We start from the raw sequence: 576,716 nt of genomic DNA on the forward strand, positions 1-576,716 counted from the left end.
CCAGCCATCTCATTCTGTTGTCCCCGTCTCCTCCCACCCCCAATCCCTCCCAGCATCAGACTCTTTTCCAGTGAGTCTGACTTAATCGTTTAACACAATCCCAGCTCAAACATCCCAGGACACTGGGCCCAGTGTATCTGGGGAGAGCCCAGAAGTGGGTCTCCAGGGGGCATGCACAGTATAGGCATTTTTAAAGGGGAATCCAGGAGTTCAAGGAGGGTTGTGAGGACTTTGTTGGGAGAGTGCTGATGGGAGATGACTGTCGGTGGGCCAAGGAGATGAAGGTATTTCTGGAAGACCTTATGCCTTGCAACACAGACCAAGATACAGAATCCTGAGGCATTCTGGGCTCAGGGAAAACAACTGGCCATCTTTAATCAGAGCACCTAGGACCAGATGACTGTTGCTGAGCTTTGGTTTCCATTTCTGAAAAAACAAACAAACAAACACAAGAACAAGCAAATGGACCCTTGACCTACAACCTACCCAGTGGATGTGCAACCAGTATGTACAGAACATAGAATGAAAGTAGGAGAAGCCTTGGGATGGAGAAGCCCTGGAAGGGAAAATCAACTGCTACAAATGAGAACTTAATCCGAATGAGGTTTGCACAGTATTTCTTTTAGGGAAGAGTGCTAGGCTCCTCCTCTAGGCAGAAAACTCTCAGGGGGCAGGGAAACACCTGTGGTTTGATAACTGAATGTCTATTCTTTTCTCCATCAGTCCCTCCAACCGTCAGTCTGTCTAAATAGCCACCTATACCCCCACAACCCACCCTCCCACTCAGCCACGCATCCACCCATCCTCCCACCCACGCATCTGCCCATCCATCCTTCTACTGATTCATTTCCCAGCGAACATTTATGAATGGTGGTGAACGGTTAGCGGTGGCTTTCTCTGCAGCTTCCAGCGCTCCTTTCCAAAGAATTCCCAGATCAGGAGAGAAGGTCTGGGTTGATTAGAGTGTCCAGAGCAGGAGCCTATCGGGTTTCACCCTTCTCTGGGTTGGGGTGGGACGATTGAGACCCACTGGGGCTTCCCAATCTCCTGAGTCTCTATCCCCACCCCCCAGCCTGGGGCGGGAGCCACTTTCCCCGCCCCTCAGCCCAGCTGGGCTGGGCAACACCCCCCACCCTGAAGCAGCAGGACGCCCCGGTTCTGTCAAATCCGGGGCAGGCCATTCAAACAGCAAAAGGCGAGTGTGGCTTTCCTGAGTCATCTCTGCACGTGTGTTCTCCCATTTGTCTTGACCGCTAAGTAGCTGCGTTCCTGGAAACAGGAACTGGGTACCTAGTGCGCCTCGGGTGGTGGTGGAAGGGAAAGGTTAAGGCTGAAACTTCGGAGAAGGAGCATCCTCTTTTGAAGTGACTTCGCAGCGTGCGGTTGGGGCCTGCGAGGTGCGCCGAGGGTCTGCGAGGTCCGCCCGCGCTTGCGCGGCTCCTGGTCTCTGGCACCACACGTGGGCGCAGCGCGCCACCCAGGCTGAGCTGGTGGGCGCGGGCTGCGAGCCCAGTCCTCCGCCCCGGCCCCGGGATGCGCGCCCTCCGCGCTGTGCTTGGTCTGTTGCTCCTGGGGGCGCTCCGAGCCTTCCCGCAGGTAAGAGGGAGACACCGGACAGTGTAGGGCTGGTGGGTGGGACGAAGACGAGAACAGGGGCGCGCCACTCCTCATTCCCTGATCAGGCGGGGTGAGGGGCCACAGGTGATAATGGGGGGGGGGGTCGAATCTGCAAGTATTCATAGGTGGGCGGTTGGCTGACAGGCTAGTGGGGGCGTTTTCTCCCACCCTCCCAGGGTTCTAGGATGATTCATTCATTCGTTCATTTAATATAAATGAGCAGAGGAGACTGCCTGCAGGAGATGGGTTGTTTGTGAGTGGGGGTCCTGGGTAGATCAAGTGAGGGCTGTGCGGGTCTGGGCAGGATAGGTGGGTGTCTCCTTTGACCAGAAGAGGTTGGTATTCAGTCTCTTTTGGGTCTAGAAAGGGAGGGAGAGTTGGGTGTGGGTCAGAAGCAGGGTGAGGGGGTCAGACCAGCCAGATCAGCTTTCCCTGCCCTTGTCCAGCCAACCAACTCGTGTGGATTACTCACTCTGGAGCATGTGGTGGGTGTCCATCCCTGGAAAAAGGTCAGCAGTGGAGAGGCCGTCTGTTGTGGGAGGCCCCAGTACTGAATTTGGGGACTGCTTTAGGAAAATTGAGTACTTACCGGTGGCCAGCGCCCAGGGAGGCATGAGGTGGGGGCCGCCTAAGCACCGAGTGCAGGGTCTGAGGATGAGACAGAGGTCCTAGTGGACTTCTGCATGGAACACAGGAGGTGTTGGTGAGTGCATGCTGTATATTGGTACAGAGGGCAGAGGCAGAAGCAACAACAGTGTGTTGGGGGAGGGGCGAGCCCCCACTTTAATGGGCATCAGGCGGAAGGAGAGAGTGTGTAGGTGGGAAAGTGCACAAGCTGCCCCCTTCGATCTTCAGTAGGGCAATGTGAAACATTTCTCCTCCGCCACACACACACACACACATCAGAGGGCAGGGGCATGCAGCTGACAGCATTATACGTTATGGTAGCCAGAGACCCTGGCTAGAGAACCCCCTCCCAGCCCTCCAAGCCCTCTGCTGATGACCTGGGGGAGGGTGAAAGTCTGGGGCGTTAAGGTCTTGTGGAGATAAAGGGAAGGAAGGACTATGAGAAGGGCTGGGGGAGGTTGCTGGCAATTTGTGGTTGGCACTCATGTCTTCCTTTTCTATAAAATGAAATCACCCTTTAAATTAAAAAATAATAGGTATTTAATTACACAAGGGATAAATGAATATATCCTCAATGCAAAAAAAAAAAAAAAAGCATACTGTTCATGGGGTACTCTTGGCAAGAAACTGGAGTGATTTGCCATTTTCTCCTCCAGTGGACTGTGTTTTGTCAGAACTCTTCACTATGACCCGTCCATCTTGGGTAGCCCTGCAAGGCTTGGCTCATAGCTTCATTGAGTTGTACAAGCCCCTTTGCCATGACCAGGCTGTGATCCATGAAGGGAAAATCTTACAGATAAAGCTAAATTATTGGGCATCTTCTTATCCTGATTCCTTTGAATAGGTAGCCACCATTATGTCTTTGGTGTTTCCTCTGCTAGCTGTGTATGTGTGCTAAGTAACTTCAGTCATATCCAACTCTTTGTGACTCCATGGAATGTAGCTGGCCAGGCTCCTCTGTCCATGGGATTCTCTAGGCAAGAGAATCCACTCAGTACTAGAATGGGTTGCTATGCCCTCCTCCAGGGGATCTTCCCGACCCAGGGATTAAACCCAAGTCTCTTAGGTCTCCTGCATTGCCAGGTGGGTTCTTTACCACTAGTGCCACCAGAGTTTTATAAATGCATGTCACCATTTTATCTATTTTATAAAAAATATCAGGTTTCCCATATACTATACCATAGGGAACATTTTGCTCTTTCTTCATCTGGCTTTGACCATGTCTGCAGTGTGTCTTGGAGAGCTTTCCATGTGAATACTTACAGACCCTCCACTTATCTTTCAAAATGGCATCTAGTATTCTACCAAAAGGGTAGGGGGTTCCATAGTTTATTAATGTGTGTCCCTGATGGATGGGTAGTAAGGTTTCCATAATTGTTTTTTGTTTGTTTGCTTGCCGTTGCAACATACAGCCCCATGTGGATGCTTTGGGGAACGTGTGTGCTTCTTACTCAGAGAAGAAGCTGAGAAGAGTGTATTGAGGCACAGGGTGAAAATGCATTCAAATGAAAAGATGCCACAGAATTGCCTCCCAAGGTGACTAGACACTTTGCTCTCCCACCAGCAGGGTTTGAGAGTAGAGTAGTGACTTCCCCACATCCCAACCGACTTTTGATCTTATCAGAGTTTTTATTTCTGTCAGTGTGACCGGTGAAGAGGGCCATATCCTTGCTGTGTTCATTTGCATTTCCCGCCGACCCAGGAGGCTGAGTGTCCCTGGTCTGTCGGGGACTCAAACATGGGTCATTTCTGGGCAGGATTTGGGGCGCCAGTAGGGGCAGGGCTGCCTGCCCATCTCAGTACTCCCCGCACCTTCTAGCCTTCCTCCACCTCTATTGCCCCAATAAAAACTTGGAAAGTTCATTATTTAAAAGGGCTTGAATCAGGGCTCAAACATTAAAGTCCTTTTTTTCTTTGCCCTCTTGTTTTATGAGACCCCTTCATTTTGTGGTTGGATCTCTGAGGCAAGAAGGCTTTCTTGCTGTGTGTCACCTTCTGAGAAAAAAATTTAGCCTCTCTGATGCTTCACCCTAAGGTTTCCCCACATGCGATTTTGTAACATGATCCAGGATTATTCTGGTGAGAGTAAAATTCATTACCCGGAAAGCCTCCCCAACTTCTCTATCCTTTCATCCAGGTGTCAGGGGAGGGGGGCGGGGGGCAGGGAGGCCCAAGGCCTTTTCAGGAGCTCTGAGGCTGCAGCCAGCCTCCTTCCTAGACTGTACCTCACCATTCCAGCTCCTTTGGACCTCTGCGCTGACTTAGCCATCCTCCTAAGGCAGGTTCTCCCGCCTCCCATTGGGGTTTCCAGAGTTCAGCTCGGACCCCGTGGAGGGGGTGCTGACCCGGATGTACCCGCAGGAGGGGGTGCAGGACATACTTTCTGGTTTTGTCTTGGCAAGGGCTGCACCAGTTCTGCCTGGGGGGCAGAAGTCCACTCTCTACCAGGAGGAGGGGAGCTGGAGAGGGGGTCCCTGATGTGAAGAGGTGGAAGGAGATGCCAGCTGGTCTTCCTCAGAAGGAGGCCTGGGCTGACAGGAGATGGTGGGGGAGCTTTACTCAGCTCGAGAGCCATCAGTGCTGGGAGAAGGGGAGCGTTTACTGTAAGTTTCTGCTTCTGCTCCCACTCATATCTGACCTCGCCTCGTTTCTTGAGTTGTGATTCATGCTTAGGCTTGTGCACACCTTCCTCAACCCTCCCTTCACCTCAAGGAACATTATTAGAAGGAAAATGAAGCCGAGGGATGTCTGAGTCTGGGGAGCCCCGGAAGGCTTGAGGGTCCTTGGCACGGTTGGTTAGTTAAGTCCAGCTTGGACCGCATGTGGTCTTCTTGGGTCCATGGTGCCCTGACCCTGCTGGTGGCTTGTCTGGGACCACGGTCCCCATTTTCCAAACAAGGATGTGGAGGCTCAGAGGCAGGGGAGGGTCTTGCCCACAGTCTCAGGACTGGTCAAGGTCAAAGTAGGACCAGAGCCCCAGACGCTATGGACAGACGGTTCAAAAAGGCAGCTCCAGGCAAAGCTGTTCCTCCAGCTTTGCTCTCTCTTCCCCTTCCTGCCAGGGGCTGTTGGGATGAGGGGAGGAGCTCTTCATTCTAGAGTCTTCGCTGCCTAGCATTGAGAACCTAGGCATTCTCAGTGGCCTTGCTGGTGGAGAGGGTCTTTAATATGCCAATCAGTCCAATTACCCAATAAGTGCCTAACTCTTCAGGCCCATCCAAGTATTCACTCATTCAGGAAAATCTTAAAGAAACAGCTTCTCGGTGCCAGGCCTGGCTCCAGGGCTTTTGTCCCAGGCTGTTCCCAGGAATCACTCAGCTTCTCATGGGCCTCCAGGGACAGGGTGCTCCCTTTCTTCCTCCCCAGGCACCTTTTGCCACCCCGGGTCACTCTGGCATCGAGAAGGTCTCTAGGGTAAGCTGAAGTCTATCTCTCTGAAGTGCTTGCCAGTCGATCCTGGTTCTGGAAGCTGGGGCTATGTAACCAAGATGTGTCCACATTTCTCAGAAATTTCTTCCAGTGAGATGAAGACTGCAACCGTGGCCTCTGAGGTCTCCTGGTCAGTCACTCCACCCGGGCCTCCACCATGTATTTCTCACATGGTATGGGCCCCAAGCCCGCTTTTAGCAATTCATCCATCCCACTAATATTTATAGTCAATCCTAAAAGAAAACCCTGAATATTCACTGAAAGGACTGATGCTGAAGCTCCAATAATTTGGTCACCTGGTGCAAAGAGCTGATTCACTGGAAGAGACCCTGATGCTGGGAAAGACTGAAGGCAAAAGGAGAAGGGGGCAGCAGAGGATTGAATGGTTAGATAGCATCACCAGCTCGATGGACATGAATCTGAGCAAACTCCGGGAGACAGTGAAGGACAGGGAAGCCTGGTGTGCTGCAGCCCGTGGGGTCACAAAGAGTCAGACATGGCTCAGCGGCTGAACAACTGTATGCCAGGGAGTGTTCTGGATGCCGCAGGTGCCTCTGGGTCAGCTCCACAGGTCTCTGCCTCATGGAACTAACATTCCATCAGACTGACAATGACCAGACAGTACCCCTTGCAGTGGAGAGAATTCTAACCTTTTCGAGTGAGAAGGGCAGCTACCCCAGGTGGGGAAGACGGGACGGTCTCTCCCTAGGAGGTGGGGACACATGCAGGAGTGAAAGTTGGAGGAACAGGATGGAGGCCACGTGTGTGGCAGGGGATGGCGTGGGAGGTAGTGGGGAAGTCGGGGATAACACACACCTCGGTCTGTGGCTGGAGGGTTTTGCGGGGTGGAGGAATGACATTGCATACATTTTAAAGTTCCTTCTGTCTGCTGGGGGTGGAGCGGGAGCCAGGCTGTTGCTGTGGGCCAGGGGAGGGCTGAGTGGAGACGTGAAAACAGAAATGTACTTTGGAGTTAGAATCCATAGGACCCACAGATGGATTGGGTGTGAGGGCAGAGGGCAAGATGGGAATGGGGGGGGTCTTGTCCAGATTTGCGGGCTCCATACCTGGTTGAGTGGTGGTATTGTTTATGGAGGTGGGCAAACTGGACATGGACAGAAGAATGTTTTGCAGAAAAGCAGGAGTTCTGTTTTGCCCACATCTGAGCGTCAAGTGGGGGTTGAGGGTTGGAATCAGGAGCTCTCTGCAGAGCTCAGGCCCCTGATGTGGGGCTCTGGCACCAGAGACGATTTCATAGTTCCCAGTGTTGCCTGGGCTCCAGGGGCCTGGGAGCATCAACATTCCCTCCGTGGAGCCACCCTGCTTCTCTACTGATGTGGGCTAAGATCCCACATCTTTTAGGGGCCACTATGTTGGTTCATCCCAACCCAAAGGTAGGATCTTCCATTTGTCTTGTTAGCTGCTCAGTCGTGTCTGACTCTTTTGTGACCCCTATGGACTGTAGCCCGCCAGGCTACTCTGTCCATGGGATTCTCCAGGCAAGAATACTGGAGTGGATTGCCATTTCCTCCTCCATGGGATCTTTCCCACCCAGGGGTTCAACCTGGGTCTCTTGTAGGGCAGGCAGATTCTTTACTGTCTGAGCTACCAGGGAAGCCCATTCATCTTGGTTACTTTATTTTTTGACTGCTCTGTGTGGCATCTGGAATCTTAGTTCCCCTACCAGGGATCAAACTTGGCACCTCCTGCAGTGGAAGCGATGGACACTTAAGTTGTTTTTGTAGGATGTGGCATTTTTGAAGATCATTATTTCACCTACTGCGTACTTCATGTCATCTTTTTAAAAACTGAAGTATAGTCGGCATACTATATTTTATTAGTTCCAGGTATACAACATAGTGAGGGCTTCTCTGAGAGCTCAGCTGGTAAACAGTCCACCTGCAATGCGGGAGACCTGGGTTTGATCTCTGGGTTGGAAAGATCCCCTGGAGAAGGGAAAGCTACCCACTCCAGTATTCAGGCCTGGAGAATTCCATGGACTACATAGTCCATGGGGTCACAAAGAGTTGGACACGACTGAGCGACTTTCACTTCACTTCATGCAACATAGTGATTTGACATTTATATACGTTATGAATCGAGCATCACAATGTCTAGTAACCATCTGTCTCCAATATTACAATATTATTGACATATATTGACAATATATTCCCTATGCTGTACATTACATCCATGTGGCTTATTAATTTTATAACTGGAAGTTTGTACTTTTTAATCCCCTTCACCTATTTTACTCAAACTCCTAACCTGTCAAGTCTTTTTTTGGGAGACAACAGAGCATCATGTTTGGGCTTCCCTGATGGCTCCGTGGATAGAGAATCTACCTGCAATGCAGGAGACCCAGGAGACGCAGGTTCGATCTCTGGGTCAGGAAGATCCCCTGGAAAAGGAAATGGCAACCCACTCCAGTGTTCTTGCCTGGAAAATCCCATGGACAGAAGAGCCTAGTGGGCTACAGTCCATGGGGTCACAAAGAGTCACTACGCACACACACACACCGAGCATCATGGCTAAGGGTCAGCCTGCCAAGTTTATATTCTACTTCTGACACTTACCACGTGATGCTCTTGGGCAGGGTAAGTCATTCATCTGGGCCTCAACTTCCCCATCTGTAGAATGGGGATGATCATAGTAGCTATCTTGTAAGACTGTTGGAAGATTATACGGGATAGTAGAGGAGAGATGCTGAGAGCAGCTCCTGGCATGTGGTGAGGCCTTGTGAGAGGTAAGCCATTATTAAGTGCCTGTTGTATGCTCGGCATCATGGATGCAGGATGAAGGTGAACCAGTTACAGTCCCTGCCCTCCAGGGCGGCAGCATGGGAAATGGGACATGGGGTGGGGGAATGCCATCAGTACTGTGTGAAGAACTGTCCAGGCCTGCAAGAGCCCCCAGGGGCCCATCCTCACCTCCACCTGGATCGATGGGGAAAAGCTTTCGGAGGGAGGGAGGAGGTGGCCAGGCCGCAGAGCCTGCGACAACAGGCTCTGCCCCACGGATGATGCCAACATCTTCGCCAACATCTGGGTCAAATGGCATGGCAGCATGGGTGTTTGGGGTGGGCCCGGGCTTGCTCTTGAAGCTCCATCAGCAGGTTTCATGTGGGGGGCTCTGAACCCCTGGGGGCTGAGGACTCCCAAAGGCATCATCCACGGTCTTATTTCACTACCTGCTGCAAACCCCGTGTGGTTTGGGGGAGGGCATGGTCCCCTGAGATGGTTCCAATCCTGCAGGTCCATGAAACCCCTAAACCAAACCTTCACTTTCCACCCAGCACATGTTCTCTCTCTACTGCTGAGTCAGGACAGGGGCGCCAAGGGTTCTCTTTATCCCAACAGTCAGTGGGGGCTGGGACTGGCTTCCCCCACGTGTAAGCTGGTAGGATGCAGAAGGTCAAGGAAGTCTGCTGACCTCTTCTAGGGAGGTAGTCTGATGCCAGGGTAGGGGGTGGCATTCCAGGCACCTCCAAGAAGGGGAAGAAAGCCAAAGTACCCCATCTTTGACCCCACCACCATCACATCCTTCCTCATTAACGCCTTCAGAGTTTCCTTGGCACTGCTGGTGCCCCTTGGTGGCTGGTGCTTCTGGGGACTGTCATGCCAGGGCTGAGGTGGATCTTACCACGCCTTAGGTACAGCCGAGTGTGCATCTCAGACACTTGCTGCAGCCCCAGAACTTTCAGGAAGGCTCTCATCTGAGCCACAGGCTCACCTGGCTGGCCTGGGGCTTCACTTGGGCAGGAGGAGCATCAGTAGGAAGTGAAGAGTAAGATTTTGCAGAACTGGGACTCAAGGCCAGATCTTGGTTATGTTACTCGCCTCTGCCCTGTCCATCCCCTTGCATATTAGCTGCTCTGCAACCTTCAGTGGCTCCCTATTGCCCCAAGGCCATATTTTCCAAAGTCACTTCCAGAGAACAGTTGTCCCATGAGGCCAGGGTTCTATAGCCAACTGAGTTTGGGAAACAGTGTCTCTCTGCGCCCATCTCTCCCCATCCCCATTCCCAATCTTTCCTTGGAGAATCAGAGAGCAAGTAAGGAGATAAAAGACTTGGAGAAACATCTCAAATGGAGCGCAGTGATTCTCTACATTTTGGTTTTGATTTTTCTTGTCCCCTGCTGACATCCCGTGGAACCAGCGTTTGCTGGAACACAACGTGGGAAATGAAGAGTTCAGGGCAGATGTCTGGCCCTGAGTCCCAGGCCTCCTGTCCTTCTGCTCCCACTGTCCAGCCCATGGAATCACTGAGTGCCCCACACCCCTGCTCCTTCCAGCCTCAGTACTTTTGCTTCTGTGGAACCTTTTACTTAGGATGCCCGTCTTTCAAGAATCCTTAAAAATAAAGCAGAACCCAAAACTAAAAATGGAAGTTCTCTTCCAAAAAGTCATCATGGGGACTTCCTTGATTGTTCAGTGACCACAACACCACACTCCCAGTGCAGCTATGGGGCCAGGATGCATGGAGTCATACCCACTCCCCCTCAGCTCCCTGGATACCAGAGGTAGGAACCAGATCTTGTTCTTAGACGTGACAGCTATGAGGAGTACGGCCAGGACCAGGGCAGGGCCAGACTGTGGGCCATGGGCATGTTTGAGGTCCAGAAGGAGGATGGCTGCAGTTTCACATGGTCTTTTGGTCTGGACCTCACATGAACCTTCAGGGTAGAGGGAAGGGTTTAGGGCCCCCAGGATTGTGGTTTTTCAGTCACTAAGTCGTGTCCGACTCTTTGCGACCCCATGGACTGCAGCACGCCAGGCTCCCCCGTCCTTCACTATCTCCTGGAGTTTGCTCACACTCATGTCCATTGAGTTGGTGATGCTATCTAACCATCTCATCCTCTGTCGTCCCCTTCTCCTTTTGCCTTCAGTATTTCCCATTATCAGGGTCTTTCTCAATGAGGAGTCGGCTCTTCGCCCCCAGGACTAGTAGACTTACAAAGCTGAACCTGTTGGCAGAATAGCCTAGTGGTTACTTATGAGTGGGGCTGTGGTTAGAGCATCTGTAGCCTAATCCCTGGAACCTTATATGGCAAAAGACACCCGTGTTCAACCCCTGGGTCAGGAAGATCCCCTGAAGGAGGTCATGGCAACCCACTCCAGTATTTTTGCCTGGAGAATTCCATGGACAGAGCCTGGCAGGCTACAGTCCTTGGGGTCGCAAAGAGTCAGACGTGACTGAGAGACTAACAAATGGCAAACAGAACTTTGATGTGATTAACGGTACAGACCTTGAGATGGGGATGTTCCAGGTGGGCCCAGTGTCCTCACATGCGTCCTTAAACGCAGAGGAACTTTCCTGGCTGCATTAGAGGGCGATGACACAGAAGAAGAGGCGTGTGTCACAGGAGAAGGACTTGACCTAGCACTGTGCACCGTGCAGATGTAGGAAGGGGGCCATGAGCCAAGGAATCCAGCAGCCTTTAGAGGCTGGGAACGACCTTAGTTGAAAGTGTGCAAAGAGACAAGTCCTCAGTCTTAAAAAAAATTTTTTTTAATTTATTTGGCTGAGTCAGGTCTTAGTTTTAGCATACTGGATCTTTGTTGTATCATGCAGGACCTTTAGCTGTTGTGGCACAGACTCTCTAGTTGTGGCACATGGGCTCAATAGCTCAATGGCATATGGGACCTTAGTTTCCCAACCAGGAATCAAACCCACTTCCCCTGCTTTGCAAGGCAGATCCTCAACCACTGAATCACCAGAGAAATCTCAGGCCCTCAGTCTTAACTGTTAACACAAGGAAATGGGTTCTCGCCTAAAGCCTCCAGCAAGGACACAAACTTGCCCACATCTTGTTCTAGCCTGCAGAGACCTGGCCTGGATGGGGGTGATCAGGGAGGGGGTCCTCTGGGAAGAGGCATGCATGCGTGAAGTCTGAAGGAAGAGTTGAGGTGTGCTGGACCAGGGGGAGGGGTGCCCAGGGGAATAACATGTTCAAGGCCGCTGGAAAGACGGCGGAAGGAAGGGCGTGCACAGGCCAGATGGCCAGAGCTGGTCCAGCAGTGTCTCTCGGGCCCCTGTCAGGACTTTGGGCTTTATCCATAGTTTAGTTGGAAGCTTTCTACTCATCTTCAACAGGGTGTAAGGGAGAAGACCAGATCTGTGTTTTGAAAACATCGCTCCGGCCTCTGCACCATGACTGGGGGATGAGGGATGGGGTGGATGTGAGGAGACCCTCGTCTGCCATTCGCAAGTCCAGATGGGGAGGAGGTGAGGAAGAGCGGGGGGCCTGGGGATAGAGCTGGAGGTTAAACAAACAGGACTCGGCATGCAGAACCTGGTGGATAAGAGCCTGGGCCAGATGGCCAAATTCTGGCTCTAATACTGCCTAGCTGTGTGACTTGAGGCAAGGTTCTTAACCACTCTGTGCCTCAGTTTCCCCATCTGTAAAATGGGATAGATGGTAGGTCTAGGTGAGGCCTGGGATTCTGCTTTTCAAGCAAATTCCCAAGTGGTGCCCATGCTGCTGGGGTCAGACTTTGAGTAACAGAGGTGGAGATCACCGGGGTGGGGGTGGGGCACACCTCCCAGCTCTGCCCTGCTCCAGCCCTGTGAGTATTTTGCATCTGATCTGACTCCTCCACCTCCCACCCCTCCCGCCTGCCACCCAGCTATGGACTCTCGGCTCCCACAGGTGTGGCCTGCCTCTTGTTTCTGCAGCTGTGACCAGGTGGGGCTTTCTGAAAGTGAAATTTACCAGGCTTTGTAGGGAAAACCAAACCAACCTGAAAATAGATCTAGAAATGGGAAGGTTTCAGGCCACTCTTTATCTTGATGCCACTAAGCCTGAGCCACACGACTCTGGTTACACAGCTCATCACTCTGTGGACATCTTGCCCTGCCTCAAAGCTGCTGGGGAACCCCACCCAAAAGCCCCCCTCCCAGGCCTTGGGCTTCCCCCTCCCACTCTCCCCTTTCTGACTCCCCCTTCCCTTCCAGAGTACTGCCTAGCTGTCGCTCCCCCCTTCCCTGGGGGTCAGCAGGAGCCGATGGGCCATCCAGGGTCTGGGCCTGTGGCCAGGAGAAACTGGCAGGCTCTCAGAATTCAGAGACTGCCATAGATGACAAGGCTGCTGTGTTCTGTGTTCTACTCCAGGAGCTGGTATGGGTGGAGGGCCCAAGTGAGTGGGTGGTGGGAGACAACGGGGGTGGGGGGCAGTGTGGCAATGGGGAGATGGCAGGGGGCAATGAATGGGGCCAGAGGGTGAGGACCAAGCCTAGGGCATGGCAGGGGTGGGGCTCAAGGACAGCTCTGCAAAGGCAAAGCTCCAGGCTTTGATTCCACCCCTTTCTAGTTTCTGGGCTGAGAACACCCTGGGAAGATGAGGTTGCCACTTGCACAGAAGCGCCAGCCCTGGAGGGTGTCCTGGCGCCCATCAGCCCTCCAGCACAAGGTGGGTTTCTGGAGTTGCCGAGTCAGCTGACTAGACTCAGAGCCTGGGCGGGCTCTTCACTTCTCACAGAAGGATTTCTGCGGTAATAGGGTCTCACAGGGCCCTTGGGTTGTCAGTGCTGTTGTTTCTTCTGCAACAGCCTGTGTACCTTGCACTGACCCATTTTCTCCGTGCTTGTAAAGCCATGACATCATAGGCACAAAAAGTCCCCATTATCTTTTCCAGAGAAGGCCAGCCACAGGGGCCTGGGGACGTTTAGGGTGAAGGCTAGGGGACAGGGTTGAGCTATGCCGCAGCCTGGACTCCACCTGTCTCTGGGAAGGGCTGGAGGGAGCGGAGGTCAGTCCTCCATGGGGTTGAGGGGATCAAGCCTTCCCGCATAAACCCCACATGGGGAACAGAGGCCCCCAAGTCCTCTGCTGTCTTCAAGGGACTCTGATTGCTCCAGCTGGAAATCCTGGCTGAAATTCCACCACCCCTGGGGATGGTGGGAAGATAGCACCCCCTGGTGGCAAGCTGTGGATTTACACAGATTTCCTTGTTGAGAGGAGGGCCCTCCTAGATGGCTCAGTGGTAAAGAATCTGCCTGCCGATGCAGAAGACTTGGGTTCGATCCCTGGGTTGGGAAGATCCTCTGTGGCAACCCACTTCAGTATTCTTGCCTGAAAAATCCTGTGGACAGAGGAGCCTGGAGGGCTACAGCCCATGGGGTCACAAAGAGCCAGACTCGACTGAGTACCCATGCACACACGTTCCTTCCTGAGCACTTAGAACCCTGGAGGCGCTATTATTTACACATGCTGTTTTGTACAATTGCTTTAGCTTTGTCTCTCTTTATGTATACATGTATTATGATGACTATGATGGTCATCATTTTTTACTGTTTGCTAGTTAATTGCAGATGTTTTGATCCTTCACTCCTAAATATTTCAGCATGTTTCTTCTATAACAAGGACATCTCTTACAGAAACAGGTTTTCAGGAATTCAACATCGATAGAACATAATCAGATAAAAAGCCCGTATTCAAATTTCACCAGTTATCTCAATCTTCTTTACAGCAATATCCCCCTTCCCAGCCCGATTTAGGATCCAATTCAGACATTGCATTCAGTTCTCTAGTCTCTTGAATGTTCTTTTTTTTCCTTCTGAAACATTCCACAGTTCTTCCTCATCTTTCATACACTGGCATGTTAAAGAGTTAAGGCCAGCAGGTTTGTAGAATGTCCCTCAGTTTGGGTTTGTCTGATGTATGTCTGGGTTTGTCTCATGATATGATTCAGACTGTGGACTTTTGGTAGAAAGACCACAAATGTGATGTGATGTCCTTCTCAGAACATTGGACCTTTTTTTTTATTTTTAAGATTTACTGCCTTTTAAAAAAATTAATTTTTGGCTGTGTTGTGTCTTAGTTGCAGTCCACAGGCTTCTCTTTAGTCGCGGCACAGCCTTAGTTACCCCAAGACATGTGGGATCTTAGTTCCCTGACCAGGGATCAAACCTGAGTCCCCTGCATCACAAGACAGATTCTTAAGCATTGGACCACCAGGGAAGTTCCTGGACCTTTTTGTTTTCAAAATGGGCAGCCTGAGGCCCAGAGACGGGGAGAGAACTGGGGACACAGTGAAGCTCAAAATCTTCTGTGATTAGTTGCTGTGTGACTTTGGGCAAGTAACTGCACGTCTCTGAGCTGAAGTTTCCTCATTTGTAATGTGGGGTAGTGCTATGGCCCCAAAGGGCTGTGTGTGCTTAGTCCCTCAGTCATATCTGACTCTTAGCGACCCCACGGACCGTAACCCACCAGGCTCCTCTGTCCGTGGGATTTCCCAGGCAAGAATAACTGGAGTGGGTTTCCATGCCCTCCTCTCGGGGATCTTCCCAACCCAGGGACCGACTCATGTCTCTTGCATCTTCTGCACGGGCAGGTGGGTTCTTTACCACTAGGGCCGACATTCACATGTGCGTGCTAAGTCGCTCCAGTTGTGTTCAACTCTTTGCGACCCCAAGGACTGTAGCCTGCCAGGCTCCTCTGTCCATGGGATTCTCCAGGCAAGAATACTGGAATGGGTTGCCATGCCCTCCTCCAGGGGATCTTCCCAACCCAGGGATCGAACCCAGATCTCCTGCACAACAGGTGGATTCTTAACCATCTGATTCACCAGGGAAGCCCCCCAAAGTGTTGGGGGTGGCCTAAAGGAGGTGATGTGTGACTCATGGTTGGGGAGGAGTGACTGGTAATACCATGGATTCCCTCTCCTCTGTACCTCCCCCTCTCCACTGACCCAGGGTGAGGTGACGGGAGATGAAGGATAAGTTTTGTGCTCCCCTCTGCTGTGCCCCTGGGCCCTGAGGAGAGTGAGCAGGGCCATGTACCCCTGAGTCCATAGCTATCAGTGAGAGGAGCAGGCAGGCCAGGAGGGGAAAACCCAGACCTGGGCCCCAGAATTTCCCTCACACTCAGCAGACCTGGCAGGGCTGAACCCTCAGCTCCCCACTGACCGCAGCTCCCCGCAGCCATAGGCTTCCAAGTGTGCGCGGTGAGATGCTGTGGATCAGGGAGAAGCTTGGGCTGTTCTGGCAGGTCTCAACCCCTAGAGAGTCTCCCTGGTGCCCCCAGTTTACTTGAGAAGAATGAGATTCTGTTGGAGCAGAAGGCTGGGCACAGGTGGGCACACAGAATGCCCCCAAGACCCTGGGCTTTGGGTAACATGAGACAAACTAGTGTTGGGTGACTGGTGTTTGCAAATGTAGGTTATGTTTATTATTTCAAATTTATGTGGCGACACTTCAGATGTGCAAATGAAGGAGAGAAGAACGTAATTGACGTTCCCTGTGTCCGCCTTCCAGACACACTGCCTCCTTGCTGCTCTGTGCCCATAGCAGAGCGTTCATGTATTATTTCATTGTTTCCTTGGGTGGAGAGAAGAGTAGGGAATTCCCTTGGGCCAACCAGGCCTCTCCCATCAGGTCAGTGGTTTCTGCTTTCTTCCCGCAAACCAAGAAAGCCCCCGCTTAATCCATCCCATGAGTGGCCACCTCCTGTCTGCCAGCCTCCATCTCCTCGGATGCTGAAGATAAAGAGGTGGGACCCAGCTCCTTCCTTCCCTGTCTCCCCCACCTCCCTCCCATGCTCCCTTCCTGGAGCTCCTCGTTATGGAGGAGAAACCTGCTTCATGCTCCCCTCTCATTCACCGGGAAGGACGATGTTCATTCCCCCAAACTTTCATGAACACTGCCTAACGAAGGGGCTTAGCTTTCAAGGTGCCCTGGAAATATGTGGAAGAGAATTATGAAAAATGCCTATTCCTAAGAATTCCTTGTTGGTCCGGTGGTTAGGACTCAGGGCTGTCATTGCTGTTGGCCAGGGTTTCATTCCTGGTTGGGGAACTAAGATCCTGCAAGCCGTGTGGTATGGCCAAAAAAAAAAGCCTATTCCTGAAAAAAGTAAATCTTGGTCCCTACTTCACACCATGCACCAAAATGAAACCCACATAGAAAAGGTTAAGTAATACCACTCAGAAGACAATGTAAAAGAATACCTAAATGGGGACTTCCCTGGTGGTCCAGTAGCTAAAGTCTCTGAGCTTCCAACACAATGGGCCCAGGTTTGATCCCTGGTCGGGGAACTAGATTCCCATGAAGTAACTAAAGATCTCATGTGCTACAGAGAAGATTGAAGACTCTACTTGCTGCAGCTAAGACCCAACACAGCCAACAAACAAATACTAAGAAAATACCTACTCCAACCCCTTTTTTTTTTTAAAAAAAAAGAATATTTAAATACATTGGGCAGGCAAATACTTCTTACACAGGACATTAACAATAAAAGAAAAGACTGATAAATTGTACTTCATTGAAACTGAGGAGTCTAGTTCATCACAAGACTCCTTTAAGAAAGTGGAAAGGCAAAACAGAAGATAGGAGAAGATATTTGCAGCACATATATTCAACAAGGACTTGTATCCAGAATATATAAAGAACTCCTACACATCAGGAAGAAAAGTCAGATAATCCAATTTTTAAAAAATGGCCAAAAGACCCGAATAGGCATCTTACAAGAGAGAATATTCAAATGGCTAATAAACATGTGGAAAAGTACCTAACATCATCACTCATCAGATAAATGCAAATAAAAGATCAACAAAACACCACTATAAGCTCACCCAAATGGCTAAAAATTTACAAACTGACAATACCAAGTGTTGACAGGGATGTGGAGCAATTGGAACACTCACACACTGCCACGAAATGTCAGTTAGTACAATTTAGAAAACTTTCTGGAGAATCAATCAACGCTGAGCATACACATACTTTATGAGCCAGCAATTCCATACCTAGGTATGTCTTCAGCAGTAATGTGTACACAGGGCTTCCCCTGTGGCTCAGAGGTAAAGAATCTGCCTTCAGTGTAGGAGATGTGGGTTTGATCTCTGAGTCAGGAAGATAACCTGGAGAAGAAAATGGCAATCCACTCCGGTATTCTTGCCTGGGAACTCCCACCGACAGAAGAGCCTGGCGGGCTATAATCCATACAGTCTTGAAAGTGTTGCATAGTACTTAAAACTAAAAAACAGCAACACAACATTGTGTACATATGTGCACCAAAAATATAGGTATAAGAAAGTTCCTAGCAGGGTTATTCATAATAATCAAAAAGTGGAAACAACCCAAAGGTCCATCAAGAGTAGAATAGATAAAGTGTGCATATCCATAGGATGCAATAGTGCAAGGCAGTGAACTTGAATGAATGGTTACTATTTGCAATAATGCGCATGATTCCCACATTAGAATTTTGAGTTAAAGAAGCCAGTTGTCAGGATGTGTGTGTTTCTGTCCAGGTGAAGTATAAAAGCAGACATAATGTGTCTCCTGGTGTAGAAGTCAAGGTAGCAGGGGGCCTTCCCCTGGTGGGAAGGAGCAGGAAGGGGTTCTGGGTACCAGTGTCTTGTTTCTGGATCTGAGAGCTGGTGGCAGAATGTGTTTATGCTGTAGAAATTCAGTGCATATGTACTTGAGACCTGTGTAATTTTCTGCATGAGAGTTAGACTTCAACAAGCAAGTCTACCAGATTATTCTTTGAAAGGATACATGTTTTTATTTCCCTGGAGGAGAGCATGGCAACCCACTCTAGTATTGTTGCCTGGAGAATCCGGTGGACAGAGGACTGGCAGGCTACAGTCCATAGCGTCTCACAGAGTCAGACATGACTGGAGCGACCTAGCGTGCATCCATGCACATGTTTATTTATTTATTTTTATTTTTTAAATGTTTATTTTAAAATTTATTTTTGGCTGTGCTGGGTCTTCGTTGATACTCGGGCTTTTCTCTAGTTGTGGTGAGTAGGGGGCTACTCTCTAGTTGCAGTGTGTAGGTTTCTTATCGCAGTGGCTTCTCTTGTTGCGGAGAATGGGCTCTGGGGCACGTGGCTTTCAATAGTTGCAGCATGTGGCTCAGTAATTGTGGCTCCCGGGCTCCAGAGCACAGGCTCAATAGTTGTGGCCCATGGACTTGGTTGCTCTGAGTCATGTGGGATCTTCCCAGATCAGGGATTGAACCCACGTCTGCTGCGTTGGCAGGCAGGATTCTTTACCAGGGAGCCACCAGAGAAGCTCTTACCAGAGATTCTTATTGCTGGGCCCATGCTGGAGGCCAGGTAGGAGGCGAGTGAATTATTCTCGGGGAGGGGGGATGGGGACTGGGACCTGGTGGAGAAGGTGGGGGATACTGGTCCAAAGAGGCTGAGAGAACTTGCTGATGGGTTGGGCGTGAGCACTAGAGTAGAGGGTCAAGGGAGAATTCAAGGTTTGGGGTCTGAGTTATGGAAGGCTGGGGTTGCCGCCATTGCTCCAGGGAAGACCAAAGGTGGGGTAGTTTCGAGAAAGTTTCTGTCCTGACTACTATAACATGAGGTTCCACCTCAGGCCTGGTCTTGACAGAAACTGGATACCAGGGCTCCTGGGACCTGAGGGGCAGGAGGAAGGGTGGGGGTCTGGGACCCTCCTGGACTTACCAGTGTATTTCATGCTCCAGAGGCGAGCCCCTGAGGATGACTGTCTTGGAGACCTCAGCCGCTACTATGACAAGGCTGCCGGGAAATGCTGTCACCGCTGTCGTGAGGGTGAGTGGGGGCTGCTGGGGTGGGGGCGAGGGGGGTTTTGTCAAGTTACAACACTCTGGGGAGACTGGTAAGTGGGAACCACCAGAGTCAACATCGTCATTGTCATTAACTCTAGGTTTCTGAAGGCCGACCCTTTGTGAGTTTTTGTTTTTAATGACCATATGCATGCTAAGTTGCTTCAGTGTTGTCTGACTCTTGGGGACCCCAGGGACTATCGCCCACCAATTTCCTCTGTCCGTGGGATTCTCCAGGCAAGAATACTTTAGTAGGTTGCCATGCCCTCCTCTAGGAGGTCTCTTAATTACTACTCTTTATTGAACATTCTGGCTTCCCTGGTGTCTCAGTGGTAAAGAATCCACCTGCCAATGCAGGAGACGTGGGTTCTATCCCTGGGTCAAGAAGATTCCCTGGAGAATCTTCTACCCACTCCAGTATTCCTGCCTGGGAAATCCCATGGACAGAGGAGACTGGCAGCTTACAGTCCAGGGGGTGGCAAAGAGTCAGACGCAACTGCACAACTAAACAACAGCAACAATTAAACACTCTCTGGGGCCTCACGTGTGTTGCATCATCTTATCAGAGCCTCACGACATCCTTTATTGTTGCCATTTTGCAAATGAGGCTGGGAATGCTACAAGGTCAAGCAAGTTGCGTCACAGAGACAGAAAATGAGGGAGCTGACTGCGGCCAGATCCCAGGGCTCCGTGAACCCCAGAGCCTGGGTCATTGAAACCCCCTGACCACCCCTCATTTCCAGGCCTACAAGCCCTTTGCAGGCCTCATCTTTCCTGTTCTGGGAGCACGTTTGTCCAGGGCTGCCAGGACTACAGCTTTCTCAGGGACAAATCTCCCTGCCCAGAGCTCACTTCCTGGAAGGCTTGCACCACCCCCACCACCCCGTCCCTGGCACAGTGACGGGCATAAAGGGTAGATGACGGGCACCACCAGGAAATCCTTCTGGAACAGAGATGAGCCTGTTTGCCCCACTCTGCAGGTAAGTCTAAAGGTCACAAGGTCATAAGACATCCCCATCCTCTGTGGTTACCACAAGTCCCAAAGCACATCCAGTGGCCTTAGCTGGGTGGAATCATGAGATGAAGTTCAGCTGTGGTCTCTGACCTCTGGGAACAGGGACTCATGGGGGAGGAAAGATAGTTAATGTTATGTCAGCAGAGGGCATGAGGGGCAACTGCGCCTACACTCTGAGGACAGCAAGCTTACACTCCGCCCACAACAGGACAGGAGGTGGGCAGAGGTCTTCAGGACAGGTAGAGGGGCCAGCATTGCTGTCTGGAGGATGGTGACAGGCCATGGTGCCCAAGATAACCAAGGCTGTGTGCCCTGAGCTGGCAGTAACCCTTCTCAGTCTGTTCCCTGCAGGCTTTTTGCTGCACCAAGAGGGCAGACTCAACCTGCGCTCAGGCCACCCAAGGACTGAGAGAAATGTTTTGGGAAAGAATTTGATATTTTTTATTTCTAAAAAATGATTTTAAGAAGTCATTGTAGTAGAAAAATTAGAACTCTATTGGACTTTCTTGCCTTTATTTTATGGTTCAGTGTTGTTTTGGAACATACATAACAAGTGGGGCCCCTTGCTCTCTAGTGCTTGGGACTTGACCCACACAGCCACATATGAGGGGCCACATATGGCCCATCACCCACACAGCCAGCCACCCATGTACATGCTGTCCTTTCACCCACTCACTAACCTGTCCATCCCTTCCTCTTCTGTCTCCTTCCTCCTATCCTCCCCCTTCCTATTTTTGCTGCCACCCATCCCACATACATTTACCCATCTGTCTCAATCTGCTCAGGCTGTCGTAACAAAATACTGCAGACTGGGGACTTAACAACAGACTTATTTTCTCAGAGTTCTGGAGATTCTTAAGTCCAAGATCATGGTTCCAGCAGTGTTTGGTTTTGTTTCTGGTGAGAAATCTCTTCTTGGCTTGCAGACAGATACTATCTCATGGCAGAGAGGGAGAGGGAGATCTCTTCCCCTTCTTACAAGGCCACCAATCCTATCTGATCAGGGCCCCACCCTTTTGACCTCATTTAACCTTCATTACCTCCTAAAAACCCTATCTCTAAATATTGGGTTGGCCAAAAAGGTCATTTGGGTTTTTCCATAACATCGTCAGAAAAACCCAAATGACCTTTTTGGCCAACCCACTACACTGGGGGGTTAGAGACTCAAGATATGGATTGGGGGAGCACATAGTTCAGTCCATAGCACTGGACCCCCCCATCCGTCCCTGATCTATCTCCCCACCTTCTCCCATCCCCCTTTTATCCACTCTTCCACCCACATCCATCCAACAGCTGTTTATTGTTCATTCTTATACTGATGTCACATCACCTTTCCAGCTTTTTCTCTCTTGGCCTTTCTGCAGGAACTGCTCTGCTTGGTGTTCTCTGAACCTACTCTATGCTTTCAAGTTCTGGGCCACTGTACACGCCTGTCTGCACCCAGGACGCCCTCCCCCACCATTTCTAATCTGCCCTCCTGGCACCCTTCCCTCCACAAAGCCTTCCGTCACCAGCCCAGGGTTATGTGGCTCGTTGGATACCACATTTCCCCAGGGGAGCAGAGGTCAACGTTCCTGGGTGGTGTGGCCCACAGGGCTCTGATTTTCTGTAAGACCCACAATCCCAGCTGCAGGGAGAAAGACAGACACTTCCTTTCCATGGCCCCAGCCCCTTTGGCACCAGCCTAGGTGGACTCTGATAGGGAGTGAGTGGGAAGAGCGGGTGATATCCCAGTCCCTGGCTCCCTCAACTCAGATGCCGTGGAGGGAAGAGGGGTGCTCCCTCTCCCCCTGTATTCCCTCTCTGAGGCCCAGTGACTGGGGTGACTGAGTACCTGATGCTAGTGTGGTGGGCGGGGCATTTTGCTGGAGTTTTATTGACCTTGTGCTTCCGGGCATGCAAGAGAGGAAAAATGAAAAACCCACAAAAACCCCTTCCTCTGTCTGTCGGGGAAATTTCTGACATTTTGCCCGCCGCCTGCAGTCTGCACTCAGCTGTGTATGGGGGCAGCTTGGTGGAGGAAGGAAACAGGGAGACCTTTGAGACTGAGAAACATTGTCATCAGGTCCCTCCTCCCACCCAGGCCTGTTGAACTCTTTTTAGCATCCTCGACAGTTGATCCCCAGCCCTCTGCTTACACACTCCCCAGTGACAGGGAGGCCATTCACTTGATTCATAACAACAGCCACAGTTATCATTGGCGAAGCATGTTCTGTGCCAGTGCTGAGCCCTGTAACCATCTGAGCTCACTGAGCCCTGATAGGAAACCCAAAGAGGAAACTTGCACATGGTGGGGGAGGCGGGGTTCAGGGATTTGCCCATGGTCACATGCTAGTAAGTGGCTCAGGCGGGGTCATATAGCTGTCTAACTAGAACCCTGAGCTCTTCCCTCCTATTTGGCACTGGCCCTGAGGCATTCACTGGGGGGAGGAGGCAGCGTAGGAGTCGGCCAGGGCCAAGGTGGGGAGAGGGTGTGCTCTGGTTAGAGGACAGAGAATATGCCAAGTCCTGGAGTGAGCAAGGATGGGCATTCAGGAACTGGGAGGGGGGCTTCCATGGTGGCTCAGTGGTAAAGAATTCACCTGCCGGTGCAGGAGACGCAGTTTCCATCCCTGATCCAGGAAGATCCCACAGGACATGGAGCAACGAAACCTGTGCGCCACAAATACTGAGCTTGTGCTCTAGAGCCTGGGAGCTGCAACGACTGAAGCCTGAATGCTCTAAAGCCCATGCTCCCCAACAAGAGAAGCCACTGCAATGAGAGGCCCATGCACTGCAACTCGAATATAGTTCCCGCTTGCTGCAACTAGAGAAAAGCTCGAGCAGCAACAACAACCAACACAGCACAAAAATAAATAAATAAAATTTTAAAAAAACCAAAATGACTTGGAGGGGCTGAAAAATTGAAGAGCCCATGTAGGGGTTGCTGCTGCTGCTGCTAAGTCACTTCAGTCGTGTCCGACTCTGTGCGATCCCATAGGCGGCAGCCCACCAGGCTCCCCCGTCCCTGGGATTCTCCAGGCAAGAACACTGGAGTGGGTTGCCATTTCTTTCTCCAATGCTTGAAAGTGAAAAGTGAAAGTGAAGTCACACAGTCGTGTCCGACTCTTTGCGACCCCATGGACTGCAGCCTACCAGGCTCCTCCGTCCATGGGATTTTCCAGGCAAGAGTACTGGAGTGGGTTGCCATTGCCTTCTCCGATGTGGAGGCTACCCACTTCCTATTCTGCATCTTTCTGGATCACTCCCCTTTTGTGCCCAGGCTAACCTCCTCATAGAAGGCACCTCCCCGAGGCATAGGGAAGCGGGGATGATGTGAAGCCAGGCCTGGTGTTAGGCAGAGAGCAAGGTTTGTTTGGGGCCAGGTGGGTGAACCCCGTCTTGTCCTGGGGCAGCTGAGGGTTTCTTCAAGGAGGAGGCAGCCTGCCCTCCCTGCTCTGGCTGGCCCTGAGTTCCCCTCCCCATTTGGGCTTCTCCTTCAGGGCAATGGGGAGATGCCTGACAAACATCTTCCAGCACCAGTTCCAAAGCATAAGAAGAAAGCATCTGATGGCTCAGATAAGGCCAGAGTCCACCTCTGCTCTGGTTCCCCAATGACAGAACTGCCTTGGACCACTGCTAGCAGGGCAGGGAGTGGGGGAATGGGGGCAGTTCTCCAAGAAAGGCAATCTGTGGGCTGAAAAGTCCATCTGAAATGTGTCTGCTGCAGCAGGCAGTTTACATCTGGGAGCCCTGAGAACACATTCCAGGGAACCTGACTTGGTTGGAACATGCAGGGGGGACTTCCTGGAGGAGGTGTCCTGAGGATGAGCAGGAGTCGACCAAGGTGGGGAGTGAGTATGCTCTGATTAGAGGACAGAGAATATGCCAAGGCCTGGAGTGGCCAGGGATGGGCATTCAAGAACTGGGAGGGGCTCCATTTAGCTTGTCAAGGGTGTAGTAGCTCAGTGGTAAAGAATCCACCTGCAATGTGGGAGACATGCATTCGATCCCTGGGATGAGATTACCGTGAAGTAGGAAATGGCACCCCACTCCAGTATTCTTGCCTGGAAAATCCCGTGGACAGAGGAGCCTGGAGGGCTGCAGTCCCTGGGGTCACAGAATCTGACATGACTCAGTGACTAAATAACAACAAGGGTGTGAAGGGGGTTGGGGGAGGGGAGGGCGGAGGGACTGGCGGCCCAGACTCAGCGAAAAGCAGTTCTCTGTGTGGGAGTTCCTGGGGCCAAGCAGCCGCGGCCGGGTTGCCTGATGCTGAGCCAGAAGTGAGAGGCGGTGCCGGGAAAGGGAGGGCAAACACTGAGCACAGCTGGAGTCAGAAAGGCACCGTTCGGAGACCGGGAGCCGCAGCGCAGAGGGTCGCTCGGGAACCAGTTCTGAAAGCCAGAACAACGCCAGGCGCTCTCTTAGCCGTTTGGTTTCCGTTTTTCAACTTAGTTTTTAGTCGGAGGAAAATTGCTTTACAAGGCTGTGTTGTGTGCCTGCGTGCTAAGTCGCTTCAGTCGTGTCTGACTCTTTGCGACTCCATTAAAAACCAAATGGTTGAGAAAGTCGCACTGAAATCCATACACCGTGCCTGTGTGCCTGCTCAGTCGCTCAGTCGTGTCCGACTGTTTGCAACCTCCTGGACTGTGGCCCGCCAGGCTCCTGTGTCCATGGGGTTCTCCAGGCAAGAATACTGGAGTGGGGTGGCATTTTCTCCTCCAGGGGATCTTCCTGACCCAGGGATCAAACCCACGTCTCACGTCTCCTGCATTGGCAGGCGGGTTCTTTACCCCTAGCACCACCTCGCAAGCCTTGTGTTGGTTTCTGCCATACAGCAGTGTAAATCAGCCATAAGTGTATATATATATATATATATATATGTCCCCTCCCTCTTGAACCTCCCTCCCTGCCACCCCCCACCCCGCCTCTCTCGATCATCAGAGCACAGGTTGATCTTCCTGAGTTATACAGCAGCTTCCCACTAGCTATTTTACACATGGTAGCTTCCCTGGTAGCTCAGTGGTAAACAATCCACCTGCCAGTGCAGGAGACACAAGAGACACAGGTTCGATCCCTGAGTCAGGAAGATCCCCTCGAGTAATAAATGGCAAACTGCTCCAGGATTCTTGTCTGGAAAATTCCATGGACAGAGGAGCCTGGCAGAAGGTCGCAAAGAGTCGGGCACGACTGAGCGACTGAGTCTGCACGCACATGCAGTGTATGTATGTCAGTGCTCCTTTCTTAACCATTGATTTTGTATTCTGAGAGTGGTGCTCAGGGGAGAAGATCTAAGCGGAATGTGGGAAAAGAAGAAACAAGCCCTGAATAAACATGCATCATTCTTCTGCTGTGTGAGCTCCAGAAGCTCCAGCATCATTGCTTCAGCCCCTGTGGCCTTTCTGATCTCTGTACCAGCCACGGCTGTTCCTCCAATAGGGCCTCTGCCCTGGCGGCTCCCTCCGCCTGGAATGCTGCCCGCACTCCCCCCCCCCACCGCACCCCCGCCTCCTTCGGTCCTTTGGGACGCCGTGGGCCCCCTCCTACTGGCTCACTCCTCTCCCCACTGCCTTCCTCTCTTGGAGCTCCTGTCCTATGTTCTTCCAAGGCTGTTTCCGCATTGGAAACCCACTTGCTCATTTCTTTCTTTAATTAAAAAATTTTTTGATCTACTTATTTTTTGGCTGCCCTAGGTCTTTGTTGCTGCACTCGGGCTTTCTCTCGTTGCAGGGAGGAAGGGCTGCTCTCTAGTTGTGGTGCGGGGGCTTCTCATTGCGGTGGCTTTTCTTGTTGTGATGCAGGCGCTTGAGCTTCAGTAGTTGTGGCACATGGGCTCAGTTGCCCCGTGGCATGTGGGATCTTCCCAGACCAGGGATCAAACCCATATCCCCTGCATTACAAGGCAGATTCTTAGCCACTGGACCACCAGGGAAGTCCCTAGTCTCGATTCTTTTGGTTGTAACAAACAGCAGCCTAACTCACTTAAGCCCAAACAAGAGAAAAGGGAAATAATTGAATCAATAACAGAGCGGTCTGTGGTGCCATAATTCAGGTCTGAATGATGACCTCAGGAATCCTTTTCTCTCTGTCAATGTCACCTCCTACTCACCTCCTTCTGAGGCAGGCCCTGCCCATACCCCAGCAGCAATGACCCTCCAAGGTGACCTGACCAGGAGCATCTCTGCTTCTCTTCCCCAGGGTACTCCCCGAAGCAGCTGTGCCCAGAGGGGTCCCACCATTGTGAGCGGCAGTGTCTGCACGATTATTACTTGGACAGCAATGGCCGCTGCACGGCTTGTGTGAGCTGTTCTGGAGGTAAGGGCTGCGTCTCTCCTCCCCGGCTCCTTCCAGGGAGGATGGGGGGCCTTGGGGGTGGGAGGGAGGCAGGGGAGGCAGAGGACCTGGAAGGTGGGAGGCGGCAAGAAACAAGGTTTGGTGCTTGTCCTCTGAATCAGCCCCCTGGTGCTTCAGTTTACCTCTCTGCATCTATGAATTGATATCAGCTGTGATATTTTGCATCCATACTTTTTTTTTAATTGGAGGATAATTGCTTTACAATGTTGTGTTGGTTTCTGCCGTTTCTGTTCTTCAGTCGTGCACTCTTCTTGACCCCATGGACTGCAGCACGCCAGGCAGATCTGGCCTTCACTGTCTCCTGGAGTTTGCTCAAACTCATGTCCATCGAGTCGGTGACGCCATCCTACCGTCTCATCCTCTGTCATCCCCTTCTCCTCCTGCCTTCAATCTTTCCAAGCATCAGGGTCTTATGAGTCAGTTCTTTGCAAGGGTGGCCAAAGTATTGGAGCTTCAGCTTCAGCATCGGTCCTTCCAATGAATGTTCAGGGTTCATTTCCTTTAGGATTGACTGGTTTGATCTCCTTGCAGTCCAAGGGACTCTCGAGTTCTCTAGGGTCCCAGTTCAAAAGCATCATTTCTTCAGTGCTCAATCTTCTTTATGTCTAACTCTCACATCCATACATGACGACCGGAAAGATCGTATCTTTGACTCTATGGACCTTTGTTGGCAAAGTGATCTCTCTGCTTTTTGATATGCCATCTAGGTTTATCATAGTTTTCCCTCCAAAGAGCAAAGGTCTTTGAATTTCATAGCTGCAGTCACCATCTACAATGAATTTGGAGCACAAGAAGGGAAAATCTTCACTGCTTCCACTTATTCCCCTTCTATTTGCCATGAAGTGATGGGACCGTATGCCATGATCTTAGTTTTTTGAATGTTGAGTTTCAAGCCAGCTTTTTTACTCCCTCATCAAGAGGCTCTTTAATTCCTCTTCATTTTCTGCCATTAGGGTGGTTTCTGCCAGATAGCAGTGCAATTCAGCCATAAGTCTATATATATCCCCTTCTTCTAGAGCCTCCCTCCTGCCCTCCTGCAGCCATGCTGTTTAGAGACTTAATTATTGATACCATGTTTCCTCGATGGAGGGATGTACACTTACATATTGTGTTGACTCTGCTAAACCCCAGGGGAAGATTCTTTTCTTATCTCAGCTTTGCAGTGAGGAAACCGAAGTTTAGGGAGGTTAAGGGCCTTTCCGAAATTACAATGCTCTTGTTAATAGGAGCGCTAGAGTTTCAGCTACTGGTTTGACATCAAGGGCTGTGTTCTTTCCCAAGACCACAGTGCTTCCAGGAGAACATTTTCAATAAGTGCTTTTATTGTTAATTTCTTATAAAGGGTAGTGAGTGTGGTTTGTGTGCTATCTCATATTTGTTTGTTGGGTTTTTTTTGGGGGGGAGAATGGGGAAATTTGTTGAGATTTCTTCTGGCCTTATACATTTTCGTGGGCTTCCCTGGTGGCTCAGCAGTAAAGAATCCATCTGCCAATGCAGGAGATGTGGGTTCAGTCTCTGCGTCAGAAAGATCCCCTGGAGAAGGAAATGGCAACTCATTCCAGTATTCTTGCCTGGGAAATTCCATGGACAGAGGAGCCTGGTGGGCTACAGTCCATGGGGTTGCAAAGAGGAGGACATGACTTAGCAACTAAACAACAACAAATAAGTTTTCATACTATTTAGTATGTTTAGTGTGTTTGGGGAGAAACGCATATTCTGTTTGCTGCGTACAGAATTCAGTGTGTACCTGTCTGATCAAGCTTGTTAATATGCTTTTTTAATAAGATGCATCCTTATTTATTCTGTCACTTTCACGAAGTTTGGTTTCTGAGACAGATGTGTTGAAATCTGTCTCCCAGTATGCTTGTTTCTCATCAGATTTTCAGAGTGCTCTGTTTTTGCTTTATAAGTGTCAAAGCTATGTCATTAGGTACAGTGTTCACGAGTATCACATTATCCTCGTGGGTTGGACCTTTTATCAACATGAGACACACCTCTCTGTTTCTTATAATGTGTTAGCCTTAATTTTTGTTTGACATTAAGATTGCCATTCTTCTTCGTTTATGTTAGCATTTCTCTGATATAGCTTTATAATTTTTAAAATTATTGACCTCATTTTGTTAAATGACATTTATATGCATCCATGATAAAAATTCAAGCAGGAACTTCCCTGGCGGTCCAGTGGTTATGACTGCACTTCCAGTACAAGGGTCATGGTTTCCATCCCTCGTTAGGAAACTAATATCCTACATGCCATGGGTGTGGCCAACAAACAAACAAACAAAAACTTCCCCCAAAACAGTGCCAACATAAATATTCAAGCGATACACAAGTGTAAGGAAGAAAGCCAACTCTGTTCCTCCCCAATCAGTGGGTGACTGACATCTCTCTCCCTCTCTGTAGAGAGAAGAATGGGTTGGTTCGTAGCCAGACAAATTATACACACACAGAAAGAAGGAATCTTCAAGAGGATGAGATCTTACTGCTTATGGTGTGAAAATGATTATCTTTAACTTTATTCAAATATTTCAGAGGAGGAAGGAAAGTGAAGAAACTAGACTATCACAAGAGATATCACAAGGGTTTAAAAAAAAGAACCCTCTGAAATTAACAGAAGAGGTTATGAAAATCAATAAGCGGTTAGGAATCATTGAAGTAATGACTGTCTCTTGTGGTAAAGTCATATTCTACTTGTTTTAATTTTGGTAGCAGAGAGTTACTTGACTCCTTGTAGTGAAAAATGAATGACTTGTTGGCCTCCCCATCCTCTTCCTGATTTTTATAACTTACATTATTTTTGCTCTGCGTAGTCGATGATGTTGATCTTCTTTTCTGTAGCCCTGAGTCCACGCTAGCTTTACTTTATGTTATTTAACTGTATCCATCGTGCATTACGAGTCCATTTATCACAGCTTCTCATTCCTGAATCTTTCATTTTATCACTTGATTGGTTAGGTTTCACTGTCATGTGGACTTTTCAGGGATTCTTTTGCACCTTCCTTGACTTCTTTCATGTTTGAAAATATCTGTCTCGAAACTGGAATGACCACTTGGACAGGTATAATATTATCCTGGGATATATTTTCTCTAGAACTTGGTAGGATTGGTGCACTGTCTTCTTGTGGTAAATAGTGCTATGGAGGCATTGCCCTTGAAAATACGCGAGCTATTTTCAATTATCTTTTGATACTGATTTCTGATATAATTCCATAGTGATAAGAGAACAGACTCTGTATGACTCCAACACCTTTAGACCATGATATTTTTTCACCTTGTTTTATGTCTCTGGATATATTTCAGTGCCTCCTAGTTTGTAGTCTATGGGAGTGCAAATAGAATTTGTATCCTACTGTTGTGTGAAAATTGTATAAATCTTATTTATGTTGAAGTGATTCACAGTGTTTTCAGGTCTACTATATCCTTCTACTCCTCTGTATAGTCATTCTATTAATTTTTGAGAGTTTGATATTGAAACTCCATCTAAAAATCTTAATTTATCTATTTAAAAAGTATTTGTAATACATAGTGGAACTATATGAAAGATAAAGATGCTTTGAAACACAATGTAAAAAAATATTGCCGTGAAAGATTCTGCAGTCAGCTTTTTCCTCCCACCTTTGTAGGTTACTTTGAGAATCATTCTTTCTCTATTCTTAAGGATCAAAAACTTAGCCAGAATATGCCGTGACATTAATTGTTTGCAAACAATTCTTCCAGGTATCTGGTATGTCTTTTCTATTTGCAGATTTAGTTCTTCATTTCAGGGGAATTTACATGCATTTTTATTTCTGCTCAACAGATACGTCTCAATGTCAGCTTGACGGATGCCAGTTGTTCTTACGTTTGATTATCTTGCTTTTCCTCCTTGTCCATCATCTTCATTCATTGCATTAATATCTGCCTTTTCACCTTGCATTCACTGGTGTTTTTTCAATCTTTTCTCCATGCCATTAACTCAATTTTCCGTCTAATCGTTTTTATTTCTTGCTACCCAGATATCATAGGGACCCCAGGATACCGGTAGTTCACTTAATGAATTTCTAATGATGCTGCAAGGAGATCCAACCAGTCCATTCTAGAGGAGATCAATCCTGGGTGTTCATTGGAAGGACTGATGCTAAAGCTGAAACTCCAATACTTTGGCCACCTCATGCGACGAGTTGACTCACTGGAAAAGAGTCTGATGCTGGGAGGGATTGGGGGTGGGAGGAGAAGGGGACGACGGAGAATGAGATGGCTGGATGGCATCACCGACTCAATGGACATGAGTTTGGGTGAACTCCGGGAGCTGGTGATAGACAGGGAGGCCTGGCGTGCTGTGATTGATGGGGTCGCGGAGAGTTGGACACGACTGAGCAACTGAACTGAACTGAACGATGGTGCTGTGCACCTCAGTTTATTTTCTTTTGCTCTGCAGTCTTCCTTCTTATCTCATCCTTTAAAAAAATCATCTTTTTTTTTTTTAAAAAAATCTCTTCCTTTCTTGAATTTATATTCTTACTGTGTGTTAGTTGCTTAGTCGTGTCCGACTGTTTGCGACCCCAAGGACTATAGCCTACCAGGCTCCTCTGTCATTGGAATTTGCCCGAAAAGAATACTGGGGTGGGTTGCCATCCTTCTCCAGGGGATCTTCCTGACCCAGGGGTCAAACCCGGGTCTCCTGCATTGCAGGGAGATTCTTTACTGTCTGAGCCACCAGAGAAGCTATATTCTTATTGAGTTCCTTTATAGTGTGAAGCACTCCTAGGATTGCTTATTTGTTGTAGACTGGGTTCTTCGTCCTTGCAAACTATATTCCTGTCTTTTTTAGAACTTTCTTTCTTGTCTTCTCCCTCCCTTCTGCCATCTTTCCTGCACATTCACTTAGTTGCCATTCTATATTTTCCCCTCTTGCTCAAGCTTAGCCATGGCAGCAACTCTGTCCCTGACACAGTGTGAGGGATTTCTCCTTCACACCTGCCCCACCTCACTTCCCAGCTCAGAGCTTCAGCTGAGCTGTGTGTGCTCAGTCTTCCCTGATTCTTTATGACCCCATGAACTGTAGCTCACCAGGCTCCTCTGTCCACGGAGTTTCCTAGGCAAGAATACTGGAGTAGGTTACCATTTCCTTCTCCAGGGGATCTTCCTGACCCTGGGATCGAACCTGCATCTCCTGTGACTCCTGCATCACAGGTGGATTCTTTACCCTCTGAGCTATTGGGGAAGACTGAGAGTTAATTCTTTTTTTTTGGCTGCACTCTGTGACTTGCAGGACCTTAGCTCCCCAACCAGGGATTGAACCCAGGCCATTGCAGTGAAAGCATCGAGTCCTAACTACTGACCACCAGGGAATTCCTGAGGGTTACCTAAAAATAATCATGGTAAAATATACATAAAACTTCTTAGTTTAACCATTTAAAAGTATACTGTTGAACACTGCTGTATTTAAAATGCATAGCTAACAAGGACCTGTTGTATAGCACATGGAACTCTGCTCAATGTTATATGGCGGCCTGGATGGGAGGGGGGTTTGGGGGAGAATGGATACATGTATATGTATGGCCGAATCCCTTCGCTGTTTACCTGAAGCTATCATAACATTGTTAATCGGCTATACCCCAACACGAAAGAAAAAGTTCAAAAGGAAAAAAAAAGTGTACTCTTCAGCAGCATGAAGTACATTCATATTTTTGGGTGATCATCACCATCACCTAGCTCCAGAATTTTTTCATCTTCCACAACTGAAACTGTCCCCACTAAATACTAGCTCCATGTCACCCCTCAACCACAAGCCTTTGGCAACTACCATTCTACTCCCTGTGTCTATGAATTTGACTATTCTAGGATGCTCACAGATGTGGAATCATACAATATTTATGCTTTGTGACTTATTTCACTTAGCATAACGTCTTCAAGGTGCATCCATGTTATGACATGTCAGAATTTCCTTCCTTCCTAAGGCTGAATGATATTCCACTGGACGTATCTACCACATTTTGTTTAACTGTTGATGTCTATGGGCATTTGGGCTGTTTCTGTCTTTTAGCTATTGTGAATATTGTTGCTATGAACATATTTGTACAAATATCTGTTCAAGTCCCTGCTCTCAGTTCTTTTGGGTCTACATTCAGCAGTGGAATTGCTGGATCATGTGGGAATTGTATGTTTAATTTCTTGAGGAATCTTGAGTGTTACTTTTGAAACTCATTTTAGGAGCGCCAAGGACTTTGGTGGCGGGGGGGGTCAGAGAGCAGCCAGAGATAGGTATTGTCTGCTAGATAGGCAGGGGGGTCTGCCTTCCTTTCTGTCAGAGTCTTTTTCAGGCTCCTGCTGCATAGAAAGGGGTGCATCCACTCCTGGGGCTTCTGCTCATTCCTCCCACTTGGCCTGGCTTCCTGGAATTGGCAAGTCCAAGCAGTCTTTTCCGCCTCTGCCAGGCCTGTGACATTAATGGGCAGGCAGCTATTCAAAGAGTTTGTTTTTTCTGTAGTTTTCCATGGATGTCTACTCACTGCCTTTAGGTGGCTTCTCCAGATTTTTGAAAATTGTCAGGATTTTATTCTCTCCTCAGTAAAGCTTCTGGGGTTCAAGTGAGAATGAGGGGCTACACCAGCATCATTGCAACAAGGAATAGAGAGGAAAGTGTCCTGAAATGGTTTTAGGGGCCAGGTGTAGGGGAGGGGATATTTGTCATTGTTGCCCACATCCCATTGGCCAGAATGAAGTCACATGACTGCCCATCCAGCCTCAAGGGAGGCTGGGAAATGTAGTCTTTCTCCAAGCCCATTTGAAACAGAAATTGGGAACACATCATTGTGCTCTAGAGGATTTCTTGTCATAGCTATAATTTCCTTTTGTTTCTCAGAGGGTATTAAGTGGATCTACTCCAAAGGCGTGTTCTCTTTTCTCTTTTATCTGTTTTCTTGAGTGTTCTGTTTGAGTTTGGGGCTCTTTTTTCTTGGTGCTGATTTTCTTTGATTTTTGGTGACTTCAAGGTCTGTACGTGGTATCTGATGACCTGGATAGGGGTGGGAGGTAGGGAAGGTGGGGTGGTGGTGGAGGGTGAAACCTGCCTCCAAAGGCAGTGAAGGTGAGCGAGGTGCTGGGCGGGGTCTGCCAGAGGCTGCTCCTCTGGGTCTGCAGGGTCCCTTCCTCCCCCGAGGGCCGATCAGCTCACCTCACCTGAGTCTCCTTGGGGAGACTCTTGGCCTCGTAGCTCTGTGGCATGAATGGATGAGGAGTGTGGGGTGAGGGACCTAGCTGGGTGCTGCTGTCGCGCTCCTTGTCAGATTCCCTCCCTATTGCCCCAGCCATGCACGCACTTGGAGACAAGCAGCAGAGCCTCTTCCAGCATAATCCTCTTGGGTATATTTTGGGCTGTGGTCTCCTTTTTCCATCCAACCCCATCTGCCGTCGTTGTTCCAGGAAGTCCTCATCATTTCTGGTTGACCGGGGATGCCCCTTCTTGTTTTCTCAGGGATATTTGCATTTATTATCATTTTTACCAGTGATTTTTTTAAAGATAAAACTTATCATTTAAAGTGTACAGTGCTGTGGTTTTATATTCACAATGTGCAACCACTATCACCATCTATTTCCAGAACATTCCCTCCCCCCGGAGAATTCCTTTGTGATAACCATAAATGGATTATATCTTTTAAAAATTGTGAATCACTATATTGTATTCCTGAAACATATTATATTGTACATCAGCTTTATCTCAATTAAAAAAAAAAACCCTTAGCTCCTAATTCTCTCCTTCTTCCATCCCCTGGCAATCACTAATCAACTTTCTGTCTCAATGGATTTGCCTACTCTAGACTCTATTCCATGTAAATAGAATCATGCAGTTTGTGGCTTTTAGTGTCTAGCTTCTTTCACTTTATGTAGTGTTTTCAAGGTTTATCCATTTGTAGTGTGTATCAGTACATCATTCCTTTTTTATGACTGAATAATATTTTATTATATGGCTATAGCACATTTTGTTTATCTGTTTATCAGCTGATGAATATCGGGTTGTTTCTACTTCTTGGCTAGTATGAATAATGTTAGTATGAACATTCACAGAGAAGTTTTTGAATGGATATATGTTTTCAGTTGTCTTTGGTATGTATCGAGGAGTAGAATTGCGGGATCATATGGTAAATCTATATTTAACTTTTTGAGGAATTGCCAGACTCCTTTCCACAGCTCTGTCCTCCTTTATATTCCCACTAGCATTCTAAAAGGATTCCAATTTCTCCACGTCCTCACCCACTAGTGCCACTGTCTGACATTTATATTCTGTCGTCCTGGTGGATACAGTGTGGTCTGTCATTGTGGTTTTGGTTTGAGGACTAATGGATGGATCTGATGACTCATGACGTTGAGCATCTTCTCATGTGCTTTCTGGCCACTTGTATATCTTCTCGGAGAAGAGTATTCTCCATTCCTTTGCCCATTGAAAAAAGTTTAACAGACTTTTTTTTTTTTTAATTTTCAATTTATAGAAAAACTGAGCAGGAAGTACAGAGATTTCCCACTACTCCCCAGTGTTATTAACATCTTGCATTAGTGTGGTACATTGTTACAACTGATGCACCAATGTCGGTGCATTATTAACTGAAGTTCAGAGTTTACATTACGGTTCACTCTGCATTGCAGATTCTAGTTTTTGACAAACTTATAATGTCATCTATCCATGGTTGCAGTAGCATACGGAACAGTTTCACTGCCCTAAAAACCCTTGGGGCTCTGCCCATTCATCTTCCCCTCCCCCACCCCTACCAAACACTGGCAACCACTGATCTTTTTACTGTCTCCCTAGTTTTGTCTTGTCCCAAATGTCATATAGTTAGAATCGCAGTAAGTTGCCTTTCCAATTAGCTGCTTTCACTTTGAAATATGCATATAATATCCCACTATGTCTTTTTTGCCCATTTTAATATTGGGATAATCATTTATTTTTAATATCATTTTTGTGATCTCCAGGGATGTGGGCTAGGAGGTGGAGGCTTCCTCATGGACCCTGTCTGCCTTCTTGCCCTCCTCTCAGGAACACTCTGGAAGGAAGAGCAGGGCATGCCAGCTGCCCTGCCCAGCGGAAGACCACAGCAGTGTCTTCCCTCACATGCTGGACTGTCCGTGAGGGCTTTCTGGGTCCTTTCCCTCACCCTCTTTGAGTCCCCAGTGACCTTTCTCTGTGGCCCTTAGACCTCGTGGAGAAGAAGCCGTGCTCAAGGAACTCCTCCCGCGTCTGTGAGTGCCGGCCCGGCATGTTCTGTGGCACATCAGTCGTCAATTCCTGTGCCCGCTGCATCCCCCACTCTGTCTGCCCGGCAGGGATGGTTGCCAAGTCGCAGGGTGAGTATCCCCACCGCCCAGGACTGCGATCTGTGCTGATGCCACCCCACCCGCACCTCGACCTCCCACCTCCTCCTTCCTGCTGGACAGATGACGTCTCCTATCGTGATGATGCCGAGGATGCACCCAGAGGCCCTGTGGTCCCCTCCCTGCACCTCAGGTCCCAGGCTCAGAAAGAGTTCCAGGCACTGCCCTGGCTGGAGGAGGTCTTGGGTTGGCTTGAGGCTTGGGGCATAAATTCTCTGATGCTTGATAAGCAAGAAAGAAACCTAAAGTTTCTGTCCTGGCATTTCCCAGAAGATTAGAGCTGTTTTCCCCATTTTGGTCCATGCTTCTCCCTCTGCCAGGTCTTCGCACATGCTGTTCCCTCTTTCTGGGACACCCTTCCTCCCCTGTTCACCCAGTGAACTCAACTCTGCCTTCAACTGTCCGTCCAGACATCACCTCCTGACCTCTCACAGATCATGTCTCCTTCCCAACATGGATGCGAACATTGGCCTCTGTCTCAGTGTGGTCAGTGCTCGTCTCCCTCTCTCCCAGTCGCTTTGTGAGGGCCAGGACCATGCCCAGCACATTCACAGTCATCTCCCCGTGAGGCGCAGAATCTGCTTTTCAGAGATGTCTGTTGACTGATGTGACTGGGAGATCAGAGCTGGGGGCGGGTGGAGTTCAAATCTGGTTGGATTCGCCCTGCTCATGCAGAACCCTCAGTAGACGGATCCTCAGAAGCCTGCCACCTGCAGGCAGGCGAGGTGCATGTATGCATGCTAAGTCACTTCAGCCCTGTCTGACTCTGTGCAACCCTATGGACAGTAGCCTCCTAGGCTCCTCTGTCCATGGGATTCTTCAGGCAAGAGTACTGGAGTGGGGAGCTGTTCCCTTCTCCAGGGGATCTTCCCAACCCAGGGAGCAAACCCGCATCTCCTGTGTCTTCTGCAATGGCAACTAGTGCCACCTGGGAAAGGGTTCTGAACTGGGCATCAGATACCTGGGATTTTGTACAGCTTTGCATCTGTGGGGTGTGTTCCCAGCCCTCTCTGGGCCTCAGTCTCACCTTCTGTAAGTGAGGAAGTATAACTGGAAGGCATTGCATGGAGGCTTTTCTTGCTTAGAAGCACTTCTCTAAGAAAAGCTGCTTTGAGTTCTGTTGCTGCTGCCTGTGGACCAGCTCTGGCTCTCTCGATGGCATTCCTACATCTGCCACACGGTGGCGCCAGAGGCCTCTCTTTCCTGCCCCCAAGACTGCTGCCCAAAGCTGTACCACTGGCCATCTGTGGTCACTGAACACTTAAAATGTGGCCAGTCACTTGAGATGGGCTGTCGGTATAGAATATGCGCTGGATTTCAAATACTTAGTATAGAGAAAGTATGGGCTGTCGGTATAGAATATGCGCTGGATTTCAAATACTTGGTATACAGAAAGTATACATTTCATTATTTCCTATGTTGATTTTTGGTGTTCAGTCTCTTAGTCGTGTCCGACTCTTTGCGACCCCATAGACTGCAGCACGCCAGGCTTCCCTGTTCTTCACTGTTTCCCAGAGTTTGCTCAAACACATGTCCATTGTGTCGATGATGCCATCCAACCATGTCATCTGCCCTCTTCTCCTGCCCTCAGTCTTTCCCAGCATCAAGGTCTTTTCCAATGAGTTGGCTCCTCATATTGGGTGGCCAAAGTATTGGAGCTTCAGCTTCATCATCAGTCCTTCCAGTGAATATTCAGGGTTGATTTCCTTTAGGATTAACTGGTTTATGTTGATTATCTATTGGCATAATTTGTGTCCCACTCTTTGTGACCCTTTTGACCGCAGCCCTCCAGGCTCCTCTGTCTGTGGGATTTTTCAAGCAAGAATACTGGAACAGGTTGCCATTTCCTCCTCCAGGGGATCTTCCTGAGCCAGGGATCAAACCTGCATCTCCTGTATTGGCAGTCAGATTCTTTATCTGCCAAGCCATCGGGAAGGTTCATATTTTAGATATATTGGGTTAAATGTATTGCTTAATTTCACTTGTTTGTTCTTTACTATCCAAAATGTGGCTACTGGAAAATTTTAAATGGTGACTTGTGATCCACGTATTTTATTGGATAGTACTGCTTGAAAAGCACTCTGACCTCTGGCTGCCAAACCTTGGCTTGATTCCTCTGTGAGAGTTCCCACCGAACAACTCTCAGGGCCTCAGTCTCTCCAGCTATTGAATGGAAAGTAATTTCTGCCTCAGGTGGAGCTTATAGCTAAGTCTTACCCTAAGACCTCGCACCGACTTTCTCCTCTGAAATTTTCCAGACTCCGTAAGACTGTATTAGCCCCATTTTACAAGTGAGGAAATTGAGGTTCAGAGATGGCAGGTAACTGCTTAAGACCACAGAGCAGGGAATATCTAATCCAACGTTTGAGCCTTATGCTCAAGTCTTGTCACCCCACCACAGTGCAGGTAGATGAGATGAGTCAGCCTCGCTCACAGCCACTTCCACCAAAACGTTCAAACTCAGGTCCACTTAATTGAAAGCTCTATGTTTTCTTCTCTGCTTTGCTTCCACCCAGTATTCTTCAGAGTTCTTCCCTGGAGAATCCCAGGGACGGGGGAGCCTGGTGGGCTTCCGTCTATGGGGTCACACAGAGTCAGACACGACTGAAGTGACTTAGCAGCAGCAGCAGTATTCTTCAGAACTCTTCGGTTTGCAAGTCACAAATTATTTGGTTCATGTAATTGAAATTTTTCTTTGTGGAATTTCAGGTATGGCTGGATCCAGGAGCTCTGTCTTTTCTCCGTCTCTCATCTCTGCCCCCCATGTGTTGTTTTTCCTGTGAAATATCTACCAGCAGCTCCAGACTTGCTTCCTACTCAACTCCAGTGGAAAATCTGCTTCTCCTTCCCATATTCTCAACAGCAAAAACAAAACCTTGAAGTTACATCTCATAGACATTGCTTGGGTCATGTGCCCGCACCTGAACCAGCCCATCATGGCCACAGGAATGGGATGGATTGATTGGTCCAGCCCATCCCATGGCTATTCCTGGAAGTGGGAGTGGGGTGGTCAGTCCGTCCCATCTCCTCACCATAGACACTGAGATTGGGAGGTGTAATTCTCCAGGAAAAACTGGGCTACTTTACCCAAAAGGGGAACGGATGCTGGGCAGGCACAGAGATCAGATGGCCGCTGTGTTTCCCTGGGTTGTGGTGGTAAGAGGTCTGCTCCTGGAATCTCTGGCTCCTCAACACCAAAGCTGAAGGCATTGCTGTCCTCCCTGCAGGCACAGCACAGAGGGACACCGTTTGTGAGCCGGCTTCCCCGGAGGCCAGCCCCAACTGCAGCGCCGGCCCGCAGAACTGCAAGGGCCCCATCAGGTGACCCTCAGTCCCCTACTATCCAGCTGACCCTTGGGTGGGGCTGTCCCACCTATAGGAGACCCAGGGCATTGTGGGCTGGGGATGCGGGTGGGGGTCAGTCCAGGGCGTCAGGAATCCAGGGGCCTCTCTGCTGAGCAGAAAGGTCACTGAGGCCCTACTGTGTGCACAGCCTGCCCTGAGCACACAGGAGACCCAGAAGGACAAGAAAACACAGCTCTTGCTCCCAGAATCTGACAGAGGACCTGCCAGAATCTGTGGGCACAGTCTGGGGGCCCCTTCTCTATGGAAATGGGTATCCCTGAGCACAGACCCCCCCTGCGCCATCAGGAGAATTGCAGTCCCATCTCTGGCTTCCTTCCCAGTGGCGCCATCCCCCAGGCCAAGCCCACCCTGACCTCCCCAGCAAGCTCTGGTGCCAGGACCATGCTTCTTGGAGGGGGCCTCCCCTTCGCCCCAGAAGATGCTTCTAAAATGACTCCCAACTCGAGCTCCTTCGTGGTGAAGCTCAATCCAGATCCAGGTAAGCTCTCCAGAGGATCCAGGGGCAGACTCCAGAGCAATGGTGTTCAATAGGTGGGGTACTGTGTGTGGGGTGGTCAGGGTAAACAGTCCCTGAGCCGGGATGGGGAGAAAAGGATCTCAAGGCCTTCTGGGACTGAGACCTTCGAGGGCCAGAGTAGAGAAGGGAAGGACTCAGTTGTTCCCTGGTTTGGGTGCCAGACACTGAGGCATGCTGGGGCAGCGGAGCAGGCCCGTCTCTGCAGGTATCAATGTGATGCCTGCCTCTGGTTCCCATGGCAGCAGATTAGGGTTCCTATTCACTCCTGTTTATTACCCAATAGTCTTCCATTGTACATGAATGTATAAGAATATTACACTTTGTTTAACAAACAGTTTTTGGATATTTGGGTTGTTTCTCCTTTTTGGCTGTAGTGAATAATAAAAAACAAGTCTTTGGTGAATGTATGTTTTCATTTCTCTTTGTTTTTTTGAACTAATCTCTAGGACTTCTTATAATTCTGGGTTTGAGCCCTTTGTCTTATAGTTGTGTTTAAAATATCTTCTCACATCCTGTGGCTTGCCTTCTCATCCTCTTTATGATGTCTTTTGATGAAGAGGTGTTTTTAATTTCAGTGTAGTCAGATTGATCCATCTTTTCCTTTATGACTGGTGCTTTTCATGTTCTCTGCAAGGGTTTTTCTCCACTGAGGTTTCAACAACATCCTACATTTATTTCCTAAGGTCATTACTGTTTTGCCTTTGTTTAAAGTGTCCCTATGAATATCCAGTTGAATCCACACCATTTATCAAATAAATTGTCCTTTCCTCACTGTTTTACATGCCATCTTTGTTGTAAATCAAGGGTCCATATATGTATGGGTAGGATTATCTGTTTTATATATAGTCATGTGTATGTTAATCCCAACGGCCTAATTTATCCCTCTCCCCATTTGGGCCTTCTTTAAATTCTCCCAATAACATTTTATTATGATCTATGTAGAGATATTTACATCTTTTTGTCAGATTTCTACGTCTTTGGTATTTCTGGTGATAATATAAATGATATCTTTTTCAATACTTCACGTCCTAACTTTTTTATTGTTAGTACTAGTTTGAACTGTGTGAAATGCCAATATTTGATTATTTCTGTCCTATCTAAACAGCAATTTCATGTGGTTCAGTGCAAATATATAGACATTCAATTGATTTTGATATAGTGACATTATATCCAACTATCTTGCTAAAATCACTTATTCCTTCTAATAATGTATCTACAAACTCTTAGAATGGTCTGTGCAGTCCATGGTATCATCTCTCCATAAGTCCTTGATGTCTTCCTTTCTAACCTTGCTCCTTTTGTTTCTTTTTCTTGCCTCATTGCATTGCCTATGATCTATGGGACCAAACTGAATAGAAGTTGTGATGGTAGGCATCCTGGTATCCTTGTTGAACTCAAAGAGAGAGTGGCTACCAAAGCTTTGAGTAGGGCAGGGACAGAACAATGAGACTGGGGAGAGGACTCTGGCAAAGAGGAGGTACCAGAAGCAGGAGGGTCATTTCGAAGGCGGTCAGCACTCTTTTCCTGTGTGGCGTTAGACACATTCCTTCCCTCTCTGAGCCTGAGGGCTCCCTTTGAAGGACTAATTGGCATGTGCAGAGTTTGGGAGCTGGTCATGGAGCCGGGGGGCTTCAGTGATGCGGCGTGGGATAGGGTGAAGGTGAGGCCTCTGCCAACATGACCTGGCCTGGAGCTTCTTTGCTTCTTTTCCCAGGGCTGACCCTGCAGCCCCCGTGCCCTCGGGGGTCTGCTGACTGCAGGAAGCAGTGCAGCCATGACTACTACCTGGACAGGGATGGTCGCTGCAAGGCCTGTGTGACGTGTTCAGGAGGTAAGGGCCACGTCTCTCCTCTTGGGGCCTCTTCCAGAGAGCAGGGATGGTCTTGGAAGGAGAGGCCAAGAATCTGGGCATGGGAGCCCTGAGCTGGGTCTTGGATGCTCAGTCTTTGGGAGTCTGGTTCACCTCACTGGCATTTTTTGAGCAATCGGCTTCTAGTGACTCCCACTGACGATTGTGGGTTTTGATAGCTGTGACCCCCTTTCAGAGAGTTTCCATTCACTCACTGTCTTGCAAGGAAGCATTTGTTAATCAGCTACCTGTTTCAAGCTTGTCTCATTATTTTTTGAGCCTATCCTATGACACCGGATTGAGATTGCCTCCATTTTACAGAAGAGGAAACTGAGGCTTGGGGAAGTCAGGGGACTTCCAGGGCCACAAGCCCTTGCAAATGGCAGGGCCAGGATTTGAACCTAGGGCATCTGCTACCAGGTTCTGGGCTCATCACTCACTCCACTGCCTCTTAGAGCACCACTGTACAAGTACTTAGAGATGACTGTTGGTGTTCTCCCTGCGGCCAGCTGTCCTCAGCACCACCAGCCGCCCTGTGAAGTCCATGAAGCTGCCCAGGTCCCAGACTGCATGGCTGTAGCCCCAGCCCACTCACAGCATCCACCACCAGGGGGAGGTGTGATTCTGTCTCTGCAGCAACATGGACTGAAGTCAGGGGAGGCCACGTGGGGGAAAGGACATTCTGTTTGTGGTCATTCTGTTTGTGGTTACTAAGGCCACAGAGCAAATTTTCTCAAATCTGAGTGGCAAAAAGCAGACTGTTCATTGTAGTCGTTGAGTCTGTGGGTCAGAATTCAGACGTGATGCCAGAGGGCCAGCTGGTGTCTGCTCCATGAGGTCTGAGGTTTCAGTTGGAAAACCCGAAACTTGAGAGCTGGAATCATCTCAGCTTTTTCATTCATGGGTCTGGGGTCGATGCCCTCAGATTCTTTCCATGTCGGCTGCTATTTGGGCTTCCTTTGGGTGCTGAACCCAAAGATGAGTTGGTAGTAGAATAGAAACCATACTCATTTTTATGACCCAGCTTCAGAAGTTACTCAGAAGGCAGAGAATCTGCCTGCAATGCAGGAGACCCGGGTTCGATCTTTGGGTTGGGACGATCCCCTGGAGAAGGGAATGGCAACCCACTCCAGTATTCTTGCCTGGAGAATCCCATGGACAGAGAAGCCTGGCGGGCTAGAGTCCATGGGGTTGCAAAGAGTCAGACACAACTGAGCAACTAACACACTTTCAGAAATTACATGGCGTAACTTCCACTGCATTCTGCCTCTGAAGGCAGAGGGTCAGGTTCCCCCTGGAGTCATGGAAGGGAAAAAAAGTCGAGTTTTTGGATGAGTAAGTGGCCAAGCTCTGGAAGAGCAGACAGACTGAGAGCTATTGCTATGGCCACTCCTGAAAAAAATATAATCTATCACAGCTGCTGTGTCAGATGGGGAAATAAAGAGATGACTCTGGGCCCCAGACTTCCTTCAAGTTGCATAAATGAAGCCCTGCGAGGCCGTGGAGTAGAGCCCAAGCGCCTGGGGTCAAATCTTGGCTGTACTGCTTGGGAGCTTATAAACTCAAGCAAGTTTCTTAACCTCTCTGGGCCTATTTCCTCACTGGTAAAATGGGCATTATAACAGACCTCTTTCAAAGAGGTGTTCTGAGAGTTAAATAGGTTAAACTGAGTTAACCTGGATAGAGTGCTAGAAACACTGCATCAAACAGGCTTGGTTATGTTAATACGATATTTTAATTAATAGCGCAGTCCCTTGTCTTTATCATGTAGGGCTTCTAAGCCTCTAAGTATCCCACCAATGTCTTCATTGAGCAAATGATAAGTAATTCTATTTTCACCCATTAATAAAGCATGCAGAGTATCCCTAAACATGTATGAATGCTTTATTACACTTTTTATTTTATAAAACCACTAACAATTTCTTTTTATTTTGGAGAAAACCCCACTTTTCATCATTAGAATTTTCAAACATCCTCAGAAGTGGAGAGAATCAGCAGTGGTTGTGAGCTGTCACCCAATTTTAAAGAATTATCAAGTCATGGCTAGTCTTGGTTCATCGTTACCCAAGCTCACTCACCCCTAATCTTTGAATTATTTTCTTTAAAAATTTTTTGGGGGATTTTTCTTTTAATAGCTTTACTATTACAGATAGTAATGGTAAATTAGTAGATACAGATATATATAATTAATACAGTTGACATACTAGATACAGATAGATACAGTTGACATAAAATAAAAGTTACATGTTTAAAGTGTGCAGTTTGATAAACCTTGAGACCTGTGTGGCTGTGAAACCATCACCACAATCAAGATAATGAACTGTCTGTCCACCTCCCTGAAGGTCCCTTAAGCTCCTTAACATCCCTCTCACCACTCCCTGCCCCTACTCTCATTCCCAGGCATTTGGTATGCTGTCACTATGAAAGAGTTTGCATTTTATGGCTTTTCATATAAACAGAATCATAGAGTATAGACTCTTTTTTTTTTTTGGCTGTGCTGAACGGCATGCAGGATCTTAGTTTCCCGACCAAGGATAGAACCTGTGCCCACTGCAGTGGGAGCACGGAGTCCTAACCATTGGACTGCCAGGGAAGTCCCTATATACACCTTTCTTGTCCAACTTCTTTCATTCGGCATAGTTACTTTCTTCACCAAAAGATCTGCTCAACAGAATAATCAGATAAGCACGTGTTCCTGGGCAAATACGTCTCTGCCCTCCGAGGGTTCTCTGGATCCCTGCCATCTTCATTCCCGTCCTTCCTCAAGACCCTTCTCTGTCCCCTAGATGGCCTCGTGGAGAAGACACCTTGCACATGGAACTCTTCCCGCGTCTGTGAGTGTCAACCTGGCATGTTCTGTGCCACGCCAGTCACCAATTCCTGTGCCCGCTGTGTCACCCGCCCCAGCTGCCCACCAGGGATGGTCACCAAGCTCCAGGGTAAGCAGTTCACACCCCCAACCAAGGGGCTGAGCTCTGTGTCCCTACAGCTGTACCTCTCCCTTCCTCCAACCAACAAAAGACCTTCATTCCCAACTATTAACTAGGTCAGATTTGGGCTATGGTTTCTCTTCGAATAGTGAGATCCAGGAAATGGTAAAAAAAAAAAAAAAAAAATCCAAACTTGGCATTTTGGCAAGAGTTTCTAATGATTGTTTTAAATTATTTAAAATTTTTGTTATTCTTCTCCTTGAAATTATTGGGCTGGTAAAATCTTGACTTGCTTGCAAGGTTGTTTTATTGACTCAAGATTATGAGGAAGCTTCCAATTCAAATGGTGGACATTTGCCAGAGTGAAAAAAAGTATAAACCCTCGACAGCAGACAAAATAACAAAAAAGAGTTCATCAGCAGATGAGAGAGTGCAACAACTTTTTAGAAGGCTGAAAACAGAAGGCAGGGTGGTAACAAATGAAACCCAAGTAAAGGAAAACCCGTCCCAGAATTCAGTCCGTGAGGCTGGCAGAAAAGTGAGGGCAACCTGCTCATAAGACCCCCAGGGAGGCTCTGGGCTCAGACCAGGTAAGTAAAATGAAGGATGGGGGTGAGGCAGAGAATTAGAAAGTGCAGTAAGCTGCAACTTCATCTCCAACATAAAAATTAAAAATGTGTAGCAATCTGCTTGCAATGCGGGAGACCCAGGTTCGATTCTTGGGTCGGGAAGATCCCCTGGAGAAGGAAATGGCAACCCACTCCAGTGTTCTTGCCTGGAGAATTCCATGGACAGAAGACCCTGGCAGGCTACAGTCCTTGGGGTCGCAAGAGTTGGATACGACCAGCAACTAAACCACCAACAATGCAGAACCAACCAACCAAAGTGCAATCTAAAAAATAAAACGAATGAATATCACAACAGTGACAAAACATGCAGCGATGATATACCATGGGCTCTGACCAGTCTGAGAGATGGTGCCTGAGTTTTTATATCCTGGTGAGAATGATCAAATTTTTGTCTAACGACACTGAAGGACTATCTAGGGATAACTAGGTATTGGCCACTCTGGTGCAAAGCCCTCTTTGCTTTTGTCTTTGGAAGTACACCCTGCCAGTAGGCTATTTCTGCCCAGTCACCCTGAGTGAAAGCCTTCCAGCTCACACTCCCCACCCATGATCCCAGAGTTCCCAGGCAGACCTCCTGCTGAGAGAAGAGACCCATAGTGAAAAGGACATACTAATAGCACAGTAGAAGAAACCCCACCCGCTGCTGGAATATTCAGCACTATTCTCTTTAAATAAATATGAATGAGAAGTATAGATCTTCAGACTTACAAGGAAAATAACAAGGTACACAAACAGAAAAACTTATTACCAGTGAACCAACGATGAACCCAGGAATGGAAGAGAAAATAATTAGTGTTCACAGAAAAATTCGAGAAGCTACAACCACACAGTGAGAACAGAAGGCAATGAAGAAGGAACAGCAAGAAAACTGAAGACAAGAAATGACTTAGAAAGTGTGCTTGTTACCAATCTGTTGCCTCTCAGGCCCCAATTCACCGATGAACCCTTGCTGTGCAATAAGAGATTAGCCTCTTCAAGCACTCCTTTCTCCTTGTGAGTGTGATTCTAGTATATGACAGTAGAGGGCGCAAAAGGACCACTGCAGAATAAAGGAGGTGTTTCTTGACTGCCTTTGCTTTTTCTTGTTCTTGCCGGAGAGTCTGTTTCCAGGGCCCATGGATGGGGACACCTGGTGGTGCCCTGATCCGGTCATCCTTCCAGAGTAGGCAGTCTCCTGGCAACCTCACAAAGAGACTTAGATTGAAATGACCTACCAAGAGCAAAGCAGGATGAATGAAGAGTACCCACATCTAGACATAATAGGTGTACACACGTGCATGCCTAGTTACATCCGACTCTTTGCAAGACCATGGGCTGTAGCCTGCCAAACTCCTTTATCCCTGAGATTTCATAGGCAAGAATACTGGAGTGGGTTGTCATTTCCTTCTCCGGGGGATCTTCCCAACTCAGAGATAAAATCTGCATCTCTTGCGTCTTCCTGCATTGGCAGGCGGATGCTTTACCACTAGTGCCACCTGGGAAGCCTGACATATCAGATGTACCACCATTTATTTATCCGCCCACCAGCTGATGGACATTTGACTTGTTTCCAGTTTAGGGCTACTATGAATAAAGCAACTACAAATGTTCATGTATGGGTTTTTGTGTGGACATGCATTTTCATTTCATGGGTAAATACCTAGGAAAGGGATGCCTGGGTCATTGTGCTGGCCTACACAGAATGTCTTTGTGGGTCCGATCAAAGCTGGCCACCTGTGATCTGATCCAGCCACCTCTTTTTACGGGTGGAGGGAACCATGCCTAGAGCCAGAGGTGGTACAGAGATCCAGGTACTCTCCACGGGACCACACCGGATCCTTTCTAGTTGACCAGAGAATTTTTTTTAGCTTAAATGCAATTATGTGTGAAAGCAGATTAAACATATTTTCAGGGAATTTCCTGGTGGTTCAGTGGTTTGGACTCAGACCTTTCACTGAAGGAGCCCAAGTTCAATCCCTGGTCAGGGAATTAAGATTCTGCAAGCCACACAGCATGGCAAAAACAAAAGAGGCATTTTCAGACATAAAAGGGCAGTTTGCTTCCCCACAACCCCATGTATCCTTTCTTAGAAAGTTACTTGAAGATGTAATCCAGTTAAATGAGGGGCAAAAAGGAAAAGCATGAAATCTAGAAAATAGTGGCTCCATCCCAGGAGAGCAAAGAAGGGAAGTCCCAGAATGACACCGGTGCTAAAGACATGACAACATCTGGTTGAGCCTCATCAGAGCAGGAAAGTGAGGGGCGCCAGGGAATCGTCTGCAGGAATGGCAGTCAATTTCATGAGTAGTAGAGTTGAACAACTTGAGGACATGGTGAAGGCACATTATTCTTTCACCAACAGAAAAGAGAAAGGCAATTGAAAACTGTAGGGAAAATAAAAAGCTGACAAAATGTACAGCTCAAGTATGAAGATGAAAATTTCATCTAATTTTAAGCAGTTTCTGGGTGTATGGGAAAAGATTCCATTTGACCTTGATGCTAAGACTGTTCTCCTTTAACTGGCCCGAGGATCAGGTGTTTGGATTTAAAAAGAAGTATTTAAGTCTGATAAACAATATCTTTTTTTTAAGTTGCTAAATGGGCCTAAGAGCAGGCATGTTCCTTCCTGCTCCCTTTCCCTTCCCTCTGCCCCGCTTTCCAGTGAACCTTTTCCAGAGAACACAGGCAGATTAAGTAGGGGTTAAAGGATGTCTTCTGTTGACCTTCAGATCCAAAGGAGGAAAAACGGGAAGAATCAGTAACTCATGGAGGAAGGAGGAAGGTTACAGCAAGGTTATGGTAAATACACACAGAGGAGGGATGAGAGGCACCCAGGAGTGCTGGGCCCAGTTTCTCTGCTTAGAGAAAGGACAGCATTTCTATTGCTGGATTCTGTCGCAGGTTGCCTTAGAAGGGAGGCTGCCTTGAAGGGAGGTCAGACGGTGCTAACTGGGTGGTGGTGGTCTTCAGTCAATCGCTCAGTCGTGTCCAACTCTTTGCGACCCCATGGACTGCAGCACGCCAGGCTTTCCATCACCATCTCCCAGAGTTTGCTGAAACCCATGTCCTTTGAGTCGGTGATGCCATCCAACCATCTCATCCTGTCTCTCCCTTCTCCTCCTGTCGTCAGTCTTTCCCAGCATCAGGGTCTTTTCCTGTGAGTCAACTCGTCGCATGAGGTGGCCAAAGTATTGGAGTTTGAGCTTCAGCATCAGTCCTTCCAATGAACACCCAGGATTGATCTCCTTTAGAATGGACTGGTTGGATCTCCTTGCAGTCCAAGGGACTCTCAAGAGTCTTCTCCAACACCACAGTTCAAAAGCATCAATTCTTTGGCGATCAGCTTTCTTCACAGTCCAACTCTCACATCCATACATGACCACTGGAAAAACCATAGCCTTGACTAGACAGACCTTTGTTGGCAAAGTGATGTCTCTGCTTTTTAATATGCTATCTAGGTTGGTCAAAACTTTCCTTCCAAGGAGAAAGTGTCTTTTAATTTCTGGCTGCAGTCACCATCTGCAGCAATTTTGGAACCCCCCAAAACAAAGTCAACCACTGTTTCCACTGTTTCCCCATCTATTTCCCATGAAGTGATGGGACCAGATGCCATGATCTTAGTTTTCTGAATGTTGACCTTCAAGCCAACTTTTTCACTCTCCTCTTTCACTTTCATCAAGAGGCTCTTGAGTTCTTCTTCACCTTCTGCCATAAAGGTGGTGTCATCTGCATATCTGAGGTTACTGATATTTCTCCCGGCAATCTTGATTCCAGCTTGTGCTTCATCTACCACAGCATTTCTCATGATGTCTGTGCATGTAAGTTAAATAATCAGGGTGACAATATACAGCCTTGACGTATCCTTTTCCTATTTGGAACCAGTCTGTTGTTCCATGTCTATTTCTAACTGTTGCTTCCTGACCTGCATACAGGTTTCTCAAGAGACAGGTCCTCAGGACTCTACTAATCCAAGAAGAAAATTAATCCTTACCTTAAAAATCTGAGAGGCATAATGAGAACTTTTTATTAGAGAAGCATGGGCAGGTTTGGGGTTTGCTTTGTATCACTTAAGGGAAGGGGTGCGCCCCCTCCCCCAGGAACATGGGAGCGGAGAGGGCTAGTGGCTGGGCTGGACCTACTTCAAATATGGGTCATTTCCTTCTTAGCTAGTAAAGCAGTTAATCATAAACTTGTAAGAAAATGCTCAGTCCCCAGTAGGAGGAAGTGCGGTCCCATGAAAGGTGCTCCAGGCTGGGACTCGGGAGCCCTGAATTCTGGTTCGATCTCTGGCTCTGTGTTTCTCTCCGTCTGTGAGAGGAGGTGGCTGGGTCAGATCAGAAGTGACTGTGCTTGAACTGGTCCTCAAAGGCATTCTGTCAGCAAAGTGACACATCCTTCCTCTTCCTAGGTACTCAAGTGAAGTGAAATTATGTTTTTGCAAAGGCTTGTACACAAATACTCATAGCTACCCGGGTGGTGCTTGTGGTAAAAAATCCGCCTGCCAATGCAGGAAACTTGAGAGATGTGGGTTCGATCCCTGGGTCAGGAAGATCCCCTGTAGAAGGGAATGGCAGTCCACTCCAGTATTCCGGCCTGGAAATTACTTTCTGTTACTCTAGATTAACTTTTTGGGGATATTTCCGTAATATGTATTCTTCTGTGTCTGGCTTCTTTCACTGAGCTTTTGAAGTTCATCCATGTTGTAGCTGTATTAATACGCTTAGTCACTCCGTGGTGTCCGACTCTTTGCCACCCCATGGACTGTAGCTTGCCAGACTCCTCTGTCCATGGGATTCCCTAGGGAAGAATACTGGAGTGGGTAGTCACTCTCTTCTCCAGGGGATCTTCCCGACCCGGAGATCGAACCTGGGTCTCCTGCATTGCAGGCAGATTCTTCACCATCTGAGCCACCAGGGAAGCTCCCAGCTGTGTTAGTACTTCATTTCTTTTATTGCCATACAGTATTCCAGCATTCAGAGATACTACATTCTACCATCGGATGGGCACTGGGGTCATTTCTGCTTCTTTGATGACTCCATCTCCTCCCTCCCATCTCTGGGGCTTCCCCACTTTTTGTTTCCTCTGCTTAGAAACTCCCACTCCCACTCACATCCTAGCACCTCCCTCCTCAGGGAACCCTCCCTAGTGAGACGAGATCAAGTCTGCCATTACAGGGACCCCACCTGCCTTCCGGTGACACCGAGTCTATGAACCCCACCAGCCGGTTGGCCCCCAGGGGTGCAGATCTTTTCTGTTTTGCTTACAGCTCTGTCCCAATTCCCAGCATGTAGCAGGTGCCCAGTAAAGAGTTGTTGCGTGGAGGGAAGGGAGGAGAGAGGGAGGAAGCAAGGAGACAGCCAGAACACAGACTCGGGTCTGCCCGGCTGCCCTGTCCTTCCGGCCCCACGGTGCTGCCTCCCCGGAAGTCACCAGTCCTGATGCGTCAGGCTCTTTGGCACTGTTTTTCTTTTTTAATTTAATTAAAAAATTTGAAGTATGTTTGATTTACAATATATTGAATATAGCTCCTTGTTATAAAGTTCAGTTCAGTTCAGTCGCTCAGTCGTGTCCGACTCTCCGCGACCCCATGAATCACAGCACGCCAGGCCTCCCTGTCCATCACCAACTCCCGGAATTCAGTTCAGTTCAGTTCAGTTCAGTCGCTCAGTTGTGTCTGACTCTCCGCGACCCCGTGAATCACAGCACACCAGGCCTCCCTGTCCATCACCAACTCCCGGAGTTCACTCAAACTCATGTCCACAGAGTCGGTGATGCCATCCAGCCATCTCATTCTCGGTCGTCCCCTTCTCCTCCCGCCCCCAACCTTTCCCAGCATCAGAGTCTTTTCCAGTGAGTCAACTTGTCGCATGAGGTGGCCAAAGTATTGCAGTTTCAGCTTCAGCATCAGTCCTTCCAATGAACACCCAGGATCGATCTCCCTTAGAATGGACTGGTTGGATCTCCTTGTGATACAAGGGACTCTCAAGAGTCTTCTCCAACACCACAGTTCAAAAGCATCAATTCTTCGGCGATCAGCTTTCTTCACAGTCCAACTCTCACATCCATACATGACCACGGGAAAAACCATAGCCTTGACTAGATGGACCTTTGTTGGCAAAGTAATGTCTCTGCTTTTTAAAATATTATCAAGGTTGGTCATAACTTTCCTTCCAAGGAGTAAAGTAGGTCCCTGTTATTTATCTCTTTTATATATAATAGTGTGTATATCTGTTAGTCCCATTTCCCAGTGTATCCCTCCCTCCTCGCTTTTCCCTTTGGTAACCATCCTTGCCACTGTTTCTAACCCACTCCCTGCAGGTATGGCTGAGACAGGCACCACCTATGAGCCACCTCCACCAGGGAGCCCTCCTGACTGCAGCACCAGCCTGGAGGACAGTGGGGCACCTGCCAGGTGACTCCTTGGCTCCCTCTCTCCACCGGCCCTGCCTGGGGGAAGGGGGCAGCTGGCTAGGGATGGCAGCGGGGCTTGGGCTGGATCTCTAGGCCAAGCCCGCAGGTCATTTTGGAGAATGTGAGTCTATGTCTGTGCTGGCACCGTGGAAGGCCAGAAGGCCTAGAAACCCAGGCCCTGCCCTCGAAGTGCCTGGCAGAGACTGTTGGCAGAGGAGCTGGGCTCTCAGACCTCTGTTTCCATCTCAATCGTCCATCTTACCTCTGACCTCTCTTTCTGCAGCCCCACCCCTTCCTTGGTCTCCCTGGCTGACTCCCTGACCGGTAAGGAGCATGGAGGGGGTGTCACCCACGCCTGGGAGGACACCCCAATCTCAACCAGTGCTCCCATCTCCTTCTCCTCCACGGGAAAGCCGGCTCTGGTTTCAGGTAATGATCACCCCCATCAAGCAGGGCCTTCCTCCCTGGGGACCACAAGGAGGGAGGCTTCTCGTTGGGCTACAGCATCACTTGGTGGGGGGAAGGAGTGGGGTTGGGAAGTCCTGGGAACAAAGTTGACCCCAGGTCTTTGGCTTCTTGATCTGGAGCTGTGGCTCTGTCACGTGCTAGAGATTATTCCTTGATTCTTCTGAGCAGGGATTTTATTCTCAGCTTCTTCTCCACCGCCCATAATTGCTACTCATGAAATATTTGGTGACTAATCTCGTGACCTTGATTGGGCTTCCCTGGTGGCTCAGTGGTAGAGAATCCGCCTGCAGTGCAGGAGATGCGGGTTCAATCCTTGGGTCAGGAAGATGCCCTGGAAAAGGAAATGGCAACCCACTCCAGGATTCTTGCCTGGAAAATTCCATGGACAGAAGAACCTGGCGGGCTATATAAAGTCCATGAGGTCACCAGAGTCGGACACAACTGAGTGATTAAACCACCACTACCTCATGATCTTGACTAGTTTCTTACTTCCTTTGAGCTTCAGCTTTCTCACCTTTTAACGTTGTAACAACATGTACTAGTGAGCAGAGAATGATATGCAGGGGCATTACCGGCTCCCGGGATGCGATTTCAAGGACTTGCAGTTCTAGTATTGGACGCTAGGCGGCGGTAGTTCTCAGCCAGCGGCCCTCCTCGAGGTCCTGGATTTGGCAGTTTAGCAACTTCTTCCGTTCCGTTCCGTCGCTTAGTCGTGTCCGACTCTATGCGACCCCGTGGACTGTAGCCTACAAGGCTTCTGCGTCCATGGGATTCTCCAGGCAAGAATACTGGAGTGGCTTACCGTTTCCTTCTCCAGGGGATCTTCCCGACCCAGGGATCGAACCTGGGTGTCCCTCATTGGAGGCAGACGCTTTAACCTCTGAGCCACCAGGGAAGCCCTAGAAAATTACCAGCCTCCCCCAGTCAACTGAATCAGACTCTGCATTTTAACATGGTCCCCAGGAGATTCATAGGCACAGGAATGTCTGAGAAGCACTTATCTGGTACGTGTTGTTACTGTTCGTTCGCTCAGTCATTCTTAGCAGGCAAGAATCCTGGAGTGGGTAGCCGTTTCCTTCTCCAGAGGGTCTTCCCTGACCCACGGACGGAATCAGTCTCTCCTGCATTGGCAGGTGGATTCTTTCCCACTGAGCCGCCAGGGAAGCTACCCTGGGTACATGCTACTTTTTTAACACCTAAACATGGATTTTAAAAAATAATAACTATACGTTGATATTCATAAGTGAAAAGGGGGCCAAAAAAAAAAAGGCAAGTTAAGTACTAAGAGATAATGAAATATATCCAGATAGTGGTTAACAGTGTGGGCTCTGGAGCCGCGCTGGCCTGGCCTGAGCTGTGATTCCTGCCCTCTGAGTGACCTGGGGCCGGTTAATCTTTGCGAGCATCAGCTTCCCTCCGTTGTAAAATGGAGATGGCCATGGTGCCCATGGCATAGGGCAATTGACCCCTCATTCAGGGAGCACTCGCTGAGTGTGCTTGTGTGCGGGGCAGATGCTGTGCCTGCCCTCGTGGAGCTTCCAGTTGGCCGTGGGTGGGGGGTGGGCAGGAGTTGTGCCAGACTCCTAACTTCACCCTCTTGGTTGCTCTGCCTGCCAGCCGCCTGGGACTGGGCATCACACATGCCCTCCTCCCCAGTGCCCTGATGTCATCCTATTGGACCTCAATTCCCTCTTCATTCTGCCTCCTTGACCTCTCCGTTTCTCCCCCTCTAGAAATGGTTAGTGCATCCTTCAACTCTTTAGCTCCCCCATGGGCTTCCCAGAGTCAGATGAGGGACAGGAAGGGAAGGGCTGGACCAGATAGCTGTAGATAGGATCTGGGTTTCGGTTCTGGCTTGGGAAAAGACCAGGTCCTGTCAGCAACAGTGGAGTCTGTGTCCAGAAGGAGGAAGCAGTCTGGGGTGAGGGCCGTGCTATGTGGTTGCCTTAGGGCCCCTGGCTCCCTGCCAGGATGTCAGGGTGAGAATGAAGGGCACCTCTGTGTTCCAGGACCTGTGCTCTTCTGGGTGATTCTGATACTGGTGGTGGTCGTCAGCTTCAGCTCCTTCGTCCTGTGCCACCGGAGGGCCTGCAGGAAGTGGATTGGACAGAGTAAGTGCGTGTATCCTTGGGGCCCTGGGAGGGCAGCGTGCCCTGTGCTAGCCTGGCCTGGGTTCTTTTCCCATCCTGCCCGCTGAGACTCTCTGAGGCTGGCACCCCGGTCCCCCTCCTGCTGTCGTTTCAGAGCTGCATCTGTGCTTCCCAGTCCAGACCTTCCGGCCCACGCTGGAGCCTGTGGGTGAGTGTCCGGGGGTCCAAAAGGGCTGTGCGGCTACACCACAGCTCTGCACGGTGGGCCAGGACTCCCTTGGGGCTCCCTCTGTGTGTGGGGGGGTTCCCACAAGCTGCTCCTCCTTTCTTTGCAACCTCATATGTGACGGGAATATAATGTGGGTGGAAACTATGTGACATGTTCCCTTCAGCGTCGGATGCGGTCTGGGCACGAAGTTTCAGAAATTCACCTTGTCCTTCATTCTCTCCTTGGCCATGCCCTCAGGAGAGGCCTTCCCTTCCACTCTTCTCTCTGTCCCTCCTTCGTAGCCTCCTTGTCATTTCTCCCGCCCCTTCCCTCCTGCTGGTGCCCAGGGTGTAGGGGTTGGGGTCGGGGAGCAGGCTAACAGGGCCAGAGTCCTGATCTGCACTATGAGCTGCGTGACTTTGGGTGAATTACTTAATTCCTCTGTGTCTCAGTTTCCTCATCTGGACCAAGTCACTCAGTTGTGTCCGACTCTCTGTGATCCTATGGACTGCAAGGCCCCTCTGTCCATGGGATTCTCCAGGAAAGAATGCTGGAGTGGGTTGCCATACCCTCCCTCCAGGAGATCTTCCTGACCCAGGGATTGAACCCATGTCTCTTATGTCTCCTACGTTGGCAGGTGGGTTCTTTAGCACTAGTGCCACCTGGAAAGCTGGGTCTAATTCAGAGAGTGGACGTGTGGGTCCATTGTGATGGGGCGTGTTAGGGCTGTGTGCAGTGCCTGCACAGAGTCAGCATGCGGATAGTGGCTGCTGTTTGCTAACAGCTCCCTTGTGTCTGGGACCTTTTTTTCTCAGCAGGAATCCAGGCTTTCCTGAGTTCTCGGTTGATCTGAACTCTTGTCTCTGATCCCTGGCCAGCCTCCAGACCACCTCTTCCAGGCAGCCTTCCATGCCCCACCCATCCAGGCAGCAGACTCAGCTCTCACCTGGCAGGGGGCGGGAGGGGGCACCCCAGCCATCTTGTGCCAACTATCTCCTCTCCCCTGGGCGACATCTTTCAAAGCAGGACAAGGTCCTCCTCAACATGCCACAAGCATTGATTGAGCACCTACAGTGTATGGGCCCTGACCACAGGGGAAGGAGCAAACACAAATGGTTTGAGCTTCCTTTCTGGTTTCCAGGCAGGGTCCTATGAGGGTCTCACAGACCCAGAAGCCCCACGGGAAATGGGTGATGCTCTCCATTTCATAATGAAGAGATGAGACCCAGGGCCACACTGTCTGCAGGTGCCATAGCCAGACTCAGGAACTGGTCCTGGAGCGGCAGGTCTCACTGGCAGAGGCCTGTCCTTTACCCTCTTCCTCCGCCCCCCGCCCCCCGCCATGGGTTGTCCACCACCTAGGGCCCAGCCTGACGCCCAGCGGTCGGCTCAGACCTCCTCTCCCCCCACGCCCCCAGGCCCCACGGAAAGCTTCGCCCTCGCCTGGCTTCTGACTTGGGCCCCCAAACACAGTGCGTGAGGCGTGTTTTGGGTGATGAGTTTCACAAGCAGGTGCTTCTATTCTCTTCGCAAGGGGGGTTTTTGTGTTTTGACAGTTTCAAGCCTTTTTCCATGAGCTGTCAGGCTCAGTGTCTCATTGAAACCCGCGTTTGCTTTCTTGACATTTTTCTAGTATTAGAGTTTCCATTGCTGTCAGTTTATTTTTTTCTTCAAACCTCCATGATAGCAGTTTTGTCACACACATACCAAAAAAAAAAAAGAGAGAGAGAAAAGACAAAAAGCACCTTCTCTTAAAAAGTCAGACCTACCAGGAACTGAGCCTGGGGCTCAGTGGTGTCCACCCTGTTTGGTGCCATTTCTGGCGCGCTGGCTTCTGGTGGGTCCTTGGGGGCCTGGTTCCCAGGGAAGGAGGCGACGCAGGGTGCAGGATGTGGGTGGATGAGCAGGGTGGATGCAGTGGGAGCTGGAGGGGTGCAGGAGTCTTTATGCACTTGTCCGCTCCTTTGTGTCTCCACCGTGCGCTTCCTAGTGGCCCTGTGCTGGGTCCAGCAAGTGCCCTCCCAAGCTTTCTGACCAGCTCAAGCAGAATGGGAATAATCTGGCTTCAGTCCTCCTGGTCTCAGAACTCCAGGGCTCGGGGAGCCCCGGCTGTGGTTAGCAGTGACCTGGACAGGTGCCTATTTGATGCTCACCCCCATCCCTGAGTGGATTTGACTTGGTGGTGTGTGTCCTTGGGGGCAGGCATCTCCATAAGTACACGTGTGTTCTCATCTTATTCCTCCCAGAGGCCTGTTATACCCATTTCTCAGATGAGAAAGCTGAGACACGGGAAGATGAAGAAGCTTGTCTAAGGCCACTTGGTTAATGAGCAGTACGACCAACCAGGATTTTGTTGGTGGTGCTGGCTAGATTTTTGCATGAAGGGTGCCCTGGCACTGTTGACACCTGCCCGGGATCTTTCTTTGCTGTGGGGATTGTCTTGTGTGTTACAGGATGCCAGGCAGGCCTGGTCTGTAGATCTGCCAGATACTCGTATCACCTCCCATCTGTGACAGCCAGCAGTGTCTCCGGGTGCTGCCACATGCGCCCTGGAGGGGAAACGTCTCTCCTGGTTGAAAAACACTGGCTGAAAAGTCTTTTAACCCATCATTTAAAAAGACACTGTCATCATTACTATCTGTTACTTCAGGCAGTTTTAAGTTGGAAACATTGCTATGTTTGTTTTGAAACAACTTCAAACATACAGAAAAGTACGCTGAACATATTTTTCCTGAACTATTTGAAAGTAAGTTACCGACTTCGTGCTTTTTCACCCTGAATACCTGAGTGTGTATTTCACACAACCGCAGTGAAATCATCAACATCAGAGAAGTCGCTTTGCTGTATCACCACCAGCAAGCTCTCAGACCCCAGTCGAGTTTCTTCGTGCATTGATAACAGTACCTTGAATGCAGGCCAGCCTCTCCTGTTGCATTTGGCCACTGTGTCTTGTGTCCCCTCTAGTCTGAGTTTCTCCCTCCTGGTCATGACCTTGCCATTTTGGAAGATTCCACCAGTGGTTCTGTGGCTGCCCCTCACCCCGGGTTTGCCTGGCTCTGGAGTGAGGTATCCACCACATCCCCACCCCCAGCCAGGTGTCCCTTTGTCTCTCCCCCTGCGTGTTCACCATAAGCCCTGGATTAGCGTGGTGTCTGCTGGCCTTGTCCGCAGTGCAGTCCTCTTTCCTCTGTGGTCATCGCTAAGGTGAGGGGAGGTGCTTTGAGGCTCTGTGAATAACCGGTGCATCATCAGCCTTTCCTCCGTTCCTGTATGTTTGTCTGTCTGGATGTGTGATTCCTTTTTAACTCTGCTGTCGTTGTTACTTAATTTGATGTTCAAATTGTCCCGGTTGAGGCCAGTGAGGGCTCTTCAAGCTGGCTCCTGTGTCCTTTTGGTTCCATCTTTCTGTGTTTGGGGCTCATCTCTTTTTTAAATGTTTGTTTTTTTTTTTAATTTATTTTTTAATTGAAGGAAAAAAAATTTTTTTCCTTTTTTTTGGCTGGACCATGCGGTTTGTGGGATCTTAGTTCTCTGACCAAGGATCAACCCCCAGCACTTGGCAGTCAGAGTGCTGAGTCCCAACCACTGGACCGCCAGGGGGTTCCCTGGAGCACTCCATTACCATGTTCCCAGCTTGGCTTGTAATAATTTCCTGCCCCTTCCTGGATTGGAATCTAAGGCTGCCTTTTGCCAAACTCCTTCCTTGGGTCTGTTCCATGTCCCGCAGCGGCCAGAACCCCAGGCCAGAGAGGGGATGGAGCTGACAGCAGAGAGCGACAGGGATGGAAAGGATGGGTAACTGGGGTGTCAGAACCCACGGGCTCTGGGAAACCAGCACTTCTCTTTGGGGACGGAGGGGCCGCCGATGCCGTTTGTCCCTGGATTTGTGTCCTGGGATGCTGGACACATTTGTGAGAAGATTGCGATTATTCCAAAAAAGCAAGGTTACCAATGAATGAAGAGAGGGAACTGAAGCAAAATTTTTGAGGGAAAAAAACGAAATCTGACCTCTCCAGTTGGCACCGTTCATTCTAGGTCTTCATTAAAGAACATAGGCAGGTTGTAACACGGCTGTAAGGCCGAGGTTGATACCATCTGGATTCTGCCTTTTCACCTTGACATTATTTTATGTTGGTTTCTGAGAGACAGTATTGAAAGCTGGTTTTCTTTTCGGTGTGATGGAGTGTCAAGTCATGGGAGTATCCCGGGGCCCCCTAGGTGCTAGGGAGTATTCTAGCCACTTTCCTTTTTGTTTTTTCTTTTGTCCTTCCCTTTTTAATGTTTTAATTTAAAAAATCTAAATAGACTTCATTTTAAAGAAAAGTTTTAGACTTACAGAAAATTTGAGAAGTTAGTGGAAATATAGCCCACACCCAATTTCCTCTATTATAAACATCTGATTCTACTGCAGCGCGTTTGTCACAATAAAAGCAATACTGACACACTGCTATTATCTGGAGTCCATTCTCTGTTCAGAACTACTTAGCTTTGCCTAACATGCTTCTACCACTCCAGGATCCCACCCAGGATACCACTTTACATTTGTGCCTTAGGCTTCTCTGGCCTCTGACAGTTCCTGCTTTCCTAGCTTTTGATGACCTTGGCAGTTTTGAGGAGTGCTGGTCAGTTAAGTTATAGGATGATCCTCTGTTGGAATCGGTCTCGTGTTTTTGTCCTGATTAGATTGGAGTCATGGGTTTGGAGGAGGAAGACCATATGAGTTCAGTGTCATTTTCATCACAACCTATCAAGAGTATGTGCTCTCATATTAAAACTTGAAAACAATTATTTTTTTTGGTTTAGTAGACGGGATAGAACTCCAGTGTCCCTAGCCACAAGGGACTAGTTCCACCGAGAAGTAAACAGTGGGGACTCAATTTTGAAGACATTTGGGGAAAGGGAGAATTGGCTTTCTGTTAACTGGCAAAATGTTCCAGTGGGACTCTGTTTATGTTGAAACGTGTTATGGTTTGTATGTACACATATATGGACCAAGGGGCTTCCCTGTGGGCTAAGATGGTAAAGAACCCGCCTGCAATGCGGGAGACCTGGGTTCCATCCCTGGGTTGGGAAGATCCCCTGGAGAAGGGAATGTCTACCCACTCCAGTATTCTTGCCTGCAGAATTCCATGGACAGAGGAGCCTGGTCGACTGGGCTGTATAGTCCATGTGGTCACAAAGAGTTGGATATGACTGAGCGACTAATATTTTCACACTTTCATATATGGACCAGAGTCTCTGCTGAGTTTATAAATTAAGAAAGGATGGTTGATGGAATCTTGATTTTTGTTAACTTATCCCAGTAAAGCCCACAGAAACTCAAAAAAATAAGAGAGAGAGAATATGCTATCAACATGATTGATTCCTGGGCACCTTCTCTTCTGAGATCTCATTTAATCTTCATAAAAACCCTCTGAAGGGGCATGGTCTCGCCCCTTTTCCAAACGAGGGGCCTGAGACTGGGGGAGGTAAGGACTCTGCTGGGGTTGCATGGCTAGGCAGGCCTCCGATGCAGGACCACTAAGCTGCTTCCTTGTTTGGCATCTGGCTCATTTTCAGCTTTTTACTTATGATAGGCTCCACTGCTGTGCACAGCCTGGTTACTTTCCTTCGAGTTATTTCCTGAGGGTGTGTCCCTGAAGAAGAGGGATTACTAAGTCAAAGTGTGTGAAGTTTTCAGAGCCAGATGGTTCTTGAGAAAGAGGGAACCAGTTCACCGGGCATGAGCAGCTGTGTTCCTGTTTACCCACTTCCTCTCCAGGACTGTGTTTTATCATTTTTGTTTATTCTGTCTTGTTACTTTGTCACATACTTTCTCCCCTCAATGACTCGCTGCCAAATGACAGTTGGCTGTTTGCAGAACTCAAAAATCACTCTCAAGGGATAAAGATTTGGCTTCTCTGACTTCATTTAAAAGAATGTGCCTCAGGCCGGACATTTCTCAAAATGCTGGCTCCGGCACTGGACAGTGGCCAACTCGTGGGAGAGAGCCACAAGCCTCCTAAGGTGACTGCTCTGCTGGGAACAGCAGTTCCCAGATTTGTTTAACTCAGTAATCAACCATTGTGTCATTTTACACGTTTTCCTTTTGACCATGATTCTGATCCATTTCCCCTTTAGACACTTTACCTGTGGATGGTAATTCAAAATAGACATGGAAGATTGTCCCCCAGAGTGACCTGGTGTCTACACAGCAGGTTCAAGTTGCCCATTGTGTTGTTTTATCATGGCTGGTTGGCCCCCAGTGTGCATTTCGGGTAGGATTTGAGGAGGCTGGTTCCCCAGAGCAGCTGAGGTCAGACAGAGTTCCAGAGGTGACTCAGCTGGCTGGCCTCTTCATAGGCGAGTTCTCTGGTCAGATGTCCACACCTAAAGGCAACAGAAGTCAAGACCCTGTAGGGAGCCCCCTTGGGAGTATAAGGGGCTGTGCGCTCCCAGGGGACTCAGTGCCCGGGAGCTGACTCACCCTGGTGTATACACGTCTCTGGGTACCATCTCTAGCTTTCCCAGTTGGCCATCTGGCTGTGGTTAAGGGTCAACATATACTTGGCCATGACCCGACACCTTGTTTAATTCGAGAGAAAAGTTGGAGAGGAGGGTGGAGTTTAGGGTGAGAAGTTGAAGGTTTTCCCCTGAGGATCACTGTGGCCCGAGCCCGCCAGGTGTGCCCCGAGCCCACACTATCGGAAGTATGATGGCCGGTGAGACTGGTCACGTGGGCTGTTTCGGGCACACGTGATAGAAGGCCAAATTCACGCTGGCTGGAGCCTAACGGGCTCTGCAGCCATCTGGCTTTAGGCATGTCTGATGCGGGGGCTCAGAAAGGATCCTCAGGATCCACCACCCTCTATCACCATGAGGCCCTCCTGTGTGGGTTGTTTCACATGTTGCTCCGGGGCCCTCTGGCCTCTTCTGCCCCTGGAGGCCACCAGGGGGTGGCAGCAGCCACAGACCAGCTTCTCACCCTGCCAGAGCCTCTTCGGCTCCAGCTGGGGTGCTCGCTGGTCCTGAACCACTCCTGTGCGTGTGTGGGAGTGGGTGGATGGGGAGGGGTCCGGTGTGCGGAGGAGCTTGGTGGCTGGGAGACAGATGACTGCCCTGTTCTCTGGCTGCCCCTAGGAAGTGAGGCCCTGTGCCCCAGGCCTGAAACCCATCCACTGTTCTCCAGAGTGAGGTCTGAGGAAGGACCAGCTTCCACCCTGGGGGCAGTGGAGGGGGCACTTGCCTGCAGTGGGGTGGGGCAGGGCCAGGCAACTGCCTGATGCCCCTTGGTGAAGTGACTGCTCTTTTTCTCCTTGCAGATTGCAAGCCGGGGAGGAACCCGATAGTAAGTAGCCTCTCTCTTGCCCCCACCCCAGCTTTGTGCCCCTACATATGACTCCTCCCCTATCAGAGCTGCTGGTTCTAACAGTGACTGAGTGGGTCGTTTCCCTCCCATGGCCCAGGTGCAGCCAGTTCAGGCTGGGTCTACCCCTCTCAGGGAACTCTGAACACGGTGGGGCCTCAGCCAGGCCCTGGCCGGGGATGCGCAACCCCACCCCCACGGTAGCCTCGACTCCTGGCTCATCCCGCCGGGGACTTCCAGAAGGGCCTGCCAGATGGCAGGTCTGGTTTTGACCATTCGGGTGCCAGGTGTGGTCTGAGGGAAGGCTGGGTTCATTTTCCCCTTTGTCCTTCAATCCACCGTGAGTCTCATCCTCAAAGCTGGGATGTCAAGTCAGTAGCACAGACTTTTGAAACTTTAGCTAGCATGTATGGAGCACTTGGTGCTCCCAGGTGGCGGAGTAGGAAAGAATCCGCCTGCAATGCAAGAGATGCACGTTTGATCCCTGGGTCGGGAAGATCCCCTGGAGGAGGAAATGGCAACCTACTTTAGTACTCGTGCCTGGAGAATCCCATGGACAGAGGAGCCTGCCGGGCCACACTTTATGGGGTCGTAAAGAGTCAGATGTGACTGAGCACATGTGCATGCATGGGGCTCTTACTGTGAGCTAGGCATCTGGCTTTGTGCTTTCTCCAAGTTGATCCAGTTTGTCCTGGCAACACACTGAGGTTGGTACTGTTGTCCTGTTGGATAGGAGAGGAAACAGAGGCCCAGACAGGAAAGGTGATTCTGCAGTTGGAAAATAGATCAGATGGGATTTGAGGGTTGGTGTGCGTGATTCCAAAGCCGGTGCGCTGAGCTGTTACCCTGAACTGCCTCCTAGCAAGGCCATCTTCACCCACCTTTTATGAAGCTCTCGCTGTGCCAGGCGCTGGGCCAGGGGCTTTGCACATGTCACCACCGATCCTGCGGCCATCCTGCATGGGGCATGTGCACCAGGTCCTCACCAGGCTTAGCTTGGGGCCCTGCTCTGTGCTGGCCTCTCAGGGGCAGCTCAGGGACCAGTGAGGGGCATGGGGAGAGGAGCAGCACTGCTTTCCACAGCTGAGAGGGGGCAGGACGAAACATACCGGATGACCAGGTCTCAGGTATGTATGGTTTGCCCACTTCCCGCCCCATCCCCCACTTATCAGTTCTTCCATTCCTCTTTTTTCTTAATAGTATTTTTAAAGTTATATTTATTTATTTGCCTGCACTGGGTCTTTGTTGCTGCGTATGGGCTTTTTCTAGTTGCAGTGAGCAAGGGCTACTCTCTCGTTGTGGTGCATGGGCTTCTCATTGCAGTGGCTTCTCTTGTTTCAGAGCACAGGCTCTAGAGCACACAGGCTTAAGTAGTTGTGGTGCCTAGACGTAGTTGCTTTGTAGCATGTGGAATCTTCCTGGACCAGGGATTGAACCTGTGTCCCCTGCATTGGCAGGGGGATTCTTTACCATGGAGTCACCAGGAAAGCCTCCATTCTCTATTTTTAAACATAATAGATGGAACCACAATACAGGTTCAATTTCAAATCATGGGAGATCACATTCAAACGTGCTTGGGTCAGATGAGTTGCTGTTACGATATCAAGAAGTTTCATGAAAAATGTATTTAATGATTTGTAAGATATGAACATGGCAACCCACTCCAGTGTTCTTGCCTGGAGAATCCCAGGGACGGGGCAGCCTGGTGGGCTTCCGTCTGTGGGGTCTCACAGAGTTGGACACGACTGAAGCGACTTAGCAGCAGCAGCAAGATACGAACAAAGCTAGTGGAGGTGATGAAATTCTAGTTGAGCTATTTCAAATCCTAAAAGATGATGCTGTTTAAGTGCTCCACTCAATATGCCAGCAAATTTGGAAAATTCGGCAGTGACCACAGGATTGGAAAAGGTCAATTTTCATTCCAATCCCAAAGAAAGGCAATGCCAAAGAATGTTGAAACTACCACACAATTGCACTCATCTCACACGGTAACAAAGTAATGCTCAAAATCCTCCAAGCTAGATTTCAACAGTACATGAACCAAGAACTTCCAGATGTTCAAGCTGGATTTAGTAGAGTCAGAGAAACCAGAGATCAAATTGCCAATATCCATTGGATCATAGAAAAAGCAAGAGAATTCCAGAAAACCATCTACTTCTGCTTTATTGACTATGCCAAAGCCTTTGACTGTGAGGATCACAACAAACTGGAAAATTCTTAAAGATGGGAATATCAGACCACCTTACTTATCTCTTAAGAAACCTTATGCAAGTTAAGAAGCAACAGTTAGAACTGGACATGGAACAACGGACTGGTTCCAAATTGGGAAAGGAGTACGTCAAGGCTGTATATTGTCACCCTGATTATTTAACTTAATGTGCAGAGTACATCATGCAAAAGATGAAGCACAAGCAGGAATCAAGATTGCCGGGAGAAATATGAATAACCCCAGATATGCAGATGATACCAACCCTTATGGCAGAAAGTGAAGAGGAACTGAAGAGCCTCTTGATGAAGATGAAAGAGGAGAGTGAAAAAGCTGGCTTAAAACTCAACATTCAAAAAATTAAGATCATGGCCTCTGGTCCCATCATTCATGGCAAATAGATGGGGAAACAACGGAAACAGTGACAGACTTTATTTTCGTAGGCTCCAGAATCACTGTAGATGGTGACTGCAGACATGAAATTAAAAGATGTTTGCCTCTTGGAAGAAAGGCTATGACAAACCTAGATAGCATATTAAAAAGCAGAGACATTACTTTGCCGACAAAGGTCCCTCTACTCAAAGCTATGGTTTTTCTAATAGTCGTGTATGAATGGGAGAGTTGGACCATAAAGAAGGCTAATCGCCAAAGAATTGATGCTTTTGAGCTGTAGTGTTGGAGAAGACTCTTGAGAGTCCCTTGGACTGCAAGGACATCAAACCAGTCCATCCTAAAGAAAATCAATCTTGAATATTCATTGGAAGGACTGATGTTGAAGCTCCAATACTTTGGCCACCTGATGCAAAGAGCCGACTCATTAGAAAAGATCCTGATGCTGGAAAAGATTACCAACTCAATGGACATGAGTTTGAGCAAGCTCTGGGAGATGATGAAGGATAGGGAAGCCTGGCATGCTGCAGTCCATGGGGTCGCAAAGAGTCGTATACAACTGAGTGACTGAACAACAATAGCTAAAGATAACCAAATATATTTTGGCCACATGGACCAGTGCATAAATAGTAACTTCTTTAAGACTACCATCTTTTAGACTTCAAATTATTGTAAAAGAATATGAAGGATTATGTAACTGTATTTTCAGAATTATTCAAACTCATTCCCTTTCCAAGCTTGAAGGTAAATGGTATTTACGTTAGAACAGTTCATGAGACCACTTCTCCTTGGCACTTATGGAAAGGTCAAAACCGAAACCAACATATTCCTGAAACATATCTGTTTTTAGTACGTTAGTGTGATCATAAAAGACTGCTGTCCCAGGAGCAGGGGAGTTGGGGTGGGCCTAGAGCTGACACTTGTAGACTGAGCAAACATGTATGGATTCCAAAGGGAGACACTGAGGTTCCAGTATTGGCCGGACACTTACTAACTAACCCTGAGCAAGTTAGTTGACTCCTCTGTGCCTCAATTTCCTAATCTGTAAAATGGGGAGATACTAACCGCCGTGTAGACTAGTTGGGTTTCCCAGGGGGCACTAGTGGTAAAGAACCACCTGTCCATGCAGGCGACATAAGAGACTGGGGTTCCATCCCTAGGTCAGGAAGATCCCCTGGAGGAGGGCTTGGCAACTCATTCCAGTATTCTTGCCTGGAGAATCCTACGGATAGAAGAGCCTGGCGGGCTACAGTCCTTAGGGTCGCAGAGTCAGACATAACTGAAGCAACTTAGCGTGAACTCTTGCACAATGGTTGTTAAGGATTAGCACGTGTTGAGGGCCACATACACGGTAAGCATTGTATGCGATGCTCCACTATCCTTCTTTAGTGCCAGTTAAAAACGACGTGCCTTCACAGGGTCTCATATGCAGGAACATCAGGTCATCCATGCTGAGAAGCCCAGGATGAGCGCATGGTGGCTTTAAAGCAGAGAGGGAGACTCGCTGGGGTCTATGGGGAGGAAGAAACGCTTTCCCCAGCGCAGAGACTGGGGGAGGTTGGGGTATCCTGCCTCAGCACTATTTCCTCTGCCCATTGCAGCTGACCAAGAGCGTATCAGTGGCAGACCCAGGCAATGAGGAGCAGGGCTTACTGAGCCGCCCGGCTGTGGAGACCTGCCTGGAGAGCCTACGGCTGCTGGAGGCCAGCCCAGTCAGCAGTCCCCCGTCCCCCACAGACCTACCTGAGCCCCGAGGGACCATGGAGCATACCAACAACAGGATTGGTGAGTCGGCCTGTTTGGGGGATCCTGGAGTGCTCAGGGAGCAGTGGGAGATGGACCCTGAGCCCCTAATGAGCGACCAGAGACCCTGGGGATGGAAAGCTCAGCAAGGAAGAGGCAGGGGCTCCCCCACTGGCTTTTATAAGTAGGAAATGCTTTTCATGAAGGAGTTAAGCCATTCTCAGGGTTATCTACAGCTTGCTCCGCCTCTTCATCCCAATTTAAATTTCTGTAAACTAGAGGAGCCTGGTGGGCTACAGCCCATGGAGTTGCAAGATTCAGATATGACTTGGCAACTAAACCACCACCACCAAACTAAGAGTAGTTAATAGTTCTGACTTCCCGGGGTCATTGTGAGAACTTGTGAAACAATGCTCGCAAAGTTGCCCTGGTGGGTGCAGGGCTCCCTCTGCCTGGTGCCTGCTCTTGTCAGAGGGGAAGTAAACACCATCTAGCCCCCAACACAGGACCCCTAAGACGGGTGGAGGGAGATGTCAGGAGAGACATCAGCCAAGAGCTGCCTCTTGGCTGATGCATTCACATTTGGGCACTGCACGCTGGTCACCTCTCCTTCTGAGGATTGAGTCAGTCCCTCCGTTTTACAATTGGAGAAACATCGGTTCAGGAGGAAGAGGCGATTTCCCCTGGTGCCCCGAACTGCAGCCTCCCTCCAGCCAAGGCAAACCTTCCACTCTCTAGTCTCCTTCCTCCTCCTCCCCTCACCCTGGTACATCAAGAGCGCTTCTACCAAAACGGATACTTGCCCATATTATACCCCTGCTTGAAGCCCTCCAGGGAGTCCCTGCTCCCTGCAGTGTGAATTCCAGGCTGCTGCTTCTCCTCCTCACCAGGCTCGCCTGCCTCCCAACCCCACAGGTCTGCTCCCCCTTCTCAGCGGCAGTTTTCTAATTTTTGGAGCCCTCTCTCACAGCTGAGCTTCTTTATGGGAGCTTCTTCCTTACCTGAAATAGTCAACTCCACTTCCTTGAATCTAGTCAATTCTTTTCTTTTTTGGCTGTACTACTTAGCCTGTGGGATCTTAGTTCCCCGAACAGGAATCGAACCCATGCCCTTTGCAGAGTAAGTGAGAAGTCTTAATCACTGGACCACCGGGGGAAGTCTTGAATAAATTCCTGATGTCCCAGGACCTTGTGTATTTGCCTCCTCCTCCAGCCTTCTGCGCCCTCTCCACTCTCCTGTCTAGGAGACACCCTCTGGGCACCCCCAGAACCCAGGCCTCTCCACCTTGTGTCCTCAGCTCCCAGCAGTGTGACTGTGTTTGCAGCTTCCTCCCCACCCCACCTGGCTTTGAGCTCCCTGAGGGGCAGGGTCTTAATGGGCTCCATCTCTGTCTTCTCTGGAGGGTTAACCATCACTGAAATCATTCCGAAGAGGCATTTATGATCATCCTACACATTTCTGTAGCAGGGGTTGGTGGATGGAACTCTTAAGGACAGAACCGTCAGCGCCAAATTGAAACTTTTGGAATTGCAACTTTCAGCAAGTTTTATTGAAAAAGGATGTGTTTGGAGAAATACTGCTGAAGACATTCTCCTGCAAATTTCCTAAGAAGTCTTAATTTGAATATTTGAGTCCTTGCTGAGCACAGTGCCTGGAACCACAGGGCTGGGGCTCTGGGAGTGTTTGGCAGGCAGGTAGAGGTGGGTAGAGGGAGGTACCAGGCTCCTAGCAGGGCTGGGACATGGGCAGCCTGGTCTGTAAGCTTGGAGGAGGTCTTCCTGGATAATTCAAGAGGTGGTGAGCCCTCTGTTCTTCTGACATCTCCCTAGAGGAGTACCCCCTGGTCCAGTTCCCAAGGGGATCACGCTCTGGTTACCCGTCTACTCCTGGGCACCAGGCACAGGGAACCCTGTCCCTTCACCTTCACCACCACCACCACCCCCCGCTCCCAACCAAGACAACTTCCTTGGATGCTGGAGCCCTGAATGGGGCAGGAAATCCAAGCAGCTTCTGGAAGACCCTCTCCCTCCCAGCTGGGGAATGGGCAGCCCTGTGGTGGTGGACAGAGCCCAAGGAATCAGGACCCAAGGAACGTGAAGGGGTGGCCCCCCAGCTTTGGCTGCTTCTACCTGGACAAACATACCCCACTTCATTCACGCCCCTCCTCCTCTATGTCTGTCTGTCTGTCTCTCTCATCTCTGGCCCTGCCTGGTTTCTTCTGTGTTCTCCCTCACCTCACCATCACTGGCTTCTATCTTTTGCCAGCCCTTCTGGTCAGGTTCTGCAGGCTTTAGTGGAGGGTGTGTGACTGGAGGCCATGCTCTCTCTTTTGGGGGGTAGGGTGCTCCCAGCCTACAGCTTGTTTCATTCTGGTAACCTTCTCTCTCTTCTAGGGGTATCAAAGACCAAAATGGAAAAACTGGATTATGCAATGGGGTTGAGGGTGCAGGGGCCCCAAGAATCTTTGGGGGGTTCCTGAATCAGAGGGGTGTAACCGGGTTCACCAGCAAGGCAGGCATCCTGAGCCCCAGGCATCCTGAACTCCACCCTAGCTCTCAAGTTCCCTCTTGATAGCTTCCCCATTCAGACTCCAGAGAGAGTTCTAGGGCTGAGGGGCTGGGAGCTGGCACCCTGCCCTGAGCTCAAGGCTATCAGAAGCTGGGCTGCTGGAGTTTGCAGTTAGCTGATCTGGGTGAAAGCCAGACTCCCTACTTCCTAGCTTCTTTGGCAGCTTACTTAGCTCCCCTGAGACTCCAAAGCCCTGGAAGCAGGTCAGTGGGGTGGGGAGGGGGTGCAGATAACGCTGCTAACAGACTGGGCTGGTTACTCATCCACGCAATTCTCACAGGCAGCCCTCCTGTTTGCTAGGCAGACACACAGCAATAAGCAATAAACACCAAGATATACCGGTCCCTGCAAAGCTGTCCAGATCTCAGGACAATTATTAACAGGGTTGAGGTTTCTGGAGGATGTGGTCTGGGTTTGCCTAGACTGAAGAGGTTCCTGAGACGCAGAACTTTGAAAACTGGTAACATCTCAGGAAAACTAGGACATGTTGCTGCGGCCAGCTACCCCTCCTCCCACCCCCACAATCCCCAGGTTTCTGCTTTAGGCACGTGAATAGGTGCTGAAAGGGAAGCTGGGCAGGGTGGAGTTTCTTTGGGGATTTCTACTGACTACCTGGTGACATTGGGCAGGTCATTTAACATCCCTGAGCTCCATCTGTAAATGGGGATCGTATAATAATAGGCCATCTACCTTGTGGAAGTGATGCAAAGATTCGGAAGCTAATGTGTGGAAAACATCCAAGGTGGCATCCGGCAAGGCTAAGCTCTGCCAGTGTTCAGTGGCACTCTTGATACCAGCATCGTTGTTCCCTAATTTCTCCCCGCTGCTTGCTGTCTCTCCTAACCCTGTCCTCTCCTCTCCTGCCCCATCCATGCAGAAATGTCAAGAAGATCAGGAGCACCTCCAGTTCTTAACCCCTCAGCAGGCAACTGCTCCCTGTTTTATCTCCTTTGAACCCCAGGACACCTGTGAAGTCAGCAGGGTTTATTGTGAATCAGAGAGGCTGTACGTTCTCCCTGAGGCCACACAGCAGGAGTGGCAGAGCTGGGATGGGGCCCCTCCTCTGCCTCCTGGCTTCTGTACAGCTAGGGCCCTGGTCTCCTCACCTTCCCACCCTTTTGCTTTGCAGAGAACATCTACATCATGAAAGCCGACACCGTGATTGTGGGGACCGTGAAGGCCGAGGTGCCTGAGGGCCAAGGCCCAGTGGGGCCAGCCGGGCCTGAGCTCGAGGAGGAGCTGGAGATGGACTATGCCTCCCACTACCCGGAACAGGAGACGGAGCCACCGCTGGGCAGCTGCGGGGACGTTATGTTCTCGGTGGAGGAGAAAGGAGAGGAGGACCCCTTGCCCACAACCGTCTCTGAGAAATGAGGGCTGGGCTGAGAGGGCAGCTGGGTGCCTCTGGAAGGCCACGGTGGCCCTGGTGGCACCACCCGGGTGGCATAGTCCCGTCTGGCCTGAAGTGAGGTTCCAGCCTCCAGTCGTGGACCCGGCCTGTCAATGCGGGAGGTCCCGCTGTTCTGTACTTGTATCCCCACCCAGCTGCCTCCCATCCCAGACCTTGGGGAGCCCGGGCCTGTACAGCAGAGACAACCAAGGGTCTGGATCTGAATGACCAGGAGGGCCTGGGCTCCTTGCCTTCTTCTGCTGCTGAGAAGATGCCCCAGAGTCCTGGGTGTCACACACACTAAGCAGAGGCTGAGGCCACGAGGCACGTCCCCCCAGGCCCCGCTTTCTCCATCACCCTGGCCTCAAGAGTGATGCCCTCCAGGCCTCACTGCTGTGCGAGCCACCCCTGGTTACTGTGAGTGGCCCTGTGGGCATGGAGCCAATGCCTTTGTTTGTTTGTCCTGAATCAGAAGGGAAGTCAAGTAATGGGGTGTTGTCTGTCTGCCCCGTCTTGGCCGCAGTCACAGCGCTGCACTCTGTGCGGACGTGAGTCCCAGTCTGGCCTCCAGCCCTGCCTGGGCTACTGGGACCCTCCTAGTCTTGCCAGTCTGTCAGTGTTCTGTAGCCTGTCCCACAGTGGGCCCAGGGCCCAGGGCGTGTCACTGTCCCCGAAGCAAGAGGCATCTGGGACCCAGCTACCTGAAGATTCTCAGCAGCCATGGTGCCCTTGCCCAGACAGAGGCCCTGCCCACCCAGCTGCTGCCTGGAGAAGGGCCCTGCTCTGCTTCACCCAGGGGGCTTCCTTGCTAAATGGAGAAGGGGAACTGTGAGCCCTTCTTATTTTCTTGCCCACTCTGTGGGTACCATGTGCTCTGTCCTGGGTCACAAAGATGCATCCTTCCCAGATCTGCCAGGTACACAGAACCTGATGGTCCCAGGCCCAGCCTCTGGCTCCGACTGCTCAGCGCCTGTGATGGAGACTGGGTGATTGTGCTCAGTCATGTCCGAGGGTTTGCGATCCCATGGACCTCACAAGGTGCGACCCCACCAGGCTCCTCTGTCTGTGGGATTCTCCAGGCAAGACTACTGGAGTGGGTTGCCATTTCCTCCTCTGGGGCATCTTCCCCACCCAGGGATTGAACCCTCATCTCCTGCCTTAGCAAGTGGATTCTTTACCACTGAGCCACCTGGGAAGCCCAAAAGGTGATTTGGGTATGTGTGCTCACGTGGATGTCAAAAAGCTCCCTGGTCTCACCCAGACATTCTGCCGGAAAACAAAGAATATTTTGTGGTTCAATCTGGACTTCAGGAGTTTACGTTTCACAGTAAAGATCGAGTGGCCTGACTTGGGGCTGTGGTGTCCTGCTCTCCTTGGGGCTGTCAGACTCAAGTCAACAAACAAGCAGCCTTGGAAAAGGAGTGTGGGCAGATGATAAGTCCGCCATGGCCCTGGGACGCACAGTCCAGGCAGCCTGGAGGCTGTTGGAATTACCCGCTGGAAGGCAGGCCGGGGAAAGCTGCTGTTTACTCACCAGCCACTCAGTCTCTGGAGGAAGTTGAGGCTGGGTCAGGCATCACAAGGGTAGTTTCTGAAACCACTCAGATGTTTTGGGGAAAGTTGGAGAGACGCTGGATGCTGTGTGAGACAGTTTACATCAGAACCCGATGTTTACATGGGCTGGACAACTGCCAAAATGCCCTTTGCAAGGACAGTATGGGTGCTCTGCAACCTCCTGCCACTCTCCCCACCCCCCCACCCCCAAGAGCTCTGCAGCCATGACTTGAGGATATTGACATATGGTTCATGGAATGACAGGCTCCCTCACTGGAGGGCCTGTCACAAAACTTTGATCCTTTAAAAATTTGTAAGTTCCCTTAGAAAGGAATCGCAAGGCTCAGGAAATTCTCCCTGAGATTTGAGTATGCCTGAGCAGAAGGGTCTGAGCTATCTCTCTCCAGTCAGGACAGGGGTTCCCCCTGTATCTAGACCCCCAGACACCTAGACCATCAGCCTCTGGGGACAAGGAGCCCCCTGTCTGCTGGGGCAGCCGTTCCCACTGCTGGAGGCTTTTCCCTGTGGATGGAGGCAGACTATTCCTTGTGTAATGCCCACTCCCTGGTCAGTCCAAGGCCCAGCCTTTGAGGATACTCAGAATAAAGCCCTCAGGTCCCAAGGTTCCCTTTGGGTAGGAGAGATGCATGGTTTCCGCATGATCCTTCTTCCCTCTGGGCTGAAACCAGCAGCACCCCAGCTTGGAAAAGGGAGTCACTTACTAGCAGCATGAATGCCCCAGCCTTGGGGAACCCAGAGAGGACCAGGAGTGAATGTAAGCCTTGGGCTTAGAGTCAGAGCTAGGAAGGTCAGTCTGCCTCCCTGGTGTCAACAAAAAATTCATCTAAGAAAGAATTGGAAGACTTTATTTGAGCCAAATGTTAGGATTATAACCTGGAAAGAGCATCTCAGAAAGCTCTGAGGACTATTCCACCTATTAGAAGTCAAGACACAATTTAAGTTTTTTTGAGACAGAGGGCTGTATATTAAATGACATATTATTGACCAGTTTACATCATCCAGATCTAAGTGCCATCGTGGTGGGTCATGTGACCCCCTTATAAGACCAAGAAGGAATGCTCTGTTTTAAGGAGTTGTCTTGTTCATGCTATGAGTACGTGACTGGTTGAGCTGGTGTTCCTGCTGATGGAAGTCTGGTTTGACGCATAATACAGATACACAGTGCAGTGCGGGGAGAGGGGAAGCCAAAGGCAGAGAAGAATTCTTATGTTTACATTTCTCTTGCCTTGCCGTAAAAGATGAATTTTATTTCACAGCTTGTCACACTCAGGGGCAGTCTAGGGCCTCCTCTGCACCACAGGCAGCCAGCCAGAAGCTCTGACCATGTTTCCTCTGGGGGCTGGAGGAAGGCGACCTCACCCACCTCACCTCCGAGACTCCAGCCCACACCCGGATCTCACAATCAGCCTGGCCACTGAACCAGCCACTGCCTGTCACGTGGTCTATCCGAGAGCTGGAGAGCATTTCCCTACCCTGCCTGCCCAGCGATGAGGGACCCCGCCTTCACTTCTGGTCATTCTGATGTCCAGGTGGGCAGATGGACAAGGCCCCTGCTGCCTAGAATTGCAATTCCCAGACTCTGAGGAGTCCGCCTACACGTGCTCACCCCTCTGCCTGAACAATTGTAGTCAGGGAGTGACAGCAAGTGATGTGTATTGCGGAAATTATTGCATCAAAGAAAATCCGTTGTTTCCCAAGGCGGTCCTATAGGTTGCAAGCTACTGTAAGGTTCTTAGAATCTCTAAGGCCAGGGTCAGTCCCTAAGAGAGAACAAGGGACTGAATCTCCAGAGCATCACTCCAGCCACAAGAGCCTAAAGAAGGTGTCTTAGGTGTCCTCTCTGTCCATGGTCACTGGTACTTGATTTTAAATAAAAATCTATGCAGAGATGAGAGGTGGCTCTGACCAAAGTTCCTTGGGTGCCTTCTCTCCTCCACCCCTTCCTTGACCCTCCCTGTCCTCTAACATGCAGCATTGGGGGAAGCGCAAGGTGGGAGGTGCTGGGGCCAGGATGAGCGGGGGAAGGGATTCACAGTCAGGGCCTGAGAGAAAAGCTATAATGTGTCAGTACCCTTGACTGGGCTTCCCAGGTGACTCAGTGGTAAGGAACCTGCCTGCCAATGCAGGAGATGGAAGAGGTGCAGGTTTGATCCCTGGGTCAGGAAGATTCCCTGGAGTAGGAAATGACAACCCACTCCAGGATTCCTGTCTGGAGAATCCCATGGACAGAGGAGCCTGTCGGGCTGCAGTCATGGGGTCACAAAGAGTCGGACACGACTGAACACGCACCCTTGACTGGAAGCCAAAGTGAGCATATCGAAAGCTTCAAGGGAAGCTCCTTGGATCTTAGGGAGAAGCTGGCCGAGCCCACCTTGGGTTTCTGCACCCCACCCCTCTGGGATCCCATAACCAGGTCAGTGAACAAAGTCATTCTTGAGTCAGATCGTGCTCTGTGCTCCCTAACCCTAACCCCTAATCTGGGGACTGGCAGAAAGTCTGGAGGGCATGGCCAACTCTAGCTAGGTGGTCTGGGAGGGCTTCTTCGAGGAGGTGCCTTTTAAGTTCTACCTGAACATGACCTGCAAATATCCCAAAGAGGCAGATGGGGGATGGCAAATGCCAAGGTCCTGAGGTGGGAATCCTGGCCCCAGGGTTCAGGAAGCACACTCCCTGGTAGAAGCTTAGTGATCAGGGCAGAGAGGAAATGGAGATAACAAGGGCAGCCAACTGGGCCAGATCCTGCAGGGCCTGGTGGGCCATTGTAAGTCCCTTAGATTTTATCACAAATATGGTTAAGAACACAGTCTGCATTTCTTTCTGTTTTCCTCCTATTAGAACAATAAACATCCTGGTATTATCTCAGCCATGGGCATGAAAGGCAAACGAGGGGCCTCACAGGTTGTTTTGACATACTTCAGAGGGAAGCCGGGGAAGGAGGCAGCAGTAGCTGGTAGCCAGGAAGCAATTGGATGTGTTTTCTCAGAAGGAGCAGAGAGCTGAGACCACATTCCCGGTTAACGTTGCAGCAGCCGGGCACCCTCGGCTGATGTCACCGTGGGGGGAGGGTGGGGGGAGAGGTAAGGAGTCTGTCCAGGTTCCCCTTTCTCTGGGTGTCTTCCAGGAGAGGAAAAACCAAACCAAAAGACCCTGGGGAGGCCAGAGGCGTCTGTGTTTTGGTGTGGGGCATGGGTCATCTTAGCATGAGGCCCACCCTTTCCTCTCTAGCCCTCCAGCACTTGCCTCTGTCTCATTTCATTACCCTGGCTGCTGATACAGCAGAGGGGATGGGCCCATCAGCCTTCAGCCTCCAGCCCAAAGCAGTTCCCAGCTCCTTGGCCTCTGGGAAAGCTCTCAAGGGCTTTCAGCTTCAGTTTCCTAATCTGCAAAATGGGCATAATAATTATTTTCCAAGTGGTTTAGATGGTAAAGAATCTACTTGCAATGTGGGAGACCCAGCTTCAGTCCCTGGATTGGGACGATTTCCCTGGAGAAGGAATGGCTACCTACTCCAGTATTCTTGCCTGGAGAATTCCATGAGCAGAGGAGCTTGGTGGGCTATAGTCCCTGAGGTCGCAAAGATTCAGATGCGACTGAGTGACTAATACACACACTCAAGATGGTTGTGAGCTTCACCAGCAAGACAGGTAAAGGGCTTGGTGTGGTGCTGGGCATATTTCCTGTTCAGTAAATGATATTCATCATATGCAGCATTGTATGAGCTTTAGAGATTACCCAAGACTCTACATTCTTTACATATTTGGGCTTCACAGTGATAACTGAAAGATAAAAATTGGCTGAGTATCAGCACTCCGTTTTATGAATTGAGGCTCAGAGAGGTTAAGCCACTAACCCACTGTCACACAGCTGAGAAGTGCCAGAGCTGGAATTCAACACTTCAACTCTGGCTGCCTCTATGGTTGGGGCTATGTTCACATTACAGTTACCACCTGGCAATATGCCCTCTGCACCAGTTTCCTTTAGAAAGGTCAATTTTATTTCTCTTTTATGGGGAGGCAGAGACAGTTGCACTTCCCTGGTGGCTCAGACAGTAAAGAATCTGCCTGCAATGCCAGAGACCTGGGTTCAATCCCTGGGTTGGAAAGAGGCCTTGGAGGAGGAAATGGCAACCCAATCCAGTATTTTTGCTTGGGAAATCCCTTGGACAGAGGAGCCTGGAGGCCTACAGTCCATGGGGTTGCAAAGAGTTGGACACTACTGAGCGACTGACACACACAGGGACAGTTAAAAAAGACTAGGTAAACCTTCCTGAGATTAAGTGGCTTTCTGATGCTTCCCATCAGGCAGAAAGGACGCAGAGATGACCTGGTTGGAGTCTTGTTTCTTGAAGATGCTATCCTTAAGGGTGGTCTGATTCTGAGGTCAGTGTTGACCCAAGGCTGGGACAGAAGGCTGGGAGGACAGGCAGAACAGAGAACCTGTGCTGGAGAGCTGTGTAATTGAACAGTAACCCCTTGTACCCACGCTTTGCCCCATCTCAGGATCCCTGGAAGGGAGGCAGATCAAGAGCAAGCCTTCCCATTTTACAGACGGGAAAACTGAGCCCTATAGAGGTAAACAGCCTGCCTATGGCCCAGCTTGGTGCTTTTTGGTGGAGACAACTTAAGCTGTTCACTGGGACTTGGTGTGGGATCTTAATCCAAATGAACAGTAAAGATCACTTGATGATTTTCATTCTTTTTATTTCTTTCTTTCTTTTCCTTTCTCCATCCATCAGTCCCTCCTTTCCTCCTTGCCTTTCTTTCCTTCTTTCTTTTTTTAAAAAATTGGTGTTAAAATGAAAGTAACTGTGGTAAATGACTTGGGTTCTTATTTATAAGACTGGTTTGCAGGAACCAAAATGGTCCTCGTAATCAGGACCTTTGCAACCTTGATGGTATCTGGACTGTGCACAACCCTACGCTTAGAAGGACCCATGCTTGGTTTAATGTTCTGCTATCCCTGTCTGAAAAAATAATAATTTTTGAACGAGGGGCCCAGTGTTTTCACTTTTCTCTGGGTCCCCAAAATTCCATAGCTGATCCTACATAAGGGGCAGGGAAACTGTCTGTTAGGAATTGACTCTATGCCAAAATGCTTTATATACATTACCACTTAACCTCACAGTGACTGTTCTTATAGATGAACTGGTTGATCCCCATTTCTCAAAAGTGTTGACAGGCTAGTAACTGACCTTACTGGTTATTTGTCTGGTTATCTCTTACTGTCCTGGTTATCTCTTACTACATCATGAACCACTTTGAAACTCAGTGGCTTAAAATACTACCTGTTGCTTATCTTGCTCATAAGTCTGCAGTTTGACCTGGGGTTGGCAGGGGCAGCTCAGCCCTGCTCACAACAGCACTAGCTTGCACGGGGAACACACTTCTGGGATGGCTGCAGGCTGGTGCTGCCTGTGGGTTTTTCTCCATGGGCCTCACCTGGAGCTGCTTGAGCTTCCTCACAGCATGGTGGCTGGGTTCCTACAGCAAACAATTGCCAGTAGCCAGTGGAAAATTGACATGTTCATAAAATCTGGGTCCAGAAATGGGCATAGCATCACTTTTGCCACATAATATTTTTTAAAAATATTTTTTTATCAAACTTGTTACAATGTTGCTTCTGTTGTTTCTATGTTTTTTCTTTTTTTTTTTTTGCAGCAAGGCATGTGCTTTCTTAGTTCCCCGACCAGGGATGAACTCACATCCCCTGCACTGGAACATGAAGTCTTAACCACTGGACCACCAGGGAATTCACGTCACATACTATTGGTCAAGCAGTCACAGAGACCAGATTCAAAGGGAGGGAATGTCGACTCCCACACCGTGATAGGAGTTCAGAGAATTTTGAGATCTTACTATGTGCCAGGCTGTTGCTGCTGCTATTTAGTCACTCAGTCATGTCTGACTCTTTGCGACCCCATGGACTGTAGCCTGCCAGGCTCCTCTGTCTGTGGGATTCTGCAGGCAAGAATACTGGAGTGGGTTGCCATTTCCTCCTCCAGGGGATCTTCCTGAACCAGGGATCGAACCTGCATCTCCTGCATCGGCAGGCTAATTCTTTACCACTGAGCAACCAGGGAAGCCCCATGTGCCAGGTACTGGGCTTAATTTGATTGTTACTGTTCCCAGCATTGCCTCAAGAAAGCTAAATAACCAAATCCAAGTTTTTCTGGACTGTGGGGCTGACCTGTGCATTCAGGGATCCACGCAATCAGAATGTAGCAGGGCCAGAAACTGACTCCAGAACATTTAAGGCTTTTGAAATAATGGCTCCCCAGATGGGAAAGCCAAGGCTGCAAGAGGTCTTGCTGGGCCTCCCCCTCAAGGTGGGTGCGGGGTATGGCAACTTCTAGGGCAGGAAGGGGCCCCCTGGGGCTGCACAGAGCCTGGTCAGGAAGTCACAGAGGGCTGTGGGCAGATTATGCAATAACAGGCTGTCTCAGGGACATTGTTTTTCACTGAGATGACACTTCACTCAGGAAATACCCACAGCCTAGGCAGGTGTCGAGGGAGGGTTCCTCACTCGTGGTGGAAGACCCCCGGTGAACGAATACAGGGGGAGGGGAGACTCTCTAGGTGGACCGGGTCCCCTGGGCCAGGTGCATTCGTCAGAAGTTCCCTGAAAGCTGCTCTGAGTCCCTGTGAGCTGGGCTCAGACAAAACAGATTTAAGATGCCCCATCCTTGCCATCCAGGAAGTTGCACATTCGTTAGGTAATAACTCAATTATTGAGGTTTCTGGGGCTATCTCATTTAAACCTCACAGTGCTCTAGGAAGTGGTAACTATTATTATCCCAATTTTACAGGTGAGAAAAGCAAGGCACAGAGTACTTAAGTCACTTGCCCAAGGTCAAACTCGGGCTATGGTTAGAGTCTGAGTTTTCAACCACTTGGTCATGCTGTTCCATTGTAGCTCAGCCTGGGGTCACCACTGTGCTGGGGCCCCCAACCCAGAGTCCCAAGCACTACAGAACACTGTTTAGACATCTTTGTTGTTCAGTCACTAAGTCATGTCTGACTCTTTGTGACCCCATGGACTGCAGCCCGCCAGGCTTCCCTGTCTTTCACTGTCTCCCGGAGTTTGCTCAAATTCATGTCCATTGAGTCAGTGATCCTATCTAAACAGCTCATCCTCTGCCACCCTCTTCTCCTCCTGCCCTCAATCTTTCCCAGCATCAGGGTCTTTTCCAATGAGTCAGCTCTTCACATCAGGTGGCCAAAGTATTAGAGCTTCAGCTTCAGCATCAGTCCTTTCAATGAATATTCAGTGTTGATTTCCTTTACAGATGACTGGTTTGATCTCCTTGCAGTCTGAGGGACTCTCAACAATCTTCTCCCGCACCACAGTTCAAAAGCATCAATTCTTCAGTGCTCAGTCATTTTTATGGTCCAACTCCCACATCTGTACATAACTACTGGAAAAACCATAGCTTTGACTAGACGAACCTTTGTCAGCTAAGTTATGTTTTTGCTTTTTAATACGCTGTCTACGTTTGTCATAGTATCTTTCAGTTCAGTTCAGTTCAGTTCAGTCGCTCAGTCGTGTCCGACTCTTTGCGACCCCATGAATCACAGCACGCCAGGCCTCCCTGTCCATCACCAACTCCTGGAGTTCACTCAAACTCATGTCCACAGAGTCGGTGATGCCATCCACCCATCTCATTCTCTGTCATCCCCATCTCCTCCCACCCCTAATCCCTCCTAGCATCAGACTCTTTTCCAGTGAGTCAACTCATCGCATGAGGTGGCCAAAGTATTGGAGTTTCAACTTCAGCATCAGACCCTCCAATGAACACCCAGGATTGATCTCCTTTAGAATGGACTGGTTGGATCTCCTTGCAGTCCAAGGGACTCTCAAGAGTCTTCTCCAACACCACAGTTCAAAAGCATCAATGCTTCGGCGATCAGCTTTCTTCACAGTCCAACTCTCACATCCATACATGACCACGGGAAAAACCATAGCCTTGACTAGACAGACCTTGGTTGGCAAAGTAATGTCTCTGCTTTTTAATATGCTATCTAGGTTGGTCATAATTTTTCTTCCAAGGAGTAAGCGTCTTTTAATTTCCTGGCTGCAGTCAGCATCCGCAGTGATTTTGGAGCTCCCCAAAAATAAAGTCTGACATCGTTTCCACTGTTTCCCATCTATTTCCCATGAAGTGATGGGACCAGATGCCATGATCTTAGTTTTCTGAATGTTGAGCTTCAGCCAAACTTCGCTCTCCTCTTTCACTTTCATCAAGAAGTCTTTGAGTTCGTCTTCACTTTCTGCCATAAGGGTGGTGTCATTTGCATATCTGAGGTTCTTGATATTTCTCCCGGCAATCTTGATTCCAGCTTGTGCTTTAGGGCTCAGTGTCAGACTTTGTTTTTTTGGGCTCCAAAATCACTGCAGATGCTGATTGCAGCCATGAAATTAAAAGACGCTTGCTCCTTGGAAGGAAAGTTATGACCAACCTTGATAGTATATTAAAAAGCAGAGACATTACTTTGCCAACCAAGGTCCGTCTAGTCAAGGCAATGGTTTTTCCCGTGGTCATGTATGGATGTGAGAGTTGGACTGTGAAGAAAGCTGATCGCCGAAGAATCGATGCTTTTGAACTGTGGTGTTGGAGAAGACTCTTGAGAGTCCCTTGGACTGCAAGGAGATCCAACCAGTCCATTCTAAAGGAGATCAATCCTGGGTGTTCATTGGAGGGACTGATGCTAAAGCTGAAACTCCAATACTTTGGCCACCTCATGCAACGAGTTGACTCACTGGAAAAGACTCTGATGCTGGGAAAGGTTGGGGGCGGGAGGAGAAGGGGACGACAGAGAATGAGATGGCTGGATGGCATCACCGACTCTGTGGACATGAGTTTGAGTGAACTCCGGGAGTTGGTGATGGACAGGGAGGCCTGGCGTGCTGTGATTCATGGGGTCGCGGAGAGTCGGACACGACTGAGCGACTGAACTGAACTGAACTGAACTGAAACATACAAAGAATGGAGTTTGCCTCCTGGTTTCTGTCCACCTTTCCTTTTCAAAGCCCAGCTCCAACCAGGTCATTCTCTTGCAGAACCTTCAATAATTTCCCAGTACCTACAGGCCAACGTCTGCCAGTCTGGCCCTCCCAGGCCTGTCCTGCTGCCTGTCACAGCTCCTGTATCCAAAACCCCTCTGAAACCCAACTGTGTTCCTCCCAAGTCACCAAATATGGAGGTCACATCCCCACCAAGAAATCTCTTCTCAGCATCCCAACTCCCAAACCTCCATCCTCAACTTTCTCTTCTTCCTTCAGAAAGACTTCCAGGACCACCCAGGCCAGGGACATCTGTGTCCCTCACGTTCCCCCAGCAATGACTATGAAGAGGGTTGGAGGCCTAATTCCAGAGGGCACACATGAAATATTTCCAGGACTTCCCTGGTGGTCCAGTGATAAAGAATCCACCTGCCAATGTGGGGAACAAGGGTTCGATCCCTGATCTGGGAAGATTCCACACGCCTTGGGGCAACTAAGCCCATGAACCACAGCTACTGAAGTCTACCCACCCTAGAGCCTGTACTCTGCAGAAAGAGAAGCCACTACATTAAGAAGCCCACGCTCTGCAACTAGAGTTGCCTGCACTCAGTGCAACTAGAGAAAGCCTGCTTGTAGCCAAAAATGAATAAATAGATAAATAAAATTTTTTCAAAGTACTGAAAATTTTAAGAAATTTTTGTATGAAAAGATGAGTTTGTTCATGGATAATGAGTGAATGCACTCAGCCCCTCATTTAGTCACTCAAGCAACATATCTGTGCAGGGCACCTACTGTGTGTAAGGAACCATGCTGAGGAATACAGTGTGGCTGGGAGGGGGTGGGAATCCATGGAACTGCTCTCAAGGAGTCAAAGCCTGACTGGGGAGATGGGTCTGAAGTCAGGTGATGGCTATGGGTGTAGTCCTTGCTGTGATGGAGGTAAACCCAGGGCTTTAGTACCCACTGTGTGGCCTCTAACCCAGAGGGTGGGTCTCTACTTCCTCCTCTGTAAATTGGAGAATAAGCACCTATCCCAAAGAGAAGCTGCAAGGATTAAATTTATTCATTAGTTTGTTAAATAAATATTTACTGAGTTCAAACTGTGTGCTCTGCTGGTTCCTGGGGACCCAACCCTGCCCTCATGGAGAGGGACAGTAAAAAGAGAGGACTTCCCTGGTGGTTCCGTGGTTAAGAATGCCACGGTCACGGGTTCTAACACTGGTCTGAGAAGACTCCACATGCCACCAGGCAACTAAGCCCATAGTGAAAGTCACTCAGTTGTGTCTAGCTCTCTGCGACCCCATGGACTATACCCCACCAGGCTCCTCTGTCCAGGAATTCTCCAGGCCAGAATATTGAAGTGGGTTGCCATTCCCTTCTCCAGGGGATCTTCTTAACCCAGGGATCAAATCTGATCCCTGAATTGCTAGCAGATTCTTTACAGTCTAAGCCACCAGAGAAGCCCTAACGAAGCCCATGTGCCACAACTGCTGAAATCTGTGCCCCCTACAGCCCATGCTCCCCAACAAGAGAAGCCACTGCAGTGAGAAGCCTGCACGCTGCCAGCTAGAAAGTAGCCCCCGCTCTTGCACCCCGAGAAAGCCTGCGCAGAGTGACAAAGACCCAGTGCATCCAATAATAAATATATTTAAATTTAAAAAGCGTATGAGATATGGTAGTCAGTGGTAACTGCTATAAGGACCAAAAGCTCAGTGATATGTGGGATCCCTGTGGGCCAGATGTGCAGTCAGAGCTTGGGGGGCTTGGCAAAAGTCCAACAAAAGTCTAGAAGGTTGGAGAAATTGTGGGCATGCAAGTGAGCAGGTGTGACTGGGGTGTCAGAAACGAGGATGTTCGTGAGTCTGCAGGGGAGGCTGCTCTACCTCTGCATCCGGATCGCTAGGTCTCTGAGGAAGAAAGAGGTGAAGTGATGAAGATTGTTTCATTGGCAGAAATTATTATGCAAGAGCTGGCTGGGAAAGTGGAAGGGCTGGACCGGGTGGCCGGTGGGAAGTTGCAACAGCCTCGAGAGGGTTTGGAAACTGAGGTGGAATTGGGGACCCCCAGAGGTTTCCTTTGGGTGTCAAAGGGAAGAGGGAGGGTGAGTACTTTGGGAACTTCACAGGGAAACCTTCCCCTTCACAGTTGGGGAGACCCGGGACTCCGATCTGGGGAGGCATCAAGTTCTGAGTCTACATTTACTCAGCACCAACTATGTGGAGGACTCCCACACCCGGGTCCTTACAAGATCCCTACAGGGGACTTACTACCCCCACCCCCACCCCCGCATTGTTTGTGTGTCCCTAGTCACTCAGTCGTGTCCAACTCTTTGCAATCCTTTGGACTATAACCCACCAGGCTCCTTTGTCAGCTGTCCAGGATTTCCCAGGCAAGAATACTGGAGTGGGTTACCATTTTCTCTATAACCCACCAGGCTCCTTTGTCAGCTGTCTGGGATTTCCCAAGCAAGAATACCGGAGTGGGTTACCATTTCCTCCTCCAGGGGATCTTCCCAAGCCAGGGATTGAACCTACGTCTCTTACGTCTCCTGCACTGCAGGTGGATTCTTTACCTGCTGAGCCATAGGGGAAGCCTCCATTCTACAGTCAAAGAAATGGAGGCTCAAGGAGATGAAGTGATTTGTTCAAGGACCAGATCACATGCTGTAAGTGGTCTGAGCTAGGACTTGAACCCAGGTCTAGGGAGTGGCAAAGGTGATGCCCTCTTGGTGCTTGAAATGCCACCACTCATCCCTAGGAAGTAAAGGGTCCTAGGATCCTCATTTGGGTGCACAGCTGGAGCAGGGTCACCATGATCTGTGCATGCAGGGGCAAGAGGATGCTGCCTGGAACACAGTAGGTGCTCAATGCTTACATGTGGTGTCTGCAGGATAGGCAGGACAGACAGGCCTGGGGCAGGGGAATGCGGGGCTCTGGTTCCCCAAGAGTGAGGTCTTACAGACATGTTTCACATCAGAGATGAATTAGAGGGGGCCACATCACTGCCACTTGCTTCAAGAAGCCCCTTGGGCCCCTCCATCTTTCCCCAAGTGCTTGGCCTCCACCCTCCCGAGTTCCTGCAGGGGTTGAGCCCACACTGAGTCACCCATACCCAGCCCTGCTTGGCTCTGATCAGTAGACATACTCGTAAACATCCAAGTGAGTGAAGATTGAGAAATTGTAGCAGGGGAAAAATTACTTATTCCTTCCTCTTCTTGAATTGAGCAAGGGAAAACTTGCCAGGGAAATGAGGTCAGTGACTCGGGCATGCTGACGAGCAGGGTCTCCTGCACTGCATCTCCCAAAGGGAGGGCTGGGTATCGGGTCAGGGAAATGGGCCCAGAACCATCCCATGCCCAGCCTGGCAGGCTGTCAGCCCTGTCACTCCCTCCTGGCTCCTTGGCCATTCCTATTCTCAGCCAAGTTCTCCCTAATGAGAAAAAAATGTTCTCCTTCATATGTCTGAGGGCATCTGGGTGGGCAGGCCCAGGTGGGATGTGCGGATGGGGGAGGCCTGATGTGCAGGAGGAATTTGTGACCCCCAGATCTTATTCCCTCCCTCTCAGAGTTGTTGTTGCTGTTGAGTCACTAAGTTGTGTCTTACTCTTTTGAGACCCCATGGACTGCAACCCACCAGGCTTCTCTGTCCATGGGATTTTCCAGGCAAGAACCCTGGAATGGGTTGCCATTTTCTTCTCCAGGAGATCCTCCTGACCCAGGGATTGAACCCACATTTCCTACATTGCAGGCAGATTCTTTACCACTAAGCCACTGGGAAAGCTCCTTATGAATAGAGAGGTAACTGCAAGTTTTTGAAAAATAAAACTAATAAAAATAGAAAAAAGTATAAGGAAAGTAATCAAAATTATGCATGATCCCAACACCCAATATAACCACTTCAAATATTTTTGCTTCTTCCCTTCTCCTAAATAATTTTCAAAAATCATCTTCAGTTATTTATTAATAAAATAAAACCTCCGAACTTATGGTTTTAACTGTTATGGATGTTAACTCATAGCCCAACTCACATTGGTAAAACCATTTTCATCCTACAATTACAAGAAATCCATAGCTTAGACTGTCAGGCTGAACCCCATCTCCATGGAGGCCCCAGTGAGGGGATTTGCTTCTGGTGACTCTAATGGAATGCCTAGAGGCCTCCTGCTTTTAGTTCTTGTCCTCTTATTTGATCTACAAGACCTGCTCCTTCTCAGCATCTGTGCTTGTTTTTGTTGTTATTTAATCACTAAAAAATCATGTCCGACTCTTTGTGACCCCATGGACTATAGCCCACTAGGGTCCTCTGTCCATGGAATTCTCCAGGCAAGAATACTGGAGTGGGTTGCCATTTCCTTCTCCAGGGGATCTTCCTAACCCAGAGATCGAACCTGTGTCTCCTGCATTGGCAGGTGGAGCCACTTGGGAAGCCCACTGAGTCACTTGGGAAGCCCAACTTAGTCAAGCCAGTGGAGAGCAATCTTGCCCCAGCCACCTTCAGCCAAAGAAGCAACTCTTTGATTTGTTTTATAAACTGGATTTCCATCCTAATGGTCATCATTATTGAGTGCTTACTATAGCTGTTGTTGTTCAGTTGCTAAGTCGTGTCCGACTCTTTGTGACCCCATGGGCTACAGCACACCAGGCTCCCCTGCCCTTCACTATCTCCCAGAGTTTGCTCAAATCCATGTCCATCGAGTCAGTGATGCTATCTAACCATCATGTATCATAGCATTTACTTTTCAATACCAACCCTGGGAGGCAGGTATAGTTATTATTGTCATGTTACAGATCAAGAAACGAAGGGCTCAGAGAGGTGCAGTTATCTGTCCAAGGTCACACAGCCAGTGAGTGGCAGAGTTGGAATGGCCAAACAATCTGAGACAGCTAAGTTGTCTTTTCTTCTAAGATTCCATCTGAACAGTTTTATGACCAAAAAAATCATTGAGAACCTCTGGTTTAGCCCATTCCAGTGCTTTTTTCTTCAATGTCAGACTCCATATGGAGAAGGCAAGAGATCTCTGTGAACTGGAGAGATCCTGAAGGGGTTCACAAAGGAGATAGAGTTGAAGCGAAGCCCGGAAGCATGACTTAGCATCAGGAGCAGGAAGGCATCACATTTTTAAAAGTGTTTATTTATTTGGCTGTTCTGGGTCTTAGTTGAAGCCCACAGGGTCTCTGATCTTTGTGGTGGCATGCAGGGTCTTTAGTTGTGGCCTGTGGGATCTAGGTCCCTGACCAGGGACTGAACCTGGTTCCCCTGCATTGAAAGTGCACAGGCTTAGCCAGTGGACCACCAGGGAAGTCCCAAGGCATCATATTTTAATGTGAGATTGTTTATGCCCGAGATGCCTGAGCGTCCAAGTGGGAACCCTTTGGGGAGGCACGTTAGAGGAGGCCTTGGAGTAAGGTGAGGTGGGGACAGGCTCAGGAAAGCTATTTTCCCTTGGAAAAACCAAAAAGTGACAGGTATGGCCTTTGTCTCCTGACAAAGGATGTTCTGAAGCACTGAGGCCACTGATTCTGAGTAAGTATAGGTTACTGGCAATGGAGTGGGATGAGTCTGGTAATTTCATCTCTCCCTGGTTTTCAGTCCTGTGTTCAGAGCACACAAAGAACCCCAAGTTCTCCATCTGTGAAGTCAGACCTCTTTATGACACATAGAATAACTTACGAGGCCATTGCCTTGGGGGCTGGCAAATTCCCTATGAAACAGACTTCACATGTTAATGACACATGTTAATGAGATTTGCCATAGGGAGATGTGTGCTATATCAGGTGTCCATACAGCCTGTTGGACTAGGATGAACGGCCTAAAATCATCTACAGAGCTGGGCTGTTAGGTCTTGCCATTCAGCCTGCCCGGAGTTATTGCAAACATCAAATGGGAACCCAGGTGCAGAAGGTGGTGAGTTAGGGAGGGGTGCTGACAAATTTCAACCTGCCACACCCAAATGCTCAAGGGCGGGGCGGGGAACTATTAAAATCATAGAAGTCCTGAATAAAGGAAGGGTATACATATCACTTTGATAACAGAAAAACTTAACACTGCAAGGATGTCAGTTCTCCCCCAAATTCACCTATCAATTCAGTGCAGCCTTAATTTAAATCTTAGCTGGAATTTGAGGAACTTAGTTCTGTTCAGTTCAGTCACTCAGTCATGTCCGGCCCTTTGTGACCCCATGGACTGCAGTACTCCAGACTTCCCTGTCCTTCACTATCTCCCGGAGTTTGCTCAAACTCACACCCATTGAGTAGGTGATGCCATCCAACCATCTCATCCTCTGTCGTCCCCTTCTCCTCTTGCCTTCAATCTTTCCCAGCATCAGGGTCTTTTCCAGTAAGTCAGTTCTTTGTGGCAGGTGGTCAAAGTGGCCAAGTGTATTCTAAAATGTGTATGAAAGAATAAAGAACCTGTAGAATAAAGTGAATTTTGAAAAAGAGCAAAGGAGATTCACTTTACCGGATACTAAACATTCTACAGAGCCCTACCAATAAAAAAAACAAAAACAAAAAAATAAAACTGTGTGGGACAAGCCCGTGAGCAGGAATGAATGGAACAGAACAAGTTGTTCAGTGACAGACCCATGTAATTATGATCAGTGATTAAAGAATGGACTATTTGGGCAAAGGTATAGGGAAGACTGGCTTACTCTGTAGAGAAAAAATGAAGTGGGTCTCTAGACCTTCTATACCACATATCATCTGGGTTGTATTAAAGACTTAGATGTGAGGTATAAAAATCATAGAACTGATGAAAGAAAATATAAGAAAATACTTTTACATCCACGGTGAGGAAGGACTTTTTGACTGAAATCCAAATGGCAAAAAATTTATGAATTTGATTACACTAAAACTAAGTTTTTTTTTTTAATCAACAAAGGACAGTATAAACCAGGACACCAGATGGATGTCAAAATGTAGAAGTGTTTGTGATATCTAAAAATGACAAGGAATTAATATCTAGAATATACAAGGAATTATTGCAAAGCTACAAGAAAAAGACAGGAAATAATAGAAATATGGTCAAAGGATATGAATAGGCAGTTCACAGAAGGGGAAACCCAAATGACTAAGTAGTGAAGAGGTGCTCAGACCCACGAATATTCAGAGAAATGCAAATGAGACAACGGTGACTTCTACTCTATACCCATCAAATTGGCCAAAATCAGAATGTTGGCTAATAGCCAGTTTGAGGGAAATGGAAGAAAGGGGAACCCTCCTACCCTCCTGGTGGGAAGGAGTATGGCTGATGTGGCCATCCCAGAGGACTTTCTGGCAACATTCTTGAAATAGGCACACGATGACCCCACGATCTGGCAGTCCCACTTCAGAGAAATTCAAACACCCACAGACACCAGCATGTGCTTTACAAGGACACATGGATTGTGTTTATAGTGGGAGGAAGGGGACAGGGGACAGGGGCTGGAGGGGGGAAATAAAGCCAGAGAGGAGGCTTGTAAGGCTAGATCTGAGGAGTATGATTCACTGAATCCATTGGACCTGAGAGTGAGAGAAGTTATGCAAAAAAAGATTCCATTCACACCAGCGACCACACTGTCTGAACAAACCGTCAAATAGCTAGGAATCACTTACCCAAAGGGGGAGGGGCTGGAGGAGGGGCTGGTGGAGGGGCTCGGGTTCTTGCCCAGGCTGGAGGTGGCCCCGTTTGTAATGGGTGGAGAATTCAAGAGGAGGCAGGGAAACTGAGGCCATAGTGCGTCTGGGAGACGTTCTTTGTCTCTGAGTCTTTTTTTTTTTTGGCTGCACTGGGTCTTCATTTCCGTGCTCAGGCCCTTCGTTGTGCACGCGGGCTTTCTCTAGTTGTGGCTCCAGGGCTTAGTCGCCCTGGGGCACGTGGGATCTTAGTTCCCCAACCGGGGATCGAACCGGCGTCCCCTGAATTGGAAGGTGGATTCTTAACCACTGGACTACCAGGGAAGTTCTTTTCTTTCTTTTTTATAACTGCGCTGGGTCTTCACTGTTGCACACGGGCTTTCTCTAGTTGCAGCGAGTGGGGGCTACTCTTCTTGTGCTCGGGCTTCTCTCCGCGGTGGCTTCTCTCCTGTGGAGCATGGGCTCTAGGCACGTGGGCTTCAATAGTTGTGGCTCACGGGCTTAGGCGCCTGCAGCATGTGGAATCTTCCCAGGCCAGGGATTGAACCCACATTGACTGTACTGGCAGGCGAATTCTTTATCACTGGATTACCAGGGAAGTCCTTGTCTTTGCTTTTTTAACTAGAAAGTGGGGACCTGCTGCTTCTTGACTCCTCCAGGGCCTGAAGGAGAGTCAGTGGTGTTTGGAGAGTGGGGTGGGTGGATGGGTGGCAGTTGGGAGAGTGGAGAGGGTGGATGGGAAGCAGGAATGAGGGTAGGGGGTAGTGGGATGAAGGTTGGGGGAGGAGGGACTCATCCTTCAAAGGAAAGGAATATGGGTAGTGCCTTGATGAGGCTGAAAGGAAGTAGGAGAATTGAAAGCTTTTTGAAAACACAAAGGGCTGTAAAAAGAAACCCAGATGAAAAGAATTGGGCACGCGGAAGGGAGTCTCCTCTGTTAGCTGCTGGTGGGAGTGTAAACGGTACGGCCTCTTGGCCAGGACCTAGCAAGAACGAAAATGTGTAAACCCCACCGCCTAGCAGTGCTATGGTACTTTTTAGGTTTACGGCCCAGAGAAACCCTCAATCCAGTGCTTCAGGAAACAGGCTCCAGGCTGTGCCTTGGGCCAGAAGTGCAAACACCTGACAGTTCCAGGGCAGCAGGTAAACAGAGATGGGGGAGGGCTGGGGGGGGCAGGCGGGCGTGCGGGCAGCACCAGGTCTGAACTCAACAATACGGAAAGTTCTCAGAAACACGGCCGAGGGGCGGTGGGGGGGAAAACCAAGGGGCAGAAGAGCATGTGCCTGGTAGATTGGTATAAACACAGAAACACACGCTTGATAATACTCCCCATCATCCAGTCACATGAAAAGGCAGAAAAAAGATTTGTGAGCAACACGGCAGACTCAGAGGAGTCTGAGTTGTCCCCCAGTAGCTGCCTTTGCAGGGAAAGAGAAGGGACTAGACCAGGGGCTGGGGGTCAAGATGGACTGTGGTTTTAATTACCAAAGAATCTGAAGCAAAAAAATAATTCAACAAAAATGTACTGAGAGACTACAATTAGAAAAAAAAAAAAACAACCCAAAAACAATTGAATCAATGTCAGTGCTGCTTACTTATTAGGGGGTGGAGAACTAGGAGAGAACAAAAGAGCCATGGTTCCTGCCATCACGGGAGAGACAGACAAACAAATAGAGAACTTACACCAGTTGCTATGAAGAAAAGCAACTTTAGGGGACTTCCCTGGTGGTCCAGTGGCTAGAACTCCAGGCTCCCAATGCAGGGGGCCCCAGGTTCCATCCCTCGTCAGTGAACTAGATCCTACATGCTGCGATTAAGAATCTGTATGCCTCAACTAATGATCCCACACGCTCCGACCAAAGATCCTGCGTGGCACGATAAAGAGGGATGATCCCTCGTGCCATAACTAAGACCAGGCGCAGTCAAATAGACAAGTAAACACTAAAGAAAGAAAGACAAGCAACTGTAGCTCGGAGGGTCAGAGACGCATCTCTGAGGAGGTGGCCTTTGAGCAGACTGGACCAGAGTGAGGGCACAGGCACGCAGGCATCTGGAGGAAAGGTGATCCGGGTGTTTTGCACGTTCAGGATCAATCAGGAAGACAGAGGGTCAAGTGTTAGGATAGAAGGTCAGTGAGTAAGGAGGGCAGACCTGGTTGTTAACATTGGTCAATTCTGGGTAGTGGGAATATGGGTAATTTTTATAATACATTCTGAGATTTTTTTACTTAAAAAAAAATCAAAACAAAGACATCGTAAGGTTAAAAGACAGATGGATGTAAAATGCAGCAGCTTGGTTGGCAGAAACATGAAAGGGAGACCTACCCATTGTGGAAGGCCCTGTGTGGGATCAAGGTGGTCATTCCTGCAGGATAGGTATGTCCCCTCTGTACAGTTGAAGGCAGGGTGTTAGAATCCAGCCCACACCTCATTGAAGTCAGAGTCCTTGAATCAGAGTCCGAATCAGGATGGAGGGGCGCTAGGACCTAGTCCAGAGATGGCAGAGGCCAGGTGATCTGCTGAGGCTGCCCCCCCCCCCCGCCCAGTGCACACCTGGCTACTTGGTCAAGCATCCTTTCTTGCAGAGCCCACATGCAGGCCGAATCCTTTTCAGGGACTTCCTGTGGTCCAGTGGCTAAGACTCCACACTGCCAATGCTGAGGGCCTAGGTTTGATTCCTGGTCAGGGAACTAGGTCCCACACACTGCATCTAAAAGATCCTGCATGCCACAACCAAGACTTGGTGCAGCCAAATTAATTAATTAATTTAAAAGAATCCTTTTCAACATGAAGCCCTAGGCAGCTATCATCAAGCTGAGTTGGCATTTAGGCTAAAAGCAGCCTGCCTCCCGAGACCTGATCTAATCCAGCCCCCTCATGTTCTAGATGTTCCAGGCCCTCACATAGGGTGGGGGCTAGGATGGGAATTCCCCTGAGTCTGAGCTGGCCTCCACCTGCTGGGCTTAGAAACGCAGGGTCTTTAGAAGGTTTGGGGTCGATCTGGGGATAGATTCCTGGGAAGAGGCCACCCAGAACAGGGAGGTTGCGGTGGAATGGGGAGAGGAGTAGGCCTGCAGGCTCCCTTCTCCAAATTGACTGGGGTCTTCTTTGAGGGTCATGAGGAGGGACAGCTGCCCTTCTCTTCTTCAGGAGGAAATGGGGAGGGGAGCAGTGTCCCCAGCCCCCAGCTTGGTCTGGCCAGCTTCACCCCCATCCCCACCAAGACGTGGCCCTGGGGTAGGTGGGAAGGCAGGTGGGAGGCTTCAACAGATAGAGGAGGCAGTTGCAGAGCTGCGGCTCACCCCAGCTCTACTTCCTTTTTGAGATTTTGGGACATGAGTCATCAAGGGGCTGGCCCTGAGCATCCAGGGCGCTGAGACAAGCAGGACAGTGGGATAAGAGAAAAGGTCGCCTGCTCAGGCTGTGGGCCAAACTGGGTGAGGCCAGCAGTGAGGTCCTGCTGGCTAAGACAAGATCCCAGTGGAACCCCCCCCAGACCAAGTCCCATTGAAGGCCAGTTCTGAGAACTCCCCCGTAGTGTAAACCACCTCTCCAAGCCTACCCTCAGCAATGCCTTCTGAAACACCCTGACCACCTATGCCTTCCAACAGCTGCTGGCTGAAGCTGCAGAGCCATTCCTCCAAATGTGAACACCCAGGACACAATAGGTGCTCAATAAATATGGGTGAACAGGCTGGCTGTTCCCATCCATGATGCCTGCTGGGCTGAGCCTTCCTCTACACAGCTTGTGAAGCACAGGCATTGGCTTGCTGGGGTGGTGTGTGCAAGATGGCTGGGGGCTTTCCAAGAGCTACTGGCTACACTGGGAAGTGGGGGGAGCTCCAGGGAGCCCCAGGGTTCAGACACTGCACATGCTGCCCCTGATTCGGAGACCAGAGGGCCATGGTTCTGTGTTCTATAAACCAGCCTGCCACCCTTTACCAAGGAGCAAGTGGGATTTTTCTGCCTTGTGGGGCTAGGGGTCTCTGAGGTACATGGTCTGGCAGACCTGGTTGAGTGCACAGGGCCTGGGAGTGATTGGACTGGACTGGATTCTGGGGCATCGACCCTGACAATCACTCAACCATTCATTTGCTGACTCAGTTCTTCACCCCTCTCTCGTGTTCTGCACACGCTCATCCTGTATGCAGCCTTCACCCACTTCAGCTGTACTGAGCCCCCACTCCAGGTATCACCTGGCCACCAGGGAAATAGAGGGGACTGTCACCAAGCTGCTCTGCCCTTGAGGATCACACAGTCCAGCAGTGAGAGGCAGTCAGCTGAGCAGAGCTCCTTGGCTATGTGTTTCAATCCCCTTGCTTGACATGGCAGGCGATTAGAGACCACAAGGCTGATGGAGATGCTCATCTGCTTCCACTCTCAGCGCCCAGCTCCCCAGGGCTGCACACAGCAGGTGCTTCATAAAAGTCGCAACATGAGTTGGAGCCTGTGGCTGGAAGTGTCTGAGGCGGTAGAGCTGGAGTGAGCCAGGGTGCATGGGTGTGAGCTGGGCTGCTTCAGGTACAGGGTGAAGGGCAACTGTGGGCTCCTAGGAGGAAGCCAGTCTTGGGTCCTCTCTGATTGATAGTGCTTGCTACAGGGAGCAAGCCCTGGGTGGAAGGCAGGAGGCCACCACTCATGCAGGAGACAGAGGGATACAGAAAGTACCCCTTACTGGCCATATAAGCTGGATCTCTCTGTTGCAAGACAACGTGTGTAATTCATCTGGCCCAGAGAAGACTTCTAATGACTGCTAGTACCACAATTACTAAGAAAGGAGAGGAGACATGCAAGCAACTAACCAAACCCAAGTGAGTGTCATGCTAAAGGTCTGCGGAAGGACCAGACCTGCTTGGGTTGGTGGGGTGTGGTTAAGGGCAAGTCTCAGCAAGAAGAGAGAGCTGTGCTTTGACTTGAAGGACAAATAGGTGATCATCCAGCAAACAGGAGGGAAAAATATCCCAGGCAGAGGGACCCAGGTGGACAAAGGCATGGAGTGGGAACTCGGGATGCTTTAGAGAGTCCAGGGTGGTTAGAGTGTGGAGGTGGGGGTCATGGTGCAAGAGATCCACCTGGTAGGCAGGCTGGACCGGGATGTGAAGGTCTCCAGCATCTCACCAAGTAGGCTGAGCTCAATTCTGCTGCGGGGAGCCATGGGTTAGGGCACTGGTTCTCAGCTTCACCACTATCAACATTTGGGCTTGGAAAACTCTCTGTTATGCAAAACACCATTGCAGGGGGCTGTGCTGTGCATAGTAGGGTATTTAGTAGCTCTTCTTTGGTCTCTAGCCACAAGATACAAGTAGTCTCTGCCCCCTGCAATGGTGACAACCCAAAATGTCTCCAGGCATTGCCAAATGTCCTCTGAAGGAGGGGGCAAAATCACCCCTTGGTTGAGAATGACTAGACTAGAGGGAATTATATGACTGCCTTACACTTTTGAGAGCTGACCCTGGCCACACCCTGGCTAACAGAAGAGAGGAACAGAGCCTGAAGGCCAGGGGACTGGTTTGGAAGCCATCAGAGCATCACAAGTGAAAAATGGCCAAAGTCAAAGCCAGGACCAGGCTGTGGGGCAGGAGTAGAGGGGCCAAGTGATCCAGTGGGCAGGGTATTCCAGGTGTCTCCCATGCTGTTGTGGATGTACCAATGACATGTACAATATGCTGGGTTCTAAGATCAAAACCCCATCTGGGAGAGAGTCCTGGGCCACCGATACAGGTCACGCCAAGAGACTGAATGTCAAATGACTTGGCCAGAAATCGACCATTGCCTACCCACTGCTGAAACAAGATGTCGGGTTGGAGAAGCCAAGAGAAAGAATTTGGGGGGGCAGGAGTCACCATGGTGATGAGTGCCCCCTGCTGACTCTCAAGGGAGAGGCGAGGGTGCTTCCCCTTACCTCCGGGCAAGCAGGAGGGCTACCAGGTCCACTCAGAGCTTGACATTGCTGGCATTTAGGGACCACAAGACTGATGGTAGACTGTTTTATTTATTTTTGGCAGTGATGAGTCTTCATTGCTGGGAGGGTTTTTCTCTAGTTGTGGTGAGTGGGGACTATTCTCTAATAGGATTGTGCAAGCTTATTGTGGTAGTTTCTCTTGTTGCAAAGCAGGGGCTGCAGGGCACGTGAGCTTCAGAAGCTGCAGCACGTGGACTCAGTAGTTGCAGCTCCTGGGCTCTAATGCACAAGCTCAATAGTTGTGGTGCATGGGCTTGGTTGCTCTGTGGTATGTGGGATCTTCCCGAATCAGAGATCGAACCCTGTGTCTCCTGTATTGGCAGACAGATTCTTTATCATTGAGCCACCAGAGAAGCCCCTGATGGGAGACTCTTATTGCTTGTGTACTACTAAGTGCCCAGCACCCCAGGTCTGGCACACAGCAGATGCCTGATCCAGGTGTGAGTGAGTTGGGTGATGTGAGTTGGAGCCTGTAGCTGGAAGGGCCTAAGGTGGCAGAGTTGGAATGAGACAGGGTGCATGGGTGGGAGCCAGGCTGTTCCAGTGTAGGGCAAAGGGGCAACAACCATGGGCTCCAGGGAGAAAACCACCCTTGGGTCATCTCTGACCCATGGCACTTCCTGTGGGGAGGAACCTTGGACAAGAGGAGCCTGGAGAGCACCACTCATGTAGGGGACAAGGGAGATATGGTAAGCTGTGGTCAGCAGGAGACTCAAGCATGTCTGGTGCTAGGGAGCTCTGGCCAGAGCAATCAGTAAACAGGTCTCCTAGAAACCTGCAAGAGTGCCCCAAGAGAGAATGAGCAGGAAACTGCCGCCCAGAGGCCCCAGTATGTTTGTGTGTGGGGAGGGGGTGGTGGTGGTGGTGGTGACAACTCTAGCTGCCATGAAACACTGCGCCCTTTGCTTCCAAAACCTTCTCCCCAACACAGTCGGCAGGATCAAGAGAGAAGTCGTTGGGTCCTCCCACTCCTAGGCAGGTTCCAGCCAGGGTTCAGTTGGACAAAGGGAGAAGCTCCACCCTGGATAAGAGACTGCAACTCTGTTGAGTCCCCAGAGCAGGATTGGACTCTCATCTGGTGACTTGCCTGGAAGTGCCTGGAAAAACTCCAAGACTTGCCCAGGATTTCACGCAGAACAAACGTAATAAGGGACTTTCTCCTTAGACCCTCACAGGTTATCTGCCTGTGCTCAGCTCCAGGCCTTGCTATCAAGCCCCTACTCCCACCCCACCCCCATTGTAGTGTTGTTCAGTCACTAAGTTGTGTCCAACTCTTTGTGACCCCATGGACTGTAGCATGACAGGCTTCCTTGTCCTTCATCATCTCTCGGAGTTTGCCCCAATTCCTGTTCACTGAGTTGGTGATGCCATCTAACTGTCTCATCCTCTGCTGCCCCCTTCTCCTTTTCCCTCAATCTTTCCCAGCATCAGAGTCTTTTCCAATGAGTTGACTCTTCACATCAGGTGGCCAAAGTATTGAAGCAACAGTATTTCCCATGAGTATTCAGGATTAATTTCCTTGAGGTTTGACTGGTTCGTTCTGGCAGTCCAAGAGACTTTCAAGGGTCTTCTCCAGCACCACAATTTGAAAGCATCAATTCTTTGGTGCTCAGCCTTCTTTAGGGTCCAACTGTCATGTCTGTGACATGACTACTAGAAAAACCACAGCTTTGACCCTATGGACTTCTGTTGGCAAAATGATGTCTATGCTTTTTAATATGCTGCCTAGGTTTGTCATAGCTTTCTTTCCAAGGAGCAAGCGTCTTTTAATTTCCATTGCAGTGGGATGATCTCAACAAACTACATCTCTCAGGTTCCTTTCCTAAATGGCTCCTATCTTAGATTTGGCCAATGGGAAGCACTGGTGGGCAGCTGGAGGGTGAGAGGACAGGAGAAGCCAGGACTGTCTGCTCATGCCCTGTCTCTAACAGTGACTCTGTCTTCTCCATGTTTCCAGATGACTCTAGATGTCCCAGCTCCTGGCTTTGATAATGCCACTTCCGGCCCCAGAGATGGTGGTGGCTTCTTGTAGTTGCTAAGCTTGGAATAGTATCCCTTTCCCCTAATTCTTCTTTTAATTTCTCTAACATCTTTATAACCAATTCCTCTGTATTAAGTACCTTGTATAGCCCAGCCTTAAGTTTCCTGGTGGCTCAGATGGCAAAGAACCCGCCTGCAATGCAGGAGACCTGGGTTCGATCCCTGGGTCAGGAAGATCCCCTGGAGAAGAGAATAGCAACCTACTCCAGTATTCTTGTCTGGAGAATTCCATGGACAGAGGAGCATGGTGAGCTACAGTCCATGGGGTCACAAAGAGTCGGACACAATGGAGCGATTAACACTTTCACTTTCATAGGATCACTAGATAGAGGGTTTGCTTTCCTGTCTTTCAAGTCTTGAAGTCCTGACTTCAAAACTTTCCCGTCTCTTGAAGTCCAGCTGGTGGAGTTGAGTTGGAAGGTGGGATTCCCGGAGCATCCCCACGGTTGGGGTGGTGGTGGTGCTGCTCCCTGGCATGGGGAGCTGTTGGAGGGGATGAGTCAGGGGGACCCACTGGGTTTGGGGTGTGCAGGGGACATCCACGGAGGTGTCACTCCTCTCCTGGTCTTGGCTCTCTCTCAGGGATAAGGAAGTCCTCCAAACTGCTCCCAGACAAGACTTGTAAGGGCCAGAAGAAATCTTCCTGCCAGCTTTAGAGGCTGACCCTCTCTACAGAGTTAATGTTGTGGGCTATGCTCCCTCAGCATGGCCCATGCCTCTGAAATGTGTGGGAACCAGGTAATTTCCCAGTCTCCTGATCAGGAGGTGGGATTTTCCATCCCCCAAGGGCCACTTCCCAGTTTCTCACTCACTGCCTGGAAGCATCATCCTTACCGTCCCCACCCCTGGGGTTGGTGGCCAGAGCAGGGGGTCCCCTGTCTTGGGGCAGTGAGGGAGGAGAATAAAGTCCTGCCCACCCTGCCCCCCAGAAATACCTTGTGTGCCAAGGGCAAGGACTCCTAGGGCTGGTGGAACATTTTGGTCATTCAGGGCTGGGCCTGGTATTAGAAGCCCTAGCACTCAAAGTGGCAGCTAGAATGGGTGCTCAGATGTAAACTCCAGGGAAACCAGCCTTCGTGGCCTTTGGCCTGGGCCAGGCCCCCTTTGGGCTCCCATAGCTTCTTGGACAGTTTTCTGTCCCAGTCTCTGTTTACTTGTCTGCTACCAGGACTGGGGACTCAAGGAGGTCAGGGCAGGGCCAGGCTCACTCTGAGGAGGGTATGAAGAATGTTTAAGGATAAATGAGCAGATGAAGAATAGAAGTAACAGCTAATATGCACACAGAGCTTACCAAGTTACTTAGATACTTACAAGTTTACAAGCATATATAATATATACTCTATTGTTGTTTAGTTGCTCAGTCCTGAGGGACTATAGGCAACCCCATGGACTGTAGCCTGCCAGGGTCCTGTCCATGGGACAAGAATACTGCAAGAATACTGGAGTGGGTTGCCATTTCCTCTCTAGGGGATCTTCCTGACCCAGGGATTGAACCTGTGTCTCTTGCGTCTCCTGCATTGGCAGGCAGATTCTTTATCACTGAGCCAGCGGGCAAGTCCAATATATACTATGGTACGGGCTTCCCTTGTGGCTCAGCAGGTAAAGAATCGGCCCGCAATGCGGGAGACCTGGGTTCAATCCCTGGGTTGGGAAGATCCCCTGGAGAAGGGAAAGGCTACCCACTCCAGTATTCTGGCCTGGAGAATTCTATGGACTGTATAGCCCATGGGGCGCAAAGAGTCGGACACGACTGAGTGACTTTCACTTTCATGTTTAATCCATAACTTTCAATCTTCAGACTATCTCTTCGAGGCTAATGCAGAGCCTCAGACACAGGTGGTCCGACTCTAAAGTCTTAATGAGTGAATAATCAAAGACGCCCCTAGCTGAGCTCGTGTCAGTTTTGTGCTATATGTTCCCAAAATTGTGCCCCACTCCCCCACGAGAGTGGAGAGCCTGACGCGGGTAGGAGAGGTAGGTGGACGCGGGCAGGTGGACGAGCAAAGCCTCGGGGCAACCACAAGCCTGGTAGGAGCCTGTCCCCCGTGAGGGTTTCCCGCGCCACCTCGGGGAAGCTTGATTCTAATAGGAGGGGATGTTAGAAGGAGGTGGCAGGGTCTCGGCGGGCGGGGAGTGGCTGGCGCTGGAGGTCCGGGCCCAGCGCCGAGGCGGGGGGACTCCGCCGAGTCCGGGCTCCGGCGCAGGGCGGCCGGCGGGGGCGGGTGCAAGAGGAGGGCGAGGAGGTGTGTCCGCGCCCGGCCCCGCCCCCCGGCCTGTCTCGGGCCGCGCGCCGGCTTTCGCTTTCAGTCGGAGGCGCCGAGGCAGCGGAGCCGGAGCGGACGCTCAAGGGCGCGAGGGGTCGGCCAACCCGCCCGCACCAATGGCGCCCACCGCCTTCTGGGCCGCGCTGGCGGTCGGTCTGCAGTTCTGGGCCGCGGGCCGCGCCGTGCCCGCCCAGGTAGGTGACTCGCGCGGCCCCGCCGGGGGATGCCATCCCACCCACCCCCGGGTTGGCGCGCGTCCCCCCGCCCCCGGGGCGCCCTGATACGGGAGCTGGACTCCGGGCCGTGGAAACAGGAGCAGACGCGCGCGCCTTTGGAGGCCTTTAGGGGACCTCGGGTTTGGCACACGTGCTGCCGAGGTCCGAGGTCTGGAACTCTGGACACCGCGGTCGGGGGTTGCACCCTGGTCCCTCCGTCAGCACAGCCCAGGGCGTTGGTGGCCGGCCAGCGGGCTCTGGACAGATCCCAGCCAGATTCTGGACCCCAGCTCCCGCTACCCCTGCGACCCCTGCCCTCCCCAGGGTGGCTTTGGGGTGAGGGTAGGCGGTGAACTGTACTGGGGCGCTGTCCCCACTGCAGATGCCCGGCACCTTCTTCAGAAGACTTCCTCCTCTTCTGGGCAATGCTTTTCTTCTTTCTTAGAAATACTGGGGCTGCGCCTCTAAAAGAATAGGGCAGGTGTGCAGTAAGTGCCTAATAAGGGCACATTCAGACTATGGCCTGTCTTCGGTGTCCTTTGCCCAGACCCCACTTCAGAGTCTGCCCTGTCTGGACTCTGGGGTGATGGGGATACTGTCCTAGAGTTCCCCTGGTCTGACCTCCCTGAGGATCTGGGGACAAGGGTGAGGGCGAACTTCTGGGCTGGTTGTCAAGACTGACATGATCTCTAAGGGCCTCCAGGAAAATGGAGAGCAGAGACCCCAGAGCTGTTACTCAGTACTGACTGCACTCACCAGACAGCAAGGGAGAGTGTGCAGAGGACTGCTCTTCCTTTGCCCTTTGTGGCTGTTAAGACTGAATGGCCCCATTTTGCAGAGAAGGAAAACTGAGGCTCAGCAAACTCCTTGTATTTCATAGAAGGGCACGGGAGGGTGCTCTTCCCTTCAAGAGGACATCTCTTCATTTTCCTTCTTGGCAAATGAGGAGGTGTGCCTTCATCCCTTTTCATGATCTTGTGGAGGGGTGTGTAATGACCCGTCTGGACATCTTGACCAGGGAAGAAAGTAGGAGGTGGCATTGACTCATGTGAGGTGACTCACAGGCTAAGGCTAAAGATACCTTAGATTCCAGTTCTCCAGGGCAGGGGATGGAGGCTGTCAGATCAGAACTGACTCACTCACATTTGGTGTGGGGGCGGGTCGCTGCCCCAGAGATTGTTGTGTAAACAGAGGAGGTCAGGAGAGTCCCAACTCTAAGACCTGAGTATGGATGCCCAGAGCTGTGGTCCCCAGCCTGCCTGCAGGGTACCAAGACTAGGGGCATTGTCTGCCTTGGCAAACCTGAGTCATGTGAACTCCTGGGTGGAAGAGGCATGGGGCTTCTCTTCCGGAAAGCGGCCTCCTGTCCTGGAGTTGTTAGAGGGCTTTGCCTGAATCTCTCGCTTCCCTCCCGTGTGACCAGCTCCCATATCAGCTTATTCCCTCCTTCCCAGGATTGTCTCATCGCTGGAGCAACCATCTTCAAAGTAGAGCATCTCTCTCCTTGCCTGAGAAGCAAAAGGGCCCCAGTGGCCAAGGCAGAAACTGCTCTCCCCTCCACCCCACCTGCTGCCCCTGTGTCTCAGGCCAGATGGAATGTTCCTTGAGGACAGGTTCTGTGCAATCTTCCGCCCTATTATTAGCACCACAACAACACCTGTTTTTTAAATACCCACTGAGTGTCAGGTACTAGGCTTTGAATTTAATTGCAGAATCTTGCTGAAACCTTCCTCATAGCACCTCCTACAAGGTGGTCTTCCCATTTAGAGATGTGGAAACTGAGTCTCCGAGAGGTTACGACATTTCCCAGGATTGTAGAACTGGAGGGTAGGGGGTGAGGAGGTTTGAATACAGGTCTGCCTGATTCCAAAGCCCTTCTCACTGAACTCTCCCCGTGCCTGTGTCCCCCGCCTGCCCCCAGCCGGGTCCCTGGCACTTGGTGATGACCAGTTATATTGGATGTCACAGAGCGAGTTGCAGAAAGAGCCCCAAGGAGACTTGAACTGACTGCAGATGCAGGAGAATCACTTTGCCAGTTGGGTTTTTGCCTCCTTTAAAAGCTGTATATGCCAGCTGGTGTGAAATGCATCATTCATTCATCTAGTCATTCATTCATTCAACAAAGAAATGCCAGTAAAGGTGACAGGTTAGGTGGGCAATTGGTGCCGACTGATGGGGGTGGGCAGGACCCCAGTTGTCTAGCTTTCTGTTGTTGCTGGGAGGGGGCTGAGGGGACCTCTACCTGCTGGGTGACCTACCGTCCCCTGGAAATCCTGAGGCTGAGGGGCCTCTGTTTGCCTTATTATTATTTGCTTGGGGGGAGGTTGGGGCCCCCAGTTTGGCCTAGAGATATCGGCCTTTGATGGAGATGGGTGATCCAGGGTACCTGCTGTACTGGGATGTCCCTTTGCCCCCGTCTGAGATCCCAGAGGGGAACCTGTTTGCTGGCTGAGGATGTAGCCCTCACTGTGGTCCTGGGGCCTGGCCCAGTGGCTCCTGGAGCACTCTTCTTTTCCAGGGCTGGGAGACATTTACGGTCTTAACCATCAGTGCTTCCTGGAGGAGTAACCAAGAAGGATGGAGGGGGAGAGTTTTACTGCCATCCGTGGGGTGTGTGTGTGTGTTACCTTCGGCTCTACACATCAACTTAGTTCTCAGCTTTATACAAAGCTGGCTGCTTTTCTGTTGTTCAAACCTGTGACATACACACACCTGCCTCAGGCCCTTTGCACTTGCTTCCCCTTTACCTTGAATGCTTCCAATGTTCTCCTCTGGTCTCCTTCCCGTACTTCCTTCTGCTCAAATGAATTCTTCTCAGGGGTGCGTTTTCTGGCCAACTTACATACAAACTCCCCTCCAGATACTTTCACTTCCATAATCTGCTTTTTTTTTTTATATAACACTCCTGGCCTATTAAATTTCTTTCACATGCATTGTGTCTTTCTACTCGAATGTTAAGTAAGGTGTGGGCAGGGACTTGTTCACTACTGTAGACTCATAACCTAGAAGAGGATTTCTCATTCTCAGTGCTCTTGACATTTGGGCTAGGTGGTTCTATGGGACTTGTCCTGTGAGTTGTAGGATGTTTGGCAAAGTCCTTGACCTCTACCCGCTAGATGCCAGCAGCACTTGTCCTTCAGTTGTGACAGTTGGAAATATCCCGATAGGGTTTCCCTTGTGGTCCAGTGGTTAAGACTGCGCTTCCACTGCAGGAGGCGCAGGTCTGATCCCTAGTGGGGTGACTTTTGCATGCTGTGAGGCTCAGCCAAAAAAAGAAAAAAAAAAATGTCTCCAGATACTGCAAAATGTCCCCTGGGGGAGAAATTACCCCAATTGAGAACTGCTGGCTTAGAACACTGCCTGACATGTAATTAGTCCTAAAAAATAGTGAATTAATGTCTGAAAATATTCATCTGACCTCTGTAATGACCCTGTTTTCTGGATGAGATAGCTGAGTTTGAAGAGCCAGTGGTGGCAGGCGGGTCTGGGCTCCAGTCTGTCTCCTCTCTGGGGTGATTCTCTGGGCTCTTCCTCTGTTCTGCTAGGTCTGCTGAGGCTAGCAGTGCTCTCCCCACAGTGCTCACCCGCCCACACCCCATCTCAGCCCGTGACAGGGCCACCCACTGGCAGTGACTCAGGAACCCAGGAAGCATGTGATTTGCCCGGAAGCAGGCAGGGAGGGAAGTCAGGGGTTTAGGATAGAGAGAGGGGTGCTACCAAGGGAAACAGGAACAAAGCAGAGATGCTGTGACTCCCACTTCGGGACATCCCATCAGGCCCCACGAAAGCAATATTGATGACTTAGAAGAAGGGCCCCGGCCTCAGAGGTGGACAGACCTTGGCTCACCCGATACTTTACTGTTTATAGACTGTGTGACCTTGATATATCTGTCCATCTATGGAGGCCTGCCTTTGTGTTCCCATCTGTAAAATGGGGATGATCCTCCACCTCTCTGGCTGGTTGTCAGGATTAAAAAGTGCTTTCTAAGTTGTGCAGCCCATTGGCAGTTGTTAGAGCATCTGTGGCTTTGCTGGACCTGGGAGTCCCCGTGGAGTCAGATTCCCAGGGCCCTGTGGTAGGGGTGGCAGACCTCCAGAGCTCCTGCCCAGAAAGAACAGTTTCCCTCCTGGCCCCCTTCTGGCTGTGCTTCCTGCTCAAGGCCCCCTTCCTGGGGCTCCTCACACCACCTGCCCAACTGCCTGGCCTCGGGTGCCTGATGTGTGGCAAACGCTATGCGGTCAGGAAATCCTCCACTCCCGCTACTCCTTTCAGTGAGTGACAGGTGCTGGATCTCATTTGAGGGTGCACACGGGGGACACAGGGCATGGAACAGGGGAGTCTCATGACCTTGCTGCGGAGAGGATACAGAAGGCCTCGGCTTTCTCACCATCAGCAAGATGGGCATGGGATGACTCCAGACTGCCTTTAAAATCTCTTCCATCTCTGACCTCTGCAATCTGGAAGATTCTGTTTACTTGTAACCCTGAGAATGGGAAGCCCTCTGAAGGCTCTTCTGAGGTCATGCTGTCCATGACTGCCATTCTCCAAGTGGCTTCTGAGATAGCAGGGCCCTGATAGCAGTCCTCCTGATAAAGGAGCATTGGCCTGGGGGCCAGGAGACCAGAGTTTCCATCTGTGCACTAAAGTACCAGCTCACTGTGTGACCTTGATCAGGTTACTTAACCTCTCTGGGCCTAAGCACCCCAGTCTCTATAAAACCTAACAGCACTGATCCTAACACACTCTTGGAGTGCTGGAGAAGCACCAGCTTTGTTTGTGCTTGACACAGGCCACAGACTGGGGGCAAGGGGGTTTAAGAGTTTTCCCAGGAAGGTGAGTCCTTCCCTCCCCACCATTAATATCTCTGCTTCTCAATCTCTCTTCTTGCTGACCTCAATCCCACTTGCTTTGGCTGGAATGATTTCTGTGACTCAGGCCGCAGTAGCATCAAGGCTGCTGGTCAGCTTGCAGCCAAGACAAGACGCGCAACCCTCAGGCAGAGTAGGCTTCACGGGTTCCTCACCTCTCTACCCCTCATGACCTAGTTACCCCTCTTAATGTTCAGGGACTTTGGGGCTGAAAGTCTGTGCTGTGGGCATCACTGTGGACCTGCTGCCTGGGATCCTGTAGGTAAAGGGAAGCCTTGAGTGGGGAGAGGGCGTTCCTTGAAGAAGCCTTTGTCCCGGTGATATGTCTGCACAGCCATCCCCCCGGTTCTGAGTCCCCGGGCTTTGGGCATGAATGCCCCTCTGCTGAGATGTTGACTGTGGGGTTGGGACTCTGGACCCCACAGTCAGTTTCCACCGTGTCGCGTCGTGAGGTCACAGTTGGTGGTGACATCACTGTGGTTTGGGGCTCTTGAGGTCCGTGCACAGGAAGAGGAAGTGTCTGTTCACGGAGAGGGGTTTGCAGGAGTTGATTTCCGACTGCCCCAAGTTTGAGCAATGCTGGGGGAGGTGGTTGGGGGGCAGGGCAGCTGTCCAGGAGGCCTCAGCTCTGTCTCTGCCCTGGTGTCCTGTTGATTGTGTCAGATTGCCCTACCTCTTAGCTTCTGTGTCCTCTTTGCAGGGGAGGAGGGCTTGGAACAGGCTGCATCTTGGTTGTCGCCTGCGGAGGTTGAGGATCACGATACTGCCTTATGTTACTAGAACAAGACCTGTTAGCTAGCCCATGAGGCTTCAGAGCCCACCTCCCTGGCCCCGGGAGGGCCAGCTACCCTCCTACTCTTGGGAGCAGACACTGTGTGGGCACATGTGGGAACAGTTGGCGGCACAGGGTGACTTCGAGGGACATGGGTGGATCCCTTTGGTCAGCAAACTGCTGGTCTGTCCCCGGCTTCGGAGCCAGGACCCTAGGTTGATTCAGTGCTCTGATGGAAGATGGGGCAGAAATCCCCAGGGGCTTTTGTTTTCCTCTGCTGTCCAGACAGCAGCCCACCTGTCTGTTTCCATCTGAACCTGGCCCTGTGGTGGGTATGGGTGACGTGGCCACAGATTCAGGGAATTGAGTGGGCTGGAGGGTGAGAGTGGCTCGGGGAGGGAGTTGGGGCAGGGAGGCTATGGACGGGCATCTTCCAGGCCATTCACAGAAAACCTTCTTCAGTGCCATTCAGGAGAGATGCCCAAGACTGTGGAAGTGAGCAGAGCATGGAGCCGGGAGTGGGGTCCCGGGCCCAGCCGTGGTTTGGCCTCCCGTTTCAGAGGGCTTGGCCAGTTCTCTTCTCCTCTCTGACCCTCAGCGGAGACCAGCACACCTGGCTCACTCCCACTCTAGAGTCCTTCAGTGCTGACTGTTAGATGGGGAAGAGGGGAGATGGTGGGGAGGCTTGGTGACTTTGGGCAGGAGGTGGCCTGCTGCTCTGGCTTCCGTGAGGCTCCGGCTCAAAGCCGAGGTCTGGACTTGACTCTTGAGGAAGGGCCCCAGCATGTGGCTTCAGTTAGCGGGACCCCCGCCAGCATCCGGGGCACCCCTCCCTGCCCTCTCCTGTCGACCCAGAGCCCTGCTTCTGTCTGTCACCCATGCGCAGAGGCTCCAGGTTCATTCAGCTTGTCCCTGGTGAGCCTGTCCCCTCCTGCTCTGCATTCACAAGCCCCCAGTCCTGCTGCTTCCTGTCCTGTCCTCCCGGCTCTCTCAGGCCCCCATCTCCCGCCTCATGTCATGATGCCCTATCCTCTCTCCCCTCCATCCTCCCATGTTTTCACTCTCTTCCTGACCTGACCCCTTGGTCCACCCCCCATCTTTCTTATCACCTTCCTGACTCTGTCCCCCACATTCCTCTTCCTGCAGTGACCACATGGGATCTTTCTAAATGCTGAGCCCTGGAGGGTGGGCAAGATTGGGCTGAGTGGATAGTTGGAGGATGGATAGCAGGGAACAGTCGCTAGACCGTTCTCAATTAAGCAACAGCCTTGTTAGAGGCCCTGATGGTACTTGAGGCTATAAGCTGGTGGTGGTTTAGTCACTCAGTCATGTCCAACTCTTGTGACCCCCATGAACTGTAGCCCACCAGGCTCCTCTGTCCATGAGATTTCCCAGGCAAGAATACTGGAGTAGGTTGCCATTTCCTTCTTCAGGGGATCTTCCTGACCCAGGGATCAAACCTGCATCTTCTTTCTTGTAGGCGGATACTTTATTGCTGAGCCACTAGGGAAGCCCGAGGCTATAGGCCATTCAGGATCAGTTGTACAAAATTTAAAAATTAAAGCATTGTAGCAGCTATAATTTTTGGAGCATTTCCTAAGCACTTTACATGTGTTATCTCATTTATTTCTCACAGATGTCCCTCTAGGTATATACTGAGGTTTTTAAGCCTCGTTTATTGGGGGGGGAAAAGCAAAACACCTTTGATGCTTCCCTCCAGTAAGAAGGGAGCCTGGATTCAAAGCCAGGCATCTTTATCCCAGAGTCCATGCTTTCAGCTACCACACTCACTTTGAGGCAGCCGGGAGCCACCGAGAGTTTTTGGGTAAGGGAGTGACCAGAGCAGAGGGTGTATTAGGAAGATCACTCAGGCCTCAATGGGAAGGACAGGCTGTTACTATAGTTTAGGCAAGAACTCTGGGCTGATGGAATGGCGGCAGAACAGGAAGAGAGACTCGAAGGCTTCAGGGAGGAGGTGGGCTTTGGGTGGGACTAAGACCTAAGGTGGGGGCAGAGGACTGGGGAGGAAGGGGGAGCTGGCCCTCCCCACCCCATCTGCAACATGAGGCCTCTCTGGCCTTAACCGTGCCCCCTCAACATGACTGTGGACCCTGACAGCCCCCTGTGTTCCTGGAGCTCTCATGGTCAGCCCCCGGTGAGCCCGGCTTCAGTCACCCTGGCAGCTGCTGGGGTGGCCCTAAGGCTGGGCAGGGCTGGCCTGAGCATCTCCAGTGTGAAATATGATGAGCCTCACCATGGGCAGAGGGCCAGGACTTCTGGGGGACTGCTTGCCTCTGCTGCCAGGACCTCGGGACCTTCTCCCTGGTTTGGTTTCCTCTCTGTGGTGAGGTGGGGAGAAAAGGGACCCTCCCCCGTCACTTCCCTTTGAGGGCTGGGAGAGTACAGTGAACCCTGAGCTAGGACTGACGGCCATTGGATGCTTCGTGGGTGCCAGGCAAGGGTCTAGTGCATCATTTGCCCCCAGTGACATCTGTCCTTGAGGCCACCAGGGGAGGGGTCACCGGTATCATCCCCATTTGATAGGAGAGTCAGTCAAGGCACAGAGGTTAAGCTCTGGGCTCAGGCTCTCAGCTCACTAGAGGCAGAGCCAAGAGTCCACCCCAGATGGCTCCCTCCAAGCTTCATTTTTAACTACCACCTGGATGTCACAGTGGTTGCAGTGGCTGTGAGGGGCTCTGCCAGCCTGGGGATGCCACCCTCTCTATATATATGTGCCCATTTCCTGCCCAGTTCTCATGCTGTAGCCCCAGCTCATTTCAGCTAATTGGAAACGAAAACTTTTGCTTCTGTTAAACAATTCAGCAGCTATTAGGTGCACCCCTCCCCACCCCCCGCCGCTGTGGGCTGTGCACTGGGCTGGGCGTAGAGCCATGAGTAATAAAAACCTAACGAGTAATGCTCAGTTTTTAATGCTGCCAGGCACGGCAGTGGAGAGCTCAGCACTCCACATGCCTTGGCCCAGTGCATCATAACAGTCCCATGAGGTGGGCACTGCTTTTGTCCCCATTTCAGAGATGGCGAAACTGAGGCTGGTGAGTGACAGGGCTGGGACCGAAACCTGATGTCTTGCTCAGAGCTCACACTAGAGGGTGCAGACCCAATGGGAAGATACAGGGAAGCAAATAATTTAACTAAGAAGTAGTCTGGGCAGTAGAGAGATAAACCCAGGTTGTCGCTGGAGCCCTCAGGGGAACCTCTGACCCCCAGAGAAGGTTTCCTTGAGATGACAGTGGAGAGGACTCTTTTGTTTTTTTTTCTGGAGTGTCAATTTTACTTTACAATTTCGAGGAAAAGCATTATTTTCACATTAAAACTAAGGTATAGCTAACACAGTGCTGTAAATCATCTATGCTCTAATAAAAATTAAAAAAAAAACAAAAACCAAACATATATATTATGGTATGACATAGAAAAGTTTCATGGTAAAACATAAGACTTAAAATTTCATGGAGCCAGCATATTTGAACTCCTTCCTTAGATTATTTTTCTTCCTTTTCCATTAAGGATCCTTTGGTGGAAAGGTCTGAGTAGTGTTGATATGGTAGGCTTGGCAGTTAAAGAGACCTGATTTGTAGGCCTGACTAGTGGAGAGGACTCTTGAAAGAAGCCCAAGAGTTGGCCCTGTGATGGGGGTGGGCAGGATACTAGGGCAGAGGGAACAGCAGGAGGAGGCTTGGAAGAGGGGGAGGGAGCCAGAGGGGACAGTGCAGGGTGAAGATGGGGTGGGAGATGTTGGCATGGCCCGGGCAGTGACCCCCAGACACCAGGCTGAGAACACTGAGCTCGGGCCAGACTTGGTGTAGGAAGGTGACATCGGGTCTGTCTGGAAAGCCTGGGGACCAAGAAAGAGTAAGGAGGTTGTAGGTGGCAGAGAGATGCTGAAAGCGGGACCGAGAGAGATCGAGGAGGTGATATGGCCTGTCCTAGGGGGTTTGTGTTGGGGGGATGGAAAGGGTTGGGGATGCTTTCTGCAACTAGACTGAGGGTTCCTTAGGGGCAGGGACCACACCCTGGTATCTTTGTACCCTGGTGCTTAGCACAGAGCGTGGCCCCAAGAACCGGATACCAGCTGGGGCTTCCTGTCTGCCCCCAGCTCACTTCTAACACGACATCACAGGCAGTGGGCAGGAGTGGGATGTGTCACCCGAGGCCGCTGCCTGTGATGTGGTCGGGCCTCCTGACGCAGGTGCCCCGTGTCCCCGTGACGGCAGACAAGCCTCCACCGCCTGGCTCCGGCGTCACCGCCCTGTAGGCTGCACCCCGAAGTCCATGGGGCTCCTGAGAATCCCCTAAGATCTAGGCCGAAATGGCTCTGCCATGTCTCACTGTCCGTCAAGGCACCCAGGGACCTGCCATGGAAATGGTATGGTGTTTTTATTGGTTGAAACCGGTTTCCATCTGTGCGCGGATCCCTGGGTCCTTGGGCAGATTCTTCTGCTCTTCCCCAGGCTGTGCTGTCTGCCCTGGGATCCTAGAGACCCTTTTGCCTTGCTCACTGTGTGTTCTCTGAGGAGTCACTCTCCCTCTCTGGGCCCCTCCTCTGTAAAACGAGGCAGCAAGAAGAGATGCCAGGGCTAAGACTGTCTGAGGACACTGAGGGAGATGTGGCTGAGACTAACGCCTGTCTGCTTCTTGTTGGCTGCATGGTCCCAGAAATGGTATCAAATCTTTGGAAGCCTCAGTTTCTGCATCTCTAAAATGGGGTGATGCTGACCTCATTGTGTTGTTTCAGAGATTAAACAGTGCCTGGGAATGTCCCCAGCACTGTCTGCACACAGTAGGTGCTTCTCCCGGGTCTGAGCAGCCTCTCTGTTCCTCCTGCTCTGTGAAAAAGAGTTTTGAGGGGCATGTGCCACTCTGTAAGCCTGAAACTTCCTCCGTGGCTTCCTCCCCCATCATGTCCCCTTCCTGGTCTCATTGTGCCCAGGGATGCTCCCAGGGAGGGCTGGGACTCGGACCCCTTCCCATGGGTACTGGCATCTAGGTTGGGGGGGGTCTCCAGAAAATCAAGAAGCCTTGGAGCCCCCCACAATGCTGCATCAGTATGCTGGCAGGAAGGGCCGAGGGTCTGTAGATTTTGTGCTTTCAGATGACACAGTCTTGGTGGCGGCCTCTTCTTCCTCCTCCTCAAGGCCTGTCCTTCTCTGCCTTCCTCTCTCACAGTCTATTTATAAATAGGAGAAGGGGCTGGGGCCCCCACCTTGGGGTGCCTGCAGAGTCTTGTTTGGGGAGCAGGGAGGCAGAAAGTCAGCTGCTGTAGGGTTGCCCAGTTCCCCAAAAGAGCGTGCTGACTCAGGCTCCAGAATCAGAGTGACCTGCCTGGTTCCCTGGCCCTGACGTTGCTGGGTGGGCCACAGTGCTGTGCCCATCTTGCCCTGGTCTCCCTCCTCAGGCCCGGCCAGCTGCCATTTCTGGTCCTCTAGGGTGAGAGTGGGGAGGGGTGGGCTGGGGAGGGAGCAGAGTCGAGAGAATTCTTGCCTCACTCACCAGGTGAGTCTGGTCCTTCTCTAGCTTTGCCCTCCTGCACACCTCTGTGGCTCGCCTCCTTTCAAGGACTCACAGCCACATCCCTGTCCTTAGCCTGGACACTGTGTCCTCTGGCCGCTTAATGGACCCCTGGCCCCTGGGCTTTGGCCACTTGCCCAAACTCTTTATTTTGGGGTCCCCTCACTGCTCCAGGTGAGGTCCTCTTGAGTAATGACCCTTGGAGACCACCTGCATCTAGCCTGCCTTCTCCTCCCTCTGCTCCAAGGAGGCTCACTCCTCTGTCCCACAGCTGACCTGCCATGGTCTCCTGATCTTAGGCTTCTGGAGGAATGGGCCGGGGCCAGCCTGAGGGTGACCACAAAATTCCAAGGGTCACAGGTCTGCTTCCCCAGACTTCCCTTCTAGGAGGGAAGGGAGCCCGCATGGGCTGCCCAGCACTTCACCAGAGCTGGGTAGCCTACTTCCAACAACTTGTCCTTGCCTTGCCTGATCTCAGCTGAAACCAAGGCAGAGAGTGCCCAGTTCCAATATGTCATCTGACACAAGTCCACACTGTGTGCAGACCCTTAGAGTTTCCCCTGGGTCTCCTGGGAGTCTGGGAGAAGATGATGGACCCCAGTTAACACCCCCCGGCCTGTATGCCTACGATAACCTGGGGAGGAGGAGACAGGCAAGGTGTTATGTCACCATTTTACAGATGACAGTGTTGAGGCTCAGAGAGAGTAAGTGATGCCCCTAGGTCCAATTCATGGAGCCAGACCCTCTGAACTAAGGCCACTGTTACTCCTGTGATGCTAGGTGTCTGTGTACCTGGGAGGATGGACATCTTCAACTCCCCTCCTTCCAGAGACCACATGCTCAGGCTGTCCTCACCTGGGAGAGGGTTTGAGGGACAGAGCTGGGCTGGGAAGCCCACCTCCCAACCCTCAGTCTTGCCTGATGTCCCAGCCCCCACATTCCAGGTCGTTCAGTTTTTCCATCTCTCACATGTGTGGCCCACCCACCCACCTCATCCTCCTGAGGTCTTGGGAAGAGGCTGAGCTTTTTGACACCCATCTTTAAAAAGGCAGAGCTAGGTCTTCCCTGGTGGCCTAATGGTAAAGAATCCGCCTGCCAATCCAGGAGACATGGGCTCGATTCCTGGTCTAGGAAGATCCCACATGCCTCAGAGCAACTAAGCTTGTATGGCATAACTAGTGAGCCTGTGCTCTAGAGTCCGGGAGCCGCAGCCGCTGAGCCCACATGCCGCATCTGCTGAAACCCGAGGGCCCTAGAACCCGTGATCTGAAACAAGAGAAGCCACTGCAATAAGAAGCCCACACACCACATCTAGAGAGTAGGCCCTGCTCGCCACAACTAGAGAGAGAAGCCTGTGCAGCAACAAAGACCCTGCATAGCCAAAAATAAATAAAAAGTTAAAAAAAAAAGCCAGAGCTGGAAAGAGCTTAGAACCTCAACCAGGCCACACAGCCATTTTACAGATGAGGAAACTGAGGCACAGAGAAACCTGTAACCGCCCAGAGTAGGGGAGCTGCCTGAGTGGGGGAGGGAATACCTTTGGGGTGGGCCCTGTGGTGGGGAAGGTTAAGATCCAGTCTTCCTGGGGTGGGGAAGAAACACGTGGCTCGAAGTGAAGAGACCTCTTTGAGGCTCAGTTTTCTCATCCGTGGCTTGGGAATAATAGTAGTACTGACCTCACAGCGCTGGGCTGAGGAGTCAGAGAGACAGTAATGCATGTGAACAGCTCTGCAGGAGGCAAACTTTGAGGACCAGGTGCTGCTGTATCTGTCTCCTACCGCCCTCGCCCCGCCCACCATAGTCTCACTGCCTGGCTCCCTGGCTGTGTGTGGAACACACGGAGCACATCCTCGCTGGAGCCCCTTGTTTCGCCTTGCTTTTCCCTTCTCCTTAGCTCCTGCTACCACTTCCCATTTTCCACCGTGCATCTGTGTCTCCCCCACTAGAGCCCAACTTCCTGGGGCAGGGACTTGCATGTATTTGATGCTGAATGCCTGCCACCTAGAACCACCTGCGTGCCGTGTGTTTGTTGAACGAATGAACATTTCCTCCTTGGCTCATGTCTTTCTCCACCAGTAAATGGGAGGTTGTCTGAGATGATCTCTAAGGTTCCAGCTCAGCCCATCGTGAGCTGCTGTGCCTCCATCCTGCCCCCACTTCTGGGTCCTGTTCTCCTCCTCATCGGCTCCCACACGTCTCTCTAGTACCTGGCACAACCATGGATTAGCTGGGCCAGCCCTCCCTGCTCACAGCCTCTTACCTTTGAGCGTTTGGTGGCCTCGCTCCTGCTTGCTCCTGAGAGATCAGAAGCCCGGTGACTCAGGCAGGTCTGAGCAGTGCCCAGTCTCAGATGCTGGAGGTCCCTGCCTGCTGCCGGAGACTGGCTCTTCTGAGGTTCCTGCGTGGTCACCTGGGAAACCAGCTCAGAGCTGAAGTCAGAGGATGTTGGCCTGAAGCTGAGGGAGATCCCCTGCACTGGTGTGTGTGTGAGAGAGAGAAAGAGAGGGACTGAGGGACAGCCAGCGCCCACGTGAGCCAGTGCCCACGTGAGCCAGCGCCCCGGGCTCTGCTCAGCATGAAGGTGGTTGAACAGGAGCTGGTGGCACGGTGGTGACTCAGGGCAGAGGGCAGATCCCAGGAGCCAGCCCCTTCGGCTGTCGTGAGGAGGGGACCAAAGATTTCTCCAGTGGGACCAGAGCTAGGGTCACATCGCATCTCCACCTCTCCCCTCCCAGACCTCAGACACGTGACTGCATCTCCCTGAGCTGTGAATTGGGCTCACACTTGCTAAGGGGTGGGAGTGGGATCTTAAAAAGTACCTGCAGCCAGGCCTGATACATAGTTGGTGCCTAATGTGAAGAAAGCTGATGGTGGAAGAATTGATGCTTTTGAACTGTGGTGCTGGAGAAGACTCTTGAGAGTCCCTTGGACAGCAAGGAGATCCAACCAGTCTATTCTAAAGGAGATCAATCCTGGGTGTTCATTGGAAGGACTGATGCTAAAGCTGAAACTCCAATACTTTGGCCACCTCATGCAATGAGTTGACTCACTGGAAAAGACTCTGATGCTGGGAAGGATTGGGGGCGGGAGGAGAAGGGGACGACAGAGAATGAGATGGCTGGATGGCATCACCGACTTGATGGACATGAGTTTGAGTGAACTCCGGGAGTTGGTGATGGACAGAGAGGCCTGGCGTGCTGTGATTCATGGGGTCGGACACGACTGAGCGACTGAACTGAACTGAATGAGTATCCAGTTTTTTCACGTCCTTCTTGAAGGGCCAAAGCTGAGAACCTGGTGGGAGTGATGGAAGCACATGGTGGGAGAGGGTTTGGGTGGTGCTTGGGGCCCTGGGTCTGTATCCAGGGAAGGGGAGCTTGGGCCCCTCAAGAGAAGGGAGGCAGGTTAGGGGCCGTGGGCATGTGACCTTGGGTGCATCACTTCACCTCTGGAGCATCTGTGAAATGTTGGGGAGGAGTCTCTCTGTGGGTGGAGCACGTACAGTTGCTCCTGGGACGTAGAGGAGATGGAGCTGCAGACTCCGATGTGAAACTGCTCTGAGGCCTGAGGTGGATGAAGTGTGGGCCCTAATGGCCCCTTGGGCACAGTCCTGCCACCAGCCAGGCCCTGGCATTTCCTTTGGGAAACCCTGGGAGGTGGGTTTGCTTCTTTCCGTCTCCATTTTCCCATCTGTGAAATGGGTACACTCAGATGTGCCTTACACATTGGATGTTAAATTCATCCTTCTTTTCTTCCTTCTCATTCTCCTTCCTCCTTCCTTCCTTTCCTCTATCATCATCTTTCCCTCTCTTATCTATCTATCCATCGTCCCTCCATCCATCATGCATTCATCATCTGTCTTCTCCAATCTCCCCCCTCAACACACACACACACACGGTCACAGATCACCACCTGTTAAATGGGTGGTTAATGCTCATCAGTGAGGTCCAGGTTTTTTCTTGGGAACACTGTATTTTGAAAGGTTAGGTCTGCTGAGCATGCTGAGTGAATCCAGTACTAGCCAATTCATTTCCTCATTTTAAAATGTCAATCAGACTCTCCTGTGGGTAGATGTTGTGTGGCTCTGAGCCTCCCCAACCCCAGACAAAAGAACTGGAAGCTTGCATAACCCTAAGTTTCCCAGAGGCTGCTCCCCATGTTCTGGGGGCCTCCAAGGACCCTCAGCTTTTACAGCGGCTTTGCTGACCTGAGGCCCAACTTGCAGGGCTGTGCTTTGGCCTGGCCTCTGCTCTAGTGAGCAGGGCAATGGAGGGAGTGACCTTTTGTCCCGCTCTGCTAGGGGCTTTCTGTTCCTCATTGTTTAGCCATGACATGGCAGTATTTTTTTTTGTCCAAGAGGATAAACAGGCGTCAAGATGACTTAAAGGAGAGCTGACCTCCTCTGCCCGCTCAGGCTGGAGTCAGAGAGGCAAGAGGAACTGTAGGGAAGATCTTTCATAGCAAGATTCAGACAGGAAAAGACCTGGGATGAGAGGCCTCAGGGAGGCCACTCCGGGCAGTGACCAGGGGGCCCCGGGGGTCCAGCTGCCTGCCTTTGTCCCAGAACCCTTGCCCTGTGGGTGGAGAGAGAGGCCAGACTTGGCCACAGCAGGGCCCTTTCCCGTCAGATCCTCTGGGCCCTGACAGGAAATCCTCCCCCAGGGAGGGCAGGCCTCCCTGGGCTGCATCTTGGGGAGGAGTCCTTCCCCACCAGAAGCTGTGGGGCCTGTAGCTCTCAGGGCCTGCAGGGGTGAGGGGCTCCCCTAGTTACACCGAAGGTGCTTGTAGGGAGGAAGCCCACTGCATGCAGGGTCCTTGAGACCTGTGCCCGCCCCCATGGGGGTCATGGGGCTGGAGGGAAGGAGCTGTGGCTCCTCCCTGTCTGATGGGAGAGGCTGCCGCCTGGGGTGTTCAGTCTGAGCCGTTGGAACAGCAGACTGCAGCGAGGGGTATGGCGGGGACAGACCAGCCCTCCCATCCCATGCAGTGAATGCACAGGTGAATGCTGGAGTGAAGGGGGCTGCGGGCAGCACGATTCTGTGGTTTTGGGGCTCCCGCAGCTTTTGATCACTGCTCTCCGCCCTTACCCACCCCCAGCTCATCTTGCTCCAGCCTGTGTGCCAGTCAGGTTTGCTCAGCAGCGGAGCATCAGAATCACTTGGGCAGGTTTTCTTCTTTTAATCACATTTCAGCTTTCTGGGTCCACCCCTGGGCTCCTGACCCTTTGTTGGGGAGGGAGTTGGCATTATAATAGACCCTTCCAAGGTGCTTTGGAAACATGCAGTGCCACACAGTCCCCCCAGCCACCTCCAATAAGTAGGAGGAGCCCTGAGAAGGGGCTTTGCTTCAGGACCAGACGGGAAAGGGAGAAGCACCAGGACTCTGTGTGTGTGTGTGTGTGTGCATGGGTATACACACATGTGCATACACAGGCATCAGAGCAGGCTGGGAGGACAAGAAGGTACCTCATTTCAGCCCGATGAGATGATCACTAGAAGGGGGCATATTCAGTGTTTAAAGAGAGCCCAGAGCAGGAGGAACCTGAATCAGCCTGGGGGAGTCAGGGAAGGCTTCCAGAGGAGGCAGCACTCAGCTGGAAGGACAGAGGGGTGAGTACCAGGTGCAGGAGGAAAGAGGGCACAGCCTAGGCATGGGCACTTTGTGCTGAGCTCTGTGATTCCCTGCAGAAGGAAATGGCAACCCACTCCAGTATTCCTGCCTGGAGAATCCCATGGACAGGGGAGCCTGGTGGGCTCCAGTCCATGGGGTTGCAGAAGAGTGGGACACGACTGAGCACTGCGTTTCTCTGTGGCCGAGGCCACCGCCTTCTGGGAGGCTTCAGGGCCTCACATCTGCCGGGTGTAGGGTTAGGAGCCGGCCCCCACCCTCTGGCGGCTGCCTTGGTGTCTCCGCCTGCAGACGTGAGTGTGTTACACTGACGGGGGTGAAGAGGAGGTTAAAGAAGGCATCTCTTCTACCTCTGTCTGCCCCCCTCACCAAAGGGAGAAGTCCCCACACAGATAGAACTCCAGGAGGGAGAAAGCCAAACACTTGCCAGGCACAGAGGGCGATGTGGGAGTCCGTGCTGATGGCTGTCCTTCCCTTCCCCCTTCCAGGCTGTGTTTACCCCCTACATCCCAGAGCCTGGAAGCTCATGCCGGAAGCAAGAATTCTACAACCAAAAGATCCAGATGTGCTGCAGCAAATGTCCGCCAGGTAAGGGGTGGCCGCTGGGGCCCTCGCCCTCAGCCTGGCTGGGTCCCAGGCTGCTGGTGCCCTGAAGAGAGTCAGTGTGTGCGGGGGTCAGGGGGTCAGGGTCATGGCCTCAGACTTACTGAGCTCCCTCTGGTTCCATGAATTGACCCCCACGGTCCTTCTTGCTTCTGGGCCATCGCATATGTCATTCTCTCTGCCTGGCACACTTCCCAACAACCTTCCCCGGGTGCGCTCCCATTGATCCTTTAGACCTCTGATGGCCCCCTCCTCCAGGAAGCCTGCCCATACTGCCTGGTCAGATTGGGCTCTATCTTTGAGCTCCTGCTGTCTCTTGGCAGCCCCCATGGCAGCAGCTCTTTTTACAGTGTGATCATGGCCTGGATCTCCTCTATAGCCCCCACTGTGCTAGAGCAGGGACTGTGTGCCTTGTTCTTTGCTGAATCCCCAGCACCTGGCACAATACCTGACACATAGTAGGTTCTCAGTGCATATCTGATTGAGTCAGTGACTGCTGCCCATTTCACAAGTGGTGGACCTGAGGCCTAATCCCAGTTGGGAGAGCCAGGCAGCCCAACTCCCAGGGCTGTCCATCCACTCGTTTGTTTATATATTCATCCCTGTAACGTTTATAAAGCATCTGCTAAGTGTCAGGCACCAAATGCTGGGAACACGACAGAGAGCAGGGCAGGCAAAGTCCTCATCCTCATGGATTTTGCATTCTAACAAGGGCATAAGACAGATAAACCAATAGAGGAGATAGACGTGTGGTCTGTGAAGGAAACAAGACAGGGGAGGGCAGATGGAGGCAGAGTGGGACATGCTGGTCATGGAAGACCTTTCTGAGGAGCTGACTCGTGGGCAGAGATGTGCAGGAGGTGAGTCATGCAGATATATGGGGGGACAGCGCTGCAAAGGCCCTGAGGTGTTAGCTTCTTTGGTGCACTTGGAGAACAGACAGGCCCGTGTGTGGCCCCAAGTGAGTTAGCGGGGACCATGGTAAGGCGTTTAGATTTTATTCTGCAGGATCTAGAAAGCCACTGGAGAGCTTTGAGCCACGAGCTTGAGATGTGGGTAGGCACAAATGCACCTGTGACCATGGTCATTTTAAGAGATCCCAGGGAAGTGACACTTCTTTCTTCTGTTAACTGGCAGGGTCTCTGTAAGAAGGCATTCGAATAGCACAGCAGTGAAGGTGCAGGATAGGAATGGGGCTCAGAAGAGAAACTTCTTCAAGGTTTGCCTGGGTGTTCTCCATCCCCAGGCACACCTTCTTTGAGGCCCCCAGGAGTCCCATGGCCTCATCCTTGATAGAATACCCGGGATGACTGCTGCTGTCTTTTTTTTTTTTAACCTTTCTCAGATGAAGAATTTCAGTCAACTATAAAGAAGAAAGGATAAGGCTTCCCTGGTGGTCCAGTGGTTAAGACTTTGCCTTCTAATGCAGGGGTTGTGAGTTCCATCCCTGACCAGGAAGCTAAGATCCCACATGCCTTGTGGCCAAAAAGCAAAGCATGAAACAGAAACAATATTGAATAAATTCAATAAAGATTTTTTAAATGGTCCACATAAAAAAATTTTTTTAAAATAAGAACTGGTAAACCAGTTCTTACTAAAGTGTTATTGACTGATAATTGGCAGTTCCAATGGTGGAATTCCAGGCACCTGAAAAGAGAAGAAAAGGAAGGGTTAGTCACTTAGTCATGTCCAACTCTTTGTGACCCCATGGACTATAGCCCACCAGGCTCCTCTGTCTATGGAATTCTCCAGGCAAAAATACTGGAGTGAGTAGCCATTGCCTTCTCCAGGGTATCTTCCCAACCCAGGGACTGAACCTGGATTTCCTGCATTGCAGACAGACTCTTTACCATCTAAGCCACCAGGCAAGCCCTAAAAAAGAGCAGAGGGGAAGATATTTTAGGAGTGCTTCAGGGTTCAGAGATGGAGTGATGGCTGGTACACATCTAGATGGGAGATGATGGAGGAGCTGAAACTCTATCAAAGAGCCTCCCAACTAGGCCTCAGAACTCTGGGGCTCTGGAGGACAGAGGATGAGCCTGGGTCCTGGCAGAAGCCACCCCCTGCCCCATTGCCCTCCTCCACTGAGATGCCTGGCCTTCACTTTTTCAGGCTACCGTGTACAGTCTCTATGCAACACGACCTCAGACACCGTATGTGCCTCCTGCGAGAGCAGCACATACACCCAGCTCTGGAACTTGGTCACCGCATGCTTTAGCTGTAACTCGCGCTGCAGCTCTGGTGAGTCGGCTCAGAGTAAGGGGTGGTCCCGGGCATCCTCTCCTGGACCCATGAACTCCAGCCCCTTTGCCTTTGAGCTGGCTGGGCTTATTCTAGACCTTTATTTTCATGCCCTAGGGCACATGTATAGTACAACACTTCACTGTTTATCATCCTCTTCAATAGCCCCTTGGGGCAGGCAGGCCAAGAGCAGCAGTGGGGAGACGGTGCCCCTTGTTAGAGTTGAGGACGTTGTGCCTGAGAAAGTAGGTGTGCTTTTTCATACTGTGACAGAGACTCTGTGGCCAGCAGTCTTTATGCCCCATCCCTAGGCCGGTGCAGAGGTCTGCTGTCTGTGGGTGGTGGGGCTGGGTGGAAAGACAGAGTGGGCGTGGCGATGGGCGTGGCCGGTGGAGGGAGGAGTAACCCTCCGCCGTCTTCTTCCTCTAGACCAGGTGGAAACTCAAGCCTGCACAACGAAACAGAATCGCATCTGCACCTGCAAGCCAGGCTGGTACTGCACCCTGGGGAGGCAGGAGGGCTGCCGGCTGTGCGTGGCACTGCGCAAATGTGGCCCCGGCTTCGGCGTGGCCACACCGGGTATGGGGCCAGGGCCAGAGGTCCTTGGGGTACCCCCTTGGTTCTCTCCTTCCTAGGAACATCATCAGGCGGCCAGGTGCCGGTTACCCATCTGTCCACTCGTCCTGATTCATTCTTCCCTCCAGCCCTCCTGATCAGGCACCTGTGTGCCTCCTGATCCTAGCCCTCCTGTGTGCTAGGCCCCGGGGATCCAGAGATGATCAAATTAAGCCCCAAGCTACTGGAAAGTCAGGTGTTGCCCCAGGAAGACAAAGTCACTAGAATTAGTTAAGGACAGACCGCCCAGGTGTGTGTGTGTGTGTGTGTGTGTGTGTGTGTCAGACTGCCCGTGTGTGTGGTGTGAAGGGGTGGAGGTGCAGACAGAATCTCTTGCCTCCTCAAACCTCCCCAGGGCTCCATTTCCCCTAGAGCCAAGGTCCACCTTTTCCATGGCATATCTGAATTAGTGACAGTTTCCAATTTGTTGTGAAGGAACTGCAACAACAAATGTGATATGCGCTCCCTGTGGCCCGGGGACGTTCTCGGACACAACATCATACACGGATACCTGCAAGCCCCACCGGAAGTGAGTGACTGCATCCTCTGGTTCTGGAGGAACAGGGAGGGGCTGTTCCCCCGGTGATCCTGAGGCTTCCAGCACGTGCCTGGGATCTCCCCAGTTACTTCCTTGGGCAGAGGCATTGCCGAGCCTGCTCCAGTGTTAGGACTGGTTTATCTGACAGTGGGTGGGTGGGTCCCTGAACAGCCTGGTGAACAGGAGTTTTGTCCTAGAAGTCAGGGGTGGGGAGCATGGGGATAGGTCGGGTGGGGACAGGAAGGGACAGTCTTGAAAGAGGGCGTGGCGTGCAAACTCCCTCCCCTATCCCAGTAGCTGCGTCCCTTCCATGTCAGCCTGGCTCCCACGGGTGAGCCCAGCTACCCTAAGTCATTCAGTCCCAATCGTGCCTTCTCCTCTCGCAGCTGTAGTTCCGTGGCCATTCCTGGTACCGCATCGACAGATGCAGTCTGCACCTCTGTGCTCCCCACCCAGAAGGTGGCCCGGGGCCCAGCCACCACAAGATCCCGGCACATGGAGCCGACTCTGGGGCCCAGCACAGCTCCAAGCACCTTCCTCCTCCTCCCCAAAGTCCCAAGTCCTCCAAGTTCCCCAGTGGAACAGCCCAATGCAGGGAACATCTCTCTTCCCATTGGTAAGTCTCAAGAGGTCCCATTTATCCTTGCTCCCTCCCTTCTGTCTTAGCGCACATGTGCTAAGTTGCTTCAGTCATGTCTGACTCTTTGCAACCCCAAGGGCTATAGCCTGCCAAGCTCCTCTGTGGGATTTCCCAGGCAAGAATACTGGAATGGGTTGCCCTTTCCTCCTCCGGGGGATCTTCCTGACTCAGGGATTGAACCCGCATCCCTTATGTCTCCTGCATTGGCAGCCAGGTTCTTTACCATTAGTGCCACCTGGGAAGCCCTCTTAAGAGTCTTACTGAGAGCTTGTTATGGGCTGGACCCTGTGTTCCATCCTGGGATGCAGGTAGCATTCAGACTTGCTTTCTTCCAAGATTTAGTGATGCCACTAAGAATTCCTGGGTGGGGAGACACAGGGTCCCTGTTTTATCTCAAAAAGGAGATGGTCTTCTGGTTGCTGTTTCTGATGAAACACTAGGCTTTGACAGTGGACTGGGCCAGGTCGCTGTGTTGTGGGCTTCCCTTCTGGACTACACCAGAGGGCTCAAACTCAGGCTGAATGTGGCCCACAGGCATGTTTTCTTTGGTGCATGGATTTTGGTTTGTTTGTTTTGTAATCAAATTTCAGAGTCTCTGCCCTGGGCCTGTCCCTTGCCTGCGACAGCCCCAGTCATCTTTGGTCATTGACTGACCTGGTACATTGGAGTTTCCTTTAAAAAAAAATTAATTAATTAATTGATTTGCCTGGGGCTTCCCAGGTGGCGCTAGTGGTAAAGAACCCACCTGCCAATGCAAGAGACGTAAGAGATGCGGGTTTGTTCCCTGGGTCGGGAAGATCCCCTGAAGAAGGGCATAGCAACCCACTCCAGTATTCTTGCCTGGAAAATCCCATGGAGAGAGGAGCCTGGCCGGCTGTAGTCCATAGGGTCACACAGTCGGACACCACTGAAGCGACTTAGCACGCACGCACTGGGTCGCAGTTGCAGCCCTTTGGGCTCTCTCTGGTTGTGGCATGCTGCCTTAGTTGCTCCAAGCCATGTGGGATCTTAGTTCCCCAACCAGGGAGCCAGTCCATGTCCCCTGCTTTCCAAAGTAGGTTCTTAACCACTGGACCCCCAGGGAAGTCCCAAGTTTCCTTTTGGCAGCTGTTTTGAACTTCTCTTTTCCTTCTAGGACTGATTGTGGGTGTGACAGCATTGGGTCTGCTACTGATAGTCCTCGTGAACTGTGTCATCATGACCCAGAAAAAAAGTAAGAGTCCATCCTTCCTTCCTTCCTTCATCTGTTTATTCCCTCATTCATTCAGGAAGTGTTTCTGGGGGCCTCCTCTGAGTCCAGCACTGGGCAGAGCTTTATGGGTCAGACGGAGCTGGGTCTGGTAGACCCTGTTCTTAGGAGCTTAGAGCCTGGGGCAGAGGGCATTTCCACTCTCATCTGGTAAGAGGTGAGATGCTATCAGGGCTATCCAAGAGGTGGGAGTCCAAGCTTCTTGTCTAGGAATTCTGGGGGATTCAGCCCTTATAGAGCAGGTGGCATCTGAGCTGGGCAAGATTTTGATGGAGACACGAGTACAGGAAAGAAAGGGCATGCAGAGCAGCGGGGTGTGGTATGGACAGAGCAGGTCAGGCTGAAGAATGGGGGGTGTGAGGGAGGGGAGGGGAGCAATGTCAGGCCGGCTGGAGGGTTGGGCACGGGGGCTTCTGTATCCCTTGTCTGTTAGGTAATTGCTTCCCCCAGAACTGAGCCTACTCTGAGAGCTTCTGCTTGGGCCCCATGCTCCCTCTTGGTTAAAAAAGATGTGACCTAAGGAAGTTGCTCGCTGACTGGTCCCTTTTCTCCTCTCTGCAGAGAAGCCCTTCTGCCTGCAAGGAGACGCCAAGGTGGTGAGTGTCCCTCTGCCTGCCCCCTCTGCCTCCATGGTATCTTTCCTGCTGGGCCAGGTTGTCCCATAGGAAGTGGTGAATTCTCTAGGTTTGTCTGTCCAGCCTCAGGCAGGATGCAGAGCCCCAGGAGGCTGCAGAAAGATTGGCCAGGGTCTGTTGTGGGGGCTGATAAAGGTGGCATCTGAGCTGGGCAAGATTTTGATGGAGACATGAGTGCAGGAAGGAAAGGACATGCAGAGCAGCGGGGTGTGGTATGGACAAAGTGGGGCAGGCTGACGAATGGTGAGTGTGCGGGAGGGGAGTGGAGCAGTGTTGAGCTCAGATGGCTTGAGTGTGAGGGGCCACATCAGGGAACAGAAGGGTAAGTGGGGTCAGTGGCAAGCATGTGGTCATGGACCCATGCTGTGACCGTGGGCTGACATGAAATTGCTTATGGCTGGTTCCTCACCATTAAGTGCAGACAGTGTCTCAGCCCTGCTTGTAGGACTATGCCTTTCACCCCACTGGCAACAATTCTCAGCATCTCTGAGATGTTTCCAAAGCACTTCCACATTGTACAGTGGTATTCAAACTGCGTGCTAGAGTACCCCAGTGTTCCACAAAGGGTCCTGCCTGGGGCGGTGGCGGGGGAGTCATCTTTGAGGTCGAGATCAAGGCTAGGGGACTGGACCCAGGGCCTCCCCCAACTTCAACCAAAGCAACTCACTTTTGATCATTTTTATGAAGTAGGATCTGTGTAGGATTTTTGCTGGAAACAGAGCACTGACATTGTATTTCATCAGTTTTCCATCAGGAGGGCATTTGGCTGCAAGTAACCAAAAGCTTAAGGGTGACTTCAAAGGGCTATATTTTCTGTCGGGGTGTTGGTGATTGCTGGAATGATTCAGTTGCATCCTTCTGTGAAGCCAGCAGGACCCCAGACTGTGCCATCTTTAGTGTGTTGGCTTTTATTCTCTTGCTTTTGGCCTGTGTCGTAAGATGGTGATCACCACTGCATATGTGACCTCCAGTCTGAGGCAGGAAAAAGAGGGGAAACAGCCAGATACCATTTTACAGGAAATCAGACACTTTCCTAGAAGCCCTGGGTACATTTCTTCTTTTGTCTTATTGGCCAAATGGTATCACGTGACCACCTCTAGCTGCAAGGGAGGCTGGAAAAGGTGTTGTTTTGCTTTTCTAGCCTTTATGGTGGAGGAGAACTAGGGAGAGGGCTTGGAAATGGGTGTGGGGTGAGCCAGTACACAGTGTGTACTGCAACCCCATGCCAGGTAGGCAGGGCAGGTTTTTGTTTTTTTTTTGCTTATTTGTTTGTTTTGGATGTGCTGGATCTTAGTTGTGGCCTGCAGGGTGTTCGTTGTGGCAGGCAGGATCTTTTCTTGTAGCACATGGGATCTAGTTCCCTGACCAGGGATTGAACCTGGGCTCCCTGCATTGGGACCACAGAGTATTAATTAGTGGACTGCCAGGGAAGTCCCTAGGGCAGGTGTTTTGCCCAGATATACAGATGAGGAAACAAGACTCCAGGAGTTCCCTCCATGTCCCCTGTCTTGCAGGGGCAGGGCTTCTCAAACCTGCCTGCTAATTCTTTGTCATGAGGGGCTATCCTAGGTAATATAGCTTTTTCAGTGAAATCGTTGGCCTCTCCCTACTTGATGCCAGTAGCACTGCCTCCCAGGAGTGAGAACCAAAGTGTCTCCAGACATTGCAAAATGTTCCCTAGAGGACAGACACCCTCCATAGGGAACCACTGTGCTAGGGGACAGCCCAGCCCTGAGGTTTACACAGGGTTTTGGACTTGGTTAGGACCAGACTGGTTTCATCTCCTGATTGTCCCAACAAGAAGTACAGAGAGGGAAAGTAACTTGCCCAAGGTCACACAGCATTATATCTCTGGACTCCTGGCTAGTGCTTTTTGACATGCCCTACAGTGAAAGTGAAAGTCGCTCAGTCATGTCTGACTTTTTGCGACCCCTCAGACTATACAGTCCATGGAATTCTCCAGGCCAGAATACTGGAGTGGGTAGCCATTCACTCCCTTCTCCAGGGGATCTTCCCAATCCAGGTCTCCCACATTGCAGGCAGATTCCAGCTGAGCCATGAGGGAAGCCAGACAGAAACACTGGTTTGGAGGTACAAACCATTTCTCATTCCTCCAGCGTGCCAATGCCATGCCCTCATATTTCTGGCTTCAGTTCAGTGACGCTGGAAGCTGAGACCTGGTGGCCCATGGAATCAGTATGCCCTCTAAGCTCCACTCCAGCGCCCAACTGCCGCTTTCTCTTTCCTGGACTGAGTATTTCCCAATCTTTGGTGCAATAAAGCTGCCTCAGGTGTGGCCCAGAGCCCCCACTTCCCCTTTCTGTTTGCTCAGTTTTGTGTTTACCAAGTGTGATTGACTCCACTGCTGTTGGTTGAGTGCTATTGCCAGTGGAGCCCAGGGGTGTGCTGGTAACTGGCCCTCTGGGTGGGGGAGGACCCAAACCCTGATTTGTGGAGTTTGCTCATTTCTGTGTTACAAACACTCCCACTATGACTGATTTCAGGAAGCTACTTACTGAATGTAAAGTTGGGAAGAAACACACAGAGGTCTGGGCTGCTTCCAGCACCCCACTGGCTGAGCCCCAGGCCAGGCCCTGCATCCTCACACACAGCCCTGTGAGGTACATCACTTCACCCCACTTCACAGATGAGGAAACTGAGATTCAGCGAGCTTCAGGTATCTGCATGAAGTTTGACCACTAGCAGAATGGCAGAGCCCAGGTTTGAAATTGATTCTGAGTCTACAGGGCTTGTATTTACCCACCCTCCTGTTTGCCCAGAGCAGACATTCAGAATTGTTCCAGGCATCCCTGTCCCCAGCAGGGACTGCCCTTAGAGGTTGATCTTCAGTCCCTTCAGTCCCTGGGCTCGCACCCCTCCCCTGACCCCTGTGCTCAGCCTGCACCCCACTCCGTTTCTCAGCTTCCTGGCAGTGGTCCTGTTAACAGCTGCCTAGTAACGCTCCTGGCTAGACCAGTGGGGGTTGAGAGCACGGTGACTCAGCACTGCCCTGCCCCTCCTGGTAACACCAATGCGTGGCGAGACAGTAGCTTCCCTTTGTTCAGAAAAGACCAGCGTAACCACATGTATCAACTCAATCACCCCCACAGACACGCTCATCCACGGGCTCTCATTTCATAAAGAGGGTGATGTTTATGAGGTGCTAAGCGTGGGCCAGGCACAATACTGAGCATTGCTTAGCCTCACAGCTGTGCTGCAACCCAGGCAGTGCGGTTATTGCCCCGATTTTACAGCCCAGGAATCTTGGGCTCAGAGAAGTTAAGTAACTTTCCCAAGGTCATACAGCAAATGAGTGGCCTGAGACACAGACCCAGGAGTGCCTCTTTTCACCACTTCCAGCACACACGCTAGTTGCACCACTCACAGTCATGCACATGTGCTCCCCACTCATAGACACACACATGTGAGCATACTTCAAACACTTTCCCACCTATACTTACGGGCATGGGAGCTTCAGGGACACACTGTCACACATACAGACAGACACAGGCCAGCCAGCAGCTCTGCCAGGGTCTCTGCTCCTGCCCATGGTAGGGCCAGGCTGGGACATGCTGGGGAGGCTAACTGGGATCCTGTTTGTTGAATGACCCCCCCTCAGTACCTGCCCCCATACCTCCCCGGGGTGCCAACCCAGGACTCAGAATTTATCAGCTCCACTCAGAGCCTGCCTGAACTTTGCGTCTTGTCGCTTTGGGGGGAGGGAGGCAGGCTGGGACCTTTGGGGGTTTCTGTTCTGCCTGGCCCTTACCACCAGCAGAAAGGCAGGACGCAGGCTAAAAAACCCCTTCTCTGGGGGATGTGAGGGATGACCTTTGGATGTTTCTTCTCCCGTTCCTGCTCCCCCGCCTGTCCACGCTCAGAGCAGGGTCAGGGGTGGGGACCAATACCAAGGTCAGACCATCTGAGCAAAGAAAGTTTCAGGATGAACTTGAAATGCCCTCCCTTCCTCCAAAGTCGAGGGCAGTGAGCCAGGGAGGCAGGACTCAGTCGGAAGCACGCAGCTGTGGTACACCGAGCGGGGCTCCCCCTGCCCCTGCCATGGACCTGCTGTGGGATACTAAGAAAGGACTCACCCGTTCTGGGCCTCCGTGGCCTCACGGGGACTGCTTTCAAAGGATCCTCCCAGCCTGAGAGTCTGTGAGCTGGCCTTTGGATATGCAGGGCTCAGGGGGACTGGGGGCCTGGGGCCTGCAGAGATTGGCACCTGAGTCCTTCCTGTGTTCTCCACCTCTGACCCCACCTCCCCGGCCCTGCCAGGCTGCGTCCTTGTAGCACTCATTCGCCTTAGTTCTCAGTCTACCCTGGACCCTGTCATCCTGGACAGGGGGTGAGAATGTGGCCCCTCGGTCTTTTTCTTTCTAGAATCCAGTGATCACCCAGAACCCTAAGGCAAAGGCTTGTGTACCTGACCAGTTGTAGACAGGAGCCAACCACCTCAGAGTGACATTTCTAGCACAGGTGTCTGAAAATGGGGCACCTTTTCTGAGCTTCCAGGGACAGAACCCCAAGAATGATGTTGTAGGTTTTAGCCCAGATGCACCCTGTCCTAGCTATGTGACCTTGGGCAAGTAACTCAACCTCTCTGGGCCTCGGCTTCTATATCTGCAAAGCGAGGATAACATTGGGCTGTATAGATAATGTCTGGAAGGGCTTCAGCACAGTGCTTGGCATTGGATGGATTCAAGTGTCAGCTAATATTTTATTATGGTGTTTGTTGTGACTTGTGTTTTAAGAGGAAAAGATGGAGAATCACAGAACAGTTTGGGGAAGAGAATCTGCAAAGGGTCGCTGAGACAGCAAGACAGACCCCTAAGTGAGCGGACTGTCTACACTGGATTGAGGGCCAGCAGACTTTTTCTGTAAAGGTCCAGATAGTCAATTTTGTAGGCTTTTTGGATCCTCTAGCCTCTGTTATCATTTTTCAGTTCTGACATTGCACTGGGAAAGTAGCCACAGACATGACATTAACAAATGGGGGTGGCTGTGTGGCAAGCAAACTATATTTATAGACACCAGTGTTTGAACTTCATGTAACTTCGTATCATGAAATATCGTTCCTTAAATATTTTTTCAACCATTTAAAAATGTAAAAACCATTCTTAGCTCACAGCCTGTACAGAAACAGCAGCAGACCAGACTTGGCCCATGGCAGTAGTTTGCTAAGCCCTTATTTTTTTAGAAAAATTTATTTATTTCGACTATGCTGGTCTTTGTTGCTATGCATGGACTTTCTCTAGTTGCGGAGACTGGGGGCTGCTCTCTAGCTGTGGTGCTTCGGCTTCTTGTTTTGGTAACTTCTCTTATTGTGGAGCATGGATTCTAAGCACATGGGCTTCAGTAGTTGTGGCTTGTCGCTCTGTGGCATGTGGAATATTCCTGGACCAGGGATCGAACCTCTGTTCCCTGCATTGGCAGATGGATTCTCAACCACTGGACCACCAGGGAAAACCCTTGATGGGTGCTTAATATGGAACAGGCACTGTTGTTAGTGCTTTACAAAACTTCAGTCATTTAGTCTTCCCAATAACCCTGGCAGGTAGCTTTATTATTCTCTCATTTCTAGAGGAAAGAAAACAGAGGAACAGAGAGGTCAGGTAACTTGCTCATGGTTGCAGAGCTCATTAGTGATGGAGTCATGGTTTGCACACTTATGGTCTGGTTCCAGGGTCCACGCCCTTGGCTGCTAGGCTGAGCTGCATCACCCCATGACCTTCAGTTCAGTTCAGTTCAGTCGCTCAGTCGTGTCCGACTCTCCACGACCCCATGAATCACAGCACGCCAGGCCTCCCTTCCATCACCAACTCCCGGAGTTCACTCAAACTCATGTCCACAGAGTCGGTGATGCCATCCAGCCATCTCATTCTCTGTCATCCCCTTCTCCTCCCGCCCCCAACCTTTCCCAGCATCAGAGTCTTTTCCAGTGAGTCAACTCGTCTCACGAGGTGGCCACAGTATTGGAGTTTCAGCTTTAGCATCAGTCCTTCCAATGAACACCCAGGACCCCATGACCTTAGGAGAGTCATTTTCCTTATCTGGGCCTCTGCTTCTTTATGCAAAATGAGGATGAAAACCCTGCCTCACCTCTCAGACTGTTTAGTAAGCAGGGCCATGTGGCCCCTGCCCTCCTAGGGCTCACACTCCAGAAGTTAATTACAGAAGTCACAGAGAATCACATGTCCTAAAAGTGCTGTGCATGGAGAGATGGTGCAGAAGTGCCGTGTAAACTGTGAAGTGCTGATGGTGGTGAGAGGGACCAGGGGGCGAGGAGCCAGCTGATGGGCTCCCCACCCCTCTCCTCCCCATGCAGCCACACCTACCCGCCAACAAGACCCAAGGTGCCCCAGGCCCTGAGCAACAGCACCTGCTGACCACGGCGCCAAGCTCCAGCAGCAGTTCCCTGGAGAGCTCGACCAGCACCACGGACAAGAGGGCGCCCACCAGGTCCCAGCTGCAGGCGCCAGGCATGGAGAAGGCCAGCACTTCGGGGGAGGCTCAGAGCAGCTGCAGTAGCTCGGGTAAGAGGCAGGAGCTCCCCCGCCCCTGCCCCCGGCTTCATCCCCTGCGGCAGCCCCCCCCTGGTTTCTGTCTGAGCCAACTAGTCCTGGGCCGCCCCTGCAGGACACTGGATGCCCTGCACCACCAGCCGGGGCTCCCCTCCAGCCTCCCGTCCACCACCCTCTCAGGCGCAACTGAACCACAGGCTTCTTTCTGTTTTTGGAGCCCACCAAGTCCCTCCAACCCTTGCCCTGTGTGTTCTCCCACACACAGAAGAAGCACCCTCCCTTCTCAACCATTTCAGATTGTCCTTTGAGTCCCTGGTATCCAGGCAGGGAGTCTTCTTATAGAATACATATAATATGTAAAATGGCATATAACAATATTATATTTCAATGCTATGTTCTTTAAATACTGCATATCATATATTAAGAAAATATTGATCTATATTAATGTTATATAAAGTATATTATATATAGCACATAATATAATATGGCTTCCCAGGTGGCTCAGTGGTAAAGAACCCTCCTGCAAAGCAGGAGACACAGGTTCAATCCCTTGGTTGGGAAGATCCTCCTGGAGAGGGAAATGGTAACTCACTCCAAGTATTGTTGCCTAGGAAATCCCATGGACAGAGGAGCCTGGTGGGCTACAGTCCATGGGGTCGCAAAGAGTTGGACATGACTTAGTGACTAAACAATAGCAACAACGATAATATGATATAATATATATAGATATTATATTTATATGATTGTTATATCACTATATTAGTATTCTAGATTAATACTATATACAATATAGACAATATAGCACAAATTGCTATATTAATATTATAATGTCTCAATTATATAATATTTGTTGTATATTATGTGTTATATTGTATTTTATATAGGATATTACTATATATGGCATATATAATATATTTATTAATACATGATATCGATATTGCATTTTAATATATCATTATATTATGCATGTTAAGCCACTTCAATTATGTCTGACTCTGCCACCCCATGAAGTGTAGCCTGCCAGGTTCCTCTGTCCATGGGATTTCACAGGCAAGATTACTGGAGTGGGTTACCATTTCCTTCTCCAGGGGAATCTTCCTGATCCAGGAATCAAACCTGAGTCTCTTGCTTGGCAGGCGGATTCTTTACCACTAAGCCACCTGGGAAGCCCCTATTATATATTATAGTTATATTATTTCTATATAGTACTTTGTGTTTCCTCATCTGAGGCCCAGAGATTAAACAGCTTATTCAAGGGCACACCCAATAAACAGCAGAGCCAGAAGTCACACCTGGGCTCTTAGGGGATAGGGTTGGGCTGAATGAGTGGATGAGACCCCTGGTCTCCACCTGCTATGCCTGTTGTCTGGTCCCTTTGGGACCGAGGCATCAGGTCTGTGGAGCCTGTGTGGGGTCTGGAGAAGCCTGTGCCCTGCTTACAGTCTGCATTTTGCCCTGGACCTGGTCTGTGACTACTGTCATCCCTGGCGGGCATTGGCAGTGCCCTCATTGGACAAGGTCCCTGGGTGGAGTCCTGCAGAAAGCCTGGGGCTTCCTTGGGCATGTTTTATACTGAGAGGTCAAGCCTCCTGGCCTGCATCTCCCCTCTCACCTGGCAGCGCTGGCTGGCAGGTCAAGGAATAACCGTGAACTTGGGTCATTCCTAGATGCCTTCCCAGCAGTTCTGGTGCTGTGAGCCTCAGCAGGCTCCTTAACCCACCCAGCCTGAGTTTCCTGGTCTAGAAGTGAGCATGGCATCTCCTAGGCAGGACTCGACAGCCTTCCCTCCCTGCCACCTGACTTGGGGACTGGCTGGAAACTTCTAGTTTCCCATCATAGCCCACCCTCCTCAGTGTGAGGCCTCGTCAGCGCGCCCACCGCAGCCTGAGAGCTCTCCAGTGAAGGATCGGGTCAGTGCCTGCAACATAGCCAGTGGCCCAAAACGTTTGTCAAGTGAATAAATGCGATCCAAACATAAACTCTTCATCTTTGCCCACCTTTAGATTCATCTTCCTGCACTCTTAGCGACACCTCTTCCACACCCAGCGTGGTGTGGCTTCCTCTTTGGAGACTTGTGTCTCTGTCTGCCCACCCCATCTACCCTGTGTCTCTTCTCCGTTCCCCTCCTGAATCTCTGGGCTCTGCACCCCACTTCTCTTCCTGTCACCCAGCACCTCTCCCCACTGTGGGAGCAGGTAAACCTCAGGTCTCTGCCCCCGCCTGCTTCCCCGTCTGCCCCCTCAGTGTCTCATTCACGGTATGCAAAGGCCATGGTGATGCTGGGTGACATTTGGGTGCCATGAAGGCACGGTGTGGAAATTTCCTTCCACCCTGTGATTTCAGCTCCCCATCCCCACCCTTGCTTCTTTGGGGCTGCGTTTTTTCGTTTTTTGTTTTGCTTCGTTAATGCTTTTTATTTGATATTTCTATTTTTTTAAGTCTTTTTTTTTTTTTGCAGTGAAAAAAAATTGGGGGTATATCAATATGGATACTTTTTCATTTCTATTGGGGTATCACAGTGTGATATTTTCAGGTGAACAGTGAAGGGACTCCTCCATACGTATACATGTGTCCATTCTCCCCCAAAGTCCCCTCCCATCCAGGCTGCCACAAGTTCAGAATCTCTGATTCTTTGTGGGGAGTGTGTTTTGTTCTTCAAACACCTTCGCTTGCCTTATGTGGTTGGCGCCTTCCATCTATGGGGTAACTCGGGCAGGATATTTGTATTTGACAAATGAAGAAACTGAGGCACACAAAGGTTCAAGCAGCTTGTCCAAGGGTACACAGCAAAGCTGGGCTGGCACAGGGGCCTGTGCTCCTGGCCCGGTGCTCTTTCCCCGTGTTTCTGAATCTGCCTCTTGGGCAGGAGACAGGCTGTGAAGACACTCCTCTCTCCAAGAATCCCCCACCGACTGCTCTCTCCTGTCTTCTGTTTAGCAGAGGCATCTTCTGGTGGCCATGGGACCCAGGTCAACGTCACCTGCATCGTCAATGTTTGCAGCAGCTCTGATCACAGCTCGCAGTGCCCCTCCCAGGCCGGCTCCACAAGGGACACAGACACCAGCACCCCCAACTCCCCGAAAGAGGAGCAGGTCCCCTTCTCCAAGGAGGAACGCCCCTTTCAGTCCCAGCCGGGGGCTCCAGAGACTCTGCTGCAGGGCCTGGAGGAGAAGCCCCTGCCCCTTGGTGTGCCTGATGCAGGAATGAAGCCCAGTTAACCCGGCTGGCCATGGGCTGTGTCACCGCTGAGCGGGGGCCAACCTCTGGTGCTTCTCCGCTCCTCCCCTCCCCCAGGACTCTGGCTCTTTCTGGGCCAAATTTCTTTGTGCACAGCCTCAGCCTTCCTCTCACCTGCAGGCAGAAGAATGAGGCAGGGAGAGTCATGATATGTCCTGTCTTGGTGTGTATCTAACTTGGAAGGCTGGCGGACACAAATGTGCTGGGCAGCCGGGGACAAGCCCTTGCCTCTCTGAGAGCCGCCCCCCAGCCGGTCTTGCAGTCTTGGCTTCTGGAGCCCTTGTTATTTTGGGGTTTTATTATTATTATTTTTTAATCCCTGGACTCTACTCAACTCTGGCTTCTTGTCAGGGAGAAAGGATGCTGTGTGTATCAGTGGAGAGAGATAGTGGAGAAAGGACAGGACTTTAGCCTGAATGGGAGACTGCAGGATGGTCCCAGTGGGGGTGGACATGTGTCATTAAGTCAGATGGTTCTATGCGGGGAGAGGGTGGTGACCCCTATAAGGGTCAGGACCCTGGGCAGCACCACCTCCAAATCTACTCCTGCTATCTCCATCTCATACCATGGGCTAAAAACTGGATGCCCAGAGGGCCTTGGCAGGCAGCCTTCTGAATGAGTGCTGTGACCTGGTTAAGATGCCAAACCTCTAACCGGAAATCTTCCAATTTAAACTTGTGGCAATTAAAAAAAAAAAAAAAAGCACCATGGTGCAGACAAACAAGCCACAGTGTAAGAAAGCCAGACTCAGAGTTTGCATCCTCTGCCTTTGACTTTCGCTCCCATTTACCCACAGTGCCAGCTTCCCCTCCCCCACTGTCTGGTGTGGGGCTCCAAGGCCACACCTTTTCCTATCAGGGAATTTCAGGAACTGGAGATGATTGAGGCCCCGCAGCCATCTCCTCCTACCTCAGCCTGGACCTTCCTCTTTTGCCTCCCGAAGCGGGTACCTGTTTCCCTCGATGTCCTCTCCCACTGTGCCTGAAGTCCCAGGTCCCAATGGAGCCTCAGAGCCACTTTGGTACTGTGCCCGCTGAGACCCTGGGTGGCCATGAGATGCTGAGAGCAAGGCTTGTGTCTGCGTGTCTGTGTTGTATGTTGTGATTCTGTGACCCACATTGTCAGGTCAAATGGCCTTCCGGGAACTGAAGTGCTGAAGCCAACACTTGGGCCGACGGATTCTTCCCCATTAAGGAGTCCCCCCACTCCCCCAAATATGTGCCCAGGCCCTGCAGATGATGGACAAGTGAGGCCTTAGCCAGATTCTGGAAGGAAGGGGGATGGGGGCCTCCTTGAGAAGACAGCTGGATCCCACATACTTGGATCCGTTGTTGAAACATTCCACTGAACTTGAACTTGGCAGCTGAACTTTTAGAGGGTAGGAGAAGCTCAGCCATTACCCTGGAATGAAGAAAGGCTTCCCACGCTGGGGGATCAAGATGTCCCCGTGCCTGGACTGGCCAGAGCCTCCAACTGCATTGGACCCTTTACGGCCGTGGAGCACTTCTGCCCCCTGGTGGACTGTTCTGGGAGGACCTCAGACTTCCTTGCTGTCACCCCACAGAGCGGGGATGAATTAGGAGACTTTCTGGGTGTGGCCTCATTTTATTACCAGAGTGGCCACTAGACCCTTGGTCAAAATCCGTCGACCCCCTCCCTTGAACAGGAACTCACATATACCTTTAAGTCACAGGGTTGGGACACGAAGAAAGAAACTATAGGAAGAGAAAAATACAAACTGAATAGAACCAGCTGAAACCAAGATGGAGATGCATCTGACCTCCAGCAGACCCTGAGTCTCAGTTGACACTGATTTTACTACATGAGCTACTAAATGACATACCTACTGGTCGCCGTGACCAGGAATCACTGACCAAAAAAGGACAGAAAAGAGGTGGCACCCTGTTTCTAGGAAAACCCTGCCTCTTCCCCAGAAAACGAGAGCATCTGCCTCCCCATCGTTCCTTGCACTCTTCCCCGCCTTGTTCTTAACGGCAAATCTGGCTCCCATTAAGACGAGAAGTTTGTTTATGAACGGTTAATAAGTTCCCACTTCTCCATTCTCTGACCAATGAATAAAACTTGGGCTGCTGTAATCTCAGCTTCCATTTTGGGTTTGCTTTTGTGAACCCAAACAGAAAAAGAACCTTCTCTGCCAAGGTAGGGGGCCTTGGCCAGGCTAGGCCCCATGTGCTGGGGGGAGTCCACTTGACTTAACTGATAACAATTTTCCCAGCTCGTGGGCTTGTGTTGATCCCAAGGACAAGGAGAGTTTGCACTGTATGTATCCTGGACAGCATTCCTGCTTATGAATAAAACTTTTATTTGTTTTTTACTTTGACTGCTGGCTCTGTCTTCAGGTCTGAGCTGGGGTATGTCCTTGGCCCTGGTGCCTGTCACCAAGGTAAGGGGGAGGATGGGTCTTGGCCACTGGAGTCTGGTAAGTCCTTTCTGTGCTGGACCCCAGAAGCACCCATGTTACAGCTGCCCTTGCCGAGAGCCTGGCCACTTCCTCAGGCATGGAATGGACAGTGCTTTTTGTCCAGAACTACCCAGCTGGCCTCCAAATAGGCCCTCAGCACACATCCCACCCATCACCTTGGTCTCCTCAGCCCGCCCTTGGGGTCGGGGTGGTCTCTGCAGGTCTGCTCACGCATGTGCAGCCCCCTGCTCACTCAGGGGTACAAGACTCTGGCCTCCAAGAGGTGCCAGTCACTGGGTACTCCAATTGTAAGCAGATAAGTTAGGGCTCCTTGGAGAAAGAGAACCAGGCATGGCTTTCTTGACAGAAGAGAAACCATTTTGTGAGCTTAAGGCTAGCCACAATGCTTGTGCTTGAACCGGCCTAAGGGAACAGAAGAATGGAGAAACAAAGGACTGTTACAGGGCAAGAGAAATGACAATAGCAAAGATGATGTACCAGTTCTAAAGACACCCATTTTCTGCTTAGCCTGAAATGCTCAACCACCAGATCAAACAGAACCTGAGAGATGATGATGTTGACCTTTTCTGACCATTGTGACTTCAATCAACTTAGACTCAACTTAAAAACTTAGACTCTGCCTACAACTCAGGCCCCTTCATGAGTATATATATGTGACTTTAGCTTAAAACTTCCCCAAGTTTTCTATTCAGGGGGACATTACCTGTGAAAAGATCTCTGGTGTTCTCCTTACTTACTGCAAATAGTCATAAATCCTTCCTGAGACTTCTCTGGCGGCCCAGTGATTAAGCCTTCTAACTCCCAATGCAGGAGGTGCAGGTTCAATCCCCAGCTGGGGAACTCAGATACTGCATGCCACTCAGCACAGCCAAAAATGAACAAATGAAATAAAAGGGAAAAATTGAAGTAATAATAAATACTTCCTTCTGACCTTTGACTTGGTTGTGTCTTTTGGTTCAACACTCACCAAGAGGCAAACTCAGTTTTTGGGTAACAAGCTGAGCATGGGGTCTGGAAGCAGAGGAGGGCCCTGGCCACAGCCAGGGGCTCAAGGGGAGGGCTCCTAAGACATGAGCAGGAGTTTTACAGAATAAAGGATTCAGAGGTGGTTGCCAGCAAAGGGGTTTCCTTATGTCAGGGCCTGAAGGGGAGTGACTCTGGCCCATGAATTCATTCAGTCTCCTTCCCTGCTCTCTGACACTCCCTCACCAGACCCGTTTTTATTGTTGGTGATTTCTTGGCCTTCCTACTGATGCCAAACACTCAGCCTCTGTGCACCAGTGCCAAATCAAATCAAAGAGTTTTGGGTGAAGTAGAAAACAATAGCTTTATTGCTTAGCCAGGCTAAGGGGGACACAGCCAGCTCATGCCCTCAAAACTATGTGTCCCCATGGTGTGGGAGGGATTTGGTGAGGCGTTTATATCAAAGGTTCAAGTGTGGGGTTGCTGATAATGTCCAGAGTATGTGAAGGGCCTACATTGCTTTAATCTGGTCTTTGGTGGTCTCCTGATAAATTTCTCTGATTCTCAAAGTTATCAGACTGTGACCTTCTCTGGAATGAAGAATGCTTCATCAAGTGAAAAGCGAAAGTATTAGTTGCTCAGTTGTGTCTGACTCTTTGTGACTGCATAGACTGGAGCCTGCCAGGAAGAACTCTGTCCATGGAGTTCTTCAGGCAAGAATACTGGAGTGGGTAACCATTTCCTTCTTCAGGAAATATTCCCAATCCAGGGATAGAACCTGAGTCTCCGGCATTAAAGGCAGATTCTTTATCATTTGAGCCACCAGGGAAGCCCTCATCAAGTAGTTGTTATCTTCCATTTTGGGGAGTTTTAGTTCCGTGCTAAGTCACTTCAGTCGTGTCCGACTCTGTGCGACCCATAGATGGCAGCCCACCAGGCTCCGCCGTCCCTGGGATTCTCCAGGCAAGAACACTGGAGTGGGTTGCCATTAAGTGCTCAAAATATTGTTATATGTGTCCCTTGAGGTGGAACCAGGACTCTGCTCCAAGGCTGAACTAGTGTTTCTTGACTACTCCTCCCTTGTCTCTGCATCCTGTCCCTTCCTTGATCCAAAACTGAACCTACCCTTTGGAACTGAGGGAAGGTCATGGAGGCTGAAGCATGTTCCCTATAAATAAGAAACAGGGGACACAGAAAGGTTTCTGTGCCCAGGAACCTCACAGGTTTCTGCTAGGTTGGGATATGTGGCCAGGTGCCACTCTGTCTCAGAAATTCATACCCCAGAACAGGGCTAGGCAAACTTTTCTTATAAAGCACCACATGGGAAATATTTTAGGCTTGGGGAGGGGGTGGGCTTATGGTTTCTATCACCACTGCTCAATGCTGCTGTTAAAGCATGGAAATAGTCACAGATGTTACATCAAAGAATGGGTATGTGGAGTGTTCTCTGTTACTGAGTCCAAGCTCACTCTGCTCATTACATATGTGCATGCTTAGTCGCTCAGCTGTGTCTGACTCTTTGCAACTCCATGGACTGTAGCCCACCAGGCTCCTCTGTCCATGGGATTCTCCAGACAAAAATACTGGAGTGGGTTGCCATGCCCTCCTCCAAGGGATCTTCCTGATTCAGGGAGTGAACCCATGTCTCTTGTGTCTCCTCCATTGGCAGGCAGGTTCTTTACCACTAGTGCCACCTGGAAAGCTCCTGCTAACCAGGCAACAGATCTGTTAACTGAGAAAAGAGGTGTTGAGGCAAGGAGTAAGACTCCATTTGGAAAGCTTGCTGATTAAGAAGACAGCAGACTAATGTCTCAAAATAACCATCTTCTCAGGGTCTGGATGCCAGATTCTTTTATAGAATAGAGATGAGGGTGGGGAGGTGAGGAAGTAAAGTAAAAAGGCCATTAATCTTGCAATTTTGCAAATATCTCTTGGCCAGCCCTAGGGAAAGAATGTGTTAATCTCTTCCTTCCAAGAGTCATCAACAGGTGGACAGGATCCTGAACAAAGGCAGTTGTTTTCATATTCAGGCAGAGTCAGGTTTCCCTGAAGCAGGCCATTATGTATAAACATTATCCTTATAGTGAACAAAAGAAACCAGAAACAAAGGTTAAAGTGAAAGAAACAGATCCAACATGGAATCAGTTCTTCCCTATAACATTTCTACAACACCAAGCAGCTCCCCAGTTCTCAGTGGATCAATGAGGTGTTCTACAAACTGAGCTCAATTCTGACACTCTCTGCCTGGAGGCAGTTCAGACCCCACAAGGTTAAGAGCTCAGTCCCACTAGATGCCCCCACTTAAAATGCCAATCTCAAGTCCAGATAGTCACCTGTGCTTCTTTCTATTGGCTCTAAGTCACAGGTTTCCGCAACTTCCTCTTTGGGTTCAATCATTTGTTAGCATAGCTCACAAAGCTCAGGGACCATTTTTCTTATGTTTCCCAGCTCATTATAAAGGATACAGATGCACAACCAGATGAAGAGGTACCCTGGGTGAAGTCCAAGGGGTCCTGACTAAGGAGCTTTTGTCACCTTGAAACTGGGGATCCATCGTCCTCCTGCCTGGGTACCAACTTGGAGGCTTATCAAGTCTCATTTTTCAAGAGGTTTTTTGGAGCTTGATCTGTAGACCTCTCTTCCTTTTCAGAGGTCAGTGGGTGGGGCTGAAAGTTTCAAGCCTCTGGTCACTTGGTCTTTCTGGTGAAAGCCCCAACCCAAGGCTGTCTAGGGATCCCACTGTGAGTCATCTCATTAGCATAAGCTCAGGTGTGCTCAAAAGGAGATCCTTGGGACTGTTGGCTTAAACAATAGTTACAGCCTGGATGTTGAGTTGAGTTCAGTTCAGTTCAGTCACTCAGTCGTGTCCGACTCTCCGCGACCCCATGAATTACAGCACGCCAGGCCTCCCTGTCCATCACCAACTCCCGGAGTTCACCCAAACTCATGTCCACAGAGTCGGTGATGCCATCCATCCACCTCATTCTCTGTCGTCCCCGTCTCCTCCCGCCCCCAATCCCTCCCAGCATCAGAGTCTTTTCCAGTGAGTCAACTCGTCGCATGAGGTGGCCAAAGTATTATAGCTTCAGCTTTAGCATCAGTCCCTCCAATGAACATCCAGGATTGATCTCCTCTAGAATGGACTGGTTGGATCTCCTTGCAGTATAAGGGACTCTCAAGAGTCTTCTCCAACACCACAGTTCAAAAGCATCAATTCTTCGGTGATCAGCTTTCTTCACAGTCCAACTCTCACATCCATACATGACCACGGGAAAAACCATTGCCTTGACTAGATGGACCTTGGTTGGCAAAGTAATGTCTCTGCTTTTTAATATACTATCAAGGTTGGTCATAACTTTCCTTCCAAGGAGTAAGCGTCTTTTAATTTCATGGCTGCAATCAGCATCTGCAGTGATTTTGGAGCCCAAAAAAATAAAGTCTGACACTGTTTCCACGGTTTCCCCATCTATTTCCCATGAAGTGATGGGACCAGATGCCATGATCTTTGTTTTCTGAATGTTGAGCTTCAAGCCAACCTTTTCACTCTCCTCTTTCACTTTCATCAAGAGGCTTTTGAGTTCCTCTTCACTTTCTGCCTTAAGGGTGGTGTCATCTGCATATCTGAGGTTATTGATATTTCTCCCAGAAATCTTGATTCCAGCTTGTGCTTCTTCCAGCCCAGCGTTCCTCATGATGTACTCTGCATAGAAGTTAAATAAGCAAGGTGACAATATACAACCTTGACGTACACCTTTTCCTATTTGGAACCAGTCTGTTGTTCCATGTCCAGTTCTAACTGTTGCTTCCTGACCTGCACACAGGTTTCTCAAGAGGCAGGTCAGGTGGTCTGGGATTCCCATCTCTTTCAGAATGTTCCACAGTTTATTGTGATCCACACAGTCAAAGGCTTTGGCATAGTCAATGAAGCAGAAATAGATGTTTTTCTGGAACTCTCTTGCTTTCTCCATGATCCAGCAGATGTTGGCAATTTGATCTCTGGTGCCTCTGCCTTTTCTAAAACCTGCTTGAACATCTGGGAGTTCACGGTTTACATACTGCTGAAGCCTGGCTTGGAGAATCTTGAGCATGACTTTACTAGCGTGTGAGATGAGTACAATTGTGCGGTAGTTTGAGCATTCTTTGGCATTGCCTTTCTTTGGGATTGGAATGAAGACTGACCTCTTCCAGTCCTGTGGCCACTGCTGAGTTTTCCAAATCTGCTGGCATATTGAGTGCAGCACTTTCACAGCATCATCTTTCAAGACTTGAAATAGCTCAACCGGAATTCCATCACCACCACTAGTTTGTTAGTAGTGATGCTTTCTAAGGCCCACTTGACTTCACATTCCAAGATGTCTGGCTCTAGGTCAGTGATCACGTTATCGTGACTATCTTGGTCGTGAAGATCTTTTTTGTACAGTTCTTCTGTGTATTCCTGCCACCTCTTCTTAATATCTTCTGCTTCTGTTAGGTCCATTCCATTTCTGTCCTTTATCGAGCCCATCTTTGCATGAAATGTTCCCTTGGAATCTCTAATTTTCTTGAAGAGGTCTCTTGTTTTTCCTATTCTGTTGTTTTCCTCTATTTCTTTGCATTGATCACTGAGGAAGTCTTTCTTATCTCTCCTTGCTATTCTTTGGAACTCTGCATTCAGATGCTTATATCTTTCCTTTTCTCCTTTGCTTTTCGCCTCTCTTCTTTTCACAGCTATTTGTAAGGCTTCCTCAGACAGCCATTTCGCTCTTTTGCATTTCTTTTCCATGGGGATGGTCTTGGTCCCTGTCTCCTGTACAATGTCACGAACCTCCGTCCAGAGTTCATCAGGCACTCTATCAATCAGATCTAGTCCCTTAAATCTATTTCTCACTTCCACTGTATAATCATAAGGGATTTGATTTAGGTCATATCTGAATGGTCTAGTGGATATTGAGAGTGATTATTCAGCAGAAATTTTTAGGATTTAAGCCCTGAAGGCAGCATCTCAAGTAACACTGAGCAAATTGCTCTGCAGAGATGAGGGGAGGAGCCAGGTTATACAGAAGCTTTACAACAAGGGGCAGGTAGTCTGAACATCAAATAATTATTGTTAATTAAAGAAAACCAGATATCCCAAGTTAAGGAACTTAGTGGTTTTCTAGGTAAGGAAAGATGAGACAGTCTGGGCTCACTGAAATCGTTCCTTTCATATGCATCTCAGCTATCTGGGGTCAGTATTCTGCATTTTTCACATTCTGAGTTCCTCAGTGCTCACTGTAGGGAGTGGCTGCAGCCTCATGGCTGCCGGATCCCGCAGGTATTCTCCTTCCTGGGAGCCCTTCAGTTCAGTTCTGTTCAGTCGCTCAGTCGTGTCTGACTCTCTGCGACCCCATGAATCACAGCACGCCAGGCCTTCCTGTCCATCACCAACTCCTGGAGTTCACTCAAACTCATGTCCACAGAGTTGGTGATGCCATCCAGCCATCTCATTCTCTGTCATCCCCTTCTCCTCCCGCCCCCAACCTTTCCTAGCATCAGAGTCTTTTCCAGTGAGTCAACTCATCACATGAGGTGGCCAAAGTATTGCACTCAGGAATTCACACTTGGAGGACTGGAATTGCTGATGACTGTGACATCCTTGTTTACTGATACGGCAGGAAGTATTTCGTTTCTCAGGACTTCCCTGGGGATTCAGTAGTTAAGATTCCCTGCTTCCAGTGCAGAAGGCACAGGTTCAACACCTGGTAAGGGAACAGAGATCCCACATGCTGTGCAGCCAAAAAATAAAAATAAATGAATAAATACCTTCTTAAAAGGCAGAGGGAGGGTCCTTATGAGTAAATAAAGATGCTTCTATCATTCAAGAAATTCCAAGGGTTTTAGCAGCTCTGTGCCAGGAATCAAAGACCAAATATATATCTTATTATATCACAAGTGTGACTATATTCCAATAAAAGCTTACACTATTTGGCCTGTGATTTGCTCCAAAATCACTGCAGATGCTGATTGCAGCCATGAAATTAAAAGATGCTTACTCCTTGAAGGAAAGTTATGACCAAACCTGATAGTATATTGAAAAGCAGAGACATTACTTTGCCAACAAAGGTCCGTCTAGTCAAGGCTATGGTTTTTCCAGTGGTCATGTATGGATGTAAGAGTTGGACTGTGAAGAAAGCTGAGCGCCGAAGAATTGATGCTTTTGAACTGTGGTGTTGGAGAAGACTCTTGAGAGTCCCTTGGACTGCAAGGAGATCCAGCCAGTCCATTCTAAAGGAGATCAATCCTGGGTGTTCATTGGAAGGACTGATGCTAAAGCTGAAACTGCAATACTTTGGCCACCTCATGCGACGAGTTTACTCACTGGAAAAGACTCTGATGCTGGAAAAGGTTGGGGGCGGGAGGAGAAGGGGACAACAGAGAATGAGATGGCTGGATGGCATCACCGACTCTGTGGACATGAGTTTGAGTGAACTCCGGGAGTTGGTGGTGGACAGGGAGGCCTGGCGTGCTGTGATTCATGGGGTCGCAGAGAGTTGGACACAACCGAGCAACTGAACTGAACTGAACTGAACCCTGCCCCAGACCTTGTCATTATGGATAGCCACAGCCACAATCCCAATTTCAAGCATCCCACTCTCCCTTGCCTCCACCCCCACCCCCACCACTCTTCTCTTTTTCCCTCACTGGAACCTGCCCTCCATTAATCCCACCACCACTCATCCCCTCCTGTCTTACTTAGCATAAGCACTATGGTCAATCATTTAGTCCTTTGTATGCAACCTTGTTACCCCAAAACTGGGTTTGCCTCTTAGCTCTTGACACCCATCCAGTCAAAAGGCACAATCAAGCCAAAGATCGGGCAAAGGAAGGATTTATGACAACTTGCAGTAAGAAAGAACATCAAGGGCCTGTCCCAGAGCAATGTCTGTCTCCCTGTACAGCAAAATTGGGGAAGTTTTAAGCTAAAGGTACATGCGTATCGGGCAGTAGGCAGAGTCCAAGCTTTAGCTGATTGAAGTCACAAGTGTCAGAAAAGGTCAGCAGCATCATCATTTAGGTCCCTGTTGATCTGTTGGTTGAGTGCATCTGGTTAATCTTTGCCACTGAAACAGAACTGGGGGTCTTTAAAACTGATGTATTATCTTTGCTATTGTCATTTCTCTTGCCGACTGTTTGTTTCTGCATTCCTTTGTTCTTTTAAGATCATTAATTACTGAGACCAGGCAAGAAATACTGGAATAGGGTGGCATTTCCTACTCCAGAGAATCTTCCTTCCTGGGCACAGAATTCTCAGTTTTGTAAGATGAAAAGAGTTAGGGAGATGGATGGTGGTGGTGGTTGCCCAACCCGGTGATGCTTTTGAACTGTAGTGCTGGAGAAGACTCAAGAATCCCTTGGACTTTGAGGAGCTCAAACAAGTCCTAAAGGAAATTAACCCTGAATATCCATTGGAAGGACTGATCCTGAAGCTGAAACTCCAATACTTTGGCCACCTAATGCAAAAAGCCAACTCATCTGAAAAGACCCTGATGCTGGAAAAGATTGAGGGAAGGAGGAGAGGGGGATGACAGAGGATGAGGTGGCTGGATGGCAATACTGACTCATTGGACATAAGGTTGGGCAGACTCTGGGAGACAGTGAAGAACAGGAAAGCTTGGCGTGCTGCAGTCCATGCGGTTGCAAAGAGTTGGACATGAATGAACAGCTCAATAACAATGACATTAGTGGCTTAAAACAACATAAATGCATTCTCATAAAGTCTAAAATCAAGGGGTCACCAGGAAGGCTAGGCTCTAGGGCAGAATCTGTTTGTGGAGGCATGAGGGGAGAATTCATTTCTTTGCCTTCACCTTCTGGAGGCACCTGCATTCCTTGGGTTGTGGCTTCCTCCTCCATTTTCAAAGCTGGTAGTGTAATACCTTCTGTAGTCATTACACAGGTAATCTCCTGCCTCCCACAGGTGATTACATTCGGCCCATAGGGATAATTCAGTATAATCTCCCCATCTCAAGATCCTGCCAGGTAATTCACAGATTTCAGGGATGCAGATGTCAATGACTTTGTGGGAGCCATGATGCAGTCTCCCAACCACCATCCACACACTTTTTTAGATAGACTGTTTCACACCCTGTCTTCTCTTCTCAAACCTGTGACCTCACCCCATCATTACCAGCCATTGGTTACCTGGCTGCCTATTTCAGTAAGGGGATAAAATAAACACAAGAGCGCATCCTCAGGCTCTCCCACAACATCAAGCCGCCTACCTGCCCAAGGTCTCAGCCTTCTCCCCGGTGACTGTATAAACTCCCAGGCTGCTTGTGAAGGGCATCCTCCTCTCTGCTCTGGATCTCAGCGTCTCTCCCAACTCAGGGACATTGCTCCAGCATCTCTCCCCTCTCCCTTCTTTAGCATCAGCTTCCTGGTCTCCTGGGACTTTTCTGACTACATACAAACATACCAGTGATCCTCCCACTTAAAAAACAACTTACTCCCCTACACCCAATAGAAGGGCAAACGTTAAAAGAAGGAAAGAAAGAAAGGAAAAAATGAAGGGGGGAAAAAAGAAAGGGAAGAAGAAAGAAGGGAAGGAGAAAGAAGGAAGGAAGAAAGGAAGAGAGTATAGGGAAGGATGTCAAGAAATTGGAACCCTTCTGCACTGCTGGTGGGAACTTAAAATGGTACAGTGCTAGGAAATACAGTATGGAAGTTTCTCAAAAAAACCCAACAACATGGAATTGCCATATGATCCAGTAATTCCAATTATGGTTATATATCGAAAAGAACTGGAAACAGAGACACACATACTCACATGCCAGCATTCATTGCAGCATTATTCGCAATAGCCAAAAGGTGGCAGCAGACCAGGTGTCCACTGGTAGATGAGATATGATGGAGTATTACTCAGCATTAAAAAGGAAAGAAATGCTGACGCACGCTACAACATGAATGGACCTTGCAGAAACTATGCTAAGTGAAAAACGTCTGTCACAAAAAGACAAATACCGTACGTAGGATTCCACTTACATGAGATACCTGTGTGTGTGTGTAAGTCGCTTCAGTCATGTCAGACTCTTTGTGACCCTATGGATTATAGCCTGCCAGGCTCCTCTGTCTGTCGGGATTCTCCAGATGAGAATACTGGAGTGGGTTGCCATTCCCTCCTCCAGGGGATCTTCCCCACCCAGGGATCGAACCCATGTCTCCTGTGGCTCCTGCTTTCCAGGCAGATTATTTACTGCTGAGCCACCATGGCGGAGAAGACAACGGCACCCCACTCCAGTACTCTTGCCTGGAAAATCCCATGGGTGGAGGAGCCTGGTAGGTTGTAGTCCATGGGGTCACTAAGAGTTGGACATGACTAAGTGACTTCACTTTCACTTCTCACTTTCATGCATTGAAGAAGGAGATGGCAACCCACTCCAGTGTTTTTGCCTGGAGGATCCCAGGGACGGGGGAGCCTGGTGGGCTGCCATCTATGGGGTCGCACAGAGTCGGACATGACTGAAGCCACTTAGCAGCAGCAGCAGAACCACCAGGGAAGCCCATGAGATACCTAGCATAGTCCAGTTCACAGGGACTGAAAGTATGATGATGGTTGCCAGGGGCTAGAGGGAGAGGGGTATGGGAAATTAATGTTTACTGGGTACGAGTGTGCATGTGTGCTCAGTTGTGTCTGACTCTTTGCAACCCCATGGACTGTAGCCCACCAGGTTCCTCTGTCCAGTGAATTTTTCAGGCAAAAAATACTGGAGTGGGTGGCCATTTCCTACTCCAGGGGATCTTCCTTTCTGGGTATAGAATTTTCAGTTTTGTAAGATGAAAAGAGTTAGGGAGGTGGATGGTGGTGATGGTTGCTCAGCAAGGTGAATGGGCAGGCATACCTTGGAGACAGTGCAGATTTGATTCCAGACCACCATGATAAAGTGAGTCACATGAATTTTTTGGTTTCCTAGTGTATATAAAAGTTGTGTTTGCACTATACTGTAGTTCATTAAGTGTACAATAGCATTATGCCTAAAAAAACTATGTACACACCTTAATTAAAAAATACTTCATTGCTGGGACTTCCCTTGTGGCCTAGTGTCTTAGACCCTGCACTCCAAATTTGCTCCCTCAAATACCGGGTTCGATCTCTGGTCAGAAAACTAGATTCCACATGTTGCAACTAAAGATCCTGTGTGCCCAATGAAGATGGAAGACCCCACGTACCACAACTAAGACGCAGCACAGCAAAATAAACAAGTATTTTAAAAAATACTCTATTGCTAAAAAGTACTCTATTGCTAAAAATCTGAACCTTTAGTGAGTTGTAATCTTTTTGCTGGTGGAAGGCCTTGCCTTGACGTTGATGGCTGCTGACTGATCTGGATGGTGATTGCCTAGGGTTGAGGTGGCTGTAACAATTAAAAAAAAGAAGATGACAATGCAGTTTGCTGCGCTGATTGACTCTTCCTTTCATGGTCAATTTCTCTCTAGCATACAAAACTGTTTGATAGCATTTTAGCCACAGTAGAAATTCTTTAAAAATTGGAGTCAATCCTATCAGACCCTACAGCTGCCCTATCAACTATGGTGTGTAAGAGTCTAAGCCCTTTGTTGTCATTTCAGTAATCTTCATATCATATTCACCAGCAGTAGATTCTATCTCAAAAGACCACTTATTTGGCTCATCCGTAAGAAGCAAGTCTTCATCCATTCAGGTTTCATCATGAGATTGCAGAAATTCACTCACATCTTCAGGCTCCACTTCTAATTCTAGTTCTTCTGTTACTTCTACCACATCTGCAGATATTCCTCCATAGAAGCCTCAGATCCCTTGAAGTCATCCATGAGGACTGGAATCAACTTCTTCCAAATTCCTGTTAATGTTGATATCTTGACCTCGTCTCGTGAATCATGAAGGGTCTTAACAGCCTCTAGACTGGTGAATCCTTTCCAGATGGTTTCTTAGCTCATTTTGCCCAGATCCATCACTGGACTTATTATCTATGGCAACTAGAGCTGCACATAATATATTTCCTAAATAATAAGACTTGAAAGTTGAAATTACTCCTTGATCAGCGGACCACAGAATGGGTGTTCTGTTAGCAGTCACGAAGACATTGATCTTCATCAGGGCTTGTGGGTGACCAGGTGCATTGTCAAGGAGCAGTAATATCTGAAAGGAATCTTTGTTTCTGAGCAAGAAACTTCAACATTGCGCTTAAAATATTCGTAAACAATGTTTAAACAGGTGTACTGTCTCCAAGCTTTGTTGATCTATTTATAGAACACAGGCAGAGTAGATTTGGCATAATTCTCACTGACTTTAACCTAAAGTCATCAGTTATATTAGCCCCTAACAAGAGAGTCAGCCTCTCCTTTGAAGCTTTGAAGCCAGGCACTGACTTTTCTTCTCTAGCTATGAAAGTCCTAGATGGCATCTTCTTTCAGTCCATCCATCCATCCATCCATCCTTCACATGCTCAGTCATGTCTGACTCTTTTGTGATCCCGTGGACTATAGCCAACTAGGCTCCTCTGACCATGGGATTTTCTAGGCCAGAATACTGGAATGGGCTGCCGTTTCCTCCTCCAGGGGATCTTCCCGACCCAAGGATTGAACCTGCATCTCCTGTGTCTCCTGCATTGCAGGCACATTCTTTACCGATTGAACCATCAGGGAAGGCCCTTCTTTCAATAGAAGGTTTTTTCATCTGTGCTGACAATCTGTTGTCTAGTGTAGCCATCTTCGTTTATTATCTTAGTTATATCCTCTGGGTAATTTGCTGCTTCACCTTGAACTTTTATGGTATAGCAGTGGCTTCTTTCCTTCAACTTCATGGACCAGGTTCTTCTGCCTTAAACTTTTTTTCTGCAGCTTCCTCATCTCTCTCAGCCTTCCTAGAATTGATGAGAGTTGGGGCCATGCTCTGGGTTAGGCTTTGGCTTAAGGGAATGTTGTGGCTGGTTTGATCTTCTATCTAGACCACCAAAACTTTCTCCATTTCAGCAATAAAGCTGTTTCACTTTCTCCTCATTCATGTATTCACTAGAGTAGCACTTTTCATTTCCTTTAAGTATGTTCCTTTGCATTCACAACTTGGCTAACTGGCACAGGAGGCCTACCTGCCTGTCTCAGCATTTGACATGACTTCTTCACTAAGCTTCATCATTTCTAGGTTCTGTTTTATGACAGAAGTGTGGGGCTTCCCCGATGGCTCATCGACCTGCCAATGTAGGAGATGCTGGAGATGCCAGTCCGATCCCTGTGTCAGAAAGATCCCCTGGAGGAGGAAATGGCAACCTACTCCAATATTCTTGCCTGGAAAATCCCATGGACAGAGGAGTCTGGCGGGCTATAGTTCATGGGGTCGCAAAAGAGTCAGACCCAACTGAGGGACTAAGCATGGAGCACCAAGAGACGTGTGACTCTTCCTTTCACTTGAACAGTTAGAGGCCATGGTAGGGTTATTAACTGGCATGATTTCAATATTGTTGTGTCTTAAGGAATAGGGAGGCCCAGGGAGAGGGAGAGAGACGGGGGTGGCTATCTGGTTAGTGGAGCAGTTAGAACACACACAACATTAAATTTTCCATCTATACATGCATGACTTGTGATGCCCCCTAAGAACTACTATAGTAACATCAAAAATCACTAATCACATTTCACCATTGCTGCTGCTGCTAAGTCACTTCAGTCGTGTCCGACTCTATGTGACCCCATAGACGGAAGCCCACGAGGCTCCCCCATCCCTGGGATTCTCCAGGCAAGAACACTGGAGTACAAACATAATAATAATGAAAACGTTTGAAATATTTAAAGAATTTTATTTTATATTTTTAGCTGCGCTGCATGGCTTGTGGGATCTTAATTCCCCAACCAGGGTTTGAATCCAGGCCCTTGGCAGTGAAAGCATGAAGTCCTAACCACTGGACTGCCAGGGAATTCCCAAAGTACTTCAAGAATTATCCAAATGTGACACAGAGACATAAAGTAAGCAAATGCTGTTGGGAAAATGGTATGGATAGACTTGTTAGACACACAAGATTGCCGCAAATCTTCAATTTGAAAAAAATTAAGTAACTGTGAAGCGCAATAAAATGAAGTGCAATAAAACAAGGTGTGCCTGTACTTAATGCTACTGAGCTGTTCACTTAGAAATGATTAAGACGGCAGATTTTATGCAATGTGCATTTCATTACAATTACAAACAGCAAAAACCTTCTTGAAAACAATTCTCTCTCCAGTTACTGTCAGATTTCCCTGTTACTACTTCTTCTTTTTTTTAAAAAAAAAAACTTTTTGTTTTGCACTGGAGTATAGCTGATTAACAGTGCTGTGAGTTTCAGCTGGACAGCAAAGGACTCAGCCATACATGTACATATATCCATTCTCCCCCAAATTGTCCTCCCATCCAGGCTGCCACATAACATTGAGCAGAGTTCCCTGTGCTATACAATAGGTCCTTGTTGGTTATCCACTTTAAATATTGCAGAGTGTACATGTCCATATCAAACTCCCTAACTCTCCTTTCTCCCCATCCTCTCCGTTGGCAACCATAAGCTCTCTAAGTCTGTGAGTCTCCTTCTGTTTTGTAAATTCATTTGTATTATTTCTTTATAGATTCCACATATCATATGATATTTCTCCTTCTCTGTCTGACTTACTTCCCTCAGTATGACAATCTCTAGGTCCATCTGCATTGCTATAAATGGCATTATTTCATTCTTTTTAATGGCTGAGTAATATTCCACTATATATATGTACCACATCTTCTTTATCCATTCCCCTGTCGATAGACATTTAGGTTGCTTACGTGTCTTCGCTACCGTAAACAGTTCTCAGTTGTTCTTAACAGCAAGACATTGTTTATTGACAATATTGAAAATGTCTGTTGACATTCGCTGTCTCCAATTTATCTTCTCCCATTTTCTCTTGAGCTCAATCCACTGAAGCTGTGTCCATCTCATCACTAGAACTCTTAATGGCCAGGTTGCTGCTCACACTAACCCTGATGCTCACTTCACAGAGACATTCAGGGCTCCTCTCACTTCCTCTGTGGGCAGCGTTTGATCCAAGTGACCAGTCCCTTCCATGAAACATGCTCCTTGCCTGCTTCCAGGAGCACACATGCCCTTGGCTTTCCTGTCATCTCAGGGGCTCCTTCTGCCTCCATCGCTGCTTCCTTCTCATCTCAACTCTTTGTGTCTTCTCCATCTCCCACTCCCTCCCCTGCAAGCCCCACACAGCTTCATGGCTTTAGGTACCACAAATGCATCCTGCCAGCTCCCAGAGTTTGAATGGATGAATGTTTCCTGGGCTCCTACTTCATGGCAGGCTGAAGATGCTGTAGGTGCTGGGATACAGCAAGTACAAAGCAAAGGGTTGGGAAGAGAGACAATAAGAACACACACACACAATACTTCAACAAAGATTAGGAGTACTGGAGTATTAGATGTTTCTTAAGAGCATCTAATCTACTTTTTCTTTGCACCAGTCAGCATTTCAGGATAGAGCTCTCATTCCCACTCACGTTTTTTGAGTACTGCTCTTAAGGACAGTACACCTAGCTCATTAGCTGTGGCTTGGCCGTAATTAATGGGTAGTTGTGTTTTCTAAAACTGGATTCATGCACACATCCAAGCCACATTAAAATTTCAACTGAGACAGGACTTCCTTGTGGTCTAGTGGTTGAGACTCAGTGTTTTCAGTGTGGGCGGTTTGGGTTCAACCCCTGGTATGGGAACTAAGATCCCACGTGCTATGCGGTACAGCCAAAATGACATAAAATAAAATAGCCTATTCCCAAATTTACTTAAAAAATTTCAACTTAAAATCTCTACAAAGTCCTTTTCCTTTCTATCTGAAGAAAATGAAGCTAGTCACAGAGAATAGATAGGTGGGGGGTTTCCACTGTCCTGCTAAGGTGGGCAATGGGCAAAGGGACTCATGAAAACGTATAGCCAGTACAGAGACAGGGCCAGACCTGACTTTTGGAAATATGTCTTCAGGTGTTGAGGGGGGCAATGAGTGGAAAGTGGGGCTGTCAGGACTGGGATGCTAATCCTGTCCGTGGCTCTCATGCCCTTTGGTTACTGGGAGGTGGGCTGATCCCTCCTAAAGCCCCCTTGTTCTGGCTACTTTGGGAAGATGACTAGGGAAGGGAAGATTGGAAGCGAAGACACCAGGCATGTGCTGGTTGTGTAACAGGGAAGAACAAATCTGATTCCTTAATTGGATCTGTTTCTTTTACTTTAACTGTGTATTTTATTGCTTTGCTATAAGTTGAGAATGTTGCCTACTGAAATATACATGATAGCCCATTCTCAGGGCTCTCATCTTTAATGGTATAAGTCTTTTCCATTCATATAGAGATAAAAAGTTGCAGAACATAAAATAACATTTGTCTTGTTGGAGGTTTATAGGAACATTGTGACAGGACCTACATGGACAGCTGCAAGAACAAAGGATTCCCTCCCCTTTTAGTATAAAAGAGGCCTGAGCCTTAACTTGGGGAAGATGGTTCTTTGGGACACTAGTCCACCATCTCCTTGGTCTGCTGGCTTTCTAAATACAGTTGCTATTCCTTGCCCAAACAACTCGTCTCTCAATTTATTGGCTTGTTGTGCAACGAGCAGTATGAGCTTAGTCTGGGTAACTGCTGTTCTCCACCCACTCCTCCAGTCCTCTTTCCACCCAGCTCTGTACCCTCTTCAGACTGAATCGCCAGACCCTTGCCTTCCAGCTTCCAGCAGCGTTTGCCCTTGGGAAGGCAGTAGCAGGAGCAGAGTGGGAGGAAAGCACTGGCCGGCTGTATTCCCTCCTCCACACACCCTTTCAGTGTCTTCTAACCATATCCACTCTCTCAGCTTGCTTTACTGCAGCCACTCCCTCTCTGTCCCCACAGCTCCTCCCCGTGTACTTAGCCAGGTCCCTGGATTTTATTACTGCTGCCCTTTGCTCTGCCAACTGCCCTTCCCTTAGTTTGCCTATGCCCTATTTACTTCCAAGGGGCACCACATCCCTGACAGTTCTCACTGCAAATTTCCCTGGCCTCCACTGTGCAGGAGCCTCCTAAGTTCCCATCCCGGGTTCAGTTTCACTGTCTACACAATGGGGGTAATAACAGGTGATGTGATGTGAGAGGCATAAAGGAAAACTCTTCCCACGTGTTGCCTCTACTCTCAATACTCCTGACATGGTCACCAAATGTGGATTTTTCCCCCTCCCCCACACCAAAAAATTCAGTGACACCAGCTGGGTGTGCTACAGTTCAGTTCAGTTCAGTTCAGTTCAGTCCAGTTGCTCAGTCGTGTCCGACTCTTTGCGACCCCATGAATCACAGCACGCCAGGCCTCCCTGTCCATCACCAACTCCCGGAGTACACTCAAACTCATGTCCACAGAGTCGGTGATGCCATCCAGCCACCTCATTCTCTGTCGTCCCCGTCTCCTCCCGCCCCCAACCTTTCCCAGCATCAGAGTCTTTTCCAGTGAGTCAACTCGTCGCATGAGGTGGCCAAAGTATTGCAGTTTCAGCTTTAGCATCAGTCCTTCCAATGAACACCCAGGATTGATCTCCTTTAGAATGGACTGGTTGGATCTCCTTGCAGTCCAAGGGACTCTCAAGAGTCTTCTCCAGCACCACAGTTCAAAAGCATCAATTCTTTGGCGATCAGCTTTCTTCACAGTCCAACTCTCACATCCATACATGACCACGGGAAAAACCATAGCCTTGACTAGATGGACCTTTGTTGGGAAAGTAATGACTCTGCTTTTTAATATACTATCAAGGTTGGTCATAACTTTCTTTCCAAGGAGTAAGCATCTTTTAATTTCATGGCTGCAATCAGCATCCGCAGTGATTTTGGAGCCCAAAAAAATAAAGTCTGACACGGTTTCCACTGTTTCCCCATCTATTTCCCATGAAGTGATGGGACCAGATGCCATGATCTTTGTTTTCTGAATGTTGACCTTCAAGCCAAACTTTTCACTCTCCTTCACTTTCATCAAGAGGCTTTTGAGTTCCTCTTCACTTTCTGCCTTAAGGGTGGTGTCATCTGCATATCTGAGGTTACTGATATTTCTCCCAGCAATCTTGATTCCAGCTTGTGTTTCTTCCAGCCCAGCGTTCCTCATGATGTACTCTGCATAGAAGTTAAATAAGCAGGTTGACAATATACAACCTTGACGTACTCCTTTTCCTATTTGGAACTAGTCAGTTGTTCCATGTCCAGTTCTAACTGTTGCTTCCTGACCTGCATACAGGTTTCTCAAGAGGCAGGTCAGGTGGTCTGGTATTCCCATCTCTTTCAGAATGTTCCACAGTTTATTGTGATCCACACAGTCAAAGGCTTTGGCATAGTCAATGAAGCAGAAATAGATGTTTTTCTGGAACTCTCTTGCTTTCTCCATGATCCAGCAGATGTTGGCAATTTGATCTCTGGTGCCTCTGCCTTTTCTAAAACCTGCTTGAACATCTGGAAGTTCACGGTTCACATATTGCTGAAGCCTGGCTTGGAGAATCTTGAGCATGACTTTACTAGCGTGTGAGATACGTGCAACTGTGCGACAGTTTGAGCATTCTTTGGCACTGCCTTTCTTTAGGATTGGAATGAAGACTGACCTTTTCCAGTCCTGTGGCCACTGCTGAGTTTTCCAAATTTGCTGGCATATTGAGTGCAGCACTTTCACAGCATCATCTTTCAAGATTTGAAATAGCTCAACTGGAATTCCATCACCTCCACTAGCTTTGTTCATAGTGATGCTCTCTAAGGCCCACTTGACTTCACATTCCAAGATGTCTGGCTATAGGTGAGTGATCACACCATCGTGATTATCTTGGTTGTGAAGATCTTTTTTGTACAGTTTTTGTGTGTATTCTTGCCACCTCTTCTTAATATCTTCTGCTTCTGTTAGGTCCATACCATTTTGGTGTGCTACAGTTTAACTCAATTCCGACATTGTCTGTATGGAAGTAGTACTAGAGCTCACAGGTTAAGGGCTCGCACCCACAAGACTGCCTTAATTTCACACACCAGTCACAGGTTCAGGTGTTACTTGTGCTTAAACTATTTTTTTTTTACTTATTTACTTATTTTTATTTTTGGCTGTGCTGAGTCTTCCTTGCTGCATGTGGGCTTTTCTCTAGTTGTGGTGCATGGGCTTCTTGTTTCAGTGGCTTCTCTTGTTGCAGAACATGAATTCAAGGTGCACGGGCTTCAGTAGTTGTGGCACATGGGCTTAGTTGACCCAAGGCATGTGGGAATCTTCCTGGACCAAGGACTGAACTGGTATCCCCTGCACTGACTTAACCACTGGACCACTAGGGAAGTTCCTGTGGTACTTTTGAGGTTTTATGGAGACTTCCTTAACAGACATCCTTAACAGGCATGCTTGATTGAACCATTGGTCACTGGTGATTGATTCAACCTCTAGCCCCTCTTCCCAACCCAGAGGTAAATAGTTGGAGTTAAAAGTTCCAGCCCTCTAATCACATGGTTCATTCCCCTGGTGACCAGCCCCCTTTCTTGGGGTCTTTCCAAAAGCCACCTACTGACAGAACCTTAGGTGTGACTGAAAGGGATTTGATATGAATAGTAAGACACAGGTTTTGCCTTTATGGCTCTGGAGCTTTTTCAGAAATGAGAACACAAGAACAGTTATTTGAACAAAAGATGCTCCATTGCTCTTATCATTTGGGAAATTTCAAAGATTTTCAGAGTTGTGAGCCCGGGATGGAGGATGAAGATCAAATGTATATTTCTTATTATAAATCACAACATCACAGTGGGGATATTTGAAGCAACTGAAGGCAGCCCCCGGCCTGATGAGTTAACGGATCAAAATGGGCCACATGAAGCCCCTCCTGCCTCTTTATTTTCTTTAACCCAGATGGAACAAGTGGTTTCACTAAAGTAGGGTCAGCGCGGATGGGAGGAAGAAACTTTTGGATTCTTCTCCATCTAGTTTGCATTCAGGCATCATTGTTAGGGAGCACCTGGATGGACTAGCACAGAAGTCAAGAAGTCCAGAGTTGTGGGCGCTAGAAGTCCACCTTTGCAGGTGTGAATCTTGGTTCCGCCACTTCCTGTCTGTGCAACCTCAAGCAAATTAATAACCTTCTCTGTGCCTCACTCTCCTTACCTCTAAAATGGGGTTAAAATAGCTCCGTCAGAATAAGGGATTACATGAACTACTGTCTATAAAATACATGGGACTACACTGGCACATAGTAAGTGCTCAATAAATATTAGCTGTTGTGTGTGTGTGTGTGTGTGTGTGTGTGTGTGTGCTGGGGATGCAACAGAATGCAAGGCAAGGAAGGTTTCTGCTGGAGCTGCCGTGCTAGGTGGGACTAGGGGTAGAAATATGTGTGAGTGCTATGCCACTGGTGAGTTTAAGAAGAAAAATAAAACAACATGGGAAACAGACAGAAGTGGGGATGCCGCTAGTTTGCAAGGGGAGTTCAGAAAGGCTTCTCTGAGGAGCTGGTATTTGAGCTGAGGCTTTGGTGAAGGGAGGGACAGCAGCTGCTCCAAGTTCACACAGCAGGTTATAGGTGAAGCTAGGGTGCAATCCCAGGACTCTTTTTGTTTTTTACTTTTATTTTTAATCAGAGGATAATTACAATATTGTGATGGGTTTTGTTATGCATCAGCATGAATCAGTCATAGGTATATATATGTCCCCTCCTTCTTGAACCCCCCTCCCACCTCGCTCCCTACCCCACCCGTCTAGGTTGTCACAGAGCACTGGCTTTGTGTTCCCTGCATCATACAGCAAACTCCCACAGGCTATCTATTTTACATATAGACTCTTAATCTTTAAGTTTGCCCCAAGCAGCCTCCTGGCTTTCCAGACGTTACACTGCTTTCTGGTTTCTGAATGTGGAGCTCCAGGCAGGGCAGAGAAGTCCCTGGAAAGAGAGGAAATTCTAAAGAGCTGGTTATCAGGAGCCCCCTACAGTAAAGAAAATGTCCACCCAACTCAACTCCTCAGATGAGTATCAAGCCCAGCCGGTTCAGCGCCTCCTCTGCATGTCATGGATAATGGGTACCTTGCCTATCTCCCAGGGCAGTTATGGAGATAAAATAACTGAAGCTCAGTTTCCTAACTCTCAGGCCAGGCCACATTCAGACCCTTGCCATCATTCAGGAAACAAATCCCAATATCTTCCCCTGGCTCCTGAAACCACTCTCCTGGCCTCACATGTTGTCCCTGGGATCCCAAAACTGTCCCACCCTCCCTGTCTGCACCCAATCTGGTCTATGATCTGGAGGCCAGGTGGGGAGAGGCCTTTACTGGGATATACTGAGCAGGGCCTCTCAAATCTTCCTGCCCCAGAAAACCTGCCCCCTTGGGCCAATATGCACCCCAGGGTCTAACCTGGATGGTGATTAGGGGACATACCCCATCTCCTGCAGTCCTTCACCTGTCACATGTATGAAACTTGCAGCTTTGGGGGCCACAGCATGGGTGGGGGACCAAGGGAGGACCTTCCCTGTGGCCAACACAACCCTTTCACCTCTGCCGGGACAATCTTTGACCGACCTCTCTGTTCCCTGGTTCCCCCATAACAAGCAGCCGGTGGGTGGATGGTGAGCTGTGGTCATCAAGCAGTAGGTTTCAGGTGGCAGCAGAGTCCTGCATTGTCCTGTGGTCTCTCTGTGTGATCTTGAATAAGTTCCTTCCCCTTCCTAATCCTCAGTTTCTCCTTCTGTACAATATGGGCTTTGGACCAGCTCTACATTTCCAAACTCATCACTTGGGGAGCTGGGTCCTCCTCCAGATTCCCTGAATTTGTATCCCTGGGGGGCAGTTATTCCCACTAAGACCTCCAGCTAAAACTGTACACCCCTCAATGCCACCTTGCTTCCCTGCATTATTTCTTTAGTGCCTATCACCATCCCACTCCCTGCATGCTTTATGCTGACTTTGCTTTTTGTCTGTGTCTCTTCACCTGCTGGTATGCAATCTCCAGGAGGGCAGGGATATTTATCTATTTATTTGGTTGTGCTGGGTCTGTTACTGCACTCGGGCTTTCTCTAGTTGTGGTGAGTGTGGGGGCTACTCTTCATTGCGGCGCGAGGGCTTCTCAATGCTGTGGCTTTTCTTGTTGCAGAGTACAGGTTCTAGGGCTCCTGGGCTTCAGTAGTTGTGGCACATGGGCTCAGTTGCCCAAGGTACATGGAATCTTCCCTGACAAGGGATGAAACCTCATGTCCTTTGCATTGGCAGGCAGATTGTTGACCACTGGATCACCAGGGAAGTCCCCACATGTGCTTTGATTTTCTCTTGTGTAAACACCCGGGAATGAGATGGCTGTGTGGTAAACATATGGTGAGATGGATGACTCTCAGTGACACCGGTTGAAGGAATGGTGTCTTGGCACAAACTCCTCAGGTACAGCCAGGTGTCTTTGGGCTGGAATATCTGGATCCTGAGATAAGTTCTGAGGGGTGCCTTCCTTTCTGCCTTCTGTGGAGTTTGGGGTTTTACACCCAAACCTCAGCCTCTGAGGACACCCAGTGTTAAGATTCTCATGGGTTGACCCCACCTCACAGGAACCCAGGCTTTCCTTAGGAGTGAGTCAGCCCACAAGCACCTTCATTAGCTTAGCGTCCTGAAGGTTGATAATTATTATGGTGAACAGATACCCACAAACTTGCCAGCCTGCGTCCAGCATCTTCTGACTTTTTATGAGCCTGAGGTGTTCTTCCTGTCCTTCTGGTGATAATCCAAGATGAGTTGTTCATTTGTTAATTCATTAATTCACAGGACCTTCATTGAGTCCTTCCTGTGTTAGGCCAAGTCTAGGTACTGAAGAAACATTTGTGAAAAAGACACAATTTCTGCTGTCAGGGAACATTGAGGGTGAGGGAAGAAAAGACGTAGGTCAGTCAGTTCAGTGGCTCGGCTCTTTGCGACCCCATGGACTGTTGCACACCAAGCTTCCCTGTCTATCGCCAACTTCCAGAGCTTGCTCAAACTCATGTTCATGGAGTCGGTGATGCCATCCAACCATCTCATCCTCTGTCATCCCCTTCTCCTCCCGCCTTCAATCTTTCCCAGTATCAGGATCTTTTCCAATGTGTCAGTTCTTCGCATCAAGTGGCTAGAGTATTCAAGTTTCAGCTTCAGCATCAGTCCTTCCAATGATATTCAGGACTGATTTCCTTTAGGTATAAACAAGTAAATAAAATAATCTTGTTTCAGGCAGCATTAAATTTTGTGAAGATAATGTAACAGGATAATGAATGAGGGGAACTTAAGATAGGGCAGCAGGGAAATCCTCTGAGATGGAATTTTGAAGCAAAGAGTAGGCTATATGATTATTCAGAGTTGCCCTGTAGCCATATACATCTATTGAGCACTTGAAATGCTGCATTCATATTGTGATGTGCCATAGTGTAAAATACACACGAGATTTAAAAAACTAATGTCTTTTTTTTTTGACAGTGGTTCTTTTTTTAAAAAAAAATTGTTTATTTTGTTTTACCAGGTCTTAGTTGCAGCATGTGGGATTTTTAGTTGTGGCATGTGAACTTAGTTGTGGCATGTGAACTTAGTTGTGGCATGTGAGATCTAGTTCCCTGACAAGAGATTTTGAACCCAGGGCCCTTGCACTGGGAGTGCAGCCTTAGCCATTGGACCACCAGGGAAGTCCCCAAAACATCTTAATAATACTTTTCCTGTTAGTTATAGGTTGATCAGTCCTGAATATTCATTGGAAGGACTGATGTTGAGGCTGAAACTCCAATACTTTGGTTACCTGATGTGAAGAACTGACTCATTTTGAAAAGACCCTGATGCTGGGAAAGATTGAAGGCGGGAAAAGAAGGAAACGATAGAGGATGAGGTGGTTGGATGGTATCACCGGCTCAAAGGACATGAGTTTGAGTAAACTCTGGGAATTGGTGATGGACAGGGAGGCCTGGAGTTTTGCAGTCCATGGGGTCACAAGGAGTCGGACACGACTAAGCGACTGAACTGAACTGAACAGGTTGAGATGATAATATTTAGAACATGTTGGATTAAATAAAATATATTATTAATTTCAGGTTTTAGTTTTCCCTTAAAAAAAATGTACCAATTAAGTAAATTTAGTATGCAGCTTAGCACCAAAGAATTGATGCTTTCCAATTGTGGTGGTAGAGAAGATGCTTCAGAATCCCTTGGACTGCAAGGAGATCAAACCAGTCAATCCTAAAGGAAATCAACCCTGAATACTCATTGGAAGGACTGATGCTGAAGCTGAAGCTTCAATACTTTGGAGCTGATGCAAAGAGCCAATTCATTAGTAAAGACCCGGATCCCCCGGAAAGATTGAAGGCCAAAGGAGAAGAGGGGTGGCAGAGGATGAGAAGGTTGGATGGCATCACTGACTCAATGGACATGAGTTTGAGCAAACTCTGGAAGATTGTGGAGGACAGACGTGCCTGGCGTTCTGCAGTCCATGGGGCCGCAAAGAATTGGACACGACTTCACAACAACAACTGTATTATACTCCCACTGGACAGCGATGGTTTCTGTAAAGTCATCCTAAGTAGAGAGATGCGAAATGAAAGGTCCTAAGGTAGGAACTGGAGGATGCAGGGGCAGAGAGGGCCCAGGAAAGAGTAGCAAAAATCGGAGTGGAACAAATTCAGTAGGATCTTGGTTTCGGCTCTCTGAGGAATGGGTTTTAATTAAAGTGTAGTGGGGAAGCAGTTTTAAGCAGGCAAGTGGCAAAGTCTGAATTATGTTTTAACAGACCCGTGAACTGCTAAGTGCCGAACCGACTGCAGGCCAGTCTGTCCTAAATATTATCATCTCAACCTGCAGCCTTCCCCCGGACTCGGTTTACCCACATGCTATAAAATGAGGCAGTTAGGGCCTTTCTCCCCATTCTGCTCCAGCACCTGCGAACTCTGGAGGGGGCGGCCGGCGGCGCCTCCTCGATGACTCGGCGCTCGGCTGGCCAGGCGCCGGCGAGTCGCTCGCTCGATTGGTCGGGTCGGGGCGGGTCTGAGTGCGGCCGGCCAGCGCCATTGAGGAGCCGCGGAGAGGAAGCGCCGCGCAGTGCCGGGCTGGGGCGGGCGGTCCGGACACCGACAGGTACGGGCCGAGGCGGGGCGGCGCCGGGCGGCGAGCAGGGCCAGGGGACTCAGGGCGGGCGTGGACCCGCGGTCGGCTGCTCGGGATCTGCTTCAGACCTAGAGGCCCGGGCCCGCCCGCGGGGAGCGTGGCGCGGGGAGCCCGGGGACCCCACCGTCGGGCCCTCCGAGCTCCTCGGTGAAGTCCTGGGGCGTCCGAGCCCCCGACATCCCCGAGCGGCCCGCCCTCACCGGGACCCCCGCGTCCGAGCCTCTGCGGGCACCCTAGCCACACGCTCGGAAGTCCTGAGCCTCCCGGGACTCCGGCGTCCGTGTCCTGGGGAGTGCGAGCCCCCGCCAGACCCCGCATCCTCTCCAGGGTCGGGGCAGCCTGGTGCCCGGGGATGAAGGGAGTGTCAACCCGCGTCTCCCCGCCGGAGCCTTGGTCTCCACACGAGAGCCCAGTGTATGAGCCTCGCTACCTGTTCCCAAGAAGGATCTTCAGTCAGGGTTCTAGAGGGTCTTAACCACCCCCTTCTCCATCTTTTGGGGTCCCGATCTGGGCTGGGGACATCAGGCTTCAAACCTCTTTGCCCCTCGCCCTCCGGGGTCATGCCCTGGCTGAGCCCCTCCTTCCCGGGTCTTGGGGACACCTGGAGCTATTCCTTCCTGGCTCTATCTGGTAGGTGGGGTCTCCGTCCCCCCAGAGCTGGGCGTAGGGTTCTGAGCAGGGGGGAGGCGCACGGGCTGAGGGGAGCCTCGCCTCCTGGGCTGTTTCCTTCCTGCGGGGCCCCGGGCCTGGCTCCCGCCCCTCTCCGGCCGCTGATTTTCGAGCTCCTTGTGCAGGCAACCCTCCGCCCCGCCGCCTCCGCTCCTGTCGCCAGCCCTTCCTACTTAGGACTCCAGCCGCTCCTCGAGGGAGGGGCCTGGCTCAAGGTCATGGCCAGCTGTCTGCCCGCCCGTGGGCTGAACACTGATCTCCAGTGTCACCTGCCCCACCAATTAGGGGAGGCCAGGTGGGGGTTAGTGCCAGGCAGCTGCGGAGAAGTCCTGATGGACAGGAGTGTAAGCACTTTGGGATTCTGGCCAGCCTGGGGGCCCTTCCTGACACCGGATTCCTTAAGGGAATCCTTGAAGTGGCCTCAAGCCTGGTTTAGACGCTTAGCAGAGTTTATGGATGCCGTCTGGCTTGGGCCTTAACCTATTTCCCACGGCGTTTTATAGTGCCTCTCACCCCATCTTCTTTTAATCTGGTCTTTCCCGTCCTCCACCTTCAGGGGAAGTAGAACAGGCTCAGATCTTGTGTACAAACTGATAGTTGTTTCCCTTTATTCCTACTCAGAGAGCACTTGTAGTTGGCACTTCAGAGTTTGTTGGCATTTAGGGCCAGAATCAATGGCAGTTACTTCAAAAAGAGTACTCCGACTTTGGCTCTTTGTTTAAGTGTGTTTGGAGTTTGCATAGTAAGGCTAGGTTAGTCGGATTCATGTTTTGTTTTCAAAGATTTACTTGTTTAAAGTTATATTGAAGTGTTTCCTTTATTCTTATTTTAAGAAACTTGTTCTTGTAATCTCTTCTTTAAATGTACCTGATAATTTTTAGCAGATTCATAATTTTACATAAAATGTGCTTTACAAAAGATCTTTGGAAAGAAATTAGTGTTCCCAGGTGGCTCAGTAGTAAAGAATCTGCCTGCCAGTGCAGGAGACTGAAGAGACTCGGCTTTGATCCCTGTATCAGGAAGATCCCCTGAAGTAGGAAATGGCAGCCCACTCCAGTATTCTTGCCTGGGAAATCTCATGGACAGAGGGGCCTGGTGGGGCTGCAGTCCTTGGTCACAAAAGAGTCAGACATGACTTAGCAACTAAACAACAACAAAGCACTTATTTTCTTATATGTTTTTACTGTCATTGTTGACAAATAAGAGTTAATTTAATCTGGAAATGCAGAACACTGTTGACAAATAAGAAACAATTTTTCCTGCAGGTTAATTCTTAAAGAGCTTTGTGTTTGGGGGGTTTTGGTAGGTGGAGGCCTCTCAGTTGGCCTAAGAGTGTCTTCTGGCACTAAGATGAATCACGGGAGGTGGGGCAAAGTGCTTGGAAAGGATCCAGAAAGGGCCAGTTCCAAGTGGGATGCCTGCCACAGCAAACCTGGAGCGTCAGGCTTGGTGGGCTGGTGTCCCGCATGCTTGGCTCAGAGCGAGATGTGGAGCCCACATCTAACTAACTGGGATCTACTAGCTGAGAAATTTTGATACCTGTTTAAACTTTTATGTCTCAAGTTCCCTATGTTAATGGAATACTAAAAATTTATCTTTTGTAATTCTAATGGACACCAGTTATTATGGTGGACAGTAATAAATCAGTACTGGGTGTGAATATTATAGCTGGAACCAGAAGATTTCTGGTGTTTGTAGTGACTGACTAATGTATTGAATCAGCATCAGCTGGTGTCCAAGTACCAGTAATGCAGTACTAGGACATTTAAGAACAGTGATAAACCACTGCTGTCTCCCTTCCATTTATATCATTTTACAAATGATCCCGATAAACAAATTTGCAAAATTTATTTCAGGAAGGTTTAAGAGGATCATTGCAGAATATGAAGTTCATTGATACAGTCTCTTAGGCCATTTTTCTTTTTTTTTTTTTGACTGTGTTAGGTCTTCGTTGGACTTCTCAGGTTGCACTAGTGGTCAAGAACCCACCTGCCAATGCAAGAGACATAAGAGGCTTGGGTTCAATCCCTGGGTGAGGAAGATCCCCTGGAGGAGGAAATGACAATCCAGTCCGGTATTCTTGCCTGGAGAATCCCATGGACAGAGGAGCCTGGCAGGCTGCAGTCTGTGGGGTGGCAAGGAGTTGGACATGACTGAAGCAACTTAACACATGCGGGTCTTCGTTGCTTTTCTTGGGCTTTCTCCAGTTGTGGGGAGCTAGGGGCTACTCTTTGTTGCAGTGTGAGGGCTCCTCCTTGCGGTGGCTTGAGGAGCACAGGTTCTAGGGCACGGCAGTTCAGTAGTTGTAGCGCACGGGCTTAAGTTGCCGTGAGGCATGTGGGATCTTCCTGGACCAAGGTTTGAACCTGTGTCTTCTGCATTGGCAGGCGGACGCCCATCCAATGCACCACCTGGGAAGTCCCTCTTGAGCCATTTTTGCTTTAATCTAGGACAGGGTTTCTCTTCCTTGGTACTGTTGGCATATTGGGCTGGATAATTCTTTGCTGTGAAGGGCTATCTTGTGCATTGTAGGGAGTTCAGCAGCTTCCATGGCCCGTCTCCTCTCATAAGGTACCAGTGGCAAAATTCCAGCCTCCCCCCCGCCCCCCAGCCCCAGCTCCCAGTCATAATATTCAGAAATATCTCTAGATGTTGCCAGGTCACATCTGGATAGAACCTCTGATCAGGATAGCCTAGCCCCCAGGTCAGTCACCAAAAGCAATCAGTTTAATGATCAGTTACATCAAAAAGACGCACAACTTTGAATTGTAGGTAATTTTTGGTTAATTTATAAGTGACCATTCTTTGCAGCTGCATCAGTATGTAATGTATTGGTTTGGCCTTCCATTTACTAGTGGTGGAATCTTAACAGTGCTTCCCATCCATCATTTTTTTTTTTTTTTTTAGATTGAAGTTAGTTTCAGGTGTGCAGCAAAGTGATTCAGTTCTAAATATATATATTTCAGGTTTATTTTCCATTATAGGTTATTATACAATATTGCAGTGGGTCGTTGTTGCTTAAATCTATTTTATGTATAGTAGTGTGTGTCTGCTAATCCCACACTCCTAATTTATCCCTCCCTTCTTCCCCCTTTAGTAACTGTAAGCTTATTTTCTATGTCTGTGAGTCTGTTTCTGTTGTATATATAGATTCATTTGTATTATCTTTTTAGATTTCACATATAAATGATATCATGTAGTATTTGTCTTTCTCTGTCTGACTTCACTTTGTTTGATATTCTCTAGGTCCATGCATGTTGCTGCAAATAGCAATATTTTCCTTCTTTTTAAAAAGTATTTCTTCATTTGGCTTCATCATGTTTTTATGGCACGTGGCGTCTTCATTGTGTTTGGGATCTCTTGTTGAGACACGTGGACTTTCTCGTTGTGGTGTGTGGGCTCAGCAGTTGTGGCTTGGGGACTCCAGAGCATGTGGGCTTCAGCAGTTGTAGCGTGTGTGCTTAGTTGCTCCGAGGAATGTGGGGTCTTAGTTCCCTGACCAGGAATTGAACCTGCGTCCCCTTCATTGCTTAACCTCTAGACCACCAGAGAAGTCCCTTTCCTTCTTTTCTTTGTGGCTGAGTAGTATTCCATTGTACATGTAAACCACACCTTCTTTATCCAGTCATCTGTTGACAACAGTTAGGTTGCTTTCATCTCTTGGCTATTGTAAATGGTGGTGCTGTGAACATTCACCCCATCTTTACTTAAATCTGTGCTTTGTATCCATCTACTTTCAGGACAGATAGAGTAGGATATCATCTCGGAAAAATTGTTTGGTTTTTCTGTTCATTTTCTTTTTTTTTTTATTCTTCCATAGATTCTTCTGTGACCATGAGAGAGAGAAATAAAGAATAATCCATGAGTTTTAAACACCTTGTCTTGAGGATATAGTCATGTTGGAAGGTCTTGTAGCCTGGGTTCTTAATACCTACCTGGGGAAATATGTCAATAACCTGAACACTGACCAGCTCTCCGTGGCACTTTTGAAAGGTGAGTACGTGTGTCTCTTTTTGGTGAACTGTGCTTTGCAGATTGGATATCTATTTTTTATATTCTTTTTATTGTACTGAGAATAATAAACCTCAATGGCCAGATGGCTTTGTTCCAAATATGTGCAAAAGAAAATAATGTTCCCCCATAGGACACGGATTATTGTAACTTAAGTAGGTAGCTCTATTGTCATAGAGTTTAGGGAAGTATTACATAATAATAATAATAATTTTAAAAAGACCATACTACTGGTGACTATGCTTTGCCCCAGTTAATGTTTTTAGTTTTATAGGGCTTTATGGAAGCAGCCAGGATGTAGTGACAGTGGCATTAGCTTCAGCTTCAAATCCTGCTGTTACTTGTTAGCTATATGAACAAATCATTGTAATTCTGAGCCTCAGTTTCTTTCTAAATAGAGGGCAATATACCTCTATGGGTTGCTGTAAGGATCAAGTGGAGTGGCCTTTGAAGCTCCTTTCCTGCTGGTGTGTAATAGATACCCACATGTTACTGTAGGGTCTTCCGACAGAATTTCTGGGATCTTGTCTTGCTGAGTAGTAAAATACCTAAAGCTTGAGACATTTTCACCTTGACAAGGCTGCTGCTGCTGCTGCTGCTGCTAAGTCACTTCAGTCGTGTCCGACTCTGTGTGACCCCATAGACGGAAGCCACCAGGCTCCCCCGTCCCTGGGATTCTCCAGGCAAGAACACTGGAGTGGGTTGCCATTTCCTTCTCTAATGTGTGAAAGTGAAAAGTGAAAGTGAAGTCGCTCAGTCGTGTCCAACCCTTAGCGACCCCACGGAGTGCAGCCTACCAGGCTCCTCCATCCATGGGATTTCCTAGGCAAGAGTACTGGAGTGGCTTGCCATTGCCTTCTCCATTGACAAGGCTATACTTCCTAAATACAGCCTAGTGGTTTGATGAGGGGGTTGGAAAAGTGCTTTCTTCTCCTTCCTTGCTCTAAGTTCTCTTTGCTCAACTCAAAACGGAACCCTTTAACACATCTAGGAAAAGAAAGATCAAGTCAGTGTGCAAACATGTAGAATCATAGAAAGAGGAAAGAGGGCCTCAAACATAGTGGAAACCTCCTGGACCTCCTGGGAGTGTGAGTTTTGGCAAGTGTACTGGGGCAGGTTAGGGGGGCTGGCCATGAAGCAGATATGTGGACAGCCTGAGCACAGGTGCAGTGATTTACTGTTCCCAGAAGCAGCATTCTCTGGGGTTTCCTGACCCACCCAAGCCAGGGGAAGGATCACGGCAGCGATAGGCCACAGGGAGCTCGCAGGGTTGCATCCCCCCACCTCTGCCGCTCCCTTCCTTTCATTGGAAACAGCAGTGGCTTCTTTCCTATTCTTTTTTTTTTTTCCTCTGCACTTTCCTGAAAGGGAGCTTCTTGATGGAAAGTGAAAGTGCTGTGTTTGCCTGGGATAGGGTTGTGTTTAAAGTATAATAGTAGTGTCGAGGTTTTGTCTTTGATTGAAGTTCTCAGACACACTGTGAAGCTAATGGGGTGAACAGGGCAGGTTACCGGGCCCAGAAGGAGCCCTGCAAACCACAACATTGCTGACAACAGAGCTGGCTTTCTCAAGAGGGATGTGGTAAGAGGGATGTTTGCTAAAGAAATTAATAAATAGAAATTGGTATCTGATCAGTTATGGCGTCTCCACTGATAATAGACTTTGAACCTCAGCAATTTTATCTATTTTTTAAAATTATTATTGCTTATTTATTTTGGTTGTGCCAGGTATTGGTTGAAGCATATGAGCTCTTAGTTGTGGCATGTGGGATCTAGTTCCCTGACTAGGGATTGAACCCGGGCCCCCTGCATTGGGAGCGTGGAGTCTTAGCCCCTGGACCACCAGGCAAGTCCCTGTAAAGGATTCGGCCTGCATGTGGGCTCTGCATGAAAGGCTGCTTGACCAAGTAGCCAGGTGTGCATTGGGTGGGGTGGGGGCATTCTCAGTGGATCACCTGGCCTCTGCCATCTCTGGCCTAGGTCCTAGCGCCCCTCCATCCTGATTCTGACTCTGATTCAAGGACTCTGACTTCCATGAGATGTGGGGGATGGGATGGAGCTGGGCTGGGCTGGATTCTAAACTCCTGCCTTCTACTATACAGAAGGGACATACATGTCCTGCAAGAATAACTACCTTGATCCCACACAGGGCCTTCCACAATGGGTAGATCTCCCATTTATCCTTTTGCCAACCAAGCTGCTACATTTTACATCAGTCTGTCTTTGTTTCAGTTTGGACCAATGTTAACAACCAGGTCCGTCCTCCTTCCTCTCTGACCTTCGATCCTAACACTTGACCTTTTGTCCTTCTGGTTGGTCCTGAACATGCAGAACACCTGGATTACCTTTCCTCCAGATGCCTGTGTGACTGTGCCATCACTCTGGTCCAGTCTGCTCAAACACCACTTCCTCAGAGATGCTTCTCTGACCCTCCTAGCTAAAGTTGCTTTTTTAAAGAAATTTTTTAATTTACTTATTTGGCTGTGCTGGGTCTTAGTTGTGTCATGCAGGATGTTCTGTCCTCATTGCGCCAGGCAAGATCTTTAGTTGGAGTATGTGGGATCTAGTTCCCAGACCAAGGATTGAGTGCAGGCCCCCTGCATTGGAAACTCGGAGCCTCAGCCACAAACCACCAGGGAAGTCCCTGTAATCTCAGCAATTTCAGACAGAATATATCCTGTAAGGACAACTGTGGGTATCTCTGAAGCTTTCTACCCCTTTTCTGTGCTTATCTTTTCTTAAAAAGTATTCTCTATGGCTTTTAACAAGCCTACGGAGTTTGAGGAATGTGTCTCTGTAGAATAGAAACATGCTTTTTCTTTTGTAACTGATGTAGTTACTCTCTGTTTATGGATCTGGAGCACGCCATGGTGCTTGGCCAAAAAGTTTTAGAGCATCACAGTGCACTGAGAGAATGGCTTTGTAAAGGAGTTGAAAACTTTTTTGTTGATCTTGATGACATGGTTAAGGAGGGTTTGGGGGCAGAGGATACGAGAGAAGAATGAGAGTGTTATTTCAGTTTGTCTAGAGGTAATTACCTGACCAGTAATGCTGAAGATCATGATCATCAGATCATGAATTCCTTATTGCCAAATTCAGACTTAAATTGAAGAAAATGGGGAAAACCATTAAACCATTCAGGTATGACCTAAAGCAAATCCCTTATGATTATACAGTTGAAGTGAGAAATAGATTTCAGGGACTAGATCTGATAGACTGAGTGCCTGATCAACTATGGACAGAGGTTCAGGGATCAGGACCATCCCCAAGAAAAAGAAATGCAAAAAAGCAAAATGGCTGTCTGAGGAGGCCTTACAAATAGCTGTGAAAAGAAGAGAAGTGAAAAGCAAAGGAGAAAAGGAAAATACCCATTTGAATGCAGAGTTCCAAAGAATATCAAGGAGAGATAAGAAAGCCTTCCTCAGCGATCAATACAAAGAAATAGAGGAAAACAACAGAATGGGAAAGACTAGAAATCTCGTCAAGAAAATTAGAGATACCAAGGGAACATTTCATGCAAAGATGGGCTCCATAAAGGACAGAAATGGTATGGACCTAACAGAAGCAGAAGATATTAAAAAGAGGTGGCAAGAATACACACAATAACTGTATAAAAAAGATCTTCACAACCCAGTTAATCACGTGGTGTGATCACTCCCCTAGAGCCAGACATCCTGGAATGTGAAGTCAAGTGGGCCTTAGGAAGCATCACTACAAACAAAGCTAGTGGAGGTGATGGAATTCCAGTTGAGCTATTTCAAATCCTGAAAGATGATGCTGTGAAAGTGCTGCACTCAATATGTCAGCAAATTTGGAGAACTCAGCAATGGCCACAGGACTGGAAAAGGTCAATTTTCATTCCAATCCTAAAGAAAGGCAATGCCAAAGAATGCTCAAACTATTGCAAAGTTGCACTCATCTCACGCGCTAGTAAAGTAATACTCAAAATTCTTCAAGCCAGGCTTCAGTAATACGTAAACTGTGAACTTCCAGATGTTCAAGCTGGATTTAGAAAAGGCAGAGGAACCAGAGATCAAATTGCCAACATCCGTTGGATCATCGAAAAAGCAAGAGAGTTGCAGAAAAACATCTGTTTCTGCTTTTGACTATGTCAAAGCCTTTGACTCTGTGGATCACAACAGACTGGGAAATTCTTCAAGAGATGGGAATACCAGACCACCTTACCTGCTTCTTTAGAAATCTGTATGCAGGTCAGGAAGCAACAGTTAGAACTGGACATGGAATAACAGACTGGTTCCAAATAGGAAAAGCAGTATGTCAAGGCTGTGTATGTCACCCTGCTTATTTAACTTATATGCAGAGTACATCATGAGAAATGCTGGGCTGGATGAAGCACAAGCTGGAGTCAAGATCGCCGGGAGAAATGTCAGTAACCTCAGATACGTAGATGACACCACGTTATGGCAGAAAGTGAAGAGGAATTAAGGAGCCTCTTGATGAAAGTGAAAGAGGACAGTGAAAAAGTTGGCTTAAAGCTCAACATTCAGAAAACTAAGATCATGGCATCTGGTCCCATCACTTCATGGGAAATAGATTGGGAAACAATGTCAGACTTTATTTTTTTGGGCTCCAGAATCACTGCAGATAGTGACTGCAGCCATGAAATTAAAAGACACTCCTTGGAAGGAAAGTTATGACCAACCTAGACAGCATATTAAAAAGCAGAGACATTACTTTGCCAACAAAGGCCCATCTATTCAAGGCTATCGTTTTTGCAGTAGTCATATATGGATGGATAGTTGGACTATAAAGAAAGCTGAGTGCTGAAGAATTGATGCTTTTGAACTGTGGTATTGGAGAAGACCCTTTAGAGTCCCTTGGACAGCAAGGAAATCCAACCAGTTCATCCTAAAGGAAATCAGGCCTGAATATTCATTGGAAGAACTGATGTTGAAGCTGAAACTCTGGCCACCTGATGCAAAGAACTGACTCATTTGAAAAGACCCTAATGCTGGGAAAGATTGAAGGCAGGAGGAGAAGGGAATGACAGAAGATGAGATGGTTGGATGGCATCACCGACTCAATGGACATGAGTTTGAATAAACTCCAGGAGTTGGTGATGGACAGGGAGGCCTGGCGTGCTGCAGACCATGGGGTCTCAAAGAGTTGGACACGACTGGGTAACTGAACTGAACTGAACTAAGAGATATTTACAGATACTTTGGGAGATACAAAGGAGACCGAAATAGTTGCTAAGCGTATGAATTTTGTAGTCAGACTGGGTTTGAATCCCAGTTCCTTCACTTAGACCAATAAGTTGGGCAAATTACTCAAATTCTTTTTTTCTTCTTCCACTTTTACTGAGATATAATTGACATGGAGTCTTCTATAAGGTTAAGGTGTACAGTATAATGATTTGACTTACATACATCATGAAATGATCATCAGTAAGTATAGTGAACATGCATCATCTCATTTTGATACAAAATTAAAGAAATAAACCTTTTTTCTTGTGGTGAGAGCTCCTAGGATTCAATTTTGATATACAACATATACGTTAACTCTACTTATCGTGTTGTACCTTACCCTAGCACTAAATTACTCAAATTCTTAATGCTTCAGTCTCCCATTTTGCAAACTGGACAGAATATTCCCTGTCTCATGCCGTCCTAAGGACTGAACCCATTAATGTGGGTCAAAGAGCTAGAACTACTCTTGGCATTCGGTGGACCTTCAGTCACTGTTAGTTATCATCACCATTTGAACATCAGCGTTATGACTGGCTGGTGCATTGGACTTCAAGGATAGACTGTGCACACATGCTCAAAGCAATGAGAATGCAAACTAGCATAGAAGTTGAAGGACAGAGACAGCACTTGTATAATATTTCATTTGTTCAGTCATTCAACAAATACTGAGCACTTGCTTTGGGTAAGACTGTACTATGGAATGACACAAAAAGGGGAGACAGTAGAAAATACTTGGAGCTCAGGCATAGGGTCTAACTCTAGTTCCACCACTTTACAGTTGTTTGTGACTGTGGGCAAGTTACATAAAAGCCTCTTCTTCACCAGCACCCCCCCACACCTCCCGCCTTTTCTTTTGCTGTAACATGAGGCTTGTGGAATTTTAGTTTTCCTTACCAGGGATTGGACCCGGGCCCTCAGCAGTGAGAATGCAGAGTCCTGACGACTGGACTGCCAGGGAATTCCCACCCCCTCTCCTTCTTGCCAACAGAGATCAGCCAGGCCTGGTATGAACTCTGGCACTACCGCTGACCAGCTCTGTTATTTATAAGCACCTGCTTATCCCCTAAGCCTCACTTTTCTTATTTTAAAAGTGAAGAAAGTAATACTTCGTTATATTTTTGTGAGGATCAAATTAAGAAATGCATATGAAGTGCTTGGTACATAGTAGGATCTCAAGGTACTGTCATCATCATCATTATTAATAGCATCATCCCAGCTCCCTCCTCTGTAGTCCCTGTTCTAAGAGAGCCGTTAACCTGTCTGGGAGGCAGAAATGAGTGTACAGTAGTAGAAGCAGTATGTATTAGGTTGTTACACTAGAGATCCAACTGTAATGCAGTGGGAGGAGGGTCATTCATCCTGTCTGGAGGACTCTGAGAAAGCTATTCTGGAGGTGGCTTTTGAGTGGGTCTTGCAGGGTTTTGGTAGATGGCCTGGACTGGGTGACCACCTTCCAGCAGAACGAGGTCTGTGAGTGGAGGCAGAAGGTGCACACCTGCAGGGCATGTTCAGATGCTTTGAGGCCAGAAGGTAGCAGCTGCCAGTGCTGAGTCAAGGAGTTTGAACTGTGGGCTGTGGGCATCTGTTTAGATTCCCCCTCCTTTGCTGTTTTATAAGCTCTGAATGTCAGGTTGGCCCTTTAAATGAGGTTGACTTTCCTGGAGCCCAGGGAGGAGGATTGAGTAGTCATTAGGTATTTACTCTAAATTCACCCTAGTTCTGGCTTCCCAGGTGGCCCAGTGGTAAAGAATCCGCCTGCCAATGCAGGAGACCTGGGTTCGATCCCTGAGTTGGGAAGATCCTCTGGAATAGGAAATGGCAACTCACTCCAGTAGTCTTGCCTGGGAAATATCATGAACAGTCCTCTGTAGCCTGGCAGGCTACAGTCCCTGGGATTGCAAAGAGTTGGACACAGCTGAGTGCACAGGCACTACACACTAGTGACTAGATTTCTTATTAATCTGAGCTGAGGAGTTTTGGTATGAGAGAGCCATCCATAAGTAAGTCTGCAGATTTTCTGCCTGGAAATCAACGAACATTATCATCTATAAGGTGCTCACCTATGCTGGGCGCTTTGTGGCCTGATTCCTTGGAGGGACCTTTCCTGGCAGGGCCAGTTGTGGGTAGGGAAGTAGGAAGCCTTTGATCTGTATTTTGTCTGATTCCTTTGTTTTGGACTCTCTGTAGGCTGCCTTTTCTCTTCATTGTTGCCTCTGTGTCTTCTTTCGAGACCACCTCCTTTGCTGTCTTTACTTCAGCTTCTTTAATTGTTCGTTGTGTGGATTGCCTGCAGGTCCAGTTCTCCATGTGGCACAGCAGCCATGGAAACCTGGGGCTGTCTGCCTTTGTGACAGATTTGGGTGTTGAAAAATAGGGCAAGTGAGTCAAATTGCAAATGTTGCTCTTTAAAAGAAGAAACTGTATGGTTTCCTCCCTTTAAGTCAGTTTCAACTGATAAGGAATGTGTTTCACATTTTTTTCCTCTGATGATCATTTTCTCCCCAAATGTGCATATAGGGTTGTTTCTGGGCTCTCTGGGACAGTTAACTTCTTTTGGTTGTCTCCTATGTGGACAAGTGTTCCTACAAACATCTGAAAAATAAGTTCGGTCCGTTTGCTCAGAATCTGCTCAGATGCTAGCTTTGAATACTTCTTTAGATGCCAGTAAGGCACATCTTAATCATTCAAAGGGGGAAGTAATCAGGTTTCTTGTATTAGTTTGTCTTTGGAGGAAAAGACTTGCTTTCCTTTCTTCTCAGTTCTCTTGCCAGATAATGGTTGCTAGTTGTTCTTGTCTGTACTTTCTGTTCTTGAAAATATATTTCAGACAGATATATATGACTCAGAAATCAACTTTGTTGTGCAAACAACTTCATAAAATGATGGCTGTGTCCCCAGCTTTTTGAGGGTGGGGACCCTGCCTGCCTTTGTTTATAATCCCAGTGGCCAGTACCATGCCTTAGGCACAGGGGAGGGTCACTTCTGTAGCTTCGGGAGTGAGTGTCACCCCCGTGACTGTCCCTTCAGTCTGCTTCGAAGACATCTAGTACTTTGGGTTTAAGTGATGGTAAAAGCTGGGGCTGAAAAGGACCTTGAGCAGTGGTCCAGTTCATGCCTTTGCTCATTACTCTGCAAGTGAGGATGGGAAGGAGAACCTGTGGAGGTGGGCTTTCCAGAAGAGAGAGTGTACTTCCTTCTGATGACCAACTCTACTGGACTCACAGGAGCACTTAGACATGGTGTGGAATATATCATTTTAGGAGGGCGGGCAGTGGATGAGGAGAGCTTGTTAAAAATGGCAAATTTCTGTTTCAATTTCAGAGATATCTAGGTAGGGAAACCAGGATCTGTGTTTCATCCCAGGCGATTCAAATGTTAATGGACCTTGGGTGAATACTAGCCTAAACTTGGGGCATGTAAACTGGCCACCTGGCCAGATCCCTCTTCGAGCTGAGAATGGCTTTTCCATTTTTAAAGACTTGTAAAGAAAAAAAAGAGAGAATATATAATACACCCTGTAAGGACTGAAATATTTACTCCTTGGCTAGTTAGTCTGATCCCTGCCCTAAACCCTTCATCTGCTGGCAGGCTTACATGTCAGAGTGGGCAGGTCGGGACATCAGCACAGACAAAGCACAGTGGTAGGTACAGCCTGGGCCTCCATGGGAAGCTCTCCCTTTACTCTGCACTGATTGGCACACAGTAGGCACCTACTGCATCTGTTGGATGAACATGTTATGGTGTTTTTATTTTTTAGGTGCTGTTGAATTAGAAAACTTGCCTTTAAAGAAAGATGCCTTGAAAGAACTGGAATTACCATTTGAGGTCAAAGCTGGTATGTGAAACAAGGGAGAGGGAGGCAGTATTACTTCATTTGGGATGTGAAAACTGAGGACCCTTGCGTCTGGCTCCGTTGGACCAGGAAGAGGCAGAATAGGAGTTTCAGTCAGTCTTCAAGTGTGGTCCCTAGGCTGCTAATGTCAGGATGCTCTTGGGGTGGTTGTGGCCCCCAGACTTACTGAATCAGAGTCTCTGAAGAAGTGTCATTGAACCTGCATCATTTTTTATTTATTTTTTGAAACTGCACCTTTACTGAGCTCCCCAGGTGATTCTTAAAAGTCTGGGAACTTCTGTCTTAGATACGGGGGCTTCTTATTTTCAGAGAATTCATTATACATTTTGGGCTCCCCCAGTGCCTTAGCGGTGAAGAACCTGCCTGCAATACATGAGGCGCAGGAGACTTGAGTTCGGTCCCTGGGTCTGGAAGATCCCTGGAGGAGGGAATGGCTACCCACTCCAGTATTCCTGCCTGGAGAATCCCATGGACAGAGGAGTCTGGACAGAGGAGTCTGGTGGGGTACAGTTCACGGGGTCACAAAGAGTTGGACACAACTGAAGTGACTGAGCACAGCACACACGTTTTACATATGACTGAGACAGTTGACCCTGTTGAATGAAAGGTGGGCTTGGGTTTCTATTCCGTATTTGCCACTTTCTGGCTGTGTGACTTTGGGGCAGTTCCCTCACAACTCTGTGTATGCTTCCTCATCTTTCAGTTCAGTTCAGTTCAGTCGCTTAGTCGTGTCCGACTCTTTGCGACCCTATGAACCACAGCACGCCAGGCCTCCCTGTCCATCACCAACTCCCGGAGTTCACTCAAACTCATGTCCATCGAGTCGGTGATGCCATCTAGCCATCTCATTCTCTGTCGTCCCCGTCTCCTCCCACCCCCAATCCCTCCTAGCATCAGACTCTTCCAGTGAGTCAACTCGTCGCATGAGGTGGCCAAAGTATTGGAGTTTCAGCCCCAGCCTAAGTCCTTCCAGTGAACACCCAGGATTGATCTCCTTTAGAATGGACTGGTTGGATTTCCTTGCAGTCCAAGGGACTCTCAAGAGTCTTCTCCAGCACCACAGTTCAAAAGCATCAATTCTTCGGCGATCAACTTTCTTCACAGTCCAACTCTCACATCCATACATGGGACAATTGTAGTTACATCGTAGGGTTGTTGAGAGGAATACCCGAGTTAATGCATTAAAATTACTCAGTACAGTTCTCGGCACACTCAGTTAACGTTTGCAAGTTTTGGAGTCTTGCAGTTACTAGATTTGGTAGAGAAACAAGAATTGTCACAGAATAAAAATATTCTCTATTAAGTGAGCACACATAAAATTAAGTCCCTCTTTAGACACTGCTTGTCATTGACCAGTAAGTAGCCTGTTGATGTCAGTCAGTCTTTCCCTCATTTTGAGGGTACGTATATTATAATAAAGTGTACGTACAATGCAAGTCAGTTGCTAGGTGAAATAAAATGGAAATTTTGCAAGAGATGTAGGCTTTCTTGAAGTTAAGTCATGGGTGAACTGCCAGAGTCACAAGCAAAGGCAGTGACAAGTTAGAATCTGAAAGAAACTCTCAAGAATGATGACATGGTAGATACTGCCAAAGAGTTCTTAATTGAATATCAAAGGATTAAGAGGCTTTTGGGGAAAATTGATCTTTTCTAATGTTTTGGCAAAAATGACCTTTGTTACGCTTGCGCTGCCAAAATGGAATGTAGCAGAAGTTATATTTTGCTGTCATATAATTGTCCTTCCAATTAATTAAGATTAGAATTGCAACTTTGCACTAATTATTGTTAGAATTCTTTGTTGTGAACACTGGTGTGTGGTTTCAGTTTATAATAAAAATTTTATTAAATGTAAGAACTGACTTTCATTTTTCTAGATAAAGCCAAAATTATTTTTTCATTATTTGTTGTGACATACATCTTCATTTGTTACTGGGTTACACAGCTGATCACTTGGTGTCAATGATACTTTGTTATCTTAAATATAACAGATTGCTCCTGCTCGAATTCCAGATCTTAGGCAGGCATGATCACACTCTGCTAATGTTATACTTTCCGAGGTAGACTGTTAGCTGGGATCTCTAAGAGATCCCTTAGGTCAGACGGTTCACATGCTCTTATGCTTTACTCCTTGGTGGTGACTTGCCTCTTATTAATTGAAGTGAAAGAAGCCTTGTGTTCTGGGAGGTTTGGCTAGAAATGGTAGAACTCGGGAAATATGTGTTACAGTTCTCCCAGGCCATTTAGCTCTCCCATCAGTCCGAGGTCTCATGAAGAGTCAGAATTCCTTCTCGATAGAATTCCACCTCAACATGACCAACGTTTCAGTCGCTGTGTTTGAAATTGGGTGTATTGTAAGTCTGTTAACTCCCAGTAAGTACCTATCAGCCAACTAATTAATAATGAAGAAGAAATGAGTTGTGTGCCCACAGGCTTGTGCAAGTGCCATGGGGAGAAAGAAACCCCAGGGAAATTTATGATGTAGTCCCATTGGGGAAGAGGTAATTTCCAGAGCAGAGATGTTGCATTTGATATGAAAAAGTTACACTGACCTTGTTCCAGCTTCTACTTTTTATGCCTTTGTTCTTGGAGCTCTCAGCCTAGTAGCGTTTGTTTCACATGTAGGAAAACTGACTGCTTGTCTTCTTAAAAAGTAAATAGTAAAAATAATAATACTTCTTAAAGGACACTAGAAGAATACAGAAAAATAGAATTAAACACGTGTCAGACATTTAACAAGACTTTCCTCTTCCCAGGCTTAATTGGGAAAGTGACCCTTCAGATTCCCTTCTACCGCCCCCATGTGGACCCTTGGGTGATCTCCATCTCCAGCCTTCATTTAATTGGAGCCCCTGAAAAAATACAGGATTTCAATGATGAAAAGGAGAAGCTGTTGGAAAGGGAGCGCAAGAAAGCTCTCCTTCATGCCCTGGAGGAAAAATGGAAGGCAAGGCAGAAATCCTCTTGGCCTGAGAGCGGTGGTGGTGAGACTTGAAATCAGCAAAGCCCTGGATTCTAACACCAGCTCTTTTCCTTTGTAGAACGAACGCCAGCAGAAAGGGGAGTCTTACTGGTATTCAGTCACTGCCTCAGTAGTTACGAGGATTGTGGAGAACATTGAAGTAAGTCCTAGTGGCTTTTATAAAGTATGAACGCGGAGGGGGACCGCTCAGGCTTAAATGTGTTTCGTGTCATGGTTGCTGGTTTCTCGTGGGTGTAACTGATCACAGAGTGTCTGCAGAGAGTGCTGACTGCTCAGGTGTGCCTTTTCCTAGGCGGTGGTGGAGGGAGAACCTGAAAAGTGAGTCAGATACAGGTTTTTCTTGCTTCAGTTAGTGTGAGTAGGAGTCTTAACTTCACTGACACTTCACTTCATTTTCTTTCTGAATATGGGAACGCCACTTGCTGAAGGATATACCGCCTAAGGAGAAAAATCCTATCTGGTTGCAGGGCAAATCACTTAATCTCTCTGGTCTCAGTTTCTTCCTCTGGACATTGAGAGCGGTTGGATATGGTTTCCAGTTGATTATATAGTGTGTTGTGAACAACTCTCCCACCTCCGTGTCTGGGACCGTGTGATGAGTTACAGGGCTCGGGCCGCTGGCCATATTGTCTGCTTTAATTACCATTTTGTTTTGTCCTCAAAACCAAGAATAGGGTTCACACTAATTTTCAGGAATGTCATAAGAATCAGCCCATACTTATCAACTCCAGGGTTTTCATGCAGTGCCATGTGACAGGCCACATGTTTTTTTAAGGTGTCCCACTCCCCCCCAGAATACAGTGTGAGGTTGCTGGATTCATAACTTTGGTAACATTGGTAAAAAGATCAGTACATTTCAGGTGACTGCTTTGAATTCTTTTTCAGGCAGTTATTTATCTCATTGAGTTTTTTAGATATTGTCATTATTTTAACTTTATTTTTAATAATAACTTGCAGATTTAGTTCACATACCATAAATTTTACAATTTTTAAGTGTACAAACTAGTGTTTTTTGGTATATTTACAAAGTTGAGCATTCATCACCACTGTCTAATTCCAGAATATTTTCATTATCCCTCAAAGATGCTCTATTCCCAACTAGCAACCACTTCGTATTTCCCTCTCCTCCAGTCCCTGCAACCACTAATGTACTTTATGGATTTGTGTAGTCTGGACATTTCATATCAGTGGAGCTGTACACTACGTGGCCTTTTGCATCTGGCTTTTTAGCATAATGCTCCCAAGGTTCATCCGTGTTGTGGCATGTATCAGTACTTTATTCCTTTTATGACTGAATAATATATTCCATTGTATGGATTGCCAAAGAGGAACAAAGCTGGAGTGAAGTTAAAGTGGTGAAAACAGACTTTATTCAGTGACTCCTGACAGTAGGGGAAAGAGCAGAGCTCCATTCCAACTTGTAAAGAAGTGACCAGGTGTTTTAAAGGGAGAATGAGGGTTTGTGTTGGGGGGTGGGGTGGGGTGGGCAGGGCTCAGGAGGAAAATTACAAAGGGTTGATCAGTGTGGATGTGATTAGGTCATCTGTATCTGCTAGCTGATCCATAGAGATGGATGACAGGAGTCCCTTTCTTCCTGATGATTGCATTTCAAGGGAGTGGCTTTTAGATCCTTGAGTTGTAGGAGATACATCACTTAGGGACAGCGAAAGGATTCACAGCTGTAACCTTTTTGATAAATGCTCTAAGAAAAGGGAGGGGGCTGTGCGCTATTGTCAGGTGTTGGCTGGGGTATACAGCCCTGAGCTTTTCCACATAGGAACTCAGGAAGGGGATGGAATGTCTGTCCCAGGGACACAGCCTGAGGCTGCTAGAAGCCTTCATTAAAATTTCAAATCTTTTAGTGGAGGTGTTTGAATGGAACATTGATTACCTAGAGTTTTTGCAGTTCTCAGGGTAGACCACATTTTGTTTATCAGTTTATCAGTTGATGGACGTTTGGGTTGTTTCCACTTTTTGGCTCTTAGGAATATTGCTGTATCGATGTATCAGGTTTTGTGTGAACATGTTTTCATTTCTCTTGAATACATACCTAAGAGTGGAGTTGTTGAGTCATATGGTAACTATATGTTAAATTTTTTGAGGAACAGTTTTATAGTTTCACTGGTAATATGTGAACATTTCAGTTTTTCCACATCCTGACCAGCACTTGTTATTCTCTGTCTTTTAATAATAGCCATATTAGTGGGTATGAAGTAATACTCAGTGTGGTTTTGATTTGCATTTCCTTAATGGTTAATATTGTTGAGCATCTTTTCAGGTGCTTATTGGCTTTTTGTTTATCTTTTGGAGAAGCGTCTATTCAAACTCCTTTTCCATTTATAAAAATGAATTCTTTACTGTTGAATTGTAAGAGTTCTTTATATATCCTGGATTCTCGTCCCTTTCAGATACACATGACTTGCAAGTGTTTTCTCCCATTCTCTGAGTGGTCTTTTCACGGTCTGTTATTTTTTAATTCATTGAAGCAGAGTGCTTTTTCAGTAGTCCTACTGTAGAGGGCACGGGGAAATAAATAAGGTTAGAGTGGAAATGCCCTACTCGTATTCCTGTGTCTAGGTTTGAGGGCTCAGGGACCAGATGAAGATGTCATAAGAGAGGGAGGGCCATTTATCTAGACACAGTGGTACTACTTTAGTTCAGTGTTTAAGGTGTTTTCTGAAATGATTCCATGGAAGTACCATTAACTCTTTTCTTGAGTTGGCACTAATCAAAAGAAATGTCATTCATGTCCAGTTTGTGATTCTGACTCTTAGGAACTTAGAGTATTGGGTGTATTTGCCCAGTATTGGGTGTGTTTGTGTATTTACACAAGCACATACGCGTTCATATAAAATACCTGCTGTGGTTTACTTAAGTGGCTCAAGCATGGTTTGACCCTTGCTTATAGTACTCTACCTGCTGCAATTGTAAATGTGTTTTTTTCCCTCCTGCAGTTAAAAATTCAAGATGTCCATTTGCGCTTTGAAGATGGTGTTACCAACCCTTCCCATCCTTTTGCATTTGGCATCTGCATTAAGAATGTATCCATGCAAAATGCCATGAATGAGCCTGTGAGTATGAAATATACCTGCAAACCAGAAAGAAAGCACCAGGTCTGGGGCTTTGGGGGCTGTGCCTTGAGTCCTTTCATGTTCTGTGAGATCACCATCTTTTTCTCCATGTTCTTTGGCAGGTGTGGATGTCTTTTGTGTTAATTTCCTCTGACCTGTCATTATTTCACTCATCCATCAACGTTGGCACATTTTACACATGAAGAAACTGAGGTGCAGAAAGGGTCTCATTTTTTATTTTCTTCTGTCCTTACGTGCACTCTCGGGGTATACTCACTCTGTTTCAGGGTTTTGTCAGCCACCTGGGAATATGTGCCGACGGCATCCACATCTTGAAAGCCATTCTCCACACCTCTTCTGGCCTTCAGATTCAGGGTCTTTTCCTATGGGACACCTCTGTGGTATTTTCTTGTTTAGTCACTCAGTCGTGTCTGACTCTTTTACAACCCCATGGACTGTAGCCCACCAGGCTCCTCTGTCCATGGGGTTCTTCAGGCAAGAATCCTGGAGTGGTTTGCCATGCCCTGCTCCAGGGGATCTTCCCAACCCAGACACCGAATCTGTGTCTCCTGCATTGGTGGGAGGGTTCTTTACTGCTGCTCTATCATGGAAGCCTGTGGTATTTTAGGCTTGTTATAATCAAAATGATCCCATTATATTCCAGCTGCCCATTTTGCTTTCCTGAAATCAACTTTTTTCCTTTTTTTCTCTGACATGTTACTGCATGTTACAAACACATAAAAACTGACTTTTGATCCCTTTTTGTGCCAGGCACTATTCTTAGTGGTTTACTTGGTCTTCCGCGTTGAATTCTCATTTTTCTTCACTACCACTGTTATCCTGTATTACAGCCGAGGACACTGGGGAGCCCACAAAGCCTAAATATCTGCTCTCTCCGGCCCTTTACAGAATAAGTTTGCCTCCCTTGCTTCAGACTACGTGTTCTCGCCCATGACACTCGTCTTTAGACGCCTCTGCTCATTTCTTCACTTCCTGTTCCTCAGCTTCTGTATCCATTGGTCACAGCGTCCTGCCACTTTTCCCTATTCATTCAGTTCAGTTGCTCAGTCGTGTCCAACTCTTTGCGACCCCATGAATCACAGCACGCCAGGCCTCCCTGTCCATCACCAACTCCCGGAGTTCACTCAAACTCATGTCCATCGAGTCGGTGATGCCATCCAGCCATCTCATTCTCTGTCGTCCCCGTCTCCTCCCACCCCCAATCCCTCCCAGCATCAGAGTCTTTTCCAGTGAGTCAACTCGTCGCATGAGGTGGCCAAAGTATTGGAGTTTCAGGTTCAGCATCAGTCCTTCCAATGAACACCTAGGATTGATCTCCTTTAGAATGGACTGGTTGGATCTCCTTGCAGTCCAAGGGACTCTCAAGAGTCTTCTCCAGCACCACAGTTCAAAAGCATCAATTCTTCTGCGATCAGCTTTCTTCACAGTCCAACTCTCACATCCATACATGACCACGGGAAAAACCATAGCCTTGACTAGACGGATCTTGGTTGGCAAAGTAATGTCTCTGCTTTTTAATATGCTCTCTAGGTTGGTCATAACTTTCCTTCCAAGGAGTAAGCGTCTTTTAATTTCCTGGCTGCAATCAGCATCTGCAGTGATTTTAGAGCCCCAAAAAATAAAGTCTGACACTGTTTCCCCATCTATTTCCCATGAAGTGATGGGACCAGATGCCATGATCTTCATTTTCTGAATGTTGAGCTTCAAGCCAAACTGTCTCAAACATGGCTCTTCCTTTCCTGTCCCCCTCACTTCGACTGTCTGAGTTAGGATCCTGTCAGCTTCTGCCTGAGTCAGTAAGCTTCTGACTTGCGACCCCACCTCACTTCTGTCCCAGGCTCTTGATTTGTCCTGTGCCAGGTCTTCTCAGCCTTTCCCATGTCCCGGCATATAGAGGAGAGTGATGGTGTTTATAAGGACACTGGTGCAAGTGGATGTGACTGTTTGGGGCTGGAGGTGCCCTGCTCAGAGCAACCAGATACAGTGGATCCTCCAACAAGATGGGCTTGAACACTGCGGGTGCACTTGTCCACAGACTTCTTTTTAAAAACATACCACAGTATCACGTGATTCTCCAGTGCAGAACCATGAATAGGAGGGCTGAGCAGAAAGTTATATGAGGATTTTTGACTACAAGGAGGTTTGATGCTTGTAACTCCCAAGTTGTTCAAGGGTCGCTGTATTCCTGAACTATAGCTTGATTCTACAGACTTGCTTGTTTTCTTGACAAACTCTTGACTCCATTTGGGGTAAAGGGGAGCTCTACCTTGCGCTGTTGCCAGAGTTCTCTTTCTAAAACACATAGCTGGTCCTGGTACATGCCTACACCAAAGCCCTCAGTGGTTTCATGTCCCTTCAAGTGTGACATCCAAACTCCTTAGTATGACAGACTTCTTACTGTATTGGTTTCCTAGGGCTTGATAACAATTTAGCCACAAACTGGATGGTTTCTTCAGTGCTGGAGGCCAGAGTCCAAGGTCAAGGTGTCGGCAGAGTTTCCTCCTAGAGACTCTGAGGGAGAAACTGTCCCCTGCGTCTGTCCTTGCTTCCCGTGGTTGCCTTGGCTTGTGGATCCATCACTTCAATCTCTGCCTCTTTCTTCACATGGCCTTCTCCCCTGTGTCTGTTTCTTCTTTTAAGGACACCAGTGATTAGATTAAGGCCCACTCCAATCCCCTGTGACCTTTTTTTTCCCACAAAGAATTCGACAGTTTTAATCATATAAAATAAAATACAATGAAAAAACTTATTGCTCAGGGTCTACCCCAATCTAGATGACCTTATTTTTTTTTCACAAAAAGTTCCGTTTTAATCATATAAGATACAATAAAAGCCATATTGATCTTCTTTCTCTAATTGTTTTAGGTGCGAGGTTAGGTTGTTTGAGATTTTTCTTGTTTCTTGAGGTAAGATTGTATTGCTGTAAACTTCCCTCTTAGAACTGCTTTTGCTTCATCCTATAGGTTTTGGATTGTTGTGCTTGCATTTTCTCTAGGTATTTTTTGTTTTCCTCTCTGATTAGTATGACCTTATTTTAATCTGATTACATCTGCAATGATCCTATTTCCAGGTAAGTTCCCCCACTCACAGGTTCTGGGACAACACGAATTTTGCGGGGTGCAGAGGGAGCTTTTCAACCTAATACACCTAGTAGCACTCCAACCTACTTTTCTCAATACTCAAGTGACTCTCCACTCCTTGTGTGTGTCGGTACACATGTCCAGTACTGCCCCAGCCCTGAACACAGTGCTTCTGTACACGTGTCCCAGTACCGGCCTCACTCCTGAACATAGCGCTTCTGTACACCTTTCCCAGTACCGACCCCAGCCCTGAACACAGTGCTTCTGTACACGTTTCCCAGTACCGGCCCCACCCCTGAACACAGCGCTTCTCTACATTTCCCAGTACCGGCCCCACCCCTGAACACAGCGCTTCCGTACACGTGTCCCAGTACTGCCCCATCCCTGAACACAGCGCTTCCGTACACGTGTCCCAGTACTGCCCCATCCCTGAACACAGCGCTTCTGTACACATTTCCAAGTACCGGCCCCAGCCCTGAACATAGCGCTTCTGTACACATTTCCTGGTACCGGCCTCACCCCTGAACACAGTGCCTCTGTATACGTGTCCCAATACTGGCCTCACCCATGAACACAGCGCTTCTGTACACTTTGCCCAGTACCAGCCTCACCCCTAAACACAGCACTTCTGTACACATGTCCCAGTACTGCCCCACCCCTGAACACAGCGCTTCAGTTACACAGATGTATTCTCTGTCCTTTGAAGCAATGGGGCCTATTGTGTCATTGGCCCCATTCTGTGCAATGTGTCCCAAACCTTCCTTTCTACCTTCTGTCTGAAACATACACAGCTTTTGATACTTATCTGCCCAGTGGTATTTTTCAGTTGTTTCCTTGTGGCATCTTATATATTCTTCCTCTGCTTTCCTCTGCTTAATTACATTTGTTCACATGTTTATGTTTCCATTCAGCTAGATTCTGAACTCTGTAAAAGCAAAACCATGTTTTCATTGTTTTGTAACCTTGCTGCTGCTGCTACTAAGTCACTTCAGTCGTGTCCGACTCTGTGCGACCCCATAGACGGCAGCCCACCAGGCTCCCCTGTCCCTGGAGCACCTGGCAAAGTGCCCTATGCTTGATTCGTCACTAATGGCCTGTTGAATGAATGAATAGATTTGTGAATAAAGAATCATGCTGTCTTCCCTATCTTCCCCCAGGTACAGAAATTAATGCGGAAAAAGCAATTAGATGTGGCAGAGTTTAGCATCTATTGGGATGTCGATTGCACTTTATTGGGGGATTTGCCTCAGGTGGAGTTACAGGTATGATTCTGGCAGGGCTCTCTTATAACACAGCACAGCAATAAAGTGTGTAGGATCACGGCCATGTGGGGTTTTGTTCTCTGTGTCTCTGTTCCTGTTCCCACCCGCTTTCCCTCCTTGGCATCCGTTCTTGAGTATGTAAGAGTATGTTTTCTTGAGGTACCTGCTATGTCTGTAACCCTAAAAAATACATAGGGATTTGAATGTGTTTTACATTTATAGTGTATTATAGATTTGTTTGCTTTTTTTCATTTAAAGCTCCATTTTAAGATTTATCAGTGTTGCTGCTTATACTTCTGGTTCATTGCGTCTGTTGGGTGGTCTTCAGCTGCACGCACTTGATGTATTATTAGTGTTCTCTGCTCTCTTGGCCACCATTGTACACCCAGGGTTTCAGTGAATGAAGCGCCACATCTGACTCTTAAGAAGAGATTTCTTACCATGTTTTATGTTGAAATTTCACCTTTGGTGGCATTCCTGTAAGAATACTTAGAATGCCACTGTAAATCATTGGATGTAAAATATTACCGTTTGTGAAGGACATTTAGAAAAATCTCAGTTTAATCTTTTTGTAAAGAAATTGTAGTTGGTTTTAAGTGAAATGGAGAGAAAGTTCTCATATTTCCCTCAACCACGATTATCCTTGCATGCTGTTGTCCAGAATGGTTTTTGTTTTGCCAATATGATTAAATAAATATTGTGCATTCATACAGTAGAAGAGTATGCAGCAATAAAAAAATAAAGGGCAGAGATCTTTATAATGAATACATAATAGTCTCTAAGACACAGTGTTAAGTTTCAAAAACTGAGCTAAAAAAGCATGTGTGCCTTCTGTGTAAGACTGGTTTTAAAAACCAAAAAGTTATGCATTTGCCTGAATCTGTACAGAATGCTTCTGGTGGAATATGTAAGAAACTGGTGTCATTGGTTGCCTGAGAATAGGGTAGCTGGGTGACTGAAAGAAGGAGTAGGAAGGAGAGATTTCACTTTTTTTGCCTTTAAAATTTTAAACTGTGTGAATGTATTACCTGTAAGAAATGTAAATACAAATTTAAAAATGCTGGAGAGCTTTGGATTCCCAGTTTTCTCCTGCTTTTGGATTCTGATGTCATTTGCTGTAGATTAGACAACGTTGCACCAGGTGACTTGATCTGGGAGATATCTATTGTAATGACAGCCGTTCTTATGACACTCAGGAGGCCATGGATAGGAGCATGGAGAGTCGTGACCATCACTACATCTTGGAGCCCGTGTGTGCCTCTGCTCTTCTGAAGAGAAACTGCTCTAAAGAGCCTCTGCGCTCTCGGCACACTCCCCGAATCGAATGTGATATTCACCTGGAGACCATTCCCTTGAAACTCTCTCAGGTACCCTCCTCCTTCCTGTCACTGTCTGCTGGTAGCTGGGGTGTTGATAGAAGGGTCCCCTCGTGGGAAAGGAAGTGCGCATGAGACCAAGCTATGGTAGATGCAGAACCCACTGTCTTTATATGCTCGGGTTGGGTATGTCTCAGGTTAGTTTGACTTGATGTTTTTAAGTGCTGAATGAAGAGCATAAGAGAGACAGTGAATCTGTGTACTTAACTGATCGTGTTCAGAGAGACATGCTATGTAGTGCTGGAGTTTGGTCTTGTAGTTGGCATTGGATTTCAACTCACTGGGTTGACCAGTATGACTGTCCCTGTGATGTGTAATGTCTTTACTGAGCAAAAGAAATAAACCAGTTCTAACCTTGTACCACTTAACTTCTAATAAAAAGCTACAGTACCGGCAAATCATGGAATTCCTCAAGGAGCTGGAGCGAAAGGAAAGGCAGGTGAAGTTCCGAAAATGGAAACCCAAAGTGGCCGTGTCTGAGAAGTAAGGCTTGTCAATTAAGTGTTGTGTGTAGAATGCATTTTCTAGCACGTTCTTTTTTGTATATAGATCAGAAATGTGCCTCACTGTCTTTTTCACATGGTTGAAGATAAAAGTATAGTTGATTTTTCTGGTTTTTAAAATGCCATTTCTGTTATCATTGTTATCATGCTGTTGTGTATCTCTGGTGTCTCGGGTTTACTCTTAGATCGAGCATAGTGGAATTTAGAAGGTCCTCTCCGTCTCAGGTATGTTTCCCTGGTGGTTCAGTGGTAAAGAATCTGCCAGCCAGTGCAGGAGACACAGGAGACTTGGGTTCGATCCCTGGTCCGGGAAGATCCCCTGGAGAAGAAAATGGCAACCCAGTCTAGTATTTTTGCGTGGAGGACTTGATAGACAGAGGAGCCTGGTGGGTTACAGTCCATGGGGTCGCAAAGAGTTGGATACGACTTAGCAACTGAACAACAGCAACAGCAACTCAGTCTCATGTAGCAAGGAGACTCGCCTTGCTCTGGTGGGGTCTGACTGTGTGGTAAATGTTTTGTAGCACTCTTAAACCTACTGCCTTGTATCTTTTCTCCTAACCAGTGTGGTCAGCATTTATGTAATACACTTGATGACATCTATAGCATAAATGTCCAAAGCATCACAAAGAGTCAGACATGACTGAAGTGACTTACCAAGCATGTAGGATAAATAAGATGTACTCAACTTGACCAATCAATATATTAAACCTTTTTTAAAGATCCTATGTATTTCCAGTCTTCCCTGACGTCTTCCATTTAAGATCTTTAGCAGTCAAATCCTTGCTGATTATCTTACAATGGTATTTACTGTAAAGCCATCACTTGATTGTCTGTCAGTGGGAGAGGCCGATGTCATGGGTCATTCAGACCATTGAGTAATGTACTATTATTGGTGTATCTATTGAGGATGCAGTGGATTAGCGTTCCCCACAGGTTGAAGTTAGCCTAATATTATTTGATGTGATATAAAGTGATGGCCAACAAGAGAAGAGATGTCCAGAATGGGAGTTGTGTACTCTGGATTGCCCTGGGTCGATAGCATTTTCATCGCTTTTGCTGTAAGTAACTAGATGGCTATGAAATGTTTCAGCTGCAGAGAGTGGTGGTATTTCGCTTTGAATGCCAACCTGCACGAGATCCGGGAGCAGAGAAAGCGCTGCACATGGGGCTTCCTATTGGGCCGGGCCCGTGACGCCGTGTCTTATACCGACAAGTACTTCACCACGTTGAGAGGAGGCTTGCTCTCTGCAGAAGACAAGGTAAGGGGTGTTGTCTCGCAATTCTCGTCTCCACTCAGAGGGTAAGAATGTCTCTTCAAGACTGAAGAAAATGGAATCTGTGAAGAAATAAAAGTCTTTGTTCGGGATCATAGTTTTTTAGGATAAAGTTGGCCTTACTAGGGTGAGAGCTGCTTGGAAGGCCGGGTTTTGCCTCTGCAGGAAGCTTTCTCCACCTTCTGTTGCTAGAGGGGAGCTGGCCCATGGGCTGGGAGGAAGGAAAAGGGGCCGTGGTCCCGCCAGGTCCCCTGGCTCTCTGTGCAGGGCTCAGACAGACTTTGCATCTAGTCACTTGTATCGAACACCAGATCCTAACTCTTTTCCTCACATTTCCCCTAACCCCAACTGACTTGATGGACTCTGGAGTTTTGGGGGTAGAGCCTAGGCCGAGTGTGTGCAGCGAGGGGAAGGCCAGCTCCGGTTTCAGTTACCTGCAGAACCAGAGACCCTTGGAGCTGGCAGTCCTAGGGTCCTGGCCTGGAGCTTCCTCTAGTTCCAGTCTGTCTCCTCTGTCTCCTCGGGGAGGGCAGTGGGGAGCGTTTTCTTCCTTGATTTGTTTCGGTTTTGTGAGTGTCACTTTTTGTAATAGCAATTTAGACTAATTCCAGCCTGGGGATTGTCTCAATTAACTCATTCTTTAGTAAACACTTCTAAGCGTACTTTAGCACCTGTCTTAGCTTGGGCTGCTATAACAACTTTCCATAGGCTGGGGTGCTTTCAACGGTGGATGTTTACTTCTCACAGTTCTGGAGGCTGAAATTCCATGATCGAGGTGCCAGCAGATTCGGTTCTTGGGGAAGACCATCTTCCTGGTTTATGGGCAGCCACCTTCTCCCTGTGTGCTCACGTGGCCTTTCCTGGGCAGAGAGAGAGCTGTTTGTCTTCCCCTTCCTACAAGGGAACTAGTCCCATAATGATGGTCCTGTCCTCATCTCCTCATCTAAACCTATTTACCTCCCATGGGCTCCGCCTTCAGATCCTGTCATGTTGAGGGTTCAGGCCTCAACATGCACATATGGGGGGGACACGTTCAGCCTGTGAGAGCACCCCACTGTGGTAACCAGTGGCAATGCTGCATCCTTGGGTGTTCTCACCTGTTTTGCTGGCACCCTGAGGTATGACCCACTCTGCCAGTGCTTCTTTCATGAGTGTCAGGCGTGGTTACTGACATAGAAGCCTTAATAAAAGGATGGAATAAACCAGACCTTTTGTTTTGGATAGTTTTCTTAAAGGCATAGGGAAGGACATGGAGCAAGGGAAAAATCTAAATTACAACTGAGGTGAGCAAGTAAACGTGTATATTCTCCTTTTCCTTAATGATGAGGTATAAGGCTTCCCTAGTGGCCCAGATGGTAAAGAATCCATGTGCAGTACAGAAGACCCAGGTTCCATCCCTGGGTCGGGACGATCCCCTGGAGAAGGGAATGACAACCCACTTCAGTCAGTATTCTTGACAGGAGAATCCCATAGACAGAGGGGCTTGGTGGGCTACAGTCCATAGGGACGCAGAGCGACCGACACCACTGAGCGACTAACAACTTTGACTTTCAGGAAACAGCTTAGGAGAGCCGACTCTGCTTTCTTCCACAGCTTTGTGTGTAGCTGGCCACTGTTGTTCTTTCCTAACTAGCATGAAATGAATGAAAATGACCACTTCCTTGCTAATGTCCCACATGAAATATAAAGAAGCTGGAGGCCTGCATACTTACTCTGTAAACTAGGTCCTTAGTTTCCTCCTCTGACTTAGGAAGATTAACAGCCAGCCACCGACTTGAATCAGTTGAGGTAACGCATGTGAAAGCACTTTGTAAACTGCCTTTGCTGAGCAAAGATGGGCTAGTCCTGCAACACTTGTCCTTCACTTACCCGTTAACAACGCAATACCATCTCTGCTCTCTCTGCACTTCCCGTTAGTCTCAGGGTACAGGTAGGATCTACCAGGGTTATATGGAAAAGCTGTTTGAACCAGAAGCTTAGCAGTTACGGAGCTCACTCTTTATCTTCATGGTTTCTGGGCCTTGGAAATATTGGAAACATTGGGGGCCAGGTGGGTTCCTTTAGTACTGGACAGGTTCGTGATGGTGTCCACTTTCTCTGCAGCCATGACACCTGTTTTGTCTGTCTTCACCCGAACAGGAGGAAATGTATCGGATTGAAGAGGAACAGAGCTTTGAGGAACTGAAGATTTTGCGTGAACTGGTTCATGAACGGTTTCACAAGCAGGAAGAACTGGCAGAGGTAGGAGATCCTCCAAGAGAAACTGCTCACACCCAGCACGCTGAGTGCCTCTGGGGGCACAGAGAGAGAGGAGTGGCACCTCACGCCCTGTCTGTGCCTTTGGTCCTCACGTGTGCTCATTTCTGATTGACACAGAGCCTGCGGGAGCCTCAGCTGGATCCTCTGGGAGAGTCTCCTGGAGACCCAGGCCCTGGGGGAGGCAGCGGGATGCTGCAGTACCTTCAGTCCTGGTTTCCTGGCTGGGGTGGCTGGTATGGGCAGCAGAGCCCTGAAGGGAAGCCAGTGGAGGGCCTGATGGCGGAGCCGCAGGAGCAGTGGACTCCCGAGGAGATCCTGGGTAAGGTGGGAGCTGGCTTTCACATGCCCTTCTTGATTACAGTGAAGGGAGACACTTGGTTCATGGTTCACCTATTATTTGTGAAACTGGCCCATGGTATATTTCAAATAAAAAAAAAAGGTAGACATTTGTAACAGTTTGTCTTATGTTTATAGAGGCAGAGAGAGGTTTTTAAAAAAAATGATTTTCTTTATTTATATTTGGCTGTGCTGAACCTTTGTTGCTGCATGGGCTTTTCTCTAGTTTGGCTTGTGGGCTCCAGTAGTTGTGGCACATGGGCTCAGTAGTTACAGTTCCTGGGCTCTAGAGCACAGGCTCAATAGTTGTGGCCCATGGGCTTAGTTGCCCTCTTCCCGGACGAGGAATTAAACCTGTGTCTCTTGCAATGGCATGCAGATTCTTTACAATTGGACCTCCAGCAAAGCCTGAGAGTAGGTTTTAAGAGATACTTCGTTTATAATTTCATTACTGAATTTGAATATTTACATGGTTTCAAACAGATCTGAGTAGTAGTGATTGTAAAAGAATTAAGTCTCAGCCAGTTCAAAAGTTTGAAACCCTGAGGGCTTGAATACCAGTCCAGAATCACCCTTTAGACCCAGGCTGCCCAGTATGATAGTTGCAGTCACAAATGGCTATTTAAATTTATTCAGATAAAATAAAAAATTCACTTCCTCAGTTGACTAGCCACATGAGCCACAGTGCTCAGAGCCTCCTGTGGTTAGTGGCCACCATATGGACAGTACAGTGTATAGAGCATTGCACCGTGTTGGGCAGTGCTGCCTTATTCTGTAGTTTATCATGAAATTGACGTTGCCCCTCATTTGACAGTAAGTTGATCAGAGCCCTTATAAGGCAGTTAGAGTCATTTCATGTTGGCGAATAAAAGTCACCCATGACTTTGGAGTTCTTTCCTAAAGGGGAGATAATAGTTATGTAATATCATTGAAACTGTGATCAGTGCTTTTTAAACTTTCCCATGTGTTTTCTTAAAGCCTCTTCTTCCTCACATTCAGGCTCCGAGGAGTTTTTTGACCCTACTGCAGACGCCTCTTGTATGAACACGTACACAAAGCGAGACCACGTCTTTGCGAAACTGAACTTGCAGCTGCAGCGAGGGACCGTGACTCTGCTGCACCAGGAGCAGGGGGCTCCCCAGATGAACCAGAGTGCTTTCATGCAGCTTGAGTTTTCAGGTGCTGCCCCTAAAATGCTACCTGGTGCTATCTCCCCAGACACCAGTGTCCACTTGAGTCTCGGTATTTGCGGTAGTTGTCTTGTAGAAAGTTGCCATGAGTCCTGAGTCATGGCCCCTAGGGGAAACACAAGGTTAGGTGTCTGTAAGCATTTGGTGATCACATTCATCAGTGGATCAGTACATAATGTTGTTCTCTGTGTGTGTGCATGTTTGCTGCTGCTGCTGCTAAGTCACTTCAATCGTGTCCGACTCTGTGTGACCCCATAGACAGCAGCCCACCAGGCTCCGCCATCCCTGGGATTCTCCAGGCAAGAACACTGGAGTGGGTTGCCATTTCCTTCTCCAATACATGAAAGTGAAGTCGCTCAGTTGCGTCCGACTCTTAGTGATCCCATGGACTGCAGCCCATCAGGCTCCTCCGTCCATGGGATTTTCTAGGCAGAGTACTGGAGTGGGGTGCTATTGCGTGTGTGTTTAATGACACCTTATTTAATACATGTTGTTGATTCGTTAATGGAACTCATGGCCAGCGACACTGAAACTGTAACTGATGTCTGAGTGAAGGTTATCTACTACGTGTATTTCCTCTGTAAGACGTAGCGCTTCCACCCTGTGCTTGGGGGCCCTTTTAAACAGCTAAATCACCAACAAACAGCACAAAAATGCCAAAAGCTAGCACTATGATAAGGGCACTGGTATGAGCTGAAACAAGAAGGCAGAATGTTGCCTTGTTCAACTTCAACTAGAAACACGCACTTCAGGTGACTTGAATTTTTTGCTGCTTTGCACATGTCTGCAGAGCACTGTGAATGTATTATTTTGGGGGTTACAGTAAATTTTAGTGAGTAGGAGAATTTGCAAATATGGAATCTGCAAATAATGAAAGTTTTTTGACTTCTTTTTGTGCATTTGAATTGAAGGTATGTAAATAAATGCCCAGATGTTAGTTATGTTTTCTCACAAATTATTTATTATTTAAATAAAAAGATTTATTGTAGTTCATAAAATAGCCACATATCTGAGGTCTGTCAGTAGTTTAAAGGCAAGTGACCAAAAAAAAAAGCCAGTTTTTGACTGACTTTGACTTTGTAATCTTGAGAGCTGAGAAGTCATAAACTTAGTGTGAACTAGCAGATTGCTTGAACTAAATTGTGAAGTGCTCTGTTTAAAATTCATTTGTGTTGGAAAACTTCTGATGTTCCTTACAGATTTATGTCAGTGGACAGGGAAGCCTGGCATGCTGCAGTCCATGGGGTCGCAAAGAGTTGGACATGACTGAGAGACTGAACTGAATGGAAGTAGACATATAGATATGTAGATAGGGTTATCCAATTCGAAGGAGAAATAGTTCATGATATCTGGTAGTTCACTGTAAAATATTATGTCTAATACTTTGAAAATACTTAAGGCTATGATGGCATAGTATCAGCTCTTAACATTTATTTTCTGTAGGTGTAAAACTTCTAGCAGAATCTCTTCCTCGAAGAAACTCCTCCTTGCTCTTAGTCCGGTTGGGTGGACTGTTTCTTCGAGACCTGGCTACGGAAGGAACCATGTTTCCTCTTCTGGTCTTCCCTAATCCAGTAGGTATAGCTGTATGATTCGTCCAGGGTGTTGGTAAATTGCCGTCTGTTTTAGGCAAGCAATAAGTAGTATTAACTTGATTCGTTCCGACGTTTGATCATTTTGAGAGAGACACACTGATCATAATATAACTAGAGTTAGTTAAGTTTTTTGATTTTGTTGCCATGTGTTGGTGGGATTTATGGCAGTGGCTTCCCCCGACCTGGTGTTGTAGCCACCTTAGAATAGTTGCCTGGATTTGGGAAAAAATGCTATTGGCACGACTATTTCCTGCATTTCAAGGTCAGTGTTTGAATTTCCTCTGTATCTTGACAGTGATTTTCATGCATTCTGATCATTAGTCACCAATAGGACTTCTCATCTCTCTAGAGTTACAGAAGAACCATTTCAGGTTTTCTCTATATGTGTACTTTTTTATATATATAATATTCTTCTTAGACGAGAATATCTTTGATCTTACTGAGTTGGCAAAGGTGTGATTGGAAGAGTTGAATCTTTGGCTCCTTATTATGCTTCCCATAACTTTTCGGCTTGGGGGGTTGGGGATAGGGTGGGAAAGCAGAATGAAAGTGTGAAAAGCTGTGCACATCCAGTCTTCGTTGAGCAGTAGTTCATGTAGTGCTGAGTGCAGAGCAGCACGCTGCCTGTACAGGCTGGGAAAGGCACAGACTGGAGGGCTCGGCCTCCAGGTCTGCATCCCCTGATGTCACATGAGTTTTGATTCGACTGTGCTAAGTGAGAGTGACGTCAAAGGGTAAGATGGGAGAGAATGTGTGCACGGTGAATTGGCCCCTCTCACCCTGACCCTTATGTGTTTTGTGTGTGTTCATTAGCAAAAGGAAGTTGGCAGAGTCTCCCAGTCTTTTGGACTCCAAACAACAACTGCAGACAGAAGCCATCATTATCCTGGTAAACTGTCATGTGTTCTTAAATTCATCCTTAAAAATGCAACCATTAAAGATCAGTAGTCTTGGTCAGAGGTCAGAGAGGGAGTGAGTCCTGTTTTGTGCCCATGGGTTTGCTGTGTGGATCCTTATCTGACTTGGAGACCACCCTGTGCTCTCCCTTGACTGGTGAGTGACTGGGGCAACCTTCCAGGTCTGGGGTTCCGTGATGGGAGTGAATACAACAACCTGGTCTTGAGGAGTCCTGTTGATACCTAGAAGCAGTCCTTATTAGTTTCTCTATTTTATAAAGTTTTCAAAAATGAGACTTAATTGGGAAATAATTGAGGAAATGTCTTTGTTTTCTCCAGAATTCTTTGCCACTTATAAAGAATAAGGTGATTGTTTTGCTTTTTTCTAATTATTTTTTTTCCTCTTGTTCTTTTCCTCTAGCTGCAGATCCAGATGACCCGGTTTTTGAGATGCTGTATGAGAGAAATCCAGTGCACAGTCATTTTGAGAGGCGGCTGAATGTCAGCACGAGGCCCTTGAACATCATATATAATCCCCAGGCTATTAAAAAAGTAGCAGACTTTTTCTACAAGGGAAAGGTTCATACCTCAGGTTAACTTTTTTGTTTGATTATGTTACTTTCTAATGACCTCTTTGTTGTCACTTCTGGGACAAGGGTTATCATACATTCCGATGACCTGGTAGTGGTAGAGAAGGCCTGAGAGTAAGGGTTGTCCTTCGATACTGAATCAAAGTGAATATCTTTGGAAAGTTGCTCTTCCAAGAGGAATCAATGACTTAATATTTTTTCTTTTTTTGCCTTCATTTAGCATGCATTTAAAATACTTTCCATCTATTTTGACAGTCGTTTCCTTGGCTACCCAGGATATTTTAGGCCAGAGAGTTTAGGAGGAGTGTTCAAGAATTTTCTCCTAGATGACAGGATCAGTGGTCTGTTTTACTTGTTTGGTGCAGCAGTAAATACTGCAGAGGTCGTCATTGGACTCTTCTGTGTCATCACTGGTTTGCATATGTCTGCCTTTGTTTCACAGAAAGATTTGAGACAGTATGTGCAAAAGAAGCAGTTCTGTTGATAGAGAAATCGATAAAACAATAGTGCTTTCCTAAATGTATCTGTCACTCCCCTTTCATAAGAGTTGTTTTAGTTTTTGATCCAGTTTTTGAGTCTTTTCATGTACATGAATGTGTGTGCATGCTTAGTTGCTCTTTGCGACCCCACAGACTGCAGCCCACCAGGCTCCTCGGTCCGTGGAATTTTCCAAGCAAGGAGACTAGAGTGGGTTGCCATTTCTTCCTCTAGGGGATCTTCCCCATCCTGGGATTGAACCCATGTCTCCTGCATTGGCAGGTGGGTTTTTTACTACTGAGCCCCCTGGGAAGCCCCTGTCATGAAGACGGTGAGCATAAATGTCTTGGCTTCATTGCTCTGACACTGACAGAATGTAGAAGGCAAATCCTCCTAAATTCCAGTTTCCCTTTCAGTAATGATCATGCTTTTAAGGATTTTGAAATATAATAGTTTGGAATCTTTCAGAAAATGATTCTAGAAATTCTAATAACTTAGATACCCATCTCTTATGTATTTAACCTTTCTCGGCATGGCTGTCCCTCACTGTTTTTGCCATGTTCCTGTAACCCCAGCTCAGGCTGGAGTAAGGAACTCTTGTTGTACAGAGTGTTTTTTAGCTTTGGTGGAAATTCCTGGTCAGAGTAGATGTTGCAGCACTTTTCTTTCACCCAGTCTTAAGAAGATTCTGACTCTTGGATATTTCCAACCTTGCAGGTTTTGGTTATCAGTCTGAACTTGAGTTGAGAGTGGCTGAAGCTGCACGAAGACAGTACAACAGACTGAAGATGCAGACCAAGGCGGAAATCCGACAGACTCTTGACCGATTGCTAGTGGGTGATTTCATTGTAAGTGAACATAACGAACGCTCCTTTTGGGGGTGGGGGTGGAGAGGAAGGCATTCTTTCTGGGAAGTTCTTGATCTACAGTAGAGAGTCATGCTTGTATCAATTACACTGATAAGTAAACGGAATCTATGAAATACTTATCAGCTAGCAAAAAATAAAACCCCATGTCTTTTACAGTCAGGGTGTAATAAATAAAAACAAATGACTGAGACTAGATCATATATTATTTCTTCCTTGTTTCCTTCTTGGAACATTCTCAAGACTTGTCTTTGTTCCATTTTCTAGACCTGACATTTTGTAACTATTTCAATTGAGAACACCCCCTTTTACTTACTGTTATCAGAAGGAGCACAGTTGGACTGTCGCCCTAGTCATTGTTAGTTTCTCTGCTGTCTTGGCTGTGGTGCGTCTTTGTTGCTGCACGTGGGCTTCTTCGGCTGAGGCGAGTGGGGTCTGCTCTCTGTCGTGCTGCCCGGGCTCCTCAGTGCAGTGGTCTCGCTTGTGGGGCACGGGTTCGAGGTGTGTGGGCTCAGTAGCTGTGGCTCGCGGGCTTGGTTGCTCTGCTGTATGTGCCGGACCAGGGATCGAACCAGTGTCCCTTGAATTGCAAAGAGGATTCTTCACCACTGGTTCACCAGGGAAGCCCGATACCCCCATTTTGATTCCTGGGAGTGATGATCACTTTGTGATGCCGAGTGCCCAGCTGACATGAGGATGCTTGTGCACAGGGAGAGCCAAGAAACATCTCAACAGTCCAGCTAAACCGAGTTTCTGACCCTGTGGCCTGGGGATGTTCTCCTCAGATGCAGCAGAGGGGGTGCTTGCAGTTGTTGCAGAGCCAGCTGGGAGTGTAAGGGATAGCAGGAATGTTCAGGGGAAACTCTTAGGGGTTTGTAGTATGGGATGCAGAATTTGTCCTGTTTTTTTGTTTTTTGCATGTGTTTCAACACAAATAACAACAGTTAGTACTTCTGATTATCTTAGCTCAAGAGGTTTCTCTTTCATGGCATTTATATAAATTAGCTTTTACTACTACATATAATTTACCAAGTGTTACTATTACTACATGTAATTATATAAATTATGTTAAATATTTATATGGACTTCCCTGGTGGCTCAGATGGTAAAGCGTCTGGCTACAATGTGGGTGACCTGGGTTCGATCCCTGGGTTGGGAAGATCCTCTGGAGAAGGAAATGGCAACCCACTCCAGTACCCTTGCCTGGAAAATACCATGGACAGAGGAGTGTGGTAGACTACAGTCCATGGGGTCGCAAAGAGTCAGACATGACTGAGCGACTTAAACTAACCTAAACAAGTATTTCGGAGAAGGCAATGGCAAGCCACTCCAGTACTCTTGCCTAGAAAATCCCATGGATGGAGGAGCCTGGTAGGCTGCACTCCGTGGGGTCGCTAAGGGTCGGACAAGACTGAGCGACTTCACTTTCACTTTTCACTTTCACACATTGGAGAGGGAAATGGCAACCCATTCCAGTGTTCTTGCCTGGAGAATCCCAGGGATGGGGGAGCCTGGTGGGCTTCCATCTATGGGGTCACACAGAGTCAGACATGACTGAAGTGAATTAGCAGCAGCAGCAAACAAGTATTTATATAGCGTATATAAAATGTGTAAATTGTATATTTACAATAGCTAGGACTTGGAAGCAACCTAGATGTCCATTGACAGATGAATGGATAAAGAAGTTGTGGTACATACACACAATGGAATATTACTCAGTTATGGAAAGAAATGCATTTGAGTCAGTTCTAATGAGGTGGATGAACCTAGAGCCTATTATATAGAGTGAAGTAAGTCAGAAAGAGAAAGATAAATACCGTATATTAAGGCATATCTATGGAATCTGGAAAGATGGTTCTGACAGTTCTTCGTGCAAGGTAGCAAAAGAGACACAGACATAAAGAACAGACTTTTGGACTCAGTGGGAGACGGCGAGGTAGGATGATTTGAGAGAATAATATTGAAACATACACATTGCTGCTGCTGCTGCTTAGTCACTTCAGTCGTGTCCGACTCTGTGCGACCCCATAGATGGCAGCCCACCAGGTTCCCCTGCCCCTGGGATTCTCCAGGCAAGAACACTGGAGTGGGTTGCCATTTCCTTCTCCAAAACATACACATTACCATATGTAAAATAGATAACCAGTGCAAGTTTGATGTATGACTCAGGGCACCCAAAGCTGTTGCTCTGTGACAATCTGGAGGGATGGGGTGAGGAGGGTGGTGGGAGGGGAGTTCAGGGTGGAGGGGCACATATATACCTATGGCTGATTCACGTTGATGTATGGCAAAAACCATCATAGTATTGTAATTGTCCTCCAATAAAATAAATTGAAAAATATATAAATTGTTAATTTCTTACTGTATATAATCCTCTTTGATGGCATTTATATAAATTAGCTAATTTATATAACAAATTCATGGGAAGAGCCATTAACAAATTCATGAATTGGTCTATTTTTTATATTTCAAATGTCAAAGCTTATGTTTTTCAGTAAGATATTTTGGCCTGAAAATTCGTGCTTAGCAATGTCCATGAATAAATAAAAATATTTGGATTTCTCATTTATTTGAATTCTGTAATTTGTACAATATTTTTAAAGTATTAAGTCTTTAGAAATAAGACCTTTCTTAAACCATCGATCATCAGAATCAAAGAGCAGGCAACCCCCAAATCAGTAATTTGCACATTTTTCTCTCCCACTTCAGCCGTTTGCCTGTGGTAATGTCTCATATCCTTAAGCATTTGGATCCATTTTTGTTTTGAATGTTTTGCTTTAATACCATAGACCATTAGGTCATCCTGTGATCCTAGTGTGACCTTCAGGGACGCTTGAACTCTAGCTGATAAAGCTGCCCACTCTTAGCTGTTGTAGTTCGAGGCTATTTAATTGTGGTTGATTCTATTTTTATAGGAGGAGAGTAAACGGTGGACTGTGCGACTGGACATTTCTGCCCCTCAAATGATATTTCCTGATGACTTTAAGTTCAAGAATCCCGTGTTGGTTGTTGTGGATCTAGGAAGAATGCTGTTGACCAACACCCAAGGTACAGTGTGAACGTGAAGTAATAAAGGCACGTCTTGGCAGATTGATCTCTCTCTCACTGATCCAAGTAAAGCTTAAAAAGAGGTTTATTTAACATTTCTAGGCTCCAAAGTTAACTTGTAAATTTTTTATATAATAGTTTTATTGAGATCCAGTTGAAAATGTACAATTCAGTTGTTTTTGGTATATTTGTAAACTTGTACAACTCTCACTGTTATCTAATTCCAGAACATTTTCGTTGTCCCAAGAAGACATTCTAGACCCATATTCTCTTTTGTCACCTCTCCTAGCCCTTGCTAACCACTAATCTTTCTATCTTTATTTGCCTGTTCTGAACAGTTCATGTGAGTAGAATCCTGTAATATGAGACCTTTTATGTATGACTTCTTTCACTTAGCTCAATGTTTTCAAGGTTTATCCGTTTTGTGAAAGAAGGGAAAGTGAAAGTGTTAGTCGCTTAGTTGTGTCCGACTCTTTTTGACCCCTTGGACTATAGCCCTCCAGGCTCCTCAGTCTATGGAATTCTCCAGGCAAGAATACTGGAGTGGATAGCCATTCTGTTCTCCAAGGGATCTTCCCAACCCAGGGACTGAACCCTGGTCTTCTGCATTGTAGGTAGATTCTTTATCATCTGAGCCACCAGGGAAGCCCTGTAGCATGTTATCAATACTTCATTTCTGTTTGTGGCTAAATGATGTTCCCTTGTATTGATGTACTACATTTTATAATATTTATCCACTCATCAGTTGGTGGACATTTGGTTGTTCCTACTCTTTGGCTGGTATGAGCTTGGCCCTATGGGGATGTGAAAAGGGAATTATATCTGTAGAAAAGGATCACACAACCACAGAAAGTACCTACTTGGATTTATAAAACACTAACGTGGGACAGAGACACAGGTGACCAAACCCAGGGATGTTTTTTTTTTGTAGTTGTTGCGACACTGCTCAGGTGCAGAAGAGAGGGGTTGAGTGAATTTGGGGCTGGAAACTTGACGTATTAAGCGATTACTGTGCGCCAAGTGCTGATCTTACACTTGGGTATTGTGTTGAGGAAGGCAGAGGAAACCTTTGTTCTTTTGGAACCTTCTAGTTGGGGGACAGAAAGAACACATAGATGAATACAGGAGAAAGTAAACAAATAAAGAGGGTTGGTGATGGCAGCTCATGCAGTGCAGCTCAGATGTTGGGAGACTGGGGGACAATGACCAGAGGGCATTGTTGGTTTCTGCACCCTGACATGTTCCTGTGTTAGCAGGTCTCCATCTTTCCTCATGTTCGTGAACTTTTACTCTTTGTGTTTTGGTTTCCAAATCAGTAGATCAGTTCACTCTGAATACATGGGAAATACAGTATATTATGCTTAGAGTTTTCATCCATTTATTTCTAAAATCAGGGCTGTTGATTCTTTCTTGTTGTTCAGTCTCTTAAGTCGTGTCCGACTCTTCTCTACTTTTCTTAATTATTACATTAAATGGGGGAGGAAGGCAAGAGCCGACATGTACTTTAAATCTTCTGTTTTCATCTGCAGATGACTCCAAGAGGAAGAGTGGGGATGGGTCAGCATTGGAAGAGAATCAGTTCAGTGATGATGAATATAAGACCCCTCTTGCCACACCTCCCAACACCCCACCTCCCGAGACTAGTAGCAGTAATGGGGAGAAAACACCTCCATTTTCCGGAGTCAAGTTCAGTGAAGAGCAGCTTCAAGCACATCTAATGAGCACGAAGATGTACGAGAGGTACTCGCTGTCCTTTCTCGACCTGCAGATCATGGTAGGACGCGTGAAGGACAACTGGAAGCATGTCCAGGATATTGACGTGGGACCGACCCACGTGGTCGAGAAATTCAATGTTCACCTCCAGTTAGAACGTCGATTGATTTATACGTCAGATCCCAGGTACCCTGGAGCGGTGCTCTCAGGCAACCTACCAGACCTGAAAATCCACATCAATGAAGATAAAATATCTGCTCTGAAAAATTGTTTTGCTCTCCTGACCACCCCAGAAACGAAGACTTTTGACTCTCAGATGAAGGAGAAGATTTTTCCCCAAGGGGGACAGCGGGGAAGTTTACAAGACTCCGTGATGAACTTGACCCAGAGTATTGTGATGTTGGAGCAGCATACTCGGGAGGTCTTGGTGGAGTCACAGCTCCTCCTGGCGGAGTTTAAGGTGAATTGCATGCAGCTTGGTGTTGAGAGCAACGGCCGGTATATCTCTGTGCTCAAGGTGTTTGGCACCAATGCTCACTTTGTTAAGAGGCCTTATGACGCTGAGGTCTCCCTCACCGTTCATGGTTTGCTCCTGGTGGATACCATGCAGACGTATGGCGCTGATTTTGACCTTTTGATGGCCTCCCACAAGAACTTGAGCTTTGATATCCCAACAGGAAGCCTCCGGGACAGCAGGGCCCAGTCTCCCGTCTCTGGGTCCAACGTGGCCCAGCTCACGAGTGCTGCCACATGGAACAACCAGTCAGCCACTACTGTTTCTCTGGACAGAGTTCTCACCAAAGAACAAGAGTCCCTCATAAAACTTGAATATCAGTTTGTGAGTTCAGAGTGCCCGTCCATGAATTTGGACAGCACCCTTCAGGTGATTTCATTGCAGGTGAATAATTTGGATATCATCCTAAATCCAGAGACAATTGTGGAGCTGATTGGTTTTCTTCAAAAATCTTTTCCCAAGGAAAAAGATGAGTTGAGTCCTCAACCTTTAATGACTGATTTTGAAAGAAGCTTTAGGGAACAGGGAACTTACCAATCTACATATGAACAAAACACGGAGGTTGCAGTGGAAATCCACAGACTTAACCTGCTGCTCCTTCGGACGGTGGGAATGGCAAATGGAGAGAAATATGGCAGAAAGATTGCAACAGCGAGTATAGGTGGCACCAAAGTTAATGTCTCCATGGGCAGCACATTTGACATGAATGGTTCTCTCGGCTGTTTGCAACTTATGGATTTGACACAAGAGAATGTTAAGAACCAATATGTTGTCAGCATTGGAAATTCCATAGGCTATGAAAATATCATCAGTGATATTGGCTTCTATGAATCTGTATTTGTCAGAATGGAAGACGCAGCCCTCACTGATGCTCTGAGTTTCACCTTTGTTGAGAAATCTAAACAGGAATGTTTTCTCAACCTCAAGATGGCCTCCTTGCATTATAACCACTCCGCTAAATTCTTGAAGGAGTTGACGTTGTCCATGGATGAGCTGGAAGAAAATTTTCGAAGTATGCTGAAAAGCGCAGCCACCAAAGTTACCACGGTCCTAGCCACGAAGACAGCGGAGTACAGTGAGATGGTGTCGCTCTTTGAAACTCCCAGGAAGGCCCGGGACTCCTTTTTCTTAGAAGAAAATGAACCATATGGTTTTGGCCTAGGTGCATCTCATTCTGACACCGTAAAGCTCATCTTGAACATAAACATTGAATCACCAGTGGTTTCCATCCCTCGGAAGCCTGGGAGTCCCGAGTTGCTGGTAGGACACTTGGGACAGATCTTCATCCAGAATTTTGTGGCAGGAGATGATGAATCCAGAAGTGACCGACTGCAAGTGGAAATCAAAGACATTAAATTATATTCTTTGAACTGCACCCAGTTGGCAGGCAGAGAGGGCCCCGGGCCGGAAATGAGCCGGGCGTTCTGCCCTCTATCTGGGTCTGCCAATGCCAGTAGTCAGGAGGAAGCTCACTTCACCCGACATGATTTCTTTGAATCTTTGCATAGAGGTCAAGGTGAGGCATGGGTATCTTTTGTTTCATTTTGCTTAGATTCCAGACCCAGCCATGAAGGTAGTACCTGGCTTAAAAATAAAACCTTTCTTTTAGAATTACCCTAAATGAGTATTTAAGAAGTTAAAATAGAATTTTAATAGAATGCTTTCATATTATGTTTGAATGTTTGCACCTTTTCCCACTGAATACCATTTTTGGCAAAAATAAGGATTAAGTGGCCTCCTTGGTGAGTGTCCATTCACTGGGATTCAGTGGGTGGATTCTGTTAGAGTATTATGTAATTTAGTCAAATGCATCTGACTTTTTCATTCCTAAGCTGTAGATCTTTCCTAGTTAAATATTGTAATCTAAGACAGCTGGATGGATTGACAGAAATAGAATGTGAAATTTGGTCTGTGGATGTTATGGTCTCTGTTGACTATCCTGCCATCTTCTGTAATGGTTTGGTGTAGGGTTCTAGGAATAAAGTGCTTGTATTTATGTATTCTCGATCTGATCTGCTAAAACCAAGCAGTTCAATCTATTAGCCTTGGCATCTGTAGAAATCAGGTAAGCTATATTGATTGGTGAAGATATTAATGCCTTTGAGAACTTCTCCTGTGGTTCTCAGATGTTAATTCACTGATTGGTGTTTATATAGTTACTGAAAGATTGCTTTCTCTGCTTGGGTTAAAAGTTGTTCACTTAGAATTCTGTGTTGTCCTTGATTCTGATTTAGGCCCAATAAGAGGGATCAGTCTAAAGCTGTGCATGGATGAGCAATTTTCTTTGGAAAATGCCAGCTTGGGAGGTTAAGAGAAGCTTACTGAGGACCCTTGCCTGGGTTAATGTTCACTGCACCATTTGAAACCATCAAATGGAGCCTGTTATGAAAATAGCTGTAGCGTGCTCTTTGTGTGTAAATTTATCTTATACCCTTGCTTGCTGTGAGTTTTAGTCTTGGAATAGTTGCCAAGGTTTGTGCTCAATCGTAGACCCTCGGTGCCAGGCTAACCTGCCTTCCTGTCTAAGGGCAACTCCTGGGCTTTCTTATATACGCTCACTTAATCAGCAATGACGCAATCAATCTGAGTGTTTCTAGTCAGTCATTTCTTCTCTCTTACGCCAGCTTTTCACATTCTCAACAACACGACCATTCAGTTTAAACTGGAGAAGATCCCTATAGAGAGAGAATCTGAACTGACTTTCTCAGTTAGTCCAGATGACCTGGGAGCTTCTAGCATCATGAAGATTGAAGGAAAATTTGTCAATCCGGTTCAGGTAAGCACGCTCTTGATTTTTATGTCAGGACAGTTGAAGTCATGTAATGATTTTATATTTGTTATATACATGTGTTATGTTTATGTCTTGTTATATTTTGTATATATAAAATGTTGGAAGGAAAATATAAATTCAAAGAAATATTGTTCATGCACATTATTGTCAATAACTTGTTCCATTAAGCATGGTATCGTTTTATCATGTCCTTCTATCACTGAATCAGTCTTTGTTAGCTTCTTCGTGTGGAGGGGTGAATTATACAGTGGAAGAGGGCAAATCATTCATTCTGTTGCCATTAAGAAACGAGGAAAATTATTGCTTAAAAAGTCAGGATCTCTCTTTCCCAGAGTGTTATAATTCTTGTCACACTTTTGACATATGTGGCCCACCTATAAAATGATCTGATTATCTGAGCTGTTGACAGATCCTTTCAAGGGAGAATTAGTCTTGCCTTCATTGAAATGAAATGGTCCAGGGTGTGTGTGTGTGGTATGTATTTATACATCTTTCATCCTTTTTCCTTCAAAAGTGTCATTTTTCCTGCTTTCACAGGCAAGAGAGCAAAAAGCATAGCATTATAAAACAGCAAGGATAGGCAGGATCTTAGAACAGTGCACAGGATCTAGTGCAGTGACTGGTCATTAGTTTGGCAGCTGCTCTGCAATAACCCATGGGTGCTGTTCACAGAACATGTGTAGCTTTTGACATCAGTGGTTTCTGGTAATGGGTCTCTGGTTGAGAGAACTTTCCCTGGATCTTTTCCTTTTTGGCTTTTAAGCTTTTTCTCTTTTAAACTTTTGCCTCATCAGTGCTGGATACTTAGGGTGGAATTTACACATTAAATCTAGCACATGAGATGAATTCTGTTGGATTATATTGACTTTTTATTCTTATGGTTACCATTGACTTACTGTTGTTTTCTTAGAAACTTATTCTTTAAATTATTATGCAATAATTAAATTTAGTAGTTTAAATAATGAAAAATATTTTATTATGAAAGACTTTAAAAATAGACAATGTAGAATACTCTGGTAAACTTCATGTACCCATTACTCAGATTCAACAGTTATCAGGATTTTGCCACATTTGTCTCATCCGTTTTTTTTTTTTCCTTCTTTGGAGAAATATTTTAAGGCAACCAGACCATGCCATTTTTAATCCTATATATTGAAAGTGTATCACTATAAACTGTGCATTTAAAAAAATAACTATAGTGGTATTATCATGCCTTACAAAATTAGTGAAGATTTCTTGGTATCATGTGAATTTTAATCCATTTTCAGATTTCAGAGACATTTTTGATTTTTTAAAAGATGTCCTTTACTTTTGGTATATTTGAATCAGGATCCAAATAAGGACTGTACATTCCATTTGGGTGATACATCTTGTGGGCCTCTCTTCATTTAGTTTCCCCTCTCATTTCCCCCCACCTCATGATATTATTTTGTTGGAAAACTAGGTCAGTTGCCCTGCAGAATGTCCCGCATTCTGGATTTGGCTGTTAGTTTGTGGTGTTGCTGAACTGATTTTTCTATAACTGATTTTTCTGTAACTTAACTCTTGGTTTAACTGATTGAGGTGTGTTTTTTTTGGCCAGAACACTTCAAAGGTGGTGCGGTGTAGCTTATATCAGGAGGCACACAATGTCTGATTGACTGTCAGTGATGCCAGAATTGTTGATTGTATGCAGGTGGCAAAAAGTTGATCCATTCATTGTAAAATTCCCTGTCAGTCGCTCATATAAGGTCTTACTCCACTGATAACTGTGGTGGGATCCATTATTTATCTAGCAGTTACAAAATGATCACCTTCCAGTTCTGTCTTTTCTATATATTTGGAACTCCTCTGTTAAAAAATTACTCTTGAGCAAATAAAAACTTCCCTGAAAACAGTTTTAATAAGAGATTGTAATTAAAAACAAAGTGAGGGAATAACAGGTAATCATGGATCAACATTATTACCATAAAAAAGTTCTATCTGTTTGATCAGCTGTACTAGTCATAGGTTGTTATACTAATTGATGATGATCAGCAAGTTTTATTTTTTTGACTTTTTATTTTATATTGGAGTATAGCCGATTAACGATATAGTGATAGTTTCAGGTGGGCAGCAAAGGAACTCACCGATACATTTATGTATATCCATTCTCCCTGAAACTCCACTCCTATCCAGGCTGCCACATAACACTGAGCAGAGTTCCCTGTGCTAAACAGTAGGTCCTTGTTGGTTATCCATTTTAAATATAGCAGTGTGTACAAGTCGATCCCAAGATCAGTGAGTTTTAGAATCATGAGAGTTTCTCAGTCCTAAGTTATAACCCACATTAGACTTTCAGCAGGATTTCCTTCAATTTCTGTAGTTGTTTTGTGGGGTTAGAAAGAATGATTTTGCAGATTCAGGCCTACATTTGATAGCACTTATTATCGCTTCTCGGCCTTTTGGCTAAGATCAAGTGTGATAGCACTTATTGAACATTTATTGTGTGAAGATTATTCCATGAGGTACTCGGGGACAGCCTTGTGAATAGATACAGGTCAGAGAGGGGTAGAGGTGTAAGGATGAAAAAGAAATAAAGAGGTGATCCCTGCTGTCAGCTAATTTAAAACGTCTTGGAGAGTTGATATATAGCAGAAACCAATGTGATATTGTAAAACAATTATCCTCCAATGAAAAATAAATAAATTGAAATAAAATATATCTTATAAATTATATTTATAAAAAACCACTTGGGTAAAATCATACAAAATTTGTGGGCAGTGCATATGAACGCATTTGACAGTAGTAGTGGAATAACTGAAATTTTCTCTTCGAATGCAGGTGGTGTTAGCAAAGCATGTATATGAGCAGGTTTTACAAACGCTGGACAATCTGGTGTATAGTGAAGATCTGAATAAGTTTCCAGTCAGTGCAGCCTCCTCACCCTGCCCTAATTCTCCTCTGCCTCCCCTCAGTACCTGTGGAGAACCTTCCGCTGAAAGGAAGGAGAATGGATTGTTCAGCCACTCCAGTCTTTCTAACTCTTCTCAAAAGTCCTTGTCTGTGAAGGAAGTCAAATCCTTTACCCAGATTCAAGCCAACTTTTGTATATCAGAGCTTCAAGTTCAGCTAAGTGGAGATCTGACTTTGGGGGCCCAGGGTCTTGTGAGCTTAAAATTTCAGGATTTTGAGGTGGAATTCAGTAAAGACCACCCCCAGACTTTATCCATTCAGATTGCCCTGCGCTCTCTGCTGATGGAGGACCTACTGGAGAAAAATCCAGATTCCAAATATAAGAACCTGATGGTGTCTCGGGGAGCCCCAAAGCCATCTAGTTTAGCACAAAAAGAGTATCTCTCTCAGTCCTGCCCTTCCGTGTCCAACGTGGAGTATCCAGACATGCCTCGGTCTCTCCCTTCTCACATGGAGGAAGCTCCCAATGTGTTTCAGCTGTATCAGAGACCCACCTCGGCCTCCCGGAAGAAGCAAAAGGAAGTCCAAGACAAGGACTATCCCTTGACCCCACCTCCTTCTCCAACGGTAGATGAGCCCAAGATACTTGCGGGAAAGAGTAAATTTGATGATTCCTTGGTCCATATCAATGTATTCCTGGTGGATAAGAAGCATCCAGAATTTTCTTCCAGTTACAGTCGAGTTAACCGGAGCATTGATGTTGATTTTAACTGCTTGGATGTGCTGATCACGCTGCAGACCTGGGTCGTGATCCTAGATTTTTTTGGAATTGGCTCCACTGCAGACAACCATGCGATGAAGGTGCCACCTGAGGACATCCTACAAAACGTAAAGTCAGATTCAAGCGCTTTAGCAGAGTCTGAACTTCAGGATCCAGTTAACACCAAACTGGATCTCAAGGTATCAGTTCCCTTAGGCTCTTGTTACGTTCTGAGTGTGAACATGGGCTTGTTTACTTAGATGCTGTCACTGTGCATTTATGCCAGAGAATCGATCTCATTGGCAGAGGAGGTATGTGGTCTTTTGGATGTTCCTTTAGGTATGTTCCTAAAGGGTAGACGTTGAAATCTCAGAAAAGGTTTTAGCATTAATCCCATCTGGAGGCAGGGGAAATAAGTGGTTTCAGTAACTTCTTGTCTTTCCTTTGGGCTGTATAATTCAGTGGAATTATTTAGCTTCTCTAAGCCTCTGTTTCCTTGTCTTCTGTCATCTGATTATGGTAACCAAATGAGGAAATTACGTGAAGCACCTGGCAATGTGTATAGCACATGGTAACCCTGTTACTGTGTAACTGGTAACTAGTACCGAGTAGCTATTTTCAAATGTGCCTTCTGTTATCATCTTCCTCTCACTCAGAACATTATAGGCTTTTAGTGAGAGCAAGAGTACAGATGTCTTAAATGTCAGACTGCCTGGATTTGAAAGCTGGCGTTTTTGCTTTAACCATACAGCTGTTTGGCTGTGGACAAACCATTTAACCTCTTTCTCCCTCAAGTTTTTCATCAATAAACAGAGGTTGTTTAATGGTGCCTGTGTCATCGGATTGTGGCAGTTCAATGAGATGACCTAGGTATGGCCCTCCTCACGTGTGTGACAGAAGGATCATTCAGTGAAAGGTACCTTCCCCGCTTCTTCCTCCCATGCAGTTGTCTGTGGAAGCTGGGTTAGTGTCTCCTGGAGTGTTCCACATTCTGGATCTGTCTCTGTTTCTTTATGGTACATTTGACTTCTCTCATCCTCTAGTTTTGGAAAAGGAAGTTAGCTCTAGAGACTTGATCAGATCCAGGCCTGACACTTCATAGGTGGTGCCGAGTGCTGCCTGTTGCGTTACACCAGGAGGTCTGCAATACCCAATCGTCCCATATTCAGTGATGCTAAGATCCATGCTGAGAGTGGGCTCAGGTGGTGACAGCTGGATTCCTCCAAACAAAGCATATTTAGACCCATTATTTGCATTATTTTGGTGATGAAGTGACCAGAGGTTTTTTTGGTTGTTTTTTTTTTTTTCATTTCCCCCTTCATGATAACCTCATTCCCTTGAGATCCTTCTGTCATCCATGTCCAGAAGCCACTGCAGGGGAGCCCCCCATGCCATTGGAGTGGCCCCCGTGGTCACTGCTCCATCTGTAATAATTTCCTTCTTTTTTATCTTCCTTCCTCTATGAATGTTTTTTCTCCTGTTATTTTCTTTTTCCATTTTTTTTGTTTTTCATTTATCAAACATATGCTGAGCACCTACTTTGTTGTTGTTCAGTGGCTAAGTCATGACCAACTCTTTGCGACCCCATGGACTGCAGCATGTCAGGCTTCCCTGTCCTTCACTATCTCCTGGAGTTTGCTCAAACTCACGTTCATTGAATCGGTGATGCCATCCAACCATGCCATCCTCTGTCGTGGTAGGCATTAAAGATAAGGGGTGCATGTCACCAGGCTCTGCCGCTCGGGAGCAAAGAGTGTGAACTGATATGAGCTTCTGTCTGTTTCCTCTTCCCTGCTTCCTTCTCTTCAGCCGACGCCTTACCCAGTGATGGCACTCCGGGGTATCTGCCTCCATAAATCGTAGACACAGAGTCCTTTTTGTAGCTGAAATGACAGAATTATGTTACTGGATTTATTTGTTTCCAAGAATGCTGTTCCTAAGACAGAGGATTTTGGTTTTCTTCATTGGTGGTTGTCTCTGGGGAAGAAAATCTTCGACTGTGCTTCCTAAGTGAAGTCCCAGTTGATCACCAGGGGCTTCTATTAAAGATTAGTGTGAAGACATTAAACATTAAGTGTATTTATCACTTCGCTTTGACAACTTTTTTAGGGTGCATTTAATGAATCTGTATGAGTGATTACAGAGTAGTGCAATATTAGAGATAAATGCTGAAAGGGGAAAAATTGTTTTATAATGTAAAACATTTCACTGACAAAAAATAGATGAAGCCCAAAGAAAGCGTCCCCCCAAAAAAACCAAAAAGCCAACCAACCAACACACACACACAAAAAAAAGAAGAAAGAAAAAAGAAAAAAAAAAATGTAAAAGAGAACAGACGAGGCGACCACAGAGAAGACACCACAGAGCCTGGGTTTTAGATTGCCTCGCCGAGTCCTTTTCCTGTCAGCTCTCTCCTCTTGCTGTGGTTTGACTGGCTAAGAAAAGTTGAAATGAACTTGCTATCAGTCGGACAAAAAGGTTTATCTTCAGCTTTCCTGAGACTTGTGGCATCTTTCTCGATGTCATTTGTCTGAAAGGTATCTTTGCCTCCGAGTAATTTTCGCCTTGCCTTACCTCCTGTGTTCTTAGGTCCATTCGCTTTCTCTCGTGCTGAATAAGACCACCAGTGAGCTTGCCAAGGCGAATGTGTCCAAATTACTGGCACACCTGGAAATGATTGGTAAGTGGAGAAAATCAGACTTGGGGAATCTGGGAAGAATTTGAACATCCTGCTCACAAATCTGATTGTCTTCACAGGTGCTAAGTAAGGTGTGGCTCAGTGGCTAGGTTGTGGTTACTGGTCTGGCCAAGACTGGTGGTGGTGGTTTCCAGATACTGGTTTATGGATCAGAATCATATGTTAGAAATGCAGCTGTCTGGCATAGCTCCCTTCCCATTCCAAGACTCTGATTCTGTGGGTTGGGATGGGACCCTGGGATCGATCTGAGTTTTAAAAAAGCTCTCTGGGTGACTATATAATTTCTTTGTCTAAAGTTTGGACATGTTGGAGCATAAAAGGGGGCATTATTAATAATTACAGCTGGGAAAACGGCATATAACGGGCTGCCTCTGGGTAATCAGGGCATATGTTCACTCTGTTGCCATAATTAGGGGGAGCCCCTAAGAGGAGGTGGGCTTCCCTGATAGCTCAGTTTGTAAAGAATTTGCCTGCAATACAGGAGACCCCGGTTTGATTGCTGGGTCGGGAAGATATGCTAGAGAAGGGATAGGCTACCCACTCTAGTATTCTTGGGCTTCCCTTGTGGCTCAGCTGGTAAAGAATGCTCCTGCAATGCAGGAGACCTGGGTTTAACCCCTGGATTAGGAACATCCCCTGGAGAAGGGAACAGCTACCCACTCCAGTATTCTGGCTTGGAGAATTCCATGGACTGTATAGTCCATGGAGTCGCCAAGAGTCGGACACAACTGAGCGACTTTCACTTTTCTAAGAGGGGGTGGTTTAAGCAGGGAGATATTGTAGCAAAGCTGGCATTCTTCCTAATGGGATGCAGTAGGCACTCCAGTACTCTTGCCTGGAAAATCCTATGGAAGGAGGAGCCTGGTAGGCTGCGGTCCATGGGGTCGCAAAGAGTCGGACACGACTGAGTGACTTCACTTTCACTTTTCACTTTCCTGCATTGGAGAAGGAAATGGCAAACCACTCCAGTGTTCTTACCTGGAGAATTCCAGGGATGGGGGAGCCTGGTGGGCTGACGTCTGTGGGGTCGCACAGAGTCGGACACGACTGAAGTGACTTAGCAGCAGCAGCAGCAGGCTGTAATCCCTAGTAGAACACAAGTGAAGAGCTACATCAAGCTCTAAAGCGGAGGAATTCACAAAGTGAGCATAAAATACTGCTCCTTCCTTAAGCAACTGGTGATAAAATAAGAAGACTACAAAGCTCAAATGTTGACTCTGCAGTAAAATCAGAATGTCTTTTAGGGAAAGGATGAACTAAATAGAGGTTTCATTCCTGGTATAAATTAATTTATAAAAGGTTCCTGGAAGAGCTGAGTCCTTAGAATTGGGCGAAACTTGGGTAGGATAAGTTTCCCTGGTGGCTCAGAGGGTAAAGCTTCTGCCTGCAATGTAGGAGACCAGGGTTCGATCCCTGGGTTGGGAAGATCCCCTGGAGAAGGAAATGGCAACCCACTCTGGTACTCTTGCCTGGAAAATCCCACGGATGGAGAAGCCTGGTAGGCTACAGCCCATGGGATGGACTGTAGTCCATGGACTGTGAGTCCAAGAGTTGGACACGACTGAGTGACTTCACTTTTTTTGGCGGGGGTATTTTTATTAGAGGACATTCGGAACCAAAAATAAGTATGTGTCTTCATTGGGAGCAGAACTAGCCTGCCAAATACATATACCTCAGTCATTGTTTTATTGTTAATTATGATGACAAAATTTGTTTTACATAAGCAACAGTTCAGAATATTCCTTTTCAGTATCTACCCCATGTTAAGCATGATTCATATAGGTTCATAGCCCAGGGGTGCATGTTTCAGCATTTCCTTTCTTCTGCCCACCTTCCAGGAGCTTCACTTGCATAATATTGAAGTAGTTTCAAATCTGTCTTCAGTGTCTTATTTTATTAATGTTGCCTTTTAATTAAATCACACTAAAACTCATTTAATACTGCCTGATTAATTCATCTCTGACATTTTTTTCCTTTATTCTTTTATCGATAGTATAAAATAGACCTTATGCTATTTTGCTAATTCTAATTAGTGGTCTGATCTCAGAAGAGAGCATGTTTCTATCTGTATTTGTAAATGTTTTATCCTTTAATTTATGTTTACCCTTAATTTCTTCCCCCTTGTAAGTGTTAAAGTGTGATACTGTGGTATTATTTCAATCCCTTTGGACTTCTGCTTTGAGGCTATTTGAAATAGTGCATAAAATATTGTTCTGGGTGTATTAGAATATGAATATTCACTTTTGACATTTTGTTTTATTAAATGATATAAAGTCTGAGGCATGTGTATATCAATTTTTGTTTCAGGCAGAGTTAGGGTGTGTGACAGAAATAAAGACCATAAGAATGCATTCTGATTTTTAATCTTCCTAGAGGGAGACCTGGCCTTACAGGGAAGCATTGGGAGCCTGTCTCTGAGTGACCTTACCTCACATGGAGAGTTCTACCGAGAACGGTTCACTACGAGTGGAGAAGAAGCCCTCATCTTCCAGACTTTCAAGTAAAAATATTGAGCTTTTCCATTGTGATTGTTTCCTGTTTCAAATTCTTGTCGGCTAAGCAATGAGGAAAAGTTTTAAAAAAACATAGCCTCTTATGTAGAATCAATTTGATCTCGTGAGGAATCTCGATTTATATTAAAATGGATCTGCATTGAAGTGGGCTACTGAGGCTTTAATAAATAAAGGGGGTATGGTTGAAATAATTGTGGTTATCATTATAGTCTGGTTTCACAGCAATGTGTTGTGTGACTTGAACAAGTCACTTAATCTCCTTGCGTCCATTCTTCTATTGAAATAGTGAGGAGACTATGTTAGATCAATTTCCTTTAAGCTCTGAATGATCTGGGATGATTTCAGCCCTAGAAAGTTGTTGAGGATAATGGGTTTTAAATTGCATTATGCATTTTCCCCAGTATAAATACAATCTGTATTCAGTTTTAGAATTTAGAAGGCATTTTTAGGCCTATGTAGTTATTATAGTTTTTTCAGAAAACAGAAATTTTAAAAGGTGGTTTTTTAACCTTTTGGAGAGCTGTCAGAATGTATGGATATCCATCTCTGCCCCCAGGTATTCTGGTCTGTGGTAATGTAGTGTCCCTTTTTTTTTAGTTATCCAAAGTGATTTTAATGTTCAACCAGAGTTGAGAAAAATGGCCCCTACTCTTGCCTAGAAAATCCCATGGATGGAGGAGCCTGGTAGGCTGCAGTCCATGGGGTCGCTAAGGGTCGGACACGACTGAGCGACTTCACTTTCACTTTTCACTTTCACACATTGGAGAAGGAAATGGCAACCCACTCCAGTGTTCTTGCCTGGAGAATCCCAGGGACAGGGGAGCCTGATGGGCTTCCGTCTATGGGGTCACACAGAGTCGGACACGACTGAAGTGACTTAGCAGCAGCAAAGATGTCTGAGAAGTTTTTCTTTCATTTCCAGAGGGAGTATATCGTACTCCTCTGAGAAGTTAGATTGATTTATTTGTATTGTTACCTACCACAGTGGCATGGTTCTTTAATAAATGAGATAATTAATGTAAAACTCTTAACTGTCTGCCTGGCAAAATAATAGTTGCTCAGCTAATATGAATTCCTTTCCCCAGTGACTTATGTCCTATATAATAATTTATTACTGTGGCATCATGTCCCATTAAAACCATTTGTAAAAGTTTTCTAATTTATCAGTGAATGTGGGTGCTAAAACTCTTTGGCCTGCATTTCACTGAAGTAAAAAGACTTCTTTCAGCTTCCAGGGATGGATTGCCTCAGGAACATTGGTTCTGTTGCCTAATTTTCTTTACCAGTTGTTTCACAGTGTAGTTTTTATTACCCCGAGTTGTCCCAGTCTCTGCTAGAAGAGTGAACAGGAATATTCACTTTTCCTTAAAGGCAAAGACAAAGAGGCTCAGGTGAAAGGTCTGAACCACGGTGGCTCTGAGTGAGTTCTGGAATCAGGAGTGATCGCAGCCCCAGACGTGTCCGTGTTTATAGCCCTGCCCGTCACACCAGACTTTTATTTAACATCCTCGACATGTGGTGGAAGCTTAGAAAGGAGGTAGTTATTGGAGTTTGCTTTCTAAAACCTGACTGTGGATTTCCTTTTTTTTTTGGGTTTCCATTTTAACAGTTAAAGCTGTTTCCTAGGGAAGCCCCTAAGTGAACCCAAGTCTTCTTCAGACGCTCATTTGCATCTGCTGCTGCCTCTGAGTCACGTTGCTGCCCTTCCTCCTAGGTACGGCCGGCCCGACCCTCTCCTCCGCAGGGAGCACGACGTCCGAGTGAGCCTCCAGATGGCATCCGTGCAGTACGTGCACACGCAACGCTTCCAGGCGGAGGTGGTGGCCTTCATCCAGCACTTCACTCAGCTGCAGGACGTGTTAGGGCGCCAGCGAGCTGCCATCGAGGGGCAGACGGTAGGTAGTACCTGGATCCAAGATGCTTTTCCAGTTTGACTCATCAGCAGAACTTTTAAATCTCTAGGGATAAATCTGGAAAGTGTCCCTGAGAAAAGTGAAGGTAATCAAGTAATCTTAAGCTTTACTAATGTCCTCCATGTAGCTGATTAGTTACAGAAATCTTACTGTAATCGGAGAGCTTATATTCCTTGTTTCTTGCATCGTGTTTTAATTTCCTTTTAAAGTTTAGCTTTGGCTTGCTCTAAAAAAGATAAACAAGTTACTTCAGTGGGGATACTTCTCCTGGAAAGTGGTTCCAAAGAAGGTATCTGTTATAAAAAGAGGGTTTCTTTCAAATGTAGTTCTCAAACTTCTTAGCTCATGGCTCCCTTCTTGTCTTAGAAGTTTTACTGAGACACGTCTGAGACCAAAAGAAACACCTAATGGTCTTTCTATTTCCAAATTAATTAAGTCCAAACAACTTCATAATTACGTTTGTCCAACAATTTAGTAGCTGTTTGAAAATGTAAAAGCATAAGTGAAAGATGGTATTTTTATTTCACTTTTAAATCACCGTAATTGCTTCCTAGGAGGATGTATGTGCCTCTTGGGCACTGAACAGCTCCTCAGACTTGGAATCGGGTTGAACATCACAGCCCTCATTTCCTTTTCCACATTTATTTTCTCATAGTACTTGTTTTTTATCTCAGCAAGTGCTTAAGACCCAGCTTTGCAAAGACGTGACATCACCAGAAGGAATGTAGCGTGACCTCACATTAGGTGTAGACCATCTCAAGCTGGTGGCCTGTGCAGCGTCCAGGTGACATCACTGGAAGGAATGTAGTGTGACCTCACACTGAGTGTAGACCACCCCGAGCTGGTAGCGTGTGCTGTGTCCAGCTGATGATGTGTTTACGTGAAGGATTTAAGGTGCCCTGACAGTGCACCTGTGAGTGTGAGGCAGCCTCCGGTGTCGTCTTGGAACCATGGAAAGCAGTTACAATGTGGTTCTTTGTAAAAAGTGTTGGTTATTTATTTTTAAGTTTTATTAGGTAAAAGATTATAATTTAAGTTCTTTGTAGTGGCAGCGTTTAAAAATTTTATGTTTTAATTTAAATAAAAATTTTTTTGAGTAAGTTGTATATTGTTTTAGTACAGAATCAAAGCCAAAAAGAGCACTTGGAGAAAAGTCTCTTTCTCAGCTACTTTTCCTCAGCCACCCAGTTTCTGTCCTTGGCAGCAGCCAGTATTACTGGTTTCCTGTGTATATTATAGAGAATTATTTATTTTTTTAAATATAAAAGTAGTACAATCAAATGACAGGGAATCTGGAAAAAATTAACATAGTTTTTTAGCACCATAGGTATATATTTTAATTTTTTTTCCCGATACGTGTTTCCATGGATATATGTAACCTTTTTTTCTCTCTTTAGAAACTGATAAAAAACAATTTAGAATTTGATACATATGAAAGAATATCTGTAACATGTATATAAACTTCAAAGTGTGGTAACAGAAGGAACATCCATGAAACCACCACCAAAATAAAAATTAAAACATTACTAAGATCATGCCATCTGGTCCCATCACTTCATGGGAAATAGATGGAAAAACAGTGGAAACAGTGCCAGACTTTATTTTTTTGGGCTCCAAAATCACTGCAGATGCTGATTGCAGCCATGAAATTAAAAGACGCTTACTCCTTGGAAGGAAAGTTATGACCAACCTTGATAGCATATTAAAAAGCAGAGACGTTACTTTGCCAACCAAGGTCCGTCTAGTCAAGGCTATGGTTTTTCCCGTGGTCATGTATGGATGTGAGAGTTGGACTGTGAAGAAAGCTGATAGCCGAAGAATTGATGCTTTTGAACTGTGGTGTTGGAGAAGACTCTTGAGAGTCCCTTGGACTGCAAGGGGATCCAACCAGTCCATTCTAAAGGAGATCAATCCTGGGTGCTCATTGGAAGGACTGATGCTAAGCTGAAACTGCAATACTTTGGCCACCTCATGCGACGAGTTGACTCACTGGAAGAGACTCTGATGCTAGGAAAGGTTGGGGGCGGGAGGAGAAGGGAACGACCGAGAATGAGATGGCTGGATGGCATCACTGACTCTGTGGACATGAGTTTGAGTGAACTCCGGGAGTTGGTGATGGACAGGGAGGCCTGGCGTGCTGTGATTCATGGGGTCGCGGAGAGTCGGACACGACTGAGTGACTGAACTGAACTGAACTGAAGAGGTGTTGCATATAGTCCTTCCCTATCTCATTCTGTTGATGCCTCAAGAAACCACTCTCCTGACTTTCGGGTCTACTAGTCCCTTTAAGGTTAAAAGAAAACTTCATATACCATAACTTTTGCTCAGCTCGTTTGCACTTTATAAAAAGGGTATGAAGTTTGCTTGTGTTCCTTTGCTAATGGTCTCCCAGCCCTAATCCCTGCTTCCTGGTAGCCACTGGCCAGCTTGCTATTATAGCAGAAAGCAGCCACATTCATTCCTTATTGTCTGGATGCCTTTACACTTTTCTTAATTTGCTCTGATATCTTAGGGATTTTTGTATCTAAGCTCCTGAGCATTACTAGTTTGTAGTTTTCTTTTCTTGAAAAGAAAAATGCCTATTTTAGTTTTGGTAACTGGGCCATGCTGTCCTTGTCGGATGAATTGGGAAGTGTTCCCTCTTTTATTTTCAGAACAGTTTGTGTAGAATTGGCATCATTATTTCTTCCTTTATATATTCTAAGACCTTTGATATATTTATTGCGAGTATTTTTTTCTAGTCTATGGATACCCCCTCCCCCATTTTCTAATACTATTTTTTGAAAAGCAGAAGTCTTTCATTTTGGTGAAGTTCAATTTTTTTATTTTATGGTTAGTGCTATTGTTTTGTCAAAGAAATCTGCCTACCATCAGGTGGCAATAAATCTCTCCTATTTTACTTTTTTAGAAATGTTATAATTTTAGATCTCTTCCATTCTGAGTTAATTTTTGCATATTTTGTGAAGTGAGACTTGAGGATTTTTTTCCCAAATACCTATCCAGACTGTTTTTTTCCCGCTGAATTACCTTGACACTTATGTTGAGAATCCACTGATCATATATGTATGTGTATTTCTTTATTCTCTATTCTATTTCTTTGATTTATATTTAATTGTACACCCCCTTGTCTTTTCTAAAAAAATACTATTTATTTATTTCTTGGCTGTGTCAAGTCTTTGTTGTTGTGCTGTGTGCAGGCTTTCTCTAGCTGCAGCAAGTGGGGGCTTCTCTTGTGGAGCAGGGGCTCTAGGTGTGGGGGCTTTAGTAGTTGTGTCTTACCAGCTTAGTTGCCCTCCGGTATGTAGGATCTTCTTGGACCAGGGATTGAACCTGTGTCCTCTGCATTGGCAGGTGGATTCTTAACTACTTGACCATCAGGGAATACCTGCCCCCTGTGTCTTTTATTTTCTTTTTAAACTTATTATTTTTTTAAATTTATTTAGCTGCCCCAGGTCTTAGTTGTAGCATGTGGGTTCTTCTGTCTTTGTTGCAGCACGTGAACTCTTCAGTTGTGGAATGTGGGATCTAGTTCCCTGACCAGAGATCAAACCCATGCCCCCTGCATTGAGAGTGCAGTGTCTTAGCCACTGGACCACAAGGAAGTCCCTCCTTTCCCTTGCCTTGATAGCTGTTGCTTTATGGTATGTCTTGAAATCAGATATTCTAAGTCTTCCAACTTCTTTTTCAAAGATGTATTGGCTCTTCTAGGTCCTTTGTTTTTCCTCTATAAATTTTAGAATCAGCTTGTCTGTTTCTACAATAAAGTCAGCTAGGATTTTGATTGGGATTGTCTTGAATCCATATATCTGGAGAACTGACATCTTAACAATATTGAGTCTTTGGATCCTTGAGTATGGTATGTTTTCCATTGAAGTAGGTCTTTAGTTTCTCTCAGCAGTGTTTTGTAGTTTCAGGTATACTGTTCTTACACATTTTTTGTTAAACTTAGCACTAGGTATTTCAGCATTTTGATGCTATTCTAAATTGTATCAATGAAAAAAATTCAATGTCCACTTGTTTAGTGAAAGTTTAAGAGATATAATTGACTTTGTTTACATAGATGTTGATCTCGTATCCTGTAATCTTGCTAAACTTACTTATTCTGAAGTGAAGTGAAAGTCGCTTGTCATGTCCGACTCTGCGACCCCATACTATACACTCCATGGAATTCTCCAGGCCAGAATACTGAAGTGGGTAGCTGTTCCCTTCTCCAGGGGATCTTCCCAATCCAGGGATTGAACCCAGGTCTCCTGCATTGCAGGTGCATTCTTTATCGACTGATCCACAGGGAAGCCCAAGAATATTGGAGTGGGTAGCCTATCCCTTCTCTAGCATATCTTCCCAACCCAGAAATCGAACTGGGGTCTCCTGTATTGCAGGCGGATTCTTTACCAACTGAGCTATCAGGGAAGCCCTCAATTACTTATTCTAAGTAAGTAGAATACTTACTTACTTAATTACTGAGTAATTCTTGAGATTCTTAAGAATTAAGGGTTTTCTACATAGATGATTATGTTGTCTGTGAATAAGAAAGTTTTCTTTTTTCCTTCCCAACCTATATACCCTTTGTTTGGATTAGGAGTTCAGCTACAGTGTTCAATAGAAATGGTGAAAGTGAGTATCCATGCTTTATTCCTTATCTTAGAGGAAAAGCATTGTCTTCTGCAGATGGTAACTAATATGATGTTATTTGTAGATAGTTTGTGTTTGTTTTTAAGGAATCTGTCTACTTCATCTGAATTGTCAGCTTGTTGGCCTGAACTTGTTCATAGGTTTCCATGTCTCTTAATATTTTTAAGTTCTGTAGCAATGTCCCTGACTCTTCCAGTAGTGGTGATTTTTGTTTTCTTCCTTTTTCCTTCATTCATATAGGTCGAGGTTTTATCACGTTCATTAATCTCTTTAAATAACCAACTTATTGAGGGCTGTGTCAGGCCTGTGCATACTTTTAGTAAGCATATGTGCACTTGTAAAGAATGTAAAGTGGTAGTTGGGTAGAGTGTTCTATAAATGTTTGATTGATTTTTCTCTCTTATCTGTTTTCTGAATAACTGGTTTCTGCTCTTTATTATTTTCTTCCTTCTCCTTACTTAGGTTTATTTTGCTTTTCTAGCTTCTTAAGCTAGAAAATCAAAAAGCTTTATTGATTTTAGATCTTTTATATAAAATAAGCATTTAATGCTAAACGTTTTTCTTCAAGTACCTTCCCCCTCCCCTTTTTTCCTTCTTTTTTTTCTTTAGTTAATTTTTATTGAAGTGTAGTTGCTTTACTCGGAGAAGGCAATGGCAAGCCACTCCAGTACTCTTGCCTAGAAAATCCCATGGATGGAGGAGCCTGGTGGGCTGCAGTCCGTGGGGTCGCTAAGGGTTGGACACGACTGAGCGACTTCACTTTCACTTTTCACTTTCACACATTGGAGAAGGAAATGGCAACCCACTCCAGTGTTCTTGCCTGGAGAATCCCAGGGATGGGGGAGCCTGGTGGGCTTCCGTCTATGGGGTCGCACAGAGTCGGACACGACTGAAGTGACTTAGCAGCAGCAGCAGTTGCTTTACTATGTTGTTAGTTTCTACTATACAGCACAATGAATCAGCTATACATATACATATATCCCTACCCTTTTGGACTTATATCCATTCAGGGTCATCGAAGTCTTTAAGTACCTTTTTAAGCGCTTTAAAATTCATTCCATGAATTTTGATGTGCTGGTTTTTAATCAGTAAAGTGAAGATTTTTTTTTTTTTTAACTTGCCTTGTGATTTCTTCTGTGACCCATGGGTTATTTAGAAGTGTGTAGTTTAATTTCCAGATACTTGGGTGTTTTCCATTATCTTCTTGTTACTGTTTTCTAATTTAACTCCTTGGTATTCATAGAATATACTCTGTGTGATTTTAGTTGTTTTAGATTAATAAATTCATGGAGCTTTCGGAAACTTGAGGTTATTTGATTGTAAAATGAGGGAATGAATTGAATGTCTCATTCAATTTTCCTTCTTCTTTCAGGTGAGAGATCAAGCACAGCGCTGTTCACGGGTTCTACTGGATATTGAGGCTGGTGCTCCTGTTCTTCTTATCCCAGAAAGTTCCAGATCAAATAATCTGATTGTAGCAAATTTGGGAAAGTTGAAAGTCAAGAACAGATTTCTCTTTGCTGGTTTTCCTGGGACCTTTACCTTACAAGATAAGGTGAGCAGTCAGCACCCATTCCTTTCTCAGTTTACCTGGCGTTGGAATATCAGTCAAAAAATTCAGATGCTACTATAAGATTATTCCTAAGCACTGTACTTTTGTAGTATACGTGGCTTGAAGAATATATTTTTTTGATATTTTATTAGCATTTTAGTTAACCTTTAATAGAGGTAGTATAAATTATAACTTTTACTAACTGTATGTAGTAACTTATTTTAGCAAACAAATCAACAGAACCATCTTTATAATGTTTTCCTCCCAGGCTGAATTCATAGTTATCAACTTTTTACACTGTGTAGCTTTTTTTTTCAGGAGACTTTGGCTCAAGGCTTATCTGAAGCCATTTGAAAATATCTTAATAAAATCTTATGGAGTGTATCTCTTTACAGTTTAAAACTGCATTAGCACTTATTTCTTATAACATGTTTGGAGGTAATTGGGATGAAGACTGCTTTTTTCATTTTACATTTAGAAAAGCTAGAATTCATTGAGAATAAATGATGTAACTGGGAAACGTTTGTGAATCACAGACTTAGCAGTGATAGGACCTTGGAAGTGGTCCCACCATTTTTTGCAGTTGAGGAGACTGAGTAACATTGCTGGAATTAAGAGGAGATGCTCTTGGGTTCTAGGTGTGTGCTGTAATGAAACTCTGCTGGTTTCCATGGCAGCTGACAATAATAGCAATGGACATAGTCAGTGTTTGTTGAATGCCTAGTATACAGCAGCCTATGCTGAACTCTTTTTGTATTCGTTCATCTTGTCCTCTTGTCTTTATTAGCAAGCTGAGAGGTATTATTTACACCATTTTTCTCTGTAAAGAAATTGAGGCTTAATTTTAAGTAATCTCTTTCAGATTAAATGTCAAGTGAAGAGTTTGATGGTGTTCATTCACTAAGTCGTGTCCAACTCTTTGTGACCCCATGGACTGCAGCATGTCAGGCTTCCCCATCCTTCACTATGTCCTGGAGTTTGCTCAGGCTCATGTCCATTGAGTCAGTGATGTTATCCAAATATCTCAGCCTCTGTTGCCCCCTTCTTTTCCCGTCCTCAATCTTTCCCAGCATCAGGGCCTTTTTCAATGATTTGGCTCTTCACATCAGGTGGCCAAAGTATTGGAGCTTCAGCATCTGTCCTTCCAATGAATATTCAGGGTTGATTTCCTTTAGGATTGACTGGTTTGATCTCCTTGCAGTCCAAGGGACTCTTAAAAGTCTTCTCCAGCACCACAATTTGAAGCCATCAATTCTTCGGCATTCAGCCTTGTTCATGGTCCGACTCTTACATCTATACGTGACTATTGGAGAAACCATAGCTTTGACTATACGGACCTCTGTAGGCAAAGTAATGTCTCTGCTTTTTAATATGCTGTCTAGGTTTGTCATAACTTAGACTTTGGTATATCTGCCTTTAGTACTCCATGCTCTTAACTGTGGTATTATTTTACCTCCCAGCATTGGTGGCGGTAGTTAACTCACTAAGTCATGTCTGACTCTTTGTGACCCCCTGGACAGTAGCCTGCCAGGCTTCTCTGTCCTTGAGCTTTCCTAGGCAAGAGTACTGGTGTGGGTTGCTGTTTCCTTCTCCAGGAGATCGTCCTGACCCAAGGATTGAACCTACATCTCTTGCATTGGCAGGTGGATTCTTTACCACTGAGCCACCTGGGAAGCGCCTCCCAGCATTAGGATTTGGTTTATGTAGGGTAGGGGAGGACAAACTGACAAAGGTTGTTCCTGTCGTACTATCCCTTTCCCAGATAACTCTGGTTCTTTGAAATTTTCTAAAGGATGTGGCAGTGAGTTCATTAAAATAACTTCAATGGAAGAACTCCAGAATTTTTCACAGAAAAGATACAGATTTGAGCAGCTGCTGTTCGCCTCTTTAGGTGTAGGAAGAAAAGAAAATGGATGAGAGTGATTAGGGAACTAGTCTTGCCAGGCCTTTGTCAAGGACCTCAAGTCAAGTTAAAAGTAACAGGAAGACTGCATTTGTTGTTTATGTGTAGACTCAAATAAGTGTTACTCTTTTCAAACGGCTGTCTCTGTAGTTTTCTTCATTATTTTACTTCTCACTCATCCAGTTACTCACTACTACTAACCCAAACACCCTGAACTGAAAATACTTGATTCATTGAGTGGGAATGGCTGGAGTGAGGAGAGTGGAGATGAGACAGTGAGAACCTGGGAACCATGTTCAAGTGCCATGACCTTGGGCTCAGGGCCCAGAGTAGGGGTGTTTGGATGATGGGTTAGAGGGCAGGTTGTTCATATCTTATCTCACTGCAGCTGCTGAGACAAACCAGATTTAGCGATCGGAGCACAGGGTGAAACCAGCACACAATAGCAGTGATAAGCAGTGCAGTTGGAAGTGCATCACCAGGTTTACTCGTCCGCACGCCCCACATTCAGACAGCTGATGGTTGAGGACTTGCTGGTTCACCTTGCTGTTGGAAGCCCCTCCTGTTGAAATAATAGGCCTTCTTTCAAGATGGGGCTTTTCTGGTGGCTTAGCTGGTAAAGTATCCACCTGCAATGCTGGAGACCTGGGTTTGATCCCTGGGTTGGGAAGATCCCCTGGAGAAGGGAATGGCTCCCCACTCCAGTATTCTGGTGTGGGGAATTCCATGGACTGTATAGTCCATGGGGTCACAAAGAGTTGAACACGACTCAGTGACTTTCACTTTCATTTTACAGAGTGAGGAATAGGTCTCCACTTACGTATATTTTTTAAGACAGTAAAAAAACAAAGTCACCATTGACCTTTCATAGTAGGCCTAGTAGAGAACTAGTAACCTTGGTGTTAATGAGAAAAATCTCTTTTCGTATTTGAGTTGTAGGCATTTTGCTGTTTACTGGCTCAAGCCTTAAAGAAAATTAAGAAAAATCCATCTATAGAAAGAAAGATTGATAACTGCATCTAAAATTTCTTACTTTTTTTAAACTGTGCAATGCTTATAATTAATGCGACTGGATATTGAACAAATGTATTAGAGCTGGTGTTGGCACATGACTGCTGTCTCCACGGTCACCTCAGGGCATTTGCCTCTCTTATCCACCTCTACTGCCCTTCCTTACTGCCCCAAGGAGAGCTGAATTCTTCCTCGAAAGCTGTCTTCTGAGACTTTAGTTAGTTCTTTGTAATATATTTGTTTGTGGAAAATCGTTGTTTTGAGGCCCAAGTTTTAGGAAGAGATCCGTTAGAGCCAGAATGGGTGATCAAGTTCAATGATACCATTTTTTTCCTCTCTCCCTCCTGAAAAGATAAAGGGCTTATTTTTCTGTATCAGATATATATGTATACGGGCTTATGAGCTGACTCTGAAGTTAGCTTCTAAAGAAGAATTGCCAAAGTATCTCAAGTAAGTTTTGCAAAAGGGTTTCTGTTTTGTTAAGTACATCAAATAACAAGTGCATAGTTTGTAGCATTTTAATGAAAAAATTTTCCTGTATTTTGTTTTCGAGGATTTGATTTTAAGTGGCAGCACATACAAGGATCGCTTTTTCTTCAAGGTATAATATGCTTTTTTTGCCTCCTGGTTATTCGGAAAACCCTTATGGGATTCACCTCTCAACTCCCATTCATTTGCTTAAAAAAGAAAATCTTGAAAACCAATCCTTTAAAATATTTCATTACTTGGGAAAGCCTGCTTATCACCACCCGCCCCACCCGCCCCGCCCCCCAACACTTTGACGAATCACTTCGCACCTGTGTAGAGGAATCCTTAAGGATCATTAAAAGTAATTCCTTCTTCCCTGCCTCCCTCCTTCCTTCCTTTCTTTCTTTCTCCTTTCCTTCCCTAGGTAATACTTTCTTGATGACTGTATTTTATTTCCTTCAATCCTAAAAGGCTTTATCTTGTTACATGCCAGTGGGTTGTTCTGTGAAATTCCATAAGGTTTGCTTGGAGTGTGTTTCTTGTTAAAGTATTTAATCCAATTAATTCATCTGTGAAACTTACCTCTCCACATGTACAGTCAAGCTCCATGATTTAGGCCTATGTGAAGTGAGTAAATTACTTTTCTTCTCCAAAAAAATCACTTTGCATTTACATTTGCTCTTTAATGCATCTGCCCATGTGAGGTTTGTCTAGTATGCATTCCAGTGGTTAAAGAACAGGAAATAGTCCTGGAATCAAAGCCTGCAAAGGGGTCATTTGCCTTTGAGTTCTATGACTCCCGTGTGTTTGGAATTGTTTTACATAAGTCCATGTCTTAATGAGGGCAGGTTTGAATTTTTTGCATATGCTTTGTCTTTCATTTTTTTCAACCATAATTTGTGCTTAAACTTAATTTCTAAGTATTTCAAAAGCTTTGAGTTAATCCCCTCAAGCCACCAATTTATTTAAACCAACTCATAGAGGATGGAGAGATGAATCAAATGAAAGAGCAACAAATACTCTCAGGCGTTTAAATAAACTAAGCAAGAGGGAAGGTTTTTAATGTTGAAATACTTAAATGATAGCATTTAGCTAGTCATTTGCCCTGCAAAAAGGAATTGCAAAAAAATAACTGGTTTCTTTCACCGTTACATGTAATTCTACTCAAGATAACTGTGAAGGTGAATAGTACTATCATCTCCCTTTCGAATGCTGAGAGGAATATACATATAAAGCAGTCCTTGGGAGAACCATTCTTCCTCTCCTTCCAGCTTGCTGGTGAGAAGGAATAGATGAGAACAAACTGATGCTGCAGAAACTATACGGATATGTAGCTCTGAGTCTTGAGGGAAGGAACGATGCAAAGTTTAAATGTCAGTTATTGAACCATTCTGGTGAAAAAGATTTGCCCTGTTTGCAATTAACTGAAGGTACTAGGTAAGAAAAGCATGTGATATTTTCAGTAGAGTTATAGAATTAATTTTATTCTGTATTTGCCCTTAATTTTTATGCCCTTGAACAGAAATATAATAGGAATGGCTTGCCTGTGTTTTCCATTTGCAGTTACTTAGATGAGAAATATAAACCTAGGAGGGGAGACTTCTAGAATGTACAAACACATTAGAGGGCTTCATTCCATATTGCTGTTAGATGCATTTTCTTAGGAAAAAAAGAGTCCCTCCCCTCCAGCAAGTCAACCTTATATTGTATGGCTGAGAGATTTGCCTTTGTTGTATTGACCTAGATTAAACCACCAGTAATTAGTATCTTGACATTTACTCTTCAGCCAAAAGATAACATGTTCTATGTTCAGTTGCCAAGTCGTTGCTGACTCTTTGCGACCCCATGGTCTGTAGCCTGCCAGGCTCCTCTGTCCATGGGATTTTCCAGGCAAGAAGACTGGAGTGGGTTGCCAGTTCCTTCTTCAGGGTCTTCCCAACTCAGGGATCGAGCCTGTGACTCCTGCATTGGCAGGCAGATTCTTTACCACTGAGCCACCAGGGAAGCCTAAAAGATAAAATATGTTCCTGCAAAATTGCCAGAGTTTTCAGTAGGTACTGAATTATATGTAATGTCTCTGCAGAGAATTACATGTAGAAGAAAGAATCATGACCCTGTGGCCCTTTTGTTTATGGGATCTGGGGGACTTGGGAAATACCATGTGGCATAGAGTCTTTGAAGAGTCCAGGACTGGGAAGGGACATCTAGGATAGTAGATAGAGTTACCACCCCCATTCCTGCTGCTAGTTTTCTTTTCTTTCTTCCCAGGAGTCTGTGCCTTCATCTTCTCCAACTGGTACTCCCAAGCACAGTGTGAGGAAAATGACAAGCATGGAGGACCTGAAGGGGACCCACTCCGAGGGGCTGATCATGATGCCTCCTGCCGGAATGAGTCCAGGCAGCTTGAAGAGCGAGTCTGTGCCGAGCACCTTGACCAAGCAGCAAGGGCAGCCAGCCACACCCTCTGTCGGCCGAGCTTCCAGCAGTCCAGGTAAAGGAGGAGAGAGGAACTTCATGAGGAAGGAGGGGAAATACATGAGACCGTTGCTGGATCCTAAGGGGCACTGCATCTCGTTCAAGTAGATGCTAACAAAGTGATAGCATGTCTTTAGTAATCATCTGATTCTGATACTAATTTAGAATGCCTTAGAGCCTTAGGATGTAGATTAGGATTAGGTGACTTCTAAAGTAGGATTGTTGTTGTTGTTCGGTCGCTCAGTCATGTCTGACTCTGTGCAACCCTGTGGTGTGCAGGATGCCAGGCTTCCCTGTCCATCACCAACTCCCGGAGCTTGCTCAAACTCATGTCCATTGAGTCCACGATGCCCTCCAACCATCTTATCCTCTTTATCTCCTTCTCCTGCCTTCAATTTTTCCCAGCATCAGGGTCTTTTCCAGTGAGTCGGCTCTTCACATCAGGTGGCCAAAGTATTGGAGCTTCAACTTCAGCATCAGTCTTTGCAATGAGTATTCAGGGTTGATTTCCTTTTGGGTTGACTGGTTTGATCTCCTTGCACGCAAAGGACTCTCAAGAGTCTTCTCCAGCACCACAGTTCAAAGGCATCAGTTCTTTGGTGCTCAGCCTTTTTTATTGGCTAGCTCTCACATCCGTACATGACTACTGGAAAAACCATAGCTTTGACTATGTGGACCTCTGTAGGCAAAGTAATGTCTCTGCTTTTCAGTATGCTGCCTAGGTTGGTCATAGCTTTTCTTCTCAGGAGCAAGCATCTTTTAATTTCATGGTTGCAGTCACCATCTACAGTGATTTTGGAGTCCAAGAAAATAAAATCTGTCATTTCCAATGTTTCCCCATCTATTTGCCATGAAGTGGTGGGACCGGATGCCAAGATCTTTGTTTTTTGAATGTTGAGTTTTAAGCCTGCTTTTTCACTCTCCTCTTTTACTTTCATCACGAGGCTCTTTAGTTCTTCTTCACTTTCTGCCATAAGGGTGGTGTCATCTGCATATCTGAGGTTATTGATATTTCTCCCGGCAGTCTTGATTCCAGCTTGTGCTTCATCCAGTCTGGCATTTCGCATGATGTACTCTGCGTATGTACAAGTTATAAGCAGGGTGTCAATATATAGCCTTGACGTACTCCTTTCCCAATTTTGAACCAATCTGTTGTTCCATGTCTGGTTCTAACTGTTGCTTCTTGACCTACATACAGGTTTCTCAGGAAGCCGGTAAGGGGGTCTGGTATTCCCATCTCTTTAAGAATTTTCCAGTTTGTTGTGAACTACTCAGTCAAAGGCTTTAGCATAATCAATGAAGCAGAAGTAGATGTAGGATTAAGTTAGTAAAATATAGGGACTTCCCTGATGGGCCAGAGGTTAAGAATCTTCCTTGCAGTGCAGGGGATGTGGGTTTGATCCCTGGTCAGGGAACTAAGATCCCACATGCCTAGAATCAGCTAAGCCCACATGCAAGTACTCAGCCCGTAGGCTTTGGAGCCTGTGCACTGCAACGAGACAGACCCGGAGCAGCAAGAAGCTCTCGCATGATGCAACGAAAGATTCTATGTGATCCAGTAAAGATCCTGCATGCAGCTAAGACTCGACACAGCCAAATAAATAAATTAAAAAAAAGGAGCGTTTAAGAACAAACCAAATAGTAAAATGCAGTATAAATAAAGAGATTTAGGTAGTCTCTAAGGGCTTGTCAAGATAGTTGCCACCAGATGGTGGTAGTATAGCTAGAGTAATTCCTGCATCCTTAGACACGTCCATGCGAGTGACCTTTTAGACACTGTCCCTTCAAGTCACTGGTTAATTCTGGAGAAATAAAAATCCTGAAAAATAGGTAACAGCAGAAATACCGTAAGTAGCAATTTTTGAAAGACATGAACCACCCAGTTATTGGTGTGCTTCTCTTGAATTTGACAGTTAACCATTCCAGATAAGAGTCTTGAGTTTGACCTTTTGGTTTTTCTAGATAGTGAGGATTGAATAAGTGAGGTGTTGCTCCAAGGAGTTTGGGAAGCAGAATATGATTTACCACCAGAATCCATTGGTGAAGTCAGTCCATTGTGGTTGAACTTTGAGAGATGTGGGATGCTAAACTGAGGGATATGTTGGATGGATATAAAGAATGGTTAATCCCTTGTGGTACCTTGTCGTCCCAGAGGGGACAGCAAAGGGGTTTATGGTTATGTTGATGATTCAAGGAGATTATTGTAATCCTCATCAGAAGACTGGGTATTGAACATTTACTACATGCCAGACATCGTGGCACATTTTTTCATGAATGTTTGTAGTTTATCCTCATGATACTCCTATAGGGTTTTATTTTTATCCCCATGTTATAGATGAAGAGACCCAAAATTTTTGAACCAGTAACCAAGAGACCCAGAGAGATTGAGTAACTTGCCCATAGTCGTGTCAATGTACATGGTAAACGGTAGGGTTCGACTATGAATCTAGGCAGTCTGTCTCCGGAGCCTGAAGTCTTAACCTGCATGATATCACCAACCAATCTACATACATAATGGACACTCACAGTATGGGGTGGGGGGTGGCGCAAGCTGGGTGCATGCACAGGGCCAGTGAGTACATGAATCGTCTTCTGTTATTGTTGTCCTGATAATAGTGATGATTAGGAATTGAGGCCAAAGGTACATGGGCCAGCAGTAAAGAATTCACCTGCAATGCAAGAGACGTGGGTTAGATCCCTGGGTCAGGAAGATCCCCTGGAGAAGGAAATGGCAACCAACTCCAATAATCTTGCCTGGGAAATCCCATGGACAGAGGAGCCTAGCAGGCTACAGTCTATGGGATTGTGAAAGAATCAGACATGACTTAGCGACTGAACAACAACAGTACATATATTTGGAAGACTATTAGGAAGTGATTTGGAATTTTTTTAAAAAATTAATTTCTGTTGAAGTATAGTTGCTTTGCAGTGTTGTATTAGTTTCCACTGTACATCAGAGTGAATCAGCGGTACATATACATATCTCCCCTCTCTTTTGGATTTCCCTCCCATTTAGGTCACCACAGAGCACCGAGTAGAGTTCCCTTAGCTATACTGTAGGTTCTTACCGGGGTGTTTTATAGAAAGATCTCTTTCCTGACCATATTTCGCCTCCCAAATTGCTGTTTGTTTCTGGAATTCTGTTTGTGATTAAGATGGGGTTAAGGCAGTGATTTTCATACTGCTTCTATATCCTTAGGATTCCATGACAGCCCTTGGGAATTATGAAGCCCTTTATTCCTGTCCCCTATCCCCTTCTATGAGTTCAGCTCTGCTTTTGTCTCTTTCACTTATTTATCCATACAGTAACGAGGCAAGAGCTAATTTAATTAGTGCCTGCCTAATCTAGGTGTTCAATGTTTTATTCTCCTATATAGTAACAAGCTATTAGACATAGTTCCTGCCACCTTTTGAATAATATGAGAAAGCCATTCAATAAGCATCTAAATAAGGACAGATTAAGATAAATTAAAAGCAGAGCCATTACTTTGTCAACAAAGGTCTGTCTAGTCAAGGGTATGGTTTTTCATGTATGGATGTGAGAGTTGGACTGTAAAGAAAGCTGAGTGCCGAAGAATTGATGCTTTTGAACTGTGGCGCTGGAGAAGACTCTTGAGAGACCCTTGGACTGCAAGGAGATCCAACCAGTCCATCCTAAAGGAGATCAGTCCTGGGTGTTCATTGGAAGGACTGATGTTGAAGCTGAAACTCCATACTTTGGCCACCTGATGCAAAGAGCTGACTCATTTGAAAAGGAGATCCCACCCTGATGCTGGGAAAGATTGAGGGCAGGAGGAGAAGGGGATGACAGGATGAGATGGTTGGATGGCATCATGGACTCAGTGGACATGGGTTTGGGTGGACTCCGGGAGTTAGTGAACGGGAGTTAGTGATGGACAGGGAGGCCTGGCGTGTTGCGGTTCATGGGGTCACAAAGAGTTGGACACGACTGAGTGGCTGAACTGAGCTGAAGATAAATGTCATGGGAAAGACAGAATGGCAAGAGGGAAAGAACAGAGAAAGAGAGAGGAGGGTGAAGCTGTGGGCAAGACTTCAGACAGTGAAGAGCCTGGCACGTGGGGGAGATCAAAGACCAGTGAGCCGGCGGCTTCATGGGCAAGGTGGTGAATGGGTTGAGATGAGGTTGGAAAAGTAGGCAGTGGGCTTTTTATGTAGGGCTTTCAAGGGATTTAGGAGAGTTTCACAGAAAGAACTGTGGATTAAACTCAGTCATCAAATCATATAAAGGAAGGGAATGTTTTGGTCTCAGTCATTTTTTTAAGGGTTACTGAGGTATTTTGTGAGCAGAATGGTTTTGTGATGGCAGGCTGGAATGGAATGGGTATGTTGGAGGGGAGTTTATGGTGATCTAGGCAAGAATGGTGGTGGTTTGGATTAGATGGCTCTAGTGGAAATGGTTATGTGTGATATTTGTTTGGAAAAAGCACTTTGATGTGGAAAATTTTATAAACCTTTGGGTAACATCATCTCTACACAAGACCCCTGTGGGATCTCCTTGGGAGGGATGCACGTTAAGTCCTTTTAGTCATAAGCCCTTTAGCCTCTGTTAGTGTCTCGGGACAGCAGTGAAACGCTGGGAGGATGTGGCCTGGTCTGTGCCCGTGTGCAGGGTGCGTTGAGGAGGGAGCTCTTGGTGCCAGAGTGGAGACTTCTGATCTAAACATTTTCCAAAGACGGAATGAACATTTTGTGGCTATTTAGTGTTTTTCTGGACCAGCCCCTTCTGAGTCCCATCTTCTTTATTGTCTCCCTTTCCTTGGTTCCATGTAGAAGACCACGTGTGCCTGCTGGATTGCATTGTTGTTGATCTCCAAGACATGGACATCTTTGCTGCAGAGAGACACCCACGAGAGTATTCCAGGGTCTCAGAAGACAACAGCGGAGACCTGATCTTCCCCTCCTATTTCGTGCGACAGACAGGAGGAAGCCTCTTGACCGAACCCTGTAGGCTGAAATTGCAAGTGGAAAGGAATTTGGACAGGTGAGTGGTTTATTTTTAAATAACTGTCTGTTGTAAGTAGAACTGTGATAGCTTGGAAATCAGTGCAGTTAAGTCTGGAAGGGCATGGGTATTCACTTACATTTTCATCTATGTAACAAATATGTGTTGAGTCCCTACCGTCTGCTAGACATGAGGGCTCCTATGATGAAAGAAAAATCTTCTACCTTTATGGAGCTTGCATTTCATTGAGGGATATAGGAAGGTAAGTATATGATTCTAATTTCATGTTTGATTCAATTTTAATCTGTATTGTAGGATGACAGTAGGTACCTTAAAAACAAAGAGTAAGGGACCTGAATTTAGCACGGATTTCGATGGCAGAAGGGAGGTAGTGATGGCACGGAAGAAGTATTTGGAAGAAGTGACATTTGGATTCTGTGTTTCAAATGCAATAGATTCTGGGCCTGCTATTGATATTCACCCTGGAGCTCCACTGAATCTAAAGAGTAACTGTTTAGATGCTATTTTGCCCATTTTACTCCAATTAGCCATCTGAAAGTGCTCCATAAAGACCATTGCTGCTGCTGCTGCTGCTAAGTCACTTCAGTCGTGTCTGACTCTGTGTGACCCCATAGACGGAAGCCCACCAGGCTCCCCCGTCCCTGGGATTCTCCAGGCAAGAACACTGGAGTGGGTTGCCATTTCCTTCTCCAATGTGTGAAAATGAAGTCGCTCAGTCGTGTCCGACCCATAGCGACCCCACGGACTGCAGCCTACCAGGCTCCTCCATCCATGGGATTTTCTAGGCAAGAGTACTGGAGTGGCTTGCCATTGCCTTCTCCGAAAGACCATTGAACTGACTGTAATTTCCTTCTTAATTGGCTTCAAAGAACAGGATGCTTAATTTCTGTAGTTTGGAGCATAGCCTCAGTTAGTTCTGTATCTGACTGGGAAACTTACTGAAAAGGAATGCACCCAGACCCCATCTGAGACCAGCAGAAGCTGACTCTCAGGGCCAAGCCTCAGGTGCATATTCATATTAACACGGTCCTCTGGTAGCGCTTACGTTCCCCTGACCCCAGCAGTGGACTGGGACTGCTGGTTACAGTGTGTGATGCCTGTTCAGTTTGGGGCATTAATTTTGGAGAAAGCCACTCCAGTACTGTTGCCTAGAAAATCCCATGGATGGAGGAGCCTGGTAGGCTGCAGTCCATGGGGTCGCTACGAGTCAGACATGACTGAGCGACTTCACTTTCACTTTTCACTTTCACACATTGGAGAAGGAAATGGCAACCCACTCCAGTGTTCTTGCCTGGAGAATCCCAGGGACGGGGGAGCCTGATGGGCTGCTGTCTATGGGGTCACACAGAGTCGGACACGACTGCAGTGACTTAGCAGCAGCAGCAGCAGCAGCAACACTCAGATCTTAACTTCAGGGAGAGATGAGGCGTGGCTGTGAAGTAATGAAGGCAAATGATTTTCATTTGCAGCATTTTGAAAAACAGTGTCACTACTTTTCCAGAGTGTGATTTTAATCCCTCTTGGGCCACTCCCTTTGCAGTTCATTGGTTTGGGCAAGTCATTTAGTGTCACTGTTTTATTTCTCTCTGGATTAATGATACAGCATAGCCACCCTCACTGGGATTTTTGTGTTTCATTCTTACTTGTTATTCAAGTGCTCTTTGGCTGGTGTTCAGTTATGGTTGGCATGGGCTGTATTTGATTTTACTGGCTTAGACGTCTTAAGAGGAGCTTCATTATTTAGAAACTGAACATTTTGTTTTCTTTTCAAGTAATGCTTTCCAAAAAAAAAATATGCTTTATTGCTTTGCTTATCTAAACTTCACCCACTTCCATCAGTGTTATGTGCAGGTAATTATGCCCTGTTAGCCCAGATAGATGGAGAAGGAAATGGCAACCCACTCCAGTGTTCTTGCCTGGAGAATCCCAGGGACGGGGGAGCCTGGTGGGCTGCCGTCTATGGGGTCGCACAGAGTTGGACCCGACTGAAGCGACTTAGCAGCAGCAGCAGCCCAGATAGAAGGGGATGACTAAACACAGGGTATCTGATCAGCTTCTCCTACTCTGGACCTGGCAACCCAGGGGGTTCTTGGTAATCCTTTCCAGCTTTTCTTTGTTAATTGCATGACTGGTCTTTTTTCATCTGGTTGTATGAAGGTTTTTCTCCATAGACAGAGTAGTTTTTAATATTTCTCTTCAACTGCAAATCCTGGCCCTCTGCTTTATATACTTGGGGCATAGCATCTGTAGGATCCATGATATCCACTTCACCTTTAGGAGGGTAGAGAAAAAGCTCTTCAGTGTTGAGATGAAGTATATTCCCCCTTCCCTGGGCATTTTTTTTTTAAAGATTATTTTCTGGCTGTGCTGAGGTCTTTGTGGTATGAGGGATCTTTAGTTGTGGCAGGCAGGATCTAGTTCCCTGAGCAGAGATCGAACCTGGGCCCCCTGCTTTGGGAGTGCAGAGTGTTAGCCACTGGACCACCAGGGAAGACCTCCCTGACCTGGGCGTTTTCAGCATCATTCCTGCCTGCCCATCTCAGCTTGAAATGAGTGACTGATTCAGGTTTTATCCTAGTGTCCCATCTTGGCTCATTATGAAACAACACTGGTTCCTTTCTTTTGTTACCACTAAAGGGATAAAGAGCTTGTCATTTTTTCTTTTTTATTGAAATACAGTTGTCGTACAATAACGTGTTAGTCTCAGTTGTGCTACGTGGTAGTCTGACATTTGCACACATTTTGAGATGATCTCTGCTGTGAGCCTCGTAACCATCAGTTTCCACACAGTTATTGCGGTATCGTTGGCCATAGTCCTTATGCTGTGTAGTATTTCCCCATGGCTTCTTTATTTTATGGCTGGAGGTTTGTACCTCTTAATCCCCTTCACCTAGTTTTGTACCACCCCCCACTCCTCTGTTCTCTGAACTGTATCTTTCACTTTTGTCTTTTTTTCTTTTTAATTGCTCTCCCAACTATAATGTGTAAGTTATTTCTGAAGTCTTATGAAATTTTTCTTTATTCATCAATTAGTTAGCTCAGATTTGGGGACTTTATAAATGTATATTTGGGGAGAAAAATGGCCTTTTGTAGCTGAAAGATAACACTCAGTTGTACTAACTTGCTTCACTTGGACTCATGAAATTTTTGTCATTGAAAGTTAGAAATTAATTGGTTGCTAAGGGAGATGGGTACATGTTAGCACTTATATTTGGGTGTGAGCTGTGTCAATGTTAAGTTTGTGATTTTTTTGTGGAAGTGACCTTTTATCTTTTTCCATAGAGAAATAAGTCATACGGTGCCAGACATATCTATCCATGGCAGTCTCTCCTCAGTCCACTGTTCTCTGGATTTGTGCAAGTACAAGCTGATCCGGGGTTTATTGGAGAACAACCTCGGAGAGCCCATAGAGGAATTCATGAGGCCTTATGATTTGCAAGACCCAAGGATTCACGTGAGTGTATTAGCTTCTTTTGTAACTCTCATGGTCTCATGATCATCATCCTGTGTATCTGTTCCTCAGAATCAACTGGGGAAAGAAGATGGAGCCATGAGCAAATTAGATTTCATGACATTAACTCCATTTTTAGATTGACATCAACTATAAATTGATTGACATTTTCCTTTTCCAGACTGTTCTGAGTGGAGAAGTATACACATGCATGTGTTTCCTCATTGATATGGTAAATGTAAGTCTGGAGCTGAAAGATCCGAAAGGAAAAGAAGGTGCTGGGTCCCTAGCCAGGTATGGCTATGATTATATGGTTTTACTATTAGTAATGGTAATAGAAATCCTGTACGCCTTGTGCTATCATGTAGAGCAGAGGTGGCAGAGTGGTGGTTCACAGCTGAATGTGGTCTGCCTGCAGGATGCTGTTTGGTTGGTCTGCACAATGCTTTTTAAAAGTTTACATTCATCTATCACTCAAGACAGCTGAGGTTATCCTGTGGTAACAGGCAGTCCAAAATACCAGTGACTTAGAAGAGTAACAATGTTTTTCTCCTCATATTTCCTGTCCATTACGGGTCTTGGGCTGCTCTGCTCACTGTAGTTACCCTGGCTGACAGAGCAGCTTCCTGTGCCAGTAAGAAGAGCCCTTGAGTAGTCTTAAATGGCAGTGGGATCCTGGTAAACCCCATGGGGCTAGAACATGGTCCCATATGAGTGCAGAATCAGGAAGTAGTCTCCCTGTGTGTCTGTGTCAAGGGAGTCCAGAGCTACCTGGTGAACACCAGTGTCGACAGTCTCACTGGCCAGAATTAGTGAATTGTACATGAAAAAGTTTGGATTTCGGCTTCCTTTGAAGAATTGTAAGTTTTGGCAGCAGAGGGCCAGTGTTTTCAATTAGAAGCATTTGGGAGCTGAGTGGAAGCTTGGGCTGCCTTTAGATAAGGCATGTGCTCACCCAGAAGTTCACTAACTTATGTCTTCTTGGTTACTATAGACCAGGAATTTGTGATTACTGATATAGAACCCTCAAGAGTGCATTGTATTTTCACACTTGACAACATTTTCATCTCTTGACAGTCAAGTGAAGTTGGGCAGATATTACTCCTGTTCTCCAGATAGTTTTTGACTAGTGTAAGATCACATGACTGGAAAAGTAGTTCCGTATTTGAAAACAGGACTTCAAGGCTAGTAATTTTTCTATTGGACAGACTCTGTCTTCTGTTTCGTTTTTCCCTTAAAAATTCATCCAGGTATCTAACTCAACTAATGAGAACACAATATGATGGAATTGGGGTTCCAGATTGATTATCTTCTGAACCAGCAGTTTTTTCTGATGACTGGTTATGCCCTTACTTTCTTCTAATATGGGGTAATTCTGTCTGGATTGTCATGATGGTACTGAGTGATTAAGAGCTGCCCATTGCAGCTCTGCCTGTTATTTAAAACATGGCAGTTGCAGATGCATTTTCTGTTGGTAGATGAGCTGCATTACTTCTCTCCATGAAAAGTGTTATTGTTGTGGTGTTCCCAGGAACTTCTTGCATAAAAATTCAGCAGACTGTGGAGAGAGACTCCTCCAAACAGGCCAGGAGTTGACAGATGAAGGACTAAAGGGACCCTCACTCTTGGGGATTATTAAGAATATATAGTCTTACTAAACTTAGGTGAGAAATGAGAATGCTAATGAACCAAGCATGCAACAAATATGTGGTATTGTTATTCCCCATGAAGTTCCCATGGACAAAAGTGTCTTCTTAGAAATGGAAAAGAAGGTACAAGGCAAAGGGACACTTCTATCCATTTTGTGGAGACTGTTAAAATCAGTGACAGATCTCAGAGTGAAGTTGCCTCCTTCATAGAACTCAGGCATATTTATGGTTTTGTTTTGTAAAATGGAAGCGTTCAACGTCTTGTCGGCTTTCTCCCATAGATTTGACTTCAAGAAGTGTAAACTGCTCTATGAGAGCTTTTCCAACCAAACCAAGTCTGTTAACTTGGTTTCCCATTCCATGATGGCTTTTGACACCCGCTCTGCTGGGCAGAAGACCAGTCCTGGTGTGACCAACGTGTTCACGTGCATCTTTCAGCCCTCTAAAAGCAGCAGTACCACCCAAGGCTCCATTCAGATCGAACTGCACTTCAGGTGGGAGATCCAGACCCTGACCTTGCCTTTCTTTATCATGACATACCCTTTTGTGGCCTATGGGCCAACACCATGTAGGCTTTAGAGCATCAAAGGACTGAGCAATCTTTGAGAAGTAAATAATGGCTTATTAGTGCAGTGTACTGTATATTAAGTGTTCCTGTACCATGCAGTTTCACTGACTGGCCAAAAGATGTCTCTGTTGCTTTAAGGAAAGTTCAGTTCAGTTCAGTTCAGTCGCTCAGTCGTGTCCGACTCTCCGCGACCCCATGAATCACAGCACGCCAGGCCTCCCTGTCCATCACCAACCCCCGGAGTACACTCAAATTCATGTCCACAGAGTCGGTGATGCCATCCAGCCATCTCATTCTCCGTCGTCCCCTTCTCCTCCCGCCCCCAACCTTTCCCAGCATCACAGTCTTTTCCAGTGAGTCAACTCGTCGCATGAGGTGGCCAAAGTATTGCAGTTTCAGCTTTAGCATCAGTCCCTCCAATGAACATCCAGGGTTGATCTCCTTTAGAATGGACTGGTTGGATCTCCTTGCAGTATAAGGGACTCTCAAGAGTCTTCTCCAACACCACAGTTCAAAAGCATCGATTCTTCGGCGATCAGCCTTCTTCACAGTCCAACTCTCACATCCATACATGACCACAGGAAAAACCATTGCCTTGACTAGACGGACCAAGTAGTTAGGATTAAACCAGATTCTTAAAATCAACCACCTCCCTATCAGATGTGTGTGCACTTGCATGCCCAGTCCCTAAATTGTGTCCAACTCTTTGTGACCCCATGGACAGTACCCTGCCAGGTTCCCCTCTCCATGGGATTCTCTTGGCAAGAATACTGGAGTGGCTTGCCATTTTCTCCTCCAGGAGATCTTCCCAACCTAGGAATTGAACCTGTGTCTCCTGTATTGGTAGGTGGAGTCTTTACCACTGTGCCACCTGGGAAGCGCCACTCCCCCACGCCCCCGGGCTCCCCCCCATCAGCTGTAGACTTTTAATATGTAAAGTGACTTGGGGAAGGAAGGACTTATGTAAGGGGAAGAAAGTCTTTTGGTCTATAGAAATAATAGAAGGGAAGTGGTGTTGAGTTATCTGTGCAGGTCTTAATGACTGATTTCTCCGTGTAAAACGAGCTTTAGCCTCCTTGAACTAGATTATGTTTTTCTTCTTGGTATTATGGGAGGCACTGCTGTGTATGAAAAGAGCATCGGTTTTGGGATCACATAGATCTGGGCTTCATCTGCCACTTCCTCGTAATATGTTCAAGGACAACTTTTTTCATCTCCTTCACCTGCATTTTCATCTACTATAAAATAGGAAAGAGTTACTGTACCTACCTCATAGAAAGGAGGTGATAATTAAGAGGCAGAGTGCCAAAGAATCGATGCCTTCAAACTGTGGTGCTGGAGAAGACTCTTGAAAGTCCCTTGATAGCAAGGTGATCAAACCAGTCAATTTTAAGGGAAATCAACCCTGAATACTTGTTGGAAGGACTGATGCTGAAGCTTCAGTATTTTGGTCATCTGATGTGAACAACTGCCTGATTAGCAAAGACCCTAAGGCTGGGAAAGATTGAGGGCAGGAGGAGAAAGGGGCAGCAGAGGATGAGATGGTGGGATGACATCACTGACTCAGTGGACATGAATTTGGGCAAACTCTGGGAGATAGTGGTGGACAGAGGAGCCTGGTATGCTACAGTCCATGGGGTCACGAAGAGTCGGACACGACTGGGTGACTGAACAACAATAATTAAACATCACTTTGCTGACAAAAATCCGTGTAATCAAAGCTATGGTTTTTCCAGTAGTCATGTATGGATGTGAGAGTTGGACCTAAAGAAGGCTGGGCAACAAAGAATTGGTGCTTTTGAATTGTGATGCTGGAGAAGACTCTTGGGAGCCTCCTGAACATCAAGGAGATCAAACTAGTCAATCCTAAAGGAAATCAGCCCTAAATATTCATTGAAAGGACTGATGCTGAAACTGGAGCTCCAGTATACTTTGGCTGTCTGATGCCAAGCGGCAACTCACTGGAAAAGATCCTGATGCTGGGAAAGGTTGAAGGCAAAAGATGAAGGGGGAGGCAGAGGATAAGATGCTTAGATAGCATCATGACTCAATGGGCATGAATTTGAGCAAACTCTGGGAGACAGTGAAGGACAGAGGAGCCTGGCGTGCTTAGTCCATGGAGTTGAAAAGAGTTGGACACGACTTAACAACTGAACAACGCCAACATATAATTAAACAAGATATTCTGGCTACTGCTTGGCATAGATGGGAGCTGTTACAATTATTTCTGATGTAGCTTATGTTATTTTATGATAGACTACTGTAAAATTTTTTGACTAAGTGGGCATAGACCTGAAAACTGAAAAGTTAGGTACGATCAATAGAAATTCGAAAGGCGACCTTTGGAACTGATGTCAGTTTCATTCTATTAGTGCTTATTGTCATCAGATAAGTTGTAAATATATAAACCAGTAAGCAAAAAGGCTGGGAAAAACTTCTTGGTTAGGCAAGAAAGAAAAAAAAAACTTGATAAAATTGTACTTTTATTTGTTTATGTGTGACATTTCAGTGTGCTGTTCAGTGAATTCCTCAGGGTTGAGTTTTCCTAGGGAGGGGTCGTGATCTCCAAATGTGTTTAGGAATTCTGCCTAATTAGATATTTAAACTTTGCATGAGCTTTTAAAAAATTGTATTAATTATTTTATTTTTGGTTGCACTGGGTCTTTGTTGCTGTGTATGGGCTTTCTCTAGCTGCCATTGGGGCTCGTAGTTGCTCTAGGGCTGGCTACTTTCATTGCAGTGAGTTGGGGGGCTGCTCACTGCAGTGGCTTCTCTTGTTGGAACACGGGCTGTAGGCGTATGGGCTTCAGTAGTTGTAGTGCAGGGGTTCAGTAGTTGTGGCTCGCCAGCTCTAGGGCATGAGGTGCACGAGCTTCATTGTCATGTGGCATGTAGAGTCTTTCTGGATCAGGGATCGAACCGTTTATCCCACATTGGCAGGTAGATTCGTCTTCACTGTGCTGTCAGGGAAGTCCTTGCATGAACTTTAAAACAGTTCAGTAATGGGAATGCTAGTTGCCTCTTACTGAGCCTTACCAAGGGCCAGGCACTTTGCTTGCCTTTAACTTAGTTCTCACAAGTTTGTCCAGTGGGTGACTTCTTCCCCATTTTGCAGATACAGGCATAGAAGCTTGGAGGGGGTTAAGTAACTCTTCTGAGGACACACAGCCAGTAAGTGAAGTAGTCAGAACTCAGGCTTGGGCCTCTGATTTTAAAGCCTGTGTCTTGTCTAACAATTGTCAAGCCCACCACATTTTAGTGACTGGGCTGATTGCAGTCAGATGGTAAGCTGGCTGTGATTTGCAGTGCCTTTGTTGGAAGATGATGTTTATTTGAACAGGAGGCTTGCATACATTTGGTCTATCTGCTGAAACAGTTTCTTTTTTCCGTTTGCTTTGTTACTGAACTGGTTTCCTCAATATCAACTAGTTGTCCCACCTATTATAGTTTTAATATACAAGAAGCCTTAAAATATTAATAAATTTATATACTAAAGGTGTATAGTTTCTCTGAGGCTAATAATAAAGTCATCCACCTTGGTTTTTGCTAACAGAAATACTGTTGTTAGTGAGAGGGTTAAAATGTTCTCTTGATTGGAACTTTTGAACGCTTTCTGTGTCTCAAGAAGAATTGCTCTTCTGTTGGGATTTTGTGTGTCAAATATAAATCACTTTACAGTGTTTAAAGGCTTGAAATATTTTCCAGGAAAGGGATCAGACATACTTTGACTTTCCAGTTAGTTCATAACGCTGATGATCTGTGTTCAAAATGGGGTGGAAAAATTTTACTGAGGGCAACATTTTTTCTCTATTACAAAAGGGTAAAGTGTTTCTGTGAAAAATGCTGTGTCTGTGTGAAGGAGACATGCACCACAGTGCCCTTTTTCTAGGGGCAGTGAGCCAGGTTTAGGAGAAACAAGAGACTAGAGAAGCCAGCCTTGAAAAAAAATCTCCTAATCAGCTTTTCCTGAATAGAAGCCCCTTTTAGGGCCGTGAAACAGGTATGTTTAGTAGCCAGAGCCCCAGAACCGATTTTGGGCTCACAGAACAAAGTTCAATCCCCAAAACTATCGGGGTGTCCCTGCCATCTTGTCTTACCCATCTCTGCCCACTAATACACTGACAGTGCCTGGCCCTGACCACACCATGGCTTGACGCCAGGCCTGAGAGTCCTTCTAGGGTTTTCACCTCAAATGTAGAATTGAGGGTAATGATGGCAATGAAACCAGTACCCCCTCCCCCTCTCCTGCAGCTCTACTTCTAGGTTGCTTGGGGTGTCTGCCACAGGAAACATCATCTTATTTGTCCTCCCTCTTTGGCTAAAAGATCTGGGGTCTCAGGCTAGTTCCAGATAGAGAAACCGTCATGTACTAGTATGTAAATTTGATGTTTATAAAGAAGTGATCTTAGACATTGAAGAAAGAGTGCCTGCCTCACTGATCTTTTAGAAACAGCCTGTAGTGGAGGGAACTGACATTTATCAGACCTGTTATGTGCCTGGTGCTTCCTGTTTTATTATTGCTCAGTTTATAAGTGAGAAAAGAGAAAGATAAATATATGATATTATTTATATGTGGGATCTAAAAAAAATGGTACAAATGAACTTATTTCAAAACAAAAATAGAGTCACAGATGTAGAAAACAATCGTCTTGTTACCAAGGTAAAGGGGGAGGAATGGTAAATTGGGAGATTGAGATTGACAGGTACACACTACTTTATATAAAATAGCAAACTAGTGAGGACTAACTGTATAGCACAGGGAACTCTACTCAATGCTTTGTAATGACCTATATGGGAAAAGAATCTTAAAAAAGAGAGTGGATATATATATATGTATAACTGATTCACTTTGTTCTACAGCAGAAACTAACATAATGTATATCAGCTATTTTGTTATTGTTCTTTAGTTGCTAAGTCATGTCCCACTAAGTCAGGTCCAACTCTTTTGTTTCATGGACTGAAGCCCGCCATGCTTCTCTGTCTTTGGGATTTTCCAGAGAAGCATACTAAAGTGGGTTGCTGTTTACTTCTCCAGGAGATCTTTCTGACCCAAGGGTTGAACCTGCTGATGACTTAGTGGTAAAGAATCTGTCTACTGATGCAGGAGATGCAGGTTCTATCCCTGGGACAGGAAGATCCCCTGGATAAGGAAATCAGTTATACTCCGATAAAAATTTTTTTTAAAAGTGAGGGAAGAGGCTCAGAGAAGGTAGACAACTTGCCCAAGATAACACAGCTTTTAAGTGGCATGATTTAAGCCCATGCTTTTTCTACCACACCAGGATTTCTCAAACTCAGCACTGGTGACATTGTAGGTTAGATCATTCCGTGTTGTGAAGGCTGTACTGTACATTATGGGTTGTTTAGCTGCATCCCTGATTTCTACCCACAAGATGCCTACAGGAACCCCTTCACCTATGACAAAAATGTCTCCAGACATTGCCAGATGATTCCCAGGGGATGGAAACACCTGCGATGGGGATATCTGAGAATTGCAGGATGACATACTTGCTACTGCTTTCTTATAATACATTCCTTCTCGTTTAAAAATATGATTGACTTTTGAAAACATATACTGAATGTTTTATTAGATTTGGGCTCAGAGTTTATTGATATTCAAAGCTTAGTTTAGAAGATGCTGGAGGGCTACCCTAGTGGCTCAGGTGTAAAGAATCCACCTGCCAATGCAGGAGATATGAGTTCGATCCCTGATCTGGGAAGATCATACATGGTGCGGAGCAGCTAAGCCCGTGTACCACAGCTATCGAGTCTGTGCTCTAGAGCCCAGGAGCCGCAACTACTGAGCCCACTTGTCGCAACTATGGAAGCCTGTGTATCCTAGAGCCCATGCTCCACAACACGAGAAACCCCCACAATGAGAAACCCAAGCCCTGCAACTAGAGAGTAGCCCCTGCTTGTCTCAACTAGAGAAAAGCCCACACAGCAGCAAACACCCAGTACAGCCATAAATAAATAAATAAAATAAAATGGAAAATGCTAGAGTATCACCTGCCCAAATTGAGTAATGTATTTGCAGGTTAGTGAAATGTCATGTTCCTCTTTTCCTATTTTATTTTTATGATCTTCTTTCTTGTAGGTCTACAAAGGATTCCTCCTGTTTCACAGTTGTTCTCAACAATCTCCGTGTGTTTCTCATATTTGACTGGCTGCTGTTGGTGCACGATTTTCTCCATACCCCCAGTGATATTAAGAAGCCAACTAAAGTTACTCCTTTTCGCCACCGTAACTTGAGCAGTGAATCTGCTGTAATTCCCAAAACTGTAAAAAGTGGAGTAGTTACCAAGCGGTCTTCCCTTCCTGTGTCTACCGAAAGGCACCTGGAGGTCAAGGTCAACGTAACAGGTAAGTGTATGTAGTTGTGAGTCACTGATTCTTGGTTTGGATTCTGGGTTAATTTTGTGTCTTACAGTATGACTTTTCTGTTGCCTCTGCATTTTGACACAAACACTTACATGTTTCCACGTTTTGCAGACTAACAACTGTTGACATTCTTGACCTCTGTTTTCAGATGGGAATTGCCTGGCCCACAGTGAAGGCTGCAAGATCTAGTCCCTCTCTTCTGACCTCCCCTAATGCATGTGCCTGGCCTGAGTACCCACCTGGGCAATGATCTTTTTTCCCAGTGTTAAATCTGGCTTCAATTTACTGTTTGATCTCCAGGGCCCCAACAAATGTGCCTTACTGAGTTTAGGCAAAAGTGGTATGTGAAAAATCTCAGTTTAGAAGACAGATAAATGAGGGGATTGGTGCTGACTTTACAAAAAGAATATTTTCCTTTATAAAAAGATTTACTATGGTTTTTGGTAACTAGTAGACTCTCATAGCACATCTGTACATATATGTGTATTTATTGTTATGTTTGTGATATATCCTACCTCCTGCACAGTGATTTGAAATAAGCTGGATATCTCATGGCATTTAAAATAGATTTAGTTTCAAAAGTTCAGTTTATACATGTTTTTTGATGAAAACAAAAATTAAATTTGCCATGTCCATGTCCAGATGAATAGAAAACTGTGTCTACCAATTTAAAAAGCAAAAAAAGTGGTCCACATTCTTTGTAAACTACCCTGAACATATACACAGATGACCCGGTGCTCTTTGCTGCCTGACCAACATCAGTATCTGAATCTGCTTCCTGGGAATTTAAAACAGATCGTCGCTTGGAGAAGGGGTGGTTTCCTGAGCTTCTTAGTATCTGTTCTGGCTCCCAGGAGACCTAGCATACAACTATATTCTAAAGAGAGAAAGTGTGTCCTGGTCTTATGCCTGTGCAGTGCTCCGTTGGCTCAGCTGCGCCTGGCCAGATCTGCAGGACCTGCTCAGGGTGTCAGCAGAATGTCGGCAGAATGCTGGACTTCTGATCTTTCTGGCTGACCTGTCGGCCCCCCACCCAGTAAATGTGCTGCCTGGTTTACGACCCCTGCTGCTTTCACTTCCCAGCTTTGGCCTAGTTGACGATACTGTCCTTTCCAGGCACGGAGTTTGTGGTTGTTGAAGATGTATCCTGCTTCGATACCAACGCCATCATTCTCAAAGGCACCACCGTGCTCACCTACAAGCCCCGATTTGTTGATCGGCCCTTTTCAGGAAGTTTGTTTGGCATTGAGGTAAGAAGTCTTTGTGTTGATTGAAGCACTCAATATTTGGCTTAAGAGAAAAGCATCTGGAGGATAATTTTACCTCCTAAACTTTCCTTCAGGGTGGTAATTAATGGGACCAGAGGACCCTTGCCCTCTTCTCTTCATTTTCTCCTCACATCTATCAGGTTATTCTAATGCGTGAATTCAGGCCCCCAGGGTCAGGCTGTGAATGTGTGGAGGGACTGCACCTCTTAGACCCAGCCTTCCCCAGAATGTTTAAGGAAGCTCTTCCAATCCCCCTTTCCCCAACAGGCTCCTGTCATGTCCTCCTGGTTCTGTGGGTCTAGGCCCTGGCTAATTTGTGAGGGTGAGGAAGGGGTCCTTGTTTCTCCTGCATCCCCTTCTGCACATTGAGTGCTTATCCTCGCGAAGACCTAGAGCTTTCTGGTTATAGAAACGTGATACTAAAGTGTTAGGGACTTTCCATGTTATCCTTCCAGGAATATCTGATCTAATAAGGGCACCTCTGGAGAGTCGGCCCTGACCTCAAGGGCTGAATCTCTAATTGTGATGCTCATGGCTCTGATTCAGTCTCATGAAGGAGATAATTTGCATTGGGATGGCTTTTGTAGCCAGAAGGTTACATTCTACAATATTATGCAAAAACTGCTGTGTCTCTTCTTAAGCCAGGATGTGTGGAGACAGAAGGAGAAAGGAGACTGGAGAAATGAGGCAGATTATTATCTCCTCTGGCAAATTTTCTTAAGTCACCGATCTCCGCTAATATTCCTCTTGTTAGAGTACTAGAATTACTCATGATGAGTAATTACTTGATGAGTACTAGAGTTACTCATCATTTGCTTCCCATTTATGATTAAACTTTTTCATGCTCAGTTCTTTCCAGTGGTATTTCAGAGGTTGAGGGAGCAAAAATTGCTTTCATCTTCAGCAGCAGATAGTACTTTTTTTTCTGGTCAGAAATAGCTGAATAAAACCTGTGGAGATTTTACTTCCCTACCACTTGTATCTCTCATGTAAAGAAACCTCAGTGTGAGAGGAAGGATTTGCCTGCTAGTGTGATGTGACTTGGTCCTGAAATTGCAGTTCGTCTGCTTTCCAAGCCTCCACAATACCAGCTTTGAACGGGAAAGTTTGGTGATTGATTAATGAACTGTCAGGTACAATTGGGTTTTGTGTAGCAGACGCCCGGGAAGAAAAAAGGAAAATGGAACTTTCCTGCTCCAGAATCTTAGAAAAACTCCGTGGCAAAATATTCAAGCTTCCTGGAAACTCCTTTCAGTCTTGTTCTTAAGGTGGCACAGTTGGATCTGAATTTTAAGACTACCCTAATACATCCTTGGGGGAGAATTTGTAAAGAACGCAAAATGAGCTAATGTTGAATACAGCAGAGGACCTTGGTGTCATATGCTTTTCAATAGCTCTAGAAAATGCCAGGCTTCCTTGGTGGCTCAGATGGTAAAGAGTCTGCCTGCAGTGTAGGATACCTAGATTTGATCCCTGGTTGGGAAGATCCCCTGGAAAGGAAATGGCAACCCACTCCAGTATTCTTGCCTGGAAAATCCCATGGATGGAGGAGCCCGGTAGGCTACAGTCCATGGGGTTGCAAAGAGTTGGACATGACTGAACGACTTCACTTTCTTTTTCTTTCTTTAGTAAATGCCAGAAAAGAGGAAGGAGCAAGGGAGACTAAAGCGATGCTTTCTTCTTCCTCCTCTACTCTTGCTGAGCATGCAGCATAATATGGTCCTGGAATGGGCGTCCTCCATCCCTATTCTCTCCTCATAAATATGTTTTATTTTATTTTATTTTTATTAGAACATCTCAAACGTACACAAAATAAACAGAATAATATAATGAACCCCTATGTACCTTTCACATAGCTTCAGTGATTAATGTATTTATTTTCACTTATGATAGTAACAACTGTATTACATGAAATTAGGGAAGGGGCGGGAAAAACCACTTATCATCACCTATCTCACCTACATAATCTCTTGACATTTTGATGTGTTTCTTCTATAGTTTTGGCGTAATGTTATTTTGATTGGGCTGCTTTTTCACAACCAGTATTGTAACTGTTTTCCTATCTTTCTAAGTAGTCTTTTAAACTGTTACTTTTAAATGGCTGCAAAATACTCTGCTGAGTAGATGGGGAATATCTTGAAAACATTGATTCTCTTAATTTTTTTTTTTTATTTAGCATTAAATGATGTTTCGGTGAATTTTTCTATATTTTGATCACTTGCTTGGACTAGCTCCCATCAAGAGTGGGATTATTGGATCAAAGGATGTGAGATGTTTAAGTCTCTTGTTATGTATTGCCAAACTGCCTTCCCCACGGGTGAAGCACTGTGCTGCTGGCAGTGGGTGAGAGCAACAGCCTCACTCTTCACAGTGTTCATTTCAGTGGTTGCTATGGGTCTTTCATAGTAGAGGACTGACTGAGATGGCCCCCTTTTCTCCTGGTGGTGAGACTCTTCCTAAATCAGACATTAATTTACGCCATATTGCATTTCATCCTCTAGGTGTTTTCGTGCCGACTGGGGAATGAGCACGACACAGCTCTTTCAATCGTCGATCCAGTACAAATTCATGTGGAGCTGGTGGGAAATTCTTCTTATCAGAATAGTTCAGGATTGATGGATGCATTCAATAGCGAAGATTTTCCTCCCATCTTAGAGGTAATGATGACAAGTCTGGATAACACACCGAGGCTCTTCCAAACACTTCCCTTTACTTGCACTACTTATTTACTCTGCCAGACTCAACAACAGTTCCATTACTTCAGCAAATACAAAATACATATGACATTGTCTCTGCCCTAGAAGATCTTTCAGGCTTGTGGAGGATCAAAGACCTTTTGATTGTCTGGTATGATCTTGAAGTTCTATGAAAATTTACAGAAAGCAGAGTTCAACATAGTTAGGGATATTGATTGTGAGTGAAACAAAAGAAGATCCGGGGGGTAGGATGTAAATAGGCTAAGAAGGAGAGCAGTTCTGAATTAGGAAGCAGCAAAGTCAGGGGTAGAAGTGGCCCAGCAGAGCTGAGACTGAGGGAGGTCTCACTGCCAGAAGTCTGGGGACGTGAGGAGGAGGGAGAGGAGAAGCAGAGCAGGTGAAGCCAGGCCAGGACCGGTTAAGACTTGGATGTTTGATTTCTTTGGTAGAGAGGGAGTAATTAATTCATGATCCATTTGAACTATAGGAGGTTTGAAAGAGAAAAGCCATTCTGACTTTTGGGCTTCAAAAAAAAAAAAAAAGGTAAAAGTAAGTAATTAATAAAGCACTATACCCAGACTTCAAGCAGACATTCCATTTTAAAGTGGCCTTGTGTTGGTGTCTGTACAGCTTTTTCCACTGGTAGCTAAATTGCTGACACCAGATTTTTAGAAATATTAATATAGAACTTGACTCATTTAAGGGTCTGTTTGAATAAAGGAGAGAGAAATTTTGTAGGGGGTCAGTTGGCTTCAGAAATTTAAAAAATTAAATAGACCAAAGCAAAATGGATTAACAGAGTGTTAATCAAGGATTGCCTTCCTCTGATTCTCTGCTTTGATGATTATATATACTTGTAAGAAAATCATTCTACCAAAGTATTAAGTGCTCTAGTAATTTTCCCCGCATAGTATTTTTTGTTTGGTACAGTTTTGTGACATTAGACCTCAAATCTGAGACATCTTACCTCATGGCTATTAGTGCTTGATTTCAAGGTCTCCCCAGTCTTCAAAATGAGGAAGTGTCTGTTGTATTTCTAAAACCAAAGTTAGAGTTGTACCTCTGAGAGGTGTAGACACAGAAGCACTGCAGCTTTAAAAACTGCCACCTTTTAAATCTTGTTAGATTCAGTTACAGGCCCTGGATATCAGACTCTCCTATAATGATGTTCAGCTGTTTCTTGCCATTGCAAAATCCATCCCAGAGCAAGCTAACACTGTGGTGCCAGACGCGGCGGCCTTGGAGGCCAGCTCTGTTCACAGCTACCTTCCCGGTGCTTCTCGAGGGGGAGAGGAAGTCAGAGAAGGGACAAGACACACCTTAGACCCTGTCTTGGGTAGGTATTTAACCATAAAACCCGTTCAGCCTTCCCCCAAACTCCCCTTCTTCTTAATGTTTAAGATTTTCTTTTGCACATTTAGATTATTCAGGGTATAATTGTCTGTCATTAAGTATAATTGTTAAGTCATAAGTATGACTAATTCTTATTTTTAAAATAAAGAAAACACCCCAAACCAACTATTCTAACCTACAGTATTTTTTCTTTTACCATTTCTTCTAGAGATACAAGTAATGCTAAGGTTTAGTTTTAAACTTTGTTTTCTTCCAAAAGTATATGGATAATAATACTGAGTTTCAGTTTTAAACTTTTAAAACACAGCCAATATTGGGAAAAGACTTAAAAACTTCAGGGTATACTTGATAACTTTCAGTTAGGAGCTTATTTTTGCCTAGAAGTGAAATGATTGAATCACCAGTTTCTGATTTCTTTTTTTGCTTCAGTTAGTCTGTGGGTTAATTTACATTAAATTACTTATAAAAATATATATACCATTTTCCCCTGTAGAATTACAGCTGGCTAGACTGCAGGAGCTGGGATTTAGCATGGATGACTGCCGCAAAGCTCTCTTGGTGTGTCAAGGTAATTTGAATAAGGCTTTTTCCTTTATCTATTATCTTGATAAACAATAATGTTTGATAATGTTTATCTTTCCATTTCCTCCCCTACTCCATGGATGCCTTAGTGAGCTGGAGTGTGTTTTGAAAGCCCTCTGTGGTTTTCTGTGGGCTGAATATAATCTTGGGCCAGTAATAACGGGCTGCAGTATTTTATGCTGGATGTAAATGTGGGCTCTGGAGCCGACTGCTTGGCTTCAGACCCTTGCGCTGTCACCTACTGGCTCCTTTCAGTGACCTGGGCAAGTTTGACCTCTCTGTTCCAGTGCTTCCTTAGCTGTACAAGTGAGGATTAGAGGGCCTCCCTTGGTCCTTTGTCGCTAAGAAGCACTCTATGCAAAACATACGGCATGTGCCCTGTAGACTAGCACTGTTGCTACTGGGAGTGGTAATGGTGATGACACTGATCAGCTTGACCATTGATAGAGCTCCTCTGTGTCTAGTCATGTTTCTTGTCAAATCCTCATTCCCTTGGTAGTGGCATTCTTAGCCTCACTTCAGATGGAGAAACTGGCTGAGACGGTTTGGTAAGGCTATGGTTGCTAAGATGGTTTCGTCTCAGGCTGTGTCTTGGCGTGGGGCTGGGATGGGTTTAAAGCCAGGTGTGCCCATCTTCCTTCCACTGTGTCACACCACTTCTCCACCTCCCTCTGTGCTCTCCTGTGTTTAAATCAGAGATACAACAAAAGCTGTGTTTTTTCCTAGTCTTGATACTTGGATGTATATCCTCCCTTTTTATTTCACTACGTACTATATACAGGCATACCTTGGAGATGTTAGGGGTTTGGTTCCAGACCACCAGAATAAAGAAAATACTGCAGTCAAGCGAGTCACACACATTTTTTGATTTCCCAGTGCGAATAAAAGTTGCTTTTACACTCTGTTGTAGTCGGTTGGGTGTGCAGTACCATTATGTCTATAAGAACAATGTATGTATCTTTATTAAGTAATGCTGTTGGGAAAATGGTGCTGATAGACTTGCTCAACACATAGTTGTCACAAATCTTCAATTTGTAAAAACTGCAGTATCAGCAAAGTGCAGTAAAACAAAGTATGCTCATGTATCCAACAAACACACACACACACACATATATATGCGCATGTGGTATTTATACATGTTGGTAGATTGTATTGCAAATGCTTTATAGAATTAGTTACAATTTTATTATAATATTAGCAGCATCCCTTGTCATTAAAATTATTTGTGAATGATTCTTTTACATTGATCTGAGGACGTATTATAATTTATTCTTCAGTTGTTTTTCATTCTTTATTATGCACAATTCTGTTATTAATATTTTTGTATATGAACTTTTGTCTACATCTCTTTCAGTTTCTTCGGTAGTGAGACTTAAAAAAAATGTATCTGTTTATTTGACTACACCAGATCTTCGATGTTTGATGTGGCATTTGGGACTTTTTAGTTGTCACACGTGGGATCTTTTAGTTGCAAACTCTTAATTGTGGCATAAGGAGTCTTAGTTGCAGCATGCAGGACCTAGTTCCTTCACTAGGAATTGAACCTGGGCCCTTAGCATTGGGCATTTGGAGTCTTAGCCGGTAAAGCACCAGGGAAGTCCCTCTTTGGTAGTGAGACTTGAAAGTAAAGTGAAAGTCTCTGTGTTGTGTCCAACTATACAGTCCATGGAATTCTCCAGGCCAGAATACTGGAGTGGGTAGTTGTTCCCTTCTCCAGGGGTTCTTCTCAACCCAGGGATCGAACCCAGGTCTCTTGCATTGGTGGTGGATTCTTTACCAGCTGAGCCACCAGTGAGACTTAGTATTGTAAAAACTGGATCAGAGGATATAGATATTTTTTGAGGCTCTTTACTTGAATTGATAAATCTTTTTCTGAAAGGATTGTACCAGGTTAAACTTTGACCACTTGTGTGGTCTTAACACATGATTGTTTGCATTACCTATCCTTTACCTCTGAAAACAGTTGAAAGGTAGGCCTAATTATCTTGTGTGCCTTAATTTCATTTTTTCCTAATCATCATTGCTTTTGGTGTAATTAACTTCATATCCCTTAATTTTTACATTTCTTTTTTTTTTAATTCTTTAACAATTCAACACATTAAAAAAATTTCTAAGAGCCTTTTGGATTTTTGTTACTCTTTATTTCTTTAGTACCTGAGATTTAGTTCCACCAATAATAAAGACGATAATACCATCTAATGTTTATAGAGCCTCTATTATATGCCAGGCTCTGATCTGAGAACCTCCCAGATGCTCACTTGTTTCCTCCTCATGGCAATCCTGTAAGTGGGTGCTGTCGGGCAGAGAGAGACCAAGCAACTTGCCCAAGAGCCAATATCTAGTCAGTGCAGGATCAAAAGCCAGGCCATCTTGCTCCAAAGCCTATGCCCTGAACCACCCACCACTGTTACATGCACTGTCCTCTGGTAATTTATACGTATGGGGCTGCATTGCTTTGCTTTTGGGTTCTGTTCTTTTTTAGCTTTGACTATCTGGTTGTGTTCCGGGGGCTGTTTAATAGTTTTACAGTACACACATGGTTGAGAAGACCAAGTATGTACAACCTAAGACCTTTGAGAACAGTTACAAAGCAGCACATCAGAATATGCAGAACTACATAGTGAAGATTAAATGCTTGAGTACCGAGTGGCACCTGGAAGTTTGGATCCTCTCCATTCCTCTTTTCTCCTCTCCTTCAGCAGATGTCTCTGTAGAGGAAGGATGGCTTCCTGCAAGCATTTTGAGCCAGGTCATGTGGTAAACTTGAGTAGAGGTGTGTAGTAAAGAGGGCCTTGTTCTGTTTGCTAAAAAAGCACAATTCCTATTATTGTCGTTTTCCTTGTTCTGTCTGAGACTACAATCTGGCATCAAGGTTCTCTTGGGCTGTCTAGTAGGTCCCTATCAAATGTATTTCTCTGTTTCCCCTGTGAGTTGCTTGAGTAGCAGTGGGAACGTGTCCAACTGATCACCTTTCGATTTCTTCACAGGTCAGCTGAAAAAAGCAGCCAGTTGGTTGTTCAAGAATGCTGAACCCCGGACATCCCTTTCCCTGGCCTCCAACAGCCAGCAGAGCCAGGGGGCGGCCCCGGCCCGGTTGATCTCAGGCGTGGAGATGAAAGCCGAGAGTGTGTGTATCTGCTTTATTGATGACTGCATGGACTGCGACGTGCCTCTAGCCGAGCTCACCTTCTCCCGTGAGTGCTCGCCCAACCCTTAGGTTCATCTCCAAGATTGGCAGCGACTGCTGTCTTTTCTTCGTGTTACTCATGCTCTTCCTTTCCTAATAGCATGGGAGAGATTTAGATAATAGTTTTACATGTGTTTTCCATTATTTGTTTTTTAAAGACATGTATTTATTTGCTGTATGTGGCCTTCAGACTGTGGGTTGGGAATAACAGAAATTGTCGTTGATGAAATTTCTGTTCTGTTAACATTGTGCGTGCTCAATCACTAAGTCGTGTCTGATTGCTTGTGACCCCGTGGAGTATAGCCCACCAGGCTCCTCTGTCCATGGAATTTTCCAGGCACGAATACTGGAGTGTATTGCCATTTCTTCCTCTAGGGGATCTTCCTGACCCAGGGATCAAACACGTCTCTTATGTCTCCTGCATTGACAGGTGGATTCTTGGATTCCCACATGGGATGTGCCACATGGGAAGCCATTGTTCTATAAACAGCCTTAGTTAAATAATTCATGATCTCTCCATTTTGTTTATGTTTTCATGTATCTAAAGATTGTAGTTGTTGTTGTTTAGTCACTAAGTCGTGTACAACTCTTTGTGACCCTATGGCTGTAAGCCACCAGGTTCCTTTGTCCGTGTGATTTCCTAGGCAAGAATACTAGAGTGGATTGCCATTTTCTTCTCCAGGAAGGTGGGTTGCCATCTTCCCTGAGCCAGGGATCAAACCCATGTCTCCTGCATTGACAGGTGGGTTTTGTACCTCTGAGCCACCTCTGGCTTCAGGGAACCCCAAAGATTATAGGGAGTACTGTTATTAAAGGGATTTAAAAGATAAACATAGCAAATAGGGTTTCCATGCTATATAGAAAATTTAAAAACACAGAGGCTTGTTAGAACGCTCATCCCATTGTCTCCTCCATAGGGCCAGACAGAAAGAGAAACCCTGTTCATCTGAGAGCTGTCCCTCAGCAGAGTGGGGACGACTGTAGAAGGGCTTTATCCTCAATCACATCACTGTAAGCCATGTTAGATGCAGCTACTAAAGAGAGGAAAGTCTCACTTCTGTGTTTACTTTTAATTTTCCATCATTTTGATCTCGTAAGTCACTTTTCCCTTCAAGGAAAATTCAGTTCTGGGGATTTAGTTCAACCTTTTACACACTGTGGGAGTTTTCCTTTTCTCTGTGTTTCTAGGCTCCAAAGGGCCACTTGATTAAAACTAACAATGGGAATTTTGACTGTTTGTGTGAGTGTCTTTTCTGCAGAAAATAATTTTTATTTTTCTATGGTAATCTTAGCATTTTGAGCCAATATTCTTGAGGGCATGACTGTTCTCATTACACTACCTTCTTTTCAGATATTCAGGAAAAATGTGTTTTTTATGTTTCCTGATTGCTGGGGCTGGGATTGGTGGGGAGGCAAATGAGGCATTTACCTCATTCACAACACTTAAAGGGCAACCACAAAAATCAGTGATTAAGATAAATAATACTTTAATGCAATATTTTTAAAAATCAGAATTTATTAAATAAAAATCCCGTGATGAACAAAATATCAAATTTGTGTGTGTTCTGTAAAATCATTAGTGTTAATTATAACTAATAGCTCTTTGGGCTTCTCGGGTGGTGCTAGCCATAGAGAACCGCCTGCCAGTGCAGGAGATTTAAGAGACACAGGCTCAATCCCTGGGTCGGGAAGATCCCCTGGAGGAGGAAATGATAACCCACTCCAGTTTTCTTGCCTGGAGAATCCCATGGACAGAGGAGCCTGGAGGCTTACAGTCCATGGGGTTGCAAAAAGTTGGACACAACGGAAGTGACTGGGCACAGCAGGTCTTTATTTTGATCAAGGTAACATCAGTTTATAACATACAACTTTCTTCTGTACAGCCTCATGTTTCCACTTCTGTATACACTGCAGTGTGCTCACTACCAAAAATTTAGTTTCTCTCCATCACCATACAGTTGATCACCCTTGCCCCCACCCCCGTCCCTGCCCCTCTGGGAGCCCTTACTCTGTTCTCTGTATCTTTGTGTTTGTTTTTCCAACATCTCTTTAATATGCTGTGTCAGCAACAGAAAGTTTTGGTTGTTTCTGCCCCACCGCTACAATAAGATTTGCTTTCATTGCAGGACTGAATTTTCTACAGCATGTAAGAACTAGCCCTGAAGGCTACGCCCACTTCACCCTTTCTGGAGATTATTATAACCGTGCTCTGTCAGGTCAGTATAATTATCACGGGATTTAAAACACACACTTTAGCATTTGCCTGGGCCTGCTGCTGCTGCTGCTGCTAAGTTACTTCAGTCATGTCCGACTCTGTGTGACCCCCATAGATGGCAGCCCATCAGGCTCCCCCGTCCCTGGGGTTCTCCAGGCAAGAACACTGGAGTGGGTTGCCATTTCCTTTTCCAGTGTGTGAAAGTGAAAAGGGAAAGTGAAGTCTCTGCGTAAATCTTACATGAAGCAACGGAGTGGGACAGGACAGGGAAAGATGAAAAATAAGGGCACGAGCACAAAAGATACAGATTTTTTTTCATATTTCTAAAAATATATTTGGTATGTCACAACGGAATTATTTAAAGTTTCCGTAGTTAATTCTTTTTGATCCTGGAGTTTGGCTCATTTCAGAACATGAAATTGCTCAATAGTGAAGGATCACTCATCTGGCCCTGAGAGTAGCTAACTTTCAAGTGAAGATTCAAGCCCACACACATTCTGAACTTAAGGCCTCCTCACTTCCTACTGGGCTTGTCTCATTAGAAGAGCACCGAGTCAGTGACGGCAGATAGCCTGCCTTGCATGCGTACGTACTATCTCTTCAGTTGTGTCTGACTGTGTGATGCTATGGACTGTAGCCTGCTGGGTGCGTCTGTCCTGAGGATTCTGGCTAGGATCGTTGAGTACTGGAGTGGATTGCCATGCCCTCCTCCAGGAAATCTTCCCTGCCCAGAAATTAAACCCGAATCTCTTATGTCATCTGCGTTGGCAGGCAGGTTCTTTACTATTAGTGCCACCTGGGAAGCTGGTAAATGAGTATAACCTGCATTGTTTATTCCCTAAAGTAGAATGTGGTTGCTCAGGGCAAGCTGTTCTTCCAGATACATAAACCTGGATACAGTGCAAGCCATTTTCATGTTTCTTTCCTTCCATTGGAAAGACCAGGGTAAGGATCTATACAGATGGACATTCAAGAACATTCTGGTAACAGGGCTGAACAGTTTGAGCTGTGACATTCTTTGCCTTAAAGAGAGTTCTTTATAGGTATGGACAGAGTAAACCAAGTAGTGTTGAAGGGCGGTTGCTCCCTTTGAAGTCAGTGGAAAATTAAGCTTCCAGTGTGTTTTGCTGCCTGCTAATTGTTCTAGAGTATGTGTCACATGCAATTTTATATGTTAGTTAACATTCTCCCGTCTCTGTTCTGGATTCACTTAAAGGCAACACTCTTTTTTCCTAATTGTTCAAAATGTTTAACTTCAGAATAATGGTCCCAGCCCTGCTAGTTGAGAGAAAATTTTACAGGGCATATGGTAGCTATTTTTTTTTTTTGAGAATCATTTATTTTCCCAGAGAAAATATTGGTTACTTTTACAGTTGCAGGAAAACATTCAGGTCACTAAGCACTAAATGGTGTGAGGAGATGAACGTACTAACGTTAAGCTACATGTTAGATTGGATTTGTATTAGTAAATCACCTCATCTGTGGCTGGTGGATTCTGTTTAGGGAAAAGTTACCTGGCCTTGAAAAGCCGTTTTTAAAACCACAGTAAGATACCATTTTTCTCATCTAACAGATGGGCAAAAAGGAAGTGTGACAGACCTAAGTATGGTGAAGATATGAGCCATACAAGTGTCATTTCCTACAGTCAGAATTGTAAATTGGGACAACCACTTTTCGAAACAATTTGACATGACCTATAAGCATACTTGGCAACCCTTCAACATACTTCTTCTAGATCTGTGCTCTTGAGAGTCTCCTATGTGTCCTAGGAAGCAAGTGAAAAAAGACCACTTCTAGTAGTGGTCTTCCAAATAGCAGCAAAGCTGGAATCATGTGCAGTGTCTCTTAGCAGTAGAATAGATAAACAAAGTGGTATGTTCATAAGTGGATTGGAACTCAGTGGTGAAAATGATGTACCACAGATATGATATCAATGTGAGCAGATCTCAAAGACATGTTATTGATCAAAAATAGAAACTTGCAAAAGAATACACACAGTTGGATTCTATTTATGTGAAGATCCCCTACATTAGCAGGGCACACTAATGTATTTATTCTTCAGAAATGTATACGTGGGTGCTAAAACTACAAAGAAGAACACAGGAATGATTAAAAATTTAAGCTAATGGAGTTGAGTGGGAGAGGTTTGGTGGGGCGTGGTACTCAGGAGCTTCAAAAGCACGTGTAACATTCTGTTTCATAAGTTGAGTAGAGGGTACATGAGCATTTGCAGCATTTGCAGTGATTTTATTCTTTAAACCATACACAAATGTTTAAATATACCTTTTGTACATATGACACATTTTAAGATGAAAATTTCAAAAAACTAAATGAATTGCTGAATATACCTATTTATTCAACCAGTGGTTCTTGATGTAAGAGGATAGTTAAATTTAATAGTTATTTAAGCTGGACATGAGTTTGAGTGTACTCCGGGAGTTGGTGATGGACAGGGAGGCCTGGCGTGCTGTGGTTCATGGGGTCGCGGAGAGTCGGACACTACTGAGCGACTGAACTGAACTGAACTGAAGCCACTGGCACTATTTTTCCAACCTGAGTCTGAGACACTTTTTTCCATCTTGAGTGTATCAAAAATAGGGCTTGCCTGCTCTTTAACAGAAGAGGGCACATCCCGCCTGCCTGCCTTCCTCCCACATCTGGAAGACCATGGTTGGGGTGCATGTGCGCTCTGCTGCCCATGGCCTTGACCCAGCACAGACATCTGTAGGATAACCTGAGGCTAAAGAGGGTACCTTCCGTGTGAAATCAAGTTGGAAATAAAAAACTGTTATCCATAGTATGTCCTTGCTGAGCATTTGTGAATGGTGTTCCCCTGTAAACTCTTGGTATCTGCTGAGCAGATGTCTTATTTCCTGTGTTCTGCTAGGCTGGGAGCCATTTATTGAGCCCTGGCCATGCTCCGTATCCTGGCAGCAACAGGCCGCTAGTCGTCTCCATCCTCCTCGACTGAAGCTGGAAGCCAAGGCCAAACAGCGCTTGGATGTCAACATCACCTCTGTGCTAATTGGTGAGTGGAAAGTTGTCTTTCGAACACTGGTACCCTTCTCTGTGTACGTCCCTTGTCTGGAAGGATGTTCATTCTGGTTTAACAATTGCTTGGGCCTGTACCAGACGTCACTTACTCCTGACAGATGCTTTCCTGATAAACCCTCACTTGGCCTCATGGCGCTCCTCACTCCATTGTTCCAGAGGTGGCATCCTACGCTGGTGCTCTCAGTGCTTAAACAAGAGCTTAGACCATGTGGGAAGTATCCATGTCCATGACGAACTTTCTCCCCATGATGCTTGGTCACTGGGGTTTATTAAATGTCCTAGAAGTGAGTTTAGATTCATTTCTCTCACACTATTCACAGAATAATTCTTGAAATATTATGATTTTGGTTGTCTTTAGAGCAAGGTCAGTTGTCTGTACTGTTTCTCATCAATTATTGTGTTGACGTAACTCTAGAAATCACTGGGTTAATGGGTTGTCAAGCTAATGGTGTAAGCTCTGAAGGTATCTTTGACAGCACTGAAATGTACACTCCTGGATTCGATGTAGTGAGTCAGAATCTTGTCCCTATACTTGTCCTTATATCAGAAGAATAGTAACATTATCATACAGTGAGATAGTGCCTTTGTTCATCATGAAAACTACACTCACTGTTTGAGTTACTGGTCTGTAGGCTCTGAGTTTTGGTAACACTGTGGTGTCTGAGTGATAGTAACACGTGCTACAGTTGTGCCTCAGTATCCAAAGGGATTGGTTCCAGCACCACACTCCCTGCCCCTCACTTCCCCCTCCCCCATCCACATCTGTGGCTGCTCAAGTCCCTTGTGTAAAATGGCTTAGTACTGTGAATATGGTTGGCCCTCCGTGTCTGCCTGCAGAGCCCACAGATATGGAGGGCAGACTGTCCTGCAAATCTGTGAACTTTGTTCAGGGTATGTGTTGGGTTGAGTCTCGTAGAATATCCATTGGCATGGATGTTCCATGTCAGAGTTAAGAGAATGTGTAGTGAAACAAGACCAGAAGTTTATTGATCCCCAAATTTTAAAAACACTGTTTTACATTTGTAGGTTTCATTAATATCAGCAATGTAATGGTAAATTGATCTCATGATTCTTCTATATTATTTTGGCTTCTCTGTTATTTCTTATATAATCTGTTCATCTGGAAGTTTTGATAAAGTTTGGGACAGTGTTTTGAAAAGCCATGGTAAATAAGAGCTTACCTCAAATAAAAGAGTTATATTGATATATTTCATATGAGTATCTAATTAAAAATATCCTCCAAAAAGCATTCTTGTCATTGGTAAAGCTGTTTTATTTTTTTAACCCTTAATTCCTTATTTCTAAAATTGTGCTAAAACTCAGAAATGTTGTTGTGACCTCTTAGTGTTTAAAGAAATATAATTTCTGTAGCCAAATACTGGAGCTGAAAACCAGAAACTAATCATCCTTGTTTTAAAAAGTGTGATGCTTTAATTAGTAAAGAAGGTCTTTATCCAAGTGTGGTGTGTAATAATTTTGTTAACCTTCCTGTTATAATTCTCCTGTTGAAAAAGTAAAGCCACTCCTGGAGAACTGTCAGCTGGATTTCAGCCTCCTGAGTTTGGTAGCCTCCTAGCGGGTCTTTCTGCCTCCAAACCCTGCCCCTTAGAATGGCATGTCATGCTCTTCACAAAGCAAGTTCTTTTCCCTAGGCTTCTTTGCTATGTCGCCTGTACCCCAGCATGTTGTACCAGAGTCACACCACAGTATTCTGTGTTCCCTAAGTGTGATGTGTGCTTTCATATCTTAAAGTCTTTGCATGTGCTGTTCTCTCTGCCTGGAACATCCTGTCTAGTCCTATTGGTAACACTACCTGCTTCAAGACCCAGAACAAAGGTCCTCACATCTCTGGTGACTGCCATGCACTTGACTGTGTGCTCCTCCACTTCCACCAATGCAGAATAAACCTTCCCCTGTTACACGCTCCCATAGCATTCTGTTTGTATCTTTCTTTTAGCTCCTTTCACACTGTGGGATAGTTTTGTGATGATGGTTGTTTTGCCAGCGTTCATTTCTTCCAGTAGAGCATGAGGTTCTTCAGGGAACCAGCTTTCTCAGAGCCTAGCATAGGGCCCTGCATTTAGGCAGGCATTCGATAAAAGCTTATTTTGCTGAATTGATCTGACTTGAACTCTCAATCATTACCATTTGTGTTCTCAATATCTTTGGGGAATTTTTCCTAGACCAATACATAAGTACCAAGGAATCGTGGATGGCAGATTACTGTAAACAGGACAAGGAAGTAGACCCCACCCCATCTGAAGACTGGATGGGCTCGTCAGTGGATCCTCCATGCTTTGGACAAAGTAAGATTTTTCTCTGCGCATATCTGACTAAATCACCTTTGACCTACGCGGCCATGTTTCAGTGAGAAATTCAAATAGAACCATCATTTTCTGTGGAAAAACCTACAGGAAATTCCTACCACCTTCTACAGTTGTTTTAGTCTGTGGAAAGGACATTTTTTTTTCTGGCACGACATGCTGAACTTTTCCTCTCAGCTCTCATTCCACCATTGTGGGAGGAGAAAGACCTGCCATGTGCAATTCCTCAATTCCAGTCACGTGGCGCATAAACCAGGGCACCTGGAAATGCACTGGGGTGGCCGTTGGTCAGATTGTGTTTTGCTGAGCAGAACAGTTTAATTGACTGGACTTTGGGCCTGGATTTTGAAGAACGTCTTTTCAGGTTTCTAAATCTGAGGATTAGAGAGTTTGGATATATTCTTGAAGAGAGGGAGGGCGGGCTCCCACGTGGAAGCAATTGTTTCATGGGGGGGCCGTACTATAAAGGAGAAAAGAATTGAATGCCCAGCCTCTGAAAGATAGCGAAGTCAGTGTGTTCTTTGTTAACAATGTTTTCTTTCCTTATTTAACGCTTCACCATGGAGCTCTGATTTCCTCAGAGCTGGGGAGGTTGTGATGGCCAACGGCATGGTCCTTAGTTGTTCCACAAGCCATTGTCATCCAAATTCAACTCAGCCCCAGCTCTTTCAGTGTGGTTTCTTTGGGGAGTCTTGGCCGGACTTCACATAGCTCATGAATACTTAACTATTCCATCTGGTCTGCAAACGTGTCACGGGAAGATGGATTTTCTTAGTGTACAAAGTATTTGAACTGGTTCGTCTCTCCTCAGGGTGTATAAATGGATTTTCTATCTGCCTTGTACTTCTTGAAGGAGGAACAAGGCCACGTCAGCTCTGTTTGCTCTGTGTGTTCCCAGGCTGTTGCTTCTGAGTCTCAAGGCCATTGCTTGGAAGCCAGGGCTTCTCAGATATCATCAATTTCAATTCTAGCTCCTCCTCTGACCTTCCCAATTTGTGTGTTGAGAGAATGTAATGGAGTCTACCCAGAAGGCTCTAAATAATCTTTGTAATATGTAATGTGTCCTAGAGAGTGTTTCTAAAAACATTATTCATGCAGAGGGATCTTAAATCCAGACTCAGTGCAAACACTAAGAAGGCTGAATCTTTAGGATTTTGATGAAGTACTTTCTTTTGTTCCTCTTCCACTGCTCCCTTCCCCTTTTATTTTAATATCTCCTCTTTCTTTATAGTTAATAAGCTACCGTATGTATGGTAAATGCCTGTGCTAAATTAAAGCTAGATTTTTATTTACTTACAGATTTTTGTGGTTACTTAGACTTATAAAGTTTTAATATATCTTTTTAATTAGGCATGAGCGAACATACCTAAATTTCCAAACTCTCTTATTGAGACTTCTTGGATAATAGAATAGCAGGTAGAATTGTATTCTTCTACTAGGCCTACTAAAGTAATTGTTGGGCATTTGTTTCCAAGGTCAGTCGGTTTGGATCTTGTTGAACCAATCACAAACCTTCAGCTCTTACTCTGGAATATTTAGTAATGATCCCCCCCAGGTTTGTGCATTTTATTCAGGCCAGCTTCAAAATAAGCCCTTGAACTAGAGGTTCTTAATATGAAGTTCAGCCTAAGGGAGCTGCTGATTTCTTACTGTTTCTTTAGCTGGTAAAGAAAATAACAGCCTCTTTTTGACATTATCATTGGCTTTGTTCAGTAAGGGCTGAGATCCTGTAGGTAAACCTGGATGGCATGGCACCTTAATTCATTAGTTTTGTAATCAGGGACCTTTTATGGAAATGTCAAAAAAAAAAGTTCTAGAAATGTCCATGTTTAACATGTAATGTAAGTAAGACCATGAGGTAACTCCTCAGCTGAGACTGTAGCCTTGGAACACAGGCTGATTCTTCCCCTTGAAATTTTGAGACCCGTGGGGGGTTAGCATTCTACTGCTACCGCTGTTTCCAGTTGGAGTGGAGCAGCTCCCACTAAAATCTGTACTGCTTGTTCCTGGTAACTTTTCTATGCCATGTGAGAACAAGCATGCTTTAAATTAAAAATCCTCAAAAGGCTGGTCATTCTGTTCAAGTGAATGTGAGTACATTTTCTTTCCCCAACAGAGAAAAAAAGGAGCATGCTCTGTTGACACAGGCTCCACAGTAAAAGCCAGCATTAAAGCTGTCTGGCTCACCTCATCAAGTACCTCGTGAGCGCCTAGTGACCACCAAAAAATGAGCCAATAAGTGCATGATGCTTGCTGTGTTTGTAATGTACACTGTTTGCGCTAATGTTTCGGAGACGAATCTTCTTTTTCGCTGTATTGATTCTCACCCTCTAACTTTGTCTCTCCTGTCTACTAGGCCTCCCCCTTGTCTACCTTAGAACTAGGAGTACAGCCAGTCTGACTAACCTAGAGCACCAGCTCTATGCTAGAGGTACAGTACAGCCAAGCGAGGGCTTGCTTTATTTTCCTGTTTTAAGAACTGCCTTGTACATCTTATTTTCTGTGAACCTGGGAGCCAAATGGGGGTATAGCCAATTGTGAGTACTTTGTTTTAGTAACAGGAAAGATCATTTCCAGCTAATGGACAAAGTGCCGTCTTGTATTAGAAGGAAGTGACGTGCTGATTCTTATTCTGTCTCTTGCATCTGCTTTTTAACCTTTAGTGGAAATGAAATCAACTCCACAGTGTATGATGCAGAAACATCCAGTGTCAGTTAGAGGTGATGTCTATACTGAAAAGCAAGAAAACCGTCCTCCATCAAGCCCTGCAGCGAGTCTTTGTTTATAGACTACTCTGTGAATGTTTATTCTCATGGTAATGCAAAGGGCAGTGTGGAGTAGGAGCTATGATGATCAGGAATGGAGCTCAGAAAAAAATTTCCAGTAAATAATTGCTTAGACAGAAATCTTAATTTCCTTAGAAATGAATTGAGGTTCTTAGGAGGTAGAAAAAAGAATGTTCTTTGTTTCTATCACTGATCCTTTAAGGGTTCTTGAGAATTTGACTGGTAAGTAAGTATGAGAGGAAGACATCATAAACTTCAAGAAATTGGAATCCCAAAATGTTCAGTTCTTCTTTTGTGTGAAGGAGTGCAGTTTAATGTGAACGATTTATGTTTGTTCTTGGCTACCACCACCAGATCCTGGGTCATAGTATATTTTGTAAAAATATACCTGTTGAGCTTCCTCTACTAGGAGTTCAGACAGGGATATTAATAAATGAGGGCAGTACTATGATTTTTTTCTGAAAGGTTTTGCTAGGATTGATGTTCGTGAGGAGGGCTCCCAAAGCCCAGGCTTGATTCTTCATTGTTTCATGAATTTATACTTCTAAGTTTTTCTTTATCTGTTATTTCATCTTTTGAACTAAGCAAAGCATTATTCCTGTGTAGCCCAGGGGGACAAAAGCTCAGAGAGACTTAAGTAATTTGCCTCCATTCACATGAGAGGCCTGGGATTTTATTTCTCATGATTTACAAGCCAGGTCCTTTCTGATAGGCTGAGCAGCTTTCAGCATAAGAACCTGCACTGTGTATAATGGTCACATTTCCCTGGGGATCGGGTCCACAGGGCAGACATTTCCTCAGCTGGAGCTGTTTAAGCTAAACGTGGACGTGAGGAGCTTGGGGTTCTTTCAGCCTAGGAACCAATTAGGTCTGGTCACCAAAGGAGGTTTCTGAGGCCACCAGGGAATCCCATTCTCTTTGGTGAGCTTGCTATGCCCAAACTAGGTACACAGTTGAGCTGGACTCTAGTGTGGAAGATGTCCGCTCCTTCCCCTGTGAGTTTAGACTTGTGAACCCCTCCATGTATTTTTATCCTCAGCAAGGCAGACTGTTGAAGTCTCTGCGGGTATGTGCAGTCAACACAATCAGCTTGGGGACCTTAGCAGTGTGCCTACCCAGGCTATTTAATTCCACAGCCATATATACTTGTGAATACCTTTATATGGGTTCCTAGCACTTTATTCCATGTTACAGTGTGATCAAAGCCATTTGCCACCTGTTCTTTTTAAATCTAATTTGCAAATGGAAACTTAGCGTCTGGCTCACAGTGGGATATGAAAGCACATCTGGCTTCTTTTCCTCCTGGGCCCTTTATCTCCTGCAGTAAAGCTGCTCTCTGGCTCAAGGAGAGGGAGGTTCCTTTCAAGGTGCCACAGTGAGTACTGTTTACCCTGCTGACAGCTCTTAAATTTTTTACTCCCCCTCTGCTCTTGTCAGCAGCCTCACAGCTACTCCTTAATTTTCAACTTGTTGAACACTGATTTTGTTTTTTTAAATCAAGCCTTGGGAACTAAGTTAGGCCATTGGGATGAGAAATGGGCATATTCTAGGTGGAGATTATATTTAGATGCATTTGGGGTGTCTCTAAAAAGCTAACCACTAAGTTGTGGAAACTCGCTGGAGCCTACTCACTTACTTAGACTCCCCTGAGCCGTTATTCATACCAAAACAGAACTTGTCTTAACCTGAAATGGCTTGTTGTGGTGTGTGTAGAGCACTAACTTCTGAAAACTTGAGAAGCTACAAAGGGAAAAGGAAACAGTGGTTACTTTTTAGAAGATGTGACGCTGACTTAACCCTACTGCCCCTGTGCCATAACCGAGAGGTGGGAGAGGCAGGCTTTGGTGGGGTTGGCCTTCTTGATTTTGCTGGCAGGAAACGCACGGTCCTAGAAGATGAATTGAATTTTGCTGTAGTCTTCTCAGCCGGCAACTGCAGGCACCTCCAGCTGTCATTTTCTCCACAGCTGCAGACCACTTGGATCCTGGTCTTCCGAGGGCTGTCTTTGTGCTTTAAAGCCAGACACAGAGTAAGACTGGGCCTCGCCTGTTTTTGTCGGCCGGGTATGTGTTGTTGAGCACGTCAGCCTGGAGGCTCCCAGCCCTGGGCTGCTGCCGCCTTTGTAGTTCCTGCTCCCACCTCACTCTTTTTTTGTGTGGCCAGTAGAGGAAGCACAGGCCCTGGTAGGAGCCAGGGCCTCTTTGCTCCCAGGAGTGCGCAGCAGGCTGCACGGGCACCGGAGAGCCTTCCTCAGTCTGTTTCCAGTGTTCATCGTCAGGTCCAGCTTCCCCTAGAACTGGATTACTTACAGTCTCGTATGGATTGGTGTTTCTCTCCAGTTTCCCCGATTAGAAGCTGCTTTGTGAAGGAAACCATATTTTGTGTTCCTCTTGGCATCTCCATAGAACCCGCCTAATACAGATGGTGAGGATATCAGTGCAAGAAAAATGAGCTAAAAACTTCATTTAAATAGCTTTGGATAGTATCTTTTTGAACTCCCAGGGAGGAAAACCCACAACTGCATATGTAAGAGAACAAGAAAGGATGTTTTCATTTTTTTATAAATGTGCTTAGTATGACTCAAGGGTACCTCTTATACAAAAGAGAGCTTCCTGAAAGTACAAGTGTTTTGGACAAAATGATACAAGAACACGTGTTCTGTCTTGCTTCAGTTCAGGTTATCCATTTAGAATGGCTTTCTTGGAAGCAGTGGAGGTTCATGTCTGTCTGTCTTGATGCCAGCCGTGTTAGGTCTAATGCCTTGAGTTAAGGCCCATAAGAATCACGGGAGAATTGTGAGGTGAGAGTTGTCAACCATCACAGTCAGTTGTTGGGGGACTGAGTCATCTCATAGTAGGTGGCAGAGTATATGGAGATGTTCTTCTTGGCCTGTCAGCACACCTGTGTGCTTCGTTCTTTTTTCTCTCCACTATCAGCCTGTTTGCACAAGAGGCCATGGTGGGCACTGCCTCCAGGTGTGGGGAGGGTCTCTGCCGCACAGGTCAGGGCGTGTGCTAATGGCCTTCTGTTTGCTCACAGCAGAGATGAAAGCCCCCAAGCGCCGGCAGCCGTTTGTCCCTTTTGCTCTGAGGAATCATACAGGCTGCACTTTGTGGTTTGCCACCCTGACCACCACGCCCACCAGGTAAGGAACATGAGATCTGTCACCCGGTGCCATCTCTATCACCACAGGCTCCTGTGTACCAACCTGGCAGAGCAAGGCGGGCCCTCCCTGAGGCTCTTGGGATCCATTGCATTTGAATCAATAACGTGATGTCTTGCTGAGGCTTATGATGGAGGTTATGCTTCTACATAGAGTCTGTAGTCAGAGACGTAGATCTTGAGTCTGAAATATCCAAACTGTGATCTTGATGCCAGGGCATCCATTGTTTTTAAAGTAAAAGTTGAGCAGTTTAAGGATGTGAAAGAAAAGTTACTCCATCCTTTCTCCTCGGTCTTCATTCTACTTCCCCCTTTAAGAGAAGCTGTATGCTATTACGAAATCAAACGTTTTGCCCATTTTTCTTCCAAAACTGCTTGAAAATACCTCTCATATCCCTCACCTCACCCCGAATTATCTTCCAAACCTGTAGCACACTTGAGTCCAGGTGGAACTGGGTGGAGTTGGAAAGACAAATGAGTTCACCTAAGCCAAGTGAGAAGGCTCTCTGACAGCTTTCTGCTGATTTAGACCTTGGCTCAACTCTCCAAATGCAGGCCGATCTTCCTAATTTAGTAGTGAAATGTGTGAAATGAGGACCAGAATCAGTTGATTTGAGACTGTATTTCTCCTGCCTCCACCAAGTATCGTAGAGCTCCAGAAGAAACTTTTTTTTTAAAGCCCGTTTTTAGTTAATAGTCACTTAAAAAAAAAAAAAAGTCACTTAAATATTAGGTTGACCAAGAAATTCATTCAGGTTTTCTGATACTACAGTTAAAAGTCACAACTAGCTTACATAACCCCTTGGGTACCAGACTCTACTGCTGGCAGCAGGTGATTCTGCAGTGATTGCTTTCAGCTATTTGTAAAGTTTCAGATGTTGTGATTGATCATGAAAGAGTTACTGAACTTTAAGGTCCTCTTTGGCAGCCAGGTTATATGGCCTTATTGCTGCGAATTGCATCCTTGGAGTGTTTCTGCTTCCAGCCCTGAGTTCTGGGTGAGACGGGGGTGGAGAGAAAGAGGGACCAGCTGATACTGTCTGCTTTGGTTCCAGGGCTGCACTGTCTCACAGCGGGAGTCCAGGGGTGGTTCCAGAAGGGAACGGGACGCTTCTTGATGATGCCCACAACGTTAGCGAGTGGCGAGAAGTCCTGACGGGTGAAGAGATTCCCTTTGAATTTGAAGCAAGAGGAAAGCTACGACACAGGTAAAACGTGGTTTTCTTTTTGCCTCAAAAAAGGGGGGAAAAATATATATATATATAAATAATTGTCCTTAGTGATTTGCCTCTTCACTTTCCTTTGTTAATGACTTTAATGTTTTATTTTTAAAAGGCATTTAGAAGACCAGTGTTTCCTTTTTTAAAAAATATAATGACTATTTGGGAATACATTTCTTTCCATCAGTTATCCCTTTATTTGACATGTGAGGTGGTAAACCGGTATGTTCCATGTAACTACTTTGGTTGAAGGATAGACAGATCATAGCTCTCCAGTTCATTGCATCCTAGCTGGTTTTCATGATGGAGTGGTGACATGGTCTTATGAAAAACATTATCAAAGCACAGTGAGTTTTAAGCTACACATGTGTCCTTTCAGCACGCAGACGGTTTCAGGAAGCAAAGCCGATAAGATGCTCTCATTCTTTTTTTTCTTAATACTTATTTATTTGGCTGTGTCAAACCTTAGCTGGGTCACGAGGGATCCTCTCTGTGTCATGTGGGATCTTCTGTCGTGGTGCACGGACCCTCTAGTTGTGAGGCTCAGGCTCTTGAGTGTGTGGGCTCAGTAGTTGAGGCTTACTGGTTTAGTTGCTCTGCAGCATGAGGGATCTTAGTTCCAAGACCGGGGGTCAGACGCATGTCCCCTGCATTGGGAGGAGGATTCTTAACCAGTGGACCCCCAGGGAAACTGCATAAGATACTCTCATTCTAAGAATAACTCACTTAGGGAGACCACTTGCTGATGCACTCAAAACCACCAGCCGAAGGCCGGGAATAAATGCGAAAGAATGTTGTGCCTGGTAACCGAGAGGGTGTAAAATGTTCTATTACTTGCCAAAATTTTTAAGTAGAAGGGCTGTCTGGTGGATACTGAATAGTTAAGATTTTAGTGTTTGAGCCTCATTATCTAAAACTTAAGAGATTGGCTTCAGCCTTCTGTGGTCGCATGTGTTCTTGGTGCGTTGATTCTTTGTATGCAGATATGCTGCTCAAACACTTCTTCCTTCCATATAGCTCTGCGCCTGCGCATATTACTCCCTAGTGGCAAGAGTTCTGAACTTGGGTGCCTCCAGTGATTTTTAGGAAAAAAACAGTTTATAAAAAAAAGCGCTGCGCTGGGCACATGTACCTGGAAACCATGTTAGAATTTCCAGGGAAGAGTGGTGAGCATTTTTCTGTTCCACAGAGTTTCTGGAGAAGCTAATTATAGAACCATTCGCTGTATTTCTTAATAAGCACTGCCTCTGTTGTAGGAGAGGTTTGGCTTTTTTGTCATTTCCGTTTCCATGTTTTGTTACTCATTTCAAGTCCCACCTTTCTGCTTGAATTCATCGAAATAAATGCTTTCTCTGGCGTTTCCCGCTTTGGCATCCTGTCCCCCACTGCCTGCCTCCCTCCCCCCTTCCCTTCCTGTCAGCCTCAAGTCCAGTTCCTCATTTCAGGCTTCTGGCTTGAATTAGGCAGAATCTAAAATAGAATTAAATGTGCAATTTCCTCCCGTTCCTCCTGTTCTGCCCACTGCCTTCTACTGCAGTTTCAGCAGAGCACTTTAGCTCTAAAACCCTGCGGGCTCTGTGTCTCATTACCCTGTCTGTAAGCTTCTAGGACTGAAGCCCAGTTACTGAGTGTGGTTCTGAGAGAAGCTGGAGATTCCACAAAAGAACCAAGGAGAAAATGTCGTTTTAGGCGTTTCCAAGAGTGTGGTTATGTGATTACATTGCTAGCGCAGCATTTTCACTACCCCACTGTCCCACTTTTAGCTTATGTCGTCATTTCATGAAGGTTGAGGTGTAGGAGTGGGTGGAAGACAGACCCAAGCTAGTTCACCTGGTTTGTACAGAGGGGAGGGCAGCTGCCACTCTTACTCAAGCTCTGTACATCTTGCAGTTTTGTTTTAAGCATAAGACACAGTTAAAAATATCCTTTTGATTTCCCTTGCATTAGGTCATCACCAAAAAGTTTGGCCAGCTGGGTTTTTATGTCATTATGCAGTAAATCCGATTTCAGGCTTTGCTTCTACTCCTCCCTTGATAGGATTGTGCTTAATGTCCTTTTCCGTGTTCTGCCTGACAGACACACCCATGACCTCCGGATCCATCAGTTGCAAGTGAGAGTGAATGGCTGGGAGCAAGTGAGCCCAGTGTCTGTGGACAAAGTCGGGACCTTTTTCCGATACGCTGCGCCAGATAAGAATTCCTCGTCCTCTACGGTGTGTGGCTGTGGCAAGGGCGTTCAGTGGCCACACACCCTCAAAGCCAGGCAGTCAGACAGGCCTGTAGTAGCCTTGCTCTAGTGAACTTTTTTCTTTTTTTAACTTTTTATTTTATATTGGAGTATAGCCTGATTAACAATGTTCTAATAGTTTTAGGTGATAACAGAATGACTCAGCCATACACGTCCACTCTCTCCCAAACTCCCCTCCTATCGAGGCTGTCATATAACACGGAGCAGAGTTCCCTGTGCTCTACAGTGGGTCCTTGTTGGCTGTCCATTGTAAATGAAATTTTCTTGTTCTTCATTTTTCCTAGCGCTGGGAAGAATACCCAAGATTATTTTGGGTCAGTCATAGGAGTTGATAATCACCATATAGATAAGCCAGCCAGTGGTTAGTTTTTGTAGAAAAACAGGACCTAAAATTGGCATCAACACATATTACCCTACCTATGCAACTCCATTTTATCCTCACCCAGACCAACTGTCAGTTTACAAGCTTGCCAAACATACATTGGCTTTATTCCAAGCGTATCATTATGCTTCGTTTGTATTCCATCTTCACTACACTTTTACGAGGCTACTCCTCGATCCTTCTAGCTCCATGTCTCCGAATTCTCCTCTCTGGCATAAAGATGGACGTCCACTGTTGTTTATTTTCTGGTCACGCATCCTCTCACATACCCTGGCCCTGATTTTACCCAGTTGTAGTTCTAGAGGTTGGAGGCCAGCGTGGAAAATGTAGCATTCCTGACCAGAATGTGAGGTGGAGGCTGGCATCCCAGCTGATATGTCCATCCCAGACAGTCACACTTCGAGGGGTAATGGTGTTCCTTGCTGAGTAGCCAGTGGTGACTAGGAAAGCACAGATTTGCAGAGATGTGGGAACTTTCCTCATGCTCGCTTGTTTCATGAAATATGTTCTTGGAAGACACTGATGTTTTCACACTTCATCTCGTGCCCAAGTTTCTTAGAAAAAGAAGCTTTCTTTCAAGATGACTTTTTTCTGCCCAAGTTCACATCCAGGAACAAAAGGACTAATTCCCCCTAGAGACACCTTTCTATCGTCTTGATGCATCCTGGAGAATTTTGTGTATATTGAATGATTGTAAAAGGAATATTGCTTTTCCCATATCTTCCAAGATGCTTTTTCTTCATAGTAGACCATACTTTATCTAAGAGTATTTATAAACACTGCCCTTGCAAACAACTTAAGTTGTCATTGAATTTAACGATGCCTGTGTCTTAGCTCTGTACTGATTCTTTGACTTTGGGGATCTTTCTTAGATTGGCAGCCCGAGCAGCAGGACAAATATTATCCATCCCCAAGTTTATGTGAGTATGATTTTTCTGTGTCACTGTGTTTACTGAGTGCATACATAGCTCCTGATGACCACTGGACTCTGTGGTTAGAATTTATCTTTTTCATTTTCTGTTAATTATTTCCTTCCTTTTAAAAGAACCTGCAGGGAAATGTTTTCACCTAACTTGGTATATGAGACTGAATATTATAGGGTAGGAGGAAAAAAAGGGCAAATGTTTTGGTCCAAGGTCTCTTTTTCTGTCTAAGTTAGGTATGAATTGACCTTTGTACAGCTATATGTATTTTACAAGTTTTCCCCCAAAGGTCAACGTGAAAGTAACTCAGAATGAAAAATAGTAAGATTCCCTTCCCCGTTTGAGTTTTGAAACATCACCACAGGATGACATTAAAAGGCTATTTTGTGGTTTTTGCTTATAATTTCTTCTCCCTGAGGATAGTAAGTTTTAAAATGTGAAATTTCAGATAAGCATAGAGGCAACAAATTGAGATTTAAGACAGTTGTTACTGGGCCCTCGTTCTCCCAGAACTTTGCTGGGCTGGGTCAGCGGAAGCTTTCGTGATGATTGTGTCCTTCTGATAACACTCTCGGAGGCTGTACTCTACCTTAAAAGAAAAATTTTTTTTAATTTAAAAAATTTATTTATTTTTAATTGGAGGATAATTGCTTTACAGTATTGTGTTGGTTTCTGCCATATCTCAACATGAATGAGCCATAGGTATATGTATGTCCCCTCCCTCTTGAACCTCCTTCCCAACCCGCATCCCATTCCACCCCTCTAGGTCATCACAGACATCTGGTTGAACTACCTGTGTTATGTAGCTCCTTCCCATTAGCAGTGTATTTTATACATGGTAATTATATGCTTCAGTGCTACTCTCTCAATTTGTCCCACCCTCTCCTGCCCTCGCTGTGTCATTAAGTCTGTTCTCTATGTCTGAGTCTCTATTCCTGCCCTGCAAATAGGTTCATCATATTAGGTTCTAGATTCCATAATATGTGTTAATATACAATATTTGTTTTTCTCTTTCTGACTTACCTTACTCCGTATAACAGACACTGAAACTGACTCAAATGCAATCCTTTTTATGGCTGAGTACCCACTCCAGTACTCTTGCCTGGAAAATCCCATGGACGGAGGAGCCTGGTAGGCTGCAGTCCATGGGGTCTCTAAGAGTCGGGCATGACTGAGTGTCTTCACTTTCACTTTCCACTTTCATGCATTGGAAATGCAAGCTACTCCAGTATTCTTGCCTGGAGAATCCCAGGGATGGCAGAGCCTAGTGGGCTGCTGTCTATGGGGTCGCACAGAGTCGGACACGACTGAAGCGGCTTAGCAGCAGCAGCAGCAGTATTGCATTATATGCATGTCCCTCCAGCTTCTTTATCCATCCCTCTGTCAACTGACATCTAGGTTGCTTCCATGTCCTGGCTATTGTAAATAGTGCTGCAGTAAACATGGAGGTACGTTTATCTGTACTCTTTCTTTGCATTGGAACTGCCTGGAAGCTTTGGTTTAAAACGTAGATCTTTTCCTTTGGTTGTTTATTAGGTTGGTTTTCACATACTGTTTGTTTTAAAGAAAAAACTGGCAGTATGGAAAGCTTAGATGTCGTGTCATTTGTTTCTCCAGTTAAAAAAAAAAGCAGTATCAATATATTCTGAGTACTCAGAGTAATAGTTTTAAAAGCCTTCTGTTTTATCTAACGTGAAATTTTATACTTAAAAAAAAAAAAAGCCCTAAATTCTTGGCACATGGTAGCAACACAAAGTGTGTGTTAAATGTGTGCATGGACACATGAACACAAATAGGAAACAGTGGCTGTGCCTAAGACCAGAAATAAATCGGTTTCCTCTAGTATCTTGGGTAGCATCATTGGCTCAATGGACACTGAGCAAATCCCGGGTTTTAGTGAAGGACAGGGAGGCCTGGCATGCTGCAGTCCGTGGGGTCGCAAAGGTTGGACACGACTGAGTGAGTGAACAACTAGTATCATGAGTTTTATGAACCTTGGTGTCCTGTTAAAAAAGAGGGTAATAATTGGGAACTTAGACAATTATCATTGTGAAGAAGTTTTTTTTAAGTTCTTGAAATCCAAATGTTGGCTTTTTATAGGCATGTCAACTAACAGTGTATGGGCATATTGAGTAAATTTCATCATATTTAGGATAAAAAGTTATTCTTTCTATGAAAGGCATGCCAGTACAAACAACTCTTCAGAATTGGCTGTTATAATAGTGGGCATTAAAGGATATTCACTCCTATTAAAGCAGAGTGGTTTTAGAGCTTAATGACTCATTTCACTGAAGATCTATAGTCATAGTAAGATGCTTTATGTAGGCCTTCTGACCAGTATTATTATACTTTGCGTGACTTTCAAAAGCCACACTTTTTTTATTATTTCTCTCTTTTCCATAGTTCTCTTCACTCCCACCCGTCCGGGTCGTCTTTGCAGTGACAATGGAAGGCAGTGCTCGGAAGGTAATCACGGTCCGATCAGCCCTCATTGTGAAGAACAGACTTGAAACGCCGATGGAACTGAGACTGGACAGCCCGTCAGCTCCAGACAGTGAGTTCTGACACTGCCTCCTTGTACCCTGAGCTGGACTTCGGGGTGGGAGACATGCCTGAGTGCTAACATGTGTTTCTGTGGCAGAGCCCGTGGTCCTGCCCGCCATCATGCCAGGAGACTCTTTTGCCGTGCCTTTACACCTTACTTCTTGGCGACTGCAGGCCCGGCCCAAAGGACTGGGTGTGTTTTTCTGTAAAGCTCCTATTCACTGGACCAATGTAGTGAAGACTGCTGAAGTTAGTAGCAGCAAACGAGAATGCCACTCCATGGACACGGAGAAAAGCCGGTTCTTCAGGTAAGCATGGTGTGGCAGTGCCGTGTAGATTTTGCCTTTTTTTTTCCCTTTATGCTTTCTTTGAGGACCCTTAGTGATTCAGTTGTGCTTATTGAAAACCGTAAAGTTCTTAATCCTTAAGTGTTAAGAGTTCATAAGAATTCAAGAGTTAACCCTGGGCAGGAGAGTGGCTGTTACTTACTACCTAATATTCATGGGAGAAACAACCACAAACCGAGTACTCACACATATGCGATCAGAAAGTGGTCTGTCTGCATCAGCTTAAAGAGAAGACGTGGAAAGGGACTTCCCTTGTGGTCCAGTAGTTAGGAGTCTGCCTTGCAATGCAGGGGATGCAGGTTTGATCCCTGGTCCAGGAACTAAGATCCCATGTGCCACAGAGCATCTAAGCCCAAGTGTCCCAACTAAGACCTGATGTAGATAATAGATATATAAGTGCATTTGTATATGTGTGTGTGTGTGTATATTTATTTATTTATTTTAAAAAGAGAAGATATCTGGAGAGGGAAGAAAAAACAATGACAAGTTCTCATTCCTACATTGGGGAGAAAAATCCTAGAGGTGGGAATTTTTCAAATGACAGATTTCAAAGGAATTTGGGTAAAGGTGCACCTAATACTGATTTTTCTTGGGGACTTGACAAAATTATCATGTAGACTTCTCATTTCCTCTTTTGAAGAGTACAAGTAATATGTTACTAGATTCAGTGTTAGAAAAAATACTGGACTGCTATTGTGAGATCTTTCTGCACTTAGACTTTGAACTTTGTTTAAATGAAAGATGATCAGCTTTAGTTTCCTTTATAGCAAAGATAGGCATTTACTTAGTTTAAGAAGATGATAAAGGAGGACAAGAAGAATATAAAGAATGCCAGTATACCCTTTATCCAGATTTGCCAGTTGTTAACAGACTGCTTCTCTTTCGGTAATTTATAAAACAAAAAAGCAATAAAGATATAAATGGTTTTGAACAGTGCTGTTAGGCAGCTTGTCACAATTGGCATTTATGAAACACTTTAACCATCAATTCCAATTGCATTTTTATTTCAAGTATCTGCAGACATCTTCTGGGCCATAAAACAAAGATCAACAAATATTAAAGAATAGAAACTCCTCACAATGTATTTCATTATTATGATAGTTATTAAATTAGACACCAGTGACAATAAGGTGCTTACAAAACCCCAAATATTTGCAAATTAAGCAATACATTTCTAAATAATCTGTGGGTTCAAAAGACATCACAAAAAAATAATATTTTTAAATGAATACCAATGAAAACCAGACATATTAAAATATGGGGGATGCAGCAAAGGCAGTCCTAAAGGGAAATGCGTAGCTTTTAATGCTCACCTTAGGAAGTCAGGAAGACGTAAAATCACTGCTCTAAACTTCTTCCTTAACATAGAAGAGCAAACTAAACACAGAGAAATAGGAAAACAAAGAAGTATGAAAATCAACAAAGTAGAGAATAAACAACAGGAAAAATCAACAGTGTCAAAATTGGCTTTTTGAAAAGATTCACAAGCTTGATAAACCTCTAATAAGGCCAATCATGTTGTGAGGCAAGAAAACACAAATTGCCAGTATAAGGAGAAAAAGGAGAACTGCTCTAGACCCTACAGATATTAAAAGATTTGTTATAAACAAATTTATGTAAATAAATTCCACGCTGGAAGAATAGATTTCTTGAAAGCTGCTGCTGCTGCTGAGTCACTTCAGTCGTGTCTGACTCTGTGTGACCCCATAGATGGAAGCCCACCAGGCTCCCCCATCCCTGGATTCTCCAGGCAAGAACACAGGAGTGGGTTGCCATTTCCTTCTCCAATGTGTGAAAGTGAAAAGTGAAAATGAAGTCGCTCAGTCGTGTCCGACCCTTAGCGACCCCACGGACTGCAGCCTACCAGGCTCCTCCATCCATGGGATTTTCCAGGCAAGAGTACTGGAGTGGCTTGCCATTGCCTTCTTCGTCTTGAAAGCTACAGATCGCCAAAACTAACACAAAGAAATAGGAAACTCAAATAACCCAATATCTGTTTAAGAAATTTAATTTCTAATACAAAGACTTCACACAAAGAACATTTAGGACCATAAAACTTCACTAGTGAATTCTGCAGACATTTAGGGAAGAAATCAGAAGAAGTGATATAGTTATTATTAAGAAAAGAAAACAAGAAAACTACAAACTAGTATTCCACCATGAAGAGATGCAAAAATTCTTAACAGAATACTCCCGAATAGAATCCAGGGAGTGAAGTTTATCCCAGTAATATAATAAGCTTAACATTCAAAAATTGATAATTTTTTTTTTTAAAGCATGTGTGTGTTAATTGCTCAGTTGTGTCCGACTCTTTGTGACCCTATGGACTATATAGCTCGCCTGGCTCCTCTGTCCATTGGATTCTCTAGGCAAGAATACTGGAGTGGGTTGCCATTCCCTTCTCTACGGGATCTTCCCCATCCAGGGATTGAACCCAGGTCTTTTGCATTATAGGCAGATTCTTTACCATCTGAGCCACCAGGGAAGCCCTTTAAAAAGCACGAGACTTAATAATTTTATCAAGACTTCAGAATTCCAGATCAACCTATAGAAATCAATTATATGCTTATATTTTATCCATGAACAAATGGAAAATGTGATTTTAAGAAACACCATTTATAGTCGCACCAGTAATTTTAATTATTTAGGAATCAGTCTAGGGAATGATATACCAGTCTTTTACCCTAAGAATTACAAAGCTTTGCTTAGGGATAGTAAAGAATCTGCCTGCCAGTGCAGGAGATGTGGGTTTGATCCCTGGGTCGGCAAGATCCCTTTTAGAAGGAAATGGCAACCCACTCTAGTATTCTTGCCTGAAAAATCCCATGGATAGAGGAGCCTGGTAGGCCTCAGTCCATGGGGTCGCAAAAGAGCCATACACGATTTAGCGACTAAACAGCAACAAAATTAATGAAAACCTATTAACTAAGTGGAAAAACAATCAGGTTCATGAATTGGATTGTTAGGATTTCCGTTCTCACTAAATTGATCAGGAGATAAAACCCAGTTGGTTATCAATAGAATGAGTTTTTTAAAAAATGGCATATGAACCAAATACGGATACATACAATAACATGGCTGAATCTTGTTAAAACTGAATGGAAAATAAAAACCCAGACACAAAGAGTAAATATATCCTGTATCATTCCATTTATGCTGTTCAAGAACAGACACAGCTAACTTATAATGATGACTATCAGAAACTGGTTTGCTTGAATGATGGGGGAGGATATTGATTGGAAAGGGAAATGAGGGGACTTTCTGGGATGAGAAAAATGTTCTGTAATTGGTTTTGGGTGGTGCTTATAGGGGTGTGTATAATTGTCAGAATTCATCAAACTGAACATGTAAAATCCATACGTTTTACTGTGGTTTAATTATGTCTTAGTAAATGTGTTTGGGTTGAAAATTGCAAATATCTTACCAAATTATTGAACCATTTAAATGTTATCCTGTCTCAGACTCATCTAAGGAGAAAAAATTCAAGCTTTTCATTCAAGCTGATGATTTTTTACACCATTTTGTCATCACAGGTTTTGTGTGGCCATAAAGAAGGAGAATTACCCAGATTACATGCCCTCCAACATATTTTCTGACAGTGCAAAACAGATTTTCAGACAGCCTGGGCATACCATATACCTCCTGCCGACAGTGGTCATCTGCAACTTGCTCCCTTGTGAACTTGATTTTTATGTTAAAGGAATGCCCATTAATGGGACACTGAAACCTGGCAAAGAGGTGGCTCTCCACACAGCTGATACCTCCCAGAACATTGAACTGGGTAAGGGTTTAGTTAAATAATTATTTGTAATTTTTCTGTGAAAGTATCAGTGGATATCTTATGACTCTTTGGCATACATTTTGGAGAAATCGTAGCACATATAATACTGCAGGAAGTTGGCTTAGGGACTTACCTGGTGGTCCAGTGGTTAAGACTTCACGTTCCAGTGCAGGGGGTGTGAGTTTGATCCCTGGTCGAAGAGTTAAGATCCCACGTGCTTCTGGGCCAAAAATCCAAAACATAAAACAGGAAAATATTGTAACAAATTCAATAAAGACTTTAAACAATGATCCACATCAAAAGGAAAAAAATGCGCCAGCTCAGAGGATTTATGCAGTTAAAAAAGCAAAACTTGTAGAAAATCGTTGAAACAAAAAATCTGAACGAAACTAAAAGATCTCAAGGCAAGCACTCAACATGGCCTTTTTTCTTGTGTTGCTCACTTGATATGTGACTAAAGGAAGTCATTTTGTCTTTTCAAACCATGCTTTTTACCAGCTGTAGAATGAACAAAATCATATATCTCTCCTCTTTCAGGAAAGGGGAAAATGTTTGCCAAGCACGCTCAGTACCCCAGGCAGTATGTCAAATACTTTGACACACGTGTTCTCCTGTAATCCTTACAGCAGTAGTTGTGAGTCCCATTTTACTGATGAAGACATTAAGTTTGGAATAGTTAATACATCAAGTCATTTTCAGTTGTAGGGATGCATGAAGTGAAGGGAGAGAGAGTCACTGTGATATCTGAAGCTCTTGTAGCAAGAGGGTCCTTCCGGATTTGGGACAGAAAGAATGTTTCTTTAAGTCTGCTGTAGACATGTTGAAATAATAAGGATGTAGATACTTACCTTTTTTTACAGTTTTGTGATTTTATTCTGTCATCTCATTTGATCTTCACAACAATGGATGTCTCAGGCAGAGAGACAGCTGTGGCCCCCATTTTCCTGTTGAGGAACCTGAAACTCATTGAACTTCAGCAGCGTGTCCCACAGGGAAAAGCTTACATTTTTGAATACGTAAATCCTTGAGCTTAATCTCGAAAAGAAAAAATACTGCAACCCTACTTGTCTGTTTAAAAAAAAATAGGTCTTTGCTCTGATATTTAAATGTTCCTTCAACAAGTATTTACTGAGCCCCTCTATAGAATGGAAGTGCCCCCCTACCCTCCATCACTGTGTGCTCGTTGAGCATGCCTTGTCTTCACTCTCATTGTCTACAGGGAGCATCGCTTTTAATAAGAAGCTCTTGAAGTAGATACTGTTGTTATCCCCTTTTGGCAGATGGACACAGATGTGACATAGCTTGTCCCATGTCACACAGCTGTGAGAACAGACTGGGAATTTGAAGCCAGGCAGTGAAGCTGCAGAAAACCTTAACTCTTACCCTATACTTGGCGTTTATTGGGTTTCAGACACCCAGCTGAGGTTCTGTATAGTAAACTCTTGAATAACTAGACCTGCGACTGATAACTTTCATTTTTCTAATTATTACACGGTTCTAACTCTCTAGTGTGACTTCTAGACCATATTTAGTCTCACCCCAGCTAAAGGGAGATGGCCATTCTAATAAGGTTTCTGCCAGTTGAATACTGTAGTTACTGACTTTTCCAAGAGGAATCAATTTAGTTTGGCTATGGGCTATTTTGACAAACTATAAAGTGAAACTCAGAAAGACAGTAGTTTTATCTTTCTTTAGGGGTGTCCCTGGAGAATTTTCCACTCTGCAAAGAATTGCTCATTCCACCCGGAACCCAAAACTATATGGTAAGAATGAGGCTCTATGACACCAACCGGCGGCAGCTGAACCTCACCATCCGGATTGTGTGTCGAGCAGAAGGATCTTTGAAGATCTTCATTTCGGCTCCATATTGGTTGATTAACAAAACTGGTATGTACAGAGGCTGCTCCAGTCGGCCTTTGGAGTCGGTCATGGGAATTCAGATTTATTTGCTCCACGCACTAAATGGAGCCAATGCAAACAGATTACCTCAACAGTGTAAGCTGCTGAACCTTTCCCACTCTGTAGAAGTGCTTTAATCATGGTCAAGACTGGCCTTTTGGACAACGACTGAGTCCACTGAATAAATTCAGTCATCACTTTTTTCCCCCTTGATGGTATTTTTTCCTTTTATTATTTTCATCTGTCTTGGATACACTGGGTGGGATTGATATAAACCTTTCCCCTCCTTCCTAAAGGGCTACCACTGATCTTCAGACAGGACAATGCAAAGACGGATGCTGCAGGCCAGTTCGAGGAACACGAGCTGGCCCGGAGCCTGAGCCCTCTCTTATTCTGCTATGCTGACAAAGAGCAGCCAAACCTGTGAGTACAGTTATTTATGGGAAGGGGAAATAAGCTCCCAGGGAAGGGAAAAATTAGCAAAGGCTATAGTATAACCGTGTAAGTAGAAATAGACTGTAGATAACCATCCTGACTTGGCAGGGGGACAGCACCATGACTTAATGGGATTTTTTTCGGATCTAATTTCTGTGTTATTCGATATGGAAAATAAACCATTTGGTTTTGGTGTATAATGAAAGCCAGTTTTATTTTCCATGTATTGAAGTGGTTCTATTCATAACTGCTGATGGTGAGAGACCCACATGCGCTCTCTTCTACGCAGTTTCTCTCCCCTGGAAGCACTCAGCACAAGCAGAGGAACTGGCTTCAGAGGGAAGACAGGTTGGCCCTTTGGTAGAGAGCCTGCACCCCATTAATCCAATCCAGGCCATTTTGTATTAGATTCTGAAATCCATCTCTTTCTGTTGAAAAAAAGTATGCCATTTCAAGATCTCAAAGCACTCATTACCTGTTTAAACACAGGAAGAAGCAACAATTGTGAGGATTATCAGACATGTCCTTCTTAATGTATGGTAGGGCATTAAGGAAATGACAACCCACTCCAGTATTCTTGCCTGGGAAATTCCATGGAGGAGCCTGGTGGGCTACAGTCCAGTGGGTCACAAAGAGTCAGACACAGCTGAGTGACTAAGCACAGGGCATTAATTCACTTTATTTATTTTTTCTTGGATTTGACATTCTGCTTTTACAGTGGTCTTCTGATGTTTAGCCTTAATCCAAAAATGTGTAGGTGAATCTGATACTGCTAAAATGCCATACCCCATTATCTATAGAAGGATGCTGCAAACTTAGAGGAGGGCTACTCCAGTGGCTACAGCTGCATCTATCTACCTAGAAGTTGGGCTGGAGTCAGGAGAGGACTGACCAGGGTGCTGGCCAGTAGGAGACACAAAACAGCTGCTTGACATGGTCAACAGGCCTAGGCTCACTGTTTCCCTGAATGGATTTTGACAGTTTTAGATCCAGGACTTTAAATTCAAGACACAGTTTGTTTTGTCCATCAAATTCAGTTTCCAAAGCCTTTCCTCACAGATGATCTCATTTGATTCTCCCAACATTCCAGTGGATTAGGCAGCACAGCCAAGAAAGGAGAAAGCTGAGGAAGAGGAGGAAACCGAGGCCCAGGGAGAGTTGCCTGCCCAAAGTCACACTGCTTGTTAGTGGCCGAGCTGGAGCACACGCCTGGGAATTGTGTTTCCAGGATCCGTGACAGGATGCTGGCCAACTGCACGGTGCTTTGCCATTATAATAGCACCGGCCCTTGAATGAAGGTGCCATTGGCTGCATCTTCTGTACATACTTTTCTCTTGTATGTTCAGAGTATTTCATGAACCCTTGAAACACCGGAGTCAGGAAAGTATCAGCTTGCTTTGAATCTTTGTTTTTCAGATATTGTAGCATTTTCCTCATGCCTTATGCTCACAGAATCAATGTTTTCCCCTAAAATGTCTGGTTGTGGAGGTCAGTACATGTCACACGTTGTTGAACTGTGACTACCTCTCAGATTGAGTTTTGACCACTGATTAATTGCCTCTCTGTGTTTGGGAATAACATGAGAATGAGGAAGAGTCGCTGTTAGAGTTCTCAATTTGGCTGACAGCCACAGCAAGGCTTCCTGATTAGAAGAGGTAGAAAAGACTTTCTTACGGATGAATGTCTATATACGTCTTTGCTTTTCTGCCCCACAGCTGCACGATGAGAATCGGAAGGGGGATTCACCCTGAAGGCATGCCAGGCTGGTGTCAGGGCTTCTCCCTGGATGGTGGTAGTGGCGTCCGAGCTCTCAGAGTCATCCAGCAAGGAAACCGCCCAGGGCTGATCTATAACATTGGTGGGTTACATTTGGGGGAGGGGGAGAATCTAAACCATGGGCCAACGACTTCAGGCTTCGAGGGATAAGCTGGCCCTACATTTTGGTCTGTCTGCAAGTGCTGGTTTTCTCATTTGCCATTGGGTCAGATATCCATTCTCTGAATGCTAGATTGATATCATCACAGACCTATTCTCCTAGGGATCCAAGGAGCCACCTAAACACTGCCCCTTTGAGGTCTGAGGCTGTTTAGTTTCAGACTCACCTGTGTCAGGAAAGTATCAGATTGGCTTGAATCCTTATTTTTCGTGGAAATAATAGGAACACTTAGAATGCTTTTCATCCTCCAAGCATTTCCCACGCGTTCATTGAAACCTGCAAACCCTAAGAGGGTAAGAAGCATTGTTCTCCTTGAAACTGAAGCTGAGAGGTTAAGTGACTTGTCCAGATATAGAGGGGAAGTCTGGGTTGGAATTAGGGTTATGACTGAGGTGCCCACATTTGAGGCAAAAATATAAAATGCACTTGGTGGTTATGGTAATTAGAAATCCCTAAGCTAGCTTAGAGGGCTTCCCAGGTGACTCAGTGGTAAAGAATCTGTCTGCAATGCAGGAGACTGATCCCTGGGTTGGGAAGATCCCCTGGAGAAGGAAATGGCAACCCACTCCAGTATTCTTCCCTGGGAAATCTCATGGACAGAGGAGCTTGGCAGGCAATGGTCCATGCGGTCACAAAGAGTTGGTCACGACTGAGCACACACAACTAGTCTAGACTGGTGCTTTAACATTTTACACGCACAAGCTTGCTTAGATTCTGGAGGTGGGGAGCACCAGGGGAAGATGTGCCTATGCCTATGTGCCTCAAAAGATGTCACAAAAGAGTAAGACAAACTTGATTTAATTATGTCTCAGGTATGAAGTGTTAGCAGTGCATCCTTCCTTTCCTATATAACTTCTGGGCTCTCAAAGCATTGTTTGCTCTTGAATATGGGGAAACCATTGAACTCTCTGTGGTAATGGGAATGTTCTGTCTTGTACTGTCCAATGTGGAGGCACTAGCCACACATGGCTGCTGAGCACTTAAGAGTACATTCCTAAGAAATGTGGTGAGTGTGATGGAGAAACTGAATTTTTTATTTTATTTATTTTTTTTTATTTTGGTGAGTACGAGTGGCTACTGTTTTGGACAGTGCTGATGTAGAGAGTCATGTTACAGAAGGAAAAACTGAGATGGTATTACTTAGCTCTTTTCCTTGATTCCCATGGAGTCAGTGCTTTGTTTAAGTGTTGGAGGGTTTATTAGTGAAAGACTTGCTTCCAAGTATAGTTTACTTTTTTTTTTTTTTAACATGAATTTGCATGCATTCTCCCTTGACATGGAAGCTGTCTCCTTTAAAGTTGACATGACGACTTTTAATAGAAGAGATAAACTTTTATCTGATCCTCCAGCTGAGGATCACAATTCTCATGTTTGTTCGCTCCATCCCTGTCCACTTCATGCTGAGTTTGGCTTTCTGCTGGGGTGTCTGGTCCTTGATAGAATTTCCAAAGCAAACCCCTGCAGGTTGGCCAGAAGCCATAGTTGGGACAAATTGGAGGAAACATGGTGGTGCTTGTGCCTTTTCAAGCAGCTGGCGCTAAGGAATCACACAAAATTCTGGCAGAGAGGCAAACTGAGCTGTCCAGTGGAAATATGCAGTGAGTGCACACACAAACTTAGATGCTAAGTTCATTCATTACAACACGTCACTTATGTTTTTAGGGATAAGACTGTGTTTCACATTTCATTGTTACACTAAAGAAAGGAAGAGAGAGTTTGAGCTACGATGAAATCTTATATGAGATCTTGGCATGTATTAAGAGAATTTGTGGAATCTCTTATATGACTATTTTTGAAGAATTGGATACGTAACTAGCTTCCTGTCAGGGAAGTTGAAAGCACAGACACAAGTGGAAAAGCCAGGCAGGGCCTGACCAGGTAACCCTAACATGTACCTCCAGTAAGGATGATTTTGTATATTTTGATCTTATCAGCTATGCATTTGTTAAGGGTTTGCCAGGGCAATCTGAGATAAAAGGGAAACAAAAGATTTTTTTTAAATTGAGTCTTGATAATGTAGACTCTTTCTGTGATACCAAATATACCTTTTATAGGTATGTTAGTTGAGATCAGGCATCCGGTCCCATCACTTCATGGCAAATAGATAGGGAAACAATGGAAACAGTGGCTGGCTTTATTTTTGGGGGCTCCAAAATCACTGCAAATGGTGACTGCAACCATGAAATTAAAAGACGCTTACTCCTTGGAAGGAAAGTTGTGACCAACCTAGACAGCATATTAAAAAGCAGAGACATTATTTTGCCAACAAAGGTCTGTCTAGTCAAGGGTATGGTTTTTCCAGTGGTCATGTATGGATGTGAGAGTTGGACTGTAAATAAAGCTGATCGCTGAAGAATTGATGCTTTTGAACTGTGGTGTTGGAGAAGACTCTTGAGAGTCCCTTGGACTGCAAGGAGATCCAACCAGTCCATCCTAAAGGAGATCAGTCCTGGGTGTTCATTGAAAGGACTGATGTTGAAGCTGAAACTCCAATATTTTGGCCACCTGATACAAAAAACTGACTCATTTGAAAAGACCCTGATGCTGGGAAAGATTGAGGGCAGGAGGAGAAGAAGATGACAGAGGATGAGATGGTTGAATGGCATCACCGACTCAATGGGCATGAGTTTGGATAAACTCCTGGAGTTGGTGATGGACAGGGAGGCCTGGCATGCTGCTGTTCATGAGGTCGCAAAGAGTAGGACACAACAGAGCGACTAAACTGAACTATTACATGATAAGGTTGATTTCTGACAATTAATGCTTTTCTGTATGTCATAGAAAAGTGGTGGGGGTATATCTCCCTATCCCAGTATTACTGAACGTTTCTTAGATACAGAGTTTTAGTGTTGAAAATGTTAGTCACTCAGTCGTGTCTGACTCTTTGTGACCCCATGCACTGCTGCCTGCCAAAGTCCTCTGTCCATGGAATTCTTTAGGCAGTAATACTGTAGTGGGTAGCTATTTCCTTCTCCAGAGGATCTTCCCAACTATTCCAGTATTACTGAGCATTTCTTAGATACAGAGTTTCAGTGAGTGAGTTTGTTTTTGTGATTTGCTCAGTTTTTCAGCTATTTTTGAGATTTACATTACCGAAACACTAGTACAAGTGAATTAGGGAGTTAAGAGATCAGAGTGTTTATAATTGAAAGTATGTTGGGACATCCAGGACATATAGTTGTCATATCCTAAGGTCACTTCTCCTTTTATGGTCTCTTGATACTTGCCTTTAGTAGGGTCCTTTGTGTATGTCTCCGAGGCAGGCTCTCTGGGTTTAATCCAGCTACGCCACCTACTGGCTATGTCACCTAAGGACAAGTCACTTATCTTTCCCTGCCTCAGTTTCCTCATCTGCAAAAATGAAGGAATGAAAATATCTAACTCACAAAGTTGTTATAAGAATTGAATGTTGAGCCTTTGGTAGAGGGTGTAATGTGTACTAAGAGTTCAATAAATATTATTATTTTTATTATTTTTTACCATAAATATTATCATTGTATAACCAGAGTTCAACCCAAGGCCTTGAATATAGTTACTTTATTCATTGTCTGAATGAATGAATGAACTCATCCATCAAATTTCAAATTTTTTAAAGTTTTTATCAGTTTTTGAGATAACATGGTGTTATTTCATTTTTCTTTCTTTCTTTGGAATTTGGTGTTTTGAGATTTCTTTTTGATTGACTATGACTTTCTTTCCTTGGTATGTTTTTTGCTTGACTTTTTTCCCCAAAGTACCTGTTAGGTGCTGAAAACATTTATTTTATAAAGGAATAAATTCAGTAGTATTTAGCATTATATTTGAGCTGGATTCTTGGGCGGACAGAAAATGCTAAAAGCGTCAAGTGAGTTTAGGGCAGTTGCAGAATGCAGTTAAATAATATGCAGATTCTCTTCTGTGTTGTTATAGGGGCATGTTCTCCAGGAGGAAATTTTGTGTCCTGTATGTAAGGAGAAATGTGTCACATAAACTGTCTTTAGTAGTCAGCTTCATACATGGAAACCAAGCTAAACACCTGTTTGTTTTAGTTGCTGTTACAATTGCACACACTTTATGAAGAAGCTGGGAATTATGGGGATATTGATGTTGCCAAGGAGACTTTTTAAGGTTTAAATGGGAATAAAGAATAATACTTTGAAGGTAGTTGCTGTTTTCGTTCTAAGGAGACCTCACAGCCTGTCTGGGTGCTACAATCATTATCTCAGAGAAACTAAGTAATTGTGAAGGCTAATTAATTTTTTTAGACCATAATTTTTTCCCTTCTGATTAATTCATGGAACTGGTTCTTGTTATTCATAGGTATTGATGTCAAGAAAGGCCGAGGCCGATATATTGACACCTGTATGGTCATCTTTGCCCCCCGTTACCTGTTAGATAATAAATCATCTCACAAGCTTGCATTTGCACAGAGGGAATTTGCCAGGGGACAGGTAAGCAGCTTGCTTTTGAAGAATGACTAGTGCTTATTTAATAGCACAGTGAATTTTAATGTCATTTTAATTTGAATGTCACATTTAATTTTAATGACTTATCTCCCCGTCAACACTAAGTTTTTTGATGTGAGTAAACTGTGGTGTTGGAGAAGACTCTTGAGAGTCCCTTGGGCTGCAAGGAGATCTAACCAGTCCATTCTAAAGGAGATCAGTCCTGGGTATTCATTGGAAGGACTGATGCTAAAGCTGAAACCCCAATATTTTGGCCACCTCATGCGAAGAGTTGACTCATTGGAAAAGACTCTGATGCTGGGAGGGATTGGGGGCGGGAGGAGAAGGGGACTACAGAGGATGAGATGGGTGGATGGCATCACCGACTCGATGGACATGAGTTTGAGTGAACTCCAGGAGTTGGTGATGGACAGGGAGGCCTTGCGTGCTGTGATTCATGGGGTCGCAAAGAGTCGGACACCACTGAGTGACTGAACTGAACTGAAAAGACAGAATGATCTCTGTTCGCTTCCAAGGCAAACCATTCAATATCATGGTAATCTAAGTCTATGCCCCGACCAGTAATGCTGAAGAAGCTGAAGTTGAACGGTTCTATGAAGACCTACAAGACCTTTTAGAACTAACACCCAAAAAAGATATCCTTTTCATTATAGGAGACTGGAATGCAAAAGTAGGAAGTCAAGAAACACCTGGAGTAACAGGCAAATTTGGCCTTGGAGTACAGAATGAAGCAGGGCAAAGGCTCATAGAGTTTTGCCAAGAGAACGAATTGCACATAGCAACACCCTCTTCCAACAACACAAGCGAAGACTTTACATATGGACATCACAAGATGGACAACACCAAAATCAGATTGATTGTATTCTTCGCAACCAAAGATGCAGAAGCTCTATACAGTCAGCAAAAACAAGACCAGGAGCTGACAGTGGCTCAGATCATGAACTCCTTGTTGCTAAATTCAGACTTAAATTGAAGAAAGTAGGGAAAACCACTAGACCATTGATGTATGACCTAAATCAAGTCCCTTATGATTATACAGTGGAAGTGGGAAATAGATTTAAGGGACTAGATCTGATAGACAGAGTGCCTGATGAACTATGGATGGAGGTTCCTGACATTGTACAGGAGGCAGTGATCAAGACCATCCCCAAAAAAAGAAATGCAAAATATCAAAATAGCTCTCTGAGGAGGCCTTACAGATAACTGTGAAAAGAAGAGAAGCACAAAGCAAAGGAGAAAAGGAAAGATATACCCTTTTGAATGGAGAGTTCCAGAGAATAGCAAGGAGAGATAAGACAGCCTTTCTCAGTGATCAGTACAAAGAAACAGAGGAAAACAATAGAATGGAAAAGACTAGCGATCTTTTGAAGAAAATTAGAGACACCAAGGGAACATTTCATAGAAAGATGGGCTCAATAAAGGACAGAAATGGTATGGACCTAACAGAAGCAGAAGATATTAAGAAGAGGTGGCAAGAATACAAAGAAGAACTATTCAAAAAAGATTTTCACGACCCAGATAATCACGATGGTTTGATCACTCACCTGGAGCCAGACAACCTGGAATGTGAAGTCAAGTGGGCCTTAGGAAGCATTACTGCGAACAAAGCTAGTGGAGGTGATGGAATCCCAGTTGAGCTATTTCAAATCCTAAAAGATGATGCTGTGAAAGTGTTGCACTCAATATGCCAGCAAATTTGGAAAGCTCAGCAGTGGCCATGGGACTGGAAAAGGTCGGTTTTCATTCCAATCCCAAAGAAAGGAAATGCCAAAGAATGCTCAAACTACCTCACAATTACACTCATCTCACACGCTAGTAAAGTCATGCTCAAAATTCTTCAAGCCAGGCTTCAACAATACGTGAACCGTGAACTTCTAGATGTTCAATCTGGTTTTAGAAAAGGCAAAGGAACCAGAGATCAAATTGCCGTCATCCCCTGGATCATTGAAAAAGCAAGAGAGTTCCAGAAAAACATCTATTTCTACTTTATTGACTATGCCAAAGCCTTTGACTGTGTGGACCACATTAAACTGTGGAAAATTATTCAAGAGATGGGAATACCAGACCACCTGACCTGCCTCTTAAGAAATCTATATGCAGGTCAGGAAGCAACAGTTAGAACTGAACATGAAACAACAGACTGGTTCCAAATAGGAAAAGGAGTACATCAAGGCTATATATTGTCACCCTGCTTATTTAACTTCGATGCAGAGTACACCATGAGAAATGCTGGGATAGATGAAACACAAGCTGGAATCAGGATTGCAGGGAGAAATATCAATAACCTCAGATATGCAGATGACACCACCCTTATGGCAGAAAGTAAAGAAGAACTAAAGAGCCTCTTGATGAAAGTGAAAGAAGAGGGTGAAAAGTTGGCTTGAAGCTCAACATTCAGAAAACTAAGATCATGGCATCTGGTCCCATCACTTCATGGCTAATAGATGGGGAAACAGTGGAAACAGTGGCTGACTTTAGTTTTTGGGACTCCAAAATCACTGTAGATGGTGATTGCAGCCATGAAATTAAAAGACGCTTACTCCTTGGAAGGAAAGTTATGACCAACCTAGAAAGTGAAAGTGAAGTCGCTCAGTCGTGTCCCGACTCTTTGCGACCCCGTGGACTTTAGCCTACCAGGCTCCTCTGTCCATGGGATTCTCCAGGCAAGAGTACTGGAGTGGGTTGCAACCTAGACAGCATATTGAAAAGCAGAGACATTACTTTGCCAACAAAGGTCCATCCAGTCAAGGCTATGGTTTTTCCAGTAGTCAGGTATGGATGTGAGAGTTGGACTGTAAATAAAGCTGAGTGCAGAAGAATTGATGCTTTTGAACTGTGGTATTGGAGAAGACTTTTGAAAGTCCCTTGGACTGCAAGGAGATTCTACCAGTCCATCCTAAAGGAGATCAGTCCTGAGTATTCATTGGAAGGACTGATATTAAAGTTGAAACTCTAATACTTTGGCCACCTGATGCAAAGAACTGACTCATTTGAAAAGACCCTGATGGTGGGAAAGATTGGGGGCAGGAGGAGAAGGGGACGACAGAGGATGAGATGGTTGGATGGCATCACCGACTCAATGGACATAAGCTTGAGTGAACTCCGGGAGTTGGTGATGGACAGGGAGGCCTGGTGTGCTGCAATCCATGGGTTTGCAAAGAGTTGGACACGACTGAGCAACTGAACTGAACCATTTTGTGCCTTTGGTGCCCTAAACAGCTCCTGATGGAGGGCAAGGCTCAGGGTAGACAGATTCTCAGTAAACATTTACATCTTGACTTGACTTTTGACTAAAGCCAGTGATACCGTGTTTTAGGGAACAGCCAATCCTGAAGGTTACATTTCCACGCTTCCTGGTTCCAGTGTGGTGTTCCATTGGCCTCGGAATGACTATGATCAACTGTTATGTGTCAGACTGATGGATGTTCCCAATTGTATTTGGTCTGGAGGCTTCGAAGTCAACAAGAATAATTCCTTCCATATCAACATGAGGTGAGTGCGGAGACTATATTTAGTTAAAAAGTAGTCTTGTTTGAGGTACGGCAATATAAATAGTAAGCTGTAAATACCATATAAATTTCAAATATTTATAAAGCTGTAAGTAGCAAGTAGTTACTTTTAGGAAGACTACTCTTGATGAAATGGGCACATATGTTGCTGACTCAAAGGTCTTAAAACTGCAGAGACTAGGCAGATGGGAATGAACCTTTTGATGGAAAGGCGGTGTTGACAGTTTTGACCATGTGCAGTTAGTTGCTGTTGTCTGAGGTCACATGTCCAGGGAGTAGCACTGAGCTCATGGTCGCCCACAACTCCTGTCAGCATTCAGATGGCAACTTTGATGATGTTTTTGTCTATTCTTGCACACTGTACAAGCTCTTCTCTCATTAGATGCCATTCCAATAAATCCCCCAGTCTTCTTTGCCCAATCCAGTGACCCTTAGATTCTTATTAAGAAAAATCAACAAAAGCCAGGGTCAGCACAAGATGACTCTTTTCTTTCATCCAATGCCTTTTTTTTAAAAAATGTGTTAAACCAATTCATTCTAAAGGAGATCAGTCCTGGGTGTTCATTGGAAGGACTGATGCTAAAGCTGAAACTCCAATACTTTGGCCACCTCATGCGACGAGTTGACTCACTGGAAAAGACTCAGATGCTGGGAGGGATTGGGGGCAGGAGGAGAAGGGGACGACAGAGGAAGAGATGGCTGGATGGCATCACCAGCTCAATGGACATGAGTTTGAGTGAACTCCGGGAGTTGGTGATGGACAGGGAGGCCTGGCATGCTGCGATTCATGGGGTCGCAAAGGGTTGGACATGACTGAGCGACTGAACTGAACTGAACTCAAACTTTAAAAAAATTGTGGTAAAATGTACATACCATATGAGAAAGATAACATAATATAAAGACCCAGACATTATTTCATGTGCCTCAGGCACATAAAGTAAAATTTACCATCTTAGCCATTTTTAGCTTTACTGGTGTTAGGTACATTCATGTTGTGCAATCTCCTAAACTCTTTTCATTTTGCAAAACAGAAACTCTGTACCCATTAAACAAGAACTCCTCATTTTCCCTTTCTTAACCCCTGGCAACCTCTGTTCTCCTTTCTCTATGAATTTGACTACTCTAGGTAACTTAGATAAGTGAAATCATACAATATTGGTCTTTTTGTGACTGGCTTATTTCACTTAGCATAATGTCCTCAATGTCATTGACATTGTAACATGTGTCAGAACTCCTTTTTTTTTTTTTTGTGGCAACATTTAGTTTATTACATTTTATTTCTGTCTAGTGCAGTGAAATTCTATTTCATTCTTTCTTCTTTTTAATTTATTCAAGTGTAGCTGATTTACAATGTGGTGTCAATTTCTGCTATACTGCACAGTGATTCAATTATATAAACATGATATATATATATTCCTTTTCATATTCCTTTTCATTGTGGTTTATCACAGGATACTGAATATGGTTCACTGTGCTATACAGTGGGGTCATTTTACATTCACCATTTATATTTCACCATTTTACATTCTTGCAAAGAGCACACAAGGGTTCAGTTTCTCCACATCTGTACCAACGCTTGTTATTTTTTCTTTTTTGATAGTAGCCATACTCATGGGTGTGAGATGGTATCTCATGGTTTTGAATCTCATTTCCTTAATGATTAGTGATGCTGAACTTCTTTTCATGTGCTTGTAAGCCATTTGTACATCTTTTTTGACATGTCTGTTCAAGTCCTTTGCCTGTTTTTGAGTTGGATTTTTGTTGTTGTTGAGTTGTAGGAATCCTTTATATATTCTGGATACTAACCCCTTATGAGATATACACATGCATGCATTCTAAGTGTCCAACTCTCTGCGATCCTAGAGTCTGATATATGAGATATATAATTTACATATATTCTCTCCCATTCATATGTTGCATTTTTACTCTGTTGATTGTATTCTTTCATGTATAGTTTTTGATTTTTATATAGTCCAGATTGCCTATTTTAACTTCAGTTTCCTGTGCTTTTTGAGTTGTATGCAAGATCATTGCCAAATCCAGTGTCTTTAAGTTTTTCCCGTTTTCTTCTGAGAATTTTATAGTTTTAGCTTTTCTATATAGGTCTTTGATCCGTTTGTATTCATATAAGGTTAAGAATCCAATAGAGACATCAGTTTGCCAGCAAAGGTCCATATAGTCAAAGCTATGATTTTTCCAGTAGTCATGTATGGATATGAGAGTTAGCCCATAAAGAAAGTTGAGTGCTGAAGAGCTGATGCTTTCAAACTGTGGTGCTAGAGGAGACTCTTGAGAGTCCCTTGGACTGCAAGGAGATCAAACCAGTCGGTCCTAAAGGAAATCAACCCTGAATACTCATTGGAAGGACTGTTGCTGAAGCTGAAGTTCGAATACTTTGGCCACCAGATGCGAAGAGCTGATTCATTGGAAAAGACCCTGATGCTGGGAAAAATTGAGGGCAAGAGAAGAAGGGAGTGACGAAGGATCACCTTGTTGGATGGCATCACTGACTCAATTGATATGAGTCTGAGCAAACTCAGAGAGATAGTGAAGGACAGAGAAGCCTGGCGTGCTACTGTTCATGTGGTCGCAAAGAGACACAACTTCGTGACTGAACAGCAAGAGTCCAACTCTGTTCTGTTTGTGGATATTCAGTTTTCCCAATACTATTTCTTGAAAAAACTTTCTCTTCCCTATAGAATGGTCTCTACACCCTTGTCAAGAATTATTTTACCCTATATGTGAGGGTTTATTTCTGGGTTTTGAAGTTAGGAAGTGTGAGACCTCCATCTTTGTTCTTTTTCAAGATTATTTTGGCTACATGGAGTCCCTAGAGATTCCATCTGAATTTTAGGATACATTTTTCTATTTCTGGAGGAAAAAAAACAGTTGGGATTTTGATGAGCATTGTATTAAATCTCTAGATCCACTTTGTGTAGCATTGGCATCTTGACAATATTAAGTCTTCTAAATCCATGAACATGGGATTTCTTTCTGTTTGTTTCTGTCTTCTTTAATGTTTTTCATCAAATGCTTTTGAAGCCAAAGAGACTGAAATCAGTGCTAATTCAACACATTTAGAAGCAAAATTTAATTATTTATACCTTATGATGAGTTCTCTTTGGAGAACACTCCTGTAAGGAAACAGAAAAATGGCTAATTTATTAATAGATTATTCAAAATAATATTTATACTTGACTTTAAAAAAATGCATTATCTGAAGTTTTTCTTTGATTTTGTTTTTGTTGATGATGTGCCTTTCTTACTTATCTTTTGTCCTGGTCCTTATTAGTGTTAATTGCATCTGGTATAGTGGTTTTCAAGCTGTGTTCCTAGAATTCATAGGGGTCTAAGGAGGTGACTTTATAGGCCAAGTGAGTGAAGTGGACAGGGCCTCAGTGCCCTCATCCTGACTTCAACCAGAACTCCTGTCTCATAGTGTCATATGTTCCCCACAAGGTTGGGGTGGGTGCAGGCAAGGTGAGGAATTAGCAGCTAAAACCACTATTGATTTATACGCTGCTTTGGTCGAGGCAGCCCAGGTCTGTTGTATGATATGAAGCCAATTCAGAATTAAACCGAAAAGTTACTCATGATTACTTAAAAGAAGAAGAAAAGAAAGAAAAGAAAGGTGTAGAGGGTGGGGGTGGATGATACCTTTGTTAATCCTTTTGAAATAGTTTCAGTGTGTGGCCCTAACTACTGAGCAGGGACCTGGGCCAGATGTTTCCTTTACTTTCCTCAAGTTTTCATTTTGAAACAATTTAAACCCACAGAGAACTTGTAGGAGTAGTACAGTCACAACCCTTCTTTGCCTCCATTTCCTACTTTCCAGCATTTGCTCTGTTCTTGTTTTCTCTCCACGTGTACTCACACACATAGTTTTTTCCTAAACCATTTGAAAGTAAAATGAAGTCATCATAATACTTCAGACATAAAAAATTTGTCACCTATCGTTGCACACTGAAGAAATTTAATATGTTTTTAAATGTATAAAATGTCCTTTAAAATCTTCTTCACAGTAACCCTTCTCCCCAGATCTGGGGTCCAGTGAAGGATCATGCATTTTATTTGGCTGGTGTCTCTCATCTGCTTTAATCTAAAATGGTCATTGTCTCAGTTTTCCTTTTTCGTCTTTATTAAACATTGACGTTTTTGGAGTCCAAGTCAGTTTCATATAGAATGTTTTGTTTTCTGGACTTTTCTGATGGTTTTCTATGTTTAAGTTTGGGCCTGACATTTTTGGTAAGAACGTTACTTCTGCAGTGGTGTATGTTTCCCATTGCATTGTGTCAGGAAGCCTGTGATGTCTGTTGGTTTCTTTATTGATGTTGTTAAATTCGATCATCATTTGGTTTAGGCGCTGTCCACCAGGTCTCTCTATTGTAAAGTTACCTTTTCTTTGTAAATGACACTAGTTCACGGTAGGGATAATTTGAACCTTTTTATATGTTCACTTTTCACAAAACCTTTTAGTCAGTGATTTGGTGGTTCTCAGCTGAATCAGTTATTTCATTAGTTTTTATTACATTTTTTATGTAATTAGTTATTAAATTCAGTTCAGTTCAGTCACTCAGTTGTGTCCGACTCTTTGCAACCCCATGAATCACAGCACTCCAGGCCTCCCTGTCCATCACCAACTCCCGGAGTTCACGCAAATTCATGTCCATCGAGTTGGTGATGCCATCCAGCCATCTCATTCTCTGTCATCCCCTTCTCCTCCCGCCCCCAATCCCTCCCAGCATCTGAGTCTTTTCCAGTGAGTCAACTCGTCGCATGAGGTGGCCAAAGTATTGGAGTTTCAGCTTTAGCATCAGTCCTTCCAATGAACACCCAGGACTGATCTCCTTTAGAATGGACTGGTTGGATCTCCTTGCAGTCCAAGGGACTCTCAAGAGTCTTCTATTACATTAGGTATTGCAGAATGGTGATTTCTGGTTCTTACATGTCTTCTACATTTATTAACTGATAGTCTTCCATAGAGAAGAGCTTTCCATTCTCTAGAGTGGTTTGTTTATATTTAAACACACACACACACACACACATATTATGATTACATCTGTACCTCCATTCCACAGGATTCTTCCTCATCTTCCCTTATCGTACAGTGTGAACCCTGTTCATCAATAACATCAGCGTATTAGTTTGGACCATATGAAATTCCTCTTTTCTAGGTCAAAAGTAGTCTAGTATCAACAATTTTATGTAGTTCAACCAATATTTACTCAATTGTTGCACTGACACTATGACCCAAAACAAACCCAAAGTAAAATTTGTAGATACCATATAGTTATGGCATGCTGTTCAAAGTTGCTTGAATGATTTCTTTTTTACTGTGTGATTGTACTGTCAATTTCTACTTTTTAAATGCGGTCAAAAAACACACAGTGGCAATTGTGAGAAGTATGAGAAGAAAGTGAGTTGGGAACTTGTTCCCTACATTTTATGCAGCCTCCATGATTTCCTTTTGCTGCAGAGATACTATGGGAAAATGCTTCTTCCTGCGTGTGGAAATTACTCTCCGAGGAGCTACCTACAGGATCTCCTTCAGTGATACAGATCAGTTACCCCCTCCTTTCCGAATTGACAACTTTTCTAAGGTATCAAGGGAAGTTGAGACCCAGTTTGGCTCTTTCATATGTGGGAAAGTGGAGTATATACTGCGCTTAAAATAATGATAAAAAAATATTGTAAACTTGGGTTTGAAAGAAGCTGCACAGGAGTCTCAGAAATCCTTATCATTGGGAGGTGGTTTCTGCTGGTCATTTTGATTGCTGGGCAGCCTTGTCCAGAAATGACTTCTCAGCTCCCAAAAGTTACTTTGACCAGATGATTTGGTTAGCATGGGGCCCTCTGCAGACATTCCATATAAACAGAGAAATCAGAATCAGATTGACAAATGCCCAGTAGAATGGGCAGTTCTACTGTTGCTTAGTAACAGTGAGCTCCTTTCTGAATCTTCCAAGTGCAGCCAAGATGGAGGTTGTTAGATTCTATTTTAAATTGTGCCTTATGTCTTATAATTTGTACCTTTCCATATCTGAATTCCAAGATTTTTGTTCCTTTCTTTGTTCGTAGTGTATCCTGGGCATGGTGGGGTGAGAATGCCGTTGAAAGAACAGCGTTGCTTTCTCTAGGTGTTTGGTGCGGCAAAGCTTCTCAAAACCTTTCACCCAACAGCCTGTGGCCCATGTCCTGTAACTGGTGGGCTTTTTGCAATTTTGAAGATGATCAGAAAGGCATTTGAAGAGGCCAGCTGTTGAGCCTTACTTGGTGGCTTTGTACCCCGTATAGCATTCATTTGGGAAAGATTTGGACCCTAAGAGGCACTGAATCGTTTTCCAGCATCACCCCTCTGAGCGAAGGTTCTCCTTATTCTCTGCCATTCCTGTAGGTCCCAGTTGTCTTCACTCAGCACGGCGTCGCCGAGCCCAGGCTCCGCACAGAAGTGAAGCCCATGACTTCCTTGGATTATGCCTGGGATGAACCCACCCTGCCACCTTTTATCACTCTGACAGTTAAAGGGGCAGGTTCCTCCGAGATCAGCTGCAACATGAATGATTTCCAGGATAACCAGCAGCTTTATTATGAAAATTTCATTTACATTGCTGCTACATACACATTCTCTGGGTAAGTCTGGGTTAAATTACTGTTCTTGTAAAGCAGAAAGCTCTAATTATTAACTGGTTTTAAATTTTAAGCAGTTCTCAGAAGGCTGAGGGATGAAGGAAGATTCTTCCATTCTTTACCAAATCCTAGGCTCAGACTTTATCTTGAGAGCTCTTTTGTCTAAGCCCTTGTCTTCTGGCTAGAGTAAAATTTATCCAAAGAGGCAAGACTCTTCTCTTTTTAAAGAGCTTCCCAATAATCCATTCTGGTATTTAACAACTCTCTTTGGGCATTGTTATTGTAATAGCTTCAATTTCTCTTGCTTTATGGTGATATTTCTTACGCATTTTCTAAACTTCTTGCTGCTATTTTTTTATTTGTTGTACCTCTTTCCTTATTTGAAACTGACTAATTGCTCAAATCAAATTCTGACCCTCCTCTCCCATTGAGAACACTGATTAAGCAGACACTTCAGGGTCTTCTTAAGAGTCACCTAAAGGCAAGCAGAGGAGTTTAACTTGACAGTGGTTACAGTTGCCTCAGAATTATGATCTTATGATCTTCATTGTTTGTCTGATTAGTTAGTTGTATTTAGGAAAAAAAAAAATCAAGCAAGGAGTAGTCAGCTTGTTCTAATTCTGTTAGATTGGTACATGGATAGGTACATAGAGATTCAGAATACTAGGCTTTCAAGAGTAGTCATTCCACCAACACATAAATACGGTTGTTTCTGTGCTGATCACAGGGCCAATTTTAAAGTTGATCCATGAAGAAACTGGGGAAATAGCCGAATCTTTAGCATTCCAAATGTAAGTCACCTGGTGAACAGTACATTTAGAGTCGTATTTATTTCTAAAATGTCCTGAATAGTTTTGCTTATGAAATATTTTTACATGTGCCTGAGGCCCCCAAGAAAATGTCTGAGTCTGTGCAGCATCTCTCTCATCTGCTTAGACCCCAGATTTCACTAATAATGATATGAATGTGCATGTTTGCTTTGATAAGGTTTTAGTGCCTGAAAAACCAGTCCTTAATCTGGTTGCTGGGCATGTTTTTCTCTGTACTTCCTTATGTTCCCGTAGTTACTAAGCTCTTTAACTGAAGAATCCTAGTGGAGACTTAGGAGTGTCATAGGTTGAGCAGATATGAATAGATAAAAAGAGAAGTTTCTGGGAATCTAGTATGCTGAGAGGTTGAACTATATTTTGGAATGTAGTGGATCCTATTTCTTTGCATTTTTGATGAGAACTAATGACGAGGAAAGAGACTAGGATTTTTTTTTTTTAATTGAGGCGAAGTTCATAAACCGTAAAATTAACCATTTGTTAAAGTGATGAGTTTGGTGGCATTTAATGTATTCATGATGTACAGCTACCACCTCTAGTTCCAAGACAGTTCCACCACTCCAAACCCTAAGTAGTTACTGCCCAGTAAACCTTTTCTTCCAGCCTCTGGAAATCAGAGATCTGTGTTCTTGTCTCAAAGGATCTACGTATTCCAGATATTTCACGTAAATTATAAAATATCTGACCTTTTGTGACTGGCTTATTTCACTTAGCATAATGTTTTTAAGGTTCACCCACATTGTAGCATGTCATTTTTTCATTCCTGTTATGGCTGAGTAATATTAGATTGTACGTCTTTACCACATTCTCTTTGTCCATTCTTCCTTTGATGGACATTTGTATTGTCCCTACGTTTTGGCTATTATGAACAGTGCTGCAGTCAACATGCCTGTGCATGTATTTAAGTATTTGTTTTAATTCTTTTGTGTATATACCTTGGGGTGGAATTGCTGGGTTCTATGGTAATTCTTTGTTTACCTTTTGAGGAACTGCTGTACTGTTTTCCACAGCAGCTGATTAATTTCATATTCCTGCCAGCAGTGTGGAAGGGTTTCATTTCTTCTGCATCTTCCGCAGTGCTTGTTGTTTTCCGCTTTTTTTTTCTTGTAACAGTTCTACTCAGCAGGTAGTGGTATCTCAGTGTGGTTTTCATTTGCATTTCTATACTAGCTAATGATATTGAAGATCTTATCATGTGCTTATTGGTCAGTTGTATATCTTTTTTTTTTCCATGCTACATAGCTTGTGCATCTTAGTTCCCCCACTAGGGATTGAACCCTGGCCACTTGGGCCATGGCAGTGAAAGATCTGTGTCCTAACTGCTGGACTACCAGGGAATTCCTCATTTGTATATCTTTGGGGAAATGTCTGTTCAAATCCTTGGCCCATTTTTACATTTGATGGTTTTTTGTGGTTTTTTTTTTGCCTTTTTATTGTTGAATTTTACAGCTCCTTATTAATATGAGTGCAGATCCCATATCAGATACATGATTTGCAACTATCTTCTATTCTGTGGGTTGTGTTTTTACTTTCTTGGTAATGTCTTTTGGAAGGATAAAAGTTTTTAATTTTGTTGAAATCAATTTTTTTATTTACTTGTGCTATTGATATCATGAAAGCTAATTTTTAGCTCTGAATTTTCAGTCCCTTTTTGATGATAGGGATTAATGGAAATAGGAGAATAATCTAAATAAAATCTCATTAAAATACCCTAAAGTATAGTTAAGGCTGTAGCAATTCCTTAAAACTTAGGATTCTTAAGCCCAGAGAAACATAGCAAGGTAGAATTGGAGGAGGTGATTATGAACCCTTTGTTTTCTTTTCATCCTAAAGGAACTTCTAATTTCTTGCTAAGATGTGAGGATGCAGTAATGCTGATCATCTTCCTGGCAAACAGTAGAGCCAATTCTTGGACCTTTGGATTGTCTGGATTGGTTTTTGTTTTGTTTTCTTCCATCTAAAAATATATAGTCATCCTTTTACGTCAGAATTTCACTTTATGTATATCTTCTGACAAATGAATCTTTGAACTATGCAGGAGAACAACACAACCTTGATCTTTCTGCAGCTGGAGTCAGACTTTTTCTTCCATGATTAAAAAAAAAGTTTTCTATATAGTGGAGGTTTAGGCATCTGCTTATGAATACTTGAATACATGTGTGTGGGGTGGGGAGGGTGTGTGTGTATTGTGACTGTTACTGTTTTTTCAATTCTAGTTTACAGGAGGGGACAGGACGGCCTGTGACTTCCAACAAAGCCATTACTTGTGCAGAGCTCGTTTTGGATGTCTCACCGAAGACACAGAGAGTCATTTTAAAGAAGAAGGTAAGAGAGCCTAGAACTTTGAGTTTAGAATAAAAGTTAGAATAAGAGATAGGCCGCCTGGCCCATCCCCTCCTTTTGCAGATGAGCAGGTGGAGACCGAGGCCTGGACTCAGGGTGGAACTTGGGCATCCTGACAGTTCCAGTAGGGGTTCTCCCCTCTGTCCTGCGATGCCTACTCTAGGAATCCTAAGTCCCTCTCATCTTTGATACCCTTCTTGGATAACTCAGTTCTTGAATTTTTTTTTTTCTCCCAAATTTGTGTTTTGTCGTTTTCCTTACTTTTTTTCTGTTGTAACATTCCCCTAATCTACTTTTCCCCGAACTCAATGGAAAAATGATCACAGTGACAGTTTTTTTTCCTATTTATGGCAACATTCTTTTCCAGTTTAGGAAAATGTTTATGCTATTAGATCTAGATATTGAGAGAAAGAGTAAACTCTGACCAGAAATACTGTGGCTGACAGAAGGACTAGGAAGAAATAGTTGAGGCTTCAGAAGGAATGTTGTTTGAGAAGAGAGGTGCAGAAAATCACTGTAAGAGGAAGGAGATCACTAATTATTTGAAACCCACTCACCCGAGGAGTCTGTTCCAGAAAATTTTGCATAATGTAATTTACATAATCCAGAAATAACCCTGACAGAGGAAGTGTGTTCACCATGTAAGTGGCCCTCATACTGACAGAGAATGCGCCTCTAACACCTGAAGTGGCATCAGGTGTGGCAGCAGGTAGTGCAGGTGGTTGGTGACGCATGTGGCTTTGAGGTTGTGCAGCTCTTCTCACATCTTTAATGGGGGGGTAGATTCAAGTTACTTCACATTTTGCACATCAAATGAAACTTTAATATGTGGATTTTTAATTTAGTTTTATATTTTTTAACAACTTTATTGATACATAATTCATACACCATATAAACCTCCCATTTAAAATATACAGTTCAATGTGTTTTAATATATCCACAGTATGTACAGCTATAATCACACTCAATTTTAGAACATTTTCATCACTCAGGAAAGAACTCTGTATCCTTGAGCTATCACATGCACATTCCCTTTATTTCCCAGCCCTAGGCAATCATTACCAGGAGAAGGCAATGGCACCCCACTCCAATACTCTTGCTTGGAAAATCCCATGGACAGAGGAGCCTGGTAGGCTGCAGTCCATGGGGTCGCTAAGAGTTGGATGTGATTGATCGGCTTCACTTTCACTTTTCACTTTCATGCATTGGAAAAGGAAATGGCATCCCACTCCAGTGTTCTTGCCTAGAGAATCCCAGGGACGGGGGAGCCTGGTGGGCTGCCGTCTGTGGGGTCGCACAGAGTTGGACACGACTGAAGCGACTTAGCAGCAGCAGGCAATCATTAATCCACTTTCTATCACTGTAGACTCCCCTCTTCTGGACTTCCATGTGAGTGGTCTTTAATGAGGAACCTCTTTCACTTATCCTGATGTTTCTAAGGTTCATCCATCTATCAGTTTACCAGTACTTCTCAGATTCCTTACCTATCTAAGCCACTAGGGAAGCCCAGTACTTCTACATGTATTTCTATATCAGACCATTTGAATGTCACGTAATTCAAATTTACTTAAAATGTTATTACACTCTTTTATATAAGACTGTGTTAGATACATTTTAGAAATAAGACTTGGGAATGGTGATGAGTAAACAGGGCATGTGCCAGAGGATGTTTAAACTGCTGTACAATTGTGCTCATTTCACATGCTATTAAGGTAATACTCAAAATCCTTCAAGCTAGGCTTCAGGACTATGTGAATCAAGAATTTCCAGATGTACAAGCTGGGTTTAGAAAAGTCAGAGGAACCAGAGATCAAATTGCCAACATTCATTGGATTATAGAGAAAGCAAGGTAATTCCAGAAAAACATCTACTTCTGTTTCATTGACTACATGAAAGGCTTTGACTGTATGTGCTGTGTGCTTAGTCGCTCAGTCGTGTCCCACTCTTCACAACTCCGTGGACTGTAGCCCACCAGGCTCCTCTGTCCATGGGGATTCTCCAGGCAAGAATACTGAAATGGTTTGCCTTGCCCTCCAGGAGATCTTCCCAACCCAGGGATCAAACCCAGGTCTCCGCATTGCAGGCAGATTTTTTATCGTCTGAGCCACCAGGGATCACAACAAACCGTGGAAAATTCTTAGAGAATGGGAATACCAGACCACCTTACCTGTGTCTTGAGAAACCTGTATGCGAGTTCAGAAGCAACAGTTAGAACCTTACATGGAACAACAGACTGGTTCCAAATTGGGAATGGAGTAAGACAAGGCTGTATATTGTCACTCTGTTTATTTATGTACTCATGCAGAGTGCATCATGTGACATGCCAGGCTGGATGAATCACAAGCTGGAATCAAGATTGCCAGGAGAAATATCAACAACCTTAGATATGCAAATGTTACTACTCTAATGGTAGAAAGTGAAGAGGAACTAAAGAGACTCCTGATGAGGGTGAAAGAGGAGAGTGGAAAAGCTGGCTTAAAACTCAACATTCAAAAAATTTAGATATGGTGTCCAGTCCCGTCACTTCATGGCAAATAGAAGGGGAAAAAGTGGAAGCAGTGACAGATTTTCTTTTCATGGGTTTCAAAATCACTGCAGACAGTGACTGAAACCATGAAATTAAAAGACACTTGCTCCTTGAAAGGAAAGCTATGACAAACCTAGACAGAGCCTTAAAAAGCACAGACATTACTTTGCTGACAAAGGTTTATATAGTCGAAACTATGGTTTTTCCAGTAGTCATGTATGGATGTGAGTGTCGGACCATAAAGAAGGCTGAGTGCTGAAGAATTGATGCTTTCAAATTTTGGTGCTGGAGAAGACTTTTGAGAGTCCCTTGAACTTCAAGGAGATCAAACCAGTCAATCCTAAAGGAAATCAGCCCTGAATATTCACTGGAAGGACTGATGCTGAAGCTGAAGCTCCAATACTTTGGCCACTGGATGCGAAGAACTGATTCATTTGAAAAGACCCTGATGCTGGGAAAGATTGAAGGCAAAAGGCAAAAAGGGCAACAGAGGTTAGATAGATGGTTAGACAGCATCACTGACTCAATGGACATAAATTTAAGCAAACTCTGGGAGACAGTGAAGGACAGGGAAGCCTGACATGTTGTAGTGCATGGCATCCCAAAGAGTCAGACACGACTTAGTGACCGAACAACAACAGAAAGAGACCATGAGATGTAGTAATTTTTTTTTTTTACTTTCTTTTTTTTTTTTTTATTTTAATTTATTTTATTGGAGGCAAATTACCTTTCATTAATATATTGGTTGGTTTTGCGATACATTGACATGAATCCGCCCCGGGTGTACATGTGCTCTCCCTCCCGAACCCCCCTCCCACCTCCCTCCTCCCCATATCCTCCCCCCATGTCATTCCCGTGCACCAGCCCCAGGCATCCTGAGGATGCCTGGAGATGTAGTAATTAAAAGTAAACAATTTTCTTGACTTCTATTGAAAATTTTGAAAAAGGAAAATTTGAAAGGCAGTAATTTAAAAATAAAAGTCTGACAGAAATCAAGGAATTGGGGGAAAAAATGGAAGAGTCCTTGGAAGTGATTCAGATGACCTTCAGAGAAGTTTTGACGTTGATGAGGATGTTAGAGTGAGTGAAAGTCAACTCAGGAAAAAGATGATTTTTCAAGTGGGATATGATCACAGATGTGATCAGAAAACACGAATCATGAATATACTGGTGATTTCCAAGGCCTATGTGACTGTTAAGTAAACAAAACCAAAATTTTTGAATTAAATAGAAAAAGTATTTTAAATAAAAATTGTAATTTATACACTTTCACATTTGTTATTTTATTTGATGAAGATGAAAACTGGTAAATGAGAGTGAGTTACACTGACATCTAAGACTAGACAGTTCTTTGAATAGGGGCTAGGAAATGGATCTGTGCATTTAAATTAGAAACCAGGAGTAGGAGGTTGACGTCTTAGGTTTTTGTTTGTTTACTTTTTATTTTGAAAGTATCTCAAATTTGCAGGAAACTTGGCAGAAATTCTATAGAAGTGGAATCCTGTTGCTGGTGATTTTAGTGTTAGCACTTGCTTAAGGTGGTGTCTGCCGGTCTTCTCAAATGTGAAGGAAGTTTTTCTTTTTCTTTGTATTTAGTAAATATAAATACCTTTGAGAGGTACTTTGAGACTCTGTAAATATACTGTTCCTCATCAGGTTTCCTATGTATGTATGCATGCATACATGTGTATTAGCTTGATCTTCCAACAGAACACTGTAAATGATGGGAATTTATTTCTCACAGTTCTTCTGAAGCCTGGGAGTTCTGAGATCAGGGTGCTGGCCAGTTCCGTTCCTCCAGAGGGCTCTCTTCCTGGTTTGTAGACTGCTGCCTTCTCACTGTATCCTCAAATGGCAGAGAAGCGCTGGGCAGGGACGAGGGAAGAGGAGAAAGCAAGCCCTTTGGTGTCTAAGGGCACTGATCTTGACAGGAGACCCCCACCCTCATGACCTCATCTAAACTTAATTATTACCCAGAGGCCCCATTTTCATCACAACTGAGGGTTAGGTCTTCAGCATAAGGGGTTTGCAAGGAGTTTGCAGGGCACAGTTTGGTCTCCAGCTTTATGTATGTCACCATGGCTTCCTGTCATATTCAGTGTGTTTTCTGTTAGTGTCAGGATTTATTTTTACCCTCAGTTCTCCTGTTTGGCCAGTGGGAGTGCCTTTAACCTTCTGTATCCTTTGACATAGTGCCCCCTCGTTCCTTGAGCATTCTCATACTCTGTGACACAGCAAGTTATTTTGGGCTCCTTTTATACTTTCCCTGCAGCATTCCTGGAATTTGCCCCTTCTTTAAGGAACCCTGATTCCTTTTATCAGAGAATGGAATTTAGAAACTTAAGATACGTCCACTGGTGCCCTTGTTGCTGTTGTGTCACTGATCCCAGGCCCTCTCAAGGGACAGACCTAGGGGTTGTGTGTATTCATGACATGTATACGCACACACAGGCACATATATCTGAGTATATACATAACATGTGTGCGTATGCATACATACATCTCATGTATGTATTTATGTAGTAAACAGATTTCTCTTTCTCTATGTATTAAAAACCAGCCTTTCACACTGATAGTTCTAATTCCTGTCTAGCATCACAAAGCTCATTGTAATTTTCCCCTTTTCTTATTGTGACTCCCTTGTCCAGTACTAAGAATGTACTTAATTTGATCAGTTGCCCTGAATGTATCCCATGCTCTTTAACCACAGTTGTGCCCCTGCCCCTCCCCTGTGTGGATGCAGCTTGTTACCTGGCATGGGCCCTGCTCTCCTCATTCTGGGCAGCTCCCCTACCAGCCCCTACCCTTTGCAGGAGTACCCTCCTCACCTCACAACCCATCCTAGGCTCACCTCCCCAGCCCCATTGTAACCCATCGGTGACATGGATTATCAACCACATGCGTTTTCACATCCCACTCATGCTCGGACCACCACAATACACCCACCCACCATCACGTGTCCCCCAGCCTTCTCCTTTCTTCTAAAACCTAAAAGGTTTTAGGACTAAATTGTATGGGAAGGGGGCAGGGGAGGGGAACTGGAAGGAGAATGGTGCATCTCAGATTTTTAAATGAAGGTTGGGTAGTTTCCAATGATGATGAGCCTGTACATATGGGCAGGCAATAGCAGAATCCATACATGGAAACTTGATTCCACCTGGGCATGTGGGCTTTGATTCCCAGTCTGGAACACCGCCAGGAAAACCTGAGATGCTCGCTGTGGTTTTGGCGCTCTGGATAGGTGTGTTCCCTTACTGTGAGCAGAGAAGTAAGCATGTGGGGATTGCTGGTGAAGACACGCAGCTGAGTTCTATCTGTGTTCACAGTTGCAGGAGGCAGTAGCAGACAGTAGAAAGAATGTCAGATCTTCTAGATTTGAGTTCTGGCCTTGCCACATAAAGGTGATATCTGGTTTCTCACCTTCCTTCCTGAGCCTCATTTTCCCATTGATCTCCTAGGTTTATGAGAAGGACCAACTAAGATTCTATACATAGCATGCTGTGTAAAGAGACGTAATCACGATAATGTTGCCAACATTTATTGAGACATAACCCTGTGCCAGGCATGTACACTTATCATAAGAACCCTCAGAGGTAGCTTAATTTCCCTGTTTGAAAAATCAGGAAAGACAGGCTCTGAGAAATTTAGTAACTGAGCCACGGTCACTTAGCTAGTAATGAGGCAGCTGGGTTTCAAATCCTGGCATTCGACTCCAGCATTCATATTACTTTCTCAGCTTTTACTTTGGAGAATGTAACGGAAAAGCTGTTTTTCCAGTGTGAGGCAGCGTGTGGATGCATTTGTGGAACCCAGAATATGATCCTGACAGGTCTAGCTGGAGTATTCATTCCCATAGAAAGAGTCTTCTCAATGATTTGGTGTTACTGAAATGGAATTATATGGATTGTTAGAAAGGTAGTGTTGCAGAGTGGTTAAGTGTGTCATCCCTCCACTCACCCTGTGGGAATTCAAACCTTCACTCCACCACCTACTAGTTATGTGACCGAGCTGGAGTTTCTTTATCTCACTGAGACTTAGCTTCTTCATTTGCAAGTCAGGGTAATAACAGTCTGTACTTCACTGGATTGTTTTGAGGTTTAAATGAATTACTGTGTGTAAATCACAGTGCTCAATCAGTGGCTGACACATAGTAAATATTCAGTAAATGTTATTACTATTATTATTGCTTCTCATGGATTGGCCTGGAAGTCCAAGTGCTGTTTATAAAATGTTGCTAAGGAGAAAATATATTTAGACTTAGTAGCAACAATTTAGTATAATTTCTGAATATAATCAACTTAATACTGAACGCAGTTGACTTGAGGATTGGAAACCATCAATGTAGTAGGTATCGCTTAGTAGCTCAGTCTTGTCTGACTCTCTGCGACCCCATGGACTGTAGCCCACCAGGCTCCTCTGTCCATTCTCCAGGCAAGAATACTGAAATGGGTTGCCATGCCCTCCTCCGGGGGATCTTCCTAACCCAGGGGTTGAACCCAGGTCTCACACATTGCAGGCAGATTCTTTACCATCTGATCTACCAGAGAAGCCCTCAATGTAGTGTGTGTCCATGATAAACATGGGATGGGGGAGAGCCCTGGTAAATTCTTGTTGTCTGCCAGTTATGAGCATCACAGAAGACCAAGTATTGAGAATATCATATATACTTTATATAATTGGATCTCTCGTTCACGTAAGGGCATGGAAGGTTACTATCAGGAAGAACAGTTAACAGCTACTGGAGGGAATTAGATTGAACCTTGACTCACTAGTTTGCTCAGAAAGTAAAATTTTAAAGTTTACATTATTGGTTTGTTTTTTTGTTTGTTTGTTTTTGTTTCAAAGAATTTAGCAGATTTCATCCAAACTGCAACTAGGGATTGACAATAATGCAAGTTTGAATTAAGCATCTGTTAGTATCTAATGTGGAAAGTGTCCTTTTTAGTACAGTTCCTCCTTGAGAACTCATCCAGCCTTTGTGTGGAGCTGTGTCTGCACATGATGGCTCTTTCTGTCTCTGCCCGACAGGAACCAGGGAAGCGCTCTCAGCTGTGGAGGATGACTGGAACAGGCATGCTGGCCCACGAGGGCTCTTCTGTGCCTCACAACCCCAGTGAGCCCTCGGCTGCCCGCTCCGCCGAGGGCTCTGCCATCTTGGATATAGCTGGTCTCGCTGCAGTCACTGACAACAGGTAACTTCCTAGGCAGCTTCTAATTCAAGTTCACCACTTTCAAATTCAGACTCAGAGGAAATGTATACCAAAAAGCTATAGTTTAGAAGTAAAATAAGAATTTGCTTTTTCTTTCACAATGCAATTTTATTTCCAAATATGAGTATTGGGTTTTTTGTTTTTAAAAGTTACTATGGAAATGCCCATGGAGACATTAAAAAAAAATCAAACAAGAAGGCTATGTTATGAAAAGTGAATTTATTTTCAGCCAAACGTCTATCTGCCATTGCTCCCTAGAAGTGAACGTGCTCTGTCACTTCAGTCATGTCCGACTCTGCAAACCCATTGACTGTAGCCCACCAGGCTCCTCTGTCCATGGGATTTTCCCAGCAAGAATATTGAAGTGGGTTGCCATGCCCTCCTCCAGGGGATATTCCTCACCCAGGGATTGAACTCACATCTCTTGCACTACAGGTGGATTCTTCACTGCTGAGCCATCGGGGAGGCCCCAAATGCCCTTGGCAAGTGCCAATTTGTAGTTGACAGGGTCCCCTCATGGTCATAAATTCAACCATACTTTGGGAGGCATTTCATGACCAGCGCTCCCTAGAAGGGAAAAGTTTGGTTTTTAATCTAAGAATTTTGTTAAATCTTTTGAAAGCAGAAATAAATTATTAAGAAAATAATCAAATGTGTTTTTATGTGACTTAACTCCTTGAATTCAAATCAGCTCTTTAACTTTGAATAAGTTATTAGCCTATACCTCAGGTTGCCCATGTAGTCAGTGTATGTTTTCAGGTAATACCTTGTTTACTTCCAAAATGACTTTATAGGACTTACAAGTTAAAACTCAATATAAAATAAAAGTATTTGGAAATAAAACAGAAAAGATTTTTGAAAATATTTTTAAAACCCTTTGCGTACTGCATGAGACTGCATGATAACTTGTCATTGTGAGAAAGCAAGAAAACCCATATTGCATTTATTAAATTATGAATCCCTAAGTATTCGTATTTGTTGACCTCACTGCTTTCCATTTTATTTTATTCTTCTTCCTCATCAAGAGATAACCTAATTGCCATAGGATTCAAGCGAACTGTCTGTTAGATTTCCAGGGCAGAAGATATTAGAAGCAAGAAGAGTAACACCATCATCCTGATATTCTCTTCAGACCTGAAGTGTTTGACTCACAGGACTTGTTGCTTTTTCCTTTCTTCCAGATACGAGCCACTAATGCTTAGGAAGCCTGACCGTAGGCGGAGCACAACCCAGACTTGGAGTTTCCGAGAAGGGAAGCTGACCTGCGGGCTTCATGGACTGGTGGTCCAGGTCAGTAGGTTTTGACATCCTCAGTTGCAACAAGCAGTGGTTGAGCCTTTTTTTCCGAAACAGAGTCTCATTTAGGATATACATGAGATGTTGTTGAATGGGGGAAAAAAGTTATAGAGCAAGTATGTATTATTTCATTTTAGTCAGGAAAACCATGAAGCTTAGTGCATCTGTGTGTATTTACCCGGGAAATGTTCTTAAAGGTGACATATAAGAAATGTTTTGGGAATGGTTGCCTCTGAGTGATTTTTTTCCCCCACTTGGCTTATCTGGATTTTTTTTTTCCCTTTGATGAGATAAATTACCTATGAAGTTTTAAAAAGAGAAAAATGTCAGCTCAAAGCTCACCATAAGTTAGATGGATTTGTTTTAGACCTATGAAGTTAAAACTGCCTTTTATAAAGTGTTCCATGAGATGGTGAATAATTATCAAGCGCTTTGCACGCTCTAGATTCTGTTTACTTGTACATTCTTGGTAGTGCCCAAATAAACATTTAATTGTAGCAAATGTCAAAATTAAGATTACTGGTCAAATCTCCCCTGCCTTCAACTCAGCCAGTTCACCACATGCAAAACTCCTGGGTACTTTATAAGCAAATGTGTGTTTGGAAAATTACCAGGAATTTGGATTTTCTCTCCTTCTGGCTTCAGGCCAAGAATGGCACCATGACTCAGATGGGTAACTGGGAAGATGTATGAGAGGTTTGGGCATAGAGCAGAACAATACATGTGACTGTGTATGCAGTTCTGCCTCAGTTTTACCCAAAAGGCAAACGCTAGAACATCAGGCCCAAGTTAGAGAGGTCTTAGTATGTTTGACCTGGGGGAAACCTGGCTGTCCTTCCATAATGGGAGCTTGTTCTCCAGGGCAGCAAGTGAAACTGTAAGGAGCCTCTGACTGCTGTTTGGTGAGATTTATTTTCTTTATCTCTATTGCCCTGAGCTTTTTTCATCAAAGACAAGCTGCTTATATGAAACACACATCTGGAATGGATTTGTGATTTTCAATTAGCAATACAATTCAGACTTCTAGAGGCAAAAGAGGGCTTGTTATAATTGTTGGGTTCTGTGTCTGACCCCGACTTTACTTCTGGTTTGTTTCTAAAGCCCTTGTAATTCCAGTTCTTTTAGAGCATCCCCCGCCCTGCAAATCCCTTTCTGGTGTTTGTTGTTTCTTGAATCTATTTCATCATTTCTCTGGTTGTGAGTGACCCTATAACAACGGTATTCAACAAAGCAGAATGTGTTTTGGTTAGGGAAATAAGCTTGTTTCAATCTTATTATTCTGAATAAAATAATTGAAGGCATTAAAACATTTTCTGACACTACCCTTATAAAGTTGTATGCACGTTCTTCTAAACCTGAAACAGTCACAGAAGGTTTCTCCATGTTGAAATCTGTCCTATAAACCCAGCTCAAATTTTCCTTCTCATTAGTCACTGTTTGAAAACTAACAAGGGGGAATCTAGACACTTTTGCTATCATTTTCTCTAGCCCTGTGTGCACTCTCCCAAAGGCATCATCCTATAGACTTTCCATTTTTACCTGTGACATGTAGCAAGAAGGTGCTTTTCTCCAAAGGCCCAAATAACTGGCTATCAATGACATTCACAGTTCCCTGTTTCTAAAATGAAAGAAGAGGTATCATCTTTGATATTTGATGGTCCAGCAATATGCATGTTGGGGGAGGTTTTCAATTCAGAATTTGCTTTTTATTGGAAAGTTGAGTGATGATAATAATTTTTAAATTTTCAGAATGTTTCAGATTTTTAAGCCAGCCCTAGGGAGAACACTCAAAGAAGCAGGACTTTTGGTACTTTTTTATTTTTTATGCTTATCTTAATGACTAGAAGTTATCACTAAACTAATATACTGTATTTGTGGAATTATCTTACCCAGAATTCCCTAAATCATGCAGTTTAAGTTTCCATTTTGCCCTAGTAATCCTACTGTTTTCTATCAACTCTGAGGCTGAAAAAACAGTACAAGTTTTGCTGTATGTTGACCTTCACCCTTCAGAAGTGAGTTTAAATTTGGTGACTTGTTTCAAATGATATGTTAAATTGTCAAAGTTAGTGCCTTTGCCTTTTCTCATACATCTTTCCTCTGTCCTTTAGGCCAAAGGAGGGCTCTCTGGTTTGTTTGATGGAGCTGAAGTTGTTCTTGGTCCGGACACTTCCATGGAGCTTCTGGAGCCAGTTCCACCTGAACAACAATTTATTAACCAAAAAATGAGGCCTGGTTCTGGAATGCTGTCCATCAGAGTTGTTCCAGATGGACCAACTAGAGCGCTCCAGGTGATACGTTATTGTAAGAACTGACATGAAACTCAGTGTTCTCCCTGTGAGTCATTCAACAAACATTGATTGAAATATCTATGCTGAACATGAGGATATCGTGTCCTTATTTATAAAATGGGGATAAGTCCTGCCTCACAAAGTTGTTATAAAAATTAAAGTATAAGTAAGATACAAGATGGTATTTTAAAAAGTATAAGAATTAATTTATTGTAACTTATAAGGAAATGCGGGAGACCTCAGTTTGATCCCTGGGTTGGGAAGATCCCCTGGAAGAGGCCATGGCAACCCACTCTAGTACTCTTGCCCGGAGCATCCCCATGGACTGAGGAGTCTGGCAGGCTGCAGTCCATTGGGTTGCAAAGAGTTGGACATGACTGAGCGACTAAGCACAGCACACAGCACAAGGAAAAATAATCTGAAAAACAAAAAGATAAATATATATGTATAACTGAATTACAAGCTACATGTATGAAACTAACACAACATTGTAAATCAACTATTTATGTCATTTAAAAGAAAGGATGAGTAAAAACAAAGTATGAGAATTAAAGAAGTTACTATCAAGAATAGTGCATATTATTATCCATCATTATGTTTATTATATATTTAAATAATTGATATATTAATAACAGTAACAACAAGAAGATCTATGAGGTCTGTAATCAGACAATTTAAAATGTTATGTTTTGAAAGTAGGAGTGGAAGGTGTTATGAGTAGTATCTAGAAAGGATTTGTATGACCAGATTTGGAGAGGGGCTTTCTAAGCTAAGTGTAATACTTAGGGTGAGATCTAAAGGTTAACTGGAAGGAGTTAGCCAAATCAAGAAGGAAAGACAGGGGACTGCCTAGCTGTCCAGTGGTTAAGACTGGGCACTTCCAGTGCAAGGGCGAGGGTCTGATCCCTTTCAGGGGAACTAAGATACCACATGCCCTGTGGTATGGCCAAAAAAATAGGAAAGGCAGGGGCGCTGTGGCCTAAGAAGGAGAGTGTTAACGCACCAGTTATTTACTGAGCACCTGTTAGAGCCAGGCACAGTTTTACGTACTGAACCTAGACTAGTGAACAAAGTTCCCTGCTGTGTTGGAGCTTACATTGTAGTGGAGGAGATAAACCATAAGCAATAAAAAAAAGTAAGTATATATATTTGGGAGGTTGATAAGTGAAAGCCTGGAGATAGAAGAGAGTGATCTGATAGGCACATAGAACGTGCTAAGAAAGAAGCCAGAGACAGTAGAAGGGGCCAGAACATTAAAAAAGCCTGACACGTGCTAAAGATTTTGTGTTTTTTCTGTGGCAACAAAGAGTCAGAAGGTGACATGATCAGAAATTTATTTTGACTTGCTCACTTTGGCTGTAGTGAGGAGAGTTGGAGTGGAATGAAGTTGGAAACAGAGAAAAGGCCAGTTAGGAAAGACCTGGATGAGAGATTGTGGTGATTCAAACCAGAATACACGGCAAGAGATAGACCTGAGGAGACTGAAGAGAAGTGATTAGAAATGAAAGCTTATTAAGGAGTAGAGTTGGTCAGATTGACTGTGGGGATGAGATAGAGGAACGAGTCAAGAGTGGCCTTCAAAATTTCGATTTGGGCATTTAAGAGGATGATAATCTTCATCACAAAGAGATGTATGTAGAGTAGACTTCTGAGGGAAAATGAGGAGTTAAGTTTTGAACTTATTAAGTATATGATATCTACATGAAAATGTCCAGAAGTCAGTACAAATATGGGTCTGTAGCTCAGGGAGAGGTCTGTGCTGGAGACAGGGATTTACCAGGGCTTGATGAATTCGAGTTAAGGAAAAAGAAAAATGTTGATACATAACAGTGAGCTCTCTGAGACAGTACACCCTAATCCACAATACTTCTTTAAAAAGCACCCTTCTCTTAAGGCAAAAAACGAATACTGTGATCCTGAGCTTTGCATATTTTGACTTGAGCTATAATTCTGGATCACCTACAGATCCCTACCCAACACTGTATGAAACCCTGAAGGTCCACGGTGTTAGCATGCTGTTAGTCATACAGACTCACAACCAAGTTTGCTTCATTATTACATAAATCTTACCTTAGCATTGCTTTGGAAACCATTAACTTCCACAGGATTATTGAGTGCATAGTGACTTTTGACTCATACAGTTGGTGTGGAGTGTGTTTCGCAATGGATGTGTGAGCCCTCTTAGTAAGTACAGTGTTTCATTTGACCTCAGATAACAGATTTCTCCCAACGGAAAAGTGACCGTTCATCATATGAAGTGGATGAACTTCCTGTTACTGAACGAGAACTGCAGAAATTAAAGAATCCAGACACAGAGCAGGAATTGGAAGTACGTTTGAACTCTTGCAAGGTCACATCTTCATTATAAATTTGTTTGGAATTTTGCTCTTTGATTTTCTCAGTTGAGACCATCTTTTTTTGTTTTTTCCTTTCTGACCTCTATGACTTCTAAGTATCCTTGTTACTTTACAGTACTTAATGTTATCACAACATGAATGTGTGAATATATTAGTAAAATAACAGCTCAGGTCAAATCAGAATGTAACAAATATTGCTAGAGTAAGATGAAAATATAAAGAATTTAAACAGGACCAAAGATTGAGAATAAGCAAACTAGATCTTATCTTTTTTTGGCTCCAGCTGATTCTGACATCTTCCTTGCTCTGTCCCAGTTTGGGCATTGGAAAGAAAGTGACAAGTTTGGAAAGGAACGTGAGATGAGTGTGATAAAGCACACTTATTCCTCATTTATTCAGTAATCTTCTGAAGAAACATAAATGCCTGTATGTACAGCACTAGATTGGATGTTATGGATGTTCAGTGAATGACTTAAGGAGAGCTTGCCTCCCAAATAGGGAGAAAGCTTCTCAAACAATTATTTTCCTGCAATAGAATGCAGAATGTTATCAGTGCTCCAGCAGAGGTTTTATCATATGACTGCTGAGTTCTGGTTGGGGCGAGGAGTATGCCTGGAGAGGAAGGCTTCTAGTGAGATGATGAAATTTGAGCCATCTAGGTGAGAATTACAACTCTTCTTTAAGTGGTGTTCATTGGCTCAGAGGCAGAATAGAGGGACTTAAAGCCATGTGTTTCCTTGTCCTCTCCTGGCTACCTTCAGCTCTGATTTAAATTGCCAGTGTGTCGTATTTTGGGTTTCTTTCAGGTGCTTGTGAAGTTAGAAGGTGGAATTGGATTGTCTTTAATTAATAAAGTCCCAGAAGAACTGGTCTTTGCAAGTCTTACAGGAATCAACGTGCACTACACACAGCTGGCCACCAGTCACATGCTTGAACTCAGCATACAGGATGTACAGGTGAGTGGGGGAGTCTCAGAACTTGTTTTTTTTTTTTCTTCCTGCTGAACAGCTGACCAGATCAGTGTTTAATGTTCTAGGAACTTTAGTGCTCTGGTGCAAATTTCTTGTGGCTTTCAAAAAATTGTTCTATGAAAAGAATCGTTTTTACCTACATTTGTCTTTACTGATTTTTCCAGACAACAGAATTCTGAATATAGTAGCTAGTCTATCAGTAACTTGGAGAACTTAGTCAGGGTGGCAAAGAGGAAGGTGACTGCTGGTTCCCCATCTTGCAAACAGAGAAAACAATGAAAATCGATCTAACCATCATTTAGAGGAACTGAAGTTCACCACAGGGAGAAAAGAGAAAAGCTTAGGGAAGTGAATTTGTGCTTCTGACCAAGATGGAGTACAGGGATCTGATTTACTGTTCTACCTGAAGCACACCCCAAATCCAGATAAAATAAAGAGACAACAGATTGAAGACACTAGACATCAGGCAACAAAGGACAGTGATCTCCGAAAGGTGGGAAACAAAAGATGTTAGCCCTGAAGTCATTCCAACTTTGTTGTTTTTGTTTGGTTGCTAAGTCATGTCTGACTCTTTCCAACCCTGTGGACTGTAGCCTCCTTGGCTCCTCTGTCCTTCGGATTTCCCAGGTAGGAATATTGGGGTAGGTTACCATTTCCTTCATCACTCCAGCTTGCTGCCTTGAAAAAGTTTTCAGGCCCTGCACCAGGTGGAGAGACTGAGACAGAGCCCGTAGAGTGGATGAGCTGAACAGAACTGAGAGTCCTAGGACCACGGCAGCCAGAGTTCATAGGACAGCAGACCTGGGAGGGGCATGCTGCACAGAAGGAAATCTCTGGAGATCAGCAGAGGACACAACAGATCAGAGGTGTACATGAAGAGACTACCTTCTGAAAAGCTCACAGGGACAGTGCCTGCAGCTCACCCCCAGCTGCAATGGGAAAACTAATAATTATGGGACACTGGGAAGAGCCTTCCAGAAAGTCTTGGACCTCCATGGTGCATGCTGAGGCCTAAGCTGAGCACTGCTCCAGACCTACCTAACAAATCAGTCGTAAAAGGAGGCTCTGAAAGGATCAAGCTGTTTCCAAGTAAATTAACCATATCCCTGAACAAAGCTCCAGATTCAATGGAACACAGAAACATCCAACACCCAGCAGAATGAAAACCACAGTGTCTGACATCCTGTCAGAAATCATCAGGTGTGCCAAGGGGCAAGGAAACACAATACATAATGAGAACAGTGATCATTCCAAACCAACCCAGAGTTAACACAGACATTAGGATATTCAGAGAAGGACACTAAAACTTACTATAACTGTATTCTATTCCACATGTTCAAAAAGTTAAGTGGAGACCTGGAAGATAGTCAAAATCTCAAATCAAACTTCTAGAAATTAAAATGAAATGGAAAAAACACTGGATTTGATCAGAAGCAGATGACACAGTGAAGAAGAAAAACTATGAGTGAACTTATAACAGGAGAAACTGTCGAAATAGAAACACCCAGAGAAAAATAATCCAAGGAAAAAAACCTAGAAACCCACAGAGACCAGCATCAGTGACCTATGACAAAATTTAAATCAACCTAATATCAATACTATATAGATAATTGGTATCCCCAGAAGAGAGAGAGAGGAGAGGACAGAAAAAAATATTTGAAGAAATTTTGACCATAAAATTTTCAAACTTAGTGAAAACTATAAACTCACAGAAGCAGCTCAAACACAAAGCCACATTCACACTGCCCCCCTTGCTATGCACACACATAATGGAAGCTATACCAAGGTACATTATAATCAGTTACTGAAAACCAGTGATAAAACATCCAGATTAAAAAAGCATGTTCCTTCCAAGGAACAAAGGTGAGAATGACAGCCAGTTTCTCATTGTGAACAATACAAGTGAGAAGATGGTCAGCAACGTTTTTAAAGTTGCTCAAACTCATGTCCATTGAGTTGGTGATGCTGTCCAACTATCTCATCCTCTGTCGCCCCCTTCTCCTCTTGCCCTCAGTCTTTCCCAGCATCTGGGTCTTTTCCAGTGAGTCAGCTCTTCACATCAGGTGGCCAACGTATTGGCATTTCAGCTTCAGCATCAGTCCTTCCAGTGAATATTCAGGGTTGATTTCTTTTAGGATTGACCGGTTTGAGTTCTTCTTATTCAGGGAATTTGGAACGAGAGAAGCATCAGTAACCTGTTGGCTGAGAGTGTCCGCTTTGGGGAACAGAGAGAATTGGAGTCCAGTTCTCGTTCTGTCACTGACTAGGTGTACAGCCTCCAACAGGGGTGTCTCTTCTCGGTTTCTTCATCTGTGACGTGAGGACAGAAATGGTCCCCAGGAGGTTGTGGTGAGGATGCCGCTTTAATAACTCAGACAGCCTGGCAGTCATGGGACTTGCTGAGATGATGCTTGTGCGGGGACTAGCTCAGTGCTTGGCACGTGATATTGTTTACTTGCTCAGTCATGTCTGACTCTTTTTTGACCCCAAAGACTGTAGCCCACTAGGCTCCTCTGTCCAAGGGATTTCCCAGGCAAGAATAGTGGAATGGGTTGCCATTGTCTTCTCCAGGGGATCTTCCCTACCTGGGGGTCGAACCTGCGTCTTTTGTATTGGCCAGTGGATTCTTTACCACTGAGCCACCAGGAAAGCGCCCCTGACACACAGTACTCACCAAATAAAGTATAGCTCCTGTTACTGTTACCATTATTGTTGCTGGGTTTAGTGGAGATGTTTTTCCAAAGGTACTTTCTGAGTGACCTACTTATTTTGAGACCAGTCAAAGGTAAAAATGAAAACTGAGAAACTTGTCTGTTTTTGTCACTGCTTTTTCATGTCCCAGGTGGACAACCAGCTCATTGGCACCACTCAGCCCTTCATGCTCTACGTGACCCCTCTGAGCAATGAGAATGAGGTCATTGAGACAGGCCCATCTGTGCAGGTGAACGCAGTGAAGTTCCCTAGTAAGAGCATGCTGACCAACATCTACAAGGTAGGCTGGTGGACTTGCTTTGTTCTCTCACAGCTCAGGCTCAGAGCAGCAGTGCAGGCTGCAAATGGAAATAGTCCAGGGGGGTAAGGCACAAGCAACTCAACACGTTGTGTAGCTGGATTGATGGAAGTTTCTCTTTAAACTTTATATTCTCGGTTTTGCTGTTGATGATTCTCAGGTGATAGGACTGAATCCATCAGAGTGTGTATTTTTTACCATGAAGTCTCTGCAGGAAAGTATAGCATCTTCTAGATTGATTGTGACCAGGCATGGTCTAGATATTAATACAGTAATCCATAAATTAACACACAGCATTGTAAAACAGCTATAATTCAACAAAATTAATTAAAAAAAAAATCTCAGACTATTGGACAAGGTGTAGGAGGGGCCTGACTTGGGACAGACACCTTGAGCTGCCACGGTGTTTACTAAAAGCAGGTCATACTAAAAGTGGATCATTCAGAAAACGTTACACTTTCTTTCCTGGAGAAGTCTTCATGTACAAGCTAGTGTTACAATGCTAGCTTGTCTGGAAAAATGGGAGCTAAGAGGTTGCTCCTCATATTTCTGGTCCTTTGTTACCAGCGCCAGTGTGGCCATACCTGCATGTGGCCCTCACATTCACAAGTCCAGTGCTGCTCCTTGAACTAGATGCCATCCAAGTGAACTCAGTAGCATGGTGCATCTGAAAATGTTATCCTGACTAACTGACAGGTGAATTGGCAGTTAAACATGCTGAATCGTGAATTCACCATGGTTCATTATAACAATAGAGATGAGGCAGAAGAAAATTGGCAATATGATTATGAAATCACATTAAGAGACGATGACGTACCATTGGGGCCTTCTTAGGTTGCAGATGAAAGTTCCTCTAACGTTCACACTGTAAATCAGAATTTCTTTCTCTCTAGCACCTGATGGTCACGGCTCAGAGATTCACGGTACAAATTGAGGAGAAACTGCTCCTCAAGCTGCTGAGTTTCTTTGGCTACGATCAAGCCGAATCAGGTAATGTCCAGTGTTCCAGGTTTGTATCTGGGAATTGGCCCTAGGGTGGCGTTTTTTAGTCTGCTTGTGAAAATATGTAGCCTCTAGATGCCTGGCAACAATTCGCGGTCTGAGTGAGGAAGCTAAGGCTTGTGGCCCAGTTCTCTTTCTCAGTGTTGCCCATTGAGAGGTAGTGAGGTATACCTTCATACGGAGGGCCTTCCGGAACCCAAGCATACCCAGGGCGAGCCTTTGGGAAGCAGTCTTTTGTTCCTCTTTGTTTTTATTTTTTTTGACACATCTGCTTTAGGATGGCAGAAATGATATTCATTTAGCAGACCACTTTGTTTCCTAACCTTTGTTTATTAAACAGACTCAGGGCCAAGAATCAGAAATCCCTTCAGCAGTTCCTTTGGTTTAGCTGAGGAAGAAAATTGGCTAGCCTCAACCCCTTAACTTTATATTTTTCACATCTGTACCCTTATGCCTTAATGTAATTACAGAGGTTTCCAGTTACTTTACTATTTTTGGAGAGGGGAGTAAGATAAGCTATTGAAAAACCTAAATTTTCCAGTGATGCTCCAGAAATTATTTAGCTGTCGTCTCTTTGTTTCAGATCCTCATCATGGCCTTTCAAGACTGTTTATACAGCTTAGAAAGAAGTCAGTAATGCTTAGTCTTTTGAAAACTAAATATTAAGCCTAAAAGAAGTGATAAAATTGAGACTTTTAATGTTTATCTGCCCATGTTGGCTAGGGGGAAGAAAATTCCTGGGGATCTGTGAAATAGGAACATACATGCACACAGTGCAAGAAAAATGTTTTTGCTCTTTTTATCCCAGACTTAGAATTTAAGCTTTAAGTGTATTTGGGGTCAAGAGCAAGATCCTGTCTGTCTAATGCCACGTTCTCCACTTTGGGTGGAAACGCCAGTGTGTGTTTGTATTCAGAAAGCCACTTGAGCCTGCTGCCAGGTATCTGTTCTCTTTGGGTAACTTCCTGGGAAGTTTTACTTTAAATTTGATTGGACATGCTCTTCTTGTAAGTTGCTCTAAATAAATTTCTCCCCATGCATTGTCTAGTGGATTTAGACTTTTATAAAATCCTTGCCTGCCTTTCACTGAGGAATCTCCTCCACTTTCTATAACTATTCCTGTTCCCTGAATACGGATAAGCCTGTCTTTGTTGTGCTGCCTTTTTTTGTTGTTGTTGTTAAACCTATTCTCCTCTTTCTATAAATAGAACTATAAAAGCTTCCAGTATAAATTTGTTTGATGTGTAGCTATGTATAGTCCCTTTGGTTTTATTTCTAAGGCTCATAAATCCAAGTGCAAATGAGCTGCCCACACAGATGTGGGGACCAGCATCAAACTGAAGAGCACACTGCTGTATGTTAGCTCATGTTTGTCCCTTTTACTTCATGAGATAACAAGTGAGTAATCTGCTTCCATGTGCTATTTAAGTGATGTCCAGTGGGAATTCCCTGGCAGTCCAGTAGTTAGGACTCTATACTCTCGCTACCAAGGGCCCAGGTTCGATCCCTGGTCAGGGCAGTAAGATCCCACAGGCTTCACAGTGTGACAAAAAATAAATAACTAGATAAATAAATAAATAATGTCCACTGTGTGGGAGAGAGAGCATCCCTTGTCCTGATATCGGTTCTTTATAGCCTGCATTCTGTTTCTTTTTAAGACATTATGTTTTGCTCAGATTCATCATTTAATTGGTCATGTTCATTATGACTGAATGAAACTATGCTCCAAGTACTTATTTTGATATCATTTTCTGAAATAAATTCAAATAATCTGGGTCATTTATAGTAATAATAATGATGATTAGGACAGAGTTTCTAGAAAGTGCGTTGCCCCATGACCTTTGACTTTCCCACCTGGATTATTTTTTCCAGAGATTATATCTGCCAGGTGGTGCAGAGAAGCAAATCAGTAGTTTAAGCTATTGTACTTTTCTGATAAACAACGTGAACCAGATCTGCTTTTATATAGAAGTGATATCAGGACGCTGTATGTATTACTGAACCCTGAAAAGCTAAATTTAGAGAGAGAAATGTTTTCATCTTCCTATGAATTTCTTTTCAATATGCCTAAAGTATTTGAATCATGAGACTTTTAAGGGGATTTATTTAAAAAACAAAACAAAACAATTCTACCTTTGTGCCAGAGGTGGAAAAATATGATGAAAACCTCCACGAAAAGACAGCTGAGCAAGGTGGGACGCCAATCCGATACTACTTTGAGAATCTCAAAATCAGTATTCCCCAGATCAAGCTGAGCGTGTTCACCTCCAACAAGCTTCCGCTGGACCTTAAGGTGAGCTGCTCACCGGGGAAGTTCTAAAAACCCCTTTTCCTGGGAAAAGAATGAGTGTGCTTACTACCTGCCTTTTCCTGTCCAGCCTCATCATTTGTAGCAGATATTTTTACAGGTTTTCCTTTTTGAGACAGTTTATCAATTCACATGTGTATGTACAGTTGACCCTGGAGCAACACGGGGGTTAGGAGCACCCATCCTCCTTGAACTTGAAAATCTGCATAGAAGTTATCACTGGCCTTCTGCACGTGTGGTTCTGCAGCCAAGTGCGTACCACTGAAAAAAATCCACGTGTAAGTGGACGACGCAGTTCAAACCCATGTTGTTCAAGGGTCAACTGTACCTTTCTTTCTTTTTTTTTTTTATTGTTTAAGTATGACTTTACTGAAGATTAAAGAGTAACAAAAGAATAAACACAGAATTTCATAAAAACCCATCTGCCCTCTGCTTAGCCCGTTAGCCCGTGGCTTATCTCAGTGAGGCAAAAGCCCATCTCCTGGGCTGCTCCCAGACTTGAGAGAAAAGCTGCAGCCCGGACCGTATCTTCTTTTCATGCCCAAGACTCACCTGCCCTCCTTCTCTCCTCCTCTCTAAGTATTCATCCCTTCTTGAATGGTTGACAGTAGAAATGTCTACCACCTTCAGGGACGACTGGGTCACATACTGACTGAGATGTGGGCCCCCCCCACCCCACCGTACCAGGTTGTGACACTCTTATAGAGCATTTGGATGTATACTTGACAGGTGCAGTCTGAATACTGTCTTTATTTTCTACAGTAAAATCTATTAAAAATTAAGGGATGTTCCTCAAATTCTGATACAATATTTGACTCAAAAGTCCATACACATTTCCCCCCTATACTGAGCTTCCCCTTAGTGTATAAGAAATCAGGAATTTTAGAGGTCCATGTGTCCTTATCCCCTGCTTGATAAACAAGGATTTTGAAGTTCGCAGGGCTTTGTCATTGAAGATAATATAGATAGGTAATGTAGAAATAGATAGATAATGGTAGGAGCAGGAGGAGAACTGGGTGAATGTCACAAAGCCTTTCCTTGGGTGGAGTCTCCATCTGCCTCCCTGCAGCTGGCACCCGTTACTTCTGGTTCTTTGCTCTATTGCTCTTAAAGATGGTTATGATGGTGTCTACCTCTTCACCGGTCTAAGACTCCCGCTGCCACATGCTGCCTCCTTGAAGATGCTGCAAGGTGGTCTCTCTGAGTGGAAGGAGATAGAGACATGAACAAATAAGTAGTAAAACTGGAGTCATAAATATCCACACCTCTGGGTCTGTCCACATTGCAAACAAGTGAAGCAGCCCAGCGGGGACACGGCCCTCAGTGTGTGCACAGCCCTCAGCGTGTGCACACTCCATCTGAAATGGGCAGTGCAGCTCAGCTCCAGCCTATTGTCACACGGTAACGTGAACCCAGAGCTGCCAGATCTTCAGAATTCTTAAAGTGAAGCCAGAAATCTGGACTTTTATGTGGAATCTCCTGGTCTTTAAGTGTTGGCAATCCATTTGAATTTTTTTGTTTTTGTTTTTCAACCTTGTGGGCCTAACAGAACACACAGGCAGGCCTCATGCGGCCCACTATTTGCCTGCTCACAACTTCCAAAATAGACTTATAGGTAATAGGACAGCAGCCTGGTCCACATCAGGTCCTATTTGGATCAGGACAGGACCAGGGTGATAGTTTCATTAAGGCAGCAAGTGGGGTGAGTGGTTGGGAGTGCTGGTCGGGAACCAGGAGATCTGCAACCATCCTGAGAATAGCGCCTTCTCGATGGACTGTCCCGTTGGCTTAATTTGCTTTAACTTCATGTTCCCCAGGAGACTGAAGATACTTATGATCAGCATGGGAGTGAGGGAAAAACCGTGGGAAAACCACTATCTTGCTCATATTCACAAGTATCCACTTGACTTATGTGACCTTTCGGAATGGGTTTGTTTGATAAAGTATATATTCCCCCAGAACACTTGGCACTCGCCCAGCAGACCAATGTCAAGCATTTCCTGAGAGTTAAGGACTTCTTGTTTTTTAAATCATCTTACTAAGAAACACAGACACCTAACTGTTCCCTTTCAGATTGTTCCCAGTAGAAAACTTCCCCCCAGACTGACAAATGCCGTGTGATTTTCTCCAGTTGAAGTGACTCCAGATCCCCAGTTCCAGGGTATTGACGCTCGCCAGTTTGCTTTGCATGCAATAAACTAGCAACCATCGAGGTCTAATATTTCATTTGGCACTGTACTGAAGGCCAAAGTTATGAGGTGTGGGCAGGGGGAACCCTGAATGTGATACGTTAATGTCTCACGCCAGGCGGTGGAAATTGGGACATCAATATTAAATCCTCAGCTTGTGGAAGTCACCATTTCATTGTGTCTTGAGTTCTCCTCATGGAGTCTGGGACCCATAAAATAATGTCGTTTATTCAAAGAGTTTTCTAACAGAGTAATATCCCTTGATGAGCAGCTCTTGGGAATTGCAGTCCTCTCTTTGAGATGAATAGATAACGGCTAAAAGAATGGAGTCCCGTCCCAGAGCAGGAATCATGAGAGTCTGACTAAAAGGTAACCGTGTCTTTGGTATTGAAGGAATAATTATCTTGATTCTCTTGACTCCAGACCAGAAATGAGGCTGTCAGAAGTCTCAGAGGGAAGTCTCTCCAGGTTTACAGTGAGGGTACATTATTGCCAGATAGAGTGTCTGTTCAGAGGACTCAGAGCAGTCTCACAGGTGCTAGCTTGATTGGATTCCTTGCTCTGCGATGGAAGAAGGGGGAGATAATAGCTCCATCTCACAAATGCAGAAAGGAGAGCAGGGCATTCCCCACCCCCACCCACCCCACCCCTCTTTCTCCATTATTCTTCCAAGTTTGCATATTAGAGAGCAGCAGAGTGATATGGAAAATGCCAGGTAGTTTATGTGTTCTTTGCCTTTTTTTAAAAAAAAGATCAAAAGAGTCCAGGAACCTTTAAAAGGTTTCACAAGGTGGCCTACAGCAGTCCCTTTCCCATTTAGAGCATTGGGGTATTACAAAAGAAGGGCTTTAATTGAGCAATCTAGTTTGGAAGAAAACCCACATTTTAATGGTCAGAGAGCAAGAGGGTGGGGGTAAGGGGGAATTTCAAACAAAGACACTATTTAAAAAGCCTAAAACTGTCTTCTCAAAGGCTTGAAATAATTTGTTGGGAAACTTCAGACCCTTTACTTTTTTCCTCCCCTCCCTAAATAAAAACCAGATTTGTTAAAAGGAAAAAAGATCCAGTATTGTTAATTGTATTTCAGAAAGTGCCAGAGAGGGAAATATCCCTGTAGTTTTAAACACTGTCCCAAGAGGAAAATGGGCAAATACCCTGCTTCACATAAACAGTCTCTGTGTACCATAAATAAACCTTTAAAGAATGAATTCCAGACAGTTTTGTTTAGTGCAGGATAAACTGAGAAGGGAAGGACGTGGCCCAGGGACTTGCTTGTCATCTGAGACCTTGTGGCATATGGACAGGTATTTCTTCTTTAACTCTAAAGTTTCTGCAAGACTTCAGCAGGTTTTTTTTTGGTCTGGCGGAGGTAGGAATGGACGGTTTCCTATTTTTATGAGGAACTTACAAGCACAGATTGCCTTCTCCAGTGTCCATTTTATAACAGGAAACTGTCTGCTACTTGAGTAAATAAGCATCAACTTTGTACACTACTGTATTTGATTAGTCATTTAGTTACTGCAAGAAAAAGCCCTGATGGGCTCTTGCCCTCCCGTCTCCCGTGCTTTGACTCGCCAGAGTGACCTGAAGGTGGCAGAGTAACTCATACCAGTGTGCCGTAGAGCAGCTTTTTCCACTGTGGGAGGCCCCACAGCAGTACCAGATAAAGGCGACTTTTTACTGAAAGGCCAGAATATTTCCTTGGTTCAGACAAAGTGCGTTAGCCGCTCAGAAAGGGGATAGTGTCTCTCATGACGGTTTTGACAACTTAGTAGAGGTATTAAAGTTTTTTTGGTATCATCTGTGGTTCTTCAGTGTTTGGCTGCAGTGAGGAAGTTGGGGTCCTAAGCTTTTTGCCATCTCCTTTGTTTTGATCTCATTTCCTGTTCTCTGAGAAGAAAGTAAGGCTCAGCTGTATTGCCAAAACAGACTGCTGAGCTGATGCTGGTGTCTGGGTTTCCCAGCATATTTATTGTTTGGTTCTGAGCGAAATGGTGAAGCCTGCCGGGCCTCGGTTTCTTCATCAGTGAAACGGGGAAAGTAGGGCCTGCTTACTTCATCATCACTCACCATGTGGATGCGCAAGGTGTGCATGAATGAGGAGCAGGAAGTGTTTCAGGAGAAATAAAATAATCCTCTATTCTGGTCTTCATGCTTTCCCCCAGATAGTCACGGTTGTGAAAATGTGCATGCTCAAATCTACGATCTATTAGTTATCGGCTACGGGAGTTTAGGACACCCACTTAATGTTTCTTTGGGATTTTTGTTGTTGTTGTTGTTTAAAGAAATGAGAGTGTTAGGCTGAGTTAAAACTTGAGGATGCTGTTAATCTCCAAAATGTTTTGTTCTGAAACTTTTTAGTAGGCTACTAGTGACTTCCCAAGGCAACCAGTGCAGGGGTACTCTTTCCTGTCCTATCTCTGTAAGGCCCTCTGCCATGTTCGATACTATTGACTGCCCTGTTCTTGACCATGTCCTTTCTGGTTCTCTCCTCTGACTCTTCCGTTTGTTTCATCTCTTCTAACCCTATGTTTATCAAAAAGGGTCATTTTTTACCTAGTGGACTAAACTCTCTGGTCATATCACTTGTCCATTTTAAAAATAATTTTATTAGTCTTTTATCACTAATAATTTTAGAAACTCTTTATAGAAGTTTTGTTTATGATGTAAGTTGCAAGTATTCTTTCTCTGGTTTTTCACTTGTCTTTTTTCTTTGCTTTTGGTGAGCATATTGTTTTTTAATCATACAAAGGCTTTTTACTTTATGTTGTTGAATTTGTCAGTCTTTTTCCTTTTTGAATCTGAATTTCAACCCACTCTTTGGTTTTAAAAAATTTGCATCTCGTTTTTCTTCAGTTATGTAGTTTCATTTCAGTTAAGCATGCTCCTATTCCAAAAGAATTTAAGACAGACTCTGAAGATACATGCTGAAGGATTAAAAAATAAGAGAATATGAAGTAGAAAGTCCATTAAATTGCATATGAGTTTTTAATATAAAGCCATTTTAATTCAATGGGGAATATATAGGTGTTCTAAAATGCTATTAGACTATCCAGATAGTGATATGGAAAAATATGAAGTTAAATTTGTTATCACACTCTACATAAGAATAAATTTGAAACAGATCAGAGATTTACTGACATTATTAGCATGAATGAAAAAGTGTTTTTATATTAAAAAAGGAGAGCACTTGGCATGCTCTCTAAAATCCTTAAATGTCAATCATGTTAAATAAAAATATAATTGGAAAACAGACTATATCCAGAAATTGTTGACAGGCTTATAGCAGACCCAAATCAGCTGAGAACTACAAGAAAAGCTAGACTGAAAAAAGCCCAAAAGTCTGTTGAAGGTATTGCAAAATTACCAAGTCAGTACTTGAGGGTCCACAACTTACGAGAGGAGAGAAACTCAATCAGGTGAGCCAAACATTAACTCTGGTTTTATTTTTGAGACAATTCTAATTGAGAAAGAGAAGTCAAGCAGGAAGGCAGCTCTCAAAAGTCAGAGAATCAGAGTAAAGCTTTAGACAGTCTCATGGGCTGGTCAAGCAAAAGCGAGACTCCATTGCTACTAAAAGAGTTGGTAATTGAGGGCCTCGTATCTTTTTTTATTGACATATAGTTGATTTACAATGCTATGTTAGTTTCACGTGTAAAGCAAAGTCATTCAGTTATACATATTTTTTTTTCATCTTCTTTTCCATTATAGGTTTTTATGGGATATTGAGTATAATTCCCTGTGCTTGTAGTAGAAACTTGTTTATTTGTTTTATATGTGGTAGTTTGTATCTGCTAATCCCAAACTCCTAATTTATCCTCCCCTAACCACTTTCCCCTTTGGGAACCACAAGTTTGTTTTCTATGTCTTTGAGTCTGTTTATGTTTTGGAAATAAGTTCATATGTATCATGTTTTAGATTCTGTGTGTAAGTGATATCGTATGATATTTGTCTTTCTCTCATTTACTACTTCACTTAGTATGATAAGTTCTAGGTTCATCTGTGTTGCTACAAATGGCATTATTTCATTCTTCTTTTTTTTATTTTTATTGTTACTGTTCAGTCACTCAGTCGTGTCTGACTCTTTGCGACCCCATGTGCTGTAGCATGCCAGGGTTCCCTGTCCATCACCAACTTCCGGCGCTTGCTCAAATTCATGTCCACTGAGTCAGTGATGCCATCCAACATTGTGTCCTCTGTCGTCCCCTTCTCCTCCTGCCTTCAATCTTTCTCAGCATCAGATTGAATTTTTTTTATAGCTGAGTCGTATTCCATTGTGTGTGTATATATATATATATCTTATCAGTTCATCTGTCAATGGATATTTAGGTTGCTTCCATGTCTTGACTATTATAAATAGTGCTGCTATGAACATTGATGTGCATGTATCCTTTTCAACGAGTTTTCTCTAGATATATACCCAGGAGTAGGATAGCTGGATCATATGGATCAAAAAACTAAAACTCTAATTTTAGTTTTTTAAGGAACCTCCATGTACTCTTCTCCATAGTGGCTGCACAAATTTTGCATCCCACCAACAGTGCAGGAGGGTTCCCTTTTCTCTACACCCTGTCTAGCATTTATTATTTATCGACTTTTTAATGATTGCCATTCTGACTGGTGTGAGGTGGTATATCATTATAGTTTGGATTTGCATTTCTCTAATAATTAGTGATGTTGAGCATCTTTTCATGTGCCTATTGCCCATCTGTATGTCTTCTCTGGATAAATGTCTGTTTAGGTCTTCTGCCCATTTTCTGATTGGGTTGCTTGCTTTTTGGTTATTGAGTTGTATGAGCTGTTTGAATATTTTGGAAATTAAGCCCTTGTTGGTCTCATTGTTTGCAAGTATTTTCTCCCAGCCCATAGGTTGTCTTTTCATTTTATTGATGGTTTATTTTGCTGTGCTAAAGCTTGCAAGTTTGATTAGGTCCCATTTATTTATTTTTGCTTTTATTTCTATTGCCTTGGGAGACTGACCTAAGAAAACATTTCTACAATTTATGTCAGAGAATGTTTTGCCTATGTCCTTTTCTAGGAGTTTTATGGTGACATGTCTTATATTTTAAGTCTCCAAGCCACTTTGAGTTTATTTTTGTGTATGGTGTGAGGGAGTGTTCTAACTTCATTGATTTACATGCGGCTGTCCAGCTTTCCCAACACCACTTGCTGAGGAGACTGTCTTTTTTCCATTGTATATTCTTGCCTTCTTTGTTGAAGATTAATTGACCATAGGTGTGGAGGGGCTCATATCTTACAGAGAAGGGACAGGCAGAACAAGGACCCTTATAGTCTTGAGCTGTTTATTTCTTGAAGCAGATGCCAATTTCTAAGCAGTCTAGGAGAAGCTAAGCAAAAAACAGCAGTCAAGAGGCTAACTAAATAGATCTTTTAGCAGTTTTATGGTGCTGGGGAGATTGAAAGTGGAGGGATGGAATTGGTTTTCAGTTGAGACTGCTGAAGGACTATACCAAACCTTATAAAGATGGAAACAGACCAAGATTATCTTTATTGTTGTTCAGTTGCTCAGTCGTGTCTTTGCGACTCCATGGACTGCAGCATGCCAGGTTTCCCTGTCCTTCACCAGCTTTACAAAGACTGAAAGCCAGCCTTGAAAACACCGGATGGATTAACCCCCTTTAACTGCCTTGTTGTTCAGTTGCTAAGTCGTGCCCTACTCTTTGCAACCTCATGGACTGCAGCACGCCAGGCTTCCCTGTTCTTCACTATCTCCTGCTTGCTCAAATTCATGTCTATTGAGTCAGTGATGCTACCTAACCATCTCATCCTTTAACTGCCTGCCGAAGCTAAAGACTCATTTAAAATCTACAAGTTTTTATACAAAAAGTAGCATTCAATCACAAGTTACCAGGCCTACCAAGAGGAAAAACAGACACTGCTGCTGCTGCCGCTGCTGCTAAGTCACTTCAGTCGTGTCCGACTCTGTGTGACCCCATAGACGGAAGCCCACCAGGCTCCCCCGTCCCTGGGATTCTCCAGGCAAGAACACTGGAGTGGGTTGCCATTTCCTTCTCCAGTGTGTGAAAGTGAAAAGTGAAAGTGAAGTCGCTCAGTCGTGTCCGACTTTTAGCGACCCCACGGACTGCAGCCCACTAGGCTCCTCCATCCATGGGATTTTCTAGGCAAGAGTACTGGAGTGGCTTGCCATTGCCTTCTCCGAAAACAGACACTAGAAACAGATAAATCAGATGTTGACATTATCAAACACATGATTTAAAATATAAATATAAATGTGTTCAAGACACATTGGACAAAATATCATCAAATTAAATATAGCAATGTATAAGAAGAAAAATACAGGTGACCCTTGAATAACGTGGGTTTGAACTACGTGGGCCAATAACATACTGATTTTTTTCCCCCAATAAATGTAGCACTACGTGATCATGGTTGGTCAAGTCTGTGGTTGTAGAACTGTGAATGTGGAAAGCTGACTGTAAAGCTTTATGAGGCTTTTTGACTGTGTAGGGGATTGGCACTCTTAACCCCCACGTAGTTCAAGGACTAATTATATGAATATATTATAACCAAATCATATTTATTCCAGAAGTGTAAGTTAATCCGTCTGCCAGTGCAGGGGATGCAAGAGATACGATTTGGATCCCTGGGTCAGGAAGATTCTTTGGAGGAGAAAATGGCAGTCCACTCCAATATTCTTGCCTGGAGAATCCCATGGACAGAGGAGCCTGGTGGGCTATAGTCCATGGGGTCACAAAGAGTTGGACATGATTGAGCAACTGAGCACATGTGCTCACAAGTTTACATTTCCAAATAAATCATATCATTTCCCACATCAGCAAAATGAAAGAATGAAAAAATAGGCTTATCTCAATAGTTGCACCAAAATGTTTTGACAAAATTCAGCATCCATTTATGAGAAGTCAGCAAGCAAAAAGTAGACAGGAACTCCCTTGATCTGACAATGTGTCTCCATGAGAAATCTACCCCAAATATATTCGGTGGTGGTCTGTTGAAAGCACGAAGGGATGGCTGTTATCCCCACTTCTGTTTACTGTTTTGTTGGACATCCTAGCCAGTAAGATAAATAAATAATAGATACAAAGACTGAACAGGAAAATGAAAACTTTATTATTTGTAGAGAACATGATTACCTAGAAAATCTAAAAGAATGTACAACTAAGTTATGAGAATGGGTAAGTAAATTTAACAAGGTCCCTGAAGACATTATATAAAAGTCAATTGTATTTCTGCTGCTGCTGCTAAGTCACTTCAGTTGTGTCCGACTCTGTGTGACCCCATAGACGGAAGCCCACCAGGCTCCCCCATCCCTGGGATTCTCCAGGCAAGAACACTGGAGTGGGTTGCCATTTCCTTCTCCGATGTGTGAAAGTGAAAAGTGAAAGTGAAGTCGCTCAGTCGTGTCCGACCCTTAGCGATCCCACAGACTACAGCCAACCAGGCTCCTCCATCCATGGGATTTTCTAGGCAAGAGTACTGGAGTGGCTTGCCATTGCCTTCTCCGCATCTGCAGCAATTAAAGAGAAAAGGAAAAATTGAAGGATGCTTTTACAACACCATTTAAGAAAACATCAAATACAATATCATCTATTAACTGTGTAATGAATCATGCCAAAACTGAGTAGTTTTAAACAACCATTTGATTTGTTCTCAAATCTGTGCGTCAGTAATTTGGACCGGACTCAGCTAGGTGCTGTTTCTGCTGGGCTCACCTGTAGTTATTGATGTAACTGCAGTCCCCTGCCAGTCAGCTGAGATCAAACAGTGTAAGATGACCTTATGACCATGTCAGGTGCTTGTTGTTGGCTGTCAACAGAACCCCCTTCCACGTGGTCTCTTGTTTTCAAAGAAGCTAGTCTTGGATTCCTCACATTGTGGAAACATCAAAATAGATGAAGGAGATGCTCCAGGATTTCTTGAGGCCAAAGGTCAGAGATTGCTCAGTGTTACTTAGGTGGCGTTTTATTGTTTAAGATAAATTATATGGTCAGTGCAGATTCAGGTGAAGGGGGCTTCCCTGGTGGCTCAGAGGTTAAAGCGTCTGCCTCCAATGCGGAAGACCCGGGTTCGATCCCTGGGTCGGGAAGATCCCCTGGAGAAGGAAACGGTAACCCACTCCAGTATTCTTGCCTGGAGAATCCCATGGATGGAGAAGCCTGGTAGGCTACAGTCCACGGGGTCGCAAAGAGTTGGACACGACTGAGCGATGGAAGGGAAGGGGAATGGTAGAAGATGCAAAGAATTTGTGGCCATTTTTACTGTACCACTTGATGCCTAGGAATAAAGCCAGCAGTGTGTACAAGACCTCTGCACAAAAAGCAATGAAATATTACGGAGAAAAAATAAAAAGCAGATAAAGGGGTGCACCTCGTTAATACACTGGAAGATTGAATATTGTAAAGTTGTCATTTCTTAAATTGATGTATAGATTCAATACAATCATTATGAAAATTCTAGCAGTTTTTTTTGTGGCAGATTGACAGGCTGATTCTGAAATTTGCTTGCAAAGTGCAAAATGTAGCCAAAAATTGTGAAGAAAAAAGAACAGAGTTGAAGAGCTTACTATTGGACTTCAAAATTATTATAAAACTACAGTAATTAAGACAGTGTGGTATTGGCAGAAGACAGGGCAAAATGAGAATCCAGAAACAGACACATGAGTACAGTCACTTGACTTATGACAGAATTGCACTGTACTACAATAAGGGCAAGGATGATCCTTCAATAAATATTAAGATGATAAGATACCTCTTTGGATAGAATACTTCTTGATCTCTGCTTTCAATATATATATCGTCATGTTCAAGTAGGTTGTAGATTTGATGTGAAGAGTGAAACAATTCTACAAGTAAATATATGCAAATATCTCTATGACCTTAGTGTAGATAATTTCTTAACTACAGCATAGACCGTTCCTGTCATAAAGGGAGAGATTGTTAAGTTGGATTTCATTAAAACTAAGAATATTTGCTGTCAAAAAGCACCAAAGAGTGGTAAGGCAAGTCACAGAATGGGAGAGGATATTTGCAATATGTTCATGAAACAGACTTGTATACAGAATGTATAAGAAAAACACCTGCAAAACTATAAGGAAAAAACAGACAATCCACTGTGCAAATGAGAAAAAGCTTTGAGTAGGCACTTAAAAAAGTATATCCACAAGGCTGATATGTACATTATCAGGTGCTTAATCTCATCCTTGAACAAGAAAATGGAGGTTAAAACCGCACAGAGTTAGCATTACACACCCATCAGAACATTTGTTTTTTAAAAAACTTTCTATACCAAGTGTTGGCGAGGATGTCGCCTAACAGGAAATTTCATAGACTGCTTCAGGGGAGCCAAACCAGTTCAGCTGCTATGGAAAACTGTTTGGCAGCATAGGCTAAGGTTGAACATGTATATTCTTTATGACCCAGCAGTTCCACTCCCAGGTAGATATTAAAAAAAAAAAAAGATGTGTACAAATGTGCCCCAAAAGACACATCCAAAAATGTTCATAACAGCACTATTCATAAAAAAAGTTGGAAACAGCACAACTGTTCATCAACAGCAGTGGTTAAATAAACTGTGTTTCATTCATATGTTGGAATACTGCATAGCACTGACAGTTATATTTAAACTGCAGCTGTGTGCAACAACCTAGTGACTCTCACAGACTTAACGTTGATGTCAGAAGCCACATGCAACCAAGTCCATACTGATGATTGCATTTAGGTAAAATTCAAAGCAGGAAAAACTCATCTATAATGATAGAAGTCAAGACATAGTTGACCTGAGGGAACGAAGGAGTCGTGACAAAGAGTTCACAAGGGGCTGGGTGCTTCCAAGATGGGGATAATAACCACCTTTGTAGTCTAGGTGGTGGTTACTTGGTTGTGTTTTCTGTTCAGTCCCTCAGTTTTGTCTGACACTTTGTGACCCCATGGACTGCAGCACACCAGGCTTCCCTTCACCAACTCCTGGAGCTTGCTCAATTCACGTCCATTGAGTCAGTGATGCCATCTAACTATCTTGTTCTCTGTTCCCCTTCTCCACCTGCCTTCAATCTTTACCAGCATTGGGGTCTTTTTAATGAGTCAGTGCTTTGCATCAGGTGGCCAAAGTATTGGAGCTTCAGCTTCAGCATCAATCCTTCTAATGAATATTCAGGATTGATTTCCTTTAGGATTGACTGGTTTGATCTCCTTGCAGGCCATGGGACTCTGAAGAGTCTTCTCCAACACCACAGCTCAGAAGCATCCATTCTTTGGTGTTCAGCCTTCTTTATGGTCCAACTCTCACATCTATACATGACTACTGGGAAAACCATAGATTCGACTATACAGACCTTTGTCAGCAAAGTAACATCTCTGCTTTTTAATACGCTATCTGGATTAGCCATAGCTTTTCTTCCAAGGAGCAAGCGTCTTTTACTTTCCTGGCTGCAGTCATCATCTGCAGTGATTTTGGAGTCAAAGAAAATAAAGTCTGTCACTGTGGTTGTGTTTACTTGGAGAAAAATTATTGAACCATTCATTTGATGAGTACACCTTTCCATATGAGTGGTATATTTCAGTCAAAAAGTAAAACATGGGACTTCTCTGGTGGTCCAGTGGTTGAGAATCTGCCTTCCAGTACAGGGGGACAGGGCTCGATTCTTGGTCGGGAAGCTGGGATCCCAGATGCCTCAAGGCCAAAACACTACAACATAAAATCAATATTGTAACAAATTCAATGAAGACTTTAAAAAATGGTCTGGGGCGAATTCATGTCAATGTATGGCAAAACCAACCAATATAATATTGTAAAATAAAAAAAATAAATTAAAAAAAAATAAATAAAACTTAAAAAAATAAAAAATGGTCTACATTAAAAAAATCTGGAAAAAAAGAAACAAAGTAAAACATGCTGCTGCTACTGCTGCTAAGTCACTTCAGTCGTGTCCGACTCTGTGTGATCCCATAGATGGCCGCCCATCAGGCTCCCCCGTCCCTGGGATTCTCCAGGCAAGAACACTGGAGTGGGTTGCCATTTCCTTCTCCAATGTGTGAAAGTGAAAAGGGAAAGTGAAGTCGATCAGTCATGTCTGACTCATAGCGACCCCATGGACTGCAGCCTATCAGGCTCCTCCGTCCATGGGATTTTCTAGGCAAGAGTACTGGAGTGGCTTGCCATTGCCTTCTCCGAAGTAAAACATGACAAGCATATAGATCCAAAACAGATCATAAAGAATTATGCTGTGAAGCTAAAGTATTTATTTCTATGTGATAATATGTTACTTTGGATGATACTTCTGTGTGTGTGTGTATCTTCCTAATGTTTACCTGGAAAATCTTTATTTATGAATATCATAACCTTGACTCCCATTGGAAAGTTGACATGACTTGTAGTTTTCATGGAATCATTAAGTACCGTGGAAGGCGATCGTATGGCTGAAGTGTGTTGTTGCCTTTCTTCCCTAACTAGGCCCTGAAAAGCACCTTGGGATTTCCACTGATTCGATTTGAAGACGCCGTGATCAATCTGGATCCATTCACTCGAGTGCATCCCTATGAGACCAAGGACTTCATCATCAATGATATCATCAAACATTTCCAGGAGGTGAGCTTTGGAGTGGTACTCGGTGGCTGGAGCACGAGCGGAATGCTTCTTTTAGTTGTTTGGGAATTCTGGTTACTGAGACATTACTGCCAACAGCCCAGCTGAACATTTCAGCCCTGACCATTGTGTTATGGGGTCCCATGAAGTTATGTGGCCCACGAAGTCCACACACATCATGAAAATCCCCAAACAGTGCCTCTGACTTACAAGCTGTTAGTCTTGTTTCTTAGAACTAGTCTCAGGACCTTCCACTAGATCAGTCACAACTCTTACCAAGGGTTTAATTGATGCTTTCATGTTAACACAAGACTGTGAACTCTGTTTACCGGGCATGGGCTTACTTTGAACAACCACACCAGTGTTCTTGGAGCATATGAGATCCTGCCATAGAGTTGAACTTAAATTTTTTTTTTAAATCAAGTTGGGCATTTTCCATTTTGCATTTATTATCCTGACTGCAAAGAACAAAATGCAAAGCCAGCACATACATACTCTTCGATGACTAGATAGGTCAAGATCATATCAAACTTATTAGCTGTCAAAGTTGAAGTATGTCCTGTTCTTGTTGCTGTCTCTCCCTCTCCCTCCTTGCTTCCTTCCTTGATCTTGCTCACTGGTGATGTTTCCTCACTGTGAGGAGGATGGGATAGCGGATGTCACTGGACAGTGGAGTCAGGCTGTGGAGGTCCAGGAGGTTGAGGGTTGCAGGGTAGGTCTGAGCATGCCTGCTCTATGCATACCGCCTGCTCCACAGACTCCGAGGGGCTCCACATCCCTCCCTCACTTTCCTTTAAAAATTCTCTCCGCTGCTTGTTGATTCCATATTTATAGAACGATGGAAAGAAGAGTGCAATGTGTGTACTAATAAATACTTGTAGAGTCTTTCCTGTTTCATAGCTTTTTTCTTCTAAATGGCTTTGAAGAGTACATATGAGAGTATTGAGGATAACCTCTGGGATATGTGTATTGGGAGAGGTTTAGGGTGAAGCTTAGGAAGGGCAGGAGCTCAATATTGATGAGAAATAAAGGGCAATTGGTGGTGGGAATGGAGGACAAGACTGATTTATAACCTTTTTGCTTGGGACATTCAACCTGCAGATATAAAAAGAGGCTGGTTTTTTCTTCTTTCCCTGCTCCATTTGACAGGAACTCCTCAGTCAGGCAGCCCGGATCCTGGGGTCGGTGGACTTCCTTGGCAACCCCATGGGGCTTTTGAATGACGTTTCTGAAGGGGTGACTGGACTGATAAAGTATGGAAACGTTGGGGGCCTTATCAGAAATGTTACCCATGGAGTATCAAATTCTGCTGCTAAGGTAAGGAAATCGAGGTGCACTTCCGCTGGAATCAGCCTCAAGAGTCCTCTGTATTACTGTAGTTCTTTTATAATTAACAGGTTGTGAAAAGTTACGTGCATCGCCTCGGCTTCACTGCCCACATGCCCTGTCTTTTCCTCACCTCCTGTAACCAGGCCCCGGTCCATCGAGTGCACCTCTGCACTGTCTCTTCTTCCTCCTCTGCATTCCCACTGCCTCTGTCCAAGTGTTGGTTGTCTGTTTCCAGGCTGGTTGTCATAGCCTCCTCGCCCCAGACTTCACCACAGCTTTCACAGTGCCACCAGCATGAACTCGCTTCTTATTTTATTTATTTAAGAATTTTTTGATGTGGACCATTTTTAAAGCCTTTATTGAATTTGTTGCAATATTGCTTCTGTTTTGGATTTTTGGCCTCGAGGCACGTGGGATCCTAGTTTCCGAGTGAGGATCGAACCCTTGCCCCCTGCATTGCAAGGTGAAGCCTTAAACACTGGACCGCCAGGGACATCCCTGAACTCACTTTTTAAAACATAGTTTGATTCTTCTGCCTAAAATCTACCAGTTATTCCCCACAACTCATAGGATAAAATCCAAACTGAGGTACAGCCTTCTAGAGCGAAGTGAGCCTCTAAGTCACCTGCAGAATGGCAACAATGTGATTCTCCTGTGTCTTGCTCTCTAGTTGGCTTTTTTGTGCGTTGGCCTCCTGTTTGGTGGCCATCTTATTATTCCACAGTTTAATTTTTGGCGGAAGCTGACTTTACATGTGAAGCTGGAAAAGGTGAAGGTAGTTGAAGGTGGTGGGGAGGGGGGGGTTGCCGTTTCATAACATACAAAACGCATCTAAAGACTCTGCTTTCCTTCCCTTCCAGTCAGCTCACTGTAGAGTCCTTTTAGAGACTGTCCTTCTCATGAATGAACCAGCATTGGGAAAGCACCTGTACTCCCCACTTGTTTACCATAGTGCGTTGCCATGGCAAAGTCACAGGCCCATTTCTGTCATGACCATGAGGATGGTGGCTTCACTGTAGAGATCCTTTCAGGTGCCATATAGGAATTCGTGATGACGAGCAGGGAAGGAAATGGAATTGAACAGCCAACATTTCTGTATTGCAAAACACTCTTGGTAACAGTGTACACAAGTTGGGGATTTATTCCTGTTTTCCACACTCTTTCCTAGAGATGATGGTCCTGTAATGAGATCAGTTTCTTCAGTACCAGCAGATCTCTTTTTATTGCGCCTCACAGATTATTTACAGTTGTTTACAAATTGAAGGCTTGTGGCATGCCTGTGTGTCCAGCAAGTCTGTCAACACCATTTTTCCAACAGCATCTGCTCACTTTGTGTCTCTGTCACATTTGGTAATTCTTGAAATATTTCAGTCTTCTTCATTATATGTGTTATGGTGATAACTGATCTTTGATGTTCGTTTTGCAAAAAGATTATGATTCGCTGAAGACTTGGATGGTGGTTAGCATTTTTTAGCAATAAGGTATTTTAAAAATTAAGATAGGTGCCTTATATTTTTAGACACAATGCTGTCGTGCATTTGATCAACTGCACTGTAGTATAAACATGACTTGATGTTCATTGGGAAGTCAAAAAATCTGTGCAACTCAGTTTATTGCAATATTTGCTTTATTGTGGTGGTCCAGATTGAAACCCATAGTCTCTCTGAGGTATGCCTGTGCTGGACTTAGAGTTAAACCAGAACAAAATGTACTGTTTGACTTGTGGTTCAAAGCAGGCAGTACTCTTACTTTTAGAGAAAGGGTGGAATGTAGAGAAGCAAGAGACTGTCTAAATCATGGTTCAGAAACACACTCAGGGTCAAAGTCTGAATGAGTCTGCACATTTCTGCCTTGAATCGTTGCCTCTGCTGCCCTTGAACCTTCACCCCTGACAGCAACATAAAAGTGGCACAGGTTCCTCAATGTTCTGTTAGCTACTGAACTGGTTATAAACATATGCACTTAACATATTTACTTCTGTGCACCTGTAGCTTATATAACTTTGTGCATTAGCTATACTTCGAAAAAAATTTAAATGTAAATGCTTAGTTTAAGGATCTTACTTAATTTTTTAAAACTAATTAACATAGGACAGTGTCTTTGTTTTTATACTTCGTTTTTTATTTTTGTTCCCCTGGGCTTTGTTTTCACTTGAAAAATACAAGACACATCATCTATTTAGAGGTCTTCCTTAACCTGGAATATGCCCTGACCTTATAGCTTACTGTGAAAATAAAGTGAGGTATGACATTACGAAAATTTTGAAAAACACAGACTGAACAAGAGAAAGGAGTTTTCATTTGACTCTTTGGTTTGCATCAGTGTAAAATCTTCAGACTTTGGTCACCAGGAAACCATTGTGCTGTGCTAAGTCATAGTCATGTCTGACTCTGTGTGACCGTAGCCCATGAGGCTCCTCTGTCCATGGGATTCTCCAGGAAATCATACTGGAGTGGGTTGCCATTCCCTCCTCCACAGGATCTTCCCAACCCAGGTACTGAACCCGTTGTCTCTTAATGTCTCCTGCATTGGTAGGCAGGTTCTTTACTACTAGTATAGTCTGTGGGGTCACAAAGAGTCGGACACGACTGAGTGACTTTCACTTGAGTGGGAACCCTACTTCCCATAGGGTTGGTGTCCTTCATGTTTTTTCTTGCCTTTAGTGAGCTCTTCAGAATGGGCATCACAGACTGCTACTCAGAGGAATAGCTGTGTAATTTATTTTGATACCCCAAACCCTGGATGTGCTATAGCAATTAGTCCACATTATCTATCATGAGAAAGCAAAGAAACTTAAAATTACTACTTCATTTTGGAAATGGTAGGGTCAAAGTCCAGGTCTGTCCGCTGAATGCCCATTCAGGTTAACTATGATTCTGCATGTATGCAATTTGGCTGCAGATCTCCGTTTTCTTGTAGTTTTGTGGGTTGCAATCAGACCTTTCATGTTGCTTTGGGGGAATGTTTTGTTTGCTTTTCTGTGTATACAAGAAGAGTTTAAGGAAGTGCAAATGACCACAGTAATCAACTGTTGGCCTGTGGAAAGTATTCCTTTAAAGAGTGCCTGAGTTCCAGTGATTAAAGAACGGGGTCAGACAAGGCAGAACTACACCTCACCAAGCCCCCTCCTGTCAGCCCTTCTTGGCTGCAAAGTCCAAAAGGCTTGGTTTAGTAGGTTTTGGATGGAGTTGAATAGCCCCATAAATCTCTTAAAATTAATTATAAATATTGTGCGTGTGTGTGTTTGTGTGTGTGTGTATTTTCCTGGAACAAAGATCTGAAGTTTTTATTGGATTGTCAGAGAGCTTCATGCCTCTTGAGATCATAAGTCACTATTGCAGGCATAGGGTTGAGCGCTGAAGGCACCTCGTAGTCAGAAAACCTGGGTTCTGCCCATTCCTGCCTTTAAATAACCTTTCTCTCTGTCTGTCTCAAGAGATTTTAGTTTTTTGTTTTTGTTTTGTTTAACCTGTAAGAAGGTGTTGGTACTTTCCCTTGTCCCCACTGAGGAGCAAAGGAGATGAAGAGGTAACAACCCTCTCCATCAAATTAAAAGGAAAATCATTCTGTCATAAGAAGGTAATAGATCTGCAGGTCTTAGTTGTCTGTGGGTAGATATGAATTCTTCACAGAACATTTTTAATTTCCGGTCTATCATGTCCACTTCTGGAATTTCTCATTATATTTTAAGCTGTTGTTTACTTTATTTACTGTTAGCATCAAGGAGCTACAACTAGGAGGTAATCTCTGCCTTTTATCCCTTTATTTCTCTTAGCCTCTTCTTCTGGTCTCCCAGCCCCCAGAAATCACCTGTGGATTCCAGATCAAAGGTGATATGATTTAGGGTTAGCCACCAAGCTGTGAGCATCTGTCCATGACCCCTTTGCCTGGATCTTGGCAAAAGAACTCACACGCTTTGAGTAGAACCTCAGAGATTTGATCCTGTTCCTAAGGCCATGACAAGATGGTTGCTCCTGGAATCCTTTGTAGGAATATGATTTATTTAAGAAAAGCACAGGATTTCGGATTCTAAAACCTTGTCAGAGGAGCAGGTTTCTCTCTGCAGCATGAATGAAAAAAGCATACTTTTCCCTGTTGGGAGTCATTTGAATATAAGACCCTCTAACCTCTCTGAAAGCCAGAGAATTCATGGCGGGGGGACATCCATTGAACAAATTTCCTCTCTTAGACTCTCATTCCCTTCTCTCTGTAATTATTTTGTGATTATTTTCATTACTTATAGGAATATTGCATAGTTATTCTTAAATTTTTTTAAAAGTTCTTTGTAAACTAAGAAAGTCTCAGATGTTAAGAGTAGAACAAATGATTCCATTCACTTTTCTGCCCCTGTAGAAACTCAGTGTTTTCTCTGCACAGCTGTCATCTGGTCTTCCTAAGGGAAGAAAGCCAATAGCATAATTTCTTCCAGCTAAGGAGTGGAGCACTTTTGATCATCATCATCTGCTCTGTCCCACTTTCCATCCCTCTCTCTGTGTCCTCATCAAGGCAATATAAGATGCTCTTCATCTTGTGTACTTTTCTGATCCCAGTAATGTTTTGACTGTACACTCATGAATGCAAATATTTTAATAATTTTCCTAAAAAAATTAATTTATATATTTTTAATCGGAGGATAATTTCTTTACAATTTTGTGTTGGTTTCTGTCATACATCAACATGAATCAGCCATCGGCATACATATGTCCCCTCCCTCTGAATCTCCCTCCCACCTCCCACCCCATCCCACCCCACTAGGTTGTCACAGAGCACTCGCTGAGCTCCCTGTATCGTACAGCAAATTCCCACTATCTGTTTTACATAGGGTGATGTGTATGTTTCAATGCAGCTGTCTCAGTTTGTCCCACGCTGTCCTTCCCCCACTGTGCACACAGCCTGTTCTCTATGCCTGCATCTCTATTGCTATCCTGCAGATAGGTTCATCAGTACCATCTTTTTAGATTCTATATATATGCGTTAGTATAGGATATTTGTTTTTCTCTTTCTGACTTCTTGTTCAGTCGCTAGTCATGTCCGACTCTTTGTGACCCCATGGACTGCAGTACACCAGGCTTCCCTGTCCTTCACTGTCTCTCAGAGTTTGCTCAATTCTTGTACATTGCATCAGTGATGCTGTATAACCATTTCATCCTCTGCTTCCCACTTCTCTTCTGGCCCTCAATCTTTCCCAGCATCAGGGTCTTTTCCAACGAGTCAGCTTTTTGCATCAGTTGGCCAAAGTGTTGGAGCTTCGGCATCAGTCCTTCTAATGAATATTCAGGGTTGATTTACCTTAGGATGGATTGCTTTGGTCTCTTTTCTGTCCAAGAGACTCTTGAGAGTCTTCACTGGCACCACAATGCAAAAGCATCCATTCTTCAGCACTCAGCCTTCTTTATGGTCCAACTGTTATATTTGTCCATGACTACTGGAAAAACCATGGCTTTGACTATATGGACATTTGTCAGCAAAGTGATTATCTCTGCTTTTTGATATACTGTCTAGGTTTGTCATAGCTTTCCTTTCAAGGAGTAAGTGTCTTTGAATTTCATGGCTGCAGTCACTGTTCACTGTGATTTTGGAGACTAAGAAGAGAAAATCTGTCACTGCTTCTACTTTTTTCCCTTCTATTTGCCATGAAGTGATGGGACTGGGTGCCACAGTCTTAGTTTTCTGAATGTTGAGTTTTAGACCAGCTTTTCCACTCTTCTCTTTCCCTCTCATCAATAGCTCTTCTTCAGTTAGTTCTTCTTCACTTTTGGCCATTAGAGTGGTATCGTCTGCATGTCTGAGGTTGTTGATATTTCTCCTGGCAATCTTGATTCCAGCTTGTGATTCATCCAACCCGGCATTTCACATGATGTACTCTGCATGTACTTTCTGACTTACTTCACTCCATAATAGGCTGTAGGTTCATCCATCTCATTAGAACTCACTCAAATGCATTCCTGTTTATGGCTGAGTAATATTCCATTGTATATATATATAACACAACTTCTTTATCCATTCATCTGTCAATGGACATCTAAGTTGCTTGCATCTCCTTGCTGTTGTAAATAGTGCTGCAGTGAACATTGGGGTATGTGTGTCTTTTTCAGTTATGGTTTTTGCCTCTTTTGGACTAAGAGTTTTTTCATCAAAGTCAGTTGTTGTTCATGGAATTTAAATTTTTGTTCCTTATTCACTAAAGGTTAGTTTTACTGATAACTTTTACAGTTGTGTGATGGGTTTATTTGTCTCTTTGACTGTGGAGCATTTATTTCTACCAAGCTCAAATTTCCCAGCTCAAATTCTACAGATCTAAATTTTTGTCAAGGAGATATGAATTTTCTGTTAGTTTTAGTTAATAGCATTTTATTCTACATAGCTTTAACCATTGTTTTATTGTTTTAGATCAGTTTTGTTTGTTTTGAATTGGATAAAGACCCAATAGTTTTATATGTTTCTTGGTACAGGCAGCATTAGTAGGAAAAAGATGTGGGAACAAGGTTGAAACTCCCTGTCTCTTTATGGAGAACATACTCATTTATAAACATTACTTGAACGTCTTCTCTTTGTCAGGCCTTCTTTTAGGCTCCTTACATACATTGTCTTGTGTATGTTAAGCTCTATTCTTCAAATCAAGAAACTGAGACTTAAAGAGATTTTTTTCAAGGTCGTGCAACTGGAAATGATAGGAATGATATGAAACCAAGTCCAACTAATTCTAAAGACCTTGTTTTTACCCCTGTATATTGTTTCTCCTTTGTGTGTATGAGGCTTTCTTCCAGGCACTAGAGAGAACATGAAAAATTAATTACTGTTAGTTTTCCACCAGAAGCTTATTATTTGACATCACTTGGTTAGCTTGTAAGATGACCACTGTCACATCACCTCTATCATAAAGCAGGCTCTCAGGAAATGGTGCTGGTTGTGGCCATTCTTGGGTCTACCCTGAAGGTTCAGTGGTAAAGAATCCGCCTGCCAGTGCAGGAGATGCAAGTTTGATCCCTGGGTTGGGAATATCCCCTGGAGGAGGAAATGGCAGCTGATTCCAGTATTCTTGCTGGGAAACCTCATGGACAGAGGAGCCTGGCGGACTACAGTCCATGGGGTCGCAAAGAGTCGGACGCGACTCAGTGACTAACACACATATATGCATAAGCAGGTGAAGTGGGAAAGAGAGAGTGGCAAATTGAGACTTTTTGGATAGTTCAGCGGGAAACCTAGCTGGCACTTTTATGGTATTTTGTTCTTTGGTCTTTACTTGGGGTACCGTGTGTGGAGGAGTCACTTCCCTTCTAAAAGAGTCTTTCACTGGCCCTTTGTGCCTGCAAAATCGGATCTGGGCACAGCAGTGATCCAGTGGAAACCGGCTCGTGTCCTTACACCCAGAGATTCTCAGCCAGCCCCTGCCACTAGCCAGCCTTCTATCATATATACTGTGACCTGATTGAGGGCAGAGAGGTCCATCTGCCTTTTGTTTAAGATAAACAGCATTTGTTTGTATTTGTCTTGTAGGCAGTCTATTTATAAGGCTCAACTGAGACTAAGCCACTGTTTATTCAAGGCAAAAGTTTTATCTTTGCACAAAAGAATGTACTGGAGTGCCTGCCTGCATGGATTCTGAAGGGGAAAAGGCAATTTATGACTTGTATCTGTTTTTGTCATTATGTATGACTGCTCCATTTTATAGTTGAGCTGATTATCCCCATAATAGCTTTTCCATGTACCTATAAGCAAGGAAGAGGTGAATGCCTTCTTATAAGCATTGGAGCTTTCGTGTGTTTAAGTTGGCATAAAACTTTAGGCTAAATGAAATTCACTTCAGACAGTGATCTATCCCTTTGAGAATGTAGAGTTTTCTATTTTCAAAACGACTTTGATCCGAAATAAGTCACCCAAGGGATTTCTTTTCCAGCCAAGAGGAGGTGCCTTGAAGTTGTTGTATGTAGAGAAATGACTCAAATTCTTGGCAACAGAGCTTTTGTTTTATTTTCCTCTGATAACCTTGAATACTAAAATGATTCCCTTAGTCTGAGCTCTTTTTGGTTAGAGGCAAATAATTTTAGATGCTGAATGACCCAGCAGTGACCTATTCTAACTTGGTCAAACCTCAAATATTTGTGGGAATTGGAAGTGTGTTGGGTGGGGATGGGCAGGTCTGGTGGAGGCATGAGAATCCCATGAGTGGCCAGAATTCCCACCCCATCCCCACCTGCCCCACTGAGCACCCTTGCTCCTAAAGGAGCCTGGTGAGTGGGGCTTAGCCTTCCTCTCGGTCCACCCTCATCAAGCAGCTCGGCCAGAAGTAGGAGGGAATGACAGCACCGTTGATGCTCTGTTTTTGAAACAGGAAGATTGGAAGAGTTTAAAACTTGTCTTCATTTCTTGGTCGTAGTTCAGTTAACAGTCAGGTCGTTAGTTATCTTCTTAGACCAAACATCTCATGTTTCAGAGGAATTCACTCTGTCTTCCAACACTGTAGTCTATGGTGGTAGAAAAGTCTGCTCAGTTGCTAAATTGAAAAGAGAGGAAATATTTGTGGCCCCCAAAGAGTAGTGGCTTTCTGCCCTCATGTAAACATGGTGAGTAAAAGAATAACATGTTCAGGCTTTTCTTAGGTTGACTGGTTACCCCCAGAGAAGCGGTAGTTCATCTCTTTTCTGCATTTCAATCAATATTTCGCCCCTCTTGAAAAATTGTGACAAACTGAAGATGAGACAAACTATACCCCATTTTTTTTTTATAAACACATGACCATAGAACAAATCAAATTCTAATTTTTGGCAGTAAAAATCTTAACACTCACTCCGTTTGGAAGGTCCCTCCGATTTTCTTTCCCTCTTTCTCCCTTGTAATTATGTCTCTCTCCATTTTTGAAGAAAAGCTAAATCAAAGTGTTTTCTTAGGAGAAAGAGAGGATACTTTAGAATGCCATCCTTCAGAGTCAGAAAAGGATGTGGATAATGGAGCCATCATTTATTGGGTGGCTTCTGTATGTCAGGTAAGGAGGGGCTAGGAGCTTTACAGATGCTATCTCATTTAATTTTCACATGTACCCTCTAAGAAGGAAGGGTTATCTCTGCTTTACAGATAAGAAAAAGTAAGGTAAAGTCAGTTACCTTAATTAAACCTTAATAATTAAGGAGCCATAAGTTTTAGGAAAAAGTGATTTGGGAGTCCGTATATTTTTTCCCCACATGATGCAGCTTCTCAGATATAACCCTCTACCAAACCCAGCCATCGTAGAAGCTAAAACACCAGCAGTCGAAACAGTATTTTAAAGTGAAGCTCAAACAGTTCTCCATTCATTCCCAACTTTTCCCTTCTGTGTTGGACTTTGAGATTTTTCAACTGTGACTTCCAGGCTTTCTGAATTAATCTTTACTATTGAGGAATCCCTACTCTCGAGTAAAAGAATTGAAATGGGACAAAAATATTGAAAGAGTTTTCCATAACCAAACAGAAAGTGACTTAAAAGCGTTTGCAGAAGCTGACTTTTATTCTCTCGCACACTTGATGTGCTTCATTTAAGATTTATTCAGATTTAAATAATTCAGTTTACATACATAGGCCTTTCCTTTGATTTGCTTGGGGAGCACACCTTCAGGCCACCTCAGCATGTGCTCCAATAGCCAGCTTCCTCTAAATGTACATGTGAAATTGTACTTTTGTTAAGCCATTTACTGAACTTCACTACTGTAAGTATTTCTAAACAAGTAGGATGTCACTTTAAAATATTTGGTTTTCAGCATAGAGGTCATGAAAATAGGGAGATTTGTGCTTTCCCACTATCAGTTGAGGGCTTCCCTGGCAGCTCAGTGGTAAAGAATCTGCCTGTCAATGCAGGAGACACAGGTTTGATCCCTGGGTTGGGAAGATTCCATGGAGGAGGAAATGGCAATCTAATCCAGTTTTCTTGGCTGAGAAAAGCCCATGAACAGAGGAGCCTGGCGGGTTATACAGTCCATGGGTCACAAAAGAGTCGGGCACCACTTAGCAACTAAACAACAGCTATCAACTGAAGGCAGAAAATAAACTCACTCTCTCCAACAGTCCTTTTCTTTCTTTGCTCACTTCCCTTTACTCCAAAATACAGCTTTTCACATTTTGTAGAGGTGTTTATGTCTCTGAATTCTGCTGGCACATTGGCTTTCAGATGCTTAGTGATAAACCATTGCTGCAGTTTAGAAGCCAGTGGAGAATACTGGAGGTGGTATGTTGTCCTGAGAGTTTTATGGTTGGCTAGTTCTATTGACTGAGCGACTTCACTTTCACTTTTCACTTTCACTCATTGGAGAAGGAAATGGCAACCCACTCCAGTGTTCTTGCCTGGAGAATCCCAGGGACGGGGGAGCCTGGTGGGCTTCCGTCTATGGGGTCACACAGAGTCGGACACGACTGAAGTGACTTAGCAGCAGCAGCAGTTCTATTGACCTGATCTGAGCTTTGCTTCTTGGAGGAAAGGAGAAATAAGGTTCCTTACTGGAATAATAATAATACCACACTGTATTTGTCATGATTTTTAATTGTTGATTAAGTATTTATAGATATCTCATCCCATCTCTGGGCTTCCCTGGTGGCTCAGATGGTAAAGAATCACCTGCAATGCTGGAGACCTGGGTTTGATCCCTGGGTTGGGAAGATCCCCTGGAGGAGGGCATGGCAACTCACTCCAGTATTCTTGCCTGGAGAATCCTCAAAGACAGAGGAGCCTGGCAGGCTACAGTCTGCAAAGAGTCGGACATGACTGAGCAACTAAGCACAGCACAGCACATTCCATCTCTCAGCGTGAAAGCAAACAGGTGGTGTTTTCCTTACCACTTCCACCGCAACCTCTACCACCACCAACAACAACATGAAGAAACTGAGACTCAGCAGAAGAAAATGGCTTTCCCAAGATGGCCAGAAAGAAAGTGGTAGAGCTCTGGGCTTCTTCCCTCGTCTCTGACTTCTGGAACATTTCTGGGCACTTATTTCTGGAATCTTACCAGACACCGTAGAGACCGCCATCTCCTTTAGAGACTTGGGTGTTCAGTCATTGGAGTTGTTGAGCAATGGTAGAACACCACCCCTGCAGAAGGGGTTTCAGAGAACATGGTGGGAGGGAATTGTATCTTTCCCTAAAGAGGCTTGTTGACTCATTCATTAACCATGTGCTGTGTGTGTGAAATATGTGGGAGCTCACAAACAGGAAGTGTGATGAGAGCAGTTCTTTAGAGCACAGTGTTTTGTGGAGCAGAGACAGTAGAAAGAAAATTTTCAGCTTCTGTCAGGAACAGAAATTACTTATATCATGAAGTAATTTCTGCATTATTGGAGGTGAGTGGAGGTAAGAGAGACCATGAAGAAGACATGATGGCACTTCCAGAAGGGGAGAGAGTCTGGCTGTGCCTTGGCTTTGCTCAGAGCCAAATGATGATATGTCCAGGCCTGACTCTTCAGGGAGGCTCAGCATGCCCTCCAGTGGCAGCTTGGAGGCCCAGGTGGTCAGTAAAAGAGTAGCAGAGACACGCTGCATGTAGGTCACAGGCAAATGGCAGTGACGGCCTCTCATTTCTTTTCCATCAAATGCCAGCAGGGAAGCCCTTCTGTTCAATTTGTAGGAACAAGGACATTTCCTAGTTAAGCATGTGAGGAAGACGGAGATAAGGTCTGAAACTCAGAGCCAACTGGGTTAGTCAAGTGATGTGAAGAGAGAGTGGCAGAAAGCTGGCCACTCGGGTCATTTTCTGTTCTCCCAGTCCTACGTGTTCACGCCTCATCTTTGCACTGTTGTTGTCCATGACTCTTCTTCTGTTTGGAATGCCCTTCTCCCCAGTCTCTGGCCAAGTGGCTCTGAGTGTGTAAGGTCCAGTCCAGGTGCCCTGTAAGGTCCTCTCTGCCCTGAATGGGGGGCACTTTGTGCTTCCATGAAGGCAATGGCTGTATTTTTTCTTGGAAAAAACCTAACCATTTGTGCACATGTCTCAAACATCCATTTAATGTTTATCATTGTCAATTAGGTGCTCGATCCTGTGGCAAATACTTAGGAAAATAAGATTAAATTTTTTTTTAATGGATATGAAGCAGGTAAGGCAGATAAGTTAGTAAGCGTAATACAGAGGGAATAAGTTTTGCAGCTGGGATCTGGGCAAAACATTTGCAGTTTTGTGAGATAAGTGCTCTGGAGGTGAAGGGAAAAGAACATTTTATTCTGAACCTCAAGGATGAGATTGGCTTGAGATGAAATGTTTGACGCAGTTGCATGTTTATTCATTTGCCTCTCGCAATAGACGTAAAGCTCCCAGAAGGCAAAGGTCTTACTGTAGTCAACTGTTGCCAATATCCCTGAGACTAGCCTTAAATATTTATCATAAGAGGGTTGAGGTGATCCCAGTGGTAACCACCTGGGCCCTCTTTTATCTGGCATGGCGTTTTCACGTGGTGTACTTTCAACAAATGGACTTCTCTGGTGGCTCAGCAGTAAAGAATCCGCCTGCCAGTGCAGGAGATGCAGGTTCTATCCCTGGTCCAGGAAGATCCCATGGAAAAGGAAATGGCAACCCACTCCAGTATTCTTGCCTAGCAAATCCCATGGACAGAGGAGCCTGAAGGGCTACAGTCCATGGACTCACAAAAGAGTCGAACACATCTTAGTGACTAAACAACAACACTTTCAACAAATAGTTACAAAATAACTGAAACACCTGCTGGATTTTTAAATACCTAACTATTTTATGCTTTTCATGTGGAGTAAATAGAAACTTTGGGAACGTTTGTGTATGACTTCCCTCTCAAACATGTCTGTAAGCTGACTGAGATGCATGGTGATGCTCTATGTATAGAAATACAGGTAGAAAAAAGGCTGCTGACTTTCAGGATCCTGTTTCTTCTCCTCCATTCCCCATCACTCAGGTCTGGGATACGACCTGGATGGAAGAAGGCCAGGCGTGTGTTATTGGATCAGGCCCAGGCTCCACAAGGTAGCAGGAAGCCTTGGAAAACTCTTACGGGGGAAGAAGGGAAACCCCAGTTCCTCTTAATCTAATGAATTAAAATATTTATGGAAATATCTGGTTTTTTTATTAGAGGAAGATGTTTAAACATTTCCTGTGAGATCTTGAATTTATATAACAACATATTGGTTTGGAAACGATGGTTTTCAGTATTTTCACTGAAATGAAAATTCAGCAGGGCATGCTTCCCAAAACAGCCCATTGTTTCAGCTTTGCTGCCTTTGTCATGTTTCAAAGCAGGATATTTTGACCAGCTGGGGTATTTTCTCTTTATCAGTAACTTGGAAATTGGCATGGATGATGTCAAAGTTAGTTATAAAAAGGCTCCTGACTTTCAGGATCCTGTTACTAATAGCTCCTGGTAGTTTTATAGAAATGTAAGCTTTGTAGCATACTCCTGTTATTGTTTGATCTTCACAAACATAGTGTAAAAAAAACAAGTACTATTATTGCCACGTGAGTCACAGCAAGGATAATTAACTCCTCGGGCTCAGCAGGGAACTTGTGGAAGAGGACAGGACTCAGAGCTCCTCTGTGGCCCCAGGCTCTTTCCCATAGACCACTTTGCTGCTCTAGAAAGCACCCTTTCCTTCTCATGAATTTAAGCGCTTTCGTGTCAGTGAACAATATCAAAAGGCAAAATGATAGGATACTGAATGAGGAATTCCCCAGGTCGGTAGGTGCCCAGTATGCTACTGGAGAACTGGGAGTGACTGGGGGTGGGAGGAGACGGGGACGACAAAGAATGAGATGGCTGGATGGCATCACCGACTCTATGGACATGAGTTTGAGTTGGTGATGGATAGGGAGGCCTGGCGTGCTGTGTGATTCATGGGGTCTCAAAGAGTCGGACATGACTGAGCGACTGAACTGAACTGAACTGATGTCAATGAGAAAAACTTAACCTTGCAACATCCGTAGGGGGCCAACGGGGCAGGTGATGGGAAATTCAGCCACACGGGTTGAATGGTTTTGCTAGAATCACACAATCAGCTTTGGCACCAGTGGCTGATGCTGAGGCCTCACGGCTCCAAGCTCACTGCTTTTCCCAGCAGAATAAGAGGAGCTTTCTGACATGGGGAGACGGCTGTGGGAAAGTCTTACTTCCAAGAGAGAGCCTCACAGTTTTGTCTGGGTTGTGTGAATGGTTGGTTCTAAAATCTCAGATGGACATGCAAATCTCTAGTCACAGAATCACTGAGAAGCAAAGCAAAAGGGGCAAAGCCAGGTAGATTTTTTTCAGCCAGATTCTGGAAATGCTTCCTAACCTCTTTGGAAAAATTTGTGTCCATTATTGTTAGCAAAGAGCCTGGTGTACTGCAATCCAAGGTGTCGTAAAGAGTCAGACATGACTTAGCAACAGAACAACAACAATTGTTAGCAAGGAGAGTTTTGTAGGATTGCTGTAGGGTGGCTGTTTAGAAATCAATTGGCAAGAGAAGTAGAGGTACCTCAATGGATGTTATATATAGTGAGAGAAAAATTCTTAGGACTTGAACACAATGAATTTTCCATTTGTTTCTCTTTAAAAGTTAAAACACAACAATGAAAATGTCTGACCTCAGTTTTTTGTTTTTTTTAATTGAATTCTTTGAGAAGTCTCCTTTGAGTAACATTTCATGTGGTAACAACTCTAGCCACTCTTTTTCCATCAAAGCCCAGCTGGTATTCTTCCTAAGACATCTCAAATCGAAAATTCCTCACACTGTTTCCAGATCAACGTGGTAAAGCTGGCCCTTTCTGGGTTTGGACCCTCCACACACCCTCTGATACCCTTGTAGAAACCCTGTAGACACAGATCTGGGAAGGGATGAGACAATCAGCTTCTTGTACTCTCAGATTACAGCTGGAGCAATCTGTAGTAATCTGTGAGGCCCAATGAGGGCCTCTCAGCTAACTAGCTTCGAGGCCAGCTCTAACATTCTGGCCACCTGGGTACAAGTCTGGCCTTGTCTTGGAGACAGGGTAGGCAGCTGTGGGTATCTGCTTCTTGTCCTGCTGAGAACAGGGAAGAGAGAAGTAGTAGTGGGGTGTCCTTTTCAGCATCCTTTATATTGATTTCATCCCTTTGTATGTCTTTCTCTACACTGGACTGAGCTCCTTGAGGACAGGGGACTAAGTCATAGTCACCTTGGTACTTCTAACTCCAAGCACTGTGCATGGTGTGAAGAAAGCCCCTGATGGCTTGTTTTGTGTAACGGTCACCTCACCTGGATGGGGGGGGAGGGTGGCCCCACTTCACTAGTCCTTCACACATCTCATGCAGCTAGTAAACCCCTGCAAAACTGTATCTCACCTGAAGATGAAACAAGACCCGCCCCCTCCAAAAGAAAACCCAAATAGGGGAATCCCTCTGTAACTAGATTTAGAGAGCAACTATTGAGATGAGATAGAGATAAACCTTTGATAGACACATTGTCTTTGGTTAATGCCAAAATTAACATAACTTTGTTGGTTAAAATGAATTTTTTAAAGTTTGCCGTATGTTTATCTGCATGTTAGTAATTATGATTGTTGTCATTGGGTTTCCTCTAAGGTTGTATGTAAGTTAAGAAAAAAAATAAAAGATAAATGGGGGAACCCTCCAGTACTGGGTCTTAACCTAGGGAAGGCAGCCTGTTGTCAAGCCCCTGGGTGAGCCCTGCAGATGCCTGGTTCCCTGGCCACTGGCCATCAGGCCCAGAAGAACTTGATGTCAGGACACTGTAGTTTGAACTTGTGCCTCTTCTGATTCCTCCTCCAGAAAGGCTCTTAACTGTGCAGCCTCTGGCTGCTGTTGGTGCAGTGGCTTGCATGCTGGCCCCAGTGGGTGACCAAGTTTGCCAGGCCAGCCCCACTGCCCTCTTCTGTGCGTCTGAGTGGGGTGAGGGCCAGAGGACAGGCCTGCCTGGTGCGGGCTGCCTCCGTCCTCTCTAGAATAGGTGCCTGTGCTTTTTTACTTTAATCTGGGACACTTTTTAACAAGACAGCCGAACAAATGGTGCCTGAGTTCTGACCCCTGGGCCGGGCTGGATGAAACCATTCTTCTGTCTCCAGATGTTCACTCGGGTCTAAGCCCTCAGTCACACAGTGCGGCCCCTCCACTCGCCCATCGGAGCCGGAGCGAGATCGCAAAGAGTTAACACTTGTGCTTTTTCGGAAAGTTATCTGTGAAGAGTATTAGTTGTTTAATAAAGCGTGCCTGCCCTCCGGATGAACCCGCCAGTGACTCTGCAGCTGGGGTCATTCCAAGTTCACGCGGTGGACTTTTGACTGCCTTCTGTGTCTGTGAAAACAGTCGGCAGCTCCTGCGGGGATCATTCATTCAGGCCTGTAACACAAAACTATTGCCAATGGGCACCTGCTGGGGCGGCTTCCCAGGAGGCATGGGAGGGAAGATACCAGACTCTTCAGGCTTCTGCGGAGATAAGAGCTGTGGGGGCTCCCAGGGAGCCTGCTAATCGGGCTGCATTCAGACCCCACTGCCCGGCCCGCAGGCTGGTGTCAGGATGTATTAGGGAGCCCTGGTCCGATAGGATGTGAGCTAATTAAAGGCCTTCTACAAAGAGGAGGGGAGAGGGAGAGTGTGTGAAGAGGAGGAGGAGGAAAGGAGGAGGCTTGGAGCACATTCCCCAGATTTCTAGCACATTCTTTATTCCCTTCTTTTGTCCCTCAGAACAGAAGAAAACAAAACTGGAGAGTCTGGACATTTGGTTACTTCTAATCTTAAATCGTCATTCATTCTGCCTGATCCTGTTTTGGTTTTAGTTGTTGTTTCTATGGAATGACACGTGCCATCAAAGGTATTTTGCCACATTTTCCCTGGAGACATTCTGCCCTTGAAATATTCTAGATGGTTGGCTTGAATTTTGCCCCTTGCCCTGAATTGATTCCTCTGGGCAGTAAGTACCTATTGCGACATGTCCTAGGTTTTTTCCACTTTTCCTTGGCAAATCCACTTGCCAGCTGTAGGGGGTACTGTTGGGAGAGTTATATAACTTAATACACAGTAAGTGTGCTGATTGAATTTTAGTTGGTGAGATGGTGGTGATGTGGTGTTATGGTTTGCATTGTCAGAGCAAACATCATCTCAAAAAGTACTGGCATAATTGTTGTCAATAATTATGTATTAAAGTCATATTATGTATAGACTCAATTATGTATTAGAGTACATAATTATCTAGTCATAATTATGTACTAGCATAGTAATTCATTTTATACTCACACTCGCCTCAGGAAAAAAAATCATCTCAAAATGTTTGATTTACTTGCACTTTTATTTATTTAGCCTATATATCCCTCCTCCCTCCAGCAAACAGTAAGCTGTTTAATTTCATTCAAGTATGGTTGATTTACAGTGTTGTGTTAGTTTTAGTCTCAGGTATACAGCAAGGTGATTCAGTTACATACATTCTTTTTCATATTCTTTTCCATTATAAACTAACTTATTTATCCACCAGAGGTACCTTCAAGTCTGTGTTATTTTCTTAATCGGCCTGGTAATGATACATTTCTTGAAAGCACTTTTGTTCACACACAAACCCAAGCCTTTTTTCTGTCACTTCTGATACATTTCATGTAAGCTTGACTGTGTGCAAAGAAACATTTAGATTAAGTTTGTACTACATGGTAACAATCCGAGGAAATTCCAATCAAAAGCCAGCAACCTGTTTCCTTTATTCTGGGCTGTTGGCGTATCTGGCTTTGTCTGTGTTCCGATAAGCAGTAACCACAATGTTAATTTTGTATTTCCTTGCCTTTTGTCTCAGGTAATCTGTTCTCAAAGCTGACCAGGGGCTTGTTCACTGTCATATGATTAGTGAAATAGTTAGTGGGATAATGAGCTTGATTGTGTGGAATATGTTAGTATGTATAAGTGGAATATGTATTATGTATAGTGCTTTTTTGTTTGTTTTTAGATGATGAATAGATTTATTTAAACAATAGTACATACCGTCATCATCTGCAGACTTAAATTGTGTAGTCACTAAATCATGTCCAATTCCTTTTGCGACCCCATGGACTGTCGCCCGCCAGGCTCCTCTGTCCATGGGGTTTCCCAGGCAAGAACACTGGAGGGGGTTGCCATTTCCTCCCCCAGGGGATTTGCCCGACCCAGGGATGGAGCCCGTGTCTCCTGCCTTGGCAGGCGCATTCTTTGCCCCTGAGCCCCCAGGGAGGCCCTTTAGCAGTGCTGCTAGTTCATATTAACCAGCTGCTTCAAAGAGTACCAGGTCCTGTTGTAAGTCTCCACATGAATAGACTTGTTTAATCCTCACAGTGACCCTGTGAGATGCTGGTCCCCATTGAAACAAGAGGACACTGAGGCTCAGAGACATTAAGTAATTCGCCCAAGGCTATGCAGAGAGCTGGGCTGGGACCCAGGTTCTCTGACTCAGAGCCTACACTCCTGGCCCTGCCCAGTCCAAAAGTCACACCTGTCTGGTGGACTTCATTCACAGACACGTCTGCAGTGTCAGATCTGTAGGAATTAACCATGTAAGGCTGCATTCTCAAGGAGGTGCCGAGAACCTGAGTCACCGCTTAGAGCCCTTCCCTGTAGTACCCTCTGTCATACGATTAGCTCTTTGGAAGGTGCTACACCATCCAAGCCAAAGTGTGTGACTGAGAATGAGGAAATGCTCTAACCCTGTCCGAGATACTTAGTGAAGGCATTTCAACTTCAGTCTAATTCCACACCCAGAGCTGACTAAATGCAGAATTACGTGCAAAAAGCATAACCTCCTATTAACGAATCTGTTATTTATTGTGACTACACAGTAAGTTCACAGTGTCTTTGAACAGCTTAAAAACGCAAGGCTGTGTGTGAGGCACAGAGGAAACATGAGTTAAACAAACGTGTACCCCCGCCCCACCACCACCCTGGGTCACAGTCCAGCACAGGAGACTGGAGGAGGAATTGTGTGCCTGCAAGCGTTCAGGTGCCAGGACAGAAGCCTGGGTGGGGGTGGTGGGGCACCAGCAGGGCAGGGAAGCTGGGCTGCGCCGAATCTCGAAGTCAAGGAGATGCTGGCCACGTGGACAGGAGGCGGCAGGCACAGGAGGACATGGGGGGCAGCCCAGTCAGGAGGGAGCCGGGAACGCCGAGCAGCTGCACCAGTCCCGGGGCGGTGGGCCCCTGGGACCTGAGAGTGTGCTTCGTCAGCCTCTATTCCAGGAAGGCTGCCCTGCCATTTTACTTCTTCTGTTTACCCTCCTCTCCTCTTGCTAATTATAGATTCATTTAAAGGGGAAGAGACTTAACTGAAGTTTTCACTCTTTAAGCCTAGCAGTGTTGTCATGATATGACTGTAATTTGCATACACATAACATTAGCTATTAACTTTTTGCAAGTATTTTTATATGTGTAAGTAGAATCTTTATGCCTTTGGCAGAGGGGGTAAGAACAAAATCAACAGTCCTCCCCCCTTCTAGAAAAAAAAGAAACAAAAAACATTACTTGTTTTTTATATAACTCGAGCTAAAACCAAATCATGGCCCATTCACAGCAGGTAGATTGCAAATCCAGCCAAAACTGTTCTTTCTGGCCCAACTGACTCCATCCAGGGCTAACTCATGGACTGCCTCTGGCATTTCCGGTTACCCTAATATCTCCATCTAGATGTAGCAGAAAATCAGCCTCCCCAAAGCCCAAACAACTCAGGGTCCTCGTTAAAGGAAAAGGAGGCATTTAGACCTCACTTAACAACTGGGCTAGAAAGGCAGGGAGGCGGTGGGCTCATTTTTAAACTGTGTTTTGGGAAATTAACTTCTCTGACCCCATTTGATCAGTCCATTAAACTGCTTCACTACTTTTTTTTTTTTTAAAAAAAGCTAAACAGGCATGACCTTAATTTGTGAGGCGAGAGCACATTATACACAGGAATGTGTACCCTCGGCCTTCCCGCTGCCTCCATCTGCTCCAGTCAGTAGGCCTCGCTCTGAAAATCCCTCCTCTTCTGTTTCCACTGAGGGCAAATGACAGTGTCCACATTTTGACTTGGAATGTTTTGGTTTTCATGTAGGATTCAAAGGGGACATTTATCTTGAGGTAAGAATGGCTACTGTTTCTGCCCCAGTGATGCATGCGTGCGTCCATGTGCACTCACTTGTGTCCAGTTCTTTGTGACCCATGGACTGTAGCCTGCCAGGCTCCTCTGTCTGTGGGATTCTCCAGGCAAGGACAGAGAAGTGGGTTGCCATTTCCTTCTCCAGGGAATCTTCCTGACCAGGGATTGAATCCAAGTCTCCTGCATCTCCTGCATTGGCAGGTGGATTCTTTACCAGCTGAGTCACTGGTTGATAGGTCTCCCTGTGACTTCTTGGAATTCTGGGCCTCAGTGTTCTTCCTGCTGCTGCAGAATTGTGGTACTGGATGGCATCTGCCAGGATTTCAGGGTGGGAGACAGATTGAGTCTTTGACTCTCGAGGCTGAACTCAGGTTAAGCTGCCTGGCAAAAACGATCACGGAAATATTCCTTGAGTAAACCTGATAAAATGTCCATCGGGAATGGACTCTCCTGTCTTTCCTGGTTCACCTTGGTGCCTGTTCTTGGTTGTTTTACCACCCTCATCAACTCAGAGCTTGAGCATTTGTGAGTTGCCACTCGTACCTTTGGACTGGGTGGACTGAATCACTTTCCACGGAGTTGTAGAAATTCACACATAACAGAATGCTGCTGCTTGTGGCTCTTTTCCATGAACTCTTTCTGTTTAGTGGGGAAACTTTGTGCTGCATCCAGCACTCACTGACCACGTGAGAGTCCACATCTCACCCCCTCCTCTCTGACAGATAGATAATTAGAGCATGAGACACATTCCGTCTTTTGATGGAAGTTAACCAGTCAACCCTGAATATTCAGTGGAAGGACTGGTGCTGAAGCTCCAATACTTTGGCCACCTGATGCCAAACTCATTGGAAAAGACCCTGAGGCTGGGAAAGATTGAAGGCAAAAGGACAAAGGGATGGCAGAGAATGAAGTGGTTAGATATCATCACTGCCTCAGTGGGCATGAGTGTGAGCAAACTCCAGGAGATAGTGAAGGACAAGAAGCCTGTCATGCTGCAGTCCATGGGATCGCCAAGAGTTGGACACGACTTTGAGCAACATCAATTGGGGTGTGAACACTGCAGCGCCAACTGCTTAGTATATTCTCATTTGACTCTTCTCTCTACAAATATTTCCTAGCTTTCATATGGCCTACTAACCCCATCTTGGGTGCCTGGGCTCTGAACCAGCACCGAAAGTTTTAAATGTAAAGAACTAATACTTGGTCATTTTGCATGAGCCCAGTGCAGTGCTTGGTGCTTCATAGCATTTTAACCTTCCTTCTCCATCCTCCTCTCCTTCAGTGGCTCACGTCCCTTGGCGTCATTCTTGACTCTGCGCATCCTATCAGCTATACTGCCCCTTCTGCCCGCTGCTTCCCTGCTGTTGATCTCAGCACACAGCCCTGCCCCATCTATTGTGGTGGCTGCTGCATCCTCCCTTCCTCCCGCCTTCTCACCACGGCTCTCAGTACCTCAGTACAGCAGATGGAACACAGATTGGGTCCTTCCTCCACTCAGCCCCTCCAGTGGCTTCCCATTTCACTCTGCAGAGAAGATGAAAGCCTGTGCCATGATTTATAAGAGACACGTGGTCGGCCTCCCCTCTACTTTTCTAACCTCGCGTTTCACCCACTCATCACTTCCCACCCCACTCGACTGCATCATGCTGACCTGCCTGCTGTTGCTCAGCTGTCCCCCAGAACTCCTGCCTCAAGGTCTCTGCACCAGCAGTTCTCAGCCTGGAATGTTCTATAACCCCGTGGTCTTCACCTACATTTTCTTTATCCAAATGCCACTTTGTCGGTGAGGCTCTTCCTGGCTCCCCTTCTCCATCTAAAATTGCATCCCTCTCTATCAGCACCTCTTGTCCTCCCTCCCTGCTTAATTTTCCACTTACCATTGATTAGCGCTTTCATTTTGTATAGTTATAATGTTTATTGTCTATGCAACTAGATTATAAATCCCAAGAGGGCCACAAACTTTGTTCTCTTCACTGCCACATCCCCAACCCTTAGAACAGTGCCTGGCACGTAGTTGATGCAAAGTAAGTTTTTTGTAGATAAGAGGGAAGAAATGAAAGGAGGAAGTGAACAGAGGGACCCTAGAAGTTAGATGTTATCTCAGCTTACAGATAGGACACTGAGAAGCCAATAAATGAAGCCAAAATTGACCCAGACGTGTGACTCTAGGACGTCTCTGGTTCCCTTTACATGTCTCAGCCTCACCTGTGACTGTTGTAAACGTAGACTCTGTGAATTGCTTGCATAGATACAGCAATATGAACACGTTAAAGTGCCTTAAAGAGAATGGTTGGCCAGGACCCCCTAGACTTATTATACCCTGGCATTCAATATAGAGAGCAGATTAAAAACTTAACCAGCAAAGTTTGAAACCAGGTGCCCCTCAACATAAGAAAAGTGATTAGCACGTAAAGCTTAAAGAGATGAAAAAGATCACCTTTTTGAAAACAGACTTTCAAGTCAAACCAATGAGCAGTCTTTCTGGTCATTTATTCCCAGAGCTCCTGTGGGTTCATTCCGGGTTCACTAGGGAAGCAGCACTTGTCTGTGCCCGAGTTACTCTGTTGTGTGTGCATCCATGCCCAGTGCCTGGCCCTGTCCTGCACTTTGGGGACACAGGTGGACCAGATGTTCACGGGACTGAATGTGCCTTCAGCAAACATCTCTCCCCTTTGAGCTTAAAGGACTCCTTTTAGTGAATTCTTCAAATTAGTTTTTTTCTTTTTAAGGAACAGTCTCCCAATTTTATTTTCTCATCTTGTTCCATGAACTTCAGGTGTTCATCTTAAGTCCACTTGGAGCTCTTCTTTTGCTAACATAGGAAGTTGAGGCACTTATCTGAAGATTAAGAAACATCTGAGGCAGTGAAGCCCGGTTTTCCTGTCTCTCTGACCCTTTGGTAGACTTAACAGCAGTCCTTAAGGGTTAGGGTTAGAGATTCAAGATTCTCTTAAGAGCCGCCCTTCTTGTCCATCAGCAAGGCCACAGGCACCCTCTGAAAAGACATGGTAGGGGCTCCATCTGTCCAAGGGAGTTGTTTCTGTCTTGTTTCCCACCTTGTGCCTCGGACTCCAGACAGTGTTTCTTTTCTTCCTTAGATGATGCCTCGTGAGTTTTACACCTGCAGTCCAGGAACATGCCTGGGCTCCCACTTACCTGGGAGAAACACTGAGGAAACTCAGTAACTGTGACTAGACATGCTCCCTTATGTTTCCAGTTATGCCCAGACTTACGGGTATCGAGGGGCACCGTTACGTGTTTTGACCCCTGTTTGGTATTATTTTCTGTAGATACATGCCTTTACAACCTTCATTTAATAGAGAAAGAGGCAGCAGCTCCATATCTTTAAGAGATATGGCCACAAAGGGAAGAAAATGGGTGAATAATAACTTGAAGGGAAAGCTAAAGGAAAGCATTTATAAGATGGAGCAGATTCAATTATATTTGTCATTCTGAGAAGAGGCCAGAAAAGACTGAGATACGAAAGAGAATTGGCTGAGCAATATCCAGGACAGGGTCTTATAGAAAGAAGCACAGAGGAAGAGTCTAGATTTAGGAAATGGTCAGCCTACTTACTTACTCAGTTTAAGTTTAAGGTGGCAGGATGGTGGCAGTGGGGGGAGGAAGAGTTTTTTTTTTTTCTGTCTTAGTGAAGTAGAACATTTCTGTGAAGTGGGACTGGGGTGAGGTCTAATGAGTTGAAAAGGAACAGAAAGCACGTCTTTATTTTGCTCCAGCGGTGTTCCAGGGCACTGTCTGAGTGGTATGACACAAAGATGACCAAACCTTCTTGGCTCCCTGTCATTGGAGCATCACTCCAAGCCTTTCAGCATTGATGCTGTAGCCCATGTAGCCTTGTGAGAAAAACAGATACAGCATGTTTACATGACAGTTCAGATACTGATAAAACAAAGCTCCAAAGGAGTACAGGAGTGGTAACCCTGAAGGTTTGTATGCAAGGAGAGGCCACACAAAGGCATCCATGGCGGCCGACCTGGAGTTGAAAACTCACAGTCTTGGAGCCATTCCTGCAGAGCAGGGGAACGATCAGAGAAGTAACTGATGGGGATATGCCCCCATGGTTAACTTTCTGCCGCCTTCCCACTAGATATTTCCATGTTGGGTAACAGAGGCCTTACTTCCTAAATGCAAACCAACGCCTTCCATCTGTTATTTTCTGCTCAAGTGAATAGCAGCTACTTGCAACACATTATTGATTATTGAGGAATTTATTGAAGTTTAAGACTTGGTTATCGTTTGAATTTAATTTTAATTTCATAAGCTATGTCCTTAAACATTTTGAGAGTCAGGCCTGTAAATCAGCACCCTCTGACTGAAATACGTGAGCCGCACTTGTAATTAAACTGTCCTGTTAGTCACATTATTGATATTTCTCCCAGCAATCTTGATTCCAGCTTGTGCTTCTTCCAGCCCAGCGTTCCTCATGATGTACTCTGCATATAAGTTAAATAAGCAAGGTGACAATATACAGCCTTGACGCACTCCTTTTCCTATTTGGAATCAGTCTGCTGTTCCATGTACAGTTCTGACTGTTGCTTCCTGACCTGCATACAGGCTTCTCAAGAGGCAGGTCAGGTGGTCTGGTATTCCCATCTCTTTCAGAATTTTCCACAGTTTATTGTGATCCACACAGTCAAAGGCCTTGGCATAGTCAATGAAGCAGAAATAGATGCTCTTCTGGAACTCTCTTGCTTTCTCCATGATCCAGCGGATGTTGGCAATTCGATCTCTGGGTTCTCTGCCTTTTCTGAAACCTGCTTGAACATCTGGGAGTTCACGGTTCACATATTGCTGAAGCCTGGCTTGGAGAATTTTGAGCATGACTTGAAGAAAGCTGATCGCCAAAGAATTGATGCTTTTGAACTGTGGTGTTGGAAAAGACTCTTGAGAGTCCCTTGTACCGCAAGGAGATCCAACCAGTCCATTCTAAGGGAGATCGATCCTGGGTGTTCATTGGAAAGACTGATGCTAAAGCTGAAACTGCAATACTTTGGCCACCTCGTGTGACGAGTTGACTCACTGGAAAAGACTGATGCTGGGAAAGGTTGGGGGCGGGAGGAGAAGGGGACGACCGAGAATGAGATGGCTGGATGGCATCACCGACTCTGTGGACATGAGTTTGAGTGAACTCCGGGAGTTGGTGATGGACAGGGAGGCCTCGCATGCTGTGATTCATGGGGTCGCGGAGAGTCGGACACGACTGAGCGACTGAACTGAACTGAACTGAACTGATTAGTCACATTAAAAAAGTAAAAGAAACAGATGAAGCTATTTTTAATATTTTTACTCAGCCCATTATATCCAAAATATTATCATTTCAGTTTGTAATATGCTTAGTTGTTCAGTCATGTTCTACTCTTTGCGACCCCATGGACTGTAGGCCACCACGCTCCTCTGTCTGTGGGATTTTCCAGGCAAGAATACTGGAGTGGCTTGCCATTTCCTCCTCCAGGGGATGTTTATTTCGCCTATCTCTATGGAAGATATTTTCACGGAGTTTAGGATTGGCAAGTTTCTTTCAGGATCTGAATATATCACTCCACGATGCTCCATCATTTCTGTTGAAACAGCTGCCAGTATTACTGCTGCTCTTGTGAAGGTGGTATACCTTTTATCCTGTGACTCTTTGTCTTTAGTTTTTAATGATGGTGTGCCTAGATATGGTTTTCCGGCCTGGGATTTGTAGAGCAGATTGAATTTGTAGAGATTTTGGAAGATTCTTGCATCACTTCAGGAGGCGCTTCCGCTCCTTTCTCACTCTGTCCTTCTGTGACTTCAGTTAAATGGAAGTCGGACTTTTAAAACCATTTCCCACATGCGTCTTATGCTCCCATTTTTCTTCGTGATTCGATCTGGCTATTTTCTGCTGGCTTGTTTTCTAGCTCACTAATCTCTTTTGGTCCTCTGTCTACTCTCCTGGTTTCATTCATTTATTAACATTTTAATTTGAGTTCTCTGGTAAAATTCTCCATCTTTCTATAATTTTTTTTGAAGATTACTATCATTCTATTTTAAACTTAAACTATTAAACTTTAAACTATTTTAAAGTTATCAGTGTGTCTAATAACTCTATAGCCAGATTACTACTTAGTAATCTTGTCTGGGATTTTTTTCTTAGTTTTCAGTCATTTTGTTTGACTTCCATATCTGGTAATTTTTATTGAATGCTGGGCGTCATGTCAGAAAAGTTTTAGAGGCTCTGTCTGATGTTATTTTTCTCCAAAGAGGGTTTATATTTCGTCTTCCTTCTACTTTCAAGTGCCCAGTGCTTTGATTTTCCCGCTTGTGTACCTCCCTGCAGAACTTATGTTCTGAGCTTTTCATTTGCAGTGAGGGGTATATAACAGCAAGAATTTTCCAGTGGGACTTATATTTCAGCACAGATCAGAGCCTGATGCCCCAGAGTAGAAGCGTGGGGGAGGATGGACAGTGGAAGGGAATGTGTGTTGGGGGTTAGAGACCCTATCAGCCATAACTCCTGAAATGATAACAGAGACCCTTAAGGAAGCTTAGTCCTCAAGAGTAAGTTCTGTTTAGGCAAGAACGTGGGTGAAACTTCCTTTACAAACAAGGGTTATTTAGCTTTCTTCCATGTTGAAAGTACAGTGAACCAGAGCCTCTATTTTTCTATCTTTCTCGTAATTGAAGGTTTTCTTTTAAAAGCAACACAAGACATCAGAGTAGGCCCATTAAGTCACCTTTGAAAGGGCAGCTTTCGGGTTAAGTGGATTGTGTTTTCTTCCTCATTCCAGGACTTGTTTTTTAGACCTGAAATCTGTTAACCTGGGAATGCCTCATTCAGCAGGCTTTAAAAACACCAGATCTGCAGGAAGTAGATGGGTGTGAATGCTGAGTGTCCTCTCCTGGGTCGTCTTTTGTGTGTGGGGTTGAAGGATAGTAAAGTTAGGAATGCCTCCTAAAAGGCCACTGAGGAATCCAAGGGACATCCCAGGCAAATACCAGAGGTTTCTGAGGAACCAAACTGCAGTTTTTAAATTTTAGTCCTTCTGAAGGGTGGGAATCTTTGCTTCTTTTGTAAATAGAACCTTATTGTGGACTTTCATTTGAGCCTGGGATCAAGCCAGGTCTCGGGAGAAGTGAGCTAGGACTTAAGTACCTTGGAGCTGAGCTGCTTCCATCCACCTCCTCCCTTCCCCAGAGGCTCACCTCCCCACGTTCTCCTAGATGCTGACGCCTGGTTCTTCATCCGTGGTCTTCTCTCGCATCTCTCACACTTGCTGTTGAATGACCTCCCTGATGAGTGAAGAGTCAGCCTGTGTATCTCTGGCTTCATCCCCCGCCACCCCCATACAGTGTAGTTAACTGGAAAAATAAGTACCTTGGTGTCCATTGCTGGGTTAGGTTGGGGGCCATGGGCCTGGAGAGGAGCCAAGCAGAGATGGAGAGGCATGAAGCCTGAGCTGGATGGGCCCTTCTTTCCCTAGAGCATGGCTGGGCTTTGCTGCTTCTCTCCCCACGGCCCCTTTGCCTTTGCACCCCCATCATCCACCTCCACATGTCAGTTACTGATAAACAAAACAGTCCTTGCCTGAGCAATAACCTCTCTGCGGTTAGGTCTGCTTGACCAGACCAGCTCTGATGGAGCAAATCTCTTAGCTTTATCACTCCACCTTCAGTCCATCCTTCTGTGAGCAGATGGGTGGAAGAGCAGGCCTCTCCAGAAGTCAGGAACTCTTGCAGTCAGTGGTCCCAGTCCCCATCCCAGCTTGGCTTCCGTCTTTCCTCAAAGCTGTAAATGGTGCATGAGCGTAGTGACCTTGGTGTAATGTGATCCACGCAGTGGACATCCACCAAACCTCCTCTTTATCTGGGGCTTGTTTCAGATGTCTGAGTGAGAGCGTTGGGGAAATGAGGGGCTGGGCAAAGTGTGGGTGATGGAAAAGGATGGGGTATCAGAGTTGGGGTTTGATCACGAAAGGGGAGTGGAGCCTGACCCTCTTGCACATCCAGGGATTTACATGTCATTTTGGGAAACTTTTAACTTCCTTCCTTTGTTACCAGCACTGTTTGGAAAAGAAAAGATACCTATCTGGTGTGTATAAGATTTTCCCTAGTGTTCAGGGAGAAATTTCCCATGGAGACAATAACAGAGATCAGAGTTGGGTTTTCTCCATAGATCATCAAGTTTCAAATATATGTGGATACCTAGCGGCTTCTCAGGCTATTGTTGGAGGTGATCATGGTCTTTCCAGTTTCTTTCTTTTTTTACTTCCAGTTTTATTGAGATATAATTGACATGCAGCCCCATGTAAGTTTAAGGTATACAACATAATGATTTGACTTAAACAATACATACATCATGAAATGATTACCAGGTAAATTTAGTGCACATCTGTTATCTCATATAGATACAAAATAAAAGAAAGAAAAAATATTTTTTCCTTGTGATGAAAACTCTTGAGATTTACTCTCTCAGCAATTTTCATATTTCTTGGCTGTAGTCACTGTCTGCAATGATTTTGGAACCCAAGAGGAGAAAATCCGTCACTGCTTCCACTTTTTCCCTTCTATTTGCCATGAAGTGATGGGACCGGTTGCCATGATCATATTTTTTTGAATGTTGAGTGTTAAGCCAAACTTTTCACTGTGCTCTTTCACCCTCATCAAGAGGCTTTCTAGTTCCTCTTCACTTTCTGCCATTAGAGTGATGTTATCTGTGTATCTGAGGTTGTTGATATTACTCCCAGCAGTCTTGATTCCAGCCTGTGATTCATCCAGCCTGGCATTTCACATGATGTACTCTGCATATAAGTTAAATAAAAGGGTGCCAGTATACAGCCTTGTTTTACTCTTTTCCCAATTTTGAACCAGTCAGTTGTCTGATATTCCCATCTCTTTTAAGAGTTTTCTACAGTTTGTTGTGTTCCATACAAAGGCTTTCACATAGTCAGTGAAGCAGAAGTATATGTTTTTCTAGAATTCTCTAGCTTTCTCTATGATCCACCGAATGTCAGCAATTTGATCTCTGCTTTGTATATATATCCTCCAACATATGTTGGCAGTTTGATCTGTTTCATATGTATATCCTCCAGCAGTATTAAATATATTAATCCTGTTGTATGTTACATCTCTGTTACTTATGTATCTTATAACTGAAATTTTGTACTTTTTGACTACCTTTGTCCAGTTCCTTCTCTCCCTCTCCTCTGCTTCTGGTAAACACACATGATGGACAGGGAGGCCTGGCGTGCTGTGATTCATGGGGTTGCGGAGAGTCGGACACGACTGAGCGACTGAACTGACCTGAACTGAATCTCTTTTCCCACAAATTTGCTTGTTTTTTTGTTGTTGTTGAAGTATAATTGGCTCACAGTTCCTGGTATACAACATAGGGACTTGATATTTCTGTATATTTCAAAATGATCACATTCAAGTCTAGTTATCATCTGTCACCATTCAAAGATACTACATTATCACCAACTGTATCCCCCAGGCTGTACATTGTATTCCTGTGGCCCATTTATTTTGTAACTGGAAGCTTGTTCCTCTGAATTACCATATGCTGTTTCACTCATTCCCCCATCCAGGGTCTCTCCAGTTTCCTCTGTACAACTGGATAATAATAGAGTCCACTTCATGGGGTTATTGTGAGGATTAGACCAATAAATGATTTCATCGATGTCAAACCTTTACAACAGTGCCTGATGTGCAGTTAACGTTGCTGGCCAGTGTTTACCTTTCTAAAAGTTACACTGTGCTCTTTAGCAGTCGGAAGCTCTCCTTTACCTGCTATGCTCATTCTTATTTAAAACCTCATTTATTTGCAGAAAACAGTTGGGGACTGATTTCTTTCTTTAAAAAAAAAAGCTCAAGATGTTTCAAACCCTTGAAACACACCTGACTTTTTCAGTGAGAAGCTCAGCTTTTACTGGTGCCTAGCATCTGGAAAATCCCATGGATGGAGGAGCCTGGTAGGCTGCAGTCCATGGGATCGCTATGAGTCGGACATGACTGAGCGACTTCACTTTCACTTTTCACTTTCATGCACTGGAGAAGGAAATGGCAACCCACTCCAGTGTTCTTGCCTGGAGAATCCCAGGGACGGGGGAGCCTGGTAGGCTGCCTTCTATGGGGTTGCATGGAGTCGGACACGACTGAAGTGACTTAGCAGCAGCAGCAGCAGCATCTGGTATTGTCCTCAGTGATGTCACCCAACTCCTTTCTTCCCAAGCTTTTGGCTTTAAAGAGAATATATCTATTCATTTGAAATACAAAGTACTTTACAAGAATGAAGTCCTTGTGACTGGGAATGAGATAAGCTCGAGCTTCTTTTCTATTATGAAATGTTCTGTTTCTAACTTTATGCATTTTGAGGTTTTAGTCTATTTATAATTGACTTCTTGATGCTTTCCATTGTTCCATAACGGGTATAAGGTGACTTCTATATCACAGGATGAGACATGCAGGGTTCAGCTGGGGAGGAAGAGGGAGTGGAGCTTGTGTTAGAAGAAAGAATTGGATTTGCAGTAATAATCCTTGCCATTTATCTATTGCTTTGTGTTTCTTTCCCCCCCCCCCTTGTACTTTTAAAACTAAGGTGTCTTTGGATTAACCCAGCAACCACGTGGGCAGTGTCCTCCCTGTTTTATTGATGAAGACACTGATCCATAAAGAGAGTGTATGTTTTGCTCACATTCACCTAGCTGACACTAGTGACAGAGTTGGGATCCTTGCTACCCAAAACCTGTGTGCTTTCCTATTGTTGAAATAATTTATCTGCCAAGTCAGGTATTATGGCATGCCCACCTTGGAGAGATTTTTTTCCCCCTACGTCACAGTCTGTCTCTTGGTTCAGTACTGAGGTGTGGGCCATGTACGCGGATTGAAAAACCTTGTCGGCATGGCAGATGGAGGCCTCATGGCCCATTCCGAGGCTTATTCTCCTTGACTAACACTGACTGCAGGGAAACCCAGCCCTGGCTTCTCTCCATGTGTACTTCAGGTGGTTTTCAGTAGTAGGCGAGCTGATGTCTGGCTCCTCAGCACAGTCCACCCCTTCTCGGAGGAAGCCTGTGGCAAGGCCTGGCTGATGCAGGGCTAAAGCTGTGATGCCATCCCGCCCACAGCTGGGTTCAGAGATTCATCCTGCCGACATGACTGATGTAGGAAAAACCAGGGAAAGTTGGACTTGACGGACATAATACTTGTCTGTTACTGAAAATAAGTTTTCCTGATGCTACCTGTGGCATTCTTATTTCTCTGCTTTAGCCTTGTAATAAACTCTCCTGATCCTTTTTAAAGAAAAAGCAAAATCCTATTATGTGAGAGTGCTCCAGTCCCCTCCGAGCGTCTAGATTAATCTGAAACGACCTCTGAGTTCACAACTGGGTCAGAGTTGCGGAAGAGCAGGAAGAGACTTGCCAGTTCAGCAGGCGTGTGTCTCAGGCCAGTTAAGAACTGGGACAGTCTCGAGGTCTGACTTTGTTGCTCATGTTGAGACCTTGTGCGCTGAGATAATTCTGGGTGGCTTTGGATAACTCTGTTTCTTAACTGAAAAGGAGTATCTGCTGCCTGATAAGTGTTTACCCGTGAAGTAGCAACATGGTGTATGTCTTAGGGTAGGAGGGCTTTTAGATCTCCAGAGCTCGTGCCCGTCCCCCCGCCCCCCACCCCCAAAACCCAAGGTCATTGGCTTAAGCATGTTAACTGGAGTAGAATGCCAGCCCCAACTTTAAAATGTCTTTCTTACTCAGGGTCTCTTTTCTGGATTCTTTCTCCTTTCTCTTTTTGCCTTAAGGGCTGTACGTAATCATAACCCAGTAGAACTGAAAGTAGACAAAGCTGCCCCACTTTTAGTAGATAGAGATCTGGGGTCCAGAAATACCTCTTTCTTGCCAAACCTCAGCTTAGCTGATGCCTTTTTTTTTTTTTTAAATGCCAGTCCCCAGTCCCAGCCCACCCTCTCCACTATTTGGCCAAGTGAGGGCTGGCTCTTACCCTGTGTCAGTGACAGACACCCACTGCTGGTTGGATCACGTTCTCCTTTACCTCTGCCCCGTTCACAAGTCTCACAAAAGGGTTTTAAATGTCAAGGAAAAACTCACACCAAAAGTCATTTTTAACTGTGGATATTTTAACAATATGAGTGAAGTATGTAAAGATGACCTTAATTTTGAAGTGACTTAGAATTTTACATGAGTTGAGGGAGGTTTTCCTGCTAGTGTTCTGGCAGAGTAAAAAATGACTCTGAAGTTTAAGCCTCCAGATTGCTTGTAAGAAACCTGTAAAATGTGATGACCTCCTGTGTGCCAGACTCCATGCCAAACAGTTTGCATTATCTCCTTAACCCTTCAAAGTAGCCCTTTAGACTAGCTTTTTGCAGAACCAAGCTGAGGTTCCAGAAAGCCTTGCACCAACATGTATGTTTAGTAAGTGGCAGAGTAAGAACTTGACTTGTTTGTCCCTGCCTTGTGACCGTGTCATGGCAGCCTTCCTCCAGGCATGATATACTGGGCTCTAGATTTCCACGTTCCAGCCTAACTTGTGGCAGGCGATGCTGATCAGAGTTGGAGCTGTGATGGTGGCTGAGATCTGTGGCTGTACAACCTGATGCTGAAAGAAGGCCAAACTCTCACTCACACACAGACTCTTGTCACTTCTCTCCCCTTTCCTATTATACGTGGTCGCATTGGCCCTGGTGACAAGAAAGATGTTGTTATCAGCAATCAGTGGAGCAAGGATACTGAAGAGGAAATTTCCATTAGGTAAATAACTGTGAAAGAAACACCCCGGAGCAGGGGCAGAAATTCAAGCCCCGGCTCCTGTTACACTGGCCAAATATCCTTGGCATCCCCTGCTTGCTGAGCCTCCTGAAAGGGATAGGAACCTGATAGGATGAAACAGAGGGACACAGTATGAATTTGTTCTCTTGCATCAGTCCAGCATCTGCTTGAATTTCAGTTTTATAAAATCAACTTTTCTGAGCCCGGCCCCAAACCCAGGCTAATTTGCAGTGGCTCCATTGCTGGAGTCAGTGGGGTTATTTTTGGAAGGTGGGATATTGACGTACAGTGTGTGTGTGTGTCAGCTACTCTATAGAACTGGCATCTTGAAGTGCTTCTGAGATTTTTACCCACCCTGGTGAAAATATGGCTTTGTAGAAATTAGTGATTTGGGGCTGTGGTCAGAATTCACAGGTGTGGCTTGTGCTGGAGCATCCTTCAGTGAAAGATGGGAGGAATCACTGTTGTCTTCGCAAGGGTCATAGCAGCTTTTCTCAAGGACATCCTATTTGTTCTGAATCTTTCATTTTAGCTAGGACAGTGTCCTGGTAGCTCAACTGGTAAAGAATCCACCTGCAACATGGGAGACTTGAGTTTGATGCCTGGGTTGGGAAGATCTCTTAGAGGAGGGTATGGCAACCCACTTGAGTATTCTTGCCTGGAGAATCCCCATGGACAGAGGGCCCGGCAAGGCTACAGTCCATAGGGTCACAAAGAGTCAGTTATGACTGAACGACTAAGCACAGCACAGCAGAGCAACAGGACAGTATTTGCTTGCAGCCTTAAGTTTTTTGTGGACTTGAAATTGCTACCAAATGAGCTATATTGGCCTGTTGTTGTTTAGTCACTAAGTCTTATCTGACTTCTTTGCAACCCCATGGACTGTAGCCTTCCAGGCTCCTCTGTCCATGAGATTTTCTAGGCTGGAAAGAATACTGGAGTGGTTACCATTTCCTTCTCCAGGGGATCTTCCCAACCTAGGGATTGAACCCACTTCTGCATTGCAGCCAGATTCTTTACCTCTGAGTCCTTGCAAATGCCCCTTCTGGTGTTGAGGTGTAGTTTATACTGAGTGGAGTTAAAGTGCTTGCACGGTCTCATTTAATCCTTACGACAGCCATGTTGAATCTGATTATACCCATTTTGCATAGGAAGAAATTTAAGTTCAGATAATTCAGTACTGTTTTTATTGAGTGTTCCATGTATTAGGCTCTGTGCTAAGTGCTTTACATGTTTTATTTAATCCTTACGGCATCCTCGTAGATGGCTATCCTCATTCCCATTTGAAGATGAGGAGACAGAGAGACTCACAAAGGTGAAGTTACTCATCTGTGGTCTCACAGCTATTAAATGTCACAGAATTCAACCTCAGGTGTGAATGTCCTGTCTTTATGCCATATACCTGCCTCCTTGGAGTTTTCCTTTGTCTGAGTATCTTCCACCAAGGCTTCATTTCCATTTGAAGCATCATCAATGAAAAAGTTTCAGTGTGAATTCGATTTTTAATACGTCTGGCTTTTCTTTTTAAAATGTGGAGGCAGAGCCGGGGCTGGCAGTGAAGGATTTCCTACACCAGTCACTCCTACGTTATGTTGTGCTGTCATGGGCATCTCTGCTCTGTTTGAATGGTCATTTTCAAAGTCAAGGACGTGGGTGAAACAGTACTTCCCAGCCTCAGAAAAGACCAGTTCCAGAGGGCTCCCATAAAGAGTGCTTACTGGAATCACCTCCCTCTCCAGCCCTTGTGTCCTCGCCCTGTCTTTTAGGGAGAAATGAGATATAGGGTGTGATTTACTTTCCCACCGAGGTGGGGAATGAGAGATGGAATTAAGGGTGACTCAGTGCTCCCACAGTGGGAGAAGGCCGCAAGCTTTGTGGTGCCGTGGATTCAACTCTCAGAAGACCAGGGGACTGGCCCAAAGCCCAGCCTTTGACCCTTCATCTGGCTGGCTTCAGTTTAGTTCCTATAAATGCTTCTCCCTGCAAAATCTTATTCACCTCTCATCAGTATGGGTTTGGTCGGATCATGGATTCCTACAAATGGCACAAGTTTTCTGAGTTCTCAACATCGTATTTCAAGGGGTGAAGATTTTTGTAGTTGTTTCCTGTTAATAAAATATCTTTGTATCCTTTCCGTCCATTCACAAGTTACAAAGGACAAGCCCAGCTGCCCTGCACAGTGCTTTTTTAATAGAGAGATGGACATTCAGATGGAAGCCCTAGAGTGTGCAGAGTGGGTATAGGCACCTTTCCGTGGCAGTGGTAAGGCCCCTGAGAAGCACAGGGAAGAATCCAGCATTTAGAGGGAGAAGGGGATCTCTTAGGTCATCTTGTCCTACCCTCTTGGGGTCAACGTGGTGTTTCTGTACAGAGAACACCCCAGGCCAGTTGGTGCTGGGGTTGCCAAGGCTGCTGCAACAGAATCAGTTGGCAGTTAAGCTTTGACATAGGTTCCCTCATAAATCTTGGCTATTATACTTGTTTTATTGGAGGATGGGGGACAGTTAAGGGAAAGGGGTTGGTATTGGGCCATTTGCCTAGATTATTACCCCACATTCTCTTAGGGGAGAAAGTATTATGGGGTTTTTAACTTCTTAGTTAGCTGCCAGAAATATGTAGACAGGACCTTAACTTACTATCTCTTCCAGGAAAATCTCTCTTTTTAGGAAAGTCAAAGTTGAACCACTCTTTCCCCTCTTCTGTGACATTGGGGAGAGACATTTTTGTCCAGACCCTGAGTAAAGACCACTGGCAACCTCCATAATTCCAGAAGATAGCAAGAACACTCTCCAAAACAAGGGTCACATTTCTCTCTCCTCTCTCAATTCCCAAGTGCATACAGTTTGTGTTGCAGGTTCTTGTTGCTGGCCATGACACGTATGGAATTGTTTTCTTCCTAATGGGACTGTCACTTTTGAGAGTAGGTCCAAGGCCGCTATTCACTTGCCTCCTTAGCAGGACCTAAATCTGTGCTGGGCCCAGAGTAAGTGCTTAATAAAGACATCCTAACTTGGATCGTAGATCACAGACTGTCAGAGCTGGAAAGGATTTTGGAAACCACCAAGTCCAACACTCTAATTTTATACATGGTACCACTCCAAAAATTCACTTTGGAGGCTGGTGTTTATCTGCTGGGAAGAGAGTTTCATTTTTTTCCTTTCAATGTTAAATTCTCGTGCAAGTGACCATCATTCTGAATGTTTGAAAGGCTTTCTTTAGATAGTGTGGGATGTTCCTCCTTGGACTGCTGCTGCTAAGTCACTTCAGTCGTGTCCGACTCTGTGTTACCCCATAGACGGAAGCCCACCAGGCTCCCCCGTCCCTGGGATTCTCCAGGCAAGAACACTGGAGTGGGTTGCCATTTCCTTCTCCAATGTGTGAAAGTGAAAAGTGAAAGTGAAGTCGCTCAGTCATGTCCAACCCTTAGCGACCCCATGGACTGTAGCCTACCAGGCTCCTCCATCCATGGGATTTTCTAGGCAAGAGTACTGGAGTGGCTTGCCATTGCTTTCTCCGCCTCCTTGGACTAGTAGCTGACTAATAATAACCTGATAACAGTAAGAGCGCTGACCAGATTCCATACCCTGAGCAACTGTCAGCCGCTGGACAGCATCAGGACTATCTCCCTCCTACAGATACTGGGAGGGAGGCACAGCGGTCAGGCCCCTGGCTCAGGGTCACGTGACTACCAGAATGGTCGAGACTAGAATCTGGTTTGGCCAGACCCCCGAGCTCATGGCCCACAGTGGTTCTAAGTGGGGTTGCTGGAGAAAATCCCCACTTAATATTAAATCCCACCATGTATCTGTCCTAAAGGAAAGTGTAAAATTACTTTTCATTAACTTCAGCTCTCTAATGAGACAGGGAGTGACAGGGAAGGTGAGGCAGAAAGCAGTCATGACAGAGGTTGCCTCTCCAGAAAGGTCCATGAGGTCATAAAAGCTTTCAGTCAAGAGTGCAAGGAGTTCATCCATCCGTTTTTCCAGATTCCATACATGAACCTGTCTGCAGGGGATGAGTGGAGACACAGATGGAGAGAATGGACTTGTGGACACAGTGCAGAAGTGGGGAGTGGGGCACATGGAGAAAGTAGCATCAGCATTTATGCACGGTCGAGTGTAAAATGGATAGCTGGGGAGAGGTTGCTGTGTAACACGGGGAGCCCAGCCGGGTGCTCTCGCGATGACCTCGAGGGGCAGGACGTGGGGAGAGGAGGGAGGCTCAGAGGGAGGGGATATATGTATCATTATGGCTGATTCACATTGTGGTACTGCAGAAACCGAACACAACATTGCAAAAATTAAAAAACAAAAGAGTGCAAGGAGAAAGAGCAGTCAGGTCTTGCTCCAGGAACCATTGCTTTACGTGGAATCGCTGCTTCTTCCCTGGATCTGGTCTCTCTTCTGTGCCCAGACCTCACCTTCCCTCGTTTCTCAGCATCAGAAGCCTCGGGATTGATGGCTTTCTGGGCAGATCTGTGTGCCCCACCTCGCCAAACCAGAATGCAACGGCCTTGTGGTGGCCAGGAGGCCAGTATACTGGGTCCTCACGGCAGGCTATTTGCCTCGAGCCTTTCCTCCAAGCTTTGTATCTAAATAACATTCCTGTGAGTTTTCTAAAAGGTTAGTCCTGGGTCATTGGCACTTAAACCACTTGTTTTGGTAGATCCTTCCCGTGAAGCTTCATTATATATTTGATATCCTTCCTTTTTTATGCCTGAATGATGAGGATAAGTACCCTGTGGTTTATTAACTGTCACTTTAAACCTTTTCAGATTGTCTTGTGACAAAACAGGGTTTTATGTCCTTTTTATCCAGTTTTGATGGGTGAGACAGTTCTCTGGGTAAAGTATGCCAGGATAAATAAAATCTCACTCTGATTTGTGGGGAAGGATTTTGCATTTGAAATCAGGAGTTCAAGTCTGCCACTTCATAAGAAAGGCCATCTACCCCCGTTCACCTTTCCCTAGACCTTGTTTTCCTCTTGACAGATGGGCCTGGGCATCTGGCACAGTTCAGTATCTATGGAATAAGTGAAAGAAAAGGCATTACTTTGGGGCAGTTGATCTCTCTTAAAATGTGGGTGTCAAATCCTCAGGCAACAATTTGCCACATTTCTATTTTGAATCCCACTGATCCTTGGAGCAAACAGCCTCTGTCCTTATCAGTGTTGTTGTCGTCATTTAGTCACTAAGTCACATCCAACTCTTTTGTGACCCCATGGAGTATAGCCCGCCAGGCTCCTCTGTCCATGGGATTTTCCAGGCAAGAATACTGGAGTGGGTTGCCATTTCCTTCTCCAGGGGATCTTCCCGACCCAGGGATCAAACCCGTCTCCTGCCTTGCAGTCAGATTCTTCGCTACTGAGCCACCAGGGAAGCCATCCACACCATTATAGAATCCCAAAGTTCATCTCTCTTCCCCCAGGCCATTTTGTTACACATTCAATTTTTCTGTAAGTTTGCAGTAGGATTGTGAAAGTTAAATATGATTATGGATGTTTAGTAGTTGTTTAAAAACTTTGTGCCCACCAGTGTAAATGTCCCACAATTCATTATATGTCCAGTGCTTGAAAAATATTCTTCTGGGACACACACTACATGTAATTCAGCAATTAATCTCTCTCTTTTCTCTCATTCAGTATTTACTAAATCCCAGCTAGAACAAGGAAAGGTATTTATTTAAAATAATTAAAACAGTAAAAAAAAAAAAAGAAAGTGCTGAGGCTTTAAAACTTGTTTCCTTCTGTTTTGTATTCATTCCAGTTCGCGGGGACATTATCAGATGGCTTAGGGAAGACGATGGATAATCGCCACCAGTCAGAGCGGGAGTACATCAGATACCATGCAGCCACGAGTGGCGAACACCTTGTAGCTGGCATCCACGGCCTGGCTCATGGTGAGTCATGTAATATCAGGCTGTAGACAGGGGGCTCTTCTGCCTCAGCTCCCTGGAGGTGCCTTTTGCTCATCCAATTGCAAGAGGAAATGATGGATTTGTATCTGAGTGTGCCTGAATGCTTCCAGGCTCTCTGGTTCTGTCCTCCTTGGGTCAAAATGTTAAAACCTGTGAAAACTCTTCATTCATTTTCAAAATGTTGTACACATTGTAGTTTCTTCCTGTTCTCTGGCTTCTGTCCCCAAAGTGTCCTAGAATGTAAGTGTCCAAACCCCTTTTCAGAACACAGGACTACTGCTTCAAGTGCCTTCTGCTCACTGATTATTCCTTCTGCTGCTGCTGCTGAGTCACTTCAGTCGTGTCCGACTCTGTGTGACCCCATAGACGGCAGCCCACCAGGCTCCCCCGTCCCTGGGATTCTCCAGGCAAGAACACTGGAGTGGGTTGCCATTTCCTTCTCCAATGTGTAAAAGTGAAAAGTGAAAGTGAAGTCGCTCAGTCATGTCTGACTCGTAGCGACCCCATGGACTGCAGCCTACCAGGCTCCTCCGTCCATGGGATTTTCTAGGCAAGAGTACTGGAGTGGCTTGCCATTGCCTTCTCCGGATTATTCCTTCTGGAGGTAGCGAAATGTGAATTGGCTGCCAGGTTTGTGGCCCAGATGTTTTTGAGTCATATAAATGCACATTCATAGGGATTGTAGATCTATGTGCCCAAGAGATGTGGAACACAGCATGAATGTCTCTAAACTTGTTTATGGTTCTGATTTTTAATGTTTCAGTCTGACTCATCTGTTGTGTCAATACGTTCTCTGCATGATGTTCAAGGCCCCTAGGAAAGTAGACCCAGTCAGCTCTTCCCACCACTGTCCACAGCCACACTGTATTTCAGCAACTCAGAGTTATATCCTACTCTCCAGACATGCCGTCGAGTCCTTGCTCACTCATGTTTCTTCTGCCCTCCCCCCCTCCCCGGCCTCACTTCCTTGCCCATCAAAATCCTTCTCCACCTGCAAGTCCCCACTCAGATGAGGTTTGCCCAGCTCCACTGTCCCCAGTTAGAATCAACGATGATTTGAGCACACCTGGCAATCTGGGTTGTGTGTGTAGCCAGCTGTGTGTGTCTTGCTTCCCTGATAGGCTATGAGGGCAAGGAGAGGATAAAGACCCTCTCGTGGTCACCTTTATACCTGCAGTATCTCACACAGCACCTGGTGTATAGCTCGTGCTTGGCGATTGTTGTTAGTTGAACTGTTTGTACCAGATTCTTAGGAATAGTCTGAAGCTCTCAGTAACAATTGGAGGAAAAAGAAGGAATATACCTAGTAAAAAATCATATTTTTCTTCATTTTTGTTTATCAAGTTTCCTAACGATAAGGTTTGGATCAAAATACCTCTGCCCAGCTGGAAAGCAAGCAGCCCCCAAGGAGACATCAAGCTAGCAGTGAACTTTGGCTGAAATTGATCTGTTTATGGACTTTAAAACTTGATTGTTGCGCATTGTTTCTAGTAACTAATGATAGTGCACCAGACAATTTTAAGACTTTATTTTTTTAATGAATATAAAGTGCTTTGCTATGTGTACTTGTCTTTATCTATCCAGCATCCTTGAGATGCAGAGAAACCGTGCCTGTCCTCACTGTTTAGATGGGTGTTCCAGTGTGCTGAGAAAATGAGTGAGTGGTTCACAGTAGCAAAATCCCTCCAAGCCAAGGATCCTTCAGATAATATGTGCAACACCCCCAGAAGCCAGTCGGGCCAGTCTGAGACCAAGAACCAGTGGCCTTATCCAAGGGGGACCCATTAAGCTCTGGGATGTATGAAAGCGGTAGAGTGAGATTCTTCCTTCGGATGAAAAAAACAAAACAAAAAACAACCCTTAAACAATAACAAGAAACAGAATCAGTGCTGTCTCCTTGGTTTTTAAACCACGTTTTTAAACTGGGAGTCAGGCTCGGTTCCCCCTTTTGGTCCTACTCAACCCAGGTTCAGTCATGTTCTGATTCTGCCATGAGCTTTGTTCCAAACTTTGGGAAAGGCCTGTTGCCTCACTGGAGCAAGTGGACCCAGAATGAAGAAATGCCGTGAATTGTTAGTATATTCTCACCCAAGGAACTTCCTTTACCAATTTGTCTCACTAGAGCTGAAGAGTCTAGAGAGCGTCCTCATACCCCCTCCGTCAAAGGGTAAACATCTGTGAGTGTCCCTGGCACAAATCCTGGAGACGATTCTTCCTAGCAGTGCCTGTGTCCTCTCCAGCCTCTGCCAACTTCTGGCCACTTGGGAGGCTCTTTAAGGTCACTGCCGTCACCTTTCAAAATGTTTGGAATGTCTTTTTGACCTCAGTCAGTCTTTTGAACGATGGCATCTAGGGTCCCAGCTGGTGCTGGCAGCCGTGGGGGTGCCCTTCATCTGGGCTTCATCCTCGACTCCAGTTGCCTGCACCTGTTTCAGCAACGTGTGCAGGAAGGAGTTTTGACCCCATTTCAGGCATTCAGTGGTGCTGGCTAGTCACATAGTGTTCTTTGAAAACTGAGGATTTATATTTGGTTCTTGCTCCACCTTACATTTTAGAGGATCCCAACTTTCCCCAAGGACCCAGTTTGCTGGTCCGTTGATTCAGTCCTCTGTCTGCACCCTTTCCTGATTGCCCATAAGCTATTCAAGCTCTGGAATTTAAAAGTAGCCTCCGGTAACCTCTTCGCTTTCCTTTGATTTTCCAAAACTGAAACATGCTGTCCTTCTCACTGATGTGTGATGCATGTTCTCTGACTCTCAACTCCGAGGGCGCATCTGCTGCCTCTCCATCTTGATGGGCCTCCCTGTTGCCTGTCAGGAGGTTGATATGATGCCCATATGTCTACCTCACCAGGTGCATGAAATTCAGGGGTTTGCCTTTAAATGATTTTGCTTTTGTCCTTGGCCAGGTTACCACAGCCCTTGTCTCTTTTGCTAGGTATCATTGGTGGACTGACCAGTGTTATAACCTCAACCGTGGAAGGTGTGAAAACAGAAGGGGGTGTCAGCGGCTTCATATCTGGCCTTGGGAAAGGGCTTGTTGGCACTGTCACCAAGCCAGTGGCAGGCGCCCTGGATTTTGCATCAGAAACAGCCCAGGCGGTGAGAGACACAGCCACCCTTAGTGGCCCCAGGTCAGTGGTCGTGGGGGGGAGTGGCTTTTGCAATTTCCAGCCCCAGTCTGCTGCCTGTCCTAAGCCATGCTGATATGTTTGATCATACACTTTCTGCCTTAATGAAATGATTTTTAAAAAACTGAATACACGTAACTAAAATTTCTGACCTGCCTAATACAGATACATGAAAATGAAGTGTAAACATCTGGCATAATTTTCTATATATCTGTATCTGTCTGTTTATACCTGCATATACTGGATGTGTATGTGTGTGTATGATTTTTTTTTTATTAGACTAATCAGAAAGGCAGTGGCATCCTTACACACATCCCCTGTTCACCAAACTGAGTAGACCCCTCCAAACACCCATTAAGAAAACTCTCAGGCCACAGGCTGTGTCTTGCTCCAAGGCCCTGTGGCGTGGTTGGAGAATCCAACAGTTGCGCTTCACCACATGGAGTCTGTCCCTTCTTAGTTCTCCCTCCACTTGAAAGTGCCAGCCAGTCCCCCAACCTTACAGAGAAACTCCCCAAGGAAGCTGGTAGGTCTTCTGTGGGATGCCGTCTTGCCTTGATAGCAGCTGAGACAGGAAATCAGTGACGGCCCACACAGCTCCAAATCCCATAGACTCCAACCACTTTAACGTCGCTATTCATGTTAGTGGCCGATTTTAGCCTCCCTTGTCCAGAGTGACTAATTGGGGATCTTATCAACAAAGGGTGTAATGAATGTTACAGTTCCCAGCCAAGCTGGACTCCACTTAAGCCCAGAAGATTTCGCTGCTGCCTGGTTAACAGATATCCCCTGAGTGAGTTAGTAGGCCCTTAGAACGCCCAGGGCCTGGGCCACATCCACACCCTGTCGCTCCCTCAAATAGGATTTGAAGTGAAATCGTCCCCTATTAAAATGAATCCGTTTTCTGTCACCAGGAAGCCTTACTGATGACACATTACTGCACTAGGGGAAATGCTTCAGATTGTAGACGGGGACCATGTCATGTGTTCAGCCACAATGTCTTCCATCTGGAAGCAGCTGCTTCTTAAAAAAAGGATCTGTGGAGTTTAGTCCTTTAGTGAAGTTGCATTCTATTCTCGGACACAAAGATGAAACAGTCCTTGAGTGTATCTCAAAACGTGTAGGAAGCTGGGGAAAGGGGCAGGAAGGAGACTTCAGAGGATTTCCAGTTAGTTTCTCCATGTCTGCCTGAAGCCCAAGAAGTCTCTGTCCAGTACTTTGTTAGGACAGTAAGACCCAATGAAGCCCAAATAAAATAGAAGGCCCTGAATAATTCCAGAAAACCCATTCTCATCCTTAAAATCCTAGAGTGGTCAAGGGACGGAGTGATTTGTTTCCTAAAGAGTCTGAGGTATATGTGTTAAATTTAGAAACATTTTGTGCTGCGAACTCTCATGATGTTGACCAGAAAGAAATCACTTGCATTTTATACAGTGTCAGTTTGGAAAGCTTGATGAAGTTTCGCATTCTTTTTTAGGAGCTCAAGAAAGGCACAAAATCCTTGCTGCAGAAAGGTGGTGTTATCTTTTTTACCAGTTGTCTAGCTTTACTGTGGAAGGTTCTGTTTAGTGTTAGTCGGCGTGTATCTATCACTCATTCATTTTTTGATGAGTAAATATTGATTGAAAATTGCCTGAAAACTGAAGGCTGGGAATATAGCAGAAAACAAGGATGAGTCTAGTCTTACAGCCTAGGACTTACAGTCAAGCAGGGTAGCAAACATAAAACAAATAATCATAGAAGTAATTATTTGCTAAAATTGTGACAAATGACACAGGAAATTTACAGAGTGCTGTGGGACTGTATAATTAGAGGAGGCACGGAGTCGAAAGAGGTATGCTCACGTGTGGTCAGTGGGGTCAAAAAAGGCATATCTGGGGAAATGATACTTGAGATGAAGTCTGACATAAAAGTGTGATCTGGCCAGGTAAAGAGAAGGAATAGTCACCTCCCAGGTAATGGGGGACAGGGAACCTGTGCACTTTGCCTCAAAGCAGATAGCAGTTGGTCAGTCTTAATTGAATTGCCCAGAACAGCTATCTTCTAGTCACTCACTCCTCCTAGAAACCAAAGCTCTAGTGATAAGTGAGGAGCAGCTAGGTAGCCATGGTCTCTTGGGCATGGAAGTTCAGAGGGGATGTTGAGCTGCTGCCTCTCTTCTCTGTTCCTGGAGGAGCCAATAGTGGAAGAATCGTGGCCACAGTACCATGCTCTAGACCCATGCTAACTTAGGGCCTCAGGGAAGCTTGGCCCTCCACCTTTCATTGCACGGAAAGGCATTACAGATTCTTCTGGAACTCTGGAACCCATTTCCCTTGGTCCATTTGTCTAGATCAAACCATAGAGTTATTAATGAGGAGTCATGTGTTTGAGAGAAAAGATCCCTTAACCTGGGAAACGATAGCGCTGGGTCCCAACCTCCTTCCTGACCAGTTTTGGGCCCTTGGTCAAGACTCCGAGCCCCCTTGAAGCCTCAGTTTTTTCCTCTCTGAACTGGGGATAAATATAGCTGTTTATTTATTCTCTCTCAGAGGTCTGAAACCCAACCAGAGTTATTTTAATGTGGATGTTATAAAGAACTATAAAATGCTGAGTGATACTATTTTTGAAGTCACATTAAAGGAGCAGAGAGGTTTTTGCAGGTGGAGAAACGTTTGAGTGCCTCAAGGGTTTGTTCTGATGACACTGTGATCTCTTAGGAACGTACTAGTTCTCCCAAGGGATAAATCACCCCAATTTCTTGGAAGTGAGTTGTAACCATCTCCAACTATCCCAGTCGATTGAACAGGATCCAGGGGTGTTACTCAGGGTTTTTCCCCACTGTTTAGACAACAGGGACTAACAAATGATTTGAAGGGATTAGAAGTGAGATTCTGACCGAGAGCTGACCTGAGCCCAGGGACCGAGCCAGCAGTAGAACCCAGGAGTCCAGGCGCTCTGCCTCTGAGTCTGCTCTTGGAATGAGACTTTCTGCTTCCTTTGTAATATTTCATCCAAGGAAGGCTTAGATCTTAGCATCTATGTTTTAACCGACCCAAATTTCAAGCAGATGATAGCAAAGTAAGCCATAAAACTGTGAAAGAATATTCCTTCCAGTAATCCATCTGAAAAGTGGCCTTACAGGAAATATTGGCTCCTTTCTGTGTTTATTTGAACATGATTTTATTTATAGGGAACCCCCTCCCCCCACTTGAGTTCCTTGAGATTAAAATACTTCCAAGTTCCTCTCCCTGTTGGCATGTGCAGGCATTCCAAGAAGGCAGCCACCTACCTTTTCCCTGAAATTTCCATGCAGTCTCACAGTTCTCGGGAAGGCAGGTGGGGGTGGGGGAGCGGGGAGGGCGGAGGACGGCAGAGCCTCTGGCCTCAGCATGAATGCTGTGGGCCAGTATCCCCTGCTGCATTTGTTAACTGCACAAGTATGTGTGGTTTGGAACTGAAGAAGAAAGCCTCTTCCAGGGCCACGTTCTGCTGGCTCAGGTTGCATCTTCTCGTCTCCGTGTGTTGAGCCACATTTGTCCATTCCCAAGTAAAGTTTACGAAAATGGCACTGAGGCAGCCACACTTGCAATGCCACTGAAGCCATGTGGACACGTCTGCCACTCTTCAGGTGGTGGCGGTTTAGTCGCTAAGTCGTGTGTAGCCCACGAGGCTCCTCTGTCTGTGGAATTCTCCAGGCAAGAATACTGGAATGGGTTGCCATTTCCTTCTCCAGGGGATCTTCCCAACCCCAGAATCGAACCCGGTCTCCTGCATTGCAGACAGATTCTTTACCGACTGAGCTACGAAGGAACACTTCATGGGACCAGGCCAAAGCCGAGGCACGTCCAGTTCTCTGCGTGTGGGGTGGAGTTTGCTGGTAGCATTTAAAAAGGTACTTGAGTAGAAAACCTCAGAGACCCAGCAGCAGCACAAAAAAAAAACCCACAGAAAAGAAAGGAGGGTTTGACCTTGAACTGTTTATTTACTTGTTTATTTCTCTGAATAAACTGTATGTTGTACACATGGGGTCACAGGACATTTCGAGAAAGCAGCAGCTGGAGGTGTATTGAACTGAGCCCCTGAGGTTTCCTCCAAACTGTTTCTTCACCTTTTCTGTCAAGACCCAGAACCAGGGGGTAGAGGTGGGAGTTGGCAGAACTTAAAATATTCAAACTAATTTAGCAAAACTCAGGAGTGTTGGCACTTATCTCATTATTTGTCAGATAAGGAAGAAGGGGGAATCCAAAGGATAATGATAGATCAGCATTTAAGTATCTCGCCATCAGGACTCTGATAACGTTCTGGAATCCCGGGATCCTCATACTGTGCACATAGATGCAAACTCCAGTTGCTCAGAGAGTTTTTGAGTAACCTTTCAGTTGATTTCACAGGAAAGATTCATGGTGGACTTATTTGACTTCTTCAAGTGAAAACACTCCCAAGATACCACCTAAAATTCGTTAAAGATACTTTATGCGAATGGCCTCTTAGATGTGAAATGGAAATGGATTTTTTTTTTTCTTTCAGGAAAAGCCCTTTCTGTTAGTGTTTGCATCCTAACCCACAACTCTCCAGGATAAATGGGTTAAGACCCTCTTGGGTCATCAGAGCCTGGGTGCAGTCACGGTGGGCAGGTGAGAAGAAAGTCAGCAAAGGGGATTTAGGAAGTGCTTCTTCTGTTCTTCCAGTCCAGTCTGGCAACAGTGCTCATAACCATTGTGCTCTGAATGCAGCCATCTGCCCTTTGTGGTGTATTATACATAACACATCAGGCAGAATTGGCTTGCACTCAGCCTTTAGGGAACTTCCAAAGGTAAAAATCTAATAAAAATGTAAATGTTCATTAGGATATACCATGCGTGCATCCATGCATGCCCACTCAGTCGTGTCTGACTCATTTGCGACCTCATGGACTTGTAGCGTGCCAGGCTCCTCTGTCCATGGGATTTTCCAGGCAAGAATACTGGAGCAGGTCACCATTTCTTCCTCCAGGGGATCTTTCCGACACCAGGATTGAACCCGCATCTCTTATGCATTGGCAGGCAGATTCTTTACTGCTGAGCCACTGGGGAAGCCCCGGATATGTATACCAGTGCTCTCAGTTTTTTCCACCATGTTCCCTCTAAGGCAGAGGATGGTGGACCGATGCTCCCTGAATCTGGAGGGAGAGCAAGTCCAGCACTTCTTGTAAAGTTTCTGTTTTATCTTAAAACTGTAAATGGAGTTTACAGTTTATCCCATGTTTGTTTTAAAAAAGGTAATATTTTTACATTGCTACCCAGTAAAATCAACCGTTCAGAAAAATACACCATGTCCTCCTGTAGCTACTGCCTCTTGCTCATTTAAGAAGTACAAGATACTCCTTCCAGATGAACTCTGCACACCCTCAGAGCATGGATATAAAGCCATGATTATTGGCCCGGGTGAAAAGTAAGCACCTAGGACAGGTTTGACCTGAGGCTCTGTTTCTCATCTTTGGGCGTATCTGTCTATTGGCTTAGTAAGCACCTGCTGGGGGCAGCCAGGGCGTTTGTTGACAAGTCAGTTTTATCATGAGAAGGAATTCAGTTTAGGTGAAACTGAAAAATTACTGTTGCATCTGGCTGAAAGGAAGGGACTGTTCATATCTCTCTGGTTTCCAAAAGTGGCCCCGTGGCTCTAGGGGCACCCCTCTGTCTGTCTTCTGCTCACCCCTGACTGTGAGGTGAGAACTCTGTGTCCTCACTTCCTGATCTTGCCACACAAGGCCTTTCCCGAGAATGCTTGAACGTCGATGGATCCTTCTCTCAATCCTCCTGAGCATACCCAGAAGAAACAACACTCAGAACTATGCTAATGACATGTGATGTCTCACTCAGGTCTGATGAAGTTACAGAATGAGATATTTTTAACAAACATCTTAACATGCCTTATAAGTTAAAATTTCTCTCCCAGGAACACAAGCAGAGAACTCTTATTTTCTAAGATAGACTTCTTCCCTTTGCTGAATTCCAAATACTGTACTCCCCTTTCACTCAAAGGCTCCAGACGATCCATTCTCATTGTAACATAGCTTATGGAAAGCTCAAATCTGTTGATGGAAAAAAAGAAGTGTGTGTGTTCCTGCACACACATATTTGAGAAAAGCCTTTCCATTTATGAAATCCCATGACTCATTTTTATGCGAGATTATCTGTTAGGAGAAAAACCACTTTTTTGGTCATGGTACATTATTATCGTTTCTAGAAAGGAGAGCGTCTATTTTTTTGCCATTTTTGGCTTGCAGAGATGACTGACTTCATGGAAACGGCACTATCCTGCTTCCAAAAGTAAAAATAAATTGAATTCAGGCACGTACGTCTTTGATATATAGTCCTGGTGTCTCAACCAGCAGGTCTTTGCTCAAAGAAAATAGAATGGAAAGTATGATTGCTTTCTGATTCTGGTTTCTTCCATTTAAAAATCGGTCTGAGGCGCATGCACACGCACACATACACACACACACACACAAGTCTTTATACATGTAGTCCCTTCCTTGTTCAGAGACTTGATTTTTAAACTCTGGAATGACCTCCAGTCTTACATACATAAGATATGCATTTGAGGATTTTGCTTTTAACTTCAAAAGAAGCAGAAGTGTATTTCTTCCTGAGAAAAATTTGTATTCCCTGTATCAGAAAATAATTAAATGTCATTTAACTGTTGGTGGAATTCCTCTGCCAAGGCATGAGGTGTATTTATTTTTAGATTTTGATGGCCATCTTCTCTCTTTCATGGTTTTCCCTTCCAGAATCATCCCTCTTTGCCCAAGATGAAATGGAGTCTCCCTGAAAAAAAGGATCCAGGTTTGAGTTCATAGCCCCTGCTCCCAGAGAGCTTTAGTCAGTAGGATAATTCTGAAATAAATAGAGGCCATATATGCTAGATGGAGAAGGAAATGGCAACCCACTCCAGTGTTCTTGCCTGGAGAATCCCAGGGACGGGGGAGCCTGGTGGGCTGCCGTCTATGGGGTCACACAGAGTCGGACACGACTGAAGTGACTTAGCAGCAGCATATATGCTAGAAGAGAAATGAAGAATGTAGTACTGTTTTGGAAGTAAAGGCCTGCAGCCATTGGTGGAAGAAAAGGCAGATTTGGGTGTTATTAACTCCAAGTTCCCTCACTGTGAGACCTTTTTAGAGTACTCTTTTTTGTCAGACTGCCTCTCAAAGACAGACTTGTGCTAAGTTTCTCACTAATTTGTCAAATGGCAGGGTGGGGAGAGTGAGATTGCATTCAGTTCAGTTCAGTCGCTCAGTCGTGGCCGACTCTTTGCGACCCCATGAATCACAGCACGCCAGGCCTCCCTGTCCATCACCAACTCCCGGAGTTCACTCAAACTCATGTCCATCGAGTTGGTGATGCCATCCACCCATCTCATTCTCTGTTGTCCCCTTCTCCTCCCGCCCCCAATCCTTCCCAGCATCAGAATCTTTTCCAGTGAGTTAACTCGTCGTATGAGGTGGCCAAAGTATTGGAGTTTCAGCTTTACCATCAGTCCTTCCAATGAACACCCAGGACTGATCTCCTCCAGAATGGACTGGTTGGATCTCCTTGCAGTCCAAGGGACTCTCAAGAGTTTTCTCCAGCACCACAGTTCAAAAGCATCAATTCTTCGGCTTTCAGCTTTCTTCACAGTCCAACTCTCACATCCATACATGACCACGGGAAAAAACATAGCCTTGACTAGACGGACCTTTGTTGGCAAAGTAATGGCTCTGCTTTTTAATATGCTATCTAGGTTGGTCATAACTTTCCTACCAAGGAGTAAGCATCTTTTAATTTGTAACATTTTAATCACAAAGAAAATTTTATTATATTTATTATATATGGGTGGGGCTTCCCCAGTGGCTCAGCGGTCAAGAATCCGTCTGCAATGCAGAATATGCAGGAGAAGCAGGCTGAATCCCTGAATCAGGAAGATTCCCTGGAGGAAGAAATGGCAACCCACTCTGGTACTCTTCCCCGGAAAATCCTGTGGACAGGGAAGCTTGGTGGGCTACAATCCATGAGGTCACAAAGAGTCAGACGCTACTGAGGACTGAACACACACACATATGTGTTATATATAACTCAAATCAGGATAACAGTGTTACTAACCTATATCCTTAGTGGATTTACTTTAATATGTAGAGAACACGGATTTCTAATTAGCGCATAATTTATACATATGGGTCCTTTTAGAACAAAGGTTCTCAAAATATAGTCTAAGGAACCCTGGGGCCCCCCCCTCAATACTTTCCAGGGGATCTGTAAGGTCAAACCTATTTTTGTATATTTACATATTCATATATAGATATACAGAGGGAAAAAACAGCTATTTTTATAATAAAATTCTCTAATGAATGAACAGAGGAGTTTTCCAGAAGCTACACAATATGCGATATGGCAACAGGTTAGCTGTGGAAGCGGATAAGAGAGTGCAGCTGTTTTCGATTAAGCAAGAGTTATAGAGATTTGCAGAAATACAAAACAGTGCCACTCTTTGCACCTTCTGTGACTTCATGAATATGTCACTGGCCAACAAATACCTCTACCTGGTTAACTTCTTTGACAAGCTATTTTGTTTGAAAATACGGTGATGATCCATCACCTGCTGATAAATAGTGCATATCGGTAACGATGGATTAACGTGGATTAAACTGTACGAGCCACTGTAACGTGATGCTTCACTTTGGCTTCCTGCCAACAATTGTCAGTCCTCCTGGTTTGCTCCTGACTTTTACTGGGTTTCTTGAAGTAACAATTGGGAAGATTTTTCCACATATCAGAAGGACCTCTCACAATAATTTACCTAATTTAGTCCTTCACCTTAACCTACCACCCCAATAAATTCTAACTTCAGCAGCATGGTAAGTACTCAGCAGAGAACTTCAAAGTGCAAGGTCCATCTTGTCAAAAGGCCACTTGGTTGTTGAGCAGTGCCCTGAGTTCATTCAGGAAATCGAGAGGGTACCTCTCTGGCAGAGTTTACTTGGCAAAACCTCAGTTTTCTGCCCTGGCAAAGTTGATGAAGCAGGATAAACCCACAATATTTGGATAAGTTCCTTTGAACTCCTTGCAGAGAGCAGTTTTTATGAGGCCGTTGTTCTCCTTTAACACCAGAGACAGCTCCTAGTAGATTTTCCCAAAACGTACTTCAAACATAGATAATGGCAGGGGTGACCCAGGCTGTATCATAAAATCCCAGGGGCTGCTGGAAACTTCAAAGGGGAGTCAGTGCAGAGCTTCACCTCTCGTTAGGAAGAGGATCGATCACCCTGGTGAGTTGGGACTAGCTGAATGTAGTGTAACCTCACTAAATACCTCCAGGATGGACAGAGGACAGGGCTCTTTGGTCCTCTAGACTTGACTGAGCTACTCCAGCAGCACAGTTAGGGTAGTAAGACTGGCACCCATCCACCTCCCAGGGCATCAACATGTCAAATTAGCATGTGTGGGTACCTTCATATCTTCTAGTGAAAAGATGTGAGCCTCAAAGAGTTTCTGTGTTCTTGTCTGAACTGTTGAGGGGCCCTGTTAATTTAGTTAATAAACTTGTGATATTCTAACCTGATTGCTTAGAGAGCTCTCTGGTTCGTGTGTAGGTGAACTGACAGTAAAAATCATCAGGTGGTGAAGTACTGACCTCCTGCTATATTCCAGGCATATAATAAGTATTAAGTAATGAGAATATTTAATACTGGAGGATAGACTGCCTTGAAGAATCTTCCAGATTGCTGAGACTCATCAAAGTGTCTGTGGGTTAATGTTCTTGAGTTAGTCTTACATGTCCATTAAAGCAAGTTTCCTATAGCTTTCTTGAAGTACCCCTTTATTAGTGATTTGACTTGCTATTTGTTCTTGGAAACAAACTACATTTGTGTGTCGGTAGTCTATATTTGGTGGTGTGTATTGGTGTATAGATAGTTACGGGCATTTTTATCCCACATTATTAGGTCACCACAACCCTTTCAAAATGAATTGTTATCATTTTATTAATTGTTTACAATTGGATAATTATTTCTAAATTTTCCAATTGTGCTTTCCACCTTAGGCATATTTACTAAATATTCTTTTGTTTCTACAATTGGTAAGAACAGTGTTTTTAAAAAATATAATTTTGACCTTAATGATCTCTTTATGACAAATTATTTTTTTATCTTTTCAAATTAAAGTTTGTTTTGTCAGAGTAAATAGCATACCCACACTTTCAGAAGTCAAAGCTTTCTTCCTGTGAGAAATAAACCATCAGTCAGCTGCCCCATTTTTCCCCAACCCCTGATTCCTGTTCCTCTAGAGGCAGCCACCTCAAGTACCTTGGGCTGTATTTTCATTTTGGAGGTACTTAACCTCCATGTTTCTAAAGAAATAAAAATGAGAATAGTGCTATTTCTTGATACCATTTGACTTCTTATTGCTGTCTATATATGTCCCCGGCACCCATCCCGTCCCATTTTTCAGTGTACTGTAGTTATATTATTTTCTGGTAAGTCAGTAATTCCACTTTTACATTGTTGTTCAGTCGCTAAGTCGTGTCCAACTCTTTGCAACCCCACGGACTGCAGCCTGCCAGGCTCCTCTGTCTTCCACTATCTCCTGGAGCTTGCTCAAATTCATGTCCACTGAGTCAGTGATGCTACCTATATGTAAATAATATTCCCAGTGAAGCCATGTACCTTACTATGATTATGTTTCCAGTTTGGTTTAACTTTGTAGTTTGTTTTTTTCTCCCTGGAGCCAATAATCACTTGTATTATTTTTGCTTAGTTTTATATGGACATATTCCCAGTTTATCCTCCAATGTTTATCTACTTTTGACTCTTTCACTCTGAGGTTGGTAACTCCTTTTTAAGAGATTTTTCCTATCTGCCTATTACTAAAACATCCATACCCTCTCCTGTTGTTGGTGTTCAGTCACTAAGTCATGTCCGACTCTTTGCAACCCCATGGACTGCAGTACTCCAGGCCTCCCTGTCCCCCACCATCTCCTGGATGCCTGAGTTCATGTCCATGGCATCGGTGGTGCCATCCAGCCATCTCATCCTCTTCTCCTTCTGCCTTCAATCTTTTCCAACTTCAGGGTCTTTTTCCAGTGAGTTGGCTGTTTGCATCAGGTGGCCAAAGTATTGGAGCTTCAGCATTAGTCCTTCCAGTGAGTATTCAGGGTTGATTTCCTTTAAAATTGCTCCTGTACATGTTTAAAAATGTACTTAGTAATTGATCAGTTACATTTTTTCTCTGGAAAGCCTTCCCCTAGCTGCCTCCTGTTCCTGTCCTCTGTAGAGTGAGGGCCCTCATTCTCTCCTGAGTTTCTTTCTCCTGTTTGCTTGTTTTGGCCTTTTTCTTTCATGAACAGACAGTTCCCAGATGTTTGGTGATTCTTGACGAGGTGTTCTCCTATCTTGAGAGGAGGTGCTAGTCTGCAGATTGGGGGCTCTCTCTGTGGGGCCCGGGGCCTCACTGTGAAGCATCAGGTGGGGACCTGCTGGTGCCCATCTTCTGCTGAGGAAGAGCAGGCTGGCTGTGGGTGGGAGAGCCCTGAAGTCTCACTGCTTCTTATCCAGACTTCTACCCAACTTTCCTGTTTTCACCATCTCACAGACAGGCCTCCCTGTTCCTCCCTGATGCCCCAAGCACTCAGAGCTCCTCGGTGCACCTCCGTCTTTCTGAAATTCAGCGGTTAATACACTAATTAGCTCACTGCTTTGTGGCTGCTACTCCCTCAGGCTTACATCTCAGCACCACTTGTCCATCTGCTCTTCAGCTTTTAAAATGTTGTTGACACCTTCTCTTTATCCTTTTGGATCCTTGCCACTTGTATCCCTTTGCTTTCACTTTAAAGGGGTCTCTGGACTCAATCTGTCATAGTTAATCAGAAGTCCTATAATTTAGATTTTTTTCACTCATTCATTCATCTTTTCTTGATGTCTTTTCTCCTACACATCCAGCTAGTAGCTCTGAATTAATGTAGTTTTATTGAAATCAATATACATTGTTTCTGCTAAAACAGTCTTTTAAGTTTGGTGGTATCAATAAATAAAAATACTGCTAACATTTTTAAACCTTTCCTGTGGATGTTTACTGTGTCCTACGTATTTTACGTATTATCTCATTTAATCATTGTGACAGCTTTTGAACACCATCTGCTTAGGGCGGTCAGCAGCCCTTCTTTCCCAGAAAGATTTAGAATGCATCTGGAGAGAGATCGTTGCTAGTCCCAACCCCAGCTTTACGTCTGGTACTGGTCTTTAATCTCTCATTCTGTGTGTTGTAAAGAAACAGGTTGTGGAAGGCTCTTGTCAGATCCCAGGAACATGAAAGAAACAGCACACCCCACGGTAGTGACACGGCCCTGTCACCACCCCTCACTGAACCATAAAAGCTATTCAGAGGGGCTGGCAGCTGGTGAGCGACTGTACTTAGATCCTGGGTGCTGATGGGTGTTTTGTAGTTTCCAAGGGAAGTTGCTGAAAGTTTTCTTATCTTGACACTCCAAGGGCAAGAGGTCTCTCTTCAAAGAGAAGCGTCTGTTTCAGAAAGAGACGTGGAAAGAACATAAAATCTCAGATCTTCCCCAGTCCTGGAGAAGACGTGGGAAGGAGTGCTGTGGTGGCCAGTGTGAGATGAAACTGAGCATCTGCAGGGATCAAGAAGGGGCTCCCAGAGCCCTGCCTGGTTCCCACGTCTGTACCACAAGGTCAGAGGGCAGCCCTGAACGTGAGTCATCTTACTGCTGCTTCTTAGCTGTGGCCCAGAGCAAGTTTCTCCCCCTCAGTGTCTCTGGGGTGAGATTCCTCTGACTCACTGAATAGGACTGATAATGCCTGCCTCGGCGGGTGGTTATGTGGCTTAGATGACATAAGGTTTATAAAGCACTTAGCTGACTTGGGACGTGTATAATTAGGGCTCCAGAAATGGCATCTGAGTCAGTATATACCTCTCCGAATATGGGATGCTAAGCATAAGTGAAGCAGGGGTTATATCTTCACCTCTTACTTGTACCCTGTTCCCGAAAACTTGTCGACCACTTACTATGGTGATGAGACCAGAAAGTCATATGCTGTGCTGGGTTTTTGTCTCTCCCCTTCTCGTTCTTCACACAAAATAGTTAAATCCAGGCCCACAAACTGTGCTTGTCACATGGTTGGAATTCTGGGTGGAGGAACTCACCTGGGCTCCCAACCCTTGTGTACCAGAAACCCCACTGGAAAAGGTGTGCAGAGGCCACGAACTTGCTCTGAACCCGCCTGTGGAAGAGCAGGTGATCCCAAACTATTGTTAGTGTCTGCTGTAAATGATATGCCTCTGGGTTCGAGCAGAGTTCAGCCAAAAGCCCCACATGACATGGAAATCTGTCCTGGAGCCAGGTTTGTCGGGTAGAAGTTATGTAGCGAATGTCTCCAAACTTTGGCATCTGTTGTCTGCCAAGGGTAAGACAGCCGAGGATGATGGAGGGCTTACAGAAACGCGGACAGGGCATGCGACCCTGTGACAGCTGACACACTGTTTCAGGCCACTGTTGCTCATCCAGCTCCCCTGATAAACAGCTTTAAAAGCATTACGTGGTTTGGAAAGCATTCTTCAAAAATGGTTATATTTTCCAGACGCATGCCAGTCCACTGTTTAGTATTGTTGAAGGGTTTTGAGTTGTAGAATCAGATCTCCCTTCAGTGGGGCTTTTGGAACTGTGAAGGACTTATCTGTCTGACTCCTGCTAGGGCGGTCTCACAACTGTGTTATCATGTTGGTTGAGGTCCCCCAGGTCTCCTTAAAAAAAATAAAAGTGCTCTTGGGTTCAGGACTAGAGTTTAAAAGGAAAAACCCTTTCAACTCTAGCTAGGCATGATGGGCTCTTTAAAAAAATACTGCTTTCATCATGCACCCCTTGGTTCATGGTTTCTGCATAATGAAAGTAGGAGATAACTTTGGATATTATAAAGCTTTGAGCCTTTGAGAAACTAGTTTTCTCTAGAGTATAAAGGTTCATTTCATAATTCATTTAAAAACTCATCTTCCTGATGGCCCTATTTCCAGAAATTTAGCTCCTTTAGGAAATTCTGGGTGTCACTGGGCAGGGGAAGTGGCTCATAGGGGAATGGACAGTGCCAGGATTAGGCAATGCATATGGGTCTTGGGCTGACATTGACCATGCTGTTGTTCACTCAGTCATGTCTGACTCTTTGCGACCCCATGGACTGTAGACCATCAGGCTCCGCTGTCCGTGGGATTCTCCAGGCAAGAATACTGGAGTGGGTTGCCATTCCCTTCTCCAGGGGATCTTCCCAACCCAGGGATCGAACCTGGGTCTCCTGCATTGCAGGCAGATTGTTTACCATCTGAGCCACCAGGGAAACCAAAGTCTAGTATACCACGGGGTTGGTATTTTTAAGTTCAGTGAAAAGATTCATAAGATTTTATTCTTATTCCAAAAATGCAATAGTAGAGCTGACAGAATGGCCTTGAAAATTATTCTGATTTATTGTGTTGAAGTGACAGCAACTCACATTCTTTTACTACTTCAGTGTAGGATCAGTTCTTCCTTGATTCACGTCTCTGATCAAAATAACTGATCTGGATGTTCCCTTTGGGCATTGGAGGCAGCATGCCCTCTTGAAAGAGAACAGGATTGCGAAGTGTGAGACCAGAACCCCAATTGCAGTCCTGACCCTGCTTTGCTTGGTGGCCTCGTGCTGCTTTTCATCCCCTTCTCAGGTCGGTCCTCCCACTTCCAGCTCTGCCCTGGTCACATCTGCACAGCTGAGGGGTAATGCCCTGGAAGAATGGCACAGAGAGGGGCTCCCTTAGGGCCAGAAGCTGAGCACTGGAACGAAGAAAGCCCAGGAAGGACATTTGAGAGGCTGATAATGTTTTCTAAAAATAAAAAGGCAGTAGGTGAATGTGAGGCCGCATGTACCTAAACCATCCCTGAGCAGCCCTGGGCCAGCCTGAGCCCAGCAGGCTTAGCACTGTTCAAGTCGGTTACATCTCATCTTCTGTGATGTGAAACCTGTGGCCGAGCCTGCTCTGTCACCACTTCAGCCCCCTTCTGATTCTACCTCTGGGGACATGCAAGTCCCCCCGAGTGATGGGCCAGGTCATGTGTCGGGGGGTTGGTGGTGAAGGTAGCCTGCGGAGAACCCCTCATGAACAGACCACTTCCCACATGTTTAGTCATCATCAAGGTACTGTGCCAACAAAGGTCCATCTAGTCAAGGCTATGGTTTTTCCCGTGGTCATGTATGGATGTGAGAGTTGGACTGTGAAGAACGCTGATCGCCGAAGAATTGATGCTTTTGAACTGTGGTGCTGGAGAAGACTCTTGAGAGTCCCTTGGACTGCAAGGAGATCCAACCAGTCCATTCTAAAGGAGATCAATCCTGGGTGTTCATTGGAAGGACTGATGCTAAAGCTGAAACTCCAATCCTTTGGCCACCTCATGCGACGAGTTAACTCACTGGAAAAGATTCTGATGCTGGGAAGGATTGGGGGCAGGAGGAGAAGGGGACGACAGAGAATGAGATGGGTGGATGGCATCACCAACTCGATGGACATGAGTTTGAGTGAACTCCGGGAGTTGGTGATGGACAGGGAGGCCTGGCATGCTGTGATTCATGGGGTCACAAAGAGTCAGACACGACTGAGCAACTGAACTGAACTGAACTGAACTGAAGGTACTTGAGTATTCACAGTTTCTTTTAGCTGGTGGCCAAGAAATCAATGTTTAAAAAAATACAAAACCAGAAACCCTCAACAGAAGCCATTTTGCCCCTAGAATGGATGTATATGGTGTGGAAAAGCAAATCTCAAAACATATTTCCTTTTTAGTTCCTAAACTAGTATCAGCCTAGTCCTCCTTATCCCTGTCCACAGCACTAGATTAAACAGTCCAGAAAATACAAAGGAGAGAAGTGTGTAGAACCAGCAATTGGCCGATGGCAGCTCTAAGCATGTGTATTGGCTGTTCCTGCTTCATCCTTTATGCAGGCAGCTTGTGCCCCTGCATTTTTCCCAATCTGGCCTTGTTGTTTACTTATGTTTACTTATGTCTGTCCCTGAAATCTGGTCATCAAAGTGACCCTGAGATGGAGAAAGTCCAGAAGGAAGTAGGGACATCCAGGTCACTGTTGACAAGTTCTCAAAGTCTTTCCTAGTTCATAATTGGGTCTCATTCTCAGGGATGGATCTGGTTTTCCAAATTTTAATATATCAAAGAATACTGATGCATCTGGGCTCATGATGGGCCAAAACGCAGCCTTCGGGAGCCCTTCTGTCATGCACTGATACCTGATGGAAGCTGGATTCTTTTATGAGTATTTGTGTAACCTGTGATAATGTGTGTGCAAGTGCTCTGTAGGTTGTCTTGGGAGATGTGAGGTATTATTATGACGAAAGACTTAATTGAACCCTGCTCTTGTATATGAATAAGTAGAGACAGATTAAATGGATTACACATTTTTCTCAAGGATTTCCTAAACAGCCTACCTAGCTTTTTCTTGCCTTTTCTTTTCCTGACTTCAGTGGTTCTCTGTAACCTTTATTTTTAATGAACCAGAACAAATAGTACTCAGTAGAAAAATTACCACTGAGAAGAGGGATTCTTGATAGCAAGGGACAGTTTTCTGTGACCCATTCATTCCATGGCACTTCCCGTCTACTCAGAATAAGGTGCTAGAGGCTTTGGAATGACAAAGTCATTAGCTCATCTCTAAACATCAACATAGTGAATAAGGAAGCACTGTGAGAAAAGTGCCAAGACTGCAGTTTCCATTCAGCAACACATGGTTACCTTGAATCAAGAAGCACAACTTTCACCTTCAGATTGAATCAGGGTCTGATGGAAAATAGGCCACTAGCTTCAAGGGACTCTGTTGACAACATCTGCCTCTACCCAGAACTGGAAAGTTCTTTAGTGCCTGTCTTGCTGGGGTGGGATTTCGGGGTTTATTTTTAAACAAACTTGGGCCCTAGACTAGTGTTGTCTAACAATCGCTGAAAGGACAAAACTGGGCTGAAAGCACTGACAAAGTCCCCTCAAAGGCTTTCCTACCTGAACCTCTCATCATTTCTTAAGGTGGGTTTGGGGTTCCTTCTTTCTGTGCCTCTTACTTCTCCTCTCTCTCTGTTATGCTTGGACCTTGGTTAGAAGAGTTCTGTTGATCAGCTCAGTTGCCTCCTTTTATAGGTGGAACGACTGAGACAGGAGACATACACGTTGAACCCTGGACTCACCTGGCTCATCCTTTGGAGAGCCTGGTTTAGCCTGGGGATGACTTACCTTCCAGTCATTATATAGTGTCCTCTAGAGACATTAGGGGAGTGCACTCCTCCTGGGTTATGCTCTAAAACTTGTTGGGCTCACACCCTTCATACTAGTCAGATATTGAAGGTCACCGATAAGAGCAAATGAGCAGACTCCACAGGTCTAACACTGCTTGATTCCAGGAGACCCCATCCCGGGTGGGCACAGCCGTCTCCACACGCGCATGCGTGCACCCACATTCTCAGACAGTTCGCCCATATCCGGCCGTGGTAGCCAGGGCCTGAAACATACGTTTACTTTTTCCTGTTTTAACCTTAAAAATCAGACCAGCTACTTCGAGTGTGTACATTCCCGCCCCCATGGGACCTGGCAAGCCCGGAAGATGCCCTGGAACCGGGGCTCCTTTTGATGTCTGGGCTGTGTGAGGGGCCGGCGCGCTCCGCGGTACCGGGGGTCCAGGGCTTCCCGGGAGGGGCGCCGCAGGAGGGCTTGGCTGCCGCTTCAGAGAAGGGTTATCAGAGATCAGACCGCAGATTTTGCTTTTGTGAGAACAAAGTGCGACCGTCCATTCAGGAGCAGCGCGGGGACTGTATGGAGGGGCCCAGGGCCCGCTGGGATGGGGTTTTACACTTGGGCTGTCCTTTTGCCCTTCCACTGAACTCTTTTCATTTCAGTCATGAGCAAACAGTCAGTGCCTGAACTAACAACCCCGCAGTCCTCCGGAGCACGGCTGGCTTACAGTACCGAACAAAGGGAGGGAGGGCCGCGTGGGCCGGCCCAGGCCGAGGAATGCGGCTTCAGGGTTCTGCTCCATAAATTTAACCAGCACGACGAAAAGGAGATAATATGAGCCTTCGTGATGATCTGAAGGGGGAGGTTCTGTGTCCCATTGATTGCGGTCTGGCCCAGGGCCAGGCCCAAGCCTGACCGACAGTTGAACCGTATCGTTAAGGCGTGTAATACAGCTTGTACTACCGCCAATGAGTACATATCCACAGGGCAAAAGTTTATAAAGAGCTGAGGCTGTCCTGTTTAACCCTCTCACACGGCATGTAATAGACCCAGCTGCCATTCAGAGCTTGCCCATCTGAGGTCAAGCAGGAAAGCCAGCACGTTTCTTTTCTCCAAGAAGGGCTTTTCAGGACTGGGGAGAGGGAAGAGGCACTGTCTAGAGAGGGTCCCGGCACCCGATGCTTCTCTCCAGAGAAATGGAGCTGCCTGCCTCCTCCCCTCCTCCCCTTCTCCCAGGCCAGAAATGGGATACCTTAGTGCTTTATTCAAAGTAGCTCTCTGTTTGTAGGATAATGTTGCCAAAGGAAGCGGGGCTGACACAACAGGAAACCTACCCGTCTCCGAGGAGGAGGCCACGCCGGTGGCAGAGGCAGTCGGATGCCACCAGTGTGGAGTGGAACACTCCCGTGGAGTTGCTGAGACTCGGGATGGTTCCGTTTCCTTTCCCTGCCTCCCAGCCTCCTTGAAGTCTGCTGACAGCCTCACTTTCTGGCTCTCTCTACTCCCGAGCCTGATGGCTAAACCAGTGCAGGTGGGAGGCTGTCGCATGAAAAGACTGTTAGCCCAACCTGCTGCCTGTCAGCTGCACACCACCCTCATCCGGGAGAGCAGGGCCTGGAAAAGCCTGGTCCATGCAGTAATGCTGCCCTGTGATGGATAGACCAACAAAGCACTGGTCTAAGTACAGTCAGAAAGAAAGGGTTGCTGTCTTCAGACACCCGAGAAGAAGCATTAAGGGAGTAATTTAGTCCTAGCCATGAGCCAGCCACATCCTTTGGTCATATTGGGAGCCTGCCTGTCCTTTGTCCGTACCATCCAGCAAGACGTGTATTTTTGTCCTTCCAGAGAACTACTGGTCTGCAACAGACAGGGCATCGTCAATGGATATAGATGGGTAAACTGAGGGTGGCTCAGTGGCAAAGAACCCACCTGCCAATGCAGGAGATGCGGATTCAGTCCCTGGGTCGGGAAGATCCCATGGAAAGGAAATGGCTACCCACTCCAATATTTTTGCCTGGGAAATCCCATGGACAGGGAGCCTGGTGGGCTCCAGTACACGGGATCGCAAAGAGTTGGACACGACAGGATGACTAAGCAACAAAAACAGCACAATGAAGTTGAGGCACAGAGCATTTACACAACTTGTTTAAGATTTCAGAGGTGATGAGAAGGGGAACTAGACTTTGAAGGTCCTGTGCTACTTCTGGATCAGACTTAAACCAAGACTCATGACTTAAACCTGAGTCCTCTTACCCAGTCTCAGATCTACTTCCTTTTGATTCCTGAATGTGGAGGGTAGGAATTGGATACTGCCTATAACCCAGAATATCTGGGGAAAGACGCTATTGTAGTTAGTGGGGAGATGTTCTTTACACTAGGCCTCCCAGGGCTACCCCAGTGGCGCAGTGGTAGAGAATCTGCCTGCCAGTGCAGGAGCCTCAGGAGATGCTGGTTCAATCCCTGGGTCAGGAAGATCCCCTGGAGAAGGAAAAGGCAACAGTATTCTTGCCAGGATAATTCCATGGACAGAGGAGCCTGATTGGCTACAGTCCATGGGGTCTCAAAGAGTTGGACTTGACTGAGCCACTGAGCGTGCAGCACACACGTTCTTTACCCTGGACCTCACAGCCTGAAGTGTGCTTGTCACAGTCTGTCACCCCTACCAGCTTAACCCAGAGGTGGCAGACGGCCTTCCTGGAGAACCAAGCAGCCAAGTGTTGTGTCCAGGAGCTGTGCTGCCCTTGGTCCTCTCTTCTGCATCTCAGGCCCTCCCCAAATGATAAACCACTGTATCCTTCCAAGTTCAGAATTCTCTACTTTCACAGCATAGCACTCCCACGTGCGAGTTCCAACTTGTCTTTGCCATCCAGCCAAGGCCATCTTCACCAGCCGGGGGCCTGGGAACTCTCGATTGGGACACAGTACAGGAAGCCATGGAAGGAGATGAGAATATCTAAGTATGTGTACAGAGTGCTGTGACCTTTTGGTGGCCAAGGATAACTTCTGTTTATTTTGGTGTTTAGGGTCCTGAAAAAAGATTTCTAGAAGTAGAAGAGACTACGGGGCTGGCCACCTCTGAGATGGCCAGACAGCCATCCTATCTAGTTAGGCTTCTGTAGTCAGGTTGCTTTAAAAGCCTAGAAACAGACTCTGGTAGTCCCTGGATGGAGCTAACTCCATGGTTTGGATTCCGTGAAATGGTTGCTAAACCCAGGGTTTAGCAGACCTTGGTACTGGGCTGGATGTCTTTTAATGGGCACATGTTTGGGGGTTCTTTTTGTCATGTACTTGAGCTGTTGGGGCATCTAGGAGCTATGCTGTGGCTGGTCTTTGGGGATATGAAGAGAGAAATCCTAGGGGGTAGGGAGTGATTCAATTGTAGGAAGAAATTCTGCTGCTCTTTTGAATTATTTTGTTCTGTTTAACAGTGATTAAAGATGCCATGAGGTGGCCAGATGATCCACGAAGTGAAATTTATAGAGATTGTTAGCTGCAGAGATCTTAAGACAGAGAGCACTAGAAAATTCCAGTGCTTTATGTAGCATGCAGAAGGAAGCCTGGTCTGAGCAGCTTACATCCTAGCGATCCTTCGAAAGGGCTGCAGCACAGAGTAGCAACTCAAGAGTCACCTCTTGGCTTATGTGTGACTCAGCTTCCTTTGGCAGCATTAGGGGTGTCCCAGGCCTACCGGCTTCTCTTCATCCCAAGGAACTTGTTCTTTGGAAAGCCACATGCCTGCCCTCTCCTAACTACCTCTGCCCCCAAATCCAGAGGGAGAAACAGTCCCTTGGTGGACAGGAGCAGGTAGAAGAGGGGTTGTGTTTTTGTGTTAGCGTGGCAGGAAGTAGTGCTGTAGCCTCTGCTTCTCTGGACAAGCCCCCTGATGCACCTGCTCCTCTCAGAGGCCCAGCGAGGCCCAGGCAGGAGGGCCAGCACCCACTGCTGACTGGGCTGGGCTGCTGGCAGGCTTGTATCCCAAAGCCCAAAGAGGCCAACTGCAAATGCCCATGATAGAGCATAAGCATAAGCAAACCTGCTCTGTCTGAAAGGGTCTAGCATCTTTTCCCTCTGCCTCCTTGGCTCTCAGCAAGTTCTAGCACATTTTGAATCCACGTTTTTTCCACTCCTGTAGAGGAAAGCCCCAGGCCAGTGACTCACGTGAACTCAGTCTCATTGGCTCTTGTTTCCTAGGAGAGCAAATGCTCTGAAGGTGCGGTACAGCTGTGACCCAGGGCATGGGTCTGAGTTTTATGAAGGCACAGAAACACACCTGAGACGACCCCACGCCCTTTTCTTTCTTTCATATTTTTGATTTCTCACCACTGGGACTGTTAAGTCTGCTTTCAAAGGGGGAATAGGGAGAGGAGAGGAGAGCATTTCAAAGGAAAGCTTGATTTGGTCTCTGAACCAACTTGTCTTCTAGGTTGTACTTCACCCTGATGAGAATCAGAAAGGACAGTCTGTAAGCCCCTGAAATGCAATTTCCAGTGAAACACGAACTTCACTCTAGTGGCTCTGCAGCTGGAGAGCCTCAAAACTAGGTCCAGATGTTCTCTCTCCCCGGGTTAGCAGGAAGAAGGTTTGGGGCAAGCTGTGGGGGCAGAGTGCTTTTGCTTTTACCCATTCTTGGAGTGCCTGCTTTGCAATTGGTGTCCTGCCTTCTGGGGCTCTTTCGGGTAAGTGCTTTGAGCACCTGGGTCTGTTTTGGTCCCGCCTAACCCCCGCCCCCACCTCCTTACTCTGAGCTAGCCATTAACCGCAAGAGTGACCTCTCTCCTGCTGCTCAGGTTTAGAAAGCAAGACAGTGCTGGAAAAGTGAGTGAGATGTGCTGGAAAGGAAGTCCCCTGCAGAGGACCCTCAGGTCAACAAAGCAACATCCACGGCCCCTACCACCATCCAGTATAGCTCAGGGCCAGGCCGCCCGGTCCAGGGAGAAGTGATAGTAATGGCCAGTTCATGGCCTTTCCTCTGAAGAAATCTTCACTCAGAAAAAAGCCATTCCAGACGAAGACGGGCCAGTCTCACTCCTTAACTAGCCTGTACCCAACCCATGCTTGTCTACAATATGTGATCATTGCAGTTGGTACTCATGCTTTGCTTCTTGAGGGTACTTTAGACGTTTTGGTGTTTGTGCCTGACCGCTCCCTGAATCATCTTTTTAAAAAGTAGTTCTATCTTGTGAGTTTAAAGATATGTACAAACCTGAGCTATTCTCATATCCAAACAGTGTATGAGCCCTCATAGTGTATGAATACTTCCAAGATAATTCACCTTGTGTGAAATATCTCTGTAATTATAGCAAGCCAGTGAGATAGGTACCATTATTTCTGTTTTTAAAAAGAAACGTAAAATAACTCAATCCTACTTGGCTGTTAATAATCACCAAAAGGCTCATATTGGTAACCCTGCCAGATACCTTAGTATGTATGTATGTACATGTGCACACACTCACATACAAATACATATGTATATGTGACGTCAGATGAATCACAGAGACACAGCTGTTCATGGCCTAATAAGTAAATTGTTTTTAACATTATGTAATATCAGTAAGTCATTTTTAACATTTTCGTAGTACTAAATTGCACATATACAACAATATATTGGATTGGTCAAAAAATTCATTTGTATTTTTCTGTCAGATGTTATGGAAAAACCCAAACAAACTTTTTAGCCAACCCAGTACTCAGCTAGTCCTTTCTTGATGGATGTTTCTTAATTTTTTTGCCATCATAAGCATCTTTTACATGTATCTTTTCACATATGTATAATTCTGTCTTTAGGGTAAATTTCTAAAAATAGAATTGCTGGGTTAAGGGTAGATGCATTTTCTCCTTTGAAACTCATTACCAGATTGCCTTCCAGGGAACTGAAACACCTGTATTCCCACCCCACGTGCTTGAGAAGACCTTTCTCTCCTACTCTCCACAAGCTTTGGCTGTTCATTCATTCATTCAGAATTCTGTTGAGAAGTTTATAATGTAGATGCTGTACTATAAGCAAGGCACTATTACTGTTTGAGTCTCTGCTGATCTGAGAGGGAATGTTTTCAGTGATACTACTTGTATTTCTTCCATCACTAGGGGTATTGCATCATCCTTTCATATTTCATTTGGCCACTTAGAGTTCTTCCTTTGTGAATTATACTTGCATATTCTTCACCCCAGTCCTTTTTAAACTCGAGGTCAGAATTTGTCTTCCTTTTGAATATGTTGGTTTTTGTTTATTTGCATCCTTCCAGTAGTTGTCATTTTACCAGTTTATCATTCACATTGGTATATATCTTTCTTCTAAGTATTAATAAAATTTAGATTAATCACTTGGCAAATTCCATTAATGAAGTTAATCTATAGTCTATAGATTATAGTCTCTATCATGACTATAGAGAACCGACACTGCTTACCATTCTTCAGTCCATCGCTTTCCCATTAAGAACGAGGCTTCAGCCAAGCTACTGTGCAGGGCAGGGAGCTCCGCTCAGTGCTGTGTGATAACCTAGAGGGGTGGGACTGGGGGGAGGTGGGAGGGGGGAGATACACGTATTCTTACAGCTGATTCACGTTGACGTACAGCAGAAACTTAACAATTATACTGCAATTAAAAAATAAAAGAATGAGGCTTCAATCAGATGTTTTTAGATTGTACGTGGGGTGGTCTGCTAACTGACTTTTGTCTTATTGATTTCCTCTTTCTTCTTAGTATTGGTTTACCACCAGTTCCTACTGTAAAACTTGGCAGGTTAGTACTGATGCTATACCTTGCTGTATTAATAAAAACCTTGCTCTGCCTTTGGTCAGGGCCCCACTTGAAGACTGGGGCCTCGCCAGGAGCCGTGTCCTCTGTAGTGTGTAGAGCCAGGCCTCCTTAGCTCTCCCACCACTGATAACGCGGTCTAGGTACAAACACCTTATCTTCCCAACTGGACTGTAAGCTTCTTGAGATCATGTTATTGCCTTCTTTGGTGTCCCTCCAGGATTTTCAGATTGCTTAACACAGTGATGAACTCAGAGTATGTATTAAAGAGATTTTCACCAACAGTCATGCTGATAAGACGTTTACTGTGTCTGAGACTAATATAAAGACCCAAGATCAAGTTGGATTTTGCCCCTTACCAGCTGAGTGGCCTTGGACAAACTTCATAATCTCTCTCAGGCACGGTTTCCTCCTCTGTGAAATGGACTGCTAATAAAACACGTCCTTAGAAGAATCTTGCGAAGCGTAGAGTCAACACTAAATAAGTGCAGCCATCGAGACAACCTGGACCCTGGGGGTCCAGCACTGTTAGTCTTAGGGTCTTCTCACCTGAGGTTGAAGGGGAAATGAAGATGTAAGAGAGCAGGTGGAGGTGGGAATCCGCTGTTTTTCCGAAGATCCTTAGGGGTTCACGTGCTCCTCTGCTTTAAGACCCCATGTTGAGTCTGAATGTGGTTTATTTCCCCCAGCACAGAGCCTTGCAATCATTCGGGGACTCAAGTTTAAAATGTCACAGGTTTAAAATGTGCCAGTTTCTTCTTATGCTCTGCCAGTTTTCTTAGTGGTAGCACGAGTGCCTGCACGCATGCCTACAGATGTGCGTGTATACATCTGCATGCGTATGTGTAAAATGCTTGGAAGAAGTAAAGACGGGATCAGATTTTGCCTGGCAGAGCAGCTAACATCTCTAGTAGCCTCTAAGCGTTTTCCCAAATGGGCTTTAATTGGTTTCCTTCTGTTCTATTTTTATTTTGTAGTCATCTTAATGTATAGGGAGCCAGCTCCTTCAAATGAGACATTTTATCATTAAAATATGTTATTTTGTTCAGCCTCCATGCCCCCAGCTTCACCAGCACCGATGGACGACTGGCACGGAGGGCTTCTGAGTGGTGGTTCTATGACCTCACCGCAGCTGTGACCCGCCAGTCTGCGCCGCACATGGACCCCGACCAGAGCAGGCTGGAGGCCAAGTGTCGTCTGCACTGTTGGCTTGGCCCCTCCTCACCTGCCCCCAGTGGCCCTCAGCCCCACTGTGGCCTGTGGCATGAAGGCCCTCCTGGCCCACGTTGGCCTCGTGTGTTGATTAGACAGGAATCAGCAGATCTGTTGAGCGCGTGTTTAATGTGACACAGATGTGAAACAGGCTGCAGATCTTTCTGCTTTACAAATTTTCAGCTTTTTGCATTTCATCAGTGTTGCTTATTATTTACAGAATGTAACTTGAGACAGCAGAACAGATTGTAATTTTTAAAAAAGGTTTGAGGGGGTGATGGGGCCGCAGGGGATCTGGGAGGAAAAAAAAAAAAATCCAGTAGTGTGGAATGTTGTTTGCTGTCCAGACCAAACAAACCAGTTTGCCAAGGGTTGATGGACTATGGCAATCCGTCCCATTCATGTTCACACCGGCGGCACTTAATTATAAGGCAGCTTGACCTTATCACCAAATAAAGAAGAATCTTTTGTCACCAGGTTGAACGTCATGGGAACAGGCAGAAACATACCCCTTGTCGAGGGCACTGAAGGCGATCACTTTGCTGCCAGCTTGGGTTCTGTTTCCTTCCTGTCCAGACAGAAAGGACACCTTTGAACCTGATTCCCGTTTGGACACATAGATGTTCCCCTTGCCTCATTCCTGCTCTGACTTTATACTCAGGCATTGTGGCAAGAGCCAGAACAAAGAGCAGTGTCTTCCTCGGCCTGAGAAATCCATGAGTGTCTTGAGGGCATTAGAACGCTAGGCCAGAGCCTGTTCCACCCAAGTTGAAAAGGAAGGTGCGGTCTCTTATTCGCAGAGAGTAGGTTCTTCAAGAGGTAGCCTTGACTTCTGAAAAAGCTCAGGTTAAATTTGAAGACAAACTATAAGAAAACACCCACTGGTCAGAAGGAAGATGAGAGAGAGTAGGTGACATGTTTCTAGGTCAACAGAACCTAAGACTTGGGACTGAAATAATAAAGCCACACAGTAAAAACTGCTTTGGAGAAGATCTCCGTAGAATTTGAGCTGGTGCACAGAGTTGATCGCCTTGGTCAGAAGGTTCTGAGCTGCTTCAGTGCTGAGTGTCAACCCTGGACTGGACCATCTGTAGGGAGCCAGACCCCTGGCCTGTTTCCAGAGTTCCAGGCCCCACTGATCTTTTCCTTCCTGGAAAAGTATAGATGGTACCTGGTCCCCCAGTACCACCAGGCAGCTGTCCAGTTGTCACTTCCCCCCACCCTGGGAGAACATGACCAGGTCAGTAACTTTCTAGTGTCTGTCCACGGGGAGATGATCAGCATTCCTGTGCCAGGAGTTACTGGGTTGTTACCAACTCCCAGCCCTTCCCCTGGCTGGGTGAAGAGGAGTTCCCCAGTGGGCAGCCCCATCTCAACCCTCCAACCCCCTTCAGAAGCGGCAGCTCTGGCCCCCCTGCTCCTGCTCCTGCATGGGCTCATGGCCTTCAGTCTAGTCATTTAGCGTCTGTGTGTGTGTTGAGCTGGGGTACAGTGAAGGGGCTGGGGTACGACTCGTGGAAGAGGCAGAAAGCTCTGGTCACATAGGGCTTCCATTCGGCTCTCACCACACTCTCCAGACCATGACTTGTTTCGAGCAGGAGGCTTCTTCTCAGAAAGGTTGGTGCCTGGAGAAGAGGCTGTGCTGGCTGGCTCTGCGACCCTTTCAGGGTCTCAAGTCCAACCTCAGGGCCTGAAACACACCCTGTTTATCCCTGTGAGAGAGGCAGCAGTATGTAAACTTTCTTTCTCATGAGTTGCTGATCTTCAGTGTCCTCATCCTTTTTTGAAGCGTCTTCTCCTGGTCCCTCTTTCTCCTTTTCTACTTCATCTCGACCTGTACTCTCTGTTCAGTAGTAGAAGTTTGTATGAAACTTCCAGTCTGAATAAACAGTTTGAAAGCAAACAAATCAGGGACTTCCTTGGTGGTCCAGTGGTTAAGGATCCACCTGCAATGCAGGGGATGCAGGGTTGATTCACTGGTCGGGAAACTAAGATCCCACATGTTGCAGAGCAACTAAGCCCGTGCAGTGCTACTACTGAGTCTCCATGTCCCAGCTAGAGAGTCCTTGCATCTCAACAAAAGGTCCCGATGACTCAGTGAAGATCCCATGTGCCACAGCTAAGACCCAATGCCGCCAAATGAATAAATAAGCAAACAAGTCACAAAGCAGGTCCTCAGAGGCTAGGCTGCAGCACCCAAGCCTGCTTGGTTTTGATCAAAGGAGAGGGAGGCCCTTCATGCAACAGAATGTGGAGGCCTGTGGCTAGGGGTGGGAGTGGAGGCTAAGGACACAGCCCCCATCACCACCCCCTTCAGACACTGCCATTCACTTTTCAGGGGTTAGATGCATACAGACAATCTTACAGACTTCATTTAGATAAAGTGTTCTATTTCGGAAAACCTCAGTTATGACTTTTATTAATGGCAATATTCTAAAACTCTGTTCATTCCAATTCTAAGAATTTGACATTTGGTTTAATTTACTGAGCTGCCAGATTGATTAGCTGTAGCTGCTTTTAAAAAGTTCGTTAAACAAATAAGGTGCAGATGGAGTAAGTTAGGTGAGTAAACACTTAAGCACTAGTTCCTGTGGAAAACATGTATGCATCCAAACATTTGCTGTTCCCCTTATGAATCGTTCTTGCATATTCAGTAAGCCATGTTTTCCATAGTGTGCGGTCAGGCTAAAATTTCAAATCTGAGTTTTAAAAGTGATGTGTTTTGGTATTTCAAATTGACTTCAGTTCAATTACTCAGTCATGTCTGACTCTTTGCCACCCCATGGACTGCAGCAAGCCAGGCTTTCCTGTCCATCATGAACTCCCAGAGCTTACTCAAACTCATGTCCATCAAGTCAATGATGCCATCCAACCATCTCATCCTCTGTCGTCCCCTTCTCCTCCTGCTTTTAATCTTTCCCACCATCAGGGTCTTTTCTAGTGAGTCAGTTCTTCACATCAGGTGGCCACAGTATTGGAGTTTCAGCTTCAGCATCAGTTCTTCCAATGAATATTCAGGACTGATTTCCTTTAGGATGGATTGGTTGGATCTCCTTGCTGTCCAAGAGACTCTCAAGAGTCTTCTCCAACACCACAGTTTAAAAGCATCAATTCTTCGGCACTCAGCCTTCTTTATGATCTAACTTTCACATCCATACATGACTACTGGAAAAATTGTAGCTTTCACTAGACAGACCTTTCTTTGCAAAGTAATGTCTTTGCTTTTTAATATGCTGTCTATGTTTGTCATAGTTTTTCTTCCAAGGAGCAAGCATCTTATAATTTCATGGCTGCAGTCACCATCTGCAGTGATTTTGAAGCCCCCCAAAAATAAAGTCTGTCACTGTTTCCATTGTTTCCCCATCTGTTTGTCATGAAGTGATGGGACCGGATGCCTTGATCTTAGTTTTCTGAATGTTGAGGTTTAAGCCAACTTTTTTCCTCTCCTCTTTAACTTTCATCAAGAGGCTCTTTAGTTCCTTTTCACTTTCTGCCATAAGGGTGGTGTCATCTGCAAATCTGAGGTTATTGATATTTCTCCCGTCAATCTGATTTCAGCTATTGTTTCATCCAGCCCAGCATTTCACATGATGTACTCTGCATATAAGTTAAATAAGCAGGGTGAAAATATATAGCCTTGACGTACTCCTTTCCAGATTTGGAACAAGTTTGTTGTTCCATGTCTGGTTTTAACTGTTGCTTCTTGGCCTGCATATATATTTCTCAGGAGGCAGGTTAGGTGGTCTGGTATTCCCATCTCTTGAAGAATTTTCCACAGTTTGTTGTGATCCATACAGTCAAAGGCTTTGGCATAGTCAATAAAGGAGAAGTGGATGTTTTTCTGGAACTCTCTTGCTTTTTCGATAACCCAACGGATGTTGGCAATTTGATCTCTGGTTCCTCTGCCTTTTCTAAATCCAGCTTGAACATCTGGAAGTTCATGGCTCATATACTGTTGAAGCCTGGCTTGGAGAATTTTGAGCATTACTTTGCTAGCATGTGAGATGAGTGCAATTGTGCGATAGTTTGGATATTCTTTGGCATTGCCTTTCTTTGGGATTGGAATGAAAATTGACCTTTTCCAGTCCTGTGGCCATTGTTGAGTTTCCCAAATTTGCTGGCATATTGAGTGCAGCACTTTCACAGCATCATCTTTTAGGATTTGAAATAGCTCAACTGGAATTTCATCACCTCCACTAGCTTTGTTCATAGTGATGTTTCCTAAGGCCGACTTGACTTCACATTCCAGGATGTCTGGCTCTAGGTGCGTGATCACACCATCGTGGTTATTTGGGCCATGAAGATCTTTTTTATATAGTTTTTCTGTGTATTCTTGCCACCTCTTCTTAATATCTTCTGATTCTGTTAGGTCCATACCATTTCTGTCCTTTATTGTGCCCATCTTTGCATGAAATGATCCCTTGGTATCTCTCATTTTCTTGAAGAGATCTCTAGTCTTTCCCATTCTATTGTTTTCCTCTATTTCTTTGCATTGATCACTGAGGAAGGCTTTCTTATCTCTCCTTGCTATTCTTTGGAACTCTGCATTCAAATGGGTATTACTTTCCTTTTCTCCTTTGCCTTTAGCTTCTCTTCTTTTCTCAGCTATTTGTGAGGTCTCCTCAGACAACCATTTTGCCTTTTTGCATTTCTTTTTCTTGAGGATGGTCGTGATCACTGCCTCCTGTACAGTGTCATGAACCTCCATCCATAGTTCTTTCAGGCACTCTATCAGATCTAATCTCTTGAATCTATTTCTCACTTCCACTGGATAATCATAAAGGATTTGATTTAGGTCATACCTGAATGGTCTGGTGGTTTTCCCTACTTTCTTCAATTTAAGTCTGAATTTGGCAATAAGGAGTTCAAGATCTGAGCCACAGTCAGCTCCTCATCTTGTTTTTGCTGACTGTATAGAGCTTCTCCATCTTTGGCTGCAAAGAAAATAATTAATCTGATTTCAGTATTGACCATCTGGTGATGTCCATGTGTAGAATCTTCTCTTGTATTGTTGGAAGAGAGTGTTTGCTATGACCAGTAATTCTTAATAAGGTAAGAATTCTTAATAAGGGTATGGGAGACAAACAACTTTTGTGAGTACCTACTGTGTGCCAGGGGCTTCTCTGGTGGCTCAATGGTAAAGAATCCACCTGCCAATGCAGGAGATGTGGGTTTGATCCCTGGGTCAGGCAGATCCTCTGGAGAAAGAAATGGCAACCCACTCTAGTATTCTTGCCTGGGAAATCTCATGGACAAAGGAGCCTGGTGGGCTGCAGTTCATGGGTTACAAAGAAGTTAAGACATGACTTAGCAACTAAGCAACAATAGCTATGTACCAGACATTGTGCTGTGTACTTTTCATGTATTAATTCCAACAGCTGTAACCAAGTAAGTATTATATTCCCATTTATTGACAAGGAAACCACGGCTGAGAGCAATCTGGTAACTTCTTCAGGATCACTCCACTAATAAGTGACTGGATAGGGATTCAGGTCTGTTTGTCTTTTTCCAAAGCTTCATGTTCTTCCCTGTACCACCATGCTCCTAAATTTCATCCCTCTCTGAAAAGGGATCCAGCTTTTGGGAGAAGTTTGGTCATGTAAAGATTGAAAGAAAGTAATTATGTAATTATTTGCTAGAAATCAATCTGAAAGTAATATGCTTTGTTTAATCAACTTCTTATCATTAGCATTTGTACTTAATAGCTACAAAATAATTTTACCAGGAAGTGGTAAATTTAGGCCCATGTGAAGCACCTTGGGATTGGCCTTGGAGGTGATAGTTTAGTAGTGAAACTGACCATAGTTTGAGAGATTCCTGTAAGCCTAACATTGAATCAGAATGCTGTGCTTAAACATAAATGAAGCTTGCATTTATAAACACCTTGTTTTTGTAGTGAGGATGTTGAAAGTTGCAAACCGCTTTGTAAGTTGTCAACTGCTTTTTGAAAATCAACCCCAGAATGCATGCAAAAGTTAGTCATTTCAGGAAATCCAAGGCCATCAAGCTGTAACTTCAGTATCATACTGTCCACTTGATTAAAATTCTTTGTAAATTGAGTTTGCCTTACTCCTCCCCCCAGCTTCATGAACAGGTAGTTAGTGGACTGGGAATAAAAGGTCTGAATTAGTCTCATTCTTCGAGTTTAAATCCCAATCGGCATTTCTGTTGGCATTAGTCCTACCAGCTGTCACGGTTGCAGTGTCATGGAGTCCCCCAAACATGTGTTAGGTTATAGGAAGCCTTGACCCCTATAAACAAGTCAGGTGTGAATCCCACAATGGGAGAAAGCCCAGCCCAGGAAACGGCGTCCCCACTGCAGGATGTCAAGTCACAAAAAACTTAACAGCGATGGTCATGTAATTTCTAACGATTCCATGAATCAGCATCTTTCCCGCATTTTTGGTTATAACAATACAATATGGAATTTTATGTGTTGTTACACACATGACTTCAGAACTCTCAGGAGAAGTAAGTAGAATGTTGACTAGAAAACAAGAGGGAAAGGGGAATATTTCCATTTGAAGCAGTTTCCCCAATAAGAAAACTAAGAGAGAAAGACTGGATGTTGGCTCCCGGCCCATCTTGTTTTCAGCCACTGAAGCTGAGCTAAGTTAGGGCCCCTCTCGTGCACGCATGGCACCCTCTGCAGATACTCCATCATCATCATCACCAGTAGCATTTTATTGAGCGCTTGTTCTGTACCAGGCTTTTTTATAAGCACTGTACACATATTGATTGACTTACTCCTCACACCAGCCCCATTAGTATCCGATTTTACAGATGAGGAATCCAAAGCTCCAAGAGGTTACACAACCTGCAGTAGGTCACACCGTCTGTAAATGCTGGAGCTGGGACTTGAAGCCTGCTACCACGTTACACTCTGTCCTCAGGCTCCCCGGCAGCATTATAATTGCGTGTTTCTGTTTCTCTTCCGTTAGACTCCAGGAAGCTCCCTGGGAACTCCATTCATCTCTGTCTTCCTAAAGGCCCTGCACAGTCTACGCTCAGGAAAAGTTCATTAAATGGGATGATGGTGAGGGGCAGAGGCAGGTACAAGTCATTCTTAAGGCTCTCAGTTTGGCTTCTCAGTAATTTCATTTAGGAACCAACCTCTACTGACAGAGGGTTTCTTTCTGCCCAACTGTTTTTTTTGTTTGTTTGTTTTTATGTGTTCAAAATCCAAACTGTCATTGGGTATTTGGTATAATTTCCTTGGTTCAAGATTTAATGCAGCCAGAGCCCAATGGTTATTGTTAAACTTACAGGTGGAATACTATCTCTGAGTACATTCTAGAAAGTGGAATTCTGTATTTTCATGCAGCTATTGGGAAGAGTTTCTCCTGTAAACTAGCCAAACTTCAAAGGTCTCCACCCTATAGTAGAGTCTTCTTTGATTACAGTTTGCGCTGAAGGGAGTAAAATGAGTTAATGGAGAAGTTCTGTTCCACTTAGTCTTTGGAAGTGGATACAGTCATGAGAAGAAGGGTACAGGTCAGAGGTCAGATGTCACCCCTGGCATGGCAGGCTTGGTGATTGTTTGGACACTGTGCTGCAGTGGATATCAGAAGAAGTTTTAACCAATTAGTACACTCCACTGTGGAGAATACTATTGAGACAGACCTGATAGATGTTTAACCCATTCCATCAAGAATTCTAGTACTTTGTAGCTGTCATTCATTTGTTGTTCAGTTGCTAAGTCATGTCCAACTCTTTGCAACCCCGTGAACTGCAGCATGCCACGCTTACCTGTCCTTGACTATCTCCCAGAGTTTGTTCAAACTCATGTCCATTGAGACAGTAATGCTGTCTAACCATCTCATCCTCTGCCACCCCCCTTCTTCTCTTGCCCTCAATCCTTTCCAGCATCAGGGTCCTTCCAATGAGCCCATTCTTTGAATCAGATGGCCAAAGTATTAGAGCTTTAGGATCAGTCCTTCCAATGAATATTTAGGGTTGATTTCCTTTAGGACTGATTGGTTTGATCTTCTTGCTGTCCAAGGGACTCACAAGAGTCTTCTCCAGCACCACAATTCAAAAGCATCAGTTCATTGGTACTGAGTCTTTTTTATGGCCCGATTCTCTCATCCATGCATGATTATTGGAAAAACCATAGCTTTGACTATACGAACCTTTGTTGACAAAGTGATGTCTCTGCTTTTCAAATCACTGTCTAGGTTTGTCATAGCTTTTCTTCCAAGATGCAGGAGTCTTTTTATTTTGTGGCAGCACTCACTGTCCACAGTGATTTTGGAGCCCAAGAAAATAAAATCCGTCACTGCATCCACTTTTTCCCCATCTGTTTGCCATGAAGTGATAGGACCAGATGCTGAATACTGGAGTGGGTACCCATTCCCTTCAGGGGATCTTCCTGACTCAGGGATTGAACCCGAGTCTCCTGCATTGCAGGCAGATTCTTTACCATCTGAGCCACCAGGGAAGCCCTGCCATTCATTAACAACTAGTATTTAAAGAGAGAGTCAGGGTTGACCATCTCTTCTCAGCCTAATTGTTTGTGCTCAGTCTAGCACAAGTATATACAGGTAAAATATTTAATCACAATAAAAGTTTCGGACACACACATAAAGTAAATGCAAGCACAATCCATCATCTTGATGAGGTCCATTCACAGTCCCTAAGGAAGATGGCAGTCATCAGTTGACTAAACATTCTCTTATGCTAGGAAGTCACATGTTTGACACACACACTTTCTCCTCATTTACTGATTGTTTTTTGAACCTCACTTGGTTGATAGACGTGGGCCATGACAGATTCTTCAGCCAACTAATATCTTAACTCAAGCTATACAGGGGTGTGTGTATGTATGTATAACATCTGTCTTCAACTAATAGAACTATGACATGGTTACTCATCATAGAAGCAAAGAACAAATAATAGCTGGCCAACCGTTGACCCTCCGGCTGAAAGGCAGGATCAACCCAGTGGATGGAATTGGTTAGATCACCCCATGTCACCTTGTTTGGATTTACTGCTGCTTCAAGAAAATGACTGGGATTGTTTTCATTACTCTGATCTTTGGCTTTGGCTCCAGCGAACGTCAGAGAGCAGTGGCCAGATGCAGAGCTGCTCTGCATTGATCTCCCCCGCTAGGTGGGTATCTGTAGTATATCAGCCACTGTATCAGCAGCCCCTTCTCCCCCAGGGTGAGGGGTGAGGGGAAGAGTCGTCCATGCTGTACAGCCAGCGCCCTGACATTTCCATGGAGTTCAAAGCCCAAGTTCTCTTGGTGCTGACATTTTGGATTAACTGGTTGACTGGAACGCCTGCTTCTTTCTATACACTGTGAAATTTCTAAACCACAGCAGCCGAGGGCTTAAAATGGCCGACACACCCCCAGCTGGCAGCAATTAAGTGCACTGCGGCCCTTGGGCTAAACAAAGGTTTGTGGAGGCAGAGCTGCTGCCTTTGCACTAAGCCAGCTCCCGCTGTAAGCTCTTTTCTGTGTGAAGTGTTTGTCAGTGAGAGACGCCATCCCCTTATGAGAGGCGAGCGGGTGGAGTTGTGCCACCTCTAGTTGAATGACTTGTTAACCACAGGATGGGGGTACCAGGACCCTGCCCAAGAGGCATCATGTCTTGTCAGCGAAGGTGATGGTGAAGCGGGGAAGCCAGAGGACGGTCCGAGGACGTCTCAGCCCTGACGGGCAGGAGCAGCCCGGAGGCTGATCTTTCTGCTCTGGCGCCTGTGGGCAGCCTCCACGTCTGCGCCTCTTTTCTTAATGGAATCCCTTATGCTGTAGGTTGAAAGGGGAAGATGGGTGTGAGAAGACAAGATGCTATTTGAAACCCATTCAAGCAGCAAAAAATGTTAGAAGCTAGACCAGTGCTATCTAATACACTATTTAAATTTGAGTACATTTAAATGAAAAAATTCAAATTCCGTTCCTCAGTCACACTGGCCGCATTTCAAGTGTCAGTAGCCACACGTGGCCAGTGGCTGTGTGCTGGATAGTGCTATCCTGGACAGTACCAAGTGCTGGAAAGGATACAGATTACCAGGCTCTCTGAAACGCATTGCTGGTGGGAGTGTAAATTGCTTCAGCTTCTCTGAAAACAGTTCAAATTATCTTGTTAGCTGAACATTCATGCCCTGTGGTCTATCACATAGCTCCTGAGTATGTACCCAAAGAAACTCTTGTCTAGGTTCACCAGGAGACAGGTATAGGAATGTACACAGCAGCATTGTTTGTAGTAGCAAAACCTGGAAATGCTGCATGTGCCATCAACAGGAAGCTGGATGAATGATGGTGTATTCATACAGTGGAGTAATTATAAGCCCGTGCAATAACAACTATAGCTGCACACAGAAGAATGACTGAATCTAAACAATGGGACTTCACGGAGGAAGAAGTAAGTCTGCAGACATAAAAAGAGAGTGCTGTCCTTTTTCCGAAGCCCCAAACAGTGAAAACCAGAAAATGTAACAAGGCTATACCAGAGCATACTTTGAAATGTGATAAGACTCTGTGCAGAAGGAAAGTAAAGGAATGGTAAGTGCAAGATAGAGAGTAGTGGCTATCTCAGATAGAAGAGAAGGAGAGAGGAATGGGGAGGGGAGGTGGGGAGAGGACCACACAGACAGATTCAAGCTATGGTCTAACAATGGGGTTTTCGCACAAGGGATAATGGTTTCACGGATGTTTATTATGTCATTTAAAATAAAAGAAAAGCCAGTGATGATAGTGGGCCCTAAACTGAGGATAATGATGCGTCTAGTCCAGAAGTCCAGTTTAAAACAGAAAGAATGGAGTCCTTTCCTTCTAGATGCTAATAGGCTCATGGGAACATACAGGCAAGTGACTTAGGAACAGTGACTTAACAGTGGTTTTTTTGAACACCGCTGAAGAACTATGGATGGAGGTTCGTGACGTTATACAGGAGGCAGTGATCAAAATCATTCCCGAGAAAGAAATGAAAAAAGACAAAATGGTTGTCTGAGGAAGCCTTACAAATAGCTGAGAAAAGAAAAGAAGCAAAAGGCAAAGGAGAAAAGGAAAGATATAAGCATCTGAATGCAGAGTTCCAAAGAACAGCAAGGAGATTTAAGAAAGCCTTCCTAAGTGATCAATGCAAAGAAATAGAGGAAGACAATAGAATGGGAAAGACTAGAGATCTCAAGAAAATTAGAGATACCAAGGAAACATATCATGCAAAGATGGACACAATAAAAGACAGAAACGGTATGGACCTAATAGAAGCAGAAGATATTAAGAAGAGGTGGCAAGAATACACAGAAAAACTATATAAAAAAGATCTTCATGGCCCAAATAACCACGATGGTGTGATCACTCACCTAGAGTCAGACATCCTGGAGTGTGAAGTCAAGTGGGCCTTAGGAAGCATCACTATGGAAAAAGCTAGTGGAGGTGAAGAAATTCAAGTTGAGCTTTTTCAAATCCTAAAAGATGATGCTGTGAAAGTGCTGCACTCAATATGCCAGCAAATTTGGGAAACTCAACAATGGCCACAGAACTGGAAAAGGTCAATTTTCATTCCAATCCCAAAGAAAGGCAATGCTAAAGAATGTTCAAACTATCACACAGTTGCACTCATCTCACACGCTGGCAAAGTAATGCTCAAAATTCTCCAAGCTAGTCTTCAACAGTATGTGAACTTCCAGATGTTCAAACTGGATTTAGGAAAGGCAGAGGAACCAGAGATCAAATTGCCAACATCTGTTGGATCATCGAAAAAGCAAGAGAGTTCCAGAAAAACATCCACTTCTGCTTCATTGACTATGCTAAATCCTTTGTGTGGATCACAACTGTGGAAAATTCTTCAAGAGATGGGAACACCAGACCACTTTACCTTCCTCCTGAGGTCTGTATGCAGGCCAAGAAGCAACAGTTAGAACCGGACATGGAACAACAGACTGGTTCCAAATTGGTCAAGGCTGTATATTTTCACCCTGCTTATTTAACTTATATGCAGAGTACAGCATGTGAAATGCTGGGCTGGATGAATCACGAGCTGAAATCAAGATTGCCAGGAGAAATATCAATAACCCCAGGTATGCAGATGACACCACGCTTATGGCAGAAAGTGAAGAGGAACTGAAGAGCCTCTTGATGAAAGTGAAAGAGGAGAGGGAAAAAGTTGGCTTAAACTCAACATTCAAAAAACAAAGATCATGGCATCTGGTCCCATCACTTTTCATGGCAAATCAGTGGGGAAACAATGGAAACAGAGAGACTTTGTTTTCTTGGGCTCCAAAATCACTGCAGATGGTGACTGCAGCCATGAAATTAAAAGATGCTTGCTCCTTGGGATAAAAACTATGACCAACCTAGACAGCATATTAAAAAGCAGAGACATTACTTTGCTGACAAAGGTCCATCTAGTCAAAGCTACAGTTTTTCCAGTAGTCATGTATGGATGTGAAAGTTGGGCTATAAAGAAAGCTGAGCGCTGAGGAATTGATGCTTTTGAACTGTGGTGTTGGAGAAGACTCTTGAGAGTCCCTTGGACAGCAAGGAGATCTAGCCAGTCCATTCTAAAGGAAATGAGTCCTGAATATTCACTAGAAGGACATGCTGAAACTGAAACTCCAGTACTTTGGCCACCTGATGCAAAGAAGTGACTCATTTGAAAAGACCCTGATGCTGGGAAAGATTGAAGGTGGGAGGAGAAGGAGACGACAGGATGAGATGGTTGGGTAGCATCACTGACTAGATGGACATGAGTTTGAGCAAGCTCTAGGAGTTGGTAATGGACAGGGAATCCTGGCGTGCTGCAGTCCATTGAGTCACAAAGAGTCAGACGTGACTGAGTGACTGAACTGAGCTGAACTGTATTCCTGAATCCCAGAGTGAACAGATTTAGGATTGTGCCATGTACAGTCATCCTGATCTCAAAGGGTTATGTTCGAATTTTTAGTGCCATGGTCAATATATGAAGAAAGCAGTTCCCATATACATGAGGGCCCGCACTGAAGAATGTCTCTTTAAACTTTCTGTTGGCTGAAGTCTGGAACTAAATTTGTTCACATGCAAATGGTTTTAACTCCTCCATTCCCCAGCCTCTCAACTTGGACCTCAGGAGGTTAACACTTTAATTAAGTTTCGGAGAAGTAGGAATCCTTTCTCGCCTACCAGCAATGGTAAGGAAGTAGGGGACTGTGGGAAGAATTCCTTTAATCCATCTCTGTTTCTAGTAACAGTATGTCTAGATCGCCCCTTATGAAAAGGACTGAGACCACAAGGGTGACTCCGTGTCCTCCCTCCTGTGTCTGTGTGGACAGTGAGCCTTGAATACCACAGCAAGCAGCTCCAGGCAGCAGGCTCTGAACACTCCCTCCAACCTTCCCTTGGTGTTTGGTTGATCACGGAGTGAGGACCTTGGAAATGGGAAGATAGTTTGCAGCCTGTTGGGGAGACAGATAAGAAAACTTAACAAACAGGCAACGCATACCCATGAGGGAGCAACTCTGGCGTTCGGGTGTGTTTAGAGTTCAAAAGTTAGAAGATAACGCACTGGGCGTAGAGGGAAGAATGGATCACAGAACTCTGGGGACAGTGTGGAGGGAGGCTACCAAGTCAAGACTGTCTGTAGGCACCAGAGAGCTATTTGGTGACAATAGAGGGCCCTTACTTACATTCACAACTGTTCTGTGGTCATTACTTATGGGATGTGATTCTCAGGAGCGCAGACCCACCTCTCCTTGCCTGCTCTGGCTTCTCGGATCTCACCCAAGGAAGGCAGGACTCTCACTGAGTTTTCTCCTCCTCTGTAGCAAGTTTCCCCCCCACCCCCACCCCACTCTGGGTACTTATGAAAAGAATGTTTCTTCTAAGGAAAACAGAGATGTCTTCTAAGTGTCAACAGAGATGTTACTGTCATGTCTCTGCCTTCATGCGCCTTCTTTGTTTTGACTAGTTGACTGGCCAGACACACCCTTGATCTTTCCCTCAGGAAGTTGGGATTTGAGCTGGTTCAAATTCTACTTTAATTTTGTTGGCTTTCGAAGCTCCGCATTCATGGTCTGTAATCTCTTCAGCAGAGTTTGCATATCACCTCTTGCTTTTAGCTCAGTAGTCAAAGTGGCCTTTATACCTCTTCCCACCCCCACCTCCAAATGCCTTCATTCATCTGTTCAGCGTACTACTGCTTCTCTACCACGAACCCAGGAATGAGACAAAATCCCTCCTCTCATGGAGCTTACATTCCAGGTGGAGAGCCAAGCAATAAGCAGATGTTTTTATTTAAGTGGGATGTGAAGCAAATGTATTTTGAGCTCATGGCCAACTTAACCTGACTTGTTTTTGAAACAACTTGCTGTGAGGAGAAGGACAGGAGTGGAAACAGAAAGAATAAGTTAGAAAACCATTGGAGCAATCCATTCCAAATCCAGAGATCATTTATCAGTTGAAAGAGCGAGATTTGGGGCACATGTGAAAGTTGAGCCTTCGAACCCCCCAGTAGATCCAGGAGGACGTGGGGAAAGTTGAGCCTTCAAACCTCCCAGTAGATCCGGGAGGACATAAGGAGAGGAGTCAGGATGCAGCCTTGTATTGAAAGACGTAGAGGAGCAGGCCTGGCAGGCCTCCTGAGGGCCTTGGGTCTTCGGCCACGGCACCCAGGCCTCTTCCAGGAGCTTCAGGGGTGATGTAAGCCTGACTTGAGGAAAGGATATGTTTTTAGCCTGTCCTGGACAGTGTTCGAAATGACGGTAGATGTTTCACTGGACCAGGAGATAAGAACAGAACTCAGCTACCTGGAAAAGCACTCCACACTCCCTCCCCTGGTTTCTCTCCCATGCAGTGTTTTGCCAGCATCCTCACAAAAACAGTTGTCAGGCTTCTCTGTGAGGGGTTAATGGCAGCCCTCTCTGCTGCCCTCCATATTTTCGGTCAGTTGCAAGCTCAGTCACTCGGTTCATGTGTGACTCTTTGTGACCCCATGGACTACAGCCCACCAGGCTCCTCTGTCCGTGGGATTTTCCAGGCAAGAGTACTGGAGTGGGGTGCCATTTCCTTCTCCAGCTAATCTTCCTGACCCAGGGATCGAACCCTTGTCTCCTGTGTCTCCTTCATTGGCAGGCAGATTCTTTACCACTGAGTCACCTGGGAAGCCCCCTTCAGTCAGTTGTTGGGATCTAAATAGCCAGTGGTGGGCCTCAGTCTTAAAGAAGGAATTGCGACTGTACACAGCAGGAATATGTGAATATATCGTGTAAATAAAATTGGGTGGTTTGTTGTTTTTTACCCATTCCCTTGGTGCAGATGATCAGAACTTCTTTTTAGTCTCACTCGGAGAACACAATTAGAAGAAGTATTCTTGGGGCATCCTTTTTACTGAACTTTTTATAAAATTCACCACTGGATTTCTGGTTTCCAAGCCCACATCAAGCATTACCCAGGAATGGAGCTTGAGACCATGTGGCCTGGTAGGTAGAGTGTTGAGTTGTCCATCTTTACATCTCACCCATGGTGTGGCCTGTGGCACATTTCTGTTTCTGTCCCTGTTTTTTACCCTGATTTGCCCACCAGGCACTTTCCTGCCCCTGCAAGTAAGTCTCTTTTAGTTCATGATTCAGGAGTGGCAAGCCTCAGCCTCTCGTTTAGATGTGTCTAGAGAGCGGTGTTTTGCTTCACTGGAATCCAGGAACAAATAATGAAAAGTACACCAAGTACAAGGCCGAGGACAGACCAGGCACACTCTTATCAGTCATCTGAAATATGCACAGCCTTTCCAAGACAAATATGGACTCCTGTTTCTAGGAAAACACCAGAAAGTACTTATCAATTACCCTGTATATGGTTTGTGGAAAAAGACAACACCAGCCTACCCTGAAAGCCATAGCAAAGCAGATTCCTCTGGGCAACCGACAGCTGAAGACCGTGAGTTAGAGCCCAGCCTGTGGCCTGGGACTGGTCCACGGAGCCTGTCTCCTCCCTCCTGTGATGCTCGTGTCCCTCCCCCAACACCAGGCAGCTGAGCTCCTCCTAGAAGATGAGGAGCCTGATGTGTTCTCACTCATGGCCAAAGCCTCTTACTCTTCTTCCTGACCTTTTCCAAGTCGAGAGGTGTCTCTCCAGAAGAGATCCCTAGAAAAATAGAGGGTGACCCAGTGGAAGTTCAATAATAACAACAGTGACAAGAGTCACCATTGGTGGATAGCTCACATTCTGTCCAGCCCAGGCTTGATGGGCATAGTTTTGTTTGATCCTCGCAGCCATCCTGCAAGGTAGGTACTGTCCTCCCATTTTACAGAGAGAACTAGAACTGGGGGTTGAAGAAGTGAACTGACTTGCCCATGATCATGTGTCTAGGAAATGGCAACAGTGAAGTTCTTGTTCAAAACTGGAGATTTTAACCACTTTCTTCGAGTGCATTCACAGGGGATACTGAATGTGGGTTTAATGCTGGTCAGCAGATTTAGAGCATGTCCTGTATGAAATGGTGTTTTTATCTTAGATGAGGAAGAAAGAGAAGTCATTTTAGCATTAGCACGTAACCTCTTTGCCTTTCTGTCCACCTTCCCACCTTAGGACTCAAGCACAGAGGGTACGGAAGCCACGCTGCTGCACAGGGCCCCAGGGCCTGCTTCCCCGCTACTCGGAGAGCCAGGCAGAGGGCCAGGAGCAGCTCTTCAAACTAACAGACAACATACAAGATGAATTGTGAGTTGCATCCGTGGGAAACCAGCCCTTTTGGTTCACCAGGTCATCTTCTCTGTCTCTGAGTCTGAGAAGTTTCTGTCCATTTCTGAGTATCATCATGACTCTGAGGCCTGGGAAATGGTCAGAGATTCCTTAGCCCAGATGGGATTTTGTTTTGTTTTATTTTCCTGCCACGCCAGACAGCATGTAGGATCCTAGTTCCCCGACCAGGGATTGAACCCATGCCCCCTGCATTGAAAGCAAGGAGTCCTAGTCACTGGACTGCCAGGAAAGTCCCAAGCCCAGATGTTTTATACATTTAGATGTAACAGTGGTTCTCAAACTGAATTCCACAGCAGGGCCTTAATGTTGGCATTCTCTTTCTAATTAGTTCAAAGAGAGAAGATAAAATGTTCTCAATCCAAAGACTTTTTTTTGCCCTGTAAAATTTTCCTAAACTTTGATGTGCTGTTGTTGGCAGAAGAATGCTAGTTAAAACAGATTAACAAATAACAAACAACTAGTAGCTGAAAATTTTGGAAATGCAACGTTCTTAAGGTTGTTTTGCTACTCTTGAATGTGGAGGCTTATATCCTTAGGATCTTCTTATAATTTCAGTTAGTGAAGTTTTTCCTAATTGATACATCTGTTGTTGTTGTTGTGAAGTCCCTAACTCATATCCGACTCTTTGTGACCCCATGGACCGCAGCACACCAGGCTCCTCTGTCCTCCACTATCTCCTGGAGTTTGCTCAAACTCATGTCCATTGAGTCAGTGAGCTTGCTGTCTAACCATCTCATCCTCTGTTGCCCCTTCTCCTCTTACCCTCAATCTTTCCCAGTATCAGGGTCTTTTCCAATGAGTCGGCTCTTCACGTTAGGTGGCCGAAGTATTGGAGTTTCAGCTTCAGCCTCAGCCCTTCCAGTGAATATTCAGGGTTGATTTCCTTTAGGATTGACTGGTTTGATCTCCTTGTAATTAATCCAAGGGACTCTCAAGAGTCTTCTCCAGTTGATATGATAGAAATCAGTATATCACTATTTTGCAGTATTCTTCAGAGACCCCTTTAACATAAAATGCTCTGTAACCTAAATAAATGTTAGAATCACCAGTCCAAAGAAAGAAGTTAGTTCTGCCCTAATAAGTAGCAAAATGCTAGTTTGATTTCTTTGAATGCTTATTTATCTCAGGATAAATAAGGTAAGGAGGGTTTAGAGGACCATGAGGGGTTTTTTTGGGTTTTTTTTTTTTGGTTGATGAAAGGGTATCTGAAGTAGAGGTTAGCTCTTCAAAGAGCCTTCATAGTCATTGTTACCAATGTGTTAAGCTGACTTCATCTCATTGTAGCAGTATTTGAATGGGAATGTTGAAAGTCAAATCCAGAATTCATGTGTTGCTTACTGCATAGGAGGGCATCTTCCTGGATGTGGTTTTTTGTAACTCAAACTCCCTTTGTTACTGGAAGGTCTCTCAGTGATGGAGGTGTATGACATTATGGTAGTCAGCTCAGGCTACCAAAAACCAAATACCACAGACCCAGTGGCTTAAATAACAGAAAGTTGTTTGTCGTAGTATTGAGGCTGGGAAGTCCAAGATCAAGGTGCCGACTGATTTGGTTCCTAGTGAAGGCTGTCTTTCCAGCTTGCAGATGGCCACCTTCTGGCTGTGTCCTCATATGGCAGAGAAAGGCTGAGCCAGATCTCTGATATCTCCTATAAAGACACTAATCGTAGAGAATCAGGGCCCCACCATTATGACCTAATTAAAAGAAATAAAGAACCTTTATTTTTTTAATTATTTATTTTAATTGGAAGATAATTACTTTGCAATATTGTGATGGTTTCTGCCATACATTAGTATGAATCAGCCATGAGTATACATGTGTCACCCCCATCCTGAAACCCCCTTCCATCACCCTCCCCACCCTATCCCTCTGGGTTGTCCCAGAGCACCGGCTTTGGGTGCCCTGCTTCATGCATTGAACTCACACTGGTCATCTGTTTTGCATATGGTAATGTACATGTTTCAATGCTGTTCTCTCAAATCATCCCACCCTCGCCTTCTCCCACTGAGTCCAAAAGTCTGTTCTTTACATCTGTGTCTCCTTGCTGCCCTGCATGTAGAATCGTCATTACCATCTTTCTAAATTCTATGCATATGCATTAATATACATATTTGTCTTTCTCTTTTTTATTTACTTCACTGTATAATAAGCTCCATTTTTATTCGCTTCATTAGAACTGACTCAAATGTGTTCCTTTTTATTTCTGAGTAATATTCCATTGTGTATATGTGCCATAACTTCCTAATCCATTCATCTGCTGATGAACATCTAGGTTGCTTCCATGTCCTGGCTATTGTAAATAGTGCTACTATGAACGTTGGGGTACATGTGTCTCTTTCAATTCCAGTTTCCTTGAGGTGTATGCCCAGCAGTGAAATTGCTGGGCCTTATGACCTCATTTAACCTTCATTCCTCCCATGCTCCATACAGTCACACTGGGGTGAGGTCGTCAACACGGGAACTTGGTGGGGACGTAATTCTGTCCATGTCTCTCTACTCTTTTAGTTTAGCCTCAGCTCTGGCCATCGTGCCAATAGCCAAAATCCCCCACATTTCACTCCAGAAAGGACTTTATATTCCTGCCCTCCTTGGGTGAGGATCTGGTGCTGTCACTGCCCTTTATTCACTTTACTGATGGAACTTTTGACCTTTGGATTGGAGGCTCAGAGAGTCATTCCTCAAATCTAGTGAGACATGCTGCAGAGTCTACTAGCATGGCGGCCACATGAGGGCCTCAGTTTCTGTCTGATCCATTCACTGAAGAATCCTCCGTACATGGAACAGTAGATGGCACTTATTGGGCACTCAACAGATATTTGCGGATTGAATAAGAGTTGGATGGTTATTGTACATTGTGCTTTTAATTTTCTCTCCTGCTCACCCTTCCTCAGGCTGCCCTGATAGCTCAGTTGGTAAAGAATCCACCTGCAATGCAGGAGATCCTGGTTCAATTCCTGGGTCAGGAAGATCCTCTGGAGAAGGGATAGGCTACTCATTCCAGTGTTTTTGGGCTTCCCTTGTGGTCCGTCTAGTCAAGGCTATGGTTTTTCCAGGGGTCGTGTATGGATGTGAGAGTTGGACTGTGAAGAAAGCTGATCACCAAAGAATTGATGCTTTTGAACTGTGGTGTTGGAGAAGACTCTTGAGAGTCCCTTGGACTGCAAGGAGAGCCAACCAGACCGTTCTAAAGGAGATCAGTCCTGGGTGTTCATTGGAAGGACTGATGCTAAAGGTGAAACTCTAAGACTTTGGCCACCTCATGCGAAGAGTTGACTCACTGGAAAAGACTCTGATGCTGGGAGGGATTGGGGGCGGGAGGAGAAGGGGATGACAGAGAATGAGAAGGCTGGATGGCATCACCAACTTGATGCACATGAGTTTGAGTGAACTTCGGAAGTTGGTGATGGACAGGGAGGCCTTGCGTGCTGTGATTCATGGGGTCACAAAGAGTCGGACACAACTGAGCAACTGAACTGTGGCTCGTCTGGCAAAGAATCCACCTGCAATGTGGGAGACCTGGGTTCAATCCCTGGATTGGGAAGATCCTCTGGAGAAGGGGAAGTCTACCCAATCCAGTATTCTGGTCTAGAAAATTCCATGGACTTTATAGTCCATGGGGTCGCAAAGAGTCAGACACGACTGAGCAGCTTTCACTTTCGCTCACCCTTCCTCAAGTCAAACCATATCTGGTCCTCATGAAATTCATTTTCAATACAATGATATATGCCAGAAACATAAGAAGAAATTGTGTAGCATGGCTAACATAGGATTGCTCCCAGTGAAATACAAGCATTGAGCACAGAGCCATGGAAAACTGGAAGCCGGAATCAAAATGAAGTCAGTAAAACAGATTTCATCAAACTCTTGGAATTCATAAGAACTCAGAGAAGATGTTGGCATGAATGATTTCTGACTCTTAAGATGAAAACCATGTGTTGCTACCCCAGTTTGTGTTAAATCTTGCCCATGTACGCTGGAGGAGCCATGTGACCATAGTCTTCCGCAGTGTACAAGGCAGGAGTCATCGGGAAGCCTGGCACATATTTCTCTGAAGTGTCCTCAGTGGTCAGGCTGGGTCTTCATGTTGGAGGCATCACTTTGCAAGAAAGCGGTTTTCAAGAAAAGCACAGGAGCGCCATAATATACCTCTGACTTTTATCCTAGGATCCTAATTAAAAACATGCTTAAAGACCTAATTATTTGCATATTTTCCTCCAGAGTTAACCCCTTAAAAGGATCTTTAATACCTTGCTCTACTGTTCTAACTAAATGTTTCCACATTTTTTTCCAGTTAGACTCACTGTTTCACTTCTGGAAAATATTGTGTAATTACTTCCCGATGCCGTGAAAACCCCACAGAGTCCACAGTGTTGTGGTTATTTCAGCTTTGTTCTCCCAGATCAAGTTGCATTTAATTTTTTATTTTATTCAATTAATTAGTATTAAAACGATAGTTGCTGACATGTGATTTAAGGTCTGGTACACTGTGAAGGCTTGAGTTTCTGATGAATCCAGAAATAACTCTGATATGTTGCAAAATTGCCATCACTTTCCATTTTTCTTAATTTTGGTTCTGAAATTGGATTCTGGGTTAAAATGATGGTAAAGGCAAATTTGTTCTATCAGACTACATTAATTTTTCTCTGTAACTGGTGTCTAGTATGTAGCCAGATACCTCATTTTCATTAAAAGAAAAAGAAAAAAGTACCTATTTTATTTCCAATACACTATCACAGACCAGATTACATACTAGCAACGTAAGCACTAGGGTAGTTCTTTACCTTTTCCAAAAACTGAGTAGCTGTCCTCACATACTGTTTTCTTGAGTCTATTTGACAACTTGATTGTATTTTTTTTAATGTAGTTTTAGGAAATAGTATTTGTGAGGTGTTTTTTTTTTAAGATATTATTCAGTGCTTTAAAGAAAGATTTTAAGTTCTCTATCTCAGTTTTAGTATTTTGATAGATGTACTTAAATATATTTGATTTCCTTTGTAATCCTAAGCATTTTATTTTATGCATTTAAAATCAACATTATCCTTAGAAAGGAACTGTGGGCCTCCCCACAATGCCAACAGTGGGAGAGGAGGGTCCATGATCCAAAAATGTTAAGAACTCCTGTCCTGATTAGGAGCCTTTCTAGGTGTTTGAAATTTTTAATTATTCAAAATTATTAATTATTTGAGTGTCAGCAGGTTGTGCAGAGGTAAAGAATACGCCTGCCGATGCAGGAGACACAGGTTCCATCCCTGGTTCGGGAAGATCCCCTGGAGAAGGAAATGGCAACCCACTCCAGTTATTCTTGCCTGGAAAAACCCACGCATGTACAGAGGAGCCTGGCAGGCTGCAGTTCCTGGGGTCGCAAAGAGCTGGACATGATTGAGCACAACACAACACGTGTGTCCCATAAATGTTAAGAGCTCCTGTTCTAATTAGAAATTCGGAGCCTTTCTAGATGTTTGACATTTTTGATTATTCAAAATTATTCTTTATTTTTTAGTATTGTGACTGTGCTAACAAAAAAAGTCCTTATCCTTTAGAGAAATACATGGGTTTATTTACAGAGAAGAGGAAAAGGAATGAATTGACAGCAACAACTAAGCATCCTCAAGGGGCAGCTAGACCTGGGAAGTGGCTCCAAATGACACGGTTCCTGTATGTGACCTTGAAGATGGTGCTTGTCTTTGGGGGAATCTTGAAAGTCATGCACAGGAGACCCCTTGAGTCCAGGCAGCATCTTGGAGGCTCTCCCTGTGTCACGGGGCCACTTGATCTCAGCTGAGCCTGAGAGGCTGCTCCCTTGTCCCTTTGGGTTATGCACTCAATTGTATCTGTTTGTCTGCTCCTCCTCTTTTTTTTTTTTCTTTTACTCTTTATTGAGATCTTTTTTTTTTTTTTAAATTCAAAAAAGTATAAAAAGGAAAACAAAAATAGCCTATAAACCCACTGGCCAGATTAGTCCTTTCTCTTTTTGATGAAATAAGCTCATGTACAGTTATTAGCAAATTCAAAGAGTACAGAAAAAGTCAAGAATAAAATTCTCCTTTCTTGTCCCCTTCGTATGCATACTGTGATATTTGATGCATATACTCTTCTTAAGAAACTGCATATAGATATAGAAGAACTTTTTTTATCTGAGCACAGGTTATGCTCTTTATTCTAATAGCATATAATTATAAATAAAAACTGTAAAGTAATATATGCAATCTCAAAACAAAAATAAAAAAATCAAGATTTTGAGTAGTGGGATAGAATTCGTTTCTTGCATTTTCTAAACCAGGAAATAATCTCAATAATCATTGACACTGCTGGAATAAGACAGCTCCCAACTCTTCTGATTGTGAAATGACTGTAAAGCATGGAATATACAGATATATAGATATTAATAGAGTTAATAAAACAAAAACAAACAAAACCCCAAGAGAGTGGGAGAAAAAGAAAGAAAATCGGTTGAAAAAGGGAATTGAATCAGTTGGCAAATTTCTCTGCCCCTAAGGAGCAAGTAGTTGGTCCTGAACCTCTTTCCCTGTGGCCTCTTAGAGGGACACACATTTCTCCAACCTGCCGAAGTGAGGACTTGTAAACTCGCAAGGAGACCTTCTCCACAGGATCGGGATAACTCGTCATCTGTTGTCCACGGAAGAAAGAAAGAACAACAGCCACCCTGGTTGAGCATGTAGATTGCTTCTAGTCATCTCGGTGGCCCCTCGGAGGAGGATTGGTGATCCTCGCTCTACACATGACAGCAGGCAGCTCTGAGCCAAGCCTTGTGGCTGGTGACAGGCAGAGCCAGCTGTCACCGAGGATCAGCCGGTCCCAGTGGCACACTGGCCACCGTACTTGGAAATGACATCACTACCTGCCGCAGAGCGAGAGAGCTGAAGCTGTTGTTGACAGCGACTTTGGTGTTTGTGGTTTGGGATACCGTTCACTGTAGCGGAGCTGCTTCTGCAGCATTCAACCTTGCTGGGCTCGCCCACTACTAGAACCCGTCATCTTGGAGAGTGGTATAAGCCACGTGTCACAGCCTTCCTTTCTCTGAGAAGAAACTTTCAGAAGTTGGTCCCAAGGTCAAAACAACCTCTTTCTCTCCTTAAAGCAGAGCTATAAGTGAAACTTTTAATCAAAGTCAAAAGACCCTGATTTTTTTTTTTATAGAATCATTCCTAGTATCCGCAGAACACCAGATGTCTTCTCTGGTTCTCTGTATTTGAAGGGTGCAGCTTACCCAGAGACTGGTTTTTCACCCTCCCTCCTTCTCAGTTAATAACAGGTCAGAGGGTAGAAGGACACACTCAGGGTCCACCTGAGGTCACATGGCTTTCCTTCCCACAAAGGTTTGTAATGGTCACCCATTCGTGGGCCAAGAGCAGCCTACGTGAAGCGAGGGGAGTGCGGGTGTGTCTAGACTTGGCTTGCATGAGGCCTTCGCCTCTCAAGTGACACAAAGGAAAGGAGCTCAGGCCTTCTTCAGGGGACAGCCAGGCAGGGAGGGGGATGCCATGCTGTGACAACAAAGTGACAGAAGTGGCAAATGAGACAAGAAGTGCTGGGAGCATTCATGGGTTCAGCTTCTCTTGTCCCGTTGCGTTTTGGTTCCTCTCTCTCCTGACAGATTTGGGGTTGGTCTCCCTCACAGGAGGGGACCCATAATCTGGAGCTCAGTTTTAATTATTCTTTGTTGTGTGTGTTGTGTTTAATGTATGCTATTATGATGAAACCCAAAGCGTTAGTTCTTGGTTGTGAAAGTTCCAGAGAAGCGTTGAGAGGAAAATGGAGGGAGAGATGGCTGTTGGCTAAGTTGGTGTCCAGGTTCTTGATCAGACCAAGGGCTGTGACCCTGGCACTCCAGCTGAGTCCCCACTGTCTCCCTGTCCCCTCCTCTCAGTTTTACCCTTGGCTCCAATCTGCTTTGGTTTGAAAAGACTAGAACATGTCATGTAAAAGTCCAGAACTTACTGTCTGTATTAGCTTCTGGGTGTGAATGGGCTCCTGGGCTCACAGAAGAGAGATATGTGTGGATTTACAAACCATTCCCCTCCCCTCACACATCTATAATGGACATGAATTCTTTTGACATTGAATTTTGGCCATGGATTTACTGACTTTGTGATGGAAGCTGGCGGGTAGCAGCATCTCTCTCAGATGAAGAAACTGAGCCACAAAGACAGCAGCTGGCCCTGCTGGAGCTGCCCCACCCAGTGGGCCTCCCTGCCTGCTCAGCATGTGTCCCCTCGACCGTGTGGGGTGGCTCTGAGTCAAGCATCCCAGCTCAGAGCCACCCTTCCTCCTCCCTTCCACCCAGAAGTCGTGCTGGCTGGACAGAGGACTTGCACCATCTGTGGTCTCTTAGAAAGGAGTCTGTTTTAAAGAGGCCCACTATGGAAAGGGCTCTAATAATGTCAGCCACCCAGGTGAGGGGTATCTGAGCAGCTGCCCTGATGGAAAGACCTCGGCCCTCTTAGAGGCTATGCATAAATGTCAGCATCAGCAGGTACCAAACAGGAGACGGGAGACGCGGACAATGGGACAGAAGCTCTGCCTCCTGTGCTGGACCAGAGGAAAGAGAACCGTCCTCAACTGGATTTTTAATGCCCATCCTGCCCTTGCCCTAATTGTGGTGGCTGGCTCTGGGGAACTCCCCTTAGAACCCATTACAGCCTCAGTCCCCATGAGCCTGGCCCACCCGTGCTCAGAAGCCCTGGGCCATTTTCGATTTTTAAGCTAGTTTCCCAGCGAGTTCCAGCCGACCCCCAATCCTTCCTTTCTGTGTCAGGAAGCGTTTATCATCTCTCTCTGTCTCTCTTTCTCTCACCTTGTCTTCCACTGGACCAGCTATCTGAGATTTCACTCGGCCTCTTTAAGTAGTGCTGCTGCCCCCTGGACACCATCCGAGCCTGGGATGTGGGAAATTCTCTGCTGAGTGGCCTGAACACCAAAAGCTGCTGGGTATTTCTCCTTTTGGCATTGAGACTTTACAAGTCTACATTCTTGGCATTGCCAACCAGTCAGAATAGAACAATAAACCCCAATTTTCTTTGTCATGTGAGGCTATAATTAAAATGGCAACTGGAACCAGGCATAATTTTACTGAGTGCTAAGGGGGTGGCCCACTCAGTGGTGGGTGCTTAGGGAGACGTGGGCCGGGGGGTGGACTTTAAGAGTACATCAGCTTAGCCAGAGCTGAATACTTATCCGGGACACACAACGAGAACAAACCAGAGCTTAGCGGTGCTCTTGAAGGTAAGCAAGGAAGCATTCAAAAGTGGGAGTGAGGTTGAGTGTTTCTGGGGAAGCTTCAGAGAGAAGTTGGAACTCTTGAATCCTCAGGCTTGAGGAGGAGGTAAAAGGGCTGAGGGATGAGGTGTGTTCAGAGTTGGGGACTCTCTGAGCCCAGAGGTGAGCAGGGGCCTGGAGCCAACTTGTGATGAGAGAGAACCAGCCTGTCCAGCTATGGGCAGGCCTGCTTTGTCCATGGCGACTGCTGACCCCAGAACAAAGCCATCCTGGGACCCAGTCCCCGAGCCGTTCCAGGGGAGCTGCGGCTCTGAGCAACTGCGATGTGGCGATTCCTCTCAGGATATCGGGTCCCAGGGTGCCAGGGCCTGACAGCCAGCCTGTCGTCAGCTCTTAGTATTCCTGCCGTCTTTCCCTGTCCCCTGAAGTGGCCGCTCCATTGTGGAAGGCTGTCACAAGAGGCGGTGGAGGCAGCCAGGCCTGGGAGGGCTGTCACAGCCGTTTCCAAGGGTCACTGCTCTTCATTGTAGCCCAGCTGAGAGCTTTGACGTGCATAAATTCCCACTTTAAATCCAGGGAAGAAGAGATTTCTTTTATTTTTTTCCTGAGTGGCCCCGGAGCCTCTAGAATTGATGACTGAGAGTTATGAAAATCAGGATTATAGCTTTCCCTGAGAAAGCACACTTCCTAACAACTCGTGGAGTTCTGAAAATGTGGCGGTGGTCTCACCAGTCAGTCCCCTGTCCCTCAAGGTGTTGAGTTGAGACTGAGTGACCTCTTATTAAAACCGTGACAAAAAGGAAGTAGACGTAGATGTGCAATAGAAAAGGCATGGCATCCTCTTCACACATCCAGTTTGGTGACCATTTAATCCCGCTCCCCACTTCCACTTCTATCACCCCGCCCCTCCCCCACCCTGCCTTCACAGCAAAGCTTCTCAGCTGCTATTTCATCAACAAACCTTTCAGAGCATTGTGTTTTCTTCCTCTCTTTTGCCCAACAAAGCACTGTTACAGTTTCCTCTAAGCCTCGTCCTATGAAAAGGCCATAAAGCTGTTTTCTGTCATTGATATGGTTGGTCCTGTTTATTGAACCCCCTGTGTAAGGGCCCTGTGCTATGCATACCGGCCTCACAGCAGCCTTGAGAGGCCGATACCACTTTTATTCCTAACTGATGGACAAGGAGACGGGGGCTTAGAGTGGGTGAGCCACCTGCCCATGGGGCAGTGAGCGAGGGAGCCTGGCTGTAAGGTCGGTCCCCAGAGGCCAGGGCTCACATGGAGCCTCAGCCCTGCCTCGAGGAGCAGCCCTGAAGCCCTGCGTGCCCTCCTCACCCCGCCTCTCCCTCCGCAGCTTCATCGCCGTGGAGAACATCGACAGCTACTGCGTGCTCATCTCCTCCAAGGCTGTCTACTTCCTGAGAAGCGGGGACTATGTCGACCGAGAGGCCATTTTCCTGGAGGTCAAATATGACGATCTCTACCACTGCCTTGTCTCCAAAGACCACGGGAAAGTATACGTGCAGGTCACCAAGAAGGCTGTGAACACGAGCAGCGGCGTGTCCATCCCAGGCCCTTCTCACCAGAAGCCCATGGTGAGTGCACACCTGACCCGTCTCCCAGGCCCGCCACTGCCCTGCTGATGCTTCTCAGTGGAAAGGCGTTTGCAGCACGTGAGGCTTAGGCCTGTCTGCTGTGAATCCCCAGGAGTCCTGCTTCTTAGTCCCACAGACAGAAGGCGCTCAGTGTGGTGGATGGGGTGGTGCTGCCCTCCCAGCTTCACCGCTGCTGACCCTAGGCAGGTTGCTCAACACTTGAGCCCTGGTTTCCCCTCCTTACAGTGTAGATAGGATTCCTGCCTCTGACCAGCTGTGAGGACCAGCTGATATGATGCATGTGGCTGTTTTATTCCTAAAATGGGCCTCTTCAGTGCATTGGATCTAAGATGTTAGAGCGCATGCTGGCTTCTTCCTAACTTCCCTTCTAGAATAATTGGAAGCTAACTTTTTTCCTGCACCAAGAAGCAATATGTAGCATAGGCCCCTACCCAGGGTAAAAGCTCAATAAATGTTTATAGACAAAATTTACACTTTGCCTCCAAAGGCTCCAAGATACTGTTATGGCAGGACTTTATTAAATAATGCCATTCCTATTAATAACCAGCTTACTATGTGCCAGGCTGGATTCTGAGTACTTAAAGATTATTTAATGTTGTACTGTTATTTCCCCCACTTGACTGGTAAGGAGGCTTGGTGAGGACAGGTGGCTTGCTCAGGGTTATCTGGCCAACACCAGAAGGAGCTGGGGTTCAAAGCTACATGCCTGCGAGGCACCAGAGCTGGTGGCCTGGACCAGGTCACTGCTTCTGCTCAGAGCTCGGCAGAATCTCATGTGAGGGGACCCATCTCCAGCCGTGTTCTCACTTGGAATCTTTTCTGGAAGCCCAGGTGTTAGCTCTCTTTCACCTGGAATGCTAGGATTTTCAAGCCTGCATTCGAGAATGACATACCATTCAAAATGGCCCTGCTTATCTCAGTCTTTCTGCAAATCAGAAACCGCAACCAGCCTGATTGGGCCTCTCTCCCTTGACCTTCTCCCTGCCCAGGAATGCGCTTGGGTTTGGTTTGGCTTGTGTGGGCTCCCCTGGGGTCATTGGCTTAGGTTAGGGCTGGTAGATTAACTGAGTTAACACCCAAAAGCCTGAGTATTTCCACAAGTTCCTTTTGGAGGTGGGGAACCTTGCCCAGCTGCCCTTTCACCCTTTCAAGGCAAGCAAGCTTGCTCCATAAGAAAGGCCTCAAGGCGTCTGTGTGCTTTGAACATCAGCAGACTTTAGATTTGAGTCCCAGGTCTTTGTTCTCACTTGCTTTCACCTCAGCTGACCCTCACTCCTCAGAGCAGTGGTTTCTCAGTTACAGGGAATCCCGAAGGCCGGGGGATTGTGGGTCGGATGCACAGTCACCCCGGGGTCCACCCCAGACCTCAAGTCGGCATAAACTAGGAGTAGGGCCCTGGGGATCTGTTTCTTAGAAGTACACCCCTGCTGTTTAGATCCACAGTCAGGCCGGGAGCTGCTGCCTGGGTGGATTTCAGTGGCTCGCATCCTGTGCATCTGTTTGGTTCCCCACTGTAGGGGCGAGTTATTCATTCTGTCCTCTTCCTCAGGTCCATGTGAAATCAGAGGTCCTCGCTATCAAGTTATCACAAGAAATAAACTATGCAAAGAGCCTTTACTATGAACAGCAGCTGATGTTAAGACTCAATGAAAACCAAGAGCAGTTGGAGCTGGACTCCTGAGAAACCCCAGCTGCCAGAGGGACATTCCCAAAGACAGACCCCACACCAATCAGGAGGAGAGAGGCCCATGGGCTTGGCTTAAATTTGAGGAAACCAGAATAAGGTTTGGGGGACGATATCAAAAGGGGAAGTAAATACTGATGGGGGGGGTGCAGATGGAACTGTATTCATTTGTGGGGCAAGGAACTGCTTTAGATTATGGGGAGGTAATTTGTAAAAGACATCAGTTGAATAACATTTAAAAAAAAAAAAGCGTTCCAAGATCAATCTAATTTTTAGATTGCCCTGTATTTTGTTAACATGTATATATTGATATATATACAGCTGTGTGTTTGTAAATATATAGACACGTTTCTGAACAGGGACTATGATGTGTGTAAAGGATTGTTAACTGTAAAGTAATATAAAATTATATTGGATCTTCTATTGCACTAATTCTACATGTCTAATTCAGGGTACTATCCGTGAAGAGGAATTCTTACAAGTTACAGAATGTTATGTCTTAGTCTGGGAAACGAGGGTATTCACAGTCGGGTGAGCGAGGTGAGTGACGGGTACGTCAAGAGTGACACCTTTGATACCTGCGCTCGTCCAGGCAGCAGCAGCGAACCAGTGTCCAGACCCAGAGCTGGCCCTCAGCAAGGCCTCGGGGAGTGACTCAGATGCATCTTTTATTGATTCCTCCCCCAGTTTAAAGATGGTTCTTAGAGTGTCACAGGTTGTTTTTTATCTGCCTGAATCTCTGGCCCTCTCCTGACTGGTCTTGCCAGACTCTGAGGTGTGTTCTGTTAGCACGCGTGCACGCACATCAGCATTACAAGGTTTCCTTGGATTATTATCATAGAGGCCAGTCTGAAACATTGGTAGATGCTAGCAACTTAGAAGGGAAAAAAGCCCCACAGAACCGGGTCAAAAGTCCAGAAACTTAGCAAAACCCACAGTAAGAATGTCTTCCCTCCCAAGCAGCAGTCGGAGGGGAAGGACCTGGGACTCTCTTCTTCCTAATAAAGCCGCAGGCAGACTCTCAGCTCTGCAGTCCTGGGGACCCAGTGACAGGAACACCGAGATGAGAAGGGAGAAGGAGAGAGTCAGAAAAGGGAATGAAATCTGGAGTATTAAAAAGCTGTTTTTGTAAGTTTGAGGCCAAGATTTGGCCAAAATAACTCTTGCCCTTAGTTTTAAATTCTGAACAGTGGCGAGGCCTTGAAGTGAGTGCCCTCTTCTTCCTGGGTCTTGTTTGCAGGGTTTTCTCTTTTCTGTATGGAATAACCAAGTTGGGGAGGGGTAGGCCTCGCTCTGGAATGAATGACTAGACTTGTGATTTTTAAAATTTTTATTTTAATAAATCTATTCAGTCTCTACAACCATGTCTAATGTAGCTGAGATCTAAAAGGACCCAGGGGATCAGTGGATGTGTAGAAGGTTTTGGGGTTTATAATTCATGACCCAGATCCTTCTAAGACACAAATGAAGCTAATCTGTTTTTCTTCCCCCACTTAGGGTGTGTGAGTGTGTCTGTGTGTGTGTGTTCAAAGAAACAGGAAGGGAGCTTTCATCCAGTGCTTATTAGTGCTTTGGCAAAGCAATGTCTTCAAGGCTCATCTTGAGCGCCAGGATTTATATATGGTCTTCACTGAACTTTGTCTTTGTGGACAGCAGGGTTGAAACCTGGTTCTTGAAGGAGGTGCATTTTTGGTTGTTCAGTTGGTTGGTTTTGCCAGGCGGCCATTGTGACACCAGGTGCTGCCTCCTGCAGGTTTCTCGTCCTCTTCAACAGCCTCCTGCCCTGCACCCTACAAGTGTGGCTTGTGGTTTTTGTCACCAGTCACCCACTGCCTGAGATCATGATCTCCTAAGGATGAGACTCTCAGAGGGTTGATTGTTTACATCAGTGAGCCTTCTGTCACTTTCTGGAATGAAGTCACTTGGAAGTTCTGTTGGATTGAGGAGCTTGGTGTTAGGATTATAAAGGAAATTTGCCTTGGGTTCCACTGGCACCCAGCATCCTCTACCCGTGGGAAGTTGGTTGAAGGCTATGCTGTGGAACGGTGCTTCCCAGAAACTCCAAGAGGGTGCTCAGATGCCCTCCTCCCGGCCGCTTTCTAATCTCATCAACCCTTGAAACAGTGGCTCGGCTCCTAATTGCACAACTTCCTCTGACATTGTGCCTTAGAAGAGGCAGATGTTAAAATGAGATCCAAAGACCAAACGGGGTAAGGTTGGGGTTGGTGGGTGCCAACTTAGCTTCTCAAACTCCCTGTGCCCTCTCAGCCCTCATGCCAGACATGGGGTAAGGTTTCAGGGGCTCTGGAAAGTTTCCTGGTTTGCCCGGAAAACATCCAAAGCTTTAGAGGAAGCAGGCCCTGGCTATGGCTGCTGAAGGCCCCATTTCCTTTAAAATCAGTGTTTAGCCAGCAATAGCCCAGACTTTGTTACAGTAATTCTCTACCGATTTTCTTGCTGGCTCAAGTACCCACTTCCACTCCCAGGAAGAAAAATAAACTGAATCAGGAGAAACCAGGCCAGCAGAAAGCAAGGTCCCCTTGATGCCCTGACCCAGCACATCCAGCTACATTGCCGCCTGATCAGAGCTGCTTTTGTTCGCCCACCAGAAAGGCTGGCCAGTCAGTGCTTCCTGCACCCAGGCCCGCTCACTGCCAACCCAGAAACGGAAACGCGGCCTCTCATCAGTTTGAGCGCCTTGCCTGCCTGGTGGTGAGGATGCAGCTCAGAGTTCGGACGACTTCTGGGCCGCTTTGTTTATAAGCCTCATCTGTGCCTCAAAATAGCATAGCAGCTGCTTATAAAATCCCAAAAATAAAGGTCTGGGTCACCACTGTGTGAGCACCCTCACAGCCACCAATCTGTTGCGACTCTAGAATCTGTTCATGTCAAGTTGTTCTTTCTCTTCCTGTGGAATAAAATGCTCTGTTGACTTCCAAATATGTTGTTTCCTTCTAGTTTCTTGCTGTCCCGTAGATTCTAGAACTGTCGCTAATGACAAATGCCAAATGTCTGACAGTGTTCACAAGCACACACAGCCTCTCCCTCACTCCAGGGGCGCGCGTTCCCAGGTCAGCCCTGCATCTTGGGCCTTTGCCTAACTTTGTGTCTGCTGGGCCTAGGCTTCGTGCTGATGGCACCCTCCTCAGCTCTGTGAAGTAACTGGTCCAGGCCCTGGCAGGATGGAAGGTATCATGTCCTAGAAGGAGACTGCAGGAGGAGCACGTTTGGTCATGTTCACGGTGCCTACTTGGGCTTCCCTGATAGCTCAGTTGGTAAAGAATCCACCTGCAATGCAGGAGACCCCAGTTCAATTCCTGGGTTGGGAAGATCCACTGGAGAAGGGACAGGCTACCCACTCCATTATTCTTGGACTTCCCTGGTGGCTCAACTGGTAAACCCAGTCCCTGGGTTGGGAAGATTCCCTGGAGAAGGGAAAGGCTACCCACTCCAATATTCTGGCCTGGAGAATTCCATGAGCTGCGTAGTCCATGGGGGTCACAAAGAGTCAGACACAACTGAGCAATTTTCACTTCACAGTGCCTACTTGGTATTACTGGACAGGTCAGGAAGGCAGCTGGGCAGGCACTGGGTTTTGGAGTTCCAGAGATGAGTGCAGGCCGAAAGCACAAGATGGAGTCGTCGTGCAAGTGACAAGTGGAGCCTGGATGGAATCCTCCAAGGAGTGGGTGGAGGGTGGAAGGGGCAAAGAAAAGAGATCCTGATCTGAGTCCTGGGGTCCCCGAAGTTGAAGAGTTTAAGCAGATGGGAGGAGCAGCACCTTTCAGAGATGGATGTGCAGCTGGGAGGGTGTGGGTCCTAGAGGAAGTTGTAGACCCCAAAAGAAGAAGAGGCTTCCCAGGTGGCTCAGTGGAAAGAAACCGCCTGCTAATGCAGGAGACGTGGGTTCGATCCCTGGCCTGGGAAGGTCCCCTGGAGAAGAAAGTGGCTGTCCACTCCAGTATTCTTGCCTGGAGAATCCCATGGGCAGAGGAGCTTGGTGAGCTGCAGTCCAGGGGGTCGCAAAGAGTCAGACAAGACTGAGCGACTGAAACAACAGCAAAAGGAAGAACAAGGGAGCCTGCTGCAGAATATTCCTGTTGAAACTTTCAAACATCAGATTGTAAATGTGTGCAAACATACAAATAAAAAACAAAAACATAATCTCATATGTATGTTATAGTGTTTGAGGATAACCTCATGGATGTGTGTTCTCACTATGCTCATGTGATAGACAGATGTGGAGCACAGACCGTACAGTCATATTTCATTCCCATGGTTTTCATGAAGTTGAAATCATAGACTTTTCTGCACCTTCTCAGTGTTACCTTCAGGTTGGTATATTGCTGTTCTCTTAAGTGCAGCACAGTTGTTGGTGTAACTGTTGTGTGCGAACTCAGAGATTCCCATATTGGAGGGCAATCACTGCATTCTCAGGCCACCCAGCCCACTAAGAACAGCCTACGAGAGACACCCTCCTACCTAGGTGCTGATGCACTAGTTTTATTTCTGGGCAGTAGATTCCCAGCAGCCAGTGGTCTCCGTGGATACACTCAAGATCACTTTCCAAACCTGTTGCTGGGGATGTGGAGGGCTGTGGCCCATCTAAGTGCCCTCTCCTAGCACTCCCGCCAGAAATGTTAACCAGTCTGAAAGGGGTCTCAGTCGCATCTCATTCTTTCTTTAGTGAATTACTAGCAGTGAACCTGACCATCTTTTCATTTTTTGTACGAATTTAAGTTAGGAACGGCTATGGAATTATAGCAAAAGTCCCTTCACAGTATCTATTACTATGACCATATTGTTTCTTCTCCTTTAACTTTTTAAAAATGGGATACATTGATAGATTTCCTGGTATTACACCACCCTTCAGTTCAGTAACTCAGTCGTGTCCGACTCTTTGCGACCCTATGAATCACAGCACGCCAGGCCTCCCTGTCCATCACCAACTCCCGGAGTTCACTCAAACTCATGTCCATCGAGTCGGTGATGCCATCCAGCCATCTCATTCTCTGTCGTCCCCTTCTTCTCCCGCCCTCAATCCTTCCCAGCATCAGAGTCTTTTCCAGTGAGTCAACTCATCGCATGAGATGACCAAAGGACTGGAGTTTCAGCTTTAGCATCAGTCCTTCCAATGAACACCCAGGATTGATCACCTTTAGAATGGACTGGTTGGATCTCCTTGCAGTCCAAGGGACTCTCAAGAGTCTTCTCCAACACCACAGTTCAAAAGCATCGATTCTTCGGCGATCAGCTTTCTTCACAGTCCAACTCTCACATCCATACATGACCATGGGAAAAACCATAGCCTTGACTAGACGGACCTTTGTTGGCAAAGTAATGTCTCTGCTTTTTAATATACTATCTAGGTTGGTCATTACTTTCCTTCCAAGGAGCAAGCGTCTTTTAATTTCATGGCTGCAATCAGCATCTGCAGTGATTTTGGAGCCCCAAAAAATAAAGTCTGACACTGTTTCCACTGTTTCCCCATCCATTTCCCATGAAGTGATGGGACCAGATGCCATGATCTTCTGAATGTTGAGCTTCAAGCCAAACTTTTCACTCTCTTTCACTTTCATCAAGAGGCTTTTGAGTTCCTCTTCACTTTCTGCCATAAGGGTAGTGTCATCTGCATATCTGAGGTTATTGATATTTCTCCCAGCAATCTTGATTCCAGCTTGTGCTTCTTCCAGCCCAGCATTCCTCATGATGTACTTAGTCTCTTGGAATAAGCCCCATTTGGTCATAATGTTATTGTTATTCTTTTGATACATTCTGTGATTCTTTTTGCTAGTATTTTGAGTCTTTGCATCTTTATAGTAAGAGGAGGGTCTGTAAGTTTCTCTTTTCATAGCATCTTCATCAGATTTTAGAATTAAAATTGTGCTGCCTTCCTAAAAGGAGGACTTCCCTGGTGACTCAGACGGTAAAGCATCTGTCTACAATGCAGGAGACCTGGGTTCGATCCCTGGGTCGGGAAGATTCCCTAGAGAAGGAAATGGCAACCCACTCCAATACTCTTGCCGAGAAAATCCCATGGTGCAGGCTACTCCATCCATGGGGTCGCAGAGAGTCAGACATGACAGCGAGTTCACTTTCCTTCCTTTCCTTTCCTAAAAGGAGAACTCTCCACCATTTTCTGTGGCTTGCAATACTCAAGTTATGATAGAATATGCAGTTCTAGTTTTCCAAAAGTTAGTTGCAAGTTGGCCGCAAACCCTTGTGCTGTGCTGTGCTCAGTCGTGTCCAACTCTTTGTAACCCCATGGACTATATCCTGCCAGGGTCCTCTGTCCATGGAGTTTTCCAGGGAAAAATACTGGAGTGGGTTGCCATTTCCTTCTCCAGAGGATCTCCCCAATCCAGGGATCAAACCCATATCTCTTGGGGCTCCTGTATTGGCAGGCGGATTCTTTACCACTGTGCCACCTGGAAAGCCCCAGGCCACAAACCCATTAGGCTCTAGAAGCTTTTTCAGTGGTTCCCTTTAATCTTCATGCGCCACCCCACCAATGTGTGTGCCCTCTGCTAACTGGAGTATTCAAGTTTTCTGTTGCTTCATACGTCAATTTTGGTAGCTTATTTAAAAATCATCCATTTCTCTTATGTTTTTTACATTTGTTGCAATACATTTATATGTAATCACCAAAGATTATTTTAATGTCTCTTGTCTCTGGTCATTTCTCCTTTTTCATTCCTAATCTGGCATATTTTTACTTTTTTTTCTTCACAACTAAGTTTTTGAGGAAGTTGCTGCTCTTTTCAAAGGAGGAATTTGGGACTGGTTTCTCTTTGCTACTTTGTTTCTATTATTCTGTTGATTGTGACTTTAATCTTTTGTTCCTGCCACCTGGCTTGTTTTGATTTATCTTTACTGTTCTTTTCTTGCTTTCTAAGATAGGTTTTTCGTTTAGTTTTGTTTTTTTTCTCACCTATCTCCTTGAATAATGGTGACATTTCAGGGTTATACATTTTTTTCAAAATGCAGCTTTGTTTATCCCATAAATTTTGGTATTACGTGTTCTTAAGTTGCTTTCTGTGTAGTTTTTAATTTACTTTTGATTTCTTCTCTCATCTAAGACCTACCTAGGAGTGTGTTTTTAATTTTTAAATATTAAAAAAGTATCCTCCTTAAATTAGCTATTTTGAATTTTACTGGTTTATAATCAGCAAATATAACCTAAAATTTTCTACGTTTAAAAAAACCTGTTGTGGTTTCTTTTTGTCCAGTTATTTGATCAGTCTTTATAAATATTCCATGGACATATGAAACAAAAGTACCCTCTTTGAGGCTTGTAAAGAAAGATCAGTAAGTAGGTAGGTAGGATAGAAGGATGGATGGGAAGGACATACACACTAACCGATAGAAGTTTACAGACTATATTAATCAAAACCTGTAAGACTTTACTTATTTTTCTGTAAGAGAGCTCTGACCCGTGTCTTGCGAGTGGCCCAAGAAGCAAGTTCTGTGTAGTCCTTTGCAACAGCAGGGAGAACTTAAAGTAAACAAAGTGAGCAGAAAGGAGAAAGAAGAAAACATGGCATCCTCATTTAAGCTGCCTCCAAGTAATCCTGCTGGAACTTTAGAAGGATTTGATGCTGGAACAATGGTCCTATGCCTGCCTGCCTCATGCTCTCAGACAGGCCAGGCCCCGTGTCCCCACGGTCCTTACTGGTGTAAACCGTTCCCAGGGGGTAATAAAACTTCACACCTCAGGCTTACTCTGGCCTGACTCCACAAAAAAGTCATGGGTACGTTTTATCTTGGAGGAAGTGTGCGGATCTAGGGCTGCAAGGCCTTTGGAAACCCCGGAAGGCAGTGGTGTGGGGAGGAGAGGGAAGGGGGAGGAGAGTGCTGACTTGACTCCCAGGGCAGTTTTAGGGGGACAAGCGATGCCTTTGGGGCATGTTTTCCCGGGACACCTTACCTCAGGGGTACACAGAGACTTCTAGGAAGTTGGGCCAAGTCTGCAGAAAGGCACCTCTCCATTCTGCTTGATGGTTTATCCGCAGAGACTGCCCATCGCCAGGTGTGTTCCCAGACAACACAGGTAACTGATGCCAAAGTCCTAAGCCTCTGTCCCTCCAACAACAAGGAGGCACTGCCAGCCCTTGCTGTGGGTATCTTCCTGGGGGCCAGAGATACGCAGTGAGTGGGGTGATACTCACTGCCCTCCCTCTGCTCATGGACCTCAGGATGGAGCAGGGCAGGCTTCCCTGGGGAAGAAGCAGGTGGTCTGAGCCCAGATGGACTGAGAAGAGCAAGGGAGGCAAAGAGGAAAGGGTAGTGCACACGTGACATCCTGGAGGTGAGAGGCCGCTTGGCTGATTGAGGAGCAGGATCTCCAGAGTGGCGGCAGAGCAGCGGAATGAGGCTGGAGAGACGGGGGTGGGTCATGCTGGACTTTGTAAACCACATGGGGAAAGGTGTTTTGTTTTTTTCTATTGGCTGCACCGTGCAGCCTGCAGAATCTTAGTTCCCTAAGGATCCATCAGACCCGTGCTCCCTACAGTGGAAGCATGGGACTCCAACCACTGGACCACCAGGGAAGTTCCTGGAGAAAGGTTTCAAGCAGAGGATTTCGTGTAAGATTGGGTTTCCCCAGTGACTCAATAGTAAAGAATCCACCTGCCAATGCAGGAGCCTCAGGAGATGCATGTTTGATCCCTGGGTCAGGAAGATCCCCTGGAGGAAACAATGCCAACCCACTCTAGTATTCTTACCAGGGAAATCCCATGGACAGACAAACTTGGTGGGCTACAGTCCATGGGGTCATTGAGAGTCAGACACGGCTGAAGTGACTGAGCACTTCATGTAAGATTATCATCTCCAGAAATACCTCTCTGGCTGCAAAATGGAGAATGAGCAGCAGGATTGAAGAGAGGAAATCAGGTCACTGCAGCGGTCCAGGTAAGAAATGATGGCGGCTTGGGCCAGGAGCAGGCAGTGGAGATGGAGAAAGGTGCAGAGACCTGGGACATGTTTTCAAGGAAGAGCAGGTGAGACAGAGAGATTGATTAAATGTAGAGGATAAGAGGGAAAGAGGTGTCAAGGATCACTCTCTGGTTTCCAGCTTTAACCAGGTGGGCAGTGATGTGATTACCAAGGTGGGGGAATCCTGGAGAAAGAGCTGGGATGTTTATGACTGGTGTCCGTTGACTGACAGTTACATATCTGTTGGCTCAGTGGTAAAGAATCTGCCTGCCAGTGCAGGAGATGTGGGTTTGACCCCTAGGTTGGGAAGATCCCCTGGAGGAGGAAATGGCAACCCATTCCAGTATTCTGGAAGAATGCCATGGACAGAAGATCCTGGCGGGCCACAGTCCATGGGGTCGCGAAGAGTTGGACACAGCTGAGCACGCACACACATATCTGTTGAAGGTCAGTTGAATAAATGAGTGTCTTAGGTTACGGGTATATTTAGTTTGCCAGTGACGTGTTGAGTAGAGATGGAAAGCAGGTAGTTTAGAACTTGAGAGAGGGTGACTTGCCAGTAAAGTGTGTTTGGTGTGATGGGTGTCAATTCGATTCCAGTGAGCACAGAACAGGAGAGAAGGGCTGGACCAGGCCCTCAGGACGCCAGCATTTCATGGGTGCATGTGCATAGGAAGGTGACCCAGTAAGGGAGACTGGGAAAGAGTGACTGGACACGTGGGGAGAAAAGTACAAGAGAATGTTTCCAGAAAGGAAGCATGGTCAATTGGTTGATGCTGAAAAGCCCAGTGAGGTGTGTGCTGGATTCGACAAGGCGGAGGACACTGCAGTAAGAGAAGTCTTGTTGGGAGCAGAAGCTGAGATGAGAGGGTGAGGTGTGAATGGTGGGTTGAGTAGAAACTGTGTCCTTTCTTGGACTGAGCAGTCGTTGAATGGTTGGCCCATGACCGTGACACGCTGAGGTGGGAGTGGCTGCCTGGCTATTTAATACCAACATTTAAAAAACAATCAGGAAATTAAGACTAAAGGCCAGTCGGCTTTTTCTCAACATGCACTTGGCAGTTCTAAACAAGATCTGTGATAAAATTCTCCTTCTCTTAAACATCTTCAGTGGGTCTAAGTTCTGTTGAGTTTTGATAATATGTTCAAAAGCTTCAAATTAGCACATTTATCTTCAGTTCAGTTCAGTTCAGTCGCTCAGTTGTGTCCGACTCTCCGCGACCCCATGAATCACAGCACGCCAGGCCTCCCTGTCCATCACCAACTCCCGGAGTTCACTCAAACTCATTGTCCTTTAATACAGCTTGTATTCCACATGGGAATTAATTGAGAGCTCCCAGGTGTGCAGTGGGCCCGCAACACACACAAACTCAGCTTCACATCTTCATTTAGAGATGAAGTTTACTGTTTTTGAATCATTCAAGCCTACTGGGGCACAGTTCACATCTCCAACTCCCGTGTTTCTACATATCCCTGCATTTAAATAATATATTTGAAGTAAATGATAATGGACAGTGATTGTAAAGGTAAAGCAAAAAGCTTGAATGGCTCCAATTCTATCATTCTGTGTAACCACTTACAGTTTTTATTGGTGTTTAAAATTTTAAGCAGTCAAAGTGTAGCCTATGAAGTGTAACACTTTTGTTTGGAAAGACAAAATTTTAGTTCACCAATGAAACATAAAATCAAGCATTATCAATTGTGATATATTAGTTGTTCAAAGTTTGCCTTTGGCAGATGTATTGATTTTATTGAAATTCACTTACTAGTTACTGGACAATTATTTAAATAAACATTTTTATATAGACTTATAACCAAAATAACCAAAATTAAAATCATTAAGTAAATATATAAATATTATATACATGTAAAAAGATTAAGTAGTTGTGCTATATTTTGTCCTATGATACTTATGTGACTGGCATAACTACTTTAAAAATTCAATAAAATATTTTTACTGTCTGCATTTCTTGACTTCATTCATGATTATTACTAGAGATGATTTTGTCATATCAAGGAGGGGAGAGTTTAAAAGATGATCCTCTGGACTTCCCTGTGGTACAGGAGATAAGAATCCTCCTGCCAATACAGGGGACATCAGTTTAATCCTTTGTCCGGGAAGATTCCGCATGCCTTGAAGCAGCTAAGCCCATGTCCCACAGCTACTGAGCCTGCACCCTAGAGTCTGTGAGCTGCACCTGCTGAAGCCCATGTGCCTAAAATCTGTGCTCCATGAGAGAAGTCACAGGAATGAGAAGCCCAGGCACCACAACTAGAGAGTAGGCCCCACTCTCTGAAACTAGAGAAAGCCCATGCACAGCAACGAAGACCCAGTGCAACCAAAGATGAATGAGTGAATTTAAATTAAAAAAAAAAAAAAATGGTCCTCTGGGTTTCAAGTACACCAGGTACACCACTGGCCAAGGTAAGGCTCCTTGGGGATGTCCAGGTCTGCCATCTCTGCAAATAGGATAGGAGTTGGGTCTGACAACCAGGGAAACCAGATTGAGCCAAGGCCCTTAATGATGCTAACAAGAGGAGCATCTTATTACTGAGGGAGTGAAACAAGGAGCACATCTTTAGTGCAACCTGAGTTGTGGGAAGGAAAGGAAAATGAGAGAGGCAAGATCTAGAATGAAATAACCCTGAACTTGAACTCGTACTTGTTTAGAATGAACTGCTTTCCATCCTTAGCCACACCATGGTCCACCCCACACTAAATCCTGTCCACAGGGGCAACTATTTTCAACTCTTCCAATTTCTTCTTGTTTTTACCTCTGTTTTTTTAAACACCATATTTCTACCACCTATTCTTGATTTCTTTCCATCAGACATGTTATCTACTTTTTTCCTACTGTGGAAGATTAGAATCTGGCTTTTTTCACCTGCCTACCCCCTGCCCCAAATACTTCACTGTGAAAAAGGAGACATCATTACAGATCCTATAGACATTTAAAGGATAACAAGGAGATACTATGAATAACTTCGTGCTTTTAAATCTGGGAACTCACATAAAATGGACACATTTCTTGAAAGGCACAAATTATCAAAACTGACAGAAGAAATGGAAAATCTGAATAGCTTTGTATTTATTAAAGAAACTAACTTTGTCATTAAAAATCTTCCCAGGAAGAAAATTCCAGACGCAGTTAGCTTTACTTGTGAATCCCATCAACCATTTAAGGAGAAATTAATTTCAATCCTATACAAATCTTTTCAGAAAAGAGAGGAAAAAGCACTTTCCAAATCATTTTATGAGGTTAGCATTACTCTGATACCAAAAATAAGTAAACATTTTATAAGGAAACTAAAGACCAATATTCCTCATGGACACAGATGTGAAATTCACTTCTTAAGTTTTTAGCAAATTAATTCAATAAGTCATGAAACCCAACTGAAAATAAGTGAGCACCTCAACAAACATTTCACAAAATATATATATAAAAGGCCAAAAAGCACACAAAAAATCTGCAATATCCCACTCTCAAGGAAATGCAAATTAAAACCACAATGAAGCACCACTGCACACCTGTGGAATAATGTTAAGAATTATGATGATAGCAAGTATCAGGATGATAGCAAGGATTGGCACATGGAATTCTCATACGTTTGCTAGTTGGGATGTAAAATAGTGAAACTAGTTTGGAAAACAGCTTGGCAGTTTCTCAAAGAGTTAAACATACACTCACCACAAGACTCTTCAGTTCTACTCATAGGTATCTACTGAAGAGAAATGGAAACACATTCACACAAAGATTTGTGCACAAATGTTTAATATAGCCAAGTCCTAGGAACATGTCTGTCAATAGATGAATGGAAAAGCAAACTGGAGTGTAACGTAAGGATGGACTTCTGGTCAGCAAGGGACATGAACAAACTACGGACTTGCGAAACCACAGGGATGAATCTTGACATCCAATCCAAGCTTTAAAAAGATAACTAGGTCAGTGGTGTGGATGGTGGATGAAATGGAAGTAACCAGAAGGAGAAGTTCTCCTTAGGGAAATATTCAAATAGTCCAGACAAGAGAAGATAAGGAGTTCAATGAAGGAAATGGAGAGAAGACAAGAGACACAAAATAATCTACCCAGTATGTTGATGGGCATATATGCCTGGTGGGGGGAAGGACCACTTTTGCCTGACCAGAATCAACTCTTCCTGGATTGTATATAATCCAATTAAATTGCCAATCAGTGCAATCCTATCCCTAGATACAGGGATTGGTTCTAGAATGGATACGTGATCCAGTCAAAGGGAATCCAGGCAACTGGACAGAAGTTACCAGGAAGAGATGGTTTCTTTCCACTGGATTTGAGCCTAGAAGCTGTGAGCCTGAAGCAGCAGGGAACAGGGTATGGGGAGGGGCTGCCCTAGAGTGAAGCAAAAAGGAGGGAGGCCAGATCTTGAGAGGCCAGATCCCTTGAGACCCTGAGTTTTGCTTACATCTGTTCAAAGGTCCATTTACTTGTGTAAGTCACTTGGAACAGGAAGGGTCTTGACTACACTACTAGAAGATGGAAAACTGGGAGAGGATAGGCAGGTGACGAGTTTCATTCTGGACACATTGAACCTGGGACCCCATGGAGCCTCCAGTGAGCAGTGTTGGAAAGATATCTGAGAGTTGTTCCTTTGGAGATGATGGTTGAAAAATACTTCAGAGATGATGACAGTGCTTAGAAAGGGGTGTAAAGTGAGGAGAGACGTGGGCTAAGGTCAGATCCCAGGGGAGACCTGATGGAGGGACTGGGAGAGGAAGAGGAACCAGGGAAGGTCAATAGAGGGGTGATGATGGCAGAGTGAATGTTCTGGAGGGAGAGACTGGGCTCTGGTGTCCAGCTCTGTTCGGAGGTCAGGCTGGGCGGGACTGAAAAGGAGCCAGTGCATTTGGAAACTAGGCCACAAGCAACTTGCACCCGGTGGTTCTAGTAGTGGCAGGTGTTGAAATAAGATCCAAAGGTGAAGCAGCAAGTGTAGATCTTGTGTTAAAATTTGTAGGCGAGAAAGAGGGAGGGTGTTTGTTTCCTTTTAGTTGCTTTAAAAACTGTGGGGAGGGACTTCCCTGGTGATCCAGTGGTTGAGAATCCACCTTGCAATGCAAGGGACTCAGGCTTAATCCCTGGCCAAGAAACTAAGATCCCACATGCCTCGGAGCAACTAAACCCACATGCTGCAACTAAAGAGTTGTGTGCAGAAATGAAAAAATCACGAATGACGCAACAAAGACCTTGTGTGCTGCACCTAAGACCCAACTTGGCCAAACAAATAAAATTAAAAAAACAAAACAGCAGGGAGGTGGCATGCTTGTGGGTAGGAGAAGATCTAGGGGAAGGGGGATGCTAAAGGGAAAGGGAGCCTGACTAGGGGTGAGTGGAAAGGGGAGAAGCAGGGTCTTGGAGGCCCGGGCAGGAGGCCTGATAGCCAAGAGTTGGCCACTTGCTTGAATCCTGTCCAGTTATACTTCATCACATTAACCAAGATGTTTGATGTTCTCTAGTTTTGTGTTTTGAAGTTTTAGCTCCCAATAGGCTATGAGGCCTCAGCACCCCCTGAAGGGTGGAGAGCCATCTGGGAAGCAGAACCTCAGGGGTTACCAGGGAATCCTGTGGTGTTATGGGAGTCAGACCCGTCATGGTGGTGGGATGAAGTGTAGGACTAGGGAAGGGCCCAGGGTAGACGTCTTTGGAAGGCTCTTGGTTCTTTGTGACTGTTCTCTGAGGGTTAGCAGCCAAGGGCCTGGGGTCAGTGTAGGTCAGTGAGGCTCGCCCTCAGGGATAAGAGTTTCCTGTGGGACAAGAGCAAGAACCCACCCTAACCCACCAACTCCCCACTGTCTGTCTCCCACTGCCTCAACCTAACAGTGACCTTGAAAGCAAGCACAGTGGCTGCTACTCACTTGTGCCTCCCAAATTGCATGCACCTTCCCTTTTGGAAACTCTGCCTTGGAATCATACAGGAGAGAGATACTGAGACCTGTAATTCTTAGCATTACTGAGCAGACCAGCACCATTCCATAGAAGTAGACAAGTCATACACATAACAACTCTTCTATGAGCCACATGTTACAAAAAAAAAAGAAAAAGAAATTGAAAACTAATTGTATTGCTTTAGTGCTATTGTTTGGAGAAGGCAATGGCACCCACTCCAGTACTCTTGCCTGGAAAATCCCATGGATGGAGGAGCCTGGTGGGCTGCAGTCCATGGGGTCGCTAAGGGTCGGACACGACTGAGAGACTTCACTTTCACTTTTCACTTTCACACATTGGAGAAGGAAATGGCAACCCACTCCAGTGTTCTTGCCTGGAGAATCCCAGGGACAGGGGAGCCTGGTTGGCTGCCATCTATGGGGTCACACAGAGTCGGACATGACTGAAGTGACGCAGCAGCAGCAGTGCTATTGTTGTTCAGTCGCTAAGTGGTGTTCAACTCTTGGCAAACCCATGAACCCAAAACGTCAGGCTTTCCTGTCCTTGACCACCTCCCAGTTTGCTCAAACTCCTGTCCACTGAGTTGGTGATGCCATCCAACCCTCTCATCCTCTGTTACCCCCTTCTCCCCCTACCCTCAATCTTTCCCAGCAAAATATTATCATTTACTGTGTAATCAGCAGACAATTATTAATGAGAGATTTTGCAGTCTTATTCTGCACTGCATATTCAATGGATAGAAAATCCAAAATTTTGATAACTGAAAGTCACCAACCATTTTGCAATGCTTGATTATATTGGGTCTTTCTTGGGCTTTTATTTAGATAATGAGTGAATACATTTGACATTTTGGGGTTTTAATTGGGATTTTACATAGCTTACATCTTAATTCTTCAGTTCTTCACTGTTTCTATTCACCCATAGCATTATTTTCCAATACTTTGGCCACCTGTTTCAATAGCAATCTGTTTCAATACTTTGGCCACTTGATGCGAGGAGCCAACTCATTGGAAAAGACCCTGATGCTGGAAAAGATTGAGGGCAGGAGAAGAAGGGGGCGACAAAGGATGAGATGGTTGGATGGCATCATGGACTCAATGGACATGAGTTTGAGTAAGCTCCAGGAGTTGGTGATGGACAGGGAAGCCTGGCGTGCTTGCAGTCCATGGGGTAGCAAAAAGTCAAGACACGACTGAGCGACTGAACTGAACCGATAGCATTATTTTAGTAAATGTTATAATACCAACCTACCCCAAAAATGTCTGGTGTGTGTTGGACACCCAGCATCTCAGTTTAGATGAGGCACTGTTCAGTGGTCATGTGTATCTTGGCGGCTGCCACACGGGACAGAAATAGAAGGTAGGACAATCCACTGTTGGTTGTTACACAGAAACACAAAGAAACCAGAAGTATCCCAGTCCTGGGCCCTCGGGGACTGCAGGCCTGGGATTTGATGTGAAGAGCGGGTTCCTGAGCCCATGCCTGGCCCAGCTGAGGAGCAGCCTTCATCCTTCTTGGCAAACATATCACCTGTTCCCTGTCTAGTATGAGAGTCCACAGGGGCCCAAGAATGTGATTCCACCCATCTCCCCACCGGGACATCACCTTTTGGAGTGGGTCAGGACACTCGCAAGCCCCCCAAGATGGAGGCTGTGAGGGACTGTGGCAGGGTGGCCAGAGGTGGTGCCAAAGGCCACACTTTCCCTTCCCTGCAGTGGATGAAGCTGAACCAGCCAGAGCAGGGGTGGGTGTCAGAGTTTGGGCACAATCACTTTTGAAGGCTTCTCTGCCCCAGGCCCTAACTGTGACCATAAAGGCCACCATGAAGGTTTGTGTCTCTGAGTTAAGGCCTTGGCATTTGGGGAGATTTTGGTGGACAGAAAGCAGATTGTTGTTGCTCAGTCACTAAGTCGTGTCCAACTCTGTGACCCCATGGACTGCAGCATGCCAGGCTCCTCTGTCCTCCACTATCTCCCAGAGTTTTCTCAAATTCACGTCAATTGAATTGGTGATGCCATCCAACCATCTTTTCCTCTGTTACCCCCTTCTTCTCCTGCCCTCAATCTTTCCCAGCATCAGGGTCTTTTCCAATAAGTCAGCTCTTCGCATCCGGCGGCCAACATATTGGAGAAGATTGCTATCAATATTCAACCTTGGCTTGTGGGGGATCTTGAGTCTCTTTCACTTGGGGGCTCTTTGGGAACATACATCTGAAAGAGAGAACAATGAGGAACAGTCAAGAAAGGAAGCAGGGCTGCCATGGGAGAACCAAGGCCATGATCTCCTCTTTGCCAGGGAAGCAGATGACATCAGAGGGGGAGGATAAGGAGGTGACGTAGGCAGTCTTTCCCCAGCCCACAGCTTGCCCAGGCCAGTCCAGGCAGGAGTGACCAGTTTTCTCATAGCTGGATGCCCAGGGTGGAGAGGCCTGGCCCCTCTGAAGACTCCCTGTCAGCCTTAGGGAAGGTTAGTTCAAGTCTATTTACCCACAAAACTTTGGGAGCACCCCATGGTGCACCTTGTGTCCACTGGGGCTCACGAGAGGCTAGAGGGCCTCTGTTTCTCCCTTGTTTGAACTCCAGGAGCCTGACTCTGTTTCTCAACACCAGTATCAGATTAGGCAACTCTGCAAACAAAACCAAGGCCCCTGGCCAGCTGCCCAGGGTGTATAAAATGCCAGGCACAGAGCCCAGAGGTGAGCATGCAGACACACCATGAGTGGAACAGAACAGGGGAGGAGCACCCCAGTCAAAGACCTGGGGGCCAGGTCTGACCTGAAGCCTCCCCTGGGCCCATCTGTCCTGGGGTACCTCAGTACATGACTTTCTGGCTACAAACTTCATCCAGTTTATGTCAGAGGATGACTCCTGGGAAAGCAGGGACTCTGTCAGTTCACAGCTCACATTTTGGCCCTTGGCTTTGTTCCGTTAATCTAGTTCTCACTTCAGGACAGGCCTCACAAATGACTAAAGAGAATGGCTGTGAATATTAGTGTTCTAAAGTCAATAATTTTTAATATGTCAACAGACTGAAAATGGAAATGATGACGCATTGGTTGTAAACTGTCTTTGCCGGTGGGGGAGAATGTTTCTATCTTAAGGACAAAATAGGCACTTTGCACACATGACAGGCAGAAAGTGAAAGTCACTCAGTTATGTCTGACTCTTTGTGACCCCATGTACTGGAATCCATGGAATTCTCCAGGCCAGAATACTGGATTGGGTAGATATTCCCACTGGTGGCTTCCCTGGAGGTTCAGGTGGTAAAGAATCCGCCTGCAATGTGGGAGATCTGGGTTCAATCCTTGGGTTGGGAAGATCCCCTGGAGAAGGGAACAGCTACCCACTCTAGCATTCTGGCCTGGAGAATTTCATGGACTGTATAGTCTGTGGGGTCACGAAGAGTTGGACACAACTGAGCGGCTTTCACATAGCCTAGTTTCTGGTCAAATTGTTGGGTTTCCATGGTTTGGGTATTTTCTTGATGGTACTGCTGAAACAAATCTGTCTAGATGATAAAATGTTGTTCAGTTGCTAAGCTGTATCCAACTCTTGGTGACCCCATGAACTATATCACACCAGGCTTCCCTGTCCTTCACTATCTCCCAGAGTTTGCTCAAATTCATGTCAATTGAGTTGGTGATGCCATCCAACCATCTGATCCTCTGTCGCCCCCTGCTCCTCCTGCCCTCAATCTTTCCCAGCATCAGGGTCTTTTCCAATGAGTCAGCTCTTCGCATCAGGTAGCCAAAGTATTGGAGCTTCAGCATCAGTCCTTCCAATGAATATTCAGGCCTGATTTCCTTTAGGATTGACTGGTTGGATCTCCATGCTGTCCAAGGGACCCTCAAGAGTCTTCTCCAGCACCACAGTTTGAAAGCATCAATTCTTCAGTGCTCAGCCTTCTTTATGCTCCTAGTCTCACATCCATACATGACTACTGGAAAAACCATAGCTTTGACAAGATGGACCTTAGTCAGCAAAGTAATGTCTCTGCTTTTTATTATGCTATTTAGGTTTGTCATAGCTTTTCTTTCAAGGAGCAAGTGTCTTTCAATTTCATGGCTGCAGTAACCATCTGCAGTGATTTTGGAGCCCAAGAAAATAAAATCTTCCACTGTTTCCACTTTTCCCCCTTCTGTTTGCCATGAAGTGATGGGACCAGATGCCATGATCTTTGCTTTTAGAGTGTTGAGCTTTAAGCCAGGCTTTTAAACTCTCCTCTTTCACCCTTATCAAGAGGTTCTTTAGTTCCTCTTCCATTACTACCATTAGAATGGTATCATTTGCATAGCTAAAGCTGTTGATACTTCTCCTGGGAATCTTGATTCCAGCTTGTGATTCATGCAGCTTGGCATTTCACCTGATGTACTTTGCTTACACTTGTACTTGGCAGAAAGTGAAGAGGAACTAAAGAACCTCTTAATGAGGGTGAAGGAGAAGAGTGAAAAAGCTGGCTTAAACAACAGACTGGTTCCAAATAGGAAAAGGAGTGCGTCAAGGTTGTATATTGTCACCCTGCTTATTTAACTTATATGCAGAATACATCATGAAAACGTTGGGCTGGAAGAAGCACAAGCTGGAATCAAGATTGCTGGGAGAAATATCAATAACCTCAGATATGCAGATGACACCACCCTTATGGCAGAAAGTGAAGAGGAACTCAAAAGCCTCTTGATGAAAGTGAAAGAGGAGAGTGAAAAGGTTGGCTTGAAGCTCAACATTCAGAAAACGAAGATCATGGCATCTGGTCCCATCACTTTATGGGAAAAAGATGGGGAAACAGTGGAAACAGTGTCAGACTTCATTTTTGGGGGGTCCAAAATCACTGCAGATGCTGATTGCAGCCATGAAATTAAAAGACGCTTACTCCTTGGAAGGAAAGTTATGACCAACCTAGATAGCACATTAAAAAGCAGAGACATTACTTTGCCAACAAAGGTCCATCTAGTCAAGGCTATGGTTTTTCCCGTGGTCATGTATGGATGTGAGAGTTGGACTGTGAAGAACGCTGATCGCCGAAGAATTGATGCTTTTGAACTGTGGTGCTGGAGAAGACTCTTGAGAGTCCCTTGGACTGCAAGGAGATCCAACCAGTCCATTCTGAAGGAGATCGATCCTGGGAGTTCATTGGAAGAACTGATGCTAAAACTGAAACTCTAATACTTTGGCCACCTCATGTGACGAGTTGACTCACTGGAAAAGACTCTGATGCTGGGAGGGATTGGGGCAGGAGGAGACGGGGATGACAGAGAATGAGATGGCTGGTTGGCATCACCGACTCGATGGACATGAGTTTGAGTGAACTCTGGGAGTTGGTGATGGACAGGGAGGCCTGGCGTGCTGTGATTCATGGGGTCACAAAGAGTCGGACACGACTGAGCGACTGAACTGAAGACTCAATATTAAAAAATCTAAGCTCATGACATCTAGTCTCATCACTTCATGGCAAATAGAAAGGGGAAAGGTGGAAGCAGTAACAGACTTCCTCTTCTTCAGCTTTAAAATCGCTGTGGATGATGACTACAGCCTTGAAATTAGAAGACAATTGCTTCTTGACAAGAAAGCTATGACAAACCTAGATGGTGTGTTAAAAAACAAAGACATCATTTTGCTGACAAAAGACCTAAGAGTCAAGGCTATTGTCTTTCCAGTAGTTATGTACAGGTGTGAGAGCTGGACAGTAAAGAAGGCAGAGTGCTGAAGAACTGATGCTTTCAAACTCTAGTGCTCGAAAAGACTCTTGAGAGTCCCTTGAAAAGCAAGGAGATCAAACCAGTCGATCCTAAAGGAAATCAACCCTGAATATTCATTGGAAGGACTGATGCTGAAGCTGAAGCCCCAGTACTTTGGCTACCTAATGCAAAGGACTGACTCATTGAAAAAGACCTTAATGCTGGGAAAGATTGAGGGTAGAAAGAGAAGGGCGGGTGACAGAGGATGAGATGATTGGATGGCATCACCAACTCACTGGACACGAGTTTGAGCAAACTCTGGGAGATAGTGAAGGACAGGGAAGCCTGGTGTACTGCAGTGGGGTCACAGGGAGTGGACACAACTTGCAACTGAACAACAACAGTCTTCTTTGGTCAGTGGTTGTTTAACAGTTAGCTGGGATACTGGTGTTTTCATGAGAGGAGGTAAGCTGAAGTCCTTCTACTCCACCATCTGAATCACTGCAGAAACATTCTGGAAATCAAGCATGCTAATCTCCTAAGCCCATTAAAAAATACCTTGGAGAAGAAACATGGAGTTCCCACAACCCATCTTTCTATCTTAAGTGCTCCAGCCAGATTGCCATTTATCTTCCATGAGGATCCCTGCTTCTTATCTCACTTCCTTTGGTTTTCCACTTTATGGAGAAGCATTCACGTCTTTTGGGTCTTTTCTCAAAGGACCAATATCTGCTAGATCAACGCTTCTCAAAGTTTCAGCTGCATAAGTCTTCTCTGCTCTTTTATAACATCTTGAACATCATTCCACATCGACACATAGAGAGCTTTCTAATTTCCTTAGATAGCATAGAGTTCCATGGTACAGGGATACTGTAATTTATTTAACCATCCGTCACTTCATTTATTTAATTTATGTAATTTATTTAACCATCCCTCACATCATTTAGGTTGCATCCCAGGTGCCACTAGTGGTAAAGAACCTGCCTGCCAATGCAGGAGACATGAGATGCGAGCTTGACCCCTGGGTCCAGAAGATCCCCTGGAGAATGAGATGGCAACCCACTCCAGTATTCTCGCCTGGGTAGACTCCATGGACAGAGGAACCTGGTGGGCTATAGTCCATTGACTCACAGAGTCGGACGTAACTGAGCACACATACATTCTGTGCAAACAAACTCCACAAAATCTCTAGTCTTGCTATTACAAACAAAGCTGCAGTGAATCACCTTGTACAGTCCTCATTTTTTGACACATAAGTTAAAGTTCAAAAGAGGAATTCCTGGACTTTTACACAATTTTAATTTAGGTAAATATTGCCAAATTACCTCCTTTTAAAAAAAATGTAAGTGTATCTGACATAACAATATTAGTTTCATTTTTACAAGATAGCAATTCGACATTTGTAAACAGGCATACCTCAGAGATACTATAGGTTCAATTCCAGACCATTAAAATCAAGTGAATATTGCAATAAAGTGAGTCACATAATGTTTTTCTGGTTTCCCAGTGCATATAAAAGTATGTTTACACTCTACTGTAGTCTATTCAGTATGCAAAAGTGTTACATCTAAAAATGATAATGTCCATACTATAATTTAAAAGTATGTTGTGTTAGTCGCTCAGTCATGTTCAGCTCTTTGCAACCCCAGGGACTGTAGCCCATCAGGCTGCTCTGTCCATGGAATTCTCCAGGCAAGAATACTGGAGTGGGTTGCCATTTCCTTTTCCAGGGGATCTTCCTGCCCCAGGGATCAACCCTATGTCTCCTGCATTGCAGGCATTCTTGACTGTCAGAGCCACCAGAGAAACCCTTAATTAAAAAGTACTTTACTGTTAAAAAATGCTAGCAATCATCTGAGGCTTCAGTGAGTCATAATCTTTTTGCAGTAGTAAGATCACTGATCACCATAACAAATATAACAATAACGGGAAAATTTTAAATATTGTGAGAATTACCAAAATGTGACACGGAGACATGGAATGAGGAAATGCTGTTGGAAAATGGCACCAATAGACTTGCTCAGTACAGGGTTACCACAAACCTTCAGTTTATAAGATGTGCAATATCTGTGAAGGGCAGTACAATGAAGTCTGCTTTCTGTTGAGTTGTCATTGTGTTCACAGAACCTTTTAATTCTCATGTCCAACATTTTATTAAGTGAGTCCAAATAATTCTTCATTTTAGATACTGTATTTTTCAGTTCAAGAATTTCCATTTAAAACATTTGATTTCTAGGCTGAATTTCCTCATTTGGGCAAATGTTGTGTTCACCTTTTCCTTTAAATCCTTTAGTACATTTATATATTTTCATCTTTGCCTGCCAATTCCAACACCTGGAGTTTACTGCTGTTGACTGATTTTTCTCTTGACAATAGATCACAGTTCCTGCTTCTGTCTTTGTCTAGTAATTTTTAAAAAATATGTTGGACATTTTGAATGTTACATTGTGGAGATTCTGGATTGTAACATCATCCTCTGAAGAGTGTTATTTTTTTTTTAATTCTGGTAGGCAGCTAAGTAACTGGAAGATTACCTTGATCTTACTGATAATTGATTTTAGACTTTGTTTCAGCTTTCTCTATTGTCCTAGGGTGAAGCCTTTACTTCTAGGCTGTAGCCTTTCTGGATTTTCAGCTGTATTCTTAGAGTATTCACTAAGATATCTCCTCTCTGGGTGGCTCAGAACTCCAATATCACTCCTGCACTGAAACTGCTGAAATCTCTGTTCAACCCTCAGCCTCCAAGCACATTTTCTGCTAGGCCTTGTGAAGTCTTGCCATCTGTGTGAACACTGTAGGATTTAGCTATGGACCTTAGGAAATCCATGTGCAAAATTTGGGACTCCATTTCTGCTGCTTTTTCTCTGTGGTTCTTTTTTCTTTGGCTTTTCTCCCCACAAATTCTTACTGCCTTAACAACCCTAAACTCAACTCTCTTGACCACCCAGTGAGACTCTTAACTCCTTGCTTGGAATTTCCTTCCCTTTGCCACAATTTAAAAGCTACTCCTAGGCAAAAGGTCAAGGTGAATGTGGAACTCAGCTTCATTTGCTTCCCTTCTCTTAAGGATCGTAGATAGCCTTGCATTGCCTGTGGTCCAGAGCCTGATAATGTTCATTTCACATATTTTGTCTAGTTTGTTTTATCGTTATTTATGTCAGACAAATTAAGTCCAATACCAGCTACTTTGCCATAGATAGAACCAGAAATTTCTCTATTCTTCTCTAATCCCTTTCCAATTAAGTTTTTATCCTCCAGACTCCACTGTTTTCAAGGTCATGACTGACCTCCACCATGTCAATCTAGTCCTCATTACAAGGTCTCATCTAACCTGAACAAGCAGCATCATTTTCCATGGCCGATCACTCTCTTCCTCTTGAAATGCTTTTTCCCTACTCGTTGTTGTTCAGTAATTAAGTCACATCCAGCTTTTTGTGACCCCATGGACTGCAGCATGCCAGGCTTCCCTGTCCTTCACTATCTCCTGGAGTTTGCTCAAACTCATGTCCATCGAGTCAGTGATGCCATCCAACCATCTGATTCGCTGTCTCCCCCTTCTCCTCCTGCCCTCAGTCTTTCCCAGCATCAGTGTCTTTTCCAATAAATTGGCTCTTTGCATCAGGTGACCAAAGTATTGGAACTTCAGCATTAGTCCTTCCAATGAATGTATTTTCCCCACTTGGTATCCAGGAGACCACTGTTTTTTGCTTCTTCATCTACTTCAGTCGTCTTTACTGCTTCTTCCTCATCTTCTTGGTCTCCAAATGTTGGGAAACCTCAGAGATCACTATCAAATCTCTTCCTATCTCCTTCCATACTCTCTTTGGTTAACTCATTGAGTCCCAAATACCCTCTACACATTCATAATTCTTGAATGTGTATCTCAAGCCTGGATCTCTGCCCTAGAACGTGGCCTTGGAGTTCCAATGGCCCTTTCAACATCTCCACTTAAATCTGAAAAGTATCCCAAACTTAACAAGCCCAAAACAGAACTCATACTTCCTTCAAAAGCCTGCCTCTCCCTTAGTCTTATCCATCTTAATGAGTAACTCCAATCTTCCGGTTATTGAAGCCAATAGTTTTTGATTCACCCTGGGAGCTTCTCTTTTACTCAAACTTCACAAACTATGGTTTTAGAGAAGATTTTTGTGAGTCCCTTGAGATCAAACCAGTCATTCCTAAAGGAAATCAACCCTGAATATTCATTGGAAGGACTGATGCTGAAACTGAAGCTCCAATACTTCGGCCACCTAATGCGAAGAACTGACTCATTGAAAAAGACCCTGATGGAAAGATTGAAGGCAGGAGAATAAAGGGATTACAGAGGATGACATGGTTGGATGGCATCACCAACTCAATGGACATGGGTTTGAGCAAGCTCCAGGAGATGGTGATGGACAGGGAAGCCTGGCATGCTGTAGCCTGTGGGGTCACAAAAGTCAGACACAACTGAGCAACGGAACAATAACAAAAACCACATCCAATCCACCAGAAAATCTTGTCGCTTACTGCAATAGCTTCCTAAATAGCCACCCTGCTTCCACCCTTGCCTCTGTATCAGTCAGGTGCACAGCAGGTAATAGATGGTATATTCAGAGAATATGATTACACAGGGGTCATCAAAGGAGCTGATTATAAGTTGTGGATAGGGTCAAGAGTACCAACAAGAGATGGTGAAATATCTCACCCCTGGGACAGGTAGAGAATTATAAGTGCTAAAAAGGGCTACCTGAAGGAAGCCATAGCCTTTGGTAGGAAAAGTAATTTATTGTCCAACTATAGGCCAATAGAAAGAGAGCCAGGGAAGCCTCTAACTTCCTGCCTTTGTCTCCCATTGGCTGCGTCTAATAAGAAGTCAGCATGTTGGAAGTCCTTTGAAATAGTCCATGGAGGTTGAGGTTAGCCTCCCAGTGGCAGAGAGAAGGGTAGGGAAAGGGACAATGGATTTAGAGGTCAAATGGGGAATATCCACCAAACCCCATCTCCATCCCCCATGTCCCACACCATGGTCTGTTTGCATAACAACCAGAATGATCTGTTCAAACCAGAGGGCACAGCAGAGCCACAGGCTGGATGGAGCCTGGGTCTGTAAAACACTAAATGGAGCACAGCTGCCTGCCAACCATGAAGCTTCATCCTGGTTACATAAACAAGAAACAAACCTCTATCATATATGGGTTAAAAACTATTTAGGAATCTGTTTCTTACAATAGTTTAGCCCATGTAACTGATACTTCTGTAAAACAAGTCACAATGTCATCTCCATAGAGTTGTTGGGAAAATTTAATAAGATATAACTGCTTAGAGCTATGCTTGTCATATTATTAAGCAATGGTAACAGTTATAGGGAGGCCTGGCGTGCTGTGATTCATGGGGTCGCGGAAAGTTGGACACGACTGAGCGACTGAACTGAACTGAAGAGTTATATAATATTTGAAATGAATACAAAATCATGCTATTAATCTTTTTTTTTTTTTAAAGACATGTCTTATTATAGGATTGGGGAGATTTTTCTAGGTGAACTGTGGAGGGAGTATATATCAGTGGGAGGGGAGAATTACAGCCTCTCCTCACCAAGAAGCTCTTGGTCCCCTTGGCCTCCAGGCAAAGAACACAGGAGAAAAGAAAATTTGTCTCACCCCTCTGCTGAGCAAAGCACCCCCAGTTGGATCACTCTGTGGTAGCCAGTCTGGCCTCAAGAGACCATACTTCCCATCATCCACTCCCCTGGGTGTCCCCTCCCACACTGAATCTGGCCTGGTCCATGGCTCATCTTAGGATATGGTTTACCCACTCCAGGTCAATGCCTTTAGAAGGACCAGACTCTCTACTTTTGGGAGCCCTAAGTCATGGTAAGTAGAGTGGCTACCCTGTGGAAGAGACCACATGTAGGTGTCACGTGGTCAGGGAGAGACCCTGAAACTCTAGGGATGGAGGGTGAGTCACCCAATCACCCCAGTGAACCAGGTGAGCCCAGCCCCCCAGGTGTCTCCACAAAGGTACCAGACTTGTGCATGAACTGGGCAGAAACTCTCCAGCCCAGTGGTGCCCTGGATGGTGGCCACTCCCACTGACATCACGTAGAGCAGAAGATTCACCTCGCTGAGCACAGTCAACCCTCAGATTCAAGCAATAATAACATGGGGGTTGTTTTAAGCCACTAAACTCTGGGGAGCTTGCGACATGGCAGTAGGTAACCAGACAGCCACCCAAGCCACAGAAGTAGTTTTTGCTGCCTTGAATTTCCAGCTCCCCCAGCTGCTTTCATTGCAGGGAAAACCAAGGACGATGTTGGAACCAGAGCCTCGGGCAGGGGTGGAATTCTCCAGGCGCTTCTGGTTGGGAGGTGGGTGGAGTCTGGATCCTGCCCCCTCACCAGTCAGGGAGGCTGAGCTCTGCTGCTTGTCACCATTCCTCTTCTTGATTGGCACTTTAATGAGGGCAGAAGGGGCTGACCCCCTGCCAGGGGGCCAGTTCATGCCCCGTTTATCTCACAGCTCCGGGCAGACTAGAACAACACTGCAGGCGAGCGGCCGGCCAGGAGCCCCCGCCCTCAGTGATGGATTGAGTGACCGCGGTGAGTTGGCAGCTGAAGTGTGTGGTGGCTGCACCGTCCTGTCAGCGAGCAACAATGGAGCCCGGCCTGGCCCGCCCGCTCTTCCCGGGGGCCGGGAAGAGTGACAGCAGCTCCCGGGGGCCCAGTTCCCTCCTCTCGCCCTCCCCCAATGCCAATGCCAAGTTTCAAAGGACAGGCCTGGGGACAGAGCCCAGTAGACTGGAGCAACCGTCCTGGGGTCCAGGGGGTGGTGCATGGGGGTGGGGCGGGGAATTCTGGGCTGGCAGGATTGTGCAAAGCGGGTGCACAAAACTTTATCCCTTCTGGCTCCTGGCTTCAGGGTCCCAGACTGGCTTGGGTTCTCAGCAAACACCCCTCCTGGCTGTTTCAAAGATGGATTCTGGACTCCTGCAACCTATGGAGGATCCCAGTTGGGTCTTTTGCCTAGCTGTGCAGGCTTGAGTGAGTTTGACAACCTTTCTGAACCTTAAAGCCCTCATCTGTAAGAGGCTAATACTACTTCTGCCTCCATCACCACCAGGTTCTTGTGAGAATGACATGAGACTTGCTGGCAGAGCCTCCCTCCCAGAAGGCAGGGTCCTATGATCTAAGCCTCAGTTTACCTGATTGTCTTCAACCATCTCCATGGCACCCAGGCCAGTGCTGATGACAGACTGAGCGCAGCCACTGGTGGCAAATTCCCCTCCTTCCCCCAGCTGCTGTCAGGATCTGTCACCAGGGGCCACACCATCAGCACCATGCCCTGAAGGGCAAGGGTAAACCCATTTTACAAGTGGGGAAAACTGAGGCTCAGTGAGGTAAATCTGCCCAGGATGCCATGGAGCATACAGACAGATCAGGGAATCTGACCCAGAATTGTCTGGCTCCAAAGTCTATGGAGACATCCCCAAGGCCCCAAGTGATGGGGTGAAATTTCCCGGCAAGGATGGGTGGAGAGCCAGTGGCAGCCCCTGGGTGTTTGCAGAGTGTTCATAGAACACACAGCAGATGATTGTGTGCCCAGGGGTACGGCCATGCTCATCATCCTGGGACCACAGAGTGAACTTGAGCTCTGAGCCCTTCTCTGCACCTCGAGGGGAGCAGGGGCCATCTAGGGAAATACAGTCCCTCCAACTTGGGGAAGTCACAGTGGTCTGGCCTGAGCCCTAGGGTCCCCGAGTCAGGGATCCTCCCACTAAGCCCGTGGCTGGGACCAGACAGTCACAAGAGCCCCTGCTGCCTGGTCCCAAGAGCTGGGGAGGGGACAGGACAGAGCTGTTTGGATGGTTCTTCAGATCCTAGCGAGCCCTGGAAGGGGAGGAAGGGGCCTTCCCGGTCCTCTCTGGAGGAAACTTCACCTCCCCGTGAACTCTGGACGGCGGGAAGCCAAGCCCCAGCCGAGGTCAGAGAAAGTAGCAGGGTGACAGTGAGGCCATATGGCCCTCCCTGCTCTCTGCCTCCCATCCTCCCCAAATAGGTTCTGCCCCTCAACTCTCCTGACACCTCTCCCACCCATCAGATAAGAGATGAGCTGCTTGGGTGGGGCAGGGGCAGATGGGGCCCTGAAGGTGGGCAGGACCAAGACAGTGGTCTGCCAAACACTGACCCAGCAGGCTGGGAGGGACCCTGTCTTTCAGCCCAACCCTAGACCTGGCTGAGTGGGGGCTGGAAATTGCTGCTTCCTTTATCATTGGCCATCTCTTGGTGTGGCTATTTGGTTAAGAATGATGAGGGTCACCACTACTCACTCAGCTGGGTGTCCCCAGTCCCCGGCAGACAGTCTGACACACAGCAGATGCTCAATAAATACTCTTTAACTAGATGCTGTTCGGCCAGTGTGCATCTCCCAATAGACTGTGGGCTCTACTGGGGCAGGGATGTGTCTGTTTCACTCACCATTATATCCCCGTACCCAGAGTCTTACACACAGAAGGCTGGAAAGTCAATAAATAAATGAATTTCCTGCAACAGGAAAAAGAAAGCGAAAATAGCAGCCACAACAAAATCAAGAAAACTGACTTAGATTGAGGCAAGAGCCCTCAGAATGAGGAACTTCTGAGCACTTTCGTTTCAAAGTAATTATGACACATACTTAAGTGAGCCCAGTCCCCAGGGAACCAAGACATCAGGAAAGCTGAATGAGCCCAAGACAAAATCAGCTAGATCACTCTGACCCGTAAACCGGCAGACTTGCATGTCTGCCCGCTTTGTTCCCAGACGGTGCTGGAGGGAAGGAGGCCCTAATGCCACCCAGGACAGCTCTGGGAAGGAACAGACGTCAAAACGCACCAACTTTACAATAGTCTAAATTTTGTGAACAAGATAAAATGTCAGGAAACGTGAGGTTAATATATAGAGTTCATAAACAAGAAAAGAAGGGGCTTCCCTGGTGGTCCAGTAGTTAAGAATCCACTTTTCAACACAGGGGATGCTGGTTTGATCCCTGGTCAGGGAACTGTGATTCTACATGTGTGCCTGCATGCTCAGTTATGTCCAATTCTTGTGACTCTGTGGACTGTAGATGGCCAGCCTCCTCTGTCCATGGAATTATCCAGACAAGAATACTGGAGTGGATTACCATTTCCTCCTCCAGGGATCTTCCTGATCCAAGGATCGAAACTGCGCCTCTTGTGTCTCCTGCACTGGCAGGCAGATTCTTTACCTCTGAACCACATGCCCTAGGGCAACTAAGCCCATATGCCGCAACTACTGAGCCTGCGCTCTCTGGAGCCATCAGGACACAACTAGAGAGTAGCCTGTGCGCTGAAACAAACAAACAAAAAAAGATCCTGCATGCCGCAAGGAAGATTCCACATACTGCAACTAAGACCTGAAGCATCCAAATAAATAAATGTTTTTAAAAAAGAAGAGGAAAAACACTGAGAGTCCAATACATGCGAGCAAAGAACATAGAACGATCATTCGCATACAAAGACATCAGGGTCAAGTGGCTGGTGTTCGTTAGCCTGTGGTAAGCACTGCCTTAAGAAGTTCACATTGTGATAGAAGTACAGCAAGGAAATCGAACCAACACATATGCAGTCTGGGGACAGTGACACATTCCTAATTTTTTTCTATATTATCTATGAAATGCCATAATCCTTTTGTTTGTCCCAAGAAGACTCAGGCATTCCTGTCTTAATTAAATCTCTTAAACCAAGTAGGTTCTGCAAGATGTAATTCTTGCATGCAGGTGTGAAAGTCTGGAAACAATTTACATATTCACAACCCTGACAGCTGCGTCTGGGATAAAATGAGTTTATTTCGGGGTAGTCTGGGTTCTGCAGGTAATGTAATTACAGGCACATCTTGCTTGTTACGCTCTGCTTTATTGCACTTAGCAGACGCTGAAGTTTTTTAACAAACTGAAGGTTTTTGGCATTGCTGGGTTGTCAGGTGATGGTTGGCGTTTTTAGTAATAAAATGTTTTTATTGGTAAATTTTTTATTTTGCTTTTCATTGGCACATAGTTGATTAACAACGTTGTGTTCTTTCTGCTGTAAAGTAAATCGGCTATACACATACAATAATCAACATATTTTACTTTATTTTTACATACGGGTCATTACGAATTATAAAACGTTTATAAATAAAGGTGTGTAAATTTTTAAAAGACTTAATGCTGTTGTACATGGAATAGACTATAGTGTGAAAGCAAAAGTCACTCAGTCGTGTCTGACTCTTTAAGAACCCACAGACTATACAGTCCATAGAATTCTTCAGGCCAGAATACTGGAGTGGGTAGCTGTTCCTTTCTCCAAGAGATCTTCCCAACCCAGGGATCCAGCCCAGGTCTCCTGCAGTGCAAGCGGATTCTTTACCAGCTGAGCCACAAGGGATGTAAACCTAATTTTTATATGCACTGGGAAACCAAAATTTCGTGTGACTCACTTTATTGCAATATTCACTTTATTTCAGCGGTCTGGAACCAAACCTGCGTTATCCTCAACATGTACCTATACTGTTGGATAGTCAAGTTATCCTTAAAAGACTCATTTAGGGCAGTTCTGAGAAATACTGGAAATATGAAAACATTGTAAGCTCTCAGGTCAAAGCGCCCAAGTCATGCTTTGATTTGGGTACTTTGAAAGTACTGCTTGTACCCAAGGCACATAAGTATGCAAATAAACATCAAATGATTGGGTAAATTAGAAAAACAAATCACAATGACACTATGAGCAGTGGTATCATACAGTTTCTATCTGACAGTCTGGGGCTCTGAGATGTGTCCATCTCCTTGGCCCTGAACCACCATGTTGGAAAGGCTTATCACTGCTCATCATCTAGGAAGAGCTGATTAAGGCAGCTCCAGGAGGCCATATTTACTAAGTTGGTAAAAAAAAAAAAAGTGTTTTTAAAGCCACACCCAGCCTTGGCAAGCATTCAGAGAAGTTCATATCCCTACCTGCTGCTGAAGGCACTGCAAATTGGTGTCACCTTTTGAAAAGCAATGCGATAACACCCAGGGAAAAAAAGCCACAAGACTATTTTGTTCTCAAGATATGTAACTTCTACTGGAATTCATCCCAAAGGAAAGGCTGAAAAGATGCAAAACCCGCAGCTGCTAAAATATTCACAGTTGCATTGTTGTCAGTGGAGAAAAATTGGACACAACCTATACGTCTATTAGAAAAAGAACTTACCAACAATATGGGAGAACCACATGAAGGAATGGTATAAAGTCATTAAAATGATCTTTTAAAAAATAATTTTATTTATTTGCCTATGTTGGGACTTTGTCACTTTTTTCTCTCTAATGGTGACGAGCAGGGGCTACTCTCCAGTTGCAGTGCATGGGCTTCTCATTGTGGTGGCTTCTCTTGTGGAGCACAGGCTCTAGAGTGTTCGGGCTCCAGCAGCTGTGGCACTTGAGCTCTGTAGTTGTGGCTTCTGGGCTCTAGAGCACAGGCTCAGTAGTTATGGCACATTGGCTGAGTTGCTCTGCCGCATGTGGGATCTTCCTGGAGCAGAGATTGAACCCATGTCTCCTGCATCGATAGACGGATTCTTTTCCACTGAGCCACCTGGGAAGCCCTAAAATGACCTTTGAAGTGAGAATATTAAAGATTATGTTGAAATTTGAAAAATATATTGAACTGCGAAGGAAAAACTGTAAACCATAAACATAATTTAAAAAACGGTGATGACAGACAAATTTATCTGTGCTGGCTTCCGAGGACCATCTGAGGCAAGAGAACAGTACTTGTTAGGCAGTTGGTAAATGCCCTACATATGCATATATTTTTTCATCTTTTTCTTTCTTGTCACGACACCATCTTTTTAATAATACTAAATAAATATTTTAAAACAATGGTCCCATGGACAGACCATCTGCTCTGGGAAGCCCCTGGCCCAGGAACTGTGGGAAAGGCAGGAAGCAGAGAGGTCACCAGGCCCTAGGGAAATCCCACTGTTTGGCAGGCCTGGCTTGAAGGGGAAACTGTTTTCTGGGGGTGTGTGGGGGTGGGGGCCAAAGTGCCGATGGCCACAAGAGCCGTGTTTAAAATAGTTAGCTGTCTTTAAGGGTCACGTGGGCATCTGCTGTCAGCCACCCATTCGCTCACGGACTCACTCATTCAGCGCAGCTGAACGGGGCATGTCCCCTGGGACAAATCCAGCTGTCAGGGAGCCATCAGGGGAAGGCAGCCGTGATGCAGGGAGATGTCTACAGAGACCTAAATGCCTTTTAACATTATTGTAATTTTTAAAAATAATAATGAGGGAAAAGAAGAGGGTGGGATGAACTGAGAGAGTAGCATTAACACATATGCACTCAGTCAGCCAGCTCAGTCGCTCAGTCGTGTCCGACTCTTTGCGACCCCGTGAATCACTGTACGCCAGGCCTCCCTGTCCATCACCAACTCCCGGAGTTCACTCAGACTCATGTCCATCGAGTGGGTGATGCCATCCAGCCATCTCATCCTCTGTCGGCCCCTTCTCCTCCCGCCCCCAATCCTTCCCAGCATCAGAGTCTTTTCCAGTGAGTCAACTCTTCGCATGAGGTGGCCACAGTATTGGAGTTTCGGCTTTAGCATCAGTCCTTCCAATGAACACTCAGGACTGATCTCCTTTAGAATGGACTGGTTGGATCTACTGTGTGTCAAATCGATGGCTAGCGGGAAACTGGCCTTATAGTACAGGGAGCTCCGCTCAGTGTTCTGTGATGATCTAGAGGGGTGGGAAGTGAGTGGAGGAGCATGGAATGAAGGCTCAAGAGGGAAGGATATATGTATACTTATGGCTGATTCATGTTGTTGTACCACAGAAACTAACACAACATTGTAAAGCAATTTTACTCCAATTAAGTAATAAACTGCCATTTCTCAAGTGGTGCAGTAGTAAAGAACCCTTCTGCCAATGCAGGAGGCACAAGAGGCAAGGGTTCGACCCCTGAGTCGGGAAGATCCCCAGGAGGAGGAAATGGTAACCTGCTCCAGTATTCTTGCCTGGAAAATTTTATGGACAGAAGCACCTGGCAGGCTACAGTCCATCGGGTCGCGAAGAGTTAGACATGATTGAGCACACACACAGCCCCACACACATGCATAAATAATAAATTTAAAAAAGAAAACAAAAATAATGAATACTTTGTACTTTGTAGTTAGGAAGCACAACCAATTTCATGTTAGGGTGATGGGTGGTGGAATCCCAGGAGGATTCCCTGAAATGGGGGATCTCGTCCTAAGAAAGACACATTTCCATCCTTCCTACCCTGGGCTCAGTTATCTGGCTCAGGTCCTGAGGCCCTGGTCTAGGATTATGGGGGTGATACCAACAGGGTCCATCCCCAGTAGTTCCCTGTCCACCACCTGCCAGGCTCCCAGTCCATGCCAGAAGGACCAGGCGGGAGGGAATGACTATAACTGTGAGCAGAGCCCCTCTCAGGACCACAACATAAGGGGACCATCTTCTTGACATGATTGGGCTGAAACTGAATATATTTGTTTAATAGCAAGGGTGGTTTTGGGTCCAACAGAAGAACAGGCAGCTTCTCAGGGCCCACAGCCGTGAAGAGATGCCCATTTTCCCTTCCAACAGATGTCTCAGACCCTTCAGCCCTGAATGTCAGTGGAAACGAAGCTCCCACACAGCAGGGACCAAAGCACTCAGGTCTCCACTTCCTCCTCGCAGCATGCGTGCTAAGTCGTTTCAGTCGTGTCCAACTCTCTGTGACCCCATGGACTGTAGCCCTCCAGGCGCCTCTGTCCATGGGATTCTCCAGGCAAGAATCCTGGAGTGGGTTGCAATGCCCTCCTCCAGGGGATCTTCCTGACCCAGAGATCGAACCCGTGTCTCTTGCATTGGCAGATGGCTTCTTTACCACTAGAACCACCCTCGCAGCGTGGGCAGCATTCAAATGTCTGCAGCAGTGAGAAGGGGGCCAAGTTCTCAAGCTGTTATGCAGAGCTGCAAGTTCACGACTTCCCCTCCGCCTTCTCCCTAGGAGGGAGGCTTCCTTTCTAGGCAGCTGCATTCTTAGACTCTTCCTCAGTCTTTGGGAAGGTTGGTACTGAGTTCCCATTTTACAGAGACCTAAACTGAGGCTTTGAGGACTGAAGTCAGGTACCCACACTGCTCAGATGGCAAGTGGCAGAGCTTGGGCTCTATCAAGATCACCCATCTCCCACCAGAACCCTCTGGGGAGGGTAGGACCACACAGTTATCATGTCAAAGAAGCAGATATAGAAAGAATAATCCACCAGGAGGGTCAAGGGCAAGTCTAAGGTCTTGGCCTCCATCTGGGTTCTGACACTGCCCCTCGGCCCTCTACTTCGGGCTCCCAGCTCTCCGCCTCACCCCACACCACTCCCTTTCCTAGGCTGTCCCCTCCTTATCATTCCAACCTCAGCTCAAGTGTCACCTCTTCCTTAAGACCCTCACTGAGCAGCCCCGTCACTGTCAGATATCTGTCCTGTGGTCAGTCTGTGTGCCTGCCTGTCTGTCCATCCGCCTCGAGACATATCAGTCTCTCTCACCTGCTGTCCCCTCCCACACTAGCCCCACTCCCCCACCCCCCACCCAGCTCACTCTCTCTGTATCCCTGGCACCAGGGCCAGTGCCCAGCACTCCACAAGCATTCAGTCCTGATGAGTGGAGGGAGCACCAGGCCACCTCCTGTGCCTTGTGCGCAGTGAACCACCTGCCTTTCGCCTCCTGGCCCCGGGCACCCATGCCATTGGGCCGTGCATTTCCTCTGGGCACCATCCATGTGTCCAGGCTGGGCAGCCACGGGTGAGCTGGAAAGTAGGAGGAGATGCTGGGTAGCTGCCTTGGGACCCCTCAGCTTTTCTGCAAACTCCCTTCCAGTGACTGCCCTGGGGTCTGCCTGACCATCGTGCCCTCCTCAGCACACGCTCTGTAGCCTGATGGCCCACGGCCATTTCTGTCCTCAGGCCTGGCTCCGAGAAGGCGCCAGTGACTGGCTGTCGCTTGAGGGGACCCCTCAGACCCACTCTACCAGAGGGAGTGCCTCTTCCTTTGCTCGAAGATGGAGCTGGTCCCTTGAGGAGTGGTTCAGGCTGGAGCAAAAGCAAAGAGAAGGTAGGTGGGTAGCAGGTTCCTAAGCCTCCAGAGCCACCCCCAGTGAGGACACTGGGCAAGGGGAAGAGAAGGTGGGTGGTCTTCCCAGACTGCCCAACTCTGAACTTCAGGCTGATGGAGCCTTGGTTCCTGAAAGGATGTCGGCAGCTCCTGGCAGGGCCTGTGGCCCGGACCCTGTCCTGGGTGGGCTCCACCCTCAGCCTCTCACCTGGGGTGGCAGAGGTGGTGGTTGGGGAAGAGGCAGGTGCCAACCACCCCCCATGAGGTGACAGCCTCAGGGCGCGAGCCGCCGCCGCCTGGGAGTGGGCGAGGAGCAGGTTCGCTGGGTGAAAAGTTCACCGCGAGGGGAGCTGTCTGTTTCCCTCGCTTAATTTATCCACTATTTGGCTAACCTTGCTCTGAACCCAGGCCCCGAGACCCCTCTCCCCTCTCCCCCGCCTCCCCACTGGGCTTCCGAGCCCCGCCACCAGACCTCCTGCCCCGCGCCCAGAGGCGGGGGCCACGCTGGCCTTGAAGAGGCCTCGGGCCCTTGGGCCGCCCAGCGGGGAGGGGCTGGTAGCCTGGCCAGACGGTTATTTATGACCTGAAACTTCCCATCCTTAGTAACCAAAATAAAGTCCTGTTGCTGGCGAGGTCCAGACCCCCAAATGCCAGACAAGGGCCGAAGGAGCGCTCAGAAGGCGCCCCACCCCGCCCGCCTCCGCCAAACACACAACTGCTCCAGAGACGGTGACCTTTCCTTGGGGGGCCATCTGTCATTCTGGCTCGGGGCGGGGAGCAGGATGCAGGGACCAGCCAGTCGCAGAGGGGAGGCCAGTCCCCTTGCCTGGCCCTGGGTGGCCCCTGGTCCCGACCTTCTGCCTGTCCTGGCCACACGCTTCCCCATCCCAGCCTCCTTCTTCTGTGGTATGGGGACATGGGGACAGGAAATAATGGAGATAGATGAGGGCAGGGAAAGTTAGGGAGGGTGGGGGGGGGAGACAGGATGGCCATCACAGCAGTGACAGCCATCCCCCCAGCGCTGCCCAGAGTGACCCCCTGAAGTCCACGTACAGCTGAGAAGACGGGCCGGGGGTGGCCAGGGCACCCTCCTCGGGGTCCAAGTTGTTCGTAATAGGACAAGGATTCCAACCTGGTTTGCTCTGACCCCAAAGCCAGGCCCTCAGCCACTGTCCTCTCTCTGGGCCTCACTTTTCATACTCTCGTTAAGCTCCCTTTTTAGCAACTATAAAAGCAACACGTGTTCCAGCAGCCAGTGGAAGCACAAAGATACATAAAGAGTGAGCTATCCCACCTCGCACTCCCCCATCCCCACGCTTCAGGGGTCCGTCCTCCCCTTTCTCCACCGTATGCCCAGATGCACACAGACTCACCGGGCACTCATGCGTGTGTACACGTGGGCTTTTAGCAGACAGGGAGTCCCTCATCCGTGCAAGGACGGTGACATCCCACATCCACATCCCTCAGCAGCTGGTGTACTAACAGTGCGTGGAGGCGGCTCCCAGCCTGTCTGTCCTGCCCCCCATGTGTTGCTTCAAATCACCCGCTTCTCTACATCTGCCCCCTCCTGCCCTGGGTCACCTCTGGTTCTCAGCCTGATTACTGAACTGCTACCTGCTTCCGCCTGTGTCCTCCATAATCAGATTTCACTGGGTCCAGAATGATCTTTCTAAAATGCAAGTCTGGGGCTTCCCTGGTGATCCAGGGGTTAAGAATCTGCCTGCCAATGCAGGGGACATGGGTTTGATCACTGGCCCAGGAAGATGCCACGTGCTGCGGGTCAACTAAGCCCAGGCACCAAAACTACTAGCCCGTGTCCCAGAGCCCATGCTCCGCAACAAGAGAAGCCACCGCAATGGAAAGCCCACTCACCACAACTAGAGAGTAGCCCCTGCTTGCCAAAACCGGAGAAAGCCCATGCACAGCAATGGAGATACAGCAGAACCATAAATAAATAAATAAAATTCAAGTCTGCTCATGACACTGCCCCGCTCAAACGCTTTCTCCCTCAGGAGAAGGTCCTAAACCCTTAACAGGGCCTGTCATGCCCCCTATGATTTGGCCTCCTTGACTTTCCCGACCCCTGTGGCCCCTCACCTGAGCATCCTTCACTGCAGCCTCTGTTCATTGCCCTAAGCTCTTCTTTACCTGAGTCTTCCCTCTCTGCTCCTCCTGTGGGGTCTCTCTAGGGTCTCAGCTTATGCGTCAACTCTCTGGACCACCACCTCCCTGTCTAACAGGTCATGACTCGAGCCAGGCTCCCTCTCCCTGATGGGCTGAAAGCTCAGTGAGGACAGGCTATGTCTGTTAAGTTCACTGCCATCCGCCAGGGCCTGACCCAGGCCAGCCTTTCAGAGCTCTTTGTTGGAAGTTGAGTGACACCAAATGAACAGGGAAAAACCACACATCTATTCTAACATTTCCTGAATCCTCTCATTCCAGGACCACTCCACCCTGGCTCCCGGAGTGCACTACTGGCTCCAAATGGCCTCTCACTGCCACTGGACAGGGGCTCCTCAGAAAGCCTTTGTAAGCAGACTCAGCCTCCCTCTCCCGGGTGGAGAGAGACGGTGCTTGGGTGAGGCTGGGTGGGAGATCTGACCTCTGGACCTCAGGATGGCCCCGTGAAGGACTTCCAAACAGGACTAGTCACTTGCCAAGCACTGAGTCAGCCAACTGCTCACCAGGTGGCCCACTGACTGCCAGTCAGAGGGCCAGCGGTCGAGAGTGGGGCTGCCAACTGCCTGTCACCACTTAGGCCAACCGTCAGTCAAGAGAGGCGAAAGTCCCGCTCTGGGATCTCAGGACTGCCCGGCTGGGCATGGCCAGCTGCCACTCCAAAAAGTCCACGGGCAAGTCGTGGAGTCAATCAACGGTCATTCTAGTGACAGTTGCTTTTGCTACCCAGTGTCCTTTCACTCTTCTTCCGGCCAGGGCACTCCATTGGGCCTTTGGGGAACCACCCCTCTCCAGTTCTCAGCCCATGTGTTTCAATGGGTGAGAGTCCCTCCCTGGCTGTAAAGATGGAGCACATGACTCAGGATTGACCAATCAGAGCACTAGATTCCTCTGACCACTGTGATTGGTTCATGTGACTCAAATCAATCCAATGAGAACCAATCAGCGCTAACTCCTTGGACACAATCTCTCCTTTTTTCTTCTATGTTTTTTTTTTTTTAATAAATAAGATTTATTAACTTTTGGTTATTTATTTACCTGTCTAGTTTTTGGCGCACTGGGTCTTCATTGCTCTGCCTGGGCTTGCTCTAGTTGCAGCGAGTCGGGGCTACTCTGTCGCGGTGCACAGGGTTCTCATTGTTATGGCTCCTCTTGTTGTGGAGCCTGGGCTTCAGGCATGAGGGCTTCAGTAAAACTGGGGCACACAGGTTCGGTAGTTGTGGCTCACAGGCTTAGTTGCTCCATGGCATGTGGAATCTTCCCAGATCAGGGATCGAACCCATGTCCCCTGTGTTGTCAGGCGGATTCTTATCCACCATGCCACCAGGGAAGTCCTTCTTCTGCCTTTGAATCTGGGAGGGTGTGAGGGTGGAACTGAGGAGCCAGCTTGCCATCACTAGAATAAGACATCTGAGAATCAAGCCAACAAAGAGGATATGGAATTGGAGGACAGAGTAACTGGGCCCTAAACCAAGTACTGGAAACACTGCTTGCACCTCTAGATCCATCCATACCTGAAACTATCTTTGGGGTTTTTACTTATTTGAACCAATTTCCCCTTTCGCCTAAGCAAAAATCATTGTGAGTGGGACCTGTCGCTACTCATGGAGTCTATCAGTATCCAGTGCTGGTCAGGGCACCAGCTCTTGTCTGAGGCTCAGGATGGTTCTAGGGGAACTCCTGACTGAAAGCCACACACAAGCAAGCTCAATGTTTCCTCTCCCCTCTCCTGGCTCCTGAGGCTTGCAATGATGGCTCCACCAATCAGATGTTCCCCCAGCCTTTGACCCAAGCAAGGGATGTGGAGTAGTGGAATCGGGTGATTTTCTTCAGAGGCAGCAGCAGCAGAGACTGTCCAGGGCCAGCAGGGTGGCCCAGGGTCCAGACCTTCCTGTGGCAGGATCTGGGAGCTGGGGGCCATTTGTATCCCGTGGACTCTGGCCAGTTTTCAAGCCCTGTTTTTGGTTGGCCAGGCCACTGTGGGGGCTTCCCAGGTGGTAAAGAACTTGCCTGCCAATGCAGGAGACCTAAGAGATTCAGGTTTGAGCCCTGGGTAAGGAAGAGCCCCTGGAGAAGGGAATGGCTACCCCCTCCAGTATTCTTGCCTGGGAAATTCCGTGGTCAGAGGAGCCTGGCAGGCTATAGTCCATAGGGTCACACAGAGCTGGACACGACTGAAGTGAGTTAGCATGCAGGAGCACTCAGCATGCACGGAAGCCATTCTGAGCTCCCAACATCCATTCTAGAAAGTTTGTAGATAGAGTCTGTGACTGTTGCTGAAGCCAGCAATCCCTTGTGCCCTCAGGGAGGGGCTGGGGAGCACGGAAGGGAACAGCTCTGGGCATGTTAGACTCCTGCCTGGGTCACTACTGTTCATGCCCTGAACTGGCACTTCGTGAACTGTTAGGTGTCTCTTGGAGCACCTGGCAGAGTGCTGGGAACATTTTAGGAGTTCAGAAGTAGGTGATGGGGAGCAGTCTGTCCATGGGCACCAGATTTGTACCTCGGGGGCCTAGAGAGGGTGTGTCTGAGGAGGGGCTGGGGCACTGAAATAGTAGATGCTCCCTCCCTCCCAGTCCATGGTCAAGAGAGCAGGGCTGACCCCAGCAAGTTCTGGAAGGAGACTGCGTGTGTGCTAAGTTGCTTCAGTTGTGTCCACCAGGCTCTCCTGTCCATGAGGTTCTTCAGGCAAGAATACCGGAGTGGGTTGCCATTCCCTCATCCAAGGGATCTTCCCGACCCAGGAATCAGACCCATATCTCTGGCGTCTCCTGAATTGCAGGCAGGTTCTTTATCTCTAGTGCCACCTGGGAAGCCCTCTGAAAGGAGACTCACCTTAAATGTGTCTGATCACAGAAGAGCCTCAGATGCCCACCTAGGCTGATCTGGCTTGGCCCGCCTGCAACAGGAACGGGGCTCACAGCTGGGCTAGTGGTGCTGGAATCTGACAGCGACATGGGTGTGGATCAGCCAGGAAGAAGCCTGGCTGTCTGGCCAGATAGCGATGTAAATTAATAATGGCAAGTATTGTACTCTGCTTGCTTTACACACAGCCATCCCTTGGTATCCACAGGGTATCCTGGAAGTGGTTCCAGGACCCCTGGTGGATACCAAATTCTTGGATGTTCAAGTCCGTTATATAAAACAGTGTAGTATTTGCATACATTTGTAGTATTTGTGCCAAGGTTTTGGCACATTGTCTAGGCTTCCCTGGTGGCTCAGATGGTAAAGAATATGCCTGTAGTGCAAGAGACCCGGATTGGATTCCTGAGTTGGGAAGATCCTCTGAAGGAGCAAATGGCTACCTACCCAATATTCTTGCCTGGAGAATCCCATGGATGGAGGAGCCTGGCAGGCTACAGTCCATGGGGTCGCAAGGAGTCAGACAATACTATTAATAGATTACCTATAATACCTGATACAATGTCAATGTTATGTAAATAGCTTTAATATTATTTATAGAACAATACTATTTATGGGACCAATAGCCCCGCTCTCCAGTGAGCTGTTTGTGACAATCAAAGGAGGAAAACACATAATAATCAATGAAACTAATACTATTAATAGATTACTTATAATACTGATACAATGTCAGTGCTATGTTGTGTCAGTCGTGTCCGACTCTTTGCGACCCCATGAATCGCAGCACGCCAGGCCTCCCTGTCCATCACCAACTCCCGGAGTCCACCCAAACCCGTGTCCACTGAGTCGATGATGTCATCCAACCATCTCATCCTCTGTTGTCCCCTTCTCCTTCTGCCCTCAATCTTACCCGGTCAGCCCTTCACATCAGGTTGCCAAAGTGTTGAAGTTTCAGCTTCAACATCAGTCCTTTCAATGAACACCCAGGACTGATCTCCTTTAGGATGGACTGGTTGGATCTCCTTGCAGTCCAAGGGACTCTCAAGAGTCTTCAACACCACAGTTCAAAAGCATCAGTTCTTCAGCGATCAGCTTTCTTTATAGTCCAACTCTCACATCCATACATGACCACTGGTAAAACCACAGCCTTGACTAGACGGACCTTGGTTGGCCAAGTAATGTCTCTGCTTTTAATATGCTGTCTAGGTTGGTCATAACTTTCCTTCCAAGGAGTAAGCGTCTTTTAATTTCATGGCTGCAATCACCATCTGCAGTAATTTTGGAGCCCTCAAAAATAAAGTGAATCACTGTTTCCACTGTTTCCCCATCTATTTGCCATGCTGTTAGTTTTCTGAATGTTGAACGTTAAGTCAACTTTTTTCACTCTCCTCTTTCACTTTCATCAAGAGGCTTTTTAGTTCCTCTTCACTTTCTGCCATAAGGGTGGTGTCGTCTGCATATCTGAGGTTATTGATATTTCTCCCGGCAATCTTGATTCAAACTTGTGCTTCCTCCAGCCCAGCGTTTCTCATGGTGTACTCTGCATATAAGTTAAATAAGCAAGGTGACAATATACAGCCTAATGTACTCCTTTTCCTATTTGGAACCAGTCTGTTGTTCCGTAGCTGTAAATATAATGTAAATACTATGTAAATATTTGTTTGGCCAGTAAATTCAAGTTTTGCTCTTTGAAATTTCCTGGAATTTTCTTTAAAAGTAATTTTGATCCACAGTTGGTTGACTCAACAGATTTGGAACCCATGAGTATGCAGGGCAAACTGTTCTAGGCTTCTTATTCAAGAAGTTGTGAAACCCAGGGGTTAAGCACAAGGGCTTTGCGGTTAGACTCTGGGGTTCAGATCCCAGGTCTGCTGATCCCCAGCCATAGCGATCCTCAAGTGATGACTGCATTGCTCCTTGCCTCCGTTTCCCATGTATGGGGAGATTTAAAAATGCCTGGAGAACGCCATGGACAGAGGAACCTGGAGGGCTATAGTCCATAGGGTCGCACAGAGTCAGACATGACTGAAGCAACTTAGCACACACACCATTATTAAATACACATGAAGTACTGAGGGTCTCTCATGTACTAATCACAATTAATTTATTACTTTTATTATAAAATACGTATGATCTAAATGGATTAATTTATACTATGCTTGATATTTATTAATTTACTTGACATTTCATTATAATTACCTGGCATTTAGTGATACTGAGCACACATGCATTGGTTATTATGTGTTTTCCTCCTTTGATTGTCACAAACAGCTCACTGGAGAGCAGGGCTATTGGTCCCATCCTACAGACAAGGAAACTAAGGCTTAAGGAGGTTATGTTACCTGCTCAAGATCCAAGGATTGGAATCTCAGCCCCAGGGACTGAGATCCTAAGTCCAGACTCCCCCCTTCTCTGCAGGTTCCACGGCTTGGGCTCCTCCAGCCCTGAAGCTGGCCCTCAGCCAGTGCGGACCCAGTGCAGCTGAGAAGGTGTGGGTCAGGCCAGAACCCACAGCAAGAAGCCCATGCTATGTGGCATTTGGGAGATGCTCTGCCTTGCGTCATTCTGCACGGGCCAGAACTGTGGACGTGAACATGGCCCCAGGCAGCCCCAGGTCTTGGCTCTGCTCGTGGTCCCCGGTGTGACCTCCCCAAGCAGGATCCTGTTACATGGAAGCAGCAGCAAGGAACAAACACAGCTTGTGCTTCCTTCTGAGTGCTTATTTCCTTTGTCTTGTGAACACTGAAAAATGAAAAGAATGATAAGGATTTGGCTGGGGAGGTGGAGTGGGGGTGGCAAGTAGGCTGGCCCAGAAAATTCTGCATCTTGGCTCAACTTACCAAGAGGGCGGTGTGAGGGAGTTTTCAAACTGAGTCCAAAGAAAGAGAAAGTCAAGTGGTGGCCTAGCTGGCCCGAGGAGTCTGAGGTCTCCTGGGTCATTGGATCCCACTCAGGGGCCCAGGACCCAACCCTGGGGGTAGAGGTTTCAGGCCCCGATTCTACTTCTGGTATCTCTGTGGTCAGACCACCAAACTCTGGGCATCTCCTCAACGGCCAATATTTCTAGATCCCACTGCTACAGGCTGTGATGGAAAAGAAATGGAGAAAACGTGGGCAGACCAGAGTTTCTCTGCTGGGGGTGAATTATCTCCCTGTGGACATTTGTAGAAATGTTTCTAGTTGTCACAACTAGGAAGGGAAGGCTCTCCTGGACTCTAGTGAGTACAGAGCAGGTGTGCTGCCAAATGGCCAGTGGTGCACAGGACAGCTCCCGACAGAGAGTTATCCCGACCAAGATGCCAGGAGTCGTTCAATCGCTCAGTCGTGTCCGACTCTTTGCAATCCCATGGATTGCAGCACGCCAGGCTTCCCTGCCCTTCGCCATCTCCTGGAGTTTGCTCAAATTCATGTCCATTGAGTCGGTGATGCCATTCAATAATCTCATCCTCTGCTGTCCTCTTTTCCATTTGCCTTCAGTCTTTCCCAGAATGAGGGTCTTTTCCAATGAGTCGGCTCTTCGTATCAGGTGGCCAAAGTATTGGAGTTTCAGCGACAGTCCTTCCATATGAATATTCAGGGTTGATTTCATTCGGGATTGACTTGAGGATTGTTGTGGAGGGTGCCATAGGGAGAAACCCCTATGGGGTGGTGTCTGAACATGTAATCATAAACGTTGGTTTTATTACTCAGGGGACCCATGTGGATGTATCCGGAAAGGTGGCTGGGAGGACAGGTTGTGTTTGTTGTCTCTGACAAAGATTCTGTCCCCTCTTCACTCAGACAGCAAATATTTACCAAGCGTCCTTTGTGTCTTGCACTCTCCTAGGTCCTGAGAGGTGGACCTGCCCTTGGGCTCCTGGGCTGGATGGTCGAGAGGGCCAGACAGACCAAGAGAGCAAGCAAACAGTACTGACCCTGGTATCCTTGGAGACAGCTGTGGTTGACACACACAGTCTACACACATATTTTTTAGCCACACAAAGGCACAAAATCCTGCCACAAGTTACGACTTGGAGGATGAACCCTGGAAACATTATGCAAAGTAGAAGCCAGACACAAAAGACCACATCCTGTGTGTGTGCTCCCAAAGTTGTTTGTGGTGACAGTTGCACAACCCTGTGACTACACTAAGCAACCTCGGATAGTATGCTTTCAATGGTGAATTGTGTGGTGTGGGAATTTAACCTCAATAAAGTCATTCTATATGAAAGTAATAATCATAACGGCAAAATGGCGAGATGGGTGATGAGGGAAGCAAGTGAAGGCTGAGATGGAGCAACCTAGACCACGGTGGGCACGTGGGGCGTCTCCCAGAGGCGATGTCAGCGGAGCTGATGTCTGAGGCTGGCAGGCAGGGACGGGAGGTGTGTAGCTGCCCAGGAGTTTCTGGAGGCCGGCCTGTATGTCCTGGCTGGAGGGAGCCTTCTGCCTGATTATGCAGATTGGATTTTATACACTTGGTCCCCTGGCCTCAGGGCCCTGCAGAAACCCTTGGTCACAGCAGCTTCAGTTCAGAGAACTCTGTGACCCCCCAGGTCACAACTGTGGAGGAGCGGCCAGCTCTCCTGCTAGCCAGTCTGGGAGGGTGGCTCTCTGAGGGCTCTGCCCCTGAGCCTGTCCACCCGAGGGGACCCAAGTGCCCAGAGCAACTTCCCAGCAGGACAATGGTCATCCTGCCACTCCCAGCAGAGCCTGCAGGACTTCTGTATTTCTTTTCTTCCAGAGCCATGGAGAGACTTGGGCACGAAGGGCCAGCCCAGAGCCAGCAATGCTGGGAGATGCCAGAGAAGTGTCTCCCCCATCCCCTGCCACACCCCTGTGCAGGGGGATGACAGCTCCTGTGGGAAGAATCTCGCCACCAACCCCCGTCGGGCTCCTTTGCTCTGCCCTCCCCAGGGCCGTGAGTCTGAGCAAACTCTGGGAGATGGTAAAGGGCAGGGAAGCTTGGTGGGCTGCAGTCCATGGGGCCCCAAAGAGCTGAGCGACTGAACAACAACCACCCCAGAGCCTCCCTAGCCTCTGCACCCACTGCCTTGCTGGGGTCTTCTGAGCCACACTTTTCCTTCTGAGCCAGGCCAGGCCAGGCCAAGACGGTGGCTCCCAGAGTCCTGGTGGGGGGTGTCCGGATCCTGGCTGGGAGCTGCCAGAGCTGAGCTACCAACATCACATAGTCCACTGGAGTTTCCCAGCCCAGGAGGCAGGAGGGGAGGAACGTCTGGGCCCTTCTGCAGGTGGGAAAGGTGACATCACACACAGAAGATCTCAGAGCCAGTGGGGCCCCAGAGTCTGGATTTCTCTCCTCAAATACCAGGGCCTCCCACCTCTCGGGGAGCCTCCTGGCCTCATGGTGGGCTGTGAGAAGCTGGGACCCAGGGGTCTGCTGCGTTGTTAGAAGCTAAGGGCCTCAGGGGGGCCATGAGGGAGGTGGGGGGGTACAGCTGGACCCCTCATGGCCAAAGGACAGGGCCTCCCAGGGCCCAGGTCTGGTCCACAGCAGAAGGCCCTCGGTTTATGAAGAGAAGTGTGTTAAGGAATGTTAATAAATGGAATTGTAGTATTACAGCCCCATTCAAAGGGAGTGAGAGCAAAGTGACTGGGGTACCTACAAGCTGCTCCCAGCCTTCCTGCTGTGTCAAGGGACATTGCCACCTCCTGGCTTTGCCGGAGATGAGGGGTGTCTGTGTATAGATTCTTCTCACATAGACTTCTGGGCTCTTATCAATAAGCCCCTACCTTCCATTTTGGAAGGCCTTTCTGGAAAGTCAGAGAAGAAATCCAGAGGTGTGGTAGTGGGGGGGTGAGGGAACCCACACCCCCACCCCCAAAAAGGAGCTCTGAAATGACCTTCATTCTCCCCAGTCCCATCCCCACCCCACCCCGCCACCAATCCTGCAACTGTTCTCATCCCTCTGTGCTGCTTGGCACTTGGGCTGCAGAAATTGTATACTTGTAACCCGTTTCTTTTTTGTCCCCTATCAAACTGAGCTTGTCCGCCCTGTCAGAAGTTCTCTTGGTGGGGGCTGGACTGAGCCCTGTGGTCAGGCCAGGAGCATTCTGTCACCTTAGTCCTTCCTGACCATCAATTTGGCCCTAGAAGAAGAAAGACCACTTTCTCCAAGCCTTCTGGCCCCAGGAACAGGATGGTGGGCACAGGACTCAATTCCTGACGCCTTGCCAGACCAGAGAGCCCAGTCCCCCTGGAACCATGCCAGGATGGGCTCGCGTCTGGAGCCTCCCCGTGCCCACCTCCAATCTGGTTCTCTCGGGAGATGGGGAGGAGCCTGGCAGGGCAACTGGGTCATTTCCCAGGGCACAAGTATTCTTTGCGTGGTTGGCACACCCTGTCCTGCCCCTCGGGAGGTTCCAGGAGCCAGGGTTCAGTGCTTGTCACTCTCCTTCACTTGGCCAAGCCAAGGGACAGAATTAGCTCTTTGCTTCAACTCTCAAGGCTCTCCAAGTGGCCACTGGGGGAGGGAGGAGGACGCCGCCTCCTGGGAACCTGCCCAAGGCTTTTTCCCTGGTTCCTCTGGGAAAAGATCCAGAAAAAGAAAGTATCCCAGCTGAGAGGGAGGGCGTAGGGTGGGACTGGGCCTGGCTGTCAGGAGCCCTTGGGGCTCTGGGAAGATGCGAAGTCCTGGTGAAGCCAAGACAGCGATTCTGTTCTCAGTGGGCCTTGGGGAGGGCCGGTTGGGCCTCCTCACCCCCAGATCCACTCAGACCCCTGGGGTCCTCCCTGCATTCCTGGCCTGCAGGGCAAGTGCAGTTTCACGGAAACCTCAGGAGTTGAATCCTCTCCGAAATGCTATGAGTCCAGAAATGAGCCTGCCACTCAAGGTTGCTCAGAAAAGTCGGGGCTCAGCACACTGAACTCCCACCCATTCCTCGTCTATCCTTGCCCACTGGGCTGTGTCACCCCCAGCCTATCCCCTGGGGCAGCTAGTGACCAGCACCTGGTCTGTGGCACCAGGACTCTGGGGGGCAGGCCACAACCAGCAGACCCACCCATGTGTATTCACATACCGAAGGGGGCTACCGTGCAGGCATGGGCCTTCCAGGCCTGACCTCTGCAGGCCAGACCCCTTCATCAGCTTCCCCCAAAACACACTTCAGTGACACAGATCCTCAAAGACCAAAATGAAAGTGGTGCCCCCCCACACACTTGCTATGGTAAGCCACGGGGTCAGGTAGACTTGGGTTCAAATTCTGGCTCCGGTGTTCACAAGCCCTACAAACTTGGGGACGCCATTTCCTTGCTCTGAGCCTGTTTTCTCACCACTGAAGTGGTCTTTCTAATACCACCCTCCTGAAAGGTCAGTGCTTCTTTGGGGTTTTGCTCAGAACCTGGTGTATAACACCCAGAGACTCGCAGTCCCAGGGCTCTCCACCCTCTGCCTGAGTGTGTGTGTGCTAAATCACTCTAGTTGTGTCCAACTCTTTGAGATCCCATGGACTGTAGCCCGCCAGGTTCCTCTGTCCATGGGATTCTCTAGGCAAGAACACTGGAATGAGTTGCCATGCCCTCCTCCAGGGGATCTTCCCAGCCAGGAATTGAACCCATGTCTTTTATGGGTTGTGTCTTTTGCATTGGCAGCCGGGTTCCTTACCACTAGTGCCAGCTGGGAAGCCCATCCTTTGCCTACATTTCCATTTTTTCCTTAAGTTCCTACAGACAGCTCCTTCCACAGTGGAGGAGATTGCAGTACAGTTCTAAATCACTGACCATTCCTCCCGGGGACTGTATACCCAGCAGCATCCTCACTGTGCTTGACCACATGACCTGCTCTGGCCAAAGAAATGTGAGCAGAAGTGTGCATTGTTTCCAGGCAGAACATTTCAGAGCCAGTGCATGGGTTCCCAGGTGTGTCTACTTCTGCCCCAAGATGACATCATCCCAGAAGGAGGCTTCTCTCTCAGCTGGGGCCCCAGAGTGAAGAGGACACAGGGCAGAGCTGCATCCACCCTCTATGGACAGAGGCAATGTAACACAAGCTCTGCTGTTGGAAGCCATGGACATTTGGGGGTCATATTTTGTCTGATACATATTGTGGCTCTTGAAAGTCTTTAAAGGGGATCCTGATTTTTGTCTTGACCACTGTTGGATACAGTGGATAAATAACACTTAAGATGTTAAGCTTTGCAGCTTGGCCGCTATTCGGTTGGTGCTCAATAGACAGTGGATGTGATCGTGACTTGGCATCTTTGCACACAGACCAGACTGATGACTGTCAAGCTGCAAGACTGCTCTTCCTCTCACGTGAGTTGTGTGAAGGTGCATGCTTTGTGCGATGATCCAGCAAGCTTCTCCATTGAATTTTTGCCTGTGATTTTCTCTATCATCTCCTGGAACCACTGCCTGCTCCTGTCCCCCACCCTGCCAACCACCTGCAAGAGCTATGCAGATGGAGGTGCCTTAGATGAGATTCCACTGTCCGCCAGTCCCCTGGCAGTAACAGAGAGCCCGCACAGGAGGAAACTCGGGGCATCCCTCCCCGTGTCTCCTTGGCTGTCATTCTCCCCATTGCCTGAATCCACGTCAAAGCCCTCCCAGACTTCTCATTCTTTCACTTCTATCCCCTGCGATCAGATTGCAGGCCTGGGGGCCCATAGCACCCCCTTAGCACTGGCCTTGTTGTGCTGGTGATCTTCAGAGTTTTGGCTTCTCAGCAACATTGCCCTCTCAGCACATGCTAGATAGACAGCAGGGGCTTGATAAAACCTGGTTCTTCTCTCCTGAGTTGGTGGCCTGGGGGCTGGTGGGGCCATGGCAGGGCAGAGGGCATGCCTCTGTAGACTAGTTCCTGTTGGTCTTCCACGGATGCAGGTGGGAAGGCAAAGTGCCCCCAAACCCATGACTGTTGGGAGGGCCCTGAAAGAGCTGGCAAGAAACCCGTTACTCCCTACCCCCACAGGCCTGGATTCCAATTTCTCTCCTAATCTCTGCCTCCTTTTCTACTCCACCCGTGGCAGCTGGGGGCCCTGAGCAGACCAATTCTCTCTGAAAGGATGGGGTGTTATGGTTGGGATTGGTCCCCTCCCCACTGCCCACCAAGGACCAGAGGTCAAGGATTTCAAGAAAAACACTCGCAAAAGCTTTCTCTCTTTATTTTATATATTCCTGCCATTCAACCAGTTTGCACAAGCTGAGAATGAGTGAATTTTGGAGGCGAAGGAAGAGCATGTGGGCATAGACCATCCTGGAAATAGTCTATGCACATTGCCAAGGCTGGTTAGACTTGAGAAGCGATTTAACAATAAACTCTACAGAATCAGAAATGTACAAAAGTGTCAAGGCAGCTGCTGGCTGATTTCTTGCCTCCCCATGGGGGTCAGAGTTATGCCCATCAGTCCTGTGCAAAGGTCCTGGGGCTGGCTAGGGGGGCAGCCGGATTCTTCCCCAGGATAGAAGCAGTCCTGCTCACCCAGCAGAAGTGTGCCGAGGGACAGGCACGTAGGCGTGTGCCCAGGTGCCCATGCCCCCTCAGGTTCCGTGGCTTTTGAGCCTGTTTCTCTGTCCTGTCTTTATGTCCGCCCTTTGAAAGTGTTCATGCAGGTGTAGGTTCCTGAGAATTTGTGGATCTCCTCGAGGGCAGCCTGTGGGAGTATGCTGAGGGAGGGAGAAAGGAAAAATGAAGATGGTCAGTGGGGGACCAGTGGACTGGTAGCCAAACAAGATATGCAGTTGAGTAGTGGTTCCCATAAGCTCTCCCTGCCTCTTCTCTCCAACACACACCAGCTCCCCCCACAAGCCAACCCACCCACCCCTCCACGGAGGAAGGGCTCTCAAGTAAGTAGATAAATGAGTGAAGTGAAAGTGTTAGTCGCTCAGTCGTATACAAATCTTCGCGACCCCGTGGACAGTAGCCCAGCAGACTCCTCTATCCACAGGGATTCTCGAGGCAAGAATACTGGAGTAGGTTGCCATGCCCCTCCAGGGGACCTTCCTGATCCAGGGGTTGAATCCAGGTCTCTTACATTGCAGGGAGATTCTTTACCATCTGAGTCACCAGGGAAGCCCAGTATAAATAGTTTTTTTACAAGGTAAAGGGTAGGTATGAACAAACTTTCAAAGCCACATTCTGAGCATTTTAGGGTCCATAAGTATCTCAGAAATCTATGAACTCCACATGCCACTTATTCAACAAATATTTACTGTGTGGGGCTGAAGAGTTAGGTACGGGGTATTACCTTCTTGCTTCCCCCCACTCCATGTATCAACTTATTTATTAAGCAGCCACACTGTTTTCCTGATACATTTGCTACCCAAGTCTGTCCTATCTACCATTTTAAGATTCTCAGCCAAGTTTGCTCCACTCCAGAGTGGTGTCTTCTTTTAGCTGGGACCTCAGGTTTTACTTCTCACCCTTTATTTCCCTCCAGATAATAAAACGCCTGCATATATTGGGTTGGCCAAAAAGTCCATTCGTGCCCCATACGAAAAACTCAAATGAAATTTTTGGCCAACCCGATACCTTCAGGCCTTGACCTTCAGCGTGACACAATTTCCTGCTTTGTGGGAAATTTCCCAGACTCACCGTAGGCCTTTCCCCGGGGCTCCCCATAACCCTGTGCTTCTCCAACAAGGCCTGGAGTTATGCTTGCTATTTCCCCTGGGTGTCTCTGAGGTAGATATTTCATCTCTGATCCTGGCACCTGGCACAGAGGACCCAGCTTAGAGATGCCCTCAGTTCATCTGTTGAATCAAGTTTGAAGGGCTCCAGCCCATCCTAAGTGCAAGATGGGAAAGCTTCATTCCAGCTGGAGCAATCGGGAAGGCTTCCTAGGAGTGGTGGCATTAAATTTGAGCCTGTGAGGATTTCTCTTGGGGAAGGTGAGGGGGAGTGCAAGCGCAAGGAATGGGGAAGGGCTGGCCTCTGCTTCTTGTGGGAAAGTAGTGGCGCACAGAACATCAAGTGTAGGCTGGGGGCTTACTGTGGACGGTGCTGAGGTGTTCTAGACAAATTAGCTTTTTTGTAGAATGTCCCCAAAAGCTTCTAAGAAGCTCCCTGAGATGGACAATCAGCTTGGCTCTGGTGAGGATCCAAGTCCCTGGACTCCTAAGACTCATGGAGCAGCCAAGGAGCAACTCAGAGCAATGGTCAGCATGGACTGAGGGAGGCTGAGGTGGGGGTGCCTGCCCGGCGCTCCCACCCCTCCCTCAATCTGTATCCTGGAAGGGCTTTGAATTTGGAGAAGGGACAGACAGATGTGTCCCCCTGGTCCTGAGGTTACAGCAGCTACTCAGGTGCCCACTGCGTCCACAGTAGCCAGAGGGGAACCTGGTTTCCTGGAGTTGGACATCTGATAAAGGCACTTGGGTGTTTCACTTCCCAAAAACACCTTTCAGAAAATGATATAAATGAACTTACTTACAAAACAGATACAGACTTTCAGAGCAGAGGGATAGTTAGGAAATTTGGGATGGACATGTACCACTGCTATATTTAAAATGGATAACCAACAAGGTTTTATTGCACAACATAGAGAACTCTACTTAATGTTATGAGGCAGCCTGGATGGGAGGGGAGTTTGGATACATGTATGTGTATGGCTGAGTCCCTTTGCTGTCCATCTGAAACTATCACAACATTGTTCATAGGCTACTCGTGCGTGCCTGCTAAGTTGCTTCAGTTGTGTCCGACTCTTTGCGACACTGTGGTCTATAGAATACCAGGCTCCTCTGTCCACGGGATTCTTCAGGCAAGAATACTAGAGTGGGTTGCCAGGGTAATCTTCCCGACCCAGGAGTCGAACCTGACAGGTGGGTTCTTTGCCACTAGTGCCACCTGGGAAGCCTGTTCATTGGCTAAACTCCAATATAAAATAAAAAGTTAAAAAAAAAAAAGAAAAGGCCTTTCAGGTCAGAGGGGTTCAGTCAGCTGGGGGCTGGGGACCCAGAGGAGTCAAGAGTCCATGGTCACTCGGGACTCCAGGGTGGAAACTCTCTCTGCAGCAAGAGAGGCTCATGAAAACTGTGCTAAATGGGACATGTGGAATGGGCTGTTTAGTGTGGGGCCGGGACAGGAAGAGTTTGCTGCCCAGAGTCTGGAAAGTTCTAGAATGTGATGCTTGGCAAATTCTGGAGGAGCAAGTTCTCCTCGGTAAAGCCCACCTCCCAAGGTGGTCTCCCTGGTGAATCCCACCTGGCGAGCACTGTGATTTTGCTATGAATCTCAAGCCTTAGGCAAGGAGATTCCTGTCTTCCGCATTAGGGTAAACTCCCTGAAGGCTGGGGCCAAGATTTAGTCTCTAGACTGGCAGTTCTCAAAGTGTCCCCCAGGAACCCTTGGGCGTACCAGAGATCTCTTCAGAGGTCTGTCTGCAAGTGCAAACTATTTTTATTATAGTACTGTGGTAGGATTAGACTTTTTTAATGCTCATTCTCTCATGAGTGTACAGTGGAGTTTTCTGGAGGCTACATGACATGTGACATCACAAAAGATGAAAATCAGAAGCAGATACAAGTATCCATTTGTCTTCAATTAAGTCAGATAATAAAGAGCTTTGCAAAAATGTAAAACAATGCCATTCTTTTTACTATATTCTTTTTTAAAAAATATGCTTACTTTTCACAAAAATATCGTTTATGTTAACATCAAATGGATTTTTTTACTGCTATATATAAATGAATACGTGTATAAATCCTATACTTTTCCCGCTCAGTTTTAATTCCCAAAACAATAGATACAACTCACATAAATAAAAGCACTTTAGGTTCTTCAACAATTTTTAAAATTGTAAAGGGTTCTCGAGAGCAGCAAGGCTGACTACCCTAATCTGTAGTAAGGATGTGTGTGCTCAGTCACTCGGTCAAGTCCAACTCTTTGCAGCCCCATGGACTGTAGCCCGCCATGGAATTCTCCAGGCAAGAATACTGGAGTGGGTTGCCGTGCCCTCCTCCAGGAGATCTTCCTGACCCAGGGATCAAACCTATGCCTCTTACGTCCCCTGAATTAGATGGGCGGGTTCTTTACCACTAGTGCCACCTGGGAAGCCTATATTAAGGATAATAACTCCATGACCCATATGCCACGACTCTCATTTTCATACCCACAGCAGACATGACTAATCGATCGTGTGGGTTCTTTCTCTTGCCTGAGGCCTCTTCCCCACCAGGGTCCCCTGGGAGGAGGGAATACGGCCCACAGGAGCCTGACTCTGAGCTTCCTCCCCCAGCCCTGTACCTTTTCAAGATAATGAGGGCATGCATTGTCCATGGCAACAGGAGGAGGGCCTGGTTAAGCTGCACGGCTTCCACTGTCCTCCGGGCCACCGTCTCTGGCTTCAGTGGGGGGAAGAGGTTGGGGAACCTGCATGCAGGAAGAGACAGTGTGAGTTTCTCCTAAAAAGCAAGTGCTACTGCTAAACCTCCTTCCTGCCCCCGTCTCCATCTCTGTCTCTAACATGTCTGTCCATGGGATTCTCTAGGCAAGTATACTGGAGTGGGTTGCCATGCCCTCCTCCAGGGGATCTTCCCAACCCAGGGAGCAAACCCAGGTCTCCAGCGCTGCAGGCAGATTCTTTGCCATCTGAACCACTGGGGAAGTCCAAGAATACTGAAGTGGGTAACCTATCCCTTCTCTAAGGGATCATTCCCTACCCAGGAATCCAACCGGGGTCTCCTACATTGCAGGGAGATTCTTTACCAGCTGAGCTACCAGGAAAGCCCCTTCTTTAACATGTCAGGGTCATCCCTTTGGCTTCTCCTGTGCGGGGAGAATCCAGACCTGTTTGAAATACTCTCCCTGCTCCCCTGCCACCCCAGATGCATCAGGAGTTCCTAATCCCCTCTCTCCTCCCAGCTGGTCTCCTCCTGCCCACCCATACCCTGAGACCGGTTCTCAGAGCATGGCAGAGAGCTCCCTAAAACCTTACCCACACCCTGTCACTGCCCTGCTTGAGCCCTCCTAGGGCCCCCAAAGCTGTTTTCAGCCCTACCTCTCTGGGCCCACTTCTCCTCCTTCTCTGCCCAGCGATCCTGGCCAATCCTCTCTCTTAAGATCCTTCCCATCTCAGCCATCCCATCAGCAAGGCTCCTTCCTCTTGTCCACTCAGAGTGGCCTCTGATCTCGTCCCCCTGATAATTGCCTTGACTGAACGTACCCCATCGAGGATGGCCTGTTCTTCCTCCTCCACCCTTGAGTTCCCCAAGGGCAGAGGTCTGGTGGGTCTTGCTCCCTGCTATCTGCCCTGAATGCAGCATTGGGATATTGCAGGTGCTTAATAAATGCTTGCTGAATGGGTGGACATTAAATGACATGACATTCCCCGGGTGTGTTCTGTGCATCCTGTGCAGAGACAAGAGCTCTGCCCCACTTGCTGGTTTACTCCCTCAGCCCTTGATTCATGGATACACTCACTAATTCATTCAAACAGCTACAGACCAGTCCCATGGGGTCGATAAATAAATGAACGGCTGGATAAGCAACATCAGGGGCTTCTTATGATTGTCCAGAAGCATCGGACCTGAGACCCCTAACAGTGGTGATGCTCCCTAAGTGCCAGACCTGTGCTGAGTGATCAACAGGCGTTACTCACTCCAACTGACAGAGAAGAAAGCCGGGGCTCTGGGGAGGTGGCTGGGGCCTGGAGATTCAAACCAAGGCCCCAGAAGCCCCAGGCAAGTGCCCTGCTTGCTGCTTGTCCCTCTCTCCTGGGCCTATAGGTGCAGGGCTGCTGGTGCTGCAGCAGCTGACCTCAGTCCCACAAAGCATGCTGCTCCAGCACCAGGAGGACTGAGGGTGATAAGCCAACTTCTATCCATGTGGCCTTGGGCAAGTACCCTCACTTCTCAGTCTCAGTTCCCCCATCTGGGAAATGGGCTTAAGAGCTCTCACAAGCTTGCAGAGGGCCACATGCAGCAGCATTTGTAAAGTGTCTGGTGGCTCAAACACAGAAAAATAAAAAAATAAGTAAATAGCAATTTACAAACAGCAGCACTCACCTATTTGGTCATATTTATTTATTGGGCTGTGCCAGGTTGTAGTTGAGACCACGTGGGATCTTCCATCTTTAGTTGCAGCATGTGTGATCTAATTCCCTGACCAGGGATTGAGCCTGGGTCCCCTACATTGGGAGTGCAGAGTCTTAGCCACTGGACCACCAGGGAAGACCCTGTTATGGCTGCTCTTTCCAGAAAATCCATCAGTTTTGTCCTAAGCACCTGTCTCCAACCATCCACCCTGAGAAGTTGTTAAAAATGGTTGGAGAGGAAGCCAATGTTTTTTTTTTCCCTTCTAGGGAAAAAAACTAGGGCTTCTCTTGTGACTCAGAGTGTAAAGAATCTGCCTGCAATGCAGAAGACCCAGGTTCGATCCCTGGGTCGGGGAGATCCCCTAGAGAAGGGAATGGCTACCCACTCCAGTATCCTTGTCTGGAAAATTCCATGAATAGAGAAGCCTGGCGGTCTACAGTCCAAGGGGTTGCAAAGAGTCAGACATGACTGAGCAACTAACCCGCACAAACTAGGTACAAATTAGACTTTTACTGCTTTTCTCCTAAGCCCTCTGGAGAAGACAATGGCACCCACTCCAGTACTCTTGCCTGGAAAATCCCATGGATGGAGGAGCCTGGTAGGCTACAGTCCATGGGGTCACGAAGAGTCGGACAAGACTGAGTGACTTCACTTTCACTTTTCAGTCTCATGGATTGGAGAAGGAAATGGCAACCCACTCTAGTACTCTTGACTGGAGAATGCCAGGGACGGGGCAGCCTGGTGGGCTGCTGTCTATGGGGTTGCACAGGGTTGGACACGACTGAAGCGACTTAGCAGCAGCAGCTGCAGCAGCCTAAGCCCTCAGGGCTCACCTGCAGTCCACAGGTAATGAAGCTTCACCTAGTGTTTCCTACTTGCCAGCCAGCTAGTTGACTCACACATGGGGGCTCATCTAGCCTGCCAAGTCAGGGTATCACTATCAATCCCTTCTCATGGACTAGGACGCCAAGGCACAGGAAAACTAAGTAACTTGCCTGAGGTCACACAATGCTAGGGTTGCATGCTAAATCGCTTCAGTCATGTCCGACTCTTTGCCCTCCAGGCTCCTCTGTCCATGGGATTTTCCAGGCAAGAATACTGCAGTGGGTTGCCATGCCCTCCTCCAGGGGATCTTCCTGACCCAGGGATCGAACCTGCATCCCTTACGTCTCCTGCATTGGCAGGCAGGTTCTTTACCACTAGCACCACCTGTCTCTGCAGTTTGGGCCCACACTCTGAACCACCGTGGAAAAATGACTTGAGGGAGGCCTTGGATTTCCTTCTTAAAGTGATGGAGAGGAAATCTTGCCAGAAGGCAAAACAGGCACAGGAATGCGAGGTCTGTGGAAGTCCTGCTCACTTCTGTGCTCAAGGTGCCCAGTTAGAACCAGGGGTCGCTGTGGCCGCATTTCCATCCAGTATGCATTTATTGTTTCCCTGGTGGCTCAGCCGGTAAAGAATCCACATGCACTGTGGAAGACCTGGGTTTGATCCGTGCGTTGGGAAGATCCCCTGGAGAAGGGAACTGGTACCCACTCCAGTATTCTGGCCTGGAGAATTCCATGGACTGTATAGTCCATGGGGTCTCAAACAGTTGGACATGACTGAATGACTTTCACATTCGCATATTTATTGAACACTTCCTGTATGCTCAGATGAGAAGAAGACACTTCTACAAGACACTGTAGGGGGGGGGAAACAATATGGAACATTCATAGTCATAATTCCAGCATCCTCTAAATTCAGAATCTATGATAATTTGCCTATAAGTCAGGTAGAAATTAGGCTTCCTTGGTAGCTCAGCTGGTAAAGAATCTGCCTGCAATGCAGGAGACCCCTGTTCGATTCCTGCATCAAGAATGATGCCCTGGAGAAGGGATAGTTTACCCACTCCAGTATTCTTGGGCCTTCCTGGTGGCTCAGACGGTAAAGAATCTGCCTGCAATGCAGGAGACCTGGGTTTGCTCCCTGGGTTGGGAAGATCCCCTGGAGGAGGGCATGGCAACCCACTCCAGTATTCTTGCCTAGAGAATCCCCACGGACAGAGAAGACTGGTGGGCAAAGAGTTGGACACGACTGAGCGACTAAGCACAGCACAGCACATAACAACTAAAGTCTGCTGCTGCTGCTGCTGCTAAGTCACTTCAGTCGTGTCTGACTCTGTGTGACCCCATAGACGGAAGTCCACCAGGCTCCCCCGTCCCTGGGATTCTCCAGTCAAGAACACTGGAGTGGGTTGCCATTTCCTTCTCCAATGTGTGAAAGTGAAAAGTGAAAGTGAAATCACTCAGTTGTGTCCGACCCTTAGCGACCCCACAGACTGCAGCCTACCAGGCTCCTCCATCCATGGGATTTTCTAGGCAAGAGTACTGGAGTGGCTTGCCATTGCCTTCTCCGCCGAAAGTCTGCTAGAAAGATTAATAGCAGATGCACTTATGAAGATGTTTATTGTTAGAAAAAATAATAATACTGAGCATCTTGTATGCCCCAGGCTTTGCACTAGATACATTACATGTGTTATTTCTAATTCTCCCAATAATCCGACAAGGTAAATATGATTTCCACTGTTTGACAGATGAGCAAAGCTCAGACTGGTAACAAAACTGGTTCAAGTTTTCACCACCATAAGGAGCTGAGGCGAAATTCAAAATCAGGCTTTTCTTTTTAAATGTTATGAGTATAGTTGATTTACAATGTTGTGTTCATTTCTTGTATACAGCTAAGTGACTCACTTAGTCGTGTCTGACTCTTTGTGACCCCATGGACTGTAGCCTGCCAGGCTCTTCTGTTCACAGAATTCTCCGAATAGTGGAGTGGATTGCCATTCCCTTCTCCAAGGGCTCTTCCCCACTCAGGGATCAAACCTGGGTCTCTTGTACTGCAAGCATATTCTTTACTGTCTGAGCCACCAGGGAAGCCCTAAGTGACTCAGTTATACACAGACACATATATATATATATATTCTTTTTCATATTCTTTTCCATTATGCTTTTTTATGGGATATTGAACATAGTTCCCTGTGCTATACAGTACATTATTTATCCATTCTATATATAAGAGTTTGCCTCTGCTAATCCCAAACGCCTACTTCTTCCCTTCCCTCACCCCCTCCCCCTTGGCAATCAGAAGTCTGTTCTGTATGTCTCTGAGTCCACCAAGCCAGGCATTTTGATTCTTGCTTAGCAAAACCACCCCTAGAGACAATACTAAGGTGTTCTGAGTGATTCCCACGCCACATGAATGTACTGTGCTGCATGCCTTCCACGACCTCATGCAATCCTCACAATGACCCTTCCATGCTATCCTCATGTTTGGAAGAGGATGATGCATGTAATTTAGAAGGCAAAATAATCATTATATGTTGCTTTGCCAAAAAACAAGGAAAGTCGTTTTTGGATGACTCCCCATTTTCATTTACCTATAACCGCGTGTCCCTTCCCAAACGTGCCTCCGTGCCGCACCACCTACTGGGCACCCACAATGCAGCACACAGGGCACTGCGTGCTGGACCCCATTTTACTCTTATCACAGACTCCACTCCCATCGCCCCATTCTACAGATGAGCAACAGAGGCCTCAGTGGGAACTAACCAGACCCAAGGTCACACACATCCTGGGGGTCTGGCTCCAAAGTTCAAGCTCTAAACTAGTGGTACCCATTTCCTGTTGATTTAATTGATCTGGAGGAGGGGTGGTTGGGCTTCGGTATTTCTTTAAACTAAGCTATAACTTATATACAATAAAAGGCATAAATCTTAAGTGTCCAGCATGATCAGTTTTTACCTGTGTAACCCCTACTCAAATCAAGAAGAGAAAACATTGTTAAAAGCCTAGAAGGTTCCCTGGTGCTCCCTGCCAGGCTGTGTCCCCACTCCTCTAGGAGTGCACTGTTCTGATTTCCATCACCTCTTGCCTTCTCTAGAACTTCAGAAAAATCGAACCATGCACAATGCACTCTTGTGTCTCTGGTTTCTTTCATTCAACATAATGCTTTGGAGATTCATCCATATCGTTTGCGTAATTAACACTTTACACCCTTTTTATAGTTGGGTGAGTATTCCATAGAATGCGTGTAGCATGGGTACTCTGTGAAGCCCCTGACCTGAGAAGCAGGACCCAAAACCACTGCGGAACCCCACTGCCTTGCAGATGGAGACTCAGATCTGAGACCAAAAAGCGAGGCAAAAAGCACTTCTGGGCTACTTTACACTTTTGTCTCTCTGGGTGTAATGAGTCCCCTCGTCCCATCGACAAGAGGCACTCGGTTGGGAGATGGGGCCCTCGCCACCGACCTGACCCTCATGCCCTGGAACATCTCCGTGCTGGTGTGGAAGGGCAGCACGGTGGTGGCACCAACGCCCGGACAGTCCAGCAGCCCCAGGGTCAGGCTCTCCATGAAGGCGAAGGCTGAGGCTTTGGACGTGCAGTAGTCGATGGCGCCGGGGATGGCGGAGAGTGCCAACACGGAGTTCAGACAAACGATGTGGCCGTTCTGCAGCTCCAGCATCCGCGGCAAGAAGGCCTTGGTGGTCTGAGGGTGGATGGGGATGTTAGTGTGTGGCAGACATGGCTTCCAACAGCCCCTTGACTTCCCCTCTTGGGGAGAACAGACTACCCTGGTCACGGGCACTCCTCCAGCCACTGGGTTTTCCTGCAATGGGGAGGTGATGGGGTGGTGGAGGCCGAGGGCACTGAGCCCTACATTTCAGAAAGTCCAGATGACTCCCGGAAAGCCTGTCATCCTTCTTGTCCAGCCACCCTCTAGACCAAGCCCAAGCCCTGGTGAGCCTCTCCCCGCTCCCCTATAGCCCCAGGCTCCCTGGAAGGGAAGACGATGTCATTGACATGCCCAGCGTCGGCTCTGGCTCAGGACAACCTTACCCAGAACTGGCCCAGGGTGTTGATGTGCTGGGACTTGAGAAGGGCATCATCGTCACTGTCCATCAGGCTCTTCCCATGGACCACGGCGGCGTTGTTCACCAGGATGGTGATGTCACCCACCTGTGGGCAAGAAGGGGCCACGGGGCCATTAGGGGAGTCAGCCCCAGTGGCCTGTAGCTGGAGAGGAGGGACCTGGCCCTGGAGAGGAGGGACCTGGCCCTGGGCAGCCACATCGCCTCTCTGAGCATCAGTCTTGATTTGTAAAATGGGGCTAATAACCCTACCAGGGTTGCTCTGGGGATCAGAAATGATTTATGGCACATAATATACTTGTCACAGAGCACACCTATAATAAATGAGGTTATTGTGACATAAGCATAGTTCACATTTGCCATGTGCCAGATATCTAACACGGTGGTTTCTGCTCTCTTGGACCTCACCGGTACACTCAGTCTAACTAGATGGCTGGAGTCGGGGGGATTTTCCCACCCCATCACCCCAGGGTTTAGGACAGACACTCATGGGCTTAAACTTCCAAAGGGGACAACAGGTGATTTATTCAATCTATGTCCCTAGTCCCTGCTCTCTTCAACACACACACACACATACTTGGACCAGCTTCACAGGACAGTCCTCTGAGATGCCCTGCAAACAGCCATTCCATCATAAGCAAAGCTCTCTCCCAAGCTCCATGAGACTGTCCCCTTTGGCTAGGATTTCGACAGAGCTGAGGCCAGCGCCTCCCAGGCCACTCACCTTCTCCCGCACAGCTTTGGCTGTCTGGTACACCTCCTCCCGGTTGCCCACATCACAGATGAAGTAGTGGCACTCGGTGCCCATCTGCCGAATCTCCTCCGTTGTCTCCTTCAGGCATTTCTCAGTCCGACCCCACAGAACGATCTGGAAGGAGGACAGTGGTGCTGAACAGGTGGTCGCTAAGGAAGCCATCAGAAATTCAGTATGTAAAGTAATTTGCACCATGACTGCCATGATTCCATTTGAAAAGAGTGTGCAAAGTCACAATATGACTTTTTAAAGGGAGGTCGCCTACTCTGAAGGGAACCAAGAGTTTCTGAGCCCACTGATGCCCTGCTGATGGTCCGCAACTCTTCCCTTTTTAAAACTTATTGTACTTTTGACTGTGCTGGGCCTTCGTTGCTGCACGCAGGCTTTTTCTTAGTTGTGGTGAGCTCAGGCCACTCCTCGTTGCAGTGCGGGGCTTCTCACTGCAGTGGCTTCTCTTGTTCCAGAGCATGGGCTCTAGGGTTCTTGGGCTTCTGCAGTTGCAGTCCATGGGCTTCAGTAGTGACTTCCAGGCTCTCGGGCACAGGCTCAATAGTTGTGGCCCACAGGCTTAGATGGGGCTTCCATGGTGGCTCTGACGGTAAAGAATATGTCTGCAGTGCGGGAGACTGGAGTTTGATCCCTGGGTCAGGAAGATCCCCTGGAGAAGAGAATGGAATGGCAAACCCACTCCAGTGTTCTCGCCTGCAAAATCACACAGAGGAGCCTGGTGGGCTATAAGTCCATAGGGTCACAACGAGTTAGACACGACTAAGCAACTAACACTTTCACTTTTCACAGGCTTAGTTGCTCTACAGCATGTGGGATCTCCCCAGACCAGGGATGGAACCCGTGTCCCTTGAATTGGCAGGCAGATTCTTAACCATTAGACCACCAGGGAAGTCCTTCACAAGGGACTTTCTTTCTTATGTATTCCTTCCAGGATGACATCTCCTGCCGGCCCCATTCCAGTGATCCTATCCAGTTAAATGTAGCAGCAGAGTTCTTCCTGTACAATGTTCCAGAATGCTTTCAGCTAGGAGCAAGGTGGTCTTCTCACCTGAGATCTAAAGCCTGGTGGGTGAATGGACTGCAAGGTTCTGGCCGTAAGCCGCCAGGAGAGTAAGCAAGGCCTTCCCTTCTATCCAGCTGTGGTCCCAGGTGGAAGGAGGGTGGGGAAGACAGGCAGCCAAGAAAGAAACACGACCTCACCCCACAGGTAATAAACATGGCATTCATTGTGCCAGGAGATGACCCTGGCAGGACCAAGACATGAATTCTTAAAGGGAGTTGTACAAATTTATGAATGGCTGGCCATAAAAGGCTCAGAAGAAAGAGTGGGCTAATTCTCAAGCTTGACCTACAGCAACTTCCCATGGTCGTTGAGTCCAGAGAGGCCTCTGTTGGTAAAACAGGGCGGGGTGACAGGGAACTAAGAATCCCAAGATCCAGCGTAATCAGCACAAAGGCAGAAAGCCTGGGGGCTGGAGAGAATCAGAGAAAGGAAGAGATAAAAGGCTCCTTGGGGATTAATCTAATGGGTTTCTATTTTTGTTTCTTCTCTTTAAAATGATCAATGAAATTCCTCCTTTAAAAATAAAACCCAACACGGAAACTCCACGTGTGAAACCAGTAAAGGGAATAAATTACACATCCAACTTCATGTTTTCTTACTTGAAAAGCCACGCATGAGAGCAAAAAGGCTGAGCTGGAAAGGTGAACATTTTCAAGTGGGTGATGGATGTAACTTGAGTCACACCAGACCATAATCTATTTGCTCTGCAACTCGGAATGGCGGAAAGTCACACAGACAAGTAGTTGTTGGTGATAACAGTTTATCAACTGTTTACCTTGAAATATCAGAACATTCACAATACCACACAGGGTGCAAAATGGCTGTAGCTGGTGGGACACACAGATATGTTGATGGCTCCCATGGATTCGACTTTTTTATAAGAGTTTTTAAAAAATATATTTATTTACTTGGGTCTTAGTTGCGGCACTTGAGAACTTTAGTTGCAGCGTGTGGGGTCTAGTTCCCTACTCAGGGATTGAACACAGACCCCCTGCATGGAAGCACGGAGTCTTAGCCACTGGACCACCAGGGAAGTCCCCTTTATTAGAGTTTTTAAAACTTTCGAAATATTTCTTGAAGGAGAATAAGAGTGTTCTTTCTACTCCAACAACATCTCTGGGAAAGCCCAGTTTGAAAACCCCACCTTGCCCAACCACTTTATTTTAATTGAAGTCTTGAAATACAGGAAGGGCTTTATAAGGGAGAATTCCATCAGCCACCCTCCACGATGACAAAAGTCCTCCAAGAGCAAATGGACTGCAATTAGACAGGCTCCAAGGGACATTTTCTTGTCTGTTGAACTAAAAACAGACTTCAAATATGTTCCTCCAGGAAAGGCTGGAGAGATTTCCTTCATGGAGAAGAGTGAGATCAACTGTTCAGTGTGTTCAGTCATTCTCCATCACATCAGACCTCACCGCTGTCTTGTAGTCACTGTCACCCCGGTTTCCTCCCATCCTCCCTTGTCACCCCATCTGTCTGTCCATCCATCTTTCCTCACATTCATCCACCCACTCATCCATCCTTTCTTCTTTCTACTCAACCCACGCCACCCCACTCTACTCCATCCAGTTTCTGAGCATGTGAGATTGAGGTGGAAGAAATCCTCGGCCTCCTTTCTTCTGCTCTGGTCCCTGCCTAATGCCACCCCACCTCCAGCTTGTCTGGAGAACAGGACCCGAGAGCTTGCACAGTTCCCTAGTGTCCGGCTGAGGACAACAGCAGTACTTCTGGGACTCTGAGAACTTCTGGACTAGTTGACAGAGCAAGGAAGCTCAAAGCAGGGATGCGTACAGGTTCTAGAAGGTGCAAGGGTCCAGACACCTGGGAGCACAAGGGAACCAACAGACGGAGAACCAGGGAGGCGCACTGTCTGCATGGCTGGAAGGACACCCTGGAGAGGAAAACAGGGACTGGACTGAGGGAGGTGAAGCAAAGGCTGTGCCCCACTGTCTTCCGCGCGGGGGCGACACACCCAGGTGGGATGCTGAGGCTTGGCCATTTCTTTTCGGGGGTCTGCTGAGGATGCCCCTGGTGGGTTGGGAGACTGGCCTCCTCATGTTCAGCGCCCCCATCTCTGACAGAGAGCTGGCAGGGGCTTACTTTCTGTCCTCCTCATCCCATCCCTCTGAGCCAGGAGCTCCCTGAGGGCCTAGATTCTGCCTTGTTCATTTCATATTTCAGTGTCTGGCAACGCAAGTGCTATTTGTTGAGCGAATGAATGAAAGTTCAGGGCCGCAGGTAGGAAGGGTTGGAAGGTGGTTAAGCAGCCTCTCTGAGGCTGAGATGAGCCCAGCTCCCTTGATTGAGCTGTTTAGGATCCCAGAAGCTTCTACCCACAGGCTACTTAGACCAAGAGTCAGCGAGACCTGGGGTTTCACTCAGAACCTCAGAACCCCGTGGACTGAGCTGCGAGGTGAGGCCCAGGCCAGTGTGTTGCCCCTTGCCGCGTGTCTCTGTGCATGTCTAATTGAATGTGTCTCTCTCTGCATGGGTGGTTGTGTGTGTAGCCTCTGCACTGCTAGGTGCTTCCCTGGGCCCATGGTGGATGCTCAGAGTTCCTGGGAAGCCAGGGACTGTTTTAATATATATTGTTTTTTGTTTATGAACAAATTAAAAGAAGTTCAAATGGCAGTGGGGGCACCTGAGCGTCTGACTTGCTTACAAAGGAAGCCCGTGGACAAGAACGGGTGCAACCAGACTTCAAGCCTAGAGACTCTTCTCTCCCACCCACCTTAGGGCCCTCTTGGCCTAAAATCATTGGTCCCAATCTTCTTTGACAGCAATTCTGCCCAGGGCAAGTTGCTGTGGTGGGGATAGTGTGGGGCAGGAAATCCCATCCCCACAGGTAAGGCCGGGGCTGCAGAAGGTCCAGGGCAGAAAGAGAGGAGACGGGACAGGGACCCTCCAAGCTGAATGATTGGTCAAGGTTTGATGGGCTGACCATGAACCCATCAGGCTGGGCATGTTCCCAGCTTAGGACCCAGGTATGTCTCCATGGTGACGGGGAGGCCAGGGCTGGTCACCCTGATGGGGACTTCAAGTAACTGAGCCACTGGGAGTGGGAAGGATGGGGGTTCTTCCTGGGCAGGTGCTGCCCAGTGGGCGCACTGCAGCTGCTGTCCCTCCTCCTCCTCCAGCCCCCTGCTAGGACAATTCTGGGACCCCAGAGTCACTGACGAGGAATCTGGCCGGTACAGTTCGGTGGTTGGCCCAGGCGGCTCCTCACCAGAGTCACCAGGGGTGACCCCATTTACCTAACAGGACAGCGGTCCCACCAGGTGCCTGAATGAGGCTGAGGCCTGGGCAGGTAGGAGGTCTGAGAGGAGCGTGGGGTAAGCCACCCAGGGGAGGGGCAGATTTATGAGCCCTGGAAACCCAATACAGCCTCCTCTTAATTAACTTCCAGGACAGAGAGCAGCTGGGGAGGGTCAGGGGCCCAGGATTTACTCCTAAGCCGGGTTTACAAAATAAGAGCTCAGAGAGGCTCGACACCTTCTGGCCTCCCCTCCCCTCGGGGCAAAAGGCTAGCTTCTGTCCCAGAGAGGAGGGAAGCAGGGTGAAGACCCCTGGCCTTCCAGGCCTCAGGGTCCTGCCTTCCTCTCCCTCAGCACTGCCCTCACAGTGAGGCTGAACCCCCCAGCAGCCCCTGAACCTGACAGCTACCATGATCCATTTTTTAAGGCCAAGAATACTGGCTCAAAGGCGCTAAGTTAGCTTGCCCAAAGTCACACTCAGTGTGTGGTGGGGGCAGGATTTGAACCCAGAGCCTTTGTCCTCTGCAGATGCACCCTTGAAACCCAAGGCACGGGCTGGGGGGCGGTTTCTGAGCTTTGAAAATTCTGCTTCCAAATCCCAAGTGTCCTCATACCGGTGTTTCTTTCCCCCCAGCCCTCAGCTTCGTCTCCCTCGACGTCCACACCTCATGAGTCTGCTCACCAGGGCTGCACGGAGGGCCTGCTGAGGGCTGGGCGCTCTGCCCTCATGGGGGCTAACAGAGCAAATCAGACACGGTCCCTGTCTCAGGGAGACAGCAAGGAAATGAGAAAGCAGTTGGACACAAAGTGCCATGAGTGGGAAAAAGAATAAGGTGAGAACTTGATGCTAAGATATTGGCTTTTTTTTTTTTTTACCATTCTCAAGTAAACTTGCTAACAAGTGGAAAGCAGATGCCCATGAGAATCTAGACGTTTTAAAATAAAAAGATTCGGGACTTCCCTGGTGGGACGGTGGTTAAGAATCCACCTGCTGGTAGAGGGGACGATGGGTTCAAACCCTGGTCTGGGAAGACTCCACACGCCACAGGGCAGCTAAGTCTGTGTCACAACCACTGACCCCCGTGTCCTAGAGCTGGTGGTCCGAAACAAGAGAAGCCACCACAATGAGAAGCCAGGGCACTGCAACTAGAGTGCAGCCCCCGATCACCTCAACTAGAGAAAAGCCCATGCAGCAACAAAGACCCAATACAACCAAAAAAAATAAAAAACAAAACCAAGAGATCCATGTCAGTTTCTAATGTATTCATGAATTATATAAAGATGACTATATATTTACATTTTAAAAAATAAAAGGGGACATCATTTAAATTGAGACATTTCTGAGGTTGCTGTTTTATGCCCGTTGTATTCCCTGGTGGCTCAGAGGTTAACGCGTCTGCCTCCAATGCGGGAGACCCAGGTTCGATCCCTGGGTCGGGAAGATCCCCTGGAGAAGGAAATGGTAACCCACTCCAGTATTCTTGCATGGAGAATCCCATGGATGGAGAAGCCTGGTAGGCTACGGTCCACGGGGTCGCAAAGAGTCGGACACGACTGAGCGACTGAACAGAACAGATATCTAAGGAAACTGCAGCTCAGAGAGCCTAAGCAAGTGATCTGAGGTCACACAGCAACCAACAGGACAGAGCTGGGATTTGAACTGAGGATTTTCACCACCATTCCCTGTCCCAGTAGGAGAAAACTATTTCTTCTTGTCATGTGCTCTCGTGGGGATAAAGTATGCAGAAACTGGCAGCCACCGAGTGTTCAGCACATTCTCTATTTCCCATGGAGAAGAGCTGAGAAAGTCCCAGCACTGCCCCTTGATACACTGTCTTCTGCAGCCATTAGAATGAAGAGAGTTCACACCATGGAAAAATGGTCACGATTAAAGGCTGCAGAATTACCCATATAGGATAATCTCCTCTCTAAAAACATCACAAGTTGATGGACATCACCAGGCTGCATGGGAACAGGGGTGGTCTTGGGTAGGACCTTAGGTTTACTTCTTTGTGCTTGTCTATCTAATGCTTCTAAAAGACAAATATCATCGTTTATGATCTTCAAAAAAGGAGGACAGAAGAACAGCTTTCCCATACATCATTTCCAAAACAGGCCATTTCACACAAGTGACTCAGCACAGCTTGTCCAGCCTCTTCTGGGCTCCCATCCAGTGTGAGGTGACTATTTGCATGTCTCTTCTCCCCATTGCTGAGTGAATACAGGAGGCGACAGCGAACCCCTCAACTCACCCATTCTGCACTGTGCAGTCTCACCATTTCACATCTGCGTATGATCTCTTGGAGGGCAGGAACTAAATCTCACCTCTCCTGGGTTCCCTGAGACCCTACCTAGTGTGCGGCACAGATTGTTTTAAATGCCAAGGCTACTTGTGAAATCCTATTCATCCTCCAGAACCCTGCTTGAGTGGCCCCTCAAATCTGAAGTTCCCTGGCTCTTTTTCCATCATCCCAACAACAATAACAACACCACTATACACTGGCTAACATCTACTGAGCATTTTTCATGAGCCAGATACTGTGCTGAGTACATTCAAATGTTTCCTCCTTTCATTCCCATAACCCCATCTGCAGGTAGTATTTCTCCCCCGCTTCTACAGGTGAAGTGAAGACAGGTAAAATTACTTGCCCAAGGTTATACTACTTATAGGTGACTCAGAACTCATGTTCCTGATGTTTTCAAACTGTGGAGCTGGAGAAGACTCTTGAGAGTTGCTCGGAAAGTAAGGAGATCAAACCAGTCAATTCTAAAGGAAATCAACCCTGAATATTCATTGGAAGGTTTGATGCTAAAGCTCCAATACTTTGGCCACCTGATGCAAAGAGCCAGCTCCTTGGAAAAGACTCTGATGTTGGGAAAGATTGAGGGCAGGAGGAGAAGGGGGCAACAGAGGATGAGATGGTTAGACAGAATCACTGACTCAACGGACACGAATTTGAAAAGAGATCCAGGAGATAGTGAAGGACAGGGAAACCTGGCATGCTGCAGTCCATGGGGCTGCAGAAAGTCAGACAAAACTTAGCAACTGAACAACGGCAAAGCGCAGAGATGAGAGTGTGTTGGGCCTATTTGTGAACACCCTGCCTCCCCTACGAGCTTGAGAAGTCTTCTGGGGAGTCCTTAATCAGCATCCAGCATGGGCCAGGTACAGAGTAAAAACCAAGTGCTGTCACGTGACACTGGCCCCAGGAGGGCTCGAGAAAAATCTGCTGACCAGAGAACAGTGAGTGCCTCTCCTCCACCCAGGGCTCACAGGAATGCCTGGCCTTGGCGTTCATGGCTGGAGTTCAGCTGGGGCGCATGGTCCCACCAGAGATGTGAGCTGGGTGGTCTCCGTGTGGCTCCCAGGAGGAGCATCTGTTTATAATTGGCAGCCCCGGAAAGATCCAAGTCCCTGGGCAGGTCTTTGGCAGACCTGCTCATGTCCCATGGGCCCCGGGTTTTGGAGCAAAGCAGTGCTGAGCTGGCTTCTCAGAAGGAAAGAAAAGACCCATTGGAGACCCCAAACCGTGGCAGGGTGGGTAGGGGTGGGAAGGTCACAATGTGAAGAGTACACAGCTCTCCTCCAAACTCAGCACTTCCAGCAGGAAGATGCGAACAAAAATCCACCCTGTGGCCAAATGAAAAGAAGCGAGCAGCAAAACCAAGTGTGTGATGCAGAGCAGGGCGCCAGCAAGGAGGGGCTGAGTGGATGTGCCTGAGGGCCAGCAGGTAGTATCTGAAACACTGACACACACTCCCAGTAGGCATGTATATAGACCAAGTTACGTTCTGAGTTTTCTGCTCTTTCACATCCCTCTCTAAAAATAGACCTCTTTGGTTATTTTTTTTTTATTTTAAAAAGTTATTTCATTTATTTATTTTCTGGCCACATGGCATGCAAGATCTTAGTTCCAACTAGGGCTTGAACCTGTGCCCCCTGCCATGGAAATGCAAAGTCATAACCACTGGACCACCAAGGAAGTCTTGAGACCTCTTTCTTGGGTAGAGAAGCCTAGAACATGGGCTCAGGGGCAAGATAGCCTGGGTTCAATTGTCTGATCTACCACCTACACAAACCTGGAAAACCCACTTAACTTCTCTATAAATTAAAATTGTAAAGCATCCACTTGGAAAGGTGGTTGGGAGGATGATGGAAGGACTTGATAAATGCTGGCTATTATTTTTATCATTGTTATTGTTCAGTCACTAAATCGTGTCCGACTCTTTTCGATGCCGTGGACTGCAGCAGGCCAGGCTCCTCTGTCCTTCACGATCTTCCAGAATTTGCTCAGATTCCTATCCAATGAGTCAGTGATGCTATCTAACCATCTCATCCTCTGTGCCCCCTTCTCCTTTCTTCTTCTTCTTACTACTACTATTATTATTAACCCAGGAGCAGAAATAGACCCTCCTTGCTCCCAGAAGTTTCCTTTATCCTCCACAAAGGTCTTCCCTGGTGGCTCAGATGGTAAAAAATCTGCCTGCAGTGGAGGAGACCAGGGTTCAATCCCTGGGTGGAGAAGATCCCTTGGAGAACAGAATGGCACCTTACTCCAGTATTTTTGCCTGGAAAATTCCATGGGTGGAGGAGCCTGGCAGACTACAGTCCATGGGGCTGCAAAGAGTTGGACACAACTGAGTACATAAGCGATGCATCCTCCAGAAAACTGGAGTCACGGGGGTGATGGATACCTTTGTTATTGCTGTTCAGTCGCTCATTCGTGTCTGACTCTTTGCGACCCCATGGACTGCAGCACACCAGGCTTTCCGGTCCTTCGCCATCTCCCAGAGTTTGCTCATACTCATGTCTATTGAGTTGGTGATGCCATCCAACCATCTCATTCTCTGTCATCCCCTTTTCTTCCTGCTCTTAGTCTTTCCCAGCATCAGGGTCTTTTCCAATGAGTCAGCTCTTCAGGTAGCCAAAGTATTGGAGCTTCAGCTACAGCATCAGCCCTTCCATTCATGAATATTCAGGACTGATTTCCTTTAGGATGGACTGGTTTGATCTCTTTGCTGTCCAAGGGACTTTCAAGGGTCTTCTCCAACACCACAGTTCAAAAGCATCAATTCTTCGGCTTTTTTTATTGTCCAGCTCTCACATCCATACAAGACTACTGGAAAAACCATAGCTTTGAGTATATGGACCTTTGTGGACAAAGTAATGTCTCTGCTTTTTAATCTGCTGTCTACGTTCATCATTGCTTTTCTTCCAAGGAGCAAGCGTCTTTTAATTTCATGACTGCAGTCACTGTCCACTGTGATTTTGGAGCCCAAGAAAACAGTCTGTCAATGTTTTCACTGTTTCCCCATCTATTTGCCATGAAGGGATGGGACCAGATGCCATGATCCTGGTTTTTGAATGTTGAGTTTTAAGCCAGCTTTTTCACTCTCCTCTATCACCCTCACCAATAGGCTCGTTAATTCGTCACTTTCTGCCATAAGGGAGGTGTCACCTGCATATCTGAGGTTATTGATATTTCTCCCTTCAAACTTGATTCCAGCTTGTGCTTCATCCAGCCCAGCGTTCCTCATGATGTACTCTGCATATAAGTTAAATAAGCAGGGTGACAATATACCGCCTTGACGTACTCCTTTCCCAATTTGGAACTAGTCCATTGTTCCATGTAAGGTTCTAAATGTTGCTTCTTGACCTGCATACAGGTTTTGCAGGAGGCAGGTAAGGTGGTCTGGTATTCCCATCTCATTAAGAACTTTCCACAGTTTGTTGTGATCCACACAGTCAAAGTATAATCATTGAAGCAGAAATAGATGTTCTTCTGGAATTCTCTTGCTTTTTCTATGATCCGGTGGATGTTGGTAATTTTATCTTTGGTTCCTTTGCATTTTCTAAATCAAGCTTGAACATCTGGAAGTTCTTTGTTCACATACTGTTGAAGCTTAGCTTAAAGGATTTTGAGAATTACTTTGTTAGCATGTGAAATGAGTGTGATTTTGTGGCAGTTGGAACATACTTTGGCATTGCCCTTCTTTGGAATTGGAATGAAAACTGACCTTTTCAGTCCTATGGCCACCTTTCCTAGTCCTGAGTTTTCCAAATTCGCTGGCATATTGAGTACAGCACTTTCACAGCATCATCTCTTAGGATTTGAAATAGCTCAACTGGAATTCCATCACCTCCACTAGCTTTGTTCGTAGTGATGCTTCCTAAGGCCCACTTGACTTCACATTCCAGGATGTCTGGCTCTAGGTGAGTGATCACCCCATTGTGGTTATCAGGGTCATGAAGATCTTTCTTTTACAGTTCTTCTGTGTATTCTTGCCACCTCTTCCTAACATCTCTGCTTCTCTTAGGTCCATATCGTTTGTGTCCTTTATTGTGCCCATCTTTGCGTGAAAAGTTCCCTTGGTATCTCTAATTTTCTTAAAGAGATCTCTAGTCTCTCCCATTCTATTGTTTTCCTCTATTTCTTTGCATTGATCACTGAGGAAGGTTTTCTTATCTCTCCATGCTGTTCTCTGGAACTCTCCATTCAGATGGGTATATCTTTCCTTTGCTCCTTCGCCTATTAGCCTTCTTTTTTTTAGCTTCTTTTCTCAGCTATTTGTAAGGCCTCCTCAGACAACCATTTTGCCTTTGGCCTTTCTTTTTCTTGGAGATGGTCTTGGTCACTGCCTTCTGTACAATGTCATGAACCTCCATCCATAGTTCTTCAGGCACTCTATCAGATCTAATCCCTTGAATATATTTGTCACTTCCACTGTACAATCATAAGGGATTTGATTTAGGTCATACCTGAATGGCCTAGTGGTTTTTGCTATGTTCTTCAGCTTAAGTCTGAATTTTGCAATAATAATAATGGTGGATGCCCAGAAGACTCCAACTGGGGCTTCTTTGCTTCACCTGTGGACACAGCATTGACCAGGACTGAATCCCCAAATTTAGAGAGTGCCCATTCCCATCCTTCTACCAGACTTAGAGGACCCTCCGGAGTCCACACCCCTGACCAAGGCCTAGGAAGGAGACCAGCATTAAAAGCATCCAGCTGCAAAGCAGGCCGTGGGTCACCTGTTAGGAGGATTTCTTGAGAGGAGAGGTTTTCAAGCTGAGCTCTAGGGACCCTGGGGGTTCTAGTGAGGAGCTTCAGGGATTGCTGATGGGTGGGGAGCTAGATAGACAGAGTTCCAACCCAGCACCCATCCTCCACCCTGCAGAGCAGTGGCACTTTCATTAGGCTTCCATAATAGCCATTTCCACAGAGATTCTGTTGCTAAAAAGAATAGAGTTTGAATGTTACCACTCTGGATTATAGCCTCTTGCTCCCAGGATGGACACTTTTTTTTTTTTTTTTGTACTAGAAATGAACCCAGGTTGGAAGCCTCTAGCTTTCCCCTACTGGGACCGCCAGCCAGCCTGTCACTCCTGCTTCCCCAAAAAGCCAGCAGCCTTTCTTCTTCCAAAAGGCAACGGAGATTGGGTACCGCTTCCAGGTGGGTACTTCAAAATCTACAACGGAGATTGGGTACCGCTTCCAGGTGTCTTCTTCCTGGATTTCAAATTAATTAAGTAATCTATTTTTGGTCACACTCTGAGGCATCCGGAACTTCCCTGACCAGGGATCGAACCATTGCCTCCTATATTGGAAGAGAGGAGTCTTAACCACTGGACCAGCCAGGAAAGTCCCAGTTCCTGGACTTTCTTTCTGCCGTTCCTCCTGGGAGCCCTGTTTCCAGACTCTACAATCCCTGACTGCACCCTGCTCTCTAAGAGCCCTCAGGGTTCATTACCAGTGTCCCACTGTTGACCTGTGACCTTGGCAGGTCACCACTGGGGTGACTAAGTCTCTTAGGGACTTAGGCCAGAGCCTGCCTTCCCCTCCCGCTCTGGCACCGCTGAGCTCCCAGAGCAGGCCTCCCATGGAGCTGCGCGTGGTCGGATCGCACAGGCTCGTCCCCTGCCCGGGCCTGCCGAGAATGTTCTGGCTACTGCTGGCTCAGCTGTTGGAGAGAATTGTTTTGAAGCTCCTCAAATTAGATCGCCCAGCGGTATCCTCCTCCCACAAGTTGCTGACCCAGCCTGGAGCCGGGCAGAGACTTCCTCCCGGCTGCTGTCCAGCCTGGAACGGGTCCCTTGGGAGGCACAGGGATGAACATGAGGGCTTGCGCCAAGCTCAACACCTGCCGCGGTCTCTCACCTCGCCCTCTGACAGCTCTGGGGCAGGGGGCGGGTATTGTACCCATTTCGTCCAGGAGAAAACTGAGGCACAGTGTTACAATTCCAGCTGTGCGATATACCCAAAGTTACTCAGCTGGTAGGAAGCTGAGCTAGAACTCCAGCCTACACGGTCTGACACCGCATCCTGAGCCCTCCACCTCTGTCCTTCGCAGGAGCGAAGGGACCCCCTAAAAGGATGGGTCCATTCACTGCACAGGTGTTACTGAGCACATCCAAGGGGCAAGGGCTGGACAATGGGGAAAGAAGGAAAGACCCTGCCTTGTCTTGGTACAGTGCCTGGACTTGCTGACCAAGTACTTGCTGAATGATGACAATGATGATCCTCGCCCCGCTGTAAGGACACTGGGAGGTCTTTAGAGGCTGAGATGGGAGAAGGGGATAGGAGCTGCTCCCCTGAGCATGGTGCCCAAGGCTGGTGGTTGGGAGCACCCTTGTTTCTGTCGCCTCCTCCACTGCTGCCACTCTGGGCCAAGACCCATCATCCCTCACCTGGACCACAGCCATGGCCCATAGAGGTCTCCCAGCTTTGACTTTGCCCCAGTGCCCCTCTTGCCTTAGTCTATCTCAACACAGCAGCCAGAGAGATCCTTCCAGAACTGTCAGACCCTGTCACTCTGCTCATAACTCCCAGTGGCTCCCCGTCTCACCCAGAGAGAAATCTGCAGTATTCACTATAGAACACTAGTTCACTAGTTTCACTGTAGTGAAATCTAGAGTGACCATAAGTCTCTCCTGCTCTGATGTGCCCCCACCTCTCTGTCCTCAGCTCTTCCCCTCTCAGGGCTGACTGGTGTCTACCGTGTTGGTCTCCTTGCCTGCATGACCAAGCAGTCCGCTTCTACCCCAGGGCCTTTGCACCAGCTGTTCTCGGTCTTCTTCGTCCAAACAGCCCTCTTTTCATGCCCTCTCTTCTTACAGATTCTGCTCAAACATCTCTTTACATGAGGGACCTTCATGTAAAGTCCTCCTGACCCCCCAGACTCGCTCCCCAACACTACCTCAGCTTTTTAAAAATAGTTTTTTATTAATAGTCTTTATTTTTTAGAGCCTTGAGATTTCCTACACTCTCCTGCCTGCACATATGGACAGCCTCCTCCACCAACAACATTACTCACCAGAAGGGAACCTGCATTACAGCTGATGAACGCACACTGACACATTATCATCACCCAAAGACCATAGTTTACATTAAGGTTCACTCTAGCTGTTGTATTTTCTGAGTTTTGGCAAATATATAATGATATGTATCCACCATTGTAGTATCAGAGAGTGTAGCTTCGCTGCCCTAAAAATCCTCCAGGGTTTCCTATCTTTCCCCCCAACCCCTGGCACCACTGATCTTTTTCCTGTTTCTATAGTTTGGCTTTTCCAGAATGGGATATAGTTAGAATCATCTAGGATGCAGCCCTTTTAGACTGGCCTCTTTCACTTAGTAATATGCACTTGTGGTTCCTCCGTGTCTTTTCACAGCTTGATGGTTTATTTCTTTTTGATGGTTCATTTCTTTTCAGCACTGAATAATATGCCACTGTCTGAAGGCTCCACAGTTTATTTGCTCATTCACCTATTGAAGGACTTCTTGGTTGCAAGGTTTGGCAATTAGGAATAAAGCTGCTATAAATATCCCTTGTGTATGTCCCCGCTTTTTTAACTTCCCAGATCTCTTCTTTCTCAGTCCCTGAGACACATGATAAATGCCTCCACGTTGAATGCCTCATGTCCCTGAGGACAGAGGGCGCCCTTGTCAAAACCTAACGCAACCACCTGCCAAGAGCCACAGCTCAGAAACCAAGTGCGACAACTCAGTTAAGTCCCATCTCATCCCTGAGTGTGACTCTTGTGAACCTTTCTGGTTCTGAGACCACTGGGAAAATCCTCCAGGGAAACCATCTCCAAGACTGACTCTATGGGAAAGCCGAATAACGTCTCACTTCCAGCCAGAAACCCAAGGGCTATGCCTCCCCACTGTCTGCCCTCAGCCCACACGTGGCAAAACTCAGAGGGCGTGGGGAAACTCAGGCCAGAGTCACTGGCGGAAGCCCCAGACCACTGTCCCAGTTCCTCCATCTGGACTTCCTGATGGGGAATGCCAGGTGACCTTGGGGGTGCTGCCAAGAAGGGGAGAAGAGGGGCAGCATTTGCAGACCACTCTCCAACCCAGGGTATGTCTTCAGTATTACCTTCCTGAGAAATGGGGCCATACTTCCAGTGCTCAGGCAAGGGCAAGCCTGCCCTTGCAGGCTGTGCCGCCAGAAGTTTCAAGGCAACACTTGAGGCTGAACTCCAAAGCCAAGCTCTTTCACTCTCCCCGTCCTGCCTCATTCACCCATTTGTTCTTTCACTCACTCATTTGAGGCACAGTTATTGGATGCCAGGCACTGTTGGAGGCTCCGGGGTACAGTAGGGAAGAAATTCATCCTACTCACCTAGGGTTTGCTTTCAGGTGTGTATGGGGTACAAGGGGACCAAGTGACAATCAACGACGGACCATACGATATATAAAGGTGGCCAAAAGTGAAGGAAAGGAACAGGAAGCTTTGTAGCGGGGCTGGATAGAGTGATCATGCAGTGGGAGTAGTATTTAGCCAGGGATGGACACAGGGAGGGGCTTCCCAGGTGGCTCAGTGGTAAAGAACCTGCCTGCCAATGCAGGAGACGTAAGAGACATGGGTTTAATTCCTGGGTATGGGAGAAACATGGCAACTCACTCCCGTATTGCCTGGATTATCCCATGGACAGAGGAGTCTGGCAGGCTACAGTCCATAGGGTCTCCAAAGAGTCGGACACAACTGAAAGTAACTTAGCACGCATGCAGGCATGGGGACAGGGAGAGCCTGTCTGATACGCTAACATCTGGGCAGAGACTTAAGGGAAGTGAATGACGAGGCCATGCAGATATCTGGGGAAGGAGCATTCCAGGCAGAAGGAAGAGCCAGTGCTAAGGCCCTGGGGTAGGAATAAGTTTGGTGTGTTCAAGGGACAGCAAGGAGGCCAAGTGGAAGAGCTGAGTGGGAGACATGAGGCTGGGGCTTCCGAGTGAGGTGGTAAGTCCTTCAGAGGGTTGTGCACGGAGAATGGACAGCCCCACCTGGATTCTGGAACAAGTTTCCACTGCAGCACTGGGTGTTTGGAATGGGGTCGACAACCAGGGCAGTGACCACAGCCAGGAGATGGATGGAGGGGAACAGGGAGTGGGGCGGGGCGGGGGTGTGTGCTTGGGTGAGGTGATGGAGGAGGATTCAACAAGATTGAAGGTTTGGGCTGCCAGGAGAAGAGAGGTGCCCAGAGGACCCTAAAGGGTTTGACCTGAAAAAATGGAAGGGCAGGTTTGCCATGAATTGAGACCCCAAGCCTCCCTCTCCTGGGAAGGCCGGCTTTGGCAAGTCCCAGGTTCGGAGGAGGAAGAGAAAGATCTCCAGGTTCCTTCCGCTTCCAAAACACCCAGCGTAAGCAGGGGGAGGAGGGGGCGGTGACGGAGGAAACAGTTCCAGGTGGCCAGGCTCCTCAGGAAGAGGGTGCCTGGGGCGGGCCACGCAGGCCAGCTACCCACCTAGCGTGCCCGGGTAAACACGCCAGTTTCCAATAACAAAGTGGCGGGCCACCCCAGCCCGCTCGGCGCGCAGGGAGGCGGTCCCTGCTCACATGATGGAGTGAGGGGGTGGCAGGAGGAGCCGCCGGGGGGAAACCTCAGCGAATCTGGCAGGAGGCTCCAGGAAGTCCTTCTGAAAGTGCGCCCCGAGCCGGGCGGAGGGTGGGGCCCGCGGGGGTCCCGCGAGGGGGTGGGTGGGGCTGGGCTGGAGTCCTCCTAGGTGGGGATCGGGCTGGGCTCCCAGCAGGCGGGCGGGGAAGGGGTGGAAAGGGGAAGGGAAGGGGCTGGGAGGTAGCTGGGGAGGGTGTGGGGCCGGGCTGCGTCCCGGAGGTGCCGGGGTGAGGAGGGGCTTCGCAGGTGGGGCCCGGGAGGGTTAGAAGGGGCGTCGCGTTGGGATGGGGTTGGGGATACAGAAGGGGCTGGGGCAGGGGACAGAAGGGCAGAGAGTGGGGCTGGGGCCGCGGCGTGGATGCGGAGGGGGCGGGCGGGGGCGTGGCGTGGAGGGGCGGGGCCAGGTTGGGGTCGCACGCGGCGCGGGCGGGGTAGGGAAGGGGTCCCCTCCCGCTCCAGGGACCGCCCGCGCTTCCTCCCTCCGGCGGAGCGGTAAACAAACGCCGTGATGTCACCCGCGCCGCTGACCTGCGGCTGAACCCGGAGCTGTAAATGAGATGCAAGGTGCCAGCAGCCTCCGGGCCGCGCGGCCTGCGAGCCACACACGCTCCTCCGCGCCGGCCCGAGGTTCCCCCAGCTGCACACACGGACAGGATGCTGCAAACGCCACCAGACATTGCAACACGCAGCCAGTCTGCTGGCCGCGGCGTGAACCTTCCCGCCGCCTCCTCCGCCGCCCCCCGGCAGGCACCGGCCCAGCTGGAGCGCGGCCTCCCTCCTCCGGAGCACGCCTGGGGGCTGGCAGCTTCCACTCATCTGGGGTCAGCTCTCCGCTAGGCACCCCATCGTCTGCCTCCCCAGGGGGCTTCCAGACCCGAGAGCTGGGCCTCGGGGGTCAACTTTGGGCTTTCTGCCCAGCAGGTCGGGAAGTGCCTGCCTTTGCACTCGGCTCTCTGAGAAGCTCATTCCTTTTGCGCGAGGCCGGGGGCGCTGGAGGCCCCTTTTCCAGGTGGAAGCCGATGCCTAAGTGTCCCCTGGCTGCCCACCAGCTTCTCCCTCACTTCACAGGGCAGGGGGCCACCCTTTATTCCAGAGAGTTCCCCCGGAACGGCCCTGGACTGCCTACCCTTGGCAGCCCCCCACCACCCCCCCACCACCCCCCCCCCCCGCCCCGGCTCTGAGCTGCCCTTGGGAATGGAAATCCGCCTGGCTGGGGCCAGGAAGGCCAGTACTCTGTTCTGGAGTTGATTTGCTGTGTGACTTTGGAATGAGTCACTTGGCATCTCTGGGCTTCACCAAATCCCACTGGGGAAGTGGGGAGGTTTGAAACCCGCCTCCCTCTGCTAGTGTGGGGAAGGTCAAAAGTGCAAGAAACCCTCACCAGGCTGCCAGGGATGGTGAGAAGCCTCAGGTGCAGGGGCCTGGCCTGTTCAGAAGGTAGAGTTGATCAGAGAAATCACGGCCAGCCCTCCCTGCTCCCTCAGGCTTCTGCCTTCATTGTGAGAAGCTGGGGCTGTGGGGACGTACTGGTAAACAGTCCCTGGGGCCCAAGGAGCCCACACACTGGCTTCCCTACATGGACCCCACTAACTCAAGTCCTTTAAGAAGCTGGGAGAACCTTAAATGACCATAGATCTTTCAAAAGCACCCCAAGAACCCAGCTCATAACGCCAGAGCCCATTCTAGCTTCTCTTTTACTGAAGTTAATATTTGGGCTTCCCTGGTGGCTCAGCTGGTAAGGAATCCACCTGCAATGTGGGAGACCTGGGTTCGATCCCTGTGTTGGGAAGATCCCCTGGAGAAGGGAATGGCTACTCCCTCCAGTATTCTGGTCTGGAGAATTCTATGGACTTAATAGCTAAATCCCTCTCTTTCGCATCACCCTGTTTTGTCTTTCCAGCATTTTTTCACTATCTGAAAGTTTAATAGTTGTTTGCTTGCTTGCTTTGTCTGTCCCCATCCCCCAGTGCACACTCTACAATGTAGGCTCACCACTCACTCCCCTGCACCTGGCCAGGTCATCTTGCCTCACGTGTGATATGGGCACTGACATTCCTTGAGGGGACCTCAGGAGAAATAAAGTTGACAGCCCAGGAGGTATGGCTATCATGAGGACCCGTCACACCACTTGCTGGGCCCGAGAAAAAAAGGAAAATGTATGGCTGCCAGTTGAAAAAATTATTGAGAATTTCAAGATGGTGACACCAGGGCACAAGTATAGGGCCCTTGTGAGCCAGGGGTTGTGTGTGACAGCTAGGGTCACACACCCAGGAAGCCAGACAGGGTGTTCATACATAGAGAGCACTCAGAATCTACGCCCAAGGCGGGGAGTGGGGAGGTGGGGGCACCGAATGCCAGGTCTTGGGCTTGCCACACCTTCCCTGGACTGCAAGAAACTCGATAGAGTTTCTCCTTGTTGCAGAATGGATGACACCTCCCACACAGACAGATGACAACAGCTAGCTAACTGAGGGTTGTCTGTGCTCCCAATGGACACTTGCAAAAAGCAAAAGCAGGCAGTATGGAGGCATGTAGGATTTAGGGGCAACAGTAAGCATGTAATGGTCATTGCCCTGGTTAGCATTTAGTCAGGAGCTTCTCTTAAAGTGCTACAGTGAAGCCCACAATCCAAAAAGCTCTAAAATCCTTTCCGTTCCGTCACTCAGTCGTGTCCGACTCTTTGCGACCCTGTAGACTGTAGCCTACCAGGCTTCTCCGTCCATGGGATTCTCCAGGCAAGAATACTGGAGTGGGTTACCGTTTCCTTCTCCAGGGGATCTTCCCGACCCAGGGATTGAACCTGGGTCTCCCGCATTGGAGGCAGACGCTTTAACCTCTGAGCCACCAGGGAAGCCCCTCCCTTAATTAGACCCATACATTTAGGCAAGTCCACAAGGGGCTGTGGACCTAAACTGCTGGCCCACTTTAGAGATAAGGCACCAAGGTCCTGGCAATATCAAGGGCATGGCCAGGAAATGGCTGAGGTGGGACCCTGGCATCACTTCTGGGAGCTGCTGGTGAAGGTGAGAATATAGCTATTGTTTGGGGTAGAGAATGACGGCCTTTTTTGGGGGGCAACTCTTTCAGCATCCCCTTTTCGACCCCAACCTGTAGCCTAGAGGCCCTTGAGCTGGTGTGTCCCAGGGAAGCCTCCAGCTAATTAAGCATTATTTATGGACTGGCCTCCTGAAGACAAGCTTTAAATTACTTGCAGGCTGTGCCAAGGTAACTGTCTATCCTACCGGCTATTAATTAGGAATCAGTTTAATCTCTGCTGGACGAAGGTCAAACACTATGGAGTTGACCCGGCTGGCTGGCGTCGCACTATCAGGCTGAGGATCTGGGCCTGGAGGGCTGGGGGACTCAGGGGAAGTGGCAGGACATTGCAACGGGAAATGACCTGGTCAGCACATCCTGCAAAGGCCAGGATGCTGAGAGCAAAGCCACGTGGGCCTCGGCCCAGGAAGCCAGGCAAGGTGGGGTTTCCCTTTAGCACCAGCCCTGCAGAGAGTGGATTTCAGTGGTCCTCAGAGAGTGCCCCAGCCCTCCAACAGCGGAAAATTCTGCTGGAAATTCAGGCTTCCCTCACGTGCCTGGTCATGCAACCTGTAGAAACCCTTCTGTGGCTCCCTGGTGCTCTTCTGGGGCTTCCCAGGTGGCTCGTTGGTAAAGAATCCACCTGCAAGGCAGGAGACATGGGTTTGACCCCTGGGTTGGAAAGATCCCCTGGAGAAGGAAATGGCAACCCACTCCAGTATTCTGGCCTGGGAAATCCCATGGACAGAGGAGCCTGGCAGGCTACAGTCCACAGGGTTGCAAAAGAGTCGGACACGACTTAGCAACTAAACAACAACAGTGCTCTTCTAATCAAGTCCCGATTCCAGCCCATGGCCACCAAGCTCTATGAGCTCTGCCAGGCCAGACTCTCTTATCTCCCACTTTCCAGACATGCTCATCCCCTCTGCCTGGAATGTTCGCCTTCCATGGCCTCCACCTCAGTCTTGACGCCTCACCTTAGATCCTGCTCCTAGCCATTGCCAGCCTGCCTTCCCCAGAAGCCAGATTGCCTGGATATAGATCTCATGACTGTGTGTGCTGTTAAGCAAGTATTTAACCTCTGTGAGCCTTTGTTTTCTCATTTTTAAAATAGGGACACGGGACTTCCCTGGTGGTCCGGTGACTAAGACTCCACGCTCCCTATGCAGGGGGCCTGGGTTCCACCTCTGGTCAGGGAACTAGATCCCACATGCCGCAAGTAAAAGTTTGTATGCCATAACTGAAGACCTCAAGGGCTGCAACAAAGACCTGGCACAGCCAAATAAATAAATATATTTTTAATTAAAAAAAAAATAAAATAGGGACAGTCATAGTTCCTCCCTCACTGAGTTATTCTGAGGAGCAAATCAGATTGTTCCTGTAAACAACGTAGTGTGTTGTTGTTGTTTAGTTGCTAAGTTACGTCCAACTCTTTGCCATCCCATGGACTGTAGCCCCGCCTGGCTCCTCTGTCCATGGGATTTCCCAGGCAAGAATACTGGAGTGGGTTATAGTTTCTTTCTCCAGGGGATCTTCCCAATCTAGTGATCAAACCTGTGTCTCTAGCATCGGCCAGTGGGTTTTTTACCATCTGAGCCACCAGGGAAGCTCCACTTAGTGTGTAGGAAGAGTTTTATTAACAATGGGAAAGACTGATTGGAAAACCCTCCCACTGCTCAGAGCTGCATCCCTCTCCATCAAAGTGTCTATCATGCCTCAGTGTCACTGAGAGCCACGGGTCCATTCTCCCAACTAGTCAGAAGAGGGACCTGTGCTTTTCCCCTGTGATGCCCACCCGGTCCCTGTGACCTAGGAGAGCCCCCTGTACACCCTTCCGTGCTGTCAGATCTACCCCCATAAGAAGCCTTCCAGGATGACCCACAGTTTTCTTTTCTGTGGAGCAGCTGCCAACCCGGCGTGGGGTCAGTTCAGATCCCCTGTTGCCGTTTTGTTCTCCAAGGACAAATCCCACAGATGATACTCTACTGCCCTAGCCACACTGCCAGTCTCTCTGTGTGCCTGGTGAGGGTGGATGGCACCTGGAAAAGAAGTTTGCATTCAGCACGTATTTAGGGCATATCCAGCCAGTGTTTTCTGAGTCCCTGGCTGGCAACAGTCTCCTGGGAGGTTGCGACTAGCACTGTCACATAATAGGTGAGAAAACCGGGGCTCAGAGAGTGTGGCCAGTAGAATAATGGCTTCCTCCAGGACGTCCAAGGCTTCCCAGGTGGCTCAGTGGTAAAGAATTTGTCTGCCAATGCAGGCGACACAGGAGATGCAAGTTCAATCCCTGGGTCGGAAGATGCCCTTGGAGGAGAAAATGGCAACCCATGCCAGTATTCCTCCCTAGGAAATTCCATGGACAGAGAAGCCTGAAGGGCTAGTCCATAGGGTCGCAAAGTAGTTGGACATGACTGAGCAGCTGAGCACACCAGGATTTGTTTTTTAGTCACTCAACTGTGTCTGACTTTTTGGGATCCCACGAACTGCAGCCTGTCAGGCTCTTCTGTCCACGGAATTCTCCAAGCAAGAATACTAGAATGGGTTGCTATTTCCTTCTCCAGGGGATCTTCCCGACCCAGGGGTCGAACCCACATTTCCTGCATTGGCAGGAGGATTCTTTTACCACTGAGCCACCAGGGAAGCCCTGAGCATACCAGGATGCCCATATCCTAAACCCCAGAACCTGGGACTATGTTAACTTACGCAGGAAAAGGGAGATTTAAGGTTGCAGATGGAATTAAATCTGCTAATCAACTGACTTTAAAATAGAAGAACTGTCCTGGATTATCCAGGTGAGCTCAGTGTGATAACAAGGGGCCTGAGAAGTGGCAGAAGGAGACAGAAGAGAGAGGGCGATGTGACCAGGAAGCTGGGTTAGGGTGATGCAATCCTGACGGCTTTGAAGGTGGAGGAAGGGGCCATGAGCCAAGGAAGCTCTATAAGCTGGAAGATGCGAGAACATGGATTCTTCACTCCAGTCTCCAGAGGGAACATAGCCCTGACAACTTGATTTTAGCCCATAAGACTGCTGTTGGACTCCTGATCTCCAGAACCGTGAGAAAATGAACGTTATCTTTAAGCCGCTGAGTGTATCTTTAAGCTTTAGCACAGCTGCGGGAAGCTCAGGCAGAGAGGTAGACAGCCGGAGAGCTGGGTCTGCAACCAGAGTTTGTCTCCAAAGTCTGTGGGCTTCCAGTGGCATGGCAGCCCCTGCCCCCCTGCTAACCTGTCAGCATCACTTAAAACAAACCCTCTATTGGACTTCCCTGGTGGCTGGGAAATCCCATGGGCAGAGAAGCCTGGTGGGCTAGTCCACTGGGTGGTAAAAAGAGTTGGACACAACTGGTGGCTCAGTGGTAAAGAATCCCCCTTGCAGTGCAGGGGACATGGGGTTCAATCCCTGTTCTGGGAAGATTCCACATGCAGCTGTGACTAAGACCCAATACAGCTAAACAAATAAATATTTTAAACAACAACCCTCTGTCATAAAGATACGCCCCGGAGGCTTTTGTAGAGGGTGCAAGGAACAGTCAAACAGGAGCCACAGCCTCATCTGCACGACCAGGACTTTTCATACAGTATCTCACTGATGAGGAAACGGAGGCTCAGAGAGGTCTAATAACTTGCCGAGGGCCACTCAAGTGAGTGGAAGAGCATGCATATGAATTTTGGTTTGTTGACTCCTGAGCTCAAAATCTGAATCACAACTGTATACCAGCTCCTTAAAAAAGAAATAAAGCTAAATTTAGGTGCACACACACACATACCTGCCAACCTGAAGGCTCAAGAGATGGCCCCCAAACCAGCACAGCCAGTCAGGAGGAAGAAGAGGGCACAAGCTGTTCCCAGCCCACACTGCCCCGGGCCCCTGGCAGGTCTGGAGGACCCCCACTGCCTCTCTGTGGGTTCACCAGAGAAGTGGCCTCGGGAGGTGAGGCAAGGCTGCCCCCTCTGTCAAGTGAGACATGAGGACATGGCGTGTGGGAGTCGAAGGTGGCCTGACTCCATGTGGGTGTGTCTGGCAGGACTGCCTGCCTGCAGGAAGGTCACGCTGCCCTTTGTGGTCACACTGGCTCCAGCCCCAGCTCCCCATGATGACCTGGGATGAGGCCTGTGAGAGCTCAAGGCATGCTGGGCTGGCCAGCTGAGCTTGACTCTGTTCCCTGGTCCCTGGAGAGCTCTAAAGGCACCCAGAGACTCTCCTTCCAACCTTGGAAGGACTCTGCATCAGAGAGCCAGCCTCTCAAACCCAGGGAAGCATGAGTAGTGACACTGGCCTAGCAAAGGGCCTCGTTTACTCTCCTGTCCAAGTGGCCTTACGTCTTCCAGAAAAGGATACCAAGAAAGTTTGTTGACAACCTGCTGGACCACCGTAAGTGGCTGCTCGGAAGGCTTCTTTGAGGTACAAACTCCCTGAGAGCAGACAGGTCTGAGCTCAAGCCAGAAAAGTCTATTCTGTCTTTTTTGTTGGTAAGTGTCAGTAAATGACCGGATAAGGTCTGCAGGACTGGTGGCTCAGTGGTAATGAATCTGCCTGCAGTTCAGGGACATAGGTGACTCGGGTTCAATCCCTGGGTCAGGAAGATCCCCTGGAGAAGGATCCATAGAAGGATCCTATGGAGCAACTCACTCCAGTATTCTTGCCTGGAGAATTCCATGGACAGAGGAGCCAGGTGGGCAACAGTCCATGGGGTCGCACAGAGTTGGACATGACTGAACGACTGAGCACGCATGTCAGTAAATGATCTGATAAGGTCTGCAGGACTAGACCTGGGAGAACTGGCTAAGAGATGCCTGGAGCGCCTGGACGTTTGTGCCTGAGATGAAAAACTGAATTGGTTCCTCCTTAAGAAGGAAAACTAGACATCCACTCCTGATCCCCTTGCTCCTGGTAACAGCAGCCCCATGTCCCCCACAAAAGTCCATCTCCGCACTTACATACTGTGGCTTGGCTGTTTTTCTAGCTCAGAGTCAGGCCCGAGACCCACAGCTGGCCAGTCAGCGATTACACCATTGCCAGTGTCTGCTTCAGCCCAATCTAGCCACAATCAGGGAAACTCAACTCCTGGACCCCCTGGAAAAGTTGGGAGGAAGATACTGATCTGCCTGCTCCACTGGGAGCTGAGGGGGTTTAAGGCAGCAAGGGACAGATGTGAGCAGTCCCAGGGTGGGGAGGGCCTGCCTAAGGCAAGACTGAGTCCAGACAACACTGTTTGATCTCTGGGAGCCAGGCTTGCGCTCCTGTCCTTTAGATCCATTTAAACTCCCAGTGGCTAAAAGCACACGTTGCATGGACTCTGCTCAGGGCTGTCAATGTGATCTGTTCTATAAAATGATTAACTGAGAGGCCACAAAACTCACTGGTTCAAGAGCGGACGCCCAGGGTTTAAATTCCACTTGGTCTGTCACAAGCTGTGTGATCTTGCCATGGACCTTCAGAATCTGGACCAGTGAAAAAGATGATAGGGCTTCCCTGTCGGTATAGTGGTTAAGAATCCACCTGCCAACGCAGGGGACATGGGTTCGATCCCTGGTCTGGGAAGATCCCACATGCCTTGGCACAACTAAGTCTGGAGCACAACCACTGAGCTCTGGAGCCTAGGAGCTGCAACTACTGCAGCTCCCGAGTCCACGTGCCCTGAAGTCCACGCTCTTCACAAGAGAAGCCCCTGCTCACTGCAACTAGAGAAAGCCCATTTGCAGTAACAAAGACTCAGTGAGGCCATAAATAAATAAAAACAAGGGGGATACCAATTAAAAAGAAGACAGCACTGCCCACACTAGAGCTCACTGTGAGGAATAAATGACTTTATCACATGTCAGGTGCTGGCACATAGTAGGCGCTCAGTAGACACGGGTTCTAACTAGCTATGATGGATCAGTCATGCCTTCACTCAAGCAACAAAGATTTATTACGTGCCTACTGAGTGCCAGGACACTTGGGGAGTAAGAGGGCACGTCCCCTGCCTCCCAAGGATCTCACAGCCTTTTGGAGAAGACACATGGCAACAAGCAGCCACAAGCATGGGTAGTTGCCATGGTCACCCATGACTTGGCCTCACCGCAGCCCAACCCTGACCAATTGAGCTACTTGGACGCAAAGGTGAAGATGACTAATGGTGAAGCTGGGTGGCTGTCTGTGGAGTGGGCAGCCAGGATCAGAGTAGAGGCCCGGCCTTTGACCAGCCTCTGTGCCCGGACTGGAGAGGGGCCTGCATTAGACCAGTCCTGAACACGAGGAAAGGGGCCTCCAGTATGAGGGAAGATGCCAGGCTCTGAGTCCTCCCTGGGGAAGAGTGATTCATTCTTACTGACTTCTAGAAAGGGTCAAGAGCTAAAATTCCCAAGGGCTTCTGTGACAGGAGCAAATTTCTCCCTTTCCTGCAGACTCCCAGAACCAGGGTTAGTCTGGCCAGCGGACTCTGCCTCTGTGCCCAGCAGAGCACTTCGGCCAACAAGACAGGGCTGGGGGTGTTCGCTTTCTCTCCCCGCCACACCAACCAGAAGGAACCATCATTTCTTGCAAAACCTCTGGTGCTGAACTAGGAGGTTTACATATGTTATTTCACGGAATCTTCATACTTTCGTTTTTCAGATGGGGGAAGCCCAGAGAGATGGTTATTGCCCAAGGTCACACAGCAGGTTGCTGGGAGGCTTCCTAGGATTTAAAGGATTAGGAACTGGCTCTCAGCAGCCTTGGCTAGCATCATGAATGGCAAGAGTGCTCTGGCCAGTGGGCTGGTCTCCACCACTTGAAAGACCTCAGCAGCTGTGACACTGTCCACGGGCCAGTCCTTGGCTTTGGGGCTGGAGTGGCCAAGTTGCATTCCCCCAGGCTGGGAGCTAAATGTGGGCTGGGTTCCCTTCGGAGGCTGGCTCAGTCCTGGTGGAGTAATTAGGGCTTCTAGCTCCTGGGTTGCTTAGTGGTGGTGTGGGGGGCCTGGTTGAGGGCTGAGCAGGGCCTGGGATTCCATATGCCTGGGCAAGAAGAGGGACCCCTCCCTTGAGGGGCAAAGGCACAAGCTAGAAAGAGCATGCTTCTTCACCTTGGAGTAAAGAACCAAAAGTTGAGGACCCAATGACATGATAAATGGCAGATTCTCATTATACTGGAGTGGGTAGCTGTTCCCTACTCCAGGGGATCTTCCCAACCCAGGGATTGAACCCAGGTCTCCCACATTGTGGGTGGATTCTTTACCATCTGAGCCACCAGAGAAGCCCAAGAATACTGGAGTGGGTAGCCTATCCCTTCTCCAGCCAGTCTTTCCGACTCAGGAATTGAACTGGGGTCTCCTGCATTGCAGGTAGATTCTTTACCAGTTGAGCTACCAGCAAAACTCCAAGTAAGGAGCAGCTAGGAGAAAAGACCCTGATGCTTGGAAAGATTGAAGGCAAAAGGAGAAGGGAGAGGCAGAGGATGAGATGATTAGATAGCATCACCGACTCAATGGACATGAATCTGAGCAAACCCCAGGAGACAGTGAAGGACAGGGGAGCCTGGCGTGCTGTAGTCCATGGGGGCGCAAAGAGTCAGGCAGGACTTAGCAGCTGAACAAGAAGAGAAGTGTGTCCTAAGTAACTTCCCGGAATAGTTCCTTTCAAGCCTTATGTTTTCCTTCTAAGTAATGTCATCCTTTCAAAATACACACAAAAATCTCACACAGAATTCTAAGCTACACGACCTAAGTGAAGCTGAGTGAGTTAAATGGAGATAAGGACCCCTGGGAACCCCATCTGCTCCACCTCCCATGGGGTCCCACCTTCTTGGAACCCCGTGGGTGCTTTGGAACCCAGTTTGAAAACTCGGTCCTAAAACCTCAACTGGTGTTGGGGTCTGCCTTGAGGCTGCTGGGGTTCAGATGGCCCAGAGCTCTGTAGAAGACTGAAATGCAGGCAGGTATCTGTAAGCACTTCCCAGGAGTATGTTTCAATGTGGACAAAATAATCATATGGTTCACTGCTCAAAGTGTTTTCTTAGCTCCTTCCTTGAAAGGCTGCTGAAAAGGGGTTTCAAGATCGATTTCCCCAAAACAGGATGTGGCCAACAGAGTCAGGAAAGCTTGAGCCCAGTGACCTTTACCAGGCTGACTCTTGTTGGCATTAAGTATTACCAGGCACAAATCTGTATTGTCCACTCTGGCGTGACCTTGGCTTTGGGTCGCAGTACTCCAGAGTCTCCTGCCTCTGACATAGGCTCCAGTTCTGGGCCCTGAATCACAGCCTCAAGTTGTTGGATGGGTTTTGCTTGGATCCAGTCCACAGTTTCTTAACCTGGTGTCTGGGACAGGCATCAGGGGGACCCAATGATCTCTTAAAAATATAAAAATCTGTCTCTTTGTGCATTCTTCTTCAGACTGGGTTTATATTACTTTCTCCAGATCCTCAAAGGGCTCCACAACCAGCAAAAGATTAAGACTTACTGCAAACCTTTTGGTTGCCACCTCCTTCAAGAAGTCTTCTGAGATTTCCTTAATTTACAGTGATCTCTCCCTTCTCTGAATTATCAAAGCTCTAGGTCACTTGGGAGGATCCAGCTGGGTGACCTCGAGTTTAGATGGAAGGAGCCGGCACTCACTCATTCCTCAAAGTTGGCTTCCAGCTAGAGGTGCCACCCTGGTTGTAAATGAATGAAATACAGCTGTGCTGTTTTCCTGCTTATCAGTTACTTGTTCAAAGCAAACCCTGATAACCAATGACTACTTTAATCCTTTGGCAAGTAACCCACTCATTGTATGCAAATACTGCTGCTCAGTGCTTAAAAAAATGTTTCAGTGAGGTCAAACTTAAGTACATCCTGTTGACTCCTGGACTGCTCATCAATTCTCTTTCCAGAACCCTCTGTGTACTAGGTAGTTCCCATTATTAAACAGCTTGTCTCTTGACCTTTCCATAACCCTGACTGGGGTGGGCTGGGCCAGGCTGATAATATTTGACCTAGAGGGAAAGGGCCTAGTGTTGAAGCTAAAATCCTGGGTTTGAAATCTGTCTTAGGCCAACTATCCAGGGCAACTCACTTCACTTGCATCTTAGAAATGGGCTTCTGATCACCACTGTGGAAAACAGGATGGAGGTTTCCAAAAAAACTAAAAATAGAACTACACTATCAGCCAACAATTCCCCTCTTGGGTATATATCTGGGAAAAAAAAATCAAGGACGCTAGAAAAGGTACATGCACCCCAATGTTCATAGCAGTGTTATTTACAATTGCCATGATACAGATGCAACCTAAGTGTCCATCAACAGATGAATGGATGAAGATGTGGTGTATATCTATACACACACACACACACACACACACACACACACACACTCGCTGGACTATTACTAAGTCATAAAAAAGAATGAAATGTTCCCCCTTGGAGGGCATTATGCAAAGTCAAACAAGTCAGAGAAAGACACATACTGTATGATATCACTTATATGTGGGATCCAAAAAAATACAACAAACTAGTGAATATAACAACAACAAAAAAGCAGACTCAGATACAGAGAATAAATGAGTGGTTACCATTGGGCAGGAGGGGCAATATAAGAATGGGGTGGGGAAGTACAACCTATTGGGTATAAGATAGGCTCAAGAATGTTCTCTACAACACAGGGAATACAGCCAACATTTTGCAGTAAAGGTCAATGGAAAGTAACCTTTAAAAATGATATAAAAATTAAAAAATTATTTTTTAATTGGAAAAAAGAAAAGAAGAAACGCAATGCGTTGCTGATCACACCTGCCTCTGGGCCTAGATAGGACAATGAATGTGAAAAAGCCCTGTGGAGTCAGTCCTGTAGGCTACCACAGTCACACAGGGTATGGACCAATGTCTCAAGCTGTCTGGGGAGCCCAAGGAAGCCCTCAGCATCGAGTTTGGGTCTAAGTTATGACTGATGGTCAGAATGAAGGATGTGAACACAGGCCTGGCCTGCACCTTCCCTCCTCCTCCTCTTCTCTCTCTAGCATCCTGAAAAACCCCACCAAAGGAATGACCCAGCTGCTGAAGGACGCCGCTGAGGTCAGGCTGAGAAGCGCTGTCTTCTTTTAATTTTGAGCATTGGTTGATTGATGCTGGTGGCCTCTCTTCCTCCTGGCCCCTGACTCTGTCTGGGTCACTGACATCACCCTAGTAACAAAGGTTCACAGAATCAATGGGGTGGAAGGGACCCAGGTGACTGTCCAGAACCCAACCTCTCCTGATGCAGGAATCCCCAGTTCCCTCACTGCAGCCTGCTGACCCCGGAAAAGCTCCAGAGGGCGGGAAGGTGCTCCTGGGCCCAAACCTCATGTGGACTTCCATCCACCTGGAAGGCAGCTGATACTGTCTCCAGCCCCTGAATCAGTTAACCAAATGCTTCTGAATTGGCCATCCCACCTAAGTCACGGCTTCTGGTCCTTGTTATCCAGAGCCTGCTCCCTGGGTGTCCCCCAGTTGCTCAAGGACCTTCTCAAAGTGTTGACCGATACTGCCCACAATGCTCCTGGGCTCCCTCGACATACTAGAACTGAAAAGTGTCTCCTTTGCTCAGGGCACCAATACAGTTGCTTTCATTTTCTTTGCAGAGGGAGTTAAATTTCTGTTGCCATTAAAGTCATCATACTGGAGCTGACTCCTCTTTCCAGAGCATCAGGGGCTTTATTGGAGATGATCATCACACCAGGATGTAAGTGCCACCAGAGAGAACCTTGTTAACGTGGCTCCCTGAGGCAGCCCTAAGCCCAGCTGCCTAAATCGAGGAATGAATTTGACATAGTCACAGTTGACCCAGAGCCATGTCACCATTTTTCACCCCAGGCATCTGCAAGCACAGATCACGGCTTGCTGAGCGGAGGTCTCCCCAGCAGACTCTGAGATCTGGGTCCCGGATGACTCCACCCATCCCTCCAGGGGCACACCAGCCTACCCAGATCTCCCTTCAGCCCACACACTTCCATTGGACTAAAGATATCAACAGCAGTGTCTTCTCAAATCCAAGCACTAAGTTGAGAGCAGACTCAAGCTTTAGAACGCCCTCAGAAGGGGGCCAGGCAAGTCTGGTCTCATGTACTTAAAGGAGCCCAAGAAGCACCCCAATCCTTCTCCTGCCCTTGGCTTGCCACCCCCCCCTCCCCCTCCAAGTGACCTGGCAGAGACTTAGGTTAGATCATGTCACTTCTACTTCCCTTCGCAGAACCTGCCAACAGCTCCCAGCTTCTCTTGGAGCCAAAGCCAGAGCTGGTTCTAGAGATTGCTGGGCCCTACCTGCCCTTCCTTGCTCCCCCAACCTGCCCCCTGCCCTGCTCCCAGTCTCCTGCCCTGCTCTCCCACCCCACCCTTCCTGTTCTGCTCCCTGCCCCCCACACTGCACCCCTCATTACTCACTCTGCTCCAGCCACAATGGCCCCCTCCCAGGTCCCCAAATATCCCAGGTACGTTTCTTTGAGCCCCTCTCTCTTACCTCTACCTGGAATGCTGCTCCCTCCATTCCCGTCAGGTCGTCTGTCCCTGGACCTCATTTGTTTCCTCCTTACTGTGATGTAACGGGCTGTTTTCTGCATCCTGTTTTTATCTGTCTCCCTCACCAAACTGCCGACTCTACATGGGTGGGGACTGGTGTCTGCTTTGCTCACTGCTGCTGTATCTCTATGCCTGGAACAGTGCCGGGCACACATAGGGTGTGCCATAGACTTGTGGAATGAATGAATGAGTTCCCACCAACCACTCATTTGCTAAACTGTTCTGGTATTTGACACTTTAAAAAAAATTTTGTAAATTGTAATTATCATTTTTTAAAAATTATTTTTTGGCTGTACCGTGTGGCACAGGGGATCTTAGTTCCTAGACCAAGAATTGAACTCGCGCACCCTGCAGTGGAAGCACGGATTCTTAACAACCAGACCACCAGGGAAGTCCCCTAACACTCTCTTTTTGTGAATCCAGAACTTTAATAAGACTTCATGCCTTTTAAGGGACCTCACTTATCTCACGGCAGACGAGTCTGCATTTGGGAATACTAGCAACTAAACCGGAGAAGGCAATGGCAAGCCACTCCAGTACTCTTGCCTAGAAAATCCCATGGATGGAGGAGCCTGGTAGGCTGCAGTCCGTGGGGTCGCTAAAGGTCGGACACGACTGAGCGACTTCACTTTCACTTTTCACTTTCACACATTGGAGAAGGAAATGGCAACCCACTCCAGTGTTCTTGCCTGGAGAATCCCAGGGACGGGGGAGCCTGGTGGGCTTCCGTCTATGGGGTCACACAGAGTCGGACACGACTGAAGTGACTTAGCAGCAGCAGCAGCAGCAGCAGCAACTAAACAGATTGGCTTTTCTCCTTTTCATTTGGCTTCAACTGTTTCCTAACCTTCTTGGTTCATCTGAATAATATGATTCAAATGTCTCCCTTTCAAGCATCGTATATACTTGGTGTATTTTTTAGATTGTGTCTTCTAAAGGGAGTAAGTAGAATATCTTACAACATTGTAGGTACGGTCGTGCTTCAGCCTGAGGATACAGAAGAACAGGTTGGGTCTGGAACCATTCCAGCCTGGGTGCCCAAAACTAAGTGGGTTTTTGAGAGTGGCAGGTTGGGATGAGAACTCCAGGGACAAGTTGTAGTGAGAACAACAGCTGGATCTCTTTCCTTGGGGGGAGAGGATGGCTAATGGCTCCATTCTTATCAATATGGCCAAGATCATTTTCTCAAAGTGCTAAGAATCGTTTCTTAGCAAATCACAAGATAAAGATGGGACAAAGAAAGTAACTATTTTGATAAAGAGACTGGAAGGGCTCTGTGTGGGGATAAACCAATGGCCGAGGCTCTGAAAAGCAGAAAGTTCAGAAGGGCTTGGAGTCTGCCCAAGAATGAGCAGATGCCCAGGGAGATGGACGACGGACGTCCTGACCCAGGGTCAGTATTTCCAGGTTAAGGAGCATTCTCTGATTTGAGGATAAACCCCGCAAGTTCCACTTGACGTGTCAATTGGGAAACTCGGGCCCTTCGTTCCCTTGGAAGCCACAAGTTGAAAACACTAACATCTCCTGCAAGAGTTGAAATAAATCACACAGCCGGCTACCTGGTGGCTGTTAAAGGTGTTTAGAAAAGGATGTGAGGCCATCTACAGACCGAGGGCACATTTTCCAACTCTGAGCCGCTTCTTTTTCATTCAGTGGGATCTGATGCATAGCACAAACGGCTCAGATCTGCAGTGATGAGGACAAATGTCTTTTGCAGAGAGCTTAGCATGAGGTTGCTTTCCTGGCATGGCTGAGCCATGTGTGTGTTAGTCTCTCAGTCGTGTCTGACTCTTCGCGATCCCGTGGACTGTAGCCTGCCAGGCTCCTCTGTCCATGGGATCTCCCAGGCAAGGATACCGGAGTGGGTTGTCATTTCCTTCTCCAGGGGATCTTCTCAACCCAGGATGGAACCCGGGTCTCCTGCATTGCAGGAGGATGCTTTACCATCTGAGCTACTAGGGAAGCTACTAATAGGAGCCGTAACAGAATTTTAGAGCATGCCAGGGTCTTAGGGATCATTGCGTCCCCTTTCATTTTTACAGGTATGCTTCTTAGCTGCAGCCTGGAGAAGGGAGTGACTTTTCCAGAGTTGTAGCAAAGTCAGGTCTAGAACCCAGGTGAGCCTGGTCACAAGGGGTGTGGTCCCAGATGTGGGCACCTTTGTTCCCCAGGAGAAGTGGGTGGGGCAGTAAAAGGGAGGTGTTTGTCTATTCAGGTGACAGTCCAAATTGTAAAGCCCATTGTTTAAAACCCAAGGACCAGATGCTGCACGCTGAAAGAATTTCCTAGATGCCACAGGTAGGACAGGTAGCCTACTTTCCTGTTCCCAGACTGCATCAGATGAGAACCTGGTACTTTTCCTAGAAATTCCTAGCAAAGGTTGCATTCTGGGTGAGAAGGGGGGAAGTAAGCCACTGCTGTTTCCCATGTCACCCCAGCTGTGTGACTTTCATGACACATCAATTGTTTTAATGCAGCTACTTGGGCCTGATGACTCTGGGTTCCAAGATGACCTGTCTTCTCTCCTCTTTCTCCTTTTTCCTATTCTCATCAGTGCTGGCCTAACTCAGAGTGTGAGACACAAATTATTCCTTCCCCTGATCCCTAGTCCATGCAACATTATTTTTCTTTCATTCCCTTCTGCCTCCCATCCCCAGTTTTAGCCAGGTCCACGGTCTCTCATCAGTGGTTTCTTGCACATGGGTTACCCTTCCCCCACCTCTCTGGTTGAAACTCTTGATGTTCTCTAAGCCTCACTCACATGCCACCTCCTTCAGGAAGCCTTCCATGCACTCTGGTTATTGATGAATAGCTCTGGGCTTCAGTACAGTGTGCTGTGCTGTGCTATGCTGAGTCGTGTCTGACTCCTGCGGCCCCATGGACTGTAGTCACCAGGCTCCTCTCTCCATGGGATTTCCTAGGCAAGAATACTGGAGTGGGTTGCCATTTCCTCCTCCAGGGCATCATCTCAACTCAGGGATTGAACCTGCGTCTCCTGTGTCTCCTGCATTGACAGGCAGACTCTTTACCACTGAGCCACCTGGGAAGCCTTCTGTGTAGTGTACCCCCCCAACTTCATGTCTACCCAGGACCTCAGAACATGATCTCATTTGGAAATAAAGTCTTCAGAGACGTAATTAGTTAAGGATCCCAACATGAGGTCACACTGGATTTCGTGTGGGCCCAAATCAATGACTGGTGTTCTTAGGAGAAGAAGAGAGGACACACAAACACAGAGAGATAGCAAAGACAGTCATGTGAAGAAGGAGGCAGAGATGGCAGTGATGCTGCCACAAGCCAAGGAATGCCAACCAGGAGCGACCAGGAGTGCAGAGGGAGGGGGAGGGAGGAGTAAGAATTCTCCCCGGAGTCTTTGAATGAGGGGGGCCCCACCAACCCCCGGACTTCAGATTTCTAACCTCCAGATCGTGAGAGAATACACTTCTATTGCTGCAAGGCACCAACTTAGTGGTCGTTTGTTACCGCAGTTAGAGGAAACATACACTACAGCTTGTGCCTTGACAGTAAGCACCTGGCCATGTCTCTGAGCCTTCTTTGCTCTACCCACTCCTCTCCAGGCCCAGTGCTGCACTGAACACTTGACAGACACCTTGCGCAGGTTTGTTGGACTAGGTCTCTCTGAGGTGGTCATCAAGGAGTAGTTGGGCTTGGGCCTCCCCCAGTGCCAGGATGGGAAGGATTTGCTGAATGGATGTGATTCACCAGACTAGGTGAAGAGTCTATTCCTAATGAGCTGCTTTAAGAAAAGGGCTACAGACCCATGGACCATAAATTCAATAACAACAAAGCAGGTGCAACTCTGAACCAGTCCTCATACTGGCTCCGTGAAACGGGTCCTAGAGTCCTGGCTCTCTCTTCCTTGAAGGGACTGGGTCCCTGCTCAAGGGTTCTGCCATTATGGCCCAGGGCTGTAATGCAGCCACTTGCCTCCTACTGGGCCAGAGGCTGGAACAATCCCTGCAGATACTTCCAAACAAACAGTTCACTTCTGTCCTCCAGGGGACTGTTGCTAAAACCAGGTCAAAGTCAAAAACCGGAGGCTAGGTCTACCACTAACCCACCCAGAGCCTTGGAGGTGTAGGGGGTGAGCCCAAGCTCTATGAATTCTTTCATGGCAGGAATTCCAGAAGGACACAGCAAATATAAAGGGGTTGTAATGGGCAATTACCCAGCAAGAGTCTTTGCCTTGGAGACCCGGACAGTGACTGACCCTGTCTGGGTGAACTTCGTACAAGGTGGTTAAGCAGAGCTAGCTCAAGGTGAGGAACTTTCCAACTTTCGTGCTTTTGGGTTTCTTTAAGAAAAATCCCTTATTTGGGTCATCTCTGCAGCCTAAGGGGCACCACCGCCCCAAAATATTACCAAGTCATTTGACTCAAGGTCATTTTTTGGAAACTGGGTTGTTGCTACCCCCAAAGTTAACGGACCTCTCTCGGACATGCAAGCAATCTGTAGAGTCTGATTCTCCTCCCTTCTTTCTCTTTAGGGGGGACTTTCCCCTTGGATTCTGCCTCTACTTCCACCCAGGGGGGGAGGGTCACGCGGGCCCTGGAGGAGGCCTGCCTAACATTGCTGCAGGCTGTGGGTGGGTGCCATGCTCCCCAGCTCTCTCCAGCTGCTCCATAACCACCCTGAGCCCACCATCCACTTAACTCTCTCTGCCATCTCCCCCAAAGTCCCCATTCCACAACACTCAGCCCTGTGTCCCCAAGCCCACCAGCCCCCCAAACACTCCCAGCTCTGGGAGTAGTCCCAATGCCCTTTCACTGGGCCCCAGATGGATTCAGGGAAGAAACCTTGATTCTAAATTCCCCACCATGACAGCAAACCTAAGGCTCATCAAAACGCAGCTCCAGTTATTGGTCCGATAATTACAAGTTATAAGGAGGGCTCTTGGTCATTCTGACTGGTCTGAGGACTGAACCTGTGGTGAATGGTACTGGAAGGTTCGTAGGGCCCCTGGTTCCTGTTTCTGGTGACCAGATAACAATTAAGACATATCACTCAATGGTCCTGGGTTTATTCTTCAGAAGAAGATACCCATTTCAAATTCAGTGGGGCATGGTTCCCAGTGTATGGTGCCACTCTGCCCCTCCCCCACCCTAAAGCCATACACTTCTTTCAATTTAGGCTTGTTTATAGTCAGTCAAGTTTTTCCAGATTGACTAAAAGAGTTCTTCATATGCCTACTGCAGCCAGTTACAAGAGCAGTGAGAGACCCAGGACCTGGGCCAGCTGGAAGAGCCAGAAGAAAAGTTTCTGTGGGATGTAGACAGCTAGGGAATGACAATCACACGCGATTGTCCCAAACCCTCCAGCTCCCCCTCCGCGCAAGGGCACCCTCATCTGCCACTCCTCCATAACAGAGGTGGGGGGGTGGGGGGCATCACCCCCAAGGAAATGAAACTGCTGAGAACAACTTCTGCTTCTCCTTTTTCGGTGTGTCCAAGGGTTTAAAAACACTTCTGAACTCCCCTTCCAACTGCAAGGTCAAGCAGCTGTCCAAGCCACCCAAGGAGAAGCAGGAGCCAGGGGACAGCCGACCCCAGCTAACTTACTCAGCCTTGACAGCGTCCAACCTACAACCACCACCTCCCTCTAAACGCCGCCCAGGAAAGGAAGAGTTAATCCGCAATCGGCTTTGGCTGATAGTTCAGGCTCCAAAGTTCAGTCCCAGTCAGAGCCACCCCGGAGGAATTGTAAATCTCAAGGCAGTATTTAACAAAACAAAAGCAACCTGGAATTACATGCAGGTTTGGTTTTCTACAGTACATATTTACTTAATCCCCTAGGTATGTGGCTCCATGTCAGATCAGCTGGCTTTGCCGGCCCTTTCGCCCCCCTCACTCACAGCAGTTTAAATTTCAAACTAATTCCCTGTTTTTGCTCTTCCTCTTCACAGGGCTGGCTGGAGACAGCCCAGCCTGCTGGCCTCAAATCTATTGCTCTAGTCACTGGGTGAGTCAGCCTGGCTTGGGTTGGCGTTGGGTGACAGCTGGCTCAGCCTCCCCACTCTTAGGCACCAGGTCTGGGAAAACTGGAGGAAGAGGTGCTGGAACTACCAAAAAGTTAAAGGCAGGGCTTGAGAGTTGGAAGGGGGGAGGGGTGGTTCACCACAGTACCACCTTTCCTCTTAGTGGGGGGACCCCCTCAAGGGCTGTATTTGGGGGGTGGTGTGCGGAGGCAGCACTGAAGTGAGAACAAGGATTCTTGATCAGCTGCTGGTCACCCCCGCCCCCTCTCTCTAGATTTCGGAACACCTGGCTTCCGAGTGCCTATCAGACTAGGCTAGACATCCACCACTGCTTCCCGCTTTTTAAACAACACCGAGTACCCCCTCTTTCCCAGCTTCCAGAGCCGCAGCCGTCCAGGTTGGGGCTGGGAAGCGGGTTGCCAAGGAAAATACGAAGCGCCAGCTAGCAGGCGGCTCCCCGCTCTACCCAGGAGCGCACACACCCTGCCTTACCAGGGTGGCGGCAGAGGGAAAGCGAGGGGAGGAAAAAACTCAACACCTTCCTTTGGGAGGGAAGAATGTGGGAACTGGGTGGGTCTGCTAAGTTTCGAGGTGGGGGTGAAGAGCCAGCCACAGATCCCAAAGGACAGGGGCAGCTCCGGACCTGCCGAAAAAGACAGACAGTCGGCTGCCCGGGAAATGTACAAGGTGAAACTAACTAGCTCAGCACTCGCGGGTGTCGCAGAGAAGTAGGGTGGCCGGCGACTTTCAGACCCTGGGTGCGGGTTCCGGCAGCGGCAGCAGGTGGGCGCACCCCCTGTCCCCTGGGCCCCCGCCTCGCCTCCGGCCCCCACCACTCTGGATTCGCGAGGTCCCGGTACCTTTCTGGCGCCGCGCTCTGCGAACTCGCGGGCTAGCTGGCGCCCGATGCCTCTCCCTCCGCCGGTGATGAGGACGTTCTCCCGGGACAGGTCCCGCAGCTTGGCGGGCAGCACCAGTCCGACCGCAGCCTTCACCACCAGATAGATCATCTGCAGAGGGAACACCACCAGCGCGCCCAGCCGTTTCCACACCATCCTCCGCGCCGCGGAGCCGGGCGGCGGGGGCGAAACTCCCCGGACCGAACAAAACAGGACTTAAAAAAGAAAACACCCCCAAACAATAATAAATAAACCGAATAAGGGGGCAGAGAGGCGTCCCACCTGGCCACTCGTGAAATCACCTCTTCCCAAATGCAAAGCAAGCACCGGGTGAGAAAAAGAGGGGGGAGGAAAAAAAAAAAAGATAAATCCTCCGGAGGAGAAAAAGCGTCTCCGAAGGTTGGGACAGTAAGAGGGGTGGAGGGGAAGCCAGAGGTGGAAAGTTCTAACAAGAACTTTCTTGCCCCGGCAGCCAGCCGTTTCGGCTGGGGAATTCTCAGGTAATGTTTACAGGCTGACAGAGGAGTTTAGGCAGGGGAAGGAAAAAAAAAAAAAAAAAGGCACCAACCACACGCGCGCACCCTGCTACAGTCCCGCGATTTCAAAGTGCAAGATTAAAAAAAAAAAAAAAGTTTCCAAATTGTAGCGCCCCCCCACCCCTTTTCCAGGAAAAAAAAAAAAAGAAAGTAGGGGGGAAAAGTGCTTGGAGCTCCCAATTTCAGCCCGCGAAAGTCTCCAGACTCATTGCTATTCTTGGGCTCAGGAAATTGCTTAAACGCGATCTGATTGCCAGCAACGTGCAGGAGAAGTGGGGGGTCCGGGTGTCAGTTTCTTTACGTGCATGGCTCGCCCTCGCGCGCGCCCGCTCTCTCCGGCTCCCTCCCTCCCTCCCTCTTCCAGCAGAGGCTGGGAGTTGCCGCTCGATCCGGCTCCCTCTCTCTCCCTTGTTAGCATTTATTGCCTTCTTTTTGTCCTTTCCAACTTGGAGAGGGCCCGGGTGCGGAGCGCGAGTGGATCGGACGACTGGGTCTGCGCCGCCTTATCGGTTCGCTCCTGGGACAGCCGCGGCTCAGAACGAGAGGGCGGCCCTTTTTCCCCCCATTTTTTTTTTTATAATACCCCATTAAGTCTGATTGACAGTTAAAGTTGTTCTGAGGCTTCGCTACGGTTCCTCTGAGTGGCTGCCGCGGGCTCCCCTCCCCCTGCGCAGTGGCGGGGTGCGCGCCCGGGCGCGCACACGGGCTCGCAGAGACTCCACTCTCCCAGGGCCGGCTCCCCTAGCTGCAAGCAGGGGCTTGCCGGCGGTGTCCGTGAGGGCTTGCCGCAGTAACTCGCATACGCTGAACTGACTCCAGCGAACCGGCTCCCTCCTCGAGACATGCCTTCTGGCCCGGGGCCCGGTCTGCCGGAGCAGGGAAGCCTTCGGGCCAGGTGACCGCCGGTGTGTGCGTGCCGGGCAGACCCGGGGGAGCTTGCGCTCGCCTTGATCCATCAGGTCGCCCAGGGTTTATTTCAGGTCATTTGATCATCTCCTGCCTCCAGGTAGGACCAGGAAGCCACTTCTGACCCTTACTCAGAAGCCTCCTGTCTTCACTTAGAGAGCACTTTCTAAGTCTGACCCGAGTCCGTCGTGTTGTAAGGGCGGGGGCGGGGGGGGGTGACGGGGAACAGCTGGGGAGCAAGGTTTTGCTTTGAGGGGTGGGGGTGGGCAGGGTAAGGGAACCTTTGCCCCCGAGGTGTCAATAAAATCCCCATAAGATTAGCTGGGAGCGTATTTATTGCTCATCTAGGCTAGAATTACCTTGACTGACACCAATTTCCTTAACAAACGCCTGTAAGCAAAACTTGCTAAACCTGACCCCCCCCACACAAACCTCCGCCCCCGCCCCTACCCCCCGCTATGCTGTGAAGGCGGACTTCTCTCTTTGGGTCTCCCTGGGCTGCCCTCCGCGGGGTGGGGTGGGCCCACCTTGTAACCTCTTGCTTTCTCCCAACCAGAATGTCTCCCCTGCTGGAGGGTGGGACCCAGCTATTTAGAGTTGTCTGTTGGGAGAAAGTCTGGGAGGTGAGTCACGAAAAAGCAGCGCCAGTGAAAATCATTGATTGGACTTGCCTCCTGCTGCCCCTGATGGTCCTAGGCCTGGAGGAAGAGAGTAGGATGAGCCAGGGAGCTTGCCCTGTGATCTGGGCCAGCGGTTCTCCAGCCAGAGGCTTGTTCAGGCGCGGAGTGCAGGGCCTCACCCCCAGACCTTCTGACTGAGCAGGGCTGGGTGTGCTGGAATCAGTATCTTTAATGATCTGCTGAGGATCGGGGAGAATGTCACTTTGAGAAAAGCTGGTTTGGGGAGGAGGTGGCTGGGAGTTTAACTCCTCCCTGGGCTGCAAAGACCGTGTAGCTCTGGAGAAAACTTCTGCCCGCGTGGATCTTCCTTACAGGTGAATTTGGGAAGTCATTATGTCACCCGCTGGAAGAGCAAAAAAGGGTAGGAAGAGTGTGGCTGGATGACAGACTATCCTACACTGAGGGCTTCAATTCTGAAACTGAATCCTCCCACTGACCTTGCAAGGGGGGTATCATTATCCTGGTCTGCGAGGTAGTGCAGGAGGGAGGGCTCCAGATCCAGACATGATTTCCTTTTCCTACCCCATCCCACCCCACCCTATTCTGGCAGGAGGAGAGGACCAGGCTCCCTCCTGCCTCCATCCAACCCTCCAAAAATAGAACCCCAAGGCAGGCTATTGCCTTCCTAGACTCCCAGGCCACGGCTAAAGGCAGGACTTGGTCAACATGACGGCCTCCTCCCACCTAGGAGGTCTGTAAAAATGGGAAAGAAATCCCAACCCTGGAGAGCCTCTCCCCACCCAGCAGTGGCCGGTGTCTGTGGGGCCTGCCAAGACAACTGGGAAAGTCTGGCGCTGAAATCCCTGCGCCCAGCCTGTTCTCATCTGTTATCCTCGACGCCGCCTAGTGGTGTGGATGCGATACTGCGTCTCCAAGCTGCCCGAGTCTCCAGTCTCCAGTGTTCCTGCTACCCTACCAGTCATCCTTTTCCTTCCAGGCTTTTCTCCCTACCTAAGATGAACACTTAAAGCCTAAAAAGGCTTGCAAGGATCATAGCTCCACTTCCCCCACACACTCGCTGCTGTGTGGAGTAGGTTATTGAAACACGGGGATGTGAAGCAACTCTTAAACCCTGCAGTGTTCACCGAAATCCACTGATGCTCACCAGCCAGTCAACCCTGTTCAGATACCAGATCAGCTGGGAGACCTCTAGGTCCCACCTACATTTGCCTTGGGTGTGAGTTTGATTGGGAAGGGGGTTGAGAACCCAAATTAGCCTTCAGCGTATCAGGACCGTTACACATACTCTGACTTCATCTCCAAAGCAGTCTCCAGGGGTGGGCATCACGATGCCAGTGTATTAATGACACTGGGCTTAGCAATGTAAGTGACTCATTCAACTCAAGGCCACACAGGGGGCTCCCCTTAACCCTCCCAAACGTCAGGTTTAGAGTGAAATCACAGTATAAAGGGACATGTCATGCGTGCGTGCTAAGTCGCTTCAGTTGTGTTCAACTCTTTGTGAGCCTGTGGACTGCAGTCTGCCAGACTCCTCTGTCCATGGGATTCTCCAAGCAGGAATACTGGAGTGGGTTGCCATGGCTTCCTCCAGGGCATCTTCCTGACCCAGGGATGGATCCAATGTCTCTTTTGTCTCCTGCATCAGCAGGTCGATTCTTTACCATTAGTGCCACTTGGGAAGCCCATAAAGGAACATGTCAGTTCAGTTCAGTTCAGTCGCTCAGTCGTGTCCGACTCTTTGCGACCCCATGAATCATAGCACACCAGGCCTCCCTGTCCATCACCAACTCCTGGAGTTCACTCAAACTTATGTCCATCGAGTCGGTGATGCCATCCAGTCTTCTCCCACCCCCAATCCCTCCCAGCATCAGACTCTTTTCCAGTGAGTCAACTCGTTGCATGAGGTGGCCAAAGTATTGGAGTTTCAGCTTTAGCATCAGTCCTTCCAATGAACACCCAGTCAGGTAGCCCTAAAAGATGAACTGTGGTTGGGAATTGGACACCTTTTTTCTACTTGTTCCACCTTCAGGATATGAGTTTTACCGGCCTTGCATCCTGTGGACTCAGGCCTCTTCCATCATCAGCTTCCCAGAGAGGTTCTGTCTGTCACCTCCTTTATGTCCCCCAACTCCCCAGGGAAGATGGAGGCAAGGGGGGTATTGGGCTTGGGGATGCACAGTCCAGTGGGCTGGTCCAGAGGGTCCCCGTGACCTGGCTTCAGTAGGGACACAACCCCTTCCCCTCCTCTCCCACCTCCTCCTACCTGTGTTTTTGGCTCTGGGTACCCCCTCCTCCCTTACTTGGGAGCAGGGGGTGGGGAATTTAACTCCAGGGTGAAGTTTGAAATTTCACATCCCAGCCTGGGAGAGGGCCCCACAGTTTTCTGTCCACTCCTAGAAACGTGAAAGGAGCCTTTGTAGGCTTGATGGAGGAGGGAGGTAAGCTGCAACCCAAAGAACTAACTTTTTCCATGACTCAGCTCTCCCGGTGTGGGGCGGGCACGGGAGGTGCAAGGACCCAGCAGGGCAGGCTGGAGCTGCGTTCCAGCCCGGAGCCAGCAGTTCACGGTCAGAGGTGGGCCCCCCAGAGAGCCAGCCCTGTTACCTGCAGGGGAACTTGCTGGCCCTGGATGGGCCACCACACTGTACCTGCTCCGTGCTCCCAGGGCTCTGTCCCATTTTTTCCCCCAGGTTATACATTTTTTTTTTTTTAAAGCATAGTTGATTTACAATGTTTCAGGTGTACAGCTAAGTATTCAGTTTATATAATATATATGTATATATATATTCTTTTTCAGGTGGTGCTAGTAGTAAAGAATCTGCCTGCCAATGCAGGAGATGCCAGAAATGCAGGTTTGAGCCCTGGGTCGGGAAGATCCCCTAGAAGAGGAAATAGCATCCCACCCCAGTATTGCCTAGAGAATCGCATGGACAGAGAAGCCTGTTTATCTGTTTTATATATAGCAGTGTGTGTCCGTTAAGCCCCAGTTCTGAATTTACCCCCACCAGCATTGCATCCACAGTGCCAAGCACATGAATGCTCCTGTGTAGTCCTTTAACCAGGAACTTCCCCTATCACCATCCCAGCTGAGAGCTGGAGAAACAAACAGGTTTCAAGCCTTGCCTTCTACTTATCTGAGGCTTACAGGGTTAAGAAAGTCACTTAAGATCATGTAGCCCGGAGTTGGAGGTGGGATTTGAACCCTGGTCAAGTGCTCAGCTCTGTTAGCTTTATCTGTGGATGTCTTCCGGAATGTATAAGATCTACTGGGGAGCTTGTCAACATGCAGATTCCTGGGTTCCCAGCCTAGATGTCCCCAGCCAACATCCTAGGGTGGGATCCCTGGAATGTGTGTGTTGGCCAGTGTTTGGGAACTTCCCAGTGCTGCCTCTCAGTTGTTCAGCTACCAAGACTCTTTGCAACCCCCATGGGCTGCACCGTGCCAGTCCTCCCTGTCCTCCAGTATCTCCCGGAATTTGCTCAAGTTCATGTCCATTAAATCGGGGATGCTAACTATCTCACCCTGTGCTCCCTCTTCTCCTTTTGCCTTCAATCATTCCCAGCCTCAGGGTGGCCCCTGGTTATTAACAGCCCCTTCAGGAAGCCTTCCTCACCTCTCCCACCACCTCACAGGCTCTTCCCTCTTTGTCCTTAGGATGTGTCATGGCACTGAACCCTCACCCATGGCCATCAGTGGCCATGGCCATCACCATGTTCTGGGCTGGTGGCTCCACAGACACCTAACAGGGAAGCAACCAGAAGCTGGAGGAGCAGGGGGTACCTTCAGTTGGTTGGTCAGTCAGCCACTGGTTGTGGAGTCTCTCCCTTTTGGCCACCATTTGTAGGGGCCACGGGGTTGGGGGTAAGGCAGAATGTGTCAGAGAGGAGCAGTAGGGCGATGATTCTGGCTATGGGGTCTGGCAATCTGGTTCAGATCCCAACTCTGCACTTCACCCTTCCTTTCTCCAGCTTCTTCTTTTGTAGAGGGAGGACAGCAGTGAGGACGGGATTAGCTACTCATAAAATCCCATACCAAGAGCCCAGTAAATGCCAGCTCTTGTTTCTATGGCGGTGTGGTGCCTGCTTGCTGACGAGCCAGTTCAGCCACAAACAAGAGGCAGGGCTTATGTTAGCGGTGTGCTTGGATGGCCCCAGAGTAGGGCTTCTGGACTGGCCTCAAGGACTGGCCTCTGCTGGGTATTTCCTCACTTCACCTGGTTACCTTTCCCCCCGACACCCGCCAGCACACTTGCTCCAGGACCTTTACTCTTTGGCCAAGAAAACCCCTGTTCATCTTGCAAGGTTTCCTTTAGCCCATGCAGTACTTTTTCCAGGAAGCTCTATCCAACTGCCCCATTCAGCCCCCAATGCCCCCTTCCCCCAGCCCAGGCTGGCCCAGGGGTTTCTGCTCTTGGCCCCTTATTTTCCTATCTCCCGGCACAGTGACACTGCACTGTAACTGCTGGTTTTCTCTGTATCTCAGAGCACACTGGGGCTTCTCAAGGGTAGGGGCAGGGCCTGGCTTGGTGTGCGTGTGACCTGTGCAGTGGAGCATGGGCTGAGGCTCTGCTGTCCCCACCTTCAAATCAGTCATTTCGTCTTGACCCTGTGTTTCATAGCAAAACACAAGCTGACCTGCTGCCCACCAATAAGAAAATAGAATTGCTGGGACACAACCTCAGGGCAAAAGCGGTGAAAGATTTCAGACGTGTGCACTCATGCCTTCATCCACTTATTCATTCACTGGACATTTACTGAGCAGTGACTGTGTGCCAGGCTCTGCCTCATGGGGCTGGCATTACCCCACTACTGGGTGAAGAGTGCCATGGGGAATATAGGCATGGTGGGGGCACAGGGTGATGAGGGCAGGTGAGAGGCAGAGGGGAGAATGGGTTGGGAACAGACAGATGCAGGAGTTTGCCAGCTGTTCATGGAGTGGCTGGGAAAGCCACTCTGAAGCCGCATAGGGGCAGAGACCCTATAGGAGTGAGGAGCGAACCCCAGGGAAATCTGAGTGAAGAGAATTTCTGTGACAGGAGGATGCCTGCTGGGCTGGAGCAGCCCTGGGGGAGGGGTGGGCAGGGTAGCTCTCCTGAGGTCTCCATGCTCACTGAGTTCCTAGACCCACAGCCTGGTGTTGCTTGGGTGCTCATGGGAAGTGCAGATTCCCAGGCCCCACCCCAGACCTCCCGAAGAGATTCTGCATTTTACTTACGGGGATCCACACGTCCTTTTCGTGCACGTCTGAAGAGCGCTGAGTCAGGGTCCCCTGGCACAAGGATGACTGCGGGTTCCATTTTCAGTGTGACTGGACAGAGACAGACGTGATGGGCCCTGCGTTTTAGAGACAGCGTCTGGAACAGCCTGCGGGGAGCCACGAGTGGGTGCAGGGTGACTGGTGAGCAGGTTGTGGGCTACTCAGGTGTGAGGCGGCTCCAGGTGCCAGGTAATGGCCAGGGGGACAGTGACGCCCTGGAGCTCTGCTGCCACGGGTGCCCAGTGTGGGGACCTTCCGGGAGGTCCCTGCTCTGCCAGGGACACGCCTCTGAGCAAGGCTTCACAATGTGTAACCTGGTGCGTGGATGTGTGGACACACAGACACACATATGCAGAGACACACATACACAGAGATACACACAGGCATTCAGACACAAAGGTAAACACGCACACACACACAGCGACACACACAGACACATTAATACACAAACAGACACAAAGAAACACAGACACACTCAGAGACACACACAGACACACTAATACACAAACACACAGACACAAAGAAATACAGACACAGAGACATGCAGGCACTCATACACAGAGACACTCACAGATACGCACACAGACACACACAAACACACACAGAGAGACATATTCATACCCAGGCACCAAGATAAACACAGACACACACAGAGACATGCAGACACACCTGCACAGACACACACACAGACACAATCATATGCAGACACAGATAAATAAGAGACATATTCAGCTAGACACACACAGACACACTCACACACACTCAAATGGAGACACACACTGACACAATCATGCACAGACCACAAAGATAAGCACACACACAGGGACATATACAAGTAGACACATACAGACACGCACATGTGCACACACTGCCATGGAGACACACACACTCACACACACACACACACGGATCTCTTTGACGACTGGAGACTTTGCCTCAAGCAGAACAGCTGGCAGTGTTGACTGAGGAGTCGGACCGAAGAACCTCTGGTCGAGCGGAAACCAGTGTTCCATGAAGTTTGAGATGGGCTGCCTTGAGGGGCACCCCATGGGGACAGACTCTCAGGAGGACAGGGTCTCGGTGAGAGGGCCTGCTGTCTGCCTGGCCAGGGGAAACAGAGAGCGGAGAGCAGGCTTCAGATAGTCAACATTCTCTGTGGGGAGGGGACACATGGTCTGCCGAGGCTGGAGACCTCGTAAAATACCTCCTCTTTCTAATGCAGAACGTGTGCCAAGAGGGCCCCTTTTCTCCTTGGCGAGGCCTGGCTAATAGGACAGGATACATTAAAAAAAAAAAAAAGCAGGTAGAATGGCTCGTTTCAGTCCAGTAAAACCACCCCCACACAGGTGAGTGTTGCCGTGGACGTACGTCTCCTGGCCGGTCCAGGGCCTCTGTCCGCACACACCCGCAGGCTGTCCTTTGCATCACTGTCCTGAATCCCAGGCTGTGGTCCAGGGAGGTGGGCTCTCGGGCTCCGTGTGAGTGGATGCTGGGGCAGGCCGTGTTTATTCTGGCTGCCAGGGTTGGGTGGAAATGCAGGCGAGAGCCAAGGCTGGGAATGTGGCAGGAACACAGCTGGGGTGGGGTGGATGGGGTGTAACCCAAGAGAGCTTGGGTGGAGGCCTGGGTTGAGTGTAGGGGTGGGAGTGGGGAGGTGGGGGGGGGCGCCCAGCAGTCATCACCTGCCTCCTTCTGCCTTCTGGTTGGTCAAATAATTCTAAACCAGGGTGTGGGTATTGGTGTGAGGATGGTTCAGGACTTGGCAAGGCTGTGTTCCAATCCAGGCTGTGCCACTTATTAGCTGTGCAAGTTTGGACAGATTATTTCCCTTTCTGAACCTCAGTTTTGTCATCCTTGAAATGGGAATTTTTCCACCCACTGGATGATGTCTGTTTTTTAATTTTTTAATTTTGTATTGGAGTATAGCCAATTAACAGACAATGTTGTGATAGTTTCAGGTGAACAGGGAAGGGATTCAGGAATATATATGCATACACATGTACCCATTCTCCCCCAAAGTCCCCTTCCATCCAGGCTGCCACATAACATTGAGCAGGGTTCCCTGTGCTATACAGTAGGACCTTGTTGGTTATCCATTTTAAATACAGCAGTGTGTACACGTCCATCCAAAACTCCTTATCCCTTTCCCCCAGCCTTCTTCCTAAGTCTGTGAGTGAGATGATGTCTTTAAGTCGGCCGATGTCTGGCAAGAAGAGGACGCCCATTAGGTGTTCTTCTTTCTCCTGGTTTCATGTCCCCAAAGAACACACTATCTAGGGTGAGTGGAGTTATCCGTTTTAACCCTGTCTGGGGCAGGAAGTGGGGGAGGTAAAAAAGGTGAGAGTAACTGAGTGGCCTATGGGTAAAAATTCTTCCCCGGAACCAGAGCGGGGGCCATAGGAATGCTAACTCCTTACCCTGGGCCAGAAGTTGTTAAACCTTTTTTGTAAAGGGCTTTGCAGAACATAAAACATCTGTTGTAACATCAAATCTGCTGTGGTAGCAATAGATGATATATAGATATTAACAATATGCAAATAGGTGACGTGTAAATAGACAGTATATAAAAAGCTTTTACTATACATACTATTATATGTATCATGTATATTATATGCATAATATGTATTATATATATAATAGTATATGTGTGTAATAATAATGCAGTAGTAAATATGTTATATGTATTATAGCTCCTTACATGTAAATAGATAACATGTAAGGAGGTATAATTGGAGAAGGCAATGGCAAGCCACTCCAGTACTCTTGCCTAGAAAATCCCATGGACAGAGGAGCCTGGTAGGCTGTAGTCCATGGGGTTGCTGCTAGTCAGACATGACTGAGCGACTTCACTTTCACTTTTCACTTTCACACGTTGGAGAAGGAAATGGCAGCCCACTCCAGTGTTCTTGCCTGGAGAATCCCAGGGATGGCGGAGCCTTGTGGTCTGCCGTCTATGGGGTCGCACAGAGTCGGACACGACTGAAGTGACTTAGCAGCAGCAGCAGCAGCAAGGAGGTATAATACACCCTCTCTAGTGAGCATGGCTGTGTTCCAATAAAACTTTATTTTTAAAAAAATGTTTATTTTTGGCTGTGCTGGGTCTTTCTCTAGTTGCGGCAAGCAAGGGCTACCCTTCATTGCGGTGCTTGGGCTTCTCCTCGCGGTGGCTTCTCTTGTTGGGCACGGGCTCTAGGCATGCAGACTTCAGTAGTTGCAACACTCGGGCTTGGTAGTTGCAGCTCACGGGCTTAGCTGACTCGTGGCGTGTGGAATCTTCCCGAACCAGGGATCAAATCCATATCCCCTGCAGATTCTTAACCACTGGACCACCAGGGAAGTCCAAAATTTTATTTATGGACACTGAAATTTGAGTTTCACATACCTTCACAAAGTATTCTTATTTTGATTATTTTCCAACCATTTAATAATGTAAGACTATTCTTAGACTTGCCAGCAGCACACAAAAAGGTAGGGGCCAGACCCTGTCTGTAGACTGTAGTTGACTATTTCCACCACCATCAGGCAAGCATCAGTCTCTTAGGACCCTAGAAATAAATGAGGTGTGAGCCTCGGCAAAACAGAATCTGTGTTTTTGACCTCTTTCTGGACGTGTGTTCATAGGGACTGACCCAAGTTAACATCCACTGCAAAGAGATAGAAGGCCATTGGAGAAACCAAGTTCCCTGAACTTTTTTCATTAAGAGGAAAGCAAAGTCCAAGATTTATAAGAAGTAGTTAGCATTTCTTTAAATAAGTGAAAGCAAAGTCAATTCAGTAAATAATAGTAAACACAAAGTATAAAATAATTCAATGTATTAGATCAAGGTATTACTGAAAAATTGTTTTTCAATTAAACATTTTTTTTCCTTCCAGATTGAGCTGGTGTCGTGTATTCTTGGTTATCAGAATACTCATAGCTTTGGGACTTTGAAATGGTAAATATTCATGATGTGTGAAAAAGCATGATACATAACTGTATGATCTTATTTACAAAAAATGGGGGTTTAGTTGTGAAAACACACAAATGTGACCTAGAAGACACATCAGATGGTGACCTGCTTGTGATTATAAATGACTTTGTTTTTTGCTTCTTGTGTTTTTTGGGTTCCTATTATGCACATGTTAACTTTTAAGAAATAAATGTTATTTTAAAAAACCTGAAAAAAAACCCCACTAAGACATGAGAGTCTAATGATAGATGGAAATCATCACAACTCACGGACGTTTACTGAGTGCCTGCCACACCCTTATGCTGTTTCTGGCTCATTCAGTCCCATCACGCAGGGCACTGAGACCCCAAGTGTTAAGTCGCCTGAGACCACAGGATGATAAACATTCCAGCAGAAGGCAAAACCTGCAGGGTCTAAGTCAGGATCCTGGTGACTACCCTTCATTCTCTCTCAGCAACGAACCTCCTTTGAGGTTTATTATATCTCTGCCATTTGTCCTGAGGACATCCAAAGATGACAAAGAAAGCTCAGCTCCTGTTTTCAGGTGGGGAGACAGAAGAGAGGGCCCTTGGCTTTGCACATGTATCCAGACCCGCAGGACCTCTGGTTCCTTTGCTGTGTTTGGTCTGCTGTCTCCCAGGAGGCACATTCGCACAGAGAGGATGCTGACAGCCCTGGCTCTGCCATTGAAAAGCCCTGCTTGGGCAATTATTTCAGTGACCTGTTGCATGCTGCCCTGATTAGTTTATAAAAACAAGTAGAAAACAAACAAATAGAAGTATATGCATTTACAATCTGAAGATTGAGTGTGCATGTGTGTGTGCTAAGTTGCTTCAGTCCTGTCTGACTCTTTGCGACTCTATGGACTGTAGCCCGCCAGGCTCCTCTGTCCATGGGATTCTATAGGCAAGAATACTGGAGTGGGTTGCCATGCCCTCCTCTGGGGGATCTTCCCAACCCAGGGATTGAATCCAAATTTCTTATGTCCCCTGCGTTGGCAGGCAGGTTCTTTATCACTACTGCCACCTGGGAAGCCCAATCTGAAGATTCAGTTCAGTTTAGTCACTCAGTCAAATCTCACTCTTTGTTACACCATGGATGTTAGCATGCCAGGCTTCCCTGTCCATCACCAACTCCCGGAGCTTATTCAAACTCATGTCCATTGAGTCAGCCATGCCATCCAACCATCTCGTCCTCTGTCGTCCCCTTCTCCTCCTGCCTTCAATCTTTACCAGCATCAGGGTCTTTTCCAATGAGTCAGTTCTTCACATCAGGTGGCCAAAGTATTGGAGTTTCAGCTTCAGAATCAGTCCTTCCAATGAATATTCAGGACTGATTTCCTTTAGGATGGACTGGTTTGATCTCCTTGCAGTCCAAGGGACTCTCAAGAGTCTTCTCCAATACCACAGCTCAAAGCATCCATTCTTCGGCACTCAGCTTTCTTTATAGTCCAACTCTCACATCCATACGTGACTACTGGAAAAACCATAGCTTTGACTAGATGGACCTTTGTTGGCAAAGTAATGTCTCTGCTTTTTAATATGCTGTCTAGGTTGATCATAGCTTTTCTTCCAAGGAGCAAGTGTCTTTTAATTTCACGGCTGCAATCAGCATCTGCAGTGATTTTGGAGCCCAAAAAAATAAAGTCTCTCACTGTTTCCATTGTTCCCAGTCTAGATTCTATGAAGTGATGGGACCGGTTGCCATGATCTTAGTTTTCTGAATGCTGAGTTTTAAGCCAAACTTTTCACTCTCCTCTTTCACTTTCATCAAGAGGCTCTTTAGTTCTTCTTCACTTTCTGCCATAAGGGTGGTGTCACCTGCATATCGGAGGTTATTGATATTTCTCCTGGTAATCTTGATTCTAGCTTGTGCTTCATCCAGCCATTTTGCGTGATGTACTCTGAATATAGGTTAAATAAGCAGAGTAACAACATACAGCCTTGACGTACTCCTTTCCTGATTTGGAACAAGTCTATTGTTCCCTGTCCAGTTCTAACTGTTGCTTCTTGATCTGTATACAGATTTCTCAAGAGGCAGGTCAGGTGGTCTGGTATTCCCGTCTCTTGAAGAATTTTCCACAGTTTTTTTGTGATCCACTCAGTCAAAGGCTTTGGCATAGTCAGTAAAACAGAAGTAGATGTTTTTCTGGAACTGTCTTGCTTTTTCAATGATCCAATGGATGTTGACAATTTGATCTCTGGTTCCTCTGCCTTTTCTAATCCAGCTTGAACATCTGAAAGTTCACGGTTCACATACTGGTGAAGCCTGGCTTGGAGGATTTTGAGCATTACTTTGGTAGAATGTGAGATGAGTGTAATTGTCGGGTAGTTTGAACATGCTTTGGCATTGCCTTTCTTTGGGATTGGAATGAAAACTGACCTTTTCCAGTCCTGTGGACACTGCTCTGCTTTCCAAATTTGCTGGCATATTTAGTGCAGCACTTTCACAGCGTTGTCTTTTAAAATTTGAAATAGCTCAACTGGAATTCCATCACCTCAGCTAGCTTTCTTTGTAGTGATGCTTCCTAAGGCCCACTTGATTTCACATTCCAGGATGTCTGGCTCTAGGTGAGTGATCACACCATCATGATTATCAGGGTCATGGAAATCTTTTTTGTACAGTTCTTCTGTATATTCTTGCCACCCTTACTTAATATTTTCTGCTTCTGTTAGGTCCACACCATTTCTGTCCTTTATTGTGCCCATCTTTGCATGAAATACTCCCTTTTGGTATCTCTAATTTTCTTGAAGAGACCTTTAGTCTTTCCCATTCTATTGTTTTTCTCTATTTCTTTGCATTGATCACTGAGGAAGGCTTTCTATCTGTTCTTGCTATTATTTGGAACTTTGCATTCAAATGGGTATACTTTTCCTTTCCTCCTTTGCCTTTCGCTTCTCTTCTCAACTATTTGTAAGGCCTCCTCAGACAACCATTTTGCCCTTTGCATTTCTTTTTCTTGGGGATGGTCTTGATCACTGCCTTCTGTACAATGTCATGAACCTCCATCCATAGTTCTTCAGGTGCTCTGTCTATCAGATCTAATCCCTTGAATCTATTTGTCACTTCCACTATATAATAATAAGGGATTTGATTTAGGTCATACCTGAATGGTCTAGTGGTTTTCCCTACTTTCTTCACTTTAAGTCTGAATTTGGCAATAAGGAGTTCATGATCTGAGCCACAGTCAGCTCCCTATCTTGTTTTTGCTGACCGTATAGAGCTTCTCCATCTTTGGCTGCAAAGAAAATAATCAATCTGATTTCAGTATTGACCATCTGGTGATGTCCATGTGTAGAGTCTTCTCTTGTGTTGCTGGAAGTGGGTGTTTGCTGTGACCAGTGTGGTCTCTTGGCAAAACTCTGTTAGCCTTTTCCCTGCTTCATTCTGTACTCCAAGGCCAAATTTGCCTGTTACTCCAGGTGTTTCTTGACTTCCTACTTTTGCATTCCAGTCCCCTATAATGAAAAGGACATCTTTTTTTGTGTGTTAGTTCTAGAAGGTCTTGTAGGTCTTCATAGAACCATTCAACTTCAGCTTCTTCAGCATTACTGGATGGGGCATAGACTTGGATTACTGTGATATTGAATGATTTGCCTTGGAAATGAACAGAGATGATTCTGTCGTTTTGAGATTGCACCAAAGTACCACATTTCAGACTCTTTTGTTGACTATGAGGGCTACTCCGTTTCTTCTTGCCCACAATAGTAGATATAATGGTCATCTGAGTTAAATCATCCATTCCAGTCCATTTTAGTTCACTGATTCCTAAAATGTCAATGTTCGCTCTTGCCACCTCCTGTTTGACCACTTCCAATTTACCTTGATTCATGGACCTAACGTTCCAGATTCCTATGCAATACTGTCTTTACAGCATTGGACTTTACTTCCATCACCTGTCACATCCACAACTGGGCATTGTTTTTGCTTTGACTCCTTCTCTTCATTCTGGAGTTATTTCTCCACTGTTCTCCAATAGCATATTGGGCGCCTACTGACCTGGGGAGTTCATCTTTCAGTGTCTTATCTTTTTGCCTTTTCATACTGTTCATGGGGTTCTCAAGGCAAGAATACTGAAGTGGTTTGGCATTCCCTTCTCCAGTGGGCCACGTTTTGTCAGAACTCTCCACCATGACCTGTTTGTCTTGGGTGGCCCTACATGGCATGGCTCATGGTTTCATTGAATTAGACAAGGCTGTGGTCCATGTGATCAGTTTGACTAGTTTTCTGTGACTGTGGTTTTCATTCTATCTGCCCTCTGATGGAGAAGGATAAGAGGTTTACGGAAGCTTCCTGATAGGAGAGACTGACTGTGGGGGAAACTGGGTCCTGTTCTGATGGGCAGGGCCATGCTCAGTGAATCTTTAATCCAATTTTCGGTTGATGGCAGGGCTGTGTTCCCTCCCTGTCTTTTGACCTGAGGCCAAACTGTGGTGGAGGTAATGAAGATAATGGTGACCTCCTTCCCCCCGACCCTGCACCAGGCCACCTCCGACCCCCGCCTCCCCTGGAGACTCCCGGACACTCAAGGGCAAGTCTGGGTCAGTCTCTTGTGGGGTCACTGGTCCTTTCTCCTGGGTCCTGGTGTTCACAAGGTTTTGTTTGTGCCCTGCCAGAATCTGTTTCCCCAGCCTGTGCAAGTTCTGGTGTCTCTATGGTGGGGTTAATGGAGCCCTCCCCCAAGAGGGCTTATGCCACACCCAGGTCTGCTGCACCCAGAGTCCCTGCCCTTGTGGTGGCCACTGCTGGCCCATACCTCCTCAGAAGACACTTAAACACTCAAGAGCAGGTCTAGCTCAGTCTCTTGGAGTCTCCTGGTGTGCACAAGGTTTTGTTTGAGCCCTCTGAGCATCTCTGGCAGGTATGGGGTTTGATTCTTAACAAGATTTCGTCACTCCTACTGTCTTGCTGTGGGGCTTTCCAGGTGGTGCTAGTGGTAAAGAACCTGGCTGCCAGTACAAGAGAACTAAGAAACACTGGTTCAGTCCCTGGGTTGGGAAGATCCCTGGAGGAGGAAGTGGCAACCCACTCCAGTATTCTTGCCTGGAAAACCCCATGGACAGAGAAGCCTGATTGGCTACAGTCCATGGGGTCACAAAGAGTCAGACACGACTAAAGTGACTTAACATAGCACCATCTTGCTGGGGCTTCTCCTTTGCTCTTGGACATGGGGTACCTTTTTTTGGCGGGATCCAACATTCTCCTGTCAACGATTGTTCAGCATCAAGTTGTAATTTTGGAGTTCTTGCAGGAGAAGATGAGCGCACAGTATTCTACTCTGCCATCTTAAATGTCCTTTACTCTGGAGCCAATTTCCATTCATGGAGCTGGGGGGAGTGCTTCATTCGAGAAGTGCCCCTGCCACTGAAGGCCAGGAGGCAGTGCAGGGGGCAACAAAGTGCGACAGGAACCCCGACTTGGCCCCGAGGCGGGGTGGTGATGGCTTCTCCTCAGCCACTGTACTCTAAAGGCTCTGGTCAGGAGAAGTGCCTGAAGAGGGCCAGCCTCCTGGTGTATCGACCTTGGACCTGTGGATTCTGTCTCTCAAATGTAAGAAACTTATAATATGTATCATCATTTTAACTTTTGCTGAACACTTAGTAGGCTCCAGGTCTCCTGCCTCACATAGATTCCTTGGTGTAGCTGTCACAGACACCTGCTGGGGGGTTGGGGTGGTGTCATCATTGCATCCTTATTTAACAGATGAGAAAACTGAGGCCCAGAGGAGTAATTTGTCCATATCATGTGGTTTTAAGTGTTGCTGGGACATAGACTAAATAATCTAATCATCTGGATGTTGAGAATCTGTGGCCTCAGTCAGATGCTTGTTCAGCATGTGCTGAATGGTCAGTTAGAAGGAAAAGATAAAAAATAAAACCCCCAAAGCAGGATTTCCCTTGTGGTCCAGTGGCTAAGACTGTGTTTCCAAGGCAGGAGTTGAGGGTGTGATTGCTGCTTGGGGAACTATGATCCTGCATACCTTGGGTATTGCCAAAAAATTTTAAAAAATCCTCCAAAACATGTGCAACTCTTTGTGACCCCATGGACTGTAGCCCACCGGGCTCCTCTGTCTGTGGGATTCTCCAGGCAAGAATCTGGAGTGGGTTGCCTGCCCAAGCCCTCCTCCAGGGGATCTTCCCAACCCAGCAATCAAACCCACATCTCTTCTGTCTCCTGCATTGGCAGTCTGATTCTTTACCACTGGTGCCACCTGGGAAGCCCAATATTGACAATATACCACAGCATGAAAAATATGGCCTAGGGACTTCCCTGGTAGTCCAGCAGTTAAGAATCTGCCTGCCAGTGCAGGGGACACAGGTTCGATCCCTGGTCGGGAAAGATCCCACATGCTGCAAAGCAGCTAAGCCTGTGTCCCACATCTACTGAGCCTGAGCGCTGCAGCAAGAGAAGCCCCTGCATGGGAAGCCTGTGTACCACAAGTGTAGAGTGGCTCCTGCTCGCACAGCAGTGAAGACCCAGGACAGCCATAATAAAGAAATACACAAAATTATTTTTTAAAAATTTAGCCCAAAGAGCAGGGTGTGATTGGGAATTTTATACTTTTTTGGTTTTTTTTTTTTTTTTGACTTGATGGGAACAGAAGTCTGTTTTCCCAGTTATATTAAAAAAACAAACAAAAAAAAACAACCTAAAAGTGTGAGGATACAAATTTGTGTTGCCAAGATGACTCCACTTTAGCAAAGAAAAACCCTGAAGTCCATGTTCATATTTATTTAGTTACCATTCAGTCGGGATTTACTGTGTGTCAGGCAGAATATTAAATACTTTGTATTCATTTAGTTTAATCTCATTTAATCAAAACAATTCCCTTGAGGTAGGATCTATATTCCCCATGTACATCTGTGGAATTGAACATCAAGCAGCTTGGCCAAGGTCAGGGGACCTGTGAGTGGCAGGTATGGAATTCAAATTTAGCTCAGTTTTGCTTCAAAGCCACCCTCTCTACTTATTTCTCTTTCTGCTCTGGACGTTTGTCTTTCTCTCTCTAACACACACAGACGCACACACATGCAGGTATGCATACACAGAAAGAAGGCAGAATGGGAACACAGAAGAGTCGCCATGACTATCTCTGGCTCATAGCAGCACATGTCATTTTATCTTCTTTTATGTCTTTTTACATATTCTCAATGTTCTAGAATGAGTTTATATTAAGAAAACTCTAGCCAGTGATCTTTTTTGGTACAAATACGCGTGTTTTCGAGTCAGCAGGATATTTGAGTTCTGGTGTCAGGCTTCAGAGCCTCTGGCTGTGGGCCTCTTTAAAAAAATCTGTTAAAAAATAAGACAGAGGAGCCAGTACCTTTGCTTCTTGGAGCTCTCTAATCCGTCCTATAATACCGTGCTTTGTAGGAAAGTTCTGCACATAAATCCCATAAAATCCCATAATGTGGAGCTGACACTGAGCCTACCCAGAACAAAATCTGCTAATGATCACAGCTTGCCAGGAGCCTGCAGAAGGCTCAGACCTGTCACAGCCCCCATGCCTGCCTCCCACCTAAGCCCTTTCTAATAAGGACTCTTTTCATGAGTTTATAAAAAACACTTTGTTTAGATCACGCTGGGCTTCTATTTCATCTTACTTGAATGGTGAATGGCTGGGGGCTGGAAGGGGCTGAGGCTGGTCCTGGAGTTTTGGGACCCAGAGAAAACCACAGGTTTGTAAATCCAGCAATGGTGACCTACCTCCCAGCTGCAGCCCTCCGCCTCCCTGAGAGACTGGACCTTTGCTGCAACTGCTCTGGGTGATGAGGGTGACAAGAGTGCGCTGGAGTGGAGTACACACTGGCTGCCCCCTGGCAGTGGTACTGGAGGGAGGGTCCTCCCCTATTAAACCTGACACAACTTTGGGCCAGATAGATAAGCACTCTGTGTCTCCACCTCCTTAGATTGAAAGGGAGGGTTGTATAAAAAAAACCACTGAGGCTGCCTGACACTTTGATTGGTGACCCTCTTTCCCTCTCTCTTGTCCCCCTACCCCTGCGGGACCATAAAGAAGGCTGAGCGCAGAAGACTTGATGCTTTTGAACTGTAGAGTTGGAGAAGACTCTTGAGAGTCCCTTGAACTGCAAGAAGTTCAAACCAGTCATTCATAAAGGAACTCCACTCTGAGTATTCATTGGAAGGACTGATGCTGAAGCTGAAGCTCCAATACTTTGGCCACCTGATGCGAAGAGCTGACTTGTTGGAAAAGCCCCTGATGCTGGGAAAGATCGAAGGCAGGAGGAGAAGCCGATGACAGAGGATGAGATGGTTGGATAGCATCACTGACTCAATGGACATGAGGCTGAGGGAACTCCGGGAGACAGTGAAGGACAGGAAAGCCTGACGTGCTTCTGTCCATGGGTTTGCAAAGTGTTGGACATGACTTAGTGGCTGAACAACAACAGCAGTGGTTGCTTTACAATGTTGTTTAGTTTCTGCTGTATAGAGAAGTGAATCAGCCGCATGTTTACGTTTATCCCCTCTTTTTTGGATTTTATTCCCATTTAGGTCACTAAAGAGCACTGAGTAGAGTTCCCTGTGCTGTACAGTAGGTTCTCATTAGTTATCTGTCTTCAGTTCAGTTCAGTCACTCAGCTGTGTCTGACTCCTTGCGACCCCATGAATCACAGCACTTCAGGCCTCCCTGTCCATCACCAACTCCCGGAGTTCACTCAAACTCATGTCCATCGAGGCGGTGATGCCATCCAGCCATCTCATTCTCTGTCGTCCTCTTCTCCTCCTGCCCCCAACCCTTCCCAGCATCAGAGTCTTTTCCAGTGAGTCAACTCTTCGCATGAGGTGGCCAAAGTATTGGAGTTTCAGCTTTAGCATCAGTCCTTCCAATGAACGCCCAGGACTGATCTCCTTTAGGCTGGACTGGTTGGATCTCCTTGCAATCCAAGGGACTCTCAAGAGTCTTCTCCAGCACCACAGTTCAAAAGCATCAATTCTTCGGTGCTCAGCTTTCTTCACAGTCCAACTCTCACATCCATACATGACCATGGGAGAAACCACAGCCTTGACTTATACATGCATAAATAGTATATGTATGTCAACCCCAACCTCCCAGTCCCCCCCGCCCCCTTGGTATCCTTAACGTTTGTTCTCTACATCTGTGTCTCTATTTCCGCTTTGCAAATAAGTTCATCTTTGCCATTTTTCTCCATTCCACATATTAAAAGCTTTTAAACTATAGGTCTGAAAAGACAGGAAAGTTGCAAAAATGGAACCAAGAATCCCTGTGTAGTCTTTACTGCTGCTGCTAAGTCGCTTCAGTCGTGTCCAACTCTGTGCGACCCCATAGACGGCAGCCCACCAGGCTCCTCCATCCATGGGATTTTCTAGGCAAGAGTACTGGAGTGGCTTGCCATTGCCTTCTCCGTGTAGTCTATACTACATGTTAACATTTTATATTTGCATTATTTGTAAGTCCATCTGTCCGTCCATCCATCCATCTATCTATCCATTCTCTATACTTGTTTTGGGAGAATACACTGTGAACCCGATTGCCTAAGAGTCTCAAATGTTTTAGCGTATACGTCTTGAAAACAAGAAGTTGCTATTACATAACTACAGTCCTTTAAATCAAAATCAGGAAGTGGACATGGATACATATGATTATGTAATCTACAGGCCTTATTCAGATTTTGCCAGTTGTGTCACTAACATCCTTTATAACAAAAGAAAACAATCTTTCTGGTCTGGGATCCAGTCCAGGGGCACACGTGGTACTTCCTTGCCATGCCTCTTTGGGCTCCTTCAGTTTCTGGTCTTCTGCTTCTCTTTGTCTGTCACGACCTTGACATTTTTGAAAAGTACAGGTTCTTCTGGACTGACTTGTGTCTTCCCTAAATGCGTACATTGAAGCCCTAATAACCAGGAACTCAGGATGTGAACTGCGTTTGGAGGCAGAGCCTTTCATGAGGTGATTACGTTGCAATGAGGCTGTGAGGTGGGCTCTGATCCAGTCTGGCTGGTGTCCAGAAGAGGAAATCTGGACAGAAAAAGGGTCCGCAGGGATGCATGTATGTGGGGGAAAGACCATGCGAGGACCCAGGGAGTAGGTGGTCATCTGCAAGCCAGGGAGGGAGGTTTTGAGAGAAACCACACCTTGATCTAGGACTTCTAGACCTCAGAATTTTGAGAAAATACATTTCTGTTGTTTAAGCTGCTCAGTCTGGGGTATTCGATTATGGCAGCTGGAGCAAAGTAGCACACAGGTCAGTTATTTTGTAAACATCCCTCCACTTGGTCGTGCCTTATTCTTCGTCATTTCTTCTTGTCATCAGGGATATCCCTAGATGGTTTTCACTCATTTTGACTCATTCTGCCATATTCAGGCAAGTAAGGTAGAAACTGGGCTTCCCTGCTGGCTCAGCGGTAAGGAGCCTGCCTGCAAAGCAGGAGCTGCAGGTTCAATCCCTGATCAGGAAGATCCCCGGGAGGAGGGCATTCAACCCACTCCAGTATTCTTTCCTGGAGAATCCCATGGACAGAGGAGGCTGGTGGGCTACAGTCCAAGGAGCTGCAAAGAGTCAGACATGATTGAAGCGACTCAGTTCGCACACACATGCAAAGTAGAAACTATGCCTGTATGTGCCATCTTCTTAAGGAGGTACTGTTTTTTGTAGAAAGTGCTGAAATACACGTTTCATATTTTTAGTATTAGTAACTTTTCTTTCCTTTGCACATGAAGAAGTCCTACTTCTTGGATAAATTACCCGAAGCAAGTACCCGTGTTCACATAGAAGTAGCAGGCAGATAGTACAAGGATGAATGGCCTCATCTGATGGTGCCAGCCTGATATCCCTACTCATTCCAGTGACATATATACTTCGTATAGCAAGGGGACTTTATATTTTAGCTATAAGCAAAGCCTTGAAAATAACTGCTACTTCATTATATTTGGAGTGCTATTAATAAATTATCTATACCTGGAAAAAGAAGCTCTTCCTATATGCCAGGTAGTGCTGGGGGCTTTACTTCCACAGTCCTCAGAACAATCCATTGAGGTATGGGTTGTATTGTATCCACTTTACAGATAAGGAAAATTGAGCATGGAAGAGTTATAGCCACATAGCTAAGAGGTGGGGGAGCCAGGCAATTTGGCCCCAGAGGCTGTGAGTCAGAAAAAATGAGTCCAGGAAATGTAAAACTAGTTCAACTACATGAAGCACAATCCAGAAGGTGAATTCACAACCACCAGAGTCCTGTAGGTCAAGGGCAGCAGCCATGGAGTCTGTCTCTGTTTGTAGGGAACTTGTATCTAGGTGTGTGTATTTCAAGGCTCAGTTGACCCAACATCACTTCCGATGAAGCTCTTATGGCAGTTTCTCCCCTCCCACCCATCAACTGACCCTTCTCCCCTTTCTGAACCTACAGGAACAATAATAGCTGTTATTTATTAGGTATATATTATATGCTGTTTTTTTCCCCCTAGTAGATTTATCAGTAGAACTCGTTTGTCAAAGAGAAAACCACAGGCCTCAAGTTTCATCACTTGTGCTAAAGCCTGTGATGCTAAACCTAGACTTAAAATCTGACTTAGTTGCAGTCTGACCTTCCCCAGAGATGTAACCGTAATCAATCAGCTTGAAATCTTCTGGACAGGACCAATGAGGTAATCTGTCATGCGGGTCCTCTCTACTCCTTGCCCTCTGCCAAGATCGGACTATCTATATGATAAAGACCCTGCTTCCCCAAAAGAAGATGCCTTGACCCCAAATACAGCTTTTTTTCCTTTTTAAAAATATATCGTAAAAACATTTATTTGTTTTTGGCTGTACTGGGTCCTCGTTGCTGCATGGACTTTTCTCTAGTTGCCGAGAGCTGGGGCTCCTCTCTAGTTTTGGTGTGCGGGCTTCTCGTTATGGTGGCTTCTCTTGTTGTGGAGCACAGGCTCTAGGGCACATGGTCCAGGGACTGAACCCATGTCTCCGTCACTGGCAGGCAGACTCTTTACCACTGAGCATCCAGGGAAGCCCCTTTTTCTTTCCTTTTGCTAATGACTTCCTTGCTCCAGCTTTCTCTCTATAAAAGCCTTCCACTTTGTACCACTCCTCAGGACTCCCTTGTCGTTTTTATGTTATATTTTAAAACACTTAGTCTTTTTATTTTGGCTGCACATTGTGGCATGTGGGATCTTAGTTCCCTGACCAGAGATTGAGCCCACGCCACCTGCGTTGGAAGCGTGGTGCCTTAACCACTGGACCACCAGGGAAGCCCCCTTCTAGTTTTTAGATGCCTGAATCATGAATTGGTGAATTAAGTCAATCAGATCTTCAAATTTACCAGTTAAATTTTGTTCTCATAATAATTTAATGCTCGCAACAACCCAATGACAGAGGTGTGCACAAACAATTTACAGATATAGAAATGGATGACAGGTGAAATAACTTGGCTAAATCTTCCGTCAAACTGAGAGCTCTTTGAGGGTCTGGATTGGGCTGGCTTCATGGGCCTGTGACCTGTGCAAGTCACATGAGGTCCCACACTTGGTTGAATGCTTGACTGTTGCCATCTTTAAATTCTTAATAGTTTTTGAACAAGGAAAATAAATTTTACATTTTGTACTTAGCTCTCTAAATGATGCAGCCAGTCCTGTGTCTGGCTCTGGACACCTTGTACAACTTCTCCTCTGTGCCCATTGAAGACAGCTATCAGAATACCAGAGACAATTTACTGCATGTGTTCATCTACACGTTGGTCTCCTTCCCCAGCCTGGGGGCCTTGAAGGGCCTGGGTGGTGTCTTAAGCACCCAACACAGAACCTAGCACGGTGGTAAGTAAAGGAAATGTTTGTTGCGCAAACTGACTAATGGTCTAACAGATTATAGATTCAGCTCTGCTGTTGCTACTGCTGCTGCTAAGTTGCGTCAGTCGTGTCCGACTCTGTGCGACCCCATAGACGGCAGCCCACCAGGCTCCCCCGTCCCTGGGATTTTCCAGGCAAGAACACTGGAGTGGGTTGCCATTTCCTTCTCCAACGCATGAAAGTGAAAAGTGAAAGTGAAGTCGCTCAGTTGTGTCCGACTCTTAGCGACCCCATGGACTGTAGCCTACCAGGCTCCTCCGTCAATGGGATTCTCCAGGCAAGAGTACTGGAGTGGGTTGCCATGAGAATCAGCTCTAGAAAAGGAATATACAGAAACTTCAGTTGCATAGAGCGAAGAGAAGGGGGAGCGCTCACGCCCTTCAATGACAGCCGCGCACAATGGGAAGAAGAAAGACTCTTCTTTCCTGATGCCAAATCAGCGGATGAAAAGCCGTGAACTCTTCATTTATAATGCATGTGTGCAGGCAGGTTCTTTACCACCAGCGCCACCTGGAAAGCCTCCCTCCCAGCTTCCTTTTCCCTTCTATGAAAGCATCTCCTTCCCCTGCAGTGGGGGGACTTGCATGTCGCCCACCAAGCTTGCAGACCTTGACTTGCTGTTCTCTGCTCATCCCGAATAAACCATCTTTGCTGGAGGAATAGCTGATAGTCTGTTTGTTTTGGGTCAACACAACCGAGATGAAAGTAGGCCAGATGCCCAAGATGGAGGTTCCCCCCAGGGCTGTCCTGGCAGCTGAGCAGCAGCTCATCATGTTCTCTCTCCTTCCTGCCCCCAGATTCAGACTTTCAAATTAGCCCCTTGTCTGTGACTACAGCAGCTTGGGGAGGAGGGGGAGAGAACCAGCTGGAAAGAAAGGCTTCACCCCTGAAGGAAACAAAGACCTCTGCAGTGGACAGGGGAAGGTGTGGGGCCGGGAAGTGCCTGCTGCTTCGCGTAAAAACTCAGTTCACCGAAACCACAGTCACTCTCCAAAGGCTGCCTGGATTCAGAAAGCCCGGGCATTCCCCAAGGACTCACACAGACGGTGCTTTCAGAAGGTGCACCTGGAGAGTTCCTGGAGAGCAGCCAGTCCCTCCTCATTTCTCCCCACCCCTTCAAGCCCCAGTTGAATGCCAGCTCTTCCCAGAGTCCCCCCTCCCCCTGCCCCCCAAAACCCCACTGACCCAGATTGTCCCCAGGCAGAGTAGTTCGGCCCAAACTGTGTGTTCACATGTTGGGTTTCTAATGAATTTAAAATTGTGGTTTGGGGTTCCCTTTATAGGAACTGATCCCCAAGCCTGTGAGAATGTAACGATTATTAATCAGCATACTCTATCTGTATCCTCCATCTTTGAAACCTCAGTCCCTCCTTCCCTCTGGATTTTCACTGAATGTCACCTTCTCAGTGAGGCCTTCCTGGAAGTCCCTTGACCCTGTGACATCACTTCGCTCTCATTTTGCACCCCCTTCACCCTCTAGCTCCCTCTCTTCCTCGTTTTCCTCATTAACAATTCTCATCTGACTTATTGTATCTAAATTATTGCTTATTTAGCATCTGTGTCCCTCCTTTGGGTATCAGCTCCCTGACCACAGGAATTTGTTTGCTCATCACTGTTGTGTCCCAGGACCAGAAAAGGGCCCAGCCCCTAGTAAGTGTTCAATAAATATTTATGGGGTGGGCTGATTCCCATTCTACAGGTGAGAAAACTAAGGCTTGAGAAAGTCAAGTCACCAGGCCATGTGGCTGGTGAGGGGCAGGCAGTCTTTCATTAGAAACCCACAGGGCTTCAAAAGGTTAAAATGGCATTTTCATATGACCCAGCAATTCTACTTCTGGGCATATACCCAAGATAAATGAAAATATACATGCTACGTCGCTTCAGTCCTGTCTGACTCTTTGGGACCCTATGGACCGTAGCCTACCAGACTCCTCAGTCCCTGGGATTCTCCAGGTAAGAATACTGGAGTGGGTTGCTATGCCCTCCTCCAGGGGATCTTCCTGACCCAGGGATCAAACCCACATCACTTATGTCTCCTGCATTGGCAAGTGGGTTCTTCACCACCAGTGCCACCTATGTCCACACAAAAACTATTATATGAAGGTATGTAGCAGCACTATTCACAATAGCCAAAAAGTAGAAACTAATGTCTATCAACTGACAAATGGATAAAACAAATGTGGCAAGTCCATACAATACAATAGTATGCAGCTATAAAAAGAAATTAAGTACTGATACGTAGTGCTGCAACATAGATGAATCTTGAAAACATTATGCCAGAGTGAAAGAATCCAGACACTCCTCAAAAGTGACAGTTGGATTTTTTGGTCTCTTTGTGTCTTTTTGTCCAGAATTTGCCCCAGCCACACCTGTGCGAAGTTATTTTCAGTCCTATACAGTTTCTTTGTATTTTGTTGCTCAAGGAGAGGTGTGTCCAAGTGCAAGCACTGCACCAAAGGGTCCCAGGGTCCCAAACTGTCCCATTCCTTACTGAGAGACTCTACATCCTATTCTTACGGGATAAGGCGCTGAAGTTCTCTTCTTCTGAGATTTCTTCCTGCTGATCAGGGGCCACAGACTTAGCCCACCCTACATGTGTAGAAGTCCCTTGCTGACTCTTCCAAGGACCTATAGTGACCAGGGTCACTTTCTGCTGGGATGCTCTGAATTCCTTGAGCCACCATGAGCCTTACTTCAAACTGTTGGAGCTGGCCTGATCCCTGGACAAAGCTCTACTCTCACCTGATATAAAGAGCAAGCTTGCCCCCTGACCACAGGAAGTGAGCAAGCAAGGGCGCCTGTTGTTTACGCTCATTGCCACCTCCCCCAGTAAAGGCTTGTCTGGAAAAAAAGAAAAAGAAGTCAGACACTAAAGACCACACATTATATGATTTCATTTGTATGAAATGTCCCACGTAGGCAAAACCATACTGACAGAAAGTAGATTAGTGGTTGCTGGAGATGGGGAGGAGGTTGAGTGGAGTGACTGCTAGTGGCACAGGATTTTTGGCGGTGGCGGGTGATGAAAATATTCTATAAAGATGATTGTGTTGATGGTCACACAACTCTGTGAATATGCTAAACACCTCTGAATCATATACTCTCTAGGCCATGTATGGATAGTTGAGCACTGAAGAATTGATGCTCTCAAACTGTGGTGCTGGAGAATACTCTTGAGAGTCCCTTGGACTGCAAGAGCAAACCAGATAATCCTAAAGGAAATCAACCCTGAATATTTGTTGGAAGGACTGATGCCTTCAGCATGTACTTTGGCCATCTGATGTGATGAGCCAACTTACTGGAAAAGACCCGATGGTGGGAAACATTGTGGGCAGGAGGAGAACAGGGAGACAGAGGATGAGATGGTTGGACGGCATCACTGACTCAATGGACACAATTCTGAGCAAACTCTGGGAGATAGTGAAGGACAGAGGAGCCTGACATCCTGTAGTCTATGGGGTCACAAAGAGTTGGACATGACTTTGCAACTGAACAGTAATAACAACAAAATGAACTGTATGGCCTGTGAATTATATCTCAATAAGCGAAAGTTGCTCAGTCGTGTCTGAGTCTTTGTGACTCCATGGACTATACGTTCCATTGAATTCTCCAGGCCAGAATACTGGAGTGGGTAGCCTTTCCCTTCTCCAGGGGATCTTCCCAACCCAGGGATAGAACCCAGATCTCCTGCATTGCAGACAGATTCTTTACCAGCTGAGCCACCAGGGAACCCCAAGGATACTGGAGTGGGTAACCTATCCCTTCTCCAGCAGATCTTTCCAATCCACGAATTGAACCGGGGTCTTCTGAGCTATCAGGGAAGCCCATATCTCAATAAAGCTGTTATTTAAAAAAGAAAAACCCCATGGGGGCTCCATACTGGGTGTTGGAGGGATAAGATGTCCAGTGAAAGTAAGCATGGATCCTGCCCTCTCTGTTCATTAGCAGTGGGGAGGCAGAAAAAAGTCATTGGTCACAGAAACAAATTCACATTTGTGGAGATGTCCTAAAGGAGGAGGAGATGCGTGTGCAGAGTGCAGAGCAGGTAAGTGGGAGTTTGCCCAGGGCAAAGTAAGAGCTCCTGTGTTGGCCACCTGATGTGAAGAGCCAACTCATTGGAAAAGACCTTGATGATGGGAAAGATTGAGGGCATGAAGAGAAGGGGGAAACAGAGGATGAGATGGCTGGATGGCATCACTGACTCAACAGACTTGAGTTTGAGCAAACTCTGGGAGATAATGAAGGACAGGGAAGCCTGGCATGCTACAGTCCATGGGGTCACAGAGTCAGACACAGAGTCAGAGTTGTTGAGCAACTGAACAACAACAAAGTAGGTGAGGTTGGGGAAAGTTTACTGGAGGAGAGAAGACCATCTAGGCTCCCTGTCTCGAACACTTGGAAGGCCTAGGCCATACTGTCACCAGTCATATTGTTGAAGTGAGTCTTGCGTACTTGAAGCTCCACCTGGGGCAGGCAGGAGCCCCTCCACAGGGGTTGGCACTTGTAAGGATGTTTTATTGCATTGTATTGCTTAGTCACTAAGTCATGTCTGACTCTTGGTGACACTATGGACTGTAGCCCTCCAGGCTTCTCCGTCCGCGGGATTTTCCAGGCACAAATACTGGCATGAGTTGCCATTTCCTTCTCCAGGGGGTCTTCCTGACCCAGGGATGAAACCTGCATCTCTTGTATTGGCAGGCAGATTCTTTACCACAGAGCCACCTGAGGATGCCTTATGCTTTTTAAAACCCTGGGTGGTAGCCAGACTGGTTCAAATTCTGCTATAGTGAGTTGAAAGGTAGCTCCCGCAAAAGATATGCTGGACTTCAGTGGTGGTCCAGTAGATAAGAATCTGCCTGCCATTGCAGGGCACACGGGTTCGATCTGTGGTCCAGGAAGATTCCACATGCCATGGAGCAACTAAGCCCGTGTGTCACAACCCCTCAACCCAAGAGCCTATTGAGCCTGTGTGCTGCAACTACTGAAGCTCAAGTGCCTAGAGCCTGTGCTCTGCAACAAGAGAAGCCATCACAATGAGAAGCCCACGCACCACAGCTAGACAATAGCCCCCGCTTTCCACAACTAGAGAAAGCCCATTCACAGCTACAAAGACCCAGAGAACCAAAAATAAATAAAAGAAAAAAACCCAGCACAACCAAAAGTAAAGAAAGAAAAGCTATGTTCGTATCCTAATGGAGATTAAACTAAGAATCTAGGTCACTCTAGATTACCCAAAAGGACTCTAAATCCAAAGACATGTCATTATAAGAGAAGAGAGACACACAGAGAAGAGGATAAAGCCCTATGAGGGCAGAAGCAGAGATTGGCGTGAGATGGTCACAAGCCCAGGTCCACATGGAGCTTCCAGAAGCTGCAAGAGGTGGGGAGCGAGTCTCCTCTACATCCGTGAGAGTCGGGGTGGCCCGGTCCACACCTTGACCTTGACACTTCTGGCCTCTAGAATGGTAAGAATCAATTTCGGTTGTTTTGAGTCATGTTGGTGGGAATTTGTTAGAGCAGCTTCAGGAAATAACTCTACCTGCCTTCTGCATTTTCCAGCTGCCTTACCTGGAACACATTTCCTAATGCTCTGAGACTTGGGTTCCTCAGTTTTGCAATGGGGACATTGAAAGTGCCTATGCCAGAGGGTGTGTGGGAACTTGGTGAGATGATCTAGATAAAGCTCTCAGAGAAAGGCTTGGCACTCTCCCTCACTACCTCTCACTTGGCCCCAACCACACTTCTGTCTCCATGCAGGGTCTCAAAAGAACTTTAGAAGCCCCCATGCCAGCCTCCATGCATGCTCTGTCATACCTGGCAGAGGACCTGGATTCATTAGGGACTATCAAGGTTGTGATGTAGGAAATGCTGCTAATGACCCTTTGTGATGTCATTTTTAACCCTATTAAAAGGGATAGCAGGATCTCACAAAGGTCAGACCACAGACACTAGGTTCAGACTCCCTGAGTTTAGATTCCTGCTCTGCAACCTTGGGCACATTTCTTAAACTCTCTGTGCCTCAGTTTCCTGACCTGTAAAATGGGTAGGATATTCATCATGCTACTACTATTTGTAGATGCATAGACTGGTGCTAGAAGATGCTGAGTGGTGGTTAACTAAAGGTCAGAGTCAATTAAGAGGACATTTCTTTGAATATGTAAACTAACCAAGTTTCCACTTGAGGCAAAACTGCCTCTTTGCTGCTTGCCCCGACCCTGCCTCCAAGTGGAGGCTCACCCCCAGGACAGCTCTCAGGCAGCACGTTACTCAGGATTTTCCCAGGCAACACTTCTGAAGGCTGGGAGGATGGATGCGTGCCTTGGCCCTTGGCCCTGTGTGCCTGGGTTTCTCTCTGGAAGACGATCCAGCTTCGCACTGTGAGCCTTCTCAGGCCATGACAGAAATGATGCATCAACCCAAATAACACATCACAGGGCCTGTTTTCTCAAGTGCCCTGCCCTCCAAATTCTTGGAATTCTTGGCTAATGGGAATATCTCCCAAGGACTCTGGGTCAGCTGGGCTGATTCACCCAGCAGGGGGCTCGGACTGCAGTCTGATGCGATGTGGACTTTCCCACTGTCCTGTGAGGCTAGACACATCCTGGTGGGGCTCAGGCCCCACCTCACCTTCCCCAGCCAGCTAGCATCCCAGAATTTTGTCCTTTGCAGAGGGTGGAGGGGCTGGCACTACTGCATTGCACACCCCAGAAAATGTAGCACCCCCTCCCCAGGCACCCAACCTGAGATAGGAGGGACCCTGAGCCCTTCAGCGGGGGGGCACCTAATGCCTCTCCCATGATCTGGGTAGGTTTCAGTCTACCTGAACTCCTTTTCTTACTGGTAAAATGGGGTTCCTAGCATTTACCTAACAGCTTGGGGTAGAATCAGGGACCACTGCCTTGCCGTGCTTGGTGTCCCCAAGAGACGGAGTGTGATCCGAGCCCAGCCCAGATGCCGTGTTCTCACGGCTCATGGGAACCTCGGGTGGCTGAGTACAGGAGCCACTGGTTTGCCACCCAGAGTGCCCTCTATTGTTTTTCCTCCCTGGAGTCCTGTTTTAGAAACTTGGTTCAAAACTCTGCTGTGACCAGTGATGCTCCACATGCCTCCAGATTTCAAATTCCAGAAAGGCACCTATCCATCAGTTCAGGTGTGCTGAGCAAACCTCTGAGTGCACACTGAACTTGGGAGGCAGGGGGGCCCTGGAGGGTGAGCCTTCTTCTACTTGTCTGTCCATTGGTCCATTTGTCTGCCAGTCTGTCTATCCATGGTGGATTAGATGGGCTGAGTCCTCCTACTTCCTGGCTCCACAGACATAGGCAAGTTAGGTAATCTTGTGCTCATCTATATGGGGATGATCCCAGTACCTATCTCTTTGGTTGTGGCTGGCATTAATAAAATTTGCACAGGTAAGGGACTTAACAGGCTTCTCTGGTGACTCAGATGGTAAAGAATCCTCCTGCAATGTGAAAGACCTGGCTTCGATCCCTGGGTTGGGAAGATCCCCTGGAGAAGGGAACGGCAACCCACTCCAATATGCTTGCCTGGAGAATCCCATGGACAGAGGAGCTTGATGGGGTACAGTCCATGGGGTTGCAAAGAGTCAGACATGATTGAGCAACTAAGCACAGCCCAGCAAGGGACTTAACAGCTGTGCCAATTCACCATAGGCACTAAACCAGTGTTGGACCATATTTATACGGTTTTTGGTATTGCTGTTCTTGTTAGGATGTTATGGAATTTGCATGAAATTAACTTCAGAAACTTCTTCACCTTTGGCAGTGATCTTGGGAAGATGTTGAAGTCTTGCACCAGAGTCTGTTTCATGTTTGCGCGCTTATCTCAGTTGCTTTTCGTAGGGCACCGGTTTGACAGGTCTCAGTAAGTGGCAACTATTTCACAGCTGCATTATTGCCTTGAGCACCTAGAGTTTCAGCCACAAGCAGCTCCACGGAATGTGTCCAACAGCATGTGCTTTTTAATCTCCTCTGCCTTTGGAATTTCAGGATGACTTTGAATCCTCGCAACATTGTCCTCACAGCTCCCTGGGGTCTGAAGCCCCATTTCTGCCAAGATAAATCCATAGTCTCACTGAAGTCACCTGGGGTGAAGGGCTTGGAGACAGAATGGTCTGGGAGTTAAAACCCCAAAGCTCTGAGCTCTTCTTGTCCTGTTTGTGCCCCAGAGATCCTCTATCAGGAAGAAGGAATGATACTGGTTAAGATTGCGAACTCAAGATTAAACTGCTTAAATCAAACCCCTGCTCCGGTGCTTGTTAGTCTAGGGCTTCCCCTTTTTGAGTCTCAATTTCCTGGTCTGTGAAATGGGGATAATGATACTACATTACTTATGGGTTTCGGTTAAAGAGTGAATGTGATAATATTCCTAAAGCACTTGGTGTCTGGCACATAGTAGAGGTTCAGCAAATATGATCATTCTCCAGTAAGTTTGACCCCTCCCCTTTCCTCTCTGGATGTATGACCTGGCCGAGGTTTTGCACTCTGTCTGCTGGTCCCTCTGGATCTAGTTTCTTGCCTTTTTCTACTTCCTGACGTCTCATCTCTGGGAGGGAGTCTGCCAGATGAGAATCAATACCTGTGCTAGCGTTGCCAAGAGTGGACTCCAGTACCATGCCCCTCCCGGGCCTTTCACTACCCACAACCGCTAAACCCCTCTGCTTGCATGTTGGAGGTTATTTGTTCATCTCAGTAACTACGTCCAAACTCAAGTGGTTGGTACAGGAGCTCAGAAAATTAGGAGTGTAAGTACAATGTTTCCCATTGCCTTTTGCCTTATTTGATACAACAAGGCACCCTTATCCCCACTTTACAGATAAGGAAATTAGGCACGGGGGGTTCAGCAGCTTGCTCAAAGTCTCAAATAGGGTCAGAGGAGGAGCCTGACACAAACCCCAGCTCTATCCCCAGACCTCACCTTCTTAATAAACACCAGGTTACGATGAGTGGTCTCTGCTCTCTGGCAGCAGGACTGTGGGCCATTGTGAGGATTTGCTGGGAGAACCCATGTCCGCGTGTGATTCAGTTCTGGTCACATTAATACATGCTCAGTAGAACTTAACCCTATAATGACAATAATACTGCTTTGGTCTCTTTCCTGACCCAACAACTTGCAATAATGTAGGAGCATCAGTCACAGGACCTGTATATTTTAGATGTTTGCTCTTCCTTTCCAACCCACTTCAGCTGATAGTAAAACCCAAGAGAAATGGGCAGGTGTTGGAAGCCTGATTGTAATGCAGAGTTGCAGATTCCCATTAAGCATACGAAAATCATAAAATTCTTTCCTTTTTTAAAAAAAAATTTATTTACTTATTTATTTTTGGCTGTGCTGGGCCTTTGTTGCTGTGTGGACTTTCTCTAGTTGCGGCAAGTGGGGGCTACTCTCTAGTTGCCGTGCATGGGCTTCTCTTTGTGGTGGCTACTCTCTAGTTGCGAAGCACATGCTCTAGGGTGAGAGGGCTTCAGTAATTGCAGCACATGGGCTCAGTAGTTGGCAGCTCCTGGGCTCTAGAGCACAGGCTGAATAGTTGTGGCACATGGGCTTAGTTGCTCTATAGCATGTGGAATTTTCCTGGACCAGAGATCGAACCTGTGTCTCCTGCGATTCTGACAGGTAGAATCTTTACCACTGAGCCACCAGGGAAGCCCCATAAAATTCTTTCTTGATTATAAGAGTTATAATCCTGTGGTTACTGTAGTACAGTTGGGAAAAAAAACAAAGAGACAAAACATGCCATCAGATGGCAGTTGTGGTCCCAGGGTTTCAGGGTAGGACTGAGAGGTCAGGTCCACCTGGTCATTCAGGTCAGAGTGAGGGTTGGAGGTTGGGCATGGAGTGGGTGCATATAGGGGAATGGAAGGGGCTACAGACTGTGGGAGGCCACAGATGGGGTGGGAGTCGCAGGACCCTCCTTCTCATCTGTTGTACTCCATGAAGTTTCTGAACTCAAAAGATGCTTATAGTGACTGGGTTTCACGTGGCAGAAATCGCTGGAGGCTCAGGCAGAGCTAAGTCTGGACGACACGATCCAACACAGGCAGGAGGACTAGAAAGAAGCAGAAGGAAAAGTCAAGGTTTTAGGAAGTAGGGGTTTTACCCTGAATTGGATGCTGGCCCTCAGGAAGCTGAGCTATTCTTAATAAACCTTATTAAGAACCAGAGAGCTAGGCAGAAACTGAAGCTATACTTGCCTAAGAAGCAGCAGTCACTCATGTGAGCCATTATTGGTCATTATTGTGCTTTGGACACTCCTCTAGGCTCAGCTCCTGAGGAGTGCTTGGTTTCCCCAGAGCTCATATCCTGCTACATGTGTGGCTTTATCAGCTCCAACTCCTGCTGTTCAGATGGCTTCTCCTGCAGTAGCTTTCCCTTTCAGGCCCCTTGGGTGGTTTCATTGCAGAGTGCCTTCTGCCAGACACTTCCTTGTGAAAAAAGGCCTTTCCCTGGCACCCAGGAGGATAGATTTCAAGCAAGATTTTTGGGTGAGGGTTGGGGTAGATGCCAGCCAGTCCTGCTGGTATAGCAGCAGAGCAACTATTAGCCAATTCAACAAGGCCCTCCTGTTAGCAAATTCTGGACCTCAAGCCAAAGTGGTGAGAGGCAGGTTTTTCATTGGGTGTGCGGTCTCAACCCTGGGGTAAGTGTTGTTCCTTATATCTGCAATTATTTTGAGCTTTCTTTACTTCTCGCTCATCAGTCTTGTATGACTCCTGTACCCTCTTATGGTTAATGTGCATGCGTGCTGATTCGCTTCAGTCGTGTCTGACTCTTTGCGACCCGCTGGAATGCTGGCCCCTGGGATCCTCTGTACATGGAATTCTTCAGGCAATTATAGTGGGTTGCCATTTCCTTCTCCAGGGGAATCTTCCCAACCCTGGAATTGAAGCTGCCAGGCAGTCTGCAGGATACTGCAGTGTGAGTACCTAGAACTAGGAGGCAGAGTCCCTCTCTCCTGAGATGTCTCACAGTACTCTTTCTTGACAATGCTTTGCTGCCAATGGACAAAGGAAAGATGTTGAAAGGTTCCAGCCCATTTTCATAGGCGAAAATTGTGAGTTTAGCGCTAAGAGGCAATGCACCGATAACTGGCAAAAACTCAAATGTCATTTAGCAGCAGAAAAGGTAAAAAATTGTGGTATATTCATGCAATGGAATGCTAGACCAGGATGAAAACGAATGAACTGATACATACAACACAAAGATTACATGCAACACAGTGTTCAAAGGAAGCTGCGTATAAAGGAACACTGCATGATTCCATGTATACAAAATTCAGAAACCAGACAAATGAGTCTTGGCTGTTAAAGAAGGATCGTTGTTATCTCTATTGGGTGTAGTAACTGGGGGAGGGGGCATGGTGATGGGGAGAAGAGGCTCTTTATCCCTGTGTGGGTGCTGGTTACCTGGGTGTGTTAGTCTTGTGAGAATTCCTCAAGCTGATCCTTATGAATGAAGCACATTTTTGTATGCCTGTGTATGCATATATTTATTTATTATAGCTCAGCAAAATTGACTTGATAAATGAGAGGATGTTTACACACCCGTGTTCACTGCAGCACTATTTGCAGCTCCTGAGTTAGGCTCTCTAATTACCCGTTCTTACAGGAGAAGAAGGGGTTTCCCTGATAGCTCAGATGGTAAACATCTGCCTGTAATGCAGGAGACCAGGGTTCAATATCTGGGTCAGGAAGTTCCTCTAGGGGAGGCAACCCACTCCAGTATTCTTGCCTGGAGAATCCCCATGGACAGAGGAGCCTGGAGGGCTACAGTCTATAGGGTCACACAGAATCAGACACGACTGAAGCGACTTAGCATGCGTGCACACACAGGAAAGGAAACGGACATGCAGAGAAAGGACATAATTGACCTAAGACTACAGAGCCAATAAGTGGAAAAGTCAGGATTCAACCCAGGAGGGCTGGCCTCTGAGTGGGTCCTTTTAACTTTGGGCTGTGCTGCTTCTCCTAAGGTAAACTGGAACATCCAAGTGGGGTCAGGACAACCAACTGGTGTACGATGCATTTTGCCCACCCTGACCAGATGCCCATGAGGAAGACTGGCCACATGTGTCCTGTTTTACAGTGAAAAGAACAGGCCACAGACTCCTATGCAGCCTGTAGGAGACCCCTCCCTTGGGGCCCCGGTGCAGGTGCTGTTTGAGCCTGATCTTTACTGATAATTTGGGAGGTCCCTCTCCTAAGTAAGACTCCCCAGTAGGCGGAATTGGTTTTCTTGGTCCCTGTATTCCCTGAGGAAGTGAGTCACTCTGGCTCCCATTGGTCATGCCGTGACTGCTTAAGTCTCAGATCAAAGTTAATCCAAGAGTGGGAGGGAGAACAGAGCCCACATGACTGGCTCAGGTCCTGCCAAGCACCAGACTCAAGCTGCTCGCAACTTTGGCAGCATGGTTGTCCTGTGGCTGGTGCTTCTAGCCGTGCTAGGCACCTTTTTCCTGGGGGTCGCTGTCTGGGCTGTCTGTGAGCACTTCCTCACCACTGATGTCCCCTCTGCTCTACGACATCCTGCCAAGTTCCGATTTCTGCACTGTATATTCATCTATGTGATCACTTTGGTGAGTTGGCACTCAGTCCCCTCATGGGTTGGAGTGAGCTTTCTCTCTCTGTTCCTCTCTCTAGGTCCCTTGGAGGGACAGGAGGGCCTGTCCTTCTTTCATTTGCCTTTCCTCTCTGTCTTCAGACTCTCCCAAGAAAGACAGACTTTGCTATACAGTGGGCTCTCCATGTCGGCAAGTCCTGTATCCGTGGATGGGGGGTCGACTATGAGATGAGCATCTGAAGATGTTGGTATCGTGGGGGTCCTGGAACCAATCCTTCATGGACACTGAAGGGCGGATGGACGATCGTCCTCTCTTTGGTATCTGCTATTCTGTTTCTCTCCCTCTTCCCTTCCCATCCTTCCTCTCACGCACCCTCCCTGTTTTTCCTTCCTTCAACAGCATTTACTGAATGCCAACCAGCGGGCTCGTTTCTGAGGCTTCCCAAACTATCCCAGACCCAACCCTTCCCCTGAAATGGCTTGGAGCCTGACGGAATGAACATGCTTCAGCTACAGCATCTTCCACGTCATAGCACACAGGTGTCCCCCACCCCCAGCAAAGATTGCAAGCACCTGGAAGGCTGCTGCTAAGTCACTTCAGTCGTGTCCGACTCTGTGCGACCCCATAGATGGAAGCCCACCAGGCTCCCCCGTCCCTGGGATTCTCCAGGCAAGAACACTGGAGTGGGTTGCCATTTCCTTCTCCAATGTGTGAAAGTGAAAAGTGAAAGTTAAGTCGCTCAGTCGTGTCTGACCCTTAGCGACCCCACGGACTGCAGCCTACCAGGTTCCTCCATCCATGGGATTTTCTGGGCAAGAGAACTGGAGTGGCTTGCCATTGCCTTCTCCGACCTGGATGGCAGGGCCCATCTTATCTATCCCAGGGCCTGGCGCCTGGCACATGCTTACTTACCATTTGCTGATCAATCACCAGGGAATTCACCTAACACTTCAGAGTGGCCATCCCAGCTGGGCTCACTATGAGGAGGGGTTTGAGATTTGGGATGAAATGGCACATGCCTAGAGCAGCAGATTTGTGAATAGTTTGGCATCTAGTAAGAGGCAGGCAACTTGATTTAATTACAATGTCCCAACCATGAAGTGAAAGCGAAAGTGAAGTCGCTCAGTCGTATCCGACTCTTTGCGACCCCATGGACTGTAGCCCACCAGGCTCTTCCATCCATGGGATTCTCCAGGCAAGAGTACTGGAGTGGGTTGCCATTTCCTTCTCCAACCATGGGAGGAGATCAAACAGTTCACACTGATGACCTGGGGGGAGAAAAACTGTTGAAGGAATTGAGGAGGCCATGCTCAGCTCTGAGAGCTACTCCCTGGCTGTGTGATTTTGGGCAGTTTACTTCATCCCTCTGTGCCTTAGTTTCATTATCTGTGAAGGGGGAATAATTGTGTTTCTTTCATCAGGTTGGTAAGAAGATTAAGATACCGGGTGACAAGGGTTTGGTGATATTTGGCAAACAATGGGCTTCCCAGGTGGCCCAATGGTAAAGAATCCGCCTGCCAATCCAGGAGACGTGGGTTTGATTCCTGGGTTGGGAAGATCTCCTGGAGTAGTAAATGGCAATCCACTCCAGTATTCTTGCCTGGGAAATTCCCTGGACAGAGGATCCTAGTGGGCTATAGTCCATGGGGTTGTAAGAAGACAGACATGACTGAGCACTGAGCACATTTGGTAAATAAGTAAAATGTGTTTCTTGGGCTGTTGGACTGTTTCACCAAGGATACAGATGACTTTCAGAGAAATGAACAAGTCTAGTTTATAATTAGGTGAACTCTACCGCTCCAAGGAGACAGGCTGAGGAAGTGGTACGCACATCTCTCTTATTTATTCTGGTCACACACTTTGCTGGAGGTCAGGTTGTCTCAAGCCAGCAGCCGCAATCTGCATGGAATTCCAGGCTAGTCTGAGGCCCTTGGACTGAAAATGATGTCCAAGTAGCCCAGAAAACTCGCGATCTTTCCAACCTTTGGTGAGTCTCCTCAGGCGCAGTCCACAAGCCAAGCATCTCCTGATGACATCTTCTCCTGGGAGGCTCTGAGATGGGTCCGAGTTTGAATCCAGCTTGTGAAGTTCCATCCTGATCCCCCCAGCCCTGAGTCCTCCTCACAGGTGACAGTGATGAGCATGGTATTATCCAAGTGGTTCATTTGGTTCTAGAAGACAGATACAGAGGCAAATGAATTTTAAGGATAAGGAAGCAAAAACCTAAAAGACTCTACAGCCCAGAAATCAGGTGCCTAGTTTTGTAGTTAGACAACTTTGGGTCTGAGCACTGAATCTTCACTTGCTAGTTTTGTGGACTAATGTCTTTGAGACTCTATTTTCTCCTCTTAAGTGGTGAGGATAGCTGGAGATGCTTTTTATAGGGGTGAGGGGGGGAGTGAGTGAGAAATGCATTTAAGGTGCAGGGTATAGTGCTGGGTGCTTAGAAAGGACTCCATAAAAATAGATTATTAGTAGTATATAAATAAAATCTTTGAAGGCAAAGGCACAGCATTTGCTAAAATCATTATCGATTTGAACGTTGTTATGAATGACTTCATAATACGAATGGAGAAGAAATGGCAACCCACTCCAGTATTCTTGCCTGGAAAATCCATGGATGAATTTTTCATGGTTGGAGGAGCCTGGTGGGCTACAGTCCATGGGGTCACAAAGAGTCGGACACGACTTAGCGACTAAATCACCACCATTGAATAACTTCGGGCTTTCCTGGTGGCTCAGACAGGAAAGAATCTGCCTGCAATGCGGGAGACCTGGGTTTGATCCCTGGGTCAGGAAGATCCCTGGAGAAAAGAATGGCAAACCACTCTGATATTCTTGCCTGGAGAATTCCATGGACAGAGGAGACCAGTGGGCTACAGTCTATGTGGTTGCAAAGAGTCGGACACAACTGAGAGACTAACACACACACACACACACACATACGTGAATGACTTCAGTCTTCCTATAAGATATGAGGATTGATATAGAAAATGCTATAGAGTTCATTTTAAAAGTTAAGCTCTGCTAGAATATTTTGTAAAAGAGTCTTAATATTCATCTGAAGTTCTAGACCTCAGGCGTTTCTAAACTACTGATGGTCCCATTTGTAATACTACTAACACATTCTCTTTATTTACTTATTTGTTTTTGGCTGCACTGGGTTTTCACTGCTGTGTGTGGGCTTTCTCTAGTTTCAGGCAGTGGGAACTGCTCTCCAGTTTGCGATGCTCGGGCTTCTCACTGTGGTGTCTTTTCTGGCTGTGGAGCACGGGCTCCGCAGGGCTCTCGGGCTTCAGTAGTGGCAGTGTGCAGGCTTAGTTGCCCCGAGGCATGTGGAATCTTCCTGGACCAGGGACTGATCCCATGTCTCCTGCATTGGCAGGTGAATTTCTATCCACCACACTACCAGGAAAGTCCTGATACATTCTTATAAATAATATTAGGTGGGCCAAAATGTTTGTGTTTTTCCAGACAATGTTAGAGAAATAATATACTATACTTATAGTATTTATATATACATATAATAACATTTATGCAAACAATATAATTATAATATAGATATATAATATTTATATACTTATATATATGATATACTTATATAAATATAAAGCCTATTATAAATATTATATTTATAATATTATAAATAATAATAGACAGTAATCAATCTTCCTAAATTGCCTCTGTCCTAAATGACTAGCTCTGGCAAATGTGAACTCATTGTTGGAAAAAAGCAAACCAAACCAGACTTCCCTGGTGGTCCAGTGGGTTAAGTATGCACCTTGCAATGCAGGGGACCTGGTTTTGTCCCTGGTCCAGGAAGATCCCACATGCCACAGAGCATCTAAGACCATATGCCACAACTACTGAGCGCATGCCCCACCACAGGAGAAGCCACAACTGCAACTAGAGAGTAGCCACTGCTCTCTGCAGCTAGAGAAAGTCCGTGCACAGCAATGAAGACCCAGCACAGCCAAATAAATATTAAAAAAAAAACACAAAAACAAATCTAACTTCCTGGCTGTATCTAGTGACCTTTCAGAATGTGGTGCTAAGAGATGTTTATCACCACTTTGCATTGTTTAAAAATCCCTGAACCATTTACACTTCAAGATGCTGGAATGGGTTCCTCAGATGTGGGCCAAGTGGTGAGAAAGGAGGTCATCCTCACGGCCCTGGTAACCTTGCTATCCTCCAACTCAAGCAGAAAAGTAGTGGTTTTGTTGGGAGTTCCCTTTTGAGAAAACTTAGTCTTGGCAGTGGGGCAGCTGGCATAGGGGTGGGGTTGTCTCCATGGAGGGAATGAACTGGGGCATCCCACAAACCTTGGGCAAGGTCACACCAATGGGTGTGACCTCACACTTGCCAGAACCCACTAGTGACACACTCCCCCTGGGTGGTCACATCTGATTCCCAAGCTTCATCCTTGGGAACTGTAGACCCGATTCTTCCATTTTACAAACAAGGAACACTGAAGCTCAGAGAAGGGAACGCGTGAGGTCTTTCAGTGAGATAGCAGTAGGTAAAGTCTTGAATTCAAATCTGCTTGATTCCAGAACCCAAGCTGTTTCTAATTTAGTGGTGGAGAACATAAATTCTGTATCTTACTCACTGATGGGCAAGGCACTTGATCTTGGTATGCCTCACTTGCCCCATCTGCAAAATGGAACGGATAATTGCACTTGACTTAGAAGGGTTGCTGAACAGTTTGAGCCAGTTAATAACCTAAAGCCCTTGGACCGGTATTGGCATGTCACAGGTGACTGGTAAGTGTCAGCTGTTCTTACTGTGTTCACTATTATCATCCCGTGCTGTTTTCTTTCTGACACAGACACATATTCCATGTGAGGTCCATAGAAGAGATGATCTGACATGGTTGAAATGCATTTATTACATGTGATACAACACCATGTAACTACATCTCATGAAATATTTCACTATTTGTTTGCTTATAACCAGAGTGACCATATTAGTTTAAAAACAATGGACTTCTCACATTTGGCAGATAGATGGCCCTTGTACCATTGATCCCTTCTCCTGAGCCCATGGACTTCCCTGATAGGTCAGTTGGCAAAGAATCCGCCTGCAGTGCAGGGGACCCCAGTTCAATTCCTGGGTTGAGAAGATCTGCTGGAGAAGGAATAGGCTACCCACTTCAGTATTCTTGGGTTTTCCTTGTGGCTCAGCTGGTAAAGAATCTGTCTGCAATGTGGGAGACCTGGGTTCCATCCCTGGGTTGGGAAGATCCCCTGGAGAAGGGAAAGGTTACCCACTCCAGTATTCTGGCCTGGAGAATTCAATGGAGTGTATAGTCCATGGGGTTGCAAAGAGTCGGACACAACTGAATGACTTTCACTTTCTTTCCTGAACCCATGGCAGACATCCCTAATTGGTCTCATTACTTTTTTCTGTTGAACACAAATGTGGCTTAAGCATCTGTCCTAATCCACAGAGGCAATGATGGTGTTAACCTGTCTCTGCCATCTCAAGCTGGGGGCCAAGGAGAGCAAGGTTGCCAGTCATCTTGCCTTGGACATTGGCTTTGATGAGCTCAATGCCCAACCACTCAGCCCAAATGTGGGCTAGCTCTTTGGCAAATTCTTACCACTGTTCAACCAAGAGCTTTTGGGAGGAAATTCTGCAAACCTGGCCCTTTATCTGGACACATTCTCCAGAGCCTGTCGCTTCCTGATGAGCCCTGGGGCCATGCTTTGAGGCACATGAGAAACAGCAAGAACATCCTAGCAGTTACAAGAAGCAGGAGGTGTCCCATTCAGATAGACCCTAGTCTCCCTCATCTCTCCCTCTCTTTCTCTTATCTCTAACAGGGGAATATATTTGAGAAGATAGGGGCTTGCTCCCTGCCCAGATTTCTCCAGTTTTTGCACAACAGCATGAGAATCAAGGAGGACCCTGCGCTTGTGGTAACCAACCTGCGTTTTGGGACCATACCAGTCAGGCTGTTCCAGCCCAAGGCACCCTCTCCCAGCCCCCGGCGAGGCATCATCTTCTTCCATGGAGGAGGCGCCTTAATTGGGAGCCTGGGTAAGATCCTCCACGGTGGCTTCATAAAGGAAGAGCCTCATCTACACACACAGCTTTACCCCTCCCATGGGAACCTTGTTGGAGTTTCTCCAAGAAATCAGAAATGGGTTGCCATTTCCTTCTCCAGAAAGAAATCAGCAGTTGGAGATTTTTATTGGGAGTCCAGACTATGGGCTTTGGGTTCAAGTCAGCAGATGGTGTGGAAATGTTCTTTTTTATACTGTGATAGTCTAGGTCAAGGAGAGGGTGGTGAAGTGACGGGAGGTGCGGAGGATGAGGGTGGCATTTATGGCCCTGCAGTATTGACTCTGCTCCCCTCCCCCTGCTCACCACTCACAGTCATCGCTAGTCCTGTCTGTTCTTCCCCCACAATATTTCTCAAATGCACACGTTTCTTGCAGGCTCTGCGAGATAACTGTGATCTTTCTCTTGCTGCATCCCTTTACTCCCACATCTCAGCAACTGCTCTCCCTTGTCACTCCTGGCTCTTCACGGTCTCATCCTCACCCAGTAGCCAGAAGGAGCTCATAAAAGTACAAGTTGGAACTTGTCTGTCTTGCACTGAAACCCTTCCTGTGGCTTTCCTGGTGTGGTTTTTTTTGTTTTTTTTTTTAATAATGTTGTTTATTTTTGGCTGTGCTGAGTCTTCTTTGCTGCTCAGGCTTTTCTCTAGTTTTGGTGAGTGGGGGCTACTCTCTAGCTGTGGTGCATCGGTTTCTTATTGCAGTGGCTTCTTGTTCTGGCTCCCTGGCTCTAGAGCGCAGTCTCAATGCCCACGGCACATAGAATTAGTTGCTCAATGACATGCAGGATCTTCCTGGACCAGGGATCGAACCCATATCTCCTGCATTGGCAGGTGGATTCTTTACCACTAAGCCACCAGGGAAGCCCTAGGGTCTTTTTTCAGAAAATAAATTTATTTATCATCTTTGTCTGCTCTAGGTCTTCATTGCCGTGTGTGGGCTTTCTCTAGTTGCAGCAAGTGTGGGCCACTCTGCTGCAGTGGGCAGGCTTCTCACTGAGGCGGCTTCTCTTGTTGCAGAGCACAGACTCTAGGGCACTTGGGCTTCAGTAGTTGTGGCACACGGGGTTAGTTGCATTGTGGCATGTGGGATGTTGGTTCCCAAACCCGGGAACGAAGCCACATCCCTGCGTTGGAAAGCAGATTCTTTACCACTGGGCCACCAGGCAAGACCCCCCCCAGGGTCTTTAGATGAAACCTGAACTCCCCCCAGTAGCTGGTGCTGGCCCTTCAGATCTCTCCTGCCTGCTCATCTGGGTCTCCCGCCGGCCCAGCGTGGTCACTCTGCGGCAACCACACTGCCTGTGCTGCCGACACACCGGGCTCCTTCTCTCTGAATCTCCCGCACTTGCTGTTCCCTGGCCTCCAGAGTTGTCTCCCGCACCCCCTCACTTTGCAGGACTGGTGACCCCTTCTTCATTCTTCCAGTTCGCTCTCAAAGGCCCCTCCCCAGAGTGGCCTCCTGGACATCTTCTCTAAAGAACTCTCCCTCCCACTCTAGTGCCCTGCCCTACGCCCAGTGTCCATCCATCCTTGACATTGCCCTTTAGCATTTTCTTCATGGCAGTTGTCACAATCTGAACGCATCTCCTTTCTCCAGGTGTTTCCTTGTTTACTGCCTGCATTCCCCAACTAAGAATGGAAAGTCTGAGAGTGCAAGAAAGACTTCTATTTTGCTTGTTGCAGGACCCCAGGGCCAGACCCATGGTTTTATTTTTTGAATGAATGTATAAGCATGAGATCTCTTCGAGAAAATTGGATACAACAAGGGAACATTTCATTCAAGGATGGGCACAATAAAGGACAGAAACGATAAGGACCTAACAGAAGCAGAAGAGATTAAGATGAAGTGGTAAGAATACACAGAAGAAGTATATTGAAAAGGTCTTAATGACCTGGATAACCATGGTGGTATGGTCACTCACCTGGAGCCAGACATCCTAGAGTATGAAGTCAAGTGGGCCTTACAAAGTATTACTACAAACAAAGCTAGTGGAGGTGATAGGGAATTCTAGCTGAGTTATTTAAAAATTCTAAAAGATGATGCTGTTAAAGTGTTGCACGCAAATTTGGATAATTCAACAGTGGCCACAGGACTGGAAATGTCAGTTTTCATTCCAATCCCAAAGAAGGGCAGTGCCAAAAAATGTTTAAACTACTGGACAATTGTGCTCATTTCACATGCTAGCAAGATAATGCTCAAAATCCTTCAAGCTAGGCTTTGCTAGTGAACCAAGAAATTCCAGATGTATAAGCTGTGCTTTAAAAAGGCAGAGGAACTAGAGATCAAACTGCCAACATCCCTTGGGGCATAGAAAAAGCAAGAGAATTCCAGAAAAACATCTACTTCTGCTTCATTGACCACGCTAAAGCCTTTGACTGTGTGGATCACAACAAACTGTGGAAAATTCTTAAAGATATGGTAATACCAGACCACCTTATCTGTCTCTTGAGAAACCTATATGTGGGTCAAGAAGAAACAGTTAGAACTGGACATGAAACAACAGACTGCTTCAAAATTGGGAAAGGAGAATGTCAATGCTATATATTGTCACCCTGATTATTTAATTTGTATGCAGAGTATATCTTGGAAAATGTCAGGCTGGATGAATCACAAGCTGGAATCAAGATTGCTGGTAGAAATATCAACAATCTCAGATATGCAGATGATACCACTCTAATGGCAGAAAGTAAAGCGGAACTAAAGGGTTTCTTGATGGTAGTGAAAGAAAAGAATGAAAAAGTTGGCTTAAAACAAAAGAATGAAAAAGTTGGCTTAAAACTCAACATTCAAAAACTAAGATCATGGTATCTGGTCCCATCATTTCATGGCAAGTAGAAGGGGAAAACTTGGAAGCAGTGACAGGTTTTATTTTTCTGGGCTCCAAAATCACTGCAGATGGTGACTGCAGCCATAATACTAAAAGATGTTTGCTCCTTGGAAGGAAAGTTATGATAAACCTAGACAGTGTTTTAAAAAAGTAGCAATTCACTTTTCTGACAGGGGTCCATATAGTTAAAGCTATGGCTTTTCCAGTCATCGTGTACTGGATGTGAGAGGTGGACCATAAGGAAGGCTGAGTGAAGCAAGAAATGATGCTTTCAAATTCTCCAGGTGCTGAAGAAGAGTTTTGAGAATCCTTTGGGCTGTAAGGAGATCAAATCAGTTAATCCTAGAGGAAATCAACCTTGAATATTGACTGGAAAGACTGATGCTGAAGCTCCAATACTTTGACTACGTGATGCGAAGAGCTGACTCACTGGAAAAGACCCTGATGCTCGGAGACTGAGGGCAAAAGAAGGGGGTGGCAGAGGATGAGATAGTTATATAGCATCACCAACTCAGTGGACATGAATTTGAGCAAACTCGGAGACAGTGGAGGACAGAAGGGCTTGGTGTGTGACAGTCCTCGGGGGTCCCAAAATGTCAAACACAACTTAGGGACTGGAGCACATGCATACATAGATGGGTGAATAACTGGGAGATTCGCTGTCCCATTACGTGTTCCCTGAGATTAGGCTGTACTGCCACCTGGTGGTAGAATATAATATCTGAACTTGCTGCCTGGATGCTTCCTTCTCTGAAGTTAACTATGAGTATCTACTTTGTGGGATTTCCCTGGTGGCTCAGTGGTAAAGAATCTGCCTGCAGTTCAGGAGACACTGGAGATGAGGGTTCAGTCCCTGGGTCAGGAAGATCCCCTGAAGGAAATGGCAACCTGGCAACCAATGGCAACCTGGCAACCAACACCAATGTTCTTGCCAGGAGGATTCCCTGGACAGAGAAGCCCGGCAGGCTGTAGTCTGTGGTGAGCACACAGGCACACATCTCCTTTGGCCTGGCCCCCTTGTCCAAGATCACTCCTCCCTTTCAGAGGCCTCTGGAAGCACTCCATTTTTGGTCTGC

At 46.3% G+C, this 576,716-nt stretch overlaps 5 protein-coding genes, 1 long non-coding RNA gene and 1 other non-coding gene across 16 annotated transcripts in view; 6 read left to right on the plus strand and 1 right to left on the minus strand.

Annotated features, from left to right (window-relative positions):
• Positions 1 to 1,166: 1,166 nt before the first annotated feature.
• Positions 1,167 to 73,484, plus strand: TNFRSF8 (TNF receptor superfamily member 8). Its single transcript, XM_055419608.2, has 15 exons — positions 1,167 to 1,596; positions 19,114 to 19,201; positions 26,411 to 26,527; positions 35,738 to 35,887; positions 39,142 to 39,235; positions 39,601 to 39,758; positions 41,512 to 41,628; positions 44,433 to 44,585; positions 51,503 to 51,596; positions 51,879 to 52,024; positions 54,073 to 54,174; positions 54,308 to 54,361; positions 61,663 to 61,688; positions 65,904 to 66,087; positions 69,743 to 73,484. The coding sequence occupies exons 1-15, from the start codon at positions 1,534 to 1,536 to the stop codon at positions 69,985 to 69,987; spliced, it is 1,791 nt and encodes a 596-aa protein (XP_055275583.2). The 5' UTR covers positions 1,167 to 1,533; the 3' UTR covers positions 69,988 to 73,484.
• Positions 73,485 to 75,851: 2,367 nt separating this feature from the next.
• Positions 75,852 to 81,211, plus strand: LOC148775153 (uncharacterized). The gene is made up of 3 exons (XR_016039476.1): positions 75,852 to 76,149; positions 77,236 to 77,672; positions 80,858 to 81,211. It is a non-coding gene; the product is annotated as an uncharacterized LOC148775153 (long non-coding RNA).
• A 17,274-nt stretch (positions 81,212 to 98,485) lies between these two features.
• On the plus strand, positions 98,486 to 134,090 carry TNFRSF1B (TNF receptor superfamily member 1B). Its single transcript, XM_055419609.2, has 10 exons — positions 98,486 to 98,651; positions 115,956 to 116,055; positions 118,183 to 118,311; positions 118,741 to 118,890; positions 119,362 to 119,455; positions 119,851 to 120,080; positions 121,240 to 121,317; positions 121,915 to 121,949; positions 128,317 to 128,524; positions 131,450 to 134,090. The coding sequence occupies exons 1-10, from the start codon at positions 98,574 to 98,576 to the stop codon at positions 131,728 to 131,730; spliced, it is 1,383 nt and encodes a 460-aa protein (XP_055275584.1). The 5' UTR covers positions 98,486 to 98,573; the 3' UTR covers positions 131,731 to 134,090.
• A 25,031-nt stretch (positions 134,091 to 159,121) lies between these two features.
• VPS13D (vacuolar protein sorting 13 homolog D) lies at positions 159,122 to 432,461 on the plus strand. 8 transcript variants are annotated; one of them, XM_088845451.1, is made up of 71 exons: positions 159,130 to 159,211; positions 161,855 to 161,984; positions 163,731 to 163,903; positions 172,888 to 172,965; positions 175,737 to 175,927; positions 176,022 to 176,102; positions 178,918 to 179,034; positions 183,293 to 183,397; positions 184,594 to 184,764; positions 185,156 to 185,256; positions 186,370 to 186,538; positions 188,693 to 188,794; positions 188,930 to 189,131; positions 190,148 to 190,327; positions 191,782 to 191,912; positions 192,747 to 192,822; positions 193,251 to 193,421; positions 194,614 to 194,744; positions 197,678 to 197,810; positions 199,340 to 201,553; positions 202,662 to 202,813; positions 205,631 to 206,662; positions 209,052 to 209,142; positions 211,534 to 211,660; positions 213,388 to 213,568; positions 219,591 to 219,773; positions 225,421 to 225,643; positions 230,419 to 230,629; positions 233,894 to 234,065; positions 234,244 to 234,356; positions 235,993 to 236,205; positions 242,377 to 242,642; positions 243,777 to 243,910; positions 246,430 to 246,585; positions 247,750 to 247,960; positions 248,471 to 248,545; positions 251,547 to 251,753; positions 253,873 to 253,962; positions 256,849 to 256,989; positions 259,199 to 259,321; positions 261,696 to 261,770; positions 265,165 to 265,270; positions 266,343 to 266,495; positions 268,584 to 268,719; positions 270,009 to 270,056; positions 272,463 to 272,613; positions 272,701 to 272,911; positions 276,484 to 276,731; positions 278,427 to 278,618; positions 278,927 to 279,053; positions 280,781 to 280,923; positions 285,301 to 285,431; positions 288,763 to 288,938; positions 294,432 to 294,555; positions 295,350 to 295,585; positions 298,626 to 298,734; positions 306,308 to 306,471; positions 307,671 to 307,779; positions 309,897 to 310,076; positions 312,289 to 312,405; positions 313,240 to 313,389; positions 316,247 to 316,396; positions 317,308 to 317,404; positions 319,561 to 319,709; positions 333,362 to 333,496; positions 334,643 to 334,810; positions 373,377 to 373,509; positions 376,465 to 376,660; positions 418,390 to 418,521; positions 429,155 to 429,395; positions 430,966 to 432,461. In XM_088845451.1, the coding sequence occupies exons 3-71, from the start codon at positions 163,807 to 163,809 to the stop codon at positions 431,095 to 431,097; spliced, it is 13,170 nt and encodes a 4,389-aa protein (XP_088701577.1). In that variant the 5' UTR covers positions 159,130 to 159,211; positions 161,855 to 161,984; positions 163,731 to 163,806; the 3' UTR covers positions 431,098 to 432,461. The 8 variants fall into 8 exon arrangements, 7 of the variants coding, with proteins under 7 accessions (XP_088701576.1, XP_088701577.1, XP_088701575.1 ...); XM_088845449.1 differs by having other exon boundaries at positions 161,855 to 161,942; XM_088845452.1 differs by having other exon boundaries at positions 161,855 to 161,942; positions 265,168 to 265,270.
• On the plus strand, positions 429,541 to 429,684 carry LOC129551824 (small nucleolar RNA ACA59). Its single transcript, XR_008685141.1, has one exon. It is a non-coding gene; the product is annotated as a small nucleolar RNA ACA59 (small nucleolar RNA).
• Positions 432,462 to 480,855: 48,394 nt separating the features above from the next.
• DHRS3 (dehydrogenase/reductase 3) lies at positions 480,856 to 531,134 on the minus strand. Of its 3 annotated transcripts, XM_088845456.1 has the most exons (7): positions 530,893 to 531,134; positions 530,017 to 530,166; positions 492,377 to 492,520; positions 491,621 to 491,740; positions 491,032 to 491,270; positions 484,951 to 485,076; positions 480,856 to 481,373 (listed from the first exon to the last, which is right to left on the minus strand). In XM_088845456.1, exons 1-7 carry the CDS (start codon positions 531,007 to 531,009, stop codon positions 481,289 to 481,291), a joined length of 981 nt encoding a protein of 326 aa, XP_088701582.1. In that variant the 5' UTR covers positions 531,010 to 531,134; the 3' UTR covers positions 480,856 to 481,288. The 3 variants fall into 3 exon arrangements, with proteins under 3 accessions (XP_088701582.1, XP_055275592.1, XP_055275594.1); XM_055419617.2 differs by lacking the exon at positions 530,893 to 531,134 and having other exon boundaries at positions 530,017 to 530,796; XM_055419619.2 differs by lacking the exons at positions 530,017 to 530,166; positions 530,893 to 531,134 and adding an exon at positions 523,103 to 523,485.
• Positions 531,135 to 566,546: 35,412 nt separating this feature from the next.
• Positions 566,547 to 576,716, plus strand: part of AADACL4 (arylacetamide deacetylase like 4) — a 17,740-nt gene continuing 7,570 nt past the window's right edge. Inside the window, exons 1-2 of the mRNA XM_055418832.1 lie at positions 566,547 to 566,757; positions 572,571 to 572,787. Coding sequence (XP_055274807.1) covers positions 566,590 to 566,757; positions 572,571 to 572,787 — 385 coding nt within the window. The 5' untranslated portion in view covers positions 566,547 to 566,589. The remainder of the gene's footprint in view (positions 566,758 to 572,570; positions 572,788 to 576,716) is intronic.

Source organism: Moschus berezovskii, chromosome 17 (assembly GCF_049115385.1).
Source record: "Moschus berezovskii isolate FMDL1 chromosome 17, NW_MosBer_1.0, whole genome shotgun sequence".
In the NCBI taxonomy this organism is placed as follows: Eukaryota; Metazoa; Chordata; class Mammalia; order Artiodactyla; family Moschidae; genus Moschus; species Moschus berezovskii.

What these genes read in the sequence shown, in the direction of transcription:
- TNFRSF1B (XM_055419609.2), top strand. Translation starts at nt 98,574, where the DNA reads ATGGCGCCCACCGCCTTCTGGGCCGCGCTGGCGGTCGGTCTGCAGTTC. An exon ending in GCCGCGCCGTGCCCGCCCAG is followed by an intron (nt 98,652 to 115,955) that starts GTAGGTGACTCG and finishes TCCCCCTTCCAG; the next exon opens with GCTGTGTTTACCCCCTACAT. An exon ending in TAACTCGCGCTGCAGCTCTG is followed by an intron (nt 118,312 to 118,740) that starts GTGAGTCGGCTC and finishes TTCTTCCTCTAG; the next exon opens with ACCAGGTGGAAACTCAAGCC.
- TNFRSF8 (XM_055419608.2), top strand. Translation starts at nt 1,534, where the DNA reads ATGCGCGCCCTCCGCGCTGTGCTTGGTCTGTTGCTCCTGGGGGCGCTC. An exon ending in CTGTCACCGCTGTCGTGAGG is followed by an intron (nt 19,202 to 26,410) that starts GTGAGTGGGGGC and finishes TCTCTTCCCCAG; the next exon opens with GGTACTCCCCGAAGCAGCTG. An exon ending in CAGGAAGTGGATTGGACAGA is followed by an intron (nt 54,175 to 54,307) that starts GTAAGTGCGTGT and finishes CTGTCGTTTCAG; the next exon opens with AGCTGCATCTGTGCTTCCCA.
- VPS13D (XM_088845450.1), top strand. Translation starts at nt 163,807, where the DNA reads ATGTTGGAAGGTCTTGTAGCCTGGGTTCTTAATACCTACCTGGGGAAA. An exon ending in CTCCGTGGCACTTTTGAAAG is followed by an intron (nt 163,904 to 172,887) that starts GTGAGTACGTGT and finishes TTTATTTTTTAG; the next exon opens with GTGCTGTTGAATTAGAAAAC. An exon ending in AGCTCTCTTGGTGTGTCAAG is followed by an intron (nt 248,546 to 251,546) that starts GTAATTTGAATA and finishes ATTTCTTCACAG; the next exon opens with GTCAGCTGAAAAAAGCAGCC.
- DHRS3 (XM_088845456.1), bottom strand. Translation starts at nt 531,009, where the DNA reads ATGCTAACAAGGGAGAGAGAGGGAGCCGGATCGAGCGGCAACTCCCAG. An exon ending in CGCGAGGGCGAGCCATGCAC is followed by an intron (nt 530,167 to 530,892) that starts GTAAAGAAACTG and finishes TTCCCTCTGCAG; the next exon opens with ATGATCTATCTGGTGGTGAA. An exon ending in CAGAGCGCGGCGCCAGAAAG is followed by an intron (nt 492,521 to 530,016) that starts GTACCGGGACCT and finishes TCCTCCTTCCAG; the next exon opens with ATCGTTCTGTGGGGTCGGAC.